Source organism: Marmota monax, unplaced genomic scaffold (assembly GCF_021218885.2).
Source record: "Marmota monax isolate L192 unplaced genomic scaffold, Marmota_monax_Labrador192_F-V1.1 WCK01_AAM20220418_F8-fsc00029, whole genome shotgun sequence".
Lineage (NCBI taxonomy): Eukaryota > Metazoa > Chordata > Mammalia > Rodentia > Sciuridae > Marmota > Marmota monax.
This window is the reverse complement of record NW_026693024.1, coordinates 353,923-930,638: the sequence shown is the minus strand read 5'-3', so window position 1 is coordinate 930,638 and position 576,716 is coordinate 353,923. Positions and strand designations below refer to the sequence as shown.

General features: G+C 38.0%; 4 protein-coding genes and 1 long non-coding RNA gene across 22 annotated transcripts; 3 read left to right on the top strand and 2 right to left on the bottom strand.

The window, feature by feature from the left end:
* Positions 1–113,465: 113,465 nt before the first annotated feature.
* On the top strand, positions 113,466–366,209 carry Exoc2 (exocyst complex component 2). 7 transcript variants are annotated; one of them, XM_058582342.1, is made up of 30 exons: positions 113,487–113,620; positions 119,869–119,996; positions 121,728–121,821; positions 160,412–160,572; positions 164,192–164,368; positions 167,356–167,482; positions 177,367–177,480; positions 178,964–179,088; positions 188,072–188,152; positions 197,664–197,809; positions 197,944–198,025; positions 198,923–199,025; positions 202,933–203,051; positions 218,849–218,974; positions 222,800–222,924; positions 231,028–231,093; positions 231,232–231,389; positions 231,817–231,938; positions 233,057–233,118; positions 238,708–238,788; positions 239,216–239,275; positions 239,931–239,992; positions 241,670–241,736; positions 246,623–246,739; positions 261,447–261,588; positions 300,674–300,729; positions 303,527–303,649; positions 309,342–309,403; positions 312,105–312,164; positions 365,781–366,209. In XM_058582342.1, exons 4-30 carry the CDS (start codon positions 160,455–160,457, stop codon positions 365,890–365,892), a joined length of 2,793 nt encoding a protein of 930 aa, XP_058438325.1. In that variant the 5' UTR covers positions 113,487–113,620; positions 119,869–119,996; positions 121,728–121,821; positions 160,412–160,454; the 3' UTR covers positions 365,893–366,209. The 7 variants fall into 7 exon arrangements, with proteins under 7 accessions (XP_058438323.1, XP_046309411.1, XP_046309415.1 ...); XM_058582341.1 differs by lacking the exon at positions 121,728–121,821 and having other exon boundaries at positions 365,781–366,208; XM_058582340.1 differs by lacking the exons at positions 119,869–119,996; positions 121,728–121,821 and having other exon boundaries at positions 113,466–113,620; positions 365,781–366,206.
* Positions 121,830–146,790, top strand: Hus1b (HUS1 checkpoint clamp component B). The gene has a single exon (XM_058582344.1). The coding sequence runs from the start codon at positions 139,848–139,850 to the stop codon at positions 140,685–140,687; it is 840 nt and encodes a 279-aa protein (XP_058438327.1). The 5' UTR covers positions 121,830–139,847; the 3' UTR covers positions 140,688–146,790.
* A 22,540-nt stretch (positions 366,210–388,749) lies between the features above and the next one.
* Irf4 (interferon regulatory factor 4) lies at positions 388,750–406,815 on the bottom strand. 3 transcript variants are annotated; one of them, XM_046453508.1, is made up of 9 exons: positions 406,744–406,815; positions 405,135–405,413; positions 403,793–403,979; positions 402,874–402,962; positions 402,065–402,209; positions 399,882–399,989; positions 396,902–397,255; positions 393,040–393,152; positions 388,750–390,804 (listed from the first exon to the last, which is right to left on the bottom strand). In XM_046453508.1, exons 2-9 carry the CDS (start codon positions 405,348–405,350, stop codon positions 390,661–390,663), a joined length of 1,356 nt encoding a protein of 451 aa, XP_046309464.1. In that variant the 5' UTR covers positions 405,351–405,413; positions 406,744–406,815; the 3' UTR covers positions 388,750–390,660. The 3 variants fall into 3 exon arrangements, with proteins under 3 accessions (XP_046309464.1, XP_046309466.1, XP_046309467.1); XM_046453510.1 differs by having other exon boundaries at positions 402,065–402,206; XM_046453511.1 differs by lacking the exon at positions 399,882–399,989.
* Positions 406,816–443,331: 36,516 nt separating this feature from the next.
* Dusp22 (dual specificity phosphatase 22) lies at positions 443,332–530,028 on the bottom strand. Of its 10 annotated transcripts, XM_058582335.1 has the most exons (8): positions 493,318–493,696; positions 492,629–492,662; positions 483,583–483,665; positions 461,032–461,081; positions 449,998–450,072; positions 446,747–446,918; positions 445,905–445,977; positions 443,332–443,880 (listed from the first exon to the last, which is right to left on the bottom strand). In XM_058582335.1, exons 1-8 carry the CDS (start codon positions 493,465–493,467, stop codon positions 443,834–443,836), a joined length of 684 nt encoding a protein of 227 aa, XP_058438318.1. In that variant the 5' UTR covers positions 493,468–493,696; the 3' UTR covers positions 443,332–443,833. The 10 variants fall into 10 exon arrangements, with proteins under 10 accessions (XP_058438318.1, XP_046309395.1, XP_058438317.1 ...); XM_046453439.2 differs by lacking the exons at positions 443,332–443,880; positions 493,318–493,696 and adding an exon at positions 507,162–507,301 and having other exon boundaries at positions 444,681–445,977; XM_058582334.1 differs by lacking the exon at positions 443,332–443,880 and having other exon boundaries at positions 444,681–445,977.
* LOC131424501 (uncharacterized) lies at positions 493,909–500,647 on the top strand. Its single transcript, XR_009227613.1, has 3 exons — positions 493,909–494,128; positions 496,769–496,992; positions 500,374–500,647. It is a non-coding gene; the product is annotated as an uncharacterized LOC131424501 (long non-coding RNA).
* Positions 530,029–576,716: the final 46,688 nt, after the last annotated feature.

Below are 576,716 nucleotides of genomic sequence, written 5' to 3'. Positions count from 1 at the left end.
TTCATATGAACAAGGAATCTTGCTGCCACAGTTATTGCTGGCAGCCATCTTGATACCACGAGGGAAGCCAATCAGAAAAAAAAAAAATTTTTTTGAAACATGAATGATGGCAGAGCCAAATGAATCCTGGAAGCATTTAAATTTGGCACAGATAGAAAGGGTCCAGTGGTTTCTCCTAATGCAACTTTGGGTCAGGGAGGAAAACCTCTCTCCTAGCCAACTTCTCCTTATTTCTCAGTGACACTGGATTAGTGCCTGCCCATGATGGCAAAGAGAACCAAGATTGCTAGGCAGATTGAGTTCTCTGTAAAATTTGGCTTCTGTTAACAAGAAGGAGGACAACTGGCTTTAGTGTAAACAAATGGCATCTGCCCTTCCTGTGGTCTGTAGAGAGCCTGACTTCAGGAGACTGAATCAGACCCTGCATTATTCAGACATGTATTAGCTGCACTCGCCTGTTGGAGGCTGAGCAGCTATAACAAGCCATGCTCCCTGGGTACCTCCATGGATGCCCAAACAAAAATAAGCAAAATGCTTAATTTTTTTTTTTACTGATTTTTTTTATTGGTTGTTCAAAACATTACATGGCTCTTGACATATCATATTTCATACATTAGATTCAAGTGGGTTATGAACTCCCATTTTTACCCCAAATACAGATTGCAGAACAAAATGCTTAATTGTAATTAGCATTGTGGGGAAAATTTGAACTCAGAGCTGGATTGAACCTGAGATTGTCATTCTGAGCTAGACATGGTTTCAGAGTGGAGGTCTTTAGTACCTTCCCCAGGTCTAAACCACATTCCTCCTTCCTTAGCAGATGGCCAGCAGGAGTGCCTCCAAATTAAAGTCCCTTCTTTTGGTAGTGAGTTATGAAGCATGAGTAATGATAGGGATGAACTATGAATTTCACACCAAAATGCTTCATCTGGTTCATATTCACTCCAAGAGCAGCAAAGCATGTAGTCAAAAAAAACAAAAATGGAGAAGAGGAGACACTGGTGGCTTTGACCCACACAACGCCTGACACCACACAAGTAGTCTGTCACATAGACAGGCTTTTCACACCTCCTATGTTTGGCATTCCTGTTCCATCTTGTCAGCAGTCTCTAATAATATCTCAGCTTTTCCCTCTCATGGCCGGCAATAACTTCTCACAACTTCCCCAGATTCTGGTAGCAAGATTCCTGTCCTAGTGGTGCTGAATCAAGACAAAAATCAAGGCCACATTAGGAGCAATGAGTGTACAGTAACACTGTTGAAAATAGAGTTAGTGACCGGAACAGCCTTGAGAAAAAAGTGCACAAGGTAAAAATGAAAAGAATCATGAAATAATGTGATGAAAAATATCAATAAATATTAGATACAAACTTTATGTGTTAGTCAGTGTTTATATTGCTGCAACCAAAGAACCTCACAAGAACAATTTTAGAGGAGGAAAATTTTATTGGGGGGGGCTCACAATTTCAGAGGTTTAAGTCCATAGATGGCCAAACCCATTCCTTGGAGCTCAAGATGAGACAGAACATCATTGCAAAAGTGTATGGCAGAGGAAAGCAGCTGAGGGCATGGCACCAGGAAGCAGCGAGAAAGCCTAAACTCAGCTCACAAAATACAAACCCCAAAGGCATGCTCCCAGTGACCCACCTCCTCCAACCACACCCTACCTGCCTACAGTCACCACCCAGTTAATCCCTAGCAGAGGATTATCACACTGATTAGGTTAAGGTTCTCATAGCCCAATCATTTCACCTCTAAACTTTCTTGTATTGTCTTAAATATGAGGTTTTGGGGGACACCTCACATCTAAACTTTTAAAATACATAAATAAATAAATAAATGAATAAATAAATAAATAAAGCAAAATAAACAACCAAAGACTGATCAACATTTACACATTGTTAGGTGAACTAACTTATCTTCAAGAGAAAGGAAAAAAAGTCTATGATGATTCAGGCAAAAGGAATAAGTCCTAGGAAGGGGACAAAAATTGAGTGGACTCAGCTTTTCCATATCAACCATGGAAATCAACAAATAAGAAGGGGATGACCATGCAGATTGGATTTAGGCTTAAGGACATTGATTAGAGTTAGGGAAGTGAAGGTGAATCTTATAAAGGCTTGATAAAAATTATAATGTTATTAGCAAAAATTGGAAGTCTTAAATGGAAAATATGAGATTATGTAGTTGGCCTAATTACCTCATTCTTCAAAGTGGTTCTCCATTGTCATTAAATAGGTCCCCCAAAAGAAAGAAATAGGATAAAAGAGAAGGAAGGAACGAGGAAGTTAATATCAATAGACATGGAAGGAAAACTACAGATAAATAATAGATGATGTATAAATGGATATATGGAAGAGAGATTGATTGATAAATAGGCAGACAGGTCAACTGATTGATAGATGGTTGATTGATGATAAATAATAGATGATACATAGAGATCAATAGATGATAGGCAGATAGATGATTGATTGATAGAAGGTAAACGATGTATAGACATAGATAGATAGATAAGAAATGATAGATGGATAGATAAGAAATTGTGTATGTGTGTAAGTGAAAGAAGTAGTATATAAAACAATAAGCATAGCATGGTCTTATTTTTAAAAAATAAAATTAGACTTTGTTAATGCAAAGAAATGGTTCTGGAATAATATATACCAAATGGGTTCATAGTGCTGACAGTTGCTACCTCTAGAAATTGGAATTACGCCAGTGTACAAAACAAGACAATTTACATTTAACTGTATATACTTATATCTGTATGCATTGTCTGAATTTTTCAGCCTAAATTTCCAAGAGTAAAATATCCCTTTATAGCATATGATTTAATTGATCTGTGGAAGGCTCCTCTCTTGCTCTGTATGGTATATATGTTTATGGGCATCTCCCCTCTATCTCTATTTGTCACCCCAATTCACCTTCCCCTGTAGGAAACTATTCTAATGTGTTTGAAGTGTATCAATCTTTGCATGTATTTCATATTCATGTATTCTGAATTTACATAAATGATATTATTACATATCCATTCCTTACTTTTTAAACTCAGCATTATGCTTTTCATATTATCCATGTTGCAATGTGTGCAACTTTTCTATTGCTTCTGATTGATTCCTACGCTTTACCACACAACTTTTCTTGGAATAGACTTCCAAGTCATCTCAACTCCCTACCTCCTCCAATAAGGCCACAGCAAAGCCTCATACCTATTTCCTAGGTATGAAGAAGGTATGATTACTTTGACATAGAATTCCAGGAGAAGAATTGCCAGGTAAATGAATACCTGGATATTTAATTTAACTAGGCACTGCCAAACATTTTACATTTACAAGAAAACACTAAAAAGTATGCTAATATTTTTTTTAATTAAAGAAAACACTTTAAACTTATGGTTAAAAAAAAGACTTGGTTTATGGAAACAAGTTTTTTTAATAAAGCTATCACTCATTCTTCACCACAAAATAGTCTTGCCATATATGAGAAAAAATGAAAACAGTTTTGAGTGAATCACAGTTTTAGAAAGAGAACACATTTCTTTTTCACAGTATTGCCTGTTTCCTGGTTGAGAAGGCAGTGAGAATTTAAATTCAAGTTACACCCAGCATGACCCAAGTGCCAGGGGAGCTTAGTTCTGGTACCCCTGGGGCTAGTCTCCCAAGAATGCCAACTTGGACTTAGAAGGTGAATGAGTTCATCCAGGTTATGTTATATAACAAGGAAGGCTACTTAGTTAGGACATATTTGGCATAACTGAATGCAGATTTTTCTCAAATTTGTTTACAGTGTAAAAGCTTAAATACCAGACAAGCTGGTTCAAAACTGGACATCCGGAATGTCTAAAATTTTCAGTTTTCTTTCCTCAAAGAAAATTGCATGTTCTATGGTGAAAAAATATAATTTTGAAATTGAGTTCAAGTATAGCAAGCATAGCATGTAGAACTGACAAACTATGAGACGGGTAATACTATACTGGCTGAATGCAACTGTAGGAGGAACACTGTAAATGATTAGATATTGTTAAAAAAATCACAGTTGTGTTAGAATTTGTAGCTTATACATACTGCATAAAATCCTGTGATAAAAAATTTACTTTTATAGTTCTATTTCATGGACTTAACCATAAACTACTTGTACCTATTTCTACTTCTGAATGTAATCCTAATCCTGATTTTAAAATATCCATGGATTCATTCTTTTCTCCCTTTCTTATAGATGTTTCTATGACAACCAAAACATGTAAATGTACACTAGTAGAAAAAAATGAAAATCCAACATACAGATACTCACATTAATACCAAAAAAAAGATAAACTGAAATATCTAAATACTTATACCTACTTGTTTCTTTTTCCTAAATCACTTTTCAACATTAGGCTCCAAGTGCTGAGCTACTTTGTCTACTTCAGGGTCAAAAAACATGTTTTTATAACTCACACTAACTGGGCATCATGGAAAGTAGAATGAGCTGTATGCCTGCACAACATATATACACAAGTGTACATCTGCCTTTTCATTCATTTATCCACTCACTGATACTATGATGTAGGCTCCATTCGCTTCAAAATACTTGGAAGGCAGAAGAGAAGGAAAATTACCATTGGGATAGAGGTACTGGGGATTACACCCAGAGCTTGAACACATAGCTTGTGCATGTTAGGCAAGCACTCTACGAATGAGCTAGGTTCCCAGCCCCACATCACCATTTTTTACTTCTTTATATCACAAAGATGATTTTTACACAAGTATTTCTCTACCTGATCATACACAGCTAAAAATTTTTATTTTTCCATCTCTGAATCCTGATAATATATTCCAGGTCTCTTTTTTGTACAAATTATATCCTTAGAATGAGAGGATAAAACTCAAATCTACTGAATATCATTGGGTTTTAGCACATAGAACATCATAAGCTTTTCACTAATCAATAAGTGCTCAATTTCACTACTCATTTATGAAAAAGAAACTTGGTAAACTGACTCTTCCTGACAAAAGCACACTGGGATCCCATACTGCAAGTGCCTAACACATGTGAGCTTGTTATGCTAACATGAAAGGATATATTTAACATGCCATATAGTCTTGGATATATTACCAAATGAAAAAATTCACCTCCTATAGCATTTTGCTTTGTACTAAACATCTCCACCATGTATCTCCAGACTTGATGCCTCCAGGTCTATCACAACCTAGATTTCCTATCTCCTGTGACATCAGTCTTCATTAGTCCACACAACTGGATATTTTGTCTCCAGAAGACCACACAGGTCAGATGAGCACAGTTTGTACCTGGACAAGTGACATTCTCCTCCAGCCTAAGGTGACTCAACTTGGCTCTGCGATGGTGAGCCACTTTAGTAGGGGAGTTAGATGGCCTGAAAGTTGAATGGGCAGCCTTAGACAACTAGCAAGGCTTCCCCGTGTTATGAGAGAAGTCAAGCAGAGAAAATATGAAAACAGTGCACTACTTAAAAGCAGTTGTACCAGACATTTGTTCCTGGAAAAATGAGACCATGTTCTCACTAGAGAATAAGTTAGATAAAAAACACTTATCTTAATAGACGGAAGGTTGACCAGATAGCTTTCAGTACTTTGCCAGTCTCCAAGATGTTACCTGTAAATAGGGGATGTTCCACACATTCAGAGTTGAAATATGTAACATCAAAGAAATCAGAGAAATGAGCAGGTGTTGTCACTGCTGTCAGTATAAACTAGAACACATAGGTAACCATGTGCCCAAAGAAGGTGGTTTCCTCCTGGTTTTTCAGCTTTTCTATTTTGATATTTGGGGGCAGCTTTCAGCCGTCTTTTTGCATTTTTGGATGCTGACAGTAGGCAAAAGACAGGGAAAAGAAAGGATCAATACTGAGGAGAGCTACAATAAAATCCAGAAAGTTAAATAAATAAGGTGTCAAGACAAATTTTACCTACTTTACAAATATAGCTCTAGCTTGCTGTGAGGGCTACATATTATTGTGGGATTATATGATATTTAGAAGAACCAAACAGGGGTTTCTTTGTTTTAATGCCTATAAAGTATTTATCTGGAAGAGGAAAAGAAAACTGTATGTTATAATTATTGGCTGCATAATTAATAAATAATGCAGTGAAACAGGAGAATTCAAATATCATCTTCATAATGGGAGAGATAAAGCTGGGTACAGTGGTACATGTCTGTAATCCCAGCATCTCAGAATGCTAAGGTAGAAAGGTCACAGGTTCAAGGCCAGCTTGGGCAACTTATTTAGACTCCATTTCAAAAAAAAAATTTTTGCATAAAGGGCTGGGAATAGAGCTCATATGCAGGGTGCTTGTCCAACACGTGCAAAGTACTGGGTTCCATTCCCAGCACCATGATAAAAAAGAGAAAGAGAGAAAGGGAGGCAGTAAAGGTGCATATAATTTCTTTCTATGATTCAAAACATATTTCTCTGAAAATGTTCCTATGTCTGAAAAATACATATCTCTACTTTTCTAAATTTAAAAATGGTGAATTAAAAAATAAAGGGGCATGGTTAGGCTACATATTCATTAAATATATATGAATCTGACTACTTGTTATATCATTTATTACACATAAAATCCCAACTTTGGAAATTCTTATAATTTTAATTAGGTATTTTTAATAAAAGAGAAACTAATTTTATTAAAACTAAAATATAAGTAATGTTTTACACAGACTTCCACACGTAAGTAATTGAGCAAAAGTTTCAAACATCTGCTCCCAAAGCAGACTTAGCAATAAAATTGCTTCTCCATCCTTACTCAAGTAATGTGCAAATGCCTTACAGAGTTTGCTAGAAAGAAGCTGAAAGGCTCCCAAGTTTGCAGGATGTCACAGGTAAGCAAATGGACTGAGAAGATTCTATAAAATTTGTAGAGCTAAAATGTCACCTGAAAGATAAAGCTTAGACCCTCATTTTACAAATAGGAAAAATGATTTTAAAAAGGTGAAGTCACTTAACCAAGCTGCCCAAAGAACCAGGCTCAGAACCTTGGTCTCCCCATCACCTGGGGCCATCTCCTCTCCCCAGGGAGCTTCTCTTCCAAAGCTCCCAGTAAACTATTTTAGGTTCCTTTAAAATAACATAAATTAACTTATATTTATTTGGAATGAAATCACTGGCAGAAACTTAAATCATTAAGACGTATTGTAATTGATTATTCAAAACATCATGAATACTCATTTAAAGATAAATCTGGAAATTTCCACATTCATATTTCTCAAGGACCATATGTTTAAAGCTTTTGTTTTAAAAATTTTATTGAGATACAATTTATGCAACATAAACATATAATGTGAACATTCATTTAAAGTGCATTATTCAATGGCTTTCAGTTTAGTCACAGAGTTGTTCGGCCATCACAATTTTATAGAATTTTTGTTATCCTGAAAAGAAACACTTGTGCTTTTAGACATTATCCTCAAACCTCCATTCTACAACCCCTGCCAACACTGCCCCAGGCAACTACCAATCTGCTTTCTGTCTTCATAGAAAATATCCTGCATATCCAGGCATCATTCAATGTGTGGTCCCTTGTTACTAGTAGAAGCCATTCTTTAAAGACCTAAATTTTTTTTAAAAAATTCCATATTAGAAAGCATTTATTCAAATTTCTATTATTTTTCAATAATAAATGACTTTCCAACTAGAGTTCACTTCATGTTTTCCAGTCTTGAAAAGAAGATTTACTCTGATCATCAGGAGTATGATAAATGTTTTGCTATACTGGGTGGCAAAGTAGGAGCGTGCCCAGAAAAGAAAGTGAACTGTTCCAGTCATTGTATATTCTTTTGTGACCCCTGGTGGTTGAATGGAATAGTGTGTTTCAAACTCAACCCTTGGAACTCTATTCTTGTTTTAAATCTTAAAATAATGAACAGAGCACATAACTATTAATTGGTATAAAATGTAATTTAAATTTGGCTGTTCTGGGTAAGTATCTTATTCTTTTCTTAGAATTATAAAGCTTCCAGCTAGTCCCAAATCTGTTATTAAATCTCCATCCAAAAGCATTGCTTTCTTAACATTTTTCACAAGGAAAATGCTTAATCTTCCAGTATTTCATTTCAATCCTAACAAAAACCTAAAAACTGAAACTTCTTCATTACTTTTTTAAAAAAAATAAAACACACAGAAGATGAAAATTTTACTAAGATAATGTGTGACGGCTACTATTAAAAACAGAAAAGATAATAAAAATACAAAACAAGTATAAAGAACAATTAAGTTCCCCTGGTGCTTAAAACCTTAAGAAGATCATTTTAGTACAGTTATTTAATGTATGTATTGCTCTTTGAGGTACTTCTCCATTTTTAAGTGCTTTTAAAATTGAAACTGTAAATTTACTAAATATTTTACTTTTCCTTAAATCTCTTTTTTGTTTAAAATTAAAGAGATAGTGAAAGAAAATAAATCTATAAATACTTTCTATTTTCTTTATAATATAATAAATAATGCTTCACCTTCATAAATGTTAAAATTATTCCTGATTTATTAACAAAACATCATAATCTTAGAATTAGTTTTTCAAAAATCTAGACTTAAAAATCTCAGTATGTACTAACCATTTTTCAAAACTCTTGTCTCCAGAAATGGTTTAAATCTTGCAGAAAGTTTTAGAAATCTTCTGAAGTGAATGTTTGATTTAATAAGAATCACTCTGAATTTCTTTCCTGGTTTTAAAAAACACAAAGGAGAAGAAGAAGAAATAATATCAAAAGCAATTTAAGGTAGATGAATGAGTGCATTTCATTAGCTCTTCAGTTATTGAATTATTATTTGAATGTCCTGGGTAAGTTAACATGGAGAATTTAAACCTGTTTTATGAAGATTAAAAATATATCCATGTACCTCCTAGGAAAAAAAAAATCTTTTAAGTTAATTCATGAGTAAGAAATAAACATTTTTACTTTAGAATGCAAATTGCACTCTTGTACTTTTGTATGTTTTTAACAAAATATTAAAAGAAATATATATGTTAGATAATAAATTATTTCTTTGCAAAATACAGTTATTGCATATTCTTATATGCAAAGCACAACTGGAAGAGGAACTTTGCATTGAATCTACATGAAGGTTAAGCTTTGACTTCTGAAGTTTAACTAGACATAATAAGTATCAGAAAGCACATCACAGAACTTGGAATTTAAGGATCTCATCATTTGTTATAGGTAAGAATAAAGAGATAACGTAATCAGTCTTCATCAACATCAGAGAGGGAATTAATCTTTTCAGGACTTACATGGCAAAAGAACAACTGGAATGTGAAGAGCATACTTAAATTGATTATTACCATATTTAAAGCATGTCTCAATACTCGCTGTTGTATATAACTCTTTAGAACAATGCACATTTTAATATAGAGAATAATGCTGGATAGGTTTCCCTCCTTGTCTTTATTATATATCTTTGCCTGCAAGATTATCCAAGCTTTGTTTCTTAATTAATTTAATTCCCCATATATTTCAAACCTACATGGCATATTAGCTTCCTTCATTTTTAAAAAATTGTTTTCTTAAACCTTCACTTAATTGGAGATGACATTTATTTCTGGGGCACTGGATCTTTTTAGTTTGTCAAAAAGTCAAAGGGAAACAACATTTTATAAGTATTTATTTATTACAATTTGTAAGATGAGAGTTCAGCCCATTTTTCCTGTGAAAGAAAAAGAATTAAAAATTTACATAACAGGCCTGGGAGTGTAACTCAGTGGTAGAGTGTCTGTCTAGCATGCGTGGCCCCAGAGTCCAGCTCCAGCACAGCAGAAACAAATAAATGCATTTTTTAAATTTTTAAATTAAGGAACAATTTATTCTCTTGGCCTGGCAATGTTACGTGATGATTTCTGGTAGAAGGGACTAATGAGAAGGAAAAACCTTGTCTTAAAGCAGTTCTATCTTTTCTCAGAAAACATCCAATTACTGTTTACGGCTCCAGCACTCTTTGATACTAATCAGTTAATTCAGTCTGCTGGCCCTCAGATATATTGGTGTTTACTCTATTAGGCAGTGCACATTTCAATACAGTGAAACACATGTTCGGCTGAAACCTGAGCCTTCTGCTCATCAGCTCCCATGATGCAGAGGTTAGCAAGACAAGACAAAAGGCTGTTGGGGACAAAGCAGCCAAATTAAGAGCAGTCTCCGTGCACATTGTCTTAAAGCAAAGGAACTGTTAGAAACAGGTAGGAGTGAGTCTTTGGATACAGCAAATTTAGAGGAAACAGACTCGGGCGGGCACATCTGGCTGGAACATGCCACTCTGAGCTACAGTTGCCCTCCCTGTGCCTGGCCGGCCTGGCCGTGTACTTCAGTGACAGCCCCAATATAATTTCATTGCAGCAGGAAATCTGGAGCCACATCCTGACACTGACAAGGTAATGAGGCACAGCCAGACACAGCGAGAGTCTCTTGTATCTACACTGGGGTTTTATGGTTATGGCTTCCATCTACTATCAGTCAAGATTTGTTACCTGCTTCTACGTCACGGACAGGAATCCATCACTAGACGCATCTAAATGGGGACACTGAAACAGATGGCAGTAACAGGCATGTCTCCACTCTGGGAGGCTGTATTCCCAGGGATAATGGGAGAGATTCCTAACACGGTCATCATCATGATTAAATCTTCTATTTTATGCAAAAGACATTTTTGCATTTTGTCCTGAACCAATGAAATGTGTGAATGTGATAGTTCATGGAAATCCTCTATAAATACTTAAAATTCATCTCAGATGGATTAAGAAGCCTTATGTGCCATTAGAATTGTACTTGTTTTTTTTAAAAAAAGCTATTTTTTAGTTTCCCGAAAAAATGCAAAGCTCTGCTCTCAAAGTTTCATTCTTTTCCTCTTTACTCTCTCTAGCACCAGGTGGGTGGGCCCTAACGATATACAAAAAAAAAAAAAAAAAAAATGGGTTCTTTGAGGGACCTCCAGAGACTTTGCCTCCCTGTGTTCCCCTTGCCAGATAGATAAAATGGAAAAAAAACGTAGAAAGGACCCTTGAGAAAGAAAACTCCTCAGGGCTGGGCAGTTGCTCACCAGAAGACAGAAGATGTCATCCACAGGCAAACTTTATCACCTTCTCTTAAAATTGGACTTTCGCCTTCAAGACTTACTAGCCTTCACTGGGCCATCTCAGTCTGGGGCCCCACCCAGGGGATCACCTTTGCTGTTCTACAGAGTTCAAAGCAAAGGAATTATCCTGATAGAGAAAAAGAAATAGAGTCACCATCACAAAAAAAACATGCAGCAGCTTCCAGCATTCAGCAGGTATCTATCAAATCTGCAACTAATTTGTGAAAAAAATCCAGTTATTGGGGAGTGAGGGTATAGCTTAGTGGCAGAGCACTGTTCTTGGCATGTACTAGGCCCTGGATTTGATCCCCAGCTTAAAAATAAGTAAATATATGCCCAGTTATTACAAGATTTAAGCCCAGAAAAATCTAACCATCACCTTTATGTTCCACATTTCAGATAATGGGTATACTTCAGACTTCTTCCCATCTATATACTGATGAATCATATGAATATATGTATTTATATGCATATGTATACAAAAACTAACAATTTATTTCAACTTCATTAAAAGTAACAAAATAATTTATAAATACCATTAAAAAAATAAGCAACATATAACCAAAAGCTAGGGTCCTGGGATACTTTAAAGTAAATTCTGATTTTTTTTTTTAAAAAAAAAAGATAGTGAAGAATAAATTCTATTACAAAATCAAAGTATATGAATGAGAAAGGGAATATGAATAATAACCAAAATATTTAAATAAATTTACCCATAAAAATCTTCCAAACTGCAACTCCTAGATTCTATGAATTAAAAAAAAAGAAAAACTTCATTTTTAAATGGTAAAACTATATAAATGAAATGCCAAAAAACTGAGGAGAGAAAAAATTGCATTAGTTACCGCTAATGCCATTTAAAAAGCTAGGTTGAAATTGAATGTCAAAGAGCTAACGTTTATTATACACGTGTTCGAGCTCGTTAAAACCTGTGTGCAGCACGAAAACACCCCACAGGGATGTTTTCTAAGGGTGATGTAGTGGTCCGAAAATGAAACTCATGTTTCCAATAGTCAACCATCCCGTGACACCTCTCCTGCGGCGGTCACGGAATACCTGGAGCGAATCTTGCTTCTGCGATTTTATTCCCAGCGTCTTCTCCGTTTATGTTAGTTCTTTGTTTGCATCTCACAGTCTGTTTATTCTTTCCTTTTTCCTCTGAAGCTGAGGTGGGAATGTTTGCAAGAGAGGAAAGTGAGACGGGCAGTTCTGCTTGGTTAGCGTCAGTCTGAAAGAAGATGTTGTCTCCGTGTGGGCGGCGGGAGCTTTTAGAGCGAGACAGGATGGAGAAGTTGAGCTTAGCTTCTGAGCTTGTCGTGTTTGGTCCCTAGCTTTATGATGAGGCTTTTTTATTTGGTAAGAAGTGACATTTCAGACAGAACTTCAGGTGTGTATTGACATGCAAGTGCAAAAAAAAAAAAAAAATCCCAAAAACAAATATAAATAATTTTGTATCATCCTTATTTTGGATTTTTATTGTGATTTCTGCCCCCACCTCCACCCCCACCACCCTGGTTGAGAAACAAACAGGTAAATGTACTGCAATGCATGAAAATAGATTTTTTTATCATTTATTTTCCTATCCAAGAAAGTAAAATACTGTAAATGGACACATTGCTCATTAACATAGCAAACCACCTCTTTTCCAAAATGAAGACAAATCATTGTCTCCCTGTCATTCTGTTACTAAGCCTCTAGTGAAAGAAGGATTTGTCTTATTTCCAAAGAAAGGCTGTTGGTTAAATCAATATTATTTCAAATGCTACAACAGTGCTGGTTTTTCTAATTGAGATTGTATTTGATTTGCCTCAGAACCCCAACCCTTTCTCGTTGCAACTTATTTTCTAGAGAAACAGGAATGAGCTGAAACTTCCACTTCAGCCCTCAGTGAAAGCAAGTCAGTGCTTCCCCTGTGAGCCACAGGAGAGACAGAACATGACACAGTAAGTTAAGAGCTGCAGTAAGACGTTTTGGGCAGTAGCATAATTCTCAAGGAAGTAATGCAAAAGTCAAAGGAAAAGTATCCCATCCATAGGTCCCACTCAATTATTTAAAAGAGAGAGAGAGAGAGAGAGAGAGAGAGAGAGAGAGAGAGAGAGAGAGAGAACATGGGCAAAAATGGTGGCTGAGTGGGAAACAGTGCAATTTTGTAAAGAATTAGGCCAAAACTTTCTGGATCTAGGGATTGATACCCTAGCCATGGTTTCCACCATGCGTACATCTTTCCATGCCTACTTCGTGTTACTCTGGGCTTAATAACAGTAACAGCCACCATTTATTGGCAGGCTATTTACGACTGCCTCTTTGCAGAATGCTTTTTACATATCAACTCTAATCTTCACAGCAATCAAAATGTCATTGACAGCAGGGAATAGTGGTACACACCTAGAGTCCCAGCCACTCAGGAGGCTTAAGAGGAGGATGACTTGAGCCCAGGAGTTCCAGGGCAACTTATGCCTTCAAGAACTCATCTCAAAATAGCTGGCAGACCTGGGAAGTCTTCTTGTCATACCTCACATGACATGTCCACTTTAAAACAAAATGTATTTGAATTTTGTTATATCCAAAATGTGTTGAATTTCATATTCCCAACTTAATTTTTCATAAAGCAAAATTAACTTTCAATAAAAAAGAACTCATCTCAAAAAGGAAAATGTCATTGTCCCCTCTTTACAGATGAAATAGTCACTCAGCTTATACATGACTGTGCATGTTCTGTTCTGAACCCATTTATTCCAACTATGTTACATAATCAGATGGTAAAATTAGAAGGAATAGCCCAAATTGATCCTTAACACAAAGTATTTCCAAATCCATAGCGCAGAAACCAAAGTATCAAAAGATATAACCTATTGAGAAGGAGCCATTCTTGTCTCTTAAATGCTCACAAGTCTGCTAAATAATATACACATTTAAGGTTATTATGAAATTAAATGAGACCTTGCATGTCCTCTCCTGACATTGTGAGAGCCCCTGGGGACTGCTGTTCCCCTGCCTGTGAGGGCCATAGTTTAAAGCTACTGTAATGATAAGATGAAGACACCCATGGGATTCTCTTAGAAGACCTCCATGAAAATACTTCTCCATTGGCATTAGGGACACTCTAGAACTAGCAAAATGGACAAATTGCTTTTCTGTCATTGAGTGTTCCATTACTTTCTACACAAATAACTTTTTTCATCCCCAAGAGCATTTTATAGGCAGTCCAAGATATCTGAGAAGTTTTGCTCTATTAACCATTTAATCACATAACACTTATTTGGAAAAAAAATTCATACCCAAGAATACTTTTTGCTCTTTAAAGCAACTTCCACTTTTAGAACTCAAGTCCTATTTGACAGCAGACAAAAGAAAACATTTTTTTCAGTTTTACTTCCACTTTAAAGCTACTATAAAGAGCATGATTTTGAAATTTCATGAAAATTAAAATTGGCTGGCTCTGGTTCAAGTGTATTAGAAAATGGCTTAAGCACTAGAGAGATGGAAGAAAAAGGAAGAGCCTTGCTCATCCATAAATTAGCCATATATCCTAAAAACATTTATACTACTCTCTGGTCCTCAGTTTCCCCATCTATACAATGAAGGTAGCTCACTATGTAATCTCAAGACTTAAATTGCTAAACACAATAATTCTGATGGAGACATACCAGTCCTGGTCCTGACTGACATCCACATGGGATTTCTGAGGAACCTGAATAACTCTCAGAAGGGAGTGGTCAGAAAAATGATCTAAATCCAAATACTTAGGTCAAACTTAAAGCATCTCAGAACTTTGGATGGTCCTAGGCCTCACTCATCCATGTTTGGATTTTTGTTTTCCCCCAACATCTGCAAAGTTAAAGTGGAGACCATATGAGTGACAGTTTCTAGCATAATTGATATTCTGCAGTGCCTTCAATGGTTCCATTTGGGAGCTACAAAAGCAAACAGGGGCTTTGCAGCCAACCTTTCTCCTCTCCAATTATAATAGGTTAGTAAAAAAGGGATACAAAAGAGACTTTGACTTTGCTGATAATTCTTTATTTATTTTATACAAAGTATGATCTGAGGAAGATATTTTAATACATTAACATTTGTTCATCTTGAAAGGTGAGCACGTGAGTTTTGCTTAGATTATTTTCTAAGGCAGCAAGAAACAATAAACACACAATATTAATGCAAGAAATTTGAGATTTCCGTAGAAATCTTAACAAACAGAAAATTTGAAATCAGCTATTGGTGTTATTTCTTCTTTCCCTAAATTTGTTAAAATACTGATTATTTCTTCCTTGGAAAAATAGAAAGAAGTACCCCAGCTATTAATTACATACTGTAAGCATCATAATTATCTTTAATGCAAAATGTGCAAATATATTCAAAAGCTCCCCAATTTTACAAGAAAACATTTTGAAAAAAAATAACCTGTATTGAAATTGATTTTAAAGTCCTAGATATGAGTATAATATACTAACTCTAAAAGGAAAATGCCAAATCACAAAGCTAAAGTAAAAGTATAGTGGCTAACATTAGTATAAACCAATTTATATATTCACTAGGCATGGTGGCACATGCCTGTAATCCCATCAGCAACTGGAAAGGCTGAGGCAGGAGGATCACAATTTTGAGGCCAGCTTAAGAAATTTAGCAAGACCCTCAACAACCTAGCAAGGCCCTGTATTTTTTTTTTTTAGTTTTAAAAGATAAATTAAAAGGTCTGGGAATGTAGATCAGTGGCAAGGCACCCCTGGGTTGAATTCCCAGTGTCCTCTCCCTACCCCTCCAAAAAAAAATTATATTCACTGGAAAACTAAGTCTCACACCATACACAGGCACTATAAGAGCAAATAACATTAGTGAACATTAGGAACAAAAAAGCCACATTATAAAATAACTCTTTTCTAATATGAAATGCGAATGGTAAACGTAGCAGTAAAAACTTTTACAAACAAGCAGCAAAACCAAACTTTGAATTAATTCCTAGATAAGTTGTTATAATTTATGAAAACAAATTTAAAAATTGACAAAGAATAGAAATAGAAAAAAACAACGTTAAAGGAAATAATAATGTCATACTTCTTCACAATTAAAAGCAAATAGAACTCTTGTATTAGTATTAAACAAGTAGGGAAAGAGAATAAAAATAGTGTGTTCCAATAAAAATGGATATTTCAATAGCTATCATTACTACATATGTAATAGAATTTTTTAATATTATAAAATTTTAAATTTTGTTCCAGAAGACTAGAAAACCCTCATCTTCAAAAACAGAGAGAGCAGACTGTGTAGCTCAGTTACAGAGCATTTGCCTATCATGTGAGTCTACAGGGTTCCATTCTCTAGCACCATAACAATAAATAAACGAAAAAACAAGCAGAGAAACCATCCTCCTGGAAATCTACTCTTGCTGCTGGAATCCAGATGGTTCTGTTTCCTCATTGCTGGCTTCTCTGTATTGGATACTGAGCCATTACTATCTTCAAAAAATGAATCACTCTCCATGGAGTTTGGGGCATTGCTAATTCCACATATTTCAGGGATTTCACTGCTGTGTCTGAACATTCAGCATTCCATGAAGCTGTAACCACTCAGCTTGAGCTAGAAGACCGCCTCCTTCCTCCTGTCAGGGCCATGCCAACAGCCAAGGCTTGCACCCACCTGTTCCACTCCTTCTTCTGAATCTCTTAAATCACATATGGAGAGTCACATCTGAAACTTACAGCTGGCTTTAGCCTGCCTGGAATTACAGTGTATCCTCCAAACCCTTGACACAGAGCTAAGATCTTAAAAAGCCCAGCCAGGATTACCTGGGTCTCTCGTTTGTTAATAATTTCACTCCATCTTCATTCATCCACCATTTTTCTTCAACATGAACATCACTTTCATTAGAGATTCTTTCTTTTAGTATTTCTTCCTATAATTAGAAAGAATGACCTCACACAAAATCTGCACAATGTGCTATATCACTGCAGTGTGATCCTAAATTTAAACTAGCACACAGTGGATTCAACCTCTCCTCTTCCTCCTCCTCCTCCTCCTCCTCCTCCTCCTCCTCCTACTACTACTACTATTCTTTTGTATTTTCTTTTAGGATGTAAAATAAATATCAAGAGGGCTTTGGCCCTCAATATCATTCAGTTCATTTTATTAATCTATAGCAAGAAATGAGTTAATCTATCTATACTTGTTACCAATTACTTTTATGTATCTTCATTTCAATGGTTAATAAATTCCCCAAGTGTCTTATTATATTTCTAAAATGTCATAGGTATGGCCACTGTGAAAGTTGTTTGTGTTCTTATTCTATATTAGCTACTAGATTTTTGCTTCTCTCTTTGATTTCTAGAATATTATGTATTCAAGGTGAAATGAAAAAAAATCCCATTTAGTAACCTTGTTACTGATTTACTTTACAAATCATTAGCAGGTATTATTTACCTAATATTATAGCAATGTTTCCGCTGATTTTTGAGACATGGGTTAATTGCCATAAATTAAAATGGATGTTCTGCCTATGTTTAAAAAGAAAAGAAAAGAAAAAAACCAATGGCATTTGGGATAAATTGTTGTGATACTTCCACCCACCATTAGGAGGCAGTAGCATGGCTATTCTACTGTATTCCACTCTGCAAATGGCAAACTTATAGACAGACTTTCTATCATTTCTCCAGTCTTTTTAGGATAAGTGTCTCTTAGCATTAACAGGCCAAATCTTTCAAAAATATTCTGATGAGAGTTATGTGTGCTTTTAAGTAACAGTAGTTGCAACAACATGAAATTCCTTCTGCTTTAAGTTAATCCATTTTTTTATGTCTTTGATTTTTAACATTCCAGTCATAACATAAACAGTGAGTGCAATCATTCCCTATTTTAATTATTTTGGAGAAAAATAATACATCATTTTCACTATCAAACATGATACACATAAGAAACTAAGGGAGATAAGAAACCTCAAAAGTCAGAGAGGCTGAAATGTCATTCAGAATACCACATTGTCCCATGGTCTGGTATCAGCTGCGGTGACTTGAGGACTTGTCCCTGATGTAGACAGCTGCCATCCAGGCAGCACAGCTGCTCCCTGCCTGTATTTCTGCTCCTTTTCTACTTCTGCTCTCTTCCTCTCCGCTTCTCTATTCCTGGGATCTACTGCTTCCAGCACTTCGGAGTTTGGCTTACCATCTAATCTCCACTAATCTCTTCATTTTAGCACCACCTACCATTCATCCATTTATTCAAGACCTTTTTTTGTTTTGTTTTTTAAGCACCAGTTCTGAGTACTCTCTGAGGCACTGGGCATAAAGCACAAAACAAAACCACAGCCCATATTTCCATTTGGGAGAAAATAAAAGAAATATAAAACATAGTGTGCAAGTGATAAAATTGTTCTGGGAAAAAAGGAAGATCAGTAGAGGAAGGTAATGGGACCCAGAGTAGAGGGTTGCAGTTTCAGAAAGATGATCAGGCAAGGCCTCACTGACAAGGTAACATTTGAGCAGAGATTGGGTGGAGATGACAGAGGGAGATATGAGGAGGGTTCCAAGCAGAAGGAATATGGTACAAAGGCCCTGAGGCAGGAGTGAGCCTGGGATGTCCCAGGAGCAGTGAAGAAGCCCACACTGGATCCTAGGAGCAGAGCAGTGTATGCAGCCTTAGAAGGTTGGAGAGGCAATGGGTTTCCAACTCCAGACAGACACTGGGGCACTTGCAATTTCTGTTTTAGAGATGAGAAGCCTTCAAAGCTTTTAAGCCACAGAGTGACAGAATCTAATTTGCATATTTAAAGGATCACTGGATGCTGTAATTGAAAAGACTATGGGATGAAAGGCAAGATTAGAAAAACAGAAGCAATGGACTAAGTGAGAAGGTAACTCCAAACTCCCAAATTCAGAATATGGTGAAGGAGTGAGAACTATGCAATTTAAAATTCTGAAGGATTAAAAAAATAAGTAAATAAATAAATAAAAATAAAGCCAACATAATTTTTCATGAAATTGTTGTGGAGTGAGATAAAAAGCAAGAAATGTCTCTAAGAATGCCGGTGCAGAAAACTAGGAGGCTGAGGCTGCATTATACAAGATAATTTTTCTGGTGATATAGGAGGGAAAAAATGAACTCAAACTCAGCTTCTCCTATACTCTTATTCAATAACACACTTCTGACACATGATGAGTGACAGGTCAGGGGTGGGGAGTCCCCACTCACCAAAGAAGCAGTGCTGCAGCTGCAGACACCAGCTGGATATCCTCTAATCTAATTCTGTTCTTATGCTGTCCACCAGGAGATAATATCAGATCCCACTGTGAGGGATCAGACACGAAGACCAACTTCCCCAATCCCACCCCTACTTTAGATGCCAGTTCCAAGCCCCAGGTTCCCACAACCCCCTCTTTAGGTTCAGTTAATTTGCTAGAGCACCTTACAGAACTTGGGCAAACACATAAGTTTACTAGTTCATTATAAAGGATATTTGTACAAAGAATACAGATGAAGAGATCCATGGTTCTGTGAACTGCTACAGAGTTTCTATGCCCTATTTGATGCTCTACCCTCCAGAAACGTCCACATGTTCAGATATGAGGAAACTCTGAACACAGTCTTTTTGAGGTTCTATGGGAGCTCACTACGTAGTCATGATTGATTAAGCATTTGCCATTGATGATGAACTTAACCTTCAGCTCTCCCCTTCCTGGAGTCTGGAGAGGGAGGGGTTAGGCTAAAAGTTGCAATCCTCTGAGCAATGCTTCAATTACCTTGACACTTAAGCCCCCACGCTCAAACCACACCTTGCAGTTATCTAGGGACTTTTCAAAAATCACTACATTAACTCAGTGCGCAGGTGTTTAAAAGCTCTTATAAATGACATAAGACTGTCTTCTTTCACTTTTACTGCTCTGAGGGTGCCCAGGAGCTGCCAGATAAGCTCAACTCATTAGCATACAAAAAGACATTAGGGAGTTAGAGATGTTGCTAATGCACCTAAGGTCTTCCTAGTCCATCTCCAGCCCTGGATAAACAAAAAAATTTAAAAAGAAAAAGAAAGGGGGCGGGGGGGGGGAGGAAGGAAAGAAAGAATGAAAGAAAGAAGGAGGGAGGAAGGGAAGGAAGGAAAAACTTCTACTGGAAACTTAGCAAAGCAAATATTCTGATGAAGATGGGGGCTCAACTGCGTCAAACATCACTAACTATAAAAAATAACATAGGCTTGGATTAGACCACTGAATTAAACTCATTGGCCTTTGGTGTCCTTGATAAAGACAGTGTAAAGAGCTTGGCTAAGTAGAATGTGGGTTTGTGTTTTGCATTTTGTTATTCTGGCAACTCTAAGTGAACCAATAGTTTGATTATGACTGATATGACTATGTATTAACTCCATTTTGAGCTTTCTCTGACAATGCAAGCTGTGACTTAGCTGAGTGGCCGACTGACAATCACCTTGACAATTGGTTAACAGCCACTTTAACAAGTGGGCATGGATATGCAAATGAGGTAGCTGATGCCTGGGAATTTTCTCCCTAAAGTTGACACCTGGAAGCTAAGGTAATACACCTTCTGGGACAATAAATACCAGTGCCTTCAGGTTGCCATTTCAGACACAACTTGCTGTGACTCCCCTGCTTGGGATCTCAACTGAGTGAACTTTAACTTCATTGTTAGCAGCTTGATGGCATTCTGGACCAATACAATTGCCACCTTGAAGGGACTGGTCTCCCAGACATTTGGACGATTTTTTTTTACACGGATGCTTGGTGTTTGGTTTGTTACGATCGGTTTGTGATTTTTCTTTTACCCATTTTTGTATACATTTTCACATATTCCTTTTGCTTATTTTTGCATATTGTGCTTTCATGTGCATTGCAAATAAACACTAAGAAACTATCTTTGTCTTACTTGTCATTTGATTAAAGAATCAAAGGACCTTCCCTCTTGGAGGAAACATAGGCCTTGAGATTAAACTGTCACCAGGTATTTAGGAACCAGACCACCTTGGCTTGTTTTGTATGATAGGGGTACAGAGAAAGGAGTTTTATCCTGGAAGATACAATAGCTTTTTGTATCCTTATGTGAACAATGCAGTTGAGGTTGGAATGGCAAGCAAAGGTAGAGAAAGGTAGAGAAAGATAGCTGGGAGCTATTTGCTGGTAAATAAGAGAAGGTGTCCTGCTTTCACCGGTGAAGGGAAAATTTATCCATGGTCACCAACAAGAAGGTGTGCAAGAAAGGAGTGGATGTAGGCCAGTAGATGAATTAATTGCTTGTGGGAATATGTAAAAGGGGTTTTCTGCGTGCTTTTATGCTTTTTTTGTGAAATGGAAAGCAGTTGAGAGGGAGAATGGAGAGGAGGTAGTAGAGGCTGGAGGAAAGTGGAGAAGGTATGAAAGAATTGAGGAAAGTGAGCTAGAGAGGGGACAAGGAGTGTAGATGGACCACCAGGCAGCTTAAGGGCTCCCCTGGGACCAGCAGTTATAAATTTAAATGAGACCTCTCCACATGATTGAGTGTTCTCCAGCTATTTTGAGCTAGATGGTGCATGTGAAACTGGAGTTAGCTCCAACCAGGTGATTTTGATAAAGAGAGAGAGAGAGAGAGAGAGAGAGAGAGAGAGAGAGAGAGAGAGGAGAAAGGGAGGGGTGGTGAGAGAATATGTAATGGATAGATTATAATGGTGGAGAACAGAGTTTACGCTATTCAGATACTCTTGTTCAGGGCCCTCCAGCAGCCAGTTGACATCACTTCTTCCTTTCTGTCCCCCTGAAGGAGAAGCCCAACCTTGGGCAGGACACATGGACACCACAGCTCCTGAAGTCTAAGCTTCCTTAGTGCCATGGGAAACTTGCTTCTGGTTTCTGGAATTGGGAACAAAGGGAAATGGAGTCAGGAAAGAAGATGGGGTGGTGACCCCAGAGTCCTTGTGGAAAGGAATGTGAACCAGGATGAAGACCACTCATGGTGGTCTGTGGCAGACCTGGGTGGTAGGTCTTTGGCTGTGGGTGTCACCAAATGCGAGCAGGAGATAGAAGAGTGAAGAGAGGTTTATTACTTGAAACAAGTAAGGAGAATCCTGCAGATGATTCTCAAGTGTGTGTCTTCTTGAACAAAGAAAGCAAGGGGCTTTTATTTGGGAAATGAATACATGTGCACCTAGAAAAGACCAGTCATTGTAGGCGGAGGAGGGCACATTCCTGAGCATGCTCAGTGAGTGATTATCTCATGTTCAGAAAAAAGGCAGTTGGGAATTCCTCTGGGTGAAGACTTTAATATGATAATCAGCAAAGCTTCCTCTAGGTCACCTAAGAAGAGTGAGTCAGAGTGCCTTGGCTATTAGGCTGTGTCCTTTTTTTTTTTTTTTTTAATTTGGAAGGTACTATCTGAAACGAATAAAAAACAAAAACAACATCAAAGGAATGTTATCATTTGAAGGGGCAGTAGTTTTTTCTCCCACAAGCCTAGTGATCACCGTTAACGTACCTGCCTATCATGTGACATGGGGAGATATGAATAAAGGGGGTAGTACAAAGGCACTGGCTGCCTCTTTATCCCACTGGCGGTAATAGAAAATCTTAGCTATAGCATTCAGGTAGTTCAGGCTCCATTTCAAATCCTGAAACTTTGCTTACCTCTGGCTCCCCATTGACTCATACCAAGAGAAGTATAGTGGGCAATGAGCAAGGCAATCTGTTGGTCCCTTTTGTAGAAGCTGGAGATGGACACTCAATGTGGCCAGAGGGTGGCAACAGGGCTACCTTAGCAGATCAAGTTCTATCCAACCCAGAAAGTTGGTTTGCTCCTCTAGTGCCCAGAGTCTTCAGGTTAAAAACCCACATCTGAAAAGCAATAAGATAAATTCAGAACCTCCAGCTCTCTGGAGGAAGGAGAGTTGAGTAACATCTCAGTGTGCCCCTGACACCCAGCCTACAGCCTTGGGCTTACAAACTCCACTCGATGATAGTACACAGTACTGGCAGGAGTGAACCCATTTAAGTTGAGTATAAGAAGAATAGGCTGGATACAGAACTCTCTGAAACACAGAATGGGCTCCACTTGTAAGTAGTGGGTTCTCATCATTGGAAACACTTTAGTTAGAAACGATTCAGAGAGCATTCATTTACAAAAAAAGGAAGGCAAGGTGGACAACTTGTATGGTTCTTTGAAACTCTGATGCTATAATTCTTTCAGCCTATCACACATTTCTACTACTTTCACAGTCTCTTCCTAGTTAACATTGGTTCCCTATGAGTTAGTATGCTTCTCTGGCTAGATTATTTGTTTCTTCACAATTGGTCCCATATTCCTTGACCTTTTTATATCCCTGAAAACTTGAGGACAGAGAGGAACTGACTAGGAATTGACTAGCTGACTGGTGTATTGGTAGATTTTTTTTTTAATTTTTATTGTTGGTTATTCAAAACATTACATAGTTCTTGATATATCATATTTCACACTTTGATTCAAGTGGGTTATGAACTCCCATTTTTACCCCGTATACAGATTGCAGAATCACATCAGTTACACATCCATTGATTTACATGTTGCCATACTAGTGTCTGTTGTATTCTGCTGCCTTTCCTATCCTCTACTATCCCCCCTCCCCTCCCCTCCCCTCCCCTCTTCTCTCTCTACCCCCTCTACTGTCATTCATTTCTCCCCCTTGTATTATTTTTCCCTTTCCCCTCACTTCCTCTTGTATGTAATTTTGTATAATCCTGGGGGTCTCCTTCCATTTCCATGCAATTTCCCTTCTCTCTCCCTTTCCCTTCCACCTCTCATCCCTGTTTAATGTTAATCTTCTTCTCATGCTCCTCGTCCCTACTCTGTTCTTAGTTACTCTCCTTATATCAAAGAAGACATTTGGCATTTGTTTTTTAGGGATTGGCTAGCTTCACTTAGCATAATCTGCTCTAATGCCATCCATTTCCCTGCAAATTCTATGATTTTGTCATTTTTTAATGCAGAGTAATACTCCATTGTGTATAAATGCCACATTTTTTTATCCATTCGTCTATTGAAGGGCATCTGGTTTGGTTCCACAGTCTTGCTATTGTGAACTGTGCTGCTATGAACATCGATGTAGCAGTGTCCCTGTAGCATGCTCTTTTTAGGTCTTTAGGGAATAGACCGAGAAGGGGAATAGCTGGGTCAAATGGTGGTTCCATTCCCAGCTTTCCAAGAAATCTCCATACTGCTTTCCAAATTGGCTGCACCAATTTGCAGTCCCACCAGCAATGTACAAGTGTACCCTTTTCCCCACATCCTCGCCAGCACTTGTTGTTGTTTGACTTCATAATGGCTGCCAATCTTACTGGAGTGAGATGGTATCTTAGGGTGGTTTTGATTTGCATTTCTCTGACTGCTAGAGATGGTGAGCATTTTTTCATGTACTTGTTGATTGACTGTATGTCCTCCTCTGAGAAGTGTCTGTTCAGGTCCTTGGCCCATTTGTTCATTGGGTTATTTGTTATCTTAATGTCTAATTTTTTGAGTTCTTTGTATACTCTGGATATTAGGGCTCTATCTGAAGTGTGAGGAGTAACATTTGTTCCCAGGATGTAGGCTCCCTATTTACCTCTCTTATTGTTTCTTTTGCTGAGAAAAAACTTTTTAGTTTGAGTAAGTCCCATTTGGTGATTCTAGTTATTAACTCTTGTGCTATGGGTGTCCTATTGAGGAATTTGGAGCCCGACCCCACCGACTGTAGATCGTAGCTAACTTTTTCTTCTATCATACGCCGTGTCTCTGATTTGATATCAAGCTCCTTGATCCATTTTGAGTTAACTTTTGTGCATGGCGAGAGAAAGGGATTCAGTTTCATTTTGTTGCATATGGATTTCCAGTTTTCCCAGCACCATTTGTTGAAGATGCTATCCTTCCTCCATTGCATGCTTTTAGCCCCTTTATCAAATATAAGATAGTTGTAGTTTTGTGGATTGGTTTCTGTGTCCTCTATTCTGTACCATTGGTCCACCCGCCTGTTTTGGTACCAGTACCATGCTGTTTTTGTTACTATTGCTCTGTAGTATAGTTTGAAGTCTGGTATCGCTATACCGCCTGATTCACACTTCCTGCTTAGCATTGTTTTTGCTATTCTGGGTCTTTTATTTTTCCATATGAATTTCATGATTGCTTTCTCTATTTCTACAAGAAATGCCGTTGGGATTTTGATTGGCATTGCATTAAACCTATAGAGAACTTTTGGTAATATCGCCATTTTGAGAATGTTAGTTCTGTCTATCCATGAACAGAGTATATTTTTCCATCTTCTAAGATCTTCTTCTATTTCTCTCTTTAGGGTTCTGTAGTTTTCATTGTATAAGTCTTTCACCTCTTTTGTTAGGTTGATTCCCAAGTATTTTATTTTTTTTGAGGATATTGTGAATGGAGTGGTTGTCCTCATTTCCATTTCAGAGGATTTGTTGCTGATATACAGGAATGCCTTTGATTTATGCGTGTTGATTTTATATCCTGCCACTTTGCTGAATTCATTTATTAACTCTAATAGTTTCTTTGTAGACCCTTTTGGGTCTGCTAGGTATAGAATCATTTCATCTGCAAATAGTGATAATTTAAGTTCTTCTTTTCCTATTTTTATGCCTTTAATTTCTTTCGTCTGTCTAATTGCTCTGGCCAGTGTTTCAAGAACTGTGTTGAACAGAAGTGGTGACAGAGGGCATCCCTGTCTTGTTCCAGATTTTAGAGGGAATGCCTTCAATTTTTCTCCATTCAGAATGATGCTAGCCTGAGGCTTAGCATAGATTGCTTTTACAATATTGAGGTATGTTCCTGTTATCCCTAGTTTTTCTAGAGTTTTGAACATAAAGGGATACTGTACTTTGTCGAATGCTTTTTCCGCATCTATCGAGATGATCATATGGTTCTTGTTTTTAAGTCTATTGATGTGGTGAATAACATTTATTGATTTCTGTATATTGAACCAGCCTTGCATCCCAGGGATGAATCCTACTTGATCATGGTGCACAATTTTTTTTATATGTTTTTGTATCCGATTCGCCAGAATTTTATTGAGGATTTTTGCATCTAGGTTCATCAGAGATATTGGTCTGTAGTTTTCTTTCTTTGAAGTGTCTTTGTCTGGTTTAGGTATCAGGGTGATGTTGGCCTCGTAGAATGAATTTGGAAGTTCTCCCTCTTTTTCTATTTCCTGAAGTAGCTTGAAAAGTATTGGTATTAGTTCCTCTTTAAAGGTTTTGTAAAACTCTGCAGTATACCCATCTGGTCCTGGGCTTTTCTTGGTTGATAGTCTTTTGATGGTTTCTTCTATTTCCTCAATTCATATTGGTCAGTTTAGGTTGTCTATATCTTCCTGACTCAATCTGGGCAGATCATATGACTTAAGAAATTTATCGATGCCTTCACTATCTTCTATTTTATTGGAGTATAAGGATTCAAAATAATTTCTGATTGTCTTCTGTATTTCTGAAGTGTCTGTTGTGATATTGCCTTTTTCATCCCGTATGCTAGTAATTTGAGTTCTCTCTCTTCTTCTCTTCGCTAGCATGGCTAAGGGTCTGTCGATTTTATTTATTTTTTCAAAGAACCAACTTTTAGTTTTATCAATTTTTTCAATTGTTTCAATTTCATTAATTTCAGCTCTGATTTTAATTATTTCTTGCCTACTACTTCTTTTGCTGTTGTTTTGCTCTTCTTTTTCTAGGATTTTGAGATGAAGTATGAGATCATTTATTTGTTGGTTTTTTTTTTTTTTTTAAGGAATGAACTACAAGCAATGAATTTTCCTCTTAGAACTGCTTTCAATGTGTCCCATAGATTCCAATATGTTGTGTCTGTGTTTTCATTTATCTCTAAGAATTTTTTAATTTCCTCCTTGATGTCTTCTATAACCCACTGATCATTCAGTAACCTATTGTTCATTCTCCAAGTGATGCATGATTTTTCCTTCCTTCTTTTATCGTTGATTTTCAGTTTCATTCCATTATGATCAGATAAGATGCATGGTATTATCTCTACTCCTTTATATTGTCTAAGAGTTGCCCTGTGACATAATGTATGATCTATTTTTGAGAAGGATCCATGTGCTGCTGAGAAAAAAGTGTAACTGCTTGATGTTGGGTGGTATATTCTATATATGTCAATTAGGTTATTAATTGTGTTATTGAGTTCTGTAGTTTCCTTATTCAACTTTTATTTGGAAGATCTGTCCAGTGGTGAAAGAGGTGTGTTGAAGTCTCCCATGATTATTGTATGGTGGTCTATTAGACTCTTGAACTTGAGAAGAGTTTGTTTGATGAACATAGCTGCACCATTGTTTGGGGCATATATATTTATGATTGTTATGTCTTGTTGGTGTATGGTTCCCTTGAGCAGTATGTAGTGTCCCTCTTTATCCCTTTTGATTAACTTTGGCTTGAAATCTATTTTATTTGATATGAGTATGGACACTCCTGCTTGTTTCTGAAGTCCATATGAGTGATATGGTTTTTCCCAACCTTTCACCTTCAGCCTATGTATGTCTTTTCCTATCAAATGCGTCTCCTGTAGGCAGCATATTGTTGGGTCTTGTTTTGTGATCCATTCTACTAGCCTGTGTCTCTTAATTGGTGAGTTTAAGCCATTAACATTTAGGGTCATTATTGATATATGGGTTGTTCTTCCAGCCATATTTGTTTATTTATGTTACTAAACATGGTTTGTTTTCCTCTTTGATTATTTTCCCCCCTTTAGTGTCCTACCTCCCACTGTTGGTTTTCATTGTTATTTTCCATTTCCTCTTCCTGTAATGTTTTGCCGAGGATGTTTTGAAGAGATGGTTTTCTAGCTGCACATTCTTTTAACTTTTGTTTATAGTGGAAGGTTTTAATTTCATCTTCTATCCTGAAGCTTAATTTCGCTGGATACACAATTCTTGGTTGGATCCCATTTTCTTTCAGTGTTTGAAATATGTTATTCCAGGATCTTCTAGCTTTCAGAGTCTGTGTTGAAAGATCAGCTGTTATCCTGATTGGCTTACCCCTAAATGTAATCTGTTTCCTTTCTCTTGTAGCTTTTAAAATTCTCTCCTTATTCTGTATGTTGGGCATCTTCATTATAATGTGTCTAGGTGTGGATCTCTTATGATTTTGCACATTCGGCCTCCTGTAGGCTTCTAGGATTTGGGATTCTGTCTCATTCTTCAAGTCTGGGAAGTTTTCTCATATTATTTCATTGAATAGATTGCTCATTCCTTTGGTTTGGACCTCTATACCTTCCTGTATCCCAATGACTCTTAAGTTTGGTCTCTTTATGTTATCCCATATTTCTTGGATGTTCTGCTCATGGTTTCTTAACAGTCTTGCTGAGGTGTCTATGTTCTTTTCAAGTTGAAATACTTTGTCTTCATTGTCTGATGTTGTATCTTCTAAGTGTTCTACTCTGCTGGTAGTATTCTCAATTGAGTTTTTAAGTTGGTTTATTGCTTCCTGCATTTCAAGGATTTCTGTTTGTTTGCTTTTTATAACCTCTATCTCCCTGTATAGTTGATCTTTTGCTTCCTGGATTTGTTTGTGTAATTCATTGTCGAAGTGATCTTTCATTGTCTGATGTTGCTGTCTGATGTCTTCCTTGAGACTCCAGATCATCTGAAGCATGTATATCCTGAATTCTTTATCTGACATTCCATCTGCTGCAGATATTACCTCTTCTAAAGTTGAGTTGACCTGCATTGCTTGTGGTCCTTTCTTTCCTTGTCTTTTCATACTGCTCGCGTTTCTTTCTGCTTGGTGAAACTGTTGTGTTTTTGAAATTTTCCCCCTATATATTTATATTGCTCTTGTATAGTTGAAAATTCTCCCTTGCAGGGTCGGGCGGCGGCTGTGCTCCTCCTCCAATTGGGGTGATCTGTCTACTATACTGATGGGCCGCTGGGCCTGTTCTGCTGGTCGGTCTCAGGTCTGCCTACCTTGCAGGCGTGGGTGGCGGCTCTGCTCTGCCCCTCCTCCAATTGGTGTGAAGTGTCTACCATGCCCGCGGACCCCTGGGCCTGTTCTGCTGGTCGGTCGCAGGTCTGCCTACCTTGCGGGCGCGGGTGGCGGCTCTGCTCTGCCCCTACTCCAATTGGGGTGACGTGACTGCCATGCCAGCGGGCTGCTGGGCCTGTTCTGGGCTCGGGCGGCGGCTTTGCTCTGCCCCTCTGGCTTGATGACAAAGTGAGAGAGACTCGGGTGTTTGTGACTCACTTTCTTTACCAGTAGACCAACTGTTTCTGTCGCCGCTGGTATCGATGAAGTTCTCTCCTCTGCCGCTTTCTGATGACATCAGATCTCTGCCATGTTGGTATCCCATGTGAATGGCAGCATTTCGTTCCCTTTGCCGGGTGACCAAAGCAACGGGTGAGTCCTGACCAGCCCTCACAAGCCCCGTCTCAATCCTGTTGCCACTGCCTATGAAGGCTCGGTTGGTATTTACCTCCACAGTATTCAGCAGGACCCGGACCAAGAAGCAGTTTCCGCGGGTTCTTTAGCCCTGGGCCAGAGCAGTTCTGGGAGCTGAAATTCGGCCGCTCCAGGCTCGGTGTATGTTCTGATAGGAGCAGGCTCCAAGAAGCAGTTTCTGCGGGTTCTTTAGCACTGAGCCTGAGTAATTTGTCTGCGAGACACAGGCAAATGGCAGCCTGAAATTACCTGTTCTATGGCTGAATGAGCTGCGATCAGTCGAAAACACGGATGGTGACGTCAGCTCTCCAAGATGGTGGCCGCTGGCTTCCTCTGTGGTCTGACCGGTGTGGAGAACTGAATTGGATCGCTTCCTTCCCCCGTCTCAAACCCAGAATTCAGCACTGAGCACGGTGATTGCATAGCTGGCAGAAGCCCGCAGAATCCGCAGCGCTGTATCTTTGCGTTGCTATCTCGTCGTTTCCCAGCACGCAACGCAGTCTCTAGCCGCGGGGCAATTTGCTGAATAAGCAGCGTGACCCTCCGTGCAGACAAATCTCTCGCGTTTGAGCCCCCGTAGCTGATCCTCGTGCAATGGAAATCCTTCCTCTAGGTTTTGGAGCACCCCAATTTTGCTGGAAATTCCTAACAAGATAGCTTTTAGCCGTTCTAACTCGTCATTCTCCCGCACAGTGACGCGGTACACGGGGGTGATGCACTCCCTTCGCCGCCATCTTCTCACTCCGTGTATTGGTAGATTGATGTTGTTAGTGCACTTACCCAGTATAGAAATTACTTTTCTTTCCATAATACCCACAATTTATAATGATAAGCCAAAAGGGGCAAAAAATGTTAAGAAACAGCCATTTATGTAATATGGGAACCACTTGTGCTATTTCTGCTTTTTTGTTTTTTTCAAAAAACAAAAATTTAAAGACAAAACTCTCTTCAAAAATAACAAAAGAAAGAAAGAATAAATCTGATTCAAATGTATGATATGTCAAGGTCATTGTACTGTCATGTGTAACTAATTAAAACAAATAAAAAATAAAGGTACTGTGTCCAACTACAACTAAAAACTAAATGTTTAATAAAGTAACTTTAAAAAAGAAAAAGAAAAAGTCACAGCTACTCAGGAGGTTGAGGCAGGAAAAACGCAAGTTTGAGGCCAGCCTGGGCAACATAGAGAGACCTTATCTCAAAATAAAATAAAGAGGGCTGAGGGTTTAACTCAGTGATGGAGTACTTGCCCAGCACATGGAAGGGCCTGGGTTCAATCCCAGTACCACAAAGAAATAAATAAAAGTTGGTGACAATGAGAATGGCTGACAGTAAGGATGTGGTTAAGGCAATGTTGTACAATTAGCTGATGGCTATGTTTAATAGTTATGCTGTAAAGCAATGTGTAACTAATAACATGGGAAATGTTCAGGAAATGTTGCTCTACCAAAAGATCAAAAAAGAAAAAACATTTTATTGATCTCAGTAAACCAACATCTCTCGACCCTCTCCCCTGGAAAACGCCTGTGTAGTTCCTTTCTGTACTCTGTTCCTTTCTTTGTCAAGTCAAAACAGCATTAAGGAGTTTACTGTGCACTGGGTCCCCATCACAATCCTGTGAGATCCCCAGAATTATTTTGTCCCAGTAAGGAAAAGGTGAACAACAATACACGTCTTGTCACTTCCTCTAGCTAACATTCTTCTTATAACTTATAATTGAAATTGCCCAAATATTAAATAGCATGACAAGAGGCAAAGGGTAGAGTTTGGGCTAATCCTGTTAGAGTAGGCAGATAGACAGACATGGGCAGCAGGTTAGGGGAGAACAGGGCTCACTCTACCTTGGGCCAAAGGAGAACATCATCTATAAACTGCCTCCTTTACAGGCAGATGGTACCTTCTTAAAACTGAAGATGTTTCCAACTCTGAAGCATGTGCAGAACACAAAAGCACTGCCCTTTAACCTTTGGGTGACCCTAGATTTCTTGCAATGTCGTTTGGGAACCCCCCCTCCCTGGAGTTTTGTTTTGTTGGTTGGTTGGTAGGTAGTACCAGGAATTGAACTCTGGGGCACTTAACCACTGAGCCACATTCCCAGTCCTTTTTATTTTATTTTTTATCTTTTTAATGTAAATTTTTTTATTTATAAATGACAGCAGAATGCATTACAATTCTTATTACATATATAGAGCACAATTTTTCATATCTCTGGTTGTATACATGGTATATTCACACCAATTCGTGTCTTCATCCATGTACTTTGGATAGTAATGATCATCACATTCCACCATCATTAATTACCCCATGCCCCCTGCCTTCCCCTCCAACCCCTCTGCCCTATCTAGAGTTTATCTATTCCTACCATGCTCCTGTTCCGTATCCCACTATGAATCAGCCTCCTTATATCAAAGAAAACATTTGGCATTTGGTTTTTGAGGATTGGCTAACTTCACTTAGCATTATTTACTCCAACTCCATCCATTTACCTGCAAATGCCATGATTTTATTCTCTTTGATTGCTGAATAATATTCCATTGTGTATATATGTCACATTTTTTTTATCCATTCATCTATTGAAGGGCATCTATATTGGTTCCAGAGTTTAGCTATTGTGATTTGTGCTGCTACAAACATTGATGTGCTATGTCCCTGTAGTCTGCTGATTTTAAGTCTTTTGGGTATAGACCCAGGAGAGGAACAGCTGGGTCAAATGGTGGTTCCATTCCCAATTTTCCAAGAAATCTCCATACTGCTTTTCATATTGGCTGCACCAATTTGCAGTCCCACCAGCAATGTATGAGTGTACTTTTGTTTGTATGCATAATAGCTGCCATTCTGACTGTAGTGAGATGAAATTTTAGAGTGGTTTTAATTTGCATTTTTCTAATTGCTAGTTATGATGAACATTTTTTCATGTATTTGTTGATTGTGCATCATCTTCTGAGAAGTGTCTCTTCAGGTCCTTGGCCCATTTATTGAGTGGGTTATTTGTTTTTTGGTGTTTAGCTTTTTGAGTCCTTTATATACTCTAGCGATTAGTGCTCTATCTGATGTGTGAGAGGTAAAGATTTGCTCCCAACATATAGGCTCTCTTACAATTGTGTATAATTGTATATAATCTCTGGTTATATACAAATTATATTTACACCAATTTGTGTCTTCATACATGTACTTTGGATAATGATGTCCAAACATTTCTAAAACACTGCCCCCCACCCTTCCCCTCCAACCTTCTTTCCTATCTAGAGTTTGTCTATTCCTCCCCTGCTCCCCCTCCCTACCCCACTATGAATCAGCCTCCTTATATCAAAGAAAACATTTGGCATTTGTTTTTTGGGGGGGATTGGCTAACTTCACTTAGCATTATCTTCTCCAACTCCATCCATTTACCTGCAAATGCCATGATTTTATTCTCTTTGATTGCAGAGTAATATTCCATTGTGTATATATGCCACATTTTTTATGCATTCATCTACTGAAGGGCATCCAGGTTGGTTCCACAGTTTAGCTATAGTGAACTGTGCTGCTATAAACATTGATGTGGCTGTGTCTCTGAGGGTATAGACCAAGGAGAGGAATAGCTGATCCTCTTTCCCCTTATTATTAAACAACAAGGAGCCTCTCTTAGCCCAGTGTGGTGGTGCATGCCTGTAATCCCAGCAGCTGGGGAAGCTGAGGCAGGAGGATCATGAGTTCAAAGCCAGCCTCAGTAATTTAGAGAGGCCCTAAGCAACTCAGTGAGAACTTGTCTCTAAATAAAATACACAAAAAAGGGCTGGGGATGTGACTAAGTGGTTGAGTGCCCCTGAGTTTAATCCCCAGTACAAAAAAAAAAAGCGTCTCTTTTCATCCTTTCTGTCCCACTGGTACTTCACTCTAGGCTTCATGTTCATCTGTTGCAAAGACAATGAGATTCATCCACCTAGATTTTCTCAGCCTTCTTTAAGTCAGACTGCAGTCAGATGATGGGTTCTGGTTAGTGGACTATGGACATAAGCAGTAGATGATCCTTCTGGGATGAGGCAATAAGGAACAAATGTTCCATTCACTTTACTTATATCCCTCACCTGAATGGCCTGGGAGGCCACAGGTTTCCTCACAAAATGAAATTAGTTGGATCCCTCAGTCACTGCCTGGATACAAGCCCTCTGCAGGGGAGCTCAGGTAGGATTCTGTGTGAAAAAGAAAAAAAAATTATTGCGTTAAGCACCTAGATCTCTAGTTTTGTACTGGCTGCATTAATAATTCTAATGCAGAAATTGGATTATAAAATACTACACATAGATTTAAAATACTACATGAGGCTTTGAGTAGCAGGAAGGAAACTGAGAAAGGAGGCAAAACTGGCACAATGTTCCATGTTACTCAGTAGCAAAAACTTTTGGGGAAACTACTGCTGTGATAACACATGACAGGCAATGTTGCCTAAGGAAAATGAGATGTTAGTGGTATGAATTTGCTGCATTCATCAAGGCATTTCGAGAAAGAAAAAAAAAATGGCCTGAGGAAAATTTTGCCCAGCATGCAACAAGCAGATTTAAAAGTGAACAGAGAAAGTCCAAAACTCTGGAAACTTAGAGGATTGGAAAATGCAAATGTTTCTAGATCTCAAGCATTAACAGTTGGGATTTAAAGCACACACACACACAAAAAAAAAAAAAAAAAACCTTCCCTTTTGGTAAAATGACTAAGGGCAAACAATAGATGGAAGATGTGTGGCCTCCATAGTCACTTCAGGGAGCTCCAAGGACGAAACAGAAAGAAAGACAGAGCAAGAAGGAGATGCAGACAGACACAAGAAACAACACAAGCAATAGCACAAGAAGGCCAAGAAATGAAACTCTGGAGAAATTTTTGAACTATCCTTTGGATGTGATTAATACCACAAGGAACTGACTAGAAGTAAATAGGTCAGAAGTCTACATACAGTCTTCGGGGTTTTTTGTTGTTGTTTTCAGCGCTGGGAATTAAATCCAGGGCCTCATTTATAACATATGCCCCCAACTCATACTCAAAGTTTTTAACATCTTTATTAAGATATAACCCACACTGTAACATTCACCCATTTAGTATGTGTAATTCAACAGCTTTTAACATATTTTCAAAGTTGGGCAATCATCACTACAATTTTCAGATACTTTTCTCACCTCCTCCCCACAAAGGAAGCCTCTACCAATAGAAATGACTCTCCGTATGCCTCAACAGCTGGCCCCTAACCCCCAACACCAGGTACTCAATAATCTATTGACTCTGCTATGTATTTGCATATTCTTAAATTTTCATATGCACACTAGGATACAAGATGTGTTTTGTGTGTGTGTGTGTGGTGTGTGTGTGTGTGTCTGCTTTCATGTAGCATGTTCTCAAGGCTCATCCCTGGCATGGCATTTATAAGTACTTCATCCCTATTTATGACTATTAATATTCCATTGCATGGAATTGCCACATTATCTTTTCAGGAGGTCATGGGCATTTGGGTTGTTTCCACTTTGGGACAACTGTGAATATCGCTGCTATGGACTTTCTTGTATACGTTTTTGTATAGAAATCTGCTTTCACTTTTCAAGAAAAGTGAAATTCTACACTCAGGTGTAGAATTCTGTTTAACTTCTAAGAACAGCCACAGTTTTCACGAGTTGTATTATGTTTACATTCTCACCAGCCATGTATGAGGGTATCAATTACCCTGTATTCTCATCAACCCTTGCTTTTGTCCATCTTTTTTATTATAACCTTCCTGGTGGGCAAGAAACATACCTGATTGTGGTTTTATTTTGCATCTGACTAATGATGTTGGGCCTCTATCCATATGCTTATTGATAATTTGTATACTTTCTTAGGGAAAAAAAGTCTATTCAAATTCTTTTCCCATTTTTAAATTGTCTTTTCTTTGTTAAACTGTGAATTCTTTGTATATTCTGAATTCTAGACCCTTTTTAGATATATGATTTACAAATATTTCTCTCCTAAGCAGTCTCTCCATATTCTTGAAAATGTTCTTTAAATCACAAAAATTTGATTTTGATCACATCCAGTTTATCTTTTTTTTTTTCTTTTACTTCTAGTGCTTCTGATCTCTTAGCTAAGAAATCAATTACAGCCTATGATAATATCCCATGCCATGCACTTCCGACAACATTTAATATTTGTAGAGGCTAGGACTATTTCAGGCATGATTTTTTAAAATCGGAGATGGGGTACAAGATGAAGATTCCCCTGAAATGACTGAACCATCTAATTTACTGATGAAAACAGCACACTTTTACATAGAAAACAAAACTCAATCATTGAGACACATACTGTTCAGATTATTGAACGTGGATTAAATTGTAAGGATAATAAACATTTTCTTGCAATATCCCAGCAGAAAAAGGAAGACACCTACAATGGGGAAAATTCCTTCTGGCACTGCTGCAGTTTGGATATGATTTGAACGTGTCCCCCAGAAGTTTAGTGTTGGAAGCTTGATTCCCAGTATAACAACATTGAGGGTTAGGACCTTTCAGATGTGGGGCTTAGTGTAAGGTGATTAGATCATTAGAGCATTGCCCTAGGAAGAAATTAATGCTAATTTGGAAAAGTGAGCTAGTTTTTGTGAGAGAAGGTTGTTATAAAAGAGTAAGCACAGGCTATCCCCACTCTCTGACTTCCTGTCTCATCATATGATCTCTCTCTCTCTTTCTCTCTCTCTCTCTTTCTCTCTCTCTCTCTCTCTCTCTCTCTCTCTCTCTCTCTCTCTCTCTCCATGATGCCATCTGCCAGGAGTTGTTCACCAAAGACCAAATGGATGAGATCATCTGATCTTAGCCTCCAAAACTATGAGCTACATAAACCTCTTTTCTTTACAAGTTACTCAACCTCAAGTATTTTATTATAGCAAATCTAAAAAGTCAGGCTCAAACTTTTCTAACAAGCAATATTGGAAGACAATGGAAGAAAGTCTATGAAATTTTGTGGGAAAGAAAATATGACTGTAGAATATTATGTGTATCAACTTGTCTTTGAAATTTAAAAGCTACATTGGATTTTAAATACACATGGTATTAGAAATAGCTATGCTGTTGTGACACCTCTGTACCCAACCTCTCCTCCTTTTGGCTTTTGGTTTCTCTAATGTAGTGGTTCACAAACCTCAGTGCACATCAGAAGCACCAGGAGGTTTTGGTAACGCAGATTTCTGGACCTATCTCCAGAGTTCCTGACTCAGCAAGGCAGCAGTAGACCCAGACATTTTGTATTTCCAACAATTCTGAAGTGATGCTGATACTCTACACAGGGAACACACTTAGAAAACCTATGTTTTATATGCCAGTTTCCAAATTGAACATTGAAATCACTTAGGGGAGATTATTACCAACATCTAGGTCTTGCCTCCAACACAAAATGATTCAATTTGCAAGACTGGGGGATAAACACACAAGTGGTTCCAAAGTGCTTCAAAGATTAGAAACTATTGCTCCAGTGCCCTGTCTCATTATCATCCTGTGCATGCAGATATGGATATATACAGATATTTTTCTTGAATGTAATGATTTATTTAGATAAGGGCTTTGAAAGGTTTATTTACTGCCTGAGCTCCACGTCATCTATAACAGTGATTAATAATTGGTACTCCAAAATGGTTTTGTTTGTTTGCAATACTGGGGATTGAACCCAGTGGTACATCTCCAGCCCTTTTCATTTTTTATTTTTGAGACAGGGGCTTGCTAAATTGCCAAGGCTGGTCTCAAACCTGTGATCCTCATGCTTCAGTCTTCTGAGTAGCAATGGGGCATCATGCCCAGACCCTTTTTTTTTAATGAAAGAATTGGGACAAATCACAAAAGGGAATTACAATGATGGGTCTTTGTGGGAATTCCTTCCCACATCCCTCCATAAACCCTGTCTTTATGTGTGGGACAAAATCTCACAACACCATATGTGCCTTCCTGCCCCCAAATTTACTTACTCTACAGGACCTAATCTCAATGCCTCAGAGTTTGGACTTGAGATTTGGTCATGCTCCTTCAAGTCAAGTCCCACAGCAGGTGAGAGGTAGAAACAGAACTCAGAGATCCTCTCTCAGGTCCTGCAGTGATCTAGGAGGCCGCATCAGATTTATTTTTTCTAAAATTCTCATCATTGTGAACAATAAGCTGGCCGACTTCTTGAGTAACTGAGCACTTTTATGTCAAGTCCGTCAAGTGGAGCTTTCTCTCCACCACATCACAGAGATCACTCTTGTCAAGTTCATGGAGGGTCTCCCTCTTGTGAAACCCAGCAGTTGCCTTTGTGACCTCATCTCATTCAACTTCTCAACAGTTTGGACACCGTTTGCCATCTGAGAAGTTGTTTTTTTTTTTCCTTGACTTCCATCACACTCATTCTGTTTTCTTTCTCCCCGAGCGGCTGCCGCTTTCAAAATCCTCTGCTAGCTCTTTATCTTGACTCAATCTTCAGATGTTAGAAAGTTCCTGGATTCTTGTGCCAGCTCTTCGTCTACACAATCCTCACCAGTGGCTTTATCCAGAGCCCTGGAGGGAGAAATGGGGAGAGGAAGGAGGGGCAGGAAACGGAGGCCACTTCTCCCCGTTGTGTCATGCACATGGCATACAACCCACAGCTAATAATACCCTCTCTTTTATAGACACTTTCTGAAATACCAACAATTTTACTCATTCAGAATACATACAGACAAGAACAACTCCACATTCAGAATCTCCCTAAACTTCACCATGAATTCATTTGGACACAGGACAATTCCATCATTTCTTGGAACTTCCATCTCTCATAAGGAGGCCTTCTGGGGAGCAGTGGGAGGTGGGGGTTGTCCTTCTTTTTGGTCATCTATGTACAGCTAATTAAAATTGTGACTGGATTTAGGATCAAAGAACCCTGTCCCATTGCATTCCCACATTCTTCCTTCTTCTTTCAATGTCTTCCAAGATCTATTTTAAACTGGAAGTGTTGTGTACTTTTCAAGGACCCTTTGACCTGTTCCCATTAAATCAAAAGTGGGGAAGAAGGTCTCAGCCCTTCACCTAACAGCCAATCAGTGGATGACAAAGGTCTGGACAAGTTTCTCTGCTTTCAGTGCCACATCCAAGGAAATGATATGTTTCCCTGCCTGTTGGTTGACGTTGTTGCTTTTTAATCTAATCCATATTAGAGGGTGATTTGGGATTAAATTCTTTGAAGGTAGATGAGAGACGGTGCAAAGGGGAACTTCTACAAACCTTAGGAGGTGGGTTTCATATGTTCACAGCAAGCTGGAAAATAGTGGAGAGAAATAATATGGACCAGAATGTTTTCCAATTCCCACCCCAGTGTGCTTGGCAGCTCACAGAATACCTTGACTTTTCCAAATATTGGGAAGAGAAAGCAGCCAAGGGTTTATGCAAGAATGAAAAGTGCCTGAAGCACTTCAATTTCCGGGTGGTTAAACAAAAGAGGACACACACCAAGAAAAGTCACTTTAACTGAGTGCAGAAGAGTAGGCAAAGGGGAGAGGCATTTAATCAGGGGGGCAGCGAATAGAAATGATCTCATTATTTTGGAATAATAGGGTTGCCATTGAGGTGTATTTGCAAAATTCCTTGGACTTTTCCCAATGATGGGATAATATGGTAGGTCTACAAGTCCTCTTTATTATCACCAAAAATGATGGCTGATAATAATCATGAAACACAGTCATCAGGCAGGTAAAGCTGTTCTTCATGTAAATGTAACTGCTGCCCAGCTTAGGGTGAGGTCAGGTCTAGCTGGCCCTATCATAACTGAAAATACCGTAAGTGGAAAATGCTTTTAATGCACCTAACCTGGTGAACATCCTAACTGACCAACACAACCCACGGCAGAGCATCAGGTGTTTCACCTTGTGATAGCAGAGCCAACCGGAAGCTCTGCTGCTCAGCATTATGAAAAAGCAATGGACCAAATATTGCCAGTTCAGGGAACGATCCAAACTCAAAATTCCAAGTATGGTTTCTACTGAATGCAAATCACTTCACACCATCATAAAGTCAAAAAGACGTAAGTTGAATCATCTTGGTTGCAGATGATCTGTGTGGCATACCTACTTGCTGGATGAAACAATCATTAGCAAAGGAGAATGCTAATTTCATAGCTGATATACCTGACACCAAAAGACATGCATCCATTGGTTTCTCCAGAGACACATATTTGCCTCAGGGTATCCTGACCTACAGCAGAGCTGCCCCCACAAGGACAAATCCTCCATCAACAATTACTGAAAAACTGCCCACCAAACGGGGGAGACAAAGAAAAAAGTTAACAAATTGATTCCAGACTCCCCTTCTTGTAGGCCATCATGGAAACAGTTACTGGATTTATTAAAAAATTCCTGCCAGGGTGTGACTTCTCCAATCACACTTCCTTTCCCTTGGTTTCCTTAGTAACAAGCAGAGGGACAGCCCAGGAAGGGAATGCAGGACAGCCTTGGGTGCTACCTGGGCCATGAATGGTCATTCACAGAGGAATGTAGGCAACTTCAAAGGCATTGTAACAGACCCAATACCTCTTTCATGTTCTTGGATACCTGGAAATCCTGGAGACCTTTTATTGCTGTATTTGATATAACTACCACTTTCAGTGATGTCTGAGAAATCGTGCTGAACAAAGAAAGATGCCTAAACACTGAAGACAAGATTCTTATTTATATAGAAGAGAGAGCAAATCCATACATTTCAGAGTGCTAGACAGGGTATTTGATATATGTAAACACAATGATGGCATCGTCAATCTGATGGCTTGGTTACGCTTTAAAAAGAACGACAACAACAAAAAAATACACCCAATCAAGGGAGTTCCTCTAGTTCTTTGAAGTCACTAGACAGGTAGATCAGAGAAACACAGGCTTGTGATTTCTGCAACATGTTGGGCTTCCAGAGAAGTGAGGGCTGAATGAAAGTCTACTTAGACATTTTGCAGTTTACAGAGTAACAGTGACTGGAAGGGTATCGACAAGCTGATTGATGTTAACTTAGAGGCAAGGCTTATAAGAACCAGCTGGTGGGAGCAGTGCATCTGCTAGGTCACAGTGCCCCAAATGATTTCCAAGCCACAAAGAGCCCAAATCAAACAGATACAATATATTAGAAAGAAAACCGAAATTTCAATTTCTACGAATTATTACATGATTTCTCCACAGATAACATTGAGCTAGGGAGTGATTTTTTTTGAAAGAAAGTCCTGAAGATGAGTTCTAAAATACACTAAGAAAGAAAAATGAAGTTGAACTTTGTTTTAGTCAGCTTTGTGTCCTGTGACCAAAATATCTGACAGCAACAATTTAAAGGAGGAAAAATTTATTTGGAGATCAGTTTCAGACGTCTCATCTCATAAATGGCCAACTCCAGTACTCTTGGCACAAGGAGAAGCAGTACATCATGGCAGAAGCACAGGGCAGGAATCCTGTGGAGTTCATGGAACTTCAACCAGGGAGCAGAGAGAAGAAAGAGCTGCAGGAGATACATCCTTCCAGGGCACACACAGAGTGACCACCTCCTCTAGCCACATACCCTCTGCCTACCATCACCACCCAGTCAGACCATTCAAACAAGGATGAATTAAATAGGTTACAGTTCCCACAATCCTATCATTTCACCTCTGGATATTCCTGCATTGACACAGGAGCTATGGGGGGCCACCTCAAATCCAAAACATAATAGGCTTAAACTTCATTAAAGTGAAGTTTACCCTCAAGGTTGGTACAACCATGTGTCACTATACTATAGGAATATGTTCTAAAAAGTGCATCTTGAGGTGATTTCAACATTCTGCAAACATCACAGAGTGTATTTACACAAGCTAAGACAGCTATGTTGTCAGTAGGTGGTATAATACTATGGGACTACCATCATAGGCAATCCCTCATTGAACAAGATGCAAATATGTGATGTGATGCATGGCTATCACTAAGACGTGTCCCAGGACTCTTCCACCTTGCTTCACATCTAAGTCAGCCCCCTCTACTGTCTCCAGCCCCTCTCTCACCCACTTCTCTGTTCATCATGCTTCCCATAAGACATATTTCCTTCTCCATTCTTTTTTTCTGCCCAGATGGGAGTTGAACTAAACAGTACTTAGCTTTAACATATTCTCTCAGGCATTTCATCGACTAAAAACAAAATAACCCTACTTAAGTTTGAAGACCTGGCTCAAATCCTACCTTCTCTGTGACTTTCCTCTTTCTCACTAGTAGAAATGGTCTTGCTTTTCTCCAGATAGACCTATGCCATTTGATCCACAGGACTCTTACCAGTCATATCATTTATTGTTTATATGAGAGCTGTTACACTCCAGAGTGTCCACTAAAGGCCCATGTGCTAAAGCATTGGTCCCCAGCCTCATACCAAAGGAAGATGGTGGAAACTTAAAGATATGGGACCTAGTAGGAAATTTTAAGTCATTGAGGGAATGACCACAAAGGGAATTGTGAGACCTAAGTGTCTTCCTCTTTACCTCATTTAGTTCCCAGCCATGAGTTGATAGGTTTTGGCCTACTATGTGCTTCTTCCCATTTCCTGCCATGTTTTGCCACAGACCCAAAGCAATAGGGCCAATTAATCATGCACTGAAATTCCAAAACTGTGAGCAAAAATGTCTTTTTTTTTTCAATAGGTAGATTATCCTGGGTATTTGTTACAGTTACAGAAAACTAACATAACATTTTAAATAATTTCTTAAGCAACTGAGAATATAAATTCTAGCCTTAAACATAGTTTGAATTTGCAATGTATACATATTTGTATTATAAAGAAAAAAGGAAGATGAGAAGGAGGGAGAAACTGAAGGAGGGAAGGAGAAAAGAACAGTAACCAGAATGTACAACCATCCCAGAGAATGAGCTATAGTTAGTCAAGTCAAAAGTCACACCGCATGTGACACTGGCTTTTAAATTATAGTGCTCTAAATCAATGTAAGTAGTTCAAGTAATTTTCACACATCTCGAGATAATCAGGTTTCATATTTGTAGACTGACATTTCTCATTCTACACAGACAGGTATCTTAAAATAGAAAAAGACCATTGTTGTCACAGCCCCACCCTCAACACACATGTACGCACACACACAAATTTTGGTAGGTATTGAAGATAATGCAAACAAAGAGAATGCCTTCAACCCCAACATCTCAAGATACACAGGGAAGGGAAAGTAGGTGCAAAGAAAAATGTGTGTCTTGGCCCAGCAAAATTTATTAAAAGGTCAGAAGGATATATAAGCATTTTTCCCCAAGGCCTATGTAGACAAAGCTAGAGAAAAATGCATGCATAAAATATATTACATTTCGAGCCATTAAGGACCCGTTCAAAAATTTTTAAAGAGGTGTCAGCTGTACAACTAAAACTTGTAAGCAAGTCTGCCTCAAGAGGCAACAGTACCCAGCTATGCACCCCAAAATGGGAAGAAGTGGGTTCAGAAAAGAATTAACTCAGCAAGCAGGTTTTTACATGAGCAAAAACTTGTTTGAGAAGTTAAGTTTTTCTAAAATTTTGTTGCCTGGGTTACCTACCCCATAGACAGGATTTTTTTGCCATTTCTATTGATTTTTCGATACTCCTCAATTTTTACTAAGATCTCAAGTTTGCCAACCTTAGGATTCCTCAGGAACTTGATCTTCATGCAAAAGATAGTGAGCTCTTTCAGCATACCCCCACCATCTCTCTGGAAGTATTGTAGATTTACATACACACAAACAAAGGTTTTTTATTGCTCTTGGTGTATATATATATATATATATATATATATATATATATATATACACACACACACATATATATATATAATTTTAGTATATATATATTATTTTAATAATATATAATATATACATATTATATATAACATATATCTATATTATTTCAGTTGTAATTGGACACAGTACCTTATTTTATTTTTATGTGGTGCTAAAGATCGAATCCAGCACCCCGCATGTGCTAGGCGAGCGCTCTACTGCTGAGCCACAACCTCAGCCCTCTTGTTTTGTTTTTTAGCTTCCCTTTTTAAAAATGTGAATAAGTTTATCAATCTCTACTGAGAGCAGATTTTTCAGAGAAAGGAGAGAAAATGTGTAACTGCACTGAAAAAGTACTGAACTTCTGGCCCGGGGCACCAGATCAGAGAAGGCGGAGGGAGAGAAGAGCAAGGAGATGACACCTTCACAGTCAGGGCCCCAGGGACTGAAGTGGGTAGGTCCAGGCCTCAGGAAGGGAGACGGCACAGGAATAAGACCCATGCTTTTATCTTCGGGGTTCCCAGAGCAGGATTCTGGCTCTGGAACATCATGGCTGTACACAAATCATGGTAGCTGGAGGCAGAGGTTGGGCCTCACACCCGTTTGTAGTGGAGTGAAGAAGTAAATGTTGAGAGCTTCTCAGATAATACTTGAACTTGGACATAAATACATCAAAGGTTTGGAAGAGATCATAGTAAGCCGTGAGAACAAAACTTAGATTTGTTTATGACACTGCCCCAAAGTAAAGATCTGAAGGGTGCTTTCATTTCCAAATTCAGGGTCATTTGACACAGGGCTGATGGTGAAATGTACCCAAGTATTCGAAGCCAAGATGGTTTTGCTCAAGCAGTGAAGGGCGTCAGCCTGTGAAAACTACATCAGTTAAAAAAAAAAAAAATCTCATTTAACTTGTTGCAAATCCAGCCCATTAAGTTCCCCTGTAAAGTAGGTTTATAGAGCATATGGAACTCACTGGCTTCTTGGGATATTGCAAAGACAGACTGCTGATGGAGAATATTATGCACTTTCCCCTATTTCCTACCTCAAATTTATTATTTTCTCCTTTAAATTTTTTTTTCAAAGCAAAGCATACATCAGGCCAAAACCTCAATCTTTGTATTTTATTTCAGAACATAGTGTAAGTAGACACTTGAAAATAAATGTCAAAGCACTTGTTCTCTTTTAACTAATCTATAGCAAAGAATTTAAAATAAACTTGCTGAGACGTTTATCAAATTTAAGATGTGCAAAAATCTTTCAAACCCCTGAAAATCTTACTTTTAAACAGCATGTTGTTCACATGGTCAAAAACAAACAAACAAAAACAAAAAATATATGTACAGTATGTTTTTCTTCAATATCCAGAGGGCTTTTCAGATGAAGTATCTTTAAGTTTAAAGTGATGATCCTGTTGTTAATCTGAAACAAATTTACCATGGGTATGCTATGAAGTGTCTAAATGTCAGGGAAATGTGAGGGGGAAAGTATAGTTATTATAATTTTCTTCAGACTGACGTTTGAACCAGTTGTTTTAAGTTTAGTTACTTTACCTAAAAAGGTGTCTGAAGGTTGAAGAAAAAAATATATTAAGTATATTATTTGAAAATGTAACTAATAAACGATTTGAAATAAGTTTATCCTCCGTTTCCAGACTTTTCAGACAGCTTGTATATTATTTTGGCCCAGATAGCATTTTATATACTAATGAGTTACATATGGGTTGCCGAACTACTGCCCAATATAAGCTGAATACATGAATGTACATACTGATCCACAGAGAGAGGCAGATAAGGGCAAGGGACAGGATATAGAATCTCTCTGAACCTTCTAGTTAAAAAAAAAAGAAAGAAAGAAAGAAAAAGAACTAAAATTAGGGACATACGTCTCCCGAAGGGACCCAGTGTCTAGTAAGCACATGGTTACTTAAGCTCTGCGATACTCAACAATGCTCAGCATTGATGGCTCTTTCCATGTCAGTTATTGACTTATTGAGTGCCTATCCTCTGTCAGGCACCAGGCAATTGTCATGATCCTTGGGAAGCTCTGGTGTGTTAGGCACGAAATTTCTAAAAGTCACAATCCTTGATAAAAAGCAGCTGAAAAGTGCTGACATTCTCTCTAAAAAGGGCACCCCAGAGTTCATTCACATGGCACAGCTGGATGGAGAGACCATGATTCCCTCTGGGGAGCAGAGTTCTTGGGCTTTTGTTGGGGGCACCTTTTGGGGCAACCCCCGCTGTTAGCTGACCGGGAACCATCCTTAGGAAGCAGACAGATGGTACTACTTGTTTGCCTCTGGCCACTAGGCAAGCCCCAAACACCCCCCCACACTTTCTTTTGTAAATTTGTAAGTTGTAAACTTAATTAGCATAAGCATTGCAGAGTTGCCCAGAGTGAATTTACATCTGATTTTTTTCAAAAGCTTAATAAAATAATAATGAATTTTTATACTATAAATGCCTTTTGTTAAATGTGTTACATGACAGTAGAATATACTTTGACATATTACACATACATGGAATACAACTTCCCATTCTTCTGGTTGTACATGATGTGGAATTACAATGGTTGTGTATTCATATATGAACATAGGAGAGTAATATCCGATTCATTCTATGCTCTCATTTTAACCTCTGATTGGCTAAATTATGCAAATCTGGAATTTTATGTTTTAGATTGTAAATAAACTTTATTACAATTTGTGAATTTCTAAATATCAGTGCAATCCACTTAAGATGATTTCTACTATGCTACCAAGACATCCTAGCCCAACCAAATATCCCTCCACAACCAGGTATTCAAATTGACATTCCAATATGAGTGCACACACTTCTGGAGATATGCTAACTTAAGGTCATGTCTAGTCAAAATTGGTCCTTCTATATTTCCATGGGAATTTACCTTGAATGTCTTCCCTCCATCCACATTCCCTCCACAGAGTCAGGCACTCAGTCCTTTTGTTCCTTCCCAATCTAATAGGAATTTTTGTCTCCCTAATGTCATTTTGTAAATACCAAAATTGAGGTCCTAGAAAAAGAACCTGGGAATTAATGGAAACATGTAAAAGCTCAACATAATAGTGAACACCAATCACCAAATCACCCCAAATATAAAACACAAGCAGTCCTGTGTCTTTCTGGTCCCCAATTTAATGTAAAATACTACTACTGAATTAATTTTCCTAATAAATAATGAATTTATAAATTTCCTAATCTACTATTCAGAATATAGGTTTAGCTATATTAACAAAAACCCAGAAGAATGATAAGCAATTCTATGCTGTGAAGTTTCTAGGGCTCAGGTTACTTCTGCATTGATTTCTCCTGTCTGCAAAGGGATGCCACATTCATATGACCCTCTCCCTCATGCCCACATTCAAGTAACTTGAAAGGGAGGAAGGGAAAGAGAGGGCAAGAGGAGACTGTGTGCATACTTTCATTGTAAGCATGTCATTTGTTCAGAGACCTATAAGCAGGATTCAATCACACAGCCACATTTCTTTTATAAGGGAGGACAGGAATGAAGTTTGTGTTTTGTTCAGTCAGTTATGTGACTAGCTAAAAATTCTGTGCTATGCAAATTGAAGGAATGGATAAAGAGGACATGCAGGAGGCTCTGCTACACTAAAATACTTTGTATGCCTTTTCTCAAAATCTCACAGTAAATACCTACAGTCTTGTAAGTACAGTACATTAGGGACCAGCTTGCACTTGCACTAACACCAAAGCTGAGCAGATGTACTCTATGACCCACCTCTCATTACCAGCTCAGGCTTTCAGGAGCCCGTGAAATCACACACTGGCTTACTGCACCCCCTGCATCTTATAAAGGCTGTATCTATTCCCAGTCCCTCCATAAAGGTCTCCCTTCCTACTACATCCCATCACACTCTTCCTCCTCTGAACTCCTTTGCATTGGTTGCCAGCCAATGCCAGCCTACTCAGTTAATCATAGCACATGCTTTTGGCTTCCTCGTGGTCTGCAGAAAGATCTCATGAAGATCAGAAAGGCCAGGGAGTCCACGCTTTCAGGAGGAGCCTTAGCCGATGGGCAGACTAACATACCAGCTTGTTTTCCTTCCAGTACCCCAGTATTTCCAGTTGCCTACATTAGCTTTAGTTGACTTCCTTAACTCCCCCGAATCACTTCTCTCACTCTCTTCCTACCCATGCTTCCAGTAGTTCCCAAACACTTGTCTCAGTGCCTACTTCTGGGGCAACCCATGTTAGACAGGGTTCTCCAAAGATAGAACAGAGAGAGTTTATTAGGAATTGGCTCATGAGATTATGGAAGCTACAAAGTCCATAACCTGCCATCTGCAAGCCAGAGATGCAGGAAAAACAGTGGTATATTTCTGGTCTGGAGCCTAGGAACCAGGAGAGCTGATGGTGTAATCTCTGGTCCAAGGACAGAAGACCAGCCATATCCCAGCTCAGCAATCAGACAGAAAAGAATAAACTCTAGCCTTTTTGTCCTAATTGAGCCCTCCACAAGTTGGATGATGCCCACCCACCTGGGGGAGGGAAATCTGCTATACTCAGTCTACCAATTTAAAGGTTAATCACATCCAGAAACACCCTCTCAGAAACATCCAGAGTCATGTTTAGCCAAATAGCTGAGCACCCCATGGTCCAGTAAAGCTGACACAATAAAGTTTACCAGCACCAAACCCAAACTAAGATAATCAGTGCCCCATCTGCTCCAAACTCCCTGGGGTTCTGAACATCACAAATACCTTGTGTGTCTTATCCCCAGTATCTATCACTCAGTGGGAGCTCAACAGATTCTGGGGATTCATCAGAGCTGACCATATATCTAGTTTTGCCTTCTGTGTTCTAAAGCCCTTATAGTGGTTTGTTAGTCGTTGCTGCAGACTGTAACCTGCAGTCCAGGCAGGTACCCGCCTCAACAATGACTGCACCATGATGAGACACAGAAGTATTTTCGCATATGCTTTACAAAGCATAGAGCTATTTGTTTTGGTTTCATCACCATCACTTCATTAAGCAGCAGAAGATCGGGGTTATACACTGAATCGATTTTGCACTCAGCTTTATTTACTTTCAGTTAAATGAGCATGCTAATTCATTGCTGTAAAATTTGCAATGTACATGAAAAACCCTCCTCCACTATTCTCCCAAATATTACCCATTCAAATTGAGCCACAAATGGTTCCATTTATAGAGCAATACGAGTGACTCTTTGGAACAGCCATGATAGCCCTGGAATATGGTTCTTTTTTTCTTTCCTCTCTCCCTGCCCTATCTGCCATGGTTCTTCACTCCCCATCCATAGAGAGCAGCTTATAAAAGAGATAAATATTTCCATCAGGCACAGTGATGCAGAAGCTGCATACTGTTTGGATTTGCACCGTATCATTTTTGTTATCTCCCCAGGTCATTCATAAAATTTATAAAATTTTGTAGTTGTGTGTGGGCGTATAGGTAGAAAATTTCCAAGCATTTCAAGTTCTATAAAATGCAGAGGAACCTTTGCCAAATCTATTCCCTTCTTGCTCTTTAAACTCATATACATTTAAAGGGATATTCAATACTTTTGTTTTTGACTTGGTTACTCATAGCCCATTAAAGTGTTGTCTTTTAAAAGCTATTTGCTGTTCAAGGAGTCTCAGGAGCCCATTTTACAATCCTTTTTAAATCCTTTTTCTCTGAAACAGGAAGTTACCTTTTGCCAAGGGTAAACACATTCTGGGTAGAGTGAGGTATCACAGTACTTATAAATAACCAAGTGTGTTATCCTACCACTCATGTGTATGAATCTCACAAGGGTGAAGATTTGATCAAAATAATTAGTGGTAAAGCAATATAGTACAAATCAGAAGCTAAAATTCCAGTTGAGAACTGGGTTTTTCTGAGTCTGAAACTATTGGTAACCAAAAAAGACATGTTTCTCAAACTGTGCAGGACTCTCAGCTTTAGGGAACATTGTGATACTGTGCACATGATGTTAGCTTAACAAATCAGCAAGAAAGGCATACAGCATGTACCCACCAGTTACCACCTGATTTTCTTTCATTTAATATTTCATCTGCGTTTAATTGGCACTTCAGTAAATGACTGGAAAAGAAGCTATACAACATGTTGAGGATATAAATATGAAGGAAATATGCCTTCCGGGCTAGAGAAAGCAAGTTAAGCTTTTCTTCTATCTGTTGGCCAAGGTACAATCTTAAGAAAAATGCATAACCACCCTGGACTAGTTTTGTAGACCTGCCATAACAAGATACTACTAACTGGGTGACCTAAAGCAATGAATATGATCTCTTACAGTTCTGGAAGGTAGCTATCCAAAATCAAAGTGTCAATTGGGCTTTGCTTTTTCTGAAGTCTGGGTGGTGGGGGTGGGGGGGGAATCCCTCCTTTTCTTGTCTAGTTTTAGATGTTTACCAATAATACTTTAATGTTTCTTGGCTTGCAAATGTGTCAGTCCCATCTCTGCTTCTATCATCACATAACCATCTTCTCCCTATATGTTTTTTCATAGGAGCCACAGTCATATTAAATTTAGGGTCCCTCACTCTACTCCGGTATGATTGCATCTTTACTAATTATATCTGAAATATCCCTTTCCAAAGAAGGCCACATTGCAAGATTCTGGACAGAGATGAATTTGGAGGTAGGAGAACTATTTCAACACTGCAACATCCACCTGCTCTGCTCACCCATATTGCATGGTTGTCCCACGCACAAAATAGATTCAATTCACCCTATTCCAGCTCCTTAAAAGTCATTACCTATTGCATCATCAACTCTAAGTTCAAAATCTCATCTAAATACCATCAGTTAAAAAAAATTCACTTTCATCATCTAAGTGGATGGTATGAATGACACTCTGGATCTGAGCTACACTGGGGCAAATTCTTCTCTATCCATAGATCCAAGGAACTCAATGACATAATTATCTGCTTCCAAAATACAAGACAGTAGGACAAGTGGAAGATAAGCATTCCCACTCTAAAACGGAGAAACAGATGGAATAGAGGAGTCACTTGTCCTAAGAAAGTTTTAAATTCAGGGAAAATTCCATTAGTTTGGCTATATATTTTTTTTAACTTCTGTTGATCAAACCTAGAGCCATGAATTCAGGGCCTTGTGCACGCTAGGTAAGTGCTCCGCCACTGAGCTATGCTAAAACCCTAAATTCTATTAGGCTTAAAAGCCTGAGAATAAGCTTCAAGAGCTCCATGCTCTGTTCTCTGAGCCTGTGACACTCCCGTAGGAATTCAGACAGCACCACAGTTTGGGCAGACTATCTCCTTCTTGCGGGATCCCAGAAGTTTTCTGACAGCCTTCCCATCTGGCAGTTTCATCCTGTCTCTATCCGCCTCCAGTCTAAGCTGGCATTGTTTCCAGTGATATAATAGTCTCACAAACATTCCTGGTCTTTCGTGGATGTCAAGAGGATCCCTGACAGTAGATACAAGGGACTGTCGACGAATAACTCCACCATATTCCTGGCATTTGCTGAGAAGGTTGAGGGGATGGATCTGTGAGTCACAGGACAAATTTGTTTAATGAAATAATGTTCATTCTCACCCTCGGCCCTTTCTCCAAAGCATTCTGTGGCATCTTTGGCAACATAAGTAGGCAGAGATTTTTCCAAATCACCAAATAATAACAATTCCTTCCTCAACTTATCTCTTTCCTCCCACATTTTACTATAAGGAGAAAGAAAATACAAGTACACATGTTCCACACTTTGCTTGGAAATTTCCTCAGTTAAATATCCAAGTTCATCACTTACAAATTCTGCTTTCCACCTGATAGAAGAACATAATTCAGCCCAAATTTCTGCCATTTTATAACAAGGCTCACCTTTCCTGCAGCATCCAATCACTCATTTTTCATTTCTTCTAAGCCCTCACCACAAGCATCTTGAATGTGCAAATCTCTTAGCAACATTCTGATCATGACAATATATGCACTCTTTGAAGACAATGTATATATTCTCTAAGGCAATGGAAATCTTCCCTTCTATCTTTTTCACTTCCTACTAATCATTTTTTTAAATGAGACAGGATCTCTCTGAATTGGTTAGGGCCTCACTAAGTTGCTAATGCTGGTCTCACACTTGTCATCCTCTTGCCTCAGCCTCCCAAATTGCTGGGATGACAGGCACATGCCACCACTCCTGACCTCCATTTGATTTTGAAGCATCACAGCACCGAAGATAATGAACTAATTTCCCAGAGTCTGAAAACTAAGGACCCAGAACACAAAGCCTCTTATTAAAGTCACTGAGCTTCTTGGAGTCCTAATTGGGTCCATTAATGAGACCCCTCCTTTATGCTGTGGACAATGATCTTTTTTCTCATCTCCTTTCCCAGAAAGTGTTTGGAGGAACACTCGTCCCACAATATATTCTGAGGAAAAGGGTTCCATTATGAAATAAGTTTAGCAACATGTTGAACTGTTCCAATACTGGTTTCATAGAGATTGACCATTGAATACCTTTACCTAAAGTAAATATCTTTACTTGAATACTACAGCATTTTCCAAACACGTTATCACAGAGCCAAGAGCCCCACCACTTAAGTATTCTTGTGTAAAGGAGCTAGTTTCAGAATGTGCACAGCAAGGAGAAGAGATTTAATCTTTCTTTTATATCTTGCTGTTTTAATGGCCAACTCCTCCATAATCAATTTGGTCAATCATGCAGTTTGTACTTACTTATATAGTAATGACAGAAACTAGAGACAGATATAATACAAAACAGCAGGTTGGAGACAATAACAAAAAAAATGGCTTTGGAGCAAGTTGACTTATATTAACATATGATAAAGTATGCCAGAATGAACCAGACAATAACCCAAACACTCAACCTTATGAGTGAGTCTAGTAAATGGAAGATGTCTTTTCACAACTTGGCTTCACATACAAATATGCATAGATCCTTTATTACGGAAACTCAAATAGAGCAGTAAAACCTCACTATAAAGCTATCACTCATGAAAAACAGAAAAGTGCATCTATCTTTCCCAATTACTCCCTAAAATCTACTCCAGACTTGGTAATATTGGTGGTGGTGTAGTTTGTTTTATTTTTGAAGTTTTGTGGATAGAACTCAGGGCCTCACACACGCTAGGCAAGTGCTCTGCCACTGAGCTACACCCCAGCCCTCTATCTTTTCAAAAGGCAAAACCCAAAACAGTGCTGCTGATTTCATAAAGGGATACAAATAGGAAAAGAAAAACCCAAATAATCTCTATTTACTGATGAGATGATCCTACATTTAGAGGAGCCAAAAAACTCTACCAGAAGACTGTTTGAGCTAATAAACAAATTCAGCAAAGTAGCAAGATACAAGATCAACATTTGTATATTGATAACTATCCTATATTCTGCTGAGAAATAAATCAGGAAACCCATCCTGTTCATAATAACCTCAAAAAAAATACTTGGGAATAAATCTAACCAAGGAGATGAAAGACTTCTACAAGGAAAGCTATAGAACACTGAAGAAAGAAATAGAAGACTTTAGAAGATGGAAAGATCTCCCATGTTCTTAGGTAGGCAGAATTAATATTGTCAAAGTAGACATATTACCAAAATCACTATATGGATTTAATGCAATCTATATCAAAATACCAAAGATATTCTTCACTGAACTAGAAAAAAAAACAATTCTGAAATTCATTTGGAAAAATAAGAGACCCAGAATAGCCAAAGCAAACCTGAGCAGGAAGAGCAACACCAGAAGTATCACAATACCTAACCTCAAATTATGCTACAGAACTATAGTAACAGAAACAGCATGGTATTACTGTCAAAACAGACATGAAAATGAATGAAATAGAAGACACAGAAGAAAAACTGAGATAGTTCCAGCCATGTGCTACTTGACAATGTGCCCAAAATATATGTTTTAGAAAAGATAAACTTTTCCACAAATAGTGCTGAGAAAACTAGACATCCCCATATAGATGAATGATATCAGATCCCTGCACAAATTTTAAATCTAAATGGACCAAAGATCTAGAAATCAGACTAGAAACTTTGAAACTGCTATAGGAAAACATAGGGTCAACACTTCAACATATTGGTGCAGGCATTGCCTTCCTTAACAAGATCCCTAAAGCTTTAGAAATAAAACCAAGAATCAATAAATGAGGGCTGAGGTTGTAGCTCAATGGTAGAGTGCTTGCCTAGCATGTGAAGCATTGGGTTCTATTCTCAGCACTACATATAAATAAACCAAAGGTACATTGAATATATATATATATATATATATATATATATATATATATATATAATCAAATGAGATGTAATTTTATATATATATATATATAATTAAATGGGATGTAAATTATATATATATAAATGGGATGGCATCAGATTAAAACTCTTCTGCACAGCAAAGGAAATGATTAAGAGCATAAAGAGAGAGCTACACAGTAGAAGAAAAATTTTGCCAGCTATTCCTCTTATATGGAAATAAATGATAAACTGTATCATCAGACAGGACATATCAGAAAACTATACACTCCATGGGTAAGGAAAGTTATTGAGTAGGCTGTTTATAAATGTGTATGCAGAGTTTAGAAATAGCAACAAGGATGTATGATGTATTTCATGGTTAATAACAACAGGGAATTCTTACTAATCCTTAATCTGATGGGGAAGAGAAGGGAAAAACTGCTATAACACAGAGAAGGATATCTATCTAACAGTAGCTGTAACAAGAAATAGGGACTGTGCTTTCATTACTCCTAAACTCTGATGCTTGCCAGGAGTCCAAGTAGGCAGAGTAAAAGAAATCATGTAGAGAAGACCTAAATAGGTGAAATAGAAAATGTAGAAACAACAGAAAATCAATGAAAACAGAGGTAGAACAAGAGGCTCATCAAAATGGATAAACTTCTAGCTACACTGATCAAGAAAAAGGAGACACAGATTTCTGATACCAGGAATGAGAGAGTGGACATTCCTGTAAATTATATAGCCATTGAAATAGTAATAAGGGAATATTACAGAAAAACTTTATGCTAATATATTCTACAGTTTTAGATGAATGGACAAGAGAATGTGTTTCCTTGAAAGGCTTATAACTCACTCAACAAGAGGCTTCCTGGCCAATCTGGTTAAGGTAGCATCCCCCAGGCCCTGCAGAAAGGAGGAAGAGGAAGGGAGACCTGAGTAGAAGGTAGCTGAACAGGTTGCACCCCATAAGTCTATCCCCACTTTCCCATTTTCCTGAGCCATTTGGTAGGGCAGTTCCATTGAGTTCAGACTTCAGTTAGCCAATCCGGTAGACTCCAGGCCAACATGTTAAATTCTAGATCTTAAGTGTACACACTCATGTCACTATATACAACCAAATCAAACCTTATATCTCATTTTTATTTCTCTAACACCCATAGAATTCACCCCATAATGCTCCTCAGCCTCCAGCAGATACAGATTGGCAAGATCCTGTAATTCTTTTGATGGATAGGCCATCTCCTCCAAAATTAGATCTTATCCCTCCATCTGGGTTCTGTTGGTATCTGATTCTCATTATGGGCCTGGAGGCAATTAAGACTGGCAGAATTTTACAGCTGAGGAGAATCAGCATCCTTTTATGAGCAAATTCTCTTGGTGCATGCACTAAAGGGCATTTAATACAAGGGAAATGGGGTTGCCTGGAAGTGAGAGTTCAGGGATATTTGGAAGGTTAAATTTCTTAGCTTCTTCCTTGTCTGCCCAAAGGCCTCATTCCATGTCTCAGCTTTCCACTCCTTTCCCAACACTGCCTCTATCTTGGAATAAGAGCCAGGGACCTGCTTATTCACTGGGCCTAAAACTCTGCAAAACACACAGCAGGCTCCTAGGGTATGTACCTCAACCATATCTGCTGTTCAGAATGCAAGAAGCTCCTATTAAACTTCCAGGCTTTCTGTCTGAGTGTGTTCTGAACAAAAGTAATACTCATCACAATTTTTCCTGTTCTCTATATACATTTTCTAAATCCAACAAAAATGGGCAGCTAATGTCACAATCCTTATTACAGTAATCACTGATGTTAAATCAACCAGGGCCAGAGGCATTTGATCTCATCCCTAGTTCTCTATCCCTAGTGGTAACTGATATTACCACATGTGACAGTTTACCAGGAGCTCATCTCCTCTTGGAAAAGTTATTTATATATTGCTTTAGTACATGAGCAACCCAATGCTAAATTCCATTGTGATGGTTTGTTTCCTGGGGCTATTTTTGAACCAATTTCTATGTCAGTCAGCTGTCATGCTCAAATGGAATAATTCAGAGAATTAATAAAGGAATTGTTTTTAAAGATCTGAGCACAAATAGGTAGATGATAGATAATAAATATACATAAATAGATGACAAATAAATTATAAGTATATGATAAATAGACAGATAACAGATAATAAATAGTATGTTAGTTAGCTTGCTTGATGGTAGGCAGATAACTAATTGATGGTAAATAGATGATAAAGACACAAATGATAGGTTGATAGCTAGAAAATAGAGAGTTGACAGATGACAGATAACTGATAGATGATAAATGGTATATAGATAAGAAATGGATTATGGAGATAAAAAGACAGATGACAGATAAATGATAGATAATAAATAGAAGACAGATGATAGATAGGCAGATGATAGATAAATGGAAAATAGCTGATAGATGATAGGTAGATAAAAGATAATTGACAAATGATAGATCACAGATAGATGGTGCATAGGTGGGCAGGGCACAAATAAATGATAAATACATGGCAGATGAGTGATAGAAAAAGGAAAAAGAGATGATATGTGGGGAAATGACAGATAATAGATGGGCAGATAATAGATAAATAATAAATAGATGATAGTAAGTAGATAGATAAATAGAAGATGAAAGAAATGAAGGAATAAAGGAAGGAAGAGGGAGGGAGGGAAGGAGGAAGGAAGGAAGGAAGGAAGGAAGGAAGGAAGGAAGGAGGAGGGACAGAAGAAAAGGATTGATGAACACCCATCAGAGACAATGAGGGATCCCATTACAACATTAGGAGAATACAGAGAGAGTTACCTAAAAAAAGTTATGGTCCTGACTGAGGAACCAGCCAAATCTGGCCCCTGGGCAGAGCCAAAGGAAGCAGTAGCCCAACCTCACTTTTCCTGCAGTGCCTCCACAGATGCAGAGCATGTGGGTTACTCTCTAGATAACAAGGAAGGGAAGAGTGGAGCAAGAACCAGCAGGCCCAAGCCGAAAGTACCCAGCACACAGCCTCACCAATTCCTTCCTTTTCTGATCACCAGACTATATTGTGACATGGACCGTGACTTCCTGGCAGCTTCCCTCTGGCTCCCACTCATTTTCTCCCATCATGACTCCTAAAGCCCTCCAGTGCTCCCACAAGGACATCATTGCATTTCCCTCGTAAATGAATGAATTGCTAGCTGAGGTGTGCTTGATCTCTCCTGTGTCCTGTATCCTTGATTCTTAGAATCATCCCTGCTGTCAGTAAACTGACTAACCCAATGAATCTGCAAATTTATGATGTCAGTCATGCCAAGGACTTTATGCACCGTTGATATTGTATAAAGCAGATTTCTCAGTGTGGTCTATTTGGAAATATTACTATTATCTGCACTATAAATGGCTGTATAATGCTTCCAGAATTAACAAGACTATAGCATTTGGTTTAGAAAAGAAGAATCTGATGCAAAGGTAATTCAATAAAATGAAAATATCCTTTCTTTCACATTTAAAATTTTCAGTATTATTATGTTCCCTTAAAAATAATCTTCCAAAGGAAGGTATATTTTATTGTGAATTATAACAATTTGATTTTAAAAAGTCATGTCCTGGAAAGTTAAATAGTTTTCCTCCAATAAAACAGAGCAATTGAAAAAAAATATTCAGTTACCATGAAAAACAGAATGATAGAGATTTTTGTAAACTAGAAACAGAGGACAGAAGTTTAGAAAAGGGACAAGGCTGAAATGGAATATGCTTGGAAAAAATATTGGTCTTACCAATTGAGAATCTATTCCCTATAGCATAAGGGTCAATTCTGGGTAGAATTGTGAAATTAGCAAATAAAATTAATGATTTGTTGCTCTCTTTTTCCCATTACAAACAATCCTTTCCTGACCCACAGAAACTACATTTTCTTCCTCCCACCCCCTTGATCTGTCTCTCTCCCTTCCTACTTCTTCCTCTCCAGAACTCTCTCACAATGGCAGCTTATTCTACCCCTCACCATCCTGTATAAATTTGAATTTCAAGAATCAGGACAGTATCCCCACCGACCTGGTGGAGCACACCTCTAATCCCAGCTACTTGAGAGGCTGAGGCAGGAGAATTGTAAGTTCAAGATAAGGCTCAGCAACTTAGCAAGATACTGTCTCAAAATAAAAATAAAAATAAAAGGACTTGGACTTGGCTGAGTGGTAAAGTATGACTGGACTCAATACCAGTACAAAAAAAAAAAAACTGAAAAATATCTCAGCATTCAGCAATTCATTGACATGGAAAGTAAAAATAACTGTTAAGTCTCAGAATGTTACAACTTTAGGAATTGTTGCCATGTCACAAGTGAGAGTAACTTTTTAAAACTTTAGAGCAAATTGATACAATGGTGGAATTTGGGCAATCCTACGTGAGAGTGAGGATGCTCTCGTGAATGAAGGTAGGCCACGAGCCCTCTAGTCAACCAGCCACAGCATCTTTCTAGTGCTTATTGGAGTTCAGCACTCAGCCTAGAGTGGGAAATGCCAGGATGGATAACACACAAACCAAAAAATTTAGAAAGCTCTCAAGAAGCAATACCCTTACAAATGAACCAGATACAAACCATTTCATCAGTCAATCATATCAAAGAATTTTGTTTCACCTCTCACAGAACATAGAAAAAAATCATACCTCTTTTATCATTCTGTGAAATGCAGATAGCAAAACCTGGAAAAATAACACAAAAATTTTTAAATACGGCATTTACACCAGTCGAATGGGTCTCCATAGAAATCACTCAAAACAATAAAAAAGAAACAGAAGTAAAAGTTCAAGTTTAATCTTTGGCAAAGCAAGGATACAAATTCCATGGCTAGGCACGATATCTAAGAATGGGCTTCACAATGTCTACCTTGGAAGGTGGTCCCTAATCTCAGCAATGAAGACAGATGAGAAAAATCTTAAATGAATGTAACTGAGTAGTATTTGTTGAAAATAAATTCATCACAACCAAGTAGAGTTTATTCCAGAAATAAGAAAATCTACTGGGCTGGAGATGTAGCTCAGAGGTAGAGAACGTGCTTAGCATGCACAAGGCCCTGGGTTCAATGAGCACACTGCCAAAAAAAAAAAGAAGAAAAAAAAAATTTACTTATATATATTTTTTGAAGTACCAGGATTGAACCCAGGGACTCTTTGCCACTGAGGTACATCCCCAGCTCTTTTTATTTTTTATTTTGAGACAAGTCTCAATAAATTGCTGAGGGTCTTGCTAAATTATTAAGGTTGGCCTCAAACTTCAGAGTCTTCCTGCCTCTGTTTCTCGAGTTGATGGAATTGTAGGTGTACATTGCTGCACCCAGCTTATCAATATATCATATTAGCTATTAAAAGAAAAATTTTCTTATCATCTTAATAGATGCAGAAAAAGCTCTCACTACCATTAAATTTTAACATATGATATATATAAAATAAGTATTTACTACTAGTTATAGAAGAGATATATTTTAGTTCTATAAAAAATTAGTATAAGTTGAGCAAATATCATGTATAACAATGAAAATGTACAGGGTTCGCTAAGTCCCTTAGGGCCTTGCTAAATTGCTGAGGCTGGCTTTGAACTTGCAATCCTCCTACCTCAGCCTCCTTAGCTGATGAGATTGCAGGCATGCACCACCATACCCAGCTAAAGATAGCTTCTATTATTACTTCTGTTCAACATTGGACTGAAGGCCTCAATCACATAATATAGTAAGAAAAAAAGTAACACAGCTTTAATCTCCACCACTCAAGAGACTGAGGCAGGAAACCCACAAGATCAAACTGCTATGTTGTCAGCCTAATATGTGTCAAAAAAATAATATCCCACTTAAAATAGCAATAAAAACTAGAAATGACATGGCTATAGATTCAATGAAAATTGTGAGAGGTTTTTTTGTTGTTGTTTTGGTTTTGGTCAGCGATTACCAAGCATCAACTGGAAGACCTGAATAAATGGAATGCTACACTCTATTTAGGGATGAAAAGACTCAAAATCATAAAGATTAATTATCTCTTATTTAAAATATAAATTAAAAGCTACTAAAGTAAGAATTTTAACCATATTTTATGGAATTTGATAAGCTGATACCAAAATGAATATGGAAAAATTAAGGACACAGAAGAGCTAAGAAATTTTTGAAGAATGAGGAAGAGGAAATTATTTTAGCAGCTTACAATACTGATGGAGTTATTATAACTAATACTGTGTTTAAAATTGGCATCTGGATAGTCTCATATGCAAAGAAGCAGAATCCAGAAATAGAATTGATTATATATACAGAAAGTGACATAAAACAGCATTGATATTAAGTATATGGCAGTTAACATTTCCTTAGAAAGTACTGTGAGATATGGGAGCATGGATAAGAGTTCGAATGGGGTAGAACTGGCCATGATTGATGGTTGTTAGGGTTGGGAAATTAGGTACTCATTGCCATTTTGCCTACTTTACCAAAATTGTTCCACCATAAAAAGGTATTATAAAGGTATTATAAAAAGGTATTATTCTAGAAATACAGTACTATGTGCTTACGTAAGATTAAAAGTATGTACTGGGAAAAAATGTCAATGGTGAACTGAGAAAAGTTTTAATGACAAGTACCTGGGCAATAGGTTATTTTATGGAAAAATAAGAGAAAATTATATTATTACTTAATCAAGCTCAACACACACACACACACACTGCAGGCTATTAAAGGCTTAAATGTGAAAAGTAAACTCTGAGAGAAAAATCAAGAAAAGTATTTTTATAATCCTGAAATAGTATATGATTTTTTCAACATAACACCCCTGAAAAACTTGCTATTTATATATTATTTTTTAAGAATTCTCAGATTTATTTGTTTGATACTGGGGACTGAACTTCTATGTAATAGAAGTTATAATGAAATATCAGCTTCTTTATATGGAATTATATTCTTAGCTCTGTAATGTACATTTGTTTTTTCTTGTTAATAAGAAAAAAATCTACTCAAGAGGTAATATTTAATTTAGAGGATAAAATTAAAGTAATTGCATTTGACCACACTCAAAAAGAAGATAAACTGAAAGAAAGGATGTCTGTGTGGTTTGCTACCAAAAGCATGAAACATAAATTATGAAGAACTTAAATACATGATGAGAATAATTATTTAATTTTTAATATTTTTAAGAGAGAGAATTATTTTTAATATTTTTTTTAGTTTTCGATGGACACAACATCTTTATTTTTATGTGGTGCTGAGGATCGAACCCAGCACCCTACTCACACAAAGTGAACCCGCTACCACTTGAGCCACATCCCAGCCCTAATTTTTAATTTTTTAACTTAAAAAGTATCATGCAAACTGGGTATGGTGGCAGATGCCTATAATCCCAGTGTCTCAGAAGACTGAGGCAGGAGGATTGCCAAGTTCAAAGCCAGCCTGCACAACTTAACAAGGTGCTAAGAAACTCAGTGAGATCCTATCTGTGAGTAAAATACAAAATAGGACTGGAGATTTGGCTCAGTGGTTGAGTGCCCTTGGTTCAATCCCCTCTATCCCACAAAAAAAATAAATAAAATAAATAATCATGCATATTTACAGAGTACAGTGTGATGTTTTGATCTATGTATATTTTATAGAAAGAATCAATAGTTTCATCATTTCTTTCTTTTTCTTTTATTTTTTTCAGGGACCAAATCCAGGGCTTTGTGCGTGCTAGACAAATACTCTACAACTAAACTATACCTCCATCCCCAATTTATCTTTGTGTGTGTGTGTGTGTGTGTGTGTTGAGAACATTTAATCTATTCTTTTAGCTATTTTGAAATACACAATATATTCTTATTAACTGTGGTCACTGTGGGATGTAACGCATTACTAAAAGTATTCCTCCAGTCCAATTGAAACTTTGTAACCTTTGATCAGCATTTTCCTTTCCCCCACCCACCCACTGTACAAAGATTTTTAAAATCACTTTTCATTCCACCATAGTAATAGGACAATAACCATGTAGCTAATCTTGCCATATCTTGTTTGAGAGGATATTTCCTCCCTATGTTAGTCAGGTTTCTGTTGCTATGACAAAATACTTGAGATAAACTTAAAGGAGGGAAGGTTATTTTGGCTCAGAGTTTCAGGGGTTTCAGTCCATGGTTGATTAGTTCCATTGTTTAGGGGCTTATGATGAGGTAAACCATCAGATAGAGCAAAGGTGTTCACCCAATATCCCCTCCAAGGGCATGCCCTCAATGTCCTGATTTTCTCCCACTAGGCCCTACTTCTTAAAGGTTCCATCACCTCCCAACAATGCCACGGGCTAGTGACCAAGACTTTAGAACATGAGATTTAGAGGGATCTTAATTCCAGATCTAAACTACAACACTCCCTGTAATTTATTTGTAACCTGAATGTAAGCAAGCCCCCAACTCAGAACCTTAGCCAAAATCCTATGCCATCTTAAAGCTACAAAACGGGGTTTTTACTTGCTAGTCTTCAAAACAGTACTATCCCAATCTTCTCCCTATCTTCAAAACAGTGCTCTTCCCCGCGCCCCCCCCCCAACACACACACACAATGTTCAGATAACACTGGATCATGTTGTGCACCCAGGATTTGTAAAAAAAAAAAAGACTAAGCTGCACATTGCCCTAAAGGAATTTAATCCAAATCCCCTTCAAGAGCTTTGTTCTTTCCCTCAAAGTCCCTCTTTGTTGGCAACTACTTCAACCCTCCTCTTCCCATGTAAGACCTTTACAAATTCCTTCTACTGTGTCCATATGTTTAGCTATACCCTTGTGTTAGTTTTCTAACACTGTGACAAAATACGTAAGACAATTCAAAGGAGTTCACAGTTCAGAACTGCAGCCCATAGTCACTTGTCCCCTGTGTTTGAGAATTGTGGAGAAGCAGTACATATGGCAGAAGCACATGGCAGAGGAAGGTATTCACCTTGTGTCTGCCAGGAAGCAAAAGAGCAAGAGGAAAGGGAAGGAGTTCCAATATCCCCTTCAGTGACCTCAGTGGCCTAACTTCCTCCCATTAGGCCCCACCTCCCAATTGTGCCACAGGCAGGGGACCAAGCCTTTTCCACATGGGCCTTTGGGGAACATTCCCAATCCAAACCATAGCAATACTCATTTTGCATAGCCCACTCAGCAAAACTAAGTCTCACCAATGTGCCTTACAATGACAATCTTTTTTCCCCCTCAAGCAATATCCTAACTGAACTCCTCTCTCAACACAAGTGGCCTATCAAAGTGAAGCCTCAGTAAAAATAAAATAAAACCTAGTTCTGCTTCTAAAAAGATACCTTTTCCTGTTCAGTGCATATGCGATTCTACTTATTTCAAATGGGTTTTTATAAAAATTGTATAGTTAAATATTCATTGCAACCATGATTCTACAGTCCTGAAGATACAAAAAAAAAAAAAAAAGAAAAAGGATTGATCTTTACCTTCACTTGCAGATAGAGAAACAAGGACACATATATACACACACACAAAAAAAAACAGAAATTATATATCTCATAGCAAATGGCACAATTTAGATTGTAACCTAGTCTTTCAATATAGCCCAACTTTCTTCCAACTAAAAAACTCTGCCTGCCAGTAAAAACTTTTCTGCTTGCATGAGACCCTTAATCTGTATCTTCTCATCCACGAACCAGACCTTCGAATTTTCTCTGAAAATTCAAGCACTTTCTATGAAGACATATATTGTGAATGTATGCATTTTTCCCCTTAGACGTAAGATACCTAATTGATGCAAGGTGTTTCTCTAATGAAGATCCATGTTTTGACCTCTGATATATGTCAATGACTGATGTCATATATTTCAAAGCAAAATGTAGTACAATATTGTCCGGGTAAACCAGGCATGTAAATGAACTCAGCCATAAAATCTCTTTAAAATTTTTGAAAGGAAAAGGGGCTTCAGCAAGCAGATTGACATACAAACCAACCTAAGTACTTCAGTCTGTAGGTGCCTCTCACTGCTGACAAGCATGGGAAGAACTAGGGACTCTTGTATAAGTTGGTAGATTTGGAGCTTTTGTGCCTGTTCATAAAATCACTCATACTAATTTCTCTCAAACTACCAGCATGGAGAAGGAGAAGAGGAAACTGAAACTACCAGCTGAGGTGAAGCAGGTCATCCAGCTTTACCTTTTGCTCTCCTTTTTCCCAGTGAGTGGTCTATCTCTGCATGAGGCAGCAAACTGAAGTGAAAGTGTAGCCATTAAATCATTTTCCTGTACAATGTGACTGATTCTGTGCCAAGAGAAAAAGCAAAGATGATGGCTGATGAATTGAATGGCATAACTTTATGCCCAGAAATCTGAATTTAGTGGTTTTTCTTTAATACAGAAAACACATTTGAAATATATTTGTCTGGTAGGGGAACAAGATTGGCATTAAGGTAAACAACTGGCAAATTGTTCATAGCAATGCATTTGCTCAGTGGCTGTTCATTCCAAAACTTTAGAAATTAGAGACTGTTCACCAGATGTTGTTAAAAAAAAAGATTTTTTTTAAAAAACTAATTTAACTACTAAATTGCTAAAAGGTACATGTTGGTAAGTCCTCTCTCAGTTGAAAAATGTCTGTGTCTTGTTAAATGTTTATTGAATAGTGTAATTATATTGCTTTTGCTGTTAAATGATATTGACATTCTCGAATAAGAAAGATTTTTATTCAGGCAAGATGAAATGTGAACATCTGGCAGTAACCTTATGTGTAACATTGGAACAAACAAACACAAAGCTTGACCAACCGGTGTGTTCTTTTTTATTCTTTTCCCTCTTTCCCAGTTCTCTGGATGTGACTCACATCAGAACATACTTTAACATGAGGACTTTGTCACTTATCATTGGAACATTCAAAGTAAATCCTCAGCAAGCTGGTGGCTGCTGACGTTGGGATCAATTTAGCCATGAAACAACTGTTCCTCAAACAATGAGCCAGCTGCTTGACTCATTTCAAATTACTGTGATAGTAAAAAAGAAAAAAAAAAGATTTTTTTAAAATAGATTATATGACCATTTGTTATAACAGTACACAAACTTAATATTTTATTTTGTATTCTAAGTTTTGGGGAACTCCAAGACACTGCAAATAAAGAAATTAATTCCTAGATAGTAATATCAGCTTTCTGTATTTTTTTTTCCTCCTCACAGAATGTTCAGTTAAAAGAACATCTTAATTTTATCTGTTACATGATTGAAAGCTCCACAAAGTAGCTGTAATTAGCCCACAGGAAGAGGATCAGTGGAGTGGTTGGCTCACTGTGTTCCTAGTACATTTCTTTCTTCTCTTTCCCATTTCCCATTGTGTAATAAAGAATGACAGAAACTTGGCTCTCCTACTTGCTAAGAACTCCTTATTAATTTAAAGACAAGATTTTGATGTATGCAGGAAAAAAAATGCTGCATATAGCCCTGAGTGCTCCACAAAGAATTTTCAAGGCAGATTTTTGTTCTTTTAGGTTTCCCTGTCAAAACTAGATTTAAACATCAGAGTTGGTCAAACATAATCAAATACAAATGTTTAATACTAGCTATATCTATGCAGCAAAGCTACAGTTGACAAGCCAGTGCCCTTAATCTAAAGCCAGGTCTGAAGGTTTTCACTCACCTTAAGTATTCAAAATGGTTATCAAGAATGCACCCAGTTGGCCAACTTCTCAGCTTTCTGTTTGCTCCAGTCATTTAAAAAAAGTATTCTCATAAAGCTACGGCATAACAGAGTATGACTAAAAGATCTCGTGCCTGTTCTTCTGTTGATCTACACAACTGTTTTTATAGTGTACTAGGATAGCTCTAGGTAGAATGAAAAATCCTAAATCTATACTCCCAGAGCATATTTCTACCAAAATTATCTCTACTACTTACTAAAAGAATTTTTAATATGGTAGACCTGAAAAGGTAAAGATAATTGATAAGGAAATTGGGGTAAAGCATATTAACAGAAGTACAGTAATCCACCTCCCCTCTATAGCTTGACTTTTGTAGTTTCAGTTACTCACAGCATGAAATCTGAAAATACCAAATGGAAAATCTAAAAATAAACCCTTTCATGAGTTTGATTCCATTCTGAATTGCACAATGAAATCTTGCATCATTGTGAAGCACAGCAGTGAGGTATAGGTTTTTTGTCTCACAGATCTGAAGAATGAGATGCACAGACACCAGAGGATGGAGTCAAGTTACAGAATTTATTTCTTTTCTTAAAGAGAGGAAGTGCAGCTCCCGCAGGGAGAGGTCCCAAATGAGTAGCCTCTGAGTTGCTACTGCCTAAAGGCTTATATATTATTGCTGGAGGTGACTGTTAAAACTATTGGCTAATGAATTTGTGAGAGGACAGTTTGTTCATCCAATCAGAGTGAGACACTCAGTGATCATGTGCCACCCTCTCTAATCAAGATGTTGATCATATGCTGTTCATGTACTTGTTCACATGCTTGGATAACCAGCTGGCTGGCCCATCAGATACTTTATACATGGAATTATTGCAGTCAAGGTCCTACCCTGTCTGCCTATCTAGTTTCTAGTTCCTTCTCTCACCATTTGGCTCCATTCCACTCAGGACACGAATCATTCCTATATTCAGTGTATTTTTGCTGTATACACGTCCCACCAGTTAGTCATTTAGTAGTTTTGTTGGTATCCTAGTAACATGGTATCACAGTATTTGTGTTCAATAACCCTTATTTTACCTAATAATGTTGTTTAAAGTGTAAAAATAGTAACTCTGCCAATTTTATTATAGTTCTATGTTAAATTTTTTCCATGTCGTTATTAGTTATTATTGTTAATCTCTTTCTGTGCCTAATTTATAAATCAAACTTTATCATAGATGTGTATATACAAGGGGGGAAAAAGCATAGTTCATACAGAGTTTAATACTATCTGTGGTTTCAGGCATTCACTGGGGATCTTAAAATATATTCCTTGTAGATAAAGTGGGATTACTGTACAGATGGTGAAAAACCATAGGATGATGAAAAATGAATAGATTAAACAAGTAAGACAGGAGGTTATTTTCAGTCTTGAACGATATGTAGGTGGATGGCGACAGGTTGAAGGAAAGAACATTCAAGAGAACAACATGTCCAATAGGTTAAATTAGCATAGTAAGCGACGATTATTGTAAAAAGTTGACAAGGCTGGAGCTGAAATCCTGCACTAAGAGAGATTTGACAAGCAATAAAGCTATCAGGTAGGCAGGAGTCAGGAAATCAAGACCCTCTTCAGCTAGGAGGTTTTAATTTCATCCAAGAGGCAAGGGTATTTTTGCAAGTGTCTAATATGATAAGCTTTGTGGTTTAGAAAGACCATTCCTATGACTTTATGGAAAATAGATAGGAGGGATAGTAATGTAGGAATGAAGAGATGAAACGGATAGGAGAAATCATAGAAAGGTAGTATACACAGGCTTCTTTGATTGGTACTGTGGAAGGTGGCCCACATCACCCTTTTGGTTGGGGTCACTGTCTTCATGAGTTTTAAATGTGGGGAAGAAGATAAGAAGTTTGGCTTGAGATATGAGAAATACCCAGCAGATACACTGGCATGCATTTCAGGAATGATAACTAGGATAAACATATTTTTTAAAATTATTATTCATATTAAATAGTAATACATGTTAATTTTAGAAAATTGATATTCAGGTAGGCTAGATATTCAGATTCAGTAGTTAAATATCCCAAACGATAACTGCCATCTAGCCCTTACGCAGAGCATATATTTTCAACTATTTAGCATACAATGAACTACACTTAAAAGTAGAACTGTTTGTATGACACAGCTTGACTGTCATGAACTAAAAATGACCTTAAGAAGTCAATTTATCACAAGAAAAAAAGCTTGATATTAGAAATCTGAATTGCATTTAATAGGAGTTATGAAATTACATATTAAGCAGATTATCTCTTCAACTTCATGGAAATACCTTTGCAGCTAGCCCATTAGAAAATGGTATTTTGGAAAATCAGGCTCCACAAGAGACATATCCTCAGGTTCATCTATAGTTAAGGCAACTAACCTATAAACAACTGGCCCTGTAAATTTGTTTTCTATATATGAAATTCTGTAACCTCAACTAATAATTACTCAAATACGTGAGTCAATCCAAAAGTTTCTTTGAGAAAACTTTGATTCTGTCTTTGGTCATCTCTGTAGCCAACTTTCATAAGGAGGTGGGAATAGCACCTCTTTGGGGTAAGATTAAAAGTCAGGCCCTTGAGTTCTGTCTTGCTAAGTAAACATAAGCCAGACCCACAAAATCAAGGGACAAATGTTGTCTTTCATATGTGGAAACTAGACAAAAATAAATTTTAAAAAAGAAAGAAAGAAAAAGGGTGGGGATTCCAGAAAAGAGAAGAGATTGGGGAGTAAAGAAAGGGATTGAGTGGAAGGAGGAGGGACAGAAAAAGGGAGGAAGAGTGGAATGAATCTGACCAAACTTTTCTATGTTCATGTATGAAAATCTCTCAGTTAATTTAATCTTTATGTATATCCATAATGTACTAATTATAAAAACTATAAATAAATGAAGAAATATTTTTTTAAAAAGTCAGAATGTACCATATTCATTAAAAAATTGCAAACTCAAGATTCATATGTCCAGTATCTAATTTTCCTGTGAGCTTCCCTCTCTTGCCTATGCAGAATACATGTGCACTCCAGGCACTTGCCAAAACAGCTTCATCTTTTCTTTTTAAATTAGACACTGCTGTGCATGTTCTTACATATGTATGCACCTGTGTAATCATCACGAAGGTTGTGATAGAAAACATCTGCAGCACCCAGGAAGGCTTCCCTTGCATATTGACCTAGACACTTATACCCTCAACCCCATGTATAAACACATTCTGATCTTTGTTGTCAGAGACCAGCTTTGCCTTTCTTGCAATATAAATGTCATCATGCAGAATCTTTCCTATCTGGCTTATTTGGTTCAACATATTGTTTTGAGATTTTTCATGTAGTCATGTGTCAATAATTTGTTCATTTTTATTACTGTGTAATATTTCGTTGTGTAAATATACCACAATTTGTTTATTTACATTACTATTTTGGACATTTGGGCTGATTTCAATGTGAGGCTATTATTTTTTTAAAAAGCCACTATCAGCATTTTAGTACATATCTTTTGGTGAACCCAAGCACTCGTTTCTTTTGGATAGTTCCTAAGAGTTGGTATATATATATATACCAATATATATATGTTTGTGTGTGTGTGTGTGTGCACGCACGCTTGCGCGCGAGAGCACTTCGTTTTGGGATAGATTATAAAACCATTTTCCGAAATGGCTATATAAATTTATACTTCCAGAAGCAGAAAATTCAATATTGACTTACATACAGTTTCTTTCAATACTACTGTGAACAGAATTCATATGATACCATCTAATTATTTCATTCAGCTCAGATATTGTTTAAAGTTAGAACACCAGAAGGACTTGTCTATTATATGCACTATTCTCTCTCTCTCTCTCTCTCTCTCTCTCTCTCTCTCTCTCTCTCTCTCTCTCTCTCTCCTTCTCTCTTTCTTGTTCCCTCCCACCTCTCTTTCTTTTTGTGATCCTAAGAATCAAATCTAGAATCTCTTGTGTGCTAGGCAGGTATTCTACTCCTGTGTTCTAGCCCCAGCTCCCATAAACTATTGTTGCAGCACAAATTCAGCCATCTATAATATATAAATGAACAGCCATGGCTGATTTCCAATAGAACTTTATTCCAAAAAGCAGACAACGGGTTTGCTTACCCCTACTAATTAGGGCAGCTAGTTTCCTCCAACTTATTACCTTTCAACCTCTAATTCGTCATCTAGTCTTCATTAAAGACTGCTGAATAATGTTCTGTGTTCTCATTTGTTGACTACACAAACCAATTACATTTTGGTGAGTCTTTCATGTAATTGTATATACTTCATTCATTTTCAACTGTTACACAATATTTCATTGTGTTGATATTTTTAAGCACCTATTCTTCCTTTTTCCCATCAATGGCTATTTGGGCTATTTCTACTTGTGGACTTTATAATCTCCTCATCTGTAAAATATAATAATGTAATTCATATAGTTTCTATGGATTAAATGAATCAATATATGTAAATTGCTTGAAAAACTGCCTGACACATGATAAATCCCACAAAAGATTTGCTATTATTAGTGAAACATGGTCATGACTAGATGCTCACCTCTGCTGCACTGCAAATTGAATGCATTTGGAGATTATGTTCTTTCACGTCCTCAATCCCAGGACCTACCATAGTGGCAATGGATGTTGTTCAATAAACAAATGAATGAAAAATTAAAGAAAGAATTGAATAATTTTATGGTTTGATGGAAAAATTCTAAGCAATTCCAACCAAAATTGCAACAGGTCTTCCAATGAATTTCAAAAGTTACTTCTTAAATTTATCTGGAATAACAAAAGACCAAGAATAGATAAAATACTTAAAATACTCCTAAGGAAGAAAGTAAAGGATTTTGACCCATCAGACATCAAAAATAAACATAAAGCTGGTGAAATTAAAAAAAAATGTAGTACTTACATAGAGATGAAATGTGACAAAAATAATGGAGGAGAACCTGAAATAAATCTGTTCATTTTTGGACCTCTGATTGTTAGTGGAGGTGACATTGCACACCTGTCAATGAGAAAATTAAAAGCTAATCAATAAATGATGGTAGGGCAATTAGCTATCAATAAAGGGGAAGATGAAATTAGATCCCTCACTTCCCCCACCATAAGCAAAATCAATTCCAGGGGGAATAAAGACATAAATGTGCAAAGCAATTCTCTTTTAAAAAAAATAAGAATTATAACCATAAAACACATTATATGTTAAAATTAAATATTCTTATTAATCAATGGCACTCTCTAAAAGGGAAAATATGTCCATAAACTGGAAGACATTTTATAGCATAGATAGCTGAAAATGATCATATCCAGAATATATGAAGAGAATCTAAACATCAAACAATATAAAAAATAGGCAACCCATTGGAAATATGGATACAAACTTAAAACAGGTGTTTCACAGAAAGCGAAATACAAATAGTGATACTGCAGCCTCAGTAATCATGGAAGTATGAATTAAGACCAGAAGAAGATACCAAATTTGGCAAGAATGAAGAAATTTGAAAATATAAATGTTGGAGAGAAATGGACCAATGGGAATTCTTAAATATTAAAAACAGCACAGCCACTTTGGAGAGCAACTCAGTATTATCTTATAAAATTTATCATTTTTTCAGTCATACCTAATAGCTGTACACCCTGGACAAAATGTTATACATGTGTATCATGAGATGTGTACAAAAATGTTCATAGTAGTATCATTCATAGGAAGAAAAACCCAGAGTCAGTCCAAGTATCCAATGATAGAAAAATGGATAAATTGATTTTTTTTTCTATTTATTTCTATACAATCATCCAAAACCAATGGATTAATATGGCACATAAGACTCATAAAAATATAATGATGAATATAAAAAGAAAATTCCAGATCATTTAAAATTATCAAGCTAAAATAATATTAGATATATCAGAGAGCATTAATTTTAAAGTAAAAAAAATTAAGAATAAAAGTAGATAGTGTTCATTTATGGCATGTAAGTAGTGCACACAGAGAAATATCAGTTATTGGGAATGGTATTGGTTTTGGTGTGAGTTTTGGATCTACCATTATGTATCAAGATTTTCATACATGTTACATATATTCTTTTATACAGATATTATATTAAATTATAATATAAAATTAAAGGATGAATACAACAATCTTGTTGTATAGAGGTAAGAGATTACTATCTACATGAAACAGAACCAAATTTTCTGCTAGATCTTAGGAGGGAAAAGCAATACATTCTCCAACATAACAGGAACTACATGACTCTTCTGGGTTGGAGTCACCAGATTTCTCCCAGAGAAAGCCAGATTTCAGCTCAAGTGAAGAAGTGCGGAAAATGGTTAAGGAAAAAAATGTTCAGAACATAGAGGAGTTCATTCAACATTAAAAAAGGAAAAACAGTATTCCAAATTCTACTTGGACAAGCAATTAGTTACTGCAAGCAAAAGCCCAGATGTCTATGTTAAAGAAACCAAGCATTTCCCCCGTTTCCACATAGTCATGATTAATATGTTCTTCTCTTTAACCTGGTTTGTACATACTGATAAGAGTGTAGAAACCCTCTATTAGGTCATTTCCAATTACAATTTTAACGTCTTTTATAGTTTATCCAATGAAATATAATTAAATGCAGTAATTAGTACACTTCTGCCAATAATTCAAACACAGTGATAAAAATGTGTGCATAGGCTCACTTTTCTAGGCTGAACTCTCTTCAAATTCACAAAGAATGTTCTCCAGACTAGGGATACATCAGTAGATCAGCGGTAGAGAGCTTACCTAGCATGTGTGTGGTCTTGGGGTCCATACCCAGGACCACAAAAAAAAAAAAAAAAAAAAAAAGCTCTCCTTTAGTTCTCCATAAGAGGAAGAAACATTCAAAACCCACAAAGTTACTGGAGTTTTTGTTATTGTTGTCTTTTGAAATGGAACATCATTATCTTGACCAGGCTCCAGTGATCCTCCTGCCTCAGTATCCCCAAAAGCTGTGACTACAGGCAGGTGCCATGACACCCCACTAAAATTTCCAGAGATTTAAAAGGAGGTGGAAACCTGACTAATAAATATAGGATTTTTTTCTCACCAGAAACTTTCCTAGACTCTTTATAATTTGTTATAACAGAGAAAGCAAGTAATTAAGTACCTTGCTTTGATGCTGTCATTAAGTTGGCACCAGAAAGAAACATGTTACTTCTTAAATATTTGGTCTAAGCCCCACTTAAATTCTCCTTACTCTCTTTCCCCTTTCAACATTCTAACATGGTTTTTTAAAACCTCGTATTTTTCCTTATTACTGAAGGAGAACATTCGGCTGATGTTGTCCTGAGGCTTGTTTTCTTTTCCCCCTTGTCACGAAATGATTGGAGTCATGTAGTCTAAGAAGGAGCATGCCGAGTAAGAAGCCAAAGCTGTTGCAAGACTTTCTTTTTAGAATGGGTTATTATTCTTAAAGCGTGTGATTTGCAAATCTAATATAAGATATGGTAAACGAGATGTTCACAGAAACCACTGCTGGTACATCACACAGGAAAATGCAGAAGGGGAGGGAAATCCAGTATAATGCATGACTGAACTGGCAGAAAGTACAAGAATTCCTCAGAAGCCAGAGCAAGAAAAGTTCTTATCCATAGAAGGAAGCCGTCCCTGGAGGAAGGGTCTGCCTGCCCAATCCTGGCGCCTTGATCCTGGCTTGGAAGGGACCACCCACTGGGAGAGGGGACAAAACCCGGACCTGAATAGGCTAGAAGATTAGATGAGAGGATAGAAACATAAACTAAGGAACAGTGGTGGCTTCCAGTGGGGAGGAAATGTGATGATAAAGAAATACGCAGGAGACTCCAAGGGTACCCATGCTATTTTACCATTAAGTTGGGTGGTGGGCAGATAGGGGGTTCATTGTATTTTTATTTTGTAAATTATACATGCATTCTTTCCATAATTTTTTTGTTTGTTTAATATAGTATAACTTTGCTGAAGTCAAACCCATGTCAAAATCTCAAGGGTAATTTCAATTTAGAAAATAATCTTTGTTGCCCATAAAAAGCACAGCTAATATGTTAAAATATCTCTCTATCTAATGTCATTGCAGGAGGACACGCTTTAATGTCATTTTCATAACCTACCCACCTCCTCTGCCTCATCATCATTTGGAAAAAAATCAGAGAAAATACCCAACCGTGGCTTGTTCAATTAGCCAAAGCTCAACTCTGTCACCGTACTATATTTTACTGTCAATTTCTAACAGAAGACCTCTGTAATCATCAGGACCAGCTGGGAATGACTTTCAAGCTTTCAAAAATCAAATTTATACACACAAAGCAAACGATGATCAAAAAAGATTTTATTTTCCAATCTTTGAAAACAATCCCCAAATAGGAAATGCAAAATATTTTGAGCAATGGCACGTTACTAAAATATGTGTTCAACTTCCCCAGTAACAACCCTGAAGAGATCAACATTCACTCAAATGTCAAAAAGTTTGTGGCATGTTCTTAAAGGATTGGTTTCAATTTGTATTATATCCAAATGGTACTTTTATTAATGAATAATTGTTTCTGACAACCCATAAACTAATTACCTAAAATACCAAACATTGAAATATTAAACACTTTCTCATTTGAGTATTTGCCATTTGTGATTTTAATTAGATTCATTTAAAATATGATTTGTAGATTTTAGATTGAATAAGCCAAGGAATAACAACTGTAAACTAAGAGTTAATACCATTCCCCTTTGGGCTGGGGAGGCAGCTCAATGGAGAGCACTTGCTTAGCATGTGTGAAGCCCTTGGTTCCACCCCAGTGCTGAAAAACAGATAAACAAACAAAAATCAAATAACCAAGAAACACTCCCCTACAATCTTTTTTTTTTTTTTTTTGGTACTGTGTATTGAATCCAGAGTGCTCTACCACAGAGCCACATCCCCAGCCCTTTTTTTATTTTTTTTTTATTTTGAGAGAGGGTCTTACTGAATTACTTAGGGCCTCACTAAATTGCTGAGGCTGACCTTGAACTTTTGATCCTCCTATCTCAGCTTCCCAAGTCACTGGGATTACAGGCAGGAGCCACCTCGCCCAGCCCTCTCCTCATATTCTTAAGCTAAGAATCTCTATCTCATTTTATCAACCTCTTGGCAAAACACCTCAGTCACATTTCTGCCTCTGGATCTAGGGGCCTACCATTCCTTCTGCCTGGACCCTCTCTGCTCTTTAAGATCTTTTCTCAAATGTACTTTCTTCTGTGAGCCTTCCCCTCCAGTCCTTATTTAATTTTGAAAACCTCCCCCACATTCTCTATCACCTTCTTTATATCTACATACTGTACTTCAAAAAAAAAAGTTATTTTCTTTTTATTTTCTTTTCTCCCCACTAGAACTTAAGCCCTGTGGGTGCAGGGATTTAGTTCTGCCAACACAGACATTTGGGGGACTAGGCCCAGAAGGCCTTTAATGTCCCTGCCACACAGCTCAATCAGAACTGCAGAGTAAGACACGCTCGTTCAATAGCTTTCTACCTTTGTCCCCGTTTGGAATCCAACGAACACTATAGAACCATCCCTGTTTCCAGTAGATCTTGCCAAAAACCACCCTCACGATGTTTCAACACCAGCTCCCTGAAGAAGAAACCCAAGGCTAGCCAGCAGTCAAGCAATTCGTTAGCACCTGCCTTTCTTAGTTTCCTTTCCATGCTCGGGGTTTTTTTTCTCCTCATTTAAATTGCTTGAACCTTCAAGTTCTGTTCACTTCTTCTGATGAGAGATTTAATTATTGGTATTTTGAGTGGTACATGTTCACTACAGGAATGATGAAAGGCAACCGGAATCCTGATGGAGAGGGGCTGGGGCATGCTGTGGCAATGATGACAGTCAGCGGTGAGCACTGAACGTTAGCAGTTCCCTGCAACCCAGGTGGGAGACCCCAACCCACACTGCTACTACTGATTGACAGACTCCATAGCCATGAATCAGTTCAAAACCCCCAAAGAATCAGATGACTTAATTTGTAGCATTACCTTTCGTTACGTGTTCAGTGTCAAAATTTCGTAGAAATTCTCAGCTCAGTGGCAGAACAACTGCTCCACATTCACGAGGCCCTGGGCTCCATCTCCTATACAGCAGCAAAATAATAATAATAATAATAATAATAATAATAATAATAATAATAATAAATTAATTCTCATTAGTGTGGTTTTCTTCCTCTATGTGGTACTTTAGAAGAAATAGAGTTTTGTGGAATATTTCTGACTGATAAGTACTTTCTTGCACTCCAGTTTCAGTTCATAACTCAGTTTCTATGACTAACTTAACAGTAAAAAGAATACAATTAGAATAGCCAATATTTTCTCTTTGAATACATTGGTTTCTTAGTAGTGTTCCATCCACTTATTAATCCAACACAATTCACTGAATTTATGGAAGTTGTGCGAATCTTGCTCATTAGTGAAAGTGTACAGAAATGCCGTAACCTCATTATTAGCTAATTATATATAAGAGAGCATAGCATACACAGTACTGTTCAAACTGAAGACATTCTCATTTCCCTCCTCTGGACTTTTTTGTTGTTGTTGTTCTAATTAGTTATACATGATAGCAGAATACGTTTCGATTCATTGTAAACAAATGGAGCAAAGCTTCTCATTTCTCTGGTTGTACATGGCGTAAAGTCGCACCACACGTGCAAAAACCATCCTACATGTACCTAGGGTAAAGGTGTTCATCTCATTCCACCATCATTCCTGTCTCCATGCCCGCTCCCCCTCTTTCCCTCCCCTTTGCTCAATCAAAGTTACTCCATTCTTCCCACAACCTCCCTCCCCCATTATGGAACAGCTCAGAGAGAACATTTGGTCTTTGGTTTTTTGGGCAAATTGGCTTACTTCACTTAGCAAGATATTCTCCAACTCCATCCATTTACTTGCAAATGCCATAATTTTATTCTCTTTTAATGCTGAGTAATATTCCATAGTGTATATGTACCACAGTTTCCTCATCCATTCATCTACTGAAGGACACCTAGGTTGGTTCCACAGTTTAGCTATTGTGAATTGAGCTGCTATGAACAATGATGTGGCTGTGTCACTATAGTGTGCTGATTTTAAGTCCTTTGGGTACATAGACCGAGGAGTGCAATATCTGGGTCAAATGGTGGTTCCATGTCAAGTTTTCTAAGGAATCTCCATACTGCTTTCCAGAGTGGTTGCACCAATTTGCAGTGCCACCAGCCGAGTGGACCTTTTTCTCCATATCCTCACCAACATTTATTATTGCTTGTATTCTTGATCATTCCCATTCTGACTGGAGTGAGATGAAATCTTAGAGTAGCTTTGATTTGTATTTCTCTAATTACTGAGAAGTTGAACATTTTTTTCACACATTTGTTGATTGATTATATATCTTCTGAGAAGTGTCTGTTGAGTTCCTAAGTGCATTTATTGATTGAGTGAGTTATTTATTTATTTATTTATTTATTTATTTATTTATTTATTTTTGGTGTTAAGTTTTTTGAGTTCTTTAAATATCCTGGAGATTAGTGATTATCTGATGTGCCTGCAGTAAGGATGTGGTTCTACTCTGTGGACACTCTCTTCATGTTATTGTTTCCTTTGCTGAGAAGAAGCTTTTTAGTTTGAATCCATCTCATTTATTAATTCTTGATTTTATTTCTTGTGGTTTAGGAATCTGGTTAAGGAAGTCAGGATCCAATCCAACATGATGAAGATTGGGGCCTACTTTTTCCTTCTATCAGGTGCACCTCCTCTCAACTTTTTCCATCTTCATTGCACCATCTACGTGTGTGTGTGTGTGTGTGTGTCTGTGTATTTCTAGGAATTGAACCTGGGTGTGCTCTGTGAGCTACATTCCTGCCCCTTTTCATTTTTCATTTTGAGCAGGGTCCTGCTTATTGTACCATCTGAACTTTCATTTCTTAATAGTGCTCTTTAAATTACCTTAATATTTCTCCTTATAACCCTGCTTTTATATTCATTCCAAGCAATAAAATCATCACTTTGAGTCATTCATTCAAGTATTTATTGAGTATGTACTTTGTGACATATTTGAGGAAGCTGGAAATACAGCTATAAATAAGTCCCCATGACAAAGTCCCTATCTCACAGCAGTTTCATTTTAATGGAGAAGAAAGTCAACAAACAAGTAAATATATGACATTCTACATTACTACAAGGAAATTTAATTTTCCTTCCTTTAACGGAAGGTAAGTGGGGAGAAGGAGATGCAGTGGCCCTCTAAAGATGTGATATTTGAAGGGAGACTTGAGTGCAAGCCTAGGAAGTCCTCAACAGTAAAACTGTGAGAGTGAATGGCATGATGTGAGAAAAAAACCTCCCTACTCAAGAAATACCAAGAGACAGGTATAGCTGGAAGGAAATGAGGGGAACAGGAGAACTTGAGTCAACTTCAGAGTCAAGTTGGGACCAGATAAGGGAGAATTTCACAGGTCCTAGGAAAGAATTTGGATTTCCTTTTGAGCATCATGGGAAACCACTGGAGAATTTCCAGCAGGGGAGTGGCATGAAGGATTTTCCATTTATCATCATCACTCAGGCCTCTGTGTGAAGAACTGGCTATAGAGTAGCAATTCTAGAAATCATTTAGTAATTTCTCCAGCAATCTGGGGGAGGCAACTAGAGGCAGTGATAAAGTTTGAAAAAAGTGGGCAGATAGCTAGTTTTATTTTTCCTATTAATATAATATTAATATTATATTAATATAAATGTATAACTGATATTAATATAAATGTATAACTGATAAAAGCAATCTTAAAGTTCTTTCATGTTCAGTCTGAAAGTATTGCTGTAGAAAAGGTGGTCCATATGCATGGTGGAATACTATGTAGTCATAAAAAAGGATGAAATCTTGTCATCTGCCACAATACAGATGGACCTGAGGACATTATGTCAACTGAAATAAGCCAGGCACAGAAAGACATACTGCATAATTTCACTCAGATGTAGAATATGATAAAATTGACCTCAGAGAAGAACAGAAATAGAATAGTATTACCAGAGGCTGCGGGAAAGGGTGAGGAATAAGGAAGGAAAGAAGCTGGCCAATGGGTAAAAAGTTGGAGTTAGGAGCAATGAATTCCTGTGTCTATTGCAGAAGAGAGTGGCTATAATTATATATATATATATATATATATATATATATATATATATATATATTTTTTTTTTTTCAAAATAGCTAGAAGAAGAATTTTTTAATGCTCTCACCATAAAGAAATACAGGTGATGGATATGAGCATGAATTCTGATTTGGTCATTATATAATGCATATATCTATCAAAACATAACATTGTACTTCATAAATATGTACAATTTTGATGTGTCAATAAAAAAATTTTAATTTAAAAAGTATTGCACAAACAGTGTTTGGACTTCATCCCTGATGAGACTCTATTCCAGTGATTCATACTCAGGCTCAGAAGACAGAAGCTTGGGTTTAAATGGGTTAAGAATTTCTGGGCTGGGGATGTGGCTCAAGTGGTAGCATGCTCGCCTGGCATGAGTGCGGCCCGGGTTCGATCCTCAGCACTACATACAAAGATGTTGTGTCTGCCGAAAACTAAAAAATAAATATTAAAAAATTCTCTCTCTCTTACAAAAATAAAACATTTTAAAAAAAACAAAAAAAAAGAATTTCTGCAAGTTACTTCACCTTTTAAACTTTCTCTTTCTTAGTCTAGATGATAAATATGTTGACTGACAGCTCTCTCATAGAGCTACTGCTAGTATTCAGTGGGACCCAGTACCTGGTGGACAAAAAAAAATGATTATTTATTACATATGTGTAAACAATATAATTAATGGAGATACCGAGTGCTTTTTGTGTTTCCTCCCAGTAACTATCCCAGAGTTGTTTTGATCTTAAAATTGTTTGCTCGTTTTAAAATTTTGTTTCATTAATTTGTTATATGCTAGAGATAAAACCCAGAGCCTCACTCATGCTAGGCAAGCACTCATGAGTTACTCACCACCAACCTTGCTTGATCATCTTTAGTTTCTATTATTATTATTATTATTGGACATTTAATAAACAGTGTTAGCATATTGTTGCAATGTGTTATTTTCCAAGTCATTTCAGTGCTTCAGATACAAAGTTCTGTGAGGATTTCATACCGCCCCTTCCACTCTCACAGGTGAAATAACAGCTGGAACTTACCAGAATCGTGCTGGTCAAAGGCGCTGCATGCAGTGGCATAAAACTAACACAGGTGCCCCAGCATGCTGACAAAGAATAAATAGAAGCATATGTTCTGAAAGGTACATAATGCTTTGCTTCTTAGAATATGACTTATAAAACGTAGTCAGCTTTGTTCTGCAAATTGGCTGACACCTAACATGGAGGAACTGCAGTTGGTACCCGCATGACCATGCCACCTGGATTCCCTTATCTCGTTTATTATTATTAACCGTTTCAAAAACACTTCAGAGATTTTAAAGAAAGGGTTAGATTGTAATCTCTGCTCTGAGTGTGGTCCAGCCGGGAGGCCAAATGACTTTTTAAAGGTCCCTTTAGTGACATGGTATGTCTTAACTGATATTTTCCTTTTAAAAACAACTGTCCTTGGGGGTGGAAGGGTATAAAGGATATTAGGGATTATGTTTGAATAAAAAATACTGGAACTTACTTTCCTATCCTTCCCTTTTTTTTTTCAGGGAAGAAATCCTCTTGGAATGTGGAGAAGAAATGAGTTTGAAGATAACTAAATCTAAATAACACCATGCTGATCTCTCTTAGCCACAAGTCAATAGAATAGCAAAAGCCCCAATAATGTTAAACTTGTGGTTAGAAGATAGGATCCCTGACGTGCTCTGCTGAGTGAGACAGATGGGTGGTCTGGAGGATGATCATCCTGTAAAAACAAGGACACACACACACACACACACACACAACTTCTTAGAGGAGGCCTTTTAAGGAATCTGTGCAGCCTCCCCCTCCTCCTCCTTAAGAGTCCTCTAAGTTTCCAAACTTCCATTCCATAATACCAAGGATCAGGCTTCCCTGGACTTTTCCTGACTTGATACTTCCGTAACCAATCTAAACTACCATCTGAAAACAACCTCATACTCCATTTTCCTGCAATTCCTGGGGAAAAAAAAAAAAGATGGCATCTGCTCACTCCTCCTCCAGTCTGAAAAGCCAAGGGATAAATTTCCAAGAGCACGGAGCACCAGCTCATCAAGGCCCTGGGTTATTGTCATTGGGTAACCAGGGTTACCAGCAAAACCCTTCATGTCTGCCTGAGGGTGCTTACTGAGTTTGCAAAGTGCTTACTTAGGTTTGACAACACGTAACTCTGCAGAGACAGGCCAAAGTTAATATGGACTTGTGGTACTAAAAAACACAAGGGAAACACTAGGAACAGTGCAGTCTAGCAGTATCCAAGCATGTCCCCCTATGTCTGAGTGACGTGAGGACTTAGTCATGTTTGGGGAAATTGGGAGAGAAAAAGGCTAGTTTTCTCTATCTGGTGTATTTCTTCATCTGAACTCTTGTGCTGACTGAATCATTCCACATTTTAAAAAATGTAATAAGTCACCAATTTATGGAAAATTTTACAGCCAAAATGTAGAAATAGCACAGTCAGAATATTTTATGAAAGAGCCCATATTTGGGATATGTAATAAATATGAATATATATATTAAATTAAGATTGATTTGCATGAAATTTGCAGACACCCAGATGATAATATATTTTTTAAAAATAGGAAACAGACTTGGTTTGAACTCTGTACCTGTTACATTACATGGTCCCCCTTGTCTGTATTCCTGTTCCTAATTTAGCACCTATAAATTGCCATGGAAATTGTACATAAAATGTACATTTCATATTGCAAAGGTAGGGAGTTCAATTGTGCAAGAGTCAAAGTTTTATTAGAAATTCTTCAGCTTCTGGCTTTCCCTCGCCTTGAAAATGTGGGCAATCCATTTTTGTATCTTGTAGCATGTACAATCAGTCCACAGAGGTGGTCAGAAGAGCCCCCAGGGGCATTGCCAGAATCATAAACCACAGTGAAGAGATGGAGCAAATTGAGCTTGGACTTAATAGTCTTCCGATTCACTTTCTTAAATTCATTTCTTGTGCTTCTGAATTTTCCATGTTCCTCTTGAACAAATGGAAAACCCAAAGTGGCCCCCTGGTGGCTACAATGGTTCTGAGCCCTGGAGTTTGGGCTGGGCCTGGCCCTGGAGGGTGCGGCTGGCTGTGCTTCTCTACAGTAAGGAGCTGGGCTCTTCTAGGTTTGTGCTTTCATGACCCCTTGTATTAGCTTTCCTCTTTCCACCAATAGGACTTGTCAGTTCACTCCTAAAAGGATCTGAAAACTAAGGTGCCAGGCAGAGAAAGTTTTTCCCAGGTGCACTTCTATGTAAATATTTTTGACATGTTTCAGAAACTGGCCTTTTCCAGCAGGAGTGGTAAGTCATACTCTGAAATCATTCTTGCCAATTTCATCTTTTCTGGCTGATGTGCTTTTATCTTTTCTACTCTCCGCCCGCCCCCCTTCCCCGTTTCTCTCTGTCTCTGTCTCTTTCTGTGTGTTTGTCTCTCTCATCTCTCCTTATTTGTTTGAGGCACAAGATTATGGAAACTGTCTCCTATGAAGTGCAAAGACATGGTCGGGAGGCTTGTGCTGGTGTTGCTTGCCAGGCAGAATAACAGTGTGGGAGCCCAGAACTCAGGACAAAAATCAGCCAGACAGCTTCTGCCCACCTGCTCTTGAATCCTGTCTCAGGCTCTGTGACACAAGGAACAGACAGCACTTGAGAACACTGTTGCCAGGCTCCAAGTTACACTGTCCTGATGTGAATAAATACAAGCAGTTAACCAAGACTTTAAATGGGTACCATGGTGAGAGAGCATTTCCTAAGCATGTGTGCCAAGTGTGATATGCCATTTTCATCAGTGGACCCAAAACTTCAGCTTTGCTCCTCTCCAAAACCTTTGATCTCACTCCAGTTCAGCATTTTGACCATGATGTCCTGTACCTATTAGCATATAGCCATGAGAAATACAGCACAATTCACAAGTGTTTTTTTGAAAGCTGTTCAGTGCCATGAGAATATTAGTATTGCTATGTAAAGTTCTTGTAGCAAAAATTACAGTTATCTTTTCTATCAAATATATTTGGAATCTATTGCAGTTAGAATCTGGACTTTCTTAAAACTCCATTTGTGATGCATGCATGCATTTCTTAAATTTCTTTTGCTATGAAAGCATTCAGGTTTTCTTTTCTTCCAAGCGCCCCAGGCAGTCAACAGGTGTGTTATGACATCAACAAGCAGGTGGGCATCAAAGTCTAAGGAGAAGTGTGTTTTTGTGAGACTCCAGATGGTTGATTTCTGGATGAACCCCCACCTGCCAAAATGAGAATTTCTCATTCTTTATTTCTTAATTTTAAAACTCACTACTTAAGTAGCAAAACTTTAAGCCTAACCATTATTTTAACATGACTTTTCAAAATACATTTAAAAAAGCAGAAATTAGAACTAATTTTTATCTTTTTTCCCATTATTCCACCATATGAATCTTTAGTTCAAAGTTCTTTTTTTCTAGAAATGTATTGCATCTGTTTGAGCTTTCCTGGACCAGCCCTCATGAATCAATTCCTCTCTGTCTTAGCAGCCATAGGCTGGCCAAAAGGTATCACTGGCTCATAGTTTTCACCTGGAAGTTCTTCAGTAACTAAGCATTGATTTATATGTCCATATGTGCAGCAGACAAGGCGGAAAGAAAAAACTGTCAAAGGGATCCTGTTGATCCTCCTTTTTCAAATTCAAAAGTACTCACTGTGCAGGGCACCAGTGATATGCACCTGTAATGCCAGCTATGCATGAGAAGCTAAGGCAGGAGGATCTCAAGTTTCAGGTCAGCTTGTTCAATTTAACAAGACCCTGTTTCAAACTTGAATTAAAAAAAAAAAAAGCTGTGGATGTAGCTCAGTGGTAAAGTGTCCCTGGGTTCAGTCCCCAATACCAATGATGATGATGATGATAATAATAATAATAGTAATTTTTAAAATAAAAATAAATAAAAAATCCTGGAAGTATAGCTCAGTCTAGTAGAGCACTTGTCTAGAATACTGGTGTGAGGCCCTAGGTTCAATTTCCAATACTGCAAAAAAAAAAAAAAGGTACTTATGTCTACTCTATTCTTCTGAGTGCCCCCAACTATTGGTTTCTGAGCTTTGCCAGGGATCTCAAGGTGCAGTCTGACTTATGTAGTGCCTTTATTGTTGGCAACAACCTGAACCCACCAACAGCTTAACAAAGACTCAGAGCCAGGGGCATAGCTCAGTGTAGAGCATGTGCTTTGCATGCATGAGGTCCTGGGTTCAATCCTCAGCACCACCCCAAAAAAACAAATTTGAACACAATGTTAGGGCACTAACATTTGAACACTCCTTAGAGCAGGTCTTTGTACTCATTTTTATCATGCCATCCATTAACTAATGCTAATTCTCAACTAACAATCACCTGGTCTTCCAGGGTAAGTTCTGGTGATACAGTATATTTCTGGCATGATTTCAGGAAGAGAAATCCCAGAGGATCATAGCTATCTACTTATAAATTATAATTTTCCCCTATGTGGAAGAAAATATTCAAGACTTATATAATTCACATACTTAAATGAAAACAACTTATTTTTTGCCCTACTTTCTCAAATTGCTTGGAGGTGAAAAAATGTTAAACGGATAATATCTTTCAACACTGAATTGATTTCTCAGCTTAATTTAAGCATAGAAATTATGTGCCAGATGGCATAATCAACATGTTCTGTTGAAAGATTGCAATTTTATTCTTACAAGAAAAAACAAAATAAGCGTTTTTCCACGTGGTCTACTCAGCAGGAAAGAAAGTTTATATATGCTCACTCCAACAATGCCATCTTTGAGGAGGAAAATGACAATAGCTTTGAATGTATTAACTGAACTGTTTTGAAAGCCGAAATAGTACTTCCATTCCACCACATGGTTTGCAAAGGACCCGTGGTGAATAACAGGAAAGAGAAATATGGAAATGAAATAGTCATGAATATAGTAAAATGGATCTTTGCGAAGTTAGATATTTAAAGATTTTCTGAAGTTCACTATATTTTCCAGGCATGAAATAACTGTATTTTATTCAATATCCTGATCCATGGTGCCATAAAACCTGAATATGCTCTGGGTTACCTGCTCCCAGGGAGGTCATTAAAAGCTTTTGCCTGTCTTGGGGGAGATGGAAACTGCCTGTTTTCTCAACTCATTCTATTTTTATGTGACATTTCTATTCCCTGAACTTCCATAAAGCGTGTTGCCAAGGAACTCCGTCATGAGCTAAAGTGAAAAACACTATGTTTATAAGAAAGAAGAGTCCAAACAGTTAACTGGTACAAGTATTTGAGTCTAATGAAGAGAAGAATAAAGAAAAGGAGAGCCACTGAAGAGAGAAAAAAAGGAGGAGGGACTGGGGAAGTGGCTCAGTGGTAGAGCCCTTGCCTAGCATGTGTGAGGCACTGGGTTCAATTCTCAGCACCGCATATAAATCGATAAAGTAAAGGTCCATTGACAACTAAAAAAATATTTTTTAAAAAAAGGGGGAGGAGGGCAGAAGAGAGGAGGGAGCACCACCAAATAATTTGGGAAGACAAATGCACATGAAATAATTAATCAGTGACATTGTTTATGAGAAAATGAAGAATGCCTCACCTATGATAGATAAAATATAGAGAAAAAATATGAAGATGTTTCTGATTACTTGGAATAAATATTTTCAATGATTATTAAAATAGATACTTGGAAGGAAATGTTCAATAAAGTAATAACATCTCAATCTAAAAAATATTTTAAACAAAATCATGAGCAATAATGATGTTACTGTGGAAAGTAGTTTTCTCAACTTTTAAAAAAATCTTCTCTTAAAAACTTTAAAAACATCTGCATTTTCATTCTCAGGAATTTCTGGCATGAAAATTCAACCTGCTTTGCAGGCTTATGTCAAAATATATCTTTTAAACTCCTCAGAAATAAATTACACTTTGAAGATACATATACTTATATATCAAATAAATTTCTGAAGTGCAATATTACATATAATTTTATTAAGATCTCTAAGTCTTATTTCTGGATACCAAATGTTCTCTCCATTATTTTTCTCAAATTTAAATACGCTTTGTTATAAATTTTACCCAGGATTACACTATGTAATCATCTTCAATGAGATTTACTGGATGTCAAACAGATCACAGTTTATATGTGGTTCAAAAGGGAAAATTTTATTCATTCACACATTAATTACATACTCTCTCCTTACGATGTTGTAAGTACAATAGCATGTCTGGGGTCAAATATGAATTTTCTAGGTGTTCTAAGTGTTGTACGTTTATTCTGATACAAGTGGAAACAGTATGGATTAAGAAAATTTATTTTTATAAGCCAATCCCAAAAAACCAAAGGCAGAATGTTCTCTCTGATATTCAGATGCTAACACACAATAAGAGGAGGAGAGGAAGAAATAATAGAAATTCATTGGATTTGACAAAGGGGAAAGAAGAGAAGGGATAAGGGAGGGAAATAGGAAAGACAGTAGAATGAACCAGACATAACTTTCCTATGTTCATATATGAATAAATGACCAGTGTAACTCCATATCATGTACAACCACAAGAATGGGAAATTATACTCCATATATGTACGTCAAAATATTCTCTACTGTCATGTATAACTAAAAAGAACAAATAAAAAATCTTAAAAAGAAAAATTAGTTTTAAATAGTTTGCCTTATAATTTTTATTCTAAAATAATGCCACTAAAGATAAATAGCCCAAATTAGTGCAACATGCAAAAGCAGCATGTAGAAAGAAAAATGAACCGAAAAGCCATTCTTCAGTTATGCATGAAAATGAAAAACGGTCAAAAGTTTAATAGAGATGGCAAAGTATAGTACCAGACAGAATCAAGGGAGAAGCGAGTCTTAGAGTGACCAAAAGCATTATCGTCAGATGCAGAACGGACATCCAATAAATAAGAATTCAAAACTGTCCAGGAGGTCTGGCCAATCAGAAGTTACTGATCACAAGTTTCAGTGGAGAAATTTGTGAATGTGCAGAAAGTAAAGAGTTAGCAACTAAAGAATCTTTTTTTTAGAACTTAAAACAATTGTTTTCCATTTTTCCCCCATGGAAGAAAAAAATTAATGCCTTGTGCACTACTCTATGCTTCAAGCATTACTACACATCTTGAAACTTTGGGTGAATTTTTCACTGCACTTCACATTTGAATTATACAGAATATTCTGTGTCCTCATCTTGATTTTTCTCCATTTTTGCAGAGCCTGAAAGAAGAATGAAGTGTGGGCAGTTTATTTGAGAGGGAGGAAGCAGCAGGCAGAATGAGAAGGGAAGAGGGAAAGTCACACAGAGGGAATCACTGAGCTGGCTGCCACTGCAGGAAACTGCAGCTGAGTCTCCTTGGGAACCTTTGAAGAACCAAGCAGAACGCACTACCACTATGGAGAATTGTCCCTTGGAAGGAATGAAAGGCAGGAAGTGTGTGCGTGTTGACTCCTGTGATGAGAGATGCTCCCAGGAGCATTAACTCTCCCAGCATCTCCAAGATATCTGACTGCGAGCTGAGGAGAAACCTCTGCTTTGAAGAAAGGACCGTGAGAGAGGACCTGGGATGCATGCACAAAGACTGTCTACCCGTCTACCGTGACACAGCAGAGGTGACATGATGCAGGGCTGAAATAGCAGACCAGTTCTGCCAAAGATCTTCAGTGTTGGTAATTCTGAAACCACTGATCCCAAAGTGCCTTGCTGACTGTGTGCTTTCTCACATCTCCTAGCACATCACACAGACACCTGTTTAGAGTCATCAACTGAGTAGCTGTGTGTGTAAAGCTCTTTCAAGAGATAATCAAACAGGTTGAAAAAATCTAGATCTTATGTAGAAGCTGATTCAGTCCAGACACAGTTCTAGGAGCCCAGGCTGAGTAAAGGAGTGGACCCTGTAGACTTCACTTGGGGAGAGCTGAGGTGGCCTTTGAGAGACCACACATGGCCTCAGAGACTGACCTTCAGTTTTTCTATTTGTTCCTGCTTGCTTTTCATAGTCAGGATCAAAAAATAATGGAGAAATTAACACCGACCTTGAAGATATCATTGAAAAAATATTTTTCTTGTTAAATAGCATAGTTTATAATTCACACCTTAAACACTGTCATAGTTTTAATAGCACAAGGGATCAATGAAAAGTGACTGTGTACTTGATTCTAAACAAACAAGTTGGCTGTCTTCATACCATCCTCTCTCTACACTCAGAGGTCCCATTAAATCGACATGTTTTACTTGGCTCAAAGCTCAATGCTGCCTCTAACTAGGCCTCTTTTTTCCATAAGTAGGCCAGCCAAAAAGTGAACCAGACCAGGGCCCTTCCAGTCTGGATTGAACTCTGCCATACCATTGGGCCTGTCCTTTTCTTCTTTCTGATGGAACTCATAATGTTCTAAATCCCTGGGTCTCCAAACTTGATTCCCAGGCCAAAAACATCAGCATCACCTTCAAATTTGTTATAAGTACAAATTCTCCTCTATTCCCCAGACTTACTGAGTCAGAGACTCTGTGGGTAGTGCCCAGCAATCTGTGTTTTATCAAGCCCTTCAGCAGATTCTGATACAAGCTAAAGTTTGAGACTCCCTACTCTCAGCAAAAGATTTAGGCATTCTATAAAGACAAGGTACAGTAGTCCTCCCTTATCCAGAGTTTCACTTTCTGAGGCTTCTGTTACCTGTGGTCAATCTCAGTCCAAAATTACTAAATGAAAATTTCCAGAAATAAATAATTCATAAAATATTAAATGAAAATTTTCAGAAATAACAATTTGTAAGTTTTAAATTTCATACCTTCTGAGTAGTGTGATGAAATCTTGCATCATCTCACTCTATCCATTCTGGGACATGAATCTTCCCTTTGTCCAGTGTATCTATGTTGTATATACTATCCACCCACTAGATACCTAGTAGCCATTCCAGTTATTAGACAGATGGGTGTGGGTAGTTCTGCACTTATATTCAAGTAACTCTTATTTTACTTAATAATGACCACAAAGTATAAGAGTAGTGATATGGTTTGGGCCAGGAGTAGAGTGTTATTGTTTGGATCAGAAACGTTCCCCCAAAACCTCATTTGCTGAAAGCATGATCCCTGATACAGCAAGGTTCAGAGGTGGGGATTTTAGGCAATGATTGGATCATTAGTGTCTCTGATATCATCAGCGACTTACCTACTGATAGCTGGATGGACTAGAGAGAGGTGGGTCCTACTTGGAGGGGGTCACTGTGGGTGTGCGCTTTCCCCAAGTGAATCTATCTCTCTCCCCATCCCCCCCAACCCCTTCCCAACTGCCATTAGCTGAGCAGCTTTCTTCTGCCATGCCTTTCCGCCATGATGTTCTGCCTTGGAGCCAGTGGACCATAGACTGAACCTCTAAAACCATGAGCCTAAATAAATCTTTCCTCCTCCAAGTTATTCTTGTCAGTATTTAGGCCACCGTGACGAAAAGCTGACTGACACAAGTAGTGATGCTCACAGTGATGCCAAAGAGAAAAGGAACGTGCTTGCTTCCTTGAAGTGAAAAAGTGAAAGTTCTTGACTTAATAAAAGGAAAAATCATGCTGAGGTTGCTAAAATCCACAGTAAGTTATTCTTATTAATCTGTTACCGTGATTAATTTATAAATTAAACTTTATCAAATGTATGTATAAATATATGAAAAGACATCGTATATATAGGGTGGGTTCTATCCATGGTATCAGACATCCACTAAGAGTCTTCAAACATATCCCCTGCAGATAAGTATTGCAGGGAACAGGAGGAGGTATTTACTAGTGAACAGGAGTAGACGCAGAACACACAGGAAAGGCCAAATTCTCATTCTCATGATCTTATTCTCTTGTGAAGGTATTCGTGAAAAATATTTATGAGATAGGTTTACACCAACTTTCAATAAAATTGACAAAAACTGACCTAGGATTCTTCAGAGAAACCAAGAATATTTCAGACATCAGATGGTAGTAATTTAAGACCTGGATTTAAAATATGGAGCCCATTGTGGCTCCAAAAATCCCACAGGACAGTGGCTAAAATTCTAATTGTCAAGTTCAGTTCTGTGGTTCTGAAGTGACCTGTGGTTTCACATGAAAAACACCCGCAGCTGTAGAGGAAGCCACAAGGGTCTGGAAACGGCAGGCAGAGGTAAACAGAACCACCATATAGTCTACAAATGATCACAAGGAACCACAGAAAAGCATCAAAAGGAAGAAAAATGCATTCTTTGGCTGGGAACTTATTGAATGTTTAAAATCGGAGAACAGGCTGGTAAGAAAAGGAAGGTGATCACCTTGGCTTTATTTCTACAAAGAAATGGCAGTCAGACAATATATTCATTTCCCGCACAGCTGGTTAATTACAGTTAGAACATAACAGAGGGGTTTATTTCAGAATGTCATTATTTCACTTTGTGTTTGATTTAATTTTTTAACCTCTACAGATTTCAGGAATTTACACCTTTGCAAAGTTGAAAAATATTCAACTTTTTTTTTAAGTATGCAAGAGAAATATTCAACTAAGAAGAAACTTCAATTCTTCAACTTTAACTTTTTGATCACTGCTATTAAATCTGTTACTTAGAAGATGGGTAGCTTCCAGTAAGCAATAATTATTATGAAGCCAAATTTGTTTAAATTTCATTTACCCTTTCCCTCCCAAGGATCCTCCCCTGGAGATTACATTCATGTAAAGACTTTTGTGAGCTCCCTCTAGTGGTGGATGCTTGGAGCTCCAGAGCAATGGGGTTCTTCAAAGTCGGCCACATAGAATTCAATGCTAATTTTCAAACCCCAAACTTAGTTTATTGTCATTACCCTCATTCCCCTAAAAGTACCCTTTTTTAAAAAAATTTCTTTCTTTGTATCTTGATATAGGGTCTTGCCCTGATGCCCAGACTGGCCTCGAATTCCCGGACTCTTAACTGATTCTACTGCCTCAGCCTCCTAAATAGTAGCTGGTGGGCACCATCACACCCAGCCCCTTTTTTCTCAACCTGCTAGAAATATAACAAAGCGTTGTCACTTTGTGGTAAATTTCTAGTATAATACATGAATAGTTATTAAATAGTTATTCTTTAAAATTTAAATGATCATGGCAGTACTTATATTGTTATTTATACATGTCACTACCCAAGACACACAAAAAAATAATATCCATAGCATGTACAGGCAAAATACAGCCCTTTCACTGTGATTTGTCCATTCTACAAAAATTAATAGACTGTCCATTGAAAGGCGAGTGACGCACCCGAGAGGGAGCTTCAACCAAGAGATTTTATTGGGGGAGCTGCCTGAAGGGGAAGAAAAGGAGAGGCAGAGATCAGAGAAAGGAGAGAAAGAAGAGGAAGAGGGCAGAGAGTGCGAGCTTGCAAGCTTCTGCTTAAGAAGGGTTGTATAGACGACATGGTGGGTGCTTTGATTGGCAGGGTGACTCGGGAATGGTGAGCGGACACTGTCTCCAGCAGGGATTGATCCAGAAAACTTTTTAATTTGGTGCACTTCGGCTTGGCGCCCTTCAGAGAGGAGGGGGAGGGGTAAGAGATTCCGTGCTGTTCTCCGAGAGGGAATCTTAACTTCAGCTGGGAGTCTCCTACACACCCAACATCCATAGACTTAGAAGCATATATAAATGGGCTAAAATATATTCAACTTACAAGAGAAATATTCAAACTGGGAGAAAAGTTCAATTCTCTAACTTCGGCTTTTTATTTCTTCCATGCCCCATCTCATCCAGCCACCTGAGAACTTAGCTCCTTCAAGTAGCCCCCATCTCCTGCCTACTCACTCTGAACATGCCATTGCCAACAGCATATGAACAGGCCTAATTCTGACCCATCATGAATAGCTCCTTCCTGTCCCCTCTTCCTCTAATCCTCTTCCTGATGGATTTTTCTACCTCCAGCTCTACATTATTTCTTGAACTTGCTCTGGTACAAGCAGTTCTCACTCCCACAACTTGGCTAAAATGGCTCTTATTAAAAGCACTGATGATTTTTCATCTGACCAAATCCAGTACTCCCTTCTCTTCCCTCTTCTTGCCTCGTAAGTAGTATTTATTTTTACATTTTACCAGTCCTTTTTTCCATACTATCTTATTAAATACGACAAATGTTAGCTCTAGATTTGTTCCTCCAACCCAACTACTGTTTCTATTTCTCAGTTTATGGTACACTGTCCTCTTTGACCCTCTACTCCTCTCTTTTACACACAGACATCACATCCAATAGCATGTCCTGTTAGTTCACATCCAATAGCATGTCCTGGTAGTTTTGCCACCAAAATATATTCTGAGCCTTATGTCTCCTTATGATTGCTACTGCTTGCACCCCCTAGTGCACCTTGAGGGAACTCCAACCTGAATCCCTCCACAGGCTTCCAACTTGACTCCCTGTGCCTCCCCATGGCTTGCTATCTTGAGTTCCTTCAGCAGCTGGGAAGACATTTTAAAACAGAGATAACATCTTATCATCTCCAAGTTTACAACCCTCTGCAGGCTGGCCAGTCTAATTAGAATGGCCAACAATATGTTACTACCTCACTAGATTTTGCCAGTCTTACATGTCTAAATCTCCTCTCTGCTTTTGCAAGTACAGTTTCCGGTACTTGAGATGTCATTCCCCCACATTGTTAGCTCCCTTTTTTCCTTCACATGACAGATGTCTACTTCTCTGACCACTATACCAGAAGTGGCCCCTTCCCACCACCCCATTACTCCTTTTTATAATTTTCAGAGCACCTTGCCCTATCTTACAGCATCTCATGGATTATGATGATTGCTATTACAGATGTCTTCTTTACTCTGCATATTCATTTGAAGTACATTATGATTACTTAGGAGGGCAGGTGCCTTCCATTACTCAAAGACTACAATCTATAGACTTGTTTTAGGACACAGAGTTTTGTGCCAATGTATGCACATGTTGGTGGATATGTCTGTCAGTATGGATAGCATTAATAAACAAAGCTATTACCCTGATTTCCATTTCTTCTTGAAGTAGGAAAAAATGTGGACCCCATGAGCCTTATGGCAGTGCTAATATGAAAAATAAGGGTGTGCAAAGCTTAAACTTGCACACAGCCAGATGAAGGACAAGGGGGCTGGAGCCCATGTCTAGTAGCTGACTTTTCAATGAACTCTGTCCTTCTTTACTTCCCCATTCTCCTTGTCTCATTCCACTACACAGCTTCTGATTTCACCACAACTCTGAGCCCTTCCTCCAACTTACCATCTGCCTCCACTTTTCTTGTTCCATGGCCAAGCCTCCAAACTCACTTGACTTCTCAATGGGTTGGAACACAAAATGATTACACCCGATTCTCGAAGCACCATTTCCCTTGGAAAATGGACTCCTATTTCCCTCTGATGCCTCTGTCTCCTTCTTTAATTCCCCTTTCTGACTCTGTTTTCTCCAGCTTCTTGGTGTTCATGATCCCTTTCACACTTTGAAGATCAAATCTGTATCTCTAGCTCTGACATCTCCCTGAGACCTCCAGATTCCTATGTTCGGCTCAACACTTCTGCTTAAGAGTCCAACAAACATCTTAAACTTAACTGTTCAAAGTAGCTTCCTGACACTTTCTCCTAAAGTTATTTCTCCACCACTCTTTACCATCTCAGTAAATTGGACCAAATTCACCAAGTTGCTAAATTCACTAATACATATATGCTTAATGGATGCCAAATTCTAAGGGTAGGTGACATGATGGTGGGAACATGGGTGACAGGGAAAGACTGGAAGCCAGAGCAAGACTAAGGGCCCAAGCTCACTCTTTTACCACTAACTCTTGTGTAAACTCCATGAGAACTATCTTAATCTCTTCTGGGTGCAGCTCCTCCAGTGACCTATCAACAAATTTCTTCTAGACCCCACCTCTTAAAGGTCTTACCACCTCCTAACATTGTCACAATGGGGACCAAGCTTCCAACACAAACCTTGGGGAGACACACTCAAACCATATTTAAATCCTAGTACCTAGATGGACACATCTAATCCTCACAATACCCCAATTGAAAGAGATCATATTATTGCCGGGCATGGTGGCATATGCTTGTAGTCTCAGACACACAGGAGATTGAAATAAGAGAATCAGTTGAGCTCACAAGTTCAGAACTAGCCTAGGCAATGTGACAAGACCCCATTTCAAAACAACAGTGACAAAAAGTAGAAAAAGAAATGAATGAGATTCTATTATTATCTTCCTATTATCATCTTTACAGTTGAGCACAGAGAAGTTAGATAAATTATCCAAATTTACATAGCTGGTGAGTAGCAAAGACAGGATTTGAATTCCATCTAAACTCCTCATCACACAGTTTCTGAGGCTGAATGTAGCCTGTAAGTCCCAAAATCTTTGCTATTAAGCACTATATCAAACTATTTTGATCAATCTTTTTTCCCTCATCTTGCCCACATTCATTCATCAGCAAGTCCCCCTCAGCTCTACTTACAAAGTATGACACAAGTGCAGCCACTTGTCCCATCTGCTCTGCATTCACTCTTTTGAGCCATCACCATTGTGTGCGTAGGCTATCACAGAAACCTCCCAATCATTCTCGCACCATCTTGGACTCTTGCAAACCTAAAATCAAGTCTTTATAAACATGAATCATATGATGCCCACCACCTTCAGCGGCTCCTGGTCATTCTCAGAATTCCATCCAAACTCCTCACCACACAGTCTCTGAGGCCTAGCATGACCCACTCCCTGCATTCCTCATCAACCTCAACTCCCACCACTCTTGGCAGCTCTCCTTGGTAAATGTCATGTGGATTGCTTTGCTATTCCTTGACCATGGTCATTTATGCCTTAGGCCCCTCTTTCTTTCTGCTTAGAACTCTCCTTGCACTTACCCTTGAAATTCTGATGGTTCACTCATTCCATTCAGCTCTCTCTCACATGTTACCTCCTTAAGAGTTTTCCCAGACCACTCCATGTAATATAGGTCCCCTTATTCCTCCTGTCAATCTTCATCTCCTTACCTTGTTTTTAATTTTCAAGATTGCAATCAGCATTGGGTAGATACTATGTTAAATATGTGCTGGTTAGTTATTGCTATCTCTCTAGGTTATATTACCATGTGAGTAGGAAAGGACTTTGCCTTGTTCATAGGTTTATCACTAGTTTAGAACTCAGTCAAGTGCATAATTAGAATTCAGTAAATATTTATTGCATACATGAATGAAGGAATGAGGTTTTAGTATTAGTATTAATATTTAGTATTAGTATTTTAGTATTTAGTATCTCTCTTTCTTTCTTTTGTCCTCCTCCTCTTCTTCTTCCTCCTCCTCCTCCTCCTTCCTCCTCCTTCTTCTTCTTCTCTTCTGCTTTTTCCTTTTATTTTTTTCCTGGTGCTGGAGATTGACTCTGGGACCTTGCACATGCTAGGCAAATGCTTTATCACCGAGCTTCATCTCCAGTCCTTTTTATTTTTATTTTTAATATAAGTGTCATTAAATTGCTAAGGCTGACCTCAAACTTGAGATCCTTCTGCTTCAGCCTCCTGAGTAGCTGAAATTGCAGGCATGGACCACTGCACTTGGCAAGGTTGCAATTTTCTATGTTGGGCCTCCTTTTGCCTTGATTTCTCCAGAAGGTTTCTAGTGAACACTGACAAAGGAGCATTCTCAAGTTACATGCTCACAAGTTCTCCCCTCTCCTCAACTCCCACCATTCCAGGTTAGACTATGTAAGCCATATGTCTGGCTCCTAGCCTTGTTCACTCCTAAATTACATGCCCTTCCCAGGCAGGTGCATGCTTCTTTTCTGTGGTGAGAATTCATTACTGATAATAATTTCCATGGCTATTTTACAACTAGGGTAAGGAGAATTCATGCAGAAGATGTTGCCTTTCAAAATTGTAAGAGGATAAACTATTAAAAAGCACAACCACAAGACAGTGCTTTAGCCAAAACCAGAGAGCCACAAGGTAACAATAGTCCAAGAAGTGCTTTTCCATAGTCCTGTGTTTTATGTCACCTCCTTTTAACCATAAAAACACACTCTGAAAGAGGCCACATTCAAGAGCCAGTCAGGGCATATAACCATTACCGTGAACATGCACCCTTTACCTCGGATGTTGGTGGCCATCTCTCATTGAAGGGCTCAAGGCGTGCGGTTCAGTTTCATAAGCAATCCTGGGTCTGGGTAAACATGCTTGACTGATTAATGATAACAGCTCTTAAAACACCACAGACGTTTCCAGCGCCCAGAAATGTTTATTTTTTATACTAAATTAAATTCATTTTCCCTCTCATTCCCTCTAAGGAGAATGGTGACAAATTTAAATTCAGACTGGACTGCTATATTGAAGATGGCCATGTGCCACAACCTCTAAATAGGCTATGGTTTGGGTGTGTAATTCATCAGGAGGATGGTGGGAGGGAAGAGATATAAGGCTGGGAAGGAAAAAGGAAAGCTCTCAATGGGTGCTGTGCCACTGCACAATTAGCACTGAGCCCTCTGCCTTGCACATGGAAAGAATGATAAATATTCTGCATTTGCCAAATACAGTAATAATTTAAAGCAGGAATAATTTATCATATAGTGGTGCATGCTAAATACTTATTTATGATGAGAAAAAAGAAGGAAACAAATACTTAAGGAGCATTTGCTTTGTGCCAAGCACCATAATGTTGAGAAGTTGAAACCATTATGTCCATTAGGCTCATTAGAAAACTGAAGCTCAGAGTGGTTAATTTGCCCAAGGCGATGTGGTGCAGAACCGGGATCTAAACGGCAATCTCTTGGATTACAAAACCCATTTTCCTTTTGTTTATGGGTATCCTGCCTCCAATGATGAGAGCAATGAGACACCTATTTATATTGGATGTATGTTTATTTTGTTTATATAAATCATTCTGACCATATTTTTTTCTCATAAATTAGTTACCTCTTAACAAAACACATAGTCATAGCATCTTAATGGTGTGAGTTTCTTCCACCAGCTGTACATTGCCCAGTGGTGAGATTCTTCCAGAAGAGCATGTCCTTCCAATGAACAGCTGTCCCTGGTATTGAAGGATCATAGGTCCATGCTTCAGAAGCATACACAGAGCCCAGAAGGAAGAAAAGTTCAGGTTATTGTGAATATTTTGTAAATGTGGCACTGGAATAAGAAATGGTTTGTAAATTAATTTCAAAGGTCATTACATATTGTTTTTTTTCCAATTTTAATCACCATTGAATTTGGAAAGGTATACATGGTTACTTATAAAATAGGAAGACATCTGGGCACAGTGGCTCACACCTATAGTCCAGTGATTTGGGAGGCTGAGGCAGGAGAATCACAGGTTCAAGTTCAGCCTCAGCTACTTAATGAGACCCAAACAAGTTAACAAGAATCTGTCTCAAGATTTTGCTAGGGATGTAGCTGAGTGGTAAAGTGACCCATGATTCAACCCCTAGTACCTCTGAAGAAAGAAATAGGAAGACATGTAGCATAGTTATAAACTATCACCTAAAAGAGACACAGTTGAGCAAATCTTTACGGTTATATTTTATTTTTCTACATGTTAAAGACAGGTATATAATTTCTTCACTTTAGAAAATGAAGCATAATGTATTAATGAAGAATGAGGAAGACAAATGATATTTATCAATTTATTCTTCAATAGTATTTGTTGCATGCTTATTTGTGTCAGGAATTGTGCCAGGTTTCATGATAACAGCTCAGCAAACACACCCTCCCTACCCTTAACACTGATCTAGTTAAGGGTAGGGAGTGTGTGTTTGCTGAGGGTACAGGATATAGATATATGCAGAGAAATCATCCTAATGCACAATTAGTACCAACGCATTCAGCAAAACGCTATAAGACATCAAAGATCAGGCAGACACTTGTATGGTGATTCAGAGCAAACTGCTCTCCCCTGAAAAAATAAAATAAAATACCTGTCCTAATCTAGTAAATATGGTTGTATGGTTAACAATTAAATTGTTTGGGGTAAAGGTTCATTCTTTATTAATTTTTTTTTCATTCTTTATTTATTTTTGTTCCTGTTAGAAGTAACACAAAACTGAACTACAAACTTTTTTGAAACATTAGGGTTTTTGTTGTTGTTGTTGTTGTTTTATTTATTTATTTTACAATGCTGGGGACTGAACACAGGGCCCTGTGCACGCCAGGCAAGCAATCTACTGCTGCACTACGCCCTCAGCCCACATTCTAGGCCTTCCCATGTCAATACATCTGATCGCAATGAACATTTATTACAAATTAACCATTTCCTGCTATCTCAGAATGTTAAATATTCATTCTTTAAAGAAAAGCCAACTCCAAGAAGACTTTCTGGATCCCACTTGACTGCTTTCTCATAAACTTAGGACTTTCTAACCTACAACAGGGCTTTATCCCCCTAATTTTTGCCATTAGGGACACATGACTCAGGTTGAGGCCATCTGGTGTTACGAAAGAGAGAAAGCACATCTTCTTCCTATTTTTTTTTTTTTTACCCCTGGAGAATCTTTCCCTTGAAGGCAGCTAAGCTGGTACTGCCAAAATTCTGTCAAATGAAAGCAACTCCAGGTATGTGTGAACCTGGCTATATGGATAGGGGAGTCCATTGCCTTCCAGGTAGGCTTTTTTACTCCTGAGTTTGGATTCCAAAGAGACCGTGCCATTTCATAGAGCCCTAGAGGACAGTAGGTAGGTACTTCTCCTACCCCTTTTTTGATCTTAGTATAAAAATTTGAATCACTCTAGCTCAGAGACAGAGTGCTTGCCTGGCATGCCCATGGCCCAGGGTTTAATCTTCACTGTTGCCCCACCACACACACACACACACACACACACACACACACACAATCTGGTCTTGATGCCCATAATGACCCTGATTAAGGGTAGAGTATACAGAATGGAATGAGTAACTCACTCTGTTTTGGCAGCACCGCTTATGGGTGAGTCTGCTGTGCCTGTGTTCTGCCACAATAACAAATAACTATGAAATCCCAACATGGTTGAGATTGAGAGAGAAGTCTCAATCCTGTCACGTCCATTGTGGCTGTGACTTCATTCCATGTATTCATTATCCCAGGTTGTTGGCCGAAGAAGCATCCTTTATCCAGAACAATGGGGAAACAATGGCCAATGGCATTTGTTCCTCTCTCAAAACAAATCCACGCAGGTCTGACATCAGTAGATGAGGGTGTATCATTTCCTCGAGGGAGAAGCCTTTAGGAGGGGCAGTGAATATTTCAACAACAATTTTATCTACCACAACATGTGAGAACAATTTGGATATTGAAGCACTCCAGAAAGAGCACCCAATAGAGCAGCAAATTTCTAATGAGTTTTACTGGAAATGTAAAAAAATCAGAAGTTTGGTCTACAGGGTGTTAAGGTCCACTCCAGTTCTGATGTGTAGCCCAAAGTTTGCATTATTGTTATTTATTTTGGAATCTTACCCAAAGGACAAGTGCCAGCAACATTTCTATATTTCTCAGAGACATCACCCAGTATGTTGCTGAACACATTTGTTGAATAAGTTAAACCTTATGAATAACTTACACTTCAGTATGAACTCATTAGATAATTTCCTGGAAGCAAGTTCTATGGATGGAACATGTTAGCTAGAACTGAGAACCACGGACGTGGTGATGAAGGGAGAAGAAAGAGAAACAAATGAAACAAGCCCTCCAGGTGTGTGGAGGAGGCAGACTGTGAAGCCAAGTTAGGCACTGCTCCACCCCTGGGTGATTTTTCTCAGGGCAGGCTCCATGAAGGACAGCATATATTATGACAGGATCCAATTCTTGATTTCCCTGTGGCTGAAAATTGCATAACTTACTAAACCTTAAAGCATGTATATTTCAAAACTATTGCAAATGCAAAGAGGTTTTCCCCCTCCCTGCTCCTTATTTTGTATAGGAAAACTTGGTGAAGAACACATTCCCAAACCTTAAGAATTCAATGAAAGGAAATGCCAGTCTTGTACAAAGATGAAATTCCTGATTTTACTGTGAAAAAGGAAATGATAGCCTTTCTGACCTAACAAAATATTTGATTTGCCAAGAAAATGCTGTCAACTTGAAGAAACGAGCTAAGAAGAAATATCCATGAATGTTTTTGTTTCCACTTACTGTATCTTTGTGCAGGGATCAGGCTTTAAGAAGAAATTCTCCTGTGATTACCACCAACACCCCAGCCAACATCATTATTTAAATAATTACAAAGCACAATTTGAATTTCATACTTAATCTTCAGCTGAAGTGATGGATTTTTATCTTCTCACCCATACCATTTTTCCTGCCTACACACACTAATTGTAGCTTACAGAGATTACTTTTGAGTTTTCTCTCTTAACCCTAGTAGCTACTTCATTATTTCACTCCTTGGTTGTAAGAATAAACAGAATATGTAGATTTGCTTTTTGTTCATCAATGCAGTACGGAGGGAATCAAAAAGTTGAACCTCATCTTATAAATTCTAAACAATTAGACCCACAACACAGATAAAATTCATCCAGAATAATAGAGGCCATCTGTGTTATAAACAAGAACAACACCATGCTGCTGAAACATCAACCCTCTCTCCCCCTCCTCTCTTAACCAACTTCAATATGATTGAGTTGGAAAATTCTAAACGCTCTTGTGAAGATAACTGAGAAGTGAAACAGAAAGCAAGTCAAAGAGCAAGAAAGCAGGAGTCTGAAGAATCCTGTTTTTATCTTTCCTTTCTTGGCTTCTAAGTATTATCTTCAAACTAGTGATTTGAACTTTTTAGAGGAAAAACAATCAAGGAAAGGAATTTTTAAACTCTAACTTTTTTACCTCCCTCTGGATTTGATAGTCTCTTACTGACTTGGGGAAGAATGGCATTTATCCTAGGGCAGGAAGACCTTCGGTACCTCTTTGCCTCAAAGCCAGTGGCTTCACTGGGCTGGCTATGGCTTGCTTAGCAAGCAAGCCATCACCCTTAGGCCTGACACTCTAAATCAAAAGATCTTAGAACTTTCACCAACTGACCAGAATACTGCTGTTTCAGGTGCCTAACATGCCAATTGTGAGGGATACTGGAAATGTTTATTAAGCTTATGGTATAAGATGGGAAACTCCACTGGAACATTTAAGTGTTGTTTCACCATGAAGCGACCCAATGTTGAAGCTTAGCATTCTCCCCCGGTCAGAATGGAAGGTCGGGGTCTGATTCAGGAAGCCGGCACCAGCCTCTTAGTATGCAGTTTTCCTTGGAGACGGGCCATCTTCACACTGCGCCTGCCATCCCCTCCCAGGCCTTCCTGTCCCTGCTCCCCATCCACAACCCGGCCTAGGGCGCCTTGGACGGATCTCTTGCCATTTCCTGCATTCTGCAGGAGCACTAATTGAAAATTTGGGTGGCCTTGCTTATTTATTTTCCTGGAATGCAGTGGGTTATATTTTCATGGCATTTTCTCAGCAGTACAGCGTTTCGATTTCAAACTACAACAATGAGAAGAAAAGCCAGTCCCCCGTCAGCACGCAGACACACAGCAGAAGACAGTGCGGGACTTTGACTTTGTAGTTCTGCTTCTGTAAATTGTAACTAAATATAAGCCATCAGAGATGCCCCACTTCTTTCATGAAATGAAAAAGACAAGTTTACTTTCTCATGGAAAAGGAGAAAACACAGTGATCTGCTTAGACACTATGAAAAGAGAAGGATAAATAGGAGGTACCCCTGAAAATTATTTGGTGCAACTCAACAATTGTCTCATGTCTAAATCTTCATAAAACGGATTAGCTCTGATTTTCTATTTAAAAAAAAAAATCAACTTGTTTCAACATACTGTCGCACTTGCTGGGGGTACCTACACATTACAGAACGCACATGCTGCGAAAGCATTTTTTTTCTGTAGGAATATGAAAGCTAACAGTGAATTTTTAATTTTCTCAAGATGCTTAACCATGCTGTTCTAATAATCTACCCCTGCAGTAAATTTTCTATTGCCTAACATTCAAAGAGGGCTCCATTAAAATGGATTTGTATAAAAACACAATTTTGGCAAAAATTAAATTTATATACAAGGCTTAGAGAATTTACACTTTAAAACAGACTTTTGATTTCATTCTGGATAGGTGAATCTGATTTCTAAACTAAAAGGAAATAAAGTGAATTTTTAACATGTGATACCACATGTGTAAAATATATTAAAAGAAAAATTTAGAGTGGTTGAAAATATGTACATGTGTTTAATAGATGGTTACCAAAGATTATTACTTTAATTCTATTTTCTGAAAGCATGCCAATTGAGATGCAAATTCATTTCCATTTTTCTGTCTTTAAAATGGGACTGGATCTAAGTCCTTTTTTTTAATCTTGAGAGCTACCTTCCCTTGTTTATTTCATACACATTTCTGCCACTGGTGAAATTGATCGACATGCTAGGCATACATCAATGTAACTCAAAATAGAAAATAAGACCTTTCTATGGAGCAAAGGATTGCCATGTATATATGAGCTAAAAGTAAAATCTTGAAAAACACTGGTCCTATTTTTGTTTGACAATGGATTTTGAGAAGTACAAAAACCTCATCTAGCTACAAAAAATTAATGGTATTAAGTGAATTATTTCTTACAAATTGGAGATAGCTTTAAATTATTGAAAAATCAAATCATATCTTTACAAAAAATAAGTAATTATGTAAAATTACCTGACTTCTTGGATGAAAAAACTTATTAGTATCTTATTATAATTCGTGAATAGGACTTCTTTTCCATGTATATATTTTTTCTTTTCTTCTTCTTCCTTATTTTTTTGTGGTGCAGGGGGTTGAACCTAGAGCCTATGTATGCTAATAGTGTGTGCTTTACTAATGAGCTATATCCCACATCCACTATATCTCGTCTTAAAACTAAAAGGGTAGTGAGGGGAAAAATCTGCTCCGGTTATGCAAACATTGCCTAGCTAAAGTACTTAATTTGAATATACATATGTGAGCAGAGTAATAATTATAGTTTTTCACACGATACTGATTATATATTTGAGCCTTTCTATGTAAGATATGTTGTACATATAATAATAGTAATATTTTAAGTTTACATAGCTTTTTGTGGACTATACAAGTATTTTTCAACATATATATAATTGAGCTTTCTAATTCTCTGAGGCTAACTTGTTTTAAAAGTGTATTAAACTCAATGAGAAAAATGTAAAGGAAATTCAGCCTATGTTTTTAAAAATATATGTATAATAATAGAATCAAGTATAAAACAAGAAATATATTGTAGTTTAAATAAAGGAGATGCTTAACTTTTAATCTAATGTAAAATGAAAACTCTTAGAAAACAAGCTCAGAAACATTCATTCACTTGATAAATTCAAATGTATTTTATTTAACAGTTTTACTTTCATTTGGCCTTTTAAAAATAAAATGTTAAGAGTAAATTACACTTTTTACTATTCACATCCATATGATTTTTCCCCCTAGTAATTAACTGGCCTCTCACTGCCTCTGTCATATTATATTAAATTAGATCTTAAGGAAATAAGTGGCACCTAGATATAGACCATATGGTTGCCAGAGCTTTTGTAGATAAGTCTGAACAGAGATGGAGAAAGGTGTGTTTTCCTTTTTGTACAGTCTCCAAAATAAAAATTATAAATTTTAAGTATTTCCCACAATCATTTCCACTTTCCTAGGATTAACATAAATTTTAGCATGGCTGAGAGTTACCCCCCTGGTGTCAAATAACAAATCTAAAATGTTTTTCAAAGAAATGTATTTTACAGAATAAACAAGAGCAAAAACCACTTCTCGTGACTTACCCTTCCCTGGGTTTAGCCAAGAGCTGCCATTTCATTTCAACAGAGAGAGATCACTTCAGAGTATATTTTACGATATACACAGACATAAATTGCAGCTGAATTTAGGAATTGCCTAAAAGAAATTAATTCCTAAAATTTCAAAACTATGCCTAATAAAAATACTAAGTCTGGAGGATTTATATTACAGAAGACAAGCCATCATCTGCAGAGCACACTGAGAAGGGAACGAGTTGCCAAATAGTATGCACAAAACAAAACACAAAAGCCCAAGTATGAACTATCTTCCCACCTTTGCTTTCTCTTGAAATTTAATGACTTGGACAGAAAACTGGGGTGTATGTATAATGTTGGATAATGGAATTATTGGATCTATGTATCGGCTTTCTACATCTGACACTCAGCTGTAAACAACCGACAACTCACCTGATTCAGAATAGTTTATCTAAAGCACAAGGCAAAATAAACCAGGTTCCTGATTTCTTTTTCCTGAGAAAGTAAGTTTGTTCTTCTGAACGTTTTCTTGTAATGGAGGCAAAAAGAGGTAATGTAACTAGAGTGCAAGGAATCTAACAGATCTCCAGGCCTACAGATCGGTCAGTGCAGGCTGTCAACTCAGTTCAAGAAGGCAGAGAAGACGCCTTGTGGCTAGGAAGCCCAAACCCACCCAAACACAATTCTCCAGTTACACACTCCTTGAATAAGCTGAAGAGCTGTTGAAAGCTAAGTACCAGTGAACAATCTTCCTATGATGAGTGCTTTAGCCACAAAAGAGAAATGTGTTAATCAGAGAATTTTTAAAAGATTAGAACACCACTGTCAGCGTTCTTTTTACATGGAAATCTGCGGAAGACCTCAATTTACAGAAAAGATCAAAGTGATGTTGGAAAATAAATATTCAAACCATGATTGATGAGACAGGAGGATGCAAGGTGAGCTAAAATGAGGGTAAGACAAAATAGAGTCTAAACATCCAGAGATCTGGAGCCCCCACAGCCACTTCTGCTACAGTTCCTGAGCTCCTGCTTACTCTCACCTCAATGCAGCTCTTCTCGGTAGCTGTTACCTACAAATTGAGCTTAAATGTTCAGTCTTAATTGGGTTCATGTGTGTATGGGTCTGGATGCTTATGCATATGTATATGTATGTGTATACGTATGCAGGAATGTGTAATTTTGTGGTAATGTGCATGTGGGTGCACCTGTGTATGTGTGCATTGGAATGTGAATGTGGGGTGTTTGTCTATATGTAGATGTATATGTGCATGTATACATGTATACAAGGTGTATGGATGTGTGTATGCATGTTTGCAGCTGTGCACGTGGGCAAACTTGTATGTATGTGGGGTATGCAGTGTGTATTGATATGTGCATCTGTGTATGTTACTGTGTAAGAAGAAAAACTTGGGCTGGGGTTGTGGCTCAGTGGTAGAGCACTTGCCTCTCACCTGTGAGGTACTGGGTTCGATCCTTAGCACCATATAAAAATAAATAAATAAAGATATTGTGTCTATCTACAACTTAAAAGAATTTTAAAAAATAAATAAAAAGAAGAAAGAACATTTTCTCAGGACAATTGTTTCATTCACTAGAAGAAAGAAAGAAATGAAAGAAGGATGGGAAGAGGAAAGGACGAGGAGAAGGAGTAGGCCGGGGCGGGGAGGAACTTGTAGTCAGTCTACTGACTCCATTTTTTCCTCTGTCCACTTCTACTGTTTTTTTTTGTTGTTGTTGTTTTTTTTTGCTGGGGGGGCAGTGTGGTTGTTGGGAGGGGAAACCAGTTAGCTAATAGTTCCAACTTGCCTGTTGCCAGCCAATTTGGGTTTTGTAACAACTTTTTCCCCCTTAATATGACCATCAGGATATAAAAGGCACAGGAATAATACTCAGTCTTTATGAAGTAAATATGAATTGTTTTTATGCAAAGGAAACAAGAAGTTGATGTTTCTTACGCTCACCCATAAACTGAAATGTTTGTTTCAGCCTTGTGGAATGTTCCAGTGGCCACCATCCACTGACTGCTACTGGACCATAGTGCTCCTGGACTGGCCATTAGGAGATCTCTGTGACATGGTGTTTACCATGACCTGAAATAAACTTGGGGGGTAACAGTGACTACAACTAGATAGAGATTTTAACTCCTAGGACTCCATAAATTTGCTCACATGAGAGAAGGCTTTTATTTCTAAGTGTTTCTAAAAAATTACAGATGATTATTAATTGTTAATATTAATAGCAATTAATTGTTAATATTAATACAATGCTAATAGTAGTAGTAGTATTATAGATACTTTGAGAGGACAATGGATCAGCTTATTATTGATCAGAGTTACAAAATTTTTTACATTTAGTTATTTCACATTTAAATAAACTGTTAAGACTTGGTGGAAGAGTATTCATTAAATCCTACATATTTACTTCACAAAATGCTCCTACAATGAGAAATATTCTAATTTCCACTTAAAAATGTAAGCGTTATTAGATTTATAAAAGTTAATTTTGTCAGGCATGGAGGTGCAGACCTGTAATCCCAGCAAGTCAGGAGGCTGGGGCTAGAGTATTATTAGTAAGACTCTCAAAAACATAGCAAGATCCTGTCTCAAAATAAAAAGGGCTGGAGATGTTAGCTCAGCTGTAAAGTGCCATTGGGTTCAATCCCCAACACACACACACACACAAAGTTAATTTGATGTTACTATTATGCTAAGAAAACATGCATTCTTACTGAATAAAGTAGAAAGCTTAATTTCATGAAAGAACTACCTGCATTCTATAATTATATTTTGTTAAGAAAGATCACTATTGTAAATTATTTGGGTTCACTAAATGTTATGAAATTTATAACATTTCTGATAATTTACAACTACTTAATATGTAGTTATTAGATTTTTAATCAGGATGTGCATACAGTTTTAAAACACATTTAAATAATTTGTTATTGTCATTTTTTCAAAGACAGTCATAAAATGTATTTAATAGTATATTATCTTCATGTGAACTCACGAAGACCCACCCTTGTATATTTCATTAGGGTCTCAAAGATGCATATGAAAATGCACACATACAGTGACATATAACTTCCAATATAAATTCACATTAAAAATTAAAAGGTTAATAGACTATGGGGCAATTAACATTTTATAGTAAGGAGTTTATTCATGTTTACATTGTAAAGAGATTTGTTGTGACGGTATCTTGAGCCTGGGACAATTTCCACCCTCAAATACTGCTTATGTAATCATGGTTATACATAAACCTAACCAGGAGAATAGTTTTATATTTGATTCCACTCAAAATTTGCTGATTTAAACATGTTAGAGTATGCTTGAAAAACAAGCAGATTCTTCAGAGTTTGAGTGGGTATTTTCTTATTTGTTAAAGATTTTTCTCCAGCAGTTTTTCTTAGGCAACTGATTTGTATTAGCTCTAATCAAAAACACTGACAAAACAAGAGTGGGACACACATTAAATAAATAAAAATTAAAAAATCAAACAAAGTTTTTCATTTATTCTTCTCACTTTCCATTACCCAAGATACATTTTTCTTTTGGAAAATTAATAATTAACATTGCAATTACTACTACTACTACTACTACAACCACTGAGGTAAAGACATAATAGTAATAGTAGTATTAGATGGCAAGAGATAATATGTAGAAAAAAGAACAATGCTTTGCATATAAGAGACATTGTGTCAATATTGTGGAACTGGAAAAAAAATTCAATTTGCATTGCTGTACACGTACAGAAGATCTCCCTGAATTAGTGACTGGACAGCTTGGGCAGAAAATAAACCTATTTTGTAAGTGCTTTCTAGATTGCACTGCCTTTAGGATCAGTAAATACAGATTTCTAAGACATCTTTAAAGGAAAGAATTATTGTGTTGTTATAATTCAAGAAAGGAAAGCAATGTGAAAATTCTGTAAATATAGAAAATCAACTAATATGCAAAAGGCTTCCTTCCCTGTTTGATGTGGGAAGCTGACTCGTCTCATTCTACACAAGCATTCTAAATTCTTTGAGAATTAATTTATATTTTATTTCTCTTAAAGCACGCCAAGACTCATTTTGGGAGCAAAGGAGCATACAGCAACGCATTTCATTCTCTTTTTCTTTTGAATAGTATTCTACTTGACATTATATAGTTTCTGGCCTGAAATTATATTTACTAGAAAAATTGCTGCCAAACTTAGAGTCAGTAGTTACTAGCATATTTGTATAAACCAAGAGCTTAGAAAGCTGGATGGTGTTTAATATTTTTTCCTGGATATTAATCAACATTGTGCCTTGTCACATCATGGCTAGTCATTTTTCCATTAGGCAGTGGAAGAGGATTGGCATTTCAAAGCAAGCCAGCATTGTAACCAAGGAAAACAAAATTCTATAAATTCTAGTTCAAAACTGATTTTCCTAAAGAATGAAAACTTCCTTTCTCAATATGTTTTAGCAAATACATGCTTGCAAATAGGAGGTTGTTTAACAGCAGTAGCAATTATATTTAAACATATCCAAAACCCAAAAGATGTGAAGAAACAGATAATAGTTACTAACATTTTCTTTCACAAAACAATGCCTGCAAAAAGACTTAATGGTTGGTCATCAAGGGTATATTACTTTCTAGGATATAATTTTAACTGTATAGTTGGAGAGATAATTCTCCATTAGATCTTTTAAAATTATTTATGTATTCTAATTTATTATACACGATGGCAGAATGTAAAACCTTTCATATTACACATATAGAGCACAATTTTTCAAGTCACTGATTGTACACAAAGTATTTTCACACCATTCGTGTCTTCATACATGTACTAGGGTAATGATGTCTATCCATTAGTTCTTAAATAAAAGTTTGTTAGGAATCCCTACATGTCTACAGAGTCCTGAAAAGCTATTGTTTATTAGAAGGAAATCATACATATGTGCTTAAATCTACCATTCATGTCTGTGCATTCATCTGAGCTTCTCATCTGTTAGTGAAATAAATATACCTCTTGTTAAACAGATGTAAAACATAATAATAATGCAAATTGACACAGACTCGAACACCCTAGATCTGAAAAATGTGGCCAAGCTTAGACGAAATTATTTAATGGAAAAGTAGGATTTCAATAAAAATGCAACCCACATATTTAACATTATATTGTTTTCCTCTTTATTACTTTACTTCACAGCTAACCTATCATGGTTGGGCATTCTACAACTGTATCCCAGCGAGGGACAAAAAAAAAGCAAAGAATTAGTTTCCAGGGCAAGGGATTTTGGGGAAGGTGTGGAAATGATTCAGGACAGAGGAGCAAAAAGTTATAGAAACAGAAAAGGACCAATAATCTGCTTCAAGGTTGGAAAGAGCAACTACAAAATTCTGTCTCAAATGGATTGTAACAAATTTAAAGAACAAACCATCTGGGAGGGGAAAAATCCTTTAATTGAGTAGTAGAACAATTGGTGTGATCTACTACCACTGGCATATAGAGTTACTTGGAAAATCTCCACTAAGTCACCCACATGTCCTATTGTGTATGATGGCCAGAAAAAGTCACCAGAAGAGAGAGCCTGCAGCTCAGTCAAACTTGCTACAGAATAGCTGTTTATTGAAAAATGTACTTCAAAAAAAAAAAAAAAAAAAAGAAAAAGAAAAATGTACTTCTATCTGACCAACTTGTTTTAAAATAACTGGAACTCTCATGAGATGGAGTAATCAGGGTCAATAGGTAGGATCCAGAGTGCAGGCTTCAGATTTCCAAAGTAATTTTTCTTTTTACTGATAGTCTATAATCAACTCTTTATTTTTCAGGGGATAAGAATCTTTTCATGTCTTTAGTTTTGGCATGTCACTGTTAAACATTTTTAGTAGTTTTTCACTAGGGGTGAAGAAATAAATTACTATTCAAACCAATTGGTCATGTAGCTCTGTTACAAGGATTCAGTCAAGGAGAACAAAGATTCAGACCCCTGGCTAAAGTATGATGTGGAAATTATCTTTGGCTTTTAATTTTGCATGTGCTCCTTATCCTTTAGTATCAGGGAAAATATAAAGATGAACTGACAAGAGGCAACTTCCTGCAGGACAAGTACTTAAGGACCTAGACATCCTCAGTGGCCAGCCAGGACACAACTGTGGTGCACAAGTGGTGCCAGTGTCCTACACAGTGACACCTGTCATCACTTTTAAAAACTTTTGGAAACTATGTCAGTCCCTGAGAGGGGAACACCTCCAAGCTAATTTGGGGGAACCCTACTGAACACAAAGGGTGAGAGACCTGTCGCCAAGTAATTTAAAATCCTTTGAAAGGACTCAGATAAAATTTGTGTCATATTAGAATTTAAAACAAATGAGATCTGAAGACAGAGGGCAAATAGTAACCAAAGTAACACTCTAGGACCATGCAAAGCCTTGTTTAAGGAGTGTTGGCACCAATCAAAGCTTGTACACAATGTTCCCTGCCACTGTGAAACTGTAGCTGATACTTCTGCTCCCAATGGGATGATAGGCCTTGGCCACTGAGCTGCCAAGAGGAAGCCAGCAGACTCTGCCCTAGGCTTGCCTTTATGGGCGCCACCACATCCATGAAATAAACTGAGAATATGAAGTCATTTTCTATTATTGCTGACATTACTAACAAAATGCCAATTGGTCTTGTTACCATTGAACAAGCTATAGAGGAATTTCAAGTGGAAGATTTCCAAAAGATAAAACAAAAACAATTTAAAATAAGATTATATCTTATGTTCAGTTAGAAATTCTTCATTTAGAACATGAAGAGGTCTTAATTCCTATTCACAGAAAAACACAGAATTAGGATATTTTGTATCTTCTGCATCATTTGTATCTATGTAAAGTAGGGCTGGCAGGGACAAGAGAATCCCCTTGTAGGTTGCTCAAATGAACTATTTTCAGATACCAACTTGGTTTCTTTTCTCTAGGTTATGTGGCTTCATATCTCTCTGGCAGTGAGTGTCTTTCCTCAATTTCTTCTTTCCCTTCTGGACCACCTATGGATATAACCTACTTCCAGAGACTCCCAGATATAAACACAGGTGTTAAACACATCTGCATTATTGCACTGGGTGGCAGCAATGGCCATATGGTGGGAGTAACACTATTGTAACACCATACCCCTTCGTGGAGCCAGCTTTATTCACATTTTTTGTTTAAATTAAAATATGCAAATTGCAAGTAAACATGAAAAACCACAGAGCTGTATTTTGTTGTTTGATGTTGAGGACTCTTCAGATACAGAGCTCTGAAGCCAACAAGAAATGTAGATGGCTAAGTCCACATAAACTAGGAGCACACAATAGCTAAGACAAAGGTAAAAACAGAACCAGACAAGCAGCTTCCTTAACTAAAAAGGACAATCCAGGGATTGCTAAATCAGAGTTTGTAATTGTCTTGTAGGATTTCAAATAATCCTTGTAATTTTAAAACACAAAGAATGACAAAGCTGGTGAAATATCTCAGGCATCTATATATTATCAAGATTTATATATCTAGTGTTGCTTACTTTTTTGTGCCTTTAAGTAGCCATTCAGCATATTTTGAGATAGACAATTAGAAAGAGGACTGTTCTCTAAGTTTGCTAATATCAAAATGTAGCCTGACTTTAATTTTAATTTTTCATTCAACACACATTTATTGAGTACATATTATGTGTGAGGCATTAGTGAACAATGTAAAGTCCCTTTCCTTAAATGTATACTTTAGTGGGATGAGCCAAATGAAGAGATAATAATCAATTTACAAATATGACTAAGGTAGGGCTGGCACGGACAAGATAATCCCCAAGAGAATAAGTGTACAATTCAGCACTCAATGAATGGGACGGTCAGCCTGGTCTATCTCATAACAGTTAAGTCTCTGTAGTATCTACAACAATGAATAAGGCAGTAATCTGCCAGCAAGGATCATAGAATTTATGGGTTAACAGATCACCAAGTTTCAATTTTTGGTAAAAAGGATCATTCAGATATGGCAAACTGCAGTTATAATTACAGGATTAGGTTGTATTCTTATTATGGTCCATTTCAAACTGATATGCCATGCAGTACAGAACACTTAGGGTGTTGATTTCATGTAAATTGAATACATAAATAAAGTATCTAAAGAGCAGAGCATTGTGTTTTTCATGGTGTTTCCTAAGACTGTTTCCAAAGGGATTTCATGCTTCAAAGTTATTCTTTCTCTCTAGGTCCAATGAAATCTGACACAGAATTGAAAACACAAAGCTATCCAATCATAGTTAATTGCCCCAACAGCTACTATTGCAATTTTAGTTTTAATGATTATATTTTCTGACAACTTCTGCATATACTGTGCTCATGTTTGCTGGTTGGCTTAACAATTAGGATCAGAAACCTAAGAAAAAAGAAAGAAAACAGCACTAATATTAACAAAAGAGTCTCTTTCCTTTTTTGAGTGTTTTTTTCCCAGGAATTTATTATTATTATTATTATCATCATCATCATCATCATCATCATCATCATCATCCAGGATCTGTGAATTCTCAAGACCTATACATACTGACTTAATGGCAGGATTGCCTAACCTGAGAAATGGTATGTCACTGAGACCCAGAGGATTTGGTTTCATTGTGCAGGAGGAGTAATGCTGCCAGAGACTTCTCACTTTATTTTCTTTGGACCTCTGCTGCCAAGTTTCTGATTCACACTTAAAGAGTCTTCCCCTTGCTCTTTAAAATGAATAATCCTGGAGACAGTCAGGTTATTGCATACTAGAAGAACACTTTGACACATCCTCTGACAAAAAAAAGAGACAAAAATGAAGTCATGCTAAATCCTATGACTCAAGGAGTCGGTACATATTATCATCTTTCTATCCCTAGATGTATTTCCAGAATAAGTGTACAATTCAGCATACAATGATATTTGAAAAGTAGGAAACATAGGTTGTTTTTGGTTTATGACAATAGCAATCTTGGTTGGTTCTGTCAGGAGCTGAACAAGAGATAAGGTTTCCAGGGCTAGTATTTGATGTGGGTAGTGACATGGGAGACAGCAAGCTGGGAGTGGGGAAGCTAGTCAAGGTGTGCTAGGAGGTGCTTCCTTCACTGAGGGCAACTGGAGCACAGCCTTCTTGGGAAGTGTGCGATGCAATGGACTATATGCCTCTAAGCTACACACCCAGAGCGAGCCTGCTGGTGTGTTTACACACCAGCTCCCAGCAGCTGTTGGTTGAGGCTTGCTTCTGGGTGAATGAATCCTCCAGTGCTCCCAGCTTCTCTGTTCCAGAGAGAAAGCTCTTAGGCACAAAGAAAGGTGCAGGTGCTCCCAGAAAGTCACTTCAGTTGAGGGTATATGGATGGGGCAGTTTCTAAGTGTCAGGTAGCTGTACAGTCAGGGTATATAGGAAGTACTAATTAAAAAGTTCTCTCTCGTTTACTTTTTCATTTTTCTCTACTACTGTCTACCAGTGTGCTGTGTCCTGTTTCTGATTTCTCATGGTGGTATATAATCACACTTTATTGGGGGTGAAAAAGACCTTAACAGGTTTGACCTTAGGGTCCACTGCTGCAGTTGGTCCTGATGGCCCAGATATTCTTACTATTTCTCCTTGATTACCCATCTAGATTCTTCTCATCTGCAACTAGCATTTCTGAGGTTCAGGTTGCTTACTCCATGAAATGACCCAGACCTCTGCCGTGTGTGATCTGGTTAACTTGCCTTTGTCTGAGTATGACAGCTGCATCCCCTTCTCCCTTAGTCTTTCCTGTTTTAGTTAGTGGAACCACCACTCCTCACGTACACAGTTTAGTATCTTCCAGTTATTTCTCTCTCACGGCCCTTGCAAATCATGTCAATTCTTCAGTCAACAAATTCCCAGCTTGATCACTGTGCTCTACCTGACTCATTATCCCCTAGAGCTGACCACTGTCCTTTCTTGCCGAGATTGCTGCAGTCACTCCCAAACAATGCTACTTTTCCTCTCACCACTCCATGATTATCCTTAGCCAGGGAACAAAGCGGGAAGAGATTGCGCTAGCTTTATGCCTGCACAGCACCAGGTCCAAGTGTTCACTCAATATTCGTATTCCAGTCACCTCTGTAATTTCCATGGTATCTTGATATCTCTATGTCATCTTGTCTTTTAAGGCTTTAACAGGAGCCATTGAATTCTCAAGGGACCCTATGGGGTTGATCCTCCTGACTTGGTGGGCCATATGGACCTGCAGCAGTTCTTTGACCTGGTGCATTGTCCTAATGTGGTGTATGTAGTCCCTTAATGTACCTGTCCTGATCCGGTGTAGTCCCTTATGTACCCCTTGACTCTTGCAGTGCTTTAACTCAGTGCAGCTTTTCGACCCTGTGCTGCCCCCTGACCTGGTGTTATTACTGGGTGCAGGCCCATCCTTATGAACTGCGGATCCATAAACGGTCTGTCATCCCACGGCCTCTTTGAAAATACCATGGGGCAAGGAAATGAAAGGTACACATGGCACACTCTTTGAGGTTACGCGAGGCACGCTCCTGTGCAGACAAAATGCCAGTTGGCGTGCAAGCCGGCAGCTGGGTCCCTTGGAAAGCAAGGCACACTAGCTTTCAGCTCTCACGGTGTCCACCTTCTGCAGCAACCCAGCCCTTCCTCTCCTCGACAGGATCAGCCTATCGAAGACTCGGCGCTCGACTACTGGGCGGATCGATGTGCTCGGCGCTCGCGGCGGGCGGAAGTGTGGCGCCGGCGGTTGGGCGGCAGCGGCCCGGAGCTACTGGCGAGAACTGCTCGGACCCCTGTCTTTGAGGCTGCAGTCGGCGGCCACAGACCGACGGGAGGTATGTGTGGGCCTAAGAGATCCTGGCGGAGGGCGCACCGCGGATCGCACTGTGAGGCCGAGTGGAATTCGCGGCCGGCCTGCGTCGGCCCGAGCCTTGGCTGCGAAGGGCTGGGGGCCGCGCGGCCCCGGCCCACCCGCGGAGGGCACCTGCAGCCAGGCTCCGCGCCACCTGACGCCTGGGCTCTACAGCAGTGACCCCTACCGGCCTGGGTGCCTCGGGCCCACCTGCCCCATTGTGCCTCTGTGTGGTTGTCACTGGCAGGTCTGAGTTTACTGGTGAAAAGTGAACGCGAGGCACATTTTATCTGTTTGCTTAAGTATGCATCCACTTAGGGCTCTAGGACGCTTACTAGGTGCCTGCAACTATCTTGGCGTTTGCACCTATTTGATCCTTACAAGGATTGGGTAGGTGATATTAGCTTATCCCATTTTACAGATAGGAAAATGGCGACTCTGGTTAAACAACGAGCCTGAGTTCATATATAGTTTCTCCAGTGATATAACTATTGTTGAGACGCACAGCCTCCTGGAAGCCTGATGATATGTGTGACCTAGTATCTCAAGATTTTGTAAATAGGCACTTCTTTAATTCCAAGAAACTGTTCTTGAGAGAATTTGTTTTTAAATTGTTATTTTTAATTTGCTAAAGATGTATGAGAAATTTTGTTCAAGTTTGATATATTTATGAAACTGTTAGTCTGTTCACATTCAAAAGCAAAGTCATCCACACCTTAATTAAAACATTTGGGTATCCTATAGTGAAAAGCTAGAGTAGAGAGTATGTGGATCCATCTCCTAATGCTTAATAATATTTTGTTTATAAATGTTGGTGTGTGCTGGTCTAGTCTATGTGTAACAGACTCCTTTAATGAGAAAGGAATTGAAAGCCAAAGTCTTCCCAAGGATGATTTGTGTGTGAAAAGTTGGTGAATCACGGGTTGAGATAGAGAAGATGATGTATGCTTAGTATTTACATGTTCTTTTCTTTTTTTAAAATATTTTATTAGTTGTTGATAGGCCTTTATTATATGTGGTGCTGAGAATTGAACCCAGTGTCTCACACATGCTAGGCAAGCACTCTGCCACTGAGCCACAACCCTAGCTCTACATGTTCTTTTCTGTTTAAGTAGAAGCATTAATTTTATGCAGGGAAGCAGAGGATCCTCCAGTATAACAAGGAACAACTCTTGGAAGTTTCAGAAAGTTATTTTTTGGCAAAATTTTAGTTCCTAGTATTAGGTATCATTTTGAACTATTACCTTTCTAAAAGATGATTATTAACCTCTTCAGTTTCTTTTCATTCCACAAATATTCGGGAGCTCATTATTTGCAAATCTTAAGATTTCTGTTAACAGAAAATGAAATTGATACTCATACACAGGAAGTCTTCTAGTAAAGGACTTGGAACAATTTCTAAGTGTCAGGTAGCAGTACAGTCAGGGTATATAGGAAGTACTAATTAAAAAGTTCTCTCTCGATTACTTTTTCACTTGTTCTTCTTATACATCTCTTTTCCTTTTGAGACAGGGTCTCACTGTGTTGCTCACACTTGTCTGGAATCTGGGGCTCAAGTGATTCTCCTGCCTCAGCTTCCTGATTGTTGGGAGTACAGGTTGGCACCATGCCAGGCTTTAGTTTACTTATATTAATCTGGCCAGGGTTACTAGTATGTCACCTGTCACATAGTAGGTTTTTTTGTTTGTTTTGGATACCAGGTGCTTAACCACTGAGTGACAATCCTAGCCCTTTTTATTTTGACACAGGTTTCACAAATTTGCTTTGGGCCTCACTAAATTGCTGAGGATGACTTTGAATTTGCAGTCCTCCTGCCTCAGCTTCTGAGCTGCTGGAACCACTGTTCTTAAATGTTTATTGAATGGGTGAGTTTTAGACTGGTATTGAGTAGGGGAGATTTTGAAATTGACTGGAATAGGAAATAACATTGATCATTCTGCCAAGCAGTACGTTAAAATGTTGAATGATCTTAGACCCTGGGAAATGTGTTCTTGGACCCCCTGGCCTGCTCCTGAAATGCTTTAGAGTAGGTTTATGTTAAAAGAATAATTATTGAAGCAAATATACAAATATGAATGAATTGTAGAGAAATTATGAATCTTGAAGCTGTGTACACACCCATAGGCATTCGAGGATCTCAGTTTGAAAATTACAGAGTCAAAGGTAGTTTGGTTTAGGAGTTAAAGCAGCCATCACTAGATCTTGGGCTACAACTGGCCTGGTTGGCACTAGCTGAGTTCCTTAGTGTCTTTGGGCCTTGGATTCCTTTGTGTGTGTGTGTGTGTGTGTGTGTGTGTGTGTATTCAGAGACTATATAAAACTAGATTTAAAAAAAATTTTAAAATATCTTCATTTTATTAATTTATTTTTATGAGGTGCTGAGGATTGAACCCAGTGCTTCACATGTGCCAGGCAAGCGCTGTGCCACTGAGCTACAACCCTAGCTCATAGATCTTCTCTCTTGAAGAATCCTTTCTGCTTTGAAAATTTCCAACTCAGTTAATCCTATAACCACTAAGCACTTGTCTTATTCCTGTATTGTGTTAGGGGCTATAACTATTGATGGACTAAACTCTTGATGGATAGGGATTAGTTTCAGTTATTTTTGTCCCTCCCAGTCTCAGCATATGCATGATATACACATTGTAAATAAAAATATTAGCCTGGATTTAGAATGGGCATTTTTGTCTTCTCAATAACAATACAGAACTAAACTGCGTGTAAGTGCAGCAGGAGCTCAGAGGAGGGAAGGATCTGGGAAAGCTTTGAGGAGCTAAGACCATGATGGGGCAGGGTGTGTGAATATCTGGGTTCTACACCAGGAGCAGAGGCCCAGAGGCTGCTGAGTGAGTGGATTTTGGGTTATGGAATGCCTTGAAGGTGAAGGCAGAAGTGTTTGGAACTGATTTGTTAGGCAATGGTTTTGTCTTGAAAATTACCTTAGGCAAGCTCAAAAGCTTCTTGAACATTCTTTAATATTGATGGTAATATTTAAGAATGGAGTGGATCATTCAGTTTGCTTTATTTTTGCTTTTGGATTTAGCAATTCCTTTTAAATATTTTCCACTCATAGTAAATTTTGGTGCTAATAATGAAAAGGACACTGGATATCTGGATTTGGGAAGCCTGGATTTTCATTTATGAGAATGTCAGCTATCCAGGCTGGATCAAGAGAGTGCCTACAATGGTGCCTGGCATATAGTAATCACTCAGGTATAAGTGCACAGTGTTGAAGGACTCTCCATTTTCTACTGCTAGAAGTACTCGCTTTGGCATGGCTGTATGGCTGTAAGCATGGATGAATTTTTTCTTTCTTTTTTTTTTTTTTGGTATGGGGGATTAAACCCAGAGGTGTTTAACCACTGAGCCACATCCCCATCTCTTTTTATATTTTATTTAGAAACAGGACCTTGCTGAGTGCGTAGGGCCTTATTAAGTTGCTGAGACTAGGTTTGAATTCATGATCCTCCTGTCTCAGCCTCCTGAGCTGCTGGGATTATAGGCATGTGCCATCGCACCTGGCATGGTTGAATTTTTAAAGGCTTTTTCTGGTTTTAAAATTCTGTAATTTTGGAGGGTGTGTAATTTAACTTTAATTATATTATAATTTTCCTGAAAAGTAAAATAAGACAAAAAGCCAAGATTATAATCTTTATTGAAAGCCCTATGTAACGTGATTTACGTCTGTGTAAATGAAGATCTCAGCAGGAAACAGAATTAATGCCAGAATGTTTAAATGAGGAGGCTTTAATAAAGAGACTACTCACAGAGGTGTGGGAAGGGTTAGGAAAAGAAGTGAAGCTCAAAGAGAAACCAACAATTGGAAGGGACAGAAGGAGAAAGTAGAGCCCACTGAGAGCTAGTGATGTGCGGGTAGGTATGGCTATTGACCGAACATGGTGCTGGGGGCTGGGGCGGGGCAGCACTGAAATGTACCAGCCTTGAAATTGGTCCCCTTCAGAAATCCAAAGCCCAAACCTCCCACTCTTTGCTTATAGTGTTATCTTTTTATCTTTCATGTTCCCATCTCTGTTGTACTTTACCTCTTTAGGAGGTTCCGTGATCTTCAGTCACTTTCATTGCCCACATGCTCAGTTGTTTCATTGTCCTTGTATATAGCAATAGTCTGGCAAGTTCTCAGCCCTGCATGATCTCAGCTCTTTATCTTCTGTTATGTTTGGGTCTTGGTTGTTAGAACCAGTTGGGCAAATCATTGTATCTAGATTTGTGTCCCTATAAATCCTTGGTCCCCAGTCTCAAGTGGGCATCAAGGAATCTTTCTAGAGTTGTTCTTATCAGCACCTTTTTCCAATCTCCATAGAATTTAATTTTAGGATTTTTTTTTACACTTTTCAAACCTCTTATCCATTTACATCATCTACTCTCTTAGCACATGTTCTTGCCACCTGTTTCAAAAATAATAATGGAGCTGTCAGAGTAGAATCCCATGGTCTTTCTGTCAAAAACATCCCTTCTTCAGTTACAGGGAAAGAAATTGTATTTACTTTTAGACGACGATCCCTATACCTGGACTCTGGATATTTTCTGCTCTTGCCTTTGTGAGGACTTCAGTTAGCTCTTCAGTCTTGCTAAAGGCCCCTTCCATTTGGCTTTTACACAGGCTTAGAGATAGCAACAATAAAGGAAACCAGAAAAACAACTACAATAAAAAAAGTAGAATTCTCTCTTGGTTTCACATTCCTCTGTTAAAATTTAATTCTTCCCTTCCCAGTCAAATTTTTTGAAATAGCTACTTCTTACCTAGCCCACTGCTGTCTGGTTTTGTACCCATGACTCTGCTAAAGGTTATTGATGACCTCCTGGTTATAAAATTTTGTTCCTATTGGTTCCCCAGTGTAGTGCCTGGGTCATAGCAAGTGCTTAATAAGTATTTGTTATGACTGAACAAATTTGAGGATATTTACTTCCCATAGATCTAATTTTTATTTGTATCTCTATTTTTCTGAGGTATATAGGAGTCTAACACTGTCAACTTTTGAAGTTCAGGGTGACTATTCTCGGTGTATATACTAAATCTTCTCAATGAACTAAGCAAAGGTAGAAATGAATTTTATTTGGTAATGTCTCTCCAGTCTTGTCCAGGTGATTTATCTTTTTGGGGTAGGGGAGAACCAAGCTGGATTTTTTTTTCCCCTGAAAAAGCACATTTTTCTAAAATATCAGGAATTAATGTTTTGTTTATATAGATCTAATAAAAGGGGAATGTCAGGAATTGGGTTCAATTGGCAATATGTATATATTTTGAATAAATTTAATGCTATGCTTTTATTTGAAACTATCCTTCATTCCTTCTTCTAAAAGTAGTGTGTGTTTGGGATTTTTTTTTTTTTTTTTTTTTTTTTTTTTGGGGGGGGGAGTGTACGTGTGGAGGGGGATAGATTTCAACTGGCCTATTTCATTTTTGATATGTCATCATCAGTGTCATGGCATTAGAGGACAGCCATCTTTAGACCTCAGCTTTTGGCTATGCAATGTAATGAAGGTTATTGCTCTCTAGGAAGAGGCTTAACTGCTGAGGCAGAGGACCTAAGCAACTCTTCTGATTAGGATGGAATCCATACTTTTTTTATGAGAATAGCTGACTAAGCCAGTATTTAATTTTCTGGGGGCACTGAGGGCTCATTTTTATCAGCCTTATCATGGAAAGTTTTTATTTCACCTTTAAATCTGAAGCTTAATTTTGGTGGACATAAAATTCTTGGTTGGCATCCATTTTCTTTCAGAGCGTGGTATTTTGTTCTAGGGTCTCCTATCTTGGAGGGTTTAGGTTGAGAAATCAGCTGAGATACGAATTGTTTTTCCCCTAAGTATAATCTGATACTTTTCTTTCGTAGCCTTTAAAATTGCTGTATGCTAGGCATTTTCAGTATAATGTGTCTTGGTGTGAGTCTGTTCTAATTTTGTCCTGTAAGCCTCTTATATTTGATTTTATATTTTGTTCCGGTACTGCTTTCTCTTCAATTTTTAACTTGGTTTATTGTTTTCTTCGTTTTGAGGATTTCTACTTTTTTTTTTTTTGGTCAGAATCTCTGCCTCTTTATTGAAGGGATCTTTCCCTTCCTGCATTTTCTCATCCTTTACTTCACAGATCAGTTTAACTATGTACATTCTGAGCTCCTTCTCTGACATTTCTTCTGCTTTGGTGTTGATGGATTCTGTTATTGGAGTATCTTGGTTTGTTTGGAGTAATTTGTTCCCTTGCTTTTTCAGGTTGTTTGTGTGTCTACCCATCTAACAGTATTAATCTGAGGCAGTAGACTTATAGTGTCCCTGAAGGTTTCCAGTACTTCACTTGCGAAGGATCAGGGTTTCTCGATTTCATGCCATGGAGCAGCTAGGTAAGCGACCCCCTCTATTCTGCCATCTGAAAAGCCCAGGCTTATCCTATATTTTATCTTGTCTCCAATGTTCCTTCTTGGTCACCTAAAGCACATTCTCTTTCCCTTAATCTGTACCTCTAAACATTGTTGGAGGAGGTCAGATTTTTTTCCTCATCTATAAATAAATACATTAATTATTACAATGGCTATAATAGATAAAATAGACATACTTATTAAGTTCCATTTAATATATCATTTAAATTACTAGATTTCTCCCAAGGGATTAAAATATAAACACCTGTGCTTTCAATTATTTTTTGTTTGTAGACATAAAGAAGGAAAAGAGGTCTAAAGAGGGCCAGGAAAGCAGGATGCATTATTTCTTGTTAGTTCACCCTTTTTCTGTAAACATCCCTTCTGAGATCATGAGTCTTCTTAGGAGGATCTTTTATGAAATACTGTTTGGACCCCCTGGATTCTTCCAGGTTCATTCATGATTGGTTTTGTTAACCATGACTTTTGCATTGGAGCAGGAAGAAAAAGGATTAATTTAGAAAACTGGACCACAGAGGTTCATGACCTTGATTCTGAAACTTGCCTCACCCTGTAAAATTTGTGGTAATGCTGATGTAACTTGACCCTACTCAGGAAGAGTGGAGTCTTGAGTTTACAGAGTACTAAAGAAAGGAAAAGCATTCCTTTGAACCCTTTTCTCAATATTTCTGGGAGATTCCTTTGAGTCTAGCTCAGCCTAGTGGTGACAAATCTATTCTACAGGAGACTGGGTGTGCCTCAAGGACGACATGAGTTCTATAATTCTGTTTTGTCATGGGTGTCCTGAGAGCCTAGCTGAGTCTAATTTTGTGTTGAAAGTCAATAGGCAGCTCTATAACCAGATCTTTCTGGGATTGGCTGCTACCAAAATGGCTTTGGGAAGGGTAATGCTACTTAGTGCTTTTTAAACATGGTTGTGAACACAGAGAGTTAGAGTGGAGCTAGGGTCTGAGATTCAACTCACATTTCTGGTTTGTTCCCTGGTGATGCTGATATTGCTAGTATGAATAGCATGTTGGGGGATAGGGTAGAGTAGGTGGACTTGAAGGGTTTTTTGAGTGTCTTTTAGGGGAAATGTTCCCATTTGTATGGCCTAATCTATTAAGGGCTTTAACATGATGAGAGACTTTTTTTGGCCTACTTATTGAAGTTTCTCCAATTCTTTTTTCTTTTCTTTTTTTTTTTTTTTTAAGAGGGAGGGAGGGAGGGAGGGAGAGAGAGAGAGAGAGAATTTTAATATTTATCTTTTAGTTATGGGCGGACACAACATCTTTGTTTTGTATGTGGTGCTGAGGATCGAACCCGGGCCCGCACGCATGCCAGGCAAGCGCACTACCGCTTGAGCCACATCCCCAGCCCCTCTCCAATTCTTAAGTGAATCAGAACTTATATTTTCCCTGTAGCTGAGCCTTGCTTCTTCTTTTTTTCAGATTTCACCTCTGTTACATAAATCATCAGAACTCTTCTATACTAAATAGTAAAAAATATTGCTTTTATGGTTCTAAAACTCTTTGTTGCTTGTGGTTTCATTTTCTGATTTTTTTCTTAATATTATTGCCACTAATTAATTTGTTTGAAGTTTTGTAAAGAAAGAACAATTTACTGTCTTTAATTCTACCAGTAAATACTTTGGAAAATTAAGATTATGTCAATGCAACATGGGAAAATCATAAAATTTTATGGCTTCTATTGCAGAAACATTTTCAGTTCATCTTCGTGGGCTTGGTTAAATGAAGAAGTGGATGGATTGAAAATAAGATAAATCTATGAAGAAAATTCAGTTATTTAGGTATACATTATAAAAAAAGTCACCTTTTGTCTTTCTTTAGTGAAATGCTTTAATAATGGTAATTTTCTCTTTTGACCTGTGATGGATAGGAGGTTAATTGATGTTAAATGGATGCTTTGTTAATCCTTCATCAGCTACTAAATTGGTACAGGGGAACAGGTCAAGACTACACAAGGCCATGACCAGCTTGTTTTCTCAGAGGTTTATGGTTCCACCCCTCCCCCGCTCCTTCAAACCACACACCATTCCAGCAGTACATAGAGGAGACTCTCCTTTGTCCCCCTCCCCCTCCTCTTCCTCCCATCCCCTTATCCCTTCCTCCCTCCCTTTCTACCTTTCTGCTTCTGCCGAGTGACAGCTTGTAGATGTTGCGTGCGAGGCAGTTCAGCTGGCGCTGTGTGGTCTGAGTGTGTGGTCTCCATCTCAGCCGAGAGGTTGCTAACAGGGTGGATGAGAGAGAGCAATACTGTTTACTTTAATTTATTTCGGATGCCGGAATTGTGCCCAGGGTTTCTTCTAAGCTTGATTCCACAGCTAGCAGCTTCAATCCCTCACAGCTGTGGTGCAGTCTGAACTCTAGGCTGGCCTCTCCCGACAGGCACTTTCCATAGCATCTGCCTGTTTAATCCCTTGTGGTTCAGAAATGTTAATGGCACTGCTGAGTGCTGTGATTATTTTGCTTTCACTATGTCAAGATATATGGCCTTGCAGAAATTTCTTTTGAGATAGAACTAGAGAAATAAAGCAGAAATTGTAAGATAAGTGACAAAGTTTTGATGTATTTTTAGAAATTGTGAAAGCTATTATACAGAATTTGGATCAAATTAATCCAACTGTGCTCATGTAAAAGAATCTTGGAATTAGGTGACATCTGTCATTTTGAACAATTTAAATGAAATTAACCAATTTAAGCTGACAGCTGATTTCTTGACCTTTTTGGAAAATCCACATTGATTTTGGCATGCCCGTTTACTGTAGTTATTATATTTGTCAGCAGTGATATTGGTTTACTTCATCATAAAGATTTGGCAAGTTGAGACAAATGAACTTTGTTTTTATGTCATAATATAAATTTAGGACAGAATCTTTTTTTTAAAAAAATTCTTTCATTATGAATAGCTTAGTAATATTTTCATGATTTTCTTCCTTTCTCATTCCTGAACATTTTCGTTGAGATTGTCAAATATTTTGTTATTTGAATAAACATCGTTAGACTTTTAATATCAGTTGGGATTTGCCACTGTTTAGCTTCTTCACTTCTTTTTCTTCCAGGGTAGTCTTGCTGGAGTTGTGTTATTGATGCCTTGTCCAGAGAGTGCTAGAAAATCTGGGCTACTAACATCTTGATCTTCCAAAGGAGTCAATATATATATAACTAGTACTTCTGCTGCTTTTATTGTTTTGTTTTGTTATCTTTAGTCCTAAATTTCAAACATGAACTCAGTTCCATCTAGGAGAGGGTAAAGCCTTCTCTGTCTTTGCCTTTCTTAGTATTGGCCGAGATTTTCCTTTGTTTTATCTGACTTGGAATTTAGTAGTGTTGAATACTTTTTTTTTTTAATGCTATCATCTCATATTTCTTTTTTTTTTTTAAATTGAGGGGGTTGTATCTTTGGTGGTAACAATGTTAATCTAATGCTCACAAGAATTTTGAAACACTGTATATCCACAAAATTATGCAGCTATCATCTCTGTCTTAATTTCAGGACATTTCATTACTCCCACAGAAAACCCTGAACTCATTATCGATCCTTTTATATTCATCCTCCCTCCAGACAACCCTGATCTACTTTTTGTGTCTATGATTTTATTTATTCTGAACTTTCATTTAAGTGGAATTATAAAATATGTGCCTTTTATGTCAGTTATGGCAAAATGAAGTCATTACCCTATGATATTTACCTAAGAAGTAAAGATTCTCTTTCTATAAACAGAAAATATTGATAAATGATGGTTATAGTTAAATAATCATAAATAGAAATGATTTATTGTATTTGCATTTTGTATTGTATTTGTATTTATTGTACTTGTATTTTGGAAACTTGGAAGTGTGAAATGTTCTAGGCTTTGATAGAAGTGATAGAAATGACATGCACTTTAGGGGTAGCATAGTTGGTACCTGTTCCTAGCCTTTTCTGAGTTGACCAATGTCAGTGCTAATTGGTTGCATAAAATGTGATGTAGAACTAAACTAATAAAATCTGATTGAGCTGAATCCCTCTATTTCTACCTTACCCATTATTGGGTTGAATTCTCCAGGAATGAAGAATAAGCCTGAAAAGGATCAGGCTTTTGCTTATTGGGAACTTAACTGTTTTCCAGGGCAACTGATTCTCATGGAAATGTAGAGAAACTGTAGAACCACAGCAGATGGACAGCATTGTAAATGATAACATTTTCAAGTACATTTCTGTTGAAGACAAATTTATCTTCGAATAAAAAAAATAAAAACACCCTCTGAACATTTTATTATTTAAAACTGAAAATCAAGAATCTTTTTATATGTTCTTACCACTGACTTTTCCTCTTTTATATATGGATGTTTTAAATTTAAAAAGCAAACTAAACAGTTTTGGCTTAGTTCTTATAGGGATAAAGAATGGTTAAAAATAAATCTATAGAAAGATTTATGAAGGGGTAAAATTAATTGTAGTTTAAACATTTAAAATTTTTCCATGTTACAAGAAATACATATTGCCTCAAAGATCTACAACTATCAATTAGAATTTCTGATTTTTAGGTAATTTTGTACAGAAGTATTAATAGATTATTAATCTTTTCACCTTTTGGACCTTACCATTAAAGATCACATTTGAGCTTGAACCATTTTCACCCAAAGATGGTACATAGAAAAGGGATTATTCTGTTCAGATCTTTGTGGTTAATTTGGATTCATCTAATTCTTTTCTGTGGCATGTTCTGTATTGAGAATCAAGAGAAGCTGTCATGGTATATTTTAGAATGTAATTAGGGTATTCCCAGTTTCTGTGATAGTTTTGATGATAACTATTACGGCACAGATTTATTGGTTTAAGAAACTGTATGGGACATAGTACAGAATCAAGGAATAACATCTGTCCTGAAGGAGAAGAAATCTAGCTGACATCCCTTTGAAAGGCCATATCTCATGTTTTCTCATAGCTGGGCTTTCACATGGCCTTTGAGGTTTGTAGTTTTGTTATTGAGGAATCTAAAGAAGAGTCAAACTAGAGAGTTGATGTGTTCTGAGATCTGTGTAGCTCAACCACTAATTTACTGAGTGTCTGGCCCTGTGCTAGATGTTAGAGAAGCACACATAGGATGAGAGTCCTAGACATACCCACTGAGGATGACTTTGTCAAGGAGCTTGACACAGTAATTCTTTTTGTCACCCACCCACCTGTTTCTTTAATGTAGGGGATATTGTAGTTGTTATAATCCCTTTCTTAGATAATTAACTTGTAGGAGAAAGGAACAAGTCCAAAAACAAATAAGCAAGCAAACAAAAAACCATTATGAGGCAGAACTGCCAAGAGGAGTCATCATGTGGTCAGTGTTCCTAAGGAAGCTGTCTATTCACTGCCTTATACCCCCTTCCAGAAGGGCTGCTCCACATGGTGCTCTGGGATTAGAATTTTCTGTGCAGTATATAACCTATCTACATTTCTAAAAATTATATTCATTTCTAAAAATACTAAAATTTCTAAAAATTACATCCGTGCTGTTGACTCAGGGAAAACAGTACTTTTAGAAATTTATCTAAACACATTTTTTCCCTGATGCCTCTACCCTTTTACAGTCTTATTGTCTCAATGTTAGCCCCTTCTTAATGTTACACATCCTTCTCATCCTTTCTCTGTATTCATCAGGCATATATATTTGTATAATTTTTTTTTTTTAAATAGCATTGGTTGTATCCTGCTTCTAACACATCAACTAATTTTTTTGAGACTATGGAAAAAATGAACTTGGGCTGACTACAGAGTCCTTTGTAGACATACAAAACAAAATATTTGTGGAAGAAATGTGTTTGGAGTTTGCTTTAAAGTACCTTTTCAAAAATATGAAAAGGACTTGACGAGATGGGGTGGTTGAAATAGACGTAATGCTAAAAGCTGGTTGATGTAAACATGGAAGTTCACTATGCTAATCTTTCTTGTTGTTAAGTTTATGATTTCCATAATAGAAAGTTAAAAAAAAAAATCACTGGGAAAATCAGATCAGAATAGAACTAGAGCCTGACTTTGAATTGCAACTCTACTACTTATTAACTGTGAATTTGTTTACTTGTTTTTGTTTTGTTTTATTTTTGAGATGGCGTCTTGCTGAGTTGTCTAAGCTGGCCCCGAACTCCTGGGCTCAAGACATCTTGCTGCCTAGCCTCCTCAGTAGCTAAGCTAGAGGTGCATGCCATTACATCTCACTACCAGTTTCTTTCTTTCTTTCTTTCTTTTTTTCCCTTTTAGTTGTAAATAGACATAATAACTATTGATTTATTTTTTTATGTGTTGCTGAGGATCAAACCTAGTGCTGCACGCGTGCTAGGCAAGCGCTCTACCACTGAGCCACAACCCCAGCCCCACGCTGTTTCCAAGCTGTGTCCAAGCTGTTTAAGTGATTAATAAAATCACTTACCATTTTAGAATATTTCCTTCCAGAAGCTTCTACCTATTTCTTTGTGTCTCTATTGCCTTTCTCTCTCCTCTCCCCTCCCTCCCTCCTCTCTCTCTCTCTCTCTCTCTCTCCCTATATTATCCAACTGTCAACATTTGTGTCTTTTTTTCCCCCTAAGTTGTTATAAGTATTTTTTGGTCTTGCATATGTTTTTAATAACATTTCACTTACTGCATTAGTATTTCCTTGATTGGACCTTCACATTTTACCTACTTCATTTTCTAGTTGTTTTGGATGCCTCTCACCACTTGTTATAGAAAATTTCTATATCTGTTGGGATTCTTCATGCCTGATAATCACCAGGCTTGGGTTATTTGAATCATTGTTCACCTTTCAGGAATATGTGTCTTTGAAACATATTGGCAAATTCTTATTTTTCAGTGTTAGAATGATTTGTAACATAGAAACGCTACATAGATTCAGCAGACAGACATGATTGTCTTAAATATCTTGTGTTAATAGACAATATGGAATCTCAGTTTTTGTGTGTTTCTCTGATATTGATTTCTTTCACGTTTGCTTATTCCTTGCCTCTCCTTGATTGTGAATTGTCTACCCTGCCTTCTCTGTTTCTTTTCTTTTAGGGCCTTATATTTTTATTGAACTTTGTGAGGTGTCTATGTCTACTCATATTTTGTGATATTGAATATTTTCTCAAACTTCCTTTTTGCTTTTCAATTTTGGTTGTCTCTCTTTAAGTAACCTAAAGAAGATGTGCTTCTCTGTCCTCCTACTCTGAAAGCTGTAATATACATTTACTTTATGTTTGTCTAGGTCTTTTGGTTTAATTAAAATTATATTTGACTTTCAAATAACTAGAAATTCTTTAATTCTATGGATTTTTGGAGTAATTTGTGTTAGTCAGCTTTTCATTGCTGTGACAAAGTACATGAGGAGAAAAACAAAACAAGAAAAGATTTATTTTGGTCCATAGTTTCAGAGATTTTAGTCTATGGTTACATGGCCCCATTGTTGAAGGCTTGTGGTGAGGTAGAACATCATGGTGAGGAGGATGTGGTAGAGCAAAACTGCTCACTTTCTAGCAGTCAGGAAGCAGAGCTGGGGGTGGTGGGGAAGGAAGATGAAAGTGCTGGGAACAAAATAAACTCTTCAAAGGCATACCCCCAGGAGTTTCTTTCCTCTAACTCCAAAAGTTTCCATCACTTCCCAGTAGCACCACCAGCTGGGAACCAAGCCTTCAACACACTGTCTTTTGGGGGGCATTCCAGATCCAAACTATATCAGCAAGCAAGAAAATTATGCTTTTGACTATAACTGAAACATTTTGGGGATTGAGGTTAATATACAGAAAATAAGATGCTAAGAAAATAAAGCATTTGTTTGTTTGGAATGAAGTTATACTTAATTTTGGCTATACTGTGTCTAATAGTAAAAAAAAAAAAAGTGTTTCGAATTTTCCCATCATATGATGAAATGCCTTACTGTAGCTTTAAGGTACTTTGCCCATTTGATGCAGAGCCCATATACCAGATTCTTTGGAGATAATGGTGATTTCTTATGGTTGCTATGTTGGTTCCAGCCTCTTCTGCCCTGCTTCTTAATCAGGGTATGTGGCAAGAGTTCCATGTTTATTCTTGGCCTAAAATATTTTTTGTTTTAAGCCAGATTAAAACCATCTTGCTATATAGCCGTTCTTATCCAGCCTTCCAGAATGAAAGTACATTTAATGATTTATCTAGTTCCTGAGTGTACTTATAGTTAGCTTTTGATACATGACTAATACTAGTACTGTATGATCTCAGTATACCTCTGAAGTTAGTTGTTATTCCTATTTTCAGATGAGAAAATTGATAAGAGATTAAAGGGCCCTGATTATGTTGTATAGATAGGATTTGAATTTATGTCTTCTGACTCCAAAGTAAATGTTTCTTGCATCTCTTCAGAACTGAATAAGTTGGTTTGTGTGGCCAAAGTGGGGTGTTGGTGATACAAGTGTTCTTTACCTCATGTAAGCCATCTGATTTTGCAGTGATTAAAAAACTTGGTAGTGTTCTTAATGCCAGTTAGTATCTCTCACTTATGCTTTATGGTCCCACTGAAGAGCTGATCAGGGAGGTGGTAACTACACTTCTGAAAAACTTCCTTTGTGGTGCCCTACTTCCTTTTTTTTTTTCTCTCCAGTCCTAGGAATTGAACTCAAGCTTCAAGCATGCCAGTGCCAGGCAAATACTTTACACATGAAGGACAACATGAAGAGAGGGTGTGTGTGTGTGTGTGTGTAAGTGTGTGTGTGTTTGTGTTTATAAGCTCACCTGCTGAAGCCAAATTGCCAGGTGGGAATCCTGCTCTGCCAGAATTAGTAATGGAATAATAGGCAAAGTATTTAATGTGCCATTCTCATAGAGGAATTGTGAGGATTAAAAGTTATCACATGGGGCCCGGCGCCATGGTACATGCTTGTAATCCCAGAGGTTTAAGAGGCTGAGACAGGAGGATTACAATTTCAAAGCCAGCCTCAGCAAAAAGTGAGACACTAAACAACTCAGTGAGACCCGGTCTCTAAATAAAATATAAAAAATAGGACTGGGGATGTGACTCAGCGGTTGATTGCCCCTGAGTTCAATCCCTGGTACCCCCCAAAAAAGATATCACATGGTGAGACCATAGAAACATGTATGGATATAATAATGATTCAATAAGTAATATTGCTTTTATTATTGATTGGTGTCGAAGATTGGTTATCTGTTGATTAATGGCCACTTGTATCCTTCACTTAATATTTGTATTGTTTCTTTTTATCAATTGAAAATAACATTTTTCTGTTTCTTTGGCTTGGTGCTGGGGATTGAACCCAGGGCCTTGCATATGGTAAGTGCTCAACCACTGAACTATACCTACAGTCAGAAAAATGTTGTAAATAAAGGCATGAGCCCTGTTTATTCCTAAATGCATACCTCAAATTGTAACTCTGCAGTACACATGAAAACTTTAGCCTACTGAATAAGGAATTAAGATAACCAAAAAGTGTAGTGTGAGGATTTGGAGAATCACCATGAAAACATGTGCAGAGTCCCAAATTTCAGAAGTAATGGGTAATGTGATGCTAGGTTTTCTTCTTGTACTCTGGAAAAATGAGGGGTCAGGTATGCTGGATCTTCCTATCTGTGTTCTGTCATTAATCTGCCTTGGATAAATGACTATTTTGGCTTAAACTAGGATGTATTGATCAGGTTATAGCTCTCACAGCCTAGTCATTTTACATTCTTGTGAGAAAACTCTTGGCTATGAGCCCCTGTAAATATCAAAAAGAAGTTAACATACATCTAATCTATAATAGGGTGATAGGAAGAAGGGAGGGGCCAAAAGCAATACCAAAACACAGCTTGCAAACACTTCCTATAACTCTGCATACTGCATCTAGGACACATGGCTGTGAGGTGTTATTTCCAAAGCGGTGGGGAAGTCCTGTCCATTTGACCTTGCTGGTTGTAGCTCACGTGGCCTTTCTTTTAATCTGACACTCTCCACAGCCAACAGTTTTCCTTGGCAGACTGTCCACATTACTGGCATCCATAAATTCTCCATTCCACCTTTGGCTTCATCTTCACATATTCATGCATCACCCTCCCAGGGGCAGCCTGAAGAAACTCTAATGCTGCTACACTTTGCCTGGCCTCCTAGGCTGCTTTCCTTTGAAATCTTATTGGAAGTCTTCATGACCCCTTAATTTGAGCATCCTACATTCCTGCAAAACAAGCACCACCTGGATAATGCCAAGGTCTGCTGCCAGCTTGCCAGTATCTGGGTCCCCTGGAATCATAGCTGCAAGTGGCCTCAGAGTGCCTATGTTGCTCAGCATGGTGGAACAACTTCTTAGGCTTCCTTGTGCTAACAGGACACCTTGTAATCTCTTCTCTAAGGAATTTTCTCTTCTGTACCCTGAAGCCTGCAGTGGGTGTGGTCTTGTAAATACCTGAGAAGCCCTCCATTCTCTCTGTGCAAAATACTTAGCATCTTTTTAGGGATTGTTATCTCTTCAACAAGCACACCTTCCTTGGCCTCAGCTTTACATGCACTTTTCTGGCCAAACTGCAAGTTTAAAAAATATTTTAGCTCTGCTTTTTTGCTTCCAATTCTCACAGTAATCCTGGTTAAAAGCTTAAGCAATATCCACTCCACTGATGGAAAGCTGTGCTATCTTGGTATATCTTCTGCCAGATTAATTAGTGTCTTACTTTTAGATTCACCCACACACAAAATCTGAGGACACAGGCAAAATGTGGCCAGATTATTTGCCAGAATGCAACATGTGTGGTCTCATTTCCCTCAGAAGCCTCATAAACACAGTCTATTCCTATTGGTATTCTGGTGTTCACCCATAATCTGTGCTCATTATTCTAAAGCTTCTAACCTACATTTCCAAACCTTTCAAAATTCCTCCTGCTAACCAGTTCAGAAAAATGACCCCATTCTCAGTACCAGTTTATAATTAGAGTTTTTATCACAGTAACCATAATACCCAACAAGAACAGTTTAAATGCGGAAGTTTATTTGGGGCTCACAGTTTTGGAGATCTCAGACCATAGAGGTCCTACTCCATTGCTCTGAATTCAAGGTGAGGCAGCATATTATGGAGAATGCGCCCACCAGAGGAAAGCTGCTCAGCTCATGGTGGGATCAGAAAGCAGAGGGCAGGGAAGGAGCCATGGGGAAGATGTACCTTTCCAGGGCATGCCCTTAGTGACTCACCTTCTCCAGCCATATTCCACCTGCCTATAGTTACCTCAGTCCATTTAAACTAGGATTAGGATACATTATCTCTCTCACAATCCATTCATTTCACATTCTTCCGTTGATACAGAAACTTCCAAAGAAACAATGCTATTACTGTGACCAGATCCCCCCCTAGAATAATTAAGGAATTAAGAATTTCTAAATATATTTAGCTTTTTTCCTGCTTCTTTCCCACATTCAACCTTGAGACTTTCTTTATTTCGTGGAATTGACTTTCAGACCCAGGAATGGCTGAACATTGAAGTCCATTTTAAATGTTGCTCTCATTTTCTAAATATGGATTTTGGATTAAGGAAGTTATAGGAAGTTACTCTTACCAGCTCTTAATACTCTTTGGTCATTTTTTGACATCACACCTCCCTGTTTGGAGTTGTAGAGGGCTAATGCAGATATTGGAGTGAAAGGGCATCACAGCCAGAGGCTGGCCCTCAGAGTCTGCTTGTTCTTATTTTAGACAGGGAAAAAAATGGTCAGATTTTATAGATTAGAGTCTGGTTGTGCAGGATCTCCAAGAGTTAAATTTGGGGATACAGGAAAGACAGACTGAGTCTCAAAAGAGAAGCACCCAAGAACCATTGGAATGCAGGAAACATCCATGAGTAATTGAAATGCAAAACAAGCATTCATGAGCAATATGAATAGCTATGCCCTTGGCCTGATCATTTAACCTGTGCCCTTGCCTGCAAAAAGTAACATGAAGGTGATAAGCAAGTGCAGCAAAAACTGGCAGGAAATTGTATAACTCCTCCCTGGCTCACCCTCTAGCCCAGCTCCGAGCAAATGTCCCTTTATAAATATTAATAACCCACACCAAGGGGTTGCTTTCTTTCCCTCTGGAGATGGCCTTCGTTCTCCCTTGAATGTGTATTCCTTGCTTTACTCCCAAACCTTCTCACTCAAGATGGCTGGCATTCTCAGTTAAGTCTGTATTTCTTCATGTATTCTGATAAATGTCTCTCCCTTGAGATAATCCACATTCTCCTTTGAATGTTTATTTGCTTTCTTAAATAAATCAGTGGCTTTGACTGGTGTGTGCTGAACTTCTTTTCTTTTTTTTTGTCATGTATGCCTATGACCCTACTTGTTCTGGGTTGAGGCCCCCCTCTTTGGGAAGTCCTTCCGTGACATTCCTATGACCAAGGTAAACAAATAATTAAGGATGATCATCGTGGTGAGGCTGTGAGTTTAAGAGGGAGTGGAGTCTTTCTGGGCATATACTGAAATCTGGGCCCTGCTCTTTACTCTTGCCAATGGTAGTGTAGTCGCCCCAGAAGAGATAGTCTTATCCTAAACACCTAGATTTCTGGGCACATTGTAATCACTGGAGCACTGATTCATAACTAAAGGTGACTCCTGTTCCTTCAGAATGAGGTCATTTGGAATTGTCTGGAGATAGTTTTCATCATCACATTTGGAGGGGAGCTGCTAGCACTTGGTGAGTTGAGGGTAGGTATGTTGTTTAGCATTTTGCAATGCACAGGAGGATAGTATCCATCACAAAGAGTGGTCTGATCCAAACTCTGTGTTTTGGGCAGCTTTTTCTCCATTGTGACCAAAAGACCTGCGAAGAACAATTTTAGTAAGAAAAGTTTATTTGGCACTTAGTTTCAGAGTTCTTAGTCTATAGATGGCTGATTTCCTTGCTCTGGGCCTGAGTTGAGGCAGAGGGTATGATGAAGGAAAGCAACTCAGGACATGACAATCAGGAGAAAGAGAGCTCTTCTCACCGAGGATAAAATATATACCCCAAAGGCACACCCCCAGTGACCCACCTCCTCTAGCCACATCCTACCTGCCTATAGGTACTGCTCAGTTAATGTCTCTTCGTGGATGAATGCACTGATTAAGTTAAGCTCTCATAACTATGATTTCACCTGTAAATTTTCTTGCATTGTCTCACATGAACTTTTGGAAGACAACTAATATCTAAACTATAACACTGTGACTAGCGCAACAGTGGAGAACCCCAACCTTGGAGGAGGTTAACAAGAAGTTTGGGATTCTTCCTGACTTCAGCGAGGCTTAGATGAAGCTAGGAGCTTCTGGGCACCTCATGATTCCTCCATATGATTCCTGTTTTGTAGGAATGCTCAAGAACTGAATTGAACAAGATAAAACAGGAGGGTTAATGAAAACAGTGATCATCTAGAAGCAGTGCAGCAGTTTAGAAGCAACAAATAAGAAGGAAAAGACAATAGATGTACACGAGGCTGGCACCCTGACCTAATAAGAATCTGACATCAAGTCAGATATTAGTCTGATGTCAAGTGACTATAAAAAGCATGTCCATAAAACTCTGTAGTCTGAAGCAATAACCCAGAAACATACTCAGAACAGTCATCAGTGATCATGATAATTGCCATGAGTGAATTTTTTAAAGATAAATTTTGTTCCATATACTACTAGGAAGGCAAATATACATTAGAAAGGTCCCTGCCTCTACAAAACATTACAAGGCATACTAAAAGACTAAAAACACAGTTTGAAGAAATAGATCTAGGATTAGAACCACACGTAAATGTAGCAGGGATGTGAGAATTAGTAATGTAGGAATTTCAAACCACTCTGATTATGTGGAAAAATATAATGGGAAAAATACAAAGGGCTCTAATGGAAAAATTCAGATAACAGATAAGTAATATAAGTAGATGAGTGAAAACTTTAAGAAAAGAATAAATATAGTAGAAATAAAATCACAGAAATGAAGAATGCCTTTGATGGTCATTAAATTTGAAGGAGAAATAAAGACTTCCCCTAATGGGGGGGGTGGAAAGTTAAAATGATAAAAGTTTAGAGGAAAAGGAAATGATATAGGTCAGAAACTTGTTCCACATAAAGAGTAGTAGAGAAGGAATAAGAGACAGGACTTCTTGATTCTTTCCCTTGAGGTACTGGCACTATGCCCACTACCCAGAACCCCATCAACAATGCTAAATAATAAAGACACAGAGTATAATGCATTTTGACTATAAAAAAAATAAATTAGAACTTTTTTTTTTTTTTGACACACACTCAGCAGTGGGATACCATAGTGGGCATAGTGAGTTCTGTGGCTTATTCAAGGAAGAAATCTATCCCAAAGACTGGGCAAAATTGTAAATTAGCAATGAAAATATGATGAATGCTATCTTCTCCTCTGCTTTAAGATGTTAGTAGTGTATCTTGTTGTGTCTTATGTAAGAAGATATCTTGTAGTATTGTGATGCCAGTTTTCAAATTATTTTGAGAATAATCCTTCAAAATTATAAAGGAATTATTTCAATTATAAACATTATAAATTCTTTAAAACCCCCAAATTATTGTATTTTCACACTAAAAAATGAGAAGACTACTAAAAAATGAGAAGGTTTAATTTACCTTATTGATAAATATTAATTTCTAAATCCCACATAAACAAGAAGTCCTTTGGGGTTTCCTTCCTTTCTTTTTGAAAATTTTTTGTTTTTAAACCAAAAAGCACAGCACATGGCAGAGCAAATGGCTTATAAATGGCCCAAGAAACAAAAAAGAGGAAGATACTAGGGTCTCACAATCCCCCTTTGAGGTTACGTCCTCAGTGCCCTAAGGTTCTCTCATTGGACTGCATCTTTTAAAGGTCCACAGCACCTCCTAGTAGCACCACTCTGAGGACCTAGCCTTTATCACATGGGAGTTTGGGGGACATTTAACATTCAAACTGTAGAAGATGCTAGCCTGAACATAAAAATTGAAGACTTTGGTATCAATAGTCTGTTTACTTATGCAAAAAAGCTTTTATTTATTTTTATTGATTCTTTTTTTTTTAAATACGCGATGACAGTGGAATGCATTACAATCCTTATTACACATATAGAGCACAATTTTTCATATCTCTGTATATAAAGTATGTTCACGTTAATTTATGCCATTATACGTGTACTTTTTTTTTGCATTACAATTCTTAAAACACATATATACCACAATTTTTCATATCTCTGTTTGTATATAAGGTATATTGACACCCAATTCAAGTCTTCATACATGTACTTTGTATAATGATGACTGTCACATTCCACCATCCTTGCTAATCCCCTTCCCCCTCCCTTTCCCTCCTACCCCTCTTCCCTGTCTAGAATTAATCTAATCCTCCCATGCTCTCCCTTCCTACCCCACTATGAGTCAGAGAAAACATTGGCATTTGTTTTTTTGGGATTGGCTGACTTCACTTAGCATTATCTTCTCCAGCGCCATCCATTTACCTGCAAATGTCATGATTTTGTTCTTTTTTAATGCTGAGTAATATTCCATTGTGTATAAATGCACGTTTTTTTTTTTTTTTTATCCATTCACCCACTGAAGGACATCTTGGTTGGCTCCACAGTTTAGCTATTGTGAGTTATGCTGCTATAAACATTGATGTGGCTGTGTCCCTGTAGTATGCTGTTTTTAAGTCCTTTGGGTATAGTCCGAGAAGAGGAATAGCTTGGTCGAATGATGGTTCCATTCCCAGATTTCCAAGGAATCTCCATACTGCTTTCCAAATTGGCTGTATCAATTTGCAGTCCCACCAGAAATGTATGAAGTGTCCTTTTCCCCCACATCCTCGGCAGCACTTTTTGTTTGTCTTCATAAGAGCTGCCATTCTGACTGGAGTGAGATGATATCTTAGAGTAATTTTGATTAGCATTTCTCTGATTGCTAGAGATGATGAGCATTTTTTCATATATTTGTTGATTGATTGACTATCCTCTTCTGAGAACTGTCTGTTCAGGTCCTTGGCCCATTTATTGATTGGGTTAGTTGTTTTTTTGGTGCTTAGCTTCTTGAGTTCTTTATATATCCTAGAGATTAGTGCTCTATCTGATGTGTGAGAAGTACAAATTTGCTCCCAGAATATAGGCTCTCTGTTCACCTCACAGATTGTTTCTTTTGCTGAGAAAAAAAATCTTTTTAGTTTGAATCCATCCCATTTATTGATTCTTGTTTTTAATTCTTGTGCTATAGGGGTCTTATTAAGGAAGTCGGGGCCTAATCCCACATGATGAAGATTAGGGCCTACTTTTTCTTCTATTAGACACAGAGTCTCTGGTTCAATTCCTAGGTCCATGATCCATTTTGAGTTAAGTTTTGTGCATGGTGAGAGATAGGAGTTCAATTTCATTTTGTTGCATATGGATTTCTAATTTTCTCAGCACCATTTGTTGAAGATGCTATCTTTTCTCCAGTGCATGTTTTTGGCACTTTTGTCTAATATAAGATAATTGTAATTTTGTGGGTTAGTCTTTGTGTTCTCTGTTCTGTACCATTGGTCTACTGGCCTGTTTTGGTGCCAATGCCATGCTGTATTTGTTACTATTGCTCTGTAGTATAGTTTAAGGTCTGGCATAGCGAAACTACCTGCTTCGCTCTTCCTGCTTAGAATTGCTTTAGCTATTCTGGGTCTCTTATTTTTCTAGATGAATTTCATGTTTGCTTTTTCTATTTTTATGAGGAATGCCATTGGGATTTTGATTGGAATTGCATTAAACCTGTATAGTGCTTTTGGTAGTATGGTCATTTTGATAATATTAATTCTGCCAATCCATGAGCAAGGTAGATCTTTCTATCTTCTATGGTCTTTGAATTCTCTCTTTAGGGTTCTGTAGTTTTCATTGTATAGATCTTTCACCTCTTTTGTTAGTTGATTCCCAAATATCTTATTTTTTTGAGGATATTGTGAATGGGGTAGTTTTCCTCATTTCCTTCTCAGAGGATTTGTCACTGATATACAGAAATGCCTTTGATTTATGGGTGTTGATTTTGTATCCTGCTACTTTGCTGAATTCATTTACTAGTTCTAGACGTTTTTTGGTGGCGTTTTTTGGGTCTTCTAGGTATAGAATCATATCGTCAGCAAATAATTCTAGTTTAAGTTCTTCTTTTCCTATACTTATTCCTTTAATTTCTTTTGTCTGTCTAATTGCTCTGGCCAGTGTTTCAAGAACTATGTTGAATAGAAGTGGTGGAAGAGGGCATCCCTGTCTTGTTGCAGATTTTAGAGGGAATGCCTTCAATTTTTCTCCCTTTAGAATGATGTTGGCCCGAGGCTTAGCATAGATAGCCTTTACAGTATGGAGATATGTTCCTGTTATCCCTAGTTTTTCTAGTGTTTTGAACATAAAGGGGTGCTGTATTTTGTCAAATGCTTTTTCTGCATCTATTGAGATGATAATATGATTTTTATCTTTAAGTCTATTGATGTGATGAATTACATTTATTGATTAAATCACCGAATGTTGAACCAACCTTACATCCCTGGGATGAATCCCACTTTATTATGGTGCACAATCTTTTTGATATGCTTTTGTATTCGATTTGCCAGAATTTTATTGAGGATTTTTGCATCTATGTTCATTAGAGATATTGGTCTGAAGTTTTCTTTCTTTGAAGTGTCTTTGTCTGGTTTTGGAATCAGTGTGATATTGGCCTTATAGAATGAGTTTGGAAGTACTCCCTCTTTTTCTATTTCCTGAAATAAATTGAAGAGTATTGGTATTAGTTCTTGCAAACAAGCTTTTATGGCAGCCCTCTTTATGCTACTCCAGAATTATTAAAGGTCCAAAAGTACAATGGCTTTATGGTAGATGTGGAGAGCCTAGGAGTCATCACTGGATACTGCCTTTTAATGGGTAGAACATTGCATAAACAGGTGTAAGAGGATTACTTTTTATGTGTCTGTGGAATTCCTAATCTTTAACACCAGTGAGAGAGGCACTTTATTTATTTGGTTCTGGAGTTTGAATCTAGGGTGCTTTATCACTGAGATACATCATTAATGTTTTTATTTTTTGTGCTATGGTCTCCACTAAGTTGCCAGGGCTGTCCTTGAACTTGTACTTTTCTGCTTCAGCCTCCTGAGTTGCTAGGATTCCAGGCATGCTCTATCATGCCCAGCTCGAGAGATGCACTTTAGGGGAAATCCTGAGGGACCTATGGGCAAATATGGGCCATAAAGTAGAACTAAAGCTTTACATCAATTCACTTCCTGACTACCATGACCTCCAGCCTGACTGAGTTGATGCTGTGCATGGGCTATGAATGGAATGAGATTCAGGACTCATTTGTGGGCCAGGAATAAGATGAAGCCGGCTGTCAACTTTGGGACTGTGACACCTCAGCTGGAGTGGCCCACCACACCATGAAGCAACTGCCTTCTGCTGATCTTCAAAATTACTGCTGTCCTTCTTTACATTCAAGGTAGACCGTACAGTCTCTGTAGCCCTAAGCAACAAGCCTGCCATCCCTACCTTTATTTGGTTCTATAATAGGAAATTAGCATCTTTGGGAGGACTGGGAGTTAGGGTGGGAGGTCAACACCACAGACTTCCTGATAGTCCCTTCTTTGATCTAGAGATGAAGACTACCCAACCCCAGCAGTCTCCCAGCCCTGTGATTGTCCCTTCCACTCATAGCACCCTCAGCAGTGTTGGAGCCTCTGGTAATACCAGTTGTGCTCAAGGTTTATCTTTCAAAAGAAACCTCTTCCCTGCTGGACAACTCTGATCAGGACCAGTAGAACTTTCTGGAAGGTATGCCTCTAACTTTTTCCTCTCACAGCAATGACTAGCAGGGGGCCACCTTCATCCACAGACACTTTAGTAGTGAAGAAAAGCTCAATAGGTTTGGTATATAAAGATTCATTATTTCATTATTTCCTAAGGGTAAAGAGCACTATAAACTTCAGGAGATGTTTATAAGGACAAAGGGCTAATATTCTTATGAGAGACCTTAAACATCAACAAACATAAGCTTCATAAAAAGAGGCGAAGACCATGAAGGTAGAATTCGCGCACTTAAAATGCAGAATGAACCCATTTATTTTACCCATGACATTACTGTATATAAAATGAATTGTGCTGATGGGAGGTTGTGTTGTTAGAGCTTTCTACATGCCAGTTTGGTGGTAGTCAAATTTTAAATGTGTATCTTTAGTTCTCTTTGAATTTAATGCAAGGAAATAGTTGGGAAAATGGACAAAAATATTTTGTACAAAAATGTTCATTGTTTTGTGTTATTGTAGGAAAAAAATTGAAAATCATCTAAATGTCAGTTGTAGAATAAGTGATCATATAATAAAAAACCAAGTAGCCATGAAAATGACGTAAATTTGTGTTTTAACAACATGGAAGTATGCCCATTATCTATTTACGTGTAAAAATCAGGTTGTAATGTGTATGTCTAGTATGGTATAATTTTTTTTTTTTTTTTTTTTTTTTAATAAGAGAACACAATGTGTGTCCTGATTTGAAGAAGACAGTACTGGGTATAAGCCAAAAAAGATCAAAAAGGGCCTAGTTATGAGTGATGCTTTTAATTCTCCTCATACTATATAGAATTTTCATTAAGTTTATGCAATGGAAAACTATCCTTTTTATACCCAGAGTGGGAACAGTGAAGTTTTTTTGTAAGAGAGGCAGTAGAAGACAGGTGAGAACTGCCAGGGAGGCCCCCTTTGGTAGCTCTACACCAAAGGGGCCTGTAGGTAGGCGGAACCCAGTGCATGCTCTGCTAGAGGCAGGAGGGAGGGCGGGCAAGTGGGTGCACCTGGGGAACCGGAAAAGGGTGCAGCCGTAGGCGTCTCTCTTTGGAAAGCGCAGTGGCTACTCTCTTCACCCGGCAGCATGAAGTTTCGTGCCAAGATCACCAACAAGGGCTTTATAGAGCTCTTCATTCAGGTCAGTGGCACCATAGCAAAGCTGGCAAAGGTCTGCGTGCTCCGTGTGTGCCAAGACAAACTGTGCTTTGGTCCTACAGGCCCCAGGGCCACCCGAGAGGCCAGGCTGTGGTGCAAAGTGATGCGGGGAGCCTCCTTCTACCAGTTTAACATGGAAGGTGTTTCTGAAGAGCTCAATGAGATTTATCTAGAGCTGATATCAGAGCATTTGTACAGAGCTGTGAGAAGTGCAGGAAATGCTGCCTCCCTGAAAATCCAGCTGACCAACAAGCGTCGCCCCTGCCTCACAGTGGCGGTAGAGCTGGCATCACGCACTGGGCACACCCATGTGATGGTCCATGATCTACCTGTGAGGGTGCTTCCCAGAAGATGGTGGAAAGAGTACCCAGAGCCCAGTATTCAAGTCTCTGATGTGAGTGTTTATCTGCCAGCTTTGAAGACCCTGAAGAGCATTGTGGAAAGGATGGCCAACATGGGCGATAACGTGCTGGTGGAAGCAAATCTAAATGGTAAAATGAACTTGAGTATAGAAACTGATGTAGTATCTATTAAAAGTTATTTTAAAAATCTTGGAAATCCTTTAAAGTCTGCTCATAGCGTGCCCCAAGACAGAGACCCGGAGAGCATGGTGCAAGTGCGGGTAGAGAATAGGAAACTTCTGCAGTTTTTTGAGGGACAGCAGATAAATCCCACAACGGCCTTATGCAATATTTTGAGCAATACTCTTCTTCATCTTGTTTTGGTTCATGAAGATGTCTCTCTTCAGTATTTCATTCCTGCCTTATAAAAAATTCAACCAGCCTGGATTAAAAACAACAACAAAATCACAAAATTTAGGATCTCTTCATAATTGAAATAGACCTTGAGTTAATTCAATTGAGTCTGTACCCTCAGTGGATTATGAGGGTATATGTTTCATTGAGAGCTTCCTTTGCAAAATTGATATTAAAGACAATCATTGGTGAAATAGATGGAAAAGGGATTGTAACAAAATAAATGGAAATACCTCTAAATCCTAAAACAATTTTGTCATTATTATAAAATACTAATATGAAGAATGGTATTTTTCTCTTTTTAAAATAAAATAAACATTTTCTGAAAGACTTTGCTTAATCCAGAGAAGTCAGTATATTTAAAAATAAGGGTATTCATCCAGCATTTGTGTACATCACGTTCTTTGTAAGAAACTGTATTTTGTTAAAGGAGATATTAGTGTACAGTTGGCCCTTGAATGGTAACTGTGTGGGTCCACTTATATGCAGATTTTTTTTGTGTGTAGATTTGCAGCAATTTGAAAAATTCATAGAGGAGGTGCTTAGCCTAGAAATATATTAAAAAATGAGGAAGAAAATGTCACAAATACATAAAATATATGTAGATAAGTCTTTTATCTTTTAGCACCATAAAATATCCATGAATCTATTAGTTACAATGAATGAAAACTTACACGCATAAATACCATACATGGTCCCATTTGTAGTTGATAGAAATATAAAGCTGAAGTATTACAACTGTATAAAATCAACTCTAGTATATTTTGTATTACTGTAAATTTCATTTTAATCTCCTTTTTCTATTGGGAAGCTCAGAGTTATACACAGATTTTGTAGGGGTTGGCGCTCATCAGGGGTTGGCACTAATAACCCCCATATTGGTTAAATAGTCAACTGTATGTTATTTTTGGATGTATGATCTATATAGTTTGAATTGCTTTTTATTAGGTTTATTTTTCATATGTATTGTATTCATATAATGAATCAAGGAAATAGTTAAGTTTATGTGAACCAAGATGTTGCTTATATAACTTTTGGATAAACCAAGTTTCCATTTGCTCCCCCATAGTAATGAGCTCCACTTAGGAAATAATTCTTCATCCTTCATTATTTTGAGAAAAAGGAGAGGAGATTTAAAAGGTTGGTATATTGATGGAATAATATCACATAATTGGTCATATTCTTTTATATTAAATTTTAGTTTAATTTTTTTAGTAGCTTGCTCAGTAAGATCCTGTGTACCTTGGAAGTCTTTATTTTTGCATACTCAGTAAATTCCTGACTATATTTTAATCAGAAATGAATATTTACACATTAGTTTTGGTGGTAAGACAGTTAAATTTGTTTTGCTGGTTCCATCTGTGTTGTTATGGAAGGAACACAAACATTGGACCTAGTCAAGTCAATTGAGCCCATTAATGTCTAAGCTGTGAAAAAATTGTTAAAAAGCCACTAAAAAAATCCTCTTCTCTTATCAGAATTTTCATATACTTTAAACATGAAAGTGAAAAACAAATGTTTTAACATAGAAAATTCTAAGCTCTGAAGTTTTTTTTTCTGTTCTGTACCATAAACAGGACTTGCATTTATTTGTGGCATCTCTTCTTTCTTTTCTTGTTTTGGAGTGTTCAAGCTTTAGTTGTCATCTTTTATTTGACTGTTTCATCCTCTCTCCCCTCTGTTTTTCCATTAGACTGTCAGTCTCTCTTTCTGTTTCTTCCTTTTTATGTATTTAAAGAAACTGAGGGAAATGAGAAATCTCATGGTTTGTGAAGTTTAATTTGGTGAATTTTTATAATTTAGTAATTCATGAACAGAAAGTGTCTGTCAAAAGTTTTATAGCCTAGTCTATGCAGTGGAACTTTTGAAAAAGGGAAGGATAAGTTTTTTTTCAACTTGGGTTATTTACTAAGCTAGAGATAATTTGGTTATTTACTAAGCTAGATTATGGAAATAGCAAAAGGCCATCTAAATAGCTCTTGAAAGTTCACATCATTCTAATGGTAGTCAAAAAATTTTATAAATTATAAATTTAAAATAACAATGTTCTTATAGGTTTTTAATTTGTGAAAAGCTAAGAAGGGTTCATTTCCATATATATACATTAGTTATTGAGTTTAAATGCTTAATTCTATAAGACTCTATTAGAAACAGAAACCGAAAGATGCCTTAGAGATGATATCATCCAATCACCTTATTTGTAGTTGAGGAAACAGTTTCACAGAACATCTAAGTGACCAGGGGCGTTTGGCTAAGCCAAGATCTATTTTAGAAACCAGTCTCCAAACTCTTCATAGATCTTTATGTTTTGAGCTTATTCTATCAAGCCTTAAACAGTTTGGAAGTACTTATATTAAGATGAATCTATAGTACTTTGTGAATGTACCACTTACCTAAAAAGGCAAAATTACATTAAAACAATCTCAAATGTTTTTTGAAGAGTGTTGCCATATTGCTTTTGTTTGATGGTGTCTTTGTTTTTTCAGGGAGGAATGAAATTATTTGCCACAAAATGATACTTCTAGGTGGGTGCAGTGGTGCACGCATGTAATCTCAGTGGCTTGGGAAGCTGAGGCAGGAGGATTGCAAGTTCAAAGCCAGCCTCAGCAACTTCGTGAGGCCTTAAGCAATTTAGGGAGACCCTATCTCAAAAAATAAAATGGGTGGGGGATGTGGCTCAGTGGTTAAGCACCTCTGGGTCCAATCCCTGGTACCAAAAGAGAGAGTAAAAGATACTTATACAGAAAACAAGTCTCATATTAAAAAAAAAAAAAAAAAACCCAAGGCATCAGGTTTATAAATTATTTCAGCTTCTCTCATTTGTATCTTTCAGGGAGACACTACTACTGAGAAGCAAGGAAACACTGTGTCTTTTATGTTTCACTCTTATCTACAGAAAATAAATCATTGACAAAATGTATTAAAGTTCTTCTTTATATCCCAAAGTGGACATCTCAATATAAATATTATTGTCCTAGTAGATATCATTTGCTAAAAGCTGTAGTAAGCTTATCTACATAACAGACTTGTATTTCTTTTAATCGTTCTTGAGTGTATGTTTAGTATATGAATAGGTTACCAATATCAAAAGAAATCAGACAAGTGTCTGTTAGCTGATTCATTCCTATAAGGATGCTCCTAGTTCTGTTTATTCCAATTCAGGTCAGACAGTTGAAAAATACTTGGTAAATTAACATGATTCTCTTATGAGAGCAATAACAAATTATTTATTTGTGATTTTAATAAAAACATTACATTTAATAAAAACATTACCTCGAGTGTAGTATATTTTTAACTGGAAGAGTGTTGAGAAATCTCTATTATTAATTCCACAAATAAAAGTGCATACTTCGGCAGGCAGTGGCTACAACAGTATAAAAAAGCATATTCTTGTATTTCTAAATTAAATAGCTTACTGGTCTTCCTTAAAGTGTGATTTGTCCTTGGTTAAGGAAATAGGTGGTAAGGAAATAGATATTATTTTTGCATATGAACAGCTAGATTTTTACCTGCCTCCTGGTTTGTGTGTCTGGTATAGACCTATACTCTTCAAAGTAGATCACACTTTTTGAATCGTCACTCTCAGACATTATTATCATCATCATTATTATTTTCCCAGGTATTACTTTATTTTATTTGGATAAACTTTGAGGGTAAAGTAGTTAGGAATATGACCCTTGATAAATGACTGCAAATGGATTTTGAAAATTGAGAGTGAATTAGAAATGCTCTGTTAGTTTTTAGTTTTGCCTTGAGACCAGAGGTATTCTAATTTCACATCAGAATGAGCCAGAGCCACAGATTACTGAGAAACAGCCAAAGTTCTTATCTCATTTGTCATATATACAAAGGACCTCATGGTACACAAGGTAGTATAGAAGAGTGATATTAGACTCTTTGAATCAGGAAACCAAGGTCTGTTTTAAAGCTAATAAAGTGTGTGACTTTGTAAAGGTCATTTGACATCTCTGAGTTACATTTTCTTCAGATGACAAGACTAAATATTAATTGGATCAAGTCTCTTTCGACTCTGATTGTGTGCATACTAGCCTATACTCTTCTGTTAATCAAAACTGTCATTTTCAAAGATTGTTGTTAGTCTGATATTTCTAGTAATCACTAGTAATCATCTTTTCTATAATATTAATGTCACTGGAAATTATTGATAGTTGTCATACTACTGTTTCTCTGGAAACAAGGGGAACAGAGAATTTCTATTTGAAAATTTGGTTCTTTATATGGATTTCCAGTTTTCCCAGCACCATTTGTTGAAGATGCTATCCTCCCTCCATTGCATGCTTTTAGCTTCTTTATCAAATATAAGATAGTTGTAGCTTTGTGGATTAGTCTCTGTGTCCTCTATTCTGTACCATTGGTCCACCCTCCTGTTTTGGTACCAGTACCATGCTGTTTTTGTTACTGTTGCTCTGTAATATAGTTTTAAGTCTGGTATTGCTATACCGCCTGATTCGCACTTCCTGCTTAGAATTGCTCTTGCTATTCTGGGTCTTTTATTTTTCCATATGAATTTCATGATTGCTTTATCCATTTCTACAAGAAATGCCGTTGGGATTTTGATTGGCATTGCATTAAACCTATAGAGAACTTTTGGTAATATCGCCATTTTGATGATGTTAGTTCTGCCTATCCATGAACAGGGTATATTTTTCCATCTTCTAAGATCTTCTTCTACTTCTGTTTTTAGGGTTTTGTAGTTTTCATTGTATAAATCTTTCACCTCTTTTGTTAGGTTGATTCCCAAGTATTTTATTTTTTTTGAGGATATTGCGAATGGAGTGTTTTTCCTCATTTCCGTTTCAGAAGTTTTGTCGCTGATATACAGAAATGCCTTTGATTTATGCGTGTTGATTTTATATCCTGCCACTTTGCTGAATCCCCTCCTCTCGCCATGCACAAAAGTTAACTCAAAGTGGATCAAGGAGCTAGATATCAAATCAGAGACTCTGCGTCTGATAGAAGAAAAAGTTGGCGCCGATCTACATATTGTAGGGTCGGGCTCCAAATTCCTTAATAGGACACCCATAGCACAAAAGTTGATAACAAGAATCAACAAATGGGACTTACTTAAACTGAAAAGTTTTCTCTCAGCAAGAGAAACAATAAGAGAGGTAAATAGGGAGCCTACATCATGGGAACAAATTTTTACTCCTCACACTTCAGATAGAACCCTAATATCCAGAGTATACAAAGAACTCAAAAAATTAAACAATAAGAAAACAAATAACCCAATCAACAAATGGGCCAAAGACCTGAACAGACACTTCTCAGAGGAGGACATACAATCAATCAACAAGTACATGAAAAAATGCTCACCATCTCTAGCAGTCAGAGAAATGCAAATCAAAACCACCCTAAGATACCATCTCACTCCAGTAAGATTGGCAGTCATTATGAAGTCAAACAACAACAAGTGCTGGCGAGGATGTGGGGAAAAGGGTACTCTTGTACATTGCTGGTGGGACTGCAAACTGGTGCGGCCAATCTGGAAAGCAGTATGGAGATTCCTGGGAAAGCTGGAAATGGAACCACCATTTGACCCAGCTATTGCCCTTCTTGGACTATTCCCTGAAGACCTTAAAAGAGCATACTACAGGGATACTGCTACATCGATGTTCATAGCAGCACAATTCACAATTGCTAGACTGTGGAACCAACCCAGATGCCCTTCAATAGATGAATGGATAAAAAAAATGTGGCATTTATACACCATGGAGTATTACGCAGCATTAAAAAATGACAAAATCATAGAATTTGCAGGGAAATGGATGGCACTAGAGCAGATTATGCTTAGTGAAGCTAGCCAATCCCTAAAAAACAAATACCAAATGTCTTCTTTGATATAATGAGAGCAACTAAGAACAGAGCAGGGAGGAAGAGCAGGAAGAAAAGATTAACATTAAACAGATACATGAGGTGGGATGGAAAGGGAGAGAAAAGGGAAATTGCATGGTAATGGAGGAAGTCCCTCATTGTTATACAAAATTACATATAAGAGGTTGTGAGGGGAATGGGAAAATAAACAAGGAGAGAAATGAATTACAGTGGATGGGGTAGAGAGAGAAGATGGGAGGGGAGGGAGGGGGGATAGTAGAGGATAGGAAAGGTAACAGAATACAACAGTTACTAATAGGGCATTATGTAAAAATGTGGATGTGTAACCGATGTGATTCTGCAATCTGTATTTGGGGTAAAATTGGGAGTTCATAACCAACTTGAATCTAATGTATGAAATATGATGTGTCAATAGCTTTATAATGTTTTGAACAACCAATAAAAAAAAAAAAAAGGATTCACCCTTCTCTTAGCAAAGGCATGAATAAAACAAGAACTTATAACTTTAAAAAAAAAAAAAAAAAAAAGAAAATTTGGTTCTTTATGTGAACTAGACCAGATACTGAAAGTAATCCACTGAAGCCACATGCTTACCCAATTTGTGTTGTGCAATTGAGGTCACAACTTAATAGTGCCAGCAAGATAATTAAATCACTACTCATTGAGGGCCTACTTTTCCATGGCAATTGAAGGAAGCATTTTCCTTTGTTCAGAGTTGGTTTGTAGGTATTAATTAATGAAGCAGGTTAATTATCCAACCTTTTCTTAGTATTTCCCTGCAGTTCTTGTAGTATCTTTGGGGCAACATAATGTCTATTTGTTTAAATGGTTGTTAGAACTTTGTGGCCAAATGTCTTTTCAGTTCCATGAAATTTTATTTTATTTTTTTTGTGCTGGGGATTGAACTCAGGTGCACTCAACCACTGAGCCACATCCCCAGCCTTATTTTGTATTTTATTTAGAAACAAGGTCTCAACTGAGTTGCTTAGTGCCTTGCTTTTTGCTGAGGCTGGCTTTGAACTCTCCATCCTCCTGTCTCGGCCTCCCGAGCCACTGGGATTACAGGCATCTGCCACCATGCCTGGCGAATTTTTTTAATATGTTACCTGAATTTCACATTTATCAATTTATAATAGTTCTCAGGCATGTACTCAAAACAAACTTTTCACTCTTCTCTGCATTTAGAAGCATGTTTAAAGGGTTAACAATAGAATGTCTCCTTAAAGGAATATTTATTTCTAAAGCTTTATGTAAGCTTAACTATTAAATCATCTAGTATGTCTATTATTTAAAATTAGTTTATTGAGCCAGGTACAGTGGCACATACCTGTAATCCCTGTGGCTTGGGAGGCTAAGGCAGGATAATCAGACATTCAAAGCCAGCCTCAGTAAAAGCAAGGCACCTTGCTGAGACCCTGTCTCAAATAATTACAAAATAGGGCTGGGGATGTAGCTCAGTGGCCAAGTGCTCCTGAGTTCGATCCCTGGTACCACCCCGCAAAAAGTTTCATTTATTGATTGCTTGTGCATTTTGCTGTTATCAAATGTTAAAAATAAATTTTGTCTTATGATTTCTGATTAATAGTTGGATTTCTGTGTTGATTTATAGAATATTAAAATGTGATATATTTATGTTTCAAAAGAATACCAAAGAATAATTTTTGGTAACTTTTTATTTTTATGTAACTTAAGAATTAAAGAAAACTTTTGGGAATATTAAAAGTAACTAACTCCTGTAAACTCTTTAATGTTGGTAAATAACCCTTGAAAACCCTTTAATCAGAACCTGTTACAGTTTAGATATGCAGTGTTCCCTAAAAGCTCATGTGTGAGAGAATTTTCAGAGATGAAATGATTAGAATATAAGAGGTTTATCCACTGATAAGGATTAATTGGGCAGTACCTGTTGTCATGTAGGGTCTGGCTGGAGGAAGTAGAACACTGGGGCTGTGCCTTTGTGTTTTAGATTTTGTCCTTGGGTGAGTGCAATTTCCTGCCATGGTTGCCATGTTCTGAGCTGCTTTCCTCGACTATACCTTTCCTCTCTCTACTATATCCTTCCTCCCTGATGTTCTGCCTCACCTCAGACTCAGGGTCATGGGGTTGACAGACTGGTTGACTGAACCAGCCAAAATAAACTTTTTCTCCTCTACATTGATCTTGTTGGGTGTTTTGTTTATAGCAATTCAAAAGCTGACTAAAACACCCATCAGTTGTTTAGTTTTTGTCCTGTTGGCTTTATTCCATCCATCTATCTGTGTGTTTTTTTTCCCGAAGCATTTGAGAATGAGGTGTGCACATCTCTTCTTCATTCTGAATACTTTAGTATGTACTTATTAAAAACAGCAGGACTGGGGATGTGGCTTAGTGTCAGAGCATATGCCTAACATTCGTGATACTGTAGGTTTGATCACCAGCACAGCAAAAATAATTAAATATATTTAAAAAGAACAATAGTACATATTACTAAGCATAGTTATTAAACTTTTAATAGATTGTAATCTATTGTTATTAATTTTTTTGATGCTCAAATAATCTCATACTTGGACAGTAGGAGGAGGTCTTTCAGTCTAGCTCCTATATTCTTTTGACATATCTCCATTATTCCTTGAGTACTTCCTTACTGGGTCAAGAAAATATTTCATGCTTAACTTGTATACATCCTGCCTTACCCCTCAGATGAACTATTTATCCATGGTTCCTTTTAGAGAACTATGGTGATTAAAAGGTAGATACACTCATTACTCTTGTATTATTGCTGCTTATTTCTCTCAGTGTATAGTTGGAAATAAGTCCTCCCCCACATCTACCAAATCTATTGGTTTATAGTAGGGGAAGGAGAATCTACTCACCCCCAACCACTCCTGGTTCTTATGTGGGCTCTTTGGTTGGATTAACCAAATTAACACAATAATTTATTAACAAGAGAAAAGCACACTAGTTTTATTAATTTTACATGTACAAGAGAGTGAAGTCAAAATAAATGACCAATTGACCAATTGATGTTTATTTGCATTTTAGATGCAGAACAATAAATTTGTGAAGAAGTTATAAGACAAATAAATATCTGGACTAGGGTAGTAAATTCTGGGGATGGTACTAAGAGGTATATGGGGGCTAGGGTAGAAGCTAGTGGAAGATAAATGTTACTTTGAAGAGTTTTTTTTTTAATATTTATTTTTAAGTTGTAGTTGGACACAATACCTTTATTTTATTTATTTATTTTTATGTTGTGTTGAGGATGGAACTCGGGGCCTCATATGTGCTAGGCAAGCACTCTACCGATGAACCACAACCCCAGCCTGAAGAGGCATCCTTTCTTTGTTGTGGGTCTAAGGAGGAAAGCATTTCACCATTAAGTATGATTTTTCCCGTGTTCAGTCTCCTTCCAATTGTTTTTATTGGATTGAGGAGATACCATCCAATCCTAGTTGAAGATTTGTGTGTGTGTGTGTGTGTGTGTGTATGTACACAAGAGGTGCTCAACCACTAAGCCACATCTCCTACCCTTTTTTATTTTCAGACAGGATCTCGCTAAGTTGTTTAGGGCCTTGCAAGTTGCTGAGGCTGGCTTTGAAATTGTGATCCTCCTGCCTCAGCCTCCAGAGCTGCTGGGATTTCAGACAGGCATGTGCCACTGTACCCTGTGAGGATTTTTAATCATGAATGGGTGTTGGGTTTTGTGAAAGGCTTCTTTTACCGCTGTTTAGATAAGCATATAATCTTTTTGCTTTTAATGTGGTGACTTACAGTGATTCATTTCTGAAAGCTGAAACTGTCCTTTCATGACTGGGAAAAACCTGTTTTATGAAATAATTTATGTAGGTTTATTATTCTTCCTTAAATGTTGGTTAGAATTCATCAGTGAAACCATCTGGTTTTCTTTGTAAGACAGTTTTGATGATGAATTCAATTTGTTTAGTAAATATGAAGTTACTGAGATTTTCTATTTCATTTTGTTTGATTATCATGACTTGTCCTTTCAAGGAATTTTTTAGTTCATCTAAAAATTATTGTGAAATTCATTGGTATAAAGTTGTTCATAATATTCCTTTATTTTTCTTTAAATGTCTTTTATATCTGTAGTTATCCCTGATTTCATTCTGACATTGGTGATTATCTTGTTTTTTTTTTTTTTAAAGAGTTTTGCTAGAACTTACCAATTGTATTAATTTTTGGTGATTAACTTTGGACTTTAATTTTTTTCTCTATTCCTTTTTATTTTATTGATTTCCACTCTATATTATTTTCTGTTTCTGCTTCCTTTTTCTGCTGTCCCCTACCCCCTTACTTTGGCTTTATTTCTAGTTTCTTTTAAAGAAGTTTTAAAACCACTTTTTTTTTTTTGGTGTCCCTCAAATTTTGATATATTTTTGGTATTCAGTTCAAAATAATTAAAACAAACAATTTTTTGTACTTGTAGATTGGACAGAATGCCTTAATTTTATTTGTTTATTTTTATGTGGTGCTGAGGATAGAACCCAGTGCCTCACTCATGCTAGACAAGTGCTCTGCCACTGAGCTACAGCACCAGCCCTCAAAATAATTTTTTTTTTCATTTTGAGTTCTTCTTTGACCATTATTTAGAAGTATGATGTTTAATTTGCAAATACTTAGATACTTTTTTAGATGTTATATCGATTTTTTAAAAAATTAAGTAATTAATTTTAATTAGATATATATAACAGCAGAATGAATTTTGATTCATTGTATACAATTGCAGCACAATTTTACATTTCTATGGTTGTACATGATGTAGTGTCACACCATATGTGCAGTCATACATGTACCTAGGATAATGATGGCCATCTCATTCCACTATCTTTCTTGCCCTCACTCACCTTCTGTCCCCTTTTTCCCCTTTGTCCAATCAAAGTTCCTCCATTTTCCCCATTCCTCCCCCCTCCCTGTTATAGATCAGCATTCACTTATCAGAAAGAACATTTGGCCTTTGGTGTTTTGGGATTGGCTTACTTTGCTTAGCATGATATTCTCCAACTCCAACCATTTACCTACATGTGCCATAATTTTATTCTCTTTTAATGATGAGTAATATTCCATTGTGTATATATGCCACAGTTTCTCTATTCCCTTCATCTATTGAAGGGCATCTAGGTTGCTTCCACAGTTTAGCTATTATGAATTGAGCTGCTATGAACACTGATGTGGTTGCATCACTATAGTATTTTAAGTCCTTTGGGTATAGAACGAGGAGTGGGATAGCTGGGTAAAATGGTGGTTCCAGTCCAAGTTTTCTAAGGAATCTCCATACTGCTTTCCAGATTGGTTGTACCAATTTTCTGTTCCACCAGCAATGTATGAGTGTGCCTTTTCCCCCATGTCCTCACCAAAAATTTACTGTTGTCTGTATTCTTGATAACTGCCATTCTGACTGGCATGAGATGAAATCTTAGTTTTGATTTGCATTTGTCTAATTGCTAGATGCTGCAGTCTGGCTGGGCACAAAATCAGGAGCCACCACACAGCTTGTAGATTCAAACAGCAACTCTTTATTCCTGAACTCACACCAGCCATCTACAATCACGTTCTGGGGAAATCCACGTTCTCTGCCCAAATCCACCCCCACTGGGCTTCTGTCTCCCAAAAAATACTGTCTGAATCCCGTGAGAACTCAAGGGGAACTCAGGCAGCAGGATACGCCCTATTCCCAGCAGGAATAACCTTAAACCTGGAACCACCCTAAACCCGGATAGTCCTAAACCGGGAACACCCTAAACCCCGATTATCCTAAACCGGGAACACCCTAAACCCGGATCCGTCCTGGTCCTTGAGCAAGGTCACCTTAGATGCAATGTCACTGCAAAATGTCCTATTTCCACGAGTCCTTCCACTAAGCAACATGGGGTACGCTGGCAAGGAAATTGTCATACCTACTTGGCTAATGGCTCCCAGCAGCTAGAGATGTTGAACATTTTTTCACATATTTGTTGATGAATGTATGTCTTCTTCTGAGACGTGTCTGTTCATCTCCTTAGCCCATTTATTGATTGGGTTGTTTGCTTTTTTGGTGTTAAGTTTTTTGAGTTCTTTATATATCCTGGAGGTTAGTTCTGTATCTGACGTGTGGCGAAAATTTGCTCCCAAATTGTAGGCTCTCTGTTTACCTCATTGAATATTTCTTTTGCTGAGAAGCAGCTTTTTAGTTTGAGTTCATCCCTTTTATTAATTCTTGGTTTTATTTCTTGCACTTTGGGAGTCTTATTAAGGAAGTCAAGGCCTAATCTGCTATGATGAAGATTTGGGCCTAATTATGGCCATTTTGACAATATTAATTTTCCCTATCCAGGAACATGGGGGATCTTTCTGTCTTCTAAGGTCTTCTTCAACTTCTTTCTTTAGTGTTCTGTAGTTTTCATTGTAGAGGTCTTTTCACCTCTTTTGTTAAGTTTGATTCTCAAGTATCTTATCTATCTATCTATTTATTTATTTTTTGAGGCTATTGTGAATGGGTAGTTTTCCTAATTTCTTTTTCAGAGGATTCATCACTGATGTATAGAAATGCATTTGATTTATGAATATTGATTTTATATTCTGCTACTTTGCTGAATTCATTAATTAATTCTAGAAGTTTTCTAGTGAAGTTTTTTTGGATCCTCTAAGTATAGAGTCATGTTGTCAGCAAATAATGGTAGTTTGAGTTCTCTTCCTCTCTGTATCCCTTTAATATCTTTAGTCTGTCTAATTGCTCTGGCTAGAGTTTCAAGGACTGTTGAATAGAAGTGGTGAAAGGGCATCCCTGTCTTGTTCCAGTTTTTAGAGGGAATGCTTCTGATTTTTCTCCATTTAGAATGATGTTGGCCTTGGGTTTAGCATAGATAGCTTTTACAATGTTGAGGTATGTTCCTATTATCCATGGTTTTTCTAGTGTTTTGAATATGAAAGGGTGCTATATTTTGCCAAATGCTTTATCTGCATCAATTGATATAAGTCTATTGATGTGAGAATTATATTTATTGATTTCCATATGTTGAACCAACCTTGCGTCCCTGGAATGAACCCCACTTGATCTTGGTGCACTATTTTTAAAATGTTTTTGTATGTGATTTGCTAGAATTTTACTAAGAATTTTTGCATCAATGTTAATCAGGGATATTGGTCTGAAATTTTTTTTCCTTGATGTGTGTCTTCTTGGTTTTGATATCAGGATGATACTAGCTTTGTAGATTTGATTTTGGAAGGGTTCCTTCCTTTTCTGTTTCATGGAATAATTTGAGGAGTGTTGGCATTAATTCTTCTTTGTAGGTTTTATAGAACTCAGCTGTGAATCCGTCTGGTCCCGGGCTTTTCTTGGTTGGTAGGCTTTTGATGGTATATTCTATTTCCTTGCTTGAAATTGATCTATTTAAATTGTGTATGTCCTTTTGACTCAGTTTGGGTTGATCATATGCCTCTAGAAATTTGTCAGTGTCTTCGAGGTTTTCTTTTACTGGAGTATAAATTTTCAAAATAGTTTCCAATTGTATTCTGTATTTCAGTAGTGTCTGTCGTGAAATTTCCTTTTTCATCAAAAATTTTAGTAATTTGAGTTTTCTCCCTCCTTCTTTTCGTTAGAGTGCCTAATTTTATTTATTTTTTCAAAGAACCAGCTTTTTATTTTGTCAATTTTTTGAATTATTTCTTTAGTTTCAGTTTCATTGATTTCTGCCCTGTTTTTATTGTTTCCTGTCTTTTACTTTTGGTGTTGGTTTGTTCTTCTTTTTCTAGGGCTTTGAGCTGTAATGTCAGGTTGTTTTTTCATTGACTTTTCCTTCTTTTAATGAATGAACTCCATGCAATGAAATTTCCTTTTAGCACTGCCTTCATAGTGTCCCAGAGATTTTGATAAGTTGTATCGGAGTTCTCATTTACCTCTAAGAATTTTTTTTTAATCTCCTCCCTGGTGTCTTCTGTTATCTATGCATCATTCAATAGTGTGTTGTTTAGTCTCCAGGTGTTGGAGTAGCTTCTTTTTAAAATTTTATCATTGATTTCTAATTTCATTCCATTATGGTCTGGGTAGTATCTCTGAATCTAATCCCAATTTATTTTTATTTTTTGAGCCCTGTAACTTGCAAATGCTAGGCAAGTGCTCAACCACTTGATATCCCTATCTCATTTTAAAATTTTATTTTGAGACAGAGTGTTGCTAAAATTCTCATACTGACTTGGAACTTGTGATCCTCCTGCCACAGCCACCCAAGTGCCTAGGATGAGCCAACATGCTTTTGGGTTTTTATGGAGGCTTTCTTACATAGGCATAATTGGTTAAGTTACTGACCATTGATTATCAACTTACCCTTCAGCCCTTCTGCCTGGATTGGAGGCTGGGGAGTTGGGACTTTCATGCCTGTGCTTTCCAGTTACCAGCCCCCATCCTGAAGCTATCTAGGGCCCCAAGGCATCCGTCACATCACTATCATACATATTAAAGTCACTTTTATGGATATAGAGATTCCAAGGGTTTTTCAAGGAAAGGGTGCATCTCAATAAAAACAAAACAAAACAAAAAAACCTCTTCTGATTCTGTTCATGAATGAGAGGCAAAACTGATTTGACCATGATTTTGAAAACAAATTTGCTTGACCCAATTTCTATTGTCCATAGGAACCATAAGGATTTGAAAACATCATCAGATCTAAATGTTTAAAGCAGGGCAGTTAGTACAAATTTATAAGTAGGACTTCTGTTAGCTTATGCCATAGACATCACCCAGCCACTTGTATAATATGTATGTATAGTTACAGTGCTAAATGGCTAACAGCAGATTTTTGAGAGAGAGAGTGCTGCATCAGTAAAGTGTCAGTTGCCACCTCAGTCTCCCTGATTTATAGGTTCCTGACATTGTCTGTATTCCTTTCTCTTGTTTTTGCCTCCCATCGGGTGAACTTTTTATGTACAGATATTTTGTAATATATTAAAGTTTTTTCATTCAGTTTGTAAAAATGGAAAGTGGAGATAGGAAAATTAAATATTTCCTGTTAATACACACACACACACACACACACACACATACACACACACACACACACACATATATATATGTATTTGAAGAATATGAATATATATATATTCTTCAAAACTCTTCAAAGTAACACTTATCTTGCACTAACTTCTACCCTGGCCCCCCTATATCTCCTAGTCACATTCCTAGAATTTACTACCCTAGTCCAGATATTCATTTGTCCTATCACTTCTTCACAAACTTATTGTTTTGTGTCTAAAAGAAAAGAAACTGTGATGGAAGCCAGATATATATTTCACAGGCATTGTTAACTTGGTTTTACTCAAACTTTAAACTCTTATCTTCTCTGTGGTGTGCAGCAGCTGAAATCACTGCTTCTGTCTTTGTGCTTCAAGTTGTTGCTCTCTACTGTGCTCTCTGGACTCTCTGCTCTACATCCTGTGCACATGCAGATCAGGGTCAGACCAGGAAGTTTGTAATACTCTTTCTGTTCCTGTGGCTTCCTCCTCACCAGGATTTTCTTTCTTTTTCTTTAGCTGGTTTCTTAGCTCAAAACTCCATATGCTAACTTGTTGAACCATAAGATTAGGACTTTGGTTTTCTGATTTGTGTTTCAGCTTCCTTGGGCTTATTGGACTGAGTATTCTCTTAGATGAAAATTGAGTGTCCAGTTGAGTGATTTTGAAGTTCTCTGAAGTAGTATTGTAACCTTTATATTCATCTTGAAACTTACCTGAGAATATTTTTACTTGTTTTTTTTTTTAAAACAGCTTTATTCACATACTGTGAAATTCACTCATTTAAAGTGTACAGTTCAGTGCTCTTTAATACAACAAAGCTGTGCAGCCATCACCACAATAAATTTTAGAACTTTATCACTACATGAAGAAATCCCATAGTCATAAGTACTTAGTCTCTATTTCTCCCACCTATACTCCTTTTTTTTTGACCCCTTGGTAACTGCTAATCTTTCTGTCTGTGGATTTGCCATTCCAGATATTTGTGCATCAATGGAATCATTAAATATGTGGTCTTTTACAACTGGTTTCTTTTAATTTGCACAATATTTTCAATGTTAATGTATTTTGCAGCATGTATCAGTAATTTCTTTCCTTTTTTTAATGCCAAATAATATTCTATTGTATGAATGTTCCACATTTATATATATACTTTTATCAAGCAGTGGACTTGGATTGATTCTACTTTTTGACTATTATTAATACTGCTAAGAACATTCAAGAAGAAGTTTTTGTATGGATACACAATTTTTTTTTTCTCTACCTAGTAGTAGAATTGGTGAGATTATAGTAAATCTTATGTTTAGCCTTTTTGAGGAACTGCCAACTATTTTCCAAAGTGGTTGCATATTTTACATTCCCACCAGCAATATACAAGCTTCCAATTTTTCCATTTTCTTGCCAATTCATTATTACTGAGCCTTTTTGATAGCCATAAGAGTATGGATATGAAGTGGTATCTTATTCTAGTTTTGATTTGCATTTCCCCATTTGCTAATTATATTGGACATCTTTTCCTGTGATTTTTGGCCATTTTTTGTGTCTCCTGCAGAGAAATCTCTGATTTTAGAAATGGGCAAAGGATCAAACAAACATTTCTCCACAGGAGACATAAAATAACTACATTAAATTTTCCTATCTATGCCTTTTCATTTATTAGGTCTTTAGTTTCTTTCAACAGTGATTTGTATCTCTTCTGTAAAATTTAATCCTGAATATTTTATTCATTTTAATGCTACAATATTTGTATGTTTTACTCATGACTTTTTAAAAAATATGTATCTCACTTCTAATATTTTTCCTAATTCCTCTCTCCCCTTTCTTATCCTGTATTGTTACTTCTGTTCCTTATTCCAGCATTCCTTTGATAGCATAAAATGTTTAGAAAATTTTGACTTTTTTCTTGACGTAGAGCATGTTTATTTTATATCAGGAACTCCATGACAGATACTGGAAATATAGAATCGATTAAACATTTTGTGTTGTCAAAAAGATACAAATACATCATCTCAGATTTAACCTAGTAACTATTATAATTATGTAGCAGTATCATGAAAGGAGTCTAGAAGGGTCTCTCTTACAGAAGGTAACATTTAAGCTTGACTCAAAATATTAAGGGTTTTTTTTTTTAAATATGTGACAGCAGAATGCATTATATTATAATTCTTATTACACATATAGAGCACAATTTTTTATATCTCTGGTTGTATGCATAATATATTCACACCAATTCGTGTCTTCATTCCTGTACTTCGGATAATAATGATCATAACATTCCACTATCATTGCTCTATCACTGAACTACAACCCCATCCCGAATGGTTGGCTTTTGATTCTGATAGAAAAATTCTTTTTGATTTAGGGGCTGCTATGGGATAGGACAGGACTCAAGAGAACCTGGAATTGTCTCATTGTTTTTTCTGAATGACTGGTAATGCTGTTGTTTTGTTTGAGCTAAAGAAATGGGCATGATGATTACATTTTATCCTAAGCCATTTCTCCAGAGGAAGTCGGGTATTTTTACTTTGTTCAAAATCCCAGCTTTCTAAGCACATAGTCATTCTGGCATGGACAGAATCAAATCTTACTGGTATAAATACAGGTGTGGTCTGAGGGACTCATGAATTACAAAGCCACTCTCAATTACTTGAAAACTCCAAGGATTTAAAATCTGTTTCCTAGAAATAGGGACTAAAGCCAAACACCTGATTATATAATGTAATCCAAACTCATTTAGCTCTCTTCTGGCATTCATCTCCTAATTTCTATGTATTTTTTGGTCTAATCTGCCATTTCCTGATAGTTAATTTTAGACATTAGCTATCAATCTCCTATTATAGTATATAAAATATGATCACTTCCTTTCCCTTTTTACTACTCTCTCCTGTTCCCAAACACTTATCTGCCGATTGTGGCCATATTACAACTTTGGTTAAACCAGTGGTCAATTCCTTCAATACTAGCGCTCTATAAACCTTGTTTCTTTTGAATTTTTTGAAGGTTTAAAAGAGCACTTATTTTTGTATTGTTTCCTTTTCATGATATCAAAAAATTTTCTCTCAGCAGATGTTAATTTTTGATCAAATTCTATAATACTTCTGTTGTCTCCCCACCCCACTTTCTTTTACCTGCTGTATTTAACTAGGGCTGCCTTACCAATGGACCATAGGCTAGCTAGAGCTAGCATAAGTAAATGTATTTTCTCACATTTCTGAAGATCAAGGTATGGGAAGGGTTGTGACTCCTAAGGCCTCTTTCCTTGGCTTGTAGATGGCCATCTTTTCCCTGTGTCCTCATATGATCTTCCTTCTGTGCATCTCTTCCCTCTGTGCATATCTTTCCTCTCTGCATTTCTTATAAGGATACCAGTCAATTGGATTAGTGTTCACCCTAATGACCTTTTTTCACCTATATTACCTCTTTAAAGGACCTATCTCCAAATATAGTCATATTCTGAGATATAGGGGGGAGTTAGGATTTTAACATGATGAATTTTGGTGATGGGTAGGGGATGACAGTTCAGCCCATATAATAAATACCTGTAGTATCTGTTTCTTCTAGATCTTGTTTTTGTTTTTCTTCCATCTCTACTTTAAATATATTTCTTGACTCTCTATCTTGTCTTTGGTTGTCCTTTCATATTTTATAATGATACTGTTGACAGTTGATTTGATTTAGTATGTATGTGGGCAGAGGTTGCCCATAAACAGCTTTTCCCTTAGGAGTATGAGGGCAAGAGATCCTTTCTTATGTGTCAGAATCTTTGGGTCTTTTTTTCCTAGGGCTCTGTTTCCTGGACAGGGTGGAGCTGGGTGCGGAGGGCTCACATACCTGTTGGTAGTCGTGTGTCCTGAGGAGTCCTTCAGGTTGCTTGCACAAATTCACACTAATTCCTGGTTTTAGCTTTTGCCACCCCTTTCACACTCCTCTTGTGCTGGTGGTCCCTCAGTCCTGGTCTTCTTACTTGTTTTCTTTAGAAATTAAACTTCTAATTCTCTTGTCTGATTGTGCAAGATGAAGACAAGGGCCAGAATGTCTGACTTCATAGTACATATAACAAGGGAGTTCTCACTGATTATTCTATCTAATCTTTACAATGTGTATATGAAACAGATTCAATTATTAGCTTTATTTTGCTCACAAACCCCCAAAGGTTTAGAACAGAATTAGTAAATTAGGATTGGAATAGACTGTTTGACCCCACAAACTGCACTTTTACCAACTCTGGCTATATTTAGCAAATTTGTACTTCTGCCTATACATCTACACTATAGGTTTTGTAAAAATATCAATATATAAATTTCAACACATTACAAAAGAGTTATTCTACTGCATATAACACAAAGTTAAATTCAATACACTTATGAGAATATAAGTGTATTTTAATTTTTATGATTATTTTAAAAAATATTTATTTTTTAGTGGAAACAATATCTTTATTTTTTTATTTTTATGTGGTGCTGAGGATTGAGCCCAGTGCCTCACGCATGGTAGGCAAGCACTCTACCTCTGAGCCACAACCCCAGCCCCAATTTTTATGATTATAATTAATCAGAATATCTTTCTTAAACAACTTTGAGAACAGAGTATGGAATCCAGAATAATTTCTACTATATATATTTGGAATTCAGGGGCATAGAACTAAATAGTGACATTCAGATTCTGTCTGCCATTATGTTTAAAATGCTTAGAACTAAACTAAGGGCTAATTTTCTGATATATCTTGCTGTATTAACTAGATTCCTTAGAAACCTTAATGTTCATTAGATATGAACTGATAGGCTGAAAAATTCAAAACTACATGTTTTTAGACTGTTTTTTTATATTTTAGTACTGAATGTGTACAATTCTTAGGTTTTTACTCAATGCATATTTCAGTTGACACAATCGTTTTTTCTTTTAATAGATTACTTCTGTAACTGGGTCACCAATTAGTTGTACAAAACATAATGTCTCGATCTCGACAACCCCCTCTGGTGACAGGCATTTCTCCAAATGAAGGAATACCATGGACAAAGGTCACCATTAGAGGAGAAAACCTGGGGACTGGCCCCACTGACCTTATCGGTAAGGGCAAAGATTCTATGCTATACCATGGTAGATGGATTTTTATGTTGTATTATTAAAGCAAGATGTGTTATTTTAAAATAGTGAAGGTGACAGGAAAACATCATTTGATCTCTGTAGAATGATCTAAATAAAAATTAAAGAATATTTGGTTGTCTGATTTTTCTATGAATACCATTATTTTATCAAAGCTTATCTATATTGGCTTTCAAAACTTCTCCTTCAGAGAAGTTTTCCACAGCTGAGATTTTGCTTGTTGCTTTGACTTCATCTTTTATGCTTAGATTGCTAAAGAATGGAGGCAAACCATCATTTAAAAAAAATATTAAATGGGTATCAGCAGTAGCCAGGGTAGAGAGCAAATTTTATATATGATTTTATGTCCAGTTAACATTTATTTGTCTGAATTCCAGATGAGGGTATAGAGATGCATTCAGAATGAAGAAGAAAAAGACCCCAGTATGTGCTACTGAATATACATGCTGACTTGCCACATAAAAAATTATTCTAGACTTAAGCATTCTCTGGACTAAGTTCTTAACCAATGAGGGAACTACTGATAAAGTCCTGGAGATTGAATTGGAACTTAACTTTCCTGCATTGTAACTTCTGGTTAATGGATTGGTTTTTGGTCATCTGGAAAACCCTTTGAAAAGAAAGTGAATCAGAGCTCAGCACTGTAAAATAACAATTGAGTTTTATACTTACCAGTTAATTCCTTTTGCTAGTGTTATTTAAATACATTTTATCTCATTTTATATTGTTTTCTGTAATTATATTTTTTGATTCTTTATTAAAGATCACTTTAAATTTTTCTTACAAAGATAGTCTAATTCAATGGCTTTTTTTTTTTTTTTTGGACATAGCTGAATTCAGATATTTCTTTGCTCAAATAGAAAAAAAAACCCCAGAATGCATGGAAATATACCATATAGGTGGAGGTTATGTCTAAAATTTTAACTGGCACTCTTTTGTGAGTGCCAAAACATGATAGTTACAAGCCTATGTAAATTTTAATCTTGATTTAGCTTCAGGCAATGCTATTCTTATTTGACCAAGTGTATATTACTTTCATAAACCTTGCTAGTTCAGCTTTCATCCTGCTTCATGTATTGCCAAGAAACCATTTTTTTTTTTAAAAAGCCAACTTAAACTGCTAAATTTAAGTGTTTTTAACTCAGATGATTTCTACACTAGCCAAGTAAAACATTATAAAAGTACTTTACTTGGAATTCTACAAGTTTCTTTTTTTAAAATGCTATTTTATATCATGGAGCAGATTTTTTAGCTTTTTGTAGGTTAGCAAAAATATGCCTAAGAAATGAAGCTTGTAGATCTTGTAATCATTTTTTATTACATGATATTCAGAATGATCTGTTGGAATCTATGTGTAAATTCTTTGCTGGTTATTAATTTTTGGGGTAAAAATATAAATCAGATATTAAATCAGAGGAACCTTGAAAACAGCTATGAGCAGGTGAGTAAGCTATTATTCTACAGATAGTTTTGTGCCACCTTGTTCTTCATGGTTGCTCATGTAAATGATTTTTAAGACTTTATGAGTATAGGATATCTGAAATTTGCTGCTTTGCTCAGTTTTAATCATGGGATAGTTCTCTAGCAGTGAACTTATATCAGGAATGACCTTTTTTAAAAAATGAAAATACTGTTTATGTTTTTGCATTATGCTCTGACATTTATTGTTATTTTCTTTTCTGAAAAGTTACTGTTTAAGATCATATGAATCTTTTTGATATCATAAAATTTAAAAACATTAAGGTATGTATTGACTTGAAGTTATATTGAAATATCAAAATATCTACCACATTTGTAAGTACATTATAAATGAAAACATTTTCTGCTCGTTTTCAAAAACATATAGACTGATTTACACATGTATAAAGTTACCAGAGCAAGTGTACATTCTATTTATTTTGGGAAGTTGGTTTTGGAGAAGTTTTCAATTTTTTAAATCATTTAAACTTTTCGTAACAAAAATTTATTATTAGAACTGGCAGGGTGGCGCATGCCTGTGAATTGCAGTTGTTCGGGAGGGTGAGACAGGAGGATCCTGAGTTCAAAGCCAGCCTCAGCAACAATGAAGTGCTAAGCAACTCAGTGAGACCCTGTCTCTAAATAAAATACAAAATAGGGCTGGGGATGTGGCTCAGTGTTCGAGTGTTCCTGAGTTCAATCTCTAGTGCCAAAAAAAAAAAAAAGAATTGATTATCAGGAATGATATCAAGGATATTCTCATTTTGAAAAAAAAAAAAAGCTTTGAATTTTGAGTACATTAAAAAATATCTTCAGAAAATTTAGTCCTAAAGAAACCTTTGAATGTCATTAGGAAAACAAGTTTCTCTATAAATGAATAAATAATGCAATAAATATTGTAGGGGAATACACAAAATTCTTTACTTCAAACAATATAAATGTCTTAAAAATGTATCTTTTAGAATTTCTTTATGGTTAATATAACCTTCTTGCTAAATAGTCATTTAAGTTATAAGAAAAGATGGCTTGAATCTCTCCCTTTGTTTTTAAAACCAAATTTGCCATTGGTTGAGGTTTCCCTGGTATCTGATGGGGGGGACCCCAAAAATAAACATAGCAATTGCCAAATTTGCCTGCTTAGCAATATATAAAGTTAAATAATGAAGGAAAAAAAAGTGTGAAATTGCTGCATTTATGCCACATACATTCTGGTTTATTTTTTCCATAAATATTTATTACCTCCTCTCATTGTGGAAATGAAAAATGTAAAGAAAGTAAGTTATGAGAAGACTGACTAGCCAGGATTGGTGTTCTGCCCTACTCACTACGGTCTTCCAATAGACAGTATTGTTTGCTTATTGCTAAATATTTAATTTATATCCTGTCTGTGAGGGAGGTGATAGATATGAGTTGACGTTTTGCAGATGTTGGTTTATTGGAAAAGTAATGTAGTTAGAGTTTTATTAGGAAAATACTAAGGCAGCATAAACTACCAGTGTAGGAACTGTTAGGCAGATATAAGAAATGATAGAGTAATCAAGTAAAGCCTGAAACATTTCACTAGGTTTATCACACTCTGGGATGTCTTTAAAATAAATAAGATATTCTGTAATATTTTATTCTTTAATAAAGTACTCAGATTAGTTTATTCTGTAACACTAGGCATAATTGAACACTAGAAAAAGCCCTTACTGATGCTTTTCAGGAAGATGGGTTAATATAGAATGTTTTAGGGAATGATCTACAAATTTATTAATATGCTTGAAAAGCATATATCAATAATTAAACTTCTAGTACTAGAAATAATTTTCTTTTTTAACATTTCTGAAAATAATTTAAAATTCTCATAGTCTAAGTAGTCTGGAATGCCTGGATGTAATTATGGTCCATTATTTATTAATTCCTTTGATAATGCAAGAAACTGAAATATAGTCTAAAAGAAGTCTTAAATTCTAGAGAAAAAACAGAGTGGAAAAAAATCAGCATATACAGCAGTAAACTTACAAATAACATTAAGTATGTTTAATAATAAAAATAACTATTGAACAAGGAAAGGCTATTTCTTTTTTTCATGTAAGACATGTTTAAGGTCTTATCATTGTTCTGTTTATTCCTTTATTTTCAGGATTGACAATTTGTGGACATAATTGCCTTTTGACGGCTGAATGGATGTCTGCGAGTAAAATAGTATGTCGAGTGGGACAAGCCAAAAACGATAAAGGGGACATTATTGTCACAACCAAATCGGGTGGCAAAGGAACCTCAACAGTTTCTTTCAAGCTATTAAAACCTGAAAAAATAGGTAAAACTCTTAGTGATTTTATTCTAAAGGAGAAAATAAAAATTAGTTTCTCTTTTAAAATTTAAATGATAGATTAGTTTAAAATTTACCTACTTTCATATCTCATCAACTTCAATTCAGTATATGTTAATTTTGAGAGGAATAGGATCTTGGTAAAAAGCATAATTTTTGGAAAAAATTGCCCATTTGCTGAGCTAAAAGTCAATAAAACCTAAGGCAGATCTGATGCTCATGAGAGGAATATTATTCCAAGTTATTAACAAAATCTGTTCATTTTACATTTTGTCATACCAGTTTTGGTTCTTAGATTGTGAATACAATGATATTGCTTTTAAACTGTTAAGATTCAAGGTAAAATTGCTTCTTATTTGGCCAGGTAAGCATAGTATTTTCTAAGTAATATTTCCTTTCCCTTCATTTTCCCTACCTTCCAGTCCCAGAAGAAATATTTCCTGACTTGGATCAGTTTTTAGTCCTCCAAATTAATAATAATTATTCTTCTTTGTATCTCATAGCAGTTCACATAATTCTTTTAACACACTCATCTCTTGCTTCCACACATTAGCGGTGGTTAAGAACTTAGTCTAAGGATACAGACTTGAATTCTAACATGGGTTATTATTACTACTAGCTACTAGCTGACTTCAGTGCCTAGTTTCTTTGTGGGTAAAAGTATAATGATAATATTACCTACCTCATAGCATTGGGTGAGTTAGAATATAAATCTAAAGTGCTTAACATAGTTCCTTACACAGAAAATTAGTAATGTTAAATGATTGTTCTCATAATTATTTATGTGCAAATCTATCTCCCCTACTAAAATAAGAGTAATTTCATATTCCTTTTTGTAACACTGTTAATGTCTTTCATTAATACCTAAATATTTATATAAAGTAAGGCATAATTAAAACCATGCAGTAGTTCCCTCTGTAGAAAAGTAAATATTTTTGCAAATTATTTTTGTTTTCTATCTTAAATTGTAAAACCTTTCTTCAGTATTATTCTCTGCAAATTCTTTTCATATATATATAAATCCCTTTTATAAATAAAAATTCCTTTTAGGAATTTAAAGAAATTTTCAAAGTTGAATCCATATATATTTACATGTGCACATGTACATACATATGTCATATAAAATATAGTTCTATTTTTAGGTACTTATTTAACATCTTTAAAAGTGTGAAATTAAAGTAGGAACCTGATTCACAGTTTTTTGGAGGAACTTAATATTTTTTTTTTAATTTGTCATATATGACAGCAGAATGCATTACAATTCATATCACACTTGTAGAGCACAGTTTTTCATATCTCTGGTTGTACACAAAGTAGAGTCACACCATTCATGTCTTCATACATGTACTTAGGGTAATGATGTCCATCTAAATTCAGCATCATTTTATAGCATGTTTATATAGCAGATTAAAAAACAGTAGGTAAAAATACTAATTTTATTCTAGAATGCCCAGCCCAGGACCTAGCACAGAGGAGATGTAATGGTCTATTGACCTGTGCTCCAGAGTGACTGGACTTAAGCATAATCTCAGACAGAGTCCCCATTGTGTCCTGGCAGAACTGTGGGTGCTGAATTAGTAGGTTCACAAAGAGTCATGCAGTGACAGTTTGCCTGGTATTCAAACAGCCTCTATCAGAAAAGCCTCTCCAACCTCCCCAGCCTTCCCAGCTTTCCTGCAGGGGTGGGTGCAGCTTGCTCTGTGCCCCTGGCTCTTTGCTTCTGCCTTGTTAAACCCAGGGTCCTTGGAGTAGTAACTGCTAAGTCCTGTGCCGAAATGAATGATTGAAGAGTTTAGTCACATTAAGGAAAATGCTATTTTCAGAGTTATGTCTTGCTCACAGGGTTCATGTCCAGTTAGTTTTCCCAGAATAACCTAGTTATTTCCATTACACAAGCCATGTGTTCTTTGGATGTATTTGATTGATTTAATTGTTGGATATTTTGTTGCATTTGACTAATTGGTTTTAGTGTAATATAGAAAAAAAATGTACTGTTCTTTATCACCCAGGACAACTGCAACATTGATAATAATAAAAAGAATGAAAAATAACGTGGAGCCTCAGCATGGTGGTTTATACTTGTAATCCCAGTGGCTCTGGAGGCTGAGGCAGGAGGATTGTAAGTTCAAAGCCAGCCTCAGCAACTTAGCAAACCCCTAAGCAATTTAGTGAGACCCTGTCTCAAGATTATAAATAAATAAATAAATAAATAAATAAATAGGCTTGGAATATGACTCAGTGATTAAGTGTCCCTGGATTCAATCCCTGATAGGAAAAAAAAAAGCATGGGATATGTTGTTTTTGTATAACTATTTAAGAGAGCCATGTCCATGTTAATAGAAAAGAAGAAAATATGAAAGAGATTTCTTGAGAGTTTTTAAGAACTATTTAAGAAACATTTTGGATTTCATCTTCATTGAAATGTCCTTAGGTAGCTTGTAGAACTAAGAAGAAACTCAAAATATTAAATATAATTGCATATATATGTGATAATTTTTGAAATTATCATAAGCAAGAAGCTTTTCATTGTATTAATGCTTAATTTGAATGTTTTCTGTCTTAAGTATTTTTCAGCCATTTTCCAAAAGTTTACATGATTCCAAAATATTCTCTTGAATAAAATCAATAATATTTAGCAATGCATAAATAATTGTAGCATTTGTTATTTGTAAAATACATTTGTTTTTGCAGAACACTTTTCTTAGAGGCTTAATTTTAATTTGTATTCTCTGTTGAAAAATATACAATGAACTCATAAACTAATGTGTTATTTTTGATTTTTAAAAATTCTTAGTATTTTTAATTAATCCACTAGCCATTAAAAAGAATCCAAGCTATAGGGCTTTCAAATCTTTTAAATTTGATCTTTTAGGCATTTGGTAGTAGGTCTTTAAAAAGTAAAGCAATAAAGCAAGACCTAGAAAATACCTGGGGGAGTTTTTATTTTATTAAGGCTGTGTTCCTCATGTTTGTAGGCATTTTGGATCAGTCTGCTGTGTGGGTCGATGAAATGAATTATTATGATATGCGTACTGACAGGAATAAAGGAATTCCTCCATTGTCCCTCCGTCCTGCAAATCCTCTTGGCATTGAAATTGAAAAGTGAGTATCATCTTGTCTTTGGTTTTCTTTATTCTTCATTTGCTGAAAGTTTTTTTATTTTTTTTATTTAAGGAGAGTCAAATTCTAGAAGTGTCTGGAAGCATAGTCGAAGACAACTCAATTGTTTGGAGACATGTGCTGTTTTCTGAAATTTTGTCTGCTTTGCTAGGGTAAATGTTATAGTTAGTTTAAACTTTTGACAAAACTACCTACCTCTTTAGTTTTTTTGAATTTGCATTTTGTGCAAACAAAAGTCTTAGTATTTTAATAACATACCTTTTTTTGTGGTACTAAGGATTGAACCCAGGGTCTTGCACGTTATAGGCAAGATGTCTAGCCTAGATCAATGTTGCTAACAAGCTACCTAGGCAAGCTCTACCATGAACTATATCCCCAACTCCTAGCTAATATTTTTAATGATGTGAGCATTAATATATTATCCGGAATTGGTAAGTTTAAATATTTAGGTGCTATTTAACGTGAAGATAGAATTTGTAATCTGTCCATTTACTTGATGTTTCTAGAAATATTTTAGAATAATTAGATCCAAAGTGTTTTTTTAAAATTTTTAATTGTAGATGGCTACAATACCTTTATTTTATTATTATTTTTTAATGTGGTGCTGAGGATTGAACCCGGTGCCTCACATATGCTAGGCAGGTGCTATACCACGGAGCCACGACCCCATCTCCCAAATGTTTTTTTATTTCAGTTGTAATTCCTTTCATAAGTCTCACCTCAGTCATCAGAATTATGCCTGGTAGATGATCTTTTTCATGATATTTCATAACCAATTCTGGAATTTTGTTTTCTTAATTCCCTACCACAATGTTTTAGAGTTGCTTCATAAACACTCAGAGAAGGCAACAAGTTTGTTCTATAAATACTTTAGCCATTAGGTTTCTCTAAGATTGGGGAGGATTCTCCACTAAACTATAAATATTCAACCTTCAAGCCTAAACTAGAATATCATTAGTAATTAAACAACAAGCTGTTTTTTCACTATTGGGTTTGTCCTGTGAGAGGGAGGCAGGGCATTTATTTTGGGGACATATCATGTGTTGAAAAACCATGGGGCTTGGCAGCTTTTAGTGAGCTTGGACTTCCTCAAGGTAACATCTTTGAAGCACTTGGGCAGTATGGGTCATTCTATAGCTGTTTTAAGGATTTTAGTGTCCTATTAATTAAGAATTTAAAGATCTAGACAATCTAGAGAAGAATGACAAGAGCCATTTTTTTCTTTTTTTGGCCAGGTGTGTATTTGAGCACACCTGCTTCAACAATTTTGAGAACCAGGCAGGTTCTTTCCAAGACGGCTGTAGAAGTCTGGAGCAGAAGGACCCTTCTAGCTGCTCTTGCTTGACTAAAAGGCATCTTTGTAATGTGGCCCAAAGGAATGCAGAGGCATTGCACACATTTTACAGGTTTAGCCAGTGAGCAAAATTAGGATTCAGTTGGATGTTCACTCTCATAAAATTGTTGTCTTCCTCTTTTATTTTGGCATAGAGACTTGCCTTATTTGTTCTGTTGTCTCATGTCCTCTTACCTTTTGACTATGTCTGTCTCTAATGACACTCTTTCTTAATATGTTTTAAGATAATCCTTTGGCAAGATCGGTTATGGCAGTAAGGAATTATGGCACTACAAATGATGAGCTTGCTTAAAATTTTCTTATCTTTCTTCTCTGAGAGGTAGTCTAGTTTGGTCTGGAGCTAAATTTCTTTGACTTGAAACTGGGCTCCACCAGTTACTAGCAGGATGACTTTGAGGAAGTTATTTAGCTTCTCTTTGCCTCGGTTTCCTCAGGTGCACAATGGTTTACCTGTTTCTTAGGACTGTTGTGGAGCTTCAGTGAATAAATGCAGGTAAACATGTAGAACATAGCAGGTGGCTGGTGAATGTCAGTTCATTATTACTGTGATTCTTAGGGACATACATTTTCATTGCTTAGGAAAAGAGGGGTTCTAACTCTGTTGCCCAGGCTGACCTCAAATTCCTGGGCTCCAGTGATCCTTCTGCCTCAGTCTCCTAAGTAGACCACTGCCCACCCCAAGAACCTCTCTTTAATGACTTAAAATTATAGGGTAATGAATTATATTAAAATCTTAAGTAATCTAATGTACACGTATTGAAGAAGTACTTAAATGGGGGTAATAGTAAATGTTTATTTTAAGGTATTGCTCAAGTTTCAGTAACATTTGCCTTATTATTAGATAATGTAAAATATTAAAGAATAATTTTTGAAAAAGGTAAAATCTCGACTCTCACATAAAATGAATAGTGAGCTTTTATTTAAATCATTAATTAGTGGGAGAACCAATAAAATGCAAAAAAAAAAAGTTAAAAGGAGTGTTCTGGGAGAGATATAATAGGCAGTGAGGAATAATAAAAGGTGTAAAATGAGATACTTCTACTGGTAACCAGTTATATCCTCACCTTCCCTGTTTCTGAGGATGGAATCCCTCCTGTCACTGTCAGAGCTCTACACCCTCTGTGTCTCTAACAGAGATGCAAAATTGTCAGTTACAGAGAAAGGCACAGATCCCCCCATAGCATCAGAGAGAGCATTAGGAAGGCACTCCTGAGCCTGGATGAAAGGACATCTGGTAATCTTTTTGTCTAAAAATCTTTTGCCATTTTTTTTTCCTCCCCAAAGAGCTACTAGAGGTGCCAGTAAGCAAAAAAATGAAAGTAGAAAGAGTATAGAAACCAAGAGGAGAGAATGTTTTTGGTCAGAAAAATGCTTTCCAGGCTTCCCTTTCTTTTAGTTTTTAAAGAAAGCGACAAGAAAGCTACATTTGGTTTATTGAACTCTTACCTCAAAAAGAGAAATCTTTTTTCCTTTTTGGTAGTGATGAGAATCAAACCCAGGGCCTTGCCCATGCTAAGTGTACACTCTACCACTGAGCTATAACCACAGCCTGAATAGAGAAATCTTGTTTTAGAGGAAAAAAGAAAGAAAAGGAAGGGAAAGACAGATTGTAAAATGCTGGTATGGGTTTCATTTTCCTAACTCACTTAATATGTTTTAGATAAAAGCTTTGGTCTCTGTAGAGAAGAGTGTTTCATTCAGATCAGGATCCTTAGTCTCAAAAAAAAAAAAAAAAAACAAAAAAAGAAAAGAAAGAAAAAAAAAGAATTCTTACTCTCTTTTATCTCTCTTAACTAATGCCATTGAGGAGTTTCTTTTATAATTAAAAGGCTGAAGATGACCCATTTTCTTTAAACATCATTAAATAAGGAAAACAGGGTTTTAGTATTATTTGCTGGTTGAAAGGTATTGATTTGGAAGGTTTGAAGAATTATAAATGCTTACTATAAAATACTCAACTGTGATCCTGATGAATTATCAGATTAAAGTGGAGAGGCAGCCTTTGGAAGATGAATCAGCTCCTAGTAATTGCAATGTGAATGTTTATGGAAATTCTCTACAGCTGACAGCCCAGTTCACAAAGTGGAACAATGAGGAGCCCTGTGGTGCTGTGGTTGGTTCATCTGAATATGAAAAAGCAAAGTGAGAGTAATACAATATAGTTTCCTTGTTGCTTTTTGGTGTGAGTTAGAGTTTAATAAATATTTTATTGGCTGACCCAGCATGCATGCTGTCATCTTTCAGGCCACAAGTTTTAACAACTGGCATTTATTGGCCACCTTTGACTGTTAAAGTCCTTCATATTCCTAAATTTTTAACTGATGTTTTTGCACACATGGTGCCATGATACTTATAAAAGTGTTACTAATTGCTCAGAAAAACTAACTTCACTTTGAATTGAGACTAGGATTTGCTTGTAAAAGGTCCATATTTCTGATTTATTATGGTTATTGTCACAGATATATATGCTGTCTGCATGGCTTCAATTGTAATGGAGACAAACTATTTAAACTGAAAAAAGAAATTAAAACCAGGTTCATATTAAGTGAAAAACTTCACTAAGTTTTGTTTCTTAAAAGCAATACTTATTTGTCTAACAAGAGAATAACTTATAAATAATGTTTTGGAGACAGTACACCTATGGGAGTGAGAGTAGAAAAATAGAATTTTTGCCTTCATTTTATATAACCTTTTTTTTTTTGTGAATTACAATATGGGAAGGGCTGTTTATTCAGTTGATGTACCACTAATATCTGTTTACATATACACTGGTTTTATAGGCAATGCATATCTCATTTTCTTCTAATAAGTTTAGCTTTCCAACAGGAAAAAAAAAAAAAACATGACTAGTTTTCCCATTACATTTATAAAGAAATATTTAAAGAAAGAGAAGGTGATGGCAAAATAAACCTTATTAGAAGTGTAGAAGAGAAAAGCCTTGGATAAATTTACCTTTTAGAATTTTGTAAAATAGATTTGTGGGTTGTGTTACGGTACCTAAGTCTAGAAACTATCAGGTTGAAAAAAGAAAAAGAAACAATCAAAGCAAACTTATGATCTTTAATATAACAGAATGTCAACAATGTTGCTAAAAATTTAAAGCTAAAAAATTAAACATAACATTTACACAAAGAGCTACATAAGCCCACTGCCCCTCCATCTTCCATATATCACATGAAGGAAATGTGTTCTCTTCAATGCAAACAGAATACCAAAACTGCAGCCAGTCTTCAATGTATGTGGGTGGCTAAAATGTTTTTACAACAAATGTCATTGCTTTGCATGCTACGTTGGTTATCACTGAAGACAATTCTCATATTGGAAAGCAAATACTGATATGTTAAGCACATTCCTGTTAATTTTATATGTATTTCCTCAATACACATGCTTGGTCTAATCATCTTTAGAAGGTTTAAATCTGAGTTTACACTGCCATCTAATGGAAAACATTTTTTAAGGGTAGCAAGAGTTGTCTACCACTGAAAATGTGTTTCGATTCCTTACTGAAAATATTTCATGGATTTTCATAGTGGAGTATATATGTTGCTTTTAGTCTCTAACTCTAGTAGTTTGAAAGTACAAGACTATATCTTGCTTTTACTGAACTGTCATTTCGTTTGGAAATCCAGTATCCAAAATCCAGTTATTCTGAACATACATTTCAGTTTTAACTGTGCTTCATTAACGATGTTGACATAATACTTCTTCCTTTCCTATTGCTGTTATTAAATAATTAATATTTTTCTTTGTTTTTGACCAAAACTCTCTTCTGCTCTTCCCTGATTATTTATCTTCATAGATTTATAGTTATGGTTTTATTTCCTATCTTAAGATTCTCTGATTCTTTGACAATGAAGCACTGGAGTCCAATCTTGATTATTGACATCTAATCTCTTAAGGGTGTTTACTCATCTGTAATATGAGAATGTTTGACTCACTTGTGATGAGAATTAAATGTAATGATACTTATAAAAATAATCTGCAGAATATGAAAAAACTAACAAGTATAAAAAATAAAAGTAACAGCAAATAACATTTTTGAGCCTCCATTGTATGCCAGAGACTGCTAAGCCTTTCACGAGCATTATCTACTTTAATCCTTAAAACATTCCTAAGAGGAAGGTGTTATGATCCTTATGAATAAATGGAACCTAAGAGAAGTTAAATAACTTTCCCACAGTTATGCAGACAGATGGAGCAAACTTGGAGATTGAATGCAGAGCCTATCCTCTTGCCACTCTCATCACTGCTGCTTCCTATTATAAATACTGAGTAGAGTTGTCTGTACATTTGCAGTCAGCTTTGTTGATTCTTGGCATTGTCATTTCTCTGTTTTTTTTTTTAATCATCTATTTCACATTTTTTAGGTATATGCATAAAATATGAGTATATTTAAGCAGATGACAGACTCCAAGATTAGTTGAGGCGGTGATTCAGTCATGTCACTGAGATTTGAGAAACCTGCTGTTCTGCTGCCCTTAGTGTAAAATAGATTTCCTTCATAATTGCAAAATGGCTTTAGCAATTCCTAGTGTTGAATCTAAACACAAATGATACTCAGAGGCAGAAAGACACCATTTCTTCTGGGTTCTCCTCCTTTTTTTTTTAAGTATGTATTTTTTTAGTTTTATGTAGACACAATGCCTTTATTTTATTTTTATGTGGTGCTAGGATCAAACCCAGTGCCTCACACATGCTAGGCAAGCACTCCACCACTGAGCCACAACTCCAGCCCCTGGGTTCTCCTTCTTAAAAGTGTGGAGATGTTTCCCAAAAAGGCTCTATTTGATTTTTCCTTAGACAGCACTGGTCAAAACAGGGTCACTCAATAAAGAATAAGGGGAAAGTGACAGGGTTGGCTTGGGATAGTTGATCTCACCCATTAAAGGTAAAGTGCCAGGCTGTATGAGATTCTTCTTGTGAAAAGGGCCTAGAGTGATTGTCAGGTCACTGGCCAACAATGTCTACTAACAATGTGTCTGCATTTCTATGCATGATTAGTCCTGGACTTTAATTGTATGATTTGGACAAAATGACTTGACATCTCTGTGTTAGAATTTCACTGTCCTGAATATAAATTGTCTTTTTCCTGTATGTCCAATTTCTGATTTAGGTCTCAGCACTTTTTCCAACTTTAATAGTTGTAGTTAAGTTTGGTAAAAGAATTTTAAGGTCTTCAGAAAAAAATCACTGAAGAATAATTCAGTCTGAGGGGTGATTATAAGGGTTTGGGCATTTGGACCAAGAGACCCAGTAATTTCAAATTCTGCCTGGCTCATTTGGGAGCCTGAAGGAGTTATGTGTATGTGGGGGTGGGGGCAGGGGTGGGGGGTAAGCCAGGTGCTGTGATGCATGCCTGTAATTCCAGCAACCTGGGAGACTGAGGCAGGAAGACTTTGAATTTGAGACCAGCCTGGGAAATTTAGCAAGACTTTGTCTCAAAAGTAAAAATAAAAAGGACTGGGGACATAGATCAATAGTAGTGCACCCCTGGGTCCAGTCCTCAGGACCACCAAAATAAACAAACAAACAAACAAACAAATAAACAAAAACAAGAAAAAAAAACTCCAAACAACAACAACAAAAAACTAACAAGATGAGTTGATGTTTCAGATCTCAGCATAAAGGTCTTTGGTAGGAGCACAGGGCCTCCTCACTGTTCAACTTAATGCCAAAGCTCAGTTTCAGGATCTGCCGTTTCCTTTCCTCCCATACTTGACCTTCCAGTGGACATGGCATAAACATGATGACAGATGAGAGTGCTGAACCTGTGGGGGTCTCGCCATGCCCATGGGTGTCTCTTTAATGCCAGTCAATATGATCAGGCCCATTCTTGCTCTTTCTGAGGGCAAGGTGTATTTCTTAATAGCTCTTGTCCTGGAGTCCTCACTAGACATTAGAACTTTCTCTTTCACTATAACAGATTTTGTTTGCAAGAATAACAATTTAGTGTACTATAAGTAAAATATTACTAAATCAGGTGAATTTTAAATATTGAGTATAGAATGGGAAGATCTGGAGTACTATAGATTTACATTTTTCAGTACCAGCAATTTAAGCATTTTATTGTTTAGGATATAAACTTTTTATATGCCATGTTTATCCCATTAAAAAATTATTTTTAAGCTAACTATGTTGAGCAGGGTTTAAGTGTCAGGCTTATGAGGAGTATAGGATCTTAGCCACATTACCATGGCATATAACTACTCTAGTTTTGAGACATTTTATACTTTTTTGCTTTACTTGATAGATATCATTGTGTTACATGTCTTTTCTGGAAGTAATTTTATTTTTTCATTTGTAGTGCTAGGGATCAAACTCAGGGCCTTGTGCATATTAGGCAAACACTCTACCACTGAGCAATATACCCAGCCTCATTGATAAAATTTCTTGATACAAATAATCCCTCTTTACCTACTGCTTTGATGATGGGCAGGGAAACACCCAACAAACTGAAGTTCTTCAGGGCTGGAGTGAGGGATGCAGATGCTTAGTCTGACTTTTCTGTGTCACATTTTGTTCTTTTTTTCTTAGCTCTGTCCTTAATATGTGAGTTTGGAATTGATTCTTGTTATAATTAAGTAGTTCATAGTCACCATTATAATGAGGGATTTAGTTAATATCAGGCAATTCTGTAGGGTTTTTTTGTTTGTTAGGATTATTTAGCTTTCTGAGTCAATGAATATATAGAATATCTGCACATAAAAGCAAGGTTGACCAAATGTGGTCTGCATGCTGCCATGGACTTACTTCTTCCCTTATAACTGGTGACAGATCATATTTAAATAAAGCCAATTGATCCTTCATGCAGTAGTCTAGAGAGACTCTCCCTGACAGTAAAGGTAGAACTACTGAGTAAAGGCCCTTAAACTTGTAAAAATGCAGAGTACTAGTCAGATGGTGACCACTAACTAGAGAAGATGACCAGCAAGCTAATGAATGCCACATACATGCTTCAAGAAGGTTCTGACTGTAATGTTTGAACTTTTGAAGCTATTAGTAAGGAAAAGTATAAGATTAAATTTAGTCTCAGTTTCTAAACTGAGGTGATATGAGCCCTCCTAAAATCTCACTGGTCTTCTTTGGTTACCACAGTTTTAGCAAGCCTTTCTTTCCCCTGTAATAAAAAATAACAATGATTCTTCATAGGGAAGAAAGTTAGTTTAACAGGCTGTAGAGTGAGATTCTCACATAGCACATGGTCCATTCTAGAGGAATGTGGTATGGTATCTCACTAGGCAGATTTGCAAAGGAAATCCTTGAGACCTGTTTCTGCCGCTTGGACCTGTTGACCTTTTGGTGAGAGTCCTGACAGGGAGGACTTGTGGAAAGTTTCCTTGGGAAGAGCTGTGCTAGTCTTTGAAGGGGTAGAATGAGGACATGTGACCTTCTCCAATTAGGCCTGTTGAGTGGGACTTCCCTGGGGCCCTCTGGTGACAGTGCTTGCTTAAGGTAGAGGTGGCTTTTTGGGAGTAGTTGTTCCCTGTAACTAAAAGAAAACCTCATAGAAAAGAATGGACTCCAAGAAGTTGTGCCTAGTGGTCAGGCATCTAAACGTTGTGGGGTTCCAACAGGGAGATATGTACAATAAGATGTGTGCAAAAGATAGCAGGACAATTTGAGACTGAGGAAAGGCAGTAGGAAGCAAATGGATCTGAGAGCTAAAGGGTGGGGGCAATTTTCTTACTGAATAAACTGAAGATTCTGGGCTATAAGATAATATTCTTATACCTTACAGGTTGGACTTTTTCAGTGTATCAGACTCAGGGACACATATCAGTTAGATGGGACAGTAAATCAGAGGAACAGAGTAAAAATGAACATGGTGTGTGCAGGAGAGCATAATCCCTTAGAGGCTACTGAAGCTTTGGGTTTGAGGATTAGAATGGCAGAAATGACTCCCAAGATATTTAACGTGGAACAAGGACTTCATCCTCCAAATCGGGAGGTAGGACAGCAGCAAAGCCTGTCTGTGAGGTTGTGAGCCTTCAGGGGTGGGTGGCAGAGTCTGGCTATGGTATGTTTGCCCTCAGACACAGCTGGTGTCTCAGCATGAAGCCTGACCTGTAATAGCTATTTAATTAGTGTTTGAATGAATATGTAAATGAATTGATCCAGAAATCATCTTAAAAATGTAGGCAAGATAGGGAAATGCAGATAATATTTAACCTGTTGTTATTACAAGATTTTCTTAAAGGTTATTCTAGACATGGAAGTGGAATTCAATCTTATGTTTTAAGGACTCTTAAATCTTATATTCTTCAATTGATGTAATTTCTGTATTTCAACTCTTTTCCTATCTTTTATACATAGGGGTACATGATTTTTACATAGAAAATCATCTGTGATATAGGAAATTAATAAAGTTTATACAAAGATGTTCTTGATAACATTCCATATAATTGTGATTGTTTATATTCATATTTATTATACTAGGTAGACACTTAATGATTCTTGTCACATTTTGGTAGCAGTACCAGTTGTAATATATTTTAAATCTTTTTCTCCTTAGAAGTAAATTTCCTCAGAAGGACTTAGAAATGCTGTTCCATGGAATGAGTGCTGATTTTACAAGTGAGAATTTTTCAGCTGCCTGGTACCTTATAGAGAACCACTCAACTACCAGGTTAGTGGATTTCAGACTGAACTCTTGAGAGCTTCTGCTCAGATGCTAATGATGTGAATTTGAGTACCATAACTTGAGTTTTAGGTTTGGCTCTGCATATGGTAACAGTTTTAGGTATATGAGTTCTTTGACTTGGGTAAATCTATGAACATCTCAGGGTATCAACTTCCTTATTTGTAAAATGAGATTATTAGAGGTCTTTTATTCTTTACTATAATTTTGTATTACTACATGTTTCATTATTTGTGCAACTCATTAAAATTTTGTAGAGTTTTTAGCTGGGGACCTAAGCTGATGTTTGTGCAGGTGATATATTGCCCTACTCAAATTTTGATGAATTTTAAGTTCTGGTGTGAAATACAGAACACACTGCTTTTCCTGACCATAGAGCAAAGGAAGATGAGTTAGATTATAATTATGTAAATACTTGACTTAAAATGAACCAAAAATTACTTGTATATCCAAGTTACAGTATTCTCTTTTGTGTGCTAATTGGTTTATCAGTTCTCTATAAGAGATTTATAACTTCTTTACAAGGTTGATTTAAAACATGTTTAGTGAAAACATATGGATGAATGAATGGTTTATTGCTTAAAATTTATATTCTTGGTAAGTCAACTTGTTAAAATATACCTTAATATAAATTTTTCTTATTAGGATGAAAACCATTACTAGAAAACATGAGGAAAAGTTAGTATTTTAACACACAAGTATTTTAATACAAAAGTTAGTATTTTAATACATTTGGCTTGATAAATTTTTAAAGCAAATATCTGAAATAATTCTTCCATTGTAGAAAATGATTCTAATTTTATTTAATTACAGCCATGCTTTTTCTATTATAACTGAGAATTAGAATATGTTTTCTGTGTAGAGCATCATAGTATTGAAGAATATTTTTAAAATTTTACAGCTAGATTTTGTAGCTCAAATGGAAATCAGTTTTGGAAATGCAGAGACCTACCTTTTTGTTCCTTCCTTTTTAGATGATGTTATTTAAATTGTGAATTAACTCACAGGTTTTATGTAACTTTATTATTAAGAACTGTGTAGTATTGACATGGTAAGATTACCATTATGCTCAATGTTCCAAAGTATTTGAATGAATGTAGTAGTCCCACCTTGGAAATACTTGTCTTTCTGTCAGGTAGAAGATACTCAAACCCCAATATCTGGTAAATCATGTATATAATATATAGTTATAAAAATATCTACACGTGTATTTACTTCTTATGGATTGGATATATTTCAGATTATCATTTTAAGGCTACAAAACTCTTAATAGTTGTAATTTAAGCATCATTATAAATGAAAGGTTTAGATAACAATTTGAAAGCTTTTTGTTTTCATATGGTCTCATATTAATCTGTGTGCTTCTCAACATAAGTTTCAGCGTTCCTAGTATTTTACACTTAATGAATGATCTTATTTCTTTTCTGCTTGTGACTAGTCTCAAACGTTTGGTTTCTTAATTTCATTTCAGCTTTGAACAGCTCAAAACAGCAGTCACCACCCTCAAAAGGCAGGCCAACAAGAAGAGCGAGGGCAGTCTGGCATATGTGAAAGGGGGTCTCAGTACATTCTTTGAAGCACAGGATGCCCTCTCAGGTAAGGCGATCCATCTGTTGGGAGCTTCCACCATGGAAACCTGACACTGTGCTTGCAGAGTGTTTACAGGGTGTGACATTCAGTCTGTATTTATAAAAGTAGAGATCTAAAATGTACCATAAATATTTGTTGCAGACTAGGCTGGAATCTCTTTGAAGGCCTGGTACTTTAAATATTTGTCTCTGAGCCTTTGTTGACCCATCTTACATGTGTGAAATGGGAGACTCCTTTACCTCTCTATGATGACTAATCTTTGGGGCTGATAAGAAATTAAATCCCAATGGGTAAAATTCTAGAATTCTTAAAGTCTTTTTGCAGCCATCAGTATCTTACACATGTGCCCAATCCTGTACATATGATAGAACCATTGTGTGTTCAATTTGGAAAAGACTTATGATAATGCATTGTTTTAGCCATCATACCACCAACCCCCAATGATCATACATCAAGTTAGATGTCCATTATCTGCCATCATCTTCATATGTGAGGAAAGTTGCATTAAGGAGAAATATGGGATTAAACATTTCAATGTAAGATGAAGGGCAGGTTCTTTTTAACTACCTTTATTTAATAAAACTTAATTATTGTCTATCGAGTGAAATATAAAGTATATTAATAAAAGTTAACCTGAATCTTTTTAAAAGTGAAGGTACTTATATCTAGGTATCTAAGTATCAGTAATTCTAATTGTGTATTACAGGACTATACCTTCTTCAACAAAGATAAATTTTAAAATTGATTTGTTATCAAATTAATTTTATTATTTTTAAAACCCCTTCCTCATTAAATAAATATTTGATGCAGCCTCTTTCTTGCAGGTAGAGATTAGGATTTTGAAGGGCTAAAATGTGAATGCAGGTAGAGGTTAGGATTTTGAAGGGCTAAAAGTGAATAGGGCAACGAGGTGTACTTCTTGGATACATCCTGTGCCCTATTTCTTAAATGTTTTACCTTTCTTTTTTTGTGCCTGTTACTGCTTTTTCTTAGTTATCAGTTTTATGTTATCAAGTAAATGTAGTCATTTGCTCAGTTACTACATAAATGATTTCCATAAATTATTGTAATTAATTTAATTTCACTTAGCAAAGAAATGTTTTACTTTCTTTCACTCTTAAAAAACCTTTATACACATATTTCCTTATGGTTTTCTTTTTATTAATGGTTTCATTCTTGGTAGATTAAAAGAAGTTTTATTTGGTACATTAAATTTTCATAGTCTCATTTTTTAGAAATTTGCCTTAGAAATATGTTAGCAACTTAAAATTCAGCAAAGATAATGCTGACCAACTACTAATAAGCAAATAACTTTATGACATATAGAAAATAATTATAATAATAAATTTAAAAACTGTAGCTATATCCAAGTATATCTAGCTTTTTTACATTTTGATATAAAAGAAATATTTTATAGAAAACATTTAAACATATTAAATAGTAAGAACTACTTCCAATGTAAAGATAATAACACTTTGATGTTTTTCTTTTGAACTTTTTTACCTTAGCTTAAACAAGTGTATATGACAAAATTGGGTATTGTTTGTAAAGTTGTATATACTAGAAATCTTTTTTGTTCTTCAAATCAAACCTGCCATTCCTCTGTGTGACTCTTTTCCATAGCATTTAATTTATTTGTAGCCTTTCATTACTTTTTCCAATGAAAGTTTTAGGTGAAATTGATCTGTAGTTTTTAAAAAGCTTTTTTGGTCACGTTTTAGGGTTATGTTATATATAATCATATGGATCCGTACATGTTGATGTATCTGTATTGGGCTAAGTATGAACATGAAGAATTAATTGTTTGAAATTTGAGAGCTGATACATAAAAGTGCTCAGGTAATTTGTTTTGCTTTGATACTATGAAAATTTTAAAAAATGCTGAAAGTAGAGGTGATAATATAATCAACCCCTATGTACCTACACCTAGATTTTACAGTTATGAATTTTTTTTTCCATACTAGCTTTATCAGTTTTTGAGGTTGGTTTGTTTGCATTTGTTGATGGTTTTAAAAGCAAATTTCAAGCAGTGTGATGTTTCTCTGCTATAAGCCTTAGTATGAATTCCCCCATATAAGGACATTTATATACATAAATACCACAATACCATTATAACAGCTAACAAAATTAGCAGTCTTGAATATTGACTCATTCTCAGTTCATATTCAGATGTCTCATTACCCCCAAAATTCCTTTGTATAGTTAATATGTTCAAATCAAGATACAAATAAAATTTAGGCATTTCATTTTATTTTAAATTTCCTAAGCCTTTTTTTTTTTTAAATACATTTTATTTTGTTTATTTATTTTTATGTGGTGCTGAGGATTGAACCCAGGGCCTTGCCTGTGCGAGGCAAGTGCTCTACCTGTGAGCCACAGTCCCAGCCCCTTCCTAAATCCCTTTTTAAAACTGCAACAGTACCATCACCTTTCCTGCCTCTCCCCCCGCCTCTCCCCCCGCCCCGCCCCCCGCCCCATGCCATTGAATGTACAGGTCATTTTTCCTTTAGGATACCACACACTGAAGTGGACCTGAGTGCTTCCCTGTTTTGTCATTTAACTCTGTTGCATTGTTTGGACATTAGATAAGATTCGATTTCAACATTTTTGGCCATGGATAGTACTGTGTGCTTCCTATCCCACTATACCAGAAATCCTTCTGTGGACACCTCAGTGAATCAGTAGCTTGTGTGTGTGTGTGTCGGGGGGGGCATTAGGCACCAGCCGTTGATATATGTTATATACTTTTTTAATTTTTGGTAGTGTGTAGGTTAAACCCATGGCTTTGTACATGGCAATTGCTCTGCCACAGAATTACACCCCAGTCCTCACACACACACACACACACACACACACACACACAGAGATATACATACATATATTAAAAATTTTTTAAAAAATTTTCTCCTTTCTGTGTTTTGTTTATTTTGGTTTGATTTTCCCCAGAAATTCTATGTTTCAGGAAAATGTTCATGTTTTTCAGCGTTGCATTATAATTAGTGAATCATTTAAAATTCATGTTATAGTCCCTTTTCATAATCTGTTCAGTTCATTTGTATATTCTACTTTTATAAAAAGTCAATTCTTTTTTCTTTTTAAAATATTTATTTAGTTGTAGATGAACACACAGTATCTTTTTTATTTTTATGTGGTGCTGAGGATTGAACCCAGTGCCTCACACATTCGAGGCAAGTACTTTACCACTGAGCTACAGCCTCAGCCCTAAAATGTCAATTCTTTAGTCACTGATACCTTTTTGGTGTTTTTTAAAATTTGTAATTTTAATTTTCTCATTAGATGTCATAGTTTGTAGAAAATTCTGTTTTGTTTTGTTTTTAAAGCTAGTTTCTAACAAAGGACATATTTCTTAATCTGTGTCAATTTCTCTGCTAAAGAGAAGATATACCGGGAATGTAACTAAGTAGTAGAGTGCTTGCCTAAGTATGAGGCTCTGGTTTTATCCCAGTACTAGAAAAAACAAAAACAGAAACCAAAAGAAGCAGGGGCCATGTTCTCTTCAGGGCACACTGATATGTTACCATTGCCTGATTAATTGCATTGTCTAAAGCTTGGTTATTTATAATAAACGCAACAGACAAATATCCTTCTTTAATTCTGACTATCAGTTTTTCTTTGTATTTGAAGTCTGTTTCTTTTGTAATTTTTGATGGTTAATTGTCTCTTTATTAATACTATAGTAGTACAATAACAACATCAAAGAGAAGGACAGTGCCTAGGGTCACTTTCAGGTTTGGTAATATATTGTAAGAACTCACAGGACTCTCTGAAAGCTGATGCACTCACATTTATGGTTTATTATTAGGAAAAGAGACAGATCATAGTTAGCCAAAGGAAGTCCCATGGGGCAGGATCTAGGAAGTTTCATGTGGGGTACTTTCACTTTTTATCTCTTATTGGAATCATGTACAACACTGATTTTCCTGGGTGTAATATGTGAAAAAGACATGGGGTACAGCCAGTCAGGAAGCCATTTCCTGTCTATATTGAGTCTTCTTCACACAGATAGGATCAGTGACCATTGTGCTGATCTCAGTCTCCAGGCCCCTGAAAGGTCAAGGTGATACTGAGTGATTCAAAGCCCTCACCATAAATTGCATTGTTAGATTATCTGCTATGACCCAAATATTCTAGGTAAACAGACAATTTTTATCAGGTAGAACATTCCAAGAACTTCAAGATTACCTCCCAGTAACTGAGGGGAAAAGCCAGAGTTTTTTTTGAGGAAGGGGCAAGATTAAATTCTTTGCTGAATTGAAAGCATTTGCTTGAAATATTATCTTTTTTTTTTTTTTTCTTAAAGCAGTGCTAGGGATGGAACCCAGGGCCTTGTACATCAAAGTGTACTCCACCATTGAACGGCATGCCAGAACTATCTATAGTAGTCTTTGTAAACTTTCAGAAGTTTGGTTTGGGAATGTGTCTTGTGAGCAGCATGAGGCAGGGTTTTTATTTTTTAAATAGAATTCTGAGAACTTTTGCCTTTTAACAGAATTTGAGCCATTTATCATAACTGAAAATTGTATCCTGTGGTTATCATGTTCTATTATTGCTTTTTGTTCTTCATTTTTATATTTCCTATATAAATTGTATTGTTTACAGATTGGGAAAAGTGTTTTTAAATTCTGTTATAGAATTATCTTGATTTCTATTGCATGTGACAACAGTTTAGCATAACTTTATTTCCTGTGCTTTTTTTCTGTTTTAATATAAGTTGAAGTTATAGATTTGGTTTCTTATTTTAGTTTTTCTTTTTCATTTCAATGTTGTTTATATATATTTTTCTTTTACATTTAATTTTGCCACAGTTATATACAATTTACTGTATACATGTAAATGTAATTGCTCTTAATGTTTATCACCAGTCCTTTTATATTTCAACTTTCTTGTCTTTGAATAAGACAAGAGCAGTGGGGTATATCTTTTGTGGTATATCTTTTGAATTCTTGAATGTCTGTTGCCTTTATTCATTAATAACGTTTGTGCTGTATAAGAATAATTTTGTGAAGATCTGTTGATTTTTAGTATTAGAAGAAATCCTTAGCCAACACAATTCTTTAATATGTAGGGAAATTTTCTGTTTTTATTTCAATTATTATGCTTAGAAGATATATTTGTTTAGCCTTTAATTAAGAAAAAAAAGGAAGGAAGAAAAAGACCATTCTATTGTTAGTGTCTATTGATGTTCAAAGATGATCTAGGCACATATGGTTTTCTAGGACCCAGATTTCTAAATGAGTCATTTCTGTTAGTCTTCTAGATAGTAGTTGAAGTTATTATTTATTGTTTTTCTTTAGTATAATGAAGAAGGAAAGGAATCATAGGTTACTTAATTTAAATATAATTTATGTATGATTTAGCCACTCTGTGTTAGCTTTCCACCACTATAACAAAATATCTGAGATAATTAACATTTAAGGAAGAAAAGTTTTAGATCTAGGTTCTGGATGTTCCAGTCCAAGAAGAGGAGGGGGGCATAGCTTTGGACCTCTAACAAAACGGCACATGATAGTGGGAGTGTGTGGTGGAGCAAACTGCTCACCTCAGAAAGCAAAGAAGGAAAAGAAAGTACCAGAGTCCCACAGTCCCCTTCATGGGTACACCCCCAATGACCCAAGAACCTCCTACAAAGATTCTCTCAAAGTACATATGACTTTCCATTAGTGCCACCCTGAGCAGCAATCCGTTAACATAGATTTCTGTGTTGAAATACAGTGGAATAAGTAAAAACTAAATCTTTGAGAAACTGTTCATGAATTTAAATTTATAATGCATAGTTTGTGACCCTTTCTTATCTTCTCTTTAGTAAGTATAATCCCCTCAGAGCTGACATACTAGCCAAATTAGGCAACAACCTCTCTTTATAAGGTCCAGGAGCTAAATTTGGCTTTTTTCCCCACCCCTAGAATTGTTAAGGAAAAAAAGAAAAGAAAGAAAATGAAAAGAAAAAAAAAGACAGTGATGATGAATTCATGATATAAATTTGCTATCTAACTAGAGTATATATAGAACTATGATGCATACCTGGATTCTTACAGATATTGCCCATATACACATTATTCCTAGTGCCTCACTGAATACTGGTATTTATATAAATATAAGAACAGATATTGTGAAAAAATTTTGATTTAAATTACAAGTTTCAAATCCATCCTTTATTCAAGTTAAATAAAATGATTAACTAATTTCAGTGAATCAGTAGGCAATCTTTGTATAACCCTGATTTTTCTTTGAATAGTATTTTTATACCTACCATTTTTTTGGTTTCCCAAATAAAAACTTACGATGTTCAACTGTCTCACATATTTAAGTTTTAATAGATTAGAAACAATAACAAACCTGTGATCATGTACCAACTTGCTTATTGAATTATTTTATTTAAAAATGTTTTCTGAGAAAATAAAAGGTCAAGTGAACCAGACATTGGGTTATTTGGTTTAATTTTCTGGAAAATCGGATTGCCTTTATCAGATCTTAGTGTCTCTCAGTCCTCATGCTTGGCTGACAGCTTGACAGTGGCTCTGCTGTGGTGGAGATGGGTGGGAGGAAGTTGCTTTGTCAGCAAAAAAGGGCTGTAAACTGAGCTGTAGAACCAGGGTCACCTCATCTTGACCTGCTGATCAGTAATGTGTTATGTCAGCATCAGAAAATGTGACTGCATGATTTTCTTTAATGCTAATTCTGACTTAGAAAATAACATTCAAAGCAGGGCTAAGCTGTAATGTCTTATTGCCCAGGACAAACCACATGCAGTGCCTCCTTATTATGTGCCAAATGGTCTTTTAAAACCAGGATTGTCAGAAAACCACAGTGGCTTTTAAATAGCATGAGTAGATTTGCTAACATAGAGCATGGAAGTCTTTCTAGTTTAACTCTTTAATAATTAGGTATATAGTTTGTCTCCTTAAAGATAGGGAAGCAAGTTCTTTTCATTTTTACTTTACAAGTCAAGCTGAAATATAAGCTTTGACATATGGAAACATTTTGTGACACTTTTACCATATAATCCAAGTTTGAAACATTAGAGACATTACTTTCTCTTCACTTCTGAATCCAACAAGACAATTAAAAAACAGTGGCTAATTGTTTTTCTAAATGTACTTCTTTTTCTATAAATGTACTTCAACAGAGGAGCAGTCTGTTTATTTTAGAATTCAAACAAAATTTGAGGTGGCTTTATAAGAAAAAAGTATTAAAAAGAATAAGATTAGAATTAAAAAGTAACTAAGAGAAGCAGAGATGAAGCAGGAGGATCACAAGTTCAAAGTCAGCCTCAGCAACTTAGTGAAGCCCTAGCAACTTAGGGAGACTTTGTTTCAAAAATTAGAAAGGTCTGGGTATATGGCTCAGTGGTTAAGCACTCCTAGGTTCAATCCCCAGTACCTAGCCACGCCTCACCAAAACAAAAAAAAAAAAACAAAACAAAAAAACAAAACAGAAGCCGAGAAATAGATGTTATCAGGTGTTGAGAATGTGTTCATAGACCATTTGGGCACTGAATCTGACTCAGAATTTTCTGACCAATTAGTCAGAGGAAATACATTGAATTGTTTAGGGCTCATAAATGAAATATAACACACACATTTGTATATGCAGACTATTTTGTTTGTGGATTTTTTTTTCCAGCATAAATCTGCCATCTATGATTAGAGGGTTAAAGCAGAACCTGAAAAATTCCTTTTAAGGAAGAGTTTTAAATTTACTCTTATTTGCATGTCAGAGAATAGCTAATATTTAAATGATGTTCATTTTAGTATCCTAACTGAAAAACAGTGGAATTAGATGTATTTGGATTTCACTATAGCAAATTATGTAAGAGTAGAAATCTTAAATGTTTTAGCAGCTATTATTTTGAGGAATTGAGACTCTTGTATTTGAACTGAATGCATTTCCCAAGTAACATAGTCAGTTTATTGTTTTCATTTTACAAACGTGAAAACAGAAGCTGAGACAATCTAAGTGGCCTGTTGGGCAGGGGAGTGTAGGGCAAGATTTTAAGATTTAAGACTGTCTGAGTTCTCGTTTTATGAGTTTGGCTTTGTGACCTTGATCAAGATGTTTAATTTCATGAATCTGTGTTTTTTCCTATCTGTAAAATAGAAATTATGTTAAAACATACATCTTTGGCTTCTTACAAGATGAAAAAACAGGTTAGAAATTTATAGTGATTAGCTTACAGTCAAGGCTCAATGTTTGCTGTGCTATTCTACAATATTTTGTTATCACAATTTTGAATATGAAATTACACTTGTTTTGAAATATTTCTTAGTTCTTCACCTATATAAGCCTGATTTACTATGTTTAAAACCTTACTTCTTCAGTAGTTAATAGCTAAATATTTTATAAAGTGATTTCCCGATGGTCTTTATCATAATCAGAGAGACATAAATCAATAAAATCAAACAAAACTCCCATGTAATTTTTACATCCAGAGTTGACATATTTGGTAGATGTTGCTAGAAACTTCTTTGGAACCTACAGGTGGATTTATTGTGCATAGAAAAATATATATTTTGCCATGTTGTATTCCAAGGCTGAAATTAACTTTTTCTGTGGCTTTTAGACTTCAAATAGTAGCATTTCTGTTTTGCAAATGGTGAAACAGAAATAAAAATGACTTTCCCTTGGCCAAATATCAAAGATATTAATATAAGATTCAGGATGCCCAAGGTCTCACTTTTCTTTTTTTTTTTCCTTTTCTGTTTTCATTCAACTATTTTTACCACACAGTTTTGAAGATCAGATGATTGAATATGTGTATTATGTACTATTTTAATAATGTTAAACTATGAATAACTTAGATGGTGTCTGTTGGGTACTTTGCAAAGTATTGCATGTTTGTGCTCCTTCCCAGCAGTGAAAATAATATGACCATTTTTAAAGCCTGTTTAAAAATGTCATCTTGATATAATATCTTTCTACCCATTAAAATGGCCTACATTTTAACTAGATTTTTTTCTTCTTTTTCTAGCCATCCATCAAAAATTAGAGGCTGATGGAACGGAAAAAGTAGAAGGATCCATGACGCAGAAACTGGAGAATGTTCTGAACAGTAAGTTTTGTTCTATGACCTGAAACTATTTATGGGCTTTATAACAAGCTTTAATATAGTTCTTGGACCTGGTTTCACAGGACAACGTGGTAAGTTGCACTTCAATATTCATTTCTAAATAGTAGTGATTTAATAAACATAAAGGGGAAATAGCAACATTAAAAACAAATGTCCTGTTTTTGTTTTTATTTATGAGAAATTATAATTTGAAAACAAGCCATTTTACTTCTTAAGAAATAAAATTTGCTACCTTAAGACAGATTAGAGTGAAAAGCACTAAGCAGTAGCTGGAATTGTCATTGACCCAAAACCTGAAAACGTATCTTCAAGCATTTGCCAGTGTTTAACACAGATAACCTTACCTATAAGAACAACAGATGCTTAAGGATTGCTAGTTTACACCTTTCATTTCTTTAAAAGGAATTTGGGCAGCTGTCTGTTTAAGAGTGAATCTAACTCTAAGATATTTTGTAAGAACTGTAGATCCTGGAGAGAATGGTATATGCAAAAATTTGTATCCTGTCCACCTCCTCTTTTCTCCTTTTTATGACATCCTGGGCTCCAGCTACTTATCCTACTGATTTAGAAGAAGCTCATCAGATGAATTAGTCCTTGTTATGTTATTAGTGGCTTAAAATTTTGTTGTCCTGTTTCACACATGTAGTTATCATTTGATATGAAGTGATAATTTGCACAGGAATCTCCTTGCTTTTAAATATAATATAGTATATGATTTCCATATAAAAAATGGGTCAAAAAATTAAGAAACCTTACTTTGGATCTTTAAAGATTCTATGACCACAGGACTGTGATATGAAGCTAACTCTGTCCTTTTAGATTAATTTATTCTCATGAGCAGAATTTGTAGATCCTTTATGTAAAAATCTGTTCACAAACCTGGGGAATTCTTAATAAGAAAGTATTTTTTTGAAAAAAAAGTTTTACTGGGTGTGGTGGTTCTTGCCTGTAAGCCCAGCTAATCAGGAGCGTAAGGCAGGAGGATTACATATCTGAGGCTGGCTTTTGGAATTTAATAAGACCCTGACTCCAAATAAAAAGGGCTACTATATAGTTTGGTGGTAAAAGTGCCCCTGGGTCTAGTCCTTAGTATTTCCAGGAGTTGGGAATGGGGGTTAATTTAATGTCTGCTTTCTTTGGTAGTAGAAATTGAATACTTGAATTTCATTCTAAATCTGTGAATTGACAGCACTTAAAAATCTTCTCTGATTATTATTGCTATTATTTTTTTGTCCTAGATTTTGCCTTGCTTTTGTGTCTGAGAATGAAGTCACCGATTTTGTTAAAATAAGTGTATTTTGAATACTACCCAAATAAATAATGCAGTCAGACATTTTAAGGTTTTGGAAGGATGTTTTATACTCAGGGATATTATTATTTATTTATTTTTTAAGAGAGAGAGAGAGAGAGAGAGAATTTTAATATTTATTTTTTTAGTTTTCGGTGGATACAACATCTTTGTTTATATGTTGTGCTGAGGATCGAACCCGGGCCGCATGCAGGAGAGCGCGCTACCGCTTGAGCCACATCCCCAGCCCTCAGGGATATTATTTGCACTATAGAAGTTGTCATCAAACCATGACATTATACAAAAACAAACAAACAAAAAAATGAGATCTCGGGGCTGGAAATATAGTTCAGTTGGTAGAGTATTTGCTTAGAATGCATAAGACCCTGGGTTCAATCCCTGGCCCCACAAAAAAAAAAAAAAAAAAAAAATGAGATCACTAGCATTTAAAAGTATAGCTGACACTAACTAAAGCATTGTGACAGTAGAAGAGGTACTTGTTAACTTTTGTTAGGCTTAACAATGTGTGGTAACAATTTTCTTCTGTTAAGGTATAGTTTGGAAACAATCTTCCCTTGGGAATTCTAGTATAGAAGTTGTAAGGGAAGTTGTTTCATTCTATTCTTTTGAAACTGTGAACCTTTTCTAAAAATGTGTCACATGAATTCTACTGAAGTTTGCTCTTTTGGGATAAAGTTAGGTTTGACTGACATAAATAGTCCCTTCTTTATAAGATCCTCAGGGATTTTTAAAGAAAAAATATTCCTTAAAATATAGTCCTTTATAATAATTTCCTTTTTCCCAGAAACATTCTTTATCAAAGTGATGTTTATGTTTGCTATCTCAGTATAAGGTTTTGCTAATTCAGGTCAGCATAACAAACATTTATTTCACATTAGCTATGTAAAGTCCTGGGCTAAGCCTGCTTAGAAGATGAAGCCCAAAGAGCTGTGGCTCTAATATTGTAAGAGAGTTTTCGGTGCAGACGGGAATATTCTAGATGGCCAAGGATTTAAGTACTGTAAAAACAATGAAAACAGAGAACTGAGATCAAGAAAAATAATTATACAAGTACCATTGAACATTTAATTTCTTTCTAAGAGGACAAAAGGAATAAATGGATAAGGAAGGAATAAATGAGTATGACTACTGTTTAGTTTGCTTAAATAATCACTAATGCTTTTATCTTACATTTCAGAATTGCTAACTTAAATGAAACTTCTTTTTCAAATTTTTAATGCCTTTTTTCAATGTTGAAAACTTTTTAAAAAATATATTTTTCAGTTGTAGATGGACACAATACCTTTATTTTGTTTATTTATTTTTATGTGGTGCTGAGGATCGAACCCAATGCTTCACACGTGTGAGGCAAGTGCTCTACCGCTGTGCCACAACCTCAGCCCCAATGTTGACAACTTTTATTGGAATTGTTTTTGGTTTTCATTGACATATGCTTTTCATATTTGCCTGAACTTAAAAAAATTTTTTCCTTGATATCAAGCCAGTGATGAATTTTTATTTGTTTACATCAAATTCATTTATCTGCTGGGCATTGTACTATGTGCCTATAATCCCAGTGACTTGGGTGACTGAGCAACTTAGTGAGACCCTGTCTGAAAATAAAAAATGGAAAGGAATGGGGAGATAGCTCAGTGGTGAAGCACCTCTAGGTTTAGTCCTCAGTACCTGGAGGGCAGGCGGGGGGGGGTGGGCGGGAAGCCACTTAATCTAACTCTATGTTTTTTACCTCTTCCAAAAGTGTAAAACTATAAAATAGTACTGTCCAATAGGACTTCTACAATGATGAAACATAGTTATTGAAAACTTCTGATGTGGCTTGAATAACTGAGGAATTGAGTCTATTCTCCCCAAGCTCTGGGGATGAACCCAGGACCTTGTTAAATGCAAGGTATGCACTGTACGACTAAATTATATCTCCAACCCTGAATTTTTAACTTTTATTTAATTTTAGTTAATTTAGCAGTGTTAGATTTCCCCATCATTATGACAAAATGTCTGAGAAAATCAACTTAAAAGGAGGAAAGGTTTATTTTGACTCATGGTTTCAATGCATGGTCAATTGTCTCCATTTTTGGGGGGGCCTGTGGTTAGGCAGGGAGTGCTGATGAAGCAAAGCTACTCACCTCATGATAACTGCGAAGAGAGAGGAAGGGTCCAGGGTCTCCATATCCCCTCAGGGGCACACTTATAATTACCTAACTTCCTCTCACTAGGCCCAACTTCCTAAAGGTTCCACCATCTCCTAGTAGCACCATAGGTAAGTGACCAATTCTTTAGAATATGGGTTTTTAGGGACCATTCAAGATCCAGACTATAGCACCAATTAAGTCTTGTACTGGGGATTGAAACCAGTGGCTCTACCACTGAACTTCACTCTCAGACCTTTTTATTTTTTGTGTGAGGGTCTCACAAAGTTGCCAGGTCTGGACTCAGTCTCCTGAGTCTTTGAGATTACAGCTGTGTAACACCACACCCAGTAGCCTCAGATGGCTAGTAGCTGCTGGATTAGACAGTGCAGATATAGATAGTATAGTCTGAGTATTTGTAGTGGTTATGATAATAATAGCTGTTTTAGTTAGCTTTCATCACTGTGACCAAATCACCTGGCAGCAACACTTAGAGTAGGAAAAGTTTATTTGACTCACAGTTTTAGAAGTTTTAGTCCTTAGACATTGCTCTAAGCTCCATTGCTCTGGGCCCAAGGTGAGGTAGCACATTATGGAAAAAAGGCTCAGTGGAAGAAAGCTACTTAGCTCATGGTGGGGTCAAGAAGCAGAAAGAGGGAAGGAGAGGGGAGAGGAACCACAGGAAAGATGAACCCTTCTAGGGCACATCCCAGTGACCCACCTTCTCCAGCCATCCCTATAGTCTTATTTTGTTTTACTTTATTTTATTTTTTGCAGTACTGGGATTTCAACCCTGGAGGGGCACTCTACCTACATCTCCAGTCATTTATTTTTTATTTTTTTCCTTTTTGAGACAGGGTGTTGCTAAGTAGCAGAAGCTAGCTTCTAATTCTCTTGTTTAAACCTCTTGCGTTGCTGGGATTCCAGGTGTGCACTGCTGTGCCCAATTCTCCATTTTATTGATGAAAATATTGAAGCACAGAAAATTAAATTAGCTACATAAATTCATATAAATTCATACAAGTGAAAAGGCTAGGAACTATAATATTAATGCATAAGTTTGGAGCCAGATTTCTGGATATAATTGCTAGGTTTTGGTGTGCCCAAGTATCAGTTAAATAAACACCCAACACCCAACAACACAGTTCAGATTTCCGTTACTATCATGTATTCACTGTAACTGTGTGATCAGTCCATAAGATGAAAATGTATCAAACAACAAAACGTGATGATACTGTATGTTAAATTTAAATCCAACGTAAATGGAGTTATGGAAGATGGTGACAGTGGGAATGGCCTTGCTGCTGTTCAAGACTGGAGATGTGTCTTTGGAGGGATTCAGTGAAGGTGATCTTCCTAGTATAACTAAGAGAAGAGCTTGTGAAGAAAAGGAAATGCCCCAAGTGAAGTGATACTTAAAAGCACTCTCAGGGAGATATTACAAAGTGCAAAGGAAAGAAGATAATTTGTCAAAGTAAAAAAGCAAGAACTCTTTTAAGTTCTAAAAAAAAAGAAAACACTTGAATTTTCATTGTTTCTAATATTTGAAACTGGGTACTAATAAGAAATTAGTTTTACAATTTTTATTTTTTCCTATTCATTTTAATCAGTGGTATGTAAGTTTTAATGTTTAAACAAACATTTTTAGATGTCATAGAAAATTTAAGTTAAATGTGGAGGGCCCTGGGTTCTTTCCCCAGCACTGAGGTAGGGATGAAGGGAGGGATATGTACAGTGGAGTAGGAGGAATATCAGGATGATCATGTGCATCTTAAAAGGAAGCAGGAAATAAGCAAAGGCTGATGAGTGGGAAGCTCAGCAGAGATGGTTACAGATCCTGGAAGGGTTAGCAGCATCAAGGAGAAGATAATGACTTCAGAAAGGAGATGGGATGCTGGATCTGTAATGGCTAATGTGTGGTGGCTATGGGAGAGATGGGGCTTGCTCAACACAATCTCTTTATGCCTTAGTGTGGAGTTTGTCTTTATCCTAAAGACTAATGATGAGTCATTCAAGGAATTTAATAAGGGAATGATGTGATGAGATTTTTAAAAGAGCACTTTGCCATCTGTAGAGGGAGTAATTTAGAGAGAGCTGCACTGGAGGCAGGAAGAGAATCCCAATAGAGTGCATAGCAGTAATGTAAGGGGGACCTTATGAGGACTTCCAACCTAAAAGGTGGGTAAAGTAGAGCCAACAACAGTGAAGAAACATTAAAGAGATAAGGATGGCGGTATTTGGTCATTGGTTTGAGGTAGGAGGTAATAAAAAGGAAGTGGTCAGTGATGGCTTGTTTTCTGGCCTTCTGGAGGAAGGAGGGGAGGTTTGGGCCATGAGAAGGAAAGTAGAGAGGAAAAAAATTGAATTCAATTTATAACATAAATTTATAACATAAAAGTCTCAGATTCTAAGGGTCATACCAGTGAGTATCTTCGTAGCTCTTACCACTGTATCACATGGAACAAGTGGAAGAAATTATGTCAGTTACCTCTACTTTAAAATAGGGGTAAAAATAGTGCCTGTCTTGGAGGGGCATACAAGTTTAATGTAAAGTACATGTAAAGTTAAGATTAGCACCTAGCATAGAGCAAATTCTCAGTGATTAGCTGTCATTATTATATGTCTAGTGAAAATATTTTTAAAGATTAGTCTTAAGTTCACAGACACATTTTGAGATATAGATTTGTGAGTCACCAGCATACAGAAAGAGTGATATGATTGAATAATTTAATTGAAGAACTTTGTATAAAATTAAAATAACCAGGTCATGTTGTTAGGAAATTAAGGGATATCTGTAAGAGTCAAGTTTGTAAAAAAGAAACATGTCTTCTTAGTGGTTGAGTGGTAAATATTTAACAAGTGACATTTAAAAAAGAAAAAGAAAACCAACCTCAATTTTAGCATTTCCCAAACTTGACTTAAAAGAAGTTGGGGAGAGCTGTGACTATTTGGCTCTTGAGAGTGTATGAAACTCATCCCCAGGATTCTAGTTGTGTGTCCTTTTTTTAGAGCTGTAGTGGCTGTAACATGGTGTTGTAAACATGCATTAACTATTGTATACAATGTGGTTTGGGTAATATCATTATGTTAGGCAGCTGCTATCTAGTGATTTTCCAGAATCTGTTAAAATGAGATACCTAAAGCAAGTTGTTAGGTCTCTCTCTGTAGTCCTAATTTTGCTATAAATGCAAACATACGTTTTAGGGTTACCTTAATCTTCCTGAGTATCCTAAAGTTTAATTTTTTAGTATCATTTGTTTTTCCTATTCCTGGGATAGATTGTACTGTGGTGGGGGCACTCCTTCCATCCTTCTCCGACCCTCGCAAGTCCCAGGAATGGGAAAGCACAGATTAAAAATCACTTTTAAGATCTACTGTCTCAAGTGTCTGGACCAAGAAAGGGACTAATAAGGTCACTTTGAAATAAGAGAAAGTAACATGCTTGAAATTTCAAGACACCTTGGAATTACAGGACTAGATTTTCTAGATTACAGGAGTTCCTGGGACAATTAAATATTTTTTTTGTGTGTGTGTATTATGGATAGATCAGTTGGTAGGTCTGAGTATGAGGTTAGTATACAGTGGGAAAGTGACTTTTCTTTTCATGTTACTCTGTGGAAAATTTTTACTGTTCCATGAACCCAACCATAATTGTGGCATTTGGCATGTTGTTGCAACAGCATTGCTATTAATTCTTGGGAATTGTGTGTAACTGAGATAGTGATGGTTACAGTTCAAGTTAGCTGGTGTTGACATCATCTCTGGGTGAGGAGAAAGATCTTTTCAGGTCTAGGATCAAAGCTTCTTCTTTGATTTGTAAGGCCAAAGTCATGGTTCTCACGACCATCCGATTCTGTTAAGTTTTGTTTTGTGGTCACACACTGGATACTTAAATCCCTGCCTTAAAATTAGGTATTCTTGGTGTGAGAACGTGGAGTGAGGTGTGAGGTGTGTGTGGGTCAGCATACATGGGGGATATTTATTGGATGTCTGTGGATGTCCTACTGATGGTCTTATCTGTAACAACAGCCCAAAGATGAAGATCCCTCCCCCTTTAAAAATATTTATTTTTTAGTTTAGGTAGACACAATATATTTATTTTATATTTATGTGGTGCTGAGGATTGAACTCAGTGCCTCATGCATGGTAGGTGAGTACTCTGCCACTGAGCCATAACCCCAGCCCCAGTGCCCTTTTTGTGTAGTAGTTTTGTTTTCTTATTAGTAGCCCTAGGGAAGAAAGACAGTGCATTTTGTGACCTGCTGGTGATTTTTATCTGCTGTACAAATCTTGATTTCACTGTTCTCCTGTATTTTGTTACTGGATGTATCATTTAGTTATTAGAGTCATGAACTACTGTTTTATTGTTAATGCAGTAAAGTTCACAGCAGAATAATATTTATTGAAAAGTTATCTATATAATTTCTTAGTATCATACAAATTAAAATCCTTCATATAAATGCATATATTTCCATATAAATTATAATTTTATAGTTTAGAATTTCTGTCTATAAACTTTTCTGTGTACAATATTTTAATTTTATTTTATTACAAGTAGCTTTTCTTCATATTCTTGTTCTCATATTTTTTACGGATTAAAATTAATTATTAGTTGCTAATATTTTATTACTTTAAAAATAAGATGAGAAAAATCCAATTTTGAACTCTTTACCTTGTTTGTTCCAAATTCTTTCATTTTCATTGAACAGAAAAGAAGCTTAATTACTTAATGTCTAAACTTCACATATAAGTAAGTAACCTTTTAAAAAAGATTAATTTCCACTTGGATATCTATTCATTTATGAGACCTCAACTCGTGTTTATATTTTTAGAATGATAAGCAAATACTTTAGAATAATTTTCCTTGAAGAAAGAAAGTTTTAACCCTAATCAGATTTCAGATATTCATTTAGCCTCTATTATGTGGTTTGGTGGCAAGAAGAAAATGTATTTTTCTTCATCTTATAGTAGAAATTTAGCAGTCTACATTAAATAGCATGTGGTGAAAACAGTTATCTTGACCAAACAAAGTTTTTATATCAGGCCTTTAAAATCTCAACAGAATTTAAACATTATTTAGATAAAACAATCATGTTACAAAGACGACTTTTAACACGATCAGGCCACCCACAGTGTGGACCAGAGGATATGGCATGCAAGCCACCCAGTGAGACTGAGGTAATTTTTTCATCTTTGCTTAAAGTATAGTCACTAGACCAGATAATGTAGAAACTTTTTACAAGCAGCGATCAAACAGCCAAAAACAGTTTATCCTTTCTCTCCCCTTTCCTTGTGGCTAATTAAAAATAATTCACAAGTTGCAAAATTTAAACAATTTTTTGTACTTGCAAATTTTGCTTTAGATAAAGCAGCTCTTTCATTACAGTGACCCATATAATTTGACAACTTTTAGGAAAAAAATTATGAAATATTCTTGTATAACTTTATAAGAATTAGCTGATTTAAGAAATATTTATACTATGTTAAAGTTTGTCATTTTAAATTGTGTATATAATTTTCTGTGTCTGCTACATAAGGAGATAATTCTATTAAGAAATAGGATTAGTTTTAAAATTACTTCTTTTGAACAACTTTTCTGAAAATGATTTTCCTTGTTTTGTTTATCGCCCCATATGTAGATGCTGAATCCATAGAATTTCAGTAGTGTGCATGTATATCTGCACACATCTGTATGTTTGTTTTACTTTTTTTGTCTGAAGTAATGATATAACTTAAGGGCCATAATTGCAATAACATTTAAAAGAGTAACTAAAATAAATACAGGTTCATGTGGGAGAATTTATTTGGGCATGGAAAGTATAGTTGTTTTTAATTGGGTACCATTTTTCACATATGAAAAGACTTAGCAGGCAAAATGGAAATTTTATTTTAGCAAACTATAAAAGATCTCCAATATAGCTAACTTAAAAAAAATAGTTTATTGCATTTAACTGTAAAGTTTCGATAGCTGTCTCAGACTTTGTTTCTAGTGCTCAGTTACACATTTTGTGATTCAAATTAGCTTTTATTTAAGTTTCTTTTTCTCCTTTAAAAATAGGAGCAAGTAATACTGCGGACACGTTATTTCAAGAAGTGTTAGGTCGAAAGGACAAGGCAGATTCTACTAGGAATGCACTCAATGTACTTCAGCGATTTAAGTTTCTCTTCAATCTTCCTCTGAATATTGAAAGGAATATTCAAAAGGTAGAGAAAATATTTGTGTACTAACAGTTATAAATGTCATAAGTTTTAAAGGTTTGTTAATACATTTTTAATATTAACCAAATGTCTTCATTATGCTTTATTGATGGTCTCCAAAATGTTTCTTTATTTTAAAGGGTGACTATGATGTGGTTATTAATGATTATGAAAAGGCCAAGTCACTCTTTGGGAAAACGGAGGTGCAAGTTTTCAAGAAATGTAAGATTTGTTTATTACTTCTACATCTTCTACTTTCCTTTTACAGGAAGAATGAGGAATGTGTTCTGTAAAGAATGTTACATGCATTTTAGATTTTGTTTATATGGTGTTCTCTTTAAAATGTAAAACAATTACTTCAAAAATAACATGATTTTCTTCCTGAGATGCAGTGAAAATGAGCACTCGTGACGATGGGTTATTCTTGGACATTCTTTGCTGCTAGTCACAGTGCTCTTAAAACTCTTTCTTGGGGCTGGGGTTGTGGCTCAGTGGTAGAGTGCTCGCCTAGCATGCATGAGGGACTGGGTTCAATCCTCAGCACCACATAAACGTAAAATAAAGATACTGTGTCTACCTAAAACTAAGAAATAAAATAAATATTATTTAAAAAAAAAAACAAAAAAACTCTTTCTTATCAGAAAGAAGCAAAGACAGGTATTTTATAGACATAAATCTGCATTTCGATTTTTTTTTCCTTTGGAGAGAACAATCTATATGAATTCTAATTCTTTTTTAGAGCAAACCCAACATCTTTTGAAATTATTTCTAATACTGGATTTACAGAGTATAAGAAAAGCTTAAAATGCCCCATGTTTAAACTCCCATAAATTAGAAATATTATAGGGTTTACTAAAAATGAAATATGTAAGAATTCAGAAATCATAATTTTATTTCTTTTCTGTGGTAAAATTTATATTTACTTAAATGCACAGACCTTACAAGTTATAGGTCATTTATTTCTAACAAAAATACATGCCCACGTACACACTCAAGATGGTGTTTTGATCACTTCCAAAGGTTCCTGTACTTCTTCTTAGTCAAAATGAACCATCTGCTTTCTGAAATTTGATTTTAAATTTTAATTCTGCGAATCTTGTGTATTCTTTTTAAAAATAGATTATGCTGAAGTAGAAACACGAATAGAAGCTTTACGAGAATTACTTCTGGATAAATTGCTTGAGACACCATCAACCTTACATGACCAAAAACGCTATATAAGGTAAAACTTTTGCAAGAATTCTGAGGAATCACCTTTATCTGTTTTGGTATTGGATGTGTCAGGTAACCCTTAACACTGATTTGGGGGAAATTAGTAGACTGCTGATAAAATGGTAAAAGAGAAGCCAAATAGCAGAAATTTAGGGTTTTTGGTATAGGACACCAAAATTCTTTTGAATACCAATAAATTGGGAGTAGTTACATAGTATTTACTTTTTAAAGCTAGAAAATCCTGCCAGTTTGGCAAAGGAACAGTAGCCCTATTGCTTAGTCACCTCTTCCTCCTGTGGGTTACCTAACTTTGTGGGATGGTGTGGTGCCACACCCTGTGAATACCATAGTTCATGAAGTAGGGGCTCTCTGTATGGTTTAAAGAGAATAATACTGTCTTATGCTGTGTGAGAAATTATTCATGCCATAGGAGTGTCCCATGGCTCAATAGTGAAGAAAGTTCTGGAAAGTTTTGCCCTTGAGTATCTATCTGATTTACAAGCCTTTAATGGTCAATAAGATAAATATTGTTACTAAATAGAAATACTTTTTTAAAAATAGCAATAATATTAAAAGAGGTGGACTTCATAGGATATGAAGAGTCTTCAGGAAGAAGCAGTATCTCATGATGGAACTAGCTGTTCATTATAGTTAACTATAGGCATATATGCATTTGGCTGTGATTATCATGTGATCATTGAAAATACTCTGCAGGCATAGGAGAAGGATCTGTTCTAAAAGCTTCTGTGTGTGCAGTTGTGGAGGGTCCAAGAGTTTACACTCAGACCTTGTCCTGATGATGAGGGAAACTGGGAGCACGAGCCACTGCATTGGTACACACTAGTTTTGTCTAGTTGGAAGGTGAGGAGAGGCTTGGGGAATAGGACAGAATGAGCAGTAAAGTCAGTTGCTGCCACTGCAGAAAGTGTACCCTGTGCCTGAGCACTGCCCTGGGTGCATTCTGTGTTTCCTCTCTTAGCAAAGGGTACTTGCATTGTGTCTGTTACACAGGTGAAGAAAGCAAAGCTTGCCCAGCACACACTAGTAGGATTACTTCTACTGTTGGTCTGGTTCAAAGCCTATCCTGGCTTTTCTCCGTGTTGTCTCCTTAAGGAAAGAATGTCTACAGCAGACTTTTCTGGCTCATAGAACTGTATAAATTTAAAGCTGGAAATAAACTACATGTTAGTTATCCAATTGTTTTATTTTCTACATATAAAAAATAATTTTGGTAAGGTGGAGTGTGTTGTCCAGGACACATTGATGAGGAACAGGTGCCCCGATTCTTCCTTGCTCTGTTCCCCTCTGCTACTTTACAGATTTTTCTCTATAGATTCACCTAGCAGTTCATTTGTTATGTTAAATTTGCCTGCAGTAATATGTGAGACTTTACTGAGTATAAAATTTCTTTATAGGTAAATTACTGTCTGTATGGATAATGGCCAGTTCATATGATCAGGTTTTTTATTCCTGAACATCATTTAAAAGATGGTAGGGTCAGAAGAGATGTCTTTAGATGGCCTATTTTGCTGCTTTCTTCCCCTTTCATTTTAAAGGAAAAACAACAAGGATGTCAACAATGGTTGAGTTGTTTTCATCATTATTTTATTTCTGATGCTTTGAGAAGACACTAAGCAATTTGATTACTTTTTTCTAATTAAAATTTTAGCCATTAATAAGTAGAAAATAAGATCAGAACCAGATCAAGTATCTGTTGGGTTTTAAAAACTATGGTGATAGACACTGAGAGCACAAGGTGGGAATGGAAACAGCTTTATTATTAACAAAAATAACAGAGTGTTAGTATTCTGTGATCCATTTTATGCATGGTAGAAGTGAAAATCAGATTACTTGCTGTGGTGTCTTACTCTTTATTCATTATTTTATCAAATGTAAATCTTCATGATTAGTTTTACTTCTCATTCTGTCTTGATCTGGTAGAGAACTTGTTAACTTTAATAAGAACCAAGCTCCATTTACTCCTTTCCATCTAAGTGTGACCCTGTTTCTGATAATTTGTAAAAATCGGCATATAGAATTTAAAATTTTTACTCTTAAATATGAAAATTATTAAGCCTATGTCCATCATTTTTGGAATGTTTTCCCTCAAAAGCCTTCATAAAAAATATTCTTTAATGTGTAGTTTTAAACATCATAATTCTAAACAAAGATCTTTATAAGGAAACTATTAGTTTTAAGCTTCATACTAAAAGAAGAAACTTATTGGAAGAGGATGGAATAAGCTGAATTGAACTGAACTGATCTGAGTTTTGCAGAAATATTTGGAGGCATAGCAAACCTATTTAGTAAGCTTGTTGAAATCAGTTACTCCCAGCAAGAAAGAAGCGTGTGTTCTTTGGGAAGAGTAGACACAATATATTATTTGTTATATTTGCATTACAGATAATAAAATAGGAAAGTCTTGTGTGAGAGGAAGAATCAGATTGGTTTTTGAAAGCTTTGGAAGGAATTCCCTATGATTATTAGGAGATTATTCTCAGATAAAGAGACTTAGGTGATGTCTTTTTATTTTAATATATATATTTTTAGTTGTAGATGGACAAATACCTTTATTTTGTTTTGTTTTATTTTTATGTGGTGCTGAGGACCAAACCCAGGGCTCCTCACGTGCTGGCAAGTGCTCAACCACTGAGCCACAACCTCAGCTCTTAGGTGGTATCTTAATATTAGTAAAATTCTTCCTTTTAATTGACTTGTGTCTTTGTCAACTCTGACACATCGCCTGTTTGAAACCTACCCACAGTCATCAGGAGGAGAAGGGCAGGAAGCCTGTCAAGTGCAGTGTGATCCATGCTGTGAAATGGCCCTCTGTAGATGATCAAATGCCTAGACATTCTCAGAAACAGGAATCCAATAGCTAGTGGAGGTTGGGGTTGTTGTGGATAGTTTCTCAATATGATGTCATGTTTCTTCTCAACATCTTCTTTGCTAACTTATTATGAAATTGATTTGTTTCTCCTCTAATTAGCTGCTAATTGAGATGTCTGAGTAATGAGTACTGGCTACTGAAAAAATTGGGAGGGAGCATCAGGCATGAGTGATTGAGATTTGGCTAGAGGTCACAGCTTGTAGTTATTAATGAATATTTATCATTGACCAAAAATCTTTAACCACAAGACAAAGGATAGCCTATTATTTAAGAATAATTTTAAGACAATAAATTTATTCGAATATGCTTTTTGATTTGATTTAATTGGTTTTTAACTTGTTGTATTCATACATTTTGTGACGTATGAATGCCTTATCTTGAATACTATTTGATAGAAATTTTTTAACTGTAATATATTTAAAGTGTCTATATGGATTTGCGTATTTTATACACAGAGACATAAAATATTTTAAAAACTTTTAAAATAAGAAACTATCCATATATATTCTAGAGAAACACTTTCTCAGTGATGAATTAGTTTGTTACCAAATTGCTTCATGTTGAGAAAGCAGTCTTGTTTTAGCTCTTAATAAGCTGTGTTACACTGCCATCTGGTGGCTGTAACAGTTGCAGTTCTTTAAACCAGTGTTCTTGGCTTGCCCCGGGTCTTTCATGTAATGATTTCAAACAGAGTAGGCATAGTCTGAGAACTAAATGTAGATTATTAGATGTAAAGGAAAAGCCTCACCATGTCAATAGGATCACTTTGTCTTTGTCAAGTTGTCTTTGTCTTTTTAGTTATCTTTATACAAAGAGCCAATTAAAAATTACAGTTTTGTTATTCTTGCATGAAAAGAAATTTGATCTTGTTTGCAAATTAGATACTTAATATAGTATTGACAAATGCTTTACTCATTAATACAATTTTAGTTTTTCTTAAAAAAAAGGTACTGATTTTAAAATATGCTTGATTTTCTTTTTGCACTCACTTATAACAGAAAAAGCCGTGGGCTTGCTTTTTTTTAAGGTATCTGTCTGACCTTCATGCTCCTGGTGACCCTGCCTGGCAATGCATTGGAGCCCAGCACAAGTGGATCCTTCAGCTCATGCACAACTGCAAGGAAGGCTATGTGAAAGACCTGAAAGGCAAGGGTTTCTTTTCTGATGTATATGCTATTCCTTTACATCACTTTAATATTCTTTGGGAATGCTTAATAATTAAGGGAATGATTACCTATTTTTCTTGGTATCTGTACCTGTCCCATTGTTGTTGCTATTGTTAACCCCTCTCCGCTTTTTAACATTGTACTTACGAGCTGGAAACAGAGGGAAGGGTGAAAACTTTTTTTTTTTTTTTTTTCAAAAAATTTATTTATTTTTAGTTCTCGGCGGACACAACATCTTTGTTGGTATGTGGTGCTGAGTATCGAACCCGGGCCGCACTCATGCCAGGCGAGCGCGCTACCGCTTGAGCCACATCCCCAGCCCATGGGTGAAAACTTTTTTAATATGTTTGCTTTTGTGACCAGTTAACAGGATTGACAAGAGTTTGTTGTAAGGAACATTTAAAATTTCATTGGAGTCAGCATGATGCTCTAGAAATGACAGTAATTCTTGATAAACGTTAGTCTTGCTAATTGTTTCATCAGATATATGCTGATCTATACTGCATACCAGACAAATTCCAATTACTAAATAGATAGTGATGAATAAGACCCAAGCCATGCCTCATTGAATTCACAGGAGGGAAAAGTCATTAAACCTGTAACAATAAAAACATTGAGACAAATGATAAAAAGGCAAACAAAAGGTATTCTGTGGGGGAGTAACTGAGGAAAGTGCTTTAGATGACTGGTTTGGGAAAGTATCTCTGGAATGCTTCATTTTAGCTAAGAATTGGAAGTGGCTTATCAGGCAGACTCCACCCAGCCTGAGAAAGGGAACCACTTGAGCAAAGGCCCTCAGGTGAGTTTGAAGAGACAAGTTAAACCTGCATGAAATTGTTTTCATGAAGGTTTATTGACTTATTTGTATAATCCTGGCATTCAACAAATATTAATATATTGAATGTCTACCATGCTCCCAGATACTGTGGGTGGCCAGTATAACTGACAAGGGGCTGATTCATACAGGTTTACAACATCATGGAAGAGACATTCTGGTTGGCTATAAGGATACTGTGTACTATGTCATATTTTAAGATTGGGGTAGTGTTTAATGCTGTCATAGCACTTAGGAACAGAACCTAATTTAGGGTTTTGGGGTCAGGGAAATAATATTATAAGATATGAAAGAAATTTATTGACTCTGAGGTCTAAAGGCTACCTGTGTTGATGATTTCAAGTAGAAGAAGAAAGAGTTAAAGATCATTCCAGGAAGAGTACTAGGTTTGGAGCAAGGGAAAGCCACTGAATTTTGTATGCCTGGAGCAAGAAAGTGATTAGAATTGGAGGAACTGAGACTCGAATTAGGACACACCAGATAATGGACTTTGTTAGCTGCTTTGAGTAGTTTGGCAGTAGGGAGACATTGAAAGACTTCAAAAGGTGAAAGACATGATTAAACTTATTTTTTTTAAAGAGAGGATGACTCTGGCTTTCATATACAGAATCAATGAGAGGGAATAAGCCCCAAGCAGGGAAGCTGGTTAGAAGCTAGTATGATAATTCTGGCATCTGACCTAGCATGGAGGTGTTGGAAATGTGAAGTGTGTAGATTACAGGGCTATTTAGAAAGTAGATAGATATGACTAGGTACTGGAAGAATGAGGAAGAGGAGGAGGGGATGAAGGATGACTCTCAGGCATCTGATTGTGGTAATTTACTAGTATGATGGTATTATTGAGTTAAGGGACTTAGAGGAAAAATGTGATTTTTTCCCTCCTTTCATTTGGATAGGTGGATTTGGAATTGTTTGACATGCAAGTAGAGATACCCAGAAGGTATTTGTACTTAAAGGAGCCAGAGATTTGGGTATGGTTGCACATGGATGATTCTTAGGAGTTGATGCACTCATTCAAAAAGATAAAAGAGAAGAAAACCAAGAATGGAATCCTGAGGAGCTAGTAGAAGAGAAACCTGGACAGGAGATGATGACAGGTTGGTTATCAGGACAAGATGGAAAAAGGAAGGCCTACAGCCACAAAACCAAAAGGAGGGAGTTATTGAAGTTTTTAAATTGAAGTGGAAAGTAAGAGTGAAATGTCCTCTAGATTGGGCACCAAGGCTGCTGTTGGTGACCTTGGCAAATGTATTGTCAGTGGCCTGAACTCCTGAGTAGATGACGTAAAATGAGGAGTTGTAGTGATCATCAGGTCCCAGAAGAGTTAGGTGAAATGACATGAGAACAGTCCTGGCCCAGAAAGATAACAGTTGTTGCCTATATTTATTTATAGCTTAATTTTGTCATGAATTGTTTGGCTTGGATTTGAGTACTTACCAGTTTTGATTCTTGTTCTTTTTTGTGTTTGATATTTCAAAAAACACGAATATCTCTCTGTTGATGCCATATCAATATTTCTATTGATATCATTAATTATTTTACATTTGTAGCAAGGGAAAATGATAGCAAATAAGACACAGAGACCTTAGTCTTTGGGAATACTTAAGATTGTCTTAACATACTAATTTCTCTGTTGATTTAACTAGTAATTTTTTAGTCTACTTGTTTAGTAGGCTTTCAATCTTGACTACACATCAGAATTCCTAGATTTCCAGAATCCGACACCCATCAATTCCATACCAATTGTATTAGATTCTGGAGGTGAGACCAGGTGGCAGTATTTTTCAAGCTTCCAGGTGAGTCAGCTGCAGCCAGGGTTGATCATTGGTGCATTTACTGTTTGTGGTTCTGGGGGCTAGAAGTGCTGTGGTGAGAAGGCTTCTTAGATCTTGGAGTTTGGTGGGATAGATGTATGATTTTTGAAATCATATAAGTATGTGTTTAATTATAATTGTAAAAAGGATTATGAAGTGTAGAGTGCAGAATTTTATGAAATCATATTACAAGGATACACAGACTGGCTTGGGGAAAGTGCAAAGAAGTGTCCTAGAGAAGGTGATACCTCAGTTGAACCCAAATGATGACTGTCTGCTATCTAGATTGGTGTGGGGAACTATTACAGACTTGTAATACATCTCAGTAAATGCTATCCTTCTCCATCAAAGTTGGTGGTAAATATGGTGGCCATGTTCAAAGGATACACACAAAATATGTGGTCTGACAAAAAAATTTTCCTACTTACGCATATAGGAAACAATCTGAACTCAAAATTTGGTATGAAAATATCAGAATTTCTGGGATCTGATTTTATTCTATAAATTTCATGATAATACAGGATAGATTTCCCAAATGAATTAGTAAATTTTTGTTATACTTTAATTTTCTTCAGATGTTCATGTGCAACAGTGCCCTTTTTCATTGTCAGTAAATGCTACTAATAGAAATAATTTAGGTAATCCTAATATATAAGAACCTTTTAATTGGAAGAGTAGTATGGTCTTTTGTGTTCAGGTCAGAAGTAATTTAATTGTTTCATTTTAGAGAATCTCAAAACTCTCCTTGTATATGTTTTGCATGGTGCTGAGAACTGGGTTCAGGGCCTTGCACATGCTAGGAAAGTGCTGTACTGCTGGCCCATACCCCTAGCCTCCCAAGCATATTTAAAAGCAAGAAAGACAATAGAATAATTTTCCATGAACCCACCATAACTTCAATAGTTGTGAGCTCTCCCATTTTGGATTATGTTGAAGTGGGTTACATCATTTCATTCATAGCTAATTCAATGTACTTTTCAGAGATAAGGAGTCTTTTAAAAATTATCATCGTACTTGAAATATCAATAATTTATTATCAAATATTCATTTAATTTTTAAACTCATAAACAGTTTAATTTCACCTCTATCATTTTTTTGTAAATTTTTAATTTGTTGTTCTTACTTATACATGACGGTAGAATGTATTTTGACATATATACATATATAGATTATAATTTCCCATTCTTGTGGTTGTACATGATGTGGAGTTACACGGGTCATGTATTTATATATGAACATACGAAAGGTATGTCCTATTCATCTTTCCTACTCCTATGCCCTCTTCCTTCCCCCTATTTCCCCCTGTCCAATCTGGTGAACCTCCACTTTTCCCTCCCCACTGACTTTTGTGAGTCAACATCCATATATCAGAGAGAATATTTGGCCTTTGTATTTTGGGGATTAGCTTATTTTACTTAGCATGAATAGCCTCCAGTTCTGTTTATTTACCAGCAAATGCAATAATTTTATACTTCTTTATGGCTGGGTAATATTCCATTGTGTACATGTACCACATTTTCTTTATCCATTCATCAATTGAAGGGCACCTAAGTTGGTTCCATAGCTTAGCTATTGTGAATTGAGCTGCTATGAATATTGATGTAGCTGTGTCACTGTAGTATGCTGATTTTAAATCCTTTGAGTATATGCTGAGGAGTGGGATAACTGGGTCAAATGGTGGTTCCATTCCAAGTTTTCTGAGGAATCTCCATACTGCTTTCCAGAATTGCACCAATTAGCACAAGCGGTGTATGAGTGTACCTTTTGCCTCACATCCTTGCCAATATTTATTGTTACTTATATACTCGATAACTTCCATTCCAACTGGAATGAGATGAAATCTCCATGTAGTCTTAATTTGCATTTCTCTAAATTGTTTGTGATGTTGAACATTTTTTTCATATATTTTTCTTGATCATTCATTTTTCTTCTTCTGTGGAGTGTCTGTTCAGTTCCTTTGCCTGTTTATTGATTGGGTTATTGTTTTTTTTTTTTTTCACCTCTATCTTTTCAAGTATATTGATACCATCACTTTTTGACTGATACTTGTGCAAAGCCAAATGATGAATGTGCCATAGATGTAGGTAAACTGTGTTTCCTAGAATGGAAGAAGAATCAGTCAGTGTTAAAATATGTTTTGGCTTTGGCCAGTTTGTACTTAGATGCTTTTCTCTGTCATCATTAATATATGTATATATTGTTGGATACATGTTATCTCTTCAATATACACTTAACCTACATTTGTGTAGGTAATATAATTATGTTTGCTGTATGTATGGTTGTGTTTACATAAATTTTAGACTTAATTATAAATTTGCTGGGAATGAACACAATTTTTCTTTCATATAATCTATAACTGTTATATAGTTATTTTAATAGATATTTTATGATTACTCTAATTATATATAATGTAAATATAAGGCAATATATAGAAAGATCCACAAAATATCATTTGGACTTTCCATCAGAAGAAACTGGAGAAGGGCCAGGCATTGTGGTGCAAAGCTGTAATCCCTGTGTCCCAGGAGGCTGAGGCAGGAGGATCATAAGTTCAAGACCAACCTCAGTAGTCTGGTGAGACCCTGCCTCAAAAAAAAAAAAAAAAGAAACTGGAGAAATTGTCTGGTTCAATAGATGACTATAAATCCCTTTCATGTGATTAAGGTATCCCTGAGAAGCCAGGTGACAGACCCAAGTTGTCTGTGTTTTGAGTGAGGGCAGAACTAGCAAGTGAGTGTGCAGATTTCTTCCCTTTCTACCAGACTGTACTCATTTCCCCAGGCCAGAAGACACAATACTTCTCTGTGTTACATTGTTGGAGCATATTTTATCATACAGAATTCTGAATATGATGTCAAAGCAAATTGGCATTTTTCTGGCAGGTAAGGCAAATTGATGTTTGGTAAATCATAAAGAGCTACTGTGCCTGAAACTATCCAAGCTAGATGAGCTGTTTCTAATTTCTATTACTTTTGATGTTATTTTGCTTATATTTAGATAAACCCTATTGAAGAAATTTTATGTAAACATAATTAGTAACCTCTAAAATTATATATCAAGTATAAATAAATGCTTCAGTAGTCAACATGTTGAGAAAATGGAGGTGAATGAGAAAATATCCAGTGACTAGAAGTCATCCTGGGAAATATTAAAGCTATGTTTGGGAAGGCCTACTATCTTCCCAGCAGAGCTGAAAGATTTATGGGGACAGGGATGGAAAAAGGTAGGGCCAGCATCTCCCAGTTGATGTCACTTTTGTACTTTTGTGACTTGGTCTGATCCTCACTGCCTAGTGACAGGGTGTTTACTTATTTGCTTGGCAGTTGCTGGTTTCTTTGAACTGACTATAACTGTACACTGAAGTCTCAAGCATTTTGAAAAGGTGATTCATATTCTGCCAGGAATTGCTTAGGAGTGTCCCTAAAAAAGACAGTGCCTGCATTTCATCTAGTACTTTGTTGTAAAGCTATGTTGATTTTATTAGGTTATTGTCAGGAATATACTTTGAAAATGAAAGCCTGTTGCCTTCTAAAGAAAGTACATCTTAAGTTCTATCATAATAACTGTACTTAGACTATTAAAACTGAAGAAAAGAAATAGGTGTAATTGCTTAAGTAAACCCATAGGTAGAAAATGGTAAAAAACTGAGACAATTTTGTGAAATAAAACTCAATTTTAAATGGATTAATTTTAAGTGTTTCCAGCAGGAAAAGAATTCTTGGTGTATTTTTAAGTAAAGCTGGTCTTTATGTATGAATCTAAGAAATTCTAATTTACATATAAATATTTTTTAAAAAGTCTTTGCATGTGGGTTTGGGAGAAATGTTAATTGTATTTAGTCTTGTGGTCTTCAGAGAAAATTTAATGAGCAAAGATGATGATAGATTTTCAGAGACCACAGCCCTACATACAAAGCTGCCTTTTTGTAAGAAAGACTCTCTTGTAGATGAAGCATTTGGCATCAGAGGTGGCCGTAAGGTGGATATTCCTATGAGTACTGCATTAGACCCTTCTCCGGATTCCAGTTTTTATAGTAATAATATACACGGACCCTAGCAGATGGTGCTCTTCAGGTTACAGTCTGGGAAAGCAGAGCAGGAGGTTGTCCCTGCATCTTCAACACACCTGGCCATCATCCCCAGATATCCCTCTCTCCTCTTCTGGGGCCTGACAACTGTAGCCCAAATGTGATCTTCTGATTTTTCTACTGGAGAAAAAGATGGGGGGAACAAAACTAGTCAAAAGAAACAAGAACAAAGATAAAACCCTGTTTGAAAGCTTAAATGTTGATGGAAGACTTTGACTTCTGTTTTTTTCCAGCCTCAACAGGGTAACCATTTTGCTTCTGGTCCCCTGCATTCAAAGCAGCCTTGTGCCCTGAATCATTGTACACCTTAAACTTAACCACTTTATGAGAAGTGTCAATTATCTCTTGAAATTCCTGTGAAATAGGTCCAAAATTAGAGTAAGTCTTCAGGTTTCCTGCCAGGAAAAGCCCTTTGGTTAACCCCCTACTGGCGTTCTAAACAGGATTTTTAAAGGTGGCCTTCAAAGGTATTTTTTTTCTTTGTTCTGAGAGTGAATTTGAGCTTAACTCTTCAGATATAGGCTGGCTATGTCTTAATAACTTGAGGAAAAAGTCATCAGCCTTCTCATAGAGTAATTCCCTTCTTTCAGAAATATGCTTAATTAAGATTCCCCAAAAGGCATCTTAGAATTGGGTCCCAATAGAGGGAACATTTAGAATAGGAGCCCGTAGCTTAAGTAGGCAATGAATTCTTAAAAATAACCTCATAACAGAAGGAAATACATTTATACAATGCTCAGTTTCTCTTTGATTTCAAACATTCAACAGATTGTTAAATACTTGCTGAAAGAAATAAAAATGTTTATGTTTTCTCAAGGACCTTATGATACAAAAACCCCATATTTTCAACTGAAGCTCATAAAATATATGTGTAAGTTATATTATTGTAATTTGCCTATGATTTTGTTAATTTACACAGTAAAACTGAACTGTATTTTTCCTTGATACTTAAAAAATAAAGCTGTGATCTGTATGTACATGTTATATATATTATGTATGTATGTACATGTACATTTTTAAATAAGTGGGATTTACACATATAATTCTGGTATTGCCCTAATGCAGGGTTAGGGAGACTTTCTATATGCTGGATTAAACTGCAGCCTCCATTAGGAAACTGTCAGTAGTAGAATTTTCTGTGGAACTATAAAAATATTTCCATAGTCAAAAAGACAGTCAAAGGGTGTTGTTATACATATATTAAATTAATATAATTATAATTTTTAAAAGCTGATATAATGAGTTTGTAGATATTTAAGTTTCTGTTATGTAGTTTAATTTCTGGAGATTTAAAAAGTAGTTTCTCTCCTGAGTGTTTATTACTAAATGAACCTGGAATGATAAACTTCAGTTACAACAACAACAACAAAAAAGGAAAGGCAGAATTATAGTAAGTACTGATGGGGGATATTAGTTTGATTTCCATCTGCTACTACCTACAACTAAGTTCTATCCAACATTGAGGACTTCTGGGTTGGACTGACAGTTGATTCACCTATATACTTGTTCTTTTTCATGTTGTGATGACAGTCTTAAAAATTGGCCTCAGAATATGAAAGCTTAGTAGGATTTTATTTACCTGCTTTAAGATTTAGAAGCCATACAGGGAGAAAGTAAATTCAGGGTAGGGAATTAAATAAAGGAAAAGTACCATTTATGAGTGCAATCAAATTGTCTTTTTTTTTAAGCAAAGCAAGAGTCTTGAGTTTCCTGCTTTTTTTTTTTCCTCAGAGAGAGAGAGAGAGAGAGAGAGAGAGAGAGAGAGAAGAAAAAAAGTTGATATTTAATATACCATGAATTAGGTTTGGAATGCATACCATCAGAAATTGTCACTCTTATAGTAAGTAGTACAAGTCTGCATAAATGGTTCTAATTGCCAAAATGCAGATCAGCAGTTTTTTTTTTTTAACATAATGATTGTAGATTGTTTAGAAATCTAATTTGAAAAGAAAGTTTTATTCTCCAGTTTCAAATTATGACTAATGATACTAGTAATTTAGGTACTTTTTTTCCCCTAAAGTCAATAACCTAGGATTAAGAACTTGATTTACTTTTGGAATAGCATTTCGGATCCTGTATGGTAAAATAACAGCTGTTGAATATCATAGGAGAGAATTGGATTACGGACTCTGTATCTTCTGCTTTATAATAGATTCTATTCACCTTACAATAAGCAATCTCTTTTTTTAGATCAGACAGGCCAAAAAAGGCGATGTCAAAGGACCTTTTCAGTGGGTTATCCTAGCAGCTGGTTCTTTTCTACAACCTTGGCTTACTGTACATCTGGAGGAAGACTTCTTGCAGCTGGGAGCCATTTCATGCCTAACCCGGTCCTCTCTTCTTAGTGGAAAGAAAAGTGTGACATTGAATGTCAAATACACATTGAATTCACACTTGGTAATTTAAAAATATTGATCATTACAAGTATTTTAATTCTATATTCTTTCATTTTTTGTAACAATTTTTTACTTTTATATTCTAGATAATATTTTCTCTATGTAATCTATATATAACTGCCAAAAAGCATAGGAACTTAATAAAAACATAAACATTTTGGTTACTTACCCGTTTTACTTATTACAAATATAAGGTTCTTGCTTAACTAACCAGTTAGCTAAAAAGGCTTCTTGAAAGTTCACATAGTTTTGTTTTTAAAGTATATATACTTTTTTGTGTATTGTTTTGAGTGGTGTTGAAATGTACATCAGAAATGTGGCCTAGGACCTGCTAAAGACTATCCAAAATGAAGTAGTTAACATGGGTCATGGTTAACTATTGACTCCCTTGGTTTAATTTGGATTAAATGATTTTTTTAAATTGAGAAAATGTCCCTATCAAAATTTTCAATATAGAGAGAATCAGAAGATCAAAGAGAGCATTTTTATCTGTTGATACAGGTCTAATTTTTAAGGAATTTGTAATTCTGCCTTGATACACCCACCCCCACCCCAGCTTTGGCATTGAAATTCTTCTGTGTGGTGTGCTTGAAAGGAATCCCATCCTGCCTGTCTGTGGAGGCTCCTGGTCTGCATGTTTGGTCAACAAGCAACAGTGGGTGGTCAGGCTGCAGCACAGGACAAGGGCCCGCTGTGCACAGGAAAATGTGTTCAAAGGTGTTCAAGGGCGGTGAGGAAGTCAGCCGCCCTTCTGAGAGTCCCGGGGCTATAGATCAGTCCATTGTGGACTGTGAGAAAACTTGCTATACAGGCATAAAGGATGAGAAAATATAGTAAACTTATTCACCTGGCTGCACATCTGCAGGCTTGCCTTCAGAATGTCTCTTCTGCACTTTATGTTGTATAGACCCCTGTTAAAAAAATATTGACAGTTATTTGCATTTAAAATAGGCAAAACCTTGCACAGCTTGAGCTGAAAGGATTTGAGCAATATGTGATAAGGTTTCCTGAAGTCTTATGGAATGTAGGTATAATAAGCATTTTTCTATAGTCTTCTTAAAGTCCTCCTCAGTTTTTTGTTTTTTTTTTGACTGATTGTTGTAGGATTCAGAGTTTTAGTATAAATCCTTGAGTTTTTGAGCTTTGTGGGAGATCTTTCCTCATCTATAGATGAGCATAAAGCTGGACTATTTTTAACCTAGTAGAAATATCATAGTTGCTGGAGAAAAAAATAGCAAATGTTTTAACTTGGTCTTTTATTGATGATTCAGGACCTCACACTTACTGGTAAATATTGTAATATAGTGAAGTGACTGGTATTGTTCTGAAGAAAGTAACTCCTGCAACTTTTAAACAAATTTTCCATTGTTTTTCTCTTGTTAAAGCCAAATTTCTGTACTGCATTTATACAGTATTTAAAAACTAATTTTATGCTTGTTTATAATTTGTCAGATATATCCAATGCTCACATCTCACAATTAGAAAAATAATTCCTTTTGACTTTTTTTTTTTTTTTTTTTTTCTGTACTGGATATCGAACCCAGGGTCTTATGTATGTGAAGCAAGTGCTCTACTATTGGGCTTAAGAATTTCTTTTAACAATGTTGCTATCAGATATTATAGAAACTTATGTAACTGGAGAAATGAGATTGAATTTTTACTGTCAATTATTTCCAAGTATAGTTTGTGTGTGTGTGTGTGTGTGTGTGTGTGTTGCTTCATCTCAATTAGGTAAAGCATTTTTTTCTTCCAACTTTTTGTAGATGAGATGTATCATTTATATTGGTAAAATTGTAACTATTGTAATACTAGTTTGTGGAAGTTAAAAGATAAAGCCAGATCTAAGAACTCTTAGAATTTTGTTTGTACCATTTTTCTTATGAATAATACATAGTAGAATTTCTAGAAATGCTTTATAATGATTTTTCACGCCATAGGGTTTGTGCCTACTTGAAATTACTCCAGAGTAGTCTTGACCCTGTAGTTATTTCTCAGATAATTTTGACAGACTGCAGTGTATAATTTTTTATCTTAAGTTTATTCATTTGAGAATACTTATTGGTTACTGTGCTTAGTGTCTTTAAAATTAGCCAAGCTCTAAAATCCATAAAATAATATCACAAAATTCTAATGAAGTACCTTTAATATTTACCTTTAATATTTGTGTGATATAATTTCCTTTTAAGGCATAATTTTCACATTTGCTGTATATGTAGAGGCAAACTTTTTATACTTTTAAGATAAGACCAGTGATGAGTTTCTTAAAGTGTAGGAATAATAAGCAGAATAAACTTTTTTTTCCAATTTTGTTTGTAATGATGATTTAAAATTTTATACTCAAACTTTGAATCACAGGATCAGAATTTTACTGCTCAAGAAGTTTTTACAAAATGCATGGTTTAAGCACTAATGTTTTATAGGTACGTTTTACAGAATAGGCCTGTGACTAAGTGCTATAGAACCCCACACCACCTATATAGTCACGAGACTTCTTCATAGAATTAATCCCTGCCCTACTGTCTTATATAGGGAACAATTAGTATTGGCCCAAATGAGGGCATAACATAAACATTTTCATTGAGGGTAAAAGTAATAACTTCCTATTTGACAAAATCTTCTTCTTAAAAGTTTCCATCTGATGGGAAGTAGTTCAGTGATAGAGCACTTGCTTAATATGCATGAGGCACTAGATTTGATCCCTTGCACTAAAGAAAAAGAAAGTTTTGTTTTTCCATTCAGAAAAAAATAGTGGGGAAATTTACTGCCAAGAAAAGAAATTACCCTTCAAAATTCATATATATTTTTAAATTTTTATTTATTTGTTTACATGAGCTCTCATTATTTTTTGCATTACAATTCTTAATACACCTTTTTACCACAATTTATCATATCTCTAGTATTAGTTTGAAAAGGAAAGTCAAACACAGCTTTATAAAAACTTCAGTCTCGGTCACCTACACAAGGTTTTATTGCAAGCAAGCATTCTAATGAAAAATCGAAGTAGTATGGATATAGTTGAACACTAATCCTCAGCTAACTGTCAATGGGAAGAAAATTTAGGTTTTCAGGAAAAATATACAAAATAACATCATTTTTAGTTGCATATGATACTCTCACATATAACTTTATAATGTCTTTACATTTCTCTTAAACACATTGCTAACATATTCTAAGGTAATACAATCAAGATAAAATAGGCTAATTTCTTGTGAAATATTTTATTAAGAAAATTTTTTTGGTATCTGGGATTGAAGTCAACAGCATTTAGCCGCTGAGCCACATCCTATCCCTTTATATATATATTTTTTATTTTAAGACAGGGTCTTTCTAAGTTGCTTAAGCTGGCTTTGAACCTGCAATTCGATCCTCCTGCCTCAGCCTCCAGAGCTGTTGATATTATAGGCATGTACCACCATACCAGGCTCTTATAAAATATCTTAAAGCCTTTGCTGATTTTATATTTTACAAAAATTATGGATTTTTTCCATCTTGTTCTTTTTTAGTAATGCTTACTTATTGTCAAAAACAATTAATATTTGTAATAATTTTGTGAGGTAAAATATCAAGTCATACAGTTTAAAGAAGTGTCATAATCCTCAAGTTTTCCTTTTTGAACACTTAGTAGTAAATAATTTGAAACAAATCATTTAAAATGTTTGCATCTCTTTTTCTGCAAAGCAAAATTCTTTTAATTCCCTGTACAATAATGCATTGTAAGTTGCCCTCCTCCTCCTTTTTAGCAGAGAAAAGGAGCCAAATGTTAGGGAGAGAAATGGCACTTCTAGGTCAGTGCCTACTGCTTGGTTTACAAGGCTTATGTATTTAGGTGCAATGGCGCAGTGCTACTTTCTGGTCACTCAGCGCAAATAGGTCTCACAAATGTGTTCCAGATGCTGATTTGTCCTATAAGGGCATGTGTTGCTGTTATACTTGCTGGTGACGCTAGGCTATCAATTAAGAAATTAGTTTATGTTTAATGTTCTTTGTCTGATATCACAGAAAACTGATGATGTGGTTTCTAAGAGAACAAAAGCATATTCTTAACACAGTTTCTGTTATTAAAGAAAAAGATAAATCAGTCTTTTAACAGTTTCAAAATTCAAGATTTACTTAAACTACATAAATGATACAATATCAAACCATTTAAATTAAAGTTGTCAAGATATCAGTTATGGGGAAAAGATTTTCTGAGAATCTACTTATGCAGTGATAATTGTATTATTTGTAGAATGTTATATAGCATATTTTTCAGGAAACTAGGAAGCACTTTACTTCTTTGTCATAAATTTATAGTACTGAAACCTGCAAAAGTAACATTTTTAAATTAAAACATTCTCTTATACTTTTTAAAACACAATTTAAAATATAGATAAAAATGGATATAGATGTAATGTGATGCTAAGTTTGAGACCCCTCTTGAGTTTCCTTTTAAAGTGTATCAGAAAATTAATATTTTGATATTAACTTACTGAATTCTACTATTAATAGTAATAACTATATAAACTTCAAAGTAAAATGTCATAAATCATTAAAATCTCAAACTTCCTATTTAACATAGAAAAATTATTTACAAAAATATTGTTTCTTTACTTTTTTTTAAACTCTGCATCACATGTCTTTTTTTGTTTAACATTTTGAATTATATAAGCTTTGTGTTAAATGCAATAGTTTTCCAAATTAGTAATATATTTAACACAGCAGTCCAAAGATAGTCTTCAAAAACTTGCATCCCACTAAAAGAATCTGTCCAAATGATTTAATTTCTATTCTAGGTAACATTTACCTGGTACTGTATTATGTACAGTGGCACATGAGGATAGCATATGCTTGTGAAGTCAGGGTTTCTCTGATCACCCAGTCACTCTGCTTCCTCACTCCTTTAGATTCTCTGCATAGCACTCATACTAGGTTTTTATTATTTATTTACTGGTCTATTTTTTGCCTCCACCTTCCTAAGGTAAAGTCCTTGAGAGCAGGGACTTATCTATCACCTTTTTCCCAGGGCCTTTGATTCCTGGCACACAGGACAAGCTCAATAAATAACTTGTTGAATGTAACTGGATAGCTAGCATTGGTGGCATAAAATCATCACCTTGTTCTCTTATTAAAATAAGGAAATCACCATACTAAAATGATAAATTATTTTTATTTATAAATGTGTTATATCCTTAGCACCTGACCTGAACACAAATCCATAAGTTTTTAAAGCTCTTTTAAGCTATTTAAAACAGGGAATACAGTTTTCAGTGAGTAATTTGAAATTTACCACTCATTAATACATTGAGGGTGTTATTTGTGGAAGGTCAATGGCTATTGGAATATGGAGATATAATATTTAGTTATTACCTCTGAGAACACAGTGGTCTGGTTTGGGACTAGGCAATAATACATAACTGTTAATGAACAGAAGGGAGATGTGAAATTGTTAAATTATGTACATTCTGATTGACTTCTGTCAGAGGGCAAAGATAGATAACCCTTTTAGTTGTTACAGTTAGAGGCTGTGCAGTAGCTATAATTTAAGATGAATCTTTAAGGACAAGGGTTTAAATGGATGAAGAGGAAACATGAGTGAGGCCTTTCAAGTGGAGAGGATAGTAAATTAGGCAAGAAAATGTAAGGTGCTTTTTATTTGTTTTGTTTTGGTTTTTCAGTGCTGGGGATTAAACCCAGGGCCTCATGCATGCTAGGGCAAGTACCCATAAATGCTCCAACACTGAGCAAGATCCCTAGCTCCTAAAGTTGTTTTTTTTTTTTTGTCCTGTGCGTAGTAAATGCTCTGTAAATGCTCATTGAATTCCATTTATTTTGGAGATCTTCGAATTCTCCACTAAAGCGCTTAAAGTGGTGTTTCTAGGGTCCTCTGCAGAGCAACAAAGCAAATTTTACCACTTGAAACCAATATCCTTACAAACTCTTTTAGTACTATGTGATGCCATTCCTATAATTCTTGAGATCCATTTTAGAAAAATTGTGTCCTGAGTTTCAGGATAATTTGGAATGGAAAAAAACTGGTAGAGCCTTTATCCTGAGGGTTTCTGGAAGACTTCTGGGAAGAGAATCAAGAAAACAGTATTTTTGTGTGAAATTTACCTAGGAAAAGAAAGAAAATTTTTTGATAATATCAGAATGTTCAGCTTTTGGAATATTAACATTGTGAAGTAAAAAGGATCCAAATTAGATGGCCTGTATCAGGAATAGAAATGGAATCAAATTCTACATCCCAGAAAAAAAGGATGAGATTGGGAATTTAAATAGAAATTGTGAAAAAGCCAGAGAAGATTTATGCTGTAAAAATGAGTCAGGTCTCCATGCCTTCCTTTCCAAGTGTCAACGAGTTGTTTTGCAAAAAATTATTTCTCCTCCCAGTTTTAATGTTTACAGCCTTACCTGCCAGTTTTCATGCTTGCTGTCTAAAATGACACATACCACATGATTTCAAAATAATGGATTAAGTCTTCCAAATTTGTCATGGTAGGAATGATTTTTAAAGCTATTTAGAGAAAATATTTTTTATTTTACTTAGTAGATGCTTTATTTAAAGATTAGAACAGTAGAGCAAGAAGTAGCCTCAGAGAAACAGTGCATTAAATCAATTAAGTAAGAATGTATAGAATAAATGGGAATATCACCTCTCTCTTGCAGGTAACCCTGGCCTGCACAGTCCCATGCTGGATTTTGATAATGATGTGCGACCTTCTGTGTTGGGCCACCTCAGTCAGACAGCATCACTAAAGAGAGGCAGCAGCTTTCAGTCTGGTCGAGATGACAGTAGGTGTCAACACCCCTCTCCCTCCCCAACACACACACACTTACTTGGTCTTTTAAATCTGTACTCATATGATTTCAAACTTTCTTCCTTTTCTTGGAAAATTCCATGATTTAGTGATGTAACTGGTATGAAATATTATCAATTCTTACCTCTTGTGCTTATTAAGTAACTGTGCAGTAATTAAATTTAATTGATAGGGTCTTTTTTTCCCTTTTCCTTGTGGTTTACTCAGTGCTTTATTATAGAGTCAATTTAAACTTTTCTGACCCCCCCCCCCCCCCTTTTTGGTGTTACTGTGGATTGAACCCAGGGCCTTGTGCTTGCTCAGCAGATATTATACCGCTGAGCTACATCCCAGCCCAACATTAGTTAATGTTCAACCTAAAAATGTCAGGTACTATATTTCTCATCTTTTCAAGTTCTTTTCTTCTTTGTTTGCTCTAAATTGAACCTAGGGCTAAGCATATGCTCTATTACTGAGTTATACCCCCAGCTAGTCTTTTTAAAATCTTCCCTTCCTTTGTTATTTTCATGTTTTCCCTTAAGTATTTGAAGATAGTTATACCTTTAAGATATTATAATATGAATATTACACCATAGATATTATATTATAAATTATAAATATGATATAAAGATATCTGTTAATAGCTATTAATTTCATTATCTGTATCATTTCTGGATCTGTTACTGTCAACTAATTTTTCTTCTTTCTTCTAGCTATGATTCCCATTCCCTTGCTTTCGGGTATTTCTAATGATTTTTGTGGTTGTTAGTGTTTGTCACACACTGAATGTTCAGTGGTGAGTGTCTGGGTTTTGTTGTCTTCTTGTAAATAATGCTAGCCAGGCAGTTAAGATTAATTCAGTTCTATCATGGCCTGTGTGATATCTGAAAATTGTTGAGTTTATAATTTCCTAATTGGTCTTTACCTAGCTTTGTGAAGTGTTTGAACTCCAAATATGCATGACCTAGTCCTCAGCAAAAAAAACTTAAGAGAATCCCTATACAGATCTGAAGCTTTATTTATTTGTTTGTTTATTTATTTATTTATTTATAAATACCTAGCCCCTTTCTGTCCTGAACTCTCCCTGCAATTTCTAGTTACCCCAGCCTCCTTAACTCAGAAAGGCCACTGAGCTTTATTTTAATTCCTCCTCCTTTGCCTCTTTATTCCAGAAACTGGCCGCAAGCAGGAACCCTGAGTGATGATGGGCTTACTACATGTATTCCCACCCCAGGGATCACAGACCTGTGCTGCCTGCTATCAGTATCTGAAAACAGTTATTTCATAGGGGTTTGCCATTCTCAATGCTGGTCTAGTTATTTATGGCTGGAGGTTAAGTCTAATTCTTATTACTCTAGCATGGCTAGAAGTGGAAGTCAAAAAAATCAAGTTTAATTTTCTTAAAGTTATATTTTGAAATTGTAACATTATGAAGGATTGCTTATAATAAACCATGGATATGAATAAATTTGAATAGATTCTTTCTCAACTTTGTGGTCAAAGCAACCTACATATTTTGTGATTTCTTTTGGGAAAAAATATGAATGTTTCTGCCATATGTCCTTAATTCCTTTCTTTATTCAAAGGCAGTTATTACTCTTGATGTTATTCTGTCAGTCATATATCATGTGACCCTTAACTAATCATGTGACCTTTAACTAAGACTTGTTGGAAAAGAAAATCCAATTATTATTCAGTTATAATGATAAGAATTTGGATGAAGTACACTTAGAAGGAATGGGGGAGAAAGGAGTCTATTACATATACATGTATGTAAGAAGAATTTACACGTAATGTAAAGGTAAGAATTATTCTCTGTCACTGGGCAGGAGGTGCAGGAACTGTGCTATTTTCTGAGAACCTTGGTGACTGAGTGCCAGTATATTTAGTGATGGCAGAACTCCCATTCCCTGTGACTGTCCAGCAACATTATTTAGTAGCTATTCTAACATTTCTCCACTATGTGAAGTCTGGCAAAGTAGTTTCTCTGGTTAATGTGCCATAGAAAGATTCAGTCAAAGGAATCTTTTGGAATTGGTTTGTTATGTTTTTATTTATGATTGTTTAAGTACTTTTTCTATCTTAAAATCATTTCAATTTAGAATGCTCATTAATGGATTTAACAAGAATGAGGGTGAGTTTACTTTGCTTATTTTATGGTTTTTAAAAAGAAATTTTTCTTTTAAAGTAACAAAAAAGCAGATGAGGTGGCGTATACACCTGTAATCCCAGTGGCTTAGGAGGCTGAGGCAGGATGATTGTGATTTCAAAGCCAGTCTCAGCAAAAGTGAGGTGCTAAGCAACTAACTGAGACCTTGTCTCTAAATAAAATACAAAATAAGGCTGGTGATGTGACTCAGTGGTTGAGTACCCCTGAGTTTAATCCCTGGCACCCCAAAGAAAGAAAGAAAGGGAGAAAAAAGACAATATTCCTTATTTTTTGCCTGGGTTTAGGGCGTAATCTTCATGAAGAACTGCTTTTTTACACCTATAGAGTATAGATACCTACATTATTATCTATATGCACAGGGTACATTTATAGGCAGTGAGCTAGGACAAACTACATAAAGAGCTGGTACAGGTTCAATGGGTTCTGCTTTGGACACTTTTACTTTAATTTCCCATCAAATAAGCCTTGCAAAGAATATGTGAGATAAAGGTACAGATGAGTTTCTCACAGTGAGGGGTTGGATAGTGTTGGTGGTGGGTACAAAATAATAATAGATTTGGCTGCATGGAGGAACAAGATATTTGGAAACATTGTTCTTGGGAAAGATACAATGTTTATTTGTTACCATGTATTGAAAATTTTTCAATGCTTCAACTTTTAGATTTTTCTCCTCCTGTTTTTACCTTGTTATTAGAACACACCTGCCCCTGGCATGCTGCCTGCTTTTGGAAAATAATCTATCATTTACTTTTTAGGAAAAAGAATCTGTAACAGATCTATCAACAAATAACTTCTTAACTTCTTAACCTTGCCTTACATTGCTATTGTGATGTACTGAATTGACTGTTCTGTTAGATTGTGAAGCTCTGTGAAAGCAGAGCTTGTTCAGCATTAGTGATGAACAATTCACACAGATCTTGAGTATAGCCACATGATAAGCACACTGTGGATCATCAATAAATATTGGTCGAGTAAAAGTTTACAATGTGCCCTTAACTAAAGAATCATGCCTTCATACATGTGAAAAATGAGTTTAGAACGTGCCTGTACAACATAGGCAGAGGATTGATATGCATAAGAAAAAAAAAGAGGCTCTAAAAGCAGCAAAAAGGAAGTTTCAGTGGCTTGGAAGCATATGAATCGGTACTCAACCTCATTCATAACAATAGTAATAAAAGTCAGTGTACTATTGTAGTGAAATACCAGTTTGGCAAAAACCCCAAGCTTTTGTTTTAGGTTTTGTTTTAACTTTTGTGTTTGGTTTGTTTGTTGGTGAGGTTATAATGAAGCTTATACTTTCATGTGTTGTTTGATAAAGTGTACATAACTTCTTTAGAATGCAATTCAATAATATTTCTCAAAATTACAACTGCATGTACTATTTGACCCAGCACTTCTTATAATGGAGTTTATTCTGTACAGGCACATGTGCTAAATGATATAGGCATACTGTTATTGGCTAAAGCATTAGTTTTAACTGCAAAAGACTTGAAAACAATCTTTTCTATTAGAAGATAATTTTCCTATTAGACTACCTCAAATATTAAATACTGTGTCCTCTGGGGGTATGAGTAGAAAATCATATCTTCAAATACATTATTTTACTGATTCACAAGAGTATTCATAGTATTTTATTCTTCTTTCCCTTAGCATGGAGATATAAAACTCCCTACAGAGTGGCATTTGTTGAAAAATTAACCAAGCTTGTTTTAAGTCAGCTGCCTAACTTCTGGAAACTCTGGATTTCCTATGTTAATGGAAGCCTTTTCAGTGAGGTATGTAAAGGAAATAGACTATAGGTGGAGTTAAGTTATTGTGAATTTCTGTTCTTAAATATTTATTTTAGATTTTGAAACCTTAGAAGCTTGAACCCTGTAATTGTCATTTTATGATACTTGGTGGCCACATGACCTTGATCAAATTACTTGATTGTTCCAGGACTCAGTTTCTTCATCTGTAAAAAAAAAAAATGGTAAGGGTATTCATCTCAACAAGTGGTTATAAGGATTAAATGAGGAAAACAACTAAATTAAGAAAAACATGAAGTATTTTCAAGGATTCCGACTAAGTATAATGTCAGGACAAATTGTGAATGAAATTACTTTGGTAAACTATGAACAAATAATAAAGCACAAATAAAATGTTTGCAGCTTGTACACAGGTCTGAAATAATCCACATAACTAGAATTTCTTAATGGGAATGAATTTAAAAATCATGTCAAATTAGCCCCATTTTTTCAACCTACTTGAGTTCTTATGAGCCTTTACATTTTAATGAGCCATGCATTTACTTAATATCTTAATTGCAATGTGCAGATGTCTCTGACTTATGATAGTTCAACTTTACAGTGGTGTGAAAGTGATAACAATAGAAACATCACTTTGAATTTTATGTGTTTCTTAAGCTAGGGACATATGGTGTAATCATCACTTGTGATGCTAGGTGGCAGCAGTGAGCAGGAAAATAGCCCACACACTACAGTTTATTGTGTTACAAGTTATAATATCTATAGATTATATATGTTAAATGCATTTTTAACTTAGGATATTTCTAATTTATGATGGGTTTATCAGTACATAATGCCATTGTGAATTGAAAGGCATCTATAGTTGGCAGAGTGGAAAGTATGAACATAAAAGTAACGACTTTGACTTTTGTGTGTCACACTTGGAAATCAGACTTATCACTTTATGACCTCACATCAGATACTTCACAAAAGGCCTCCATTTCTTGGAATATACACTGTAAACATCCTTTGCCTCTAGTTGCTACCTGGTCCCACCTGTAAGATTAAGAAGATGGTTCTGTTTCTTGATTACAACATATGTCCCTAGCTTAGGAGACACACAAAATTCAAAGTGATATTTATCACTTTCACACCATTGTAAAGTTGAACCATCATAAGTCAGAGACATCTGTACATTACTATTAAGATATTAAGTAAATGTGTGACTCATTAAAATGTAAAGGCTCATAAGAACTCAAGTAGATTGAAACAATGGGGCTATATGACATGATTTTTAAATTTATTCCCATTAGGGAATTCTAGTTATATGAATTATTTCAGACCTGGGGGAACTCTGTATAGCCCTAGGAGGGCTAGAAGAGGTGTGGGGGTCTTCATGAAGGTCTATTTCCTGCTTTTTTGAACTTGACAACATGGAAAGTAGACATGAACAAAGGATAAACCTTTTTTTTTCCAAAAATAAAATGACAACCCCCCCCCCCCAAGATGGCACATTTTTGATGTTTTAGATCCTTCCTCCTCAGTGAGAAGTAGTTAGGTATCTGAATGCTTTAGTGTTCTGTTGAATCTCCTTTGACCATGAGCATAAATTCACTCAGATGTTAAAGAAATAGAATTATCCTCTGGAGGGTTTTTTTTTCCCCTTTATATTAAAACTCCTTGTCCATGATCTCTTCTCTTTTCTGCCTATGGATTCCTAGATCTTTATTTATATGATTGGCTGGTTATCCAACCTATAAAATTTACTTCTTGTATGAAAATGAGAAAAATGGTAGTACATGAAAACCCAAGTTTTTAGTGCTGAAAAACCAATCACATAACAAGTACAATTTTTTATTTCTTTAACATCAAAAGTGTATTAATTACTCTAGAGGTACAATTTTAAATATTAAGGCAATAATTGACAACTTTTTGGCTTTACTTTGTATCACCTGGTTATGCAAAACCTCCGTTCAAGAGTGAACTTTAAAAGAGGGAATCCTATACAATAAAGTGGGGCTTGACTGCTCTTCATAAATATAATGTTGCTTATTGCTAGCTTCGGAAGAGAATACTTTAACTTCAGTTTTGCAGGTCAGCTGAGAAAAGTTTTTCGAGTGCTCTGCTTTCATGCGTTTCACACGTTGATTTGTCTTTCCATGGATCTCAGCTAAATGAATGTGGGCAGCTTGCTGTGCTGGGAACAGGCTTTGGGTCCTTTACCCTATGCCACAGTGGAGAAGAGATGCATCGCTGGCACCACAGCTTCCTCTTCACAATCTGCTCCATCTCTAAACCAACTCACTTATGTGGACAGGAAAGGTTGTTCAAAGATTTTCTCACAACACTAGTGTTACAAACAGAAATATCCAGTGTATAGCACTTACTAGGCATGACCTTTACTTCTCTATGACTACTTCCATAGGGCTGCTTTGAAAATTCATTGAGTTAAAGTAAGTAAAGTGCTTATAACAGTCTCTGGCAGATAAATAAGAGTTTGTTCTTATTATTTGGAATAAAATTTATGCCAGGGCTGGGAATGTGACTCAGTGGTAGAGTACTTGCATAACATGTGTGTGGTCCCTAGATGTGACTCCCAGTACCAACAACAACAAAAAAAAAAAAAAAAAAGAGAAAAAAAATTAGAGTGCTAAACTATTAGAATAGAATTGAATGATGTCAAGGTAGATTAACTCACCTCAAGAATCAGTCCCTTAGGAAATGGATTGTAAGCTATATTATTTGTTTCTAGCCAAATGTTTTTTTCCTCTCATTTGGATCAGTTCCTAAAGGTGAACCACCCAATACAGTCAGTAGCTTGCTTTATTTTGACTCTTTTTAGAGTCATAACGTTTCTAATAGCTTTTGATCTGGGATATTTTAGTGAAAGGGGATATATTTTCCTTCCTTGTAGGTTCTACCTACTTATGGTAAAAATATGAGATATAATTAAGTATAATTTGCTGTACAGATTGAAGCATGTTTTAAAACTCTTTACCATCTATTGAGAAGCTCAAAAGGTAACAAAGGGAAATAGCTAGGAGTAGAAGAGTTGAAAAGTGTGTCCATCCTGTCAGTCTATGAGTGAAATCTAGAAACTTAATACTGAGAAGAATTTTGAGTTTTTTTTTTTATTAAAGAATTTCTTTTTTTAGTTGTAGATGGACACAATACCTTTGTTTATTTATTTTTTGTGTGGTGCTGAGGATCAAACCCGGTGCCTCATGCATGCTAGGCAAGTGCTCTACCACTGAACAACAACCCCAGTCCCTGAATTTTGAGATTTTTGATAGTTGATATTTAACCCATTTGGTCCCATTGTTTCAGATGTAGAACACCTATAAAAACTTAAATTAAGCAACAAGTATACCATTTCTGGTAACTTTGAAATGATTATTATGTTCTCAGAATTGACAACTTGAGTCTTAATGCGTTAATTTCAAACCAGAGAGCTTTATAATATTTGAATACAATTTACTTAAAATTTCATATTTTGTTAATAGAACTATCTTGTTTTATTATTAAGAGTCCATCCGTTAAAGATTTAGATGAAGTTTCCAACAGTTTAAATAAATAGTCAGTTCTTCAAAACCAGTTAGCCCATGTGAAGTAACATAATGTGAATCAAAACAGTGAAATCTAGCCGTTGGTCTTACCACAAAGTAGTTTTGGTCTGTGTGTGCAGGAAAGAGTTAAGGTTTTTAGTTAACGAAATGGTTAATAATAGATTAAGATCTCTCCTTTAGATAGTTTTAAATGTAGTGTATTTTTGAATGAAATTTTTTTAAAGTATCCAAATATATGTTAATAATTGGGAATTCTATCTTAAAAAGTTGTATAACTCATGCAATTAAAATGTACTGTAGATTCCAAAGCTAGATTTTTTTTTTTTTTTTTTAAGTAGGGCAAACCTAAGGAAATTCCTTGTGTTGGGAATGTTCAACTCCTCATCAGATTAAAACAATATGTAACTGTTGTTTCATTAGCAATTGCATGCATTAGACCTAACTCCTCTTTCCCTTCTACTTTGCATATATTTGGAGACAAGTCCCTGAATTTTATAAAATTATTGTCCAGTAGATGTCATCATACATTTATAAGCACCTGTTTTGTGATCAAAATTATCACAAAACATAGCCTGAATTTGAGACATTTGTTGAGTGGTAGAAAGATGGGGCACCAAACCCAGGGCCTGATATGTGTTTGGCAAATGCCCTACTATGGAACCTTGCTCCCAGCCCTTGATGTGATACTTCTTAACTACACATTTTCAACTCATTTTCTTTCATTTAAAAGTATTTACAGAACAACTGACTTTGAAATAATCTTTCTGTTGAACATCCCCCTTATGTACAAAGTTCAGGTACTGTGGAGGATACAATTAGAAAAGACTGACTCTGACAGTTTTATCCTGGCATGTCTCTTCTTTCTTCTATAGCATACCAGAGTAGGAATGTGTGAATCAGGGTTCTCCAGAGAAACAGATCAAATAGGATATGTGTAGGTATACATAACACCCCCTTCTCTCTCTCTCTCTCTCTCTCTCTCTCTCTCTCTCTCTCTCTCTCTCTCTCCCCTTCATACACACACAAGGAGAATTGGCTCACGATTGTGGAAACTGACAAGTCAGGTGTAAAGGGTGAAGCAGTAAGCTGGAGAGGAGACCCAGGAGAACTGGGTCCAGTGTGAAAGTCATCAAGCTTGAGATCCAAAAAAAGCAAATGTTTCAGTTCAAGTATCAAAGAAAAAAAAAAAAAGATGAATACCCCAAGTTGAATACAAGGCAGGAAGAGTTCCCTCAGAAACAGGGAAACAGCCTTTTATTATATTCAGACCTTCAACTGATCAGATAAGGCCCACCCCATAGGGGAGGGCCTCTTGCTTTACTCAGTCTCCTGATTTAAGTGTTAACTTCATCCGGGAACACAGATTCATATTTGAACAAATGCTTGGGCACCCTGTGGCCTATTCAAGTTGACAAATAAAATTAATGATTGTAAGTTTCTTAAATCTTCAGCAGTTCAGAATTCTGTTTCATTGTGTACTTCCTGACAGTGCAGTAGGAGCTGGGATCCTCAGGAGCTTCTGATTTCAACGTGGATAATAGTACTCCCAGTCCCCACACAAAACTTTCAGACTTCTGCCTATACCTTTTGTTGACAACTTAAGTCTCCAGGAAGAACTGAGTGTGTTGAGTTCTTCTGAGACATATCATAGTATTTATGCCTGGCAGATCTCCTTCCAAGGGTTAGTCTGTCACCTTGAGAGCTAGAACTTCAGGTTTTTCAAAAAGCCCTTCAGAGCATCACAGTGTTTAGGTCAGTCATGCTTTTTGAAGTATGTTCAGGAGTATAACCTAACCCCTGGTGGTAATTTCTTCACCAGATATTTATGGAATACACTGGAAATCCTCTGTATGCCAGATACTGACACAAACACATGCACAGGTAGCTACCAATATTACAGACATACATTTGTGCACATACACATGACATAGAATATGCACATACATACATGCATACATTATATGAGTACACGTGCGTATAGCTTCAACATGCATATACATGCAAACATGCACACACAATATATATATATATGCAGACACAAATTCAAAAATAGACATATGTAGTATAAATAAAACAATGACAAGGGTAAGCCTAACCCTTTTCCCTCTTGGAGAGATAGGACCAAAATATATTTTTTAAAAAGTCACCCTAAGTCCTGCAAAAGGCTGTAAAAGAAACAAAAAGAAGCAAAAAAACTTTGTCTTTTACCCTGAGATAAAAATTGTAGTAGTGGAATGGAATGGAGGTAAAATCTCTCTGGATATTTAAGCTGACACTTGGCATATGAAAAAGAAACAATGCAGGAGGGATTAGCAAGCAGTATATGATGAATGGCACATGTGTCATGTGGCATCTGAAAAAATGGGAAAAAAGCCCCAGACTGTCCCTAGCAGACATGCACATGTCAGGAGGAGCTCACTGGGCTGGCCTCCTGTGTTAAAAAAGATCATTTTGGTTGCCTATTCTAAATAAATTGTCAGAGAACGCGAGTGAAGGTGGCAGGAAAGAGTGGTGGTTTTGGATGAAGGTTTTATGTTGGAGAGAAATTGGTAGGCATGATTTGTATTTTGGAAGTAGTGTTGATTGTCTCGCTGGTGGATCAGATGAGAGAGATGAGGGTAGGTTGTCAGATATAGCTCTGTAACAGGTTCCTGAGTGAACAGGTTTGCCATTTTCAGAGCCTGAAAGAGTTGAGAAAGAATGTGCTTGGGAGGAAACATACCAAGTTTCTAAGATAGTGGACTCAAAAAGAGATTGCAATAGGTAATTTGAGATTCAAATATGGGTCTCAGAGAAAACATTTGCACTGGAGATACCATTTGGAAGGATAGAAATAACATTTGAAATTGTAGGAACAATTAGTGGGAGAGTAAAGAAAGAAAAGTGGAGGAAAAGTGTTCACAACATTCAGAGAACAGCACTAGCCCCTTAATGAGCAGAACATTAATTTGCAAATATTTCAGCACTGAGGTTCTATATTACCAGCAGCATGATTCAGCTGGGGAAGGGAGGGCAGTACTGGGAATCAAACCCAGAGCTTCACGTGTGTTATGTAATCCAATTGTGGGATTTTGACTGAGCATTATACTGGACAAAAACAGAAAGCAAGCTAGCAGACTCTGAGAGCTATTTGGACTTGCCTAAGTGGATATGACTCAGACAAGAGGCACAGACAGGTCACCTTCCTTACCACAGTGCCCAGGGTGGTCAGGCTTCATATATATATATATCACATCACTCTCATAGTTTATACACTTTACTTATTTTCATTCATCTTAAAAATAAAGGAAAACATCCATTTTGCTGTACTAAGAATTTCAAGCATCAATGAACCTAGGAGTCAGCTTTTTTGAATGGTTATTGAGCTTAGGGTTTTTATTTATACCTTTAATCCTTTCAAAGCAAAAGTGAATTTCTTCTAAGAAAAAATGACAACTTCATAGTTTAATATAAAATTTAAAATAAGTGTAAATTAGAGTTTGAAGGATGAATATTTATGTTTGTGCTGACCATTTCTTGTCAGTCCTGTCATATATTTTTGTTGGAAACAACCAACAATCTAATCCTTTGTTTACTCATTCATATCAATATTGTTAACAATATAAATTCTATATACTGTTTCTTTAGTTTATACAATGTGTGTATATGTGTTCTATATATCAATAAACACTACTTATATTTTAAAGTTAATTTGAAGTCAATAACATAATCATTGATAATGTGATTGTTTTTAACTTGAAAGGTCTCTTGACATGTCTTTACCCTTTAACCAATAATATGTAAGGGTTTTAATTTTAAGGAATAATTTTTACATAATATCCATGAAATGTCAGAATCTTCTTTCACATGGTGTAATTTTGTTGTTGCTTTTTTATTTGGAATGTTTTCTCACCTTGCCCTCCTAGTATTTAATTGTTAAAAATTGGTTAATAAAATGCCAACTGAAATCCAGTTGAACAGATCTCTCTTTTAATCAATATGAAGTCTTCTACACATTACTTTAAGGAAAAGATGGAGTATGTCAAAAGCAGAAAAAAAAATTATTCTAGAATAGTAGAATGTATTTCTTCCTAAATTACACTGTAAAATCCCTTAAAGAAGAGCTGTAATTTATAATTTTTTAAAATAAAATTACATAATGCTTATATTAAAAAGTATTTACCAGGGAAATAGAATGGATATCCTATGATTACTGTCCCTTAATTTAGAGTTTACTCTTCATTTTACTTTTGTACTATCTAATGAGAAATTATGTTAAAAATGTTATCATGGATACATCATAGTTTAACCATATGGAATTATTGAAATACCATATGAACACCTTCAAAGTTGGTAATTTCAACTTAATTTTTAGATTTATTTATGGGAATTGTTCCTAAAGGTTTTAGAATGGTATGTAACTTTTTGCTGGTATAAGAAAGGTTTTCTAATTCGTCATCTTATAACCAGAAACTTAAATTATTTTTTAACTATCCAATCAAATCAGCTCATATCTCATGTTCTGTGTACAACTTTAAAAGATTTATTTTTATAAATTGTTCCTAAAAGACAACTAATATGTTTTCTTTGTTTTAAAATTTTTAAGACTGCCGAGAAGTCAGGCCAAGTTGAAAGATCAAAGAATGTAAGGCAAAGACAAAATGATTTCAAGGTAAGTATAAGTATGCAGAAATACAGAGTAGGGTTTTCTCATCTGAGGTTTTAAAATCTGAGAAGATTTTACAGTGAAAGTATTTGTTATTGATCAGACTGATGACATTTCAATACATTTCTGCTTGTCCATTTCTAGAAAATGATTCAGGAAGTAATGCATTCTCTTGTGAAGTTGATCCGTGGAGCTTTGCTCCCACTCAGCATCCGAGAGGGAGAAATGAGGCAGTATGGAGGCTGGGAGGTGAAGTCTGAGCTCTCTGGGCAATGGCTTGCTCATGTCATCCAGACCATAAGGTAAGTATAGACACATGGTCATCAAAAGGGGTAAACACACACAAATATACCTTCTTTTTTTTTCGGGGGAGGGGGAGAGTGGACTTTAGTATGGGATATGATGTTTTAATATAGTCAGCAAGGAAGAAATTTTCTTTTTCTCTGACCTGTTGCCTCTACTATTTCTCGCTTATCATCTAATAATGAAACTCTTAAACATTCCTGGTTTTTATGATGGATAAGAAAACCAAACTGTATGTGCATCTTTTCTGTTGCTTAATTCAATATTATTGTTATACCATGATCTTGGTCTTCATCTCCTTTCTTTCGTCCTAATGGTATAGCTTGTGAGCTCTATGAAACACAAGTACAGATGATAAAAGCAATAGGAAGGAATTGCTTCAAGATCCCTTCTGCTAACTTTTGTTTTGTTCTGTTTGTTTCCTAGGCTTACTTATGAATCATTGACTGCCCTCGAAATTCCGAATGATATGTTGCAGACTATCCAGGATCTTATTTTGGATCTCCGTGTACGTTGTGTAATGGTCACATTACAACACACAGCAGAAGGTGTGTTAAGAAAAATTGATAACACTTACTTGGACAATAGTTATCTGAATATACCCTCTTCTTTCAGCTTCCAAATCCTTGAAAATAAGTGAAAAGTACTCTTAGGAAATTCATCTCATTTCTATCTGTTCTTCAGAGGTTTTTCCATTTTGGTATCTTTTCCAATCAATTTAGTTGAGATGAAAGACATGCAGAAGTTGAGGCAGGTATACTTGAAAATAGTTCAGAATATAAGAGCATCCTTTGGGCAAATGTTAAATAGAAAATGTAATATATAAAATATGGATTTGGTTTCAAAAATATGTGTATATTTAATTTTTTTTAATTTAGAAAAAACAATGTAAAACTGAGGAAAGGCTATTAGCAATGGTATTATGAATACTAGAAATTATAGATGCATTTTGATTTTTCTCAGGATTTTCTACATAGAATCATAGAAAGCAGTAAGGTTAGTTTTTATAAAGCAACCTTTTAGGTATTAAATATTTTTGAAAACATTCGAGAACATTGTTAGAAATAACACAAACCATTACTGTCTGCCACTGGGCTTTTTAAGTGGGGAAATCACATCACTGTAGACTTAGTAGTTGATACATTCTACAGCTGAACATTCCCATCTTAATTCATCCCCTCACCCTTTCTCCCCAGGAATCTGTGCCAGCCTGCAATGTTGAAGGTTTGGGCAGTTTGCATTCCTTTAGCCAAGTGAGAACTATGCTGCCTGCCATTGTCAAGAATGTCTAGCATTCAAATAGAATCCATCGTATAAATCAGAAGTTTTAGGGAAAAAAATATTGTAGGGCTTATTTTGTGCTTATCTGTCCAGTTTAAGAGTACTGAATAAGTTATCCTCAATCAAGTGATCATTAAGCCTATTTTCCAAATTGGGCTATGTAATAAAAATTTTTTATTTATATTAGTATTTTATTAGAAAAATCCAGTAAGCAATACATATTTAGTTTTTTTAATCTACAAAATTAAATTCTATTCCTACTTTCATCAGGTTTTTACAAATCTATTTAAAACAATTAAAGCCATACCCTTTGTAGATTTTTATCTTTATAAATATCAGTGAGATAATTATAATGAAAAGGACTGTGTGCTTGTTTTTCTTGTAGAAATAAAGAGATTAGCTGAAAAGGAGGACTGGATTGTTGATAATGAAGGATTGACTTCTCTAGTAAGTTTAAATTCTTTTTCATTATTAGTCATTATTGTTTATTATATTTAAAATAAATCATTTACTACATTCATTAGGAGTATATGCTCTCTGCATTACAACTCTAAATAGTTTTCTGAAAATAGAAAAATGAGCTTTTTTTATTTTTCATTTTTGCTTAATGCTAATCACACTTATTTAACAATTAGTGAAAACAGTGGGTTTCTTTTAGAGTGGCTGCTTTTCGTCCTGTATCACTATTTTTGTTTGCATTAGTTTTTAGAAAACAGATTATCCTTAATTCCATATTACTCAGCAACTTCAAATTTTCAGAAAAACTGGACAGAAGAAATACTTGTTCCAGCCCCTAAGCTTTGTTTAACAAAACAAAAATAACAAGCACAAGTCTTTGCAGATGTGTTTACAGGTCAGGCAGCAACTATAACCATGGTCTGTTCTTTTCATATAGGTTTTAGGGTTTCAAAATACCTATGAATATAGTTTTCATAATTTATCGTGTTTTCATACCTGACTTATGAATCCCCCTAATAATCCTGTATGTGGGTGTGTCAGTAAGATTGGCATTTGCCAATAAAACATCCTAGCGGCGTATATAAGAAAATTTCTTTTTCTCACACATTGGCCAGATAACTCAAGAATCCCATACCTAGAGGCCCTCTGCCTTCTCTGTGGTTCTTTGTACTGGCTTCTGCTCAAGATGACCTCATGATAACTCACAGCCTCACTCCTGTTAGGAAAAAAGTCCAGGACTTTTCTAGGAGCCATGGCTGACAGCTCTCCCCACATGTAGTTGGCATAACACATTTTTGTGTCCACATCCTCAGCAGCAGAGGCAGGGAAGTGAAGTTTTTCAGCCGAGTTTGTGGCTGCTCCCAATTTTAGTCTTACCTTAGTGAGAAAAGGGAGAAAATAAATTGTGGGAAGAATACTTCTGGTTCCTGCCTCAGATAAGAAAACAAGAATAAAATGATTTTGACCAGCTCAGATTTATAAACCAGTGAGGAGCCAGGCTGCTGAGGGACAAAGCGCCCACATAATATTTTTTCTTTTCCTTGAATTTTGAACATCTTATTAACAATCTTCCTTTAGCAATTGGAGAACTTGGGGCTTGTTGTATTTCTCCAAAATTGAAGGCTCTACATTAAGGTGATACAAATATATGCAAGCATTCCTTACATTAAGTAACAACATAGTTAAGCTTAACTTCCTTTTTTTTTTTTTTTTTTTGTTAAATCATGCTTGAAATGAGTTAGAAAAGTTTATTGTTTTTAATAAATTTATTATAATTCTATTTCCAAGAATCTCTAGAATAAAAATATCTTAATTAGATTTACTCCATTTGTCACTGTTATTTGTATTTAAATAAAAGCTATTCTGTATCTTTTTCCCCCTCACATTAAGTTCAAAGAAAAAGATGTGTAGCAACTAGGGCAGCCACTTGAGATCCTATAAGATAGAATGTAAAATATTTCAACTTTTATTATTGATTACATTTTGAAATTATGATATTTGTATATTTTGAATTAAATAAACTATTAAAATTATTTGGTTTTAGTTTTTTTTTTAATGTGGCTACTGGGAAATCTACACTTCAGTTTTGTTCTTGTGGCTCACTTTATATTTCTGTTGGACAGCACTGGTATGGAGGAAATACTGCATTTGATTTAGAATCAGAACTTATCCTGAAAAAGCCAAATAACCTGACTAACCCCTGTGCTTTAATTAGGAAAGGAATAGAATAATTCTTCCCAGTGTTTTGAGTTAAGATTAAATGAGATACTGTGGACTGAAGCTTTTTGTAAACTGTAAAATTTTAGACAAACATAAAGAATCATTATTTGTTAATTGAACATGTGTAATGAATAGGGCCTCCATGGAAATTCCTTAAGTTTACATTATTTCTTATTGTAAAGTCTGTTTTATACAACCCTGTCCTAATTATCATAGCATGCTTGAAGGACAGGTCCAAGAGATCGCTGAACCATCATCCACTGAGTATCTTGCCCCAAATGAAATAGGTATGAGCAAATTAAACATCAAATCACTTTAATTCCTGGTTTGTGATACCTGCCTAAAATTAGTTTTCTGCAAAGAAAAATGGGGGGGGAGTATATGTTCAGTTTGAGAAAATTTAAGTCTCAGTTGCTGTGATTCTGTTTCATTTAAAAAAAAATATATATACACACACACACACACACACACACACTGATGTAAATTTGATCCTCAGCCATGAAATAGCTATTGGGTTTAGGTCCTTCTTCAAGTCAATACTTCTAGCATATATGGTCAGCCCAGTGTGTGCTTCACTGACAGCCACTGTAACCAAAGATGATTTGTTTACTTGATTATTGTAATTGTCCTCTGTGAAAATGACCTGGGATAGTTGCTACAAAAATGTGTTTGTAGTCTGTCTTTAAAGTTTGACTACCCTAGTGCATTAATACCCGTGAAATGGCTAATTCCTTGTTTGACCTGCCATGTAAGTATGCGTAGGGAAAATCTAAACCCCAGTAGACCATGAAACGAATGACCCATGAGAAGGAGCACATTGGGAGTCAGCCAGTACATTTTCTGGTCAATGTCTGTGAAGAAATAAGCCAACAGAATGGATCTGATAATGCCGACCAAGGTTTTAGCCATTCAGCATGGATCTCTCTTAAGAGAAAAAATAAGTCAACACTTAACAGCACAAGTCTAGAATTTAATTTAAAGTAGTTTAACCTTATGTATGTGTGTAAAATTGTTAGACTTTGAACAATGACTTAGTTCTTGCAAAGCTTGTCACATTCCTCTAATTTATATTTTCTTAACATTTTCATACTACCAATCCCATTTGTTTCTTTTCCTGTGAGTGCTATAGGGAAACATTCTTATCACGTTAATGAAATGAATGTTGAGTTTTGCCACCTATGACTGTTATTTCTGCTGAAGTATTATCTTTAATTAGAACTTCCCTTCAGTGCTCCATAACAGCTTACTTGAAAGCATCCTGTTTTCTTTTCATGTTGAAAATGTTTTCTGCCTTTTTTCAATTTGGATAATTCTGAGAATTTTCTTCTTCAGAGTAACTGGAATGATTTGTGATAACTTCTTGTAGAGTAGTCACCTATCTTGGATGATTCACTGAAAATACACAGAGATAGCACTATTTGATTCTTTTTAGAAAAAAGGAAAGACAATTATTTAGACTGTCATTGATTCTCAATTTAACTGAAACTGCTCATTGAGCTTCTATTACTCCCTGTCCATTTATTGTGTTAATATAAATGTAAAAATTTTAAAAGTGTATTATAAATTGTAATACAAGAAACCCTAAGTGAACACACATGAATGTCAGTATTTAACTGTTCATAGTTGAATTTTTCATTTTATTTTCAATATTATGATTATTATCATTGTTTTAACAACTTAAATTTTCATGCCTTCTGAGGCAGGAGGTCAAAGTTTAAGGTCAGTTCATCTAACAAACTTTTTTTTTTTCCTCCATGGTGCTGGGGATTAAACACCAAGCCTCACACATGCTAGGCACTAATAAACATTTTGACTCTTTAAATGCTTTCTGTGCAGTCATCATCCTATATGCCTCTTGTTTTCTGCTTAATACTTTAAAATATTCTTTATGGTGCCCTCTGGTGGTTTAAGAGAGCAATAAAATCATTAAAGCCAAGGCACTATTTTAGCTTTCATTAAGTCAGGGCTATTTTTTTTTTTTTAATTTTTAAAATTTATTTTTAAACTGATACATAAAAGCATAAACATTGTACATATTAATGGGATGTCATGTAATGTTTTAAAATTGCATAATTTTAAAATTCAGATAAACATATCTATCTCTTCAAACATTTGTCATAAAGAAATGGTGATTTTTAATCTATTTTTTACCAAATGGTGCCTTTGATGAACAAAAATCTTTAGCTTTAAGATAGCTGATGTTAGTTGATGTTTTTTTTCATCTATCATAAGAAAGTGTTAATTAGTACCACTTCTATTCAACACGGAATGGAGGTCACAACACGGCAAGGGAAAGGGGTGGAGAAGAACAAACCAGCTAGGAGGTAAGGGGATCATTAAGAATAACAAGGAATTAAAAAAATAATATAACTTGCAAATTATATGATTACGTATCTAGAAAATCGTAAAGAATCTACAAACTATGAGCCTTAAAAAAAGGGCTACTTTTTATAAGGAAATAAACTTGTCTTTTAAAAATATGTATACATTTGTCACTTCTTTCTTCTGTTAGTTTTTTTTTCCCCAAACACTTTTTTAAAAAATTAGTGTGTATTTTGAGGAGAGGTTCATGCTATATTTTGTGCACAGAGATGGTTGGTTGAGCACTGATCCTGCCCCCAGCTCAGTGCCACTTGAATAAATCCTAACCTTTTCTGTGGTGCTTGTGTTCACACTCAGAGATTATGACTTGCTGTCCTTCAGTGCTGGCAGTTTCTTACCCCCACCCCTGCCCATATGCATACTGTCTTCCTCCAGAAAACTTGCTACTTTCCTCCCCTCTTGCTCTTCAGGTCTCAGCCTCAGTATTCTTGCCATCTCAGGGGCTTTCTTTGTCCTATTTAGAGAAGACCTCCCTCTAGCACCATTTTTCTCTGAGTTTTACTCATGATGCTTATTTTGTTATGCAGTTGAAAATTTATATTTCTATGCTTTAAAAAAAACAATTTTGACTGTGATTTTCATGGTTGTATGTCCTGGCTAAAATAAGCATTTCATGAGAATTCTGTCTTACTCATGTGTCACTGTCATCCAGAGTAAAACTTCAGACACACGTAGGAGCCTAAGGTATTAGAATTCATTCAAGCTTATTAGTTGCCATTGGTTGGACATATTTTCAAGTTTCATTTTTTTCACTTAATGTATATATGACTGCAGTTATTTATTTCACTTACAGATCTTATGCATCCTCCAGATCATTATTATTAACATTAGATTTTGTTGAACCATGCCAGAGATGTGGAACATTGAGGAAACAGCTCAACCCAGAATATACCTGGGATATAATAGTGTTTCAAATATAAACTCAAACTGGGTGCACTGGCACACACCTATAATTCCAGCAACTCAGGAGCTTGAGGCAGGGGGATCACAGGTCAGCCTCAGCAACTTAGCAAGGCCTCAAGCAACTTAGAGCCCCTGTCTGAAAATAAAAGACTGGGGTATAGCTCAGTGGTAAAATGCCCCTGGGTTTAATCCCCAATACCAAAAACAAACAAACAAACAAAACAAATAAATAATAAAGTAACATATATGCTCATTATAATTTGGCCCTTATTGCATCATTTGTCAGAAGAGTAAAATTTTGAAGAAAAATTTTAGTGATATTTGAGTTTTCTTCTAGTATAATGAGATGTAATTTAGTTTTAAGATTGACCCACTTAAAAATATTTTAAAGTGCAAAAAGCACATGCCAAATCTAAAACTCGGTGACTAGATTATTATTGGTCAGATTATTTGTATCTCTCTTCCTTTCCAAACTCCTGGAAAATTTAGAGTGCTTGGCCACATTACTTACTTAAGTTGTCTTCATAGCCTGTGTTTTTTAAAAAATTGAATATGGATATTTTTTTCCTTTAGCCATGTCAGTTTGAACAGTGCATTGTGCACTCCCTGCAGTCCCTGAAGGTTGTTCTCGAGTGCAAGCCTGGGGAAGCCAGTGTAAGTTTCTGCTCAATTCCACCTCCATTTCAGAATTTCTTGAGGAATCCTTTCCACAGTTTAAAATTTCTGACTCATTGCCATACAAGAACTTCTTTTCCTTATTGCTTATGTATTTTATTGTTATTATTATTTTTTAGCTTAACGGCAGGATATGTTGATTTCTAATTCTAAGATGGGATGATAAAAGTTAAAATATGAGTACAGGGGTTGTAGGCAACACTTTGTGTATGAAATGAATGACTGACCTGGGTATTGTCAGCCAGCCTGGGACCAGAACTACCCTAGGTAGGAAATCACCTGTGGTCCAACTCTTCAGAGCAAGATGTTCACACATATAGCAGTTTTAACTGTTTGTATTCAACTTTGTAAATAGTTTTATTTTCTTAGAAAGTCCAAAAGTTTTAATCATAATTTTTCTTCACAGGTCTTTCAACAACCTAAAACACAGGAGGAGGTTTGCCAGTTAAGCATCAATATCATGCAGGTAATATTTAACAGCTGTGATACCCAAAGCCTGGGATCATACATGCATTTAATAGTCAGCTCCTTCTACTTATAATATGTATATAATATGTATTTATAATATGTTAAATATGGATTCATATTTGAATCTTTTCTATGTACATAATAGTTTAGAGTAAATAGGGTATCAAAATAGTATTTAAATCTAGGATTAATTCCTGCTTGTTTTAATAATATCTGAATATTTAATTTGTTAATCTTTCCATTTTTGTGTTCTTATGATACTTTATTTCTATTTCCATTAGATCACCCCATTAGAGTAAATTAAATGATAATTATTTGTTTACATTTTATCTGGAGTATAAAATTTTTGATTGGGATCAGTTCTTTCTCTGTAGGCACATTGTATAAACAAAGTTGAAAATGTTAGTGAATGAACAAGGGAAAGAAAAAAGGGTTTTTTTTCCTAAAATATATACAAGAACTTAATTGATCAAAACATAGATGCTTTTAATTTCTATCTCTTATGTGGTATATATTGAAGCAACATACCTGTCACATGCAAATATACCCATATAAATATACTTAATATACCCCAACAACATACCACTGATGGTATAGATAGTTCTATTTCATGAAAAATAATTTTCATGTCACTGAAACTGTCTTTGACTTAGGTTTTTATATACTGTTTGGAACAATTGAGCACCAAGCCTGATGCTGATATAGATACTACACAGTAAGTAAAAGTGAAATTATTTTCATCGACGCATTTAAGAGAATTAAAAATATAGACTGAAGTTACATATTTGGTTTTATATTCTGAGATTTCCAGTAAGAGAGGTAAATTGTTTATATTAAAGTCATGATTTTATGTGGCCTATGCTTTTTCCATGATTTTTTTTATCTTCTGAATTTATTGTAACCATATTACAGACATTTTGAACAAATTTAAAACATAATTAGCTTACAGATTGTCTAAAACAACAGGTTTTATAAATAATAAAATAGCGGGAAATTGTATACCTCCTAGTTGATTACTTTTATATTCCTGGTGTTAGGGTGCTAAACCAGATCTCTTGTTAGAAACTGAGCCTTTGTTTAGAGTTTAGCCTGGGCCAGGCTTAGTTATTTGAGCTCCAGAGAATACTTCCTGACTTGGTATTTACAAATTTATGGGGTGGTTTTTCAAAGTGTGGCTATATTGGACAGTAGTATAAAATGCTGAATTTGTTTTCTTTCTTTTTTTTTTTTTTAATTTTTTATTGTTGGTTATTCAAAACATTACATAGTTCTTGATATATCATGTTTCACACTTTGATTCAAGTGGGTTATGAGCTCCCATTTTTACCCCATATACAGATTGCAGAATCACATCAGTTACACATCCATTGATTTACATATTGCCATACTAGTGTCTGTTGTGTTCTGCTGCCTTTCCTATCCTCTACTTGAATTTGTTTTCTTAACACCAAGTTTTTCTGAGTGTTTATTTCTTAGTACTGGCTTTTGCTTTCCAGTATATAAAACTGTTACCTCTTTGAAGGCCAAATAAGTTTTTAATTCTTCTAGATTTTCTGATTTGATTTTGTATATTTAGTTTATTACATTGCCAAAAATGTGTATAGTTAATCAGAACCTTGATATTATTGATTAAATAAATCTTTCCTTGTTGCTCTGTTATAATTTTTCATATATCAATGTATTAGATAAACAGGTACAATGTATTTCTGAGCTTTATCTTCAGTAGATTTATCAAATATATTTTATATTAGTGCTGTGTTAATTATCTTTGGTTTATGTTTTAATGTTTTTCAGACTGGCCTTCTTTTATTATCTCTGTTTTAAAATATTAGTTGATATTTTCATTGCTTTAGTCTTCTATATTAATTTTAATTTCAGTCAGGTTTAAAGAAAAGGAATGGTATGTTTATGATATGTCCTTCCTTCTGTCTCCAGTTTTGTTTCTAGTTGTTTGTGGGTTATCAATTAATTTCCTAATTCACCTCACCTTTAAGTGGATTACTATGAAAGCAAGCTTCAAAAAGCCCCCTGGAAATTCTGATAGAAACACTTTGAGTAAAATTACTTGACATTTTTTTCCTTTGATGGTTTGTTTTAAATTCATGCCAGTTTTGAGAAGGTCCAAAAACAGTTTTTTTTTTTTTTTAATGGCCCATGTTAATTGATAGCCCACTGTGCCTTCTTTGAGAGATTAATTTTGAAATGTATTTCAGGAAACTTACAGAAAGTTATTTGATTTCTTTGCACCAAAACCTTTTTTAAAAAAGATTTTTAAAAAAACTTTAAAAAGTGTGCATTATAGTTATACCAAAACCTTTTAAAGTGAAATTTATATATAGTTTGTTACATATTTTAATTTCAGTGCTTTAATTGTAACTCTTCTATAATTTAGTCTTTCTGTAGATGTTTCTTCTCCTGATTTGTTTGGAAGTATTCATGAAGACTTCAGTTTGACTTCTGTAAGTAAGCTAATAAAAATAAAGTAGGATGTGCCATTTAAAATTATTTAATGATTAGTCCATAAATCAATCTGAATTACTTTGAGTATTACTTCATCATTGCTGTAGCATGTGTATGAAACAGTGCCTATACACGGGAGCTATGTTATGTTATGTGAAGATTTTAGTAAAGTATAATTAAATGTACTCCATATTGAAAGCTTTTTAGCTGGAGTTGCATTTAAACTCCTGTACACTTGTTGCATCCCTGCAGGTTCTTGAATGTTAAAAGGTGTCCTACTAGTTCTCTGATGTTTGAAAGTTGATCCTCTGGGTAGGAGGCACAGGACAAGGGCATTTCCTCATGTCTGTTGCCTCTTCAGCCAGAGAAGCTCTGCTTTTCCCTCTTTTGTTTCTGTGAGATCCCCTTTTTATTTGAATACAGATTTCTTGGCAAAAACAAAACCAGATCACTATGTATCTGTGCACGCACACATGTATATGCATACACGTGCACACACACACACACAAACACATTTTTCACGTATACATGTACGTGATGATTCAGATATAGACATTGATCATGTAGGCAAACTTAGATGTTGAATCCAGACTCAAGCTATCTATGTTAAAAAAATAACTTCCTCTGATTTGTGATGATGTATTGAGTATGTGTGTGCATGTGCGTGTGTGTGTGTATCAAGAAAAAAGAACATCTGAATTTCCTACCCTGTTATTTGTTATTTCCACAGTAATTTTAAGTATATATTCCTAAATAATAATGTGTTTGGCATATTAGGAAAAGTATTGTCTAGTCAAAGTAGTTAAAAATATTATTCTAGGTTTGCTCATTTGGATGACTAGGTAGAGAATGTTAACCATTCACTGAAATAAACAGCTTCTAAAGAAAGATTGAAAACTGAGTTTGGGAGCATATTTGTCCAATGAGTGACAGAGATAACTTCTGGGTGATTTGATGTACTTGTCTGGATCCTAGAGAGATTTGTGAATAAGCCATACATACACAATAGAAGGCCTAGGAATAGATAAAAATACTAAGAAAAATACTAGTGTTCTGTCCAGCAGAACTTATACTCCGAGTCTCCCCAGACATGGTGGCAGGGGAGTTCCTGCAAGGTACTGCCCTACACCATCCTGGAATGGGGCCTGTTGGGATTTCAAAATGCATGGTGATTAGTCCAAAGCATTTATTAGAATGCTTACATATGGAAGGGCTACCATATCTCCTCTCAGTGGACAGGGGACAAGAGAATAAACATCCACAAAAGGAGCCCGTGTTATGAAATTTAGGTTTAAATAATCTGACTGAGGGTGGGTTGGTTTCCACATACTCAATGGCACAGCTCATCTTCGGGTACCTTTCAGCAACAGCCCAAACAGCTTCCTAATGCCAGAGATAAGGCCCAGCTCAGGTTGAAGCCTGCAGAATAAGACATGCAGCTGACTGGGTCACAGAGGGGTCAAAACATTCAGCCAGGAACAGAAAATGGGGGTTCTAGGAGAACCCACATTAATAGAATGAGATAAAGACCAACATGAAAATAATATTGGGGATATATAACCATTAGTTATAGAGTGACTAACAGAGAGCCTCAGCATTTTCTTTTTCTTTTTTTAATATTTATTTTTTAGTTGTAGTTGGACATAATACCTTTATTTTGTTTATTTATTTTTATGTGATGCTGAGGATCGAACCTAGGGCCTTGCACGTGCTAGGCGAGCGCTCTATGCTGAGCCACAACCCCAGCCTCCTCATCGTTTGCTGAAAAGGAATAATTGTAGAGCGAGAAGGAAATCTTGGTAGAGCAGTGTACTTTGAACAGGCGGAAAAGAGCGTTTAAGCAAAGAGATGCTGAACAATCAAACAGAGGAGGATCAGGTTGTGGGAGATGAAAACTCAGCTTTGTGGGCTGTGTTGTAGGAGCTGCTTCTGTAGGTTAATGAGGGAACAGCTGATTGTCCTGGAGGAGAGTGACAGGAGAAGGCCACACACAAAGTTTAAACCAGTCTTTTCATGTGAACCTGGAAAGAAAGAATGCTAGAGAGGGTTGGGGCTGAAGGAAAGGTCTTTGAAATTGATAGACCTTCCATCCATCTGGCCAACCGTACTTTTTCCTCCTTCTTTCAGAATAAGCTTAATTTGTACATGGTAACTTTTCTAGTGTTTGAAAACTGCTTTGCTTTCTTTTATTGATGCCTTGTATCCATTTAGGTTATTTTTCGACTGACTTGTGGATATTCCCAGACATGGGGTTGCTGCTCTGAGCCTAAATCTGTACCTCTTCAGAGGTGGAGCATGAGAGCAAGCACAGACTCTCTGTGACTTGCCTCCTGTGAAGAATCAAAGTTGTCGCTCTTGGCTCACACTGAGCTTATGCTCAGAGGCTACCCCACTCCTGTGTTTTGTACTTGCTGATATCAGCTTGTCCTGTTTTATTCACCAAAAATTGTCCATTTGTTACCAAATTCAGTTCCTATTTTTCCCCATTGGAAGATGCCTTTTTAATTTGGCCCATGTTTTCAGATGATTTCTATCTTAGATCTTTTGTTATCTAAACGGGAGGCAGTTATGGTTAGAAAGAGATCTAGATTTTGAGTCAGGGAACACAGGTTCACATCCTAGTGTGTGCCTTATTCACTGTATAACCAGGGCTATTATTGAGGACATCCAGGCTTGGTCCTGTCCTGGATAACTGAGAAGAAAATAATACCTCAGACCATATTTTTTTCATCTGTAAGTGCTGTATTAGATCAGTTTGAGCTGTTTCTTTTCAAAAATACGTTTCCCTCTAAGGTGCTAATAATAAGCTTTTGATTAACCATGCAACTCTAAGAATTTGATTATGGTGTTCATTTGTTCTTCCCACTTTTATTTCATCTGATTGATTAGATTTGAGAGAAAAATATGCTTACTAAATGTGAGACTTGAACTCAAGAAGTTTTTCTGTTTTTGAAGAGGAACTATATATATTACAATGGGGAGAATCAAGCAAAAAGAATTCACTACCAGTGTAGAGAAGACTCAGGAGGCTGAGTTTGCTGGTTATGAAGCTTTTTGACTCATAAACTGAGAAAGCAGTTGAGGTTTCTGAGGAGTATATCATGTTTGGAATGACTGATGAAATGTCCAGTTTGCTTATGCCCATGTGCTTTGAAAGGACTGCATAATGGCAGAAGTAGGCTTGGGAACAAGAGGGGGAGATATGGTCTTGCCATTCCTGGCTTCATCTGTACAAATTCTAGCACTTACCCATTGCTTTCTTTCTGGTACCTTTTCTGCCACTTATCCACTTAATATGGAAAAAGTTTTATACATAATATCACCCTGTTAACTTTGTTATATGTCCCACTTCCTATCCACAAGTTGACTTAGAGCCATTAGCAATTTTTTCATTTGTTTGAAGTTACTTTAATTAAATTTTTTGGCTTTCTATTTGTGTTTGATTAGGACCAGAAAGGGCAGTGAGTAGGCTATACTCTGCCAGAAATAAAGATGAGAACATTTTAAATTAAAAAAACCTGGATATAGCTGGGTGTGGTGGCATATGCCTGTAATCCTAAGGACTTGGGAGGCTGGGGCAGGAGGATTGCAAGTTCACAGCCAGCCTCAGCAAATTAGTGAGGCCCTAAGCAATTTAGTGAGACCCTGTCTCAAAATTTAAAAAGTTAAAAAAAAAAAAAAAAAAGCTGGACATGTGGCTCAGTAGGTAAGTACCCTTGAGTTCAATTCCTGGTTACCTCCCCACCTGCTCGACCACCGCCCCCAGAAAAGAAAGAAAGACGTTTAGAAGGTCTATGGATACTTGATTGAACTAAGTGAAGTTATTGGAAAATGCAAGGTTTGCTTGGCAATTGAGTTCAAAGGCTCTAGTTCATCCTTGGTCCATGTAACTCAAAGAACATCATCCTATTTGTAGCTGCCTTTTCTATACTGAACTACATTATTGCAAGTTATTCTTTTTCCATACAGAAAGAATATGCCAAATGGGGTTGAGAATTTTTCCTAGACAGTGGCTTTGCCTTAGTTTTAGTCAAGGATCTTGAGTTAAGGCCCTAGATGAGTCACAGTTGTTCCAGAGAATGCTCTCACACCAGCAGGAGTACAAGACCCCTGGCCTCAGTGACCACAGTAGCAGCCTCAAGGGTCATTCCCAGAATTTAATCTACAAACACAGTTCCTTTTTATAAGAAATTACTTAAGTGGAACAGGACCCTGGAGAATGTACCAGCAAATGGAGCTCTACTCGTTCCACTTGACTGACCTGATCACTTCCTGTGGAAGAATCCCCTGACCTTAAGGGACCCTCACTCCCTATTAGAAGGAGATTATTCCTACACACAAAAAAAGTTCTTAAAAGCCTGAAGTTTTGAAGGAGCCTATCAAACAGATAAAAGAGTAGTATTATTCTCTTTCAAGTTATAAAAAGTTTATAAACAATTTTTCTGATAATTTCTATACTTTATGTAGTTATTTAAGGTATCCATTTGTATAACATTTTTGTGTACATAAAATTGGCATAATAAACATTATTTGATTTTTCTTTTTATTTTTTTATTTTGGGGGTGGTTTTTATTTTTTTATTTTTTATATTTGAATGTAGGGCCTTGCCCATGTGAGGCAAGCACCTATGCCTGAGCACATCTCCAATTCCTGTTTGACTCTTTAGTGTATTATGTAATCATAAGCAATTAGTAGAACTGTAGAATTATGTGATGTTTCTGCCTATGTTAATGTTAGGAAAGACATAGTCAAGAAAAGGAAAGCATGCAATATAGAGGTTAAAGAGCAAGAGATTGTAATTAAATTTAAGAAGTGATAAGGTTTATCTTTTACACTTGCCATGTGTTACTATAAATGTATTTCTAAAGATTTGTTCTTCTTTTAGGAGCAGCGACTTTTGATTGTCCTGAGTAATTGCCGCCATCTAGAACGTCGTACTTTCTTAAATATAACAGAACATTTTGAAAAGCACAACTTCCAGGGAATAGAAAAAATAACACAGGTAAATGAGTTAAAGTTAAGTGGACAAATTGATTGTTTTCTGAACTTTGTTTACAAGCTGTTTTCTTGTCCTTCATTTTTTTTTTCTTTCCTGTGCTTGTTCCTTTCCCTTGCCTTCCCTACAGCCACTTCCTTCTGCTCTCGCTCACACTATCTTTAATGATTCCCTTCCTTCTCATACCTCCCCTTGAACAGTTAATTTAATGCCAGCTACTTTCTGTAGAACAATGTTTGCAAAGTTAGATATGTTTCACTCCCCACCTAAGCTCTTTAAAAGTGACGGAAGAAAGTAAGATCTAGGTATAAATGTCAGATTTAACTACTTTTAGGGTAGAGCTTTTAGATATGACCAAAAGCAAACTCTCTGAGCCTGCGGATAAACCTCTTCCTGCTGATCCACACCTCTCTTGCCTCTCTTCCTTTCCATGTGACCACAATGATGCTTTTGCTGTACTTCTCAAGCATGTGTGCACACACATGCATGTGCCCAGCTCATAACAGCTGCAGGATGCTTAACATCTGAAAAATACATCATTGGATATAGAAAGATATGGAGAGGTTGGATAAAAATAAGTCCTGTACAAATCATTTGAGTGGTTTTTTTTTTTTTTAAATCTATATTGTTATCTCTTGTTTATATATTTTTTCAAGTAAGCATAAAAGGAAAAAATGAAATAACCTTGTTATTAAAGTTTGGTTGGTTCCTGGGCAAAGGTTTATCAGATTTCTAGGTAAAATGTTGTTAGAACCACTTTTTAATGTCAGTACACTTTTCTCAATGCAAAGAATAAGAAAGATAATGATCTTGTTAATCATATAATCAAAGTGTACTGTTGGTGGATTGCATACTTTTTATAAATGATGGTTCCAGTTCATGAACTAGATTGGGATTTTTTTTTTTCTTCAAAGAATCAAAATGTCATAGTGGGCGGCACTGTCTTGTTTTCCTGCCTTTTCGTAAAGATTAATCATCCTGATGAGAAATGTTGTAACTTAAGGCTGTAGGGCCAAATGTCTAGTTTGTTTCCAGAAATTTTTGTGTAAAGAGTTGCAATATGTTGTCTTACAATAAAAAATTACTATGTGTAGAATGTGGATACATTAATAACATGAATATTTTATTGGAGAAATTTTGTTATTTTAAAAATATATGAAATGATTAAGAATTGCGTATAAGAGAAGCAATAAGTTTGATTTTTCTCCAGATTTCTGTGAAGTAATAATTAGAAACTTTCTGTTGCTTAGGTTTATATCATTAAGATGCAGAAAGTATTAAGGATCTGGGAGTGTATCATAGATAGGCTTTATTCCCACTCAGAACCTGAATTTGGATTTTTTAATAAATTGATCATCTTGAATACTTATAATTATTTAGTTGTGGTTGAAACCAATAGACAGTACTCAAGATTTATATTACAGCATTTCTCCTGTTTTGTTTTGTTAGGTGTTGAACCCTTTATTTTCATGATGTCCACCAAGTAAATTATTGCTTGCACTCAAGGAGAAATGTTACCAACTGCCATCATTTTTCATATGGTTCTCTTTCCAAATGACAGATGATTCTAGAGTTATCTTAGAAAAATCACAGGGCACAAAAGGTCATAGTTTTCAATTCTCTTCTCTGTTTCTGCTCTTAGAGATAATTGTTCACTAGAGGGCTTTTCATGTGGTGTCACTGGACATTAGAACTTCTCTCAGACCTCTTCCTGGTGTGATCTGGTGGTTGACCAGATTTTCTTCCAGGTATATTTCCTCCTACATTTTTCTCTTCTTAACCCTCACCCCACAATTGCTAGATGTTTTAGTCAGCTTTTTTGCTGCTGTGACTAAAAGACCTGACAAGAACAATTTTAGAGGAGGAAAAGTTTATTTGGGGGGCTCATGGTTTCAGAGGTCTCAGTCCAAAGACAGCCAGCTCCATTCCTCATGGCTTGAGGTTGGGCAGAACATCACAGTGGAAGAGTGTGGCAGAGAGAAGCAACTCAAATGATGATGATGATCAGGCAGCAGAGAGAGACTAAGCTCAGTTTACCAAATATATACCCCAAAGGCATGCCCCCAATTACTCACCTCTTCCAGCCATCCCCTACCTACCTTCAGCCATCACTCAGTTAATCCCATTAGAGGATTAAGGCTCTCATGACCTAATCATTTTCCCTCTAAAACTTCTTGGATTATCTCACATATGAGCTTTTGGGGGACACCTCATATCCTAGCTATAACACTAGGGATTGAACTGAGGGCCTCAAGTATGCTAGAGCGGCATTCTTCCACTGAATTATACCCCTGCCTTCTTTCTAGTTTCTTATTGCTACTTCATTCAGTCAGTAGAAGACTGAAAACAATCAATTTTTAAATTCTCTTCATCTTGCTTCTCACATTAAAAAGTAGAGTTGAATTCATAGGAACAATATACAAATAACCATGCTTTTTAGGATTTTAACATTAGAAACCAGAATGATTTCGTATGTATATTTTTACTCTATACAAATAATCTTGAGAAGTCAGTAAATAAATAAGCAAATAAATAATGGATGGCATTATTAGCCCCATATTCTTCATAGGAATGATGTTCAGAGAGGCCAAGGACTTGACCTGAAAGTAGCAGAGCAACCAGGACTCAAAATTTAAGTTTTCTCATTACAAATCCAAAGTGTTTCCTGCTCTAACATCTTAAAGAATGAAATTATTCTCATGAAAACACACCCCCTCCCCTCCCAAAAAAAGAAAAGAAAATGAAGCTTGTTGATTCATTTAATGGTAATTCATATAGTCAGAATATCCAAATCATCTTGCCCTACAAGGGAACCTCACCCTACAAAGTTCCTCCATGTTGAGCCTTCATGGGTCTTTGTGCTTTTTGGATCCCAGACAACAAATGACATGTACCTGAATACTTTGTTTTTCTACTAAATAAAAGTAGAACCCAACTGTTTTTTGGTTTTTTTTTGCGGTGTGGGGGGGTAGGTACTGAGAATTGAATGAACCTAGGGGCACTTGCCCACTGAGCCACATTTTGTATTTTATTTAGAGACAGGGTCTCAATGAGTTGCTTAGTGAGGCTGGCTTTGAACTTGTGATCCTCCTGCCTCAGCCTCCCAAGCTGCTGGGATTACAGGAATGTGCCAACGCACCTGGCTAACATTGTTTTTAAAAAGGAAAAAAATGGGACTGAGGTTGTGGCTCAGAGGTAGAATGCTCACCTGGCATGCATAGGGCATTTGGTTCCATCCTCATCACCACATAAAAAGAAAGGTATTGTGTCCACCTACAACTAAAAAAAAAAAAAATTAAAAAAAAAGGAAAGTAAGAAATTTAATCAAATAAAAATAAGAATTGTGTTTTATGCACTAACCAAAGGTAAGTGGTACTATTTTAGCATTTATAGTAATTAGTATTTTATATTTACTACACATCTATATGTTATAAAATTACAAATAACATTTTTTCTGGGTTCATTTATATTGAACATATATTTCTATTGAATATTCTGTTGTGAACAGTAATATTTTTATTAACTATTTTTGTAAAATATGAATTTTAGGACTTACAGTATAGGTTAATATGAAAATACCGTCTTATTTTTTAACCTCTCCCTTAGTAGGAACCCTAAAGTTATTTTCCATTTTTACTGTTGTTGTTACTAAGAAAGAGTGATATGTGACTGTATGATCAATATGATTCTGTAACACGTGCACTCAGAAAAGTGAGAAATTATATCCCATCTGTATATGATATATCAAAGTGCATAAATTCATTCTATTGTCATGTATAACTAATTAAAACAAATAAAAAAATTTTATAAAAAAGAATGATACTCTTTTATCATATGTCTAATTACTTCCTCACAGTAGATCCCTAGAAATAGACTTATAGCTCTGAAGACTTTTGGCAAGTATCACCAGATTGCTTTTAGAGAGTTGATCTTACCACATTTTTGGTCTCATTTCTTATTACAATGTCCATTTTGAGAGGTAAAAAGACTCTTTCATTATATTTTAATTAGCATGACTTTCCCCTTTAGGGGGATTTGTACTTTTTCATCTGTTTATTGACTGTTTATGTTCTAGAAGAACAAGTTTTGAAGGCAGTTAGAGAGTTAAAGAAATACACAGAGTTTTGTACTCTTAACTGTGCAAACCAAATCTGCGTAAGTCAAATTCTTTGAGACTTCTGAAAAGGGAAAACCAGAGCAGTATAGTTAATAAACTTTAGCATATAGATTTTTTGTGGTAGTTCTAATAATATAATGCCAGGGAACTTTTTAAAAATCATGTGAAATATTATTTTAACCTTGTTCCAGTCTTTAAAAAACAAACATCTAATTTAGAGTTTATGTAATCATATTTTTTCCTGACTTGGGAATATGGACATTAAACAAGTCTGGCATTAAAAAATTCATGATTGAATTTTTATTTAAGCCCCTAAATCTCTTTCAGAAACTCTAACATGGAAGGTCTGAAGAGTATAGTTTGTTTTTCTTAATATGTGCAGGGAATCTGAATTAATTTAAGTTAGTCCATGAGAATGATTATGTCACCCTCCCCTTAATATTTTTGTTTGCTGTACTTGTAATTTGTTTTTTCTTCATATTGGGAATGGTTTCCTCAGTTGATTTCATCTACCCTATAGCTTTATGTACCACTAATGACTGTGATTCCCAAATCCTTTATCTTTAACCTATGTGTCACTCCTACACTTCAGATCCATTTCCCACCAGATTTCTTCACTAGAAGTTTTCATTGATGCATTCCAGAATTAGCATGCCCAAACAGGAGTCATCTTCTTTCATCCTTTATACCATTTTCTTTCTCTTTTGTATTTCCTATATTAGTAAACATTGAGTCCTCAAGCCAGAATTTTGGAATTATTCTCTTTTATTTCTATTTGTTTATTTTAAATTGACATAAAAATGTATATATTTGTGGAGTACAATGTGATCTTTTGATATATGTATTCATTGTAGAGTGATTCAGTCAGACTTATTAACATACCCATCCCCTTATCAACTTACTGTGCTTTTGTGGTGAGAACATTAAAATTCTATTCTTTGAGCAATTTTGAAATATGCATTATTTTTAACTGTGGTCACCATATTAGGCGTACTTCACTAACACTTATTCATTCAATCTGGCTAGAACTTTGTGCTTTTTGATCTCTCCTTTCCATCCTTTTCCCCTTTCCTCTCTCTACAGACTCTTGAGTTACCTTTCTACCATTTTGTATGAGATAAATGTAAAAAAAAAAATATTTGTTATATTTGGATATAAGGTGTTCCCCAAAAGTTCCAGTGTTAATGCAGCATTATTTAGAACTGAAATATTTGGATTGTGAGAACTGTAACCTAATCAGTTCATCCTAGTTTGAATGGACTGACTGGGTGATAACTGTAGGCAGGTGGGATAAGTCTGGAGGAGATGGGTCACTGGGGGCATGATCTAGAAGGATACATCTTCCTTTCCTTTTATCTTTGTGCTTCCTGTCCACAGTAAGAAGATTAGTGCTTTACTGCCATGCCCTTCCACCATGATTTTCTGCCTCATGTTAGCCAAACAGTGGAGTTGTCTGTCTCTATACTGGTGTTACTGCTGTTGACCGGTGAGGAGTCCTTGCTTCCCCATTGTTGAAGTATAACACCGGAGAAGCACGCTGAGGCAAGGTCAGAGTGGAAAGTAGAAGTTTATTAAAGGACAGCAGAAAAGACTTCTCCCGGAGGAAGGAGGGGACCCAAGAGATGGAATCCGTGGAAGTGCGGTTGTCTCCCCATTTTATAGTTAAGGCCTTCATCTGGTCTCCCCCCCCCCCCAATTCCTGTCCTTTGTTCTGTTATCTTTCAGTGATAGAAGGTAGGTGGGAAGGCCTGAAGGATGGGGCACAGGTGGGCCAAAGAAGTAATCTTTTAGGACTTTTGGGTCAGCATCTTCAAGTTTGCTGGGAGCTGTTTCATTAACACTTCTTTGGGATGGGCTCTGGGCCTTGGGGACATTAACATTCCATGAGTTGTCCTGCTTTTCCCGGACTTCATTAACATTCCAAGAGTTGTTCTGCTTTTCCCAGAATTCATTCTCAACATGGCCTCCATTCTGGATCTTACTCGATATTAGATCCGATTTACCTAACTACACTGACTACCTAACTTTAAATCTGGCTTCACTGGGACCTCTGAAAACATGAGCCTGAAATAAACTTTCCCTCCTCTCAGCTGTTATGGTCAGGTTTTTTGGTTACAATGACAAAAAGCTAACTAACATAATATTCTATATGTAAGTCAGATCAGTGTTTGTCTTCCTGTGCTTGGCTTATTTTACTTAATGTAATGCCCTCCATCTTGTTGCAAATGACAGAATTTCATTCTGTTTTTTTTTTAGAATACGCAATATTTCATTGTGTGTATTATTCACATTTTATTTATTCATTCATCTGTTGGATGGGAATTACTCCTGACTCCATCCCTCATAACAGTTTATGCTCAGTTTTTTTCTTAGCTCTACCTCTGAACCATCTTCTGAATTCTTTTACACTTCTTTCATTTGCTATTCCTGTTGAAGCTCAGCCCTTTAACATAATTTGACCACTCTAGTGGTGTAGGAACCTTCCTAACAAATGCTTGGTCTAATATGTAACTTCTTTTACTCTTTAATTGTCCTCCACTGAGTGTCCAGGATGAGCTTTCAGAAACAGATTCAATTATATTATTCTTCCTCCTTCCCACATTTCAGAGTTGTTTATTGCCTGAACTCCTCAGGGTAGTGTTAGTTGGGTTTTAATCTTTCTGTCATGGCTTTCATCTCCCCCATTCCAGTACCTGTCATCTAACCCAGCCACCTACTCATCTTTCCTCCTCATTCAACAAATATTCATTCAGCATGAGTTTTCCTTCTAAGCCATTTGAGATGCAGATGTCTCATCCTATATAAAAACTTTTATGGCCTTACCTTATCCTTATCCATTCTCCCAGATAATAAAGTGGATCATACCCTCTTCTTTCTAATTACTATGCTTCATTCATACCACTGAATAATATTTAATATTTTGCATTATGATTGGCTCAGTGTCCATTAATTCTCCCTCCTGTTGAATATGTTGAACCTCCTCACTCTGTTCTCCATGTCTAATTTTTTCCATTCCCTCCCTTATTCTTTGCTAATTAGGGATAATTTCTGCAGCTTTCTCTCATTCTTTGTATCTCTATTTGTCTAATCTTTCTGAAATTTGCTGTCCATTAAGTTTTTCATTTCAGCCATTCATGTCTAGAAACTCATTTTGTTTTTTGTTACTGAGGGAAAACAATTAACTTACTTTGGAGTGGTATAACTTCAAACATCAGTGGAGAAGGTGGTGGCAGTTAAGTTCTCCCCAGTACCCTTCAGATTGCCCTTCACTGAGGCCAACTCAGATAGTCTATTGTCAAGTATGAGATTGTCCTATTCTAAAGCAAATTGGAATAAATAAATGAAGTCTATGCAATGGGAAGTGGGTAGTTAACTAGATTATAAAGCATTCATAGACAATGAAGACACTGTTCAGGTTGTGAGTGTGATAAAATTTCCAAGACATCAAGTTAGAACCATAGCAGGAAGCCAAGAAGTGGGAAAGCATGGCCCTCCCTAGCAAGTCCTGGGAACATCTTCTGGCCTATATCCTGCTTCATCCACATTTCATTTTTCTCCTAATAATCCCACCTCTTACTAAGACGAGTTTATTGTTAAAAGTTAATTATTTACTTGGCTTTTGTCCCCAGTTGTGTTTTAATAATATGAAAGAATGTGAGCTTGCCATTTTTCTTTACTTTTCCATTTGTAAAATTCTAAAAATAAAATGTTAATTTGACTGAACCAAGTTATCCAGATTCACTTGGCTTGGTGCGAAACTGATGGAATTTTAGTGAGTTTATTTCTGTACTTTCATCAAGTTTGGTGTATTATTTTCTGTCTTCTTTAAAGTAAAAATGTTTTTTCCTATTAAAAACAGATTTACCTGTAATCCCAGTGGCTCAGGAGGCTGAGGCAGGAGGATGGAGAGTTTGAAGCCAGCCTCAGCAAAAGTTAGGTGCTAAGCAACTCAGTGAGACCCTGTCTCTAAATGAAATATAAAACAGGGCTGGGGATGTGGCTCAGTGGTTGAACACCCCTGAATTCAATAACCAGAACCCCCCCAAAAACACCATTTTTACCAAAACAATTTAAAGCATAAATTTTTACATTTAAGTTAAAACATTAAAATATATCAAGAAAATGATTTTACCCTTTTAACCATTTTGATTAAAGACAACTTCTAAAAATTTGTTAAAAATATGATGTGACCTCTATTCAGACGTGTCTTGTCTTGTGTTTCCCATCGAGAACCTTGACTGGGACATGGGCCAGGTTGAATGAGATAAGAATGTTCCTCCATATTGCTGCTGAGGAAGAGAGAACAGTATTTTATCATAGGTAATAATTTGCCCTTATATCAGAAATGCAGCCTTTTAACATGAGCTTTACCTCTGTAAGTTATTACCAATAATTTTTAAAGTACTATAAAAGATGGTCCCCAGTTCTAGGATATAGGAATTCAGCAATTCTATTTATGAGCACATAATTGTTGAATTATCACTTTTTGTTAAGAATATATCTTGTTTTTAATTAGAGACTCCTGGTCCAACAGGACACTGCTCTCTGACCTCTACTTCTCGGTGTAGTCTTTGTAGTCTTTCTCAGCTCCCCCACCAGTGGCTCTTTTACACTCCCTCTCTGCCCCACAAGTACATTCCTTTATAAATGTTTTCCTTTCCTTCTTCCCTATTAAACTCCAAATTGCTTAGTCCTTGGATCCTTCTTTTTACTTAACTTTCATTCCACACTCATGCATTAATCTGATGGTGGATGAAACTCATTCTTGCCTATTGAGCCAGAATCAAGTAACATCTATGCTCAGCAGCCAGCATGAACAGGTGTTAATGGAAAAGGGTCAGTTGTGAGAATAGTAATAGCTGGTAGCATTTATTATGCACTTCCATTTTGCTGTGCAAGTTTCATGATTTATCTGTCTAAATTCTCATAACTTAAGAGGTAAATATTTTTATCTGAGCCCTTCCTCACCACACATTATACTGCCACTCTACTCTTTGTTACATTTGCCTTATATCTATTTGCTCATCATTTATTTTCAACCTTTCTTTTTCTCTCCTTAAGAAATTGAGGAATAATTTACATACAGTAAAACGATAAATCTTAAGGGTATGGATTGATGACTTTTTATATTCGCCACCTAGATGAAGATACAAAATATTTTCTTGGATTTCCTTCCAGGCACTATTCTCATGGCATTCTGACTTTGTCAGTAGAGTAGCTTTGCCTTTTTGAAACATCACATGTATCTGGCCTTTTTGTTTTAACTTAATACTTTCTTGAGATTCATTCAAATTGTGTATCTGTCAGTGATTTTTTTTTTTTTACTGTGTATTGATAACCAAATTTTGTTTGGTTGTTCTCATAGACATTGGGTTATTTCCAATATCTATTTAGGCTTTTACTGAATAATGTTGCTATGAATATCATTGTAAAAGTCTCTTTGTGGACATTCTGTACTAATTTTTATTGGACATACACTTTGAAGTGTAATTGCTGGTGATGGATCAACGTAGTTAGAAACTGGATAGCTTTTCATAGTGCGTGTTGTGCTTTACACTCAGCCAATGAAAAACATTCAAACAAGTGTTCCAGTGGGCTCATGTTCTCACCAGCATGCATTATTATTCTTTATTTTTATCAATTTTTTTGCTATAAATGTCTTTTCCTAACAAATATGACATTAAATACCTTTTCTTAAATATTTAGATATTCACATCCTTCTTTTTTGAAGAGAATAATTCTTCAGCTTATTGGGTTATTCATCATAGTGATTTTTAGATGTCTCTATTAAAGTTTTCTGTCACATACATATTTTTTTCTCTCAGCCCAAACCATGGCTAGCTATTTTGTTTTTATGATATCTTTTGAGTAGAAATATTTAGTGTTATGAGGTTCACTTTATCAATTTTTAATGTTTTTTTCTTCATATCTTGTCAAAATCTTTACCTGTTTCAAAATCCTGAACAAAATCCTGAAGCTTTTTAATTGTTAGCTTTTATGTTTTATGTTTAGGTCTATAATTATCTTTTATTAAGGTTTTCTATATTAAATGAAGTCAAAGTTCATATTGTTTTCCATGTAGATATCATTATTGTTTCAGCATAATTTATTAAAAAGTCCTTATTCACTGAATTTTCTTGATGCTTTTGTCAGAAACAGGAAAGATTGTATATGATTGGCTCTATGTCTAGGCTTCTTTTTCTGTTCCACTGATCTACCTTACCATCCTTATGCAAATATTGTATTGTTATTTTTATTATGTCTTTATGGTATGACTTGAAATCATGTAATGTGAGTAGTTGAGAGCCATTCGTGGGCTCTGTGTAGACTGTATTGGCATTGTACCATAATTAATAGGAGAATCTGGTGTCTGGGAACTTGCAGTAGACATTTCCTCTGGCTGACTGCCCAAACACATGTGAGCCCTATTCAAGCTCTGCCAAAGGTCCTACCCAGCACCAGAGATGGGGTGACTTACTATAGCCGCATAGCCCCTCTAACATGGTTGTGACCTGCCAAGATACCAGTCAACTTGCTGATTGCAAGACATCATGAAGCAAGACTTCACCCTGAAACCTTATCCCTGCCTTTGATGTACCCCTTTAAATAAACCACAAGAGCCATTTTCTAATTGTCTACCTCCAGCTCTCTGGACTGAACCCATCAGGTGCTCCATACTTTAAAACTAATTCCAACTTTGTCTTTTGTTCTTCACTAATTTTTTCTGACTTTAAATTCTTAAGAGGCTTATCCTTCCAAGCAGGCAAGAATTCTCTGGCAGGGTGCTGGCCACCCCGCGATATTGAAATCACGTGATATAAGTTCTCCAACTTTGTCCTTTTCAAATTGCATTGTCTACTCTAAGCCCTTTCCAAATTATTGATTAGCCTGTGAATTTTTACCAACCAAAATATGTCTTTTTAGGAGTTCATTGAATTTGGGAGATTGACAGTATCAATTCTTATTTACTTATTTGGGTCATCTTTTTATAGTTTTCAATAGGGATTTTGCTATATTTTTTTAAAAAATTCATTCCACATATTTTTTTATGCTAATGTAAATATTTTAATATGTGATAATTTTTCTTTTTAATATATAAAAGTACAATTGATTTTTGTTACTAACTTTGCTGCCTTGACAAACTTGTTTATTTCATTTATGAGTTTGTCAGTTTGTTTAGATTTTTAAGGTGTGTCATCATGTCTTCTACTTTTTGAATGTTTTCTCTTCATATATTACATGGATAGGACCTCTAGTATGACCTCAAAAATAAATGGTGAAAGAGGACATAACTGTCTTATTCCTTATCTCATGTGATAAACGTTCTGTGTTTGTGCCATTTTTGCATGTGCTACTTGTAATATTGATTTTCTTTCTATTCCTAGTTTATTGAGAATTTTTGTCATGAAAATATATTGAATTTTATAAGTACCTTTTTTTTTACCTATTGAAACAATACCACTCTGTGTCTTTTTTTTGTTAGTAGATTGCATTTGCCAATAGTTTATTAGGATTTTTGTGTCTTTGTTCACAAGGGCAATGATGCATAATTAATTAATTAGTTAATTAATTTTCGTCGTCACTGTCTTCCCCCTCCTTCTTCTAATTCTTCTATTTGTACTATACTTATTAGAACAAATAAAAAATAGGCAAAAAATTGATGTTGTACATGTCCTTATAAGTTTTTGATACCAGGGTTATACCAGCTTCATTAAAGTAGGAAATGCTCTCAGTCTCTGTGAAAAACATTATGTAATATAATTTCTTCCTCAAATGCTTGGTGAAATTCACCAGAAAAGTTATTTAGGCCTGAGATTTTTATTGTGTAAATTTTTCATTATATAAATCCATTTTTAAAATAATCAACTCAATTATTTTAATAAATATAAGACAACTTGTGCCAGTTTTTGAAAGCTGTGTTTTTCAGGAGTTTGTCAGTTTCCTCAGTGTTGTCAGACTTATTGGCATAAAAATATAATGACTTTTGTCTACCCTTTTAATATAGAGTCTGTAGTAGTGGAAAATGAACAATTGAGGAAAACAGTGGCATTCAGCTGTGAAAGATACAAGTGATAATCTGAACAGAAGAATAATAATACTTAAGGTGATTAAAGTACATCACAAAAGAATATTTTATAAAGATACATAACTTGCATAGCTATCAACTATGTAATAGTTGACAATATGAATAGATTGGCAATTTTCATTTCTGTTATTAGTAAATTCTAATTTTTCTTTATTTCTTCATCAGTCTTGCCTAAGAATTTAATCAATTTTATTATTCTCTTCAGAGAACCCGTGTTTGGCATTAATGTTTTGGCATTAATATTCATCTTTTTAAAAAATTTAATTATTTCTGCTTTTATCTTTTCCTTCTGCTTTCTTTGGGCTTAATATCTCTTTTCATAGCTATTTGAAGTAGAAGATTAAAACATTAATTATAAGGCTTTATCCATTTTAAGGTTTTCTTTTTAAATACTTAGGGATATAAATTTCTTTCTGCCAATGCTTTGTTTCCACAGTTTTTTTTTTTTTCTTCTTTTTTCTTTTTTGGTACTGGGGAGTGAACTCAGGGGTGCTTGACCATTAAGCCACATCCCCATCCCTTTTTTGTATTTTATTTAGAGACAGGGTCTCACTGAGTTGCTTAAGTGCCTCGCTTTTGCTAAGGCTGACTTTGAACTTGTGATCCTTCCGTCTCAGCCTCTGTAGCCACTGGGATTATAGGCATGTGCCACCATGCCTGGCTCCACATAGGTTTTGATATGTTGTTATATTCTCTTCAGTTGTTGTCTTTTGGATGCTCCCATGATTTCTCTTCTTCTTGTTTTTTTTTTTTTTTTCTTAGTGACGGGGCTGCTGGGGATTGAACGCAAGGCTCATGCATGCTAAATACACCAAAAATATGTTTCTTGGACTTGGTTGAGGGAAAGATGTCTTGGCTAAATATAGGGCTCTTGGGTTGTATGCGTTTATTCCTGAAGATATTCCAGTGGTTTCAGGTTCCATTGTTACATGTCAGAAATCTTAGGTCACTCTGATTCTTTCTCCTTTGTCAATAAATTATTTTTTGATCTGGAAGCCTGAAAGATTTTCTGTTTCTTTCTTTTTTAATTTAGAAACTGGAACCGTTAGTATCTGCCTAGACGTGTGAAGTGTTTTCATCAATTCAACAAGCCTATTCAAGTTGCAAACTCTGGTTGAGAACCAGTTAGATATTCTTTTATGGGTTGTTTAATTATTACCTTTTCTCTAATTGCTTACATATCTCTACTTGAATTTCTATTCTTTGCTGCCTTGGGATCTATCTTCCAAATCTCTTCTTTCATACTTATCATTACTTATTACTTCTCTACATTTTTTTTCTGTACTACTTGCACTTCATTTCAGTCTCAGTAGTGGCCATCTATTTAGTTGACAGCTATGCAAGTAATGTGTCTTATCTATAAAATATTGTTTTGTGATATACTTTAATCACGTTAAGCATTATTATTCTTCTGTTTAGATTATCACTTGTATCTTTCACAGCTGAATGCCACTTGTTGATGGGTGTTCTTTTAGGCTGACCCTTCATATATATGGTTTTTTTTCCATTGTTACTTTGTGGAATCTCAGGTCTAGTATTGGAGAGAAGCTTGTGTTTCTCAAACCAATAGCATGGAAGCACACTAGCCACCATCTGCTGCAGAGAACCTAGGGCAGACATGCACTCTTTTGTAACTTCTTGGCCTCTTGAGTGCTATTGAGAACAGGCACACTCATGTGGGGCTGCTGTCAACATCCTCATCCCTGTTCTGATTCCATTACCACCAGGGGACCTCATGGTGAATCACATGGGCTGAACTTTGTCTAGGGTTTGTCTCTTTGTAGTCCTTACACCAGTGGCTTTAGTGTTTTATTTGCCTTTGAGGGAGGGAGCCCTGCACTCTGGAGTTACCATAGGTCCTAACTGATGCCTCCTCTCCATCAAGCCACTCGTAAGCCACAGCAAGGAGGGCTGTAACCAGGAAAGGAAGCTGCATTGGGGTTTTTAGAGGGTCAGAACATGTTTTGTTACTATTAATACTACTCTTAAATGAATGAATTAATATGAAAAAAAACAGTTTTATTATCTTCCATGATTCCTTATTTATTATTTTTGTGCTGGGCATTTAATCCAGAGTGCTTCACTCCTGAGCTGCGTCGCCAGCCCTTTTTATTTTTTTATTTTGAGACAGGGCTTGCCAACTTGCCAAGTTGGTGGTCTCGAACTTTTGATCCTCCTATCTCATCCTCCTGAGTCTTTAGAATTATAGGTGTTCTCTTTTTATTGAAGTTTATTGGCTGATAACAGTTTAGTATTTTTAATGCTTTTTTTATTTGCTTATACAAATGAAAGCTTAGTAAAGTTTTCTCAGAGATGATCTATAGTTCATAGATGGAGATTATTTCTTGTGAAATAGCTAAGAGTGACCTTTGTTATTAAAATAGATAAAATAAAATCCTAAAACTGGTAAGTACTTTTAAAATATACTGAAGTATTTATTATTTACACTATTTTACTTTTTCTTTTGCCTTTAGGTAGGCAGCTCATATTTTTTTATTCTGTGTTTCTAGGTTAGCATGGCCTCACTGAAAGAACTAGACCAAAGACTCTTTGAAAATTACATTGAGCTGAAAGCAGATCCAATCGTTGGCTCCTTGGAACCTGGAATTTATGCAGGCTATTTTGACTGGAAAGACTGCCTACCTCCAACAGGTAAGTAAACACAGTAACTGAAGTTTTAAAAGTAATTGAGTGCATCTATGCTAATAGTAGATATAGATGTGCTTTTGTCAATTAATATATGCTTAGAATGCTTTTCTCTTTATTCAAATTTTTTTTCATTCTTACTGAGGGTGGGAGATGAGTTTTATTTCAACTTATTAGCTCAAACCCATCTTTTTTGATAGTTTGGAATTTAGTACACTTTTTTTTTTTGGCAGTGCTGATTGAACTCAGACTCATGCATGCTAGGCAAGTGCTCTACTGCTGAGCTATACCCCAGTCCATTTTTTTAATTATTAATGCTCTATGGGGGCTGGGGTTGTGGCTTAGTGGTGGAGTGCTTTCCTAGCATGTGTGAGGCACTGAGAAAATTAATTTACCTTATTTATAATCATTGAACATTCTAATAATACATACTTGTTCTCTATCATACTTGTTTTTTGATAGATACAATAGAGTGACTATGGGTGACATTTTCATGCAGTGACCTTGTGACCATCATCAAAAAAGTTATTTAAGAAAACTAGTCAGTTCTGTTTAAGACCTCATTATTGATGCTAAAAAAGTGAATAGAAGGAAAATGTGTAGGACTAAGATTATTCTAGTAATTCAGCAAAGAAAATTTAGCTACACAAGGATGACTGACATATACCACTGTTATCTTTGTGATTTTATTTGAAAATTGCTTAAATCACTTTATAATATATGTCTTAAAAATCATTATTGCTGTTTGAATCAAATAAATTTTTTGATTGATCAAATAGTTGTTTCCTTTTACAAAATAATGTGGGATACATAAAACCAAGTTATCTATTAACATTTTTTATAGAAGTGGTCTTATATAGAAATGTCATGCTTGTACTAGACATATATAGAAATGTCATGCTTGTACTATACATCTATGTATGTATATCCAAAAAGAACCCATGTAACATGGGTTCTTTTTGGATATACATACATAGATGTAATAGTGAATTATTAACAAGTTTGGCTTAATCTTCGTTCTTTTAATTAATCACTGTATTTGTCTTTTGTTTTCTTATTATGTAATGATTTCATTAGATGGTAATAAAATGTGTTCATATGTATTGATACCAAAAACAATCATAAATAATATTGTATGTGACCACAGTAACTTAGTTTTCTGAAATTATGATCATTGTAGTTATATCCTTATACCTTCATCTTGCCATCTTGATCTTTTTCCCTGTAATCTCCATTACTTTTCTGTAGTCATACTTTGTGTGCCCCAAATGGATTACAGTTCATACTCAAAACTATTTCCTTTTTTTAAAGTCTAAATCAGATCCAGTTAGAATCTTGTTTATAATTTTTTCAGTATTTTCCCATCATACACTCAGCTTCATGAAGCTTTGATATGTGGGCTTCTGCCCCTATATCGTAGCACCTCACCTTAAGACCTCTGTCCAGCTGCCTCTACCTCTACCTTTTTGAAAATCATATCCCTCTGAAATGTAAATTGGATCCTTTCCATCCCCTAATCTAAACTCTTAAGCAGTGCCAAGGCCCTGTATATACTCACCTATGCTTGCCATATGCCCTTCTTCTTTCCATGTACCTCCAGCAGGCAACAAGCATCAAAGCCCTGTGTCCACTCCCTTCCCTCTAGCTTCACTCTCTATCCTGCTTACTCCAGCCCTTCCCTGATTTCCTAGATGATTCCTCCTCCTGGAAGCTCTGCCTGACCCCCTTCTACATGTCCTTAGTTGAAGTTGGCATACCTCTAACCTTGTGCTTCTAGAGCAGTTTCCTGTTCTTAGAGTGCTGTATATGTGGGAATTATTTATTATCTTGTCCTTACTGAATACCCTTAGTGCAGGGATCATTTTCACATCTGAGCTCCCAGTGTTTAGCACACAAGATGTTCAGTGTGTGTGTGTGTTGAGTGAATGAAGTTTATTAATATGCAGTCTTTGTACATAAGTGTGTTACTCCTCAGTTTATCTTCCAATTGTTTGCTATATGGTTTTGCTGTGATTTTTCTAAAATTTTTCTTCAGTAGTAAAGTACATCATACAGTATTCATTTCCATGATTATGCTTATTCACTTTTTGATAAATTATACCCAAGAGATTTTCATACTTATTGAAGTGCATTGAAATGAATGTTGTAAATGCTCATTTTCTTGTCTTTTGTTAATTCTCACATGACAGCTGTATGTACTCCCTAAATTTTGGGCAGTTGCATTTTAAACAATCAAGTATATCTAACACATCAGCAATTCTATGCAGCATCACTATGTAAAAGTAATATATTGTTCAGTGAAAGTGTAAACGAGTTTTGTTAAAATTCATATTTCCTTCAATGAGTAACCTATACTAGATATTAAAAGTTAGCACCCAAACAGTTCTTAACCTTATTTTGTGTATGTCCAAGGTGATTAATTTGCTTCAATATTTCTGTGGTGATAGGAACACTCATGACACAACTAATTCCTCCATTACTGCAACAAGTTGGAATTGAGGATCTTATGTCTTCATCAAAAGGTCTAATTGTTATAGAGAAACAGAATTTACTTGCTGCCAATGTGGAAGATGTCTGTTTTTCCTTGACTGGCCCTTTATCATACTTGCCGCTTCTCTTAAAAAACATCAACAGAAGTGCACAGTTCCTCTTGGGGTAGAACATAGATATTCTTTCTCATCATTTTGCCTCTTTAAGAGATATCTTTGGGAAGGAGACTTCCATGAAGTTTTGTACTTCTTGAAGGGCTTTGTTGGGTCGCAGTGCTGGCCATGTGGGTTCTGTGACAGCACTTTAGTGAAAATTAACAAGAGGCAAGGAGTGTGTGAGTGGCAATATCAGGCTAAGAGGGATCTTAGGTGTCCATTGTGTCTAGTTGGATAATAAGACATTTGATGTCCAAGTCCCCCATTGTAACATATTTATTTCATATACCCAAAGTCTATTATCTGTTGTGTTCATGGTTTTCAACCATGTGAAGTCTAAAAATGTAATAGTTTCTATATTTTTTTTCTCTATACAAAATTAAAATTCTGCTGGCTAAATGAGTAACTGGCATGGCTTTTTTTTTTTTTTTTTAAACCCAGCTCAGTTTTTGTTGTTGTTGTTTTTTAGAAAGACAAACTATTTCATAAGCAAATGGCACATGGGACCCTAATGTCAGCAATTTATATACTCTCTCTGATTCCAAAAGCATTTAAGAAGTAGTCCATGTTTGTTTCACTTTTATAAACTGTATTTAGTTCTGTTTTTTGTGTAGTTTTGACTTCATGAGTACACCCGAACCTCAGTCTTGCATAGTCATCTAGTGATTTTTAGTTTGTTTAAAGTTGACTTGAGCTTTGTAAAGTGAACAGTCAAAAGTTTAACTATTAATCTTCTAAAATAATTTCAATTCACAACTTTAATATTTCTTTAGAGTTTTAATCTCCAGAGCCTGAATCTTAAAATCATGTAATTATTTATTGCTGTAGTTAGCATTAAATTTAGTTTTCAATACTCTATGTAGTGATTAAAAAGAAATCCAGTTGATTAATTTCATGATTCAAGAAAAAATATCCGTTAAAGCCATACGTGTGCTTTTTAACCTGGCGGTTGGATATTTAAATTGTTGTCACCTCTTTATTTGTTATGTCAGTAGAGATCATTCTGGCTAGTTCTGAGTCATATAACTGACTGTTCTTAAGATTTTAATTGTTCTGTCATCCATAATTATCAAGAGCGACAGGATTTGCATTCTATAAATTTGAGAATGTTATTGAATTCCATTTTCATATACACATGGGAGTTCATATCTTTATAGTATATTTAAAAATCTTTCTTTTAAATTTTCTCTTAAATACTGGTTTTAGCTATCTTTTCTCTCCAAAAGGCATATAAGTTTAAATTTATATTCATTCATTAAAGGCATATAAAAAATGAATTTAAACTTAATTATTTTATGTAGTAAAACACCTAATTGAATTTTTAATTCAAGTGCTTTTTAATTAATTATAATAATTGAAATTATAATGGGAAGGGGAAGATGGTTTATGTAATTTGTGACATGAATACATCTGAACATTCTAAAAATAATATCATAGTTGACTGCTTACATAAATGGTGCATATAACCAGAGTCGAATAATTTCCCATACATTAGTAATATGTCAGATCACAGTCCCTGTGCTGCTGAGTTTCATTAGTGAGCAAGAGTTATTAGTTGTCTGTTGTCAAAGCAGTGTGCTAGGCAGCATATCTAAGCAAGGCAGAGAGAGAATGTAAATCTTGGGAGACAAAGGCAAATGCATATTTCTTATATGTATGTTTGTTTTATTCAAAACAATTTTAGTTTTAAGATTTTTGCTTTTCAGAAATATCTTGCAAATATTTTAAATAAATTCTGTAAGAGACATTGTATAATTAGGTTATTGCCTGCATCTAATGACTCAAATTAAAAGCTTGGGTCTGGTTTAAAATTTCTAGAGAATAAGAAAAACGCTGGAAGAACAGAGATAAGGAAAAAATGGATATTTGGTTAATTTTTCAAAAAACTTTAAACTAGCAGGCAATGTCAAAGTTTGGTCTTGCTCTCTGAGAAAATTGATCATTAAAATGTTGTGGCTCCATATAAAATAATCATATATTATATTTGTGATATGTTTATGTGAATCATATACACACTTACACATTTGGCCACTGTATCTGCAGGTTATGCATCTGTGGATTCAACCAATCACAAATAAAAAATACTGTATTTGAAAATATTATTGCATCTTACGGAACCCAAACAGACTTTTTTTCTTATTATTATTGTGTAAACAATATAGCCTAACAATAATATACATAGCATTTACTTTGTAGTAGGTAATATAAATAATCTAGAGATAAATATATGGAAGAACATTTATAGGTTTTACACATATCATACTACTTTACATGAAGGACTTGAATATCTGTGGATTTGGTATTCAGTCTCCATTGGGGGAATGTTCTGCAATCAATTCCCCATGGGTACAGAGAGATTTTGGTATTTTTCTACCTACACAGAGAGAGGGAGGGACATACACATTGTTCATGTATTGGTAGAAAATGCTGGTCAAGGAAAAATGCATTCATTTTTCTCATATTTTTATTTAGAAAGACAACATATCAGGTTCATATTTTGTCATATACAAATGTGGCTTGATAAGGGTGGGAAGTAGAATCACAGAAAACTTTAATTTTCTATTTTAAGTTTAGTGTTTGAGGAATATTTGTGAGGAGCATACATTCTTTTTTTCCCCTTCCTTCCCTCCTTCCTTCCTTCCTTCCATCCATCTTTTTTGTAGATAGACACAACACAATGCCTTTATTTTTATGAGGTGCTGAGAATCAAACCGGCCTCCCGCCCGTGCTAGGCAAGTGCTCCACCGCTGAGCCACAATCCCAGCCCCATACATTCTTATTTTTAAAAAGAAATTTTTATCCATGGAGGCAGGATACTCATGAAGAAAAAGTATACATGACACTAATTCATTTTCATCATACACACGAAATTGGTTTGATATGAAAAAGACATACTCATGAATGAAAAAGATACTCATGAATCTAGGTTTCAGCAAGCCATGAAACCATTTTTCCTGATATTCTCTTGGAAGTATATGCTACTTAAATTCAGAATGTCTTCCTATCAGTTTAGAGGGAAGCCTGGAGTCACTGCAGGTGTATTTTCTTTTTTTTAAAGAGAGAGAGAATTTTTTTAATATTTATTTTGTTTTAGTTTTCGGCAGACACAACATCTTTGTTTGTATGTGGTGCTGAGGATCGAACCGGGGCTGCACACATGCCAGGCGAGCGCGATACCGCTTGAGCCACATCCTCATCCCTTCTTTTTTAAACAATGTGTAATACTTTGTTAACCATTTGAAAATGGAGGAATAAAACTAGTGAAGTTAGCTTATGTAACACTGTTACATTATACTTACAAAGTTTCTACAATGCTTTTTGTGTATCTTGTGATAGAAGCATCCTCAGATTAATGACAAAATTTAGCATGCTTTACTAGTGCTTCCTCAGAACCAAAAATATAAGTTTCAGAGAAATTCTTGTTCCAGCAATAGTAGAAAACTTATCAGGTATCTCCTTCCACAGTTAAATTGTAAACTCTGCACAGAAAGTAGAAGCACAGAAGAGCCATCAAAACCAGAAACTGGAAGGGGGTGCTTCAGTGAAATTGTAGAAACCAAAGCAAGTCTTTCCACGGCTTCCCTTTAGGGCTCTCTCCAGGTTGTAGCACCTGTGGCTAGCACTCAAGCAGAAAGCCACAGATAAGTAAGACAGGGAATACAGCTGATGAAAGTAATACTAGATGGAAACTCAAATCTAAAGAAAAGATTGACACATGAGTAAATGAAAAAAGCAAACTTTGCTTTTGTCACTAATTAAAAAAAATGATTGTTTGATGCAAGAAAAAGCCATATATTCATTAAACTGAATTCACAATCAAAAAGTTTTCTTTGTAGAAAATTCCCTATTTAAACACTTTTACTGATAAATTCTGTGAAACATTTAAGGAAGAAATAGTAACAGTTTTACACAAATTTTACCAGAAAATGTTGGTGGAAGAAATCTCATTTTTTAATATTGAATATTGAATCTCATTTTATGAGGTCTGCACAATCCCAAACTGAAATCTGGCAAGAATACTACAAGGAAAGAAAATTACACCCCAATCTACCTCATGAACGTTGGAAGAAAAAATTTTTTACAATTATTTTTAGCAATTCAGATAAAGTGACATTATACATATAATGGAGTACTAATACATTAGGACCAAGCAAGGTTTATTTCAGATATGAAAGGCTTGTGCAATGTTTGAAAATTAATCACTATATTAATAGCCTGAGAAAGAAAAGCCATATAACCTTTGCCTCTCAGCAGAGGTAAAGAAAATATTTCACAAAAGCCCAACATTAATTCATCATAAAAAGTCTCAGCCAATTAGATATAGAAGGAAACTTCCTAAACCTGATAAAAGGATCTACAAAAGTCCTGTGGCTAAAATAAGATAATGAAACATGAAATACTTCCCACTAGCATCAGAAAGGAGACAGAGGTGTCTACTCTATTTCTGTTCAGTATTATCCTGGAGGTCCTAGTTATTGTCATAATGCAGGAAAAAAAACAACAACATAAGATTGGTGGGAGTGGGGAAAGGTTGTATTAGTTGTTAGTGACATTTTTGTCATTGTGACCAAAATACTTGACAAGAACCACTTAGAGGAAGAAAAGTTCTTTTGACACACTCTTTCAGAGTTTCAGTTTATGATCAGCCAACTAACTCCCTCACTCTGCCCAAAGTGAGGTGAACGTTATGTCAGATAGGTATGGCATAGGAGTGTTGCTCTGTTCCTGGCAGCTGGGAAATACAGAGAGGGAGGGGAAGGGCCTCAGGAACCCTTCCAAGGCACACCACCCAGTGACCCACCTCCTCTAGTCATGCCCTACCTGCCTATAGTTACCATCCAGTTACTTCATTCTAAGATGGACTGATTAGGTTTTAGCTCTCATCATCTAATCATTTCACCTCTGAATACTCCTGCATTAATACAAGCTTTTAGGGAACACCTCATATCCAAACCATAACAAAGAGAGGTAAATAGGGAGCCTACACCCTGGGAACAAATCTTTACTCCTCACACTTCAGATAGAGCCCTAATATCCAGAGTATACAAAGAACTCCAAAAATTAGACAATAAGAGAACAAACAACCCAATCAACAAATGGGCCAAGGACCTGAACAGACACTTCTCAGAGGAAGACATACAGTCAATCAAAAAGTACATGAAAAAATGCTCACCATCTCTAGCAGTCAGAGAAATGCAAATCAAAACCACCCTAAGATACCATCTCACTCCAGTAAGACTGGCAGCCATTATGAAGTCAAACAACAACAAGTGCTGGCGAGGATGTGGGGAAAAGGGTACTCTTGTACATTGCTGGTGGGACTGCAAACTGGTGCAGCCAATTTGGAAAGCAGTATGGAGATTCCTGGGAAAGCTGGGAATGGAACCACCATTTGACCCAGCTATTGCCCTTCTCGGACTATTCCCTGAAGACCTTAAAAGAGCGTACTACAGGGATACTGCTACATCGATGTTCATAGCAGCACAATTCACAATTGCTAGACTGTGGAACCAACCCAGATGCCCTTCAATAGATGAATGGATAAAAAAAATGTGGCATTTATACACAATGGAGTATTATACAGCACTAAAAAATGACAAAATCATGGAATTTGCAGGGAAATGGATGGCACTAGAGCAGATTATGCTAAGTGAAGCTAGCCAATCCCTAAAAAACAAATACCAAATGTCTTCTTTGATACAATGAGAGCAACTAAGAACAAAGCAGGAAGGAAGAGCAGGAAGAAAAGATTAACATTAAACAGATACATGAGGTGGGAGGGAAAGGGAGAGAAAAGGGAAATTGCATGGTAATGGAGGGAGATCCTCATTGTTATACAAAATTACATATAAGAGGTTGTGAGGGGAATGGGAAAATAAACAAGGAGAGAAATGAATTACAGTAGATGGGGTAGAGAGAGAAGATGGGAGGGGAGGGGAGGGGAGATAGTAGAGGATAGGAAAGGTAGCAGAATACAACAGTTACTAATAGGGCATTATGTAAAAATGTGGATGTGTAACCGACGTGATTCTGCAATCTGTATTTGGGGTAAAATTGGGAGTTCAAAACCCACCTGAATCAAATGTATGAAATATGATATGTCAAGAGCTTTGTAATGTTTTGAACAACCAATAAAAATAAAATAAAATAAAAAGATTCAAGTGTTATTAAATAAAAAAAAAGATAAAATTGTTTTTATTCGAAGACAATGTCACTGTTTATATAGAATATTCTAAGGAATCTATAAAATTATTGTAATTAATAATTGAATTTATAGGATCTCAGGATATAGAATCAACATGCAAAATTCAGTTATATTTAACATAAAACAGTTAAATATAGCAAAAAATTGAAAATAAAATTTTAATAATTCCTTTTATGGTATCATTAAATGCTTAAAGAATAAGGAATAAATCAAACAAAATACATTTAGGACTTCACTGGAAATGGAAAATTACTACTGAATGTAATTTCATTAAATAAAACTAAAATAAATGAATATATAAACTGTGTTTTTGCATTGGAAATCTCAATATTAAGAAGTCAGATCTCTCAAATTGATCTGTAGATACAGTGCATTACCAACCCAATTCTCAGTATCTTTTTTTGGGGGGTAGGGGTGGGGAGTAATTAATAGGTGGTTCCAAAATTTATTTGGAAAAATGAGGGTTTTGAATAACCCAGAGATTCTTAATGAAGGACAGGAAGTCGGTGTGTTCACACTGCTTGGTGTAAAGACTTGGTAGAGCTACTCTAATGAAACTTTAGTATTAGCATAAGGACAAATAGATCAGTGGAACAGAAAGAACACATGTATACATGGTCAGTTATTTTGACAAGGCACTAAAGCATGTCCATGGCAAAAGGAAATGTTAACAGATATGTTGCAACAGGTGAATAAAAACAGCTTTTTTAAAAAGAAAAAAAAAACACAAAAGGCCAGTAACAGATTGAGAATAAACAGCAGCATTTATAATCAGGGAAAGGCAAAGAAAATCATAGTGAAATACTACTTCAGACTCATGAGAACAGCTAAAATTAAGAGACTGGGAATACTAATGTTGGCAAAGGATGTGGAACAACTAGAACTCTAGTATTGTTAGTGCATTCATCAGTTTTCCATCACTGTGATAAGATAACTGAGAATAATCAACTAAAAGCAGGAAAGGTTTGACTCAAGGTTTTAAACGTTTCAGTTCATGGTTGACTGGCTTCATTAATTCTGGGCCTGTGATGAGATAGTACATTATGGCTGAAGACATGTTGTAGTAAAGCTTCTCACTCTGTGATGACTAGGACTGGGGGGAAGAGAGGCAGGAAGAAAATGTACCTTCAAAGGTCTGCTCCCAGTGACCTTCCTCCAACTAGGCCCCATCTCCTAAAGGTTGTACCATCTCCTACTAGGGCCACAGGCTGGCAGCCAAGCCTTTTGTGTGAAGTCTATGTCTATCCAAACCATAACATTTCACCTCTGGCCTCCAAAGGCTCATGTCCATCTCATAATGCAAAATGCATCTATTCCTCTCCTCTGAGATTCAAGGAAACTCTTAGCTGTAAAGATCAAAGGACAAATTATATACTTCAAACATACAATGGCACAATTCCTTTTAAAAATGGGAATAACAGGAAAATAACAAAGAAAGATTGGGCAAAACCCAAACCCAGCAGGGCAAATATTAAATTCTGTAGTTCCATGTTCAGCATCCAGGGCATGATGTGAGCTACAAAGGACTTGGATGGCTCTTCCACTATAGTCTTGTCAGCTATAGCCCATGTGGTCACTCTTGGGCTTGTAATGGGATTATCGCCCAGTAAAACAGGGCACTGTTCAGCAGGAAACAGCTTTTATTAGTGTCAACACTTGCCCAGTGGATTATATCTAAAGGCTGAGCCTGGAATGCAGCATGGTGTGTCTCTTGCAAGTTCTTTTGTCTCCCATATAAGACAATACACATTCTGATTGGGTATTCTCATACTATAGAGTTGCAACTAAAGTTGCAACAGCTTCTTACATAACTGAGTTATGACAGAGTCATAACAGATTTGCAGCAGTGTTGGCAAGCACACTGAATGCCACGTTTCCTTTTCTTTGTTCTGAAATGAGAGCCCCTCCACAGGTTAGCTCGCATTGCCTACAGATTCCTTGGCAGATGTTCCACAATCTTGGCATCTCTAATTTCCTGGGGTTTCCATTGCAGCTTTGGGCATCACTCTCATAGTTTTCACATATCATGCTTTCAGGGGTTACCTGTAGGGACCTTGACCCTGCCGTCTACTGCCTGGCCTCCCAGGCTTTCCTTTGAAATCTCAGTGGACGCCTACATAATCATAAGACTCTTACATTCCGAATGCCTGCAAAACCAGAACTTCGTGGATTATGTTAAGTTGAGCCACCAGCTCAGGCAGCAGCAGGGACTGCTTGGGCCATGGCTTTGGTGACCTCTGAGTGCCTGGATAGCTGAACATGGTGAAATAAGTCCTGGGGCAACAACTTCTGAGTTGTTGTGGAAGCTATTGTGGGAGCAGGGTGCCCAAGGGCTTCTTCTCAGATGAATGGTTTATACCTTTTAACACCTTTGAGTCTGGGAGGGATAGAGTCTTACTTATTCCTTAGAAGTCCTCTAGGCATCTTTTCTATGTCCCTTTGCAAAGTGACTTGCTTCTTTTTAATATTACTGATCTCTTTAACAATCACACTCTCCTTGCCTAAAAGTTTACACTCATTTCTTTCCTGCAAGTTTTCAGACATTTCTTCTCTACTTTTTGTTCCTGATTCTCACTGTAAATCTGACTAATGCAACCAGCAAGCCTGAAAGCGTGCTGCTTTTAAATTTCCTCTGTTAAATTACTTAGTCTATCACCTTTAAATTCACCCTCACTTAGAGTGACTTGGACAAAATGTAGACAAGTTCTTTGCCAGAATGTAACATGAATGACTTCTGGTCCATTTCCCAGTAGAATCCTCATTTCCATCTGAACTCTCATGCATTCCCATTGGCATTCTCTCATTCTCTTCTTAGCTTCTTAGCTTCCACCAAAATTGCCCATGAAGCTCTGCTTACATCATTCTAAGCTTTTCTAGCCCACTTCTCCAGACGTTTCTGACTTCCTCCCCCAAACCAATTACAAAGGTTTCCAGATCTCATGGCCAGGTATAACCACAGCAATAGCCCCTCTTCAGTACCAATTTTCTGTGTTAGAATTCTGTTGCTGTGTAAGAATACCTGAAAAACTCAACTTACAGTAGGAAAGGTTTATTTTGGTTTACAATTTCTGAGGTTTTAGTCCATGGTTAGCCAGCTTCATTATTTCTGGGCTTATGGTGAGGCAGAACATTATGGCAGAAGGACTATAGAACAAAACTGCTCACCTGATGGTGGCCCGAAACAAATCTGGGACAGGGACAAAATATATTTTTCAAAGGCCTGCTTATTCCCAGTGACCTGCTTCCTCAAACTAGGCCCTACTTCCTAAAGGTTTAACCACCTCCTAATAGTGCCATAGACTGATGACTTGTTACTCCCTTTAAAGGGAGACATAAGCAAATAAGCTCAAGTACAAGAATACATACTATAGGATTCCATCTAAGTGAAGGTCAAGAACAGGCTGACTAATCCAAGATGGCTAGAGGTGGGTGGTAGTAATGGACCAAACGATGGCAGGAGGGAACTATTAGGGGTGATTGAAATGGTGTGTATCTACCCCGGTGCAGTGGCGTATGCCTGTAGTCCTAGTAGCTTGGGAGGCTGAAGCAGGAGGATTGTGAGTTCAATGCCAGCCTCAGCAAAAGCAAGGCACTAAAAAACTCGGTGAGACCCAGTCTCTAAATAAAATTCGAAATAGGGCTGGGATGTGGCTCAGTGGTTGAGTGCCCCTGAGTTCAATTCCTGGTACCCCTCTACCTCCAAAAAAGAAATGATCTGTATCTTATTTGGATAGTAACTAGAAAGTTGCACACTTGTATCAAATCCCATTGGATTATGCACTAAAGATCTTTGCTTTCACTGTATATGAATTTTACCTCAAAAGAGTTCATTGAGTAGAAAAAAATTTAAAGTCATGCAAGAAAAATTGAATTATGAGGAAAAAAAGCATACAAAAAAGAAAAGGCATAATTAGAAACATAAAGACAAAAAGATATTACATGTAAATTATGTAGGAACAGTTATGGTGTAGGCAAGTTTTAACAACTAGAGGGAGGAGAAGACACAGCTTAATATGGGGCAGTGTATGAATTCTAAAAGTTGTAGGTTGTTTGCAGGTCTACTGTCCAAGTGCTCTGTGATGTTTCTGCTTTAAAGTATCCAGTGAAATGAGAGTTGGAATTACTATAGTATGGTATCCAAAGATAGAAGTGGCAAATTCCTGTGTTCTGAAACTATTACATCTTAAAACCAAACCATATGAGAAAATGGTTGTCAGGATAGACTATATTCTAGAGAAGGGATTAAAGATGGATTTGGGCTGGGGATGTGGCTCAAGCGGTGACGCGCTTGCCTGGCATGCGTGGGGCGCTGGGTTAGATCCTCAGCACCACATAAAAATAAAATAAAGATGTTGTATCCACCGAAAACTGAAAAATAAATATTAAAATATTCTATCTCTCTCTCTCTCTAAAAAAAAAAAGAGGGATTTAATAGCTATCTTCTTATATCTACATTTTTAAAAAGGAAAAGTAGTTTTATATAGCTGGAGAAGGCAGAATTAAAATCACATAGCAGTTATCATTAGAATTTTCAAAAATATGGTCATCCTTATAAGAAATATATATATATATTTTATCAGCAGCAGTGTTCACATCAATGCTGAGTGGCCAGCCACCAGATATTGTTGATCAAAATGGCCTCCAAAGACTTGCAAACTTCTGATTCTGCTGTTTCTAATTGGGGATAATTTAACCTGGCCTGTAATCATAGGATAGATATCTTAAGGAACAAGTAGGATTTGGGATACATCCCAATAATTCAGATGATTTAGGGCACTCAAAACTCCTAGACATTAAAGACCAAATACAAAACAAAAGAAAAATAAAACTAATCAAACTGAAGTTAGATGCTTTAAGGGAAGTTGTTAAGGTAGTGATGGCAATATGGCCTAGTGGGGACTAGATGATGGAGGTGGGACTTTATCATTCTGCTGAAGAGATTAGTTAGGAAGCTATAGAGGAAGTCCTGGGGTGAGGTGAGTGGACTGTGCACTTGGGTGGAATCAGGAAAAAATAAATGAGATTTCCTTTATGATATGTGCTTTATAACAATTAACACAATTATGTACAGTAAGATGTATTTACAACTTGGGGAAGACTGTCTGATAAGCATTTTCATATTTCAGTAAGTAGTGGACCTGGGTTTGTTTGTTTTTCTCTTCTTGCTAGAAGAAATGAAAAATTCAAAACTAAGTTTGTAAAACTTTCTAGAGTAGGAACTTATCTTTTGTATGTGGTTAGAAGTCAAAGGGAAAACATCCATTACTTCAATTCACTTATTTCACTGTACATCACTGCTCAGTTATGTGTATTAGGAACATCGCTTCTTAAACTAAGAAAGCAGATTATCACTTTAGAATCACTTTCTCTGGACCTCAGCCATCTGTGAGTAGCCTCATTAGAGGCCCGCTCTGGTAGTCACAGATGGCTCTACTGGGCATGTAGAAGGCTGCAGCCAGGCTAATTTCTTCACAAGATGACCTCTCTACATAATTATACCATTGCTACGTCTGATAGTTCTTCCCAATAGATACCTGAATAAGGATTATAAGAAATTGTTCTTTCCACTGAGTATATTGTTTTCTCAATAAAACAAATTTATAACCACTTATCCCCTCCACTTGATATAATGAAACTTGAAGTTCTCTTCCTCTGGCTTCCTTTTTTTCCCTGGTTAAAGCATTTAAGTAACTTTCACTGCAATGTCTTAGTCCTGATCAGTTTTGCTCCCCTAGCATACATACCTAACACTATGTTCAAATAATAACACTTTATTCAGAATATAAATTTAATGTGAAATAGACATAGTTTTCATTCAAGAGAGTACTTTTTTTCAGTGCTGGGTATTGAAGCCAGGACCTTGCAATTGCAAGCAAGTGTTTTACCACTGATCCATACCCCAGTCCCTAAATTCCATTTTTAAAAGGAATTTGGGAGGGCTGGGGATGTGGCTCAAGCAGTAGCGTGCTCGCCTACATGCATGCGGCCCGGGTTCAATCCTCAACACCACATACAAACAAACATGTTGTGTCCGCCGAAAACTGAAAAATAAATATTTAAAAAATTCTCCTCTCTCTCTCTCTCTTTTTTTTAAAAAAGGAATTTGGGAAACAGCAATTCAATCACAAAATCCTTGAGATCACCAGTACAAATTTAAGGACCTAATTATGCTTTGCACACTGGCCAAATTAAACTACACATTCATGCCCTGTTTAAATTTAATTCACAGATACAGAAATATACATATTTAGAACATTAAGACTAGAATAAAATGAAAATCAGTATGTTAATCTGTATATTCAAAGTTTTTAATTTGTCTATTTGTATGGTTTTATTTCCTCCAACATTTTTCTCTTCATACTAAATTTTGTAATTTTAAAAATATTTAAAATTTGACTCTGTGTACAGAGTAAGTCAGACTTGCAAGTAAGATTTGTAAGCAACTAAGACATTGCAGTGAAAGTTAATTAAATGGTTTAATCAGGGCAGAAAAATAAGCTAGAAGAGAACTTCAAGTTTCATTATGTCAAGCAGAGGGGATAACTTCCATTATAAATTTGTTTTATTGATAAAAAAGTAAAAGTAAACAAGTAAGACTTGCTCCTGTACACAGAACTCAGGTTTTGTCTGTGCTGTTTGCCCATATCATTAAATTTTCATCTTTATTTAAACATTAGTCTCATCAGCTGTTAAACTTTAACAACTTGTAGGGAAAATCTTTTTCCGAAAATTTCTGGAGAGTTTACTAAAATGCATTTTATGTACTGGCACAGAGAGGTATATACAGGTTTGTTGCAATATTGCTTTCTGGCTTATTCTTCATCTTAGTTCCTTTGAACTGCTATAAGAAAATAGCACCAATTGGGTAATTTATAAAGAACAGAAATTTACTTCTCAGTTCTGGAGGCTGGAAAGTCCAAGATGAAGGTGACAGCAGATTCAATGTCTGGTGAGGCCTGCTGTCCACTTCCAAGATGACACCTTGTTGCTGCGGTGGACAAACCCTGTATCTTCACATGGTAGAAGGGGTGGAGGGTTTCATTTGCCACTCAAACCCTTTTAATAAGGCACTAATCCACTTCCATTTCTAAATAATGTTACTAAGAGTTAATGTTCCTTATAATTAATATGATATACTCTGTTAATTGTGATTAATGATAATTAATAATTAGTGATAATTAATGAGATAATGATTATAATGTTTACTTTGGTAAATCTAGAGAACCAGTTCTAGGTGTGCAGGCAAAAATATGAGCTGATCTCAGCAAATATAAAACTTGTGGTGTTCTAATAATATACAAAGAAAGCATTATTTCAGTGTTAATTCCTATTCCAAATAAAACACCTCAGCCAACAATTCAGGGATGAGCTATAAGGAAGATTTATAAAACTATAACTTTGAAGTGTTTTTCTCTCCATAACCAAGTCCTGGCTTTTTGGATGATGGAATCCAGATCGATAATGCCCTCCTTTCCACCTGTGTGCTTCCATCCTTCCCATATTATGTGCTCCTTAGCCTCTGGAGGCTAATTAAACTTGCTTTCACACTCTACTCTGTGATCTCTTGAGGCTCGTTCTTCTCCTCTCTTCTCTGGTCAGGTCTTGACATCTTCCTCTCCATAGCCTTTTTCTTATCAAAATTGAAAGTCACTCAAGTATCTTAAAAAATATAATAAGCAAACCTTGTTTCATCCCCTTTAGCTGCACTTGGACATTGCATTTTACCCTTGTAGTCAAGACTTTGAAAAAAACTGCTTCAGATCACACTCTCCCTCCTCCTTTGGGTGCTTGTCGCGACCCCCTCGCCAGCAAGGAAGACACGACACAGGATTCTTCTTTCAGCGGTTTATTCAGGCCTTAACTCTAGTTTTCTCTCAAGCGCTCTCTCTCCCTCACGCACCCCCACACAGCCTAATAAAGCTTACTCAAGTCCAATCCAAAGCTGCCACGCGGGGTTTTCTCATTGGGTACTGAGGGACAGCGCGCCAATACTCCCAAATAAGGAGTTGTTTACCAAGATCCACAACGGAAACCGGCGCCATCTTCTAATGGTGTCAACGGTTTAGAAACACGGCTCACCACAGTTCCCCCTTATTTCTTAAAAAACAATGCAGGCGAAAGTAGAGGTCCTATCCCACTGTGCAAACATGGCTGCAATGTATGGCTCAGTCCCAAGGAGGCGCCTTCCCTAGATCTGACACCATATCAGCCGACGCCTTTTTTCGTGGGACGGGGCTTGGACGCCAAACCCGTATGCAATAGGACATGCTTCCCTTGAGGTCCGGAGACCGGATCACTCAAGTGCAGTGCCTTGCCTCGCATCCTGCATCGTGATGACGGCGAAAAGGAAGGGGGATTTTACAAGTAGCCGGTCAGTGACTATGAGGTTGGAAGTGGCAACACCATCTCTCAGCCCCTGAGAAAACGAAGGGTCCAAAGCATAAAGTGCAGCGCCAGCATGGAAGCCCACCTGCGTGCAATGGCAACAAGGCCTGCAGAGTGCATGGGCCTTCCATAACTGGGAAGCATAATTGGGAAAGCAGGAAGAGGAGGGCATGCCAATCCCAGTGCAATGTCAAAGATAACTTGGGGTGCAATGGCCAAAACCCAGGAAATTATTGCTTAAGTTGCGCAAGCCAAACTTGTGGAGAGACACCATTCTCTAGGGCTGCAAAAGCCTGGACGATCATAGCCTTTTCTTGGCTATGTCGAGCTCTTAGGCGACAGAAAAGCCACAGACAAAGGACAACCCCAAAACAACACATCGCTCCAAAAATGCCTACTCCCACCCATTCCTTAAAGAAAGAAAAAGCAGAAGACAACCAATTCGTAAATTGGCCCAATGTCACAGGGTCCACACGAGTGTTGTTCAACATGGCAATTTGTGTCAGTTGGGTCTGGATCAACTTCTCTGCTTCCATGGATCAGTTTCTGGCCAGGTACTGTCCAATAATTTGAGAGGTATTCCTGGAATCATTAAATCTGAGAGATGTTATACATAGATGTGCACGATGATCAACACAACCCAAATGTACTAGGTCTGACAATTCCTCAATCTGAGCTTGGAGGAGATCCACCCTTTGATTAACGGCCAAAATTCCTGATAAAATATGTTGATTGATTTTACTTTGAGACTCTAAAATGTTGGAAGTTTGTTGGATGACCTGATTAACCGTGGCCGCAGTCTGCACTTGACTAGCCATGGCCACTCCAGCAGTGACCACTGCAGCAGCAGACACTGCAACCGCTGTCACAATAGCTGCCGTGATTCCAAAATCCCTACGGCTCCTGAGCACCTCAAAAATAGGGAAGGAGTCCGGATCCTCAGTAACCGGAATCGGGACGAAAGTCAGGACCTTCATAACAACTGCCGTGCTCCAAGATCCATTCCAACACTCAGACAAGACACATGTACAATTAGAACAGTCAATCATTTCTGATCCTGTAGTATTGGTATCATTGGTCAAAAGGAACAGAAACGGAGAATGAAGGCAGACTGCTGCAGAGGGCAGTGTAGCATTGGACACCTGAGAATTGTATGAAATGTTTTTAAGCCTCCTACCATTAACGGTGTCCTGTACAGAGCCAGACACATTAAACAGCCAGCTCTGGACTCCTCTCAATTGGGCCAGAGCAGAGACATCGGCTGTGGCCCCCTTTAACATAAATGCTCTCCAATCCAGATACTTTCCTGGAGAAACACAGGCACGCACCAGGCTCGCCCAATCAGACGGAGTCATACAAAAGCGAGAAAGGCCCTCCACCTGGGTAAGTGTAAATGCAGCATCCACACCATAGGTTCGGACTGATTCAGCCAATGTCTTGACAATTTTAAAGTCAAGGGGTTCATGATATTGCCCCCGATTGGCATCTTGAAACACAGGGAATGCTAGACCCATGTCCAAATGAACCTTTCTCCATGTTTGTGCATGAAACGTCCTATTGGATCCTGGGTTAGGATAGGGTGGAGGGTCAGGAGGAATCTCCAAAGCATCCTTCCCCTCTTCCTCATATCCCACATCTGTCTTTGGGTACTTATGTTCTGTGTAGACAGCCTTACAGGGATCACCTCGCCCTTTAGTTTCACCATTTCCCCTTTTCTCTCTAGCTTGCCGTGATAGCAACTCCAATACTTCCTCATTGTCTGAGCTACTGTCTTCCTCAAGGGCTTTCAATGCAGTCAAATCTGGATAAAGTCTAGTCTTTGGCTGACTTGAACGTTTATCATCTCTATCACTTCCCCCACTCTTAATACTTTCAGCTCCCTCGGACCTCTCCTCATGCAATTGTTCAAGAACCTCCTGTCCTTTGGTTAGGGCATCCTGACATCTACTGTCAGATAAGCAACCCCTTACTAACTTCCATAAAGGAATCACCCCACCTTCGAGGGTCCCTTGTTCGTGTGCAAAATCTAAATCCCTGCCTAGTTTTTCCCAGCTGGGGGTCGTGAGACTGCCCGAGTAAGCAAACCACGGGGCCGCTAGATCTACTTGTTTTAAGAACGTCTGCAAAGTACTCTGTTTAACTTTTAAACCTTTAGATCGTAGCAGTCCATCCAGGGCTAACAGAATAGGGCTAGAAGCAGAGGCGCCCATGGCGTTAATACAGAAAGCGAAAGCAAAGAAATAAAGCGAAAGTCCAAAAAATCCCCGCTCTCTCTGCTTACAGAGGAGCGACCCGCTAATTTTTCCGCGGATTCCCACTTACCTGGGAACTTACCGGTGCACCACCCTGACCGCTAAAAGTTCTGGATCCTGGGATTGAGAGGTATTCGGTTCTCCGCGCGGGCCACCAACTGTCGCGACCCCCTCGCCAGCAAGGAAGACACGACACAGGATTCTTCTTTCAGCGGTTTATTCAGGCCTTAACTCTAGTTTTCTCTCAAGCGCTCTCTCTCCCTCACGCACCCCCACACAGCCTAATAAAGCTTACTCAAGTCCAATCCAAAGCTGCCACGCGGGGTTTTCTCATTGGGTACTGAGGGACAGCGCGCCAATACTCCCAAATAAGGAGTTGTTTACCAAGATCCACAACGGAAACCGGCGCCATCTTCTAATGGCGTCAACGGTTTAGAAACACGGCTCACCACAGGTGCTCACTGACCTGCTCTCCCTACCATCACTGGCCTGTCATATTCACTGTCCCCATCCCTGGACATGCCTCCCTCAGCCTCCAGAGCTGACATGTTCCACTTTATTCTCACCCGCAGTTCTAGGCACCTTCCTTGCCCTTAGCTCATCCCACATCACACTCAGTGAGCTCCAGTTTCTTGCATTCCTGCTGTCTCTGACACACCCTAAATCTCACCACATCTCCATTTCTCATTTCAAAAAGGCCTCCTCTCCAACCCACTGCCCACTCTGTTTCCTCTGTGTTCTTTATCATGGCACTGCTGCCTTTGCCCTGCCTGCCCCACTTGCCACAGTTACAAAAATAACACATACACCATCCAGTTAAAAGGGCTTAGAATATTGTAAAATGCATGTAACACCACGATAAACATATTCCTGGTACTATCTGTTGGGACACTTTTCAGAATCTGTCCTCTTTTCTGAATATGGAATCTGTGTTAGCATTTGGTGAAAGCAATTGTCTCTCTGTTACCCTTCCACTCCTCAATGAGTCGCCTGCTCTGGGTAGTTCAGTGCTGTATGAATTCTCCCTTTGATCAGACCGAACACCAACTGAGTGAACTTAATCTGTGAAGAAATGTCCAAGTCAATAATTTCCCTTTACTGAACTCTAAAGGAAAAGATATTATAACTCCTTCGAGGGGTCTTAATTTCATTTGAAACTTATTGTAAGGTAGTTTGTAATGGTGTTGTATTTGTTGATGAGCAAAGAGCAATTTTACGTATTTCTAAAGGAGGATAATCCTAGTTGGTCATCCTTTTTAAAAATCATTTTTTTTCATGTAGGTTCATATTTTTCAGACATTGTCTCCTTTTTTATAAGCAATTTAACATATTAGAGCCAGTGCAATGAAAACCATTTGGACAATGCTTTGGACATTTGGTTATAATTTCTTTGTCTGCCAAACATTTTTCAATAAAGCTAAATGTTGGCTCTAATAGTCTTAAATGTGAAGACTATTAGAAATGAAATTTATTAACCTTGAGATGGACTGTGGCCTACATATTTTCTTCATTGCATGTCTTATCTGCTGAAGTATTTATTTTATTTTATTATGTATTAAATTGATAGTGGTAAACTATGTTTTTGGCATCAGGATAAACTAATGTACTATTGTGCAAACAATCTTAAGTCATTTTTCAAACTTCTTATTAGAGAAATTTTTAGACACAAAGTAAAACAGAATGGTATAGCAAATCTTTATTTACCTTTTGGCTTTAATAATTATCAGCCCTGCCCAATCTTTTTTTTTTTTTTTTAAATCTATACCACCCTACTCCTCACTGCTTCCAGGAAGTCTCAGGTATTACATCATTTTACCCATGCACAAATCAGAGGCAAATTATTTATTTTTTTTAAGAAACATAAGTAATCATAATACTATTATCAGATCTGAAAAAAAAAAGAAAAACGATTCCTTAATTTCATCATATGCCCATTGTTGAAATGTTCATGTTATTTTATTTTAAATTTACTTATTCTAATTTGTTATACTTTATAGCAGAATGCATTTCAATTCATAATACACATATAGAGCACAGTTTTTTATGTCTCTGGTTGTACACAAAGTAGAGTTACACCACTCCATTGTTGAAATTCTTACAGAGGCTTGTTAGACAGTTTGCTTAAGTTAGGATTCACTCTAGTTACATACGTTTTCCTTTATTCATGCATCTCTTAAGTGGTTTTTAGTCTTATTTATTTATTTATTTTTAGTTTATTAACTCTCTGGGTTCCCTCTTGAGTTTTTTAAATAAATTAGGTCCTTTGTTCTTTAGATTTCCTCACAGTCTAGGTTTTTTAGATTGATTCCTCATGATGTCATTTAACATGTTCCTCCATCTTTGTTGTTTGCTCTAAATTTTGTGGTTAGTAAAGATGCTTTATCAATGTTAGGTTTAATGGGTTTACTTCCATCAAGTCTACACAGTATGTTTGGTCTGTTTGTAGTGTTAAGATGAAAATTAGATTCAAATGTTGTCAGCTTCACCCTTTAAAAGTTGGCCATAAACTTTGCATCTAACAGTTTTAGTACCACTGATAATTTTTCCCATGATCTATTTCATATTAGAGATTATTAATTAATGATTATTTCCTGGAATATAACATAAGTTAAAAAATTCTTTTCATTAATTGTATACTTATTCTGAAGTATAATTTATACTGGAAGTTCAAGGAAATTTTTGATTCTTTCTTTGGCACTTTTCAGAATGAGTTGGTTCCCTAGCATTTCTCAAAAGTCTCAACAAAATATTTGTTTATTTTTTGGAAACTCATGATATGAACACATATGATGAGCTTCAATTCATTTTAGTAGTTAATTTTTTAATCAAATTGTGCCTCCCTTTACCAAGGGATCCCTTGAGTGGACTTTGAGTCTTATAGATCAGCCTTGCCCTGTATCCTTGTGCTCTGGTGTATAGAGCTACATTCCTTGCTCATTGTAGCTTTTTTTGTCCCAGTGGAACCAACCGTGGAACAGAAGGAGAGAGAATATGAAAATCTTCCTCTCTCTTAACTCAGTTTTACTCTATCCAAACTGTGTCTCTGCCTTCACTGTTGATCCTGTGGCTTTTGTACTCTCTCTCACTCTCAGTAAATCTTATCCAAAAGTCTGTTCTAAAATTGGATGAACCACATTAGCAATAGTGATATTACCTGGTGTTTCCTATATTCCTTCAATAGCATCAGTTCTGTTTGAAAGTCAACACTCATTGAGCCATTCTAGAACATCACTCACTGTTCCTTTAAGATAGGTGATGAAGCATTGTATCCTTGACTTTTGACAGGATCTTTTTCAGTCTGTAAGGCCTTGGATAAAGTGTGTATGTGTGTTCTGTAATTATTTTATATTTGTATTATGAATCTGTGGAACTTAAGCTTCTAAGGTGCTATAGAAAGCATTAGGGACTTCCCCTCTTCACTTTACCTGATTTTGCTCATTTGTTCATAGTCTGAGAGACTTTTTTTCTAAAACTAATTTTCATATTACAGTTTTGTGCATAGTGGTAAACACCAAGGTAATAAAATAACAGATACTTGAGTATATGCCATGGTTTGGGCATTTTTTTCCTCTATTCCAGGTATTTTTATTATTCTTAGTGAACTTGTTTATATTTAGCATTACTGTGACCCCTAAATTTAACAAGTATTTGTCTTAAACAGTTTTGTCTGAAAACCTTTGAAGAGCATTGGGCCTGCCAATGTTTGATCTCCTTGCCTCAAGGCATTCTCTGAGGAGCCTGTGGAAGTCTCTGATGCCCCTACACCTGATGAACAGAGATAACATAACTGAGGCAGCCATGCCATATGCCTTTTTGTGCTGGGGGGATGTCTGGTGAGATTACTGTATATACTCTCATGTTGGAAAAAGTTGAAAGTTTACAGTGAACATTGAAATTTGGATCATCATTTTCATGTAAGTTTAGCATTGAAATTATCTTATCTCTTTCTGATATCTCCTCTAAACAAAAGCCTTGGTTCATATGTGGAAGTTTTTATTTTCCTAATCTGTTGTGCTGGAGAGCAGTCTGGTCCACATAGGTGCCAATAGTAGCTTCAGAGCTGATACGTAGCCAATTAAGACTCTTTAAATATGCTCGGCAGAATAGGGCACCACTGTCCACCGTTAGCCAAAAACTGTTGTACTAATTTTAATATCTCTGCACTTTGCATTAAAGATGAGATTTAATGAAAAACTTGAGGATTGACTTAGTGTTTGGATAAGTGGCATGCACTGATATAGACAATTCCAGACTGTTACTTTGAACTGGAAAACTAACAATTGCTGTACTTTCTGAGTTATTTATAACATGCATCACAACAGAAAGCTGAGGTTCAGATGATTTCCAAATGTTACATTTGGACTTTCTTACAAATTTTAAGTCATTATCAAATGTGCCTTGATTATTTAGTTCCTGTTTTGCAGAATCTAAGGAATTAGAGTAACAGTAGTGAGACTTTTAGACAAATTGACTAAAAGAAATCCTGGAAGCCACTTTATGTTCAGCACACATATATTTACATGGTGTGTGTGTGTGTGTATGTTCTCATTTTTTATTGAAAATAGTTACTTAATTGCAATCATTCTTACTAAATGTTTCCTCCCTTGGACTGTGGTGCCACATCCCTCCCAGCACACCTGGAGTCTAACTGGCTACATATCAGCTCTAAAGCTGCTGTTGGCACTTAGTTAGACCAGGCAGCACTCGGGAGAACCTCACATCCACATGTGTTACACAGATTCTGTGCCTTCAAAGACAGCAAGAGGGCTGGGGATGTGGCTCAAGCAGTGGCGCGCTCACCTGGCGTTCGAGCATCCCGGGTTCGATCCTCGGCACCACATGCAGGCGGGGATATTGTGTCCGCCGAAGACTAAAAAAAATGAATATTGAGGATTCTCATTCATTCTCTCTCTCTCTCTCTCTCTCTCTCTCTCTCTTAAAAAAAAAGGCAGCAAGAGAGATGACAGGAATGACAGGGAATATTAGAACAGAAGACTGTGGAAATGATAAAAAGATGAAAAGAGATTTTTTTTCCTAGTATTGGTTGGTTATTTTTTAAAACTTTGTTTGCTTTTCTTTGTATTTCTGGGTGTAGGACAAGGTGGAAGCAAATAATAACTCCTAGTTGCTAACTTTGGGCAAGTGAAAAGTAATTCTGAGGCTGAGCTGGAAAATGTATAATTCAAGTACCCTCCTTTATACATTACAAAGTTACAAATTTGTTTCTGGTGTGTTATTTTATAAAAGACAAAAGGATCATAGTTTCATCAAAAAGCAATGCCATTCAAATGCTTTTATTGGCTAAAACTGAAAAAGAAAAGTTTTAAGAAGGGTTGGTTTAGAGTAAAGCCTCCTCTGATTATCATTCTCTTTTAAGGTTTTTTTTTGGTTTTGTTTTTTTTAAACATATGCAGGTCTGGTCATTGGCTCCCTTTAAAACATTTTTAAGGGCTCATTTCCCTCACTTGATCCCCATATCCCGCTCTATCCTTCCTATCCCACACGCCTCTGCTGGGAGGTTCCTGTGTGCCTAAACCAGGTTTTCTGTCCAATGTGGACTCTTCCCTGGCTGTCCTTCATCCCTGGAGTTTCGTCTCCAGAGGTGAGTTTTGTCTCCATGGATGAGTTCCCTGAGAGCTGTTGAGGAGTAGGACTTCACCACCACTCTACCTACAGCCACTAGTAAACCATCAGATGACTACCAGGAGCTCAAATCCTATGCTCAGGGAGTGAAGAAGACACAGAGATTTACTCATTTTTATAAATATTGAGCATGTGAGAGAATTTGTTAAGAATGCTAAACCACAGAGCATTATTTTCAGAATGCCATCACCATCTGTCTCTTCCAACACCAATATAGAACCTCAAAGATAGGAGGCATTCAATAAATATTTACTGGACTCCAACTTTCTTTTTTCCTTCTCTGAATAAGAAGCAAAAATCAACCCCCAAATACTTTGAATACAGCTTAATAGTTGTCCTTTTTGATTACTATTTATTTTGAACATCAATGTGGAAAACTTCTGAGTATCTTAAAAATAATATCTTCAGCATTTCCTGGAAGTCCACAATAAATGGGAAACATACAGGCCTGAATGGGGATGAGAGATGTAACATGCCTCATTTTATAGTTGAGAAAACTGAGGTCCAGATGAAATTTTACTTAAGACCATGGACGAGTATTGAATTCTTTCTCTCTCTGCTTTCTAATCACTTTCAAAAAAAAATCATTTATCCACAAGCTAATTAACATGCCTAGCCCGTATAAACAGTCCAAAAATAGTATAGCTGGAATAAAAACTGAGTTTGTGACTATTTTTTTTTAAGTATTTGGAGCAAGAGACACCAGTGAACCAGTTTATTTATATCTGAGAAAATTAAAGACAATGCTAATAAAATCTTGATACGGTAGAGAATATTTACTTGGGATATGAATTATTTTTTGGATCAATTTACTTCTATTTCTTGATAGTATCTCACACTAATAATCAAAATGTTTGAATGACAACCAAAGTAAATTCATAAATATGATATACTTAAAAACTCATTTTTCTTTTTTGAAATTACTGTCATTTTTGGCTGCAAATGGTGTGACAACCCATGATTACAGTAACAAGGGCTTTAAGAATTATATGTAGACTACATATCACTTTTAGCAAATTTGTGTATTGAAGAACTTTAATAATAGGTTTTATGCAGTCACAGAAAGCCACCTTCATAGACTTTAAATATGATGGGTATGAAAGAAGTTTATATTCTTGCACTCTATGGTTGGGTTGTATTAGTGAAAAGAAAAATTCGTGTGTATACTTGGTATTTTTTTAACCTTCTTTTTTTTGGTTTCTACAGTAGCTTTCTTTTTAATATTCTGCTGGGGCCTGCAGTCCTTCCTGCTGTAATCCCCGCTAGGAACATGCTATATGCACTAAAGATCAGCATGCATGTTTGCAGTAACCCAGTTCCATTCTAGTAGCTTTCCTAAGAGAATTGGTATTTATGTCTACCAAAAGACATGAACAACTATATTCATAGCAGCCCCATTTGAAATAGCTAAAAATTGCAAACAAATTTTATGACAGATAAATGTACAGTACAGTACAATTTCATACAAGAATGAGAATGACCCAAATCCTCCACATGCAACAACTTCATTGTTCTCACAGGCATTGAGAGGAAGACGCCAGCTAACAAATAAATAAGACTCTCTGTTTCTGTACCATTTTCAGTATTTCATTTGTATAAAAACAAGCACAACTGATCTTGGGAGATAGAGGATAAATAGTGTTTACCTCTTGGAGAGGGAAGGAGGACATCAGAGTTTGCTGGAAATAAATAACTATATCTTGATGTGTGTATGTGTGGGTACATATAAAAATGTAAAAAAAAATCAAGTTCTACACTTAAGAGTTATATAGTTCACTAAATAAATGTAAGTTATATTTAATTTTAAGGTGAAGGAAGCACTCATATCTAGAAACTTAAAGATCCTGACTGCTGAGTGATCATGGTTTAAAATTCAGCCGATTATGTACCTCTTCCAAATATATCTGCATTTCTTTGTGTAGTAGTTTCTCTGCTATGAAAGCTGTTAAATCCAATTATCAAAATAAAATGAACTTAGAATCAGACCTTCATTTTAATTTTAATTCTAAAATACATTTTTGTACTGGTAAATGTAAAACTCTACTATAAGTAATGGTAGATTACATTACTGTTCACCAAAGCCCCCTTCTTTTTCTCTTAGGGAAAGGGTTTTCCTACCTTACCCACTGAAGTCAGAGCTAGGCCTGTGGAGTAGCCAGATGATCTCCAGCCAGAGCCTAGAGGACTAGCTAGCTCAGAGTATTGTTCACATTTTCCCCTACTTCTGTGGTCACAGAAGGTATATTGTGGTGGAGCCTCCATAAGCCTAGACCCAAGTGATATCAGTTATCAAGACCTCTATGACCTCTGAATTCTATTTTCTTATCATCACATTAGCAAGAAGTACATTGGCTGTTGTTTTAAGCATCTGATATTTTGGGGTATTCTTCAACTTTGGCATACCTGGCTTATCTAGACTAATAAAATAATTTTTATTTTCTCTTTATTTCTTTACTTTCTAATTTATTTTATTATTTATAATATATAAAATATATAGTAGATATTTATACATGTGTTTTATACATTTGTTATTACATGTATTTTACAATATACAGACAGTATTAACATTTTGCTAACATGATATTTATAAAGTAGAGATTATATATTTATCTCATGTTATAACTATTGGCTTTTCACATTTTTATCTGCCTTCAATTTGATTATGACTCAAGCTCATTTTTAATTTCAAGGTCCTTCTTTTGGTTTAGTGCCTGAAATGTTTGTTTTTTTTCTATTTATATATGACAGCAGAATGCATTACAATTCTTATTACACATATAGAGCACAATTTTTCATATCTCTGGTTGTATATTCGTGTCTTCATACCTGTACTTTGGATAATAATGATCATCACATTCCACCATCATTAATAACCCCCTCCCTTCCCCTCCAACCCCTCTGTCCAGAGGAGGCTGATTCATAGTGGGATAGGGAGTGGGAGCATGAGAGGGATAGATGAACTCTAGTGCCTGAAACTTATAATGATTGTATTTTCTTCTTAAAATTGAATTTGGAGCCATAAATTGAGAATAGGGACAATACCTGCTTACTTCTTTCCTGTGCTCCACAGTACTAATTCTAGTCGTAGAGATGCACTGTCTGCTCAATAATAGCAGTAGAACTACCCAGCAATTTTGAACCATCCACATGGTGTCAGATAGTAAATAGTAGAAGTGCTTCCATTGTTCACAGAGGCCACATAGCTAAACAACCTGCTTCACAGCTCTGCTTCTTTCATGAGCATTAATTACTTTCAGTTTCATTGAAGTCATTCTTATTTTTTTGAAAGACTATTTGAGAGTTTGAAAATTGAACATTTACCCAAAACCTGTTTATAAAACATTAAATCCAGAAGTCATACTTCACAGTAGAAGTCAAATATATTCATTTGCATTTATAGAATGAATTCTATTTTCTTGTCACTTTCATTTTTCCAATTGAAGTTGCCCTCTAATAGAAAAACTTTTTTGCCAAAAGATTAAACAGATGAATTTAATTGATAAGTTTTAGTTAAATTGGTTAGTTTTCTACCTTTAAGTCTGAAATTCAGTGTATCAAGTTTTTGAATGAAGAAACTGATATTCTAGGTTACATGTATAAAGTATTCTGTTACATTTTATATCATTCTTTGTCTTAGACATCAGACTTTAACTTTTGAGATGGACAGGGGATTATGTTTGCCTTACTTTTATTTAAACCTTAAGAGCTTTTCGTAAAGTTTATGAATGTTAAACTTAGGAATATAAATTCTTATTATAGATGGAAAACATAAGCCATGAAATCATTTCATTGCTATTTTCACTGCTGGTGATAATTTTTCTTTTTCAAAAGCATTGAATCTTCTATTCAGATTGATCATATTGATTAACAGGAGATCATATTGACTAAAGAAGAAGAAAAATCCTTGAACAGAAAATAGAACACTGTAGAGGCTGAAGTTATTTGTACACTACTAACCTGTCCTCAGATAGGCATTTAAAAAAATTTATTATATGGCAAACACTATCAATGTGGAAATTACTACATTAAACCTTGGAGACTTGGGAATTAAAACCCCTTCTCTTTTCCAACAAAAGCTAATTTTGTTACAAAATATTTAGGTCTTTCTGTCTGTTCTGTCAATATTAATACGGTTTCTGGTTACTTTTTTTTTTTTGACAGGCTTCAGAGTACAATTGAATAGATAATTTACTTGAAAAAGAAATACCCAAAAGTACTTTCATGTATTGTTTCAGTTTGACAATAAAAAAGTACATTGTGGGATATTTATAGTATTTTTCAATCTATTTTTATCAGTAGACTAGGAGTGATAACTGATTTAGGGCACAGGGGTTAAAAACAGGAAATGTGGTTTATAAGGTAGGCAGTATCTCCAGAGTTTCCAGGGTTGATTTCTTATAGCCTTGACTGAAGAGTGTCGTGTTTCAAAACAACATTAGGCAGAATATCTTGAACTTAGTAAAGGAGTCGTCTATTCGATTGTGACAGGAAGTGCTTCATGGAAAAGTTTGCATTCTTGGTATAGATTCAAATGGTATATAGCAGTTGTTTTCTGTAATTACAGTGTTCTTCCTCTCCAACTCGTTTATAACATTCTTTATCCAGTCAAATTAAGGGTATGTCTCGTGTAACTTTTAGTAAGTTCCCCTTGACCTTTGTGTTTTGTTTAAAATTTTATTTTATTGTTTTAATGAAAGTTTTTTCAAATAGCTGTATAAGAAGGTTTTCAATGGACTGTTATGGGTAAGGAGAAGCATGTATTAGGGGTACTATTAATTATAGCAACCAGAGAATCCAAGTTAAAATCGAAAAGAAGTATAATTTTCTATAGCTTCTCAAATGTCAGCTTGGAAGAATCTATCAAAAGTGGAATCTTTGGACTCAACAGTTCCACTTCCAGGAAGATATCTTACATAAATATGCTAGTAAAATGCATGAATCTATGTTCACTGCAGTATTACTTATGGAAGTAACAGTAGGAGGATGGTTAATTTTGATATATCATACTATCAAATACTAGGTAGCCATTGAAAATTATCCGGTAGATTTATATACATGGAAGAACAAACAACCCAATTTAAAATGGGCCAAAGAACTCAATAAAGAATCTACCCATGACCAATCAGCCTATGAAAAAGGTGACTCAACATTTTATGTCATTGGGGAAATGCAAATTAAAACAATAGTGAGATACCACTACATACCTATTGGAATGACCAAAGGCTAGAACACTGGACCACACCAAATGCTGGTGAGGATGGAAAGTAATAGGAACCCTCATTCACTGTCAGGGGGAATACAAAATGATATAGCTACTTTGGAAGGCAATTGGACAGTTTCTTACAAAACTAAACATACTCTTATCATAAGACCTAGAAGTGACATTATTTAATATTTACTCAAAGGAGCTAAAAGCATATGTCCACACAAAAGCCTACTGGCTGATGTTCATAGCAGTATTTTTCATAATTGCCAAAATTTGCAAGCAACCAAGATGTCCTTCAATAGGTAAATGGATAAATAAATTAGTACATCCAGATAATGGGGTATCATTTAGCACCCAAAGAGATGAACTGTCAAGCTGTGAAAAGACATGAAAGAACCTTAAATGCATATTATTAAGGGACAAAAGCCAATCTTAAAAGCCTGCATATTGTATGATTCTAACTATATGGCATTACAGAAAAGGCAAAACTGTGAAGAGAGTGCAAGACTAGTGGTTACCAAGGTTAGTGGAGAGAGGGATGAATAAGCAGAGTGAGCACAGAAGATTTTTAGGATAGTGAAAATATTCTGCATGTACTTATAGTAGTGGATACATGTCACTATATTTTTGTCTAATCCTATAGAATGTAGAACACTGAGTGAACCCTAATGTAAACAGTGGACTTCAGTGATTGTGATGTCTCATTGTCTATCCATCATTTTATCAAATGTATCACTGGATGGTGATAACAGGATGGCTGTGTTTGTGTGGGTGCAGAGGATATGTGGATATTGCTATACCTTCTGCTCAGTTTTGCTGAGAACATAACTGCTCTGAAAAATAAATATTTTTAAAAGAATACTTGTGATGTATTGTGGAATGACATAATCAATTTCAAGAAGAGAATGTGTACTGTAATCTCCTTGTTTTAGAAAGACATTATATTCATGAGAAAAAATTGAAAGAATATACACCAAACTATCAATTGTGATTATTCCTGGGGAGAAGGATGAAGGAAGAGTTTATTCATTTTTATGTAAACTTATACTCTCGTGGTTTTTAATTTCTTTTCAATGGGAAGTTTTTAAATTTTCAAACTAAAAACTGAAGAACAAAGACTTGATCAACCCAAATGTTCAATGTTCTATTCTTTAATATGGACTTTTCTCCTATAGCAGTCTACCTAGCAATTTGTCCAAAGTGTTAATAGTAAGAATCAAATCTGTATGACACTTTTTATTTATATATTTACAAAGAATTTTCCCATACATTAAGGAAAACCTGAAGCTCAGTGAATTAATTGATTTTTCCAGCTGAGGTTTAAACCCCAATTATTCTAATACACATTATCTATTAAAAGTTATTGCTAGAATTTATTTCCATGAAACTGACACAAAAGGAAGATTAACATCTTTTCAACAAGTAATGAGACATTTTTTTTCCCCCAGAGACATTGAGGAGAAGTCTTATTAACAGAAGCTCTGTCTTTGGTAATGCAGATTTTACCATTTGCCTGAACAATTTTATATCATGCACTTGCTTACTGTTTTGGGATGGTTTAAGACTCCTTTTCTCTACGTGCAAGTTATTTATTGTATTGCATCTGGGCATGTCCCTAGTCCAGTGTAAGCCCTGTAAGAGGAGGGGTTTTGTTGTGGGTAGGTTTGGGTCACTGCCATATCCCTAGCACCTGGAATAGTGTCTGGCATGAAATAGTAATAAGTGCACAATAAATATTTTTAATAGTTATCCTATTCCAAAATCAAGTACCTCCCTACTTCATTGAAAGAACAAACACAAATATACCAAGCAAGAAGTCTTTCCATTTTGATGTGTGAAAAAAAATCTCTTAGTTGTTGGGGATGGTACACTGTACTGGCTGACTTACAGGAATCCCACCCTGCAAGAAAGAGCCTACAAGTCCTAGCACAGAGTAGAAATAAGCTTTGTTTTCTCCATGGGGAATTTCCACAATGGGCTACCAAATTAATTGCTAAGTGATAGTCTGGGTTGATACTGTGTGGGTGGGGACACTTTTTTTGTCAAATATCATGACACATTCTAATTTCATATTCAGAGTAGAGAAGATATATATTGTAAATGCTTAGAAGCTGTTTCTCATTCCCTCACTTAAATAACATGGAAAGTTGTGGGGGTTTATCTAAGGGTACCTTTTTTAAAACAGTACTTATTACTATATCATAATAATGTAACATTTATCTATAACTCCAAGAATCAAGGCAGTTTGCTTTTTTTCTGCTCTCACTGTCTACACTGATGGTTTCTTCCTAATTTACCATACATTAAGCTAAAACCCAGGTTTCCTAATATGTTCACATACTATGTTCTATTATAATACATAGACATCTTCCTAAGTATCTAGCACATAGTGAGAATTTAGCAACTACTTCAGTGTTTTGAAACAAGTGATTAGTTTAAGAATACAGCTGGAAAAATAAAGCATATTTGAAAAGCAAATAGATTTAATCTCAGCTACATTCTGTTCTGCTATATTTTCTTTAGTCAAATTGTATTTTTCAAATGGATCCTGACTGTTAATCACAGAAAGACTTTCTTCATTTTCCTATATCTTAAGTAAGAGGTGCTTTACCAGAAAACATCTCCTTCTCACATAAACAGGACCAGTTACTTATCTTTTAAGTGAATAGTTCACATGTCATTTGACTGTGGACATTATAGAATTTTACACATATTCAAGTTTCTTCTCTAACGTATCTAGCCATTCATCATTCATTTATCAATTTATTTAGATGGTTTAGTCTTCAGAACTTAGGAGTAAGCAGAGCAGACATAGATTTTGCCTTTTATTTCTTCATTCATGAATATTTTCCAAACGCCTATTATGTGCCAGCCACTGTGGTAGGTTCTGAGGATACAAAGATAAGAAAAAGTGTGTGTGATCTCTATGCTTGTAGAGTTTATAGTCCAGTAGGGGAGATAGATATTAATCAAGTAGTCTTACAAATAAATGTGAAGCTGCTTCAGTGGGAGGAAAAGACACAGTGTTCTGAGAGGATGTTCCAGGTGATCCATGTGCATGTGTAAGTGCAGGGTGGGCCCCATGGCTGTGGTCAATCATAGCACCACCCATTTGCTGACTGCCCAGTATTTGGCAAGTGAGTCCTTGGCCTCTTAAAAATATTATTCCATTTTATAAATGTTATCTTTGTTTTATGAAAGAGAAAGTTACAAATCATCAGATTAGAAACTTGTCCCAAGGTGACTGTAGTAAGTAAGTAGCATGTGTATTGGAGATCATGTCTAAGTCTTCCTGTGTCCACCTGGTCCTCTTGTTTTTGGTCATGGTTCAAATGTTACCACAAGACTGTTACTGGTATGTGATGTTCCACCATTCTTTTCAAAGCCAGTGCAAAGTATCCTAAAAGAGTTGCATTAAAATTCCAACTTCTAGAGAACTTTGTGTGAAACCAGCACAATGAGAGTACTGTCAAAGACAAATCTTTCCATTAATCATGGCACAGTCACATTTGATGCTATGTCTGGATTGTTTGCTGCTGTCATGCCTTATGTACAAATTCAATTGCTAAGGAATTTCTGCACCACTCAATAGAACTTCACCTACAAGTACATGAGGGTCATAATGGATTATATTGTACAAAGGTATAGACCATGAGATTCAAAAAGAAAAAATAATGTATTTTTTTCTAGTCATTATGTCTTTTAGTCAACTATTAATGTCTTTATTTTTAAAAATTAGCCCCTGAAATATGTGTACTGCTTGTCAGGACAAAGTGCTCCTCCCCACTGAACTCTAAGCTCCTTTAGGGCTAGGGGTTGGGGGTTGCATCTGTTTTGCTTACTTTGGGATACCACCACCTGGAGGTACCTAGCACATATTAGATGCACAAATATTAAAGAATGAGATATAATTTCTGTATTTCAGAGTTGACAGTTGTCTGGAAAATAAGTTGTGTTTTCTGAGGTCATATAAGTCGTATATAAGTAAGGCAGAATTTAGATCCCAAGTGTCCTTTCTGTCACCTCTCTGAACTTAACGGTAATTATCAACCATTGATACTAATAATATTACAATTATAATAAATGCAGTGGAAAGGAAAACAACATATACCATCCAAATTAACATAATATTGTCCCTCAGACACAATCTTGGACCTTTTGAAGATCATGCTATCACCAAAAATCATATTCTGGTTCTGTCTCCAGATATGAAAACCAGGGTCCTTTGAAATTCACTCTACACTTCATTCCTCCTCTCACTTAGGCCTTGGACATTTGTTGTAATAGATGCATTTACAGCTTCCTGGCAACATGTATGTCTTTCTCAGGTGACATCTTCCTCAGCATTTCTGTCTTTCTTCTTCCAGTCCTCTAATTGAAGGAAGAAACCGTGGGGTCAGTTAGTGCCCATGAGATCACAGTTGAGACCCATCCTCACATTCCCAAGCCTTAATGTGGTCTCAGTCACCTCTCAGTGTTTGGATCCACATTCTTTCACTATGGCTTCTAGAGGAGCTTTGGCTTCCGGAGGTGGGGAATTGATTCTAGGAACCCCCACAGGTAACAGCATTTACAGATGCTCAAGTCACTTATATAAGATTGTCTAGTATTTGCATAGAACCTACACACATCCTCCATATACTTTAAATCATCTCTAGATTCCTTATAATACCTATTACAGAATACATGCTATACAGATAGTTGCTGTACTGTGTTGTTTAGGAATAATGACAAATAAACAGTGTGTACAAAATCATTATAATTGCTTTTTTTTTTTTTTTTCAATCCACTGTTCATTGAATTTGTAGATGCAGAACCGGTTGAAAAAGAGGCCAACTGTATTTTAATTTGTCCAGTTGGAAAAGTACATTGCCACATTATTGCCAGCTATGTTTGCCACCAGGTGGAGTACCACAAGGAGCAAGTGAGCTAGGGGACCAACAGCACCTGGCTTTGGGTACAGGTCTTTGAAAGATCTGACATCCTCCTACTAACATATTTTGAGCTTTTTAAAACAGAAAACTCAATGGGCAATTAAAACCAAGAAGTTTATCAAAGGTTAGTATTTTAAGATTGTGTCCAGCCATCTTACTGTTGATCCCTGAACCATGTGCAGGGAAGGTGAAAGACAGGAGTGTGTGACACATCTGGTTTAGCTGCTTGCTTCCCAACTGTGGTTGGAGAGTAGAAAGAAAGAAATCAAAATTCTTAGCTTAGAAGAGTACAGAGATCTTATGAGTTTCCCAGACACAGATACTGCCTGGTTTCTAGCCCTTTGCTCAGACTTTCTTTACCCCTACTCCAATACTGTTCTTTAACCAATTAAGAACTTCACACCAAGTAAACGTCTTGCAAATTATTTTAAATCAGAGTATAAAGAATTTTTTTACAATGTCAAGCACATTCATATAACCCTCTTGTACCTATTTGCTATATGCAATATAAACACACAACACGAGTAAATTGGGGCCAAACTTGTAATAACTAAGCACATTGGGATCCTCTGTATGAAGGACCTAAAGCTTCTGATGTATACTTAATGGTGTCCACTATGTAGTGAGTCTCAGTAAATTACATTAAATGAGTAAGTGAAAACTTTTAGTAACTTTTTAAAAATGAACAATAGGCAATAAAAAATACTTCTGTGTTTAACACAGTGGGTAGTAGTTGTTTTTTTTCAGAAGTAATCTTTTATGTTTTAAATATTATAATTGCCTAGGGGGATATAAATGATGCTTTATGAAGCGATGCATCAAGCTGGTGTGCCTTTTGTTGAGGTCTTCTGTTTCATACTATCTGTCTGACCCTTACTGGCTGCCTTGAAGTCTTGAGTAGGATCCCTGTTTGTGTCCATCCTTGGAACCATACATTTCCCCTTTAGTTTCTCCATATCACCACTTGAAGCAGTTGTTACTTCATGTGTGTGTGTGTGGGGGGGGGATGGGGGTATTTCCTCTTTTTTTCTCCTGTCCATAATGAAAAAATCTCCTTCCAAGAAATCTAAAGTTCTTTTACTTATCCAAGGTGCTTCTTACATTATTATCCATGTGGTCAACCTAAAATGGGAAGCTTGATCATGTTTCAAATTTGCTATCAGAAATGTGGTTCTTTGGGTTAACAGGGACACAGCAACATTTGTAGCAGCACAATTCACAATGCTAAACTGTGGAACCAACCTAGATGCCCTTCAATAGATGAATGGATTAAAAAATTGTGGCATATATACACAGTGGAATACTACTCAGCAATAAAAGAGAATAAAATCATGGCATTTGCAGGTAAATGGATAGAGTTAGAGAAGATAATGCTAAGTGAAGTTAGCCAATCCCAAATAACCAAATGCCAAAAGTTTTCTTTGATATGAAGAGGCTGATTCATAGTGGGATAGGGAGAGGGAGCATGGGAGGAATAGACGAACTCTAAATAGGGCAGAGGGGTTGGAGGGAAGGGAAGGGGGATGGCGTTAGAAATGATTGTGGAATGTGATGATCATTATTATCCAAAGTACAGGTATGAAGACATGAATTTGTATGAATATACCTTGTATACAACCAGAGATATGAAAAATTGTGCTCTATATGTGTAATAAGAATTGTAATGCATTCCACTGTCATATATAAATAAAAAAATAAAGAGTATCCTTTGCTTTTATTCTTATAGTTCACAGCTAAGTCTTTAAAATTGTATTAACTAATATTTTCCCCCTTTTAAAGGGTATTTTATTAGTAATGCTTAGTCTAATGGTTCTTACCAGGAAATATTTCTTCTATTAAGGTCAGAGTGGGAGTTGAGTTCATAGCATATGATGTCACAGAGCATGTGACATTTTCTTGCTTGATTCTGAATTTAATTTTTGGTTTTTTAGTCACCACTCTGGCTCAATTTATCTTTTACATTTAAGAAATTTAAGAATCAAAAACTATCTTCATGTTTCTAGGCACTAGTGCTAGAACCCCAAGAACCCATACTCCTGACATGTGTTCTTATAGTGGCATTAACAGGACCCTTATTTTCACTGAGGATGGAGACTCTTGGTGCCTTAAAACATAGTATTATGTGTATAGTATCAGTTACTTATATGTTAGATACACTGATTATATAAATATATATGAGCTGATCTTCCACAGGAATTGCAGTTAAAAGGCAGTAGACATGAGACAGTGATCGCAGACACTGGAGCCAGAGCAGGCTTCCATGCACCCTGCACTGATTCTGGGAGAGAGCAGGTGTCAGAGTAGGCCAAGCCCTCTGGTACTCTCAGTCCAAAGGAACTCTGTGATGTGGCTTTCCTCTGACAAGAAGAATGCTGTTGTGATCTCCCAAGCTTGTTTGTTTCCCTCTTTACTTACAGTAGGATCCTTAGGTCTTCTGTCCTACCTCCCACATAGAACTTCTTCCCTTGTAATTATCCTTTTTTTTTTTCTCAGAAAGGATCAATTTCTGGATTACATGTAATTACTCTTCACTCTGCTTTCTCAGCTATCCTATCAACAACATCTGAACTTCATATCATAGGTTCATATGAAACTCTATTCATATGAAATTGGCTTCTCAAAAGAAAAACAGTGCACTTATTTTTATACCATATTATATGATAAAATCAAAAGCTAGATATGTATTAGTAATCTACAAATGCTGATTCAAAAAATTGGTTTATAGTTCATGGTCTTTGTCTCAACTTTCCTAAATATTCAGAAGTGTATATGACATTCTGAGAGATTGTCCTTAGTGTCATTACTAGTAACATCCATGATTTTGCATATAGAACATTTTTTCTGTTCTGTAGTGGAAGTATTCTAAGGGGGTGTAGTTAATTCTGGAAGGCATTCTAAAATATTCCATTTAAATGGCAGTGGTTGTTTTGGAGTTACAATAAAATAGCATTTGGTTTTTATGTATTTTCTTGAAAAATAATGGTCATGAAAGCTGTTAAGGAGTTGTGTGAATACCTGTCCCATACATTATCTCTTTGAATCCTCATTACAGGACGATAAGAGAGGGTGCACTTACTATACTCATTTAATAGATGAGAAAATTGAAGCTTACAGTCTTCTCACCAAAAGCTATTAGGTGTTTCAACACTATTCGGTGTTAAAACTGGGGATTGATTCAAAATAGTGTGACCTTAGACCCTGTACTCATAAATCTTGTGAGTACTACTATTGAGTGAATAGTGCTTTTTGATTCTGTACCTAGAATCAGAAGTCTTTGTTTTGTCCAAGCATAAACTTGCTTTACTGAATCAGATTCAGTGTGGTTTTGTGAGAAGTTTCTCCTCAAAGTGATTCCTTAAGATCAGAATAGTCAGTCTGCATAATAATTTGACTTTTACCTTGGGAAGTTAAATGCTGTGATATTTAATATACATTTTATGAGCCTCAATAAAATCTTCCTTCTGTCCTTTGCATTATTATTCATATACTTGTGAAGAAATAGAAAAACATTTTTTAAAAACTTATTTTGAGGCCAAGTTACCAATAGTTGACAGAGAGCATATAGGTGTACAGTGATAGAAATGAAAAACAGTGAAAGAAAACTTCTAATTTAACCTTTTTTTTTTTTAAATAACCTGTTTGAAAATGGTCCTTTCACCATTTGGTTCTCAAAAGGAAATTGATAGTTTGGTGTTACTTTCTGTTTCTCCTCAGAACACCGTAAGGCAGCTTGCTACACAGTGCACACTAGTGCTAGCAGGGGAGAGGGCTGACTTGTGTTCCCACTTAATGCATTATCCCCTCCCCCTTCTTGATTTCAGGTGTCAGAAACTATTTAAAAGAAGCGTTGGTGAATATAATTGCTGTGCATGCAGAGGTAAGCTATCATTAGATGTTCCTAAGAAATGTGGATGACTAGGAAAGAAAACAAGAGAAAGGGAAATTTGATGATTTTAATAGTGATCTCTTTTCTCCTTCAGAAGGTATCTTGGGTATAAATAAAATAAAGCTCAGCGCTTGCGCTTTCTCTCTCTCTCTCTCTCTCTCTTTCTCTCTCTCTTTTTCTGTGAGTGTGTGTGTGTGTCTTTTTCTGAAGTTATGTATGTTTTCTCTGATAACTAAGACTAAATTCAGTAATATTTGGAAAGTACAGAAAAAATAGAATGGAAAAAGATATTTTTTCTTTAAAGAATGTTAAATTCCTTATCTTGGAAATTAAATTATTCTCTTATTAGAACACAAATAAGCTTTGGTATTTCATTCACATTGCAATATGGGCTCACATAGTTCTGGGGATTCCAGAAAAGTAGAAGTTTGTTAGAAAGACAGGCTCCCAGGGTAGTCTGACGTTTTCGAATGAAACAGACGATCTCAACAGTGTAGGCTCTTGGAGATGTTGCTTCGTGTTAACATCTTTAGTTGGGGAAGAGAGCCTTTCTGAGGAATATTGAGCTATCAACATTGGTACCACAGCTACCACCATTGTCACCACTGTGATGACCTGTTCTCATTAAGTAGTTTCATAGTCCATTACTCACTGCTTCACCAACACTTTCAGAGTGACTGTGGCTCAGGGACTGATGGGAAACCAGATAAAATGGGACAGAGCAAAGAGCACAGATGCTCAAGAGCATCCTCAACTGTTTGCATCCAAATAGGTGTTTCTAGATTTATGTTTGTCTCCTCCATCCAGAAGTATTTCAGGTCACGGAGGTAAACTAAAACAAAACAAAACAAAAAACCATGGATAATTAAGTAAAACAGCCATCACAGAAAACAAAGGTAATGTTACCTGGTTCCTGAATTTGGCTCTAAGTTTGAAGCAATAGAGCAAAATAGTATATTATATTTTTCATTTCTTAGTAAAAGGGAAGCATATAACTTTCTCTATAAATCAAGTTTTTATATATCAAAGACAGGAATTTATCACATAGATCTAATAATGAGCAATTAATTTAACTGAGATTTTATGAAAACTATCAGGAAACTCTTATTAGCTTCCTTTAAAATGTAAATTAAAATCATCAGCTAGAAATGTTGGTGGCAGGTGAGCAGAGGAATTGCAAAATACATGGGAACTGTGAATGTGAAAGATCATGCACTGATTTCTTTCTTTTTTTTTTTTTTTTTGGAACTGGGGATTGAACCCAGGGGTGCTTAACCTTAGCCCTTTTTTATATTTTATTTACAGACAGGGTCTCTCTGAGTTGCTAAGTGCTAGTCTGCTGAGGCTGGCTTTGAACTCTCCATCTTCCTGCCTCAGCCTCCCAAATTGCTGGGATTATAGGTGTGCACACGGTGATCATGCTGATTTCTAATGAGATGGCTTTTACTTGTTTGTTTGTTGTTTATTTATTGGTACCAGGAATTGAACTCAGGGACATTCAACCACTGAGCTACATCCCCAGCCCTATTTTGTACTTTATTTAGAGACAGTATCTCACTGAGTTGTTTAGTGCCTCACTTTTGCTGAGGCTTGCTCTAAACTTGAGATCCTCCTGCCTCAGGCTTTCAAGCTGCTGGGATTGCAGGTGTATAGCACCATGCCTGGTAAGGCAGCTTTTATTAATGTCCATTGTCAATAGCTGTGAGATTATTTATAAATATTAGGCATTCAAGTCCTCTTTAAGTTTAGCCCAATGACTGAAAGTAGAATTTCATTAATAATATTTATTATTGCCAAAATTTTCTTAAACTCTCAAGTCATGTTAGGGGTTGACCCAAAGGTTTAATTAATCCTGTTGGCTCAATCTGAAAAATAGGAAAAGCTAAAAAGAAAATATAATTTACTTGAATTTTTAAATCAGAAAGGAAAATGTTTCATTAAATTTCCTGATAATTCCCAGTTTAAAAGTGTCAAACTTTTTAAAAAAGTTTAAAAATAATGCTGTGTGAAATGAAAAAAAATAATATATCTAGTACAACATATAATAAAACTGGGGATCTTGTCCAATACATAATAGTGGACCAGCAAGTAGGGTATTTGTCATATTCTAAGGAAAGTTTGACCAGGGTTGTTTTGTTTTGTTCTGTTTTGTTTTATTTGAGATCAGGTATCACTCTTGTTACTACCCAGGCTGACCTCAGTCTCCTGGGCATAAGTGATCCTCCTGCCTTAGCCTCCCAAGTAGCTGGAATTACAGGCACATACCACCATATTTGGCTCAGTGTTTTTTTTTAAACTATGGCAAAATATTTATCCAGAGTGTATTTTTTTCTAATTTCTTCTCTAAAAATTGTTTTTTTGTGAAAGAATAGGAAGAGGAAGAAATCTTCAAATCAAATTTTAGTTTATCCACATCAACAGTAACTCTCAAAATTTTAACTGTCTATATTGTATTTTTAAATAGAATTATTAAAAATATGACTTAGAGCTGGATTCAGTGGCACATACAGGTAATCCCAGTCACTCAAGACACCGAGGCAGGAAATTTACAAGGTCAATGCCAGCCTGGGCAATTTAGCAAGACCCTGACTCACAATAAAAGAGCTGGAGATGTAGCCCAGTGGTAAGAGCTCCCCTGGGCTCACTTCCTGCTACCAAAAATAGTAAATAAATGAATAAGAAAACCTATGGGGTTTTGTTGTTTTTGCATGTTCCTTTTGATTTTAACAAATTCAGGCCAGGAAAAGTCCTAGAGTGTATCATTTTTCTTATTTTAAACTCCCATCAGGTGTTTACTATTTCCAAAGAATTGGTGCCTCGGGTACTGTCCAAGGTGGTAGAAGCAGTTTCTGAAGAGCTAAGTCGACTGATGCAGTGTGTTTCCTCCTTCAGCAAAAATGGAGCACTGCAGGTAACGAAAATTCAATTCTGTGTTGAAATTTTATTTTTATTTAAAATATGTAAATGTATTTTAACTCATCCATCCTGTGACATATAGACAGTTTTTTTAATGTCTCTGCTGATTGCAGATATATCATATATCTTGCATGAGACACACCCATGTTACCTTATAAGTTCCAGAGTTTCTGTTTCAGTTCTTAGAGCAAAACTTTAAAGACTATTAAGTGTAAAAATTATCTGAATGCAGATTACTTCAAAATATTGTGATTTTTTTTACTTTGTGCATATCTTCATTATATTCAATTTCATAGGAAAATTGTTCCAACTTATTTATAAATCTTTCAAAGCATTCAATGTATTGTACATAGAAAGCACAAATAGCTATCTCACATTTCATTGGTTTATGTCCCATTTGTTTAAATTTTATAAATACAATTGCTATAAACAAGTCACTTGATTCTTGGTGTGCATGTAAGCCAACTTCAAGGAGAGCAGATGTGTAGGTGTATGGGAGAGAAACTCCCTGCCTATGAATTATCTTTGTACCTGGAGTATTGGGAGTATATTGAAAGAAAAAAAAAAGAGTAGCAGAGTATTTCTATCTAGAGACCTGTTGCCACTTCAATGAAATTTTTGTCCCCAAGAAAGATAGGATTACAGTTTTTTTGTTTTTTGGGGGTTTTTATTTGTAACAGATTGAGTTCTAACAGTGTGTTCTTGGCTATCAAAATACTCCTGTAGCTTTGGGGTTTTGAATTGGTGAATATTCATGATGTGTGGAAAAGCACAGTACACACAATGATCTCAATCACACAAAATTGGGTGTTATATATGTGGACACATATATAAAAACTGAAGTAAGAATGGAACTGCTGGAAGGACATGTCCTACTAAGCTACTTGTGACTGGATAACTTTGATCTTTGCTAGTGTTTTTGTTTCCTGTTATACACATATTAACTTTTTAAAATAAAAGCAATTTTAAAAACCTAAAAAGGAAAAAAAAAAAAAAACAGTAGCAAGCTGGATTTGTGTTTCAGTGGTTGTGGCCCTGGATTCCATCTTCAGCACCACACACACACACACACACACACACACACACACCAGAAACAAAACAAACAATAACAGTTCTCCTATAATGGCTGAAGAAACTTCCATCAGGCCAACCCTCCAAAGATAATGCTGTAAATGTGAATAAGATCTGAAAATGATTTTTTAAAATTTACGAACAATAACAACAATAAAACACCTGAAGACACAAGGCACCAAATGTGTCAGTGAGTAAGCAGATTCTGGAGGAAATGGAACATGAATGAATTCCCCAATTTTTTATGGATTTTTAGCCTGAAGGTAGGCTATAGGGTACCAAAAACTTCAATCCAAAATCTGCCATCTTTCTGGTTTAAAGAATAGGCTTTGCGGGCTGGGGTTGTGGCTCAGCAGTAGAGCGCTCGCCTAGCATGTGCAAGGCTCTAGGTTCAATCCTCAGCAAAACATAAAAATAAGTAAATAAAGGTATTATGTCCAACTACGCATAATAAATACATGAATACATAAATGAATAAATAAATAGAAAAGATTAGGCTTTGGGGCAGCCTCAACAACAGGGAAGTATCCTAGAGAGAAAGAAAGCAAGTGCCTTAGATTCTATATACACAACTCCTAAATCTCTGTTGAACCTTTTAAATATATACATGCATGGTTAAACTCTAATCTAACCAGCCCAGATAAGACTAAAATACTGAAGTAAGAATGGAACTGCTACCCAAGAGCCAAGAGCTCTCAATTTGAATCCAGATACATTAATTGCATACTAAAACAAAAAAAATGAACTCTTTAGAGGCATATTATAGAAGCCAGAGTTTCTAAAACATAACATTCACAATGTCCAGGATACAAATTTAAAATTAATAAAAACTGACAAAACAGGAGAAAGCATAACCCATTCTTTCTTTTTTAACTTTTTAAACATTTTTATTTATTTATTTATTAGTTGTAGTTGGACACATTATCTTTATTTCACTTATTTATTTTTATGTGGTGCTGAGGATCGAACCCAGGGCCCCACACATGCAAGGCGAGCGCTCTACCGCTGAGCCACAATCCCAGCCCAACATAACCCATTCTTAATAGAAAAGAAAATCAACTGAGACCAACCATAAGATGATCAAGTTGTTGGTACTAGCAGATAAGAATTTTAAAGCAGCTATGTTCGGTGACATAAAGGAGAATATGCTCATAATGAACCAATAGGTATGAAATATCAGTAGAGAAATAGTTACCCTAAAAAAGGAACCAAATAGAAATTTTGAAATGGAAAAATAAAGTGAATGAAATTTTTAAAATCTACTAGATGGGAATAGCATAGACAAAATAATTGGAAAAAAATAAACAGAACTCCAGGGATTCCTGGGACAGTGTCAGAGGTTTAGTTAGCATGTATGTAACTAGATATCCAAAAGAGTAAAAGAGTCAGTAAAGGATGACCAGGGAAATGAAAGTTCACTTTGCAGAAAGACACCAGTAGACATCCACCAAGATAGACTGACTTTACCAAATGTTGGCAAAATGTGGAGGAACTGGAACTCTTACACATTGCTGGGAATATAAAGTACTACACCTTGGAGGAAAGCTTTTGCAGTTTCCTCTAAAAGTAAGCATATGCATACCCTATGACCCCGCTATTCCAACCTTGTGATAACTAGAACAAAAATATCTGTCTCAAAAAAAAAAAAAAAAAGCATGTAAGAATGCTCATAGTAATTTGTTTCATAGTAGCCCCAAACAGGAAACTGCACAGGTGTCCATGATGTCCATAAACAGAATAAACAAATTGCAATATGTTCATAGACCCAAATGCTCTTCAGCATTAAAGAGAAAAAAACTACCAATGAATCTCAGGAACATTTTGCTGAATGCAGTATGTCAAGTAAATGTTAATAGTAGAACCTCTGAGTACACAGGTAGTCACTATCATATTCTTTAGAAGTCTGTACTTTTGAAAATTTTCTCTCTCTCTCTCTCTCTCTCTCTCTCTCTCTATATATATATATATATATATATATATAGGAAAAGGGATAGACAACACTTATTAATTTGGTTAGAGGGAAATCAGTTACAAAAACCTATGCTGCATTTCCATTTGCCACCAGTTTTCTCTAGAAATTGGATTTATCAGCCCTTTGATATTATAGTATAAGTTGAAAGGTCATCATAATTATAATGGTTCCATTATGAAAGATAATTAGTAGGTGAATTTTGTAGTATTGAAGGAAGATTCAGTAACTACTCTGGCCCTCAGCAGTCTTAGAATTATAACTAAAGTTTGCCCTCTCTGCAAATTACCTCTGCAGTTCATTTACTCAATGGCTAAATCCCACAGAGATCCAGCAGGCAAAGGTTGGGAAGAAATATCAGCATCAATGGGGAGCTTTTTTGAGGTGTACAAGTCAGGAGACTATTGGCTACTATAACTAATCTACTCTCTGACATTACAAATCCCTCTGAGGGTATGAGCAAGCATTTTATATTTTGAAAAAGTTCAAGTGAGTCTAAACTCCTACCTTCACCCTTTCCTGGTAAGAATGACTGTTAGAACTCCCTTCTTTGGAGCAGGTATCTTGGATAGGGACTATAGGATCATTTTTCAGTCACTTACAGATGGGCCAATATCCAGAACCTTCCCCAGAGCAAGAAGAGAGTGACAATTTGGCTGATCTTGTATTGTGACATTTTCTGGCTTACAATTGTATGTATATTATTTAAGTAGCTATAGCTTTTATAACTGACATAATTCATAGGTTAATTGAAATACCCTGTCACTTTGATGGAATAAAATTTCTACCTGAAAATTAGTTTTACATCAGTTTAATCTGTTTCCTAAGATATTCAGCTAAGCATTCTACCACATTTTTTTCCCTTTAATATTTTCCTCTAGGTCTGTTTGTAATTTTTGTTGTTGTTATTGTTGTTTGCCTGTACTAGAATTTAAATAGTAGAGACGAAAATTTCATATGCTTTCTAGTTTTTTAAACACTGCAAAATGAAGCCAAACAACTTTTTTCCAAACAGAAGTCACTAAATAAAATTGATCTTATATAAACTAGCTATGCCTTTTGCTATTCTTTTACATTATTTCTTATACTCCTGAGAATAGGGTGTTTTTTTGTTTTGTTTTGTTTTTTATAAATGCTTCTCCAACGCCCATTGTCAGGACAGAGAAATTAGAGAATGCATTGCAAGTATGTGGGTGTCATTACTGTACAGTTCTGGAGCACCAGGGAACCCTGGCTTATGTGTCCTTGCATGGAAGTGAACCCTAGGTTAGCTTTTCTTTTGTTTGTAGGTAATTTCATTTACCATGTAGTTTGCCTGCAATAGAAAAAGAATAACAATTCAGGGATTTTTAGTGTATCCAAAGAATAGCCCAATCATCACCATAATATTCATCACCCACCAAAAACCCCAGACTCATTAGCAGTCACTCCTACCATTTTCTTATAAGTCTCCTTCCCTACCACAGACAGCCACCAACTTTCTATCTCTATGATTTGTCTGTTCTGAAATTTTCATGTATGAAATACATGCATTGTCTCACACATGAGCTTTTGGGGGATAGCTCATATGTAAACCATTACAACTCCTTTTCTAAGAATTTTTTTTTAAATATTTTTTCAGTTGTAGATGGACACAATACCTTTATTTTATTTTTTTTTATTTTTATAGAGTGTTGGAGATCAAACCCAGTGCCTCACATATGCTAGGCAAGCACTCTATACCACTGTACCACAATCTCGGTCCATTTTCTAAGAGTTTTATAGTTTTCTCTCCTACAGTTGGGATCTATAATTTATTATGAGTTGATTTTCATACTGAAGAAGAAATTCAACCTCCAGTTGTCCCAGCATTATTTGTTAAAGAAGCTCTTCTTTCTCCACTGAATGATCTTGGTATCATGTTGAAACCAATTGATCATATGTGTAATGGTTTATTCAGTCCCTCAGTTCTGTTCTTTCATCTCAGTGCCTGTCATGTGCTGATACCACGCTGACTAGATTACTGAAGCACAGTAGTAAGTTTGAAATCAGAAAGTGTGAGTCCTCCAAATGTATTCCTGTTTTTCAGGATTGTTTTGGCAGTATTATGTCCCTTACACTTCCATATGAATTTTAGGATCAATTTGTTAATTTCCATTTTTAAGAAAGCACAGCTATGATTTTAATAGGGATTGCATTAAATCTGTAGAGTACAGCTTAGCTTTTGAGAGGAAACCATGTGCTTGGAAGGGCATTGGCTGAGAAAGCAAGGTCCTTAGACTTCCCCCACTGTGGGGGAGGGGCCCCTCAGGGCCACTGTTTCAGAGTTTCCTTCCTGTCACCATCAGACTAGCAGGCACATTACAAGTCAGATAGTAAATACTGATTGCTGGAAAATCATTGCATGGTTTGTACTTTTCATGTGAGGTATAAAGCTCTCTGTCTGCACATAATCATACTTGACTCAAGTTAATTTTTGCTAAAAACAAAAATCTTATTGTAGACAATTTCTTTATACAGTTTTTAGAAAGTCTTTTTGCAACTAATTGCCACCATGTCCACTCTGTCCTGTGGGTAGTAGACTGGAGAAACTGTTCCCCTCAGTACTTGTGTGCATTTGAAAATTAACACAGCTTCCTATTGTCTCTCTGTCCTTCCCTCATCTTAGGCAAGACTTGAGATCTGTGCTTTGAGGGATACTGTGGCCATTTACCTGACACCTGAAAGCAAGTAAGATGTCAAGTGTTCTCATGTCTGCTTTTAAAAAGGTTGTTTTACTAGTGTGTTACATGCTTTTTAAAAAAGCTCAAAAACTTGCGCTGAAGATTATATTTGATCAATTTTTTAGCTACACAGTATGAGCCTACAATAAACCAAGTATTCTCAAGATCACTTCTTTGTAGCACAAAATAAAGAAAAGGTGTTGAATACAATTTTATGTGTTTCTTTCATTACTGATAAATCTTACTATCATAAATTATATGGTAGAGAATTACATCTCAAAAAAGAATCGAAGAAGAATTGAGGTTTATTCTATTCATAGCAGATTAGAAGGACAGCTCGAATGTTGTAAATATCAGTATAAGAGGAAGCCTTGTGGTTTCTCTACAAAATTTTGTAGTGGAAATTTGATGATAATTTTTAGCTGTTTTGAATGAAAGTCAGGATTTCCTACCATTGAAATATCAGTAGATGAAGTGAAACAGAGCTACCAATTGCCTTTACAAAATTATTTACCACATTTGCAATATTACCTAGAAAATACTGTAATTCTGTGCCTGAGAAGCCAAGTAGTATGCAAATCAAATATTTAAGGACACTGTAATATACTTATTCATTTCCAGTGTTGATAAGGTGGCTTATGCCATCATTCTTACTGATATCATTATACCTGAAAAGACTTAAAAATTTTTTTTCTAAACAAATGAAGTTAGCTTTTCATTCCTGATTGTCAGAATTTATTTCTAGAAGATTCCCATGTTTGTGTACAACCATATCTTTTCCCAACCATCATTTTTCTATATAGCACCAAGTGCTATATAGACGATAAAAAGCACCCAGTCCACATCTGCTTAGTCTGAGTGCCTGTTTCTCCCCAAGAACTAAAATTTACAGAGCCTAAGTTCCTCATCTAGAAAAAGAAGATAATACAGGTTGAGTACCCTATATCCAAAATGCTTGGATTTAGAATTATTTTTTATTTGTGATATTTTCATATCCATAATGAGGTATTTAGGGCTAAGACCCAAGTCTAAACACGATATTCATTTGTCTCATATATGGCTTAAATACATAGCCTTAAAGTAATTCTATACAATATTTTTAATATATTTTGTGCTTGCTATGGAATTTTCCATTTGTGGCATTATGTTGGTACTCAAAAAGTTTCAAATTCTGGAGCATGTTGAATTTCAGATTTTTGATTGGGGAAGCTCAATGTGGATCCCTAGGCAGAGTTATGAGAAAATTAAATAACAAAATATATCAAGTTACCTTCTAAACTGTTGGTGCCCCCACAAGTATTAGGTAGTATAACCTTTGTCATCATTATCCATTGTTATTGTAATAGTGACAGTGAAGAACAATAGTATTGCATTTCTCTCAGTTTTTTGAAAGAGGTTTATAAGAAACAAGATGATGGTGGAGATAATGGCAGTGCCTTCCCACCATCCCAGGAAAGAGGAAAACCAAATAACTATTGGGAAGGCTGAGTATACCAATAAGGACCCCTTCAAGCCCCCACTTCTGTCTCAGGTACAACTAAAGATTCCCAGCGCCCATTTTTATGACTTTGTTGGAACTTTTTCTTCTCTTTATATGTTAATGTAGCACTTGCCCCTAGTTTAAGAAACATTGCTCAAAAATGTACTTCCTGGTAGATTGATGAGGATGTTTTTATAATACAAAATCACAGAACATCTTAAAATATTAACAATTACATTTATTTCCTCAGTTTGACTAGTCATTAGAGATTTGAAAATCCTCAGAACTTTTTCTTAGTAAACAGTACATTTTAGTACCAAATATTTTCTCCTAACATGTTTTTCATTTGGTTCAGTGATTTTTCTGATACTTTCTACTTGGAAAAGTTAAGCATAACAAGCTGGGTGCAATTGGCCCATCCCTGTAATCCTAGAGACTTGGGAGGGTGAGGCAGGAGGATCACAAGTTCAAAGGCAGCCTCAGCAACTTAAGGAGGCCCTGTCTCAAAATAAGAAATCAAAAGGACTGGGGATGTGACTCAGTGGTAAAGCGTCCCTGGATTCAATGGACACCAAAAAAAAAAAAAAAAGCCTACCAAATATGAGGATCTTAAATGTATTCCTTTTGTCCTTTTCATGTAAATAAATTATGTTGCCTTTTTAAAGTATATAGACATCTGTCCATTTTCTTACAGATTTTAAATATAATAGCTAAATCCTGTGAAGACCATGTTTAGTTATTATAATATACTGACTGTAAATCAGGCCCTATACATGGCAACACTATAATGTCCTTACTTATGTCATATTTTTACAATCTTATTCCCATTTCTTTATAGTTCCTTCTTCTCATACCTGTTACTTTATCTGTAGTTCAGTTTTGTTTAAAAAAAAAAAAGAAAAAAGATCTTGTTTTTTAGAACATGTCCACACTAAGCCCGCCTCTCCCATGAATAGCCCCCTTTTGTTCAGGTGACGTTTCATTTCCCAGTTGAGTCTTTCTGACCCTGCTCCTGTGAAGCCTCTGTCTAGTAATCATAGCCTCACTTTTGCTTTTACTTTTTCTGTTGTTTTTCACTTTTACTTTTTCTCATATTTCCACTTGCTTCACTGCCTTACATTGGTTTCTTTATACTTAAGATATGCTTAAGAATTTTTAAGTGATCCTCTTAATTGATTCCCTCAGAACTCTGAATTGTTTGGGCTTAAGTGTTATCCTTTTATTCCAGGTCTAGTTTTAAACAGGCCCTGGAAGCCCTGCCTCAGCTTGCAAGTGGAGCAGATAAGAAGTAAGTTCTCTGTGCTGTCCTCAGACAATAGTTAGGTGTATTGAACAAGGTTTTGTTATCTGAAGAACCTTTAAAAATGATAATGATGATGATGATGATGATGATGATGATAATGTGGATTTAAGGAGGAGCAGTATTTAATAGCTGTACCAAGTTACTTGTATCTTGCTTTTCTTCCAAGTGACAGAATAAGGTAAGACTTTTCTTTTAGGTTTAAGATAATTTAGAAATTAAGACTTTTTGAGTTTTAAGTGACTGAAAATATCCAAAGAAAACTCATTTGACTTACACTATATTATTGGCTTATATATTTAAGAATATAATAAAGAGGGCAGAGTAGTAAAGTGCAGAACTCAGTATTTTTTTTTCTTTATGACTAGTTTAATAGTGTATACTTTATTCTCTACAAAATAAAAATTATGAAGAAAGTAGATTTATATAATATGGCATCATAAAATTGTATATATTTCATTACTACCACAGTAGTGATCTCAACCTTTATTTAAACTTTACTACTCAAATAACAAGAATTCTGACATGAGAGAAAATCTAGGCCAGGGAGCTAACTGTCTAACTTAGCATCATCTGAAGCAACTGAAATGCTGTAGCTCTTTGCTTCCTCACCAGTTGAAGCTGAAGTTCACCCACCTTTGCATGTGATCCATCAGGGTGCAGTGGGAAGCACATGGGGCTGGCTGGGCTCCCTAGCACAGGGGAATGTGGTGGGAACTCAGAGCACAGACAGAACATCAGGAACTGACCAATAGGAGGCACTGTCACATGAGATTGAGAGTAGACGGGGCTTAGAAGAAGGGGGAACAGACCAGCTACCCAGTTTATGTGATCCCCAGTGCAATCCCTTGTGTGTTTCTCACACTGGCAGATAGATATATGAACAAACAGTGCCTACACCAACAGCCCTTGCTTCCATTTTCCTACTTTCTTCTTCTCTCACTAACTTTTGACTTCTAACTGAATTTATAACAAACCCTATTTATTTCTTTAAAATAAATATGATAAAAGATTAAAGCAGTCACCTCTATTTTAAATAAATGGAGCATGGCTCAGAAGCCTGGTACATTTGAGTCTGGAACAACAGACACCCTGACATAATCCCAGATTAGGACTATATTTTAATGTACTATGGAAGATAATGTTCTAATATTGAGCATTGTTCAACCATGAAACAATCTCCTGACTTTAGTACCATGAAATTCAGGCCTTGGTTGCTTCATCTGTATCAGATGAGCTCTAAAGTTTTTTCTAGCTTTTAAATTATGTGAATATATCAGACCAAGTAGGGAAACAATTGAGAATCATAGCAGAATGATATTCCTAGAGGAGCTAGAGTTAACCCTGTTTCCCCTGGTATTTAACTTGCTACTTTTATTCACCATGCTCCAATATTTGTTAAAGACAAAATGGAAGATTAGAGGGACAGAAAATAACAAAAAAGAAGTCAGGGTTGCTGTGGTGTGAGCTTAGAAGTAAAGGTTGACTACAAAAGGATGATGGAACTCTTCTGTCTCCTGAACACGTAGACTACTATATGTGTTTGTTAGCTTTCATAGAAATGTATAACAAAAAGTGAATTTTAATATTTTTCAAAATGTTTAGAGTGAATTTTAAAAAATAGGCCCGAATATTACTCTGTTTTAGGGGAGAAATCTAATCTAGGGGAATGGGACAGGAGGGACATTTTTAAATATAAACACAATGTGTATATTAATATATTCTTTAGACCAGCTTCCTTGGTTGAGTTGTTTCTGTTATTAAGAATCAATAGATAATGACTTTTTCAGCTTCCTTCTAAAAACAGCAAGCAGAAGGCAAAGCTCGGCAAGCTGGCTCCCTACTTGTTTGCTTAGGTTGCTAAGCCACCCTCACTGTCAGGCTGTGAAATAGTGTCTCCTCCCTGCAGGTTACTGGAAGAGCTGCTGAACAAGTTCAAGAGCAGTATGCACTTGCAGCTTACCTGTTTCCAAGCTACTTCTTCAACCATGATGAAAACATAAATACCTGCAAAAGAAGGGCAGTCCAGAAAGATAACATGTAATAAGAATATTCACTTTCTAAGTGCCCTAAAGGTATTAGGTGTATAGAGCACTGCGTTTGCAATTTCTCTGTACACCTCCCCCCACACCTCAGAAGCTTAGAAATTAATGTATGTTTTTTTTCAACCAAAATGACAGTATTTGAAAAACCCAAGCAGTAATTTTTTTGTGTGCCCTTTTTTTGTTGTTGTTAATAAGGTTCTATATGACTGTTTGACATACTTTGTTTTTATTTTTATTTTATTTTTGCCTCAGCTAAATGTTGCCTGGTGAGTGTTGTGGGAGGAACAGCTTATTTAGGGAATGTTTTGAGATGGCACATGGTATGTCTGAAAGCATTTCTATATGTATCATTTAATAGACTTTTAATGTCAGCAGTTTATAAGATCCATGAAGAGATTGATAAGAAATTTGAAAGATATATTTAGACATCTTTGGGACTTTATCCTAAACTGCATAGCTGTACTTTAAAGCCTTATTTCATACAGATGGCCCTACATCATTAATTCATGTGGGTTTGGGGTAAATTTACGGTCTTGCATTAAAAAGTGGTTCATGAATTAACTTTGCATTTTGTTGTCCAGTTTTTATTTTTCACAGTACTAAATATTTAACACCTTTTGCATTTTTTTTTGTTGTTGTTCTCACTCATTCTTTTTGATTTGATGTATGCGATGTGTGTCACTTAGCATTGGTGTGTCATTGATTCCTAAGGACCTATGTGTTGTCTATGATGGGATGTGAATGCCAGACTCTATGCCAAACTCACAGGCACTGTCAGCACCATCTTCAATGTCACCTAAAGAATAAGCCAGGCACATGGGGACAACTGGCACTCCTGCCTGTTGCTTTTGATTCTAGTGATTTACTTTCTCCACCACTTCTTAGCCTTTGAAACATCTTGCCCTGGAGCTGAAAGGATGCTACTCTGGCATAGTCAGTGTTTTCTGAAAAAGACACCCCTGGGTCAGCAGGCAGTGATTCACTACTGACTGGACTTACCAGAATAGGTTCAGGTCACTGTGACAAAGTGGCTTCTCTCACCTAACTCCATTTTACCCTCTGTTTCAGAAAACAGTTTCCAATTGTGGTTTACTTGTCAAGGTCTTCAAATTTTTCTGTAGGTGATACAGAATTCTATTTTTCAATTGCTGGAATAAATGTCTTTGGTAATACAAGTAATTTTAGAGCACAGTATAGCAATATACAGAATTATGTGAAATAAGTAAATGTTGTATTTGTTAATTTGATGTTTGGGTGGACTCACAATAACTGAACGTTGAAAGTTTAATCTTTTACAGACGTGGCTTGATAAATTAATGTATGCAGAAAGTTGTCTTTCCTGAGTGTGTTAACCATTGTATCTAGCATGACTGTGAACTAAATTATAAAACTGCAATCCTGAATGTTTGTGTTATTTTAAATATCTAGTACAGTATGTTCAGCCAATAAAGAATCTTTCTTCACTCTGAGATGTAGTTCAGTTAACATTTTTTTTTACCCAAGTGTCTATTTCAACATTTTCATTAGTTATAAAATGCTTATATGTCTAGTTTTAATTCAAAAATAAACATTTAAACGCTGGTCTACGCTATGTTTGTCAAGTCATTGTCAGCAAGCATTTATCAGGTGTCCCACTAAATCTTTTGTTGGGAACTTGCCACATGCTTGCTATTGTACTACATTACCTTGTTTAATCCTCACAACAGCTTATGATAACTGTAGGCTGGGTCACCTCCTTTGTCCAGTTAAACATAGAGAGGTTGGTGACTTCTCTTAAGACAATAAGACTGGTAAGTGGCAGGACCCATGTTCACACTCATACCCTCTGGCTTCCTGACCTCATTACTGCCTTACTACTACTCCAGTTCTTCCTCCCAGCTGAGGACACAGTTAAAGGGAAACACATAAGTGCAAGAGGCTAATAAACTTCAGCAACATAGGAATAAGTTATGGCTCAGAGAATGGAGGGAAGTATAGCATAAAAACCCCATACCCAAATGAGGGAGTTCAAGGAAGGCTATTCCAAGTAGTCGGGGGGAACTTCTTGGAAGAAAGGGGGATTTCAAGAGCTACTTATGTTACAGAAGATGAGTTTAGTGGTTAAGTGGAGATGGAGGAACATGACATAAGTTAGAAGAAAGTTGAGAGTTAAATCAGACCCTACAACAAGTTTCACAGAGACAGCTGAGGAAAAAAAAAATGGAGGTGTCCAAGGTGCTTTCATCTGCAGGTAGCATTTTGATTTTAACAGATCCACGTCTATGTGGGTCAGCTTGGCTTCATGTGAGTTAGCTAAGTAGGCCTCATTTTAAATGCTAAGGGACTATTAGAAATAATTTGATTTTACTAAGACTTTCTATATCAGTGTACCATGAAAGTGGCATGTTCTAGAAATGATTTGGGCATTGCAAAACAAGCATAATTGCTGTAGGCACAGCTTACTGACTCATTCCCACTTCTGTGTCATCCTTGCATGAATTTTTCTTTAAGAGAATGAATAAAAATAGTTGTATTTTAATTCTGATTCAAGTACAAGGTAGTGGTATATGTTTCTCTTATCAATATACTGTAGGATAGTCTAGTTGTTGTTTAAGAGCGTTATAATTTGTTTTCTGAAAAGTTACTATTCCAAATAGTTTTTAAATCAAGTCTGGTTTCCAAATAATTAGAATAATTATATTAAAATAATTAAATCTCACATTTGTATGCTTAGCACAATTGTTAATACTGAAATTATGAATACTGAAACTTGAATACATTTTTGTCATTGAACATTTATCTATCAATATTATTATAAAGATTTTTATATTGATTTATAAACTGCTCTGAAAATCTAAAAAATTTTAATATTTACAGGTACCTCAATTAGAGAAGCAGTTTCAATGATTTTCACTTTGCTTTAAATGCTGGTATATGTGTGTGTGTGTGTATTATATGTGTGTGTGTGTGTGTGTATTTATGTATATTTATATGCCATTCTGCCTTTTGTGTGCTGATCTTATCTCATTTCTCTAACCCACATTTGAATTTTATCATATATATCACTCTAAAAAAGCCTCTTTGTACTTGTCAGGTTATAAATAAATAACAAATATATTATGACTGGGCACAGTGGCACACGCCTGTAATCCCAGCAGCTCGTGAGGCTAAGACAGGAAGATCGCAAGTTCAAAGCCAGCTTTAGCAAAAATGAGGTGCTAAGCAACTCAGTGGGATCCTGTCTCTATGTAAAATACAAAATAGGGCTGGGGATCTGGCTCAGTGATTGAGTGCCCCTGAGTTCAATCCCTGGTACCCGCTTTCCCCTGGCCAAAAAAGAAAATCTATGGACAAGACTTGGGTCTTTGGGTTACATGTACTTATGGTGGCCAATGAAATCCAAAAGAAAGTTAGCTGTCCTTCTGTTTATAAACTCCAGGCAACCACTGGAGCCAGTGTGTTTCTGTCTTTTAACAGTGGCTAGTGTCCCACTGATTGTGTTATTGTGATCACTGTTGATATTGATTTTAGCATTATTATTTCCTCACATTTTTAAACTACTGTTTCTGTCCCACCAGCCCATAAACACTTTAACTAAGCACAGAGCCCCAAGAACCAAGACCAATCATTAAAGTCAAAAGAGTTAGATGTCAAAAGAAGAATACTGAGAAATAGTCAATAAACTTGGCATTAAGAAAATTGTAAATGACTAGAATGAGAGTAATAAAGCAGGCCAGAGAAAAGAACTGCTGTGCAGTAATATTGTGTTTTCTCACAATAGGGGATGTTAAAAGAACTGCCTCTTCCTTGAGTGTCACTGAGTATCTTTGCCTTAAGAACCAAAGTGAAACTCCTTTATTGGGCTCTTTCTTCAGCTTCTCTAATGTTAGTTTTCTTCCCAGTACCTAATCACTTCCTGCTGCCCTTGCCTCTTTGTCTGTTGGACTATTACAGATGTTCTTGCCCAACCTTTGGCTGAGTCTCAGCCCAGCTTCTGAAATCAGTCTGTGCCTAGGTAAGTACAAACAGCAGAATGTCAGGTTGGGTTCTGTACAGCCATATTTCCCATCCCCTTCTCTCATGAACTGCTGTACACTGTGCCACATCCAGTAATCACTGGACCATCCTTGTCTGTAGACAGGGGTCCCAACCCAGCAGCTGGTAATGAATAGCTAGGAAATAGTTGTTGAATGTTATTGATGAAACTGTTAGCAAATGTGTCAGAGAATCTTTTCATGTTTTTAAATTAAATACATAAAGAAAATGATTTCACAGAGCTGGTTGTGGACAGTCCCTCTATCCTTCTTACCCACTTTGCCTACTCTCTAAAGCCATCCATTTTTAGTTCTCCTAACTCATCTAAGTCTTCTGGTATTTGCCTCTCTGTCACTCCTTAACAAGTTTATAATGCTACTTCTTAATTCTTAAGTTTTGGGCTCTATGATCTTTCTACAATAGAATATGAGAATTTAGTTCTCTCCTTTCTTATTGCCTCAAACATATACACACATACACACACACACACACACACCCTTCTCTAAACTTTACTCCCAATGTGTTTATTTTGGTTGGTTCCATGTTCAGTGTCCAGATTATCATGCCTGTTATATGCTAAACCAATTTAGACTGTGATGTGTTCTGTAGTTTTTTGTATTTTCTATGTATTCCATGTTGTTTTCCTTTATCCCCAAACTCCTTTCATACAAAATGTGCAAATGTCTATGTGATATATTCACACACATAAGTATTTTATCAAGTTCATCTTTTTTTTTAATTTTTTATTGTTGGTTGTTCAAAACATTACATAGTTCTTGATATATCATATTTCACACTTTGATTCAAGTGGGTTATGAAAGGCAGCAGAATACAACAGACACTAGTATGGCAATATGTAAATCAATGGATGTGTAACTGATGTGATTCTGCAATCTGTATACGGGGTAAAAAAAGTTCATCTTCTTGAACAACTTCCCTCACAGCCTTCTAGCCTGTCACAGCCTGGACTGGTTGCTCCCTGGACTGGCCTTACATTTGGGTCCTCCTCTTAAAGTCATCAACCTGGAATTTCCCTGTTTCTCTCCTGTGTTGGATCCACCACTTCTGTATCTTGTGTCTTCCTCTTTCTTAGTTTGCTCCCGTACTTGGTTGGACCTAGCCTCTGGTAACTTCCTGAAAAAAAAAAAAAAAGGAATATAAGAGGTAAATTTCTTTGAGACTTTGAACATCTAAAGAAAATCTTTATTGATTGCTTAGTTAGGTATAGAATTCTAGGATGGAAGTCATTTTCCCTCGAATTCAAAAGCCTTATATCATTATTCTCCAATCTCTCTGCCTTTAGCTCTCTTTGCTATAGAATTTTATCCTTCTCCTAGTTTTCTGACAGTTTATAATGTTATGGATATGATGCTCTTTTATTCCTACTGATAAGTTTAATGCTTTTAAATTCTAGGAAATTTTATTGAATTATTTTTTTAATCCCCTTGACCCTGTCAAGATTTTTAAAAATCTTCCCTTCTTGTTTTCTGTTTGTGTTTATTCTACTTTCTGAGAAATTTTTCACATTTACCATTCAGTCTTTCTATTGAGTTTAATTTCTACTATTTTTTTAAGCTGACAAGAAGGTTGTTGTTCTCTGAATGTTCCAATTTAGAGTCTTATTATTTCTCTGGGAATAATAATAATCTATTAGTTTTTCTTTCTGTTTGCATAGTTGTCAGTTTGCTTTATTCTATGCATTAAATACCTAAAAGTTTATATTTCTAGTGAATTTTGGTTATATACTCACACTTAACTCAAAGCTGATCAGGATTGTGAGCCCTGTGCAGTGGATTGTGCTTATCAACTGAGTGCTTCAATTAGGATGGGATGGGTCTTTTCACTAAGGAATCCCCACGACTGTATTATCTTTAGCTCATTTTTCAAAATATAGGTAATTTCTCTAGGGTTGATCAGATTCCCAGAGAAGGTGCTTCCAATCTCATTCCTAGAAGGTTTTAGCAGCTATCAGCACCCTGGGAGGCAAGTGGCAGCAAAAGGGGTTGGAGGTCAGTTTGGGTAGAGAGTATCCCTGCTCTCAACTGGATCTGATATTCCTTATTTAACCTTCTACCTTTGGCCTCCCATGAGAATAAAGCTCGAACTTTTATGGTTGTAGGAATATCAAGGGCAGTGCCCAGTTGTGTGGGGAAGAGGAAGAAGCCTGAAACAGTTAGCTGTTTCTTAAACACCTTCAGACTGACTTTTTGTTTTGTTTTTTCCCTCCAGTGCTGATGATAGAACACAGGGCCTCCTGCATGCTAGACAAGGATGTTTGTATGTTTTACATTCCCATCCCTAATCATATGTTTTTTAACCCTGAGTTTGTCCCCACTTCCAGAGATTCCTATATCACAAATTCTTGAGACTTCTGAGAATTTTGCAGTAAGAACTTCAAATTTTGCATTTTTGTTTTTACTACTGTCAATTTGGGACATAACTTGTGTAGATCTTATGAATCAATTTCCACTCACTCATCTATTGTACAGCTTTCAGACTCTTCTAGCCATTGTTTTCTATTCTCTTTTGCTTTATGGATTATACCATTTTTTATCCAACTGTGTTACTTCTCTGTGTGTATAAATGTTACACAGTGTATACCCTGTGTGCATAGACCTATATTAAGGATATATACTGCATATATTTTACACACGCACACACACCCCTACACCCCTATCTTATACTATCATTTTTGTAGAGTTTTGGAAGAGCAAAGGTTAATGTGGTTTTAATCTGCCATTCATAACTGAAAGTTCAGATTAACTTTTTGTTTGTATGTTTTACTTGTTCATAACACCATGAATGTTTACATGTACTTAGTCTTCAGATTTGTCCTAAGATACAATCATTTACTGTAATATTTAGAAGTCAGAAAGAGTATTAGTGTAGGTAGGCTATTTAATCTTATGAACTCATTCTACATCTGCAGTTGCCAAAGTTGTCAAGGTCGAGCATGCAGGAAATAATCTTTCACAGCCCAATTAGAAGCTAGGCTTAAAATATACGAATGAAGTATTCTTGCCAAAAGTCAAACCTCAGCATTCAGGTCTACTTAACAGTTTATAGAAAGGAAGTACAGAAGTAGAAAGACATATTGGTGGACTTTAAACAAAATCAATATTGCAGGAAACTCTAAAGCAAAGTGCCGCATTTCTTTGAGAAAGAAATTGAAGGGGAAATGAAAAAGAGAATGAAAGAGGGAGAAGCCAGAGAAGATCTTGTATGACGAGATAATTAAGATCTATCAATCAATGGCATTGTGTGGGTGCTATTTGATCCTGAATTAAACCAGGAAATTTTTTTTAATTATTAAAAATATTAAACATTCTATCAATATTTAAACATTGGTAATAGGAATTGTTAAAATTTTAAATGTTATAATGGTATGTGATTTTTATTTTAAAAATAATTATGTTTTAGCTCTTTGTGACATGATACATGTCATTTAGTGTGTCAATATAAAGCTGCAGTAATCAAAACAGTGTATGTATCATTGCAAAAAAAAGACAAATAAATCAATGCAACAGAATAGAAAGCCCATAAATAGAGCCACATAACTATTGTCAAATGATTTTTGGCAAAGAAGCAAAGACAATACAATGGGGGACAGTTAGTCTTTTCAACAAGTAGTGCTAGAACAATTGGGCATCCACATGCATAAAAGTGAATCTAGATACAGACTTTTTTACTCTTCTGGATTAAAGTTGTAAATAAATGTGAAACTCCTAGAAAGATGCTTCAGGAGAAAATCTAGATGACCTTGGTTGGAGTGATGACTTTTGACTTATATAACAGCTATTTTATAGTTGCCAAAACTTGAAACCAATATGTCCTTCAATAGGTAAATGGATAAATGAATAAACATCTAGACAATGGAATGTTATTTAGCACTAAAATGAAGCATGTATGAGGCTTTAAAAAGACATGGAAGAATCTTAAATGCATATTACTGAGTGACAGACAAATATGAAGAGGCTACAGATTGCATGATTTCAACTGTATGTCATTTTGGGAGAAGATAAGTTATTAAGACAGTAAGAAAATCAGTGGTTTCCTGGAGTTAGAGTGGAGGGAGAGGTGAAGAGGCAGAGGACAGAATTTTTAAGGCAGTGAAACTATTCTGCATGATACCACATTGGAGATACGTCATCAAACATCTCTCAAAACCCACAGAATGTACAACACCAAGGGAACCCTGTACACTTCGAGTATGGATATTAATAATGTGTGAATGGAGGTTCATCTTTTGTAACAATTGTGCCATTTGGCAGGGAATGTTGATTGGAGGGTCTGTGTATGTATAGAGACAGGCTGTGAATGGGAACTGTGGATTTTACACTCAATTTTGTGATGAACCTAAAACTTTTCTAAAAAATAAAGTACTGGATAATATACATATAAATTTTTCAGCTCTGTAAATTCCCTGGTTCCATATCCAAGGTTTTAACCAACTGCAGATTGAAAATATTCAAAAAGAAAAGTCTAGAAAATTCCAAAACTCAAGTTTGTCATACACCGAGCACTATGTTGAATCCACATGAAGAAGGAATATGAGGCATGCCCTACAGTAGCCTCTCACTATTTCATAGATTCTCAGTCTCTCTTCTGCACTTGTTTGAGCATCATTCATTCTCATGTCTTGCTGACATACTACATAGTGTGGCCTAAGACATACTGAACACATACGGACATTTTTTCCCTTGCAATCATTCCCTAAACAATACAGTATGACAACTGTTTCTGTAGCATTTGCATGGTATTAGGTGTTGCAAATCATTCAGAGATGATTAAAGTATACAGGAGGATGAGCATAAGTTCTATGCAAATCCTATGCCATTTTTTATAAAGGACTTGAACATCTGTGGATTTTGGTGTCTACAAGGGGTCCTAGAACCAGCCCCCCCAGAATACTGAGGGACTTCTATATGTATGTATATGTTTTTATCTTTTAACTCATTATAAAGGACATGACAAGATATCTGGGATTTACATTAAAAAGATGTGAGAATGAGGGGATAGAGTAGGATATAGATATCTACTCATTTTATAGAGATAAAGGTGGCTCCAAGTTGCTCATTGTTGAGTCAGAGTTAAAGGTACAAGATACTTCATTATATTGTTCTCTCCACTTTTGATACATTTGAAATTTTACATAATGAAATTTTTAAATAGCAAAATTGTACAAAAGTTGTCACTGAGTAGTCCTCCTCACTTATACTATAGTCAATTAAACAACTGCACCTAGTAATGTCAAATCATTTCTTTATTAGAAAGAGATGAATGGAGAGTCAGAGGGCTTCACACATGGGCAAGAGATGGAAGGACTTGGTAAGCATCAGCTGTATTTGTTTTCATCTCTTGCTGGAACTGAACAGATGTGGGCTGAGGAGTGCCAGTTAGGGACAAGTGCTCTTAGACCACTTCATGAGAAATCATAGCTTTGGTCTTGTGATACTAAGTAAGGGTGGGAGATGGTTACTGCTATAACAGCAGGTGTGTATCCTAGCAGAGGAAACATTTATTCCTTTCCGTGTTATCACTGATAATTCATTGTTCAAGTAAATGCCGGAAAAGGATAGCCCTTTAAAAGAGGTAATTTTTTAAAATATTTTATTTTTTAGTTGTAGATGGACACAATATCTTTATTATTTTTTTTTAATGTGGTACTGAGGATTGAACCCAGGACCTCACACATGCTAGGCGAGTGCTCTACTGCTGAGCCATAACCCCAGCCCTAAAAGAGGTAATTTTTACATAGAAAATACAGTCATTTCCCTTTAATTATTCACAGTAGGAGCATTAGGGTTTTTTTGTTGTTGTTTGTTTTTTGTTGTTGTTTTAAAGATAATTACTATAGTCAGAGTAAAGCTTAGTATTTCAAAAGGAACTGAGTTCTAATTCTCTCTGCTGAGGGTAAAATCCCGTCAGACTGACTGACACTCTGCAGATAACAACCATAAATTCTGGCGTACACATAAAACAACTGACTGAAGGCCCTGAGCAGGAACAGAGCAGGCAGAATCCACAACACAGTGACCAAGGTATGTGAGTAATATTTCTCTCTCCTTTTTTTGTAGCTTTTATCCTAGAACCATTTATAGTTGGCATAGTGCTAGGGGTGGCAAGGGCACCAGTGGAAAAATTGCCATCTTTTTGCCCTCAGGAACCAAAAGGTGTGATTCCCAGAAACTGTAGCTACTAGAAAAGAGGGAAATTTTAGAGAAGAAAGAATCAGAGAAGAAATCCCTAAACTCTGCCTAAATTGTTGGACTGAGCCCTGAACAATGCCTGCACAAAACAGAACAGTTCAGCTAAAGACCATAATTTTATCTGAGATTAAAAGTTCCACTCAGGAAACTAAGTTTGCAGTTCAAATCTAAGCAAGATTATTGCCTACTAGTCTAAAGAAAATAGGATCCCACTTATCCATGACTTATTATTCTTAATATCAAGGATAAAATCCAAAATTACTTGACGTTTGAAGAACAAGAAAATGAAACACATTTTCAAGACAACAGAAAATCAATTGAGACCAACCACAAGATGATCCAGGTGTTGGAATTAGCAGACAAGGATTTTAATACACCTATTGTAACTATCCACAATAAAGTAAAAGAAACCACTTTTACTCTTAATAAATTAAGAGCAAATATCAGCCAAAAAAAAAGACAAAAGTTTTAAATTGAAAAATAACTGATTTTTTAAAAATTGGATGGACAACTAGCACAATGACAATCACTGAGGAAAGAATGAGTGAATGAATTTAAAGTAGATCAGTGGATATTATCTTATGTGAAGAACAGAAAGGGAAAGTGAATATATACATATATTGAGATTTGTTAGATGTAATCAAATGACTTAACAGGTGGAACTGTAACCTTAGAAGAACAAGGACAGAATCAAGCAGAAAAACTTCTTTAAAGAAATAATAATGGATAGTTGCCCAAATTTTAATTGAAAGATACAATTTTACAGATTCAGGATGCTCAGTGGACAACAAAAAGTATTAACACAAAGAATGCCAAACCGAGGCAGTAGTTCAAAGCCAAAGCTTTAAAAAAAAAAAATCTTCTGAGAACAAATAAAAAACAATATATGCAGAGGAACAACATTTGAATTCTGACTTAACATCAGAATGAATGAAATAGCCATCTTTAAAGTGATAGAAGTAAAATACTGTCAACCCAAAGTTCTATATCATGCATAAACATTCTTTAGCAAAATAAAGACATTTTTAGATTAAAAAGAATTTGTTGTCATCAGAAGTATACTATAGGAACACTTAAAGAAGTTCTTCAAACTGAAATGAAGTGATGCCTAATAATGAAGAAGTAATACCTGATAGAAACTCAGATCCTAAAAAAGCAATGAAGAGTATCAAATACCTGGGTAGATATAGAACTTTTTTTTTTTGCTCCTGTTTGTCTTTAAATTTTTATATGATTGTTTCAGTCAAATATTATAGTATTGCTCTGTAGCATGTACAGATGTAACATGAGACACCAGAGAAATAGACCTGATTACAAGATTTCTACATTTTACATGAAGTGGTGACATATTAACTGCAGATGGTCTATGAAAATTAAAGATATATATTGTAATCACCAGAATAATCACCAAGACAATAACATAGAGAAGTGTAACTAAAAAGCCAATAGGAAAATTATGATTGATTTTTCAAATAACTATATGATTCTTAAAAGGCATGAAAAGGATAATAGAAAACAGATAGAAAATGAATATTAGAATGATAGATATAACCATATGAATAATTGCATTAAACATCAATGGATTGACCATTTTAGTTAAATGGCAGAGGTGGTCAGAATGGATTAAAAATAACCAACCATGATCAGAAAGGTAAAAAATTTAAAAATAAAAATATTATTCAACTGTATACTACAGAGACCACTGAGAAAAATTAGAAGTTCGTAATAAAATATCTAGCTAAACCTAAGTGTTTGGAAGTTAAACATCACATTCATAAATTCCCATGGAGGTTGGAGTATAAGCTTAATGGTAGAGCACTAACCTGACATGCACAAGGCTCTGTGTTCCATTCCCAGCACCATAGAAATAAACAAACCATGAATCAAAGAGGAAAACATCAGAAAAATTAGAAAACATTTAAATTGAATGAAAAGTAAAATGGCATATTAAAATTTGGAGAACGTGGCTAATAGATGCTTAGAGGGAAATTTGTGACCTTATACACTTGTGTCAGAAAGAAACAGATCTATACTCAGTAGTTCCCTTTTAAGAACTCAACAAAGAAGGGCAAATTGAACTCCAGGCCTAACTAAGGTAGAATGAAATAATAAAGATAGGGAAGAAGTCAATGAACTAGAAAATGCATAAGCAATAAAGAAAATGAAATCCAAAGGTGCTATGCTGGATTTCTCCCATTAGCTCTCTCATCTCTTCTGCACAATGCTGGCAAATCCCTGAACTTCTTGCTGCTTCTGTTTACTCATCTGCATGATAAGGACAGTTGGACTCTATTGGTGCGCAGAGTGCTCAAATTGTTACTTGTAGAAGCAGAAAAGCAAAAATATTGGAACTTAAAAAATAAGCTTGTCCTGGCAATTGCTTTATAAATATGATGAATAAATGAAGCCCAAAGAAGATATGGTCACTTCCCCAAGTATTTATTTTTGCAATCTGTAACACTGGTTAATTTTCGTTGTTTTAATGCTCAAAGGAATGTATACCATGAACAAAGACATAACTCACAAAAATAGGGTTCTTTATCAAGCAAGGGTGAATACATTGAGGTAGGTAGACTACAAAGCACAGCTTAAGATTCTGAGCTTGATTTTTGTTTGCTTGCTCCTGAGGCCCTTGGAAAATTATTATCTTTGTGGGTCTGTTTTCTCCATATGAGTTGTCTAAGATTCAGTCAGACATTCAGAGCAGTGGTGGAGCACATCTGTAATCCCAGTGGCTTGGGAGGCTGAGGCAGAAGGATAGCAAGTTCATCCTCAGCAACTTGATGAGGCCCTGATGTCTTAACAAGACCCTGTTTCAAAATAAAATATAAAAAAGTGCCTGGGGCTATGGCTCAGTTGTTGAGTTCCCTAGGTTCAATCCTTGATAAAAATAAATAAATAAGTAAATAAATAATTTTTTTTTAAAGTCAGACACAGCAAAGTCAAGTTGTTTTCTGCCACAAAACAAGTTCTGGTAAGACTGCTACAAAAAAAAGCATCCTTGATGTACCTATTACCTCTGTTAAAATAGGTTTCTTTCTAAATGTTATTTGGATTCTTAAAATGACAGTTTACAGTATGGTTTTAACATCCAAGAGGAAGCACCTCATGAAAATCCTAAGATTTGAAATGAATAAATAAATCACTATTACCTCTAAATAGTATCAAATTATGCCCTCATATTTTGCTGTCCCCAGCAACCATCAAGGAGATTTCCCTTGGGCCTGTTGACCATCCTGCCTAAGGACTATCTCTTGAAGCTCAGCAGGCACCTGGATCTAAGTAAATATTTTTCTGTCTATTGATTAAATTAGGCTGGGATAGAACAGTGTTTGATGAAAATATTACCTACAGGAGAGAGCAGTTGGAACTGAAACATCTGTGATTTGGTGATATTTCATACTTGATATTACTATTTTTTGACAAAAAATATCAAGTGATGCTCATAACTTGAATTTAATTACAAACACTAAGCAAGCACAATTGAAGGACAGTCTACAAAATACCTCAGCAGTACTCTTCAGAACTATCAAGGTCACAGAAAACAAAGACTTGAGGGAGGAACCATCCTGAATAGTGAAGTTGGAATAAAATTTGCAGATCAATTCATAATATATCAATGAAATTTCCTAATTTTGATCATTGTGCTATGGCTATGTAATATTTATATTTGGATAAGCTTGGGGGAAAGAGAAGGAATATAGGAATTCTTCTAACTTTATTGAAACGTTTTTAGGTAAAATTAAAGTGAGAAGTTGTGTTTTGGTTTTTTAAAAATAATAGGTATAGGATAGAAAACTTTGAAATAAGTGTGTATTGCTTAATTAAAGGAGAAATTAAAAGAGTAGAAGTAATTAATATGAGATGTAGTAAAACAAAAACAGGAGAGTAAATACAAAATGCAAGTTCAGAGGCTAAAAAATGTTTTAAAGTAAATTGGCACCATAAATGTCAATGAATTAATGTTTTCAGACCAAACAAATCCTCAGATAAGATACCCCTTCCTAGAAAAAAAAAAAGAAAAAAATTTATCTATTTGGTATTTTTTGTTACTTCTGGGTCCTAACATATAACAACTCAGAAAGATTAAAAGCAAAAAAATGGTAGCCCCTGGTCCCCCACAACACACACACAAAATAGTATGCCAGGAAGATATTCATGAAAAGAAAGCTAAGGGTCCTGGATTGACAACACACAAAAGACAATTGAAGGGTTGGGGTTGTGACTCAGCGGTAGAGTGCTCACCTAGCACGTGCAAGGGCCTGGGTTTGATCCTCAGTACCACATAAAAAAATAAGTAAAATAAAGGTATTGTGTCCAACTACACCTAAAAAATAAATATTAAAAACAGACAGTTGAAACCAAAAAGCATTTAGGAATAAAAGCTACCATATAATAATAAAAGTAATAATTTTCCAGAAAAATAAAATTATTCTAAATGGAGATATAATAAATAATGTAGTCTCCAGAATAGAATTTTTAAGTTGTTGGGATTTATACTCCATAATCATACTTGTAGTTTTTAATATACTTTTCTCAGAATTGATGGATTAAGCCAGCAAAATAGTTATCAAATTGAAAGAAAATTTGAAAATTCAATTAGCAAACTTCATCTGGCAGAAATTTAAAGAATCCTTCAACTTTTAACCAGAGAATTAACTACTACTAGCCACAAAATAAGTCTCAAGAAGAACTGTTATTAAGCTCTCTGACCAAAATAAAATTATACTAGAAATTAGTAACAAAAAGATAACTTTTAAGACCCTGCATATGTTTGGAAATTTTTAAATAGACTTCTGAATAATACACCAGCCAAAAAAGAAACCATCACAAAAATGAGAAAAATCAAGAGCTGAATAATAATGAAAAATTTCACATTGAAATGTGGGATGTAGCTAAACACTTGAAGAGAAATGTGTGACTTTTAATGCCTTTCTGAAAAAGAAGAGAGGTTGAACATGCATGAGCTAGGCATCAAAATCAAAGTTTAAAAAAATTATTTTTAATTTGAGCCCAAAGAACATAGAGGGAAACACAAATGGAAGGAATGAAAAATAAGACAAAAACACTGTGGAGATGATCAAGCCATCAAGTTTTTTGAGAAAATTTAAAAGAATGGGCACAAACCTGGCAAGATGGATCAAAGGTAAGGGGGGAAAAAGACAGATTATATATGTTGGGAATGGAGAGGGAAACATGACATATACCCACTTGATTTTTAAAAATAAGGTATTTCTTCCAGGCATGGTCGTATACACCTTGTAATCCCAGGGACTTAGAAGGCTAGTCTAGGCAACTAAGCAAAACCCGTCTCAAAAAGTAAAAACGGATGGGGATGCAGCTCAGTGGTAGAGCACCCTGGGTTCGGTCTCCAGTACCACAAAGAAAAAAAAAAAAAAAAAGCAAAACGACTAGTTCTGGACACAGCAAGTTGAGGACCTGTACCTTGGTTTGATGATGGGTGGGAAGTGCAGGTATGCTATCTCTCCACCACCTCTTAGAAGTCTTCATCCTAACCAAACAGGAAACAGCTACTCAGCACAGTGAACCCTGCCCCCACTCGACTTCAGTCCTCCCAGTTACCATACAGAGCTTAACACAGATTCTCATCAAAAAAGATTCTTTTGAGAATGAGAAAACTACCAAGTAGAGTTTTTTTTTTTTTTAACGGTTTATCATCTGTGTTTGACAGTACCAAGTCACAACATGAAATCCTATTATGTATAAGCTGATGGGTGAGATATTATCCACAATGACATTTTGAATGACAAATGGGTTTTGAAAATTAGGTTCCTAATCAGAACTTTCGAAAAATGCTACCATGCTTAAGAATAGAACTGCTTCCTTCCCACCGGTCCCTGACACACAAATGATGGGTGTTCCCAACTGTACCCCAGCCTTTGCATTCACAGTCCTACCAGCTCTCTCACAGGATAACTCCTCCACAAACCTACACTGATGAAAAGGATTTGGATAAAATAAGTGCCTTAGTTACTTGCTTTTGCTCTGCTTTTAAAAGTGAAGAGAATAATCCAGAAGTTTCATATAAGGAAATGGTTTTCAAACTTCCTAGCACACCCGAGTCACCCACTGTACTCACAGGAGGGGCCCAGTTTTTCCCTGACTTGAGGTGCCACAGCTGAGGACTTTAGCATCTGCACTGTCCAACTTCTGTAACCTATCACTTGGGGTCTCCCTCAATACCTAGGTGACGTTGAGTACTTCCTGTCTTTCAGACATTGTTCCAAGTTTATATGTATTAGCATTCTCACAATAACATTTACAGATCTCTACTATCATCCCCATTTTATACATGAGGAAACTGAAATATGTGGAGGGTCAGCCTTTCTGAGGCCACATAACCAATGGGGAACAGAGCTAGGATTTGAAGAGTTGTGCTCCAGAGTCTATTCACTTCACCTCCATCTGCACTACCTTTAGATGACACTAGGCATGTGACAGCACACACTCAGGCCTAATGGACTCTCCAAGCAGGAATGAAAGGCAGCCTGGGTTGGTGGAGACTCCTGGGCTCTACCAGATTGTGGAGATGAACAACATTGGCTTTGCTCAAGGAATACGGAGGCTCACTTAGGAGGGGTAGAGACCTGTGCTCCCACAAGCTCCATGTCAAGAGGCTGTCCAAGCACCAGTGAACAAAAGTTCTTGACCTGATTATGTGTCTTTGGCAAGTCCATTGTCACAAAATCAGAGGGAATCAATTTAACTGCAGAAAGCAGGCTGACAGAAGTTTGGCATGAGGTTTATTTTCACCAACTTCCCAATATTTGTTTGGGTTTGAAGAAATTGGATATACCACTCAGAGACCCCCAAGGTAGTGAGGACAGGAAGAAACCACAGAAATCAAAAATGTTAGCTAAAGCCACATAGGGCTGAGTGGGATCATATCAAATGAGAAGAAAAAAGAGACCAGGACAAATCCTCAAGGTAGCCTGGGCTGGAGGACCATATTTTTAAAAATAATAATAATAAATAAATAAATAAATAAACCAGGGTTGCAGCAAGATGGAGCACTGAGGCTCTGGGGCAAATGCAAAAGGAAAACATTACATCACAGTTTACTATTTAGAAAACATGTTCAAACCCAGCCATTTAATAGATTGGTGTCTAGGTTTTTAAGGAAAAATCCTACAAACCAATTTTTCCACTGGATGCTACTTCATCTTGAATTAATATATCTGGTATTAATAGGAGAGCTTCTGTTACATTTATTGAAACAGTAGGGATGTGGTGACTATTTGCTATTATATAACAAGCTAATTTTTTAGTTGTGCAAATCAGTAAATACAGATATCATCATGCACCACTATCTTCATAGAGCAGCTCCTGCCCACATGTCTGTACAGGTGGACCTGTATTTACCCCTCATTTTTGATCATGACATCATCTCTCATAGGTGTAGCATATAGTGCTTTTTCAGGAGCTTTCAAGTCAAGTACAAGATTGAGGATTCCCTCTGAAATGAGACATATTAATATTTTTACATCTAGATTTTACCACAGGGAAAACTGAGGCCAGGAGAAATCTAGTGCTTTACCTATGACTGCATAGGGATGAGTGAAAACTAAGACCCACTGTGTCTTAGGGCACTGTCTTCCTAGTAGAGCCTTACCTTGGCAGGGATGAGGTGTAACCTCAGGACGCCAGGTAGAGCTTCTGCCACTCTTCTCTAGTCTTGTCATCAGCTTCTTGCTCCAGAGCACTAAGTTGATGTCCTTAGCCTCTGGCCTGGAAACTTGAGAACCTTTTCCTGAAGAGAAGGAGGGGTGTTTTCAGGGAGACAGGCTGTAAATTCACATCAGAACCTACACATCCAAATGAATTCTACTCTCAGTGTAATTTATTTCAATATAACACATTGGTAAACCAACCATATAGGGATATTAGGGATATAATCATATTTAAGAATGCTTAAATATGGCTTGGGTGTTGATGATATTTAGAAGTCAGTTTGGGTAGATGTGATAATAGTATTAGACCTATGTGAGAAAATGCCCTATTGTCTATGTGCCACATAGTGACATGCACAGGCTTGAAGTGACATGGTGTCTGGGCTCTGTTTCAATAGAGTTATGGCAGCGTGTAGTATGTAGATAAATGGCACATCCTTGGTATCATCAGGTGGCTCTGCTGCCTGAATGTCAAAATCATGTTTTAGGCTTTGTTTGTTTGAACTTTCAGAAATATCCTGAAAATTTATTTGTGAACCTCAAAGAAACTGAGTCAGACTAGTTTCACCTCTAAACATTACTTGGCTGGGTCTGACTACACATCTCAGTGTTGGCTCTGAACAACTATATTATGTCACACATTTATCACCTTAAAGAGCTTCCATCATTGCTTGATGAAAGCTTGAGTCATTGTCCCTGAGACAACACAAAATCCTGACACTTGGAGTTGGTGTTTTGATTTCTCCCTGTGCAAGGATCTTAAATTGTTTTATTAAATTCCATGGTCAAAATGGAAACCAGATGACTCCAACCAGACTTCGGGCATAAATTTTATAGAGAGCCAGTGATTCCCCTCCAATTCTCCCACTGCCTAGAGCTTGCTGTGTGGGACCAAGGAGGTATGCCTGGTAACAGAGCGACATGGGGGACAAGGGTGGACAACAACAGCAAAGTGTCTCTTTGAAGAGGAAATTGGGAAAATGAAGGCTTACCTTGTGCTTAACAGTGAGCAGGATGTGAAGAGGGCATGCCTGAAGGAAAAGATGAATGAGGAATCCCAGGAAACACACCAAAGTCTCCAGTAACTCAGAAGTTACTAACCAAAGCATCTACCAGGCCCTGCTGACCAAGGAAGGCATGAAGGGGCAATTGTCTTCCTCCTTTGGGGTATTTTGTTTAATAGGGGAGGAAGACATTCACTAATATAAGATACTGGTTTTCCTTTTTTCACTTTTCAAGAAAATACTGTATGCTGAAGTTTTCTTTTTAGAAGTAGTCCTAGTGTCCCCATTGACAGAGATGGAAGCAGCTTCTGCACTATGCATTTGTGAACCCAACCTGGGAGTCTAGAGACCAACCTGGATGTTCTCTATTTGCATGAGGTTTTTTTAAATTACAGTTCAATAAAAACCATCTGACTTTATATGCAGTACTTTCCCCAGTTAAATCCTCTGGAGGGAAACGTCACCCCTGGCTGACTATCAGCCATTAAGATTGTTGATATCCAGTTGACATGCATGACGGACCTGGCCTATACTCTCTTCCTTGGCACTAGGATCATCTACCCCGTCCCTGATGGAGGACAGTGATCAGGCGAAGCAATGTGCTGTTTAGAACCCAAGGAAATGAGTCTAAAACTGTTCTTATGAGCCCCAGATTTCTCCCTATATCCCTGACAGATCTTAAGAGAAGTCTCTCCCCAGACTCCATTATGACTTTTGCGAGAGAGCTGGAATCACCCATGCACCCTTCAATGGAAGCCAGAGAGACCTGCCTCCACTTCATTTCAGGAAACCTCAACATTGTTTCATTTGTAAGAAAATCCCATAAATACTTTCATTCAGAAAAAAAGAAGTGTTTATAAAAATAGACAATACCTTTGACAATGCTCCTCAGAAATGAAACTCAAGTAATTTTGAATATTTTAAGAACACGAAGATTTCTCTTTAAAGAACACACACACAAAAAAACAATGAGCCACTTAAAACTTGTCAGGTATGCACACTTCCTAAGCAAGTTCAGGAGTTTATAAATCTCTCAGCACCTCTGAGCATGTGGCCTTAGAACAAAGCAAAAGAGTTAAAATACCACATGCCCAAATCAGAACTGTCCTAACTCTTCTTGGCTCAAAACAGAATTTCTGATTCTTTTTGGCCTGATGTGCCTGGGAGACTCAGGTTCTCTTGTGCACCAACCCAACACTCTTTTTTTTTTTTTTAAATTGGTTCTTCTTAGTTATACATGACAGTAGAATCCATTTTGATAAAATTATACAAGCATGGGATATATTTTATTCTAACTAGGACCCCATTCTTGTGGGTGGGAGAATATGCTAAGTGAAATAAGCCAATCCCAATCTGACACTCTCAAACAAACAATGCCACAGAGGGCAGTCATCTTATTTCTGTCTTCTTAGATATGAGTTTTACCATGTGGGCTGGGTTCTCTGGAGATGTGAATTAAAATATGCAGTGAAACATGGACTTGGAAGTCAGAAGCTGGGCTGCCCTCCCTCACCTATGACCCAATAGAAGTGACTCCCAGTGTCCCTGAGCCCAAGTTCGGTCTCTGCGCTGGGTGCAGTTGAGCCAGGTCATCACGGAGGCTCCTCACAACTCTAGGAGTAACCTGTGGTGAGTCATGCTTATATTCTGGACACCCTTTAGTCATTTTGTGAAAAAGTTTGTAAACTGTAAAGTGTCCCACAACCATTATCTCTCTATCAGATAGCTAGTCTCTTCCCACAATAACCCACAATAGAATTGGTCTGCACTTTCACCTTAGCTGGGGGTAAGGGAGGGAAGGAGAAGAGGTGCCGGGTGGGTACTCTCTGCACTGCCCCATCTCACTTGCCTCTTGCAAACTTAAGACCCTTCATTCCTTCGTCCATTCCACTTAGCTGCACCAGTAACTTCAAAAGGGGATAGCCATAGGTCAGACAAGCTCATGCTGGCAGCTGCCATGACACTTGGCTCCCTGCAAATGGCACAACAATTGCTTTCATTAAATTATCATCCAGAACTGAATAAAATCTGTATTTAGCAGTTTGTATAACTATGGAATATTTATGTAAAGTGTCCCATATTTATGTAAAATGTTAACATTAGGGGAAACCAGGTGAAGTATATATGGCTACTCTGTATGATCTTTGCAATTCTTCTATAAGTCTAAAATTATTTCAAAATAAGTGATTGGAAAAAAATTCAATCAAAAATTCAGGATTATTTTTTAAAACCTGTTAAAAGCTCAAGTATGCCCAAGCAGCTCTTCCCTTATAGGGTTTAAAATGGGTGATTCTGTTGTCAGAAGCAGTCCTGAATGAGAAGAGAAGTGGTTTGGAAAATGGTCAGAACTTAGTATTTGCTCACACCGTTTCCACTTTGCTCTAGGAACTTTGCTGAAGAGATCACGTCCCTCCTGAGCTCGTCACGCTAACTCTGACTAAACCAACCGGGAGGTGAGCTTTGTTGTCAGTTCTTTGATAGTGTCCAAATGGAACTGAGATCCAGACAGATTCCCCAGGTTCTGTGACAGGTATTGAGAATTTACCAGAGGGAATGCCTTCAAATCCTTTGAGCAAAGGGATTCACTTCTACTCCATTCTTTATTAATTTTACAACAGTTCTACATATTTAAAGTCATGATAGTTAGAAATAAAGGTGTCCTCCAGAGTCAAGCAAGGTAGCTACAAGTTTCTGGTGACTTCCTAACTGCTGGGGCAGGTTTGAGTGCTCATTCTGATTCCTTCCCACCATCCCCTAACCACAGGCACTTCCCTGTGACTCAGAGAACCGTTTGTCCCTCGCTGAACTCAGTGTCCTTAAGAGGCAAAATCAAGTGTGAAATCAAATTAACCTCTTTCCCTTCTTGTCTGCAGATGCTTTGTGCTTATTTCCACTGCCAACCAATGGGTATGCGAGAGCTCTGCTCTTCAACTGTAGATCTATTCCTCTCTTCTCCTCTTCATTTTCCTTTTGCCATCAAGGACACCATCCTTTAAAGATTTTACACTTTTACCTTGAATATTCTTTAATTCTTCTACCACCTTCCTTCTCCTTCTCCCCTAGCCAGTCACTCTCCTATCTTTTCTACACAGGCTTTCCTGGATTCAACTATTCATCACCATCCCCCTAACCTGACCCAGGAAAGTCTAACTGTTCCATTAGTATGCAAACTGTGGTAACTTGACACTATGAACATTTATTTCATGCTCACATGAAAGTCCAATGTGGAGTTCCTGGTCAGGGCACTCCCCCAGAAGGCTCTCCATGAAAGGATGACTCCTCCCTTTATGGGGCTCTGCCAACATGTAGTCTTGGGAGAACTTTCCATTCAGTCCTAGGATGCAAAATGAGAAATACAGAGGCTAGCATGGAAAGGGCTTCTCTGAGTCAGGCTAGGACAGTATTAGAGACATCTCCCTGGTAAAATTCTGACCTAGGGCACAAGCTTGTCTGTAAACACACACTACTGTCACAGAGACTGGAGAATCTGTGTGGATACCATAACAGGATATGGTGCACTCACTCCTCCTCTCAATCCATCAGCTGGAGCTCAGCCCCATGTCCTACCCTCTACCTGCACAAAAAGCCAGCAAATGGAGTTAAGCCTTGTGTTCTGGAGAAAAAAGAAAGCACATTTGGTGAGTGCATACATCCTTGCCACATACTTGATAGGCTGTGAACCAACTCATGCAGTTTGTGAATATAAACAGAAACTCTCTTCTGTAATTCCTCATAAATTGCCAGGCTCACTTTACCTTCTTCTTGGAAAGGATATTAGACAGGTAGATTTCCATGCATTGCTTCTACTTTCTCTACCCCAATTCCTGACGTTTGAATATACTTGAAGACCTGCCAAACCACACAATATGTAAATTCCTGGATCCTATCAATGCCAAATCTACCCACCCTCTTTTTCAGTCACCTGATCCCTCTGGGCTTCCTTACCCCAACCTGTAATGGCTGATATATAGGCTTCTATGTACTCTGGCTTCTAGATGGGTGCAAACAATGGGAAGCAAACAATGGAAGAAACAGGACAGGAAAGTAACAAGAGTGACCACCTAGAGATAACCAGTGTTAACATTTTACAGTGTAGACTCTTCTGTGCATACATATTAAATGGATTATGTTAAGGACTTAGTGCATAACCTTTATAAATAAATAGTGCATAACCTTTATAAATCACTTTTAAAATATGGTCATCTTGTCAAAAAATAAAAACGTATGTTCATTTGAATGCCTGCATTGGATTTCAAAACATGCAATTGCCTACATTTGAAAATGTTGGGGTGTTGCCAATTTTTGTTCAGTAAAGAACAATCTTATGTTTAATGAACTTTTTAGTGTTTTGTATTTTTATTCTAATTGTCTTAGAATTAACTGTTAGGAGATGCAGCTCTACTGCCCTCACATATGCCTTTTCTGACCAGTTGTTTCCTGGGATTTGGAATAGTTTCCTAAAAAAAGGGGAAAAAAAAGAAGTGAGAGATGTGATGTGATTGTAACTCTTGGCCTCCTTCTCTTCATGAGAGGTGTCTGTCTGATAGTCTGGGCACTGAGACCAGAGGCAGGCTATAGGGAAGGGTCTTCGTGTTATTCTGCCATTGGTGCAGAGCCAAACATTACAAAGAGGTCTGAGTGGGCATCTCTTCAACCCACACCATGTGCCTTGTAATCATAATCACTTTTTCCTAAATTCTGGCACCAGTACCTGTGTGTCTTCATTGTTGATGTTGTGAGACTTTATCAGCATTTTGATAAGTGTTAGGCAAGGCCCCTGACATCTTGAATGTGAAGTCATTGGTTTTGTACTTCCTGAGATCCCTCAGTGCCCTTGGCTTCTGTGAAACCACACCCTTCTGTTTCTTTTTGAACCCTTCCTCTCCACCATTCAGTTTCCTTCCTGGGCTTCTCTTCCTCCATGTGGCCCACAGATGCCAGAAAGTCTGCTCTACCTACTCACAGTGTGTATGGAAGGTGGGAAGCTGCCTGAGCCAAGATCCGGCTCACCCTTCTCTCCTCCTAGACTTCAAATCCCTCTGCCCAGGTGCCCACTAAAAACCGTCCAGGGCAGGGAATCTCAAAGTTGTTAGGTTCTGAGTAGAGTACACCTGTAACCATCAGGCCCTAGAGACATGTTTGATGACACGCTGCTGTTCAACACTATATGTAATTCAGAAGCTGCTCATTCTCATTCTTTTCTGTCACCCCTCCCACCTGGCCAACCACCTCACCACTGGGTTCACCTTGGAGGAGTTTGTCAAATTGACTAGTACTTCATCGTGCTACCATATCCAATGCAGGCCCTGGCCATGTCTTCAACCCTCTGATTGTCCTCCCTCCTCCCCACCACTCTTTTCCTATCCAAATACAACTTCCTCAGCAACCACATGATTTATACTTATATACATTCAAGTAGTTACATCCTCTGCTACATTCCTACCAAGACTTTGAAATGTATCTTATTGCATACAGAATAAAGCATACAGAGTCCTCCAAGATTTGGTCCCAGGCTACAATTTCTGCTTATGTCTTACCACATATCATAATTGATACCTAAGCTTCTTGTTACTTTCAAGATGCACACCTCCAAATTTTTGCTCATGCCTATTGCCAGAAATATCCTTTCTCCCTCCACATACCTGTGAGTGAGTCTTATGTATCATATACTTTTTAACTTAGGTTGAAGTAAAATGTATGACAATAGTGGCACCAAGGAGGAAGCTGTAATGGTAGGTGTTCACACTGTGTGGAAGTGGGACAGCATAACTTGAAGATGTATATAATAGACCCTAGATAGTAACTAAGAAAGAACTTTTTAAGATATGTAACTAATGTGTATCTTAAACTAGTATATCAATATGGAGATAAAATAATGAAGTCTTTTTAGTGAAATCATAAAAATAACCCAAAAGAAAGTAAGGAAGAGAAGAAAAAATGAACAAAGATCAGATGGGGCAAATCGAAAACAACTGGCAAGACTATTTAAGATAGTTTTGAGCATACACTCTTCAACAAATGGTGCTGGGAAACTGGAAACTATATGCAGCAAAATGAAACTAAACTCCTATCTCTCACCATGCACAATACTCAACTCAAAGTGGGTCAAGGACCTAGGCATTAGACCAAAGATCCTACTCCTAATAGAAGAAATCTTCATTATGTCAGATTAGGCCTCAACTTCTGTAACAAAACTCCTAAAGTTCAAGAAATAAAATCAAGAATCAATAAATGGGATGGATTCAAGCTAAAAAGCTTCTTCTCAGTAAAAGAAACAATCAATGAGGTAAAGAGAGAGCTTACATTTGGGGAGCAAATTTTTTGCCACACTTACATCAGATAGAGCACTAATCTCCAGGATATGCAAATAACTTAAAACTTAACATTAAAAAAAACAAATAACCCAATAAATAAATGGGCTAAGGAAGTGAATAGACACTTCACAGAAGAAGAAATATAATTGATCAACAAATATATGAAAAAAATGTTCAATACCTCTAGTAATTACTAGAGAAATACAAATCCAAACTACACTAAGATTTCATCTCACTCCAGTCAGAATGGCAGTTATCAAGAATACAAGCAACAATAAGCATTGGCGAGAATGTAGGAACACTCAGACACTGCTGGTGAGACTACAAATTGGTGCAACCACTCTGAAAAGCAGTATGGAGATTCCATAGAAAATTTGGAAAGGAGCCACCATTTGACCAGCTTTCCCATTCCTCAGTTTATACCCAAAGGACTTAAAAACAGCATATTACAGTAATCCAGCCACTTCAATATTTATAGCATCAAAATTCACAATTGCTAAACTGTGGAAGCAACCTAGATGCCTTTCAATAGATGAACAGATAAAGAAACTGTGGCATATACACCCAATGGAATATTACTCAGCATTAAAAGAAAATAAAATTATGGCATTTGCAGGTAAATACATGGAGTTGGAGAATATCGTGCTAAGTGAAATAAGTCAATCTCAAAAAAACAGAGGCCGGATGTCTTCTCTGATAAGTCGATGCTAATCCATATTGGGGTGGTGGTGTCTGGGATAAGTGGAAGAACTTTGGATGGGGCAAAGGGGAAGTGGGGGTAAAGGGGTAGGGAAGATAGTGGAATGAGACAGATATCATTACCCTGGGTACACGTATGATTGCATGAATGGTGTGACTCTACTTCATGCACAACCAGAGAAGTGAAAAATTCTGCTCCATTTGTGTACAATGAAAGAAGAAGTTTCTACTTATATGTATAACTGATTAGAACTAATGAAGGAAGGAAGGAAGGGAGGGAGGGAGGGAGGAAGGAAGGAAGGAAGGAAGGAAGGAAGGCAGGCAGGCAGGCACACACAAAAGATAGTTTTGAGGCCAACTACATCAACAATTGCAATAAATACAAAAGGCCCAATTGAAAAAAAAAAAGAGAGAGAGATTGGCACATTGAACTTCAAAAAAAGAAAAACAAGGTAAGATTCACCTATCTTCTTTGTATAAGAAATTTACTTTAAAGATATGTAAAGTAAAAAGAACAGAATATACAAACACTAACAAAAAGACAGAGTAGCATGTTAATCTCAGATGAAATAAATTTAAGAACAAGGACAATTACCAAGGATGAAAAGGAGCATCACATAAAGACAAAGGAAATACATTCAAGAAAGCATAGTAATCACATGTGTACACACCCAACAAAAGACTTCAACTTACATAAAACAAGCATGATGAGACTGAGAGGAGTAAACCAATCCACCATCTTAGTTGGGTCCTCCAGCATTTCTTCTTAATAAGTGATTGAACAGACAAAATCTATAAAGACATAGAACACTTACACAACACTACCAACATAATTCACGTACTTGACATTTATAAGACACTTCATCAGACAGCAAAATGTACATTATCTACAAATGCACATGGAACATTCACTCAAATAGATCATAAAACATAGGCTGTGCCATTAAATAAATCTCACCAACTATAAAAGGTTCGAACCTGTACAAAATATGTTCTCTGAACTCAATAAAATTACACTAGAAATAACAAATACAAAGATATCTGGAAAATGCCCAAATATTTGGAAGTTATATAACATCCTTCTAAGTATTCCTATGGGACAAAAAGAAATCACAAGATTACTTAGAAATTATCTTGACAAGAAAAAATACAATATATCAAAAACTGTGTGAGGCCTCTACGGCCATGTTGAAAGAATGAAGAGCTATGAAAGCTTTTATAAGAAAACACTAAAAGTCTCAGCTCAAACGCTTCTACCCTGAGCAAACAAGATAAACAAATCAAATCCAGAGTAAGAACAGTTAGTTAATAATAATTAAGAGAACATAAATGAATGAAAACAAGAAAAGCATTAAACCAAAATCTAATTCTTCAAAAGAAATTGGTGAAATTGATAAAACCTAGCCAGAGTGATATAAAGAAAAAGACTCGAATGATTGATCAAGGGTGAGAGGAGAATATGGCTCCTGATTCTATAGATATTAATAGGATAATAAGGGCATATTATGAACAACTTTATGCCAACAAATGTTCCCATATTTCTTGTTGGTATATTATAGTTGTACATATGGTGGCATTTGTGTTACATATTTGTACATTCACACAATGTAACAATATAATTTGGCCAGTATCATTCTCCAGTATTTCCCCTTTCCCTCCAACTCCTCCTTCTCCCTAGTCTCTTTTTTCTGTTTTACTGGTCTCCCTTTGGTTTTCATGAAACCTCTCCACTCCACCTTTCTTCCCCTTTTTCCTCTCTAGCTTCCACATATAAGGGAAAATATATGACTGTTGACCTGAGTTTGGTTTATTTCACTTAGCATAATAGTATCCAGTTCCATCCATTTTCTTGCAAATGACATAATTTTATTTTTCTGTACATATGCCAACAAAGTTGATACCATGTATGAAACGGATAAGCTTCCTCGAAAAACAAACTACCTAAGCCCAATCAAGAATTAGATAAACTAAACAGTTAAAACTGTTTAAAAATTCTTCCATAATGAAACCTCCAGGTCTGGTAAAGTCTAAACATTTAAAGAATAATGAAATTATTTTAGAATATATAACTTAATGTAGTCTAGGTCTGGAATATGGCCTAAAGGCCCATGTGTTAAAGGCTTTGTGCCCAAAATGGCACTATTGGGAGGTGGTAGAACATTTAAGAGGTGGAGCCTAGAGGGAGGTCATAGGTCACTGGGGCATGCCCATGAAGGGGATCCGTATTCCTTCCTCTCTCTGCAACTTCCCAGCCATGAGGGGAGTGAGCAGCTTTTTTCTACCACATGTTCCTGCCATGATGTGTGGCCTTGCCACAGTCCCAAAGCAGTGGAGCCAAACAATTACAGTTTCCAAAACTGTGAGCCCAAATAAATCTTTTCTGTTTACAAGTTCATTATCTCAGGTAATTGTGACAGTGACAGAGAGCTAAGAGAACTCTTTTTAAAAGCAGGAGAAAATGCTTTGTAATTTATTTTCTGATTCTTACATCATCCTGATACAAAAACCAGAAAAAGACATTACAAGAAAAGAAAATAACTGACCCATATCCCTCATGAGCATTAACAGTGAACTCAATGCAATATTAGCAAACTGAATCTAGGAATATATAAAAAGGATAAAATATGACCAAACAGGGTTCATCCCAAAGTGAACACTTGGTTCAATGTTTGAAAATGAGTTGATGTAATTCATCTGAAGGGATAATAGAAAAGAAATATTGCACAATCATTTCTATAGGTGCAGGACAAAGATTTTGGCTTTGGAGTCTGACTTCAGCTCAAATTCTGTTTTTACTGATTACCAGTGGATAGATATCACCAAATGACTAGCTTTGCTGAGAAACTCCAACGTCATGTCGTTACCAGGCAGAGTTAGGTTGTCCTTCCATGTTGCAGTGAGGATCCATGGTGATGGTGGTACAGTGTCCTTGAGGGCTTGAAAAGCAAGCCCCCACACCACAGAACCCCTGAGGCCACATTAGGCTCTGCTACTGGTAGAAACAGGGCGAGTCTGTTTCAGAAACAAGACAGGGCTGTTTAGCTCATGTGGGCTGCTGCTCGTGGACTCTGTGTGTAAAGGGCAGCCACTGTGTATCTGACGTTTGCCAGTGGCAGCTGCATCACCTGTTTCAAAATCCTATTGGAGGCTGCGCTTAACTCAGCAAGCCACAGGGAGCCCTGGGAGGTTTCTGAGGAGAGACTGATGTCCGCAGAAGTGTTGAGAGTTGTTACTGGAAATTTGGATTGTGCATGTATTGGTTGCAACACTGATCCGGGACTGGGGAGATGAAGATGCTGAGCTCACCAATGAGTGCTGCCCGGGGAAACACACCCTTGGCTTCCGACATCCCCAGCTCTGACCAGAATCATGCATGGCCTTTAACCATAGCAGACTATGACCTGCTATGTTTTCTTGTCCTCTGTTTTCTTGCATAGGCCTGTTTAATTGTCAGAGGGAAGGGGATCCCTCAGAATCTGGGTCCTTATCTTTGGTCAGCCATATGAAGGGATATGAAAGGCACATATGGGTCACCCATAGGGGTGTTCCAAGGCCAGTGACATTGACAACATTGCTGCCCTTCCATTAAATGTTTTGCTTCCTCAAACAATGCCCCTTTGTTTTGGAAATACTTTGTCCTAGTCTTTTCTATTTGAGGGTGTAAGTGGAAAAAGCTTGGGTCACCTACCAAGTGTTCATCAGTGGCTGGAACAGAAATCTTCTGGGACATTGACTGGAGCATTTATGCATTTGTTGGAGCTCAGCTAGTGACCATGACCTGCCTGAGAAATGCAGGGAGTCTCTGGGAATAGGCTAAAAATGAAGACTTTGGGTAGCTCTAACTTGATAGTAGGCCTCTGAAAATAGTGACTAAATTGGATTAATGAAACAACACTTATCAAGCATGTTATGTGATGCCTGGTACAAAACAAATCTTTAGTAAGCTTTAATTGTTTTTTTTTAATTTCTTATAATAGGGAAAAAATGGCCACAGGTCAATTTATAATAGCTCCTAGCACTCACAATATACCACTGTTTAGACTGCTTTGCATGTGTGAATTAATTTAATCCTCATGGAAACTCCATGACACAGGCAGGTACTATAATAATCAATCTCTCTCTCTCTCTCTCTCTCTCTCTCTCTCTCTCTCTCTCTCTCTCTCTGTCTTTTAAGATGTGACCTCACTGTGTTGCCCAGAGTGACCTTGAACTCCTGGGTTCAAGGTGATCCTCCTAACTCAGCCTCCTGAGTAGCCCAAATTGTAGGTGCCACTGTGCTTGGCAGATAATCTCCATTTTACAGTTAAGGAAATTGATGCATGAAGAATCTAACTGTCCAGGATTCCATGGAAGGGATCTAGTGGGTGCTGTGTACACTTCTGCACCACTGACATAATGTCCCATGGTTTGGGGCTGCCCTTTGCCCACAGCTTGGCAGTCACTTGACTGCATGTCATAATTCTTGGTCTCATTCACACTCTCTTGAGGCTGATAACCCCAAAACTGCCTGTAACTGACTGTAGAACCAGCAAAGATTTTTCTGGGCTGAGCTTAAAACTTCCAAGCCTGTTTGCCAAGAGCAAATTTAAAACCCCAGTCCTAGACATGTTGGCACTTATATATGATTAAATGAGAGGGCTGGAAGCTGGTTCCAAGTAACCATTGACAACAAGAACCCAGGGTATGGTCATGCTCAACTTGTAGGCTTTTCCTTTTAAAATTGTCTCCTCAAGATCTGAAGACATCTTCTACAAGCAGAGGGGAAATCCAGGGGCAGGAGAAAGAAGGGCACGTTTGTATTGTGCTCTTCTTTTTCCACCCTTATAAGAGTGTGAGGCCCCTCCTGGAACCTAATCTGCAATGTCAATGCCCTGTTCTGTTGAGAGGACTGAGATGGCCATGACTCTTAGATGCTACCCTGAGAATGTGGGTTTTTGGATCGGGTGAACAAAATCCTGGGTCTGTGAGCAAGAGGAAGTGTAGGAGTGGCCCAGTGCATCTCAGTCCCTCTGCACCAGTGACTGTCTGCACCCAGATTCCTCCTGTCCTCCAGGGACATCTGCTTCATCTGTGTCCATGTTGTCTCTCACCCATGCATTGACAAATGTCTCCTCTCAGCATACAAACAGGTTGGCTTAAGAAAATCCTCCCCTTCTCCCAAGTGCCCCATAACCACTGCTGCGTTTCTCCACACTCCTTTGTGGGGACAATCATTGAATCACCATACTATACTCATCATCTGTTCACTCATCTTCTCTTTAACTCAGACATTCTTCTCTCCATCTCCACCAAAGCAGCTCCTGCCATGGCCAAAGTGAAGGCAGATTCTCAGTTTGCATCACCCAGAGTCCTGGCAGTATGCACTCTGGTTTATGCCACCCATATGGGCTTCCTGGTCTCCTCTTCCCACTGGTTTCTCCTTTTCCTCCTGACTCTATTTCCTGGAGGATACCCAGGTTCGTTTCTCAGATCTCAGTTGTTCCTTACTCATAAGGAGATCACACACACAGACTGAGGATCTCAAACACGGTCTCTATGCTGACTGCTGGCTGGCGAGGTTTCCTGTTTCTGGCTCCAGACTCCAGCCACAGCTCTCTTGCTAAGTCTCCTGGAGTGTCTGACAGGTGTTTGCATCTATGAATGCTCTGCCCACACCTTTGGAATTCTTCTTGACTATTCCCTTTCTGTCCTGCACCCATATCTAATCTATCCATGTGTTGCTTACTCCTCCTTAAAGTTGGTCTGAAATTTTCTCACTGACCCTTGTTCCCAGTTCTCACCTGTAACCTGCCATAGCCCCCTAACTACTCCCTGTCCAATTTCTACTTCCTGGTGAGTCCAGGCGGTCCCCAGATGGTAGAAATGGAATCTGGTCAGGCCAATGCTCAGAACCCTTGGCATCTGAAGCAAAGGGGCTGTCCACTTGACCTCACCTCTTTCCCTTCACCCCTCCCTTTGGGCTCCATTCCTACTGTACCTTCCTCCCCACTCCTGGAACTCACCAAGAACCGCTGCATTTATGGGCTTTATTTTCCTCCCATGATACTGAAAACAAATGTTCCCCTCACTCCTTGATTTTCCTTGATGCAAAACTTTGGCTCAAACAGTACCCAGCACCCACCGGATGCTAGGGAATTGTGGTCAACTGCTCTTGAACTATGTGACCATGTTGTGGATCCTCAGTTTCTTCAGCTATGAAATGACACAAGCTCAATGACTTCCAACCTCCTTTTAAAAAAAAATGTCTGTAGGAAAACGCTGTATTAAATAGCTCCAGCTACCACAACAAACACCACAGACTACATAACAGACAATAGCAATTGCTTTTCTTACAGTTCTGGAGGCTGAAGTCCAAGATCAAGGTATCATCCAGGTTGGTTTTTCCTGAGATCCATCTCCTTGGCTTCTCTGTGCATGTGTCTGTCCTAATGTCCCCTTCTTATAAGCACACCGGTCCTGATGGATCATAGCCCATCTCAAAGGACTCATTTTACCTTCATCACCTCTCTAAAGACAGTCTCCAAATACAGTCACATTTGGAGGTACTGGGGTTTAGGACTTCAGCACATAGACTTGGGACAGACATCTGGCAGTTGCCTCTACCTGCCTGACTCTTCACAAGCCGTGAGCTGCTTCCTTCCCTAGCCTGGGAGGGTGTGCAAAGGACAGAAGCACTATGGACACAATTCAGCCAAAAACAGATGTTAATGTCATCACAGCCACATGGTCTCTGGGAGGACTTTGAGCCCAGACCTGGATGGCATTAGCCAAGGAAGAGCTGATTCTGAAAACAACTTTTGAATGATGAGAAGGTGGTTTCAAGATTGCTGTGCTTAGACTTCCGACTCTATTTATTAGATTTTCCAGTAAACCTCCTTGTGAAAATATGGGGATTTTTTTCTCCCATTGTTTTGCTCTCTGACAGCAACCCAAACAGGTGAATGGAACATTGGTCTCACTGCACTTCCTCTGTATTTACTATACTTGGTGTGTATTCTGCTCCCACTATTTTCTTTCACTCAGCTTAAATACGAAAATGAGCCCCTGTTATATTACTCCAAGGGCAGCCTCCTCTCTGGGGATGCTTAGATTGAGATATAACGGTGAAGGACAGAAGAGCTTACCACCTGCCGATGGCCATAGCTCTCTGTGTCTACATCCTTCCCTAGCACTTCCTTTGGGAATGCAACCTGGTTTCCTGCTGTGTCAATCCATCCAGCCCATACAGGACCATTTCTCTCTTTGCTATGTGCACGGAGCTCTGTGGTCCATAAGCCCTCATCCCTCCTTGTGTAAGCTCACTTCATGGGAGATATAATTTACACCTTCTGTAAGAGTCCTCCTCTAACCCCAGCTCTGGAGGGACAAAGGGCATGTGCTGGACAGTAGCTTGCACATTCTCTGTTTGCAAATTCACTTTTTTTTTTTTTTTAGACAGAGTCTTGCTGCCCAGGCTGGCCTTAAACTCTTGGGCACAAGTAATGTAATCCTCCTCCCACAAACCCCTGGATAACTGGAGCTGCAAGCATATGCCACCTCACCTGGCCCACATCTCCATCTTACAAGACACCTCCCTCTGGACCTTGCTGCCTCTCCCTGGCCTGGACACTCAGCACCAATCATAAGGGCCTGTGCTTTGCACCCACACCCAATCTAGGGAAGGAAACAGCTCAGGGCACATGTTGGGAAGACTTGGGAAGGCAGAGGCAACCCTCAGGTGTCCATCCATAAAATGGAGTGTTGGAGAGCCAGGCAGTGCCTCTCAGGCCTCCCTCCTTCCCTCCCTGGCCCAGCCCCCTCAGGTTTCCCCAGTGCCTCTGTCCTCGCTCAGCCCCCTGCCTGTGTTCCACTGGGGGCTTCTTGGTTTCTTGTAAAAGATGAGATTCTAGTAACCTCGAAGTTTATTCCCACCTTATTTCATAAACACAACAGGGAAATGCCAATGACACGCAAGCCGTTCCTCAAACCACCTTGTTTTTGAGCTCTGCGATGGAAACACACCACTTCCTTCCACTGAGTCAGGCCGGCTGCGCCTCCCTCTTGCAGAGCCGTCCCGGCAGCTGCCTGGTGCCAGCTAAACAGGATCACACATCACTGTTTCCACTAAGAAACTTCACTCTCCTGGTGGAACTCAATCATTGAAAAGGCTGTGGGTTGGTGTTTTGTTGTTATTGTTTGGTTTGGGGTTTTTTTCAAATTGCATAAGTCACTAAATAGACTAAAAGAGGTGAAGTAGATGTGCTCACTGCTCTTCACACCCCTAGGCAGCCCTGGCCGTCTCACCAGCACTCCCCACTCAGGAGACTCCTGGATGTAACTGTTTCAGTCCAAATTGGGAAACGGGAAGTATAAGCAAAAGTTGAGCTGGGAGACAAGCCAGGAAGTGCAAGAGATGGGGAGCAGGACAGGCAGCTTGGCAAGAGGGGATGCAGGGGCCCCTTCTCATCATTTTCAATCATGTATGCCTTCCTTTTTGCCAAATTCTGTAGGTTCTAGAACTGCTCAGGTGCTGCAGCTGGACAGGAATTCTCTCTCTCATGTTGGCCCCTGCTCAGGGCCCTTCATCCTTGCCCATGAATGGGCGATATCTATCTCAATTTCCCCTTCAGGAGTTACCCTGCCTTGTGCACCATCTCTCCTCCCATTTGCGTCTTCTCATTCTCCACCCTTCCCAACATGCAGCCCTGTAAAGAGCCAGGTAGGCTGGGTTGGACAAGGCCTGCCAGTGGTCAGGCAGGCAAGTCCTGGGAATCCTGTGGGGAAGGTTTTGGAAGCTCAAGCCCAGAGTCCAGGGAAGGAGTCTGCAGCAGGACAAGCAGGGACAAGCTCCAAATATTTTCATTAAAAATGTGACTTGGAGGCTGGTGCTACAGCACAGTGGTAGAGCACTCACCTTGCACATGTGAGGCACTGGGTTTGATCCTCAGCACCATATAAAAAAATAAATAAACTATAAAGATTTCACTTTCCCCTCCAAAATACTTTAAAAAAAATGTGACTTGGCATTGAGCCAGATCTTCTGGGAGACAGAGACTCTCCAGGGGCTTCCTCAGTAGGCCCAGCTAGAGCCCAGGCTAGCAACCATGGCTTTTTCACCCTGGATGGAGTGGCAGCTCCCAGGGACCTGCCAGGCTGGCTGTCCCCTGCTTCCTCTCCCTGTACCACATCTTTGTCTCATTCCTGTCTGCTCATCTGCCCCTTCCTTGAACCACAGCCTGTGTTCTCATTCTGGGCCTTCCAGATAACTCAAAGCAACCGGAGTGTTTCCATGTCACCAATGTGTACAACAAGTGTGGCTTCATTTGGAAATTCCTTTGGTCTCCTCCTTTAGGGGTAGAGGCACAAAGGACCATATCCAGAGCTTTTTTTTTTTTTAATAAATTCCAAAGTCAACCTCTGTCCTCAGCTTCCTGTAATGCTGGTGACCAAAGTGAGGGCCTTGGAGTTGGAAGAAAACTGTCCATTCTGACTGCCAGAGAGAAGTGACTGTCTGCTCCCCGTGATGCCCTGGGCCATCTTCCCTACCTTTGGACTGCAAGGCCCTGCTCTCTTCCTACTTGGATCTTTGAAATGCCGTTTATTATGTGTTACATTTGTTTGTCAGGGTCAATCCATTTTTACCTCCCGAGGGGCCTGTGGGCCTCTGTGCTTCTGTTTCTCTTTAAACTATGTCTTGAATGGCTCTTATGGCAACTCTGAAAATGTCCATACCTGGGCCCTAAGCATGGCTTTTTAATCCTTTCACCTGTTTTTGTTCCAGATATTCCATTTCATAACGACAAAGTTACAAACCACAGAAACCAAAGTGAGGATGTGCTGTACTCTGTTTATTTACAATTATTCTGATGAATTCCCCCATCCTCCCCTTAGTGCTTTAAGCTCTGAAAAACCAGAGAAAGAAAATACACACACACACACACACACACACACATCATTGTCATCTGAAAAGGAAAAACAAGAGCACACAAAGCCCTCTTCACAGTCTGGGGTTTCTGGGCCCTGTGGGGCGGCAGCTTTTCCATTGTCTGCCACACTGTAGCCCTCACCCTCTCTAGAACCGTCTAGTTTCCTCCTCACGGGTGTGGTGTTGTGGTTTGGTCTTTGATTTCAAATTCATTCAACATTCATTCAGCAAAATTTTACAGAGCACATTATCAAAGTGATTCACCAAATATTTCCTGGCCATCTGTCTGGCTGTGTGTCCATCTGAATACCCAAAGGCCTCTGTGCCTCTCTGCACCCTGCTGGCTCTGCTAGCACCCGTCTTCCTTCATAGCCTGGGGGTCCTTGAGAGTGGGTGTTCCTACTAGGGCCACCTCTTGGGTCCTTGCTAAGTGTTCAGTGGGTCAAAGTTGAAAAGGCCCAAATGAAGCTCCAAACTAATCTTTCTTAAGCACTTGCCATATTCCAGACCTCTGCAGATTTTGCCTGCTTTGAAAACTCAGTGCTTGCAGCAGCCCTATAAGCCAAATCATGTACCTACCATCCCCCTTCAACAGCTAATGAAAACTAAGCGGCCCCCAAGTGCCTAGCTCATCAGCTGTGGAACTCAGACTGTACAAAGACTTCACCATGACATAAAGGAGACAAGGACAGACACAGAACAAGTCGAATCATGCAGAGGTCAAATCCAAGCCACTAGACGCAATGGAGTCAATTTCTAGGTAGTACGATGGCCTGGGCAACTGGGGAGGTTTCATGTTGGAGGGGGGATATGTCTGGAGTCCTAAAGGCCAAAAGTATAGAAAAGAGTGGAATTTCAGTTCAAGAAAAGGAGACACTCTCGGATGGTCAGAATCATCACATAGAAGGAGGGTTGTTGCTGGCGGCGTGGACAGTTTTACCCTGGGGAGGTAGGCTGAAGGCCAAGGGTTCCAGGGCAGGCAGAGGTCCACAGCCTCCACACTCTGACTCCTGTGCTAAATGCTAGCACGTTCAGGGTCACCTGACCTGGCAGCACCTCTTCTTTCACGTCCCTCTACAGATGTCCTCAGGCTTTGGGCCAGCCTTGTGCTAGAGAGGGCCTGGGCCCTGACAGTCATCCCCCCAGCCTCCCTGACACACTCACCCTGTTCTGCTTTCCTTTGATCTTCCTAGCTTGGCCTCATCTCCTTTGCTGGAGGGCAAGACAGGGCTTGCCGCATCTCTGTCACCCTGGGGAAGATGAAATAAAAGACCATCTTTTGAAGGTCTTTTTCCCTCCCCTTTACTTTTTCCTCTCACTTTCTTTGCTTTAGTTCAGGCCCCCAGTCAGTGAGTTAAAAACTCTAAGGAATCAAGACTCTTTATACAAGAAAAGAAATATTGCTCCAGCTCCTGCAGGGAAGGGTCTCGTGGAGCCACAGGGATGTGAGCTCTGCATCAGTTTCTTAGCTTGCACAAACCGCAAAACACAGAAAGCCTTGTTACAGTCTCAGTGCAGAAAGCCCATGTCATCAGCGGCAGTTTGGTCACAGATAGATGGTGAACGTGTTCCAGTTTCACTCCCTAAAACTGACTCTGCTGCTCACAGAAAGAGCAAGAGCTGGTGAGAGGAACAGAAGATGCCATCAAGGAGAGGAAAGAAGGGCAGCCAGTGGGTCAGCTGGGACAGTGATGGGAGCACAGGAGAGAGGGAGACTGGGCAGCAGTCTTCTTGCACACTGCAGAAGTTGGTAGGTCATGCTTAAAATTAAGAATGCAGAGAACAGTGGACTCGTGAGGGAATGCCACATTCTGGCTGTGGCTGGGATCTATCCCTTTCCATATGAGCCTGTATGTATGATTTCACAGTTTACCAATATAATTACCTCCACAATATCTTTCTTCCTTTTTTTTTTTTTTGTACTGGCAATTGAACCCAGGGGTATTTAACCACTGAGCCACATCCTTGGCCTTTTTTTTTTATTTTTTTAATTTTTGAGACAGGTTCTCACTAAATCGCTGAGGGTCTTGCTAAGTTGCTGAGGCTGGCCTTGAACTTGTGCTCCTCCAGCCTCAGCCTCCCAAGTCACTGGGATTACAGGCATGTGCCACTGTGACCAGCCATAATTTCTTTTTGAAGACCTTTGAACCAAGAATTAGAGAAGATGGATTCTTTCCTTGGTCTCTTGACTGGTGTTAGTGTCTTTCCCTGTGGATAATGAAATCCATGTCGTGTCCCTCCAAAGAGTCATCTTGAAGCTCAAGGAAGATATTTAGGTATTTATTTATTTATTTATTTTTTGTTTGTTTTTTTTTAAATTTTTTATTGTTGGCTGTTCAAAACATTACATAGTTCTTGATATATCATATTTCACAATTTGATTCAAGTGGGTTATGCGCTCCCATTTTTACCCCATATACAGATTGCAGAATCACATCAGTTACACATCCATTGATTTACAAATTGCCATACTAGTGTCTGTTGTATTCTGCTGCCTTTCCTATCCTCTACTATCCCCCCTCCCCTCCCCTCCCCTCCCCTCTTCTCTCTCTGCTCCCTCTACTGACATTCGTTTGTCCCCCTTATATTATTTTTCCCCTTCCCCTCACTTCCTCTTGTATGTACTTTTGTATAACTCTGAGGGTCTCCTTCCATTTCCATGCATTTTCCCTTCTCTCTCCCTTTCACTCCCACCTCTCATCCCTGTTTAATGTTAATCTTCTTCTCATGCTCTTCGACCCTACTCTGTTCTTAGTTACTCTCCTTATATCAAAGAAGACATTTGGCATTTGTTTTTTAGGGATTGGCTAGCTTCACTTAGCATAATCTGCTCTAATGCCATCCATTTCCCTGTAAATTCTATGATTTTGTCATTTTTTAATGCAGAGTAATACTCCATTGTGTATAAATGCCACATTTTTTTATCCATTCATCCATTGAAGGGCATCTAGGTTGGTTCCACAGTCTAGCTATTGTGAATTGTGCTGCTATGAACATCGATGTAGCAGTGTCCCTGTAGCATGCTCTTTTTAGGTCTTTAGGGAATAGACTGAGAAGGGGAATAGCTGGGTCAAATGGTGGCTCCATTCCCAGCTTTCCAAGAAATCTCCATACTGCTTTCCAAATTGGCTGCACCAATTTGCAGTCCCACCAGCAATGTACAAGTGTACCCTTTTCCCCACATCCTCGCCAGCACTTGTTGTTGTTTGACTTCATAATGGCTGCCAATCTAACTGGAGTGAGATGGTATCTTAGGGTGGTTTTGATTTGCATTTCTCTGACTGCTAGAGATGGTGAGCATTTTTTCATGTACTTGTTGATTGATTGTATGTCCTCCTCTGAGAAGTGTCTGTTCAGGTTCTTGGCCCATTTGTTGATTGGGTTGTTTGTTCTCTTATTGTCTAATTTTTTGAGTTCTTTGTATACTCTGGATATTAGGGCTCTATCTGAAGTGTGAGGAGTAAAGATTTGTTCCCAGGATGTAGGCTCTCTATTTACCTCTCTTATTGTATCTTTTGCTGAGAAAAAAACTTTTTAGTTTGAGTAAGTCCCATTTGTTGATTCTAGTTATTAACTTTTGTGCTATGGGTGTCCTATTGAGGAATTTGGAGCCCGACCCCACAGTATGTAGATCGTAGCCAACTTTTTCTTCTATCAGATGGCGTGTCTCTGATTTGATATCAAGCTCCTTGATCCATTTTGAATTCACTTTTGTGCATGGCGAGAGAAAGGGATTCAGTTTCATTTTGTTGCATATGGATTTCCAGTTTTCCCAGCACCATTTGTTGAAGATGCTATCCTTCCTCCATTGCATGCTTTTAGCCCCTTTATCAAATATAAGGTAGTTGTAGTTTTGTGGATTGGTTTCTGTGTCCTCTATTCTGTACCATTGGTCCACCCGCCTGTTTTGGTACCAGTACCATGCTGTTTTTGTTACTATTGCTCTGTAGTATAGTTTGAAGTCTGGTATCGCTATACTGCCTGATTCACACTTCCTGCTTAGCATTGTTTTTGCTATTCTGGGTCTTTTGTTTTTCCATATGAATTTCATGATTGCTTTCTCTATTTCTACAAGAAATGCCGTTGGGATTTTGATTGGCATTGCATTAAACCTATAGAGAACTTTTGGTAATATCGCCATTTTGATGATGTTAGTTCTGCCTATCCATGAACAGGGTATATTTTTCCATCTTCTAAGATCTTCTTCTATTTCTCTCTTTAGGGTTCTGTAGTTTTCATTGTACAAGTCTTTCACCTCTTTTGTTAGGTTGATTCCCAAGTATTTTATTTTTTTTGAAGATATTGTGAATGGAGTGGTTGTCCTCATTTCCATTTCAGAGGATTTGTCGCTGATATACAGGAATGCCTTTGATTTATGCGTGTTGATTTTATATCCTGCCACTTTGCTGAATTCATTTATTAGCTCTAATAGTTTCTTTGTAGACCCTTTTGAGTCTGCTAGGTATAGAATCATGTCATCTGCAAATAGTGATAATTTAAGTTCTTCTTTTCCTATTTTGATGCCTTTAATTTCTTTCGTCTGTCTAATTGCTCTGGCCAGTGTTTCGAGAACTATGTTGAACAGAAGTGGTGAGAGAGGGCATCCCTGTCTTGTTCCAGATTTTAGAGGGAATGCCTTCAATTTTTCTCCATTCAGAATGATGCTAGCCTGAGGCTTAGCATAGATTGCTTTTACAATATTGAGGTATGTTCCTGTTATCCCTAGTTTTTCTAGAGTTTTGAAAAAAAAGGGATGCTGTACTTTGTCAAATGCTTTTTCCGCATCTATCGAGATGATCATATGATTCTTATTTTTAAGTCTATTGATGTGGTGAATAACATTTATTGATTTCCGTATATTGAACCAGCCTTGCATCCCAGGGATGAATCCTACTTGATCATGGTGCACAATTTTTTAGATAAGTTTTTGTATCCGAGTGGCCAGAATTTTATTGAGGATTTTTGCATCTAGGTTCATTAGAGATATTGGTCTGTAGTTTTCTTTCTTTGAAGTGTCTTTGTCTGGTTTAGGTATCAGGGTGATGTCGGCCTCGTAGAATGAATTTGGAAGTTCTCCCTCTTTTTCTATTTCCCGAAGTAGCTTGAAAAGTATTGGTATTAGTTCCTCTTTAAAGGTTTTGTAAAACTCTGCTGTATACCCATCCGGTCCTGGGCTTTTCTTAGTTGGTAGTCTTTTGATGGTTTCTTCTATTTCCTCAATTGATATTGGTCTGTTTAGGTTGTCTATATCCTCCTGACTCAATCTGGGCAGATCATATGACTTAAGAAATTTATCTATGCCTTCACTATCTTCTAATTTATTGGAGTATAAGGATTCAAAATAATTTTTGATTATCATCTGTATTTCTGAAGTGTCTGTTGTGATATTGCCTCTTTCATCCCGTATGTTTGTAATTTGAGTTCTCTCTCTTCTTCTCTTCGCTAGCATGGCTAAGGGTCTTTCGATTTTGTTTATTTTTTCAAAGAACCAACTTTTAGTTTTGTCAATTTTTTCAATTATTTCTTTTGTTTCGATTTCATTAATTTCAGCTCTGATTTTCATTATTTCTTGCCTTCTACTTCTTTTGCTGTTGTTTTGCTCTTCTTTTTCTAGGATTTTGAGATGAAGTATGAGATCATTTATTTGTTGGTTTTTTCTTTTTTTAAGGAATGAACTCCAAGCAATGAATTTTCCTCTTAGAACTGCTTTCAATGTGTCCCATAGATTCCGATATGTTGTGTCTGTGTTTTCATTAATCTCTAAGAATTTTTTAATTTCTTCCTTGATGTCTTCTATAACCCATTGATCATTCAGTAACCTATTGTTCATTCTCCAAGTGATGTATTCTTTTCCCTTCCTTCTTTTATCGTTGATTTTCAGTTCCATTCCATTATGATCAGATAGGATGCATGGTATTATTTCTACTCCTTTATATTGTCTAAGAGTTTCCCTGTGACATAATATATGATCTATTTTTGAGAAGGATCCATGTGCTGCTGAGAAAAAAGTGTAACTGCTTGATGTTGGGTGGTATATTCTATATATGTCAATTAAGTCTAGGTTATTAATTGTGTTATTGAGTTCTATAGTTTCCTTATTCAACTTTTGTTTGGAAGATCTGTCCAGTGGTGATAGAGGTGTGTTGAAGTCTCCCATGATTATTGTATGGTGGTCTATTAGACTCTTGAACTTGAGAAGAGTTTGTTTGATGAACATAGCTGCACCATTGTTTGGGGCATATATATTTATGATTGTTATGTCTTGTTGGTGTATGGTTCCCTTGAGCAGTATGTAGTGTCCCTCTTTATCCCTTTTGATTAACTTTGGCTTGAAATCTATTTTATTTGATATGAGTATGGATACTCCTGCTTGTTTCCGAAGTCCATATGAGTGATATGATTTTTCCCAACCTTTCACCTTCAGCTTATGTATGTCTTTTCCTATCAAATGCGTCTCCTGTAGACAGCATATTGTTGGGTCTTGTTTTGTGATCCATTCTACTAGCCTGTGTCTCTTGATTGGTGAGTTTAAGCCATTAACATTTAGGGTTATTATTGAGATATGGGTTGTTCTTCCAGCCATATTTGTTTATTTATGTTACTAAACATGGTTTGTTTTCCTCTTTGATTATTTTCCCCCCTTTAGTGTCCTACCTCCCACTGTTGGTTTTCATTGTTATTTTCCATTTCCTCTTCCTGTAATGTTTTGCCAAGGATGTTTTGAAGAGATGGTTTTCTAGCTGCAAATTCTTTTAACTTTTGTTTATCGTGGAAGGTTTTAATTTCATCTTCCATCCTGAAGCTTAATTTCGCTGGAAACACAATTCTTGGTTGGAACCCATTTTCTTTCAGTGTTTGAAATATGTTATTCCAGGATCTTCTAGCTTTCAGAGTCTGTGTTGAAAGATCAGCTGTTATCCTGATTGGCTTACCCCTAAATGTGATCTGCTTCCTTTCTCTTGTAGCTTTTAAAATTCTCTCCTTATTCTGTATGTTGGGCATCTTCATTATAATGTGTCTAGCTGTGGGTCTCTTATGATTTTGCACATTCGGCGTCCTGTAGGCTTCTAGGATTTGGGGTTCTGTCTCATTCTTCAAGTCTGGGAAGTTTTCTCGTATTATTTCATTGAATAGATTGCTCATTCCTTTGGTTTGAAACTCTGTCCCTTCCTGTATCCCAATGACTCTTAAGTTTGGTCTCTTGATGTTATCCCATATTTCTTGGATGTTCTGCTCATGGTTTCTTAACAGTCTTGCTGAGCTGTCTATGTTCTTTTCGAGTTGAAATACTTTATCTTCATTGTCTGATGTTCTGTCTTCTAAGTGTTCTACTCTGCTGGTAGTATTCTCAATTGAGTTTTTAAGTTGGCTTATTGCTTCCTGCATTTCTAGGATTTCTGTTTGTTTGTTTTTTATAACCTCTATTTCCCTGTATAGTTGATCTTTTGCTTCTTGGATTTGTTTATGTAATTCATTGTTGAAGTGATCTTTCATTGTCTGATTTTGCTGTCTGATGTCTTCCTTGAGACTCCAGATCATCTGAAGCATGTATATCCTGAATTCTTTATCTGACATTCCATCTGCTGCAGCTATTACCTCTTCTAACGTTGAGTTGACCTGCAATGCTTGTGGTCCTTTCTTTCCTTGTCTCTTCATACTGTTCGCGTTCCTTTCTACTTGGTGAAACTGTTGTGCTATTGAATTTTCCCCCTATATATTTATATTGGTCTTGTATAGTTGCAAAGTCTCCCTCGCAGGCACAGGCGGCGGCTCTGTCCCTCTGCGGGCCGCTAGGCTTGTTCTGTCGGTGGTCACAGTTCTGTCTACTTTGCAGGCGCAGGCAGCGGCACTGCCCCTCTGCAGGCCTCTGGGGCTGTACTGCCAGTGGGTCGCAGGTCCGCCTACCTTGCAGGCGCAGGGGGGGCGGCTCTACCCTTCCTCAGGCCACTGGGCCTGTTCTGTCTCTCGGTTGCAGGTCTGGCCTGTTCTGATGGTGGTCACAGTTCCCTCTACCTTGCCGGCGCAGGGGGAGGGGGCGGCTCTGCCTCTCAGCGGGCCGCTGCTCCTCTTCTGCCGGTGGGTCGCAGGCCCGCCTACCTTGCAGGAGTGATTGGAAGCTCTGTCCCGCCGCGGGCCACTGGGCCTTTTCTGTCGGTGGTCACCGTTCCACCTACCTGGGAGGCGCGGGGGGTGGGGGGCGGCTCTGCCCCTCAGCAGGCCGCTGGGCCTGCTATGTGCGTGGTCACAGTTCCCTCTACCTTGCCGGTGCAGGGGGAGGGGGCAGCTCTGCCTCTCAGCAGGTCGCTGCTCCTCTTCTGCCGGTGGGTCGCAGGCCCGCCTACCTTGCAGGAGTGATTGGAAGCTCTGTCCCGCCGTGGGCCACTGGGCCTTTTCTGTCCGTGGTCACAGTTCCACCTACCTGGCAGGCGCGGGGGTGGGGGGCAGCTCTGCCCCTCAGCAGGCCGCTGGGCCTGCTCTGTGAGTGGTCACAGTTCCCTCTACCTTGCCGGTGCAGGGGGAGGGGGCGGCTCTGCCTCTCAGCAGGTCGCTGCTCCTCTTCTGCCGGTGGGTCGCAGGCCCGCCTACCTTGCAGGAGTGATTGGAAGCTCTGTCCCGCCGCGGGCCACTGGGCCTTTTCTGTCCGTGGTCACAGTTCCCCTACCTGGCAGGCGCGGGGGGTGGGGGGCGGCTCTCTAGGTATTTATTAAGCTGTATTGCAAGTAAATAATCATAGTACAGTATTCTCACACTATTATTATTCTTTAAAAGGGGAGGAAAAATATTTAAAAAGCCCTAAAATAAAAATAAATTAAGACACTCACGAGAGCCATGCAACATTATTTAAATGGAAAGAGAATGTTTATAAGAGAAAATCTGAGGCCTGCAAAGATAGGACAAGTGTGTATCACAGAAGTGTTAATTGTATGCAGTGAGGATGGCTTGCCCCTTAGGAAGCAAACCTGCTGTCTTACACACACAGTTATTCTAACAGTCATGCCCTGGACCTACTCACTCTAGTTCTGAAAAAGGATACTCTGGAAATAATTATTGATATACCCATGCTATATGGTTTGGGGTGGTCTGAGTGTCTGCCAAGGGTCTGTTATGATTAAAGGTTTGGTCCCCAGCATGAAGCTGTTTGGAGGTGGTGGAACCTTTGGGAGGTGAGGCTTTGTTGGAGGTTCTTAGGTCATTGGGAGCATGCCTTTGAAGGGGATTGTGGGACCCCAGTTTCTCTGATTTCCTGTCTGTTGATGTAAACTCTTTCTCAAACACACACATGTGTCCAATGCATCTGCTATGAGGTGATTGCAGCTGGGAGAACTGAGTCAATTCAGGAACCATGCCCTTGAACTTCCAAAATGTGAACTAAATAAACTTCTGCTAAATAAACTAAATAAACCTTGAAAACACTAGTTGCCTCAGGCATTTCATTATAGTAACAGTAAACTGACTAATGCAACTTGAAAATGTTTGACAGAGCCCATTTCAATGTCATCAATAGAGAAATAAATAATACAGTGTGGCATTTACTTCTGTTGTCACATATGTTATACTCTATAGCAACATGGGAAATGTTCATTATTTTGCCAGCAGACAAACTGGCATTTACAGTATTATAGCTGTGTAAGAATCAGTGAACAAGCACAGGAATTGGAAAAGAATGAAGAAAACTGCAAATTTGTTGTGTTAGGAAGTGTCTAGGAAGTGTATAGTGGACAATGACTTCTGACTTTTCATATTTTCTTTCATTCAATAATCCATTTGTACCCTGGGATGTCCCAGGCACTGTGTGAAGCCCAACACAATGCCCATCCTCCTAGAGCTGAGAGCACAATAATACAACTCTTATGCCATTGAAATTGTGCAAAATGCACACATGCACAATGATGATGTCATAGAATTTTAGTTACAATAACTTGTTTTGCATATTTTATTCATTTTAGCTATACATGATAGGTTTCATTTTGACATAATCATGCAAGCATGGAATATAATTTGCTCTAATTCAGTCCCCAGTACTTCTCCTTTCCCTCCCCTTCTACCTCCCTCTGTTTTTTCCCCCTCTACTGATCTTCTGTTTATAGATTTTTAAAATTAATTCTTTGTGGATATACATAAAGATGTAATCCACTGTGGTATATTTATATATGTACATGGGAGAGTTTGGTCAGATTCATTCCACTGTTCCCTTTACCTGTCCTTCAGTCCCCTTCCTCTACTGATCTCTCTTCTATTTTCATATAATCCTCTTCCCTCTTTTTATCTTTTTTTCTCCCCCTCCCCACCTTATTTTGGTGTAGCTTCTACATGTCAGAGAAAACATTTGATTGTTGATCTTCTGAGCCTTGCTTATTTCACTTAGCATGGTGGTTCCATCCATTTACTGACAAATGCCATAATATCACTCTTCTTTATGGCTGAGTAATATTCCATTGTGTATACATATACCACATTTTCTTTGTCCATTTATCTGTTGATGGGAAGATAGATTGATTCCATAACTTAGCTACTGTGAATTGTGCTTTTAGAAACATTGATGTGGCTGCATCCCTATAGTTTGCTGATTTTATATCCTTTGGATATATACTGAGGAGTAGGATAACTGGGTCATATGATGGTTCCTTTCCTAGTTTTTTGAAATACCTCTCCGCTGCTTTTCAGAGTGGTTGCACCAATTTATAGTCCCACAAACAGTTTATGAGTGTTCCTTTTCCCCACATCTTTTCCAACATTTATTATTATTTGTATTCTTGATAATTGCTGTTCTGATTGGAGTAAGATGAAATCTCAATGTAGTTTTGATTTGCTATAGATATTGAACATTTTTTATATATTTATTGGCCATTTATTTCTTCTTTTGAGAAGTGTTTGTTTAGTTCTTTTGCTCATTTATTAATTAGGTTATTTGTGTTTGGATGTTATTTATTTATTTATTTATTCATTCATTCATTTATTCATTTATTTTTTTTAGTTCTTATATATTCTGGTGGTTAATGCCCTTTCTGGGATGCAGGTGGCAAAGATCTCTCATTCTATAGGCTCTCTCTTCAGGCTCTTTTCCTTTGCTGTGCAGAAGCTTTTCATATGATGCACTTATTGACTCTTAGCTTTATTTTTTTGCACTTTAGGAATTTTGCTAAGGAAGTTGATTCCTGTACCAACATGTTAGAGGGTTGAACTTACATTTTCTTCTAGCATTTGCAGAGTTCCTGGTCTGATTCCTAGGTCTTTGATATACTTTGAGTTGACCTTTGTGCAAGGTGAGAGATAAGGATCAAGTTTTATTCTTCTACATATGGATATGCAGTTTTCTCAGCACCATTTGTTGAAAAGGCATTTTTTTCCTCCAATGTATGTTTTTGGCACCTTTGTTGAGTTTCAGATGACTGTATTTATTTGGGTTTGTCTCTGTGTCTTCTGTTCTGTTCCTTTGGTCTTCGTGTCTGTTTTGGTGCCAGTACCATGCTGTTTTTGTTACTATAGCTCTGTAGCATAATTTGGGGTCCTGTATTATGATTATGTCTTTTTTTGCTCAGGTTTGCTTTGGCAATTCTGGGTCTCATATTCTTCCAAACGAATTTTAGAACTTTTTTTCTAATTCTGTGAATATTATCATTGGTATTTTGATAGGGACTGCATTGAATCTGTATAATTCTTTTGGTAGTATGACCATTTTGACAATATTAATTCTGCTATCCAAGAACATGGAAGATATTTCCATCTTCTAAGGTTTTCTTCAATTTCTTTCTTCAGTGTTCTATAGTTTGGGTTGTAGAGGTCCTTAACCCCCTTCATTGGATTAATTCCCAATGTTTTTTTTTTTCTTTTCAGCAAATTCATTATTGGAGTATAGCAAAGTGATTTATTCATATGTGTTGATCTTGTATTATGCTACTTTACTAAATTTGATTATCAGTTCTTGAAGTCTTCTGGTGGAGTTTTTAGGTCTTCTAAATATAGGAGAATGACATCAGAAAATGGAGCTAATTTGACATTTTCTATTTGTATCCCTTTAATTTCCTTCTCTAGCCTGCTTTTGCTCTGGTTAGGGTTTCAAGGACTATGTTGAATAGGAGTTGTGTCATGTGCAAAAGGCATACATACATGTGCAATGATGATGTCATGACATTTCATTCACAATACTTTTTAAAGGAGTCTTTAATTGGGAACCTCAAAGACTGAGATATGGCTATCACCATGATTCAGAAGTCACAGAAGTAGACATGCAAATGAAGAATGGAAAGATGAATTTTGGAAAGTTTATTTCACAAGATAAATAATGATTTATGAGCCTTATTTGCCCCATGGGTTCTAGAAAATGAATATGCAAGTATGGTGCCAAGGCTTTGAGAACAGTGACCAACACTGGATTCATCTGTGGTGTTAGGACACTGGAGAAAGGCCACTCCCACCCCCAGGAGCCAGGAATCTTTATCTTCTGCTTTGATTTGGTCTTATCTGAGACAGCTGCTAGAGATCCCTCCCGTTTTCCTTGCACATGGATGGGTCTGGGAGCATGGGGTGTCCTTGAACCTGGAAGCTAACCACATAAAAGGTTGTCCTGAATCTTTGCAAGATGCCTTGGGGTCTTCACTACACACAGTCCTGAGCTGGGATGGTCAGTGGGACAGTAGGTGCATCCAGATAGGTCTCCCCCAACCCCCAGGGTTTCTGTCCCTGGGCCCAGGCAGCATGACTACTCACTGGTGATTTCAGTTGGTGGAGGTGGTAGAGATGGAGTTTTGCTGAAGTAATTTCTACTTCCTTTCATGCATTGGCTTTCCTTGAGACAGTGATGACTCCTTGGAGATGGGCATAACTGGAAAGAGCTGCAATAACTTGCCCCAGATGAGTCACCAAGGGGAGAATCAGAAACACTTGCTTTTGCCAGCCCCATACACATCCAGGGCCTGGGCCTTTCCCAGGAGGGCCTCCAGATACATGTGGCACGTGTCTCCTCCTCTGCCTCTTCAGAGCCTGCATCCCACCTGCACCCCAAACAGGATATGACTAATCACCCAGCCCATGTAGACAGGCTGGTCCTGACATTAGAACTGTAAAGCAATGAAGATCCAAGGGCAGCAATGCATGCTGCTTGAGATTGGAGACATAGGGGTTGGGAGTGCAGAATAAATGAAGAAAGCCACTTGATTTGTCCTGGGCAAACAAGGACGGTGGCCACCCCACACCTCTGGGAGAGCCCAGTGGGGCTGTCTCAACATGGTCCAAGTGCCAACAGGGAGTGAAAGCTTGCCCAGGGCGTGGCTGCTGTGTCCCACACCTGCAACACAAAGGCAGGCACCTGCTCTCTGACTTCCATGTGGCCCAGCCTGCCTTTCAAACCCTCCCAAATGATGTGCTCATTCACTCTTAACCCTCTGTGTTAGAGGTAGACGGCGCATTGGCAGTGGGAGGAAGAGCCCTGTAGTGTGCAAGGGTATGAGGTGGGTGGGCTGGAGGGGAGTGGGAGAGAGGCAGGGGCAGTGCCATGAGCTGGCAGGGGAATTTGGTTCCTCTGACACATGTGGCCCCTTGGTGAGGGGAAGGGGAATATGGTCCAACATGTACCAGCCCTTTAAAGTGTCTGTATAAAGGCAACCTCTCACATTTCACCCCTCAATGTAGGTGACGGGGTTGAGCTTACCTGAGAAAGTAAGGGTATGCCATCTTACCCAGATGTTTGTGAATGACCTGATGCTTCCCATAAAGGGAAATGAGTGTGGTCTTTAGCAATGGGAACGGTTTGTGAAAAGGTAAAGGTAGTGCTTTGATGCTGTAGGTAACAAGGTGTCCATGGCCCCAACAGTCACCTGGCTTCTCCAGGAATGGGATGCGGTGGGATAAGATGAGAGTTGGGATGGGGTAGGATAAAGTGATGGGATAGAACACTAGAATCCAATAGGATGGAAAGGTGGGGGGGGGGGATTGGACAGGACAGGATGGAATGCTGCCATCCAGAACAGTGGAAGGGGAAGGGATGGAGTCAAAGAGATGGTACTACAGTTTGGATCTTGAATGTCTCACGAAAGTCCATGTGTTACAGCCTTGGTCCCTGAGTAGCACTCTTGGGAGGTATTGGAACCTTCAGGAGGTGGGCCTTAGGGAAGCCTGAGATCACAGGGGGTGTGCCCTTTAAGGGGATTGTGGGACCCCAGCCCCATCCTCTTTCCCTCTGTTTCCTGGCTATGAGGTGAGCAGCTTTGCTGTACAGTGTGCTCCCACCATGACCTGCTGCCTCACCACAGGCCCAAAGCAATGGGGTCAGTCAGTCATGGCCTGGAAACTCCGACACTGAGCCAAAGTAAATATTTTGTCTTTATAATTATCATAGTTATTGTTATAGTGAGAGAAAGCTGAATAACACAGATGAGAAGAGGAGGAGTAGAATGCTGAGATGGGGAGAGATGGGTGGGAACAGGAAGGATGGGTTGATGGGACAGGATGGGGTCTGCTCCCCAGGTGGCGGTGGCCCAACCAAGCTCCCAGCCCAGGACTGACATGCTGGGCCAGATCATTCCTGTCCAAGACCCTGACACTACTGGCCTCCATCTCAACCCCAGAAAGACAAAGGCCAATTTCTGGAGTTTGGGGCAAAGGTTGTTCGCCAGGAAAAGGGAATAAAGAATCAATAAATGGGGTGGATTCAAACTAAAAAGCTTCTTTTCAGCAAAGAAAACAATCAATAATGTGAAGAGAGAGCCTACAGAATGGGAGAAAATCTTTACCACATGCACCTCAAATAAAGCATTAATCCCTAGGATATATAAAGAACTATAAAACACCAAAACAAAACAAATAATCCAATCAATAAATGGGCTAAGGAAGTGAACAGACACTTCACAGAAGAAGAAATACAATCAATCAACAAGTATATGATCAACAGCTCTAGTAATTACAGAAACACAAATCAAAACTATACTGAGATTTCATCTCACTCCAGTCAGAATGGCAATTATCAAGAATATAGTCATCAATAATGTTGGCGAGGATGTGGGGGAAAAGGTACACTCATACATTACTGGTGGGACTGCAAAATTGGTGCAACCACTATGGAAAGCAGTATGGAGTTTCCTCAGAAAACTTGGAATGGAACCACCATTTGACCCAACTATCCCACTCCTTAATTTATACCCAAAGACTTAAAATCAGCATACTAGAGTGATGAAGCCATGTCAGTGTTCATAGCAGCTCAATTCACAATAGCTAAACTATGGAACCGACCTAGGTGTCCTTCAGTAGATGAATGGATAAAGAAAATGTGGTATATAGATTCAATGAAATATTACTCAGGTTTATAGAAGAATGAAATTATGACATTTGTCGGTAAATGGATCGAGTTGGAGAATACCATGTTAAGCCAAATAAGCCAATCCCCAAAAACTAACTTCTGAATGTTTCCTCTGATATGCAGGTACCAATTCACAATAAGGGTGCACTAGGGAACAATAGCGTTACCTTGATTAGGTAGAGGAGAGTGGAAGGAGGGGAGGGGAGGGGATATGGGGAAAGAAAGGATAGTAGAATGAAAAAGACATTATATATATATATATATATATATATATATATATATATATATCTGCATGACCAATGTGATTCTACAACAAGTATAATCATAAAAATGAGAAATTATACCCCAACTATGTATGACATATCAAAGTGCATAAACGATTCCAACTATCATGTATAACTAATTAAAACAAATTTAAATTTTTTTTAAAAGGACAGGACATTCTCAGCAGAGAGAACAGGACATGCTCAGACAAGGAGGCTTGATCCCAAACGCTCCCATGTTACCAAGGTCTGCCGTTTTGGCCACAGGATTTGTTCTGTGAACCACAAGGAATGGAAACAGGGATGCACTGTGAAATGAAGGAAGTGGAATATTTGGCTGACCGGAAAGTGTGGCACAGGTGTTAGGAACTTCACTGTTACCCAGGTGGCAGGTTACAGGTTACACAATGCTGGCTTTACCAGAGGCTTGATCACGGACGGCCATGCTGGCTGTGACTATGTTGAGACCGTCTTGTCCAACGTCTTCTTAGAATAGCTGCTGAACACTACTCTCTCCTCAGCTTTCTTCACTTTCCACCGCCCTCGCTGGCAGGGTGTGACTTTGTTCCACCCCTATCAGCAGATCAATAGAGCTCTCCTGGGAAATTAAACTTTCTTATGTTTTCTAATATTGCGTGATATTCTTTTGGCCATTTTTGGGGGATGATGAATATGCATGGAAAACATCTGATTTTCAAGTGCAACTAAATCAGTAAGATATATTTGGTGCATTTGTCTCAGGAAATATTGAGTTCCCCCCCCCTACAAATTCAGATGCACCTAAATGATGCAAAATGACAGGTGTTTATTACAATTCTTGATTGATTTGCATGATATATTTATATAAAATAAAAAGCTTTCTAAGCCATATGTGCTTTTAATGTGATTTTTTTTTTTTTTGGCATGGCACCTAGGATTTATTTCCAAGTAGTCCTAGGGGAGGGGCAGTGGGCAGGTCATAGATGAAAAAACACTGGCCATGAGTTGAGAATTATTGGATTTGTTGATGATCACTGTACCGTTCTCTGTGCTTGAAATGTGATAAATGGTTTAAAAGTCACTTTATTTACACTTTGAGCAGACAAATATAAAGCAATTAAAGTGTAAGGAATTAGAAGAATTTGCTGGCACAATGGCACATACCTGTAATCCCAGTGGCTCTGGAGGCTGAGGCAGGAGGATTGCAGGTTCAAGGCCAGACTCAGTAACTTAGTGAGGCCTTGGGAAACTTAGCAAGACCCTGTCTCAAAGTAAAAAAGGCTGGAGATGTGGCTCACTGTTTAAGCTTCCCTGGGTTCAATCTCATACCTAAACAAAAACAAAATACTGATGCAGCTGACAATGAAAAAACTGTTTATTGAGGTCGAATACTGTGGAGGGCAGAATAGTTTTTAATTGTTGGAAAAAAAAAACCTGGATTTGATCCACAGTCTGTAGGGTGCAGACCCCTGACTAGATATCAGATAGTGGTGAGCATATCTGACAGACCTAAAAGGGGAGGCAGAGGCACCACATCAGCGTGGCAGACCCACCTGTCACCCCAGGGCCACCAAACACTTGAGTGTCTTAAGGAGATTTTATTGGGGTGGTGCTAACTCCTTCAGAGAAAATGTTAGCCACTCTCTGTGCTACATTATAGATGTATATGCTTATTTGTTTATTTATTTATTATTATCTGTATCCTGAACTATATCACAAACACCTGAGGGCAGGCATCTGCAGAAAGGATAGTAAAACACATTTCAGGCTCCCAGGAATGGAATCCAAATTTTTCCTCGTAAGCTGTGCAGCCTTGGGTGATTTATTTAACCTCTCTGTATTAGGCCTGTGAGATGGGATGTTATGGAGTACCTCCCTCATAGACTTGTTTAATGAATCAGCAATACCAGTAAATGAAAACTATTTATGTTACTATGATTTTCTCTCTTACGGCAGTCTGAATTCACATCAGTGGATCTCCTTCCCTTTATGAATACAGAACTCAACAACCCATTCATTGATTTCTCTAGACCTATCCTCTATACCAACAAAACAAAACACCACCAACAACCAAAAAACCAGTCTGATTTGTCCTAAAGGAATAGTGAATTCTCCAATTCTCCAAATTCTCCACCTCTTATCAGGTTCAGAACTGCAGCTCTCATGTCACGCTCCTGCCTCTGTTAAAACCAACAACAAAGTGTGGTGGGAATGTAAAATGAAGCAGCTGCTATGGAAAGCAGTATAACATAAACAATTCCTTAAAGTTAAACAGAATCACCTGTGATCCAGCTATTCCACTTCTGAGCATACACTCAAAAGAACTGAAAGTAGAGACTTGAGATGTTTGGCCACCTCTGCTGATAGAGCATTATTACCAATAGCCAAAAGGTGGAAGCAGACCAAGTGTCCGTCCATGGACCAATGGATAAACAAAATGTAGTATATTCATACAATGGAAAATTATTCAACCATTAAAAAGAAGGAAATTCTGGCACATGAAGGAAACTGAAGGGCTTGATATGAAAAACTACTGCGTGATTCCACTCATGGAAGGTACCTAGGATAGTCAAAGTCACAGAAACAAAAATTCAAATGGGGGTTTCCAGGTCTGGAGTAAGAGGGAGAAGTTGTCTAATGGATACAGAGTTTCTTTTAGAAGATAAAAAATCCTGGAGATGGATGGTGGCGATGGCTGTACGGCCATGTGATTATACTTTATGCAACTGAACTGTGCACCTAAAAATGGTTGAGACGATAGATTTTTATGTTGTATGCATATTCAAAAACACTAAGTCTCTGTTCCCTTCTTCTTCTATTCCCTGCATCCAGCTCAGAGCTTGGTACGCTCTCCTAGACTCTGTTCCAGAGTAGAATGTAACACATTCTCTTGAATGTTCAAACCAGTTGCCAATGAAATTGATGTGGGGAAGCAGCCAAACATTACTCAGGGTCAGATCAACCGACAGGGATTTGTTCAGGATGTTCCTGTTTGCCTGGGAAGACCAGAAAGTAAGCTTCCATACGTGACAACCCCCAAATATCTGCAAGATAGCAACACTGTTCAGGTGACAGGTGTCTCCTGAGCTGGAAGCTTAGGTCAGGGCTGGGCTGGGACAGAGGACAAAGGCCACAGGCTCTTCCTGGAGGGCTTTCCAACTCATGATCAGGATGAAACCCAGGCCTGTCCCTCGGTGGTTCTGAAGGTCGATGCTCATAAGGACCAGAGATCTGTCCCCACGAAGGTCACAGAGCACCATGTGGTGGTGGGGGAACGATTGTATTGATGTACTGGCCCTGACTGCACCCCGTCTTGAGCCCCTGAGGCTGGACCAGCCTATTATGGAATACCTTGAATTGATAGAGCCTTGTGTCTTTCCCTTCTTAATCAAAAACAAATGAGGCCAGACTGTGGGCCAATCGCCTCTCGTGTTTCAGTTCATGCCAGTGGCTAAAGCCAAGGATTTGGGGGAACCACATAGCATTTCTAATAACTGGAGAACTGTGTTTGACCTGGGCGTTTCTCCCCTAAAAGCTGACAATTGATCAAGCCTGCAGAGAATGAAAAATGAGCATCGGTGGGGATATGAGTCACAGCTCCTTTTCCTCCTTCTTGGCCCGCGGGGCTGTGTCTGTTCTGAGGATCCTCTGCCTTTGCTGCTCAGCACAATTGTAAAGGCTTTGGCACCTACTTTGTAAAGGATGGAAAGAGTAAACACACAGAGGGTCCCTGCCTCAGGTTGCTGGGCCCAAGCGAATAGAACTTACTCCATTTAAAAATAGACCTGCCAGATCTAACAATGAGGGTTACACTCACTGCGATTCTGCAGTGTTTACTCAGAGTGTGTCATCTGAGGTGCCAGGTAAACCATCTCAACTATTAACCTCTCCTTCAAAAGACCCTCAATATTTTAGGGGGGTACTAGGGATTGAACCAAGGGCACTCAACCACTGAGCCACATCCCCAGCCCTATTTTGTATTTTATTTAAAGACAGGGTCTCCCTAAGTTGCTTACAGCCTCGCTAAGTTGCCGAGGCTGGCTTTGAACTCGTGATCCTCCTGTCTCAGCCTCCCGAGCCACTGGGATGACAGGTGTGCACCACCATATCTGGCTAAAAGACCCTATTTTTGTGTCTTTGGAGTTTCTGCTCCCTTCTTTGAGAGGTAGAGCTGGTGACGGTCCAAGTCAGGTTACTGTGCCCTGAATTATTTTAAGCACATCTTTATGAATCATCAGTGGTATCCCAAAGCATTTGTTGGTCCCTGGGGACACAACATGAACAAGACACAGCTCATCCCACTAGCAGCTCCAAGTGTGAGGGTGGGGGAAGGTCCTGAACACCCATGAGGCTCCTGCCACCTATCACATCCTCACACCTGTTCACAAAGAAGCTCAGGAAGCCTCCGGTGTTGGGAAGGACCAAGGAGAGGAGGACTATGGGATTTTGCCTTGACTGTGCTCTGATGTGCGCCGAGGATTCTGGGGCTACTGAAGACCTCTTGGGCCTGGCCTTTTGAAACATATCCAGAAAGAGAGAAAACACCAAGGGAAGAGCCATGAAAAGTTTAGAGATTGACACAGAGAAACCCTGACCAGGTAGAAAGTTTGTCTTCAGCACCCCTTGTGGACACCTGTCCTCTAGTGTTCCTGTTCCTTTCCTGAGCCACCCCTCGGCACACCGCCTGGATCCTGGTTCTGAAATAGCAGGAACTATCCACAAGTGCAGGAAAATGTCCTGAAGGGAAACTGGGTTTTATAGAAATGAAAGGGGAGGTAGTTGAAGATGTATGTGATAAGAGCATCTCATTTTTTCACAGGGCAAAGACTTGGCCAGGTAGAGTTAATATCCAGGGCCAACTGCAGATGAAATGTGTCTTCTAATCAAACCTGCGGCGACTAAGGGTCTCTGCGGTGACCTGCCTGGATACTGTCTTCTTTTTGACTTTCTCTTCACTTTGAAAGGTTGAAACTCTATAAAAGTTGCCACTGATGTCACCTCCTCTTTTTTGACTTGTTTTTCTTTTTTAAAATTTAGGTTTGGCTCTTCTAAGAGCATCATCTGTTGGAAAAATAGAATGTTATAGCATTCTCAGAAGGGAAGATGATTTTTTTTTCTTAGATCTGAAACCACCAGAAAATGACTACTCTTGAGGACATTTTCAAAAAATTACATGCAGTAAAAGTCACTCCTCCCAGTGTACATTTCTGGGAATTTGGCAGAAGCACGGAGCTGGGTGGTCACAGCCACACAAGCTCTGCCTATCTCACCTTTCCCCAAAATGTCCATCAGACCATGGCATACCCTGAGCTGTTCTTGGTCCCCACCATTTTGGGGCCTTGTCCAGAATGTCATACAAGCAGCACCATCTAGTAGGCAGACTTTGAGTTGACTCTGGCTTCTTCCATTTTAAAAAATACATTTAAGATGAATGCATGCTTATGTGAGCCTTTCATTTTTTTTTCTTGGATAAAAACTTAGCAGCCCCATGTTTATAAGACCCTGCCAAACGGTTTCCCACACTGGTTTACCATTTTGCACTCTTGTGAGTAACCTATGAGGGTTCTGGCCGCTCTGAAGCCTCCTCAGGTTTTGTTCTTTCATTTTCAGCCATTCTAATAGGACTGTAGAAGTCTCTATAGGTTGAATTTCCCTAGTGAATAATGATATTGAGCTTTCCGTGTGTCCATGGACCATCCATATGTCTTCTTTGGTGGGGGTTTAGTAGCTAATGAAATAATTCAAACATAAAAATATGGCACCCGTCTGCCCACTAACCACTATCATCTGAAAGATTTAGCCACTGTCCTGAAGTTGATACGTGCAATTCCAATGACTTTTTTTTGTTCATTTATTACTAACTAGGTACTCAATAATGAGAGAGGGAGGGAGGGAGGGAGGGAGGGAGAGAGAGAGAGAGAAGAAGAAGAAATAGGATATTTCTGGAAAAAAAAATACAATGGAATTGGAGATTTCCACCAATTTTAAAGATCTGACTCTTCCACCCCCCTCTTCTAAAGGTCCGTGAGCCTGGCAAGGAGCATCTGCTCTGCTGCTTGGCAGCTTGACCTTTCTCCTGTGGTCTCTCTGTCTGCAGGCTGGGATGTGAGTGTAACCTCTGGTGGATGTGGTCACACCCACTGTCTCTTTCACACTTCTTTGCAAACCCATGGCTGTTCTTGTGAGGGTGTGGTTTGAGGTAGCTCCTGGATTTGACACTGACTCCATGAAGCTAAAGGTGGAGCACTTCTCTGGAACTCTCCTTTGACCCACTCCACTGCCCTGCAGGTAGGACCCAGATGTGGAGAGACCTCTGCCTTGGCTGCCTCAGTCCTGCATTTTGTAACTCATATGAAGATCCATATGGTCATGGCCCATGGTGGCAGCTCGCCGTGACTCCGAGATTGACTTAGAAAGCCCAATGCCTTGACATTGAGTCCAATGGACACCTGCTGGGAGTCAGCCATCTTTAAAACGTGTTTTTATGGGCACCTGGGCACAAAGTTAGATGGAGCAACTCCAGGCACCCCACACTGAGAATACAACTCTGTTTGTGCTGTGCTGTGGGCAGGTCAATGGATTATCTCCCCACATGAGCCAAGAGTGCACTGCTACTGGGGGGAAGACTCACTTTCATATGTGTTGCCCCAGGAGAGTTATAATGAAGCTCAACTCAAGAGCTTCACAAGACCATAGGGTTCCAGTGGGGTATCCTGGGTCCTTGGAGATAGGCCCAGGAGCACATCAACAGATACTCAACTCACAGAAAAGAAATGCCAGCACATGGAAGAGGCACAGCGGCCAGGGAAGGGCAAAGTTGGTGTCCGACACACGTGACAGTCATTCATTCCATTTTCCCAGGTCCCCCATTTCTTTCCTGACATCTTTCATTCCTTTTTCTTCCCAAGCTCATTTCCTTCTTTATCCTCTGCCTTCCCATGTTTTATTTTTGTTGTTGTTATTTGTTTCCCTGTTATTGGAGTTTTTTCATCCTGCCTTTTAGTCTAGAAACTGATTTGTGTGTGGCTCCCCCAGTTGGACTGACAGTACCATAGTGCTGCAATGCACTGTTGTGTAGGTTTTATACTGCACGACTCTAGGGTCACCATTCACATTGTAGTCACTGTATATGTTTTTATATAAATATATGCATATAGATAATAGTTATATATTTACTCAGAATGACTTTTTCTAGTTGTTAACAATAAAACTGCTTTAAGAAAAAGGTGACTTCATTTTGTGTGTACTAAAGTCCAGTCAGGCTAATGATGGTGCTGACTGTAATCAACTAGAAGAAAATTCTAGTTGTTTTAGAGTTTATGTCTTAGAGTAGTTTTAGGTTTATAGGAAAAAAGATATGCAGAAAGTACAGCATGCTTCAGTGGCACTCTACCCAGTCCACATGTTTCTTTAAACACCAGGCTGTCATATCTAAGCCCCATCTCTGCTGCACAGGAGATTTTGAATGCATTTTAAAAAATTGAATCAGGTTACTAACTACTGGTGATTTCTGCCAGCATGTGGTCCTAAATTACCCCAAATGACAATCTGAGAAAGGATTTATTTCCCAGAAACCTTGGAAGGAATTTTTTATTATGTGTTTATTTATTTATTCGGTACTGGAGATTTAACTCAGGAGCCTTTTACCACTGAGCTACATCCTCAACCTTTTTTTAATTTTTAATTTATTTATTTTTAAAATTTTGAGACACAGTCTCACTGAGTTGCTTAGGGTCGCGATAAATTGCTGAAGCTGATCTTAAACTTGTGATCCTCCTGTCTCAGCCTCCCAGCCGCTGGGATTACAGGCTTGTGCCACCATGTCCAGCTGGAAGGAAGTTTTGCTAATCAATTACACTACTTTTAACTGACAGTGAGAGATTTAGGCACTTGCTGTGGGCCAGACATCAAGCAAGAAGCTTCCTGGACATCTTGGACTTTATAGGATTTTTTTAATTCTCACATTTGATGGAATAGGTATTCACGTCCTCATTTAATGCTCAAGAAAACCTGGACTCCAGGAAGATAGGATATTGTCTCAAACCACAGAACCCAGGGCCACAACTCCTGACCTAAAGCTACATCAGTCCAGCACGGCATTCACAGGCCCCACTGAGCACTGAGATATGGGCCAGTCTGCATTGAGAGATGCAGCCAGTGTAGAATACACACTCAGATTAGAAAAAGGAAGAAAATAAAATGTCTCATCAGAAATTGTTTCGTATTGAGTATATGTGGAAAGGGCCATAGTGGCTTACATAGAATATATTATCAAAATTAATTCTGCTCATTTCTTTCTACTTTTTAAAATGTGGTTACGAGGAATTTTTAAGTCATAGCACTGGTTCTATGGGGCAAACTAACTGCTAGGAGACCCCCAGAAAGAGTTCCATATTCTGAATGGGAAGAACATGATAGGGATGTCGAAAACAAGACCTCAGTCAGTCCTGGGCTCCTGGGCAGGCCCCTGTCCTTTTCTGTTCTTCAATTTTCTTTTTTAGGAGAGTGAAAGGATGTCCTGGGTAAGTGGCAGGAAGCTTGCTCCCGACTCCCAGGCTTAGGCAAACCAAAGAGACATTGTGCCCTGCTTCTGGTCCTTCCTGAGAATATCCAGATAGGCCAGCGGTTTGTGGTTCGGAGATGTGACTGTCAATGAGGCAGATAACGCTTCTCTCTGGGTCATCTTAGAGGAGCTAATGTGATGCTATTACTGTTCCTTTAGTTCCTGAGGGAGCTAAGTCCAGCCTTCATGGGGAGGATGCTTGGGATGAAGGAATCATCCTACATTGGTGCCAAGTAGCTTTGGTTCTCGGTGACTTTTAGGATGTTTCTCTTCTACTCTTCATTTCTTTCTTGTGGTTTATTTCATCAACAGAGGACCTTGATGTAATCGGTTCCCTGTAATTTGGAGATAACATCTCTTTCACTAAATATAGAATACTGCCTGTATCAATGCATTTTACAGGCAGGCCCTATCTTGCATGGAAATTAAACAAGAGATTGGAATTACTAATAATGACATAACAGTGGAGTTTAAGAGGTCTAAATTAAGAGAATAACATCATTGGAATAAAGATGTAGAACAACAAATTAAACCCATTGCAACATTTTCCATTTGTTTCCAATCACAGATCTTCCAAAACAGTGCCCTGTCAATACACAGTCCTTTGCATGTTATCTTTGCTGCCTCAGTAAAAATACAGTCTCTAGAAAACAGCAAGGTCCGTCCAACTAACACCTGGAGAATTGTTTGATGACAAGTGGTTTAAGAACAGGACACACAGAGAGGGGACGGTGCCAGTTTCCTTCCTGCACTCCACACACCTCCCTTGATGATGGCTGCTTATCTTGGGATAAAGGACATAGGTCTGAGACCACTGTCTCCCCCACAAAGGTGTCATTTCAGTGTGACATCTATGGTACCAAATGAATTTTTCTCAAGCTTGAATGACATGCACACGAAAGTGAATAGATGAAATATTCAACCAGGCGGGTTAATGGAGCCACACTGTGATGGTAGCAGCAAAGGGAGATGGGGGAAGAGCCTACCATTTGGGTCATCTTTCGCTTGAATATTATTTTTCATTGATTCCTCCTGCCTTTCCCTTAATGAGGTTAAAATGTTAGGTTTGGAGATGAAGAGGCTCTGCCAGAACAGGAGCATCAGGGACAGAGTATTTGAAGGGCTGCTCTGAGGGGAAGAATTTGCCGGGCTTCCCTCTAGCGGGTGGAATTTCCTACCTAGGTGAAGCAGGTATATCAGCAGGTAGGGAACTCAAGTCTTTCCTCCCCCACCCCACCTTACCTGAGATCCTTGACCTATCAGACAAAAGCCCAGCTTGGACCCTTCCCTATTGGACTGCTGAGTCTGCAAGAATGTGGCTGTGTGTGAGCTGTGTGCACAGAGAATGAATGGGTGGGTGTTTCCTCCGAGCTGTGTGGCAGCATGGTCCCTAAATGACAGAAACAGCCACAGGAACCTGCTCAGCATGTCCCCTCCCCCAGAGGGTGCACAAACAGGGCCCTAGCTTCCCTTAGCTCCCCTTTTTGAATGGTAAATATGGGTAAAGTTTATTGCGAACTTGCTCTGTGCTGGGTGCTGTGCAAAGCCCTTCCTTTGGTTCCGCTGACTAAGCCTGTGGCAGGGCACTTTGTATTCATGTCCCCATTCCCTGGAGAGGAAATGTAGCACACAAATTGCCCAGGCCCCATCTTACCATCACTGACTGCGTGGGCAACTCCATGGCCCTGGAAGGCAGGGGCAGTAGGCCGGCCCCACACAGAAGTAGACACAGCTGCTCTCCATCACCCCTGAGTCAGTCCTATGTTTGTGGTGTGCTGGGACGGTGCAGGAGACTCAGCTGTTGCTCAGGAATCACACACAGTCCACGAAAGCCATGGCCAAGGCCAAAGGCTCAAGGAAAAGCCCACATTTAAGACACCTGAAGACTGTGGGAGATCAGACCCCTTCTCAGACCAAGTGTCAGCACCTGCATCCTGGTCAGTCCGGGAAGACGCTGGAGAGGGGAGAAAGGGCTCAGAGTGTTGTGTGGGTGGCATGCTCCTTCTGGGCCCCTCCAAAGAAGAGTGCTCAAGGCGGGACACATGCTCCTCTCCTTGGCCACTGGCTTATCTGAGAGTGGGAGAGAGGGACTGAAGGAACAGGCCAGCGAGACACAGGCAAATGTAAGTGGCTGCAAAAGTGGACCCAGCAGAAGTCATAGGACCAGCCCCACAACAAGTACCTTGGGTAGGAACTATGAAGACAGATTCCCAGAACTTTCTTCCCATCCCCCAAACAAGGTCATGGTGACCTTCCTCCCTACTCACCTGGGACTTATTTTATAGGCCAGCATTTGGGAGCCTGTGGTCAGCCAGGGTTCACCAAGGAAAGGCTGCGCTGCACTCTCACCTGAGAGCAAGGGTCCCTTGCCATCTCAGCCAGGCTTCCTCTCACCCAGAGACTCCAAAAGCAGCTAAAACCAGAAGTGGGAAGAACAGGAGTGAAACAGCAAACCAAACTCCACTCAGTGCTGTGCTGATAAGCATTTCACCACCAGCAGTCAGGAGGAGGAAGAGGGAAGCCCTGATTTGTGGTGTCTACTGATCTCAAGCTGCCCTGGTGACGCCACTGAACGCGGGACTGGAGACACAGGCAGTGGCTCAACACTTTCCCACCCAGAGGCTGTGTATGCAAGCAGCCTCAAAGAAAGGGTGAGGTCCTATCATTGGCTACCACAGGAATGGAGCTGAAGGATGTTATGTTAAGTGCAATAAGCCAGGCACGGAAAAACAAGTCCCACATGACCTTACTCATATGTGGAACCTAACAAAGCCGATCTCACAGAAGTTGAGAATAGAGTGGTGGTTACCAGAGGCTGGGTAGGACAGGGGAGGCAGGCATGGGGCAAGACTGGTCAAGGGGTACTCAGCTACAGTTACAGGAGAAATAAGTTCCCTTGTGTTTTATTACCCAATAGGGCAACTATAGATAATGTACCACATATTTCAAAAAAAGCTAGAAGAAAGGATTTTGAATGTTTCCATCACAAAGAAATGATAAATGTTTGGGTAGATAGATGTGCTTTTCCTGATTTGGACATTATTTGATGTATACATATATTGAAATATCACACGGACTCTGTAAATATGTATCATTTGTGTCATTTGAAAAATTAAAATTAAAAAAATAGAGATAATAGTAAAATGTAATAAAAAACTTAGGAAGTCATGAGTATTTTGAGTTTGTTAATTGTGTTTCTAATATAATTGATTGTGTTTATATAATTTAATTTTTATAATGACTTTGTTGAATAAGGACTGATAAAGAGACACTTATCTCCAACCCCTAGGGGGCCCTTCCTGATGCATGCTGCAACCGGGCAGGCAGGATGAGCTGGGTCACAGTTATGTCCAGTATTTTGGCTGAGGGCATTTTATGTGGTCAGCCTCCTCCCGCTGTGTCCTCCCGGCCACACACACAGTGCAGAGCTCAGGGGCTCTTCCCACGGCAGAACAGGAGGCACCTGACACATGGGGAAACCCTGCTTTGCAGCCATCTCTTTTTCTACCTGCCAAGAGTCCCCACTGGCACTGGGAGAGTTGCAAAGATGCACTCTAGGAAACAAATCCAGGAGTCTTCTGATTTCCGTTCAGCAGAACATGCTTCCAGAACTTCCACATGATGGCTTTCAGACTTTGGCCCCAAATGTTGAGCTTTGCCTAAGTCCATCTGCCCTGGGATCCTCTGCCAGCCCCCTAGAAGCCCACCCAACATGTCTCACTTATATCCAAGCTTCAGTCCCTCTTTGGAGCTACCTTTGTCCTCTCCAAAGGCCTTTCACTTCCCCTATGCACATCCCCACCAAGCAGGGCTCCCTTCTGTCCAGTGCCCCCCACAACCTCCCAGCCTTTCATGTGTGAGGGTTTCCTGCTATAGCTACCAGGAAAACTGGAGCCAATCGAAGCACCACTGTGGGAAGCCACAGAGCTGGAAGAAGCCTGAGAAGTTCCTCTGACACTTGCTACCTCTGCAGGAGGAGGTCAGCTGACTCGCTGCCTGGAGAACACCCCGACAGGGAGGGAAGGAGGCATTGGCGGGGTCGCTGGGACCAAGAGCACCTTGCCTGAAGCATGCTTTAGTCAACAGGCAAGGGAAGGGCTGACTCTGGCCCCTGGCTTAATAGGGGCCAGAGCAGTAAACCTGCAGCAGTAACCCCAGGGACGTGAACACAGCAGGCATCAACACCACCACACTGGAGAGCCCCAAGACCTCAGTTGTCAGATGAGTAAAGGTCTGTTTTTCCCCTGACCAGAGCTTTTGCTTTTGCTGGTGGTGTTGGGCTCTAATTGCAAAGTGGTTATTCATCTTTTCTGGACTAGTGGGGACTTTTTTGCTGGGCTTACCCAGAACTTGCTGGCTGTGGCTCATGCGCTAGCCCAGGCCTGCAACAAGATGGGGCCCTGGGAAATCTTCCCTCTTCCGTGCTCAGGACAGGTAAGCAAAACTCACGTAATTCCATACCCAGTAGTGCTATACCCTCCACAAACTGTTACGCACTCTGCACCTCCTGTGAACCCTTCGGGAGCACGCTGATGAACTGGTTGGAGAGGAGTGGCATGGGGCCTGCCCAGGTCTTAACTATCATGAGTCACAGCTGCCAAATACCTCCCACCCTGTGCCAATGGCAAATACTGGACGTTCCACTGAACTCAGGATGCAAAATTATGGGAAGGACAGAACTTGTCTTGGAAGCCCCCTTTCTCCCACAATTGCCCCAGGATCCCTCCATTCACTACCCCACACTCAGTTTCCCTTGGACCATGCCCAACCTTCAGGGGACACCATTCATTCACGTTCTAACATCTCCCTGACAAAACTGCCATCCTGAATGTTCACGATCCACCCAGTTCTCATTCAAATGCCCTTCCCTTCTCTACCTAGTAGCTGAGTTTTCCTTCAGTACTTCAAAAAGGACTTTCTGAGGGCTCCTGCCTTCATCCTAAAGAGTAGGTGGAAAATAGAAAGAAAATTAGGGACTAGAGAGAGAATCTGGAATCAGAAGCAGGAGGGCATTAGTGTTTCCCTGCTCCTCACCATAGTCTTTGAACAGAGCAAAGACCATACTCAGAGCTACAAACCTGACCCTAATGAAGAGCACAAGCCAGTCTTCTCCATGCATGTTACATCCTTCAGTGGGAAAGAACTTGGTTAAGAAATTTCCTTCTTCTGTTATCCGTTTTGGTAACCACATCATAGTGATCAGAGGCATGACTACAATGTCATAGTCTTTTGAGCTGGAAGGAACTGCAGATCACCCAGGCAGCCAGCCTGCCTCAGGAGACCCTGAATCAAGTGATTGATAGGTCAAGGATATACACATACACAGAGGGAATGTTACTCATTCTACTGCTTTTCCCTTTTTCTTCAAAAGTAGATGATAAAGATATATTTTTACCTCAATTTAAACATTTTTTTTTCAAGTTTAATATTGGGTATGATGACTGAGGTTCCTGAATGTCAAAATCCCATAAGTTGAGCCTCACCCCTACTTACGCCTCTGATGGGGAGCAGGCCACAGAGCTGTATCACACAAATGTCTAAAGCACCACCAGCAGGAGCAATGGAGCAACAAAGTAACCAGGTGGTGATTAAACACTGTGCAAGATTGCCCAAGTCCATACAGGCATCCAGGAGACTAAATGTTGGAACGCCTCTGAATTGAGCATCTCAGCTTTAGTGTTTGCATTTCTTATCTTTCTCTCTCTCTCTCTCTCTCTCTCTCTCTCTCTCTCTCTCTCTCTCTCTCTCTCCTTTTCTTTTTTGGTGAGGAAAAATGCTCTAACATGTAACCATTTACAAAGAAGCATCACATTTCAGCAATATGAACAACCCAAAAGTCCACATGTATGAAGTCTCTCACTTGATGTTCCTTATCAAGATGGAAGGCAGAGTTTCCTACTGAGACTATGACATTGTAGAATGAAATCTAATTAACAGGTGTCAAAGAGGAATTTGCATGCATATATATGTATGTGTGTGTGATATATATATATATCACGTACACACACATGTACACACACACCACACACACATGTATGTGTGTATGTGTGTATTTTGTACTGGGGATTGAACCCAGGAATGTTCTACCACTGAGTTGTATCCCCGGTACTTTTTATTTTTTATTTTGAGATGGAGTCTCACTAAGTTGCTGAGGCTTGAATTTGAAATCCTCCCACCTCAGCCTCCACAGTCACTGGGATTATAGGCTTGAGTCCTCACATCGGTTGGAGATATATTGTTATATTGACTGTTCGGAGAGAATGTTTCCTAAAGTATAATGTCCTCCTTCTAGCTGAGGAGCTGACCACTGGAGCTGACCACTCACAGCCTGCCAGCCAGTGAAAATAGAAAGAGTAGTGAACACTCTGGTTTCATCTGGCAGGGACCATGCTTGGTCTTCATGTAGGGGATTCTCTTCTGGACCTGCATTTTTCATTTTGGCAATTTAATCCTTGAAACTTCTTCAAATTTTTCTTCTTTTAAAAATGTATTATATATTACATCATCTTCATCAACAGAGTTTACATATTACTGATTAAAAGTAGAGGATAAAAATGGAAAAATATCTCTTAGAAGCCAATAATCAATTAAGAACTTCATTCTTCTTAATCAATCAAATTTTCCATTCTTTATTTAAAAGACCATGACTGCAAAGCACCATGGAAGACAAAGGCATCAGTCTCTCCCCAAGGAATGGCATCCCTGCCACCTGTTAGAGTAGAAAGGATTTTAGATGGCACATCAATGGGTGTTTTATTTCAATTGTTATTCATTTAAAATGGATATCAGGAAATGCATATTATTTCAGGGATATCACGCTTTGTAAAACAAATTACAAATGTTTATTGCTTAGCACAATGCTAAAGCAGATATTTAAATCTAAAAAGTGATCCTACTTTAAGGTCTCAAAAATAATTCTTTTAAAAGTACTTTATGAATAATATTTTCAATAGTTAATAAATCATTTACTTTAATTATTAAGTAAATAATATTGTCATACATTTTAATCACATAACATTGAAATAAATAATTAAAAACAAAAGTTTTGGAGGCTGGATATATGTGACTAAAATTGAGAAGACACTTACAATGAATAAGATAAGACTCTTACAATGAATACCAAGTTTTTACTAATAATAGCCAATATTTATAAAGCACTAACTATGCCCCATACGACTTCAGGACTTTCCTCACTAATCCTGACAAAAAATCCTATGAAGTAGGTGGCCCATATTACAGGAGAAACTGAAGTGAAGTACAGAGAGTTTTATAGCAGGAATAGAACCCCTGGGTAGCACCAGCAGGGATCACATCACCTCCCCAACACAGGCTGCCTAGAAACCCTCAGGAAGAACTTAGTCCCTGCCTTCAGTGTACCATCTAGAAGGTGTGAAATGCAATGTCAGTCTCGAGGATTATGTCAAAGATTACGTGATAACACTAATTGTTAAAATATGTATTCATTTAACAAACATCTTGTGAGGACCCACCATGTTCCTGACCCTCTGCTGGTCAAAGCATTTAGCATCCAATACATTTTTATTTAAAGCAGGTTTAACTGAGAGTTAACCAGACCTTAATGCCTTCTCTCAATCCCTTGGCTCTTTTGCTCTCTTTGTGGAACAGTTCTGGGCTCTCTGTTTCTACTCTCAGACTCTTTCCCCATCTAAGTGGATTGACCTCTTTCCAAAGAGCCTGGGCATCTTAGCAAGCCTGCACTTGATGCTGAAGGCTGCTTACCAGCACACTGTCCATCTCTCTTGAGTCTCAGTCCCCTCAGCAACAGAGGAGAAGGCAGATTGGCATCAGAATCAAGAGATGAAGATTTGGAAACCAGAAACACCTGGATTAGAATCCTGATTTTTTTTTTTTTTTTAGTAGTTGTTCAGCCCTAGGCTAATACTTTGTTTCCGAGCTTCAGTTTCTTCACTTTATAAGTAAAGAATGAACATATTTCCTTCTGGAGATGTCCTCCCCACAGCATCTGTCTCAATACTTGCTCATTCCTGCACTAGCCCAGGAGTAGTGCTACAGAAGATCATGGACACAGTGGATCTTCAGTAGATGTTTCTTAAATGAATATTTTTTTAATTGTACTTCTTCTTTCTAGTTATACATGATAGTGGAATGTATTTTGACATATCATACATACATGAATTATAACTTCCTATTCTTGTGGTTGTACATGATGTGGAATTACACTGGTTTTTATATTCATATATAAACATAGAAAAGTTATGTCCAATGAATAAATACATTTTTTAAAGTCAATGTTCTTCAGAAAATAGCAAGTTTGGGTGAGTGTTTGAGTCAGCTATTTGCTGCTGTGAATAAATAGCCTGACCAGAACAATTGTAGAGGAGGATAAGTTTACTTAAGGGCTCAAGGTTTCAGAGGTCTCAGTCCATAGAAAACTGATTCCATTCCTCGGGGCTTGAGGTGAGGCAGGATATCATGGTGGAAGAGTGTGGCAGAGGGAAACAGCTCATGTGTTGATCAGGAAACAGAGAGAGGCCTCCACTTATGGGATATAAATATGTACCCCAAAGCCACACCCTACCATTTCAATTACCGATCAGTTAATACCTATGGGGGATTAATTCACTGATTGGGTTAAGACTCTTATGACCCAACCTTTTCTCCTCTGAACCTTCTTGCATTTTCTCACACAAAAGTTTTTGGGGGACACCTCACATCCAAACCATAACAGTGAGGATGTGGAGAAATTGGAGCAATTGTGTTCTGTTGGTGGCAGTGTACCATGGTGCATCACTAGGGAAAAGAGTGTGGTGGCTCCTTAAAAAAGTTACCTGTATGCTCCAGCAATTTCACTTCTGGGTACGTAGTCTAATGGATTGTTAGTAAGGTCTCAAAAAGGCTTCAAACACCTACCAGCAGCGTAATTTACAAGAGCCAAATATAGAAGCAACTTGATTGTTCATCAATGGGCGAATAGATAAACAAAATGTGGTCATGCATATAACCAAATATTATTCAGCCTGAAAAAGGAAGAAAATTCTGACACAGGCTACAACATAGATGAACCTTGAGGACATTATGCTGAGTAAAATAAGCCAGTCACAAAAGGACAAATACTGTATGATTCCACTCATATGAGGAACTTAGGGTAGTCAAATTCATAGAGACAGAAAGGTGGTGGCCATGAGATACAGGAGAGAGAGCACTGGAAAGTCGGTGCTTAAGGGGTACAGAGTTTCAGTTTGGGAAGATGAGAAAGATCCAAAGGTGAATGGTGCTGATGGTTGCACAACACTAAGAATGCACATAATGACCCTTAACTGAAAAATGGTTAAGATGGCACATTTTATGTTATGCATATTTGCAAAGAAACTCAATGTTCTTGTCCTTCCTCTGTTTCCAAGCAAGTGCTGACATTAGCAGGAAGCGAAAGAATCGGACCAGAAGCAAAGATTGGGCTAACCGAGGTAAAGAGAAATAAGGATGACTGAGGGAGTTCCCTGCATGGGGTGAGGGTGGATGAGGGAAATCTGCAGGCCCCAGAAGGTCCCCCCATGAATGGGACTTCAGCTAGAAAACCAAGAGAGGGTTCATCTGCAATGTGCTAGCTCAGAGGACAGAGAATCCATCCTGGAAAAAAGATGAGCTAGCCATGATATCCATGGAGGAGATGGCAGGGAAAAGAAATTAGGCCAAGGAAGAGAGGCAGGTCCCCTTAGCCTTTATCCCTTGGAACCTCCCCCTCATGTTGCAGAGGAGGGTGACCCTGATTCCTGGGGACCCTATGAAAAAACCTAAGAAACTGGAAAAACACCAAAAAAAATTAAAGGCACATACCAACATAGGAATATTACATTTGTGATTTTTCCTCCCTTCCAGCAACAAAATCTGTGGTCAATGCAGAAATTTTGAAAAATACAAAAAAAAAAAAGACATACAAGAAAATTAATAATCACTATATAACCTGAACATTCAGGGTTATAATTTATACTGTTGACGGTTCCTTTAAAAAGTTTTAGGCACAAATTTCATTAAACTTTTAAAATATGTATCATGTTGTTTTGAGACCTTTCTTTTCACTTAAAATAATATCTATTGTCCCATATCATAAAGTTCTTGTATACTGTGCAATTTTTAATGGTTACTCAACCTTTCATTATATAGATGGACCCTCATTTAGCCAGTCTTCTTCTTGACACTGCTATCCATAAGAGAGTTCAACAGTTCCGTCATTTCCCATCTTTTTTTTTGTGTGTGTGTGTGTGTGTGGTGCTATAGACCAGGCACTGTTGCAGATACTAGGTGTATAACGTCAAACCTAGTTCCTGTCTTCAAGGAGTTTATAGTCAGAAGAACGAATAATAAACAACAAACAGACAATTACAGTAAAGAATGACCAGTGTGATGCTACAGATGCAAGTTTGTACAAATCTAAGGACATAGCTACTAAGGGTTTGGATAACTATTCCCCAAAGGCTCACGTGTTGAAGGCCACCAGTCCCTGGCACTCGTGGGAGGTGGTGGGATCTTCAGGAGGCAGGCAGGCTGTTTTAGTTAGCTTTTTTTTTTTTTTTTTGTCTCTGTGACCAAAATACCCAAGAACACTTACAGGAGGAAAAGTTTATTTTGGGCTCACAATTTCAGAGGTCTCAGTTCATAGAAAGCTGATGCCATGGCTCTGGGCCCAAGGTGAGGCAGCATATCCCGGGGTGGAGGAAAGCACTTCACTCCATGGTGGTCAGGAAGCAGAGAGCAGACAGAGAAGGGGCCGCTTCCCCAGGGACCCATCTCCTCCAGCCACACCCCACCTGCCTATAGTTCACACTCACTCAGCCCTTTCAAACTAGGATGATCTGATTAGGTCACAGCTCCCATAATCTAATTACAGGAGGCTTGGGGGGATACCTCATATTCAAACCACAACAAGGACCAAGTGGGAGGAAGTTAGGTCACTGGAGATGTGCCCTTCAAGTGGATATTGGGACCCTGCCCCTTCTTCCCTCTCTTTTTGCTTTCTGGTAGTCATGAGGTGAGCAGCTACTCTACTGCTCACTCCGTCCGTGTTATGCTGTCTTACCACAGGTCCAAGAGCAATGGGCCAACAATGGACTGAAACCTCTGAAACCATGAGCCAAAACAAACTTTTCTTTCTTATGAATTGATTCCCTCAAGTATTTTGTCATAGTGATGAAAAACTGACTAATAGCTCAAATTTTCAAGAAATATTCGTATTTTCTTTAACAATATAATTTTTATTTTAATCTCTATTCTACTAGAGTGATAGTTAAATTCATTTTGGATCCCTCTCCTTTTCTTGAGTTGGGAATAAGTTTTGTACAGCTTCTATAACACTGGGGCCTGTGTGTGTGTGTGTGTGTGCACCTTTATTTTGGAGAGATCTTCCCCTCCATTCTGTCTGTACTCAGACCTCACTCCCAGGGTCACTCCATGTAATACTCATTGGTCCACCGGAGCAACCAATGGGGTCACTCATCAGTCTTCTGTGCCTGTCCCCTTCATAACCTGTGTTTCTCACCATTCCTTCCAACAAATTTTTCTCAGGTTCACTGTCCCCCAAGTCTTTTCCCGGGAATCAATGACGATCCCCCTATTAATAGGGAGATGCTAGAACTTTCTCACTCATGACTTGTGAAGATTTCTCTTCTCTCCTCTGCTCTCCCCAGACTGTTTCTCTAGTCTCAGGAAGGAGACCAGGTGGGCACAATATTTGATGCCTGGGCCCCAAAGGCCCAAATGCATGGGGAGGAAGTGTAGGGGTGGACAGAGTGGGGAAATTATTTCTTGATGCCTCAGAAATGTCATTCTTTGTAGAGTGCATGCATGAGAAGTGAAGAGATGCTTCTAGAAAGAGTGGACATACCAGCTGAGACTTCATAGATGAGGGCACTAGCCAGGTGAGCAGATAGCAGCAGGGGAAGTCTCCCAGGGGAGGGGAGAGGACTGCTTCTGAGGACATCTTGAGGACAGCCATTTGCCCATACATGGTCAGACTGGTGGAGCCAGAGTTTAAGGAAAGTAATACCCTGGATGCTCTCAAATACCATATAATTCATCGATACTGATTTAGAGGCTATCTATTATGCTGGGTTAATTTAGGTATAACCTGTCCTAGGAAAAAAAATGAGGTACCAACCCTCAGTGTTTTTCTGGCATAGATGAGCATTGCCCATGTGCTTGATATAAATGTATTGAATTGTCATGGTAACAACCGCTTGTAGAAGATTGAATACAACACAAACTGGCACTATAAAGAAAGGTGGAAAACACTGGTACCCTAAAGAGGCATAAATTACTTAAGAAGAAGCTCAAGGGTTCAAAATCCCTTTGAGACACTTTTTTAGATACTAGTAAGCAGTCAATATACTATTTGAAAAAATATCTCCCATGTATACTGACTTGAGTCATCCATATTTGTGGAGAAAATAGAGCCCCCCAAAGTAGTGTAATAGTTTATTTTTCATTATTTCTTTTTTATTACCATTTAGCAAATTCAAAATTATCCCAATATTCAAAATTATCCTATGTCCAATCTATAAATTCTCTGACAACTCCATGTGATCTTCAACTAGTATTTTTTTTAAAAAAAAAATTGATACTGGTGATTGAACCCATGGGTGTTTTACCAATGGGCTACATCCCAGCCCTTTTATTTTTGTTATTTTGAGACAGGGTCTCACTATGGTGCTGGGGCTCTTGCTAAATTGCTTGAGGCTGGCCTCGAACTTGTGATCTTCCTGATTCTATCTCTTGAGTGGCTAGGATTACAGACATGTGTCACCATGCTCGGGCTGCAGCCTTGCTGCTTGGCAGTCTTCCTGTTAGACTGAAAGTTAGTGAGTCCAGAGGGGCCCAGCCACATAAGTAATGAACAATAAAGCCAAGAAAGGAGACTCCTATGCCCAGCTGCTCAGAGCAGAAGAAATTGGATCTGAGCTAAAAGGACCCCCCAAGGTACTCCATGTACTCCCAGAGCCTTTACCCACAAACAGTGGTTAATCTATATGTCTTCCCCTTTAAGAACAACAATAACAACAAAAAAAATCAGAGGAGTTTTGAATATAAAAGGAAACAAAAAACAAATTTCTGGGTCCTACTGGACCCTTAAAAATATAGGTATAGGGAAGAGGAAGCAGATGCAAGGCAGGCAGGCAAAGTGTGATTTAAAACCTATAGCTTTTTTTTTTTTTTTTTTTTTAACAAGCGGAGCACTTTGAGATCTGATTTCAGGGACACATACAACTACCAGGAAGGAAGTAGGCTGCTGAAACAGCCTTACTGAAAAGACCTAACAGAAGAAGGAAGTATTTAAAGAGCTGTCTTGATGAGTATTAATAACACACATGTTCCATAGCAGATTTTTTTAAAAAGTCTTTATTTATTGACTACTTATTATCATACACATCAATATTTTTAAAAAGGAAATTTACATAAAAATTCATGAAATATATTTACAGAAATATGGTATATCCCTTAGAGAAGGAATAACTCTTGATCTTTTCTTTTCTCCTCCACATCTCCCTTCTCTTCCCCTACATTTCCACTACATTCATGCACATATTCCATAAAGCAGTGAAAATAAATACCAGGAAAATTGACCTTTACTGCATTCACATCACAGACTAGTCTGCAATACAAAAAAGAAATGGAGATCCAAAACCTATATCCACAAGGCTTGATTCCTGGGCCAGGCGAAGAAGCAACTAGCCATATGATAAGTATGGCACAGTAAGTGCGAATAGTATGGTAGCCTTAATGCAACTTTAAAATGGATGCAGCCAGCTACAAATAATTTAGGGAGATAGGTGATAAAAATAGAGATCTTAAGAAATCTCACTATATCAGTAAAGCAATTGCTGGTGGGGAAGGGAAAGACTGTCACTGGAAAGGAATAAAAAGGGATTTAAAACACGGCTGGATTTTTACTAAAACAGTAACTAATACCAAATAATAATAATAATTTCTCTTCCAGGTGCAGCACATTAACCAATGCGGAATGTGCGGGCACCTAAGGTTCCCAGAATCCCCCGATGCTGGGGTTCATACCCAATGACACGGCATGGCAAGGAATCCTCATTTGTGCCTTAGTCCAGGACCCACTTCTATCCAAACACAGACTGAGAGAATGGTTCAAGGTTTCTGTTTTAAAGGAGTCGTTCACTTGGTTCTCCATAGTGTTCCAGAACACACTGTCCCGAAGTTTTACTAAACAAATGACACCCAAGAACAAGAAATACGCTACAAACATGCACCAATGGGACCTGAAGATTTCTTACTCTGCAATCCAGTGCTCTTTAGCACACAACAAGTATCTGAACCCTTTAACAGGGTCTTCCCACTGAGGACAAACTAAATTCTAGTCTGTGAATCCACTTTATGGAGACAAGAAATGAGGAAGCCATTCATTTCCAAAGGCCTGAGGCAATTGTCAGGATTCTTCACCTGATTGGTCACTTCATAGTTCACTTCCTATAGATCCCCTCAAGATTAAAAGGACACACACCTGGACATAAAGATGAGATTGGAGATCATTGCCTGAGCCAACAAGCATTTTCCAGAAAATGCAACTCCACTGTTAAAGCAGACACACACACACATATATATATGAACTATATATATTTCACACAGTAATTAAAAATCCAGTATCTACTTCACTTGAGAGAGACTCTAAGGAGCTTCAGGGAGGTGCAGTGGGTTAAATATCATCCAGTGAGCAAGACCACAGGCTGGGTGCCCTGGAAAACAGCAGTTTCTAATTTTATTTCCTATCCTCCTAGGATAATATATCCCAAAATACTATGCATCTATAAGATGTATAAATTGCTGCAGTTTGTGGAGCCTATATTGGCTGACCAACAAATCCTTGCTGTGGGGCTACTGAGATATCTTAAACCAAACTGAGGACATTGCACTGGAATCCCACAACGATTCTTAAGTTTATGTATACTTATAGAAAACTGAAGTGTGTTGGAAGAATAAATTGAATTCTTCTTTGTGGCTGCTTCTAGGGAGGGGGATTTGGTTTGAAAAAAAAAGCTTTTGTTTTTTCTTCTTCTAGATTGCTCACATTTTCTGTAGTTAATATGTATTTTTTTAGTACTAAAAATCCCTTTTGTAAAAATTTTTAAAAATGCACCCCAATACTTGATTGCTTCCTGAACTTGATAAATGCTATAATCTGTGTAACACAAGGGATACAGCAGGCATTTAATATGTTGTTGAATGAATTAAAAGACTAAACATTAGGGGAGGATTGGCACATTATTTGAGAACTATCAACTCTGAGCCTGGAAATAAAAGCAATTATTTTGTAGAAGGAGAAAAAAAATATGGGAGCACTCCAGTCTAATGAAAAAGCAAGAAAGTAAGGAGTGAGGTTTGCAAAAGCAAGTGGGGATCTTTGGAATTCTCACTTAAAAAAAAGTATTTAGAAAAAGCTCAGTGATTTTAAGGCCTTGTCAAACTACTGTTGGCATGAGGAAGCATCTAATACACAAAATAAGCAGAAACAGCCCACTGAGTCTGCAGTTATGCAATCAGTTGGTCGGGTGTCCTGACAAGTTCACAACCTGGGCCACTGGCTCCTCCTCCTTAGTATCGCCATGGATACCATCCAAGAGCCAAACAAAACAAACAAAAGAGGGGAAATGTCATGGAGCTTTGAAAATGTATCCTTTTTGGCACTCAGATTATTAATAATCTGCCTTTTTTCTTCTTCTTTAAGAAAAATGTTTAGCAATTTCAAAAGAATGAAATACAAAGAATAAAAAGACAAACTGAAAAAAAAATGTAATCAGTCATTATTACTAGAATGTAGGACAGACAAAAATCTCCCATCCAAGAGTAGCCCTAATGCTTTTTGGCTCAAGAAAATGGCAACAGAGACTACCAACTGGCTTCCAGGGGAAGCCAGGAGAGGAAGCAAATGTGATGCAGGGTGGAGCCCACCCTGAGAAGACCCCAGGGCCCACCCTGAGAAGACCCCACGCAGATGGGGAGATGGGTCAGCCCAGAGCACTATGGCTCAGCCTCAGGCCAAGATTCTGGTCCATTCATTCAGCAATCATTTCCCATGAGAATTACAGCTACTGCACACATGAATACACTTCTTGCGGGGGGGGGGGGGGATCGGTTAGAGTAGTCTCTAATTTAGATTTTATTTCCCTGAGAAATGATAGAGCACTTAAGTGCTTTTCTCACAAGAATTGGTAGTTCGATGCTGAAATACAAGTTTTCTCAGTCTTCAAGTAAGAAGTAACCCAGCATTGAAGTAAATGTAAACACATTACTTGGTAATTTTCACAGTTATTGCCAATGATGACAGTCAATAGAAACACAGGAAAAATCTGCTTGATCTGGTAGATGCATAAGTGCATCTGTCAATCAGATACTGCTGGGTTGCTGTACATATTCTTGATGAGCTCAAAAGAAGAAGAGGGTGGTCAATTAGCTGTCCTTGTCAAAGCTTGGTACTTATCATGAAACAAACTTAGTTGTTTTGACAGTTTTTTCACTCCTGGATGGAGGAATGTCGGATAGATCTGTGGTAATCCTCTGGACTGCTAATGTGTTCTGGTAAATCGTAGCCCCTTAGGAAATGTCCACTGTTTTGTTGAGCAAAATAATATAGTTGTCTGGCTAGCAGAGGTTCCACCTAATAAGATATTTTAAAAAATATTACTGAGATATTCGTTTTAACATCATGCAATTGGCTTATCATGAAATAACACTCAAATCCTAATGGTTAAATTCTAAATAAGTCTAAAGTTATATGCTATAACACATCAAAGCATTTCATATTTGGAGCTATCTGAATTTTTTTTAGTTCTTATATAGAGCAACATGTAAACAGAATCTACTTAGTTCTGGGTTTCAATTGAGACTAAAGTTAAAGATGGTACTTTCAAATCAACTACACTTGCAATTTACAGATTTACATTTAAGAATGTACATTATCTGACAAAATAATCAAATTAATAAGTCAGGTAAATTTCAGGATAATGTAAGCTAGTGAATTTGTTTTTCCACCATTGCTCTTTGACAGTGTGAAGGGATTATTCTGAATGACTTAAGATTTCATTTTGAATAATTCTAAACCAAAGGTAAAGGAAAACAACAACAACAACAAAAACAACAGCCGCAGACTGCCTTTATGGGAAAAGAGAGGCTAATTTGCCCCAGATTGACATAGTTTGGTTATTAGTGTGAATCATATTCACCAGAACCAAAGTCAATAGTCAGCTTTTCCTGACTTTATAGAATTTAAGACAAGATGAAAGCTGTCATCAATTTTGCTATTTTCTATTAAGTTGAACCATTTTGATATTTGCTATACAGTCACTTGCATAACTCCTTTGTAAGTAACTGAAATGAATTAAGTCCATAATCAAAAAGTAGATTCATGTATATCTTCCCTTTATGGGTCATACAGTACCATTTTGAGGGGTGTCTTGCCTGAGCAACCACCTACTCTAGGCCATTCCCTTCATACATCCTGCAAATCAGATCCATGTAGTATTTTAACATCTACTCTTTAAATGTTGCTTATCAAGACCAGGTTTACTTATTTATTTATTAACACTCTCTATTGAAAACAAGAGATATTAGTGATTCTGTCATTAGCATATCAATCACTGGAGATAATTCAGGAGAAAATTCTAAAGTCTATGGGCTTATATTTTGGTTAGTTGGTTGGGTTTTACAATCAAGAAGGGAGATTCATATGTTCAGGATTAGAGGTGTTTTACTTCAATTTCTTTTTCAGTACTGAGGATCAAACCCAATGCCTTGTACATGCTAGGCAAGCTCTCTACCAGTGAGCTACACCCATAGCCCTCAATTTTCAATACAAAATATCATCTCAGAGCTAAAAATTTCATCTGAATTGGTATTGTGGAATGTAACATTTTTCCTGGTAATATCTGGGTGTGTAGTAATGTAAGTTTTCATATTCAAGCATCTTAGTATTCAAGATGGTTTTCTATGATGAATGAATGTTAAATGCTATCTATATAAACCTGTGTTCTTTTTTTATGAAACAATGTTTACTTGCCACAGTGACACTCCTCTTGCTGTGATCCCATAAAGAGGGATCAATCTACTTGGACTTCTTGAAAGATATACCCTCTTTCAAATAGCACATATTCATAATCAAATAATTCCCCCAAAATCTAGAAGTAAAGGGGCTTGGGCAACATTTGGAGGGCACCTACAAAATACACAAATGAAGTCCGTCATGGTGGCCCACACCTGTAATCCCAGTAGCTTGTAAGGCTGAGGCAGGATTGTGAGTTCAAAGCCAGCCTCAGTAACTTAATGAAGCCCTAAACAACTTATAGTGAGACCTATCTCAAAATAAAACATATTTTTTAAAAAAGGGCTGGGCATGTGTCTCAGTGGTTAAGTGCCCCTGGGTTCAATCTCTGGGACCTAAATGAGTAAAATTTAAAAGATACACAAATGAAAGAAAGCTTCCTAAATGGAGAAAAATTTCTCTCTCTAGGGAAGATCCACTAACCTGGCAGTATTTTTAAAGTTCTATTAGGCATGGAGAATTTTGAAGGGCAACTTTGAGTATCAATACTTTAAAATCCCTATAAAATGAGAGTATGACAATTTGAAAAAGAAAGAGAAAAAAAAAAGATGGGACAAGTGGAGCCCTTGGTCTGAGCTTTGTGCCCTGGTTCTGTGATGAGTGGGTCTCAAGGGTGGAAACAGCACGTGGTTCCTTGGGCTTTGCTGTGCACTGGACCATGCTTCCTCCTCTATTTTAAGGGTTCCACTTATTTTCCCAGGTGGTTTGACATTTACTTTTCAGATTTCTCTAAGTAGCACTTTGCCCTCAAGAACAGGAAAACTCGATTCAATGATGATGTAACTGCAGACTCACGTGAGCCGTGATGAGCTTCCTTTGCCTCTGAGGGTCTGGAAACTCCTCCCCGAAGCACAGGGTCACTTGGAATCTTGGCAGGGGACGGCCATGGTGCGCGAATGCTTGCAGCTCTGAGGAAACCCACAAAAGCAAACCAGGTTAAACAGGAAGTAAGGGCTTTCTGTGATTCTTCACTATGAGAAGAACAGTCACTCTTTATTTCCCTAAATAGGGTCCCTTATCATGCAGACTCCAGAAACAAAATCACATGTACAAGTTCACATATGTGTGTGTTTCGTCATTTTTCCTCCATTCTTTTCAGGGGAATATGGTCTAAGCTGAAGATCATTGCTGTGCAGCACCAAACGCATCAGGATGCAAGTGATTGAAGAGAGGAGAGAAAGAGGGTGAAGAAGAAAATGAAATGTCATGAAAATGAAATGTCATGTTGAAGCAAAAGAATAATGTCTTATACAAAGATGACAGTTTCATTTTTTTAAAAAAATCAGAATGTTTCAACATCCCAGAATTATTTTAAAAACTCATGCCTTGACTATGAAAGAGACATTAATCCAGTGTCTGTGCTACTGGTGACATCTCCGTGGCTCAGACACTTGCTAACAGCAGCTTGTCCCACTTGGCACTAGGTGTGAACCCCAAACTGTGGAACTCTGAGCAGACTTGAGGACACCTTGAGAACAGAATGATGACTTGAAAAGGGCATGATGATGTTCCACTGGCCGCCCCTCTTGTGGATATACATATCCTGAAGCCACTGCTCTTATCTGAACAATATAAAACAGATAGGAACACTGTTGGAAAGACATGTGTCCAGGGTTGGGGTGTAGCTCAGTGGTAGAGCACTTGCCTAGCATGTACAAGGGCCTGAGTTTGATCCCCAACTCAGCCAAAAAAAAAAAAAATTAAATGAAGAATTTTTAAAAAAGAAAAGAAAGACATGTGTCAAATCATCCAGTCCCTGGCATTAACTCTTTTCCCCTTACCCAGACTCAAAGAAAAACTCTAGAGTTTAATGTCATGTCTGAAAAAAAAAAAGAAGTAAATTTACACAGGAGCTGTTAAGGCTTCTGCAGAGCAGCAAAGCAATGCATCCTTATCAGATACACACCCTTAGGCCATGCCTTTCGGGACTGTCCCTAAGCAGGGTACAAATCCTGAATGGGTAGATATCAAAGATTTCCACTGCTCTCTGCAACTAAGGTTTCTAGCTAACTCACACAACTATTTTAACTTCCTGCTCTGTTTTTTCCCCCTTTCTTCTTCCAGAATTCTAATCAAACTCAACTGACTTAGTCAGAATGTGTAAAACACATTCACACTGTTGTGGCCTGGGAGCACACCTACACAAGTTAATCAGAGTAGCAAGTTGGCACAATTCTCTGAAAAAGTCATGCCTCAAATGATTGCTAATACAAGAATGTTCACTGGGAATCCTTAATTATGCAGAAGCTGGTCTGCACAGCTGCAGTTTTAAAGTTCACAGCATCCTTCCTGTACCTCAGTGAACCTCAGAGGTTGCAGTGGACAAAAAGCACAGGCTTCTGTTACAAAGGAAGACAAAAAATTAAAAAAAAAAAGAACGATTCTTGCTCACAGATAAATATGAAATATGAAATTCTAGGCAAGAAAATTCACATCCTCAGGACACCCACTCGACTCTTGCTCCAGCTTCTTATCTGTGGCCACCTCTCACCTGTCAGCTCTGACTCAAAGTGTACCTTACAGCTCACAGTGAAGACATTCCACCTCCCTAAAACAGGCATGGCAAGAGGAACTGAGAGAAGCAAGTGCCATTTTTTTCCAGGATGCCTTAATTAGAAAGCCCTCACCCTGGAGTAACCTCTGAATCTAAAGATGCCAAGATCTGCAATCTCTTAGGAAAACCCAACCTAGGGAGCACCAGCCTTCCAGGGTACATGACCCTTCAGACTACAAGATGGACATAAGAGATATAGACAGGTGCCTGTCAGAGGCTCATTGTATTTCCCCTGCCTGTCACCATGAATACCATGCCAGACCCAAGACAGTGAGGATGGTCCAGCCTGGAGACATTTCTGCTCTTAGATCAAGGGGTATCCCAACCTCATGTGTCTTCTTCATCATCCTACAGCTACCTCAGACAACCAGAGATGGTGCTTCCTCTTCCTTGTGTCCCACCTCTGTGGGAAGGGTGATTACCTAGGGATATATTTGTTTTGGGTACCAAAAAATAATTTGGATGGGTTTATACAAATTTGGGCCTCTTTAACAGAAAGGTCATGTAAATGGCACATAGATGACATATATATATATATATATATATGTAAATTTTAATATACTTATATGTCTTTACATATATATTTTTATATAAATTACATATACATTATATATACATATGTATTTTTTTTTCAAGAGGCAGGTTCAGCATTTGGCAATCCACTACTTCTGAATAATATCCAAAGGAATGAAATTAGTATGTTGAAGAGACATCTATGCTCCTATATTCACTGCGGATTATTCATAATAGTCAAGATAGGGAATGACCTGTCCAACAGCAGATGGATAGAGGAAATGTGGCATACTTATACAAAAGAATACCGTTCAAGCATAAAAAAAAGAATAAAATCCTGTCATTTGTGACAACATGGATATGCCTGGAGGATATATTAAGTGAAATAAGCCGGGAACAGATAAGACCAAGAACCACATGACCTCACCTATATGTAGAACCCAAAATAGCTGAACTTACAGGAGTAAAGAGTAGAATTGTGGTTCAGAAGCTGGGGGAGGGGAGAGAGATGGAGGTAAAAGGACACAAAATTTCAGTTAGGAGCCCTAAATTCAAGAGGTTCATCGTATAGCACCATGACAACAGTTAATTATGGTAGCTGAACTCTACACTTTTCTGAGTTCAACTATTTTCAAGTATATAATATACCTGAAGTTTTAAGAAGAGTTCGTTCGCACCACCAAAAAATGACAGATATGTGAGGTACTGTCTATGTAAATTGGCTCAATTTAGCCATTTTACAATGTGAACATATTTCAAAACAGTGGGCCAGGCAGAGGAACATGCTTGGTGAAAAGGAAGAGGCACTTTAAAAAACAAAGACAGGAGGTATTTTGAAAGGGGGGCCTAGTGGAAGAATAAGTTTAAGATAAGGTAAGAACCAGCAAGGAGTTGGCAAGCAGAGCAGCCCTCCTGTCCCCAAAGCATCCTCCATCTAGACAACAAATAGAACACTGTATGAGGCCCCCACAATGACATGTTCAATGATTTCCCAAAAATCCACCCAGGGCTATTTTAACTGACATGAAATCAAAACTAGGAAAAGAAAACACACTGGTTCTGGAAAATATGATTAGAAACACTCATGGGACAGAGAAAATACAAAACCTTCCCATCATTTCCCCCTTGACAAATCAATTCAGTACACTCCTATCCTTGGTCCCACCTGCAGGGTGGCATGTGCTTAAGGATGAGACATCTCATAACCAAGAACAGTATGCTTCTAACCTTCACAGTTTTTTCTAGGAACCCGGAAACATCACCAATTAAGCTTGTTAAGATCACCCGGCCCCCCAAAACGGAACCTTGTTAAGAGGTGACTACTTTTGAAAACCAAAACCCTGAGATATCAGCCTGAGCCACGGTCCACCTGGGCCTTCTCATCCAGACATTCTTTGACAATGAGGGGAACAGATGATAGAGGCAGAGATGACCTGTGAACCAGTCAAGTAACCTATTCTGGAACAAAGCCCACTGGGCTCTGGGGCTAACAGGAAGAACTCTGCTTGGGGTAGGAGGCACCTGTCATTTCTGACTCCTGCGGTCACATGCCACCACTACCTCCATTCTAGAAGACATAAAGTGCATTACCTGACAGAAACTGCTGCGTGTCAAAGAGCTTGCAGGTCTGATCTCTCTCCAGTTTGTTGGGCCGGTCGCTACACAGTGCCAGGGGCCCGTCCCAGTAGATCCTGCTCTGGCATAGTCTTTTGGCATAAAGTCCATCTGGAGCCATCCAGAGGACCACACCCCTCTCCAGGTGGCTCAGCAGCTTCTCAATGTTCTTCCTCTGCCCATTGTCCTCTGGGTAGGGGAACAGGACCTGGTCCAGGTTGCTGGCATCGTAGGTGTGTCCATGGGAGATCCTGCAGCCTTCAGGGCTAGATGTGGTCAGCTCCTTTACCAGGATTTCCCGGTAGTACAGGCAGATATGCAGTCGACAGTCTGCAAACACAGAGCTCAGGAGTCAGTGCTATCAGACCCACCACTCGACTTGCCCCAAACAAAGCATATTGGGTAGAATATGAGTGTCCCCAGATGTACCATGAACAAGTATATTTCAGGGTCAAGAATATCTAGGAAATGCTGCGTGTCTTTCTCTCATTGCTGAAGATTCCCCGGTGAGCATGTTTTACTTAGAGAACCCCTCAGAAAGACACCTATTTAATTTGTCTAACCAAGCAGCTTCCAAATATATGTGGCCATGGATTCTTTTTTATTTCAAGAGCTGGAGGAGCATATCCTTCATTAATTTTCTGCAAAATATGTTTAAGTGATAGCTGAAAGCCTCTCTGTTATGAAGTTACAAATTCTAGGCTGGTGATGCAGCTCAGGTTGCTTAGCATTTGAGAGAGACCCTAGGGTCAATTGCCAGAACCACAAAAATTAAAATATCTTAAAAGAAAGACTTACAAAGTCATGTTTTTTAGATGAAGTTGATTATGATACTGATGACCATGTTTACATCTAAAATACTGAGTCATGTGTCACTGAAAGAGAATTCATCTTTAAGTAAATCAATTTTGACTTTGGAGGAGTTGAACAATATGTTTAATTTCTACTAGCAAAAAACAAACAAATGTTTGTTTGTGAGTGTGTGTGTGTGTGTGTGTGTGTGAATTAAAAAAAAAAAGCAATTACATCCAACATCTGAAACTTCCTAAATTATTAATATAACATTTTTTAGGTAAATATATATACATAGACACTTTGAAGCATCAGCAGGAAGGCCCTAAGTGTAGTGATTCCTAAGTGATAGAACGTGATTTTCATTTTCTTTTTTTGTTTTTCTAATCTTGAAATTAGTTTTCTACAGTGGGTATGTACTTCTTTTATCATAAAATTAATTCTTGTGGAAAAAAAAAAAAGAATCTAGGCTGGGGAGGTAGCTCAGTGGTACAGCACTTGCCCAAGGCCCTGGACTCAATCCCCTGCACAGCAATTTTTTTTTAAAGGAATCAATGAAAAAAAAATTCTCTAAGAGCCAACGGTTAATGTAAAATCTGCTTAAATTCCCCTAATCTTTGCATTTTTAAAAAAAGAACTCTAAATCTGTGCTTTTTGAAACTAAAAAATTAATTCATTTACAAAAGTTTTACTGCTTTCAGAACCCTCTTTAGAACACCACTCAAAAGGTTAAAGGACCCAGTTAGTTTTGCAAAGAGTTCCTTAAATAAAATATAAGAGGGCAACCCAGGCAGGGGACAGCTATCCAGAGGTGACTGCCTGGGATTTAACAATGACTGGGAATCATAGTTCTCTGATAAATGTATTCAAGGTTGATCATTAATCTGTATTATGCATACCAAGAAAAAAAAAGGAACCCACAAAACCCTCTTATTCCTCAAAGGTAGATTTTGATTCTTAACCCACGTCACTGTCTCTTCAATTTCTGCCACTGTAAACAGACTGAGTAAGGTGGTGCACGGATGAGAGTGGGTGTTGGCCATTGGAGGTGACTGGCAGGGCAGGTTTCATTTCATTTAATGTCATCAGAAATCACGAGGTTGCAGAGATATAAATAGCTGTTTATTTCCTACTCCTCAGGCACCCACACAAGTCTGAGGTGCTCAGAAAAAAATTTTTGAAAGACTCTAAAAACAAATACAACTCTTGCTGCTTAGAACTGGCTCCTCCTAAAGGGGATCCTCAGTTATTCATGAGCATCTCAGAAGAAAGGCACACACCTCCCTGAGAACTTCAGAACTGCAAGGAACTAGACAGTAACACTGCAGCTTTTCTGTGAACAAGGAAAGCGCCTCAACTCTGGTCTCCTGAATCTTTAGAAGTTAGTTTGTATTTTCTGTCACTGACTTTTAAAGATCTCAGAGGGCAAGGTGAGAACTCTGAAGCTTAAGCTATTTATTTTTAATGTAAGTACAAATTCCATTTAAAAACAATTAAAATATTATCTAAAGAATGAATGAACATAGACAAAGAGTCATGAAGCATCTTCCTTAAATAGCTACACTCTCTGTGGTGCAGGAATTCTTTAGAAATGGAAGTTTACAAATCAGATTGAATTCGTATTTGTTTGGAAGTCCTATCAAAGTTCAGAGGAAGACCAAAATATGCATTCCTTCTGGACATACGAAACATCATGAGACCAGGGGCTAGAACCAATGTCCCCAGGAAGCAAGTTAGGGACAACAAGTTTGCAGCTAAACATAAAAGAAATTAACAGCTTTTTGAAATGAGAAGCTTTTATATTTCCTAAGAAAATATTCTACATTGTGAGAATGTCAGCTGATAGGGGACTCTCAGTAAAGAAAAACAAGCATTTGCATATTCCTGGAAATTTGGAGAGGTGCCATTGGAGAAATTAAAATGCTTCCATTCAACCTGTGTTTGGATCTGTATCAGAACGACAAGCTAGCTGGCTTTCTAATAATGTACCTTATTCACTTTAGTGTCCTCAATGTCTGGTGATAACATGTGTCCACACCTACTCCTGACTCAAGAGGGCCCAAACAAATGTCTAAATCCCCACCAAATCTACCCAAAGGTGAGTGGAGCCAGCAGCAGAGACTGGCCTCCTGCAGGTGCCTCCAAAACCCAACATTGCACTCACCTGAGAGCGCCAAGGCTTCAGCAGACCTTATGCTTGGCTCTATGGGGATTCCAGGAGCCTGGGACTCAGGTGGGGCACAAGCATAAAAGGTTCCTGTCACCTGGCAACCTGCATTTGCAAATAAAAATCAGATGTCTAAACACAGAGTCCAATAATTAGGAGGCCACCTGAGTGTGCAATGGAGTATGGAATGGAGTCACCTTCTAACCCTAACCCAAACCCAACTGGCTCAAAGCAAGCACCCTCTGATGCAGGGCACATACTCATGAGTCAAAGACAAGCCAAAGTCCAATAGAAAAAAAGCAAGTCAAAGGAGGTATGAGCCATTGTACAGCCTTGGAAGAAAACTCAGAGCTCTCCCTCTTATTCATAAACAGGGAAAGTGAGGCTCAGAAGGAGATTAAAGGATTTGACCCTGTTCACAAAGCAAGTTCACGGCTGACTGAGAGATTAGGTCTGCCTAAGTTTTGATTACCAAAGACCCAATTAAAAACTAACAAATGTTTAGTTCATATTTATTTTACTAGCTACTTCTGGGTTCATGACAAAACTGAACCCATCTCCTGCCAGCCCAGTAGCGATGTGTCACATTAAAAACATATAGAGAAAGAATATGCTGGGATAGGGATGTAGCTCATTAGTAAAGTGCTCTGTCACTGAGTAGATCCCAACACCACAGATACAAAGGGAAAAAAAGAGAAAGAGAAAGAGAAAGAGTATGTCACAGAACCTAATTATGCTAGCAGTTCAATTATTGTTACCCATGCTTAGAAATATGTCTAGACATTCCAATTTTTTTTTTTTTTTGCCCAGTTCAAAACATTGCCTCGTGTTGCTATGCTTATTAGTTCAACAGAGTCTGATGCATTGGATACAAGTCTGAATTTCAGAAACCAGTTTAATGTTAGCGGATTCTTCACTTACAGTTTGAAAAATCAACCTTTGCTGAATATCACTCTTAAAAAGCCAATATAATTGAATCCCAAGTTTTTCTTTAAAGAACATGCTACTCAACAGACTTTATTCAGTACCAAAAGCCAAGAATGACTTGAACACGCTTGAAAAAGCAGGGAGGGAAAGACCAAATTGTAAAAGAGTAAATATTCCCAGAAAACACAAAAGGATCGGTGTGTGGACCCATCTCATGACTTCTACTTAAATAACTAACTCAAAATTCCTAAAAGCTAGTATTTTGCTGCATTGAACATACTTTGTGAAATTTTCTCTGCACATAGCTAATGAGTGCTTCTGCTGAAAGATTTCACTTTTGATACCCAAGGAACCCCTGTAGTCACAGGAACACATCTAATCCAAATTACACAAATCTTTTGGGACCCAACACTAGGCAGGCTCCTGTAAAGACCCTTTAGGGGTTTTTTTTGTTTGTTTGTTTTTTTGTAGTGTTTATCCATTCCCTTCTTATTATCATCTTTAATACCAAGAACAGCTCCAACGAACATAATTACTCTTCAAGGGACATAGAGTAATCTCCCAGTGTCCCTGCAGAGGAGAGGATCTGGGCATGACTGTAGTATGCCCATTTTACAGATGGGTAAACAGAAACAGACTAGTGAGATTATGTGACCTCAGTCAGCTAAGAGAAAATTCAGGAGGTAAGATGGCCAGAATCTATCCCTCCCCCCCCCCTTTTTTTTTTGCCTAAGTTTACAAATAAAACTTAAGGTTACTCAGGATGAAAAAATGTTAACCCATTAACCAGATAATTTAAAAATATATAGATGACCATTTTGATATATGACCTCCCCTGTCTTATGTACAAGGTTGGATTTGGGCTTAGGATATCTGACATTGAACACCAGACCTTTACTCTTACTGAGTGACTTGGGCACATTATTTACATTCTACGAGTTTCCATGATCTTCTCTGTTAAAAAAGTGTGTGTGGGGGGGCAGTTTTTGCTGCCTGGAATAATCTCTGGGGTATTTAAGGCCCCACATAGGGTTATGCCACATGGGTCCTGAAAAATCTGGTTCTGAGGAGCTTAGCATCCTATAGGACAGAGAAATCCCCCCCACCTCTCCTATCTGATACACGTGAAATCTTTCTAGCAATCTCTGAGAAGGGGAAAGCCCTATGGTGTTGCTCAGGACAACCACCCGGAATTCCCCACGGACACATGTCTAGGTCTGCTCTTCTGTCAAATGCCCTGGCACATGCCTTACCATTTTCACAAGCTGGGCCTTGCCAGTGATGGCTACGGGGACCAAACGTCATTGGACACTGATACGGGATTTCTGGGTGAGGCTGATCCGGGACATAATCCCTCCAGCTTCTATCATGGGGTGGCATCATGTAGTTATGAACCTGCTAAAGGAACACAAGAGGAGTTAAGATGAAAAACATTGGCATGGGAAAAGGGGGTGTTTTTATATCCTCCCAAACTCTCAGGGAACCCCTTCGTCGGCCAGCAGCCAATTCATTTTAACATTCGAAAAGACTGGAGTGAGCTGTTCATTACACTAGGTGGAAAACAGTCACAGAAGTTCAAAAAGCACAATGAAGACAGTGTTGTAAAGCGATGATTTATCTAAGGCTTCATCATATGGTTAAGACTGGCACCAAAAATACTGCAAGGAAACTTGCCTTCTTTTACCCACCAAAGTGAAGAAAACAGAGCTGTAATTCAAATCAGGAAAGCCTACAGAGATCAGCTGCCCTGTGGTTTCACATGATAAAGCACAACTTCCAAAATCTTCAACTACTACAAAAGGTCTGGTTCCCAGAAGATTTGAGAATCAATAGAAGAAGCACATTCCAACAGACAAGATGCACCCAAGCTCTCCTATTTAAACTAACTGGTAATCTAGGCTGTGTGGTGAGACATTCACTCAGCCACCAAGGAAATTTGTTTAGCTGTTGGACTTGTCAAGGAAAACATGAAGTCCTGCTGTTTTGTGTTTCTTCCCCTTTGTGTAGGGCCAACACACAGACCCAGGCTGGACTTCCAGAGGCTTAGTGCCCTCCCCTGTACCTGGGCCGGGAGTGGGGTATAAGATGCCGGCATGGGGTAGGGGTGGCTCATGGTCATCTGTGGGTCCTCCAGGGTGAGCTGCTTTGCTCCTGTGTGTTTGAGGAAAAGAGAAATGGTACAGAGTGAAAAAAGGAACTGATTCAACTAAACGTCAAATCTTGGAAAAATACCTGAGGCTTTAGTTCTTAGAATGCATAGCACACAGTGTTGACAAATAAGGCATTTTTAGCAATTCCCTTGGGCAGTTCATATTATTTGAACAGATGTCAACAAGATCTGACATATTATGACAGGTAGAGAAATAAATGAGATCCATGTGCTAACATGCCTTGTGACCAGCTAAGGGGCTCTTCTGGTGAGATATATCCCAGGTGGGGTCATGATTTGTATAAACTGCAGATTTCTGGGCTCTGCTCCGGACACACTGGTCAGAATCTTGAAAAGAATTGTCCAGGAATCTGACTCAGTAAGTACCCCAGCTGACTATATTATCCTCTAAAAGTGGACCTTTTTATTACTGTAAGCAGTAACAATTTAAGATGTTCCATATGCTTTCCTTTCTGGAAAATGCTACTTACCAAAGTCTATTAGATAAGTAAAGTTTTAATGGGTCTTCAAGTTTGGAAATTTGGTTCATACTATAATTGAATGGACTAATTGGTAAACACACAGTTGAAGTGTGCGCACACACATTATGTTACAGGGTTAGAGCCTGAGAAATTATCCCTTAGTAACATCACAAGGTTTTCAACTTATAACCCAGAGAACTTGGAGAAGGAGCCTGCTGGGCTTGACCATGGGACAGGAGGCAGGAGGCTATATAAAAGCAGAAATAGAAAGTGACCTTCAGAATGGAATTAAGGCATTATAAGTATCAGGCTGCCTCTATTCTGTGACCCAAATTCAGGAAAGCCCCTACCTTTTTTGGCTCCCTCAGGAACAATCCTGTACACTTTGTATGGGTCAGAGATATCCAGCTGGCTCCTCTCAACCAATTCCTCAAAGTCATTGCTCTTGTTCAAAGCGCATCGCAAACGTGTCTTCCAGGTAGGAGGGTCTGGTTTATCAATGCCTTCTCGGAACTTTCCTTTAAATAGAGCCCAAGCCTGGTGGGAAAGAATGAAGAGAATGAAAAGTCAATTTCTTTCTTTTTTTTTTTTTTAAAAAAAAGAATCTTTCTAAAAGAAAAAAAAAAGGTGCTTAGTGCTTCAGGTTTATACTGTTGCTCAAAATGTGAACGGTAATGACACCAGGTGTCCTCCAGGTAAAATATTCTCACCTAGAACCCTACCATTGTCAAATTGAAGGTGAGTGGTTTCAACATTTCTGGGTGTTTATAAAAGGTGAGATGAGGCTTGGAGGCCCCTGAAGCAAGTGTGGCTGAGATTAGGGACAGAGCTGTGGAGGATTAAGTCCCCACAGGGTACATCTGGACAGTCACAAGGTCTGAAGTACTCTGTGAACAAATTCCCAGAGGAAGTCCCCTTCCCCTCCCTGCCCACAGGTGGGGGCTGGGTCTCACAGTTCACGGAGTAAAGTGCTCTAGGGGAAAGCAGTCATGAACAGGGGCACTCACACAGAAAGAAGGAGAGAGAGAGAGAGAGAGAGAGAGAGAGAGAGAGAGAGAGAGAGAGAGAGAGAAATTTCCAGAGTCTCAGAATAAAAGAGCCAGACAGAGATACCCCGAGACAGAAAGTGAGAAACAGAGATGGATGCATCCAAAGACAGCTAGAACCAGAGAGCAGAGACCAAAGGGGTGGGGGAGTGGGAACCAGAGAAACTCAGAGAGAAAACAGTGAAACAGAGACAGAAAAACAGGGAGACAGATAAGAGCACCCACAGATGCACAGAGTCAGAGGCTTACACTGACCAAAGGAGACAGGGATTTGGAGATAGGGCCTGAGATTTGGATGAAAACAGAGGAAGGCACAGAGAAGCAACCCAGAGCCCTCTAAAGGCTGCCTCCTTCAAAGACATCCCTACTTCTGGAGCCCTCTGACAGACTCCCTGGGAATTGCTCATGCCACTTGCTCAGGATTGGGGCCAAGTTCCCCATTTAAGCAATCACCTGAGAACTTCAAAGCTCCAGCCACTTATCCCGCAGGGCTCATCCCATTCTGTCGCCCCTGCCAGTCCCTTTCTTTGAAAACCGCTGCACTGGGGCCACTGACTGGACTCTCCATGGAGTCTGGGCCAAAGACTAACTGGCCTCTTTGCCACCCTCCCCAAGCCTGCCCACAAGATTCCCGCGTTCAGGTGACCTTGAAGAGGGCGGCGTCCTCCTCGCGGTTATAGTCCTGCTTGCCCGCGTGCTTCCACGGGATACGGAAGATGCTCTTCTCTTCGTTCTCCCACACAAGCCCCGGGTACTTGCCGCTGTCGATTTGGTCAATCAGCCACTGGCGGAGTTTCCCGTTGCCGCAGCTCACCGCACTCATGCCGAACTCTCCACCTCGGCCGCCGCCCTCTAGGTTCATACCCAGTTTGCCGACCACCGCCCTGGAGCTCACCCAGAATTCGCCTCCAGTACTGGCTCCACGCTGCAGGGGAGAAGAAAGCTGCCCTTCAGTCACCGCTGCACAGCGCTCGGACACCCAGTCCTGAACGCTTTTGGCAGTGACCACGCTGTGAAGCGCGTGCGTGTAATGTCAGTGTCACCCAAGTACCCTGAGAGAAGGTACCTTTGCGACAAGCCCCGGAGCATCCCCTTGGCGCGCACAGTTCTGCGGCTTCCTGAGCGCGCCCTCCGTGAAGCCCGTCTGCTCACCCCACCTTCCAGCACTCTATTAATTTAACTCATTTCACATCCCCAAAGCTCTCCAGGTACACAACTTTTCGCACGCTCCCAAATCCAATTGCCACCAGTCTTGACACTGCGTTTGCCCGCTCACCTGTCGTTTCCGCTGCTCTCTGCTCGCTCCAAAGCCATTACCATCTCATTTTCCCCTTTACTATTAGTTTCCACTCTTTTTCACTCCATTCACACTCCCTTGGTGGTTCCCATGCGCGGAGGACCTCGCACGTGGCTGTCCCATGTTTGGGGTTTACAGGTGCATAGCACCTACTTCTCCCGCCGCTCCACACCCCCACCCCGTTCTCTTCTCCCGCAACCTTTAACTCTGTCCTTTAAATAACCCTAGCTCTCTTCAGCCAACCAGGATTAAGTGGGCCCTCTGAGCAACAAATGTGTACTATTGGAGGAGCGCAGCCCAGCAGCTGGAGATTCCCGCGCGTTGAGAGTCAGAATGATACCCAAACCAGTGAGGGAGAGTTGGGACAAGAAGGGACCCAAGGAAGGCGAGGCCAGCTCCTGTGCCTGGGAAGCGAAGGAGTGCACTGAGCAGGGGTTGAGGCGGTAACGCTCAGGCCTCCCAGCTGCCCAAATTTGGAGCTCCTCCTTCCTCATCAGCCCGGTAGTTACACGCTGACGGTAGTTGAGTTTGGGACCCTTAAGAATGAGATTCAGGGGAAGGAGCCAATAGGGTCAGGGGTTGTCCTCCCGCGGAGGAGCCTGCTGCTCCGTGTGGTTTCCTTTGACCGCCCGGCCTCAGCCATTCCTGGATCCCAGACAGTCCCGTTAGCTCATCTGGTACCGCGCGTGGCACCTCCAGGGCGCAGGTCGGGCTGACCAGCTAAGTGGCAGTGGGGTCCAGGATCTGAGAGAGCCCGCAGCAGGACAGGCAGTACAAACTCCCTGGGTCCGGTGCAGATGGGGTGGGAATCTGAGCTCCCTAACTTGGCCCCGCTCCCTTCCCCCTCCAAAGCTGGGGTCCCCTGCGTAGCCTTGAGATGGAACCCGGGACTTCTAGTTTGTGCTCCCTGCCCTCTCAAGCCAGCCTCACACTTCTCTTGACCCACTCCAGTCCTTACCTCTCCCGGTACTAGGAGCTGAGGGCAGCGGTGTGTCCCAAGTTCAAGTGGTGAAACTAAGAGAGTGAGGTGAGAAAGAGGAACTTTATAGAGCTTGAAAGCCGCGCTGGGGGCGGGGCGGAGGCGGGACGGGGGAGGCTCCTCCTGCGGCGCGGAGGGGGGCGCCTGGCTAACGGAGACGCAGCGCAGGAGGACGAGCCCCAGCTTCTGGATGGAGGCGAGGGGCAGCTGGTGACCCGGTTGGGGACTCTGGTGGCTCTCCGCGACCCTCTGTTCATCTAGTCGGAGAGCGCACTTGGAGCCTGGAGCGTCCCATCTCTGGGACTGTCACTGCGGACCGTTTCCCGCGAAGGGCGAGGCGCGAAATGGGGATCTCACCTCCCCGCCAGGATCTGCCCCGAGTCCCGTCAATAACTAGTGACAACCAAACGGCAGCAATGTGGCTTGGGCGGGAAGTGGGGGGGAGTGTAGTGGTAGGAATTTGGTGAAAAGAGAACTTTTGTTTTCAGAGCACGTAACCGGGTTGTCCACTTACTGAAGACTGGAGTGAGGGGTGGAGGAGCATCTTTGTCAAGGGAGAACCCTACCTCTCCGCGGTGTTAGAGAACATCGCACTCTTTTAAAAGAAAATAGGAAATGGCCAGGATCCTTGGAGCCATAAACCGCGGTTCAAATACTGTGTACATCTTTGAAATGCCTGCATACTTTTTCGTCTATTAAACTGGTGAATTGAGGTGATTCAGACCATGCAGGGCCCGCAAAGTTTCAATTACTGTAAGATGAAAGAGATGGCAGCATGCGGGGGGGGGGGGTCCCCGAAGTATCCAAGTACCCACATAAAAATGATAAAGTTTAAACCTCAGCCTGGTGGAAAGCAATTTAATAGTCGGGTATAAATACCCCAAATGAGAGTAATATTTAAGTGGATCCAGGCTTTTACTTAATTTTCCAAGCTGTCTTTGATTTCCAAAACTCACTCCCTGAGCTTTCACCCACTGAACTTTCACCAGATTGTCTTGGATTCGCTGAGCATGTTTATTTACTTAGCATTTTCAGGTAAACCGTCAGATCACCACTTTCTATATGATTTTAGATCACCACCACTCCAGGTCAGCTTGCAACTTTTGAAAAGCTTTTAATTTCACTTATTTCTCAGTTTTTCTTTTAATCTTATATATTGGGTCAATGTCTCCTAACTGAAGCAAAAACTAAGTTTAGGCCAGAGCAAGACTGGGAGGGAGGTACAGATAGATATGCTTATTTCTAAAACCAAAAGACTTTCTCAGAAATTTACAGGATGGCATGTTTTTATTTCACTCAAGTAAGTTTTCCATTATCAGAGTCTAGGTAATAAACAACAGGGTTTCATTCAAAGAAAAAATTCTGGTCATAACCTGTTTTGCTTCCTTTCTTCTTTCAGAATTATTCACCCACCAAATATTTTTTTGAGTACCTACTATTTGTTAGGAATTATTATTAGGCACTTGGAACACCTCTGTGAACAAAGCAAAGATTGCTGCCTTCAGGTTGCATTACATTTTCATCAGTGAATTACCTTTTTCCAAAATATGCACTAACATACCAGACAGAAGGAGATCACTAAGGACAAAAATGGCAAAGTAGAGCTTTTTGCACTTTCCCACACGTGTGCTGTGCATTAGGCTTAGTCAGTTTCAATATTTTCCTCACTTATCCACATCCTCTGTTTTTAGAAGTTCACAACAGTCATTTGATGAAACTTTCTGAGACTCTACACAGCCACATTCTTTAAAATGTGATTGCTAACCTTCAACGCCATCTTCTGGTTTACTTGTTTATCATATTGATCCCCTAGACTGGATTTTTTTTTTTTTGATGATGATGAGGAGGAGGTGAATACAAAGTGTAAGCTATTTGAATCACTAAAACTCTTGATGTCCTCATTATCCCTGGAGGAGAGGATTGAATGACCAGGTAGGTACTGCTAATTGATCACCAAGGACTTACATATCCTAGTCATAGTTGAAACAAAAATATGACAGTATTTTTTAGTTAGAGCTTCCTCTTACACTAACCTCCAAACTGAGACTTGAGAAAATCAACATGTTCCATAGTAAAAGACTAGACCTTTGTCTTCAAATGCAACAACTTGCTGAAAATGAAAACAAATGGGAAAATCAGTTAATTAAATGTCTACCCCCAAACAAAGGCTGATTCTTATATTCCATAAGAAAGTTATTTCATTGAGTTATCCAGATGAAGTGCTGTTGAAAATAGAGCCTGACCAGAAAGGAATATTTCAATTTTCAATTCACATATATCTTAGACTGTAAGAGAAATGAATGTACCCAAATTCAACATTTAAAAAATCAACCTTTTAAAACTATACTCTCATGTGTAAGAAGAATACTTTAGAAAAAAACATTAGACACATAAAAAATAAGTGATTGAGCTGATGGTGTGGCTCAGTGGTAGAGCACTTGTGTAGCATGTGCAAGACCCTGAGGTTCCATCCCCAGTGCGCACACACACACACACACACACACACAACTGGAACCTTGTTTTGGATAATATTATTTTCTCATTAATTTATTCTTTAAAAGGGAAGGGAATTAATAGTTAAAAACAATGCAACTCTATTATTAAAAGAAATTTAAAGGACATTTTAATTTATTGTAAAAAAGTATGAAAATACTAAAAATGTTCTGCTGTTTTAATAAATTCATACAGGGTAGTGTCTCCTCTAATGCTCTTTGGTTATCTGTGTATGCAATGCTAATTATTACCATTGACCAGGACATCATGTATGGCAGGAAGGTAGTGCTACTACTGGTGATTAAATATTGGAGCTTGAGTGTCATCAGGAGCTGGTTCAGACCAGTGAGGCCTTGGATGGGTTACTTGTTCAGTGAGGGGGATATTGTTCCTGCTTCCGAGCAGTTTTATGGTATTAAAGTAATGCTTGCATAGTGCCTTATGAGTGTTCAACAAATCGGGACTTATCACTTACATCATACTTATTATCACTTACATCATACTTCATCACTTGGGGAAGTGTCACAGAATTTATCTAATTTGATTCCCCCAATGGTATCTGCTTTGTGGGCAGGATGGCCAGAATTCAGCCCCGTTGAACAGATAAGGAAAGAGATCCTGAGAGCACTGAGGTCCAAGAGGCTTGCCCAATAACACAGCCCTGAGGAACTGTTCTTTCTGGGAGTACACAGCCATTTGGCTGCCCCTGGAGTTAATATTTCCCAACCAGCCTCTGAGAGCATGGGATGTGATATGTTTGTCTGGGCCTGACACTCAGTGGTTCAGTTAGCATGGATAAGATTCCCTGTCTGTGAAGCAGAGGTTGCCAAGAGGTGACCACGGAACCCTCTTTCCACCCTAAATAATTTTCTTTCTGTTCTAACTTGCAACCATTAATGGTTTCCTGGTGGCTTTATTGTTTATGATAAATTTGGAATAAGAAAAGCTGAATTTTTTTTTTAAAAAAGCCACCGACCTAACCACTGGTCTTCACTTCATTCTTCTTCACGAAGCTATGTTCATTTTGAGGAAATTGGAGGAAACGGGTGCAGTTTCTCAACCACTCCCCTTAACTATTTAATCCTCTGATGGGGGAACAAAATCTAACCTTATAAGTTACTTATATAAGAGAGATGTTGAAATGGAACATTCTAAGATGAAATTACCTGTTAAATGCTCTCACTACACACTTAGTTAAAAAAAAATTGAGTTGAACATTCTTTGTAAAGTGATGTACTCTTTGGTAATACTAATAAGATGTGTAAACCTGGATTTTTTTCATAAAAAAACCCTGTATGTACTTTCCTAATATAATTTGCAAATGCTTTGAGTTTTTTTGATGAAGGGATTTGCAGAGCTCTAGCATTAAGCATTCCCAGAGCACAGGTTATTGAGAAGAGCTTGTGGACTCCTTTAGTGCACAGAGTTAAGGTGCATGTTTTTTTCCTAAGCAGGGTATAACCCAGTCAGGGATTTTAATCAATTTTGAAATAAGAAGTCGCAAAGTCAAAAACACTAGGGCGGGAGGGTGGAGGATGGGAAAGGCAGCGGAGCACAACAGACACTAGTATGGCAATTTGTAAATCAATGGATGTGTAACTGATGTGATTCTGCAATCTGTGTATGGGGTGAAGGTGGGAGTTCATAACCCACTTGAATCAAAGTGTGGAATATGATATGTCAAGAAATTTGTAATGTTTTGAACAACCCACAATAAAAAATTAAAAAAAAAAACACTAGGGCAATGGTGCCTCCTTTCTCCTGTTTACAAACAACTCCCCATTCCCTTTTTGCCTCCTCTTGTTGTTAGCATTCTAAGAAGTCTCCTTGTAACACTCCTTTCTCTCTGAATCATTATGCTCCCTACATAAGCAGTGACGTGGCTTTAAAGGAGGAACCACTTGATACTGCCAACTCCCTCCACCAAGCCAACAAAAATGCAAATGGTTTGCAATCACTTTGGGCAGTTTTCTGAAAACTGAAGCAATAGGTGAAAGGCAAATGGCTTTTTCTAATTTCATGCATTTGTAGCCGTGCATAACGTCAATTTTTTTCTAAACTTCATCAACTGTTCTTTCAGCTAAGCATTGTGTATTATCACTGTCACACACACAGTGTTACTCCTGAGACTCTGAGGTACTCTGAGTACCCCAGAAAAGGGTACTCAGGAAAAGTAACATTGTCCTGTGGTACCAAGACACCCCTGAGAATTGGGTGTGTATGTGTTAACTTCTGGCTCACTTGAGCTTTTCATGGAGGCTCATTATCGCTCTGAGAATTCAGGATGACAAAGGAGCATCCACGTGGAACATCCCTGATTATTTGGCAAGAGAAAGGATTCAGGGAGAACCATGTGATGGTTCTTCAAGCTTGTGCTTGGAAGTGAGTTAGGTCACCATAACTCATATTCCCCTGTAATAAGGTAAGGAATATAGCATGGGTGTGGTGGGAGTGAGAGTAATGGCCTAGAGTCCTGGGAGGACTGGGAGAAGAGATGATTAAACCCTCAGGGGCAGAAGATGGGTCACAGAGGAGGTGATAGAAGAGGACACCAGAGTATGGGTGGATATGGTGTAGTGAGGTTGGAGTCAGAGACTCCAGGCTCAGAGATTGGGGGAAGTGTATCACCAAGACTCTGCATAAAGAAATTAGGAAGAGGAGCAGGTTCGTGTGGGACTAGACAGGTGAAGTTTGAGAGGATCTTGCAACATCCTCATTGAATTGATTACTTATCCAGCAGGAATTTGAAAACAGAACTCTCTTGATCACCTTTGAATCATGGTTCCTAATAATAAGTTCTAAACACAAATGTGTTTAGATTCTCAGGTCATGCTTTTGGTGACAAGAATACAATGGGATCCTAGTCCCCTCTCAGCATCTCAGGGAGGCAGTAGCAGACTCTGAGATGGAGACTAGCTTGTACTTGTCAAATGTCTCTATCTGAGATGTTTGGGACCAGAAGTGTTTCAGATTTAACATTTTTTTTTCATATTTAGGAATATTTGCATACACATAATGAGTTATCTTGGAGTTGGGAACTAAATCTAAACTGGAAATGCTTTGGTTTCATATATACCTTATACACAACACCTGAAGGTAATTTTATACATTTTAAAGTAATTGTTTCTTATAAAACAAAGTTTCATGGGGTGAAATTTTCTACTTGTAGCATCACTTTAGTGCTTCAAAAGGTTTGGATTTTGGATTTTAAGATTAGGGATGCTCAACCTGTATTATTAGGAAGTGCAAATACCTATGAATTAAGGGGAAGGAAGCAGGATTGGGCTTAGATAAGCCAAGAAGCAATGCTGAACCAAGAAGACTCAGTCACCACCACAGAGTTCTGGAGGTAGAATGACCCTACTGTACTTTCACCTTAGACTGACCAGTCACACATACAGGCTGTTCCTGGAGGAGGTGTGAATTGAGAATGGTGGTTTTCTTCAGCTGGAGAAATATCCACAGAAGGCTGCCTGCTGAGAACCATCTCCCCAAATAATCTCAGTCTCTGGGGGAATTAGTCTTTCAGTCCCAAATTGGGATCTGAGTAGTGTTGGACACCCACATGTAAGACTCTCTCTCCAGAATAGGGTTGCCAATTTTAGCAAACAAAATTGTGGATCTCCCAATTAGATTTGAATTTCAGATAAACATTATATATACTGTTTTGGAAATTAAGAAAATTGTACCTCATTAAACTTTGTTTTATAAGAAAAATCACTTTAAAATGTATGAAATTACCTTCAGGTGTTATGTACAAGGTGTATATGAAACCAAAGCATTTTCTGTTTATATTTAGTTCTCAACACCAAGATAACTCATTATGTGTATGCAAACATTATATATAATGTGTATGTGTGTATATATGTGTATACACATTCGTATAAATATGTTCCATTCAGTATTTGGAACGCACCTATACTAAAGAAACAATTCATTGGTTTTCTGAGACTCAAACCTTGGATGTTTTTAGATTCCACATAGAGTAAAATATGAATGTGTCCCCTAAAAGTCCATGAGTTGGAAACTTAATTTCCAAATTAAGGTATTAATGGTATTTGAAGGTGGTGCCATTGGAAAGCAATTAGGATTAGATAAAGACCATGCATGATGGATTTAGAGGAATTATAAGAACAAGAAGACAGACCTGAGCTGGCAGCTTGCTCTATTTCAGCATTCGATGCCTTCTGCATGTTATAATGCACCAAGAAAGCCCTCACCAGATGCCAGCACCATGCTTTTGGGCTCCTCAGCCTTTAAGACCATGAATTAAATAAACCTTTATTCTTTTAAAGTTACCCAGTCTGTTGTATTCATTTATACAAACAGAAGACAAATGAAGACATCTGGCGACCTGTCCTGGAGAAAACAGAAGAGGAAGGTCAGTGGAACAGAATACAGCCCTGGCCCCTGTAGCTGGTCTTGGGGCCCCAACTGAAACTCATTAAGGACCTCTTCTTCTCTACTTTCTAGAGTCTTCCACCTTTAACCAGTGCCATGGTTTGATAGGGGTGAATGTGTTCCCCCAGTGTTCTTGTGCTGGAAGTCTGGACTTCAGTGTGGTGAGGTTGGAAGTGGTATGACATTTAAGAGGTGGGGCCTAATGTAAGAGAATTAGGTCAGGAAGGTGCTACACTTGGAAGGAATTGATGCAGTTCTTGTGGGCCTCTGAGTTGTTGTTACGACAGGGTTTTGATCAAAGACCAGCTCCTGCCTGGTTTGTGGCTTCCTGTGTGATCTTTCCCTCTTATATGTATCCCTGCCACTGTGATGCCATCTACCGCAAGTTGCTTACCAGAATAGAGCTGGTGCTGGCACCAGCCCTTGAACCTCCAAAAACATAAACTAAATAAACTTTCTTTATAAAGTATCCAGCTACAGGTGTTTTGTGGTCTCAGTGAAAACTGAACTAGTACAGCCAGCATTTGTCTCTGCGGGACCAGGCAGCAAGACCCAAGCCTTCAACCTTTCGGGAGTTGAACTCCTGGTCACCAATCCCTTCCTGGTTTAAAGGTTCTGCACCCCCGCTTACTATTTTCTATCAATACTGCACAAGGGAAAACTAAGGGGTGCCCAGTGGATCACCAGGCCTTGCCACATGGTAAAACAACCCCATATCCCCTGATGATCAAGGTCCTGAGGGTGCCTTCTCCCAGCCAGCTCCCACCTAAGGAGCCTCTCAGATGCCTGCCTTAGCTTCTAGTCCAGTGGCACCCACTTTGTGTCTCTTAGAACCAGGACACAAATTCCTCACTGGCTACTGGCAAGGATGTTAAATGGGACAACTCATTCCTCCATGGCTCTCTGAACTGTAGATCCTACTGAGGATGATTACATTGTGAAGGTTTTTGATTCAGTGTAAGCTGCATCCTCCCATCCCTTCTCCCACCACCTGGGCTGGCTGTTGCACCTATGCCCTGATGTTTGTGGGCCTCTGTTTTCTCATACTTCTGAGAGATATAGAGCTGTGTGTTGCCAGCATCTCCAATGGTCTTGCTGGATGAATATATAATGCTGTGTCCCAAGAGTGTGGTCACACAGTGATCCTCTGTTATCTCAATCTAGAACCCAGTCCCATGAGGGCTCTCCAGGATTCTACGGACACATCTAGGCAGCAACAGATGCTCCTGTACTTCTGATGGCGTTACATCTGGATAATAAACACATCAAAAGTTAAAAATATCAAAAGTCAAAATGCATTGATACACCTAACCTGCCACATATCCTAGCTTACCAAAAAACACACTGTAGAGTGTTGGCTGTTTCCCTTCGTGATCAAGGGCCTGACTGGGGGCTGCCCAGCATTAGGAAGAGGATTATATTAGTTATGGCTAGATCAGGAAAAGATCCAAGTTCAAAATTCAAAATACAGTTTTCTAAAGTCGGAAAATAAGAAGTCAAGCCATTCTTAGTTAGGGACCCCTTTTCTTCCTGGGCATTCATAACATGACCCCAGATGCACCATCTTGTAACTTGACCCTGGCTGTTGGCCTAGAGGCCAGCTAGGAGAATTGAGGGGGCAGATCCAGTTGACTTAAAGGAGAAACCTCTACATCTTCTCCAAACACAGCCTTTAAAAGGAGGGTGAGAAAGTTCAGAGACTTCCTGGGATTCCCGCACCCTCTTCAGCCAAGGCAATGAGCCCTTCTTTCCCCAGAGCTACCTGGGCAATGTCTCCCAGTGTCCTCTTAGGACCTTGTGCAGGGTTTGTCTCTCCTGTGCTAGGTGCCTTATCTGTGCAATTCATCTGCTTGTTTCTTTTCTTTTTCTTTCTTTCTTTCTTTTCTTTTTGCTAGCATTGAGACATAGTTTATTAATGTACAGCTTCCCCCACATCAGGACACAGAAAGAAAAACTGCTAAAACAGTCACTTTAAAAATTATGACTCCCACATTTCATTCTTTATTAATCTTTATGAAAAGAAACTGTCCACTTACGGTGACATTGAGCCCTCCTAGGCAGAAAGTCAAAGTATAATTATTTTTTTTTCACTCCAAAGTATTATTAGCCCACACAAGGTTGGAGCAGACTGAAAGTTACTTTCCATAATCAGGGGCTTTTATGTTTTAAAAATTAAATTTAGGGCTGGTGTTGTAGTTCAGTGGTAGAGCGCTTACCTGGCATGTGTGAGGCCCTGGGTTCGATCCTCAGCACCACATATAAACGAATAAATAAATAGACGATCCATTGACGACTAAAAAATTTAAAAAAAATAAAAATTAAATTTATTCTTATCTGATACATAAAAAGATAAAAATTATACATGTTAATGGAGTACCATGTGATATTTTTTTTTTAAATTTTTTATTGTTGGCTGTTCAAAACATTACATAGTTCTTGATATATCATATTTCACAATTTGATTCAAGTGGGTTATGAGCTCCCATTTTTACCCCATATACAGATTGCAGAATCACATCAGTTACACATCCATTGATTTACATATTGCCATACTAGTGTCTGTTGTATTCTGCTGCCTTTCCTATCCTCTACTATCCCCCCTCCCCTCCCCTCCCCTCCCCTCCCCTCTTCTCTCTCTGCTCCCTCTACTGACATTCGTTTGTCCCCCTTATATTATTTTTCCCCTTCCCCTCACTTCCTCTTGTATGTACTCTGCATTAAAAAATGACAAAATCATAGAATTTACAGGGAAATGGATGGCATTAGAGCAGATTATGCTAAGTGAAGCTAGCCAATCTCTAAAAAACAAATGCCAAATGTCTTCTTTGATATAAGGAGAGTAACTAAGAACAGAGTAGGGTCGAAGAGCATGAGAAGAAGATTAACATTAAACAGGGATGAGAGGTGGGAGGGAAAGGGAGAGAGAAGGGAAAATGCATGGAAATGGAAGGAGACCCTCAGAGTTATACAAAAGTCCATGTGATATTTTGATAAATGCACATATGGTATAATTGCTTCTTTTAGGCCAGTGCTGCCGAGACCTATGGCATATGAAGGGCCAGCTTCATTTGAGTTCATTGCACCTCTCAGTGAGATAAGAGCAGAAAAAGACCCCATCATTGTTTGGTAGAACCATGCATGAGACTGCTGAGAGTTTACAAAGAAAACGTATCATGCATGAGAAGTGACATTTCAGCAGGGATTCTCCAGGCAGATCAGGGTGGAAAAAAATCCCAGGAAGTGACCTCAGGCAACAAATGACATACAGGTCAGCAAACCAGGGACTGGTTCTCGAGAGTACTCTGGATTCTGGGTTCTGGAGTTACCCCTTTGGCTACTTGAAGAGGATTCGTGGGGAACATTTTAGAGTGAGAACTGTTAAGTCATGCTTGCTCCATGTTTGTGCTACTGTGGAACATAAATGTTTAAGAACTTTATGTGTATGAACTGATTTTAGCAAGAGAGTTGTGACATTTATTTCAATTTCAATATTAGCTGTTTCATAAAACAATCCTCTTTCAACTTCCCTCCATACATATTTTTAAAACCATGGACATGTTTTAAAAATCTGAACATATAGATTCTTTTTGGTGTTCTAAGAATCTCTTTTATGAATCAAGCTGAGTTTTTTCCTCTTTCAGAAGCATGAGGGGGTTGCTCAGGACAAGTCGGACAGCAATTATATTTGGGTAGGAGCTTAAATTTATGATTTCCATCTATCTGTAAAAATACCAACATCCATGGAAATGAACTTCCTTATAAGTTTGATGTGGAATTCCTGCTTTGGATCTTTGACCTCCTGTGGAGGGATCGCTCTTATAGAGCTTTCCAGGGGTTTTTTTCCCCCTTGGGGTTGAGGGCTGGGGTTGGCCCCACAGTCAGTTGGGCATGGCAGTGCCCACAGACTCATATAGTCATACAAGCCTGGACAGTTCTTGGGAGAAAACACAGCATGAATTCTGTCCCTCTCATTTGGATATGGGACCTGCTCTGTAGATGTGGTCTGACCTTGGATGGGAATCTCTGCCCTTCCTTATCTCACAGGATAGGCATGGTACACATTCTCCTATTCTACACCTGACCTCTAGCTGTAACCTGGAGGCAATGCCAGCCCTCAGTTCTGATGCTTCAATGAGACATTATAATGCATTCAACCATCGTTTCCTCCATAATTTTTTCCCTATTATTACCATGTGGGAAAGTGAAGCAGATTTTATGATTTCATTTTAGAGATGCTTATTAAGATTAATGAGGTTACTTAGAGTCAAGGTCAACAGAACCTGCGGGGGAATGAGGATAGTCATGGTCACTTGCCTTGAGGGTTGTCCTGCACCCCTCAGACCCTCTGAGGTACCCAGCCAGAGGGGTTCCTTTCCACTTTTCTCCTCTTCCCTCACTCAGGTTGATCCTGAAGAAGCACATCCGAGTGGACATGACCTGGCTTGTATTTGAGCACTCCAGCCTTGGCCTGCCAGCTTGGATCCTATTCTCTTGGTTTTCCTCCCTTACTCTTTGCAATCCACAGTAGCCTGTGCCTTTGCCCTAACTGCTTCTCTGCGCCACCTCCGTTGCCTATGGAGAAGACTGACGCAATGACATGTGACCATCTGGCTTCTCCCCTCTCCCTCTTCCAGTCTCAGAGAAGACTTCTGCCTCTACCTTCAGTTAATCCTAAAGGCCAAAGGAGTGAGCAAAGAAAAAATGGAGGGCATCGTACAATGCTTATTCCGTCTATCTCTCTGACCCATTGCAGAGTCAGACCCAGGTGCTCAGCAAGACTTGAGTTTTGGTGTCACCTAGTCACTTCTCAGTTTCAGAGTTCTGAAAGGATATGAACAGAGTACGAAGACCAGTGGTGGTACACTGGTACCTGGGGCGTGGACACATATGCTAATGAGGGCATTCAGTTCTCTGGGAGAGTTTAGACATTGCACTAATTTTTTTTTTGGCATTCTCAAAAGGAATATGTTATTATAAGCTGTTTTTCATAAATTATACCAAGAAGCACCAAATAATGGCTTTAAGAGGTCAATTCTGTTGAAATGTCTTGAGCTGTCCAGTGAAAGCCGAACTTGGGAGCACCTTGGCTGTCCTCTCACTCCATCACTTCTTGATTCCGTTGTGTGGTGGGGCAATTTCTCATTACCTGGGATCATCTGCGGGGAAGCTCTTTGTAGAGCTCCAGCTCACTGGAGATCCTCAGCAATTACTGAAGGAAACTAGGTCCTTCATCTTGTTCCTACTGAAATTTCCCTTATGGAGCTCTGAAGCTACCTTCTGAAATTCCCTTTCTATGAGAGTCTCCAGACCAACTAAGGAATTTGTACTTGATTGGCATGACATTGGCTCTTCAACACCACAGTGATTGAATTTCCTTGAGGTCCCCAGCCTGAGATTGGGATTCTGTCTGTGGAGTCTGTAATCTGCATTTCCATCAAACAGCCAGGAGATTTCAATTCAGGGGAGTCTGAGGACCACACCCTAAGAACAACACAGTTGGAAGAGAAGGGGTACCTTAAAACTTTCCCAGTTGGAAGTGACACACCCAAACCTGAGTCTTGGAAATATAACTTTGCAGAGGTGCTTGGCTGGACTGGAGAGAGAGCTAGAAAGACAGGGTGCGCTGAGGGTGGGGGGAAAGCCTCGGAACTTATAGAAGGCACTGTCAAGGGGAAGCAAGACCTCAGACATGCTAGGGACTGCTGTGCCATCACCAGATGTAGGAAATGCTGACGGAGGGTGAGCTTAAGATACATAGATGGCCTGACTCGGGAACTTGGGTTTGCTGTGCCGATGAACATTTAGGTGGATAGTTCTGTTTCAAAAAACAAAAACAGAGAAGTTCACTTCCCGGGGAAGTTAGGTTGGTGGCCCAGGCCTAGGTGATGGGATCTGGTGTCTGAGCACATGGAGGGAACACAGGAATGGTGAATTGTCTTGAACATAGTGGATATTGCGGTGAGCAGCAGGCTTCTCTTTTTCCCTGCCCCTGTCTTGTCAGGTTGAGGCCAGGAGGAGGTCAGGAGGAACTAGGTTTCCTCTGACCATGGACTCTGATCACTTCCCTCCCAGCAGGTTTATTCAGCACAGTCTGGAGTCACCCTGGGTGGGAACAGCCAAGGTGACTTCCTTTTGAAGCCTGCAGCAAGCTGCTGCACACAGGAAGGAAATGCTTCACGTACCATGCCCCTCACAACAGAGGTGAGAGGGGAGAAGACCTCAGAGAGGGAAAAAGATCAGGGACTAGTTTTGCACAGGTGGAGCACACACAGGATACTGGAGCACACACAGGATACTGGGAAACTTGCTAGGAGTGCAAGCACTCTTAGGTCCATTCTTCTCCCCAGCTGTTTTTTTTTTTTTTTTTTTTTTTACATATTAAGCCACATACCCTGGAAGGAAGGAGCCTGAAGGCTTGTATTCGGCCTGGAACCTGTTTCCATCACTGAGGAATGCCCTGGGGGAGGCCAGAGGACTCTCCATAAGAGCCAAATCCCCTCTGGATTAGTTTTTAGTGGTAAAACTGCAAACCTGATGTCAGGTCTGCAGCTACGTGGGACTCTCTTCATGGATCTTCAATAGTGTCTCAAATAATCTGGCAAGGAAGTGAAGTAGGCAGTATAAGTCCATTTTAGAGATGAACATGTTGAGGTCTAGGAGATTGCTAGAATTACCCAATGTCAATAGAACCATCTGGGGAGTGAGGACAGTCAGTCCCATGCATCATCAAGAAATGAACCCAATATGATCAATATGGAAAAACAGGTTCACTTCCTTAATAATCACCCCACTTGGAAGCTTGTTTGCTCCCTGACTTCCTTCAGGTCTTCATTCGAAGGCCACTTCACATGGGGGTCTTATAGTGCCCTTTACACTCACACATTGCATGGACCTTAATTTTTCAGAGTAGCATCAATCACTCACTGATCACATTTTACTCCTGTCATTCGGGGGTGTGTGTTTTGTCTCCTCTCTGCTCCCTCTTGCTTTGATTCTCTTGCTCTCTGGCATCACCAGCTCTAGGACGGCATCTGAACATATTAGATGCTCAACAAATGTTTTTTAAATTAAAAAAATAAGTGAGTGAGTGCCTATTCATTAAAATGAAGCAAATTCGCACCCATTTAAATGAGAACACACACACACAAAAACAATTGTGTGGATGAGATAAATACATTCCTTCAAGAGAGCAAGTGGACACCCTGGTTCAAAGATATTCATCTCCACATTGGTTACTGTAACTCTTAGAAATAATTTAAATAATGAATCATGGGGGAACCACTAAATACACATTGGTATATTCGCACAGTTGGAAAATCATATGTATGAAAATTTTTGTTAATTTGGGGAGAAAGGCTTATGATATGAGGTTCCGGCAAGACAGCAGATGTAAAATTGCATGCATGATATGATCTTAACTCTGAGAAAAACGTATAAGAGTTAGGGAAATCCCCAATAGGTTACCAGCATGTGTGGTGGGGCTACACAGTATTTATATAAATAATTCTTATCTCTATTTTTCCTGAATTTAATGCTCCTTTGGGGGTCTAAACATACATTATTATGAAAACCACAGACATTTTCTTAAGAACAGAAAATTAACACACAGCAGGATTAACTAATCATATTGATTGATCTGACGACCATGCCTCTTTTCTTTTCTTTTGACCTTGGACAGAACCTGCCAGGGTCACTCTGCCACTACATCCCCAGCTACTCAGTTTGGTGGCAAACTGCAGAGGAACCAACCTGATGTCTGTTTTTTTTTTTTTTTTAAATTTTGAGATAGGGTCTTACTAAATTGCTGAGGCTGGCCTGGAATTTGTGATCCTCCTGCCTCAGCCTGCCGATTCCATGGAATTTCAGGTGTGTGCCTTAAGCCTGGCTCAGGCAATGCCTCTTGGCCTTCACTTTTATTCAATTACTCCCTCTCTGCTAGTCCCTCATCCTCTTCCTGTTTATTGTGGGATTGATGCCTTAATGCCAATGACTTCTATTTTCACATTAATGTCTCTTTCTGGGTTGCTTGAAATCTGACTTTGGATGATTGAAGCTCTTAGCAGGGAAACATAGACCCCCATTGTCAAAATTTGAAGCCAACATACTAGGCTAGATGCTGGGGGAAATACAAGCATATCAGAGCATGGTTCCTCCCCTCAATAAGTTTTCATCTGAGTGGCTCCAGTGCTCTGGTCTTTACCTTTACCAAAACCACCAGAGACATTCTCCTGGCAAAAATCCAAGGGCCTCATCCCTTTTTTGAGCCCCTGGGCCTCTCAGTACCTCTGTTTCTCTCCAGACATGTCTCCTAGAGTAGTTTTTTGGATGTCCTACACCCAAAGAGCATTCACAATTTGTTGGGCATCGGACTGAACTCCTTTCCTTCTATTTGGAATTTTCTAGGCCTTGCTGTGCTGTTGGTCACTCTCAAGGATGGAAAGATTTTCTTTTCATGATACCAGTTGTCCTCATGATCTTGAGTTCAGTGGCCTGTGTTTTTCCTCCTCAACTCTCTCCCCACAACCTCATTGCTGTATTGACCTCTACCTATCTCCACTCCTAAAGAGTTTTCTATAGCAGTAACAGGACTCTTTCCAGCCCAGTCCTATTTAGCCACAACTTCCTCTTTTGGACTGGTCCTCTCTGACCCACTCAACCTCTAATGGGTTGCCCCAAGTTTAGAACTCAGAGTGTATATAATACTGTGGGCATTTAAAAAAGATATTTTCCATCCAAGCTGAAATATATTTTTTTTCTGTAATGTAACTAATATCTAAAAATAGCATAGTAGGATTACCCAGCTATTTCCTCCGATAAAGTTTCCTTTTAAAACTGTTTATTTTTAAATTGGTAAAAGTTGTATATATTTATGATGTTAGTCAGCTTTCCATCATTGTGACCAAGTGTCTGAGGTAATCAACCTAAAAGGAGAAAAAGTACATTTTGGCTCATGGTATCAGTTGATGACCAGTTGGCTTCACTGGCTTTTGGGCCTGCAGTGGCTTTGTGTATCATGGCAGGAGCACATGGCAGTGGAGGCTTGTTGACCTCATGGTACCTGGGAGGTAGAGAGGGACAAAGATGAGAAACTGGGGGTCCAACTGTCCCCTTTAAGGGCATATCCTCAATGACCTACCATTTTCCCATGAGGTTCCACCTTCTAAAGGTTCTAGCACCTATACAGTGCCACAGGCTGCCAACCAAGTCTTTGACATATGGGCCTTTGGGGACACTTCCAAACCATAGTTTTAAATGTTTTGATATATTGACACATAGTGGAATGGCTAAGTTAATCACAATACATATGACCTCACATATTCACTGTTTGTGGTAAAAACATTTAAAATCTACTCTGATCAATGTTCAAGGATGATTAATTGTTATTAATTATAATTACCACATTGTACAAGAGATCTGTTGTCTAACTGAAATCTAACTGAGATCTGTAGTCTACTGAAATTTTTTTGTATCCTTTGACCAACAGCCTTCAACCTGGGATGTTTTTAGACTCCCTGGAGGAATACTTGTCTTTCTGTGCCTGGCTTATTTCACTTAGCACAATGTCCTGCAGGTTCATCCAGGTTGTTGAAATTACTGGACTTCATTTTTCTATGGTTGTGCTTTCTAATCTTTGGTTTATGTATTGTTAACTGTATTTACTGTACTGTGCAATAGAACACCAGAACTTATTTCTGCTAACTGAAATTTTGTATCCTTTGATCTACCTATCCCCACTTCTCTGCCCCCAACCTCAGAGAGCCACCATTCTATTCTCTACTTCTATGAGTTCAACTATTTAAGATTCCACATACCAGTAAGATCATGTGGTATTGATATTTCTGTGCTAGGTTTATGTCGTCTGACATATTGTCCTTAAGGTTTGTCCATGTTGTCACAAATGGCAAGTTTTTTATTTCTTTTTTAAAGGCTGCATATTTTCTTCATTTACTCATCCATTAATGGACATTTAGTTTGATTCTATATCGTGGACATTGCAATTAATACTTAAATAAACATTGGAGTGCAGATAGTTCTTCACATAGTGATTTCATTGGCTATATCAATAATCCATCAGGGATTCCTTTTTTTCTGTTTTTTTTTTTTTTTGGGCGGGGGGCGGAATACTGGGATTGAACCCAGGGGTGCTTTACCACTGAGCTTCATCCCCAGCCCTTATTCTTTTTTATTTTGAGACAGGTTGTCTCACTAAATGGCTGAGGGCTTTTCTAAGTTGCTGAGGCTGGCCTTGAACTTGTAATCCTGCCTCAGTCTCTTTAGTTTCTGGGATTCCGGGCATGCAACATTGTCTTGTTCATCGACAGTGGCTGAATTCAGATATTTCTTCCTCGTCCACTCACTATCATTCCAGTGAACTTAGAGGTAGGTTTTATGTGGTTCTCAAGCTTTCCACATGATATTCCACTCTTGCTAGGGCTTAAGAGTATCCCATTATTCCAACACCTATCCTTCTGTTTTTTTTTTTTTTTTTAAGAGAGCAGATCACTAGACTTTTTTTTTTTTTCATGGTCTCTCTGATTGTTTCTCAATCTCTCCTTGTCTTTTGTGCCCTTGAGTCTTGATAGTCCTAGCCAGTTAGTTTGCAGAATGTCTCTGAGTTTGCGTTTGTCTGATATTTTCAGAAATCCACTGAAGTGATATTGTGTCCTCCTGTGTGCATCACATCCAGGGCATGTGATGCTAACAGGCCCTATTTGTGGAGCTCTCTCTCTCTCTCTCTCTCTCTCTCTCTCTCTCTCACCAGGGATTGAACTCAGGGGCACTCAACTACTGAGCCACATCCACAACCCTACTTTTCCTATTTTGTTTAGAGACAGGTTCTCACTTAGTTGCTTAGCACCTTGCTTTTGCTGAGGCTGGCTTTGAACTCTTGATCCTCCTGCCTTAGCCTCCCCAGCCGCTGGGATTACAGGCATGTGCCACTGCACCCTGCGTGTTGTGCTGTTTCTCATGATCACTTAGACAAGGTGATGTCTGCAGCGTTTCTACACTGATCACTTACAATATTTCTTTCAAATCCATCAATCTCTTGGGAGAGAGAAATTGAGACTATGCAAATATCTTGTTCCCTTTCCACTCTGACTGGTAATTTTAGTAACTGGGAGTGGATCTTGCTTGCAAAAAATTACTACTGGAAAAGTTGCCTATTGGCGATTTTGTGTTTTCCTTATTCCTTCCACATTTGTTATGCTGAATTCTTCTACAAGACAACATTGTCTCTTTTCTCCATTTATTTATTCACTCAACTAGTTATTTACATCAATGTGGACTTGTGGATATTTATTTTATTCTGTGAATGAGAATCCAATATTCTCATTATTTATTGCTCAAATTATTCCAGTTTGGCCCCAAGTGAGTTCCAGGTTCGCCTGAAGGAGCTTCTCTTGTGGCTTCTTGACACAACTCTTTTTTTTTTTGTTGTTCAAGCATTTGCTTATTTTCTGGCCCCATACATTCTCAAGTTCATCTGGTATTTTCCTTGCTCAAATTCTAGAATCAACCCCTTCTCCATGAAATCCATCCTTATGTTTTCGAATCTTGTTCATAATCACCATGGTCTTTCAGTCACCACATGTGGTGGAGGTGCTGGCCCCAGAGAGCAAGGAGCTTCCTTGTATGGACAGAGCAATAGCCACTCAGGCCAGAACGGCATCTGACCCAGATTTGGAGCTCATGGACATTCTCAGCAAAATGGGCTTACTTCTGTCTCATTTGGTTTTCCTTTATCGTTTAGCAAGAAGAGTTTTGGAGAGTGTCCAGGGAAGAAACTGATGACTTTGAAGCAATTCCAGCTTCTGCCAGCCTGGGGAGCCTGAAACCAGGAATCAAAACTCTGTCCTTATTTTTCTAAAATTAGCTCTTCAGGAAACAGGATTCAGGAGAGCCTGGCCACAGAAATGAATGCTTCCACAAGCAGCCAGGAATCGGGGACAGTACATGGGGGCAATTCAGAAAGGTTTTCAGCTTTAAGCTTGACACTCAATGTGCAATACTGACAGGAATTCTGAAGGCTTCATGGGCATGCATTTGTTAAACTTATAAAGAAACATTTGAGGGCCAGGCAGTGAACTGCTCAGCAGGGTCATCAAATGCATTTCTTTAAGCATTTGGAGTCGGTTTGACTCTGAACAGCAATGTGAGAAGCATCAGGGCTGTTGTTGAATAGTGCTACCCTAAAATAAAGTACTTGAAAAATGTATTCAGTTATTTTATCATTGGCAAAACCTTCTAACTAACCAAGGTTTTAAGAAATACAGCCTGAGTGACATGAGATGTGCTATAATGATCTCTCCATTTGCCATTACTGCGTTGTTAAAACCAGGAGTTTCACCATTTAGATTCATAAAGATTCAGGAAATGTGACATAATAAAGTTTTGTAAATACTGGTCCTTTGTGCTTCCTAAGGAAAGTCAAAGGTTTCCGTGTTTTATAAAATTGTCAACTGCCAATCCTGGCTCTGAGTCATTTTGGGACATGAGAACTTACAAATCCAGTTGAGATTTTGGCTCACCTTTGGAAGTTCATGAGAAAAAGCAGAGTTTAAAATCAGGCACCGCTGAGCTCCAGTGTCAGCTCTGCCCACTGCAAACTGTGCTTCCTCAGGCAACCATTTAATCTTTCAGCCTTCATCCCTCATCTGTTTAATGTGATAGTAATCTTCACTAACCTCTTCTTTATTAAGCACCTTCTATGTGCCATGGTCTGTGTTAGGTCCTAGAGAGATGTAACAGATGAATTCCTTTCTCTCACTGACTTTACACTTTTTTTTTTATGCTGAGAATGGAACTCTAGGCCTTGCCTATGCCAAACAAGTGCACAGTCACTGAGCAATACTCCCAATGTGGACATATGGATGCTTGTATTATTCTAAAAATAAGAATCCAATACTACTTTATTTATACCTTTATTTATTTCTTTGCAGAATTTCCCTCAGCTCTCACCATGGGGAGCTCCTTCAGGCTGACTCTGTCCTTCTGAGAGATTTGCATCTTTTATTGAATGTGCTTTTCTCTTCTGACTCCCCAGATGGGGAGATAAGGATTAAAGAAGCTCCACCTAAGGAGACTGACTTAACCGGGGCCCATGGCGATGAGGGAGAGAGGCTTATGGGGTTGGGGTGGAAAGTGCAAAGGGGAGATGGCATGGCGCCTTTGAGGAACTGAAAGAAGGATGCAGGCTGAGAGCTGGTGGGGCATGTGGCTGGAGGAGGGCTGAGAAGGGCAGATGCTACTGTGAGGGGTTTGAGTCAAGTGAGCTCAGATGCATTTTAGGGGAACTGAAGCCATTCAGGGTTTTCAACAGGGATGGTTTTAGGATTAAAGAGGTAACACCTAGTACCGGGTTTGCCACATAGGAGGTATTAAATAAAGGGTAGCTGCTGCTGTTTCTGGCACTACTGCTATTGCTCTTTTCCAACTGTCTACTGCTACTACTACTACTGCCACTACTGCTGCTCCTTTGCTATTTTTCAGTTACTCTGATCACTACTACTCTTGCTACTGCTTTTACTGCTACCAGCACTATAACTGCTGCTACTGCCACCCGAACTACTATTACTTACTGCTTCTTTTGTATCTTTGCAAGTAGCCCCTTCTTGAAAAGCTGGCATCAAAGTTCTTTTGAAGTGAGCTCTTTGCATATCTGAAGACCACAAACTGAATCCCAGCCATTCCATAACCTCTCTGCTAATTTATAGGGAAGTTGTTCAGACTCAAATGCAGGGTGTAGAAGAGTTTGGGGAGTTTGCTGGAGGGCATCCCATCCTGTAGGAAGCTATGGTTTGGCAAGACAGTCTTAGACCTGTAGCCAACCATATGCCATGACTTCGCATAAGCATTAGTTACCTGTTATCATGCCAGTCTTTGGTTCATGAAAATGTGTTTCAACCCAAGTACCTTAGATTGGTAAACAAACACCTACTGAAGCCCTACCTCATGTTAGGCATTGTTTTAGGGTTCAATAGAATAAGGTGGCTGGCCACCTCAGAGCTTGTATCTGTGTGAGCAGAGTATGTGAAGGGTCTCCAAAAGGATATATCAGCCATTTATCTTTATTTGTTTAAATTTAAAATGTTGAAGAGTAAGCTGAAGCAATCCTTAGCCTGGAGACAACAGGGCCCTCACATGGGTGTCTGTGAGGTACCATGTGCTCCACGGGAGGTTCCTGAAGGGAGGGGGGCTCCTGAAGCCAAGACCCGGATATGGAATCTTCCTTTCAGCACTCATAAAAAGTATCTCCTAAGGATAATATAATGAAGGTTAAAACGTTCTTGTCAAAATGCTTTGTGCAGCAGCTAACTCAAGCTAATTAACATATGCATTACCTTACCTACTTACTATTTTTTTTGTTATAAGATCCCTAAATATCTACTCAGCATTTTTAAAGTACATTGTTATTAACTATGGTAACTATGATGTACAATAAATCTCTTAAACATGTTCCAGGGTGTGTACTTATTTCAAAACGTCATGATGGATACTATAAATAAATACAATTTTTATTTGTCAGTTCAAAACAAAAAATAATAATGTGCTGTGCTCTTTGGTAGGAAAGATAGTATGTAACAGGTAGCAGGTCCTCTCATGTGGGAAACTGACAAAGGCTACATGCCTAACGGGATTTTGCCATTTAGGACTGACATCTCTTTTTCTGGTTGTACTTGAGGTAATTGTATTCCTCCAAAGTTGGGACAAACATTTCCTTGGTGCCAGAGTCCCATTAAAAAGTAACAGTAAACTTCAGATATTATTACCCTAATACAAACATGGTTACATGACTGGTGTGATTATACATCATGCTCAACCAGAAGAATGAGAAGTTATACTCCATTTAGATATGATGTGTCAAAATGCATTCTAATGTCATGTATAATTAATTAGGACAAATAAAAAAATTAAAAAGTAACAGTAATTAAAACCATTTTATTTAAATAATAAAATGTCTCCAAAGAAGATCCAAGAATGCGAAGAGAATCATAGATGGAATCCTGGATAGTGAAGAGCATTGTAGGGCTGTAAGACCAGTCCCACCAGGGAATGTAGATGAGGTCAGGGGATGGGGATATTGCTTTGGGGTACAATCTAAAGGTAACAGCTTCCTACTGAATATTCCTACTAAACGACAAGATCTCCATCAAAAGCAAACTTTTGGGGGGGAGCAGGGGGCCTCTTTCATGGAGAAACAGACCCATTCTTGAGAGGAACATAACAAAAATGAAGACCAAGTCCTCCTCCCAGGGATTCTGGGAATTTCATCCATTAACCAATTCTGAGGCCAAAGACAACACTGAGATATTTCTCAGAACACTTTCCTCTCACTGCAACCTTTCTCAACTAAAAATCAAAATGCTTATTCCTAGGATAGTTTAGAAGAAAGAAGGGAAAAAGAGCATTCGATCTCTTTCTTTTAATGAGAGAGCGAGTGAGAGAGAAAGGGAAGGAGGGAGGGAGAGAGAGAGAGATATTAAGTGGAAAGGTACAATTCTCTGTTCTCTGTTGTGTGAACAGCAGTCTATCTAATCCGTATTTTCTGGAGTGCATTTAAATGTGCAAAACTTTTGTCCCATAGTGGTACTTCTGAAAAATTATCTAAAGAAGAAAATCACTTAGATTTGCAAAGAAGACTGCTTGTAGTGTCCATGGGAGCACAATACCTAACACTAAGTCTCCAGCTCCCTAACCTCACTCTTGTTTTCTCTTTTCCCACTAGCAGGTGAGTGTCCCTAGGAGAGGGTTTTGCTGATACATTTGTGAGATATAGAAGACACAGAGCAGGCATTCAGTTAACATTTGTTGAAACAATGAATGATACTGAAAAACAATGGCTCCAACTTCAAAGTCTAATCCAGAGAATACTGATAAAATATATCATGGTTATGAATCAATGTGCCATTATAATGATGATCTAGAATTAGATGTACTGTCAACGCACACTGTTGAGTGCAAACAAACTTCTGTGTTACAGTATCTAAGTAGTGATATCATTTATATAAAATTGTGTCTATCTGTGTAATCTGCTCAGACCCACAGCAAGAGGAATATTGACAAGATTTTAAGATTAGATATCTCTAGGTTTAATACTTGTATTTTATATACATATATCCTATTTCAGCAATGAGCATATGTTTTTTTTTCTTTCAGGAAAAAAAATGTTCTGATTCTATATTAAGAAAGACAGGAAGAGAGAAGTGGGAATGATTCAATATTTCAGGGTCCCATGCTTCAAATTCAGGTAGGGCACACGATTGCCCTCGAAAGACTGGGTTGAAATATCTATGTGTGGAGTCCCATCTTTGTAAAGCCAAGGTAGACTTTTTGTACTACTTCTGTCTTTGGTGTTTGGATTCAGAGAAAGCTTGGTTTCAGTCCAGACTCTAGTACTTAATCAGCAGTCAGGGTCTAAGCAAATGATTAAGCTTCTCTGAGTGGAGGATTTTCTAACTGTAACACAGACTAAACATCCATCTGGCAGAAATGGGTAATAATTCTGAGCCGTGTGTGTGTGTGTGTGTGTGTGCGGGTGTCTGTATGCACACATGATATGTGTTTCGTGCATGTGCGTGGCGTGTGCGTATTGTCCTCGGTAACCTCCACCATGCATTTATGATGTGGCTTGCTGTTAGTGCAGACAGAAGGGATGATAAAAGGAAATTAAATGCAACAGAGCTACCAGGAACCATCTTCTCTCCCAGCAGCACATTCTCCTCCAGGAAACCGGTTCTTCCTCTTCTGTCATTGCTTGAGCCTCATGAGGCTGAGGCAGAGCTGCCTACTGGAGCAAAAGAGGGGTCAAAGTGAGGAGAAGCTGCCTGGGGCAGCTGAAATACTACTGTTTATTTGTCAAATTCCCAAAGGTCCCCTCTGCCAAGTACAGTTTACCAACTCACATCATATCAGTCTCCTCTTACGTTATTAAGCTCCAAACAGAGCACTTTGTTGCTAATTCATTATGGCACAAAGCTCCAAAGAACTGAGATAGAATTCCACATCTTGGCACTGCAGCCACCCCTAGAGGAAAAAATCTGAGTGTCTGGCAAGTCCCTGATCTCAGAGAAAACAAAATATTTTAATTATGGTTGATTTCTTCTTACTCTCAGAGGGGTCTTATATTGTGCCAAATGCTGGGTGATAAGAACTTCTTTAGTTTTTTTTTTTTTTATCTGTTTTCTTTCAAACTCTATCCTTGTGTAAACTTTATTCCTTCACATTAAGATTAGTTTAGTGGATTCAGAATTCTGAAATTGATCTGGCAGAACAAAAATGGAGTGCAGACATTGTTTCACATACACTATAAAGATCATGTGGCAATTTGTTGCCTAACAGATGGAATGTACTTTATTGAATGCCTTTATAATCCTTTAGATGCTTCCAACTGTTGTTGAACCTTCCTGGATCTCAGCCAGTGCCAGACAATAGCACTTTTTCTTTCTCTATTACTAAATTTCAAAACTGGGTTGTTTTAAAGTCTCAACTGGGAAAGAAGAGTTTTACTTCCTTTTCTCTATCTTTTTGATGGACAGTGTATACTATCAAAAATATTTTAGGAGATTCCAGAATTTATCCAAATGGTAAAAAAGTCATCAATTTCACTAGTTTGTATTTGAAATTTACATAAAAATCAGACAAAAACCCCAATACTATGACATGCAGCACACTCAAAGGGAAAGTTCATACCTTGTGCCACTTGATTTTAAACAGGTACCCACAATGTGAGTGGTAATTCAGTAAAGTCTAACCCCATTTTCTCGACCTTAGCACTACTGACATTTGTGCCAGTTAATTCTCTCGTGTGGGGACAGTCCTGTGTACTTTAGAATGTTCAACAGCACCCTGTCCGCTATATAAAAGATGCCAGTAGCAGCCCCCATCCCAGGTGTGACACCAAAAATGTCTCCAGACATTGCCACATGTCCCCTGGGGGCACAATCAGCCCCAGGGGAGAACCTCTGGTCCAACCCATTAGTGTTCAGTCCTCAATTCCAGTAAAAAACAAGCTAGACTATTCAATATAAAAGAAAGAAATGCTGATACATGCTATGGCATGGCAAATCTTTCAAAAACTTTATGCTGGATGAAGGAAGCCAGACAGGAAATTCTACATGCTATATGATTCCATTTACATACAATATCCTGAAAGACAAATCTACAGAGACAGAAAGGAAATTAATGGTTGTCTCTGCTGGAAGTGGGAATGGAAATTAACTGCAAGGGGTAGGGATAATCTTACTGAGGCAATAAAAAATATTTTGAAACCAGATTTTTGGGGATGCCTGTACTCATGATAGATTTACTAGAGATCATTTAATTTACCCACCACTGATGGGTAAATTTTATGGTCTTTAAATTTTACCTCAATAAAGCTGTTCTTGAAAAAAAAAACATGAAACAGTTAGGAAGTTGAGAACGTATTGCAGGAGAACCAAAGTAGGAGATTAAACCAATTCCAGTGTTTTCCTTAATGAGAAATCATCTGAAAACAGTCAGATCATATTTCCCACATTTTATATACTCAAATGACCGTTGAAACAAACCATGTTTTTGCTGGTCAGACAGCTGCAATGTCTGTTAGCACCTGATGCAACCCAACGGGCTGTTTAATTAGTTCTGGTATGTATCTTTCTATGGAAAATAATGTGTATGCATGGCCACCCATGTTCAACATGGTCAGGAAAGTGTCAGGCAGTCAGCCTGGGCATGTCTTACAGTCGATATTCTCTGTTAGGATATATAAATTAGTTCACATCAATGCTGTGACATGCCAAGTCGCATGAGATATAAATAAGAAAATGGTTTGAAACCACTCAGAATTCCCCATTGCCCACTCAAACCTCAATAATAGCAAGAAAATTTTTTCTTCTCTTTCTCTCTCTTTGGTTTGCATTAAATGACAGCTGCTGCTATTATTCAGAGAAATTCTAGGGACTGACTGTCTTAGTGTAAATGGGACAGCACATGTCTTCTGGGAGAATGCTCAGCTGATGTTAATGTACTGTGAAAGCATGCACTGTTTAGATAGAGACCTTGTAATCCTCAGAGTACTTGAGACCTGTCCAAGGGTCAGGGATGCTAGTGGATTGTGTGAGTGAGTGTGTATGTGTATGTGTGTGTGTGTGTGTGTGTGTCTATTCCTGGTGTGGGGGTGAAGGCTTCTCCCAGCCATGTTGTAAACACTAACCCGACTGACTGCACAACCCTAAGTGAGGGAACAATTGACATTTCTAGAATTTTCAGTCTGAAGGAGTTCAGCAAAGTGAGAAGTGCATTAGAAATTGGGGCTTTGGAAGACAAGTTATCCCAAGATGTCAATCTAGTAAAGTTCTGAGCAAAGAAAGATAATGATAGCAAATTCATTCTCTCCCTTTAGTTGAAAACTACAAGGACTATGAAGAGAGGAGATTATTCAAAAAACTCCAATTTCCCACAGAAGCCACACAAAGACACTTTCTTCATTTAATGGTTATGACTTGGTGAATGGAGGCCTGGAGGGGTTATCCTAGATCCATCTGAGCAGGTAGGCAGCCAGGGAGGAAACCAACCTTACCCAGTTCCTGGTAAAACTCAGGGAAAGCAAATGAAGTTTCATGTAACTCAGATCAGGCCCAACTTGAAAACTGGAGGTTGAGGGCAGGAAGGTGCTGATCTGCTTGATTAAATCCCACCAGTTTCCTAGAAAACGTTGTGTAGAACATTGTCTTTGGTTTTCGCTCATATATGTTGAAAGACTGCCAATACAACAAAGTTTCTCCCACACATGTTCTGTAAAGTGTACACACTGCATTTCATATGATTTGGGCGACAGACATACTTTAGAAAAGTGGATCTCATAAAATATGGATGTGAGAAGAATGTGACATCACTAGAGAAGATTCAGTGTTGTCCCCCTTTACCTTGAAGGTTGCAAATTAATAAATATAAACTTCAGAAGTCATTTTGAAAAGTTTTCACATATGGCCCGTTGTCAAGTGCCGTTATCAGATTATTTATGTTTGCAACAAAGAAAAATTCTGGGCCAAGGAATGAGAGGCTGGCTAATTTCCAAAGTATCAAGTTTCCTTTTACTCTATAGTTTCCTGCTTTCTAACCTTAAATATGGACCTATAGAAACCAGAGGTGGGGGTGGGGGTGGTTGTCCACTGACTCAACATAAACCTAGTTTATTCCAGCTAAGAAAGCCAGAGGCATGTTTGCCCGTTTTCTTAGTCATTTTCTCTTTAAAATGGTTGTTGTCATAACTAGGTTTCAGATGGGCCATTGCTTTTTTTCTACTCAAACTTTTGAAAAATCAATTCTTTTCATAGATTTCAGAGTTTTTTTTTTTTTTAAAGTTTTGTAACAAAGCATTCTTATTTCTGGGGTAATGGGATATTGACCATGATCTTACAAGTATCAGTGATTCTGCAGTAGACTGAATTGGTCAGAATTGTATTTTGTTTTTTTACTGGTGCATTATAATTATACATTAAAACTGGATTCATTATGCCATATTCATACATGCACTTATCATAACTACATTTCTCAGAACACATGATTCAATGCTGACCTGTCTAACCATGGTTGTGGCAGTGGATTGACCCAGTCTTCCTGGGTGGTGGTCCCTGGGAGCACTCTAGTCACCCTCTGTATGAGAAATGTGCTCTCAGCCAAAGTCCTGACCAAGATCAAATCCTCCCTTCCTTCTTTCCACTCTCCCATGTAGTTTCTACCAAAAGCATTATTTCTTTTTGGCACATTTGCATCTTGGTCTTATTCTTGTCTCTTCCAGCAATGTTTTTTCCAGATAGACCCATGTCTATCTTGTGGCCTCTATTTTAATTGAGATGTCAACTGTTGGCTTAACCAGATTACTTCTATTTCAGATGCACAATTCAAGTCTACAAACCTCAAAGATGATTTCAGTTGTAAAGTCCGGCAGCCTTAAGGCATTTCCTTGAGGAAAAAAATTTCTGTCATAAATGTATTATGTGGTGGATTAGTTAAATGCATAAACCCATGGTAAATGCATAAATGCATAATCCCTTGCATAAATGTATTACCCCTCATGGATTAGTTAACTGGGTTCTTCCACTATTCATTTCTGTTTACTAACTTATAAATTAATTCATTTGGAACTAGCTATGTCATATGATAATGTTGCATCAAACTTTGTAGTACTTCCAAATTATTTTGGCAGGTTGTCTTTGTTTTTCTCACACTAAGAGCTTGTTGTTCATCAGTTCCAATGTGGTGCAAAGCAAATAACTCTGGACTAGGGGTCAAACCCAAATGCTTGATCTGGTTCTGCTAACAATGGGTACTAGATAACTTGAAGGCTTGTTGGGGAAAAGAATTGATACCTGTGAAAGTGCCTTATAAATGAAAAATACTTTTAAAAGTAATACATAATTGACCAAATAAAAGTAATTTTCTGGATTCTAATGTGAACTTATTTTATTTTGGAGGAAAAACAAATTCTTGTAATCCCCCAAAGAAGCTTTTAGACTAAAAATATAGAGGGTCTGGCTTATTTTTTAAAGAAAACTACAGAAAAAAATATTGCAAATCTAAGCAGATTTATGTACCTAACTGCTCTGTGTGGCACTTCAGTGTGATCAGAGGCACTGTGAGATCTGAGACAGAAGGTGTTGTGGGTGTCCTGTGTTGGCTTGGGGACAATGGTGCAAGGTGCTCAGTGTTAGCTCAGATCTTTTGTAGAGCAGTGTGGAAGCCCAGAATCATAAGTCATGTATCTCTAAAAGAAATGTTGCTTCACACTACTGTGTCAACTGGTACGGTGAACTTTGTTCAGAGCTGGTTTCACAGCAAACCATCAACATCAAGTTCTTCTGAGAAATGAGAGTGAAGTGTGAGAAAGGCAGTGAATGAAACAATCAAGAAAACAGACAAGGCCATCAGATAGAAAGTGTATGGATCTGAGTGAAGAGTGACAAGAATAAGGTCAACGTGATAGTAAGAAAATAGATAGTAGAACTGGGGTGCAGTGGTGCATACCTGTCATCCCAGAGGCTTGGGAGGCTGAAGCAGGATTGCAAGTTCAAAGCCAGCCTCAGCAACTTAGTGAACCCCTAAGAAACTTAGCAAAACACTGTCTCTAAATAAAATATTAAAAAAAGGACTGGGGATGTGGCTCAGTGGTGAGCTCAATCCCCTGTACCAAAACAAAAAATAAAATAAAGAAATAGAAAATAGATAATAATTTTAAAATCCAAGCCAGAGGAAGGTAGGGGAAGCCAGAACTGGCTCTGGTTGGGGATGCAGAAGTAACTGACAGACATAGTTAGAGCAGCTAGCCTTTCATCTGACCCTCTTGGTATGGGCATGGGATCAGCTGGGTGGAAGTCTGGTATACTGCTGGATTCATAGTGAGGGCTGTTGATAATTTTGATTTACTGATTTAAATATAGAAAAAGGAAATGAATATTTTTATAAAACAAAATAAAACTAGAATTCTGGTGAAAAGTTTTGATAAATAGAAAGTTTAAGAAGCTGGGGCTGGGGCTGTAGTTCAGTGGTAGAGCAACCAACTTTCATGTGTGAGGCACTGGGTTCAATCCTCAGCACCACATAAAAATAAATATATTATATTACATTGTGTCCAACTGCAACTAAAAAGATGTTTTAAAAAAAAGCCGAGATTCATTTCCAAAAGAATTTTAAATAATTGTACATATTTAGGCAGTACAACATGATATTTTGATGCAAGTATACAACTAGCAATGATCAAATTGGAGTAATTAGGATTTTCATCTCTTCAAACAGTTATCATTATGTCTTTGTTTTGGGAAGCTTAGAATTCCTCTCCTCTAGTTCTTTATATCACAAATTGCTGTAAACTGTAGTCACCCCACTGTGCTGGAGAACATGAAAATTTATTCTCCTAACTATTAAAGAATGATTGACCAACCTCCCTTATCTCCCCTCTGCTCTCCTCCCTAGCCTCTGGTGATCACTATTATACTTTTCTATGAGATCAGCAAAGTTTCCTTAACTCAGGAAAAACAAAGCAGCATTACCATCCAGGGTTCTCAAAATAACCAAGGAATCTTCAAATGAAAGGAACATGTGAAAAGTCAGAGCATCTTTTGATTTTTTTCACTTCTGTCTCTGTAGAAACAACAAAGTGGAACCATTTGGCTGAGTCTCAGGAGTTTGGGAACTCTGATAAAATCGAATTAGAATAGGGAGATGGTGCACTCGAAAAATCATCAATCAGCTCAGCTGGACTTCCAGTGTGTCCAATAATTCCTGAGAAAGATGGGGTTGATAGAGAAAGAAGAAAGCGAAGTATGCAAAAGTTTGTTTTGTTTTCCATGAAGGAGCCTAGAAACAAAGAGGCATGGCTAGTATGCTTGACATCCAGCTATGGGACAATCAATAATGATCATGAAATGAAATAAATGATAAGAGACAGAAAGGAAATGCAGGCAGCAAAAATGTTTTTTTTTAAACTTTATAAATAAAAAAAATAATATTATGAAGCTAAGTATGTATTTCAGTAGCAGAGTGCTTGCCTAGCATACTAATACTTGTATTACAATAATATATATTTTGAAAAAATGGAGGAAATATTTGTTGGTTACATTAATGAATAATTACAATTTCTGTTTCTGAGTCTAATATTTTGAAATTTATCAATTATTTTGTCAAACTGAATTTCTTATGCCAGGTTTTTCAATCTCTTTTTATTCATTGATCAAACTAAACTTTTGTTTCATTGCAAAGAGTTTCTTTCACTTTAAGCTACAGATACACAGTAGTTAGGATAGGATGAGATCTGGAGACTTTTCAGTCTCATTTCACAACCAATTCTATAATAGCATGTGTATGTTTTGGGGTGATTAGTTCTAGTGGCTTTCAAATACTTTTACAGTCAAAAAAAACTTTGAAAATGGGTAAACACTCTAAGTGTTCACCTAGCAAGCTGGAATTGAAGTCTCTTACTTGTTGACTATTTTCAATCTAGTCTCAGAACGGTTTACCCTGGAATTGGGTAAAGCATTTTAGGCATCTCTGCCTGTGGGATGCACTGTGGAGACATCTCTCTGCAAGGTCTCTGTGTGGCAGCAGATGCCCTTAGAGAGCTGCCATGTTGCTGGGCACTGAAAGCATTGTGGGTCCCCTGAGCTCTGGTTTCTTCAGGGCCTGCTTTGCTTGCCAGCCCAGGCCACTCCCCTGGGACTCCTGACCACCCCCAAACAAGGTGGGGGCTCAAGCCAGTGTGTCTGCCCCTAGGTTCTTTGAAAGGTCAGTTCTTGCTGGGAGCACCCATGGAGCTGGTGAGAGGAGGAGGGATGGAGCTGTGGTCTTCTTCCCACTCCTGTCACAGATGTGGCCCCCTATAGGTCCACAAGAATACTGAATTCATTCTGGGTGTGTGTTTTTACTTGCATGTAGTCTACACCAGAATGCTCTTGGCCCTTCTTCCAGTTTTACCATCTCCTGCCCAGAGCACCTACTGCTGAGCATCTGTGGTCCCCTCTGCCTATACTTTGTTTTCTGCTCATATTTTTTCTAGGAGCATTTGCTCCTAGAAAATTTGGGAGTGGCTGCTTTCTCTCTCCACCTTGATTACAAAGCCTTTGAGGATAGAGCTGTCATGTTTAATTATTCTTTTCCCTGGACACAATCTACAGGGTGCCAATGGGTCATGGGCCTGGTGGAACTGTAGGCTACTCCTTCCTTGATTCATGGTGGGGTAGGAGTCTCATGAGGGCCCAGTTCGTAGCAGATGCTTGGGCTTTACCCAACCTACACAACCTTACCTTGGAGGGTAATCTCTCCACACAGGCCACTAGGGAAAGCACAGATCACTGGGGCCACATGGGAGTGAAGATCTCTAGAACGCTTTCTGAAGATGAAAGCAGTGAGTCACAGGCCAAGTACCAAATAGCCAGTTTCTGAGACAAATGTGTAGGACAGCTCAGATTCCCCACTCAGACCTGTTTTTAATATCAACCTCTGAAGCTCTGATGATTCTTGGAAGCTGGTGGCACTTCCTCTGTCCTGTCACTAAGTCCCTGGCCCCACCCATGGCTGAGGGCCAGAATTTCCTGCGTGTCAGGCAACTGCCAGCTCTTTGTTCTTTGTCCCTGGGGGCCAAGACTCCCCCAGGGTAGACAAGAGGACACCAGACTTGATTACAAAGCCTTTGAGGACAGAGCTGTCCTGCTTAATTATTCTTTTCCCTGGGAGCAATCTACATGGTGCCAATGACTGGCCCTTCTTTGTAGCCTTCTCTGGCAGCATCATCATACTTCTTAAGGACCCCCTGGCCAGGTCCTGCTGGCACCCTCCCACAGGTCAGTTCTTACTGCGCTCTGGTGACATAATCTTGCAGCCCCATCCCTTGGCCAAAGGGGTCCGAGGGAGTCCTGCCAGACTCTGGTTGCTTCAGCATCCACTGTTGATTTCCTTGCCTCTGGTCCTTGACATGTCATTTGAGTTCTTTGAGCTAAACGGTTTCCTGCCAGGACCCTGGTACCAGATTGTGGAAAACAGTACTACCTTAGTTTTGTCTTCTTGGACTAGCACAGCAAGCCTCCAAAGTTTAGACAAATACCCTGCTGAATGGTTTGGGACTCTTAACCTTGCATAACAATGGAGTGTGGGGACAGAAAGCCAACTGCTGATGTGGGTAGAGGCAATTCTGTTTTCCTTCCAGGGCATCCTTTGCAGCCTGGAATGACTAGCATTTCATTAGTACCCCCCCCCCCCCCCCCCCCCCCGCAGTACTGGCATTTCCAAAGGATTGGGGGAATTTTAGGTGCAACTAGTCTGGGAAGTCACACTGCTTATATTCTAATCCTAACTTGGCCACTTTCTGTCTGTGAGACTAGAATTCAATTTCTTCATCTGTTATATGAGAATAATAGTAAAACTTGTCTTTCAAGATTGCTGTGAGGATGTGATTTCAAAAGAACACGTTTGTTTTTTAGTGTCCACTCTTGTGATGCATTAAGTGCTCAATGACTTGGTGACTGTCCTGCCATCTAGACAAGAGGTTTTTGGAATCAGACACTTAAAATGCCATTTAGGAAGTCTGGCCCAGGCCACATCATTGTGCCACCAGATACAGTGCCCTCTGCCCCTTCCATACCTTCTAGGGAGTTTCATTTATGGCAGACTGGAGTAGAAGTTCCCCACATGAGTAGGTTGCCTCCTCTGGGACTTTCCCAAGGTATTCCAGAGAACTGGAACCAAACCAGACCTCAGCCATGCATGTCTGGCATGTGACTCCCAGGCTCACCTAGTCACGATTTAGGGCCTTGGGTCTCTCATCTGCTAAGAAACCATCCCCAAACTGCACCCTCAGGACCTGCACCTCCCACTCCTGGGTAGGAAGGAGACGATGGGAAGGGGCCCTGAAAAGCAGAGAACAGGCCCCTAAGCTATGGGACAGTGACTGCCACAGTGTGAAATGGTCGCAGTCCACTTTGCAGGACCCCTTTCAGATACACCTGAATCAGCCAACAGCTGCAGCAAATAGCTGAGCCATGTTCCTCTCTTCTCGTACCTTTCTGCCGTTTCCCTCTGCAACCACATCAGGGCAGCTTATCCACAAACCAAGAAGAATCCCAACAGCTGCCCCTGACATATGACAGGCCTCCCTGTAGACTCCTGTTCTGAGAAAGCTGGGTGCCACTTGGGCCTGGTGCTGTGAAATACACACCCTTTGCAAAGCAGAAGGTGACATTTTTCTAGTGGACATGTAGAGGCCTTCTGATTCTTATTTTCTAAAAAGGCTCCCCATTGGTGTTTTGGGGAAACCCAGAGCTGGTCAACAAATAGTAAACCTGCTCACCAGCAAGCACCGTTCCTGTTTGTGCCAGCTTCACCACTCCTGGGGGTGGGTGCGAAGGCTGAGGGCAGGGTCATTGGATAGTAATTGGAGAGAGGGCCTACAATCTTATTTCTGGCATGTTCCATGCACCTGGCTGCCTGTTACTAAAGTGCAGTCTGGAGGGCTGAGCAACAAATGGCAGGGCCCCTGTAAGCTTCTGTGGCTCCATGGGCTAAGCGAGGAAGTTTGCCAAATGGTATGATCACCACTGTTGCCAAACACTGTTCCAAAAAACATTATTCCTTGAATATCCCCAAAGAATAAACCTCTCACCCTGAAAACCCTTGCCATCTGGTTTTCTTAATCAGTCCTTTGTACACAGGACATGTCCAAGTATGATCCCAACCAAAACTTCTCTTCTACTAACCCAAGCTCTAAGTCATTAGCCATTACAATTAGAATATTGAACTGCCCTGTACTTTCAGGCATCTGCTAAAATAGCTCTTTTGACGTTCCAACTCTAATAACCGAACTTAAAGATTCAGGAAAGTTAACTGCGAACTACTAACTCTTATGATCAACAGTTTGCATAGAGATCTGAAGCCAACATAAACCCTAACTTGCAGATGTTCAAACATGCGCTGGCAATTCTTTCCCCATATGGAAAGTGACATGGGCTCAGCACTTGCAACCTGTCAGATGTTATACAGCTGGTTGAGCCTGAGCTGCAAAATAGGACACTAATTGTGATACTGGTAGAAATGACACTGAAATAATTATGTCCCACTATTTGCTGTCACAAAACTCAAAAGCCTCAAGCAGGGGTAGGGAAACAAGAAAGTGAGGCCTCTAGCCCTTTCTGCAAGATGAGACACTGCCAGTGTGTGACCCTCTTCAACACTGGATTGTGTCTTGGTGCATCTGAGGACAAGGAGACTGCACTGAGTCAAAGAAGGGCATAAAGCTTCCAAGTGACAAGTGACAGACTTTTTAAATTTCTTTCTTTCTTTTCTTTTGTTTCATCCTTTCTCTGGGCAATAAAAAGGAAAGGGAAGAGGAACCACCCTCTGCAGTCTTGGTGATTTCTTGTTAAGTACATATATAAATACAAGTGTGTTGAAAGCATGTTCTCAATAAAATTATTAATAACTCTGGGAGGAGCCATATGATGTAGGATGGCAGGGGTGTGGCTCTTAGTGTGTTCCTTATTTCTGTGATTGGAGGCTGGCATGCAGAAGAGTACTTGATGACCACCTCTGGCTGTGGAATGTGGGCTCAGATATCTCCTTGTGTGCTGCCGGGTACCTGCTGTCTAAGCCACCCAAGTGTCTAGGTACTTGACTGAGCTCAGCATGCTCTGAGGCACGGCACATGTGACTCCCCTGGAAGCTAAGGAGTTCTTTGAGATAATAATAATAATAATAAACAAACAATAAAACACATGTGCACACACACCTCAATCACCAAAGTCTATAGCTGTTTCTGTGAATGAGTGATATGAAGTATCCCAGAAGTGAAAGTTGGGTTCCCTGGCACATAGAAACTAGAGAGCACTCAATAAAATTTAAAGGGCCTCTAGCAGGATCCCCTAGTAAGGGAAAAGTGTAAGTTCAAGTTTAAGGGGGGTGCTCCAAAAAATTTGACTTAAGTGACCCAATTCCCTTGGGTAGAGTCCATGAACAGGGGTGGTCTGCCTAGGACACAGGAAAGGCAGCTGCAGGGAGCAAGCAAGGGAGGGATGGGGTGGTGGAGACACCACGGGTTGCACATGTTTCCTTGGCTGTGGCAATAGCACTTTTGCCTGGGGACATGGCTGGATCAGGACAAAGCCCTCAAACTCATGTCTGTATACCTCTGGTATGGTATGGTGTGCTTTTGCCATGACAAAATTAGATTTGAAAAAAAATGTTCCCTACACAATACGCAAGGGATACACTGATTTCCCAAAAGTTCTGATGAGAGGAAGAGATACAGCCTTTCCAGGGGATTAAATTAGTCTTTGCAAAACCAGCATTTTCTCCTCCCCAAGAAATTAAGAACTTTGAAATTTGAATTCTACATTAATTTTCATGAGCCTGGCCTTTGGGACTGTGTTCCAGGTGCCTGAACAGTCTTAACTCAGTGGCCCTGAAAGGGACTCAGTCAGGTCATTCGTTAACATTTTCCTCACACCTAACTTAATCATGGCAGAGGCACATATACCATCATGCAGCACTAGAAGATGCTGATACAAAAGAACAACTGCATTGGCACTCTGATCCCAGAGAGTAAACAGGCCACTAAGCCTTCATGGCTCTACAGTCACCATGAGTACTTGACTGTCCCCCCTCCACCTCCCTCCTCTCAAGTCCATTTGTCTGCTTGGCCACTATTATCTCCATTTACCGTGACTGGTTCAAGTCAGTTTGTATTCTTTCAAGTTAAAAGCTGAGCATCAAATTAGAATAGTGAGTAATGTGTGGCAATGTTCATGAAATAGTTGGGCTTGTGTATTCCTATGTTACATGCAGTAATTCCAGGGTTTTCACTCTGCTCAGGCAAAGCATAACTTCAATTTCTTTAACCCTGCATTGAGGATCAAATTTTCGTTGTGTCTGTTGTGTGTGTGTGCACGCATTTTCAGTGCTGGGGACTGAATCCAGGGCCTTGAGCACTGGTTAGGTAAGTGGTTTCCAACTGAGCTACTCCCCCTGTCCAAGGATCAATTTTTCTGTTATGGAGACATTGATTTGCCTTTCCTAGTCTCTACTGTAATATCTACTGGAGGAAAACAGCCTCTGAACTGAGCCTGTAGCAGGTTCAATCTTGCTTTGTTAGCCTTCATAGAAACCCATGTGATCTTCAAGCTCCAACAAAGGAAGAATGCCTTGCACATGATGTTGAACTTGGTTAAGTTGCCCTTTATTAACAAAAATGTGTAGGTTTTGGTAAATTCCACTGTGGAGAACACAAACCATGGGATAAAACATACATCAAGAGACATTTCCCAAGCTGGGGAATTTAAGAACATGAGGAAAGAGTTTACACTGCACAATCCCCCGGTACTGGCTTCCTCCTTGAGTAGTTGTTCATGAGAAACAATTTACAATTCCTAAACAGTAACCAAAACAGTGCAAGAGGGCTCTTGAGATAGCTGTATGGGCATCAAAAGTCAGGTTAAAAAAAACAGACACAGCAGTGGAGTTTTGGTAAAAATATTTTCTTTTGCTAAATAATCTCACAGTTCTCAACATATTACAACATTACACATGTATGCAGTTTAAGATGAAAACAAACAAGTTTACAAAACCACTGTTGGACACTTAAAAATAAACTCTGTGTTGCTTTTCTTTTTGGCAGCACCAGCCTAAACTTTGCAATATTTCAGAAACTTCAGGTACATTACAATCTTCTGAGAAAGGCCCAATACTTCAGAATTCCTGGAGTGGCTGTGGAGAAAGAACATTACTGGCAACAAATATAAAAACAATTCAAAACCTACAGGAATTTATGTAATCATTCAAAAATGTTTACACATATTTAACCATTCACTCTAATATCCTTAATATTTTTCTGTCCTTTCATTGAGGTGCTGGGGATCAAACCCAGTGTTTCATACATGCTAGGCAACTGCTACACCACTGAGTTACATCCTTAGCCCTCTTAAATGCTTTTTCTGTTAGCATATTTACATTTCTTTTGGTTTACGAAAATATACTTTACAGGCAAATTGTTTTAGTTGAAGAAATGATTCTAGGGCCACATTTCCCTTTTTTGTTGCACATCTGGGGCCTGTACATGTGTATGGTCAGAGATTTTGTTTTCCTTGGTCCCCAAAGAGCTCACCTTTGACATACCCTCTACATGAACAGGAAAATTGCTCTTCTTATTCAGGAGCTCTTTTTGTGGTGGAATTCGGAGAACCCAGGTTGCAACATCTTTTTAGGGAGAGGTTGAATATATTTTTTCCTGTGGCTCTGCGTGCTTAAGAAATTTAAGTTGGCATAAAGGATTGACCACTGAGTTGGGCACAGCATTCCAGGACGCCTGTTGCCTGGCTGCAAACTGTGGGTGCTCTCACAGCCTGAATGTGGAACTTTGCCCATCAGAAAGCATTATGGGAACCCAAGTAAAAAATTTAAGCAGCTCAATGATATTGATGTCTTCCCCTTTGCCTTCGAAAGCAATCATAACTGAACATTTTGAATTATGAGGCAGAATTGACTGGATTAACACAAACACACACAAAAACTTTTCAAACATTATTTAATGAGGTAGCTGAGATCAAAGATCAAATCCACAGCATACACCAAGGAACTTAATAAATGATCAGGCATTTTGAAATGCAAACATCTACAGTGTCTAACAAATATTCTTCCTTTCCATTTCCTGTAGGTACATGCAAACCTCGAGAAAGGCCCTGCAAAGTGAGAACAGCAAGGCTGGGAGTGCATGAAGCTGGACAGGAGGAGACAGGAAGGGCCCAACAGTGTATGCCAAGTTTGGCTGATGTACTCCTGCTCATCATGGAATTCAATCAAGGTCAGTCTTACATGGAACAAACATCACTTAGAACCCAGACACATGATGGGTGGCCTTGACTTGAGGCAGCAAGGAGTACAGGGCCTGGTGCACTTATACTAAGCTTGAGGCAATACTGAGTATGCCCTCCACCCCCCAACACCTTCCAGGGTCCCTGGAGCCACCTTCCCTCAGAAGGGGTCTGGGCCCCATCTTTCCCCACTATACCATCCCAGGTTCTGGGAGAGGCTATTGCTTTCAGCTGCTCATGCCCTGAGTTCCCAACCTCTGCTCCCAGGCATAGAATACCTTCCATGCTGCTTGCTGAGAAGCTTTTCAGAAGTCAAATTCAAATGCCTTCCATCTGGAGCCAAAGGGAAAGGTGGCCATGCCAATCCTGGCAGCATGAATTTTATGACTCCCAGCAATACAAACATTCATAGCTCACCCACACAGACACAGTCACATGCACACACCCTCACACAATGCATACCCTTCTACACGCTCACAGGCATACACTCTCACATGTTTTTAAGTGCTGTACATATGCACTCGCTCACATGTGCACACGTTGTGTGTGTGTGTGTGTGAGCCCAGTAGCATCCCAGGTACAGCAAGCTCAGGTGAGGCCATGATCCAAGGTCAGGGGGGAAGGTGGGTGAAGTAAAAGGGTCTGGGACTGGGTGGGGTCACTGGGGAAAGAGCCCTGAGCTGTCCACTTTGCAGTGGTCATTCACTTTGCAGTCCTTGGAGGAAGTAGCCAGCACACCAGCACACCACAGGGAGCCTGCAGGCAACCCGGAAGACAAGCAGCAGGAAGGAAGGCACCAGATCCCTCTGTGTTAGGTTTCTGTGGTATAGTTATTGTAGGCCAGGGGAGGCAGGGCCGAAAAGCTGCTCCACCGCCTGGTGCCAGGCTGGGACTCCACACGCCCTTGCTCTTTATATTTACCCAGAATGTTTTTGGCTTCTTCTGCATCCCGCAAAGGATTCTCCCCATATTCTTCCTTCAGCCACTGCCGATACTGTAGAAATTGGAAATATATTTGAAATGTCACACACCTGCATTCACCGTGACTTTCACCTGTTACTTAATGGTCGAGATGATAGCACACGTAAACAGGGAAATCAAAGGGCACTGGGTAATCACAGCTAACAGAAATAACTGTTCCTTCAAGGTTTTGGCCTGAGGACATAAAAATAAGTCAAACCAATGCATCTACTTGACAGACTTGGATGGAACAGTTACTGTCTGTTGCTGAGGGTTCCTTACAAGAAACAAGTGTCCTCATGCTATCTGTTTAATACTGGCAGCCAAGATTAAATTGCTGAATCCAGAAGAAAAACATGGAGAATTTTTACAATTCAGTAATTTTATAAAGAAGAACCTAAAATCTGAGTTTACATGATTAGTGGTGAACAATATTCCCTACTACCCTCTCCTGGCTAAATACATCTTTAAAAACTTAAAGGCTAAATGAATTAAAAGCAAAAAAGAAAAGCAAGCAAGCAAGGCAAATGAAGAAAATGATACTTCACTGAAAGGAAGAGGAACATGCTAATATTAGGAGTACCAGGTGTAAGGAAAATGACAAGGGATACAAGACCCCTATGGCTGTAGCTGGGGCACAATGGATTGGTGACAACTTCTGTGGGGATAAAGGTGAGCACCCTTGAACCCAATATCCTCTGTGGGCCTCTCCAGTTCCAACCTTCTTGATTCTGGGACTGAAGGAATTGTCCCAGGGCAGTTGCCTGCGTCTGAAAAGCCTCGTGCAAATGAGCATTGCTTACCTGGTGGACTTCATGTTTCTCAAACTCCTGGAGCTGCCTCTGGAAGCCCAGATTGGGGTTGGCACAGGATCTCCCTGCACGCACGGTGTGCAGGGCATCCTCCCAGCCAAAGTCCGTGACGGTCATGATATAAGCAATCACCAGCGTCACACTCCTGGAGACCCCAGCCAAGCTGCAGAATGGAGAGGGTCATGAGTGCAAGGGCAGTTTTGGAACCATGTGTCTGTCACCCAACCCATTTGGGGCTGGGGATTCAGAGCATCTCATTTTAGGGAGTCTTCCTGCTTTGGATTACACATGGACAGCATGAAAGTATGTTATCAGGAAATCCTTTGGAAACATAACAGTTTCCCCCTACTCTGTGCCACTAGATCTCAGGCATCCTTTAAACATTTTGGCCTCATGCTTCATTGATTTTCTATAGGATAGAGCTACAGACACTTCTACCTTATGATGTTCAATTGCTCCTGAACCTCTTCTCAGACACTTCCTATTTTTTTGGTCAAATAAAATAACTCAAACATACCAAGGGGACTTGAGGCTTCCTGGACCTGTGGAACAAGTTCATTTATAAACTGCATTAGTTTAGAATGTGTCATGTTTTTTAAAAGTCTGGTTTGGTTTTCTTAGCGACATGAGGAATAAAACTGATTTTTAGAACCCATGAAATCCAGAAGCCCTTAGCAAATCTTACTTTTGTGTTTTTTTGACATAATTGAGCAGAATACTAGAGCAGGCACACTGCAAGTGCTTTGGGGCCTGGGGTCAGGCACTAACGGTCAACTCCAGCAGGCTAAGTAAGGAAACTATTATGGTTTGGATCTGGGATGTCTTCCAAAAGCTCATATTAAAAACATGGTCTGTAGGGTAGCAAGGTTCACAGGCACTGATTGGATCATGTGGGCTCTGACCTCATCAGTGAATTAATTCACATGATAGATTAATCCACTGGTAGCTGGATGGACTACTGAGAGGTAGGACTTAGTTGGAAGAAGCAGGTTACCGAGGGCATGCCTGGAGGGGTTTATTTTCTCCGGGACCCCATTCTCTCCCTCTCTCTGTTTCTAGGTTGACATAAGCAGAGCAACTTTCCTCTGTTGGGCCCTTCTGCCATGATACTTCTGCCGGGAAGCTGGCCAACCGTGGACTGAATCCTCTTAAACTGCGAGCTAAAATAAACTTTTCCTCCTCTCAGTTGTTCTTGTCTAGTATTCTGGTCACAGTGGCACAAAGTTGACTAACATAGAGACCAATTTAAAATACATATGCAAATTAAGGCAACCATAGAAAAGTTGTGCTTTGACAGACTTAAGAGTGTTCCAGCAACGGTTTAAGATTGGGAAGTCTAGCAAATGTCTCATTTTTAGAAAAGCCTTATAATTAGATGTATATGGTGGTGTGAAATAAGAATTTCTAGACTATCTGGCCAACACATATTTAAAAATAATAATAATACCACCACGACCTTACTCCTAAGTAGTAGTTCTTTATATAAGGACTTTATATAAAAAACACTAAGGGAGTTTTACAAAATTAAACCCTCGTAGCAAGGCTATAACCCTGAAGATCTGAATTCACCAGGAGCATGGAAAAGCCTAGGGGTTGGAATTTCAGAACTCCCCTTTATTTTACCTCCAAATGCACTCGTAGGTGCTTTAAAGTCAAATGTAACTGAACATAAAAAACAACCATTTGTATGTGTCACATTTCCTACTCTTTTAAAAAGTGAAATGAAAAATCACACTATTTCAAAGTTGTATAAATTGGCAGAACACCACTCTTGAAGTCACTGAAATAGCTCATGCCCTGACTAGCCTTCAGAACACATTGCAGTTATCCTAAGTGGCTTCTCTGGCTATCATGCATGCGTTCTCTCTGTCCTGACAGGGCTGCCACCAACCTTAGCAGCAACACTCCCAGGAACTGGCTTCACATTTTCAAAGAGTTTTGCACTGCAAGGGTGGCTGTTTTGGGGGAAGTCAAAAAAGATTGTTGTGCTTTAAGATAATTAATGCCACACCTTATTCAAAGGGAAAGGGGGCAGGTCCAGCCCCCCTTCATAGACAACAGAGCCCTGGATCCAGAATGTTGACTACTAGTTCCCCAGACAAATTAGCTATTACCATGATTACTACTGGTAACACAAATGACATTCCCCTGAGAACTTACCATGTGCCAGACACAATATTTGCCAGGCATGAGACCAAGAGTTTTATATGCATTCTCTGGGTTGAGTATGTAGAGTAACTTTCTTTTCACAGTATGTATATGTGTACATAGTTGTCTCTTGGTGTCCATGGGACACTGTTTCCAGGACACAACCCAGATACCAAAATGCTCAAGTCCCTTAAACAAAATGGCATAGTATTTGCATAGAACCCACACATATCCTCCTACATACTTTACATCTTCTCTGGATTATAATATAGAAATACAACACAAAGGCTATGTCAATAGTGGTATTTCTTAAGGAATAATGACAAGAAAAAAAAGTCTGTACATGTTTCATATAGAGGCAACATTTTCTTTTCCTGAATGATTTTGATTCATGGTGGGTTGAATCATGAATTCAGAATCCATGGATAGGGTGCATCAACACTGTTTCTCTCTTTCTCTCTCTCTCTCTCCCTCCACCATCTCTATAAAATATAGAAGAGTGTAGGTAGATAGTTGTCAATAAACTAATTCTGAGTCTATTTAGATTGTTTCAAAGAAAAGTAGTAAGCCAAACACTCATAAAAGCCCCAGGCTGTAAATGGAGAGGAAATGGTCATACTGGTGTTACAGTAATACATTACTAAACACCTACATTTGCAATCAAAATTCTCTAGGAAGAAACAGTGCTTTGAAAAGGTCACTGAAGTTTCATGGATGAATCTACAGAATTGGTAGTTGTCTCTTGGTGTCCATGGGACACTGTTTCCAGGAGGCCGTTCTGATGAAATGTTAAGACACAGGCTAGCAAAAAACAGTGTCTGTTGACTAGTAACCCTCACAGTCCCTATAGAAATCCTCACAGTGAGTAAAATGGAAAACAACAAAAAGAAAAGCAAAACCAGGTAAGGGTTTTGTTGGAACAAAAACAGGCAATGACTAATGCATATCTGGGAGAGGTGGAATTATGTTTGAGACTCTGGGTTTAGGAAAAAACATTAGGAGATGAAATAATCACACAGAGAAAGACACTCATGAGACATCAAGCAAAACAGAAAATACTAAGTAAGGTATTATTCAGAAAGAAACATACGTACCAGTGCACCAGACAGCCCTCACCTTGGAGTCTGCATTCATGAATGAATTTAATACTTTCTTTGAAATGTCTTGTCCTAGGCACAGGATAAAAAGAAAAAGAGAGAGAGAAGTGACATAGACTTTACTCAACATATAATGAAAAGAAAAATCCACCTAACACCTTTCTGAAAGAGCTCAAGAGTCCTACACCTTCAAAACCTGGTCAACTATCTGGGACCAGGGCTGCCTTAGCCTTAGAATGGGTCACAGGCATGCTGAGGTCTGGGGAAGGCTGCCCATGGTGTGGAATTTTTAGAATTTCTCTACAGAACATCCATGAAACACAAAGTTGTCATTTACTGGTAGTTCTGCTCAGCCTGCTATGTTCAATCCGAATCAACAGCTCAACCAGGGACCTTCATGCTGGCTGTGAATGCTGTATAGTCAAGTGAACTAGATAAGGAAGGCGTCCAGGCTATGTGTTCCCTGTCCTAGAAGCTAGTTTACTTGTGACAACCTGAGAAGCCTAAAAGCATCCTCCCACAATGGACTCTCCAGATTTTGGTAGGTTCTGTCTGTCTGTCACTGGACAGCCATGGGGAAATGGAAATTTCACCTCTAATTTCTGCTCTGCCATTTCATGTAGCTTGGGGAATGCAACTCAGAGATTAGGCATGACCCCTCACGGGGTGGACCAGGCCATGTGTATCAACCTATTCTGAAATTCTAAATGATTATTAATGCCACAATCCTTCCTTCTTCTGACCCTCAGATTTTTGGGCCACCCCTTTCACTAGTCACTTATTCAGCTCCTAACTGTTGAGGAAGTGCCTATTTATATGTCCTTGCTCACAGGCATGGGCCGCTCCTTTCTGAGCAGCTTTTCAGAGGTCAAGTTCAAATGCTGGGTTGTTTGAGATACAAATATGGGGACCCACTTTGATGAGTTCCCAACTGGTGTGTGTGCCCTATACTACATGTACAGCATTCTGGACTGAGCTGTGGACTAACTGCAGGTACTCCAGTGGACCAAGTACCTGCTTTTAAAGTACATTCTATCTTTGACTGGCTTCTACAGCAGTAAAACACCAAAAGCTACCCATGAACTAAATACATTTCCATTTAAACACTGAGTACTGACTATCTGCCTGGGATGCTGTTAAGCTTCAAGACATTCAGTGACAAATAAGATGTTGTTTCTGACTGCAGAATGAGAGGGCAAGTGCAACGAATCAGAACGGGAAGCTCAGGTGTGGTGTAATAACTCTCAGCTACTAACTACAGAAGAAACCCGAAAGCCTCACTGGAGGTGCTCACTGAGATTGGGATGGATGAGAGGTAGAAGACATTTTAAACCTGCATACATACATACATAAGGAACCCAGGCACCTATGTTCTGTCCACAACCAAAGTGTTGCTACAAGTGGAAAGTTCAAGTAGGCTAACCCAAAGATTCCAGACTCTTACCTGAGGGTCTAAATAGCATGACACTGCAAGATCAGCTTTCCATAACTGTCCTAAAGACAAATGCTCCCAGAACATAAATTTATAAAGTGACTCAGAATTGCAACATTTTCCCAAACACTGGCTTTGTACACAGCAGGCAAGAAAGCATTCTTGCTCTAATCTTGAAATCTGAAGTTTTAGTACTGAGAGACCTCAGAAGAGCCAGGCAGCAAAACTGAGTGCAAAGAGGGGTGAAATGGGGTGCTGGGCTTCCCACTGTGGGCTGCAGGAGGGAGGGAAGGTTTGGTGCTGATAGAGCTTCCTATCTCTCAAGCAAAACCAGCCACTCAGAGGTGACAGTGAAGCATTCTGATCTGGAAGTACTGGATATGTGGCAAGACATGGCCAGTTGCCCTGGTTTTGTGTGGGACAGCAAAGAGCTCAGGCCTGGGGAATGGCCTAGTTTCCTCTATCTACGGCAATGGAGAAGGAAAGGGAAGGCTGTGTGTACATGGTGATTTCTGGAAAAGTGTTCCCTTCCTGATGAAAGGAAAGTGATCTATCTTTGCCTCTAGTTTCTTGCCAGGGAACGGCAAGAACCATGCTCAAGGTTGCATTGCCACCTGTGACCACAGTGACAACTCCCCAGAGTGAAAGGACAGCAGGATGGAAAGGCCAGACTCCTAGAGGACATCCAGGGTCTGCTGCTCAGGCCTGGGAGTACCACTAGCAGGCTTCCTAACAATTGCCTCTATCCCTGAGAACACAGTTTTCTACTTATGGCCAAATACAGTCTCCCTGATAACAGCAACTAATTCAACAATTTATAAAACTCTGGGACAACTTGTGTAGTCTAGAAGTAGCTCCCAGGTTATTCAGATTCCAGGGCTCTCTCTTTTTTATTTTATTTTATTTATTTAAAAAAAATAAATGACAGTCGAATGCATTACAATTCTTATTACACGTATACAGCACAATTTTTCATATCTCTGGTTGTATATAAAGTATGTTGACACCAATTCGTGTCTTCATACATGTACTTTGGATAATGATGTCTATCACATTCCACCATCCTTGCTAATATCCTGCCCCCTCTCTTTCCCTCCCACCCCTCTGCCCTATCTAGAGTTCATCTATTCCTCCCATGTTCTCCCTCCCTACCGCACTATGAGTCAGCCTCCTTATATCAGAGAAACATTCGGCATTTGTTTTTTTGGGACTGGCTAATTTCACTTAGCATTATCTTCTCTAACATCATCCATTTACCTGCAAATGCCATGTTTTTATTCTCTTTTATTGCTCAGTAATATTCCATTGTGTATATATGCCACATTTTTTTTTATCCATTCTTATACTGAAGGGCATCTAGGTTGGTTCCACAGTTTAGCTATTGTGAATTGTGCTGCTATAAACATTGATGTGGCTGTGTCCCTGTAGAATGCTGATTTTAAGTCCTTTGGGTATAGACTGAGGAATGGGATAGCTGGGTCAAATGGTGGTTCCATTCCCAGATTTTCAAGGAATCTCCATACTGCTTTCCATAATAGTTGCACCAATTTGCAGTCCCACCAGCAATGTAGGAGTGTACCATTTTCCCCACATGCTCGCCAACACTTCTTGTTGTTTGTCTTCATAATAGCTGCCATTCTGACTGGAGTGAGATGATATCTTGGAGTAGTTTTGATTTGCATTTCTCTAATTGCTAGAGATGATGAACACGTTTTCATATATTTTTTGATTGATTGTATATCCTCTTCTGAGAAGTGTCTGTTCAGTTTCCTGGCCCATTTATTGATTAGGTTATTTTTTTTTTTTTGGTGCTTAGCTTTTTGAGTTCTTTATATACCCTAGTGCTCTATCTGATGTGTGACGGGTAGAGATTTGCTCCCAAGATGTAGGCTCTCTGTTCACCTCACAGATTTTTTTCTTTTGCCGAGAAAAAAGTTTTTAGTTTGAATCCATCCCATTTATTGATTCTTGGTTTTAATTCTTATGCTATAGGAGTCTTATTAAGGAAGTTAGGGCCTAATACCACATGATGAAGATTAGGACCTACTTTTTCTTCTATTAGACACAGAGACTGGTTGACTACAGGGGGTGGCCAGAGAAGGCATGCTCCTTTGTTCACCAGGTTGTCCACACTGTGACCCCCAAGAGCTCCTCACACAGCTGTAGCCTCCGATCTTGCTTATTCTTGTGGGGTGTTTTCCTGTTTGGGGAGCATTGGGTCTGTGAGCACTGGCAGCCAAAATAGCAAAAGCAAATCTAGAAATGATGACAACTACCTGGATGAATGAGTAAACCACAGAGCCCTTCAGAATACACTGTGAAGACAGAAGTTAGCAGAGACCTTCTCTGATCCAGAGCAGGACTTGGAGTCTTGGAAACATGGCTGGTTGGGGCTCATCAAGATCTTACAAAGAGAATAACTAAATCTCTTTACTGAAGGCTCAAAGTAGGAGCAACTTGTTTTTACCCCTGTACATTGCAAACCACAGGTATGATGAAATCAGGCTTCCTACAGATTATGGTGTTGATCCTCCACCTTTAAAATAAGGGAAGGCTGTGCTCAGCTGGGGAATATCCAAACCCACCCTGAGTCCAGAGTAGGTGAGCAAAGAAACCTAGGAAGCAGAGAGGAGATGTTCCCCACTCCTGGCTCCCTGCTGGTTCTTTTCTCCTTCTGGTCTGCCCACAACAAGGGTTAAATACAAGACAACCATGGTATATGGCTCCCATCTACCACTCTGTTGGGGGAAAGGGCTGCTCACAGTCTCAGTCCAGGGTATGAACAAAACCTGTGAGGGGGACTGCTCAGAGCCCCACTGTGAAACTTGACTCATGCACATAACTAGGCATGAGGCCAAGTTTGGTAGACATTGCTAGAAATGCCTTTTCCAGGAAAAGCCAGGAGGCAGGCAAGCTCACTGGTATAAAACTGTGTGTTGCTGACAGTGTGCGGTGGGTGTGGGGGGGTTTATTTCCAGGGAAGCCAATGACATAAGCCCAAGCTCTGGTCATTAGACACCCTCCACAGTGGGAAATACCCACGGCCTGGGTTCTTCTATTGCTCAACTCCGATTTGAAGCAGAAGCACAAATCTGAGGCACCATGCCACCGCGAGCTATTTCAATGAAGGCAAGTTCCCTATTCTTGTTCTTTATTTGATTGCAGTTAACCTTTGCTTCCATACAAAGACATGTTATAAGCTCTGTATGCAGAAAATAAGCTAAGAACATCCAGAAGGAAGCATGACTTACAGGTGTGTTACACTTACCAACAGCACCTTGGGGTCATCATGCCCTGCTTCTGCTGACAGACCTGGGAGGACACCTTAGTGAGTGGCAGGAGTGTGTCCACAGACAGGTGGCCTCTATGTGGACTCAGCAAACAGCCCAGCAGCAGCCAACTGTCCCCCTTCCAGTTCAATGACCAGTGGCACTCACCCCTGTCTCTTTGCATCAGACAACAAAGTCAGTGACCAAATGGGCCTTTCTGACCTTCTAAGAGTTCAAGAAGGACAGTGGATGGTTCTCATAAACCACATCAGAGGATTCTCATTTTCAAAGCCAACAATTACTTCTTGCTCCAAGAGCATGAGATTTGGAGGCTATGATCCCCATTGTAGGACAGGAAACAGTCAGGTCCTACTCACGAGAACTTTGCTTGCTGGAGTGGGAGCCCAGGGATCTGGTTGAGACCTTGAATGACAGCTAGTTTACCACAGAACCAGTGGTACCAGACTAGGCTATATTGATAGTGAAGACTACAGGAATGCAGGCTGCTCCCCCTTCTCTTCAACTGAATATGAATGTGTGTCTTCAACTGAATATGAATGTGTGTGTGTGTGTATATGTAGAGGAAAGTATACAAATGAAAGCAACAGAGAAAATTCCAGGAAAGGCACACGCGTGCATGTATGTATGTATGTATGTGTGTGTGTGTGTGTGTATTTTTTTTTCTTAGAGTGGAATGTTAAAAAAGAAAAAAGAGGAAGCAAATGGGTAAGCTGTTTATCTGGGCTCAGATTCTGGAAGGTGGGTCACAGATCAGAGCTGCTTCCTCCTGGGGTAAAATTATTCCAGGCTCCCCGGAACTACCTTGGCCCACCTTCCAGCTGAAACTCTGCAGGTGAAGCCCTCAAATTCCCCTTATCCCAGAAGCAGCAGGAGAAGATTCCTTACCATACAGATATAGTGGGGCTGCTCTATCAATCCACAGCATTAAACACAGAGAAGTAACCCACATCTATATCAGTGATTCCATGACTTTTATATCTCATATAATGTCAACATAAAAAAAAGGTGAAAAATAGCTCAGGCATAGGGCATGTATCTAGCATGAATGAGTCCATGGGTTCAATTCCCAGTACCAAAGGGGGGAAAGTGTACACACACACACACACACACACACACGTATTTTGGGGGATGCATACGCCATATATTTTTATTTTGCCAGATCAGATCATTTTAAAAGTAAACTTGACAAACAAAATAAATATATTCCTAAACAACTCCCTACCAATTACTGCATCATTTCAAATAGGAATAATTCAACACCAAAAAATAAGGACATAGTCTAAGACTAAGTGTTCTTTGGGTTAATAAATAAGGTCATATGAGAGACTATTATACCTTTTCCAGAGTTCTCATTTTTTCCTTGACCAGGAGAATGCTACTTTGTGGGCTGGCAAATTTCTCAGGAATTGTCTGAAAACAAGATCCTAGTAGCCTAAGGGCTCATCTAGCTCTGAGCTTACAGAATTACTCTTTAATAATTAATGTAAATAAAAAAGTAAATGAAAGAAAAAGGGAGTTGGAAGTATACATAGTATCAGTTAAACTAAAGAAAACAGTCAAAAAGATAGGGAGGTAGACTAAGGGCAAGGAAGTTTCCTGATGTTTTAAATAGAAGCTCTCTGTATTGCTAATGCTTCTACTCTCCACAAAAACCTCAAGAAATTTAGAGACCTGCTCAATTCTCAAACCACTGAATGTTACAAAGACTACTGTAATGATGCAACCTATGGACTCTATAGCCTGGTAAACACCAAACTCCCTTGGACTTGACAGAGGAGGAAGAAAGAGATGTTTATTTATATTGTAATTACCAGTTTAATATATACTGAAATAACAATGAGCAAATACAGGTTAATATACACTCAACCATTCACTCTCAAATTACATAAACACTCTTTACTTGAGTAGATAGAAGGTATAATCTAGTTTTTGGAAATGCTTAGTGTTTAACGAAAAACACTTTTGCTTATATCATCTTGCTTAATACTATAAAAATCCTGTGAGTTAAGCATTTTGTAGATGAGAGAAGGTAAGAAGACTTACTTATAAAAACCCAGAGAAAAAGCAAAAGCAAATGTATATTTCCAAAAGCTTAAATTCACTAACCCCTAAACACCTGCCACTCTGGGAGCATGCAGTATGTGTATTTGTCACCCACTTGAGGATGTCTCTAATTAAAACAAAATCATACAAAAACACCATACTGGGTCTGTGGGGGCTATTAGGATGTTGAAAACTTGAACTTTTACATTTCCTGACTTGGCAAGACTAGGTGGTTGGGGGAACTGAGCTAAAATTTTATTTTAATGTTATCTCAAACCAGGTTTCTGCATTTTGAGTTCCTGGAAGATCAAAGAGGGAGATTCTTGAGGATTAAGGCCAAGACAAAAAGCTGACCTTTTTGGGCAGTTTGTAGCAACTGACTGTCAAGTGACAGCAGTCAGTTTCAAAGGTCACATATCTCTTATTAAGCATACCAGCCATAATTCCTGTTGGTTTAGAGATTTGTAGGGTAAGATTTAGAATACAAAATTATATATAAAGTTGGAATCATATTTTAAATTGATATATAAGTTTAAAACAATATGCAATATGGTCTTCCAGAATTTATTTTTTTCACTGAATAGAGGAACTCTTAGGCATCAGAAATGCAAGGTGGCTAGACTAAAGAGCTACTATTTCTAATTGTTTAGGTTCCCCAGAGCAGGCTTTACAAGTGACAGACATAATTTCTCTGGTTTTTGTTATACAGAACATTAAGAATATCTGTTTCCTGACCGTCCACATTGGATAATAATACAGAAAGTGAAGGTTCATTATTACCTCCTAATACTTGGTGAATAATAAATCCAGTGTACTCTAAATGATTAGATCACAGAGAGCCACAAATTCTGCCAAGCATTAACTTTAGGTTAATCTTTGATTATATCATGAAAACATTCTCACTGCTATCATTTGAGTGGGTCCCCTGCAAATTCATGTGTTGGAACCTTAATTACTTAGTATAGCAATGTTGGAAGGTGGGGCCTGGTAGGAGGTGTTTGGGTGATAGGGACAGCACCCTCAAGAATGCATTAATGCTTTTTTCACAGGAATGGGTTTTAGGTATCACAAAAGTCTGACCCTCTTTTTTCTTTTCTGAACATACTTGCTTGTCCTTCCTCCTTCTGCCATGTTATGAAAGCAACACAAGTCTTCACCAGCGATGGTGGCCCAATCTAGGATTTCCAGACTCCAGAACCATAAGCCAAAATAAACCTCTTTTCTGTATAAATTACCCAGTCTCAGATATTCTGTTATAACAATAGAAAACAGACCTAAGACTCTCATCATTAAAAAAAAATGCAATGCTTCCCAGTGGAACACTTAAAATAGGTAAAGCAAAATCAAGGTATTTGATAGGCTGTCTTTGAAAAAACCATAAACACTTCAAAGTTCCAAACTGAACTTCACAATCTCCACATAACTTCAATACAGTAATAACATTTAGAACTATAGATATTAGGGTGTCCAAAGCCTTCCCTATGCGTAAGCTCTGCAGTTACCAGTGGACTAACAGCAAAAGTTTCCCTAAAGAGCCATACAAGTTCCTATAAGCAAGACTCTCAGTTGTAGGCTGTCCAGCTTTCCCCACTTTGATGAATTATGGTCTTGACTTCCTTTTGCAGCCAAAACAGAAGTTGTACTACTGTTGGACTTCACAAGAAAGTGAACATATTCTCTGCCCTTCAGCTCCAAATATTGTGCTCCCACATTGCCCTGAGCCTCCTGAAGTAGGTAGATTCCAGTCACACTTTGATCCAGGTACAGGAAAAGGGTTAAGAGGAGAACCACCAGGCTTCACAGGACTGCTTTACATATTTGGGTTATAAAAGTGCTGATTTAACCTTATGAGTAGTCCTTAAAGCCCAGGGATGACTGTGTTTGAGCTAGTTTTGTTAGAATATTTGCACTGACCCATTAGACCCTGGAACTTAAAGAGGAAGCTGTTGTATCCTCTTGTCTCCTTTGTCTTTCCATACAAGCATATCTTCTGAGCAATGAATAGGCTTCCTGGGCACCAAAGCTTGTTATTTCAACAATCTTTTCTGTAACTCTCAAGATACGTTAATATACTTTAAGTAGAAACATACACTTATTTTTTAAAGTGCCTTGAGTTCATGGAGAATATATTTACATACATATGCTGATCTCAAATCTTAAAGGAAGGCATTTTTCCAATGGGAGAAATTGAGGTGTAGATGGGTTAAAATGACTGGCCTGAGATAAATGAAACTGGTTTTAGATCTTTGGACATCTGGGTCTATTCTTACTTGTCTAAACTGCAGAACCTTCAATGCTTAAATACGATCATTGTCTGGGACCTTGAAGATAGCGCTCAGCACCTAACAAAGTTGATATCCTGGGGCAGCAGGACAGTTGGGCATCTGCCCTGACAACTGATTGACCCTGAATAGGTTATAATTTGATTCTGTAGAATCAAATTTCTTATCACCTATTGACAAGTTCAGCAGTATGGCAAAATCTTGGTTCAAGATAAGAGTAAAACAACCATTCTAAAAATAATCACCAAAACATGGGCAGAAGAATGCTGTGGGCTTCGGAGAAAGGCAGTGGCTCACTTCCTTCCGTACAGACCAGGCCCTTCCAACCACTTCTGTTTCTTGACACGACTAGTAACCAGGGAAGTTCTTTAACACTTCTCCTCCTTCTAGGCTCAGCCTACTACTTTGTTTTCCTAGTAAAATCCCTCCTCCACTATCTTCAATATTAAAGGTTCACTTTTCTGTGAGCATCAAGAGTCAGTGTGGAAACTTCCTACCTACTGAGTCCTTTCCTGGTTGAACTCTATGCCACCTGTTTGCTGCCCTGACACCTCACCCTTCCCCACGTCAACCTGTCTGACTCTAGCCCTGTATTTTCTTCAAACAGGTAGATCTCACAAAATTCTTATATATTTTTTTGCTCTTCTATAGTGAAAACTCAAGGTGGAATGATGTTCCAGCCTCTGAAGACTTTCAGAAAGGCCAGTCACTTTGGACAGGTAACACAAGTACGTGTTCTATACTACTGATATGTAGGATATGCATGCATTAGCACTCAGGAGCTAAAAGGGATGAATTCTAACAAGGTTGTGAACCCCTCAAACTCCCAAACACGACCAGAGCTTATAACTTTCCTTAAAATGCAACAGTATGTAATTCATTGTGCATTTGACCTCCAATGTCTGGCACTGGGCCAGTCTGAGAATCAGTGCCTGGGTTCTCTCTTAGCCATGCTTGCTTGGCATGGCTAAGAACTTCTGTACCCAGCCTGTCATCCTGCAAGGGAAACATCCATGCTTCAGGATACTATACTCTATTGCCTGCCAAGTCTTTTCTGGGGTCAGTTCTGGGCAGCCAAGGGTTAATGTTACAGCCATAACTGCTGTGGGTCTCTGGAGCCCTGCCCCTTCCCTGTGGAAGCCTGATATTACTACTCCTTACGTGACTATTGTTATCTGGAAAGGGTCGCAATTGTGAATCTTTCTTTATAGGTATAAACAGGGTCAAAATGACATCAAAGATTTCCTCAGCTGTAAAGAAATAGAGGACTGGATTTTCCTAAATTGGAAAGATCTATTCACCCAACTTGGATTGGCTTTAGATGTATGCTATTCCACATGGTGGCTACTATCCCATGTGGCTATTGAGCACTTGAAATGAAGCTAGTTCAAGATGAGATGAACTGTTAATGTAAAAGAGCATATCAGAGGCTTGAGACCAAGTACAATAAAATAATACAAAAATATCTCATAAACTTTTTGTACTGAGAACATATTAAAATGCTCACATTTCAGATAGATTGAGTTAATTAAAATATATTATTAGAATTAATGTTGCCTATGTCTTTTTGCTTTTTAAAATATGGTTTCTGGGAAGTTTAAAATCACTCATGTGGCTTGCATTTGTGATCCAGTGGCTCACATTTGATTTCTATTGGACAGCTCTGCTCCAGGCAAAACTCCTAACTTTGAAAGTTTATTTTTTATTGGTGCATTACAATTACATATAATACCAGGGGTTTGCTTTTAGAGAAAAGACGAATGTACTGAAGATCTGGTTTCAGGTATCCTTTTTAAAAATTAGACCCTTCTTGTGGACATCTCATCCATAAAACAGTTAGCTAGAACTCTGCAGGCGGGCTTATTACTTCTTCTCTGGGACAAAGTTGTGTAGTTGGGCTCTCATAGTCCTTTACTTATTTGATTTTATAGCCCAGTATTCATTTTCAATATCTCCAGATAATACAGAAAAGTGAAAAACTTACAGGTTTTGAGATGGTGAATCTGCTGCTGGAATGCACAGGTATTTAACTCCCTGTAAAATGATAAAAAAAAATATATATATATATATAAATAAAAATGAAAATATTATAGTCACTGTATAAAAATATTTGAATAAACTATAACTATTTACTCAGCCAAAAAATAAAAAAAAATAAAAAGGAGAAGTTTTTCATTCATCTTTTGTTGCCAAGGAACTGGAGAAAAACTAATTAAAGTTCCTGGTTCTTTTCTGTGGTTTTGCCTATAAATATGGTCTAGTTTGCAAACAGCTTGTAGGTTTAGACAAAATTCAAAGGGCTTCAAAAAAGTGAAAACTGAGTACTTTTCAGTAAGTGTCAACAAGTTTCAAAATTATCATCTTACATACTAGTACACATATTCCACATTTCCTATATATGTCATTTAGGATCTCGAAAATCCAAAAAGGAAGCACTGTTAGTCAAAACTTTAGCACAATGGCTAAAAAGTGTAGTGTCATGTTATAGCTTTCTATGTTAATTTTAGTATCATGACAGCTACAATTTCACCAATAGGAGTTTTAGATCCTTGAAATAATCTGCTTTATTTTGCTTGTTTTCCAGAACAGTAACTTTGGGTACCAAACTAACATTTTTCTTTAAAAATAATGGCCTATTTTGAAACAAACACACAGATAAAAAAACAAATGAACTTCAACCCTATAAAATAAAAAAAAAGTTTATGTAAATTTGTACTATAAAAATCATGATAAATTTGAGGTTTATCAAAAGCCAGTCTCACCTCTCTGTCAGAGGGATTATTGATGTGACAGTTCAAGAGCTCTTTAATATCAAGTAAAAATATAAAATATAAAAATCTCAGTATTTTTTGCAGAAGAATATGTCTAAAGAGTTAGATGAATCATTTTTAAACCCTCCTCTTGTAATTGCCTAATCTCATAGAATATTGTCATGCATCTCAGAAAATAAGGGGAAAAACCAGAAATTAGAAAAATAACCAATAAAAGAGAATACACAAAGGACAGATATGTAGAATGGCGATATAGGCAACCCCAAGTTCCTCAGAAGACTGGTAATTTTTCATTGAACTCTCTTAACTCCTATCATTAGGAATTTATGTGCTGTATTTACTAATAATAGTCTTAGAAGGAACAATTTGATCCATACTTTGCTAGTTCCTTACAGTATGACTTTTCCAATACAGGGTGGGGAATTCCATTCCCTATCTCCCCTGATGCTTAGGATCAAGGCACACAATCAGTTTTCATTGATCTGACACACAGGAGATGGACTTGGAACTAGTGGGCTGCAGAGCTCATTGGGCTGCTGTGTGATAAGGTCTGGGATCCTTCTGGAACTTTAGTTTAGAGCCTGTTTCTTCAGCTCTGCTGAGCATTCCTTAAGCTTTCAACCATTTCTTAATAAACCCCTTCCTGCTAAAACTGGCTCATATTGGGATCTGCCCTGAGAGATGATGCAACCCCCTGCTTCCTATCTCCCACAATTAGGAGAGGTGAGAAAATAACTACCCCCCCCCCCATAGTTTCTACGTATGTTTTTTTCAGCTTTGAAGAAACAATCAAATAATTTAATCATGATTTGAAGATAAAAGCATTACCAATCATGTAGCCAATCATTATATATTTCAGTAAAGGCTTCCTGAGTTCTTGAAGAAGATGAATGTAACTGCTGCTTATCCAAATGGAAACATTTTATCTGAGATAAAATGGGCTTTTAGCTTGCCAAAGGTCGAACTTAATGATCAGTTGGCAGAAGAGGAAAGGGAAGTAGTAGATTACCCCTCTTTGTTTGTCACACTCCACACCCAGCCTCCTTCTGTCGCTGTCCTTATTTTTTCCTGGACTCTCTGGGGGGCTGTGTTTTGCTGGGAATGTCTCACATTCTAAAGCCCCTCCAAACCCAGATTTGTATTATGCTGTGATCGAAGGGGCAAGGCTATTAAAAAGGAAATGCTACTGAAAGAAAAAAAAAAGTCATTTCACTCCTTACTTCCATAGAGGCCAAATAAGTGTATTGGTCTAGATATACACTCTGATCATTTTCTACAGCCACCATTGAAATGACTCACTGATTTTTTTTTTTTTTTAAGTGAGAGTTGGCAGTTGGATCCAATCCAGGAGCTTGTGAAATTCATTCCTCCCACACACTTCCTCCGACCTCCTTTCGGACCATACTTCCAGAAGGACAAGAGGATTCTCAAGTGTCCACCTCCCCTGCTACTGCCATCTGCAGTCTCAGCAACTTCAACAGAGAAAGGGCTCCAAAAGAATGCCCTGTAATAATGAAAATGCCTGCCTGTCCCAAATGTCAACAAACAACCACCTCATTCAAGTAGAATCTACAATCAGTCCAGTTTTGTATTGGGAGGAAAGAAATAATGAAGGAAAGAAGAAAATGGACTGAGGTAGGTTAAATAGCTCTTGCCTATTAAGATCAGTTACTGTAAATGCCAACAGCAGGGTGAGTAGAAAGCACTGTGCTTCTTTTAGGCACATTCCCTTAGTTGCTGCCTGGTATACCAAAGGACAAGACATTGGCCCCACAAAGCAGGAGAGCCCTGTCAGGGGGCAGGAGTATCTGCCAATCATAGGAAGATGACAAAAGGTATTATCCCTTGGGAGGCACAGAGGATGAGGAGGCAACTTTTGGCTGTGTTGGGCCCCTCACCTGCACAGCTGAGAAGAGCAAGTGACAGTTACAGCTTCCTATCTGTGCAACTTTGGAACAAAGTTTGGGGACCCGCTGCTGTTAAGGCAGGATGGAGAACATAAAACTAAAGATTGAGTTTTCTCAAAGACAGAATAACAAGAACAATAATAAACTTCCCTAGAATGATGCCTGACACATAGGTGTTCACTAAAGGTCTGCTGAGTCCTGAGACCAAGGTGAAAATCAATTCCCACAAAGATCACACTATGCGAATAGTTCTAGGGAAGAAAATACTGTCAAATACCCATTCCTTAATCCCTGGATCACAGAAATGGAAAAGCTGGGTTTGGGGACACACTAGGCAAGTAAAGGGCATGTTTTCTTTTCTTTTCTTTTTTGGTACTGGGGGTTGAACCCAGGGAGCTTAACCATAGCACCACATCCCCAACCGTTTTTATTTATGTTTTTAATTTTGAGACAGGGTCTTGCTAAGTTGCTGAGGCTAGCCTTGAATTTGTGAGCCTCCTGCCTCAGTCTCCCAAGATGCTGGGATTATAGGTTTGCAATACTGTGCTTGGCCAAAAGCATGTTTTCTATACACACACCAGTGACACTAGCCCACCTCCTGTGTACTCCAATGGGGATGTGAACCACTTCACTGTGATCTACAATAAGTATGCAAATTCAGCCACAGAAGGAGTCAAACTGTCAAAAAGGTTCAGCTGCTTGCTGCCCAAGAACATCTATTTATCTTGGCTTAGTCATTAACAAAGCAACATCTCTTGAAGGCCACAGACTACAGAACTCTACCTAAAAAAGGCATCAGATGCCTGCACATGTGCACAATTAATGACTGTTAGTTACTAATTCAGAAAGCAGCACACGGACCCCAGGACCATAAAAAAGCTGGACTCATTTAAAATTACCCTGGTACTAATGAGTGCAGTTGCACAAAAGTTTTCATGTGATGTGGAACAGCTATTTTTTTCTAATATGACTTATACAAAGGACTGCTCCCTGGTGGTGAAATTTGTAGAAAGACAATGAATAGGGGGTAGGATGTGTTTAGTTAAATTACAAAAATTACAGCAAACTCATGGATTAAAAAAATGTATGCAAACTTTAGAACAATCTGAAAACATTGGAATAAAAATAGCAATGTTTCCAGGGGCATAGCATTTGCTGCACATATTCACTTCCTTACATTACCTCTAAATATTTTTAAAAAACATAAAAATGAAATTGGTTATCTTCTCCCTTGAAATTAAAATTGTAAATAAATAAAAACTCAACACTTTCCATGAGGTTTCAAAAAAGTGAACTGGTAAAAGTCAACTAACATTAAATTTTTATGGCACTATCAGATGTCTTTATGGCTTTTCAATGCACAAGGCCTGTTTAGTATTGCACTAAATACAAAAAACAAGTTCGGTTAATAGAAAGAGCCCTGTTAATGCTCTAAGACTCTCATGATTCCTATGGTAGACAAAGAAAGAGCGGCAGATAATTTCTTTGGACTACATGGCCTTTTGAGTGGCTTAACATTTCCAGAGAACTCCAGCAATACTGATGAGGTGGGCACCAGAGGGAGAAAAAGGGGGAAGAATTTAAAAAAGTCGATACCTACTTCAAGGTAACCTCATTTTGTACTGAATATTCATTATACCAAAACATCACATCAATCAGTATGAAAACACACAGTATAAAAATTAGGAAAGCACTGAAAAGAAGTAAAAGGGGTAGGAGCTATTTGCCAAGGAAAGCTTTCTGACGACATTTTTGTGTTTAGGGTTTCAAAGACACAATAGACATCACTGGGCTGAGAAGAAGTTCAGAAAGTATTCTAGAAGCTCTATGTGAACCAAAGATCAAAGCTGTCCAAGTCCATGTTCTTTAAGCCTTTAATATTTTTCAGTTTTCTGTTTCAATGATTATAGTAACCACCAAAAGTAAAGTTCTGGTCCTTTCTTTGGGTCTGAAACTAAAGACTACACTTAAAACGATACACAGGAACAAACTTGAAAAGCAGGGCTGAGATTCTGATTGCAATACTAGAAAAGAGATCAAACTCTCGCTTGTTTCAAGTACAATTTCTAAAATTCACTGTTTCTCTCTTTATGAAACATCATAAGAGTCTTTTGAAGAATTCAGTTGATATTCTACTTTCAAAAAGAAAATCCAGCCCTCCCCCAGGAAGGCTAATTAAAGCCAGCTATGGAGTCAATCTTTGTCTCATCATTTGTAGCAATGTGGATGGAACTGGCAGACAATATATTGAGTGAAGTAAGTCAGGGGCAAGAAAAGGCCTGCATGATCTTACACATGGAAGCAAAGAGTAGAATAATAGTTCCCAGATCCTGGGAAAGATGTGGGGGAAGGGGTAATGGAGAAAGGATGATAAGGGGTACAGGGGTACAGTTGGATAGGAGGAATCACTTTAATGCTCTACAATACAGTAGGATAAGGATGGTTGGTGATATTGTATATTTCAAAACATCTAGTAGAGTACATTTTAACTCTTGGTGTTACCAACATTAAGAAAAAATGTCAGAGATGGTTATCCTCATCTGATATATTGTATATATGTCATGAAATGTCACACTGTACTCCATAAGTATCTGTACTTGCTATGTGTCTATTTTTTTTTAAAAAAAGACTACAACTGTATCCCTACAGAAGCAAATTCAAAATATAAGTAGGAGAGTAAGTTCCCAAAGGGGCCAGAACCAGGACATTCATGCAGTGGAAAAGTTATTTTAGTTGCTAACAAAAATATCATGATTAGAACCCTTGGTTTCTCATCTTAGCCCAATCAGTCAGACACAGCATAGGCAAACCCAAAGTGGTTCCTCCAACAGAGATCATCTTTTCTTTGACAAATAAGTCCATTTAGGAAGTGTTGAGCTGGCCTTTGTAGTTTGCATATATATACCTGTACACATGTGTATACACCCACACATACACACAAACTCTGCTACTACTGATTTACAAACACCCATGAATGAGGTGAGTGGAACAAGCAAGAGAACCTATCAAGTTCTAATTTTACCAAATTCCTAAGAAGCTGGCTCCCAAAGAGAAAAATTGAAAGCAAAATTTAAATTTGGACTATCTTCATCTGATCAGAAGGTAGACTACAGCTTATACACTGTTACAAAAACACAAAAAGAAAGGGTTCTTCCATTGGAGACAACCACTTATAAAACTTTTTTTTTTAATTGTGGCAGAACACACATAACTTAACATATTGATTTTTTTTAATTATTATTTTTTTAGATGTAGTCACACAATGCTACCCAGACTAGACTCAAGTAATCCTCCTGGACTCAAGTAATCCTACCTGGTCTCAAGTAATCCTCCTGCCTCAGCCTTCCAAGTAGCTGGGACTATAGGCATGTATGGTTGAGCCCAGTTACCATCTTGATCATTGTCATGGAATTAAGTACATCCATGTGGTTGTACAAACATCATCACTATCTAACTCCAAACTGTCTCATCTTTCAAAACTGGAACTCTGTACTCATTCAACTAATTCCCCATTCTTCCTATTCACAGTCCTTACAATTACCCTCTCCTTTCTGTCTGTAAATCTGACTACTTCTGCACTTTTATCTAAACCTACTGGTAAGTAAATGCTAAAAAAAACTTAGCCTGGACTCTTGAAAGTCACAGATCCAAGAGATGGCAACTGCTGACTTGAAATTGCTCTTGTATGCTGTATGTTGGATCATCTCAGTCTCCTTTACACAGGCTTCTCACAGGCTTTTCTTTGAGTGTGTCTCTATTCCAGAGAAGGCTTATGAGGACTGCCACTTCACATATGTGTATGGGAGTCAAATACAGTACCTGGCCCTTGCATTTTGATTACTGTTTCTCCTCAAAATTTAAGAATTAACATACAGCCTATAACATTTGTAGAAACATTAAAAGTGAAGAGTAGAAGTCCAAATCATATCTCTAGAAGATTACATTCAAAAAGCACATATGTATGCCTATGGACTAAGACACAGAAGACAGCATAAAAAAAGTAAATAGGTAACATAAAGGAGGTGAGATTCTGGCCTCCTCTTTTATTATTATTACCACAGCAAAATTCTCAAAGAAATTACTGTAGATAATCATCACTGAAGATAGATATGGTCCTGTTGTGATGCTACGTAATACATTTTAAGCCTAGATTCTAAACTGAAGAGGCATTTATTTTCTTAAAGTACCCATTTGCCCCTGCTTCTTCCTGCATGCACTAAATTTAGGTAGCAGTGCTACAAATAACAACTTCCAAGAAATCTGTGGTCCTTGGTGGGGTGGGGAGTGGGTAGGAAGGTCAGAGTGGACAGACAAGATTTAGCCTTGGGCTTGATTTTGTGAGACAAAATGCAAATGAGAAACCTCCTACACCTGCTGGCTTCTTTCAGGTTAGTCAAAAATCGACATACATTTGACTCGGCAGATCAACAGATGAGAACTCAATGTTTATTTTTGTTCAAGGTATTTCAATGAAAAAGCTAAAGTGGGCCTCATAAGCACATAGGAGTTCCTTTAGCCAACGTGGAGAGGGTTATGGGGAGGTAGAGAGGAGATTCACACCATCTCCATCTCACCACCGAAAGCCTCTGCTGTAATTTCGGTTCAGTGTGAGGACCTGCTGATGTACACAATTGTGACTCATGAAAACTGGGGCCAGTTTCAGCAGACATTTCAAACCAAAGCAGTCTGCATATCACTTCACGCAGGTTACTGCTAAATAACCATATCAAAAATGGCCATGAATCAGCAGATAGATCACTAATTGACTCTTCAGGAGTGTTCTATGAATATCATTAAGGAAAACATTCTCTCTGTAAAAGATAAATATTTTATTGGGTCATGTGCAGCTACAACATATTCAGTGGTTCTTCCTTATCTGAAAAATGAAGACATTTCATCTTCAAAGTCCTTTTCCACTTGTCTACAAGCCCCTTTCCTAACCTCTACCTGTGTGCTCTCTCTGTCCCCAACTCCAGGGACACTGGGCTGCTTGTGACTGTCTCCAAATATTCTGTACTTTACTGCCACCCCTGAGTTCCTATAGTTTCATCTCTCTAGAATATCCTCTACCTTAGGACTCATCCAAATGGCTGTTCCTTATTGAAACCATCCCTAATGTACCGGTTCCCCTCACCTCCTGAGCCTCTATTTCCTGCAAAGAGTCCAGCTCCCTATTCTGAATGTCAGATGATATCACCTTTACACAGGTACCATGGCCCAGCACAGGGCCCAGGGCTGCTTGTGAATGGCCAATGTCTTCAACAGACCTCCCCAAACTTGGAATGGCCAGGTCCTATGGTAATTATATTTATACTGGTCTCCTAGATCTTATAGATCATTAGTAAATGCTTGCTATTGAGGGAAGCATTTGCCTGAGAGGACAGGTATATCTTTAGAATTTTAAAACTTATGGCCACCCACCCATTGTGCCCTAAAAGTGTTGCTGCTAAGCTGATTGAGGTACCTACAGCAGGCTGCAGAGTAACAACAGCAGTCTTAGAATGCCTAAGCATCCTCCTTACCTCTATTACCCACTGTCAATGGTCCCACAGCATGTGGTGAGAGGGATTACTAGCAATGCAAAATCATAACACGTAAATTCCAGGTTAAAATTCTTGGACATTTTCAGGACTGCATTAAACTAGGGACAACACAGCCCCAAGGCTCAAGCCTGGCCTGAGCTCCTGTGAGCATGCCTACTCAGTCAGAGAGGTTTCTCTAGCTACCTGTCAGGGAAGCCTGGGTGGGTAAACCAAGGCTGTGTTTACTGAGGCACAGTCATACCCTCCTATTATGTGTCCCCTCAAAGTCCCCAAACCTTATTTCCTGGGCCTTGACAGACAAAACTATGCTGAGTCCTTGTCTAGAGATTCCCATCTCACAAAGTCATTCTGATGACTTGAGTCCATTTTGCACATCATATTTTCTTCCCATTTAAATGTTTTCTGACAGAGAACACTGGTTTCTTAGAAAGCCTCCTCGTTAATCAAGAGCTGTGCTAGGGTTTCTTCCTTGCTCTGCTAGAAGAAGAGAGACAGAGGTATTTCTCTTGAATATAGGAGTTTTTAAAACAAGAAATGAGATTCAATATGTAAAAACTCTAATTGTAATGCCAGTACTCAGTAGGTGCAATAAACTGTTGATGGCAGGTCTGTGCTCAATGGCTCACCCTCAATGGCAGTCTTCTCTGCTCAGTTACCATCAAATGCAGCATCACAGAGACTGGGCTGAGTGAACACCAGTTGTATCTCCATGAGTACATATGTCTGAGCCAGGCTCACCTTCTCAGCTCTTTATGCCAGGGGTTATTTTTTCCTCTTTTGCAGATGACTAAACCAATGAGGTCTCAGGTGCCATTGCTTGTGACGGAAGAATAACTCAACTGCGGTGTGAGTTAGTGGCTTTGTAGGTGGCCTTTTGTCTTCAGGCTTGGACATGATGTGCAGCACTGAGGAAATGCTTTCTAATAGCTTTCATGACCCCTGAGCCTAACTCCATGTCCTTTGTCTGGGATCAGACCCCAGCAATGTTTGTTTTGGGAATAAGGCAAATGCTGACGGGCATGGTGCTACCCTCAAGGACTGGTCAGTCCTCCAAAGGTACGGCTCAGGGTCATGATGTGCTCACCCCAGAGGTGGTGAAGGTACATGCATGGGCAGCACAGAAGGGCCATGGAAGCTCTTGTCAGAAAACAAGCCCAGGGGGCTGGTAGGATGGGGAGAAGAGTCTCACAATGTGGTGAAATGAACTAAAGAGCCTGTACATCTGTTCTCCATGGCAATGTCTGATGTTAACACACAGCAGATGTGGCTGGAGAGCATGTTCTTCATTCTACTTAAGAACCAGCGTTCCAGAGCCAGGTGCGGTGGTGCACTTAGAATCCCAGCAATTCAGGCTGAGGCAGAAGGATCACAAGTTCAAGGCCAGACTCAGCAACTTTGTGAGACCCTCCCTGTCTCTCAATTAAAAACAAGTAAAAAAGACTGGGGATGTGGCTCAGTGGTTGAGCACCTCTCAGTGGTTCAGTTCAATTCCTGGTACCAAAAGGAAAACAAAAAAAAGGAAGAATGAACCAGTGTTCCAGGGCCTTCTCTCTCAGGGCGGCACTTCGTCACTCCCCCTCCCTAGGCCTGCCATGGTGGAACAATCTGACAGGCTATTTTTATTTTGACAGCTGCATCCTCTTGCACTGTAGCACAGAAGGAAGCCCCAGGCCACTCTGGTCAGAGCACATGTGGGAAAACACAAAGGTAGAAACAGCCTCAGCTACCAAGGAGGCCAGAGGCCCCTCACTGTGGTCAGCAGGGTCTCAGGATGACCAGTGGAAATAATCAGTTGTGATGCCACCACACATGCAGGAATAGCAGGAGCAGTTTTCATCATAACAGACAGGAAACTTCAGGTTAATGTAAAAATAAGACAATACAAAAACACAACATGTGGGAATGTGATTCCTACTTTGTTAATATGAGGATTGGATATGAGGTGCTCCCCCTAAAGTTCCTATGCTAGTGCAGGAATGTTCTGAGGTGCAATGATTAGATTATGAGAGCTGTGACCTAATCAGTGCTTCCTAGTTTGAATGAACTAACTGGGTGATAACTGAAGGTAGGTGGATGCAGCTAGAGGAGTTGGATTACTGGGGGCATGTCCAGGAAGGGTGCATCTTCTCTGCTATCCTTTCCTTACACACTCTCTCTGCTTTCTGGTCACCATGAGTGGAGCACCACTCCTCTGCTATACCTTTCCACCATGATGTTATACCTTAGCCTAAGCCCAGAGCAATGGAGTAGGCCGACCATGGACTGATACCTGTGAAACCATGAGCCTTAATAAAATTTTCTTCCTTTAAGTTGTTCTTGTGAGGTATTTTGTTCATAGCAATGAAAAGGTAACTAACACAGGCTTCTTAAAATTTCTTTAGGGCACAGGGTTGGACTATTCCCTAATGTTGTTTAAACTGACAATCCTTTAGAGTGATTTGGAACTGCCTTCCACTTAGGTGCTGTGGAGCTGGTCTCATGGACGAAGTATTTCATGAGTAGGCAAATTCAGTTTGTAACCACTCCACTATTGCTAGTCTCTGCCTCCTTTGTGGATAGCCTGAAATGACCTATGGACTACTCTGCCTAGGAACAGTTTCTAAGCCAATGTCTGGGCTCAGCTTTGTTCTTCTGAGATGCCTCGCCCCGAATTACAAAGTAATAGGCAGCCTATCTCCTTGCAGCTGTTCTGGGATGACAAAAGGACAGCCCACTCGCCACTTTCCATATATCTGCCCCTTGGTTCTGGTAGTGGCTGTGATTCTCACCAAAGGGGTCACAGGCCTTGTGGATCATCTCCCTTTAGTTGGGGAAAAAATCTGGGTCAAGAGAAAGAGAGTCTAATTAGAATTCAGACACACCTATTTCTTTTCCCTAGCTCAGCACTGAAAGCCACCTATGATTGCTTGCTGGAACTTTCACCACACATTTCATTTCTTTCCCATCATAGAAGAGGGTAAAAGGTAGCTGACAGTGCTCCTGCAGTGATCAAGGTTGAAACTTGACATCTGCCCTAGTTGTGGTGATAACTGAAAGGAGAGAAATAATTTCTCAATTCAAACCCATCCTTTCCCTGAAAACACACACATACAGATCTCCAGAACATCCCAGAGAATAAGACCAAAGAGAGGAGAACACATTTTACAAAGTAGTTAGGACACAGCTTGTTAACTTGGCTTGCACTGAGATGATGAAACCAGCTAGGTGCTATTGCTTTACTCTCAGAATTTTAAATAAGGCTGATCACTTCCCTTGCAGGTGTGGCAGGTCCACCTGCATTGCCTACCAGGCAATGAATTATTAAGAGCATCTGAAAACAGAAGATTTGCTTAAACCAATCTCCAGTAAACCAGGCTACATTTAAATCACTTTTCTTATGGCTAAAAACAAAACAGTGCCCATATTGACCTTTAAACCTGCTTTGGCTCTTAACCAACTGACCATCTTTGATTTCCCATTCAAACTTCTGCTTTCTGACTTGGACCTTCCACTCAAGGAGCCTGTGACCCATGGAATCCTTTTGGGGATACCATCCTACATCTCCACAATTCTTGGGCTTCTCTTGCTAGTTGGCCAGCCAAAGACTTGGCTTGGCCTCCTACTCTTATAAACTGTTCCTTGGCAGAGGAGTTCATAGGTCACTGCTGACTACACTGGCCTTAGAAGGAGGCAGAGAAAAGCAATGCTGGCATAGTCACAAACTAAATTTGCCTACTTTGTGAAATACCTTCTCCAGACCTAGACTTGGAGCCAGAAACACACTTTCCCTCCATGGATTCTCTCCTTGGGTTGTTTCCACAAAACCAAGCCATTCTTCCCTTTGAAATTCCTTTAAAATCATGTCCCCTATTGCCAGATTTGCTTTTTATGTCACTTTTAGCCCCTAAAGCAGCCACACATGAGGGACCTCTTTGGTTAGGAGTGATGACCAGGGCAACCTCAGAGTCTCACCTTGGGGTGGAACACAATACAACTCTGAACTTTGCTGGTGATCCTGCAGAGAACCACAAGGACTACATGCTGAGGAGTAGAGATGAACTAAAATGCACAAGGAGTTAAAAGGAATGATAAAGATGCATCCATCTCACAATGTAAATGTGGTGAGTGATGAGATCTTGTGCTAACATGTTTTGAAAGCATTTACCACAACACTATGTAAAAGCAAGATGGGATTATGATACAGTCATCATCTCCTGATCATGCTGTCTTAGCGTTTCTTACATGATTTTATTTAAATCCAAGGGCCTGGCTGCTTATATACACTGATAATTCTCAAATCTTTATATCCAGTCTGAGTCCTGGACTGAACTGACCCTCTGGGCACTCACATCCATAGTGGCACAGCTGTCTGTTCTATCAGTCCCTCAAGCTGTAACCTCAAACACTCCAAAACCTCTGCTGCTTCATCCCCCAAATCTAACTCCTAGCTAAATTCTATTCATTCCACCTGAGAAATGACTTTCTATATTTCGAAGCTGTTTTATGGGGTGCCTACAGGTTGATAGCATTATAACATCACAATGGGTTCTCTTCTTTCATTTATGTGGTTTCCCTTTTTACCCCAATGATTTTTTTCTTTTGCTTATACTTCTGTTGTATTTATTAAAACTATCACTATGCCCTCTTTCTTTTGGTTCATGTTTTTGCTGCACAATCTTTACCCATCCTTTTCCTTTTAATATTGTTTTGTTATTTTGTGGATTTTCTTCTAGGGGGGAAAACCCACTCCTCAGTGTCCCAGTTCAAACTCTCATCATTTCTAATCAGTTCTATAGCAAAAACGTCCCAGTGATCTCTGGGATATCCATCTCTTTCACTACATTCCATTTCCAAGTAAAGATCCTGGAAACGCGGTTGGAGTGTGTCTCCTGACTTTGTGTATAAATCTTGGATGAGTCTCCACTTCCCACATGATAAAGCTCAGACTCCTCAGCATGACAAATGAGACCTTTCCTAATCTGCTCTGAGCCTGCTTTTCCAGTCTGGCAACCCTGAATACCTGCTCCATTTTAGGAGAGCTAGGACACACCTTGCCTTTTGCACACCCTGTGCATTAGTACACTCTATCCTTCTGCATGCCCCATGTCACTGAATGTCCTGTATTCTTTACTCTTTGACATCCCCAACTCCAATTGTCTCTTCTTGCAATTACTATCGAGCACACTTGTATTACCATTTAGGACCACATAAAATTGTCACTTCTTTGGTGAAGCTTTGCTGGCTACCATTGCCTCCTGGGTTCCCTGGAGAACTCTGCATCTGGTGTGCATTTGAAACTTTGCTATTTTAAGATTTTATGCACCTGTTTACTTATTGGAAGGTCTCTTGTTCTCTTCAAATTTTATCCTTAATTCTTGCTGTAAGGTAGGTGCTCAATAAATGTTGGCTTAATCTGGAGGAATAACTTCCAATTTAGCCAAAAGAAGAAAGGAAGATAGTATTACTTTTGCCCCATTGTACAGACCACCCTCTCCAATCTATCATCAGAAGGAACTCCTTGGAGCATCTCTTATGGCTCCAGGGCTTATTCTCATTTCCGGACTTGCTTGAAGGGCTGCTCATTCTGGAGACATCTTTCTTCCTCCTTCCCACTTGGTCAAACTATACTAGTACTATGAAGCTGCTTCAACACCTCGGGCTTTATAGTCTTCCCCAGCCCATGGGAATTTAGATCTGTATAGACTGGCAGAGCTCTTACCATCTGGGCCACATGTTTCAACACTTATGTGCAACCTTGATGCAAGCAGTTTGAAAATAGATAGAGGAGGCTGCATGGTACATGGTTCTCCCAAAATCTTGATCTGAAGATCTTGGCTGATCTTGCTTACATGTGTATTCTCCACTGAGGACTGGAGGGACACAAACCAGGCAAGTCCACTCTACGAACACAGTCCTTGCACACATCTACTTAGAACCCAATCATGCACAAGCATCAGGAGAAGAGGGACAAGAAGGGAGCTTAGCAAGAAATACTCAAGAAACTGGGACTTAGTTGTATAAACTATTCCCAATTTCTGGAAGAATTCAGGCAGAGGTACAAGGTATTTCTTTGTATTATTTCTTACAATTTCATATGAACCTACAGTTATCTTAAAATTAAAAGTTAAAGATACACTCAAAAAAGAAAAAAAGAAAATGAGATTTGAAAGAAAAATCTAGAAAGAGTATTCAAGTGTGAGGAGATACTGGTCAATGAGTAAGAACACTAAAGACAAGGTCCACAGAGGAAACACTGGGGCCAACAGAAGGTGAAGGTAGAGTTCTTTCATTTATAGACAGAAACAAAATAGCTTCCTTTCTAGAAATCAACTCAGTACTAGAAAATTTCAGTCCTTCTGGTCTATTTGTGCTGCAGTACTTCTAGAACTCTATTTGCAAGTGAGTTGGTGGTAGAAGTGCTGTCAGGCAGATGGAAGTGCCTCTCAGGCACTTGACTGCCCACACACAAGGAACTTGGAGACAGCTTGATTCTAGAAAGAGCGATTACGAGGCAGTTTTCGATACCTACCATGATCATTTCTATTTGAGTCATATCTATTTAAGTCTGGGGTTGGCTTCAAACAAATTTGCCTTGACACATGAAAGCTGATGCAAGCTTGGGTAGAGCTGGTATCACTGATTCTTGGGTGACATCAAAGAGATTTTCCTAGAGAAGTGAAAACAACTGAGGTTTTCTGGAAACAACTACCAATCTGAAAACCATTCCAGGTCAAACAATGACTTGTTTCAAAGGTCCTGGATTTCACTAGCAACTTTATAGCAGGTTGTTTTTGCAGTGCCAATGAGATAAATAAAATCAGCCATTTTGGAGGAACCAGTGGCCATTCCAAATAGAAAATCTTGCTTAATGCTTCAAGTTGCATCACTAGGGTAATGTGTGAATCCTAAAAGAAGGAAATAAATTCATTCTGATGTCCAATCAATACAGCAAAACGGCAGCATACTAATGTTGAAAATAGTCTATACTATTAAAGATGTGTCTTACTCCTTTAAAGAGTAAGATGACCTAAATGACATAATTACTTTGTACCTGTTAACCATAGACCACAAGGATATAGCATGTCATGCATCATATATGAATTCACGAGACACAAACCATACTGATCATTACTTTTTGCTGAATAGGTGGGTTGGCTCCAACTCTTTGTTATTATGAACAGAGATATTTGTATACTTCTATGTGTACAAGATGTGGGCTTTAGGTGTTTATCCTCCTTGTGCTAGAAAAAAAGAGTGGCACATGGTTCAGGCAGGAAGAGCTTCTGGGTCCTGAGAGCCCAAAGACTGATGTGGTCACCAAGCAGAGAGAGAGAGACAGAGCAGAAGGTGATAGGTCTGAACTGAAGGTCTGCCTGCATGGCTGCCAGAGGAGGAGCACTGGAAATGGACCCTCCCTTCACAAGCCAGATTGTCAATCTCTGTGACCTGAATGTTCTCTCAGCTTCTCATGACTCGACAACAAGTTCCATGAAGTCTGAGATAATGTCTCCAACATCTCTGCCCCAACCTCAGGCACGGAGACTTGAGCATGGCAAATCTTCTTTTAATTGTTTATGTCTTAGATGAATGGTCCTCCTCATAGGACCAAGCTTCTATACAACCAAAGGCAGCTGAAGTACTCTGTAGAGATCAATCCAAATCACAGAAGCTTCACTGGGGATTCTGGGTTGCACTATGCCAATTCTTCCTGACAAATAAGGAACCACACAAACAGCCCATATATGGGAGGCTGCTTCATTAATTACTCATGGTTAATTAACCATTCTTTTTTTCCCCACTCTTTTTATTGTTTTAAATTTTATAAGTCAGCTATTTTTATTGCTTCTTTTTAGTTACACATAAGGATTCATTTTGACATAATTTTTAAAAAGTATAGAATATAGTTTGCTCAAATTCAGTCCCCAGTATTTCTCCTTTCCCTCATCTCCTCCCTAACTGAGGGGGAAGGAGAAGGGATTGGATAAGGGAAGAACGGAAGAATGACTCTAACCTAACTTCCATATATTTATTTATTCATTCTGCTTTCGTACTTCCAATGAGCCACAGTAATTAAAGATGTGATGTCTTGCTTTGGAATGGAGCTAAAACCCCACACAGCTCTCATTCTTTAGCAAGCATCCACAGAGGGGAGCTGGATGTGCTGGGCCTGAGCTGAATGCTGTCGGAACCAAAGAAACCCCACTTGTGGCACCCGCCTGGGACAGGCTTGCAGACCAGCCCAGGAGCCTGGCATGGGCCAGAAGACTTGAAACATCAAACAGAGGTTAGGTAGCTGTTTGATCTACTACAGGAGCTGCCACAGAGTGTATATAAGTCATGCCCCAACCAACAGGACAAAATTTATAGAGTAAGTGGGGAGCATGAGATTGGTGGCCACCGAAGTATCCCTTTTAGAGGAAGAAGAGTTGGGTCTGAGCTTTGAGGAAAGGAAGGGCAGACCCAGAAGGACAAATTCTATACATTGTTACTTATATGTGGAATTGAAGAAAAAAGAAAGCCAAACTTGTAGAGTGGTATTACGAGAAGCTGAGATGTGGGGGAACAGGGGAGACCATATTTGAGATTAGAGCACGCTGTATGCATGTGACATACCACACTGAACCCCGCTAATGTATGCAATTATTACGTGATAATAAAAAGTTTAAAAAACAGGGAGGGAAGGAAGAAAGAAGGAGGAATAGAAGCCTATTTCTTATACTTCAAACACCACTTAGCATCTTGTTCTGATTTGCTTTATATTTGGGCAGCCAACAAAATTTTAAGAGCAATGGAAAGGGTCAATGGAGGGACACATGACAGGGAGCATCAACAAAGGGTGAAAACACAGGACTATCCAAGCCCAATGGGCATCTCATCTCAGTGAGTTTCCTTATGAATAAACAGGTAAATGCAGGCAGCAGTAAAGACATAGAGAAAACAATACATTTCAGAACTAGGAGAAGTGGCCATCTACAAACAAGACTGAGAAGAAAATCAAATTCTGGGAGCAAATGTCTCAAAAAATGTCTTTAGTGTTAAAGGATATATAAAGCAGAATCAAGAATAAATGTCTGCCTATGAAAACACCCTTTTCTTCAAAAATACACATACACACTTGTTTATATATAAAAACCACACCTAAAATAGAAAATACCCAAGTCAAATCCTAGCTCATAAAATCTACCTAGTATATATAATATTCTCATTTGCATACATGTGTACATTTTTTCTCCATTGAATCCAACAATATGCATCATTTCAAAATCAAAATTCTTAGTGTTACCAACCACGGGAAGAAATGAGAATACTTTTAATGTATTTTAGTTAATAATGAAAAAAATAGTTTTGTTTCCTGCAGGTGGTCTGGTTAAATACAAAGAATGAAAAATGAAACAAACTCTGAAATTTTTACATTAGAAAGACAGAGGTGTTTCTTTTTTCAGGGGAAGGGAGAAACCTTTCATTGCTCGGTCTTACTTCCTCAGCACCTACAAACAATATCAGGTTTCTGATTTTAAAAATCACCATTTCTGAGATAGGAGTTTTCACCCCTGCTAAAATCTACAATAAACAGTAGATGCTGAAGACACCTGTTCACATCTATTCTCCAAAATTAGGAAATAGTTCTGAGCAAACAAAAGCAATTCCTTGGCCAAGTCCTAAGCAGAGCAATGGAATAACAAGGTATTTTATACCCCTAAATATTACAATTACAAATCTGGGTCTTTGTATTTGAAATGAACATATGTGTCAATGATTTTTTTCCTATAGTGAGCCAGTAACATATGCTTTGGTTTTGATACCAAAATACAGTCCCAAAGGATCATGTCTGGCAGGAAGATCCTTGCCTTTATAGTGAGAAGGCCTCGGGTTCCAGCACTGACTCTTCCAGGCATTAGCAATGATGTGTTACCCAGAAGAGTTATACCATGAAGGAACCTGGACAACATCATCTGCCTTGCTGGGCTCAGAATTCTTGGAAAATCATTAAGATTGTGGTGAGGAGTCAAGGCCATCCAGAGGAAGTCACATGCTGGCTTTTTCTACCAGCCTTCTTTTGGCTATAATATCACAAAACAAACTTTCTGATTTCCTAGTCATCACTAAAGTCCCAGTCAAATGTATGCTCACTGCAAATAGCCTCAAATTCATGAGCAGAAGAGGGACCTTGTTCTCTGGGCTTCTATTCTACTCTCTTCCTATTTGACTTGCCACCTGCCTACTCTAACTGGACTGTAATGATCATGAATGTTTATAAAATAACCAGGATATATATATATATATATCTTGTTTCTACACCAAGGGCTCTGCCAGGGCAGAGAGTGGAAAAAAAATCACTACTGTTATCTTGAGCACCTGTCCCTGGGCTTGGCATTAATAGAAGCTCAAGAAAGTCCTGTGCTGATGATGGTACGAGTAAACTAGCACTTTCATACACTGTTAGTAAGAGCACAAATGGTGCAACTCTAAAGCTAATCTGGCAATATCTGGCAATACAGCTGTCAGAAGTATCAGCCATGTTGGGCATGGTGGCACATGCTTATAATCCCAGAGGCTCGGGAGGCTAAGTCAGGAAGATTGTGAGTTCAAAGCCAGCCTCAGCAACTTAGCAAGACCCTGTTTCAAGATTAAAAAATAAAATATAGGGCTGGGGATGTTGCTCAGTGGTTAAGCACCCCTGGGTTTTATCCCAAAACTAAAAAAAAAAAAAGAAAGAAAGAAAAATAAGAAGAAGCATTAGCCATGCCAGGAGGGGACTGAGGCAGGGAGGCATGCAGGAAAATTCTAGTCTGGGAGACAAGACTGAGCTTCCCACCCCTCTGATCAGCTGTGGGATCTTGGCAATTCCCTCTACATTTCCCAAGTGCAGGTTTTTTGTCCACACAATGATGGAGTCAGATGATAATCTTGCATTCTATCCTTAGCAAGTTCTCAAAACAGAATGAGGAAAACAATATGGAAAGATGTTGATCTTTACCAAGATAGCCTCAGCTGGCAACAAGGTCCTCTACTCTCATTGCTTGAGCTTTGGGAGATGTATGGCACTCCTCTGAGCAAGTATGCACCTGGGAGGCTCACCCTAACTCCAGTGGGTGGCAGGTCCTTGGCCTAAGATCACCTTTTCCTGCTCCCCATGATCTGTAGTCCACAGACTACAGTTCCATGAGATCTTAGTAGGTGGTCACACAAACATGCATAACATAAACTGGATCCTTGCTCAGAAAGAAATGATAAATACATGTCTACAACACAAATCTTCTGAAGCTTTGTTCTTTCAACACAGCTATGAAATCTCCAGAAGGGTCTGTGGTGTGCTCAATTCCCTTAATTTATTTTTCCTTAAAGCAGCATATCCTAGGCCTACTGTTCAACAGCCTATTCTTTTTTTTTTCTGGTACTTGGGATTGAACCCAGGGCACTTGACCACTGAGCCACATCCCCTGCCCTAGTTTGTATTTTATTTAGAGACAGGGTCTCACTGAGTTGCTTAGTGCCTTGCTTTTGCTGAGGCTGGCTTTGAACTCGTGATCCTCCCATCTCAGCCCCTGGGATTACAGGTGTGTGCCACTATACCCGGCTCAATAGCCTATCCTTTGAGAATACTAAAAACCTTTGATCTGTTTCCTCATTTCTAGAAACCAAATTCAATATGCCTATCCTCTCTTGCTTAGCTGCCCTTGCAATAGAAGTAGACCTAAAGATTCTAAAAGCCCTTGAAAATTGATACAAAGTACCCTAGAGCTTTAAAACCTATTGAAATATAAGTTGGAAATGAACCAAGGAAGCATCTACAGTGAAGTGCTCAATGCCTACCTTCCTGGCAGCAAGGATCCTGACCCTGCTACATGGATGTAACAGCCCTCAAATCCTTCCATTTTAGATGGTACCCACCTCTCCACTTTATGCCCATCCCCAGACTACAGCTGCCCAAAGTAAGTAAGGGGCCATTCAGTAAACAAGCTTGGTTTTGAAGATTTCAGAAAATGAAGGGGGGGGGGTAGCTCTTTCCTCTCCCACACCTTGTTCCTCACCCATCCTTTAGGGTCCCCTACCAGGTAAGGGGATCAACTCACCCCCCATACTCTCCCCTTACACCTCCGTCCCTACCCTCTTTCCCTCCCACAGCATGGACCTGTGGAAGAATAAAATCCCTCTGTGAATTCCCTACCAGCTCCAACAATGTCCCATACTCATTTTAGGCTGGAAAAGTTCATGAACTGAATTTAAAATTTTAGACAGAAGACTGTTGAACAAAGCTCTGAAACCTCTGAGACTCTGTACTCTTATGGGCACATCAGCTCAAATAACTTTTAGTGCCCTGTTTCCCCATGCGTGCAGGAATAGAGATTATTGATGACTTTTAAAATAACATATTCAAGAATTACCTGTGATGTTAAAAATAAATATAATAAGATGGGCAATGTTTAAATCTTTTATGCTACAGTATAACCCTTAATAAATATGAAATCACATGGAAAAAGTTACTATAAGGTTAAGGTAACAATAGTGCCCAAAGAATGCAAAAAGATGTTTCTAAGTAAAAGCCATCATAGAAGGGTCACATAACCCTTCCCTTCCTCCCTTCTTCCTTCTCACCCTCTCTCCTTTCCCACCCCCTTCTTTCTTTTTCAAGGCAGAATTTTATCATTATAGACAATATATCCAGGGAATAAAAAAGATTCTGTAGTGATTGATGAAGAAACATAGTTTGCCCACAGCTCTGAGGTTTTATGCAAACAGTGGTCTCTTTGTACCTACTTGTTTCATTCTCCAGTTGTGGTTTCTATGTGTAGAAGGTAGAGGTGGGACAGATACGGGCTGGAGCTATCTCATTTCTAACACTCCAAGACCTTGTATCTTACAGAGAACTAACAATATGGAAAGATTTAAGGGCCACGGCCACATGATGTGTTCTACAAGATGGAGTATGAGGTGGCAAGGCAGGCTTGGTGGGTGAGGGTAGGAAGCTTCTATGTAATTTGTTAAAATAAAGGAAAACTCAAGTCTCCTTTTGTGATTTAAGAGGAAGTCAATCAAGACCAGATTGTAGTTTAACTTGGCCATAGCTTGGCTATGTTTTAAACAGCAATGATTATTATTGGTTTTAAAAATAAAACCAATATTTTCAAAGAAATGTTGACTTAAAAAAAAGTTCTGCTGTTGCTTCTGATAAAATCATGCTCCAAATAAATTTTTAAAACTTTAGCAAAAAAATTATGAGCTAAAACAACAGAAGGAAGTATAGCTCCCAGATCTGGAGGGATGTACTGAGGTTTATTTACCACCTATGATTGGTTCTCTGGTACAATACTGTTTAATAGAATCATTTATCATTCTATATCCTTATTTGATTTAGCTTGTTGTACACTAACCAAAATCTGTCAGCTCTAATGGCTAAAGAAAATACATAAATTTAACATAAAAATTATTACCTACTCTTGTACAATATGAATTTCAATAAAAACAGCTTGAACCAGGATTATTTCTTTCAGAACAAAGCACCCCTCCCTTTCCAACACCCCACCCTAAAATAGAAAAACACACACATCACAACCATACATGCATTATTTTCTAAAAAGAGGCAACTTGGGCTGTGTCAAGGCTAACAAACAGAAATAGATTTTACTCCTGGCCAACAGCTCAAACCATCCATCAGGGTAAATTGAAGATGTTTTTGGAATTAAGTGTACAAGCAGACACACCCTGTTTACCCAAAACCGTAAAACATGACAATTTCCACACTAACAGTTTCCATCCCAGAGTAGTGCTGGAAAATTATCAGGGACAATTTACTTTCCACTGTCTTTTATTCCTGAATGCAAATGGTAGATCCTTGAGTTTACAAGGGGGTGGGGGTAGGAGTGAATAATAAACTTTAATTCTTGTGGATTCTAAAACCAGAAATAATTTTGAAAGAATGACAATAGATTTTATTTCTTTACTTTTGTTCCTGTGGTGTTGGGGATCGAACAGAGGGCCTTGGGTATGTTAAGCAAGCTCTCCATCACTGAGCTACATCTGTGTCTTGAAAATGGATTTTAAATGTCCTTAAAACCCAGAGGGAAATGGAGCCTCAGTTTAATTTTTTGGCATTTAACCAAGAAAGCCAAACCAGCAATACAGCAGGAGTACAATCAGAAAGAAGGACACGCCCTTCCACCAAGCCACAGGCAGAACATAAACATAAACTTGGACTGAGCCCAAAATTAATACCACCAGCAATCACAGGAGCACACTCATGTCGGAAAGAATACAGCTGCCTTCATTAATGTCATATGCAGAATACAAATGCATGCACGGGCTCTCACAGAACATATACATGGCTCTCTCTTACCTCCAACATGGGCCGGGCACTATCATGGACAGATAGAATATGTGTCACCTTGTTCTTGCTCAATTGCTCTGCGTCTCTTGCATCTGTCATCCAAGAAAGGGGATGGACAATTTAATATTCTCTGCAAATTAATTACAACACAACATGACTTGCACATTTCTTTCTTGAAATTTCATAATTGACCCTATCTAGAACAATCAAATGGAAGGAATTTAGGGCTACTACTTTATGCATTTTGCCTAAATTTATTTCTGACTGGCATATCTTTTGATCCAAAGTATTGCTCTAAAACTTAAAATGTATTTAAATTAATAAACATTATGATCATGATGGCTGTTGTTCAAGAAAAGTCATTTTATGAGGTCATTTTATAGTCAGCATGTATAAGCCACTCATCCTCAGGTCAGTCTTTTTACATGAGACATGTAACAATAAAGATGTTTAAAATATTTAAAAGCCCAATTACCTCTTAATGATTAGTGATCTAACTTGAAACTAAATACTAAAGATCACTTACAAGACAGAGGAATAGGTATTTCTTGACCTTGACATCAAAAGCAGGGAAAAGTCTAGACTGAGGTAAGACTGTGGTTTAGTTATATATCTATATTCACTTCCAATCAAAGGAAAAAATGGAAGATATTTTAGAAATTCCAAACAAAATTGTCCATCAGTTGTCAATAGACTATTAAGTTATCTGCATATGAATCTAAAGAGACACCAAAATTATATTCCCTTCTCATACTCTTACCTGTAGAAAAGACCCAATGACATGATCCTCCAAATTAAAACCCTCTGCTAGTTTACAAAAATGGGGAGCCAGCAAAAAAAAGGAGGAAAGAAGTCAGCTTTCTTGAGCCTTTGGCCTGGCCAAGTTCTTCAAAAGACACAGGTTCAAAGGGATTTAACGGCAAGTGCTTTATTATTACATTTCTGGAGAACATTTCATGGTATGGGGAAATGCTCAGGATATAATGTTAAGCCAGGAAAAAAATCAATAATCAAACTATAAATATAGTATACCAAATCTGTAATGCCCAATTTGTAAAAACATGTAAGGATACACACACACATGGTGCTGAACTGATATACAGGTTTATTAAGAGACAGAATTTACCGTGTTTTTTTTTCCCTTGTGTAAGTTGTGTGTATTCTGCACAAGCGGTTCTAAGAGTTCAACATGCCCCAAACTATTTGGTAGACTTGTTAGAAAGGCAGATTCCTGGGATCCGATTAAGTTCTAGGTCTACAGTGGAACTAAGAAATTTACACTTCTAACGGGCTTTGAAGATGAAGCAGAAATTTAAGAGATGCTCTTCCAAATACTCAGCAAGGTCAGGAAAAAGCCTTTAAAAGTAATAGTACAATATTGGTCTATATTTACTTTCTTCATTGTTTAACTATCTTGAGCTTCAAATTTCAATATGCACAGTAGCTGTTTCCATCACACACATGGGGACACAATTCTAGCCCCCAGCCACTACCACAAGTTGGGATATTAGCCAGATTAATTTTAAATTAGACGGTACTATACAGTTTGTATTTGGAAGGTTCCCCCAATGGCCCTTGTGTTAAAGGATTGACCCTCGGCTTGGTGCTACTGGAAGGTGATGGAAACTTTGGGAGGTGGAGCCTGGTACTGAGATGTTTTAGGTTGCTGGGGTTGTGACATTGAAAAGGACTGGTGAGACACTAGCCTCTTCCTCTCTTTATTTTTCTTCCCAGCTGCCATAACATCAGCAGCTTCCTGTACCCTGCATTCCTACTACAATGTGTTACTTTACCATGGGCCCCCAAAGCAATGGGTCAACAACCACAAACTGAAACTTCCAAAATGGTGAGCCAAAACAACATGGTAAGTTGACTGCCTATTATATTTATTATAGTAACAGAAAGCTGACTAACACAGGCAGGAACAGGAATCCTTTAGGAACCCACAGGCAGCTGGTTCCCACATTCATACTAAAATGCATTTCGCCAATCATTGCCAATATGAGTATTTTTAGACAAGTAGTGAAACAAGATAAATTGGAGCTTCTGAAGCCCACAGACAATGTAGCCAAATGGGAACAGCCTGATGAAGCAGGCTCATATGATGGTCTTCTCCAGGGTTCTCCCAGATTCCAATTCTTCCAGCATTTGAATCTTAACAACCAATATTTATTTAAATGTATGATGGGCCTGCCATATCCAAGGGTTTCACATTCTGCAATATCAGATAAAAAATTTGAAAAAAACCCTGCATCTATATTGAACACATATAGACTTTATTAGTCATTATTCCCTAAACAACACAGTATAACAACTATTTGCATAGCATTTATATTGTATTAGGTATCATAGGTAATCTAGAAGTGATTTTAAAATATACAAAAGGATATATGTAGGTTATATGCAAATGCTATGGAATTTTATATAAGGAATGTGAGCATCCACAAATTTTGGTATCCATGGGGTATCCTGGAACCAATCCCCAGAAGGTATGGAGTGAAGACTACGCTTTTTTTTTCTTTTTATAATAGCTTTATGGAGATATAATTCACATGCCATAAAAATTCACCTTTTTAAAAGTGTACAGTGTGATGATTTTTAGTACATTCACAGAGTTGTGAAACCAGCACTACACAACTAATCCCATAATCATAATCTAAATATAATTTTATAATATAGATTAAGATTTTTAAAAGGTGGTTTAGGGATAATGTTATACAGATGTGAATACAGAACCCAATCAATACCACATACAAACCATGGACTACAGAAAAGGGAAGTGACCTGACCCAGGCCGATGCAGCTCTCCTGCTGCCTGCTTTATTTCACGCAGTGCTGTCTGTGCAGGTGCACTACTTTGAGATTACCTTTTCCCGTAGGCTCCATCCATGAACTTGGGGTTCACTCAAAACTGCTAGAGGATGACAATGGGCTTATCATTCCTTTTTTCACATTTAGTTTTTGATACATACAAACATACAAATTGTACATATGAATGGGGTGTCATTTGATCTTTTGATGCATGTATATGTTGTAAAATATTTAAATCAGATTAAACATATTAACTCAAACATTTATTTTATTTTATGATGAATACTTTCAAAATCATTTTTTCTAGCTTTTTGAAAGATACAATACATTATCATTACCAACTGTCACCCTGCTATATGACAGCACAACAGAACTTCTTGCTCCTATCTAACTGTAACTTAGCGCCAACTGACCAACATTTCTCCATGCCTTCTCCCAAGATCTTGTCTTCTTACTGACATCAAATCATTGGTTTCTCTGGGTGGCAACCTAGGGCCATAGGATTGGTCATGAACACAGCTGTTAGGCTCAAAGTGGGGCCACCAGTGTGCACCAACCTGCATATGCACAAGCATGTAAGTTTCCAGCAGCCCTCCAATTAACAGCATGGTATCAGAAATGTGGATTCCCAAGCCCATCTCAGACCTACTCTGTAATTAAAATTTGTACTTTAATAAGAACCCCAGTTCCTGTGTGCCTTGTAACCAAGTCCTGGAGGGCATGGAGTGAGTGACCTTTGACCTCTTGCCAATGGAGCCCAACATGGAGTGTTGGTATGTACTATTTCTAAAAACTACTCAGAGTCACTTGGAATAAAAAAAGCAACAAGTTCATAACCAACAGGAAAGTTAGAGGTTAGAATTCACATGTTAAAAAAAAATCTAGAGGGACATTAGCCACAGGTGTCTCAGGATATGGAGTTATTGAGAAGTCTCATCTTCTTTAGTATTGTTCAATCATGTTTGGATTTGTTGATCTGTTTTACTAATTGGCACACATTATTTTTATAATTAGGAAAAATAAAACTTTAAAAATACTGTTCCCAAGTATAAATGTGTTAATGAGTAACATGAACAGCCAATTACTCAGTGGTAATTTCTAACCAAATTCTTTTCTCCTGTCTGCCAAGACCTCTCTGGGCCCTTGGACTCTTGCATACCCCTGCCTTTGTTTACCCTGGAGGCTTCCATGACTTCTGAAGAAACGAATACCTTCTTTACATAAAGTGAGCACTGAAATAGTAATGTCCACCAATTTTGTCCCCTCTGGATTGTCTATTCCCCACCTGGCACGGAAGGCCCCATGGATACTGGTAAGACCTTACTGGGGTATCAGGGAGCTTATCTGAAGACTCTGTACTCCAAAGGGCAAAGTGACTCCACATGTTTCCCTAGGAAGGGGAATTACAGCTCTTGTTCTTAGGCTGATAACGAAAGTGAGCAAGGGCAGTCCGTCCTAAGGTATGGGGAATACCAGAGTGGCCACGGGAAATGAGCTAGTCTGGCAAAAGACAAGCAGAACCATCTTTGAATAAAATTTAACAAAACTGTATTGGGGCATGCATTAGAAATCACCCCTCTCAACACACCCTCTAGAAAACATGGATGTTTGGGTAGGAAAAACTTCTGGAGCACTTGCCACTCTACTTCGGGGATTCCAGAGTCAGGGGAGGAGGGTGAAGGGACGTCTCTTCTTTAAGTAGAGCCTGCACCCTCTGCTCTGCTCCGAGCCCAGGCCACATGCTGAATCATTTCCCAAACAACCTTCCAATCTTTTTTTATGTTCTACTTCCTAATGAGAAATTAATTTAAAGGCATCTAGAGTTATGAATTATAACTTCTAGAGTTATGAAATTGGTGTAGGTGGGGTCAACGTTAAGCCAGACACTTTCCAATCTGGAGTGGGAACTGAGACGGGGCAGTCAACCTGCTCTCTTCTTGACCACACCCTGGCTCTGATGCTTTCTGGTGCTGACCTTGGGCACACTTTTCTATGCCTCATTTTCCTCATCTGTAAAGGAGGGACAATGGTAAGAGTACCCACCTTAAAGGACTGCTGTAAGGACTAAATGATAGAAAAAGGCTTGGAACAGTGCCTGATATGTGGTAAACATATGGTCATTTTCATCATCTGCAAAGGGTTGGATGTGGTTTGTGCCTCAAGGATTTATGCACTAGAAGCTTTATCCCCATTGTGGTGTTGCTAAAGTGCTGGTACTTTTAAGAGATGAGCTTAGTAGAAGGTAATCAGATCTGCTCTCAGAGGGGATTAATTCTGGGTTTGAGGAGTGAGTTAGTTCTCCTAAGAGCAAGCTGTTATAAAGTGGGGCCTCCCCACATGCTTGGACCCTCTGTGCATACCCAGTTTCCTTTCTGATTTCTCTGCCATATTGTGAGAATGCTGGTGTCATGCAATCGATCCTCCAGAACTGTGAACTGAATAAATTTGTTTTCTTTATAAAGTATCCAAGCCAGAGCAGTGTTGCATGCCTGTAAGCTCAGTGACTTGGGAGGCTGAGGAAGGATGACTGCACAATTTTGAGGCCAGCCTTAGCAACTTAGCAAGGCCCTAAGCAACTTGGTTATACACTGTCTGTAAAATAAAATAAAATAAAATAAAATAAAATGCTCAGTGGCTAAATGCCCCTGGGTTTAGTTCCTGGTATGTAAGTAAGTAAGTAAATAAGTAAATAAATAAATTACACAGTCTAATACACTACCACTATTATTATTCCATGGGTCTCAATCTGTGTCACCTCTGAATGTTTTCAAATCCACACTGGCTGCAAAGACATTCAAATCCAGGTTAAGCTGACAGAAGACCAGCTCAGACTCAAATGCAGTTATTGGCTCACTCAACTTCGTCTGAACCACTGGGACCCACTACCTGATACAGTCTGTATCACCAGCAGACACAGAACTGAAGCTCTGTGACCTTGAACATGAACTCCATGCATATCACCCCACATACACAGTGAATAGCTTGTTCCCACCCTTCTAGATTTTTGTGGACATCTTCGAACAATGAGGGCTTTCTTTGTCAGCTGACATCTACATTTGCCTGTGCCAAGTTGTGAGGAAGCAGTGAACCCCACCCACTAGCCCAGGCAGGAGTGGTTCTTTCTCGCTGCCACTCCCTGCCTCTCCTCCTGACACCTGTGCAGAACTGGCTGCTGGGTACAGGTCACTGCAACGGAGGGCTCCCAGCAAAGCCTCCAAGACCTGGCTCTGAGGGCTGGGTTTGTGGTGGAAAATCACCAGGTGTTGGAAAACTGTGATTCAATGCAAAATTGGAGAAAGAGAAGGAAAAAAAAAAGGGAGTTGAAGATAATATGTAGGAGATCCCACTGGAAGGACAGAGAGTATTAAGGAAGGAAGGGGGTATGGACAAAAGGAAGGAAGAAAGGGGAAGATGGAGTGGAGGAGTGGGAGGGAAGGAGATGGGGCAGGAAAGAGGAGTGACTAGTTTTCTTCATGCATTTCTATACTTCTTGCTGTATTACACTAGGTTTACTGTATTTATAATTTAAAAGGAAGGGTAAGTGACTAAATGAGACATAGATAATGCATAGATAATGACTGGGTTCATTTTCCTGGAGCAAGAAAGAGTCCACGTTTTCCCCTGGGCTTCCACCCTTGCTCACTCACACTGCCCAGTTGCCCACTACAGATACGGCAAGGTGTCCATACTTTATGAGCATCTATATTATTCTCAAGACAGTGACAACCTGAAGTGTGGTACACTTTACAGATGGGAGTGAAAATTTCCTTCATCAGGCACCAGACGCTGAGCTAATAGCATGACTGTGCTGTCTGGCTCGGCTTCACCAGGATGGCCCATGAGACTGATGTCACCATCCCACCCTGCATGACCAGACTACATAATTCATCTGTGGTCACGTAACTGGCTGTGAGTAGAGGGGTACCCAGCATTCCAAGGCAAGCCACCTGACATCTCTCTGCACTCTGCAGACCCCTTCCTGGTCCCTACCTGTGCCTGGACTCTGAATATCCTTGGATGAGAACACCTGCCTATATCCACAGGGCCAGCTTTCAACAAGCAGCAGAATGGATGGGTTAACTCACAGCACTATAGAGATGAAACATGACTTTTCTTTCCTGCTTCTTGCCAATGCACTGCACTAACATTCCTTTGTTTTATTTTTTTGAGGGACAGGGATCTAACTCAGGGCTTCACACTCACTGGGCAAGTGCTCTACTGTGAGCTAAACTATGCCCTTTATTCCTTTGTTTTAGGTAAGCTTCAAGCCTGGTATTTAATAAGTATTTGGTGAATTACTGACTGAATACAACACAATCACATACTAATAAGAATAACTGAAGGCACCGGCAAAGGATTAAACACTTGAACAGGGAGAGGTGTGCTTAGAATAAGACCCTTAATAGGTAAAACCCCAAACAAGAACCCCAAAACTGTAAAGGATTCCTGTGTCATTGAATACTCAACAACACATTATAGATTTTAGTATAAAAGAGTTTCAAACATTTTCTTAATGCTGTGCATGGTGTATCCCTCTAAAAGAAGATAGCTTTCTATGAGTCAGGTTAAAATTCTGATATACTGTTGTCAGAAGTACTAAATTTGGTCTGTGTTTATATAAAATTTTCATTTGCAAACATACGTAGCAATTTTAAGAACATAGCCTAAACTCTGTTCTCAAACCTAAAGATGACCCCCATGAAAGCAGTTAATAGTAGCTCACTAAATAACTCTCTAAAGATATTTGCTCGGTTAATGTATCCCACCAGGCACCCAGCCTGGCTACCACAAAGTACTCACTGCTTTTTCAGAACTACTGAGCTTACTAATTTAGGAACTCCAGTACTATTTTTAACATGTTCTAGTAGTAATTAGCAGCTGTCAGCTCCTTGTGCTCAATTCTTTTTGAGACTGATTAGGGGTACTAGAGTCCTACAGCAGGGTAGAAAGGGAAATAAACATTATTCAGAGAAATCATAAAGATTACACCATCAGCCTGAACCTGAACTCACAAATTTAAGTAGCAGCCAGAAAACAGGAGCAGTTTTTTTTTTTTTTCCTTTTTTGTCTTCCTAGGGATTGAACCCAGGGCCTTCTGCATACAAGGCAAACATTCTACCAACTGAGCTATATCCCCAGCCCTGAAAACAGGAGCAATTTTGATTCTGCTTATCTTCCGGCTTATTGGGGGAAGGAGAACTGGCCTCATATGATCAGATTTGGCGCTTCCAACCCAAAACAGGTGTAGACTTGTCTGATTTTCCTAGGTTCATCCATCCTGTTAAGTGTACCTCATCTCAGTGCTAAGGAACCAGTGTTTTCACTTACCCAAACTCAAATGTCACAGAGCAGAAGGCCCAGTCCCCTCCCTAGAAGCCCACCATCTGCTTGGTTCTGTGGATGAGTCAAAAATAGTCAATAGTTGATTGAAAATCAATAAAAATACTGAATAATCAGCAAAGAAATGTGTGGGAGGTCAACTCCAGCAAAATTGGCACTCATGTTTCCCAGATGATTTTTAAAAAAAACATGCTTCTGAAATTTATTATCCATAGCTCGAAAATGAAAGTGACAAAGGATTTATTTAAATAAGCTACATTGCTGCTAAATGTGCCTGTTGCTCACTATATTTTGATAATAATATTCCAGGAAGGGTAGAGTTAAGAGGAGGATCCAAGGTCAAGTTGGCATCTACACAGACCCACACCACTCAGGGAGGCTTGGCCAAGGAGTCAGGACATGGGTGCAAATGATGGCTACTTCTAGGACAGGTGTGTGTAGGCAGTTTACACCTTGCCTGCCACTCATATTATGAGGAGTCTAAAAATGATCTTTTAAAAAGTGAACTTATTTTTGATGGAAACAATACAATGGTCTACCAACAAATGAATGGAAAACAAAATGTGGTCTCTCTACACAATGGACTATTATTCAGTCTTTAAAAAGAGGGAAATTCTGACACTTGCTATCATGTGTGTGGATTCAGGACATTACCCTCAGTGAAATATGCCAGTCATAGGACAACTACAGCTTGATTCACACTGCTAAGGACTGGGGAGGGGAAACAGGAAATTTGTGTTTAAGGGGGTGCAGAGTTTCAACTTGGGAAGAGGAGAAAGTTCTGGAAATGGAGAGTCATGATGGTTACACAACTAACCGAGTGAATGTAGCTAATGCCACTGACTTGTTCACTTAAAAATTGTTAAGATGGCAGATTTTCTCAATAATTAAAAAGATAACTCACCTTTGAAGTTGCCGATGTACAGGCCAGGCAAGATCTAGGAGAGAGACACAGGAAGTGAGTGTCGTAGACCCCAAGAAGACAGTGTTGTGCAGAGGTGGAGCCCTCACCTGAGCTGTGAGACCCAGTACAGCCTGGTATGTCACCTGCCACACCCACTTCCTAGAAACTCTCCTGACAGAGGGCATAGGGGACCCCCCACTCTCAGCTCCAGCCTCCAGACTGTTAGCTGTCAGCTCCTTGTGCTCAATTCTTTTTGAGGCTGATTAGGGGTACTAGAGTCCTAGTAGACCAGGACTACTAGGGTAGAAAGGGAAATAAACATTATTCAGAGAAATCATAAAGACTGCACCAACCATCTGAATATGAACTCACAAATTCAAACAGCAGTCTTTTTTCTTTCTTTTTTGTGTTCCTAGGAATTGAACCCTAGTAGCCCACAGCCAGTAGGAAACCTGCTCAAAGGACCTGGTGATGGCTGCACATGTGTGTCCATCAACTCACTAAGCTTAAGACCCAAACTGTATGCTGTCCTCCCTCAAGGGCTGAGGCATTCTGAGAGTCCCCTCCCCCAACCCTCCTGCCTACCTTTTCCTCTACTGCACTTTTCTGAAGGCCCTGACAAACCCTATACTCTGCTGCCCAAAGCCTTTGCACATGTTGTGCCTACTGCCAGGCAGCTGTGAACTCACCCTGGTGAGGCCTGTCCTGAACCCCAAGACTGGGGGTGACACTGCATCAATGCCCACAGTGCTCTGTGTCCCCCACTCAGTGATGCTGTGGCAGGGCATGCCAAGGTCCATCCCTCTGCTGCACTGGAAAGCCCCTTGAGTACCAAACATACCCTGTCACTGACTGCTGCAGCCTTGGCTCCTGGACCATGTGATTATCATTCAATAAAGAATTGATAACTGCACGAATATACTCAATATACTTAGGCTGATAAGGATACACATTTGCTCAAAATTCTTATCTTGCTAGTCCTTTGCTTGGACACTGCTCTGGAATCTAAACAATGCTGCTATGATTTGAAGGTATGTGAAGTTCACTGGTTTTGCAGATGCCCAGATACTTAAGACACACCCTCCTGTCAGCACCCACTCACTGCCAGCTCAGGCCTCTCATGGTCTCTATTTTCATCCACTCCCACTGAGAAGCCAAAAGCAGCCTGTGGTCATGTTCCTCACATGCGCTGACTTCATCAGGCATCTTCCTGACTATTGGCTGCCTTGCTACAAACCCATGACATGGATCAAATCACTGCAGGGGGTCTCCTGTGGTACCTGGCAGATCCACAGGGTTAGCTTCTGTGTAGACTGAGGGGTCAGAGGGCCAACCAGCCAAACTGAAACACTTTGGGGAATGAAAAGAGACACTGTGATTACTGTGGGACAAAAGGCAGAACCCAGAAGAGACCTGGGCAGGCGGCAGAAGGATTGCTCTGGATGACTCAATACCCAGGGACACAAAATTAGCCTGAAGAGTGTCCCATGGATCCTCAAGGTCAGTCATGTGCCTGATGGAGGTCACAGCAGGAGGCAGGCCAGGTTAGCTCTGTAGCTAAGAACTATGAAACAATAGAAGACACCAGTTCCATTGCTAAGGAGCTCAACATTTGACAGGTTTTTCTTGAAACACAGTCTTTAGGATTCTCCTGGGAGGAAGGGTGGGGTAGGTTTTTCATCATGCCTGCTTTAAAACATAAGAACAATGCAAGTTCATCTTGGAGACTGACCAAGCTGATGTTCTCTGGCAGCTCTTGGAGGCTGAGAGCTCTTCCATGTGTGAACTCTGATTCCCCGGGGCCTCTCCTATCTTTATTAGGATGTGATATTAGATATTAAAGGCCATCACATGGCTCTTTTGGCTAATGGTGAGAAGAACTCCCTCTGACCAAACTTTAGTCAGGCTCCTTTGAGCCCTTTTCTCCACTAGACCTTGTCCTTGGCCCATGGAGTCCGGGGGGGGGGGGGCAAAAAATTCTGAAAATAAGCCAGTCTAAGGAGAATCCCCTGACCCATGACCTTCACCAAGCTCCTTTTCCTCCGTTCTTAATATCTAATCAGGTTTCTTTTAGAAATTTTCCATCCACTTCCTTGCCCTGCTCCTCAGATTTAAATTCCCACTTGTCCTATATTATTGGGAGTTGAGTTCAGTCTCTCCTCTTGTTGCAATAGTCCTGAATAAAGTCCTCCCTGCCATTTTTAATAAGGGTCAGAATAATTTTTCTTTCTAGATGTGATTGCAAATGGCTCCATCTTCATGCAATTGACAGTTATAAGCATGTTTGCAGGCCCGATGTCACAAAATGCTATCACAATAGCCAGAGGGTCAAGTGTTTTATTAGTTCCTGTTATGACACTGGGATACAAGTCTGACTAAAAGATACACAGTCCTGTCCTCAAGGAGCTTATCACACTGGAAAGGTAGAGGTGACCTGATCATTTGGGGGTCACAGAAGACTTTCAGGAGGCATAACATTCAGGGGATCTGCTTTCCAAGAGAAACAGGCCAGGAGAGAAGGAGGGTCTGGTAGGGGAGCAGTGGAATAGCCTGAAGGAGGAAGTCTATTCTCTATGGGAGGAAATGGCTGGATAGCAGGGAGGGCTGGTCCTGTGCTGTTGACACTGTGGTGATTGGACATTTTCAGGGTTGTAGCTTAAGTGCTATGAAATGAAACACCACTAAGATGTTTAAAATGCATGGAACTGTTAGAAGATCTTAAGTGTTTTTACTTAATATATCTTGGAAATGTCATGCAAAAAAATGAAAGGTAAAATCATGTGTATAGTACATGCTTTTACTAACATGCTCACCTCTATGCAGGGGATCCTGGGGGTCAGAAGTCTGGGAAGGCAATTTTTGCATTTTTGTTTAAAATTTCCCATAAGGTTTAGATGCTCTAATCATGTGCATGCCTTACTTCAGTTCACCCTTTGTTTTTTAGGTAGGCAAGAGGGATTTCTGGGGAAAAGATAATGGCACACTTTTGCTTTCCTTTTTTTTTTTTTTACTCCCACTACCTTCTCTACTAAACATAACTAATATATTTTATATTATTTTTAAAAATAAAGAAGCAATGAGATTAGATTGTCTCTGCACTCTAATGTTCTAGAGCCAACACTTTATAACTCCTAAATCCAACTATGGGAACTCAGCTCTAGTCCTCATCTTCAACTTCTGCTGGACTCTCCCAAACAGCTTATTATTTTCCCATTACCATTATCAATTTCTCCTGTCCCTTGATTGTACCACCTTCTTCCAGTCATCTTGAATGGAAAGCCTCCCCAACCATCATGGACCCTCTGTCTTGCTTCTCCATTTGCTTCCAGTAGGTGAAGAAGATACTCACTTCCCTCTCTTCTGAGCCCAAATCCAGAACTCTATTTATACATGGGCTACAGCAGTGGCCACTGAACTCATTCTCTGTCACACAGAATTAATTTTTGAAAGTCAAATTCTTACTGGGTTTTTTTCCAGGTGAAAATGTTCAGTAACAACCCCTCTGCTAAGAAAACAATGGGCAAACATTTCAAATAAAAATTCAACATGGTTTTCATAGTATGTTATAGTCACTTCAAAACACCTGGGATAAACCACCTAAAAGGAGGGAAGATTTATTTTGGCTCATGGTTTCAGAGGTTTCAGTCCATGGTCACTTGGCTCCATTGCTTTGAGCCTGTGATGGCACAGTCTCATGGTGGGAAGCAACTGGTAGAGGAGGACTGTTTATATCATGGCAGCATGGAGGGAAATGGGTTACGATCCCAAGATTCCCTTCCAAGACACACCTGACTTCCCTCCACTAGAGCCATCCTTCTAAAGGTTCCACCCCGCCCCAACAGCTCCACACATGGCAACCATGCCTAGCATGTAGGCATTTAAGATCTGAGCCATAAAACACAGGGTGGTTCCAAACCACCTCTGAAACTCCCCTTCTTTGCAATCTACAACCAAGCCAGGTAATCCTCATTTTCCCAAAACCCTTGTCCTATCTTGCTCTATCATCTTTTTTTTTTTCTCTCAGTATTTTCCCTAAACAGAGAAGAGGTCCTTTGTGTTTAGGGTCCCTCATCCCTTGAGTATGCTCAAAAAATCACAAAGCCTATAAAGTACATTTACTTTCTTTTATTGGTTTCTCAGGCTCTGAAGCCCTTTCCTGTTTGGTGAACCCTCCTCCCCACATTCCCACAGCAAGCTTGGTGGGAAGCAAAGCCTCTTACTACAGAGGCTGCAAGTACCAGACACCTGCTCATATGAGACTTTGCAGCTCTGGCATGGACACAAGACCCGAGTGCGAACCATAAAAGGCCTGTTGCAAACCATAAATCTGGGGACAACTTGAGCATCTTCTTTGGCAGCAAAAGGTATGTGCTGTTGGCACACTCAGCACCTTGTGGCTACAGCATGGGCATTTTGGGCAGCCCCCAAAATGCTCTCATCTAACCACTTACAGGATCTTTCGAGGAAGGGCAGCCCCTATGTCTGCTTTTCCTGACTTCTTGGCCATCTGCCCTGTTCTACCTAAGGCAGCTGCATCTGGAACCTGTTGCATATAACCAGGTCCTTGATGTGGACTTTTAATCCAGAAAAATGGCACAAATGCAGAAAGGCAAGCCAAAACCTTGAGGCAAATCACAGGCACAGCACAGTCATTCCCGTCCTACCTTGGCTAACAAATGTACAACTGCCCTGCAAGGAATAACTCAAATGGCACTCGAGGATGCTGAATATCACAAGGATAGGAGATTCCACCCTCCTCCGGACTTCACTCAAGTCTTGTTTAGCATTTACTTCTTCTTCTTTTTTTTTTTTATTTCTCCTATCTCTGGTTGTATACAAAGTATATTTATACCAACTTGTGTCTTCATACATGTACTTTGGATAATGATGTCTATCACATTCCACCATCCTTGCTAACCCCAGCCCCCTCCCTTCCCCTCCCACCCCTCTGCCCTATCTACAGTTCATCTATTCCTCCCACGTTCCCCTTCCCTACCCCACTATGAATCAGCCTCCTTATATCAAAGAAAACATTTGGCATTTGGTTTTTTGAGATGGGCTAACTTCACTTAGCATCATCTTCTCTAACTCCATCCATTTACTGCAAATGCCATGATTTTATTCACTTTTATTGCTGAGTAATATTCCATTGTGTATATGTGTCACATTTTTTGAATCCATTCATTTATTGAATGGCATCTAGGTTGGTTCCACAGTTTAGATATTGTGAATTGTGCTGATATAAACATTGATGTGGCTATGTCCCTGTGTTATGCTGTTTTTAAGTCCTTTGGATATAGACCGAGGAGAGGGATAGCTGGGTCAAATGGTGGTTCATTTCCAGATTCCCAAGGAATCTCCATACTGCTTTCCATATTGGCTGCACCAATTTGCAGTCCCACCAGCCGTGTATGAGTGTACCTTTCCTCCTACATCCTCGCCAACACTTATTGTTTAATTAGTCTTCATAATAGCTGCTGTTCTGACTGGAGTGAGATAAAATCTTAGAGTAGTTTTGATTTGCATTTCTCTAATTGCTAGCGATGATGAACATTTACTATAGACCAATGGTACAGAATAGAGGATACAGAGACTAACCCACAAAATTACAATTATCTTATATTAGACAAAGGCGCCAAAAACATGCATTGGAGAAAAGATAGCCTCTTCAACAAATGGTGATGGGAAAACTGTATACCATATGCAACAAAATGAAATTAAACCCCTATCTCTCACCATGCACACAACTCAACTCAAAGAGGATCAAGGACCTAGGAATACAACCAGAGACCCTGCGTCTAATAGAAGAAAAAGTAGGCCCTCATCTCCATCATGTGGGATTAGGCCCCAACTTCCTTAATAAGACTCCTGTGGCGCAAGAATTAAAATCAAGAATCAATAAATGGGATGGACTTAAACTAAAAAGTTTCTTCTAAGCAAAATAAACAGTCTGTGAGGTGCATACAGAGCCTACATCTTGGAAGCAAATCTTTACCCTTTACACATCAGATAGAGCACTAATCTCTAGGATATATAAAGAACTTAAAAAGCTAAGCACCAAAAAAACAAAAAAAACCAAACAACAACAACAACAAAAAACCCACAAATAACCTAATCAATAAATGAGCCAAGGACCTGAACAGACACTTCTCAGAAGATGATATACAATCAATCAACAAATATATGAAAAAATGTTCATCATTGCTAGCACTTACTTCTTTTCCTCAACAAATTATTTGTTGCTCTTTTAATGGAGCACCTTTGCTCAACTTCTCAACAATGCCCCTCTGAATTACTCTAACAACCTCCCTAGTGATCTGCTTACTACTGGACCTGTCCTTCCAGAGGATTTCTCAAATAATCTCCTTGGTACAAAGCTGGTTGTGTGACTTCAGCTTAAATCCTCTTATGGCCTTGGGTAGCTTTCAGTATGACATATAAATTCTACACTTTGGCAGCACTGAGACCTTTCAGGATTAAGCACAAATATGTCTTTAGCCTCAGGCCCAACTCTAGTGCCTTCTCCAATCTCACCCATATCTGAAGAGGTGACCATGGTACAATAGCTAATGTGGCCACAGAGAGACACAGGTTGGGGACTCCAATTACTGGTATCCAGTTTTATGGGAAACAGCCCAATTTATGAAAAATAAAAAAATTTTAAAAATAACTTAGTGTGTTGAACAAAAATAAATCCACATCTGTGAGCTGGCTATGGCCCATGATCATCTAGCCTACGATCGGCTGCAGGCATCATACATGTAAACAGAGTACTCATTCAGTTATCACTGAAGGACTGGTTCCAGGATATCCCAAGAATGACAAAACTGGGTCCCTTATATGAAATGGCATAGTATTTGCATATAACCTTTGCATATTCTTCTATATACTTTATATCATCTCTATAGATTACTTAAAATACCTAACACAATGTAAATGCTATGTAAGTAGTTGTTATGCTGTATTGTTTAGGAAATAGTGCTAAGAAAGAAAGAAAAAAAAAAAAACAAAAAAACTCTGCACATGTATAGTATAAAAGAAACCTTCACAGGCCTAACCACATAGTACAAGAATGAGAGATGAGGAGTACAAAGCTCAAATGAAAGTGTGTAACACAGCAACAGGCTACAGCACCCCATGCTTAAGCATTGTTTCACCTGTAAGAATTCAGTGTGTACTCATCATACTGTAAATTCAAGTTTTGCTTTTTTGGAACTTTCTGGAATTTGTTTTTCAAATTTTTTCAATCTGTGGTTAGTTCAATATGTGGATATAGAACCCACAGGAAATGAGGGTTGACTGTATTTTTTTAAAAATGTGATTGGTTCTCTGCTGGATAGGTACTCAAATAAATGCTTCTTTAATGAACAACAAAAAAAAATATCAAGAGGGTAGGATGAGATGAAGCGAGGAAAAGAAGGAACATAAAACATGATGACTGATAAAGCCTGATGTGAGCTTAGTCAGAGAGAACAAATGTTGTCTGTCTCTGCCTTGGTTGGGTTTCTAGGTAGGAAACAGTGACCAGCAACATCAGTAGCACTGGGGATGGTATGGGAATAAGCAGGGACCCAAAGGAGTGCTGAAGCAGAGTATCAGCAGACAGAAAGTCTGGAAAGAAGAAGCAACTAACTAAAAATAATCTAAAATTGGTGTTTTACATGCATTTAAAATAATTTCAAGTAATACAAAGAGAGAACAGAGTTGAGTCAGTCAACTTTTAATTCTTTTTTTTTTTTTTTCAGATCACAAGAGCGACCTAGAATTTCAAGGGCTAAAAAGAGAAAGTGAATTGTTCATCCCTCTGTATGCAGCCAGATTTTGGTTCTCCTCCATACAGAATTACAAAACAAGATCAGGGAAGGCTGGCTGCCAGCAAACTAAATAAAAAGTCCGTCAACAGTTAAACTTCTACATCAGTCGGTTTCATAATTTAAGCTTGAAACTCAAAAAAATCTGAGCCTTCCCTTTCCTGATGTTATTATTGCTGGTAATCTGAGTATAGAGAGTAAGAAAATGAAATAAATGAAAGAATTTTTGATCAGAAGGATGGCTTATAGAGGTGACTGGGAAGGAATGGAATGCTCATTTGGGACAATAATACTAACCCATCAATGCACAGAGAATCTGAATGCAAGCTGGAAGTGAGAAAAAACAGAGCAAGAGTGAAATCATTATTCTTCCAAATGCCTCCAAAAGGTCACCACCTCTCAGCAACATTATAGTGGGGACCATGACTTAACATGACTTTTGGTAAGGACAAATCATATTTAAACCATTGCAGGGTACATGTCTTATTCTCTGATGGGTCTCCCAAAACTTGCCCTAGCATATGTCACACTAAGAAGTGAATTAACACACCAGAGAGGAACAGGCTGTCTTGCATTCTACTGGTTCAAAAAGATTCCTGTTTTCGGTTGCAAGGCTATTTGGGCACAGGTAATGAAAGAAAGATCCTCCTGTGGAAACACTGTGAGATCACAGTGAAGACTCCCAGTGGTGGTGGAAGGCTAATCTTGATCAAGAACCTTCTCACCCACACATTACACTGCATGAACATGGGTCATACAGAAACACAAAAATCCAAATCCTGAGCCACAAAAAAATACTTACGTCCAAAAGAATACTGCTTCTAAGGCAGGAAATATTTTGAGTTTATTTTTAAACATTTCTCTTAGTTTTCCAGGATGCTATGGAATTTAAGAACACCACCCAAACAGATGTAAGAGATAAATTCCTGGTCAAACAGCCAGCAAAAGGATATGAGAGCAGGTTGGGAGTGGAATCTTAATTCTTCCTAGGTCAGAAAGGACTTTCTGGGTTTCAAAGCCAAGGATGATGGGGGAAAACTTTGGTGGATTCCCTGAAGGGTTAAAATGTCACAGAGACTTTCTTAATGCCATTTGGCATGGGTCTAACCAGTATGCTTTTATAAGGGAAAGAATCCGAGAATACCCTTGTGTGCCCTTACAGCATTGCTTCAAATATCAGTTCTGTCATTGTGAAATAAAAATATAACATTAAAAGGGGAAAAGAGAAAGCATTCAGCGGGTGGTGTAGAGGAGAGAGGACAGAGATCACCATTGTGGAGTCTTTGGTCCATCAGTTCTGAGCTGTGGCTGTGTGTTCAGCTCCTATAAAGGGGCTCCTCTGTAAGCTGCCTAGAACTCGAGCAATAGAGTCTTAACGTCTTTCATATTTATTTTCCACTACAGGATCTTGCATGTACCTTGACAATAGCAGGTATTCACAATTTGATGAATAGATGAATGGACAGATGAATGAATTATGAAGGCAGCCAAGTCACTTGCTTCCAGATGGAAACAGCAGCACTAAGTTACACAGAGACACTAGACATTCTATCCGCCGCCCCACCTCCCTACAAAAACAATGCTCCTCAAACTTTAAAGCTCTAGTCTACCTATTAATGATCATCCAGTTCTAGATCACACAGACCTCTGGAGATTCTGAGACAGAGAACACTAGAGTACTGGTTCTCGACTTTGGACAAGTTTGTACCCAAGGGATATCTGTCAATGTCTGGAGACATTTTTTTGTTGTGGGGGGAGGATGTGACTGTCATCTATCAGGACATAGTCTGGGATGCTGCTAGGCTTCCTATAATGTACAGGATATTCCCCACAACAAATAATTATGCAGCCCAAAATGTCAACAGTGCAGTTGTTGAGGAATCCTTCTCTATGCCATTCCCTTTGAATTATGATCCTTTCTTAACTATACTCCCTTTCTAAAGTGGAAAGAGCCATTCTAAAACAGGTGTTCATCATATCCAAGGCCTGATGCCACCACCGTGACCATTGATAGGAAAAATCCAAGAAATAATAGGGCATATTTTTCACTTTACAATTTGTAAAAATGCCATCTAATAAATTTTCATTTGCTTCTCTCAAGAACCTACATAGAAATTAGGAAAGGTAACATTACATTCCTTTTAGAGCAAATAAGGAGTCTGGATTAAGCTAACCACAAAGGTCTTTCAGGTGTAAACATCTATGAATTCAGGAGGGAAAAGAAAATGAAGCTCAGAAATGTTAAGTGACTTGTTCAAGATCACATGAATCAGCAGAGTGGCAGAGATATCTCAGATCAGACTTTCTGATAGCTCTGCCCTTCTAAGTGAGCTTTCAAGGAAAACTTATGCACTAATTGCAAACTGGCCTCCCATCACCAAAAGCAAGCTTTCCATGAAATACCAGGACAAAAGGGGAAAAAAAGAACAGAAGAAAGATCAGTGGATAGACAAAGGGGATGGAGGAAAGGGAGGAGGAATGAGGGATGGGATAGGGAAAGACAGTGAAATGAATCTGACGTAACTTTCCTATGTACATGTACGAATACACCACAGTGAATCTCACCATCATGTATGTCCACAAGATACTAATTTAAAAAAAGAGTTTAACAGCAGAAAGATCAGTAGAATAGAGAAAAGGAACAGGCGGTGGGAAGAAGGGAGGTAAAGCACAGGGGAGTGAATTAGAACAAAGTATATCCCATACCTTTATTTTATTTGTTAGTTTGTCGATGGACCTTTATTTTATTTATTTGTATGCGGTGCTGAGAAACAAACTCAGTGTCTCACACATGCTAGGCAAGTGCTCTACCAATGAGCAACAACCCCAGTCCCCATGCTTTTATGTCAAAATTAATCCTATTGTCAACGTGTAACTAAAAAGAGCCAATAAAAAAAAAAAAACCAAAACACCAGGACAACTTCCATTCCCACCAGGTAGGAAATTTTCAGAGAACACAACACAGGGGGGAAGGAAGAAGCCACCAGACCAGGCAGCTCAATGTGTGATGAGCTGAACTAACCCTGGCAGTCAGTGGAGGACAAGCTATAGAGCCACAGGATTCTCACATTCTGCCCTAGGAAAAGGCTTCCACCCACTTTTATTCATTATTAAGGCTGATTGAGACAAAGGTATGCACATAAGAAGCATCAGGCTTCTCTGATGTAATGCTCATCTACAGAGGCCAGTTTTTAGCTTTGCTTTGTTTTTAATTGTGTATTGTAGTACTTAAAGACTAATGAAATGACAGTGAGGATAGTTTAGTGTGTGGGACCTCCTCCAAAAGATATGGGGGGTTCAGACTCTTTGAGATAACTTTGAGTCAACTAAGAGTTTTCAAAGTCTCTATAGGAACATGACATTTGCAGGCCATAGCCTATGTAATTTAACGCTAGTCTTACCAGAGACTTTCACACCCTTTTATCAAAATCAGACATGAAGGAAGAGAGGAGGAGACTTGTTTTGTAATTAATTTGAAACTATGGGGATGTTTTCAGTTTTTTTTTTTTTTTTTAAGGGACTTTAGAAATTGCTTGGGATGAACTGCTGCTGTAGCTCAAAGGAAAAGGAAAGACTTGTACTGTCTTTGAAAATCAGTGGAAACTGGGGACCAAACCCGGTTCTACCACTATTTTGCATTAGGTCTTAGTCATTCTACCTTAGTCATTCTATTCTTAGTCTCTATTTCCCAATCTGTACAAACAGGATAAGATGACCTGACCTCATAGGTTCCTGTGAGGCTTAGATTTTATACAGTACAGGCACAGGACATGAGATTCAAAACATAATATACCAAACTGCTATGTCGCCTATCTTTATTTCCTTGTTATCTTTAATTGGCCAGAATATAGAAGCCCATTCCCCTCACATCCTCTGAATAGTCCACAGGAAGCTGGGACACACTGATGGAAATCCACCACGGGGTCATGAAACATACAATAAGAACTGCTATCTGCAGGGCAGCCAGTCAAATCTGCGTTGTTTAATTAATAAACCGTTTTTAGCCAAGGAAGAGCAATTTGTGTGAGATAAGAAAGAAATTTTGTCCCAGCATACCCACAAACTCCAAGTTATGCTTTTAGTTCTTTTATTTACAAACGTTCTTTAAAAAGCATTTCTATGGTTAGCACCTTCCATTGATTCTAAAAATCAATCATTCTTTTGTTTTTTACAGTTGGGGAAAACAGGAAGTCTCATTACAAGTTACAAAGTGATAGGTGGAAAAGTTCTAGTTAAGTCTTAATTGTCGCCTTCCAACAATTTACTTTGCCACTGACTAACCTTGTAATATTGGATAATTCTTTCTGATATCAAGTTAAGTATGTTTACCTGGGAGATCCTTTCTTGGACTGAAAGCCCCATTTAGGTTTCTATAAAAAAGATCTACTTTCCCCACTCTCCTGAAATTATCTATCTTGGAACTGACAGTTCCCTTACCTTTTATGTGTTCTTTCTCTTTCTATGACACACACATACATACACCTAGCAACCTGTGTTGTACAAAAGAGTAGCCACTGAGAACTTAAAATGTGGCTAGTCTCCAATGAGATATTTCAGTACAATATACATAGCAGATGTTAAAAGACTTTGTAGGAAAAAAATGTAAAATATTCCATGTATAATTTTATATATTGGTCACATGTTAAAATGACACTATTTTAATATATTCAATTACATAAAATATATTAGTAAAATTAATTTCATGTTTCTTTTTTTTAATGTGACTATTAGAAAATTTTAAATCAAATAGCTCATGTTATATTTCTATTGGACAAGTACTGGTCTATGTTAAAGATTCTAGGAAGGACCTTTGTCTCTGTCACTTGCACGGGGACTCCTTTCCCAACTAGCACAATACCTGTTGCCTATTAAGTACACAATCAATATGTGTTAATTAATAAAGTCTCTAAACCTCTCTCTACATATGTTTCTTCATTCTATATTGGAAATGGTGTTTTGTTTATAATACAAAATAATTATAATAGAGAAGAAATTACTCCCTTTGAAAGGTAAAAAAAAAAAATGAATATTGCTGAAAGGTATGGAATTAATTTTGATCCCTTGGGCAATCACTGTATTTCTAAATAAGTCTTTGAATTATAAGATAAAATACTACAAATTAAATACAGAAAGATGTTGATAGGGAACAACCTTAGTGGGAAAAACTCTAGAAACAAACTTATGGAAAGCCGAGGTAGCCCCACAATCAATGGGAAGGTAAATGGATACCTCAAACATGTGATGAATATCTTTACTGTTTTAATTTTAAAAGCAGAAAGCTCATGGTGTTGATAGATTCCGGTGCTAATGGAAACACAATGCAAGTATTTATCCAAGAGAGAAAGAGTGTCTGTTTCCAAACTTGATCACTTGCCAAACAAAGAAGTGTGAATAAAAAATCTAGTCGCCAAAATATCTCAGTGAGTGATATGCAGGCACAAAACACAGTTCTTTCATGAACTGGATCTCCAAGACACAATAGACTTGATGAGGACAGGTGAAAAGGGTCTGGTAGGTACACAGGACTCCATGGGCTACACTTTTCCTTCCCTGTCTTGAGTCCCCACTTCCACATTACCAATGAAAGAACCAAACCACTATTGACCTCAATGCTGAGATAAATAAAAGAGAGAAAAGACAGAAAGCAAGCAAGCCACCTTGTTGTACCCACCAAATATGGAAGCTGAATATTTGAAGATGTGAGTAAGTGGAACACAACGGAGGAAGAAAAACAGAACGTTAGACACTAATTTTACCAAGACCATATCAAAGACCTGGAAAGACGTCCTTGTCCTGTTGAGGGCTTCTTAAAGTCTTGTCAGACTTTCCTTTAAGCCATCAAGTACCAAATCACAAAACCTTTAACCTTGAGACCGACATGAATATACCCAGGTAACTCTTTAAGCAAGAGCTGGAATCTGGCACCTTCGGATGACAGGAAAGAAAAGAGTCACCTGGGAATGGGGTTGTGAGGAAATGGTGAGGACTTGGAAAGAGAAAGCAACACTGATTTTCTAGAAGCATCGGTAAGCACAAGCAGACAGCCAACAGGTTGCCCTTGTAGCAGAAGCCACATCACCTAGGGACAGATCAACTATGAATGTTTTGTCAGCCGTTATTTAAAACCAGCTCATTTTTTAGGCCTTTATCAACTTCTCTGTAGACCAGGAAAAGAAAAAAAGAGAAAGGAAAAAAAAAAAAACCTTATCTGTACATAAGAAAAAAAAATGGGGGGGGGGAGAAAAGAGGAAATTACAGAACAGAGGACACCCATGTACACCAGTTTACGAATGATGTGGGTGGTGAAGCTTCAAGAACCCAATTTGGGAGCGGAGGGGAGGGGAGAAGAAGAAACCACATCCAGTCGGAGCTCAGCTGAGATCTCAGCAGAACAAGTGTCAACGCTTTTAAAGGGCACAGCGTGTTTCAGCCACAAAACGCTTCGGCTGGCGCAGCAGGCGGTGGGGGGCTGCTTACCCGGAAGCCGGCCGCGGGTGGGGTGGGGGAACACCCCAGAAACACCGACGGCGATCGCGTCCCCCACCACGCCCTCCCTCTGCCCGCCACAGGAAAGGTGCGTCTGGTGTTAACGTCGCGGGTCCCGTGAGGCAGGTGGCCAGCGCCCTTCACCTTGGCGGGGACCCCGGCGACCCAAACGCCCGCGGGAAGGGAGGCTGAAAAGTCGAGGCAAAAACAGCACAAACGACGTAAAGACACGTTACCTTGTTCATCCCATTCCCCATGGTGGCTGACTGCGAACTCTAGCACCCTTGGCAATGTGGTCGCAGGCTCACTAATGGCATATTACAACAGGAGGGAGGAGCAGGTAGGGCGGGGGCAGAGGCGCTCGGGAGGGAGTTAGTGCTCGCAGTATAAACAACAATAACAATGACTGTCGTCCGGGACCGCCCGGGACACCCGACGCGCGCTAGGGATCGAGCCTGGATGGAAGGGCTTTCCGCTCAGCCGCCCCGGAACTTCCCAGCGCGAGCAGGGCAGAAGCGCCCGCGGCTTTGCCGGGAAATGGTCTCGCTTTGCCCGTCCCCGCCCCCGTGCGCAGTCGGCTGGCGGAACGCGCGCCCCGCCGCGCGCACCCTGGGACTTGTAGTTGGATTCCCGGCGGCCGCCCCCGCCGACCGCGGCTGCTCAGCGGCGGACCGGGAGGAGCAGGGGAGACTGCTCCGTGGCTGCAGCGCGGAGACCAGCGCGCACGCGCAATCTGAGTCCAAGCTCCGGGAGGCGGTAGCCAAGCTGGCCTGGGGGTATGCGCAGGCGCTGTACGCCGTATGTCAGGAAGGTCACTCTGTGGTCCGGGGTCCCCAAGTCCCCCCTGGCCTTTTCCCCTGGGACAACTTTGAGGGGGCTGTTACCAGCAGTCGCTGCCTTGCCTTGCCTGCCTGGTGAATCAGGTGCTAATCAGAGCCCTAGTCTTCGGGGCTCCCCTATCTGGGGTTTCTGAGTGTGTGACAGATTTAGGCTGGGGCATTCCTGTGGCCCTGCCCCACCCACTACACCGAGAAGGCTAGCCCGCTGGGGAGAGGTGGGCTAGGTGACTCACCTCTGGGGAGGCATGACCTCCCTATTTGGGGGAGCAAATGACCAGGGACCTCATACCTCTAGGCTTTAGATGTGTCTCTTCATCAGTGTAACTTGGCTCTAATAGGCGCCTAGGTATGTTGATATATATGGTTGCTTCCTAGAAGCCCCATCATTGCTGAACAACATAGCATTGGGGTTTTGTCTGGAATGGATTACTTTCTAACCTGTGGAAGAATTGTTTGGGGGTATTTTATCTTACTAAATTATTAATTAAGTTCCTTTCTGGGCATAGAATACTCAAGCTAGGGGTTTCTTGGTTTCATTTTTTATCCTTGCTATGACTACATATAGCAGGTACTTAAAAAATTATTTGATGAGTGAACACTACTATCAAACTAACTAGTTCACTGCTGACTCATTTAATTGGCCCCTCCTTGTTCATGGAGCTGCACGCTCTGGCCTCCTGTGTGTTCCTTAGACCTGTCAGCTTTGATCCTGTCCAGGGATTTGTGTTGTGCTGTACTCTCTACCCAGACATCTTGGTCTCCTGCTCTTTGTGTAGCAGCCTCTTGTCTTTGAGGTCTTAGCCCAAATGTCATCTCATCAAAGAGGCTTTTCCTGACCTCTCAGTTTAAAGGTGAGCCTCCAGTTGTGATCACAGTACTCTATGATATTTTCTTTATAGCATTTAACATGATTAGAAATGATCATATTTGTTTTCTTACTTTTTTATCAGTCACCTCGCACAAAATAGGGAGTAGTAAATATTTGTCAAATAAATTAATGAACTCTTGTGGGCTGAAAAAACAAAAGTGATATTGTGAAGATTGGCAACATTTTTAAGAAAAGCATACAGACTCCATCTGCTTTTTCTTTGCTTGTACACCACATCTCTGGACAACAAAAGGTACAGAACACCATGTGTAGGAAACCCCACTCAATGTGCACTTGCATTGTTTCTAATAGGCCACATGGGACCCAGACCAGGCTGTGCCCTTTCTGCCCCTTACTCTAGGATTGTTCCTTTCCTATCACCTTCACTTCCTGTTTTCCCTCCTGCCTCCCACTCAGCTGAACAGCCTGCCTCTATCCGCTCTGTACCACACCATCATTTTGTGTCTTTATTTTTACCGACCTTTTGCTTAGGGAGAGCACAGCATAGTTAGGAACTACCCAGGAAATCCCAAGGCTCACCTCCATTCCTAACTCTCAGAATAATCTTGGGCAAAATGATCAATTTTCTGAGCCAGCTTTTTCAAATTTTTTAAAATGAGAGCATTGAACTGTGAATTTTTGAAGGTTCTCTACAGCAATCAGCCAACTGCTTTTATTTCCCTCCGCTGTCCTTGGGCTGTTGTTTCCAGTAGAAAGATGAATTTTCAGAGTACCCCCGGTTCATGAGGTGGCACTTGCCCATAAATGACAAATCCATACCCAAGTTTTCTTCTGTCATTCATTTGCAACATTTCTTTTCTTATTCATATTTACCTGATAAACTTATTTCTCCAGCTCAGATCATCTGCTTGACAATTCCTCAGAACCTATCTCCCAGCAGTCAAAATCAGCCCTCAGTATGGCTGCATTCAGTATGGCTCTAGAAGGTCCACATACCCAGAGCTCATCTCAAATTTCCTAATTTTTCTTTTTATTTAAGTGGGAAAAGAGAAGACAATTAATACCAGAAGTTGAAAGAGTCATATTTTTAAACATTTTATTTTTAAATTTAATCTTATTCTTTAATTTTGAGGTATTCTTCTCAAGACTCTCTCTTTGCTCCCTTCCGTCCTAACCCTAGAGCCCAACACCACTTCTCATCACAACACAATATAAACATAAATTTTTCATCTCTTGCTATTCTAAGAATTTTCTCTCTCTAGCTACCGATTATAGAAAGAAGAAAAGGAAGGAAACTGGTAAACAACACTAGCATGTTTCATATCCAAAGTAGAATCTGTTAATTCATTTGTGTTCTCATAAAAAATTCCAAGTGCTACTTCTACTCCATTTACAGATTTTATTTTCCTTTTCTTTCCTGTCATTTCCAGTTTCTCATCACTGCCACCATCACACATATTGCCAATAACTCCCAAACAAAAGTGAAGCTTTCATGTGTATACAATAAACAATGCCCGCAAGTCATGGGAACCAGCTGGGTCCATACTTGCACATGGTTAAGGATAATTGATGAGTAGCATATTTAGTGAGCAATCATTGAACTTTAAGGTAGAGATGAGTAAAAGCCCACAAGCAGAAGTTGAACCATTAGAGTCAGCCAAATCATTAGAGGTGTTAGTGATGATTTCAGAGAATTGAGATAAACCGCTGTTGAAGTGAGAAGTAGTTATGCAATCTTCCTTAGTCTCTTAAATATACTATAATCCAGGGTTTCATTACTTCAGGACTACTGACATTTGGGGTTGGATGACTTTTGATTTGGGGGACTGTCCTGTGCATCATAGAATGTCTAGAAGCATCTCTGGCTTCTACTCACTTCCTTCCAGTAGCACTCCATTGGTTATGACAATCTAGAGGGAAAAATACTCCCCACAACTATCATCTGTATTATAGGCTACAGGGATGGGATGTATTATGAAGGAAATATATTTGCCCCATCTCAAAAAGATTTTTCTCAGCAAAAGAAACAATCTGTGAGGTGAATAGAGAGCCTACATCTTGGGAGCAAATCTTTATTCCTCACCCATTAGAGCACTAATCACTAGGGTATATAAAGAACTCAAAAAGCTAAGCACAAAAAAAAAAAAATCAATAAATGGGCCAAGGACCTGAACAGACACTTCTCAGAAGATGATATACAATCAATCAACAAATATAGGAAAAATGTTCATCATCAGTAGCAATTAGAGAAATGCAAATCAAAAACACTCTAAGATTTCATCTCACTTCAGTCAGAATGGCAGCTATTATGAAGACAAACAACAATAAGTTTTGTCGAGGATGTGGGGAAAAAGGCACACTCATACACTGCTGATGGGACTGCAAATTGGTGCAGCCAATATGGAAAGCAGTATGGAAATTTCTTGGAAAACTGGGAATGGAACACCATTTGACCCAGCTATCCCTCTCCTCAGTGTATACCCAAAGGACTTAAAAACAGCGTGCTACAGGGATACAGCCACATGGATGTTTATAGCAGCACGATTCACAATAGCTAAACTGTGGAACCAACCTAGATGCCCTTCAATAGATGAATGGACAAAAAAATGTGGCATATATACACAATGGAATATTACTTAGCAATAAAAGAAAATAAAATCATGGCATTTGCAGGTAAATGGATGGAGTTAGAGAAGATAATGCTAAGTGAAGTTAGCCCATCTCAAAAAAAAAAAAAGCAAATGTGGAATGTTTTCTTTGATATAAGAAGGCTGATTCATAGTGGGATAAGAAGAGGAAACATGAGAGGAATAGACAAACTCTAGATAGGGCAGAGGGGTGAGAGGGAAAGAGAGGAGGCATGGGGTTATTAATGATGGTGGAATTTGATGACCATTATTATCCAAAGTACAGGTATGAAGACACGAATTAATGTGAATATACTTTGTATACAACCAGAGATATGAAAAATTGTGCTCTATATGTGTAATAAGAACCGTAATGCATTCCGCTGTCATATATAAATTTTAAAAATTACAGTTAAATCTATCCTAATAGATCACATTCATTCTCTGCAGATTTGTAAGGCCACCTTGTGAAATAAGAACAAATTATGAACAAGAAACTACAATGATTGGCCATTACACAAGCCATGATTTTCTCTATGATATTGTGTAGAAAGAAAGAATAAAGACATGGGATATATTAAATAAGCTAAACTCAGAAAGTCAAGAGTCAAATCCCCCGTTATGTATAATTATAGTACATCAATAAAAAATAGCAATGACAAAGGATTTCACAACCAATGCATTAATTTAATGATAAAAGCATTAATTTAATGATAAAAATACATGTTCAGAGGGCATTCTATGTGTATTAAAGATCATTTAAAACACTTTAACTTTTAAACTTGATGAATTATGAATGATGAAGACATACCACTTTGAACTTTCAATGTCAGGGATTTTAACATTGGGTAATCCACTTTTAAATATTTAATAATGATTATTTTTACATTATTTTACAACTTAGTCATTAGTACATGGACAATTATTTCACTTTCAAAACATTTTTTAGTGAATTAAAAATACCATCATGCTCAGTTACTGTATAAATAACAGCTGAATTTACAATATCCCATGACTCTCTCTTAAAACCATTTACATTCTTCAATGATTTTCATGAATAGTACTTATTCCAATTCAATAAAAATGAATTAGAATGAAAAAAGCCAAGAAATTAAAATGAGGAGCTAATCTAGTCAAAGCATGGCTTGAAAGTAAAAGAAAGCTAGATTTATGCTATGTTCAGGTACAAATGTACTGCAAAGAATCCTGATTATATATATAATTATAATATACTAAATAAAATAATGATAACAATAGAAGGGAAATCAATAGATTAGAGCAAGTGGGTTTGGGGAAGGAAGATATTTTCCCTAACTCAAATATCAGGATATTATTAATTCAGCTGTTTTTATATGGTAACTGAGCATGATGGTACTTTAATTCACTAAAATTCCCTTCAAAAGGGAAGGTACTGGGAAAGAAAATTAAGCAAATAATGTGCATTAATGAATATGGCATAACAAATTGCACTATTATATATGAATATAATGTACCAATAAAAATTAATTAATAAAAAGAAAGGTAGATCCCGTAAATTGTGGAAAGTAGAAACAAGGTGGAATCTAGAACCACAGAAGCAAAAACACAAAACATTTTCTCTTTTGCTAGCATTGCCCAGTTAGAAGATATTCAGTTGACTACTGGGCCATGAAGAACAGCCTGATCATGAGTTTGGCCCCTGTGATGTGTGTCCTCAACCTTTAAAAGGCCATCAATTTCCATAACTCTAAGCAGTCGTATAAACTTGGCTTCTACCTTTCACTTTTAAAAAAATTATTTTATTTATTTATTTTTAAAATTATTTTTAAAATTTATATATGACAGTAAAATGCATTACAATTCTTATTATACATACAGAGCACAATTTTTCATATCTCTGGTTGCATACAAAGTATATTCAAGCTTGAGGAACTCAGATCTCAGGGCACAGAGATTGGGAGAGTTGGGGATCAGGGAAGAAGAGCAAGTGGACTAGATATCTAGGTGAGTAAGTAGGGCAGAGAGACAGTGTTGGAGAATCTAGGGGAAGGTAAGTGGAGAGATGCTGTCACACATTTAGTTGGGAGTTTGATCAACTGTTGACGTGTAGGGTTCCTGGGGGGGGGGTTGGCAGAGGCTTACAGGAATAAAAGCATGAGGCAGATTTTAAAACAATATCATGAGCTTGTCACAGGGGCACATGCCTATAATCCCAGTGATCTGGGAGGCCAAGCCAGGAGAATTGCAAGTTCAAGGTTAGTCTCAGCAACTTAACAAGACCCTCAGCAACTTAGTGAGACCCTGTTTCAAAGTAAAAAAATAAAATGGACTGGGCATGTAGCTCAGTGGCAAAGAAACCCCCTCGGTTATAAAATTAGTACCATAAATAAGTAAATAAATAAAGTGTCATGCAAAGACAGAGCCCTTGGTCCTAACCCTGAATAGAAGGTGATATGCTATCCTCCTACATGTCATACAGGTATGCCTGTGTATTGTCAGTACAGCCATGTTTTTGCAAAATATGTAGCTTCATGAATGGAGGGATAATTTTTTAAATATGATTGTTTGTTTTATTGGTTTTGGTACTAGGGCTTGAACTGAGGGCCACATGTGGTAAGCACATGATCTGCCACTGAGCCTCCCCGCCAGCCCTATGGATGAGTTATTATCACTCTTAGCATCTAGCACCTGAGGTAATTCCTAATATGTGAGGAATCAGTTAAATGTTTATTAAGGAATGCAGCACAGCTGGGAGGTTGTTGAATTTTACCATGTATGAGGCCCAAAAGTAATTCATGCTTTTATATGCCAGCTACTCTATCAACTCTGCAGCTATCTTTTATTTTCTAGATCAATATTGCTACCTTCCATGTGGGGTGGCTATGTGATCTAGGAGTGACCAAAGTTCTAGTCTTTCATTTTTGAAACAGTCATGAGAGAAAGAGAGAGAGAGAGGGAGAGAGGGAGAAGGAGGGAGGGAGGAGGGTGAGAGGGAGGTTGGTTGAGAGAGAGAGAGAGGGAGTCTTTGCAAACAGTGCTTTTACATATTGCTGAAATCTGCTGCTTGGTCTGCAGCTGTAGCTGTAGATAGCAGAATCTACTACTTCCTGTGGTTCTGCCCCTTGGCATCATGCTGTTATTTGAGATTTGATTAAGGAACCATGCCTGGTTTATGCACATCCATCTTGTGAATTGCCTGTGGTTATTTTTCTTGTCTGGAATGGTTTGACATGATCCATATTCTTTCCTTTCTCTGTCAAGGAAGGTCTACCCAAGGCAACAAAGTAGATCCTTTAAAACTTTCATGGTTTAAAATACAAACACCCCCAACTAACAAAATCTGAACCCCTCGTATATTCTTAGCCTCAGTAGTATAAACCTCCTTTCCTTAGTATCTGACAAGACTGGTGTAAGATCCAATTTGAGTCTTGTTTTTCCACCCTAGCTCACCTGGGCATAAGGAGACACACCCAAGAGCACTTGCCAGCTGCCTTCTCTATAGTACTCTAGTCACATTCTCCAAATCTTCATAAACCCTATGATTATGTGAACTATTGCAGCATAGAATTGGATAGCCCCTAAGTGTCCTTGGTCAGAGGATGTCATCCTTCTATACTTATTGCACCTGCACAGCCAGTTGCTCTCTCTGAGGCTCACTTCTGCTTCTTCAAATGCCTGCAGAGGCCAGGGGGCAACCCAGAAGTCAAGACAGCAAGGGAAGCCCCAGCTCAAAGCAATGACTGGGCAAGGCAAGCCCTCTTCAGTGGTCCTTACTTTGGAGTTACTTTGGAGTTCTTCCCTAGAGGAGAGCTTATTGTTGGTTTTGCTTGATTTTGTTATTCACTTTTCTATGTGAAACCAAAATTGAAATGGAACTGAAGATAATAAAAATGTCTGGATAGGGGCTGGAGGGAGCAGGGGATTTCCTAAGAGAATGGAATGTCCCAAGAGAAACTTTACTACTGTGAGAGGGGAAGTCCATTTAGTATGACATAAAACTGTTGTTATTGAACATTGTGTTGGGTTTTACATTTATTAATAGCTACTGTTATTTTGATTAGTTATTCATCATTAACCCCCCCGTAAATTAAAAGAAAATCATCACACAAATGCTGGACAATGGGACTTGAGCTGGACAGACAACAGGTTCAGGATTATTTTCTTTATTATCTACAACAGGGTGCTCACAGTTTTTCACTCAATACCACTTGGCCTGAAGGAGGAGACCTGCCCCTGGCCCAGATAAGATAACCCCTGCAAGGCAATAGCATAGCACCAATCTATAGTGTTTGCTCAAAGACCATCGACCTTCAAGTGCTGGTAGGCCTATACTTTCACTATCTTTGTCATACCTATGTGTCCTTTCTGCATGTAACTTCAACTCCAGACCCCTATAAACAATGACTAAGACAAGAATGACAGCTGCAAAGATGATATAATAGGATCACACAAGGCTTGGTCAATTTCTCCTTCACCTCTCATATGCCCGCTTCCTCCTAGAACATAGCAAAGATCACCCTCTTTGGTTGACCCACAAGTTCCATTACTGACCAGACTAGAATGATGTCTCAGTCTCTATTTGGCTTAATAAAGACATCAATTTCTTCCTCATCCCATCCCCAAATACAAGATGGCACTTATTTTCTTATTTTATTTCTTATGTAATTGAGTCCATAAAGATGACTTTTCTCAAGTGAAGGTGAGTTTGTCTCAAAAGGTTAGGAGATCTCTGTTTCTGCACACAGAAAACTGTAACTTTTAAGCAGCAGTTCCCCTCCTGCTTGTTGAGGTTTTGTGGGGCAGCCCAAGAGGTGGGCAAGTACAGTGGGTGGTAGAAAGAGAGTTACATAACTTATATATAAAACAATGTAATATGTGGCTATCTTTATTTGCTACAATGCTTTAAAAATATATAAAAATCTCACTATTTTTGTTGCAGTCATTAACCATAATACAAAGGGGACAAGCAACTCTCATCATTACCTTATTCAAGCTGTGGTATGAAACTTCTTTTTTGCCATAAAAGTATGTTTAGTTTCTTCTGAAGTAATAGTAACTTTAGAACTTCAATGTCAGTATAGGTGTTGATCCAGAAGGCTAGAATTGTATATTGAGCCCAATTGCAGATTAAGATGTCTAATCAAGTCTTGAGACAGAACCTTCTGTCTTCTAGGTATTGATTAAATGTAATAGTTTCATAGAAAACAGATAAAAAGAATCCCTTAGCCCTTTCTTCTCATTTCCTTAAAGATACATATTGTTTTAGTTTGCATTAGTTACTTTCTTATTTCTAAGCATTTCTTGTTTCTAAGATGTTTAGGGATAATTTGGTCTTTGACGTAGCATAAGATATCTGTCTGATGGGTGACTGATTTTGTCCTGGTTTGTCCAGGGTTTTCCTGATTTTAAAACTGAAAGTCTAGTGTCCCAGGAATCTTTAGTCCCCAGCAGTTTGGGACAACTGGTTCCCCTACATCTGTGGCATATTTTGGTGAAATAGACATTAGCTTTAAATTGGAAAAATACTCAATTATCATTTAAACATCTTCCTCTTCATTTACATATAATCTCATCTGTGAAATGTGGAAAAGAAGCAACTTCCTCCTGTACTTGGCAGGGCCAGGCATTTTCAGCTTTGAACATATGGCAGAAACATGTTTCTACTTGAGGTTTGTGATGGGCAGTTGATATGTTCCAAAAGGAAAACATTGGCTAGGGAAAATCAATGTCAGTATTGTTTTAGGGAGTGAAATGCATTTTGATATTTCCCCAAACAAATCAGTAAGCATGTTGGGTTCTATCTGATTATTTCCCTAGAAATCATTCCAGAATAACAACAAAAGTCTTGTAGCTTTTCCTTATAATGTTAAATTCAGGGGATCACAGTGATTAAAAGAGTATTTTTAAAAGGAGCAGGACAGTCTCCTAAAAGGTTTTAGAGTTCCATATAGTGGAGGGGTCGGGTGTAATGCATTAATAGCTCATCTCCTTCCTCCTCTGAAGTCCCCTCACTGCCTGCTGTCCCTCAGCCCACTTACTGCCCTCCAGGTGACAGGGTCTCAAATGAACTTGTGCACACTGCTTATCTCAAGCATGGAGGTGCCTTTTTTATTCACTCAATCATTTATTTAGAACCTGCTGTATTCTAGGCACTGTGCCAGAAATAAAAACAAAATTGGTCCCATGTTTAGCTCACATTTATTTATAAACCCGTGAGAAAAGGGAGATATGCATAACTAATTTCCATGCAATGAGGGATACTCTGAGTTTGTAAAAGTTGCTTAGACATGCCTCAGCGGGCTCTGCTTTTCTGTAAAGGGTTGGCATCCTGATATTTCCATACCTCTTGTATGATAGGTTTTCCCAAACCTACACACTTGCTCCTGTGTATTTTAAGCTTAACAATTTTGGTTATTTAGGTCCAGAAAATAAGATTGGCATGTCTTAGTGCCACATTATGAAGCACTTGGTCCATAAATTTTCATTTCCAGAGGAGCCGGGAGGTAGAGAATGAGGCCAGTGTATCATGCCTGGATAGACTGGGGGCTGTGTAGAATGTGTCCTTGCTTATAAGCCAAAACTAATTTGGTTGATTCCCACATTTCATCATTCCTGCCTGTCCTGTCTCTTTCCCTTTCATGGGATTCTCACAGATACCATTTTCAAGGAAACCCTTTGGAAATTAGAGAGGCTACAAATATAGACAATAAAATCAATATAATTACGTAAACACAGGTTTGGGAAATGTTTAGCTTGAGAAAGAGAAACGTTTTCTCCTCCATTTCTGGGGGGAAACCCAGCCTCAAAAGATACATGGTTGGGGCTGGAGGTATGGCTTAGTGGTAGAGCACTTTCTTTGCATGAGTAAGGCCCTGAATTAGTTCCCCAGCACCAAGTGTGTGTGTGTGTGTGTGTGTGAGAGAGAGAGAGAGAGAGAGGTGTGTGTGTGTGTGTGTGTATGAGAGAGAGAGAGAGAGAAAGAGGTGTGTGTGTGTGTGTGTGTGACAGAGAGAGAGAGAGAGAGAGAGAGAGAGAGAGAGAGAGAGAGAGAGAGAGGTGTGTGTGTGTGTGTGTGTGTGTGTGTGTTGGTAGCTGGGTAGTCCTAGTTCCAGCACTCACTCTCAGGATGCTGAGGTGGGAGGATACCTGAGCCCAGGAGTTCATGACTAGCCTGGGCAACCTAGGGAGACCTTGGAGAGGGAAGAAGGAAGGGAGAGAGGTCGAGAGAGAGGGATATATATATATATATCTCATAGTTGGTAAGGAGCTAAAATAAGCAAATCAAATGCATATATTGAAGAAAATTAAGTCAGAGTACTGGAAGGGTCCTTGAAGACCCCTGGATTCTAGTGTAAGTCATCTGGTGAACTGAGGCATGAAGTGGTTTTTCAGAGCCACACAAAGTGAGCAGAATCTGAAAATGTTTGCTGTCCCAAGTTCCCACCTAATTACCCAGCCCTCTTCTCTAGCATCCCCCACATTCTTGTTCTCCAGAAATTAGAGGGTTAATGTCTGGTACGCTTGGAGCCTTCAAGACTTTAAACTCTGCTTCTGTTTGTCAGTACTCATTATATAGTGATATTTTGAACATCACCCCATCACTCAAGGCTGGGTAACAATGGATTCTGGGAGAGAGAGGTGTGTGAGCACAGGGATGATCTGGATAATGGGTAGTGTGGTGAGGAGCAGGTAAGAGCATGAGAAGTTGAAGGCAGGTTGGGACTGAAGGAGGATCCTAGAATGTCATATCTCTGAGTGTCACCTACCAGGGAGATTAACCAGGCATGAGAGGACAGGAGTAGATGGAAGATGGAAGAGGTTGGGACTGGTGAAATCCATTGAGACTCCATTTCCACAGTCCAAGCATGTGCTAGGGAGCTAAAAACAAAAGATACAGCAGAGGAAGTGATGAGCAAGGGGAGCCTTAGTCAATGATGAAACTGTACAGTGAACTTTGAGTGCTCACATACAGCAGATACCTGGGGAGGCCCTAAAGATAAAGTAAAAACATTTTATCCTCAAGGAACTTGTAGCCCCACAGAGAATAAAGGCAAGGAGCTAGATGTATAGCTAAGTGCTGGGAGCAGGCACAGGAAAGTGGCCAAGGAAAATCACATAAAAGGCACTTCACAGTGTTCAGGAAGGAAACTGAACCCAGTCAGAGAGATCAAGTAACTTCAGTGAGGACTTGATTCATGGGTGGTATACCAGCATTGAGAGAACCCAAAGGAGCTGTAGGCGAGGATTCTTATAGGAAGAACAAACAAAATACCCTCAAGTTCATCTTTTTGAAGCCCTAAACTCTCATATCTTGGAATATTACTGAATTCGGAGATATAGCCTTTGAAAAGGTAATTAATGGGTGCACCACCATGCCCAGCATTGCAGGTATCCATGTAGGTGTGCCAATGTTCCAGAGGAAGCTCCTGAGTGGCAAGTTTGGTCCAGCACTAGGGATGCCCCCATGTCCCCAACGTGGCCCTCCAGCCTAGACCAGCATTGCTCATGACTGCTCATGACTCCTGCTAACCTGTTCATCGCCTCTCACCTTCAGAGACTGCAATCCAAGGTCTTTTGATGCTGTGCAAACCTTTTTGCAATGTGTAGGCTATGCCAAATCCTGCATTCATCAGGAAAGACTGAAAAAGTCAAAAGTTCAAAGTGTTCTGCTGTGTGGATTTTTGCTACCATCCAAGAACAGTGATTCTGAGCTCTGGGGAGAAGGTAGGTTACAAAATCCTTTTGAAAATCTGGTAAAATATGCAGGGACTCTAGGAAGAGGTCTCTCGCCAAGCCTTCATGAAATAGCGAACTGGGAGCTGAAACCAACCAGAGACAGACCAGTCCCACCCCTCCCTTCGGACACTCCGGCAAGGAGCCTGGGGCCCGCCATAGCAGAGAGGTGACATCACCAGAGTTCCGCCTACAGAATTCCTTCCCAGCGGAATCCACGTTAGCAGGTGTGTGACTCCCACCCCCTCCAGATACAAGCAGCCAGGAAACCTCGGGAATCTCTCCGGGGGCGTGTCTGTAGGGAAGCAGAGGGGATTCCAGATCCCCACCTCCCCTTAACACCAGCGGCGACACCCAAGATCTTAGCCTCCAGTTTCTGGGGGCGTGCCCACCAAAGGGGTCCGGAAAAATTAAACTGTTGGTTCCCAGATCACCCCACCACGGCACTGGGGCTTAGATGAATGACAGAGAGGGTGTTCATCGTTCGGGATATAGGACACGCGGTGGGGCTGCAAGTGTAATCAGATCCTTGGGGAACCGCCTCTGGTGAACAGGACCTGGCTGGCTGGCTGGGAGGAGGAACAGGGGGAGGGGCCGGATAAGTGAAAGGGCTCTGGACTAACAGGATTGAGAGACTCCCAGGAGCCACCGTACAGGGATTTCTGTCAGTACATAGAGGGCAGAAGCTCGGCTCAGAGGGCACAGCTCCGCCTATTGGAAGAGAAGAAAATGGGATTTAGCCATAGAACAGGGATGCCAGCATGGCAGAGATCTGATGTCATCGGAGAGCGGCTGAGGAGAGAACTTCATCGGTGCCAGTGGCGACGGAAACAGTTGGTCCCCTGGTAGGGAGGGTGAGTCACAGATACCCGAGTCTCTCTCGCTTTGTCGTCGAGCCAGAGGGGAGGAGCGGGGCCGCCACCCGCGCCCGCAAGGTAGGCAGACCTGCGACCAACCTGCAGATCAGGCCCAGCGGTCTGCAGGCGTGGTAGGAGGGGCAGGCAGAGCCGCTGCCCGCGCCGGCAAGGTAAGCAGACCTGCGACAGACCGGCGGATCAGGCCCAGCGGCCTGCCAGCGTGGTACACACTCCACCCCAACTGGAGTAGGGGCAGAGCAGAGCCTTCGCCCACGCCCAAATCAGGCCCAGCGGCCCGCCTGTGTGGTGGTCAAGTGACCCCAATTGGAGTGGGGGCGGAGCGGAACTGACACCCGTGCCCGCAAGGTGGGCAGACCGGCGACCAACCTGCAGATCAGGCCTAGCGGTCCCTGGGCGTGGTAGGAGGGGCAGGGAAGAGCCTTCGCCCCCACCTGCAAGGTACGCAGTCCTGCAACAGAACGGCGGATCAGGCCCAGGGGTCCGCGGGCGTGGTAGACACCTCACACCAATTGGAGGAGGGGCAGAGCAGAGCCCCCGCCCGCACCTGCAAGGGAGACTTTTCAACTATACAAGAGCAATATAAATATATAGGGGGGGAAAAAATTTCAAAAACACAACAGTTTCACCAAGAAGAAAGAAACGCAAGCAGTATGAAAAGACAAGGAAAGAAAGGACTACAAGCAATGCAGGTCAACTCAACTTTAGAAGAGGTAACAGCTGCAGCAGATGGACTGTCAGATAAAGAATTCAGGATATATATGCTTCAGATGATCTGGAGTATCAAGGAAGATATTAGACAGCAAAATCAGACAATGAAAGATCACTTCGACAAGGAATTACACAAACAAATCCAGGAAGCAAAGGATCAACTATACAGGGAGATAGAGGTTATAAAAAACAAACAAACAGAAATCCTAGAAATGCAGGAAGCAATAAACCAACTTAAAAACTCAATTGAGAATACTACCAGAAGAGTAGAACACTTAGAAGATAGAACATCAGACAATGAAGACAAAGTATTTCAACTTGAAAAGAACATAGACAGCTCAGCAAGACTGTTAAGAAACCATGAGCAGAACATCCAAGAAATATGGGATAACATTAAGAGACCAAACTTAAGAGTCATTGGGATACAGGAAGGTATAGAACTCCATACCAAAGGAATGAGCAATTTATTCAATGAAATAATACAAGAAAACTTCCCAGACTTGAAGAATGAGACAGAATACCAAATTCTAGAAGCCTACAGGACGCCGAATGTGCAAAATTATAAGAGATCCACACCTAGACACATTATAATGAAGATGCCCAACATACAGAATAAGGAGAGAATTTTAAAAGCTACAAGAGAAAGGAAGCAGATTACATTTAGGGGCAAGCCAATCAGGATAACAGCTGATCTTTCAACACAGACTCTGAAAGCTAGAAGATCCTGGAATAACGTATTTCAAACACTGAAAGAAAATGGGTTCCAACCAAGAATTGTGTATCCAGCGAAATTAAGCTTCAGGATGGAAGATGAAATTAAAACCTTCCACGACAAACAAAAGTTAAAAGAATATGCAGCTAGAAAACCATCTCTTCAAAACATCCTCGGCAAAACATTACAGGAAGAGGAAATGGAAAATAACAGTGAAAACCAACAGTGGGAGGTAGGACAGTAAAGGGGGGGAATAATCAAAGAGGAAAACAAACCATGTTTAGTAACATAAATAAACAAATATGGCTGGAACACCAACCCATATCTCAATAATAACCCTAAATGTTAATGGCTTAAACTCACCAATTAAGAGACACAGGCTAGTAGAATGGATCACAAAACAAGACCCAACAATATGCTGCCTACAGGAGACGCATTTGATAGGAAAAAACATACATAGGCTGAAGGTGAAAGGTTGGGAAAAATCATATCACTCATATGGACTTCGGAAACAAGCAGGAGTGTCCATACTCATATCAAATAAAATAGATTTCAAGCCAAAGTTAATCAAAAGGGATAAAGAGGGACACTACATACTGCTTAAGGGAACCATACACCAACAAGACATAACAATCATAAATATATATGCCCCAAACAATGGTGCATCTATGTTCATCAAACAAACTCTTCTCAAGTTCAAGAGTCTAATAGACCACCATACAATAATCATGGGAGACTTCAACACACCTCTATCACCACTGGACAGATCTTCCAAACAAAAGTTGAATAAGGAAACTATAGAACTCAATAACACAATTAATAACCTAGACTTAATTGACATATATAGAATATACCACCCAACATCAAGCAGTTACACTTTTTTCTCAGCAGCACATGGATCCTTCTCAAAAATAGATCATATATTAGGTCACAGGGCAACTCTTAGACAATATAAAGGAGTAGAGATAATACCATGCATCCTATCTGATCATAATGGAATGAAACTGAAAATCAACGATAAAAGAAGGAAGGAAAAAGCATACATCACTTGGAGAATGAACAATAGGTTACTGAATGATCAATGGGTTATAGAAGACATCAAGGAGGAAATTAAAAAATTCTTAGAGATTAATGAAAACACAGACACAACATATCGGAATCTATGGGACACATTGAAAGCAGTTCTAAGAGGAAAATTCATTGCTTGGAGTTCATTCCTTAAAAAAAGAAAAAATCAACAAATAAATGATCTCATACTTCATCTCAAAATCCTAGAAAAAGAAGAGCAAAACAACAGCAAAAGAAGTAGAAGGCAAGAAATAATGAAAATCATAGCTGAAATTAATGAAATCGAAACAAAAGAAACAATTGAAAAAATTGACAAAACTAAAAGTTGGTTCTTTGAAAAAATAAACAAAATCGACAGACCCTTAGCCATGCTAGCGAAGAGAAGAAGAGAACTCAAATTACTAGCATACGGGATGAAAAACGCAATATCACAACAGACACTTCAGAAATACAGAAGATAATCAAAAATTATTTTGAATCCTTATACTCCAATAAATTAGAAGATAATGAAGGCATAGATAAATTTCTTAAGTCATATGATCTGCCCAGATTGAGTCAGGAGGATATAGACAACCTAAACAGACCAATATCAATCGAGGAAATAGAAGAAACCATCAAAAGACTACCAACTAAGAAAAGCCCAGGACCGGATGGGTATACAGCAGAATTTTACAAAACCTTTAAAGAGGAACTAATACCAATACTTTTCAAGCTACTTCAGGAAATAGAAAAAGAGGGAGAACTTCCAAATTCATTCTACGAGGCCAACATCACCCTGATACCTAAACCAGACAAAGACACTTCAAAGAAAGAAAACTTCAGACCAATATCTCTAATGAACCTAGATGCAAAAATCCTCAATAAAATTCTGGCGAATCGGATACAAAAACATATCAAAAAAATTGTGCACCATGATCAAGTAGGATTCATCCCTGGGATGCAAGGCTGGTTCAATATACGGAAATCAATAAATGTTATTCACCACATCAATAGACTTAAAAATAAGAACCATATGATCATCTTGATAGATGCGGAAAAAGCATTCGACAAAGTACAGCATCCCTTTATGTTCAAAACTATAGAAAAACTAGGGATAACAGGAACATACCTCAATATTGTAAAAGCAATCTATGCTAAGCCTCAGGCTAGCATCATTCTGAATGGAGAAAAATTGAAGGCATTCCCTCTAAAATCTGGAACAAGACAGGGATGCCCTCTTTCACCACTTCTGTTCAACATAGTTCTCGAAACGCTGGCCAGAGCAATTAGACGAAAGAAATTAAAGGCATAAAAATAGGAAAAGAAGAACTTAAATTATCACTATTTGCAGATGATATGATTCTATACCTAGCAGACCCAAAAGGCTCTACAAAGAAACTATTAGAGCTAATAAATGAATTCAGCAAAGTGGCAGGCTATAAAATCAACACGCATAAATCAAAGGCATTCCTGTATATCAGCGACAAATCCTCTGAAATGGAAATGAGGACAACCACTCCATTCACAATATCTTCAAAAAAAATAAAATACTTGGGAATCAACCTAACAAAAGAGGTGAAAGACTTATACAATGAAAACTACAGAACCCTAAAGAGAGAAATAGAAGAAGATCTTAGAAGATGGAAAAATATACCCTGTTCATGGATAGGCAGAACTAACATCATCAAAATGGCGATATTACCAAAAGTTCTCTATAGGTTTAATGCAATGCCAATCAAAATCCCAATGGCATTTCTTGTAGAAATAGAGAAAGCAATCATGAAATTCATATGGAAAAATAAAAAACCCAGAATAGCAAAAACAATGCTAAGCAGGAAGTGTGAATCAGGCGGTATAGCGATACCAGACTTCAAACTATACTACAGAGCAATAGTAACAAAAACAGCATAGTACTGGTACCAAAACAGGCGGATGGACCAATGGTACAGAATAGAGGACACAGAAACCAATCCACAAAACTACAACTATCTTATATTTGATAAAGGGGCTAAAAGCATGCAATGGAGGAAGGATAGCATCTTCAACAAATGGTGCTGGGAAAACTGGAAATCCATATGCAACAAAATGAAACTGAATCCCTTTCTCTCGCCATGCACAAAAGTGAATTCAAAATGGATCAAGGAGCTTGATATCAAATCAGAGACGTGCCGTCTGATAGAAGAAAAAGTTGGCTACGATCTACATACTGTGGGGTCGGGCTCCAAATTCCTCAATAGGACACCCATAGCACAAAAGTTAATAACTAGAATCAACAAATGGGACTTACTCAAACTAAAAAGTTTTTTCTCAGCTAAAGAAACAATAAGAGAGGTAAATAGAGAGCCTACATCCTGGGAACAAATCTTTACTCCTCACACTTCAGATAGAGCCCTAATATCCAGAGTATACAAAGAACTCCAAAAATTAGACAATAAGATAACAAACAACCCAATCAACAAATGGGCCAAGGACCTGAACAGACACTTCTCAGAGGAGGACATACAATCAATCAACAAGTACATGAGAAAATGCTCACCATCTCTAGCAGTCAGAGAAATGCAAATCAAAACCACCCTAAGATACCATCTCACTCCAGTAAGATTGGCAGCCATTATGAAGTCAAACAACAACAAGTGCTGGCGAGGATGTGGGGAAAAGGGTACACTTGTACATTGTTGGTGGGACTGCAAATTGGCGCAGCCAATTTGGAAAGCAGTATGGAGATTTCTTGGAAAGCTGGGAATGGAGCCACCATTTGACCCAGCTATTCCCCTTCTCGGTCTATTCCCTAAAGACCTAAAAATAGCATGCTACAGGGACACTGCTACATCGATGTTCATAGCAGGTCAATTCACAATAGCAAGACTGTGGAACCAACCCAGATGCCCTTCAATAGACGAATGGATTAAAAAAAATGTGGCATTTATACACAATGGAGTATTACTCTGCATTAAAAAATGACAAAATCATAGAATTTGCAGGGAAATGGATGGCACTAGAGCAGTTTATGCTAAGTGATGCTAGCCAATCCCTAAAAAACAAATGCCAAATGTCTTCTTTGATATAAGGAGAGTAACTAAGAACAGAGTAGGGACGAAGAGCATGAGAAGAAGATTAACATTAAAGAGGGATGAGAGGTGGGAGGGAAAGGGAGAGAAAAGGGAAATTGCATGGAAATGGAAGGAGACCCTCAGGGTTATACAAAAGAACATACAAGAGGAAATGAGGGGAAAGGGAAAAATAATACAAGGGGGAGAAATGAAGGTCAGTAGATGGGGTAGAGAGAGAAGAGGGGAGGGGAGGGGAGGGAGGATAGTAGAGGATAGGAAAGGTAGCAGAACACGACAGTCACTAGTATGGCAATATGTAAATCAAGGGATGTGTAATTGATGTGATTCTGCAATCTGTATATGGGCTAAAAATGGGAGTTCATAACCCACTTGAAGCAAAGTGTGAAAGATGATATATCAAGAACTATGTAATGTTTTGAACAACCAACAATAAAAAAAAGAAAAGGTAATTAATGTACATATACCACATTTTCTTTATCCAGTAATCTGTTGAAGGGCACTAGGTTAGTTACATAGCTTGGCTATTGTGAATTGTGCTGCTATAAACATTGATGTGACTGTATCCCTATAGTATGTTGATTTTAGATCTTCTGGATATCCACCAAGGAGTGGGATAGCTGGTCATATGGTAGTTCCTTTCCTAGTTTTTCGAGGAGTCTTCATACTGCTTTCCAGAATGGTTTTACTAATTTGCAGTTTTACCAATTTGTGGTATATATACACAATGGAATATTAGTCATAACGAATGAAATTATGGCATTTGCTGGTAAGTGGATGGAATGGAAGAGTATCCTGCTAAATGAAATAAACCAGACCCCAAAAGTCAAAGGTAAAATGTTTTCTCTGATATGTGGAAAGTAATCCAAATTAGGGGGATAAGAGAGAGAGAGAAAAAGAGGGAGGGAGGGAGAGACAGAGAGAGATAGAGAAAGAGAAAGAAAGAGAGAGAGAGAGAGAGAAAGAAGGGGAGAGAATTTTCTTGAAATAGAAGCAAGATTGGTGGACTAGATGATGGGAATTGTGGAGGAGGGAGGAGAGATGGGATAAAGGAGGAACAGTGGAATGAATCTGACCTAACTTTCCTATATACATATATGAATACATCACAGTGAATCTCACCATCACACACATCTACAAGACACCAATTAAAAAAAAAAACAAGTAAGTAAATAGTAGACAGATTAGTAGAGGGAACAGAACGGGGGAGGGGGAGGAGGGGTGGGAAAGGGGAAGTACTGGGTACTGGATTAGAGGAAATTACATTTTTTTGCTTTCATATTATGTCAAAATGAATCCTAATGTTATGTGAAACTAAAATGTAATTAAGGTAAAATGAGATTTTTAGGGTGGGCCTTAATGCCTTATGACTATTGACCTTGTACGAAGAAGATGGTAAGACAGACACATAAAGAGGAAAGATCATGTGAGGACGCAGGGTTAAGATGGACATCTACAAGCCAAGTAGAAACCTTGGGAGAAACCAGCCCTGATTAAACCTTACTCTTGGACTCTAAGCCCCTAGAACTGTGAGAAAATAATTTTCTGTTGGTGCTTTGTTATGGTAGTCACAGCAATTAATGCAAAGAGACTCAGCCACTTCCAGGAACATATCTTGATCAGGGACGAGAAGAAATATCCTGGCCTTTCTCATAAACTATTTTCTGTTCTTACTTAAAAACCAAACCTACCTGGAAGACAAATCAGGAGCCCAAGCATTGTGTTTAATTTGTGTCAATCTCCAGGGCACTTTGTAGAGCAGGGAGTGGTGTGATGAATTCAGAGAGGAGGACAGAACATAATCAGTAAAGGCATCCAATCAAGTCTCAAGAAATCAAGGTAGGCTGCATGGGGGAATGTGAGTATTAAACTAAGTGTGGAATAACAAATGTGCCAATATGAGTGAAGGAGTTAGAATACTTCTTGTCCTGTAGTAAGAGCTATTATGTATTTTTTTCACCATCAGACTATTTATATTTATTATTTCTAGTTCTTCCTAGAAATTTCTGGAAGGTTGGTATTGCTTTCTTCTATTTATGTATAAAAAGGTAGGTCCAGCTAGGGTGAGTATATGGCTAAGCTAGCATTCACATAGGCCAAGTTTGCATCCCCTGAGGAAAAGTCCTTAGTCAGATAAGGAAGCCTGAGTAGAGGACAGTTCCAAAAGAGGATAGCATAGGCACAAAGGCCTGTTAGCACAAGGGACTACATACCTTTGAGGACTCCAATGCTGAATGCCAAGAGGGGAGGGGCAGGAAGTGAGTGGAAAGCAGACAGGGACAGATAAAGAACATCCTCAGATGCCATGCCAGGAACTGGGAACTCCTTCCCAGAAACTTGGGAAAGCCTTTGAAGAATGTGGATTTTAGAACGAGGACCTTGAGGGAAGTATGGAGGACATCATGTTCTAGCAAGTGAGACCAAAGGAGGGGAGATCAGTTAGAAGACCATTGCAGAAAGTCAGGTGAAAAATAGTGAGGGCCTTTAATCAAGATGTACTGTAGGTTCAGAGGGAAGGATGTTGCATGAAGAAAATGAATCATGAGATTCACAGGACATAGAAACTATATAAAAGTAGGAAGAAGATGGCAGGAGGATCCAAGGATGGCTTTCAGGTTCTTAGTTTGGAAAACTGCACAGATGGTGGCTTCATTCCTATAGGCAGAGGAACAGGTTCAGTGAGAAAATGATAATTGCTACCTAGACAGCCAACATTCAATGCTGCTGAGTTTTCCAAGCAGGAAATGAATAGCCACGTTACATGAGAAAAATATAACAAACCCAATGACAACTTCAGTTTTGTCAAATATCTTCAGCAAAATCACAATATTTTGATTTATGCAAAAAGTAAGAATTTCCCCAGCTTTGGTATGAGTGATGAGAACATACCACCATGGTTAGGTCACAATTATAAGCATGTTATTTTAGTAATTTTTTACATAAGCAATTATGGAGTTCTGACTTTATATGCAATAAATAAAATAAGTGTTGGGAGATGGGAAGGTTAAGATGGTAGTGGAATCCTAACATGAAGAAAAGGGGTGGCCAGAGAGGATGGAGTGCTGAGTAATCAATGTGGACATGGTGCAGGTGCATTCCAAAGTTCACAACTAAACATTGATATGATAATGAGAGATACTTACAAATTCCATTTGAGTCATATTGTCAGCAGAAGAAAATATGGCAGGCATTGAGACCAGATGACAACAACAGCTCTTAAATCCCAGGGGAGAGCAAATTATGCATGTCATGAAGTACGTTTTTTCCTAACCCATCATTTAAAATTGTTAAATAGGCAACAAATATAGAGGAAGTGAACTATGCAATGCCATACTTTGGAAAAATAAATTTAAAATGCCTGTTAATGCTAAATAATGAACCCGTGACAGTTTTATAAGATCTTGAAATAATTCATCTTATTATCCACTTTAACTTCACTAATTTGATAGTCTGACAACCCTAACTGGTTAACAGATAGCCCTTTGGAACCAAATAGTATAGAAGAAATAGAACCTCATCAAGAGATGGCTCCTAATACTCCTGAAAGTCCCTCTCAATAACATCTATGTGGTTATATTGTTGATCAAAAAATGTTCCTACCAAGATGAGGGAGTTGCAAAATAAGGAATAGATTTTGGAAAACAGAGGAGGATCTCCTTACCTTGAAAATACCCCTTGACTTCCCCCAGAGTGCTGGTGGAGTCAGAAGAGGAAGAGGAGAGGATCAATACCTGCAAGCCAGGTCAGTGGTAATGCAGAAAATGAAACAATAGCAGTGAATGGCTCTGGTGGACAGCTGGCAAGACCAGCCCAGTTGTGTTCCTGCCAACACCATTGTGCACTGTGCACACACCTATGCCAGAGCAGCAAACATCTCTGCCTGTTGCGTAAGCACCAAAGTGCCAAAGTGAATTCTACGGCTGGATTAACTTGGCAAATCCAGCCTATGTTCCTTGACAATTGGACATAGCTGGAAAAGGCCTTTATCACCACTTCAACATAGGATGAAACTGGCAAGGGTTTTTAGTAATCCTAGGTTGTGGCGCTTGTCTTCTGGTTATATGTTGCTGTAGCTTGTACTACTATTGTGGTCTATGGATGCAGGACTCGCCCTCCTCACTAAGGGATGATTGTGGAAGATATTAACTGCATAGATTATATGGTAAGGAATCCTAAACACCTGGATTGTGGGGCAGGCCGAAGTTGGGTAAAGTTAGGATCCCTTGCCAGTGCTTCCAGCCAGCTATATTTTAGTATATAGTCAAGGTCATAAATACCTATATTTAGCACATGAACTCAAGGTCATAAATCTGCTTGTGAGCATGTGCTCACTTAAGTAACCTGTTGGCACTGGGCCTTTGTTTGCTGCTCATATAAAGTAGACCTACTTAAAAATTTTGGGGAAAGGGGGTTGCTGCTGCCTCAAAATAAAGCATGTATACTACTGTCCCCAAAATGTTCCTAATATACATTCAGAGAATAACACAGATAAGGCCCTATGCCTTTTCTTTATTGCAATAGAGAAACTTATCCTTTTGCAAGGCAAATTAAAGAATAATCTAATGCGTACATTTAAGTTTTATTGTTTACACATTATTGAGATTTCCACTTGGAAAGAAATAGGAGTTCTAAATACAGATGATTCTCAAATTACAAGGAGTTGCATCCCAATAAACTCATGACACATTGAATTATCAGAAATTGAAAATGCATTACAAGGATTGTAATGCACATTGCTAGCTTGCTAAAAGATCCAAATTCAAATTTGAAGTATAGTTTCTCCTGAATGTATATTGCTTTTGCACCATGAAAAGTCGAAAAATCATTAAGCTGAATTATTATATTATCTGTATACAGAAATAAAAGAGGGTCCCTCCCACCTTAAAAAGTAAAAGCTTGGTAAACCATATTATCATAACTTTTCTTGAGTCAGTTGGAGATCTGATGCCATAGGATAACAAAATAGCTTCCTTTTAAGGAAAGATAGTCCTTTTCTGGGATAAAAATCTTATGAGCAGTTGTCCTTGTCCAACAGTGGTACATCGTGGGAGGAAGACAATCTTAGATATGAGACAAGAGGAAAGAAGCTATTTTATTTTTTTTAGTGGTAGTCTGACAACCCTAACTGGTTAGCAGATAGCCCTTTGGAACCAAATAGTATAGAAGAAATAGGGCCTCATTAAGATTGCTAGAGGCCAATGTGCTAGTATGAGCTGTCACAGACATAATGGGAATTTGTCTGCAGGTATCCATTCATAAGATTTTTATTTTATAATTTTTTTTAAAGAGAGGAGAGAGAGAGAGGGGGAGAGAGAGAGAGAATAGTTTTTAATATTTATTTTTCAGTTTTCGGTAGACACAACATCTTTATTTTATGTGGTGCTGAGGATCGAACCTAGCGCCCCACACATGCCAGGTGAGCGTGTTACCGCTTGAGCCACATCCCCAGCCCCCATTCATAAGATTTTCAAGAGAGTTTCACACCACTCCATATAAGACCTACCAAGGATCTTCAGGAGCATTTGGCTCCAAGGAAAAGAGGTTGAGTCCCAGGCACATAGGACTTAGTGAGGCTGGACCAATACGACAAAGAATTCTGCCTCCCACTATAGGGATAGCACATGCTAAGTAACCAACAGCAGGAGTCTATCACTGGAGATGGCAGGAGCATGGACAGGGAATCTGTGGTGTGGAAACATCAGGAAAGTCAAAGTTGAGGATGCAGCAAGAGCATTGAGGGAAACACTTCAGGTCCTGTGCACCCATCTAAGTATAATACAACACTACAGGAACTTTAGGCTAGCAGTGCTCTGAAGGTATCCAGAGCAATAACAAAACCCAAATCCAACTCAACTCCTGCCCAGATTGAGCCAACTTCCCACATTAACTATACAGAGGAAAAGTTCATACCCATTTCCAGGAATGGATACTATATACCTGGGTATATGCACAAAAGACTTAAAAGCAAGAACTCAAACAGATGGTTATATTCTGTTAGGGTTTGAATATGTTATGTTCTCCCAAAGCTTCTGTGTTAATGCAGGAATATTCAGGGGTCAAGTGGTTATATAATGAGAGACATATCTAATCAGTCCTTACCAGTTTGAATTGATTGGGTGATAACAATAGACAGGAGGGTGGCTGGAAGAAGTAAGTCACTGGGAGTGAGTCCTAGAAGGGTTCATCTTCCCTGTGCCTCCCACCTTTTTCTGGGTGCCATGAGCAGAGCAGCGCTCCTCTGTCATGTTCTTCTGCCATGATGTTCCTCCTCACCCTGGGCCCAGAGTAATGGAGTTGGTTGAACATGGACTGAACCTCTGAAACTATGAGCCAAGATTAACTTTTCTTTCTCTAAGTGGTTCTTGCCAGGTATTTTGTTCACAGTTACAAAAGGCTGTCTAACACATATACCAATGTCCACACAGCAAAAGGTGCAAGCAACACAAATGTCCATCAACAGAGGAATGGATAGGCAAGGTGTAGTGTGTATATTCAATGGAATAGTAAGCAGTTTTGAAAAGGAATTAAATTATGATATATGGATGAATCTTGAAAACATTATGCTAAGTTAAATAAATCAAGGAGAAAGGGATATGATTTCACTTATATGAGGCACCTAAAGTTGTCAAACTCATAGAGACAGAAGGTAAAACAGACATTACCAGGGACTGGGGAAAAGGAGGAATGAGTTATTATTTGGGGTGATAAAAAGCTATGGAAATAGATGTTGTTGATAGTTTCACCTATTGTGAATATATTGAATGCCATGATGGTAAATTAAATATCTATATCTCCCCAATTTAAAAAAAATTAAAAATAACTTTCAGACTTCTCATTCTCAGGCTTAGTTAATGTCAATGAGAGATTTAACAAACATTAAAGGAAGAAGTAGTACCAATTTTATGCAAACTTAGTATAATAGCATAATTCTTTCAAGGTTTATTCATATATAGGAATTTTATTCCATTATAAATCTTCCAGAAAATTGAAAGACAGCACCTCTCAACTCATTTTGTGAAGACAACATTGACTTGGCCCTAAAACCAGATGTTAAAACAAGAAAAGAAATCTACAGATCAGTTTCCATCATGACTGTAAATGTAAAAAACTTCAACAAAATATTATCAAATCAAACCCAATGATATTTAAAAAGTAAAATAAATCATGACCAAGTAGACTTAATTTCATGAATGCAATGTTGCTTCAAACATTAGGAAATCAAATAATGTAATTCATCATATCAATAGACTAAAAAAATTTAACTAGATCCAGAAAATAAAACCAAAAAAAGCTAGCATCCATTTCTGATTAAATTAAAAAAAAAAACTCTCAGCAAACTAAGCCAACAAGGGAACTTCTTCACTTCCTCAACCTGAGAAAAGAAATCTACAAAAAATCTGCTGCTAACATCAAAAAAGAATACACATTTTGCCTTTATGATCAGGAACAAAGCAAGCATGACAACTCTCACCAGTCCTATTCAACATCATATTAGAAATCCTAGCTGAAAACACCAAGGTGGGACTAGGGGTAATAAAGAATATGGATTGAGAGAATAAATAAAACTGTCTCTATCTGAAGGTGATATGATTACCTACATAAAAATCTCAAATGATATACTAAATATCACTGCTAGAACTAGGATATGAGCTTAGTAGAGATATAGGGTACAAGGCCAATATAAAAATGTCAATATAAAATATCAAATTTTTAAATATAATAGGAGTGAAAAAGTAGAAATTGAAAAAAACTAATGTCTTTATTGGTGCATTATAATTGTACATAATAGTGGGATTCATTGTGACACATTTAAAAATGCACATAACATAATTGATTAATTTCCTAGTACCTTCCTCTTTTCCCTCCCTTTCTCCCTCTGATCCCCTTCCTCTACTGTTCTGCCTTCTATTTTATTTAATTGGAACATTGTAATTATGGATAAAGTGGAATTCATTGTGATATAGTTATCATTTAGATAGCATAATTTCATCTATTTCGTTCCTCAGGACTGTTCATCCTCCCACCCCCTCATCTCCTTCTTCTACTCTATTGGTCTCCCTTCTATTTTTGTGAGATCCCTTTTTTATTAATCTTTTCTCTCTTGCTTCTACATATGAAAGAAAATATTCACTCTTGACTTTCTGAATCTGGCTCATTTCACTTATCATGAGGTTCTTCAGTTCCATCCATTTATGGTCAAGTAGAACTCCATAGTGTATCTTTACCACATTTTCTTTATCCATTTATCTGTTGACAGACACCTAAACTGGTTCCATAACATGGCTGTTGAGATTTATGCTGCTGTAAGTATTGGTATGCACGTATCACTACTATAGTATACTGAGTTTTAGTTCTTTTGAATAAATACCAATGACTGGGATAGCTGAGTCATACAGTGATTTCATTTCTAGCCTTTTGTGGAATCTCCATACTTCCATAATGGTTTTACTAATTTACAATCCCACCAACAGTGTAACTGTTCCTTGTTCCTCACATTCTTGTGAGCATTTATTATTGTTTGTCTTCTTGATGATTGCCATTCTAACTGGAGTAAGATGAAATTGCAGTGTAGTTTTGATTAGCATTTTACTAATTGCTAAAGATGTCAAAGTTTCTTTAATTTATTTATTGGCTCTTTTCATTTTTTCTTTTAAGAAATGTTTGTTTAGTTCATTTGTTCACTTATTGATTGCATTATTTGTTTTTTGGTTGGTATTAAGTTTTTTAAAAATTCTTTGTATATTCTGAATATTAGTCCTGTCTGAAGAGTAGCTGGCAAAGATTTTCTTCCCTTCTGTAGGTGCTGTCTTTATGCTCTTATTTTATTTGCTGTACAGAAACTTTTTAATTTGACTTTATCCTACTTATTGATTCTTGGTTTTATTTATTGAGCTTTAAGACTTTTATTAAGGAAGTCAATGCCTGCACCTATATGTTGGAGTGCTCACCCTAGGTTTTCTTCTAATAGTTGCAGAATTTCTCATCTAATTCCTAGGTCTTTGATCCACTTCGAGTTGACTTTTGTGCAGGGCAAGAGAAATCTGCTAGCATGACTATATAAACCTAACAAGGCTATAGGAAACAAGGTCAACATAAAATATGAATAGTTTTTAAGTATAAATGTAATTTTAAAAAGTAGAAATTAAAAATTTTAAGATAATATCATTAGCAGTAATACCAAAAAATGTGAAAATCATAGGTATAAACCTAATATGTGTAAGGTATGTGTTTAAAAATAATGAAACAGATGAGAGAAATAAAAAAGATTTAAATAAATGGATATATACCACAGTGTCATATTTTTGTGTATGATAATGATGACCAATACAATGTAGTGAAAGCTGTTTTTCAAAATAATATTAGAATATATTAATTAAATTAATGTTCTCATCTCATATAACTTTTGGATTAAAGTGAATGTGATAATGCAAGGACTGTCTATTGATGACTATATCAAGAAATATAATGTATTACTAAGACTTTCGACAACAATCCCTGAAAAGTGTCAAGATTCACTGCTTTCTGTTTATACCACTGAAAATCATTTATCTGCATGGGTGATTCTGAGTAGTGAGTCTGTTGTAGAGACTCTCTTGGTAGGTTGACTGTGGGGCATATGCACAGTGCATTCATTGATTTGTGAACTTGTGCAACAAATCACAGCTTTATCCTACTGGAATATTTTGTTGAAAGAGAATAGAGTTAATTTTGATTTTTGTGTTTTCTTTTTTTATATTTATTTAATTTTATAAAACAAAAGTAAAGTAATATATGAAATACACCGTAAGTTATATATGTATATGTTATATAAGTTATACGTGTGTGTGTGTGTGTGTGTGTATTCAATGCATATATATGGCACATATACACATTCATACATTCTTGATTAAGAAATTTTCTAAAAATACAGGGGAATGTCAAGGAGGATTGTAATATAGGAAGCTCTGAAAATCCACCTCTCCCCTTTGAGAGAAATTATACTGCCAGAATCTATCTTATGTAATGATTTGGGACATTGGAGTCTACTCGAAGGCTTCTGGCTTTCTGGGAAAAGCATGGTTGACATTTAAGATTTAAAACATTAAAAAACCCTCCTTATATGGGGGAATTTACAGTCATTATGCATGCTCAGAAAAAGATGCAGACTCAAAAAATTTCAGAGAAGACCTTAAGTTTATACCTTATGATGATCTCTCAAAACCCTACAACAATTTTTAAAATTAACAAACTCTGGAAAAGGAAGAATATGATTTACATGGTTAAGACATTATAAGATTAAAACAACAACAACAACAAATCCCAAGCATACAAAGAAATAGGAATGTATGGCTTACTTATAGAACAAAATAATTGGACAGAATAAGAACAAAATAAATTGACAGAAACCATCCCAAATGGAATGCTTTCTGGACAAAGATATAAAAACAATGTCTAGAGCATGCTCAAACAATTAAAGGAAGACAGGGAAAAATTCAAGAAAATTATTATGAACAAAATGGAAATGTTGATAAAGACACAGAAAACAAAAAAGAGAAATTATCGAGTTGAAAGTATAATAACAGAAATAGAAACTTTACTAAAAGGATTCAAAAGCAGATATACCTATGCAGAACAAAGAATCAGGATAGAATTTGAAGCTAGGATAATTGAAATTATTGAATCAAGAACAGGAAGAAAAAATGCTGAAGGAAGTTGTAAAGAGCCTAAAGGACATGTGAGATTCCATCATACAGACCAACATATACATGTGGGAGTTGTAGAAGGAAAAGAAGAATAGAAGAGGGAAGAGAGATATTTGAAGAAATAATGGCTAAAATTTCATAAGTTACAAGCAAGATATGGATCTTCAAACCCAAGAAGCTCAAAATGAATCTAAGTAGAATAAATGCAAAGAGACTTGCACCAAGAAAAACCATAATCCAACTGTTGAGAGCCAAAGAGAAACAGAATATTAACAAGAGTAAGAGAGAACTTATTCATCATATATAAGGGATTTTCACTAAGAGTTTCATTATATTTCCCATAAAAATATGGGAGATTAAACACCATGGGTTGAAGTAATCAAATTGCCAGAAGAAAACAGTCTACTAAGGATTTTACATTTGGCAAAACCCTTCTTTAAAACTGAAGGAGAAATTAAGGCATTCCCAGATAAACAAAAGCTGAGAAAGTTTATTAGTATTTGCCTTTCTCTGCAAAAATTTCTAAAGGAAATCCTTCAAGTTGAAATGAAACAATGTTAAGAGGGAACTAAAAGTCATATGAAGAAATAAAGATCTCCGATAAAGGTCATTTACATGGATTATCATCAAGTCTAGTATTATTGTATTTTTGGTTGTAACTCCATTTTTGTTTACTATACAGTCTAAAAGTTACATAGAAAAACAATTCTTAGTGTTTGTTTTTGAACCTGTATAATTTTTGATATCAATAAGTAAAGGGTGGGGACAGAATTGTATAGGAACAGAGATTTTATATACTATCGAATTTAAACTGGCATACATTTAAATAAGACTTTTGCAAATTTGAGACATTCATGGCAATTTCCATTTTAGCTACAAAGAAAATAACTAGTACATACACAAAATAAAATTAAAAGTAATTAAAATGTTTCACTAAAACAAAACAGCATTTAAATAAAAATAATTATAATTTTAAAATAAACATAATGCAAGAAATGAGGGGGGAAAGCTATACATCCTATAGAAAATAAATAAGATATGGTAGAACTGATTTCTTCTTTATCATTAAATTCTTTAAATATTAATGAATTAAACTATCAAATGAAAAGACAGAGATTGGCAGAATGGATTTTTAAAATGATCCAACTATATGTGGTATACAGAAGATTATTTTTAGATCCAAAGACACAAAAATATTAGAAGTAAACAAGTGAAGATATTCCATGCAAATAGTTACCAAAGAAAGCTAGGGAGAATATATTAATATACAAAACAGACTTAAATCAAAATATTTATGAGACAAAAAGGACATTATCTTTGGATAAAAGCTCAACCAAGAAATGTTATATGACAATTGTAGACATTTACACACTTAATAACAGACTCCCAAAAAATGCAAAGCAAAAATGAACTTCTGTGAAGGGAGAAATAGACAGTTCTACAATAGTTGGAGACTTCAAATGTATTCACAGAATACCCAGAAGAAGATAAGTCAGGAAATAGAGGACTTGAACAGCACAGCAAGACAACTACATCAAAAAGACGCACAAAACACTCAACCTAGCAAACTATAATACACACTCTTCTCAAAGGTTCATAGAACATTCTTCAGATGGGCTGTATGTTATGCCACAAAACTAGTCTTAATATAAGTAATTTCTCTGAGCATAAATTGAAGTTAGAAATCAATATCAGAAAGAAAACTGAAAACTTCACAATTATTTGGGAACCAAATAGTACATTCTTATACTACCAATGAGTCAAAGAAAGAAATCACAAGAGAATTTAGAAAAGAAAGATGAATGAACATTAAAACACGATGTGCCAAAATCTACAAGATGCAGTGAAAATACTGCTGAGAGGGAAATTCATAGCTGTAAATGCTTACATTAAAAAAGAAGAAAGATTTCAAATCAACAACCTAAATTTACACTTTAAGGAACTACAAAAAGAAGAACAAACTAACCCGAAAGCTAGAAGAAGGAAGGAAATAATAAAGATTAGGGGTGAGATAAATAAAATAGAGAATAGAAAAACAATAGAGAAAATCACTGAAGCCAAAAGTTGGTTCTTGCAACAGATCAACAAAATCGACCAAATTTTAGCACTATTAACTAAGAATAAAAGGGAGAAGACCCAGGTTATTAAAATCAGAAATGGAAGTGGGGACATTATTGCCATTTCTACAGAAATATAAAAAGTTATAAGAAACTGCTATGAACAACTGAACACCAACAAATTGGATAACCTACACTGAATGGAGAAAACCCTAGAGACACAAAACTTACCAAGAGTGAATCATGCAGAAATAGAAAAAGATTAATAGACCTATAACTTCCAATGAGATCAAATTAGTAATAAAAAAACCCCAAAACATTCCATGGGAAAAAAAAGCCTAGGACCAGATGGTTTTGATATATTCTATGGAATATTTAAAGAAAAAAATAATTATACAAAGTAAAAAAATGATGATGAATTCTAACTCATTCTAAGAAATCAATATTGCATTAATATCACAGCCAGACAACAGAAATACAAGAAAACTGTAAATGAATACATTTTATAAATATTGGTGCAAATATCCTCAACAAAATACCACTAACCCAAATTTAGCAGCATATTAAAAGGATTGTACACTATGACCAAATGGGATCTAGTTCTGCAGTGCAAAGATGGTTCAACACATGATAATCAATTGTGTAATACACATTAACAAATGAAGGGAAAAACCATGATCATTTCAACTGATTAAGGAAAAGCAGTTGACAAAATTCAACACTCTTTCCAGCATAAAAACACCCCCAGGTATCATCACTGTTGGGATCAAGGCCTTAACATATGAATTTGGGGAGGACACAAATATTCAGTCCATAACATAGACAGAGCAATCATTTAAGAAAAAGAAATAAAATACATTTAAACTGAGAAGGAAGTAAAATAATTGCTATTAATAGACAGCATAATCTTATATGTAGAAAACAAACATAGACTTAGAACATACAAATTTGCAGAATATAAAATTAAAATACAGAAATCATTTGTTCTCTATACAACTTAGAATAGTAATCCAAAGTGGAATTAAGTGAACAGTTCCATTTATAATAGCATTGAAAAGAATGAAATACTTAATCATTAACCAAAAGGGTGAAATACTTGTACAAAAGAAACCTAAAAATTTGCTGAAGGAAATTAAAGAAGAACTTAATAAATGGAAAGACATCACATGTTCATGGATTGTGGCAAAACTGTGAAGATATCAATACTGCTTAAAGGAATCCACAGATTGAATGCCATCCCTATTAAAACTCTAACATTGTTTTTTTCAAAAATAGAAATTTTCATCCTAAAATTGATATAGACTCTTAAAATATCCCAAATAGTCAAAAAATCTTGAAAAACAAATGAAAAATTGGATTTATAATTCCTGATTTTGAACTCACTACAAACCTACAATAATCAAAACAGTGTGGTAGTGACATAAAGATTGACTTAAGGACTCATAGAATAGAAAAGGGAGTCCTGAAGTACGTGATCAAATGATTTTTGTCAGATTTCAAAATTATTGAAGGGGAAAGAATATTCTTTTCAACAAATGGTACGAGGAAAACTGGATATCTATGTGGACATAAATAAAATTGGGCTTTACTTAACATCATATTCTAAAGTTAAAGCAAAGATATAAACATAAAAGCTAAAATGATAAATATATTGGAAAACATTTAGAAAAATTTTCATGACATTGGATTTGGAAACTGTCTTTGGTTATGCACTCAAATCACAGGCAATGAAAGAAAGTAATGGACAAGTTGTACTATATCCGAATTAAAAACTTTTGTTGCATCAAAAACACTATTACCACAAACCACAACTCAATGAGAAAAAATATTTGAAAATCAAACCTAGATAAGGATTTAATATCCAGAATACATAAAAAGCTCTTAATACTCCACAGTAACAAAAAGAATTAAAAACTCAATTCCAAAATGGGCAAAGGACTTGAATATATATTTCTCTAAAGAAGATATATGAGTGGTCAATAAGTACATGAAAAGAAGTTCACCATCATTAATTGGTAGAGATCTTCATATTAAAACCACAGTGAGATGCCACTTCATATCCATTAGGAGAGCTACTATTAAAAATATGGAGAATAGCAAGTGTTGGCAATGAGGTAGACAAATTAGAACCTCTTGCGTTACTATTGCTGGTGGGAATAAATATAATGGAGCAACCACTGTGAGAAGTTCCTCCAAAAAATAATAATAAACATAAAATTACCATATGATCTAACAATTCCACAAAAATAATTGAATGCAGAGACTCAAGTAGATGTTTGTACACTCATATTCCCAGCAGCATTGTCCAAAATTAACAAAAAATGTTCATTGACAGATAAATGAGGAAACAAAATGTAGTATACTTATACAATGGAATATTAGTAAACCTTAAAACGAAATGGAATTCTGAATTTTGAAGACATATGCTAAATGAAATAAGCCAGGTCCAAAAGAGTAGATATTGTATGATTCTATAAAAGTGAAATGTCCAGAATAGGCAAATTTATAGAGACAGACAGTAATTTAGTGGTTGCCTCAGGCTGGGGGGCAGGGAATAGGAGTGGGAGTGACTGATAATGAGTACTAGGCTTCTTTTTTAAGTAATAAAAAAGTTCCATAATTAGATTATGATGATGGTTGCATAGCTCCATGAATATACTGCAGTCCATTGAACTGTACAATATAAATAGTGAATATTACGAAATATGAATTATATTCAATAAAAGTGTTGGGAAAAAAACTACTGAGAAGTGATAAATAAGCTTATACCTATATATGTATATATGTGTGTATGCACGTGTGCGCGTGTGCACGCACACACACGGGTCAGTGTATGGTGTTCCTTTCCTGGATCAGATCTGTTCCTCCTGCCCCCGCCCCCACTCCAGTCCCATGTCCCACTTGCTCTTATTTTTTTTTACTTCCCTGAGGCCACAGGGACTCTATCCTTTTTTTCCTCCAGTGGCAGTGGATTTGAAATGTCATTGAGAGGCCTACATGTTGAAAGCTTGCTCATCAGACTGTGGTGCTATTAGGAGGGGGCGGAACCTATGGGAGATGAGGCCTAGTGGAAGGAAGTTAGGTCATTGGGATGTGCCTTTGAAGGAAACATTGGGACTCCAGACCCTTTGCCTCCCAGCTGTCAACACTCCTACTACGATGTGCTGCCTCACCACAGGCCCAAAAAGTAGAGTCAGTTGACCATGAACTGAAAAAATTCTCATCACATATTAAAAAAAATAACTTCTAAGTCTAAAGTTTCTGACTCATTCAACACATTAAAAAAAAATGTGTGGTAGGCAGAATAATGCCCTCAACCCCAAAGAGATGTTTACATCCCAATTCCTGGTACATGTGAATATGTTAGGCACAAAGCAGTTTTCAGGGGAGATCAGCCTGGTCCACTCTAAACATGTGTCCTTGAAAGTGGAAGATGGCAAAAGATGAGTGGGTTAGAGAGATGCACTGTGTGAAGGAGTCAAGTCACCACAGCTTTCAAGATGGAGGAAGGAAACCATGAGCCAAAGAAATTCAGTAACCACTGGAAGCTGAGAATGGCCCTCATCTTACAGTCAGCTGGAATATGTGGGATTAGATCCTACAACCACAGGGAACTGAATTCTGAAATGAAGAGGAAACAGATTCTCTTCTAATATCTCCCGAAAGGAAAGTAGCTTGCTGACACATTGATTTTAGCTCAGCAGAACCCATGTCTGACTTCTGACCTTCAGAACTATAACAATAAACTTCTTTTGTTTTAAGCCACTACATCTGTGACATTTTGTTATGGCAGAAAATAATTGGAAACCCACATAAAGTATGCAAGAGCCCAGGTGAAGGTATGGTGAGGGATAGGGGTAGGGTAGAAGCAGAGGCACGGCCCTCATGAAGTTTATAGTTGGGAAAATAAATACTACGCTAGCTAATCACAACTGCAATCATAAGATATTTTGGGTGCTTTGAATGCAGAGTAGGGAATCTAACCTAGGTTGAAAGTACAGAAATTAACAACATATGAGGGAGACTTCCAAGATGACAACTGGGAATTCCAAGGATTTGTGCCTTAGGTTTTTTTCCTGACACTGAAGCTAATTTACTCATGCTGTCCTTAGGGAAAATCTTATGGTACTTTCCTTCTCAGGCTCCTCTTCCCAACTGGAAGAAACTCTCACTATAACCTGTATTTCTGGGGATCCCCAGAGAAATGCATCAGGTCCCTTCTAGTCCTCTAATGATTCTCTTTGTGAAATTTTGTGCTATCAGATTTAAATTGTGCAGCCTAAGAACTTAGGCCAATAACACTTATAGTTGAGACAACGGAGAAGAAAGTCTTTCTTTTCTTCTCCAATAAGAAATCACTCTGAGACAAACAAATATCAATATGGAATGGATAGAAATTTCCAGTAAATTTTTATTTTAGAATAGGTTTAGGTTTACATAAAAGTTTCAAAGATAGTTCAGAGAGTTTTTCTATATATTCTCTCTATTTTCCAAATTGTTACCAACTTACATATTTTGGGTATTTTTGTCAAATTTTGGAAACCAACATTGCTCCACTACTATTAGCTGACCTACATTTTATTCAGATTTCAATAGCTTTCCCATTAATGTCATTTTTCTATTTCCAGGATCACATCAAGAATACCATCATTACATTTAGCTAACTCTTCTGGCCTTTACCCGTTTTTCAAACTTCCTTTGTTTTTAACAACCTTGACAAGTGTGAGGCATAATGCTTATTTTGTAGAGTATTCCTCTATTTAGGTTTGTCTGACATATTTTCTCATGGTTAATTTAAGCCATTTTACTTTCAACATGACATCATTGATGCTGTTAACCTTAATCACCTGGCTATGGTAGTATTTTCCAGTTTTTCCTATTATAGGTTTTCTTTCCCCTTTCTATATTCTACACTTTGAAAAGGAGCAAAGCCCACACTCTTCATACTGATGCCTCCAATCTAACCCAGGAAGGAAGGAATAAGCACATCTCCAGGGAGGCAGAATATCTCTATATATTATTCATAATTTTTATATGTGAGAGAGTTGTTTATTATTTATTTATTTATTCATTTTTTATATCAGTATAAATTCACAGATGTTAATTTTACACTTTGTATTATAATCCAATACTATGTTACTTGTTGATCAATTATTATTGCTTTGGCCATTGGGAGATCTTCCAAGTTGACTTCTGAGTTCCTTTGTCGTATTCCAATCATTTTGCTTCCTGAGAACTCATTTTATTATTGCTATTATAAGATGCTCCAAGCTCACCTTATATTTTCCCTGTCACAGTCTTACAATGAGCCGTTTTACAAGGATCCCTGGTCCTTTTAGCTGAAAATAGTTAGAAAGGAAGATTTCAGCATTGGGTATGCTCATGGCTACTGTGGTCTCTCACTGCTTCTAGGTCTTCTCAATGGTCAGAGTAGGACATACATGGGTGTACCCTAACCCATGTATGACTATAAATATTTATGTACCTCTATCTGTATTAAGCATTAACAAAGTTCATACTGATGCCTCCATTCTAACTCAGGACCATACTAACCCTCCAAAGTAGTGATAGTTTGAGCTTTTTCCCTCAAAATAAGTAGTGTTTCTACACACACACACACACACACACACACACATACACACACACAAAATCATGTGGTTTACAAACTTTTTTATACTTCTTTGTCTGATTTCACTCAGCATGTTTTGAGATTCTTCCATGTTGTAGGTACCAACATTTGATTTATTTTTATTTTTTGGTAGTATGAATACTACTTTGTATGACGGGAATACCACAATTTGTTTATCTATTCAACTATTGATAGACAATTAGGTGGTTTCTAATTTCTGGCTATGACACATAAAACTGCTGTGAGTGTTCACATACAAGTTTTTGTAGGAACATAAGCTTTCCTTTCTGTTGAGTAAATAACTAAGAGTTTATCTAGTCTGTTTTCTGTTGCTGCAACAGAATACCAAGACTGGGTAGTTTATAAAGAATAGAGGTTTATTAAGCTCACAGCTCTGTAGGCTGGGAAGTCTAAAACCATCGTGTCGGAAACTGCTCAGCATCTTGTGAGCATCTTATTGGCTCCATTATAACATGACAGAGGGCATTATATGGTGAGACAGAATAAGTATGCTGGAGGGTACTTGTTTTTACAACAAAGATGCTCATGCCATAATTAATCCATCAATTAAAAAATGGATTAATCCATTCATGAGGGCTCTTCAAATTGCCTTCCATAAGTTTTAAATATCTAAATACCATTAACATATGATTTGGGGATTGTTTCCAATACTTAAATTTTTGGGGACATACCCAAATCATAGCAGAGTTGAAAGAGTGGATCATGTAGTATGTGTGTGTTTGATTATGTTTGATTTGTAATCCTACCAGTATTGTATGAACATTCTATTGGTTCTACATTGTCACCAATACTTGGTTTGGTTAGTCTGTATAATTTTAGACATTCTAATAAGTGTGATATGGTATCTCATTCCTTGATACCATATGACATTACATATCTTTACAAGGCTTATCCACCCTCTGTATAATCTTTTTCTGAAAAATCTGTAAAATTTGGCCATTTTAAATGGGATTGCATATTTTTTTATTATTGGGCTTTAAAAATTCTGTATATATTCCAGGTGACAAGTCCTTTATCCAATAAGTGATTTGAAAATATTTTCTTACAGATGATTAGGACACCAAAATAAGAATAGAAAGAAATATTCAGAGATGCACACAGGTCATAGTTAAATGGTTGGTTTCTCCACAGCAGATTATAATGGGGCTCCATTCTTCTGTAATAAAGGAACTAAGGGTACCACACAAGTTTTTGGTGACCTACTCAAAGTTGTACAAAATAAAGATATGACCACTGAAATGGAGTGCAGATAAAGTTTGAGTTACAGAAAACTAGAACAGCCAGTCAGAGTGGGAACATTGACTTGATGAAAAATTCTTTGTCTTGTTGAACTAGTAATCCTTAGGTGCCTCTTCTTCTGAGAACAGGTTTAGTAACAAAATATGAGACAGAGCTGCATTCTCAGGTGGGCTTCTGTTAGGAGAGTTCTGTGGTGAGCAGAAATCTGCCTCAGGTAGGACATGGCATTTTTACAGTTAAGTCACATCAAAGCTAATTGAATAGATAAACTTGTCAATATATATTTTGGAAGACCACCTGGAAAGATAAATTAAAATGGATCCCTAACTTACACTGTACCATTGCACATTCTAAAAGAATGTAATAATAGGTAAAAATAAAAGAAAGAAATAATAAAAGGAATAAAAAATTAAAGGTAAAGAGCCTTTCATAAACAAATTTGAATGAAGAATACCTCACAAATTGTTGTATAAAATCATAAAATATTTATAAATTCAGATACATGAAAATCAACCATTTTTGTATGGTAAAAAAAATCATAAGAAAAGTCAAATGACAAAAGATATACTATGAAATGAATATTTGAATAAAATTTTGTAACAAAGAGATGATACATAGCAATAATTTTAAAATAGAAAAAAAGCTAAGATATGAACATGGAGTTTTAAAAAAAGGAGAGAATGACTTTTAATTAAGAAGATACTGACTTGTACTCATAATAAGAAAAATTCAAATGAAGCCGGGACATTGCGGAGACGGAAAAGTTGGATAGCAAGACTTAGGCTGGCAAAAATGTGGGGTTCAATTAATGAATAAAGCTGTAAAAATTATAAACAGGTATACACAATAGGGCCACGAAATATATGAGATAAACATTGACAGAATTGATAGGAAAAATAGTTGTACAACAGTTGGATACTTCAACATCCTACTCTCAATAATGGGTAGTACAACCAAACAGAAGATAAATAGAAATAGAGGACTTGAACAGCACAAAAAACAACCAGATCCAATAGTCATGTGTAGATCACTCCACCCAAGGAAGGTAAATCCATGTTCTTCTCAAGTGTATGTGGCACATTCTCTAGGATAGACCCTGTGTTAAACCATAAAACAAGTCAGTCAATCTTAAAAGATTAAAACAATTAAAAGTATCTACTCCAACCACAAGGGAATGAAATCAGGAACCAAGAACAGAAAGAAAAATTACAAATATGTGGAAATTAAACAATATGCTTTAAAATAACCAGTGCTAGAAATCACAAAGGAAATTAGAAAATACCAGAGATGACTGAAAGTGAAAACACAACAAACCAAAATTTCAGAATGTAGCAAAAGCAGTGCTTAAAGGGAAATGTTCATCTGTGTCTAAATTATAAAATAAGAAAAAAATTCAAGTCAAGAAACTAACTTTACACCTTGAGGATATTAAACAAGAAGAGAAAACTAAACTTCCTTCTGTTGGGCTAGAAGAAGAAAGGAAATAAAAATTAGAATGGCGATCAGTGAAACTGAGAATTGAAAAATAAAATCAATAAGTCCTAAAACTGACTCTTCATTAAAATTGACCCCAAAATAACTTCAACAAAATTGTCATGTCTTTAGCTAGATAAAGTGGGAAAAGGACACAAATATCTTAAAACATTACCAATTACAGAACATTAGTTCTAATTTACAGGAAATAGAAATATTATAAGAAAATACTATGATCAATGTGCACCAACAATTAGATAATATAGATGAAATGGAAATATTTCTAGAAACATAAGAATCACCTAAATTGACTCACTTAAAGATAGAGAACCTCTACAAATCTATAAAAAGATTGAATCAGTAATCAGAATCTCTCAACAAAAATCCAGGACCATATAATTTCACTAGTGAATCTTACCAAATGTTTAAAGAAGAAAACCAAATCAGTAAAATTCTTCAAGAAATGGAGGGAATATATCTTAATTTACTCCAGAAGGCCAGCATTAGAGCTCCTGATACCAAGCTAGGAAAAGACATCACAAGAAGATTACAGACAAAGGAGTGCAAAGGTATTTTTTTTTTAAAAAAAGAATCAATCTAATGGATTGATTTATATTAGTAGAACAAAGGTCAAAGACCACATAATTATCTCAACTGATGTAAAAAAAAAGGACAAAACATTTGGCAATACTCAATATACTTTCAGGATTAAAAATCTCAAAAAAGAAAATCTCTATGAGATAAAGAATACTTATTTAAAAAACTCTATGACTGACGTATTTTCAGTAGTGAAAGGTTGAAATGCTTTCTCCCTGATTCTCTCATTTCCCTCTAGTAACAAAGGTGCACACTTTTACCCCTGCTGTTTAGCATTGTAAATTTTAGGTAGAGAATTAGACAAGTAAAGAAAGAAAAGATATCCAAATTGAAAAAGAAGTAAAATTACCTCTATTGTAGGGAACATAATCTTACAGATAGAAAATTCCAAAGAACCCAGAATAACACAAATCTAGCAAAATTTTAGATAAAAAGATCACCACCAAAAAAATTCAGGTATACAGAAGTATACTATCAAAGAATAATCATAAAAGCAAATTTACAGTTGCATCTGACAAAGTAAATACCCAGGAATAAATTTAACCAAGGAGATGAAAAACATGTACACTGAAAACTATAAAAACTTGCTGAAAGAAATTAAAGAAATAAATAGATATCCTGGCATGGATTAGGAAACAATATTGTTAAGATGTTAATGTTATCCAATCTACAGATTTAATGGAACTCCTTTTAAAATTCCAACAGTCTCTGCTGCAGAAATGGAAAAGCTAATGTTTAAATTTGTAGAGAATTGCAAGGGGTCCAGAATAGCCAAAATAATATTAAAAAGTAAAAATAAACAGGAGGACTACAATTCCTGATTTTAAAATATGTGGTAAAACTACAATAATCAAAACAATATGGTACAAATGTAGAGTTACCAAGGGAATGAATTGAGAGTCCAGAAATAAACCCATATATCCTGGCCAAATGCTTTTTGAAAAAAGTGCCATGTTCATTCAAAGGGGGGAAATAACAGTTCCTTTAATAAATAGTGCAAGGACAATTGGATATCCACATGCAGAGGAATAAAGTTGGACACTTACCTCACACCACATAATAAAAACTATCTCAAAATGGATCCATAAACTAAATGTAAGAGCTAAAGTCATAAGCTCTCGGAAGATACAGAGGATTTTTAGGGCATTGAAAATACTGCATGATCCTGTAATGATGGCTATGTGTAGAATACACAACATCAAAAGTAAATCCTAAGGTGAACCCAGGACTTTGACTGATTTTGTTGTGTTATGTAGGTTTATCAGTTGTACCACTTTGATGAGGGATATTGATCTAAGGGGAGGTAGGGAGTTTATAGGAAATTTTTGTATATTCCACCCAAATTTTCTGCAAACCTAGAACTATTATAAAAAAATAAAGTCTTAAAAAAAACTTTTAGAAGACAACATAGGAATAAATGTTCATGATATTGAATTTGAAAATGGTTCTTAGAATGCCAAGAACACAAGTAACAAAGGAAAAAATGTAGATAGGTTGAACTTCATCAAAATTTTTGTAGGGCTGAGGTTGTGGCTCAGTTGGTAGAGCACTCGCCTAGCATATGCAAGGCCCTGGGTTCGATCCTTAGCACCACATAAAAATAAATTAATTAAAGATATTGTGTCCAACTACAACTAAAAAATAAATATTAAAAAAATTTTGTACCTCAAAGACATTGTCAAAAAAGTGAGAGACAATTACAGAATGATAGAAAATATTTGCAAATCATGTATGTATTGGATAAGGGATTAATATACAGAACATATAATGAACTCCAGGAACTCAACAACAAGAACACAAAAGCAAATCGTCAAATAAATAAAAGGAGCAAAGGACTCGGATAGACATTTTTTCAAAGAAGATGTACAAGTGGTTAATAAGCACATAAATCATGAATTTCAACATCATTAATCACTAGGAAAATGTCAATTAAAACTACAATGAGCTATACTACTATATTTTATAGCTACTAGGATGGCAATAGTAATATTAATATTAACAACAACAACCAAACAAAAACTGAGAAGTGTTGGTGAGGATGTAGAGAAACTGAAGCCCTTGTATATTAATGATGAAAATTAAAAATGGTGCCAGGTGCAGTAGCACATGCCTGTAATCCCAGTGTTTTGGGAGGCTGTGGCAGGAGGATTGCAAGTTTAAAACCAGCCTCAGCAACTTAGGCTCTAAGCACCTTAGCAAGACCCTGTCTCAAAGTAAAAAATAGGCTAGGCATGTGGCTCAGTGGCTAAGAGTCCCTGGGTTCAATCCCCAGTACAAACAAACAAAAAACAAAAACAACAAAGGTGTGGTTATTGTAGAAAACAGTGTGGTGGTTCTTCCAAAGGTTAAATGTGGAATTATCACATGACCCGGCAATTCCATTCATAACAGTTAAATGATGGGACACTTCATGTCTAACAAGAAATGAATAAACAAAATGTGTATATCCATACAATGGGGTATCATTCAGTCTTACAAAGGAATAAAATTCGGATACATGCTACAATATGAAAGAAATTTAAAGAGATTTTTCTAAATTAAATAGGTTCTATATGATCTCCAACTTATTTGTGGTGCCTGGAGTACATAAGCTAGTAGAGACAGAAGTAGAACAGTGGTTATTGGGGGCTGGAATGTGGAGGAAGTAGTTATTGTTTATTGGGTACAGAATTTCAGTTTAGGAAGGTAAAAATGGTTCTAGTGATGGATGGTGGTGATGGTTGTACAGCAATGTGAATTCAATTAATGCTGTTAAACTGTACACTCGAAGATGGTTAAAATAGTAAAGTTAATGTTTTCAACATTTTACCACAATAAGGGAGGGGAGGAAAAGGGGAAGTGCTGAGGATTGAAATGGAACAAATTATGTTACATGTATTTATGAATACATTAAAATGAATTCTACCATTATGTGAGACCATACTACACTAAGAAAAAAATTCAAAAAGATATTTTAAAAAAAATTAAAAATTTGTTCTTTGGCTACAAAGCAGAGATGTAAGTTCACAATTAAAAAGGAAACAGTTTGTAGTGAATAATATGCTTTCTGCGGTGTAGTAAGCTTTAAAATGAAAGTGTTGCACAGCCTGAATGATCAATAAATCAGTCATGTAAATCTGTGTTGGTATCTGATTTGTTATATTATGCCTTCATAAAATAATCAATCATTCCTTGAAGAATTGTCTCAATGACTGTCTTCAAAGTAAGCTGCATTGTGCCTTATTAACAGACTGGTTTATATGGAAACCTGTAAATGGCAAATACACACAGGCGAAATTCTCTCCAGAGATTAATCACATGGTCACTGCTGTTCACGTCTACCAGAATGTAAACCCTATTTTGTTTACTGCTTCCTGCTTAGCAACTAGAATTGCAAATAGCAAGTGATCTGTAAATAACTGTTGAGAGAATTCTAACACTTACTTGAATGAAATCCTTCTGCTTCAGCACCTTAACTGATGTTACAATTTTGATGATTGCAACAAAAGCATGAAAAATTCCTCAAATCAAGAGAGGCAGAGCCAGGTGCGGTGGTGCATGCCTGTAACCCAGCAGCTCAGGAGGCTGAGGCAGGAGGATCTCAAGTTCAAAGCCAGCCTTAGCAATAGCAAGGCACTGTGATATGGCTCAGTGGTTGAGTGACCTTGAGTTCAATCCCTAGTTCCAAAAAAAAAAAAAAAAAAAAAAACCACAAGGTGGGGGGGAGGCAGGAAAAAAGGAGAGGGAGAGAGGAGGAGGAGAAAGCTCCCCACCCCATTTCCACAGAGGAGTATTGGATCTCCAGTCCCATTCATCTTTGCTGGTGCCCAGCCTGGTCTGAGGCCAGAGCTGGGCTAATAATTCTAATGGTGAGGCCATGGTGCTGGTTTACTGAGGAGTTAGGATTTAATGTCTTTCATAGAGTTTTCAGATGAGTATTTAAAACTTTTGCTGGGAGCTCAAATTTTGTGGGAAAAGCCACATTAGGCAAAGTCAAGTTGCAGTTTGGGCCCAGAAGATCATTATTAGTAACCTAGAGAAATGATCAGTCAAGGAAAGATCTATTCCCCTTTCCCCTCTTGTTTCTGCTTCAGCTCAGGAAAAGGAAACTTCTGACCTTTCAGAAGGATTGTACAGAATCTTTATCTTCTCCTCTTTACTCTATCTCATCAGCATAGACAACTAATTCTGCTGCCCGTCAAGGGTTGGGGTCAATATAGGCCACTGCTCCCCTCCCCTCCCTCATTGGTGTGCTCTGTCTCTCTCTTTCTTTCATCATTTTTTTTTTCTGAACTGCCTTCCACAGGATGCACCTGTCCTCCTCCCCTCCATGGGGTAAGCCCAAGAAGCCAGGTGCATCTTTGCTGGGGGGAGGCCCACAGCTGTCCTGACTATGGGTGGGTGGGTGGGTGGATATGGGCAAGTTCAATTGAAGACCATTTGGTCCTTGGATCAAAGCCAAGAGTTTTAACCCGGGCTTACATGGAGCAAAATAAAAATGTTGATTGGTACTTGGTTTTCAGAGTGTGATAACTAAGCATTCTCAAACCCCCAACCACAATAATGTGTTTGATTTTCTCCAAGTTCAGATAAATGGCAGATTAAAACACAACACGATGCTTTAAAACATGTGGCTGATTTTGTAGGAACAAAGGGCAAATCAAAGAAGAACTAAAGTAGATTCAACAAATGTTGGATTTCCATAGTAGATGTATCAAGATTTTAATAAAGCCCTATTTTTAAATAAAAATAAAAGGATGGAAGACTTTTAAAAGTAAACAAGAGAAGACCAGGGAAAACTTTCTCATAATAACTCTCTTAGGGCTTTGGTGAGGCTGAAATTAGATATGTCAGGCTTAGTTTGAGTTTTAGAGAAGTGGAAGATTTGTATCCATTCTTGCCAGAGTTGGGATATATGTGAGAACTTTTTTATTGGCATCTTTATTCCCACTTGAATCTGAAACAAATTCAGAAATAAGACCAATGAGTTGGATAGTTATATAGACATAGTTGCAAGCAAGTGCAGGCCCCATGGGAGATGTCAGAGGCCCTTGTCTTAGTCCATTTTTTTTTTTGTTGCTATCATGGAATACCTGAGACCAGACAATTTGTAGAGGAAAGAGGTTTATTTTAGCTCATGGTTCTGGAAGTCCAAGAACATAAGCCTGTTTAGTTTCTAGTAATTCCCTCAGGGTGCTTTGACTCATGGTGGAAAGCAGAGGGCAAGTGGATACATGCAAAAGGCGGGGTAGCCTTGCTTTGTAACAACCCACTCTTGAGGTAACTAATCCATTTCTGTGAGAACTGATCTAATCTTATTAGGAAGACATTAACCCCTCTTAGCGACCTAATCACCTCTTAAAGGCCCCACTTCCCAATACCACCATATTAACAACCAAATTTTCACATGCATTTTGGTGGGGACAAACCATATTCAAATATAGCAACACCCTGCTCCTGACGGGGGGGGGGGGAGGTTTGCCTTTGCAAGACTCACAGTGGGAACAGTGGAGAACCCCAGCTTTTTAACTGTAACTTGTTCCTAAAGAATGAGAAGAAGGGAGAGAGGGGCATCTTTACTTTCTCCTTTCCAAACAGGTGAGGAGGTGCAGTGGAATATGTGGGAAGCAGCTAGAGCATTCCAGTAATGACATTTCTCCACATGGAAAGAGTGCATACCTATGACAGTGTGAGCAATAATAAAGCATTCCCAGGTCTAACAATAAAAGCGGAGGTGAGGAGTGGCTTAGACCAGTTACCAGTCATCTTTGGGCAACTTTTCAAAAAGTGAGCTGAGTGCCTGTTGGATCGGAGCCAGGAACAAGAGGGAAGGCTGATGGGAAACAGAGAGAGCAGCTTTCCCTACCCTGCTCACGGACTCACTCTGCCTTCTCTACTGGGGTGTAACCTACATGCAGTAAAGGGCACAGTACTTGAGAGTAAAGACATTTTTGGGTCTACACCCCAGCCATGCATCCATGACCTGATCAGGATATAGAATATTTTCAGAGCCATTTTTAAAGCACTTGGCCATAACTTCTGCTTTCTTAAGGGATATCTTAGAGTCCTTCCAAGCACCCAAAATCCAAGCCCATAGATGTATTTTTTTTTAAAGTAAAAAGTTCATTTTACACCAACAATATTCTGTCCCATCATAACACTTTGTTTCTTTTCTAGCATTTAACTTACAAACATAATCATTAAATTGTGCCCCGTTGATAAATTCTGGCAACAGCATTGCTTTTTAAACAATGAAAAAAAAATTTTTTTTAAGCATAAACAATTCTACTTATCAGGAGATGTTATTCTGACATTCTCTTAAGGAAAAATTGGAACTTTTCCCTATGGTGACAACATCAGAAATAGAATTACCTCATCATAAGGACAATTCTCATGATTAGACAACCAAAAACAGTCAGAGGAAGATAAAATTAATTTTAAAAGGGAAACCACTTCTTCAGGAAGTACATGTTTTCTAGAATACCTTTAGTGTTTTAGAGAAAAATGTGTTGACTTCGTATATGCGTATGTTCTACTTTAATAATGTAAGTGGAGTTTTCAAGCTGAAAAATATCTTGAGAACTGTTTTCTTTAAGGAATTTTAGATCTCTGTTAAAAATTCAGATTGTTGATTTAAGATTGTAATCAGTTTAGTGTTTTTAAATGAAATATCAGAGATTCCTTTCCTTTATAAAAGCCCATGAAGCAAAATATAGACAGACTCTATGACAAGTGTATATCTATCGCAAACTATATATATTTGCACAATATTAATATTAAACATAATTTAACATTAAATTATAAAAGTAATTTCATGTAAACACGATATAAATATCTATAAGTATATATTGAATATAATTTAGCATAAAATATTCCAGCTCTCCTACCACTGTGTCTCTGTGCCTTTCAGTGTAAATACTGATCTGTGAACTTCTTCCGGCACCCACTCTGGAGCCAGTAAGGCTCAGGCTCACATAGCCTGGTTTTAATGTGGCACTTGTAGACACAACTGGGAGACTAAGTGTTGTCTGTCAAAAACAAATCAGTTCAAAATATCATCATAGTTCTTTATATATGCTGGAGATGAATGTTCTATCTGAGGTGCAGGTGTAAAGATTTTCTTCCATTCTGTAGGCTCTCTCTTCACACTCCTGATTGTTTCCTTGATGTGAAGAAGGTTTTAAGTTTGATACTATCCTATTTATTGATTCTTGATTTTGCTTCTTGGGCTATAGAAGTCTTGTTGAGGAAGTCAGTTTCCATCTGACATGATGGAAAACTGGGCCTACATTTCTTCTAGCTGGCACAGGGTTTCAGGTCCAATCCCTAGGTCCTTGATCCACTTTGAGTTGAGTCTTGTGCAGGGTGAGAGATAGGACTTAAATTTCATTCTGCTACATATGGATTTCCAGTTTTCCCAGCACCATTTGTTGAAGAGGCTATCTTTCCTCTGGTGGCAACTTTGTCTAGTATGATATAACAGCATTTATGTGGCTTTGTCTCTGTGTCTTCTATTTCATTGGTCTTCATGTCTGTTTTGGTGCCAATACCATGAGTTTTGGTTACGATAGCTCTGTAATATAATTTAAAGTTTGGTATTGTGATGCCTCCTGCTTCACTTTATACCAAACAAATAACTTGATAAATAATTACAAAGCTCAGCTACAGGTATATTCAGATCAGAGATAGCATTAGTAGTCATTAAACTATTAATAGTCCTAATTTATGAATCTGTTCTTGGTTCTGCTCTCAGCTCTTTGTGACAATGCAGCCTTTAGGCATCGTATACATGCAAACATTAGTGGCAATTGAAGATTGAGATTTTCCAGTACACTGACTTGGGGGTTCCCTCTGCCTCAGTTAGTAGCAAGCAGTCGAATAACTTTTGTAAAATAGAAACAAGAATGAGCTGCTGGGTAAGGCTCCCCTGAGCTCTAGAATGCCACTATTTTACATTAGACACTTTCTTCAGAATTTAAGACCATGACAACAAGAAAGCAAATAGAAAATGGGCCTCTCTGTAGGCCTTATCCATTCCTTACTGATGTCAGTATTTTTAAAGGGATGTGAGAAAATATAAGAAAGATCTCTTAAGTCACTGAAAAACGATATCATCTCATTATCACTTCCTTCTTTTTCAATGACTTATAAGAAAATACACACTTGTTCTCAGAGTCATGATCAACTTTTTTCTATTACGTAGTAATAATACATGATTGTAAATTTACAGTGTCTAGGGTCAAGTTTCACTGCCTTCTAGGAACCTCATTTCAAAATTGAGTGGCTTGTTCTCTTCAGATCATATTTTTTTTAGTTTCTTTTTAAACCAAAAGTGGGGTTCACTTGGCAAACCTTTATTTCCCTATAATTTCACTTTTAGTAGCTCACATTCATTTGTGCAATCATTCAGAAAGCATAGACTAAATAGTGCTCATTTAAGTTCTTCTTTTCCTGTACGTATCCCTTTAATTTCTTTCATCTGTCTAATTTGCTCTGACGAGTGTTTCAAGAACTGTGTTGAATAGAAGTGGTGAGAGAGGGCATCCCTGTCTTGTTCCAGTTTTTAGAGGGAATGCCTTCAATTTTTCTCCATTTAGAATGATGTTGGTCTGGGGCTTAGCATAGATAGCCTTTACAATGTTGAGATATGTTCCTGTAATCCCTAGTTTTTCTAGTGTTTTGAACATGAATGGCTGATGTATTTTGTCAAATGCTTTTTCTGCATCTATTGAGATGATCATATGATTCTTATCTTAGAACCTATTGATGTGATGAATTACATTTATTGATTTCCTTATATTGAACCAACTTTGCAATCCCTGGGATGAATCCCACTTGATCATGGTGCACAATCTTTTGATATGTTTTTGTATTTGATTTGCCAGAATTTTATTAAGAATTTTTACATCTATGTTCATTAGAGATATTGGTCTGAAGTTTTCTTTTTTTGATGTGTCTTTGCCTGGTTTTGGAATCAGGGTGATATTGGCCTCATAGAGTGAGTTTGGAAGTGCTCCCTCTTTTTCTATTTCCTGAAATAAATTGAAGACTATTGATATTAGTTATTCTTTAAAGGTCTTGTAGAACTCGGCTGTGTATCCATCTGGTCCTGGGCCTTTCTTGGTTGGTAGGCTTCTGATGATGTCTTCTATTTCATCACTTGATATTGGTCTGTTTAAATTGTGTATATCTTCCTGATTGAATCTGGGCAAATCGTATGACTTAAGAAATTTGTTGATGCCTTCAATAGCTTTTATTTTATTGGAGTATAAGTTTTCAAAATAATTTCTAATTATCCTCTGTATTTCTGTAGTGTCTCTTGTAATATTACCTTTTTCATCATGTATGCTGGTAATTTGAGTTTTCTCTCTCTTTCTCTTCATTAGCATAGCTAAGGGTCTGGGCCAGAGTCAGGCTCAGAAGTCAAGTAAGCCAACATCAATCCTGGGCCCACTGAGAGCTAGAAGCCAGGGTACCTTTCTTAGGCCTGTATCTCCTGTCCCTTTGTGTTTAGATAGATAAGAGACCTCCCCAGCCTCCTCTTCAGCCTGGTTATTGTGGAATGGTTTTGGTATAGGGGAGTGGCCAGTTCAAAACTGGCCCATCATTATTCTTCCCTGGAATTCAAAATTGATACAGAGAGAGGGAGTCTGTCTCTTCCCATAAAAACATTGTCAAAGCTATTTCCTACAAAGTAGCAGTTACTGCAAAAGTGAAGAATAAAGTAGACTGAGATAGAGATAGAAGGAGATGTCTTACTGGGTTCCCTCCCACACTCTAGTTTATTTTTTTAACAGAGCCCCACTTGTATTCCTCTGTGTAACTCTTATGAACTACCAAATGTCCCTGTGTTCTTACAATAAATCTGCGCTTCACTTAAGTTAGCAACAGTGTGCTTTTGTGGTCTTAAAATAGTGTCCTTGTTCTCTTGCAGACAAGTAAGAACTTGGTAAGACAGACTGAAAAACGCACGTACAATATTTCCCAGTGTGAGAGAACTTTTGAGTTTTTGGACCAGGAACTACAGTTCTCATGCATCCCTGCATCCTTGGCACAGTGGAGGAGCTTCATGGAGTCCATGTTGGCTTTACAACAAAATTAGTGAAGGAAGGTCAGTGGGACTTTGGGTAGGTTATTAACCACTCTTTCCCTAGGTTCCTTCTCTGCAAGGACCTGTAGAAATCATTTGGTTTAAGTGTTTATTTTACAGAAGAGGAACTTGAGGCCCAGAGAGGTTAAAAACCATTTGTCCAAGGTCACACAGCTAGTTAGCAGCAGAACTGAAACTACAATTCATGTCTCCAAGTTCTAAATCCAATGCTCTTTCCACTACCTTACAATACCCTCTTCCTTCTGAATCAACTTCCAGTGACCTCAAAAAAGCAAAAAGCCCCCAAAGTCAGCCTCCCCCATTTAAAAATCACCTCAGTACAGGTCCTCAATTCAGTCATCATATCGAACAACTCCCAAAGAGGAAACACATGGTGTTGATCATCACTGGGCTTGGCCAGCCACAGACACTATTCGATAAGAGGAGGAACCACCCAAAGCTAGTGTGTCATGACAAGACCCAGCACAAGGTAACCAAGACAACTCACAAAACTGCTTCTTGGTTTGTTATCCCAGTTGGGATTATTCTTTGTCTTTGCCAATCGTATGACTAAGTGTAGAATTGCTTACCTCAAAACTTAGGAGCAAAAAACATTATCTCAAGAGCAAGGACGTGAAAGACATATGCTTTGGGAAAGAATTAAAAATAAATTAACAACACAACTTGCTGATCAAAAAAATCACAGACAAAAAAGCCTATATCAGAAAGAGAGACAGGGGAATGATAGACACAGGAGTTAGGATAACAGTTACCAATCTAAATGTTAGGTAGAGGGAGGGAAGGCTATCAGATGGAGAAGGGCCAGAACACTGGAGCTCAGTTGTCATGGCCTTTACTTCTGTGTTGGTAGGTTCATAGGTTTTATTTTTTAATCTATTTTTTTAAATTTTCTAATTAGTTTTACATGACAGTACAATGCATTTTGACACATCATACATAAATGGAGTATAACTTCTCATTCTTCTGGTTGTATATGATGTAGACTTATACCTGTCATGTAATCATAATATGCACATAGAGTAATAATGTCTGATTCAGTCTATTGTCCTCCCTACTCCCACACCCCCTCCCCTCCCTTTACTCTCCTCTGTTTAATCCAAAGTACCTCTGTTTTTCCCTATTCCTCCCTTTATTGTGAATTAGCATCTTCATATCAGAGAAAACATTTAGCCTCTGGTTCTTTGGGATTGATTTATTTTGCTTAGCATGATATTCTCCAGCTCCATCCATTTACCTGCAAATGCCATCATTTCATTAAGGTTGAGTAACGTTCCTTTGTGTATGTATACCACACTTTCTTTATCCATTCATCTATTGAAGGGCACCTATGTTGGTTTCATAGTTTAGTTATTGTGTCTCTTAAACATTATTAAAAATAAAAAAATGGATAAATTCACAAAGAAGACCCAATGGAGCAATGGTCAAAGTGTGGTGTGAATCAAGGATTGTGAGTAATCCAATTCTATAAAACTGAGACCCAGAGATGAGAAAGAAAAAGGAAAAGAGAGTAATTATGGTATCAACATATTATCTCTCTCAAACTAGAAAACTTCAAATATTTTTGGGTTTTATTATTATTATTTTTCTTGATTTTTTTCAGTTATGTATGACAGTAGAGAGAATCCAATTTGATATAATTATAAAACACAGAATATATCTTGTTCTAGTTCAGGTCCCAGTACCTCCCTTTCCCCTCCCCTCTCCCCATCCCCTATACCCTCCCCTCTATTGATCTTTTTGCCATTTACTCATAATTATTTTATTTTTAAATTAATTTCTTGTGGATGTACATGATGGTGAGATTCACTATGCTATATTGATATACGTACATGGGAATATTATGTCAGATTCATTTCACTGTCTGGATTTTGTTATTATTTCACTCACTGAGATAACCACACTGTCACTGTTAGGTAGAAAATGAAAGTCTCTTTAATCTCTAAATTAAGGTATGAATGTTGATAAATGAGTATCAGTCTTAATTTATATAATGCTTTATGGAAGGAACAATAATACCAGGCTTAGCATTCTAAAATAAGCTACTGTACACTGAACTTGGGCTTCCTGTGTATGACTTACAATATCAGATTTACATGCTAAGACTTGTTTTAGTTTCAGTTGTGAAATAATTTAAAAACAGACTTTTTCAGGTCCTTCAATGTTTTTTAAATGGACCACAAGTTATGTGTTTAAGCCTTTTGAAACAAGGTTCAAGAAGCAAGCAAAGAAGGAAAACAACCAACTGGTTAAGAAAGTTGATGATGAGTTTTGAATAACAATAAAAAAATTAGCCAGGCACAGGTGTTATACACCTGTAATCCCAGCAGCTCTGGAGGCTGAAGCAGGAGGATCATAAGTTCAAAGCCAGCCTCAGCAACTTAGAAGCCCTAAGCAACTTAGTGAGACCTTGTCTCAAAATTAAAAATATAAAGGGCTGGGGATGTGGCTCAGTGGTAAACTGCCCCTGGGGGTTTAATCCCTGCATGGGGGAAGGGGAGACCAAAAACCAAACTAAAACAAAACAAAAACTGCCTAACTAACTGCATTAGAGTTAGTTGACTGCCTGCCACTGGCTGAAATGACCTAAATCCCATCATCCATCCTAGAGATCACTGCTTTTTTTAAGAGCATTAATATAGATAAGGCCAATCTGGTACAATACTAACATTTGTGAACTCTGTGGAACGGAAAAATAGAAGGCCTTTGTAGTAGTTCAGAAACTTTTATGTATGTTTGACATTATTATAAAATAACAGGTTATAAGTAAATGAATAGGCAAAAACTTAATATAAGCGTTGGAATGACAAAGGAGCAAGACTGGCAATCTGTGTGAAAGGCTCATTTAAAGAATTTATACCAGTTATCAAACATTATTTTTATTGAGGAAATAATAACTGATTTTCAAAGAATGTAAGAAAATTATAGAATTAATTTTAAATTATTATCCCAAGGTTCCAAAGAACACAAGCCCAAAGTCCAGTTTATAGAGAGGCTATTGCTCTTCCTTTAATAATCCAATAGCTATAAGTGGTGAGAAGAGTTTAGAGTGAGTTCAGGCTCAGTGAAATTCTTCAGTGGGAAAAAATTAGAGAATTTCTTTGCAATCAAATATTCCACATTGACTAAAGATAAGCCAGATTCATTTGGCAAAAACAGAAAATCTGGAAACAAAATATCACAGTGCGGGAGTGGATGAGGAATAGTTCAGGGTATTCTTGCTGTTGACTCCCTCCAAATAGCAAAACACTGCTCATGGTCATTGAAAAAACTCAAATCCTGATATGGTACCCTACTAGAAAAATGTTAACTCTGCTAAAATGGCTATTTTCACTACAGTTTGAACACAAGTTGAAAGGGTGTTTTTGTTGTTGAGGGCACTTAGCGTTTGTTATTAAAAAAAATACATTAGAGGAAATATGATTTATCCCTTTCCAAAAAATACAGAATTGAGACTTATGTTGCAAGGATGAAATTATAATTACCTCCTCAATTCAATCACTCCTCACTTTATTCGATCATTTAATTATGATTAAAAATTATAATCTTATATACCTAGTTCTGTGTAAAAGTGATTCTCCATCAATCCATGAGACATTTGATTCAAAAAGAAAGGAAAGAAGCTTGCAATTAACTTTCAGGGAAGAAATAGCATTTCTCTTCTTTTGAACAATTCTAAAGAGGAAGGAAATGTAAAATTTAATGTTCTCAATTCTGCTGAAGTTATGAATCATCACACATTAGCTAACAATTACATACTACAAGGGCTTTGAGATGTTCACATTGGCCAAGTCCTTTGGTGAAGTTAGGTATTTCTCCTTTTTTATGTATGGGACCCTGCAAAAAAGATTCAAATGTCTCCCACTGCTACTCTTTTTTTGTGTGTGTGTTTCTTTATAGTTGAGAAGTTTTTAAAAGGAGGGGTTAGAAGACCAGATATGTAAAAAGAAGACATGATATCGCAAAACCTGAAGGAATCTGCAGTATGTAAACATATTATTTTTGCTTTCTCATTTTTCTTATAGTTTCTGTAAAACAATGAGACTAATTAATAAGCTAAGTAGATGGCAGTGAGGGAGAGAAATTCCAAATTAACCTTTCCCTTTTAACATGCGCACCAGGCAAAAATGGTTTGTGCCTGGTGCACATGTTAAGAAACTAACAGAAGAAGAAATAGAGATCTGAATAGATACATAGCAGATAAGGAGATTGAATTGGTGATCAAACAACTTGCCACAAAGAAAAGCTCAGACTCAGCTGCCTTCACTGGTGAATTGTAAAAGTTTAAAGCAGACTTAGCACCAACTTCTCACAAACTCTTTTTGAGAAAGAGAAGAGAATGAAACACTTTCCAAATTTTTCTGTGAAGTTATTGTTGCCCTGATATCAAAACCAGGCAAAGACATCACAAGAAAAGAAAAATACAAATACACCTCACTAACATAGACACAAAAATCATCAACAAAATACCAATAAACTCAGTCTGACATAGAGAAAGTATTACTTCAAATGGGAGGTTTTTTTTTATTTATTTTTATATTTTTATTTTTTAACTTGTTTTAGTTACTTATACATGATACAATGTACACAAATGGAGCACAACTACTCATTCCTCTGGTTATATATACATTGTGCAGAGTCACACCAGTAGTGTAATCATACATGTATATAGTGTAATAATGTCTGTCTCATTCCACCATCCTTCCCATTCCCACACCCCTTCTCTTCCCCTTATTCCCCTCTGCAAAATCCAAAGTCCCTTCATTCTTCTCCACCCATCCCCATTGTGGATCAGCATCCACTTATCATAGAAAACTTTCAGACTTTGTTTTTTTTGGTATTGGCTTATTCCCTTAGCATGGTATTCTCCAGCTCCATCTATTTACCTGCAAATGCAATAATTTCATTCTTCTTTAAGGCTGAGTAGTATTCCATTGTGTATATATACCACATTTTCTTTATCCATTCATCTGTTGAAGGGCATCTAGGTTGGTTCCATAGTTTAGCTATTGTGAATCAAGCTGTATAAACATTGATGTGGTATGTAGGATTCTGACTTTAAGTCCTTTGGCTATAAACTAAGGAGGGGATGGCTAGGTCAAATGGTTGTTCCATTCCAAGTTTTCTGAGGAATCTCCATACTGCTTTCCAGATTGTCTGTACCAATTTGCAGTCCCACAAGCAATATATGAGTGTGCCTTTTCCCCACATGCTCACCAACACTTATTATTGCTTGTATTCTTGATAATTGCCATTCTAACTGGAGTGGATGAAATCTTAGAGTACTTTTGATTTGCATTTCTATAATTGCTAGAGATGATGAACATTTTTCATACATTTGTTGATTGATTATATTTCTTCTTCTGTGAAATGCCAAGTGGAATTTTTTTCCAAAGTAGATAAAGTTAGCTTGACAATTGAAAAATCAGTTAATAGAATACACACAAAAAAACCCCCACAAGTTACTTTCAAGAGATGGAGAAAAAGTTATTACAAAATATAACAGCCTTTCTTAATAAAATGTACAATACACTAAGAATAGAAAGGAAATTATTTAAATACTCCAACAAGGGTATCTTTTAACAATCCACAGTTGACCTTATACATAGTGAAAGACTGAATGTGTTCACTCTAAGATTAGGAATGAGACAGATACTGACTCTCACCACTTATATTCAAACTTATACTGGAGGATTGAAATTAGACAAAAAGAGAAGTAAAAACCATCAAGTGGGAATGGGAGAAGTAAAACTATCTCTATTTGTAGATGATATGATTTTGTATGTATAAATCTTAATCAATCCACAAAACAAACTGCTAGAATTAATAAGTGAGTTGCAGTCATAAGATCAACATCAAAAGTCAATTGATTTTATATATTAGCAATTAACAACTTGAAGATGAAATTAAGAAAACAATTCTATTTATAATCATGTCACAAAAGAATAAATATTGAGGGATAAATTTAACACAATATAAGGAAGACTTATACACTGAAAAGTACAATGTACATAGAATTAGAGAAGATATAAATTAATGGAAAAACATCTCATGATCATGAATTGAAATGCTTAATAGCTATTGTTAAAATGGAATAAACCCCAAATGAGTCTATAGATTTAGTACAATCCATATCAAAATCCCAGCTTGTTTTTTCTCCCCAAATTTACAAACTAATTCTAAAAATCATATGGACATGAAAGAGACCTAGAATAGCAAGGATAATCTTAAAAAATAAAAATAAAGTTGGAAAACTTCCTGATTTCGAAGCTTACTACAAAGCAGATAGCATGGTGCTGGCATATGACAAGACATATAGATAAGTGGAAGAGAGTTGAGAACACCAAAACAAACTCTTATAGTTGTGTCATTTGATTTTGACATGGGTTCCAATACAATTTAAAGGGGAAACTAATTTTTTCAACAAATGATTAGCACATATTCATTGCTAATATATAGAACCAATTGACTTTTGCATATTGATCTTGTGCTGGGACAAATGAGTATCAATGTGTAAAAGAATGAGATTAGACTTTTTTACATACACATAAATTAGCTCCCTATGAGTCATGAACTTTAAAGTAAAAGCTGAAACTACATATTCTTAAAAGAAACTAAAGGAGTAGATTATCATACACTTAAGTCATATAAAACCCTCCTCAATATAACATCAAAGCGCAAGTTACAAGTGAAAAAATAGATTAATTGGACTTTATCAAAATTAAAATCTTTTGTTCTGCAAAAGATATCAAATGAAAATACAATCCATAGAATGGAAAAATATATGCAAATCAAATGTCTTACAAGGGACTTATATCCAGAATAAATACGGACCTTCTATAACTCAATAATTTTTTTATTGATTTAAAAAATAAATGACAGAATGCATTACAATTATTATTAGACATATACATCACAATTTTTCATATCTCTCTATATAAAGTATGTTGACTTTATATACAAAATTTGTGTCTTCATACATGTACTTTGGATAATAATGTCTATCACATTCCACCATCCTTGCTAATCCCCTGCCCCCTCCTTTTCCCTCTCACCCCTCTTCCCAATCTAGAATTCATCTATTCCTTCTATGTTCCCCTTCCCTATCCCTGATTTAACTCAATATTAAAGTGAAAAATAACCCATTTTGAAACCTGGACAAAGGATCAGAACAGACATTTCTCCAAAGAAGACATATAAATAGCTAATGAGCACATGAAAAGATGCACCAAATCATTAGCCATTAAGGGAAATGAAAATCAAACCCACAATGACATTCTACTTCATACTCATTAAGATGGCTTTAAATAAAAAGTCAAATAATAACAAGTATTTGGAAGGATGTAGAAATATTTGAATACTTAGATAGGGATTTTAAGATAGTACTGCCACTTTGGAAAACAACTTGGAAGTTCCTCACAATATTAAAAAAGAATTCTCATATGACATACAAATTCCACTCCTAGGCATATGCCCCAGAAAAATGAAAACATGTCTATATAAAACTTGTACATGGCTGGGCACGCCTGTAATCCCAGTGGCTCTGGAGGCTGAGGTGGGAGGATCAATTACAAGTTCAAAGCCAGCCTCAGCAACTTAGTGAGGCCTTGTCTAAAAAAAAAAAGAAGGGGGGCTGGGGATGTGGCTCAGTAGTTAAGCACCCCTGGGTTCAATCTTTGGTACAAAACAAACAAACAAACAAACATAAAAACAACTTGTACATGAATGTTCATAGTAGCAACATTTTTCATGATAGAGTAGAAATAACTCAAAAGCCCATCAACTGATGAATTGATAAAATATAATATATCCATGTAATAGAATATTATTCAGCCATAAGAAGAAAAGAAGCTCTGATACATGTTACACCATGGTGAACCTTGAAAACGTTAAGCTAAGTGCAAGAAGCCAGACATAAAAGGCCACATACTGTATAAGACTATGTATGTGCAATGTCTAGAATAGGCAAATCCATAGAATCCACAGAGACAGAAAAGTAAATTAGTAATTGCCAGACACTGGGAAGAGGGGATAGTAGGGAGTGGGTACTGTGGATTCAGTATTTTTTTTTTTGAGGGGTAATAAAACTGTTTTCGATTAAACAGTGACAATTGTTACACAATCCCTTGAATATAATAAAATCCACTGATTTTTGCACTTTAAAAGGGCAATTTATGGTAAATGAACTATATCTCAATAAAGCTGTTACATAAAAAATGTGTATTCTTTCTATTTTATCTATCATCCTGAGCCTTATTGGTATATTTCCTCTATTTCTCTATGTCCCTATAATATCACTACATTAAGAAACATTTTTTAACTTCTAAAATTCAAGTTTCTCTGTGCATGACAATGAACCTCACCAACCATGTCCCATGCCAAGAAGTAATCACTCCTTTCTACCCCTTATGCCCACAGATCTTAATGTGTTAATATATTTCTAAGGACTAGGACTTGGGTTTGAAGGTCACATACGTTGCAGAGAGAAGGTGAGAACATGAAAATGACTCAGCATAACTGGAAAACCAAGAGCACGTGTAATACTACAAATGGGGCCCAGTATCACCCTTCTCCCATATGCATGAGTCATTACCATCATGGTTGGCACCTTCCCCATGATGGACGTGGGACAGTCCATGGACATGGGACCAGTCCACACATGGTTGGTGTGTGGTGGGGGTAATGCATTCTCTGAAATGTAAGAGAGCCAAACTCAGAATCTCTGGAACCCTGATAAGTGGAAACTCAGCCACATTTTTTGTTTGCTTGCCTTTTCTTTTTGGAAAGAAAATAAGAAGTTCATATCAGGAAATTATTTTCTTCAAAACCTGAGAGAAATCAACCAAAAATGAAACAGGGAATTTCAAGAATCTCAATGATGAGACAGAGTAAGTCCTCTCCAAGTGTAAGAAAAATTTACTGAAGTGATGTCTACTAATGGCATGAGTACATTTTAGAGCAAAACTTAGACTACAGGTGTCCTAACTCCTGGCCTCGTAAGTGTCCCTCAATATTGCAGTCTCTACTCATGACATTTCACAAAATTTTCAAAAATGAGAGTTTAAATTAACACATGCACAACGTAATATGTTTTTTGCTTATTCCTAAGTAAGCCCAGAAAATTCTCTTATCACCCAGAGTTTAACACAGTATCAATGGCTATGTGTGTATATATACATATGAATATCATATATGAATATTGTAATTTGTGTATACACATGCATACTAGCTTGGATCATATGAATTTGCTAGTATTTGACCATTTTAGTGTAGAAAAATAGCATATGATTCAGCCCAAAACACCTATATACTTAAGATTTATATAAGGAAATATGTCTATTTGATAACTTCAAATTAGTATACCAAGAAAATTAGGTTCTCAGACTTCTCACATGAAGTTGCTCATGTTACACCATCTATCTGATATCCCTTCCTTTTGCCAGATAGTGAAGGTCTATAATTAAAGGCAAGGATAACAAGAATGTCATCTCCAAAAATGGTTAATTTTTATTTCTGTTAAAAACAGAAGAAAAGTACCCATGTTGATAGTGTACTTTATGAAGGAGAGAAGAGGTATCTCATGAGTAGGGAAAAATGTGATGTCTTTCTTAAAAAGCTAAAATCAGACTCAGACAAATATAAAATCAACACATATTAAACATTTTATTTTACTGATTAATTAAATGAGGGCAATAGTGAGATGTTGCAACCAATTCAAGAGAATTCCAAGAATATATATACACATATGTGGAAAGAATAAGTAATTATAAAATGAATTTATAAATGGTCTTAAATGTGTTCTTTCCCAAGACAAAGATCAATTGCATTCCAATGGAGACAGTTGCACAACTGATTTGTATTTATATATACTGGAGTAACATGCAATCTTATCAGTTTTCTGCAATTTATGAAATAGTAAAATATCTCAAATACAATGAAAGGTGGGGATGACCTTCGAGGATGAGCAGGTAAATATAGAATTATAGACATCAACTTTTTTGTTTTGGTGCTGACAATTTAAACCAGAGGCTCATGCATGTGTTCCACCACTAAGCTATATACCAGTCCTACATTGTTTCCCCGTATTTCAAATCTTTCATAACTTTTCATGATAACTGACTAGATGAGCAAGGTGGACTGCATAATACTACGGAATTCACCACCCTTGGTAATTTTCACCATTAAGTGGACATATATTCCTTCTTGTCTACCAGGGTTAAAGGATCATTTTTATTTAGTGAGTTTTTGAAAAAGATGCTCAAGTGGATTAATCTAGTTCAAAATATATATTGTGCTTGCACAAAAATAGGGGGACATGTGAGAGAGATCCTTTGGAGTGGAGATCACCAGCAGGAATTTTTTGAGCTGTTCTGAATGTGCTGATGAGGGTAGTAAGGGTGTTGTGCAGAGGGAGGAAAGTGATCTGAGGACTGGTGAAACTGGATTTCAGTGATCGCTATTCTAACAACTGATGGTTTGTCTGGGATTATCGAAGAGAGAAAGGGAGGACAAATTGCTGTAGATTCATCTCTGAAAAAGGGAAAGAGGCTGAAGAATGGCTGGGGAGGGACTCTCCTCTTATATGCCTCATGTCTATTCTCACAGAAGACCCAGGGAGAAGTTTGGGGACTATCTTCATTTCTGAGTAAGGAAATAATATTCTAGAAACTCAGGACATCACCAGAGGCAGGATTTGCTGCAGTACATCTGGTTCTGAAAAGGGTCAACTTCTCTAGTAGGCATGGTGCCTGGGGCTCATTATACTTTTTGGAGGATACTCAAAGGACGGTTAATGTTTATTTTTTTAAAATCAGAAGAAAAGTACACATGATAATAGTGAAAAGATAATAAAAACTTCAACCTGGATTGTATTTGTCATTATAGCAATGCAAAGAGGTAAAATAATTTAAAATAATTTTTTAGAGGAAAAACAATGATGTCCTTTGCTACATTTCAGAGAATGTTCATACTTAATCTGGGGTTTTGTTGTGAACCCAGAGCTGATACCTAGTACTTATTTGCCTCCTCTGAGGCCAAAGAAACTCCTTCTGATTCCTTGCTCTGGAAAATACAACTCTTACAATTCATTCCAAGCATGAGAGTAGTTGACCTGTCTCGAATATTATTATTATTATTTTTTAAACTACTAGTCAACTACACATTGGGATAAGAAAAATGGGACTGTGGAGTCCCAAGGCAGAGCAATGAATGACTTTTTACATGACAAACAGTTTTACACCATCAGTCATAACCTTGAGCAGTGAGCATGGTCCCTGAGTTGGATGGTAGAAAGATGATGTTTTTAACTGAAGGTTCACAGGAAAGTTATCCTACTGTGATTTATCCTCTTGCCAGAACCATGAGCTGTACCACCTGTTGCTCACTGATATTTCAGTTCCTATTCTGAGTAGTTGGTCAAGGATCTCAAGGTCCTAGATGACATAAAGGGTAAATATTTCCCAGGAGATGAAATTGTGACCTCAAGTGTACAGTGGAGGTGAAAATATCTCAAATGGAAAAGAGAGAAGTTTTAGATTCTAACCTGGTTCTTACACTGACTTTGTGTTGCATCTTGTAACAGGGGACTTCATTTCTTTGGGTCTCTGTTTTCTTACCTTAAAATGAGGGATAATTCCAGCTCTAATTTCATGATTCTCAGGAAAGAAAATGTGAAAAACAGCCAGGGATTAAAAAAACACTGAAATGAAATGGTCATTTACCCAAATTTACCAATTGCCAACAACAATTCTCCCAAAGAAGATCTTATTTATCAATCCATTTCAGAAAGGCTTTTAGTTGAAATTCTGGTTGCCATAAGCTCATATAATAGCAATACCCTGCATTGGTCCATTATCTAGTTTTAATTTTTCAACAATATAGAGAAAACCACAAGCTACTATTATCCCTTCTCTTGGAAAGATGAGGGCCCAAGCCCCAGAGTGGTCAAGGACTAAACCTAGATTTAGAATCCAGGCACCAGATAAGTCATCCAAGGATGGTGGTTACTTCTCTTGATAATTCCACAATATGAAGATATTTTGAGTACATCAAATGAATTTCAGTCTTAGGGCTGTATGAAAATCAGTCCCAGAAATACTAAAGAAACTGAAATTCTGGTGTTATCTTTACTACCACTTACAATGGTAATGGTAGACCTAAATACATAGCTTCTACCATGGACTAAAGAACAATTTACTCATAAAATTAGAACCTTCACATATACCTTGTTATTTAATTAAAAATTTAAAGTCAACATAATGAAGCATCACAAATCAAACCAAAAATAAAATTAACTTCCCAAGTTAAATAAATGTATTCTCTTTTCTATTTCAATTTTTTAGCACCAAATATTTTTTTCATTTCTGTGAAGTATGTTCTTCAAATATTAATATTAGTTAATATCAACATGTTAACATAATTATAATAAATTATAATATATAGTAAGAACTGCCTCTCCCTTTACAAAGAAATGTCCCAATCTTTAAGATTATGGTGATATATATATATATATATATATATATATATATATATATATATCATAAATATAACAAATACATTTAGTGCTACTTCTGTGTTGTGTTAGCTTTCTGTTATTGTAAGAAAATACTAGACATAATTACCTTAAAAAGAGAAAAGGTTTATTCTGGCTTATAGTTTTGGAAGTTTCAGTCTATGCTTGATTGGTCCTGTTGTTTGGGGCAGCCCTGACCTTTGGCCTTGCTCATTGCAGTATACATGGCATCTCTTTTAGTCTAACTCTCTTCACAGCCAGAAGCTTTTCTAGGCAGACAGTCCATACTCCTGGCATCTATTAATTTCTGGGGTCTCCAGCTTTGGTTTCACCTATACAGGTTTATGCATCACCCTCCCAGAGGCAGCCTACAGGGATTTTAACCCTTGGCCTCCCAGGCTTTCCTCTGAAATCTTGGTGACAGCCTCCATGACCCCTTACCTCCAGCATCTTGCATTCCTGGAGAAACAGCATCACGTGGACCACGCCATGACTGCCACAGCTCACTCAGTACCTGGATCTCCTGGAATTATGACTGCAGTAGCCTCTTAGTGCCTGGGCAGTAGAGCATGCTGAAACAATTCCTTAGCCAACCCCCACCATGATCTCTTCTCAAAGGAATTTTCCCTTTTACCCTGTAGTCTGCAATGGATGTGGTCTTGCAAATTCCTGAGATACCCTAAAGCCATCTTCCAGTCATCCCTGTGCAAAGTACTTATCATCTCTTTAGGAGCTATAATCTCTTCAACAAGCCCATGTTTCTTGGCCCCAACTTTACATGCACCTTTCTGGCTAAATTTCAAGTTTTTAAAATCCTTCAACTCGGCTTTTTTTCCCTAATATTCATAGTAAATCTGGCTAAAATTTGCCAGAAATCTCTGTGCCATTGCCTGAATTCTTTGCTTCCTTGAAATTTCTTGCACTGGATTAACTAGTCCATCACTTTTAAATTCAGCCTCACCCAAAAATCTCAGGACATGGACAAACTATATACAAGTTTTTTTTGCTAGAATATAAAATGAGTTGCCTCTAGTCCAATTCCCAGTAGAATCCTCATTTCACTCTGAAATTTCATGAGCACAGTCAATATTTTTGTCAGCGTTCTGCTCTCTTGAGCTTTAACCAGAATCACATAATGTTGCTTTCAACATTCTAAGGCTTTTCCACCCTATATCTCCAAACCTTTCTAAACTCTTCCCAAAAACCTGCTCCAGAGATTTCTGAACTACAGGGTCAGGTTAACCTAAGCAATGGCCCCATTCCTGGTTCCAATTCCTCTGGTGGTCAGCTTTGTATCACTGTGACCAAATCCCTAACAAGAAAACTTCATGGAGGGAAACTATTTTGGCTTGTGGTTTCAGAGGTTTGGTCCATGGTTAGCCAACTCCATTGTTATGGGCCCAAAATGAGGCATTTTGTCAGATGAAGGGTCATAGAGAAGATGAACCCTTCCAGGGTATGCCCCCAGTGACCCATCTGCTCCAGCCATGCCCCACCTGCCTACACTTACCATCCAATCAGTCCATTCAAATTAGGGAAGACTGATTAGGTTATAGTTCTCCCAACTGGTCATTTCACCTGTGAATATTCCCACATTGAGCACAAGAGATTTTGGAGGATGCTTCATATCCAAACCATAGCAACAAACCAAGCGCCTACGACAAACTTCAGTGGTTGCATATTTCCTCCATCACATCAAAGTGCCTTGCTGTATTTAGACCTCTATTTATAAATTTTTAGATTATTTACCATTATTTACTATTTAAGTAATAACTTTAATAAATATTATACAGATATTTTTAGGTACATATGTAATTTTTTAATATAGATCTAAAATTCTCTGAAGTAGAATTGATGGATACTCAAAAATTTTGTGAGTTTTGATGCCAATCCCACCAAATTTCCCACCACAGGGATGGTATACTAGTGGTATTCCTACCATCAAAAATGAGAGTGACAGCCAGGTGTGGTGACACACATCTGTAATCCTGGCAACTTGGGAGGCTAAGTCAGGAGGATTGCAAGTTCAAGGCCAGGCTCAGCAATTGAGCAAGTCCCTAAGCAACTTAGTGAGACCCTGTCTCAAAATAAAAAAAAAAAATTTAAAAAAAGGACTGGGGATGTGACTCAGTGATTGAGTGTCCCTGGGTCCAATCCTCAGTATCAAAAAAGGAAGAAAAAAAGAATAAGAATAAGAATGAATAAGAACATTGATTCCTATAGCATACCCCACAGTGATGAGTGGACTGAGGCTGTATTTATCAATATAATGAACAAAATTAACAAGAGTAAAAATTTTACTCTTGTTCTGTGCTGAGACTCCAGTTTTTGGTTTAACCTTTGGAATGTGGAAGTAATATGAAATCAGACAAAAATCAAATAGGATGACACAGCCAAATAGGAGCTTCTCCTCCCTTGTAGGATTTTCTATTGTGAACAGCCCCTTTCTGAAGCCTTGAGTACATATTGCCATTGCAGTTGAGAGCTGGGTATGACCACAGGGTCAAAGGGAATTATCAAGAAAGAAAAACTAGAAATAATGTATTTGAGAAGATGGGCCAAGGATGCTCAGTGCTTCTGAGTGTCCAGCATGACACCAGTAGTAGAGGGGTTTCAAGTAGACAGTGCAGGCCTGGAGGTGGTGGGAGGTTGTGGAAAGTGAGCTCAGGTCTCAGGCATGAGCTCAACCCTAGGGTGGAATGGGTGGAGAGCCTGACTTGGCTGAAAGCCAGTTTCTGCCAACAGGAGAAATGGGAGTCAAAGAGACATCAGTTCTATTTAGAGCATCAAGAAATTTCCATTTATTCTCAACATAGGTTTGAGGTTAGAAACGCAAAACTCCTACCTGATTGTAGCAACTCTTGCTGGAACCCTCTTTTTCTCATCAAAATCATACATAAAATTTCACCAGGACTCAGGTTCCCAGGGACATAAGGAGAGGACTATGGGTCATGGTGCTGGGGTATTCCATATGGTTATCCTTTCAATACTTCTGTTTCCTTCAATATTTCAATATTTCTGTTTCCTTCTTGGCCATATAGACCCCAATTTTCTCTTGTCAATCTCAGTGAATACAGATTTGCCCCTTGGTCTCCCCAGGGAGGTTTCTCTCTGTAAAATGATTAACCACACCCCCCACTTCACACTTGTTAGTGTGTAGGTGGATGCCTCCCTCCCTGATGAGTCTATGCAAGGTAAGTTTCTTTTCTGCTCTGTGATGTCTGAAAAACTAGGAAATAAGGCTGAAAGAGAGAGGCGGAGGCAAAGATGCAGAGAGCATACATGAGACAGAGACACAAAGAGCGTGCCAGACAGAAAGAGAGGGGTGGGGGAAACAGAAAGAGTAAAGAAAGTGAGAGTAAGAAAGAAACAATGTGGGGAAAATCAAAGACAAATGAGGGAGAGAGGGAGAGAGGGAGAGGGGAGAGGGAGAGAGAAAGAGGGAGAAGAGAGAAGAGAGAAGAGAGAGGAGAGAGAAACAGAGAGAGAGAGATAGATTGATAGACAGATTGTGGAAATTGAGCTCAGGTCTCAGGCATGAGCTCAACCCTAGAGTAGAAGGGGCAGAGGGTCTGACTTGGCTGAAAGCCAGTCTCTGCCAACAGGAGAAATGGGAGTCAAAGAGAAGTTAGTTCTAATTAGAGCATCAAGAAATATGAGAGAGAGAGAGAGAGAGAGAGAGAGAGAGAGAGAGAGAGAGACAGAGAGAGAGAGAGACTGACTTAATATTAAGACACTGAGGTCTTAATATCATGCCCCCAGGGACCTAAATTTCTTCCATCATTCCCCACCTCCTGAAGGTACCACCATTGCCTCTCAATTGTGCCACAGGTTGCGAACACACATAGGCCTCTGGGAGACATTCCAGATCTGAACCATAGCAGTATTTCTAGGATTAATACGTCTTGGCTGCACAGGGGAGTGATGGGGATTCCATGGAATAAGGACTGCTTTGGGCCAATCTACCTGCAAAATTGCCAAGTTCAAAACTGGAAGAGTCCTGTCCCCCATTCTCTCCTCCCTTGTCCCCTCTGGGTTCTCTTTGCTGGAGCATCAGTGGTTGGGGCATGCTCTCAGCTTCCTCCACTGGTCATCTGGGTTCAGATGAGAAGTGTAGAGAGAAAAAAAAAAGCCTGCTTCTCTTGGACCCAGGAAGACTTCAATTTGAATCCTTCCTGAGTGACTGTGCATGTGTCCAGTTTCACCAGCTTCATTCTCTATATTTATTACCCAGGGCTGTTGGAACAAATGGTCACAAATGGGTGGCTTAAAGACAAATTCATTTTATAACAGTTATGGAGGCCAGAGTCCGAGATCGAGGTGTTGCCAAGTTCATGCTCTCTCCTAGCTTCTGGTCATTGTTGGCAACCTTCTGTGGTCCTTGCAGATGCCACTCCAATCTCTGCCTCTGTCATCACATGATTTCCTCTATGTGTCCATGTCCTCTTCTTAGAAGGGCATTATTCATCACCCTACTTCAGCACGACATCATCTTCACGAATTACATCAGCAATGACGCTATTTCCAAATAAGGTCACATTCTGAGGTATTGGGAGTTAGGGTTTCAGCATGAACTTTTTATAATGTAACACCTGAGGTGATTAAAGAGTAAGTTCCCATTTGATATATTGTAAATGTTCCCTCCACGGTAACCTTTAACATGACTTGAAACATGCTCAAAAGGCACCAAGGAAACACAAATTCTAGACCCAAAATGGAATCATGGGCCCAGGGTATTGGGGAGAATCTGTGCCAGACATGGTTGGTTGACAGAACCTCCACCCTTCTTCTCGTCCTATTTTATTCTAGATATGTGTCAAACATGTTCAGCCTCTCTTGCATCCAGGGATGGACAGGAGACACAGGTCTGGGCATTGAATGTCAAAGGAAATCTCTCATAAATCTCCACGACAGTTCATCCTATTATACTAAAATGGACAGAAAACACTGTTTTTTAAAGCATATTTCTTCTTCCCTTTGGCAGAAAATGCATTGCCTGGGGCTGCAGCATCCATCTTGTAGCCAGGCAGAAAAAAAAAAACAATGAGATTCATAGAAGTGCTGGTTTTGACATTGGTGGTTCATGAACCCACCCTGGATTCAATAATTAAATGATTTTATGGTTGATTTGTGTTTCCACAAAATTCATATGTTGAAGTCCTAACTCGTAGTACATCAGAATCTAACTGTATTTGGAGATAAAATTTCTTAAAAGCTGAGTAAGTAAAAATGAGTCCAGTCAAACTTGACTGGTGACCTTATAAAAAGAAAAAAAAAATTAGGACACAGACACATACAGAAGGAAGACCTTGGTGAGTAAATATTGAGAAGGCAGCCATACAAGCCAAGGAAAGAGGCTTCAGAGGACACCAGCCCTGCTGGCACCTTGGTCTCAGAGTTCTGGTCTCCAGTACTGTGAAAAAATTGATTTCTGATGTTTAAGCCACTCCGGTGGTACCATTGGTAAATTAATACAAATGTCCTATTGCCTAAATTGTTAGTTGTGTTTTGTTTCCTATGAACAAGGGCTTTTCTGATATTATTAAGTTCTTCAGAAACACATGGTAGGAATTTTTAGGACCCAGGAAAGATATTTTTAATTTTCATTGAAACAAATGAAATATTACTGACTCTCATTTCTGATTATGTAGTAGTGAGGTTGCACCATTCAATATCTTTAAAATGTTTTTACAGAAACTTTTTCAACAGCCTTCATAAGACTCCTTCAAAGTATTTCATTGAAAGGAGTAGCATCCTAATTAAATCTAAGGGCACTATCACTACAGTTGAATGAAGTAAAGTGCAGATTTAACTAGGGCCACAATAGCCCATGAAAATCAGGAAAATTGATACCTGTTTCTACGAATGTTTAAGTAGTTATTTAACTGAATTTCTACTTCCTCACTCACCCTTTCATGCTGATGTGTGACCACAGGAAGGATGAGCAGCTGATGGCATTTGACTTTGTCACCTTTTGTAAAGAGCACTGAGGTTCATTTCCAATTGCCAAATGTGTCACAGGAATGTTACCAGAAGTCATTGGCTTTATGAATAAGCAACCCCACCTATAAAAGC

Bases quoted from the DNA above. Each gene is read 5' to 3' on its own strand.
- Hus1b (XM_058582344.1), top strand. From the start codon at position 139,848: ATGAAGTTTCGTGCCAAGATCACCAACAAGGGCTTTATAGAGCTCTTC.
- Exoc2 (XM_058582342.1), top strand. From the start codon at position 160,455: ATGTCTCGATCTCGACAACCCCCTCTGGTGACAGGCATTTCTCCAAAT. The intron at 218,975-222,799 runs GTAGGTGTCAAC...TCTTTCCCTTAG, and splicing joins TCAGTCTGGTCGAGATGACA to CATGGAGATATAAAACTCCC. The intron at 309,404-312,104 runs GTAAGATGTCAA...CTTTTATTCCAG, and splicing joins TACCTGACACCTGAAAGCAA to GTCTAGTTTTAAACAGGCCC.
- Irf4 (XM_046453508.1), bottom strand. From the start codon at position 405,350: ATGAACCTAGAGGGCGGCGGCCGAGGTGGAGAGTTCGGCATGAGTGCG. The intron at 399,990-402,064 runs GTAAGGCATGTG...TTGCAAATGCAG, and splicing joins AGGCCCAGCTTGTGAAAATG to GTTGCCAGGTGACAGGAACC. The intron at 390,805-393,039 runs GTGAGTCTGCAG...ATATCTTATTAG, and splicing joins GGAAGCTCATCACGGCTCAC to GTGGAACCTCTGCTAGCCAG.
- Dusp22 (XM_058582334.1), bottom strand. From the start codon at position 493,467: ATGTTTGGTACTCAAGGGGCTTTCCAGTGCAGCAGAGGGATGGACCTT. The intron at 492,663-493,317 runs GTGAGTTCACAG...TCTCTCTCCTAG, and splicing joins TCAGGACAGGCCTCACCAGG to ATCTTGCCTGGCCTGTACAT. The intron at 445,978-446,746 runs GTAAGCAATGCT...CAATTTCTACAG, and splicing joins AGAAACATGAAGTCCACCAG to TATCGGCAGTGGCTGAAGGA.